Raw genomic sequence first — 554,062 nt, 5'->3', positions numbered from 1 at the left:
GTACATAAAATATACTGGCCAAGCTGTGCTAAAACAGAGTGCTGCAAAGGTCTCTGTCCCATATGGCTGCAGGTCCTTGGTACTAACTGTATCACATGATGATGTTCAACGGACAAAGCAGCTGTTCATGGGCGTCAAAAGAATTTTGCCTCCTTGTCAACCCTGTTGAGTGCAGCTTTGTTTCACTAGTACAGTTAAACCTCGATATAACGAACTAGGTAAAATAGGCAACTTGCTTCATTATATCGAAATTTCGTTGTATTTAAATTTGACCTTTCATGTAAATAAGTACAGTCACGAATCGGTTTTACTTGCATGAAAATGGGGCCGCAGAATTTTTTCTGAATTATCGGGCAATCGAAGAAAGCAAGTTTGAATGAGAAAACAATTAATTTTGATGAATTTGGGAGTATATACAATTGGTACGGCGACAAATGGTTCGGTTTCATGCCACGTCAACGATACGTTCACATCCACGGTACGAATTTAGCGAAGTCAGCGACGCGGTTGATAGCAACGCCCGCACTTGGGTGATGCTATCATGAAAAGCGCCGGCAGCTGGGAGCAAATGCTTCATCTGCCTCTTGCTCCAATGGGTCATAGAAACTCAAGGTTACGCAACCTTCAATACTAAAGGAGCGGGAGGACAGCTTACGTGATGCCACGCTGTCTCGGCATGCCCGCTCTTTGCACACGAGGCAGACTACCTCTAAAGCAGAGTGCGCGGCTGCGTTTGCGCTCAGCCATGTTTACAGCCATGCACAGCCACGGCCGAGACTCGCGCCAACTTACCCCCCCCCCTCCGCCCCCTCTCGCGCGCTTCATCGCGTTACCACGAGCTCGCTCCCCTCCCCATCTTTCCCTTTGCGCCCGCGCGAAGGCGGCACCTGTGATGAAGCCACCATCTTTCTTGTCTCACCCTCGCACACTCACTCGCACCTAAAGCATCAAGTGCAGGGGGCGCAATAGGATCTTATCACTCTTGGACTTATACGGAACGTGATGCGGCTCCACATTGGCGGTCGCTCTTGTCGCACCGCGCGCATTTGAGGGGCTCGTTTGCAAGCAGCCGCTTGTAATTCAATCATTTGACCATCTGCGTCCACGGAAGTTTCCATTTATTGTTTCGGCAATCCTTTGCAGCAGAAGCGACCTTTAGTTATATTGAAATCACATACAAACACTTCATTATATTTCGGTTCTAAATACATGGTGTTTTATGGACGAGAGGTTATAAAAAGTTAAATACTTCGTGATATCGAGAATTTCGTTATATTGAAGTTCGTTATGTTGCTCGAGGCTTAACTGTATACACTTTGCAAGCTCTTGGGCTGTTGAAGTGCACATCCAGCTTTACTACTGCTCTTTATAGCCTCACTGCTTTGAATGAAATGCTGCTTATAACATAGTAACTTTCCTCTTCCATAGATTTCGTTATATTGAGGGTTTACTATACTGAGAAAACCAGCACTGAAACTTTTCCAGTTGTCAGCAGCAACGCATCATAGAAGGGGGTGGGGAAGCAAGACAAGTTTTATTAGAGCGTGTTGTGCTTTCACAACGCCTCACGTTTCAGCACATTGCAGACAATGAGCCTTTTCCATGGACGCAAAGCACACTTGCACAAAGCCTCTCAGGGGGAGGCACGTGTCCGCTTCTTGTAGAGAAAGAACCTGTTAAAAGTTGGAAAGTGAATCAACGTCCACTTGAAGTCGATGAAAGACAGTCTTCCTAAACGACTTAGGTGTGAGATAGGGGTGGAGTCACTGCAATCCGCGCTTTATCGCATCACTACTTGCATGAGGGGAGTAGGAGAAGCATCTGACTCAATATTTTTTTTTACTTCGCTTTCTTCGGTATCGGCTCTCATTTTGACTTGTGATGACGTAATAGGTCATTTTAAATAATTTCCACTATTTAAATGTCAACACTACGATCCGATTATAAGGCATGTTATGGAGGAAAAGGGTCCGTGGCTTAATGGTTACAGTATCAGGCTTCAGTGCTAGATATCCGCTGTTCAAATCGGGCTGTTGAACAGTTTTATTCATTGGTCTACTTTAAAAAATCGCAATTTCACTATAAGGGCAAAACACTGAGTGTGATAGCAACATGTCAGAATAATGCACGAAGTAATGCTTGTAGCTTTAGTGGCAGTATGCATTACAGTGAAAATGTGTGGTGTGACGAGTGCAGACGCACATGAACAGAAAGAACTCAATTACCGCAAGCAGCATCGGCTAGGGCTACGGATTCTTCTCGGCGTTGTTGTCTTGCAACGGCCGCGCGTTCATATTCTGCACACCAAGCATCATTCAGGTAGAATCACAATTCGCTCCACGGCGCATCACAGCAGATTCCTCGAAATACCATTATGTGGTGAGCAGTCTGCCCCCATCAACCGCTAGCGAAATTCGAGACCTGTTCCTTTCCCCACCAGCAGACAACGTTTGCGAGGCGTTGAAGGCAACACTCATTCGCAGGACCACGCCCCCGAAAAGCCAACGACTACAACAGCTTCGCCATGAAGACCACCTCTACGACAGAACGCCAAGCCAGCTGCTGCGTCATATGCAGCAATTATTGGGCCGCAAAGTGGATGGTCTGGACAGCCTGCTGCTCCGAGAAATATTTCTAGAGAAAATCCCCCCAAACGTCAGAATGGTCGTGACTGCCCCAAATGATAATCTATCCAAGCTGACCGAGTTAGCCGACAAGCTCATGGCGGTAGGTCTCACATCTGTCGCGGCCGTCACAAGTGAACCATCTCCACATGAGGAGCTTCAAAAGATGAACGAAATCTCGCGTCTCGTGGATGCCGTGGCCGCCCTCCATACCGCGTCACGGTCAACCAGTCGGAGTGCTCCGCAGTCACCTATGAAACGCCAAATACTATGTTGGTACCATCGCAAGTTCGGCAATGCTGCACGCAAATGCGTGCCACCCTGCGAGCTCTCGGGATACGCCCCGGGCAGGCGCTGAGGGCGACCGGTGTTTCTGCCATGCAAGAACGTCGCTCATCAGTCTTTTTCCTAACCGACCGCAACAGCGGTTTCCGCTTCCTCGTCGACACAGGCGCCGAAGTGAGCGTACCAAACACAGAAGAACCCCCCCCCCCCCCCCTGGCAATGTACGGCGCTGCCCCGACAGGTAGCGCGCCACTCGCCCGCTTCTCCCGTTCGTCTCGTTTGAGCGCATTGGGGCAGTGCGGGGACCGGTGCGAGGATGCCCCAATACCACGGTGTACGAATATACTTATACTCTTACACCGTGCCCAATGCCCTAGCGTTTAATAAGTTTTGTCGCTCTCTCCCCTTCCAACTTCCAGCGTGCGTCACTCGAACCCTCGCGTTTAGGCGACGCGGCTCCTCTTTCCGCTCACAGCGCGATTCCTAGGTGCTGCGTCCGATGCGGGACGCCTCTGACGTGATCGCTGCGCCGTAGCGCGTCCGGTGGGAAAGCGTCCCCTGCTATGTGTGCCGTGCTGCTGGCGAGGAGTCGTGCGTCGGCGTGGTGCTACTGGAACAAATAATTAGAAAAAAGTGTTGCTGTGGACTTAGACGTGTTGCATATGAAAACTATGTCTTTGTGTGGCTCACGAGCATGCCGAGCGAATGAGTGGGCGGTGCGAACGCGACAACGTTCGCTATCGCGTTCCACTCTTAAAGGCGAAGCTTAAGCGTCCTCCAATTTTTTATGCACTTCTTTATCCCCTTTCTCTCGTCGGGGAAAGTCACTGTTCTTCGCGGCCAACCACAATCGTTGAACCGTCCGCGAAATCCCCGCCTCCAATGTTGCCCGGACGCTCCCGCATACGAGGCAAGACGTGGCAGGCTGGGAGCTGTCGAAGTCGTTCCCACGGGAGTCCTCGACGTTGGCCCCTTTTATCAATAAGTGGGCCTTTCGTGACGGTCCGCGTGTCAGGGTCAGGCTCCGACAGAGGGGTATTCACCGTAGTTGTTGCTCTCGCGAAGGGCGGCGGCCGTTGTCGCCACCCTTCAACCAGGAAGGACTTTCAACGAAGTTTTGTCTCTCTCTCTCTTCACGTATCATTTTTCCCTATTGTGCATGGTAACCTGCATACATTTTAAAACTGAGTTCAAGTGCGATTGCGCTCAGTCGGCCTTAAATTTAGTCCACTACAGCCTTATGAATCGCAAGAAGACGACAGCAAATATTCTACTCACCGCATCTGCACACGCTCCCACACCAGCTGTTAAACCGCGAAGGACATCAGCAATGCACCACCAGGGCAACAAGTCATGGCACGCGTCCTTCAGACGGAATAGCGCCGTCCGATATGCAGACTACGGATTTTTCGCTACAGCCATGCAATGCCTGACGCAGTTCTGCGAAAGAAAACGAAGTCATCGACAAAAAACAAAGGGGAGGTGGGAGGTCGTATAATAGTGCAAGCCCTCTGCAACTTTCTGCGCGCGACAAAACGAATTGCATGTTAAAATTGTTCTTTTTACTTCATATGCTCACATAATTTTGCTGTAGTACTTAGATGTTTGATCATTCATACATGTAACAACAGATTTTAATTCACATTTACAAGATACATTTTATTTCGCCTTACTTTTCTTGAAAAAAAATCGTAATTTTTTATGACCGCCCGATTCGCGGCCGATCCGCCAGAGTGGGTTGCGCCATTTCACCAAGAGGCAAGTGCAGCAGCGCAACTGCGCAAGGAATCCAATGACTGAATATTTACTTGTACAATCGGCGTGCACGCTCCGCCGAATCGATAACACAAGTTCGGAAACTAAAATTAAACGCACAATTAGGCTGACATTGAAGGCTAAAACGTCCCGCTGGCGGTTCTGTCGTATGGATATACTCTCCGGTATCGAATAAGCGATGGTCCTTTCCGTTCTGTATCCATCGTCACTTCCCGTAGCCATCATCCTTAATCACAAGGAGATCGCGTGAAACATCTGTATAAAAAGCCTGTTATTAATTCAGATTTTGTCCCTCTTGTCCACAGGGGTTCGTGTTATGAACACAGTTTTTATGACACTGAGAACTTCTTTTTTCATGTACTGATCACGGAATCATGAGCGCAGAATTGCAACACTGTGTGGAGTGAATAAGACAAAAAGAAGTCGCACAGTTTAACGGACACTCGTTTTTTCACAGTGGCAGTTGAGCAGTGCGACGTGGCGAATGAGTGCGCCAGCATAGAGTGCTGTCTCGCACTGCTTTACCGGCTTTTCTGGGCTGACTTTGCACTACGGCACTTCAGCGATGCCTGGAAATCCGCTTTTCGTTCACTCTCGCTATGCGCGTTAGGCGCCATGTGAGGCTCTATGAAAACTTAGGCGAGCCACTGGATCGCCGCGACTTTAGCAGCACCATGAAGGCCGAGAGCGCGTAGGACATATGCGGTTCTCCGAGGGCTATGACAATGAGGCCCAGAGTGCTTCCAATGCCACCGGCGCAATGCGAAAGGCTGATGCCGGTGTTCCGCACGGCCGTTGGAAAGGTCTCGGCCGTGTAGCAGAGCGTGATGCTCATAGCGCCGGAGACGACCACCTTCATGCCGGCGTGCAGAAAACGCGTCACTGTCTGTTGACCGGTGAAGATCGCCGCGGCCTCGAAAACGGCGAAGGCACTTCGGACGATCACGAGACCAGACAGCGTCTCCCGGAGTCCGTATCTCCTCGTGCTGCCGCAGATCGAGGCGGAATAGGCTGTCAGCAAAACTACGTGTGCAACCTCCCATGGAATGCCTGTGGTCACGTCATTCATCATGAGACCTATGTAGGTAGCGTCTAACGTGAACCTGGCCAGGAGCACGGAGACCGCGCGGCGACGCATTTTGATCGTCTCCATGATGCCCCCCATCGGAGCCGTTGCGGCGTACTTGTCTAGCTTTCTTAACTGCTTGTTGATGGCCATAAATGTAGAGCGCGCCCTGGCTCCGTCCACGCCGTTTTCCTTGGCCGCCAGTAGTACCGTGACCTCGGCCCGACGCAAGTTCCGCGTGGCGATGAGCCACGCGGGTTACTCTGTCTGCAGGTAGCACCAGGCCAGCAGCAGGCTCACCGTTGCGATGGTCAGTGCCTCGGCGAGCATCCAGCGTGTTTTGAGTAGGGGCAGCACATGCATCATCGGCGGGACTACGACGCCAGGTAGGGCAGCGTCGAGGAGCGTGAATATCGAGCGACGCGCGTTCCCGGTGACCTCATGTATCAAACTAAATGTAGCGAGGAAGGTGACGTCGGTCGCCACGAAGATGAGGATCCGAGTGAAGACGAAGAACGTGTATGTCTCCGCGAAGCAGTTTCCGATAGTGGAGATGAGTTGGCCGAACGCGCAGAACATCACCGGCCTTCGGCCCACGCGGTCCGATGCCAGGCCGAGTGCTGGAGCCACGAGAGCGGAAACGACCATGGGCACGACCGTAGATAGGTCGTAGAGAAACTCTTGGTTGCAAACCAGGTCAAAACGGCTCACGATGCTGTCTCCCTTGTTCGCTATGTCGTAGTCCCACTCGCGACACGGAACTGTGGTTCTTATTTCCTCCTGGTTTACCTGCATGAAAGGCGGCAAGTATGTACATGGAAGTTTTCGTCAGAAGTCATTTGAGCCATCCTTAAGTAAAAAAAAAATTCTCCTTACGTTCTACGCTCCAAAACCGCGATCTGTATATAAGGCACGTCGTATAGGGGAGAACTCTTGGTTAATTTTTACCACCTGTAGTTCCTTAACATGTGTCCAAAGCACAGTACGCGAGCTTTTTTTGCATTCAGACGCCATCAGCCATCGGATGAGGCAACAACAAATGGAATTCAAGGTACTACAAATTTCCTAAGGCGTCAATTTGAATAAGAGCTGCCTTTTTGAACGCAAGAAAATCGAGCAGGGACAGTATTCCCGCCATGTGAAAGTACCAAACCAACATTCGCACTCTGAAAAACGGTAATAATAAAAGTACGTGCCATTTCAAATAAAAAGCGATTGCGTTTGGCATATTAAATTATCACGCAGAAAAGCGCTTTTTGGGGAAGAAAGTATGGCATCATTATTGTAAAGACCCCTCACACTCAGGCATGGTATATCGAGGGAAATGTAGGTTTGTAGCGCCCTACTACGGTGCCACAATGGTCCGGTCATAGAAGGCGACAAGGACACGCCCAGCACGCTGATGGTGCGCGAGCAATGGAATCGGTGGAATCAGGTTTCCGCCTGATTGAGCGGGCTCGGCTAAAAGGTATAATTTGTGGGCACCATGCACCAGCGGGTCTGGTTTTTCTTCACCCACAGGTTCACACCCCACTCCCAGCGAAGGCTCATTCATTGCGTTGGAAACGATATGGGAAGTCATGTATTTCCCGCACAGCGAGCTCCAGAAGGGCTGGTTGTGTCACGACCGCCATTTCTTTAATACCGCCCATAGCGGCCGACACATAATGAAATCTGAAACCGCTATGCGCAGCACAGAATACAATGCGCTTTGGTAGATTTACCGAGCAGACGCCTGACGAGGCAAGGGAAAGTTGGTTGCGTCTCAAATAAATATAGGCTTGCTGATGGCATAGAGCCTATGCCAGTGATTATAGCTGCATACATTTCCCACAAGACATGTAACATAATTTGCCTGTCTTCGTAGACATTTTTAGAAATAAAAACGAAATCTAAATCTGAAAGATCTAAAATCGCACATGGGCGAGAAAAATCCCGCTCTACTGTGTGCTCCACCAGCGGGAGTGGCTTTTCAGTGTCTGATTGATGGGAAGTGCATAAATTTGTCTCCAAGCTTCGTCCTACTGGCTTTAATTTTGCTCGTTGCCTCTCAAAAGCATTTTGAGGATAACCCGTGATCGCAAGTTCGCTAGACCACAAATATTCGTTTCACACAGCCCTCATAGGTACCGACGTCAATACGGTGTCCAGGCAGCTTACGACCGGACTAGAGGTGGAGACGCGCACACCCCTCCTCTAGCCCGACCTAAGGCAGCCCGGGCTTGATCATATGATGTCCAATATTTGGCATGCGGGGAAGACGATGCGCATCAAGCCACTATCCTTCAGAAACGACCTTTCCTTTCTAAATTGGCCCGGTAAGGTTTCGCGGATTTCGGCTAGCAGTGGACATCGGAGCCTGCAGCCGGCGTATAATGCTGAGCGGGCTGAGTGGTCTTGTGACATCGCAACAAGCGGCGCGCGGTCATAGCTTGGCTGTGAGAATGAAAGTGCCTAGAAGCGCAGCTCCACATTCTGCTTGTAAAACCTATGGCATGCAGCCAAGTCCAGAAAGCCAGAACTTCTCGGCAGGGGTGCAGCTATAATATAGGTGAATATACCACCGCGAACATCGGAAAACTCCATTTCGAATTGGAAGCTCGAATGCTTCTTTCACTCTAGAAGTAGGATCGCTTACCGTCTCTAGTGAGTCGTACATGGTGCAGCGGCTGCAGCTGCCATCAGCCTCGACGGGGATGGAAAGGTTCTTCCGGGCAGCTGCAGAGAGCGACGCCAAGTGGTCGGGGGCCGTGCACCAGTGGTCATCATGCCGGCCAATGAGTCTGTACGCCAAATAGTGGAAAAGTAACACCGTCACGGAAAGAATGCCACAAATCAAGACTCTGCGCTATAGGGTCCGTGGCCCAGTACGACGTATATATTCTCGTGCACCGCGTGCCAGTTGCGTTTTGCGACCAACCCCTGGAGAAGGGCGGTACCAGAGAGGCTTGCCTCACTGGACATTGCTGGCGAGGGTTCATTGCTGAGGACGATGTTGGACTGAGAGAAAACGAAGGATGTGGCCTGGCTTGTTACGTCCACTGGTACCTGCGACGGCGCTGCACTCCCTTGGTTTACGCTTGAAGGGCTGATTGGTAGCTCCCGCTTCGTGACATTCTTCGGCGGTTTAAGTAGTGGTGCTCCTGATACCTGGTTGGCTGCCCCCGTGGACTTGCGCCACTCTGCTTCCTTGTGGGTACTTACGGTGGTAGAGGTCGCCATAGGCAATGTAGACGTCGTCTGAATGTGGGATTTGCCACGGGCTTACTCAGACTTTGGCATCACTGTTCCCTACAACCGTGGTGAAGACAATTTCTAGTGCGCCAGGTTCTGCCGGTGGAAGGATACGCCGAAAGCTTGCTTGCTGCTCACTTACAAAGATGCCTCGTTCTACTTCTTCTTCTTCTTCTTCCTTGTACTTGGGGCGCGTACCCATGAGGGGGGGAGGGGTCGGACTGGCCAAGGTTCGAAGTGGAAACATAATTTGAAACTCTCGCTGCCTTTTAACTTGTTGCTACTTCTTTTTATTTTGTGAGCGGAGGAAGCGGGCGGAAAAGGTGGAAAATGTTTAATTTGGCAGATTTACAAAGCACTGTCACATTGTACAAGGCTGAAAACCCCGGCTCTCCGCTCTTCTTCTGCAAAACGTCCAACGGCTCTCAGGTTTGCTTGACCTGGTTCCCGAATACAGCTATGTTTAGAGCTGAAGCTCACATCCCACCCCACCTGGAAGTCCAAGTCCACTTGGAAAAGAAAAACATTCGAGTCCATTTGAAAGTGCCCTGGTGCGCGATGAATGTGGTTTTCTCTTGGTCTTCCTCTTTCACTCTGATTTGCCAGTATGCACAACACAAATCCAAGACCGCAAACGGAGTTTCCAGCAAGGTCATCAAAAATGTTATCAGCCCGGGGAAGTGGCTGCAAGACATTCACTGTCATTTGGTTCTATATAATTCACACACAGCCTCTTTTTGTCGTTTTGCGTCATTACCACTGCTGGGAAGCCCCATGGGCCATAGGATGGTCGGATGATGTCACTCTCAAGCAGATGCGCTGTCTGACGCTCGAGAAATTGTCTATCACTGGCTGTGTAACGGTACGGCTGTCGACCATAGGGTTTGGCGTCAGGCATGAGCTTGATCTCGTGTTCGATGCCTTCATAGAGACCGATGTCTTCAGGGCTGGTGCTGAAAATACCAGCATGTCGTTGTACAATGTGCTTCACGACTGCTTGTTCTTCAGGATTGAGCTCAGCTACGAGGCAGATGTCAGTCAGGGGATCATCAGGGACGTTATCAGATAGGTCTGAAGGCAACGGGCTGGAGGAGCTTGTCTGGAGTGGGCTTGTGGGGCATGTGGTTTCCAGTTGAACTAGGGCTGCCTTGTTGAGCTGGCTCCACAAGGGTTCATTCTCGTCCGGCTCATGCTCGAATTGAAGGGGCTCTGCCGTGGGCTGCGAGGAATCAAAACGTGACAATGCAGATTTTGTCAAAATTACTGCATTTGACATTCTTGGTAATAGTTCCTCTTTGCACTGTACGACAACGTTGGTAGATGGTTGGCACATCACAGACAGCTTTGGAGGTTTGAAGTGGAGTTCAGCTTGAGCTGCGTAAAACCAATCCTCTCCTAGAATGAGGGGAAGGGCATTCCGTTCAAGGACGGCTGCTTCGACAACTGCAGATAGAGGTTCAATGGTGATCCTCAAGAAGACAGAGCCTTCCGGCATGACGGAGCTTCCACCAACGACAAGCAAAAGTGGCTTGGTCCACGTTTCGATGTTGAGGTTTGATGCTAAGCTTGCTGCAAGAATGGTGACATTTGAGCCGCTGTCTGGGAAAGCACTGATCTCTCCCAGTCCTTTGGCTTGACCGGTAGCGACGGCACGTCGGAACTTGGATCCATACAACGTGTCATTGACACGGCCAACACAGGCTGTTGGTGCTTTGGGGACTGTCGGCTTCTTGCCACCAGAAGGTTGCTTTGGTGAAATACATTTACTTGTAACGTGACCCTTCTCTTGACAGTTGTAGCACACCGCATCTTTCAAGTCTTGTCCTCTTCTGTATGCTGGGGAACCATACTTAGTTGAAATGGCTTCGTACCTCGACTCTTGGTCCGCAGGTGGTAGGCTGTTAATACGAGGAGGCTGCGTCATGCGTGTGGTGTACTGGAACGTAGATGGTCGAGCAGTCTGTGAGGAGTTCACAGTACTGTCAGTTCTGGCAGTAGCACTCTGGAGCTGGGGGCGTCCCGGCTGTCTTGCGAATTGATCTGCTGACTGCGGAGATCGGATCAGGCGGGCGTGGTCCAATGCTCTGTCCACTTCGGACACAATGCTGAGGAAGTCGCCCACGGTACGAGGTCGCTGAACAGCGATAGATGTGGCTACCTGGTCGTCACGAATGCCTTGAACGAGGTATTCGATGCGTTCTTTGTCAGTAATGGGAACTGGACAGCGTGACACGATCTTGAGCTTTGCAAAGGTGTACTGCTGCAGGCTCTCTCCGGCTTTTTGTGTGAGGGCTGTGACCTTCTGTTGCCACTATATGATCGAAAGTTGCTCGCCGAATTGTTCTTGGAGTCCGGCCTTCCAGATGGACCATGTTGTAAGCTGTCGCCCTGTTGAGGCATGCCAGTCTGCTGCGACTCCACGTAGCTTTCCTTGCGCGTTGGCGAGGAGAGTTGGGTCTTCCCATCGTGCAAGTCGTTGGATGCGCTCGAGCTCTTCTATCCAGTGCTTGAAAGTAGGGGTACCACTGCCATTGAAGGTAGGCAGCGAAGCTGAGAGGTCTAGTGGCGTTGTCACGTGCACTGGGTTCGCGTGAGTTGCTATCGTGGTCATCATAACGGCCATGTTTTGTTGAAGAAAAGCTGCCATGCGCTGCATGTTCTCTGCTGGGTCTGACGTGAAGGTTCGCATGGCTGGGAATGGCGTCGTAGGCGCTGGCATGGTCGGGAACGACGCTGGCACGCATGGCGCGGGTTCGTGCTTTAGCGGTGGATCTTGCGCGGTATCAACCAGAAGTCGGTCGATTAGTTCCTCCTTGTTGGCGGTTGTGGGGAGGTTTCGGCGTCGCAGCTCAGTTTTAATCAACTGCACATTCAAGGTGGCGAGGTCTTCTGCAGTGGCAACACGTCAGTTGATGAACGACATCGTTGTTGACACGCCGGGCTGGGTAGACTTAGGCTTAGGGTAGGCTAGGTAGGCTTAGGTTTGGCGTTCAACAGCGCTGAGTCGAGGGCACGACGACTTACTTGGCGGCGAAGTGGCTGTGGCAGGTTGCGGATGTCGACTGCGCCATGTGTGAGCGGAGGAAGCGGGCGGAAAAGGTGGAAAATGTTTAATTTGGCAGATTTACAAAGCACTGTCACATTGTACAAGGCTGAAAACCCCGGCTCTCCGCTCTTCTTCTGCAAAACGTCCAACGGCTCTCAGGGTTGCTTGACCTGGTTCCCGAATACAGCTATGTTTAGAGCTGAAGCTCACAATTTAATAGTGATAAATTATTTCTCTTTTGTCTTCTTTTTTTTTTAAAAAAGTGGTCATGCCAATTGGGACCAAGATGCTAGATTATAAAAATGATGCGATCTAGTGTTAATAATGAGGATGCCTCGTTAGAGAGCAATCCGACGTATGTACGGTCGACGATGTTCTTCCTCCGCTTAATGTTACGAAGATGGTCACTTCCTTGTGAAGTCGATTCACACGCCCTTTCGGGGGACGCGCCAAGTACAGGGTAGGTTCAATTAAAATACTTGGTGAGAAATGTAAAAGTAGTACAACAAAAGTAGAGGATTGGTTGATTAGAATCAAAACAGAATTGCAGAGAGAGAGAGAGAGAGTAAAACTTTATTCAATGTAAATAAAATAAGGCACGATGGTTGGAGCCCCTATTCCAGGGCCCCACTGGCACGAGCGGCTCGCTGGGCTTGGTCCAGAAGAGCCAACTGGCTCTCCCGACCCTCGTCCGCAAGCCATGCCTCCCACTGCCTATTCCTCATTAGTGGATGTTGGTGTAATACGGGAATGTCTATGTGCGGAGGCCTCCTGGGGCACTCCCATGTGATGTGTTTTAGTGTGGGTGTGTCTGTGCACCACGGGCACTCGTCAGAGAACCTCGTGGGGTGTATTCTGTGTAGGTGGTGCAGGTTGGGGTATGTATTCGTCTGAATACGACGCCAGTCCCTCTCCTGTTCGCTGTTTAAATCGGAGTGAGGATGTCCAAAACGTCTCCGCTCCTGCCTTTGCTGTAGGAGGATGTCACGAGAATTCGGTGGAAGGACGTCGCTAGGCCATGCCGTTGCTCGGACGTTCAAACCTCGAGCAATACGGTCTGCCCTAGCGTTTCCTGCCAGTCGCTCGTGTGCCGGACACCAGACGATAGTGTGGTGCCCCTCTAGTTGAGTGCCTAAAATTTTGATTATTGATTTGGGTGCCGTTCCCTGTAAAAACAGGCGGCAAGCCGCTTGTGAGTCGGATAATATGACAGCCGAATTGGTTTGGCGCTCGGCGTCCTGAATGGCCAAGGCAATGGCTGCAGCCTCTGCCACGCATGCCGAGGCGGTTTTGAAGGATGCCGTTGTTACGTTGTTGTTGCATGTAGATACTATGGTGAAAGTGTCTGAGCTGGCTCGACTTGCATCCGTGTAATACACCCCCGGTCCCATGCCGAAACGTTTGTGAAGGGTCTTTGCCCTTGCTCTGCGTCGTCCGGGATGGTACTTGGGGTGCATGTTTTTGGGAATTGGGGCCCAGAATTGCAGAAAGATGGCAGAAAGATGAATAAAATAATGGAATAAATAAAAAGGCCGCAATTTCACCCGAAAGTCGAAGGAGCGATAGCGATAGCAAACTATTGAACAAAACACGTAGGTTTGTGCTTGTATATATATAGTTACGAACTAGTTACTAACTGAACAAGCATGGTGTCGCGTTCGCGTTGTCAAACAAGAACAGAACGCGAGCACTCTCTGTCCTGGAGTTATCAGAGGCGCGGTCACCTCAGAGCGCGAGTCCGTGTCCCAAGTGAGTGGTGCCGCCGCTCACTCCACTATTTCAACTGTGCCGTGTCGCCATGGCTAAAACTCAGCTGATGCGACCTCCAGCACTAAGCGCGCGGGCGGACAGAGCGCATGAAGCCGCAGCCATGTCGGTTTGCCTTGCGTGCTCCCCCTTCGCTCTGGTACCCGCAACAGGTAACCTCCAACATACGGCGTCCAGGCAGCCACGGCCGGACTAGAAGAGGAGACACGCACTCACCTTCTCTAGCCTGGCCGTGGGGGGGCGCGGGCTCGATCACGTGACTTCGTACATCTGGCGCGCGGGAAAAGAATGCGCATAAAGCCACCATCCTTCTCTGTTGGCACTCACATGTTTGCCCTCACATCTGCAGCCGGTACAAATGATGCTCATACTTCTCGCACTTGGACTTCATTTGGGACAACAGAACGACAGAAAAAATGCGGCCTGAAGTTTCCATATGATTTACCGCAATAAAACGGGAAAATTCGGCAGAACCCCTTTCACGATGACTGTCAACGGCATTGCGTTTAGCATTGAATCAATATATTAAAATACACAACGTGTCACCACCGTCGAAACGAGTTCTGTATGAGGTGCATGCTCCAGCGGGACTCCTGTTTCGCGCTTCCCTAAGAAAACTCGGCGCCACCTAGCGTCGCCGCCGCGAAGCCTGCGCGTGGTGCCCGGAATGATTGGCGCGCCGGTGCGTGCAAACGCTTAGAAACGCGTCATGCGACAGCCTGGCTCCTATCTCGTGGTTCTTAGTGGACACGCTGCGTCATGTAGTGGCGATGGCCAGAAGTCCGCGCGAGGCCTCCGAGACGAGAAGCGTGGTGCGCGGGTGCCTATTTGCGAACGCTGAGAATTCCCCCCCCCCCGCGAACATGCTCAGTGACCCAAGTTCGCGAGAGGGTAATTGAAAAGCGGCACGTAGCCAGTGCATTCGTGGCGTTTGCGTGAAAGACGTTCATGAAAATCGGCACATACCCAGTGCAAATGAGGTGCAGCCTGGTAAATAGTCGGGCTGCTGTCCTCGAGGAGCTCCTGTGACGTGGCTTCGATTCCTCTCAGCATCGGATAAATTTAAGAGCTATTTTCGCCGTTGTAGAGCGGCACATTCCCAGTGGCACGTACTGTGGGCGAGTCGTGGTCAGGCAATGAACAACTTCATCGGAAGAATTAACGGGATATATGTGCAGAGTACTGTATATATATACAGAGTGTATATATGTACAGTAATCACGTACGTGGCAGAAACCTGGAGGCTTACAAAAAGGGTTCTACTCAAATTGAGGACGACGCAACGAGCTATGGAAAGAAGAATGACGGGTGTTACGTTAAGGGATAAGAAAAGAGCAGATTGAGTGAGGGAACAAACGCGAGTTAATGACATCTTAGTTGAAATCAAGAAAAAATTGGCATGGGCAGGACATGTAATCATGAGGGAAGATAATCGATGGTCATTAAGGGTTACGGACTGGATTCCAAGGGAAGGGAAGCGTAGCAGGGCGAGGCGGAAAGTTAGGTGGGCGGATGAGATTAAGAAGTTTGCAGGGACAACATGGCCACAATTAGTACATGACCGAGGTAGTTGGAGAAGTATGGGAGAGGCCTTTGCCGTGCAGTGGGCGTTACCGGGCTGATGATGATGATGATATACAGAGTAGTGCCGCAGTGGGTCATGCGCAGTTGATACATAAAAGCGTGACATTGCACTTATTCAGCCTTGCTACATCTTCCCTTTTACAGGGGAACTAAGACAAGGTTACTGTGTCTCTTGTTAAGGGTACCGACAGGGCTGGCGAAGTCTTGTGCTTCTCCGTAGTTCTTGAGGGGGCTCTGTGGAAGATATGTCTTCGGGCACGAGGCTCGCTTCCGGTTGTGGGTCTACCAGGCGGAGGTGCTCTCGTGTGCGCCGAAGTTCCCGGCAGTCTTCAGTCTTGACGATCGTCGAGCGATGTTCATCGGCTGGTCTGAGGAAGACGGCGGGATACCAGGTTCGCTGGTTTCTATCGCACACTGTGACCTGCTCACCTGGCATCACAGGCGGCAAGTTTCTGCTGCCACGATTGTAGTCGGTCCTCTGTCGTTGGCGTATTTCTTGAAGGCGGCCCTGGACCACGTCAGGTGGAATTGTCCGTGGTTCCAAGTGACTGGTAGGTGCTTGTAGAAGAGTCCTAGTCTGGCGTCCCATCAGCCTCTGCACAGGGGACTGGAGCACATCATCACGTGGGGTATTGTGCCATTCAAGTAAAGCTATTTGAAACACAGGCATTTTAAAGGAGCACTTCTTTAAAGGCTTTTTTGCTTCCTGAACCGCTCTATCCGTCATGCCATTAGAACGCGGATGATAAGGGCTTGAGGCGATGTGATCAACACCCAAGGTGTTGAGAAAGTCCTTAAACTCACAGCTGTTAAAAGGCGGACCATTGTCAGTGCACAACTTCCTGGGCAAGCCATGGACCGAGAAAATTTGAGAAGCACCACGTGTTAAGAGAGCTTGCAGTTGTTGTACGAAACTCTCGAATTTCAAAGAAGGAATAGAAGTCGACAATAAGGGCGAACTCGTGGCCTTCAAATGAGAACATGCCAACAACTTCCCATGGTAGTGAGGGTACATCATGACTCAGGAGTGGGATTTTATGGTTTCGCGGCTGATGCTTTTGGCACACTTTACAGGCTTTACAGAACTGCTCGATGTTGCTCGAAATATTGGGCCAGAACATCACGTTGCTTGCTCTCGCCTTCATCTTTTCTACTCCTATGTGCGCCGCGTGAGGAAGACTCTTCATTTCCTATATCTTTGATTACGGTACAATTACCTTGTTGCTTTGAAACACGAGGCCGTCCTGTGCATGTATCTAGTCCCGGTACGCCCAGTACGTCCTAAGTGGCTCCGGGACTTTTTGATTGTGAAGCGGCCACGTTGTATTCGCGTACTCCCATAGCTTTACAAGGGTGTCGTCATCATTGGTTGCTGCTAGTAAATCTTTCAGGGAGCGTTGCGAGGCCGAAATACATTCAAGAACATTAGAGACTTTTAGCGTGTCCGGTATTCGGGCAAGCGCGAGCGGTTTTCCGGTTTAGCGGGGGCCTCAACGTGAGCGGCCAGATTGGTGGCGCCAGCTGGTGGCGCAAAGCTCAACCACACAAACACAGAGCTAATTACTATATTCTGCTTAGCTGCTGGCGTAAATTTTCGACAGTGGCGTAATCGTGTTCACAATTACGCCGTTGCAGAAAATTTGCACGAGTGGCGAAGCAGGATATGGTGAGTTACTGCAGTTTTAGCTACGCGTTTGTCTGGTTGAGCTCTGCAACACCAGGCGGCTTCACCGCTCCGGCCGCTCACGTTTACGCCTCAACCATCCGGTAATCCGCCCAAACCGCTCCCGTTTACCGGAATAGCGTACAAGCTAAAAGTCTCTATTGACTTGAAACTGGTCGTTTTCTTCCATGAATCTTTTACTAGGAAACCTTGATAAGGCCTCAGCGAGGAACAGATATTTGCCAGGTTTGTACATCACATTGATAGGATAACGCTGTAGAGTTAGGCGCATGCGGTGCAGACGTAGCGGGCACTGGTATAGCGGCTTACGGAATATCGCCACTAAGGTGCGGTGGTCAGTGGTCAGAGAGCGCTTAAGGAAGCAAAAAAGGTTTTACACAAGTGTTCCTTTAACATGCCTGTGTTTCAAATAGCTTTACTTGAATGGTGCAATACCCCACGTGATGATGTGCTCCGGTCCCCCGTGCAGAGGCTGATGGGACGCCAGGCTAGGACTCTTCTACCAGTACCTACCAGCCACTTGGAACCACGGAAATTCCACCTGACGTAATCCAGGGCCGCCTTCAATGTCAACTGTTGCACTCCAATGATCTGCCGCTTCGACTGCACTGACAGTCAGGGCTTGTAAGAAGAAATCGTCGTCTTCTGCTTGTACCTCGCGCAGCAAGTTTTTAACGCCTCTGGTTTGTCGTCGCACCGACGATCTACATGCTTGAGCAAAGTGATTACGTCCACCACACTTTTTGCATGTTTTTCTTTCAGCCAGGCATATTTCGCCACGGTGAGTGGTATAGCCACAATGACTACACGTTTTCCTTTCTGTGGTGACTGCTTGAATTACTGTGGCACGTGCTGCTTCTGAGCCTTCACTGATTTCTCGAAATCGCTCTTTTCCCAGTTCCTGGGCCCGGCAAATTGCAATGTTATTACTGTACGACGGGTTTTCGGAAATAAGCCTTTCCTGCAAGCTTTTGCTTCGCAGTCCCAGAATGATTCGGCTACGGAGCAAACGATCTTCTAGGTCCCCGAACTCGCACTTCTTTGCTAAAAGCCTGAACTCTGTTAGCCAGTCATTGAAACATTTCCCTTGCTTTTGGTCTCTTGATCCGAAACGAAATTCATTAAACGTCGAATTTGTCACTGGCTTGTAGAATTCTTCAAATTTCTGAAGCAAAATGTCGACGTTGTTCCTATCCGCTTTATTTTCGAATTTGAAGGCGTTGTAAGCTTTCCTGCCCTCCTCTCCAACTATTACAAGTAACGTTGCTGCTCGGACGTTTTTGGGCTACTTACTTAACGGGGTGGCCGTGGAGAACAATGTGAACTCGCATTTCCAAGTTTTCCATCCAAGCCATACGTCTGCTGACGGGTCCAGTGGTTTCGACGAGGGAAGCAGCGTTGACGGGGCCGACATAGCGATAGTGAACCGCTGCCACCATGTGGGCGAGTCGGGGTCAGGCAATGAACAACATTATTGGAAGAATGAACGGGATATATTTACAGAGTAGTGCCGCAGTGGGTCATGCGCAGTTCATACATATAAGCGTGACGCTGCACTTATTCAGCCTCGCTACACGTACCTATAGTTACCCAAGTTGACGTGAAAGATGTCCATCGAAGAGCGGAATACACCTACTGGCACATAGCCAGTGACTCAAGTTAGCGTCAAAGAGGATAACTGAACAGCGGCAGACAACTAGTGGCACATAACAGTGACTCAAATTGCCGTGAAAGACGTTCATTTAAGAGCAGTACATACCAGGTGCCACATACCCAGTGAGCCAAATTGCTCCGTTGGTTGGTTTCGAACCCGGTTCCCTGAGCACAGCAGCCCGATGTTGTACCCATCAGACTACGGACTACCCAGAAACCCAAGTTTGCGGGAACACGAGTAGAGACACATACAGCCAGATAGCCCCATGAAACTACACGACGTTCCCGAAGAATGCTGATCGCATTAAAATGATGGGGCACACACCCACACCTGTGTTTAAATGCGAAGCATTTCTTTGCCTAGTCGGAGACAAGGTGAGCGAAAGGTAACGCGCAAGGATGCGCCAATTTTGTCTCCAAAAATGTGGGATGATGCCTGGAATAGTGCAGCCCGAAAAACCGCCGGCCATATTGCGAACAAACACCCGATGCAGTACGAATTAAGGCGGCCCACAGCGGCAGGTGATGAACGGGAACGCAGACGTGCGCTCAAACACAAACATGCCGTTGTTTTCATGCTTTGTCGTCATGCCATCGCCGACTCGCCGCCGTCGTCATACAGTCGTCGTCATTCCTCTGTAATCATTTTAACATCGTCGTCGCATCGGCATTTTGTTGTCATGCCGTCGTCGTCACTGCAGCGTCGTCGCCTTGTAATCGTGATACAGTCGACGTCACACCGTCATCGTCATACCGTGGTTGTCACTCCGCCGTCGTTACATCATCGTGGTCCCTCCAGCGTCGTCATCATATGGTCGCCATGTAGTCGTCACACCATTGTCGTCATACCATAATCGCCACTCTTTGCACAGATTTGCATTGTCTACATCTTCCAGAAATGCTTCTCATGTCATATCACCTAGTATGGTTTACTACTTTTTTTCGCTATCTCTCTTGTTAGTTTGCAGAGGCATCGGCACTGTGCTTTTTCCATTATAGGAACGTATGTGATGGCACTGTTAATTTTATCCGAGCAGTAGGTCCAAGATATAGCTCCCTGGGCTTAGCTGCGCAGGTTCACCAGGAGGTGGTTGAATTGGCATCGGTAGGTCTTCCCAAGACATCAAGTCAAATCAGCAGCACAAGTACAGACTCGAATGCATGGCCAAGCTTCCGGACGAGGACACTTACCGCGGAATGTCTGCACGAACAACAATAGTGCACCGACACATCCCCACTGGACTCTGTCATCAAGCCCACGCTGCGGCAAATAATCGACGCCCTGCAGCTGCTGCTATCTCCTTTAAACAGGAAAGTTTCTAAAAAACCGTCTAAAATATGGGCGGCATAAACGGGCTACCGGCTACAACCTGCAGTAGCTTTCACCGCTGTTCGCGAAGGCGGATATGGCGTGAAGCGTGCACGTACACGTTGCACACAAGCCGTACTGGTATGGTATGGTATGATGGTATTCCCTATGGGATGGCGCACACCCACTGTGGGGGATTGGCCAAGATTTGGATGAAATTAGGCTATCTTTATTAAAAAACTGAAAATGGTAAAGCTAACTGGAGGAAATGAACAAAAATAAAATGTTTAAGAATTCAAGACAATCTCTTTGTAGCAATTATAAAATCCTCCATGGTTGAGCAAATATCCCTGTGGCACTGTCCAAGAGAGGAGGCTCCTAGAGAAAGGATATTTATAATTGAAAAGCTCAAACCAAGCTGTGTAAATCTTGATTCTAGATTTTTGCTTAAAGAAGTGAAACGGCGGCAGAATAAGAAAAAATGATCTATTGTTTCATCTTCTCCACAGACTGGGCACAGAGGGGAGGGCACCAGACCAGCCCTGTGACGATAGAAGTTTAATTTTGGTATTCGACAACGTAATTGGGTAAAGATGATTTCAGTTTTTCTGGTGTGAAAGGAATTTTTAGGCCAAGGGAATAGGAGGTGTCGATATTCTGAAAAATTTGCTACAGCTGGGTTCAAGAAGTCTTGAGTAATTGTATATCTCCTGAATCTAGTAGTCGTCAGGTAAGCTATTGTAGGAAGTAATGGTAATACAGGGCCACTGAGGGCCGCTCTCGCGAGACTGTCAGCCATTTCATTCATGACTAATCCTTTATGTCCAGGCACCCAAAGCAATCTAATTAAATTTATGTGGGCAGGCACTAGAAAATGAAATGTACGTAAAAGGTTAGTGACACCATTTGCTGTGAGCGAGGAACATAAGGATAAAGAATCTGTTATAATTACTACCGCCGATGTTGACAGATTTAGTTTGCGTAAGGCTAGGACTACAGCCAGAAATTCAGCCAAAAAGACGGAATAAAAGTCCGGAATCCTGATTGCAAATGACCAGTTTAGAGAGGGAGAGAAAATGCCAATTCCAGATTTTTCTTCACACTGTGAGGCGTCTGTCGCAATGACCGTACTTATAGATAAACTCAATTAATGATCCTGTAATAAGCCGTTTAATATATTATAAGGGAGATGTTTTGCATTATTTGGGTAGATGTCATCAAATATAATTTCTAGGTTCTCTCGCACATCACAAATAGGCGGTACCTCCCAGAGACGTACATTTAAGGGATTTATCAATGTTTGTACGAAGACGACCTGTGGTGTATGAAAACGATGCCAGTGTACTCCGAAGAAAAGTGCAGGCTGGGAAATGAATATGTATTTCAATCTTCTAATAGGGGATTCATACAATTTCAAGACTGTTTGCACCGTCAGTAACCGAAATCTACACAATATTGAAGGCAACCTGACTTCTTGGTGTAATATGTTATTGGCAACATATTTCGGTAATCCGCAACACAGTCGTATGGCTTCCCGCTCAAGTAGAACAAGGGGGCGTAATTTATAAGCTGGGGCACCAGAAAATAAAATACATCCACATTCTAAAATGGGCCGCACATACATCTTGTATATCATTAAAAGTGGATCTCTCCGCATTCCGGACCGACTATTGCACAGCTTACGTAGCATACCAACTGCTCGGTTCAGTTCTCATCTTCACCATGACACCCCTTCTTCCTTTTCATACACTGTATCTATCGTTCGCCCGATCGCCTTCCCCAGCACGCCAGAGGCGCGTTCTTCCATTTAAGTCCCTATCTCTCTTCCTCTAGGACACAATACTGCCTATTCCCTTCATTAATCAATGACAGTATTACTAAGCTGTTTTTCAATTTATTTATTGAAATTTACAAGAGGGCAGGTGGGTAGGTTATGGTATCGTGTTCGTTGGTTCCGCTCATTTATTTAGTATTCTACTCTTAATCTTAATCTTAATTACGTTCTCTTGCGAAATAATATTATGTTTAATTCATAGTAATACTTGATTTTTGGCACTTAGGTATTTTGGATCAGTTGGCCGGCAAGAAGTAAAAGCAAGCAAACACAAAACTACGTAAGTGTGGTCATAAGTATTAATTTTTTTTTCTAGAAAAAAAACCTAGGATGAATGCATTGCAGGCTGTATTGGCCAATTTGTCTAATTTCAAGGAGTACAATAAATCAGCCACCTACATTTTCAGCTTATATTTTTTTTTCAGGTCCAAAGTGAACATGACAGCACCTCCAGAAAAGTTCAGTGGGCTTCTTCGATTTTCCACTTCTGGCTACGCGCAGGCTGCCAGAGCCAGCCAGAGCGTCTTCGTTTTTCTCGGGTTGGTCCGCCCACCGCGCCACGCACTTCCACCGTGCGTTCATTTTGCTCTGGCTGGACGGTTCTGGCTACCCGCGGGCTGCCAGAACCTGCCAGGACGATTTTGGTCTGGCTGCCCTCTGGAAGTTGTCTGGCTAGCAGACGACCAAAAGAGGCAATGGGCGCTCGCCGCCATCTTTGCGGGGACTTCACGGATTGCAACGCGAGCGCTTGAGGACCTAAATTTACCTCGCACAACCATCTACAGTCATCTTCGGATTTCCCTACTTCTAGCGTTATCTTTTTAGGTGCTAACGCACCGTTCCGCATTGCAAAGCGGTGTGATACGAGCAGTGGTGAACCATTTGAAGCTTTTGTGTGTATGTGTGTGTGTGTCCCCAAGGCTTCTTCGCGGTGGTGATCAGCGCGCCGCGCTCTCATGCGTGCATGTTATCTGCATCGTGTTCCGCGCAAGTTGTAGACGCTCATTCACACATACTGCGGTACATTTTCGGCTCGTCTTTCTCTGGTGGTGTTACTTTTCACATATCTCGCGCATGTATGGGGAGATATCTCCTTTTTCTGCAGTTAGCGAAGGCGTTGCAGCTAGCCCATGTTCGCTCCGTCTCTCCGTCGTATGCTTGGGTGACAGCTCGATACCGAAATGTGTCCAAACTGCAGGCCGTTGATGTAAGAATGCACTGGTTGAGTAATAGGCATGCGTACATTAGACACACGTACATTGGCTTATTGCTCTCATGAACGCGACCAATGTTGTTTTTCATGTGAAACTTTTAGCTGGTCACAGGCAGCGTGCATTTTCACCCGCCAGCCGCGTCCCCAGCTCCTTAGGGTCGAAATGAGAAGTACCATCAGCCACAACAAACTTTCTGAAATCGAAGCCCAAGCAGGTCGGCACGAAATTTTATGCGTATAAGACGTACCCGATATCCTGCTTTTTCATGTCTTGTGAAGTGATGACACAACGCCAACTCATCAATGTCGCCAGTGGGCGACGTGATCGCTGCGAGCAGGGATCCTCGAGCTATCGCTTTCGAGGATACAATCACTTATGCGCGATTTCGCGTCTTGTCACCGGACGCGTCGGAGGCCATCTGTTGCGCTGCACAAGGTGAGGTTGGCCCAGTGCGCGTCCTGTGTCGAGAAGAACGAATTCGCGCGAAAGTGATCGTATCCCTGAATGCAACTACATATTTTCAAGCTGGCAACGCATAAATGGGCTGACTACGCCGAGCGCGCGCAGGCCTCGCCAGGCGCTGCCATGCTGGTAGCATGTTTACATTCGGCCAGCTGTCCCGGCATTCAATTTTGCAAACTTCGGGCAGGTTCGGGTTGTCTTGGGATCACAGCCCACGTGACTTCCTATCAGGACCGGAACTAGCTGGCTGCCATCTGGCTGCCAGCGGGTTGCCAGAACTCTAAAAATCGAAGAGGCCCAGTGTTGAAGAGCATAGTACCATAATCAATTTCCTGTTTCCTCAAGGGAAGCATGTGAAGCAGGTCCCTAATAAAATGTCACAAACTTTGCGCGACAATGGTCCAATATATGCTACCATTAAATGTTGGGTTGTCATATGGAAACTGTCCATTCCAGAGTTGAAAGCGAGTCGCACACTAGAATGTGTGTTTCTGTCTCTTGCCTGGAAATGTGAAAACATATGTGTCCATGAGAGACATGAATATGAAGAGTCATCAAATATCAACCATATCAGAGACAATATTAGTATTGCTAGATATCTGGAAATATAACGTCGGATAGTTGGTGGAATTTTTTACGACTTAGAAATTAGAAAGCTTGTAGCAAAGTGAGTTCAAAAGCTTTTGAAAATGAACAAAGAGGGAATGTGCGGAGACATCAGTGGGTGTTTTCGAAGATTTTTCAAAAAAATTGGTCAGCTTTCCTGGAGAAACTGGCAGTTGACCATGACACAGAAGCATTCTAAGAAATATAGGTACAGTGGTTTGACTGTGTTCTCGTTTTAGTTTATTTATCAAAAATATGGATCTTTAAATTTATTCACTTAACACATATGTAAAATCTGCCATATTCTTGGCCAATCCCCGCAAGGGGGTATGTACTAAAGACTTTAGGGTCGTCGTCGTCGTCGTCTTATTCGTCATCATCATCATCATTATTATCATCATCATCTCAGGCCAGAGAAGTTCCGTGTGCAATTGCAGAAGGAAACGGCAACAGCTTTTAGGGATCAGAAGGGATTTCTGCCCGTGGACTACCTCCAACATGGTTCAACAAGTAATTCGCAATATGACAGTGTTTTATTGATGACGTTGAGATAAAACATCAAAAGCAACCGTCAAGAAAAGCTCTCCAAATCGTCCTCCTGTTGTGTGATAATGCCTTGTCACGCTTCCAAGTAGGAGTGGTCGATAAATTTTCTATTCGATTTATGATTCATCATTCATCATTTTCGCCTTCAATCGAATAATCGCTTTCGACGCAGGGAATTTCTTCGATGAAATTATTAATCGAAATTATTGCGCGGCACACTTAAAAAGCTTGAAACACAGTTATATACTTTTGTACGACCTTATTTAATGTTTGAGAGGTGGAACTAAACTTGAAACACAAGTGTGTAAACGGTTGACAAAGGATAACCTTTAACTTGTTAAAGACTAAATATAGTTGGCACTAGTGGCTCTTGAATAGATGAACAATATACGTTAAAAAATGACACCTAGTGCTGAATTAAGATACATGATACTAGTGAATCCATGTAAAGTACAATCAGACAAGAAATAACAACAATATCGAAAGTGAAATGTGAAGTCTAACTGAAATACGCAAGAAATTGCAATATGCACAAGGTAAAAGAAAATTACTGGTGTAGGGTATGCTGTTCTCTACAGAGCGCAGGAATGTCAATTGGCTGGGATGTTTGGGCGAAACCGGCACCTTGTTTGAGTGGCCACACAACCAACATGCGAGAATAGGTGCTCGGACGCTATATGTGTGTAGGAATCGACATGCACTCCATCGCTAGGTCAAATACATGCTTCAAACCGGCACGCATGCTGTGTCATGTTGTTAGTAGACTGGGAGTGGCACGACGATCAAGGACTGGGTGGCCATAGTGCGCCCTGAATTGCGAGGGCATTTCAAGCCTCCGGCTTCGGGCCGCGTTTGCGGGAAGAGGGGGGGGGGGAAGCGCTCAGCTCGGCATCACTCGGAAAAACAGCAAATAATGGTGCAAATCGGTGCATGTTACACCAGCAAGCGGAATAGTTTTATTTACGGGAGCTCAGGAAGACGCGACACAGATGTCGGAATCGTATTGACTTCCTGTAGAATGTAGAATATGTAGAATATGTAGAATAGTATAGCAGTTGCAGCAGCATAGCTAAAGAAATGTTTCAGGGTAAGCCTCAATGCTTATAGAAGCGCCCCCTCGTAAACCAACTTCAAGCACGACATATTTTAGGAAGCGACGATGCATGCGGCAGGCAGTTGGCGTTCAAAAAGGAATTCTGTTTCCTGGCTCCTCCTGTACATGGTCGGTGTATTCAAAGCCACTTCGTGGCTCTCTGATTTCTGTGGCTGATAAAATATCTGGCTAAATAAAATGTTTAAATTTAGGACATCTACAGCGATAAATTGTGTAAACATAATTTTCGCAAGATCATTTCTTAGAACATTGGCTGCAAACAAGAACAGAACTGAAGAAATCTTAATGTTTAAGAATCTGCGTTGTAGGCTTTCTAGCTAGTACAACTCAGTATTAGCGCAGTCAGGGCTATGAAAAGGAATTCACGTAACTTCGTCTAGAATTGCAGTAATCTAGAACAAGTCATAATTCTAGAACAATTCTATAGAAAGAATCACAATCAAATAACAGATTTGGTCACACTACAGAAAATTAGTGAGATATTCTCGCTCACGGGAGACCTATATTTCTCAGAACTGGTGTGCTATTAACGCCAACACTGACCTATCGATGGTGTCAAGCGTAGGGAGTCACTGCAGCTGAAACAGACGCGCCGCCACCACCCATATGTGTCACCGCGACCATGCACCCCAATGCCGTAATTGAGGTCACAGCGCTAAATTGACACGGACAAGAAGGACGTCTTTGACCTTCTTCAACGCTTTGCACTTCGAAGGCTACGGCGGAACGGGGCACAACCACAACGCTGCGCCTACCGAACATCACCGTGGTGCGCATTTCGAATTTGATTTTGGAAGTTCACGTGGACGCCACTATTTCTGATTTTGGTACCTACGACGCAGCAATCGTAGAGCCGCTGGAAAATAACCAAACGTAGCCAAACGTGTCAGGCGCGGTTTTCCTCAGCGAGCGGCAGTGCGCTCAGCCAGTGGACCCGTCGCGGCTACATTACCGCAGGTTACATACAGCAGCGTTTGCTTTGTGTACGACGGGGCCATAGAATGCGCGCTCGCGCTTGCTTGCTTCGGTCCCACTGTGCTACTTGGTGCGAAGAGTCTTTGCCCTGCACCAGCTTGACCGACGGCCACATACAACTTGCGCATTTTGAAGCGCTATCAATAGCTCGATCATTACGAAGCAAAGTCTTCCAAGGCGCCTAACAAGGAGCGGCCTGGAGTGAGGGCGCGCTGCCAAGCGTGCGTATGGTCTGACCTTAAGTTTTGCGTAGTTGAGGCTAGTTGACTTAAAACCATACGGCTACGACACCTATAAGTAGATTCGCTAAAGTGTAATTCCTACGCGGGTGGCCGCGGCCGAGCGTGAGCTGACGATAGTCGTCGTTTTCAAGAAGGACGTAATTGTTATCGAAATTCGAAAGCATATTTTCGCTTAATTCAGTCTGTTTATTAAACTGCGTCGATAGATATACACGTTAACAGTAGGAAGAAGCGCACTGATACAAACGTCCTTCTTGAGTGATGTCAGCTATTGGCCAATAGCATCCGCGTATAGAAATCCGCTATATTACGAAATGAAGCGTCCAGAAAAGAGTGAGTAGCAAGCTTCTGTTGAAAAGGTAGCGTTTGAAAGAGGGCGACTTCGCGCTCCGCTTGCGATATACATGTGCCGTGCATGACTGCAAAATTTGGCTAAGATGTTCACAGCAGCGTATGCTATCTGCGGACCGCGTTTTTTCACCAAGCACGAGGGTTGCTTCAGGGATCCTTTAAGGACAGTGCTCGTGTTACCACGCCCTCCTGAATGCCTCCTGCGGTAGAGAAGGCCGTCCAACTTCCCTTGCTATGGACGACTTCTCCAAAACATCATCGACAGCCGCCTGATGATACCCATTTTACCACTGAATAGATGCACTGTGCTGAGCACTGTTCAGTGAAACTCTTTGACGCGACTTGGGGAACTGAGCCATGTTCCAGTAGTTGTGTTCCACGCTTCAACGAACGACTTTGACGCCAACTTGGGTAACTAAAGGTACACGTTCCACTGGGAATGTGCCGCTCTACAATGACGGAAAAGATCCCTTAAATATATCCGATGCGCAGTCAAATTGAACGGACGTCACAAGAGCTCCTCAAGGACAGCAACCCGATGATTTACCAGGCTGCGCCACAACTGCACTGGGTATGTGCCGATTTTCAATTGGCCTCTCACCAACTTGGGTTGCTGAGTATGTTTCGCTGGATTTGCGGCAAGCGTGGGAATAATTCTCAGCGTTCGTAGGCACCGGCGCGCCACGCTTCTCGTCTTGGAGGCTACGCGCGAACTTCTGGCCATCGCCACTACATGACGCAGCGTGTCCATAAAGTAGCCCGAGATAGGAGCCCTGTTGCCGCACGACGCGTTTCTAAGCGTTCGCACGCACCAGCGCGCCAATCATTTCGGGGCCACGCGCAGGCTTCGCAGCGGCGACGCTAGATGGCGCCGAGTGTTCTTAGAGAAGAGTGAAAGAGGAGTTCTGCTGCAGTGTATACAAGCCTCACACATAATTCGTTTCGATGGTGGCAATACGTTGCGTCGCTGTGTGGATTCAGTGCTAAATGCATTGCCGTCTACAGTCATCGTGAGATGGGGGCTGTCGTTTTCTTTATCATGTAGTAGTTCCCTAGAAAACAATTCCAGCAACCTGGACACCTTTAAGGAAAGTAAAGACAATATGTGCTATCCTGTGTTCGAATTATTCGGCAATCCAGCAACAGCAGCAGTAGCACCCAGCTAGCAGCCATGTTCAGGAAAGTTCGGGAGGCTTCGCAAAAAAAGCTTCACTTCATTAAGTACGCCAGAACTTAGCACAGCTAACTCTCCAAGTATGCGCGCGCGAACCTCGCGAGCGACCTTGCACACACTCATTTATCTACGTGACATTCTTTTAACTCTATTTGCCTATTATGAAGTACAAAGAAATGCATGAGTGACCGATGGCAGGACTGAGCATCTGTCGTCCAGCACAGCTAGCAGCAGCCCTGTTTTCTAACCTTTAGTCCATGATCACACACATGCTTCTCTCTTGCCAAAAATCGCTTTGGAACCATCAGTGCGAGCGTCAAAGGCCAGTTTCTCGTATTTCCTTATGAGAACTATCGCTTTCAGACGTCCTATATTATGCTACACTGCCTTCCGGAATCGCCAACGTATGATTCAATTGTATGCACAATCCATGCGAATTTTCGCCGTCGTCGTCACCGTCGTAGTCGGCTAGCGGGGAGGCTCCGCATGTATTAGGTATATGTATGATATATGCTTATCCATGCCGCATATACAGGTTATATTGCTACACTGTTCAATACACTAAAGTTGCTCTTACGAGGTCTTAGGTTCCTGACTAAATCACTCTTCAGAGTTTTGAGAACGCCCGCTCACAAACAAATGTCGCCAAACATATAATTCACAGCGCATGTCCTTTATTTGAAATATCAGGCCATTAAATATTAAAAGTGCAAAACAATATCAATGCTCAAACTTGAAAGTGATGTCATATTACTGGCGCGGCTCTTTACGGGCAGTGTAGTGTGACTTGTGAGATGCCATTACAGGTCCTACACGGCTTGTTAAAGCTTTTAAGGGTGCGTCCACGTCATGCGGACGCGCGTATAGTTATGACGCCGTCCCAGAAGTTCAAGCTTAACGCTAAACCTTGCTATTGTAGTTAGTGCTTGGCCATTCTGGCGAAACTTCCAGTTTTCTTTTTCTTTTTAAATACTCTACATCTCCAAAGTGGGCGGAGTCCACCTATAATGCTATCGCGTCAACACATTGCATCAACACAAATAGCTAGGTCCATTGCCAAAGGAAGCGGCAGTAGCGGGCCCTTTGAAATGAGCAAGGAACGCTGTCACTGCGCTAGCCGTACAGGCTAGGACCCTCAGCAACTATGCTTTACTTGCGCACTTCTTATTGCGATAAGCAATTCACGGACACTCGAGATGCGTTCGCACCGCCGATGCCGCCGTACTGCCACGGAATCGAGGGTGCATACGTGGCCCGCTCATGGCGCGTTGGAAGGTCTCCATAGGCGCGACCGACCATTCTACGCGGGAGTTGGACAGACACGCAGTGCGTTTGGGTGCAAAAGCGACGAAGCCAAGTGGACGCACCGTCACGCTCTCTTCAATCGACTCTGCAGCGGAGCTAGGGCAGCGTTACATCTTCCGCTGCTGGCATGTGTTAAAAAAATTATGGGGTTTTACAGGTCAGAACTACGATCTGATTATGGAGAACGCTGTAGTGGCGGGACTCCGGGAATTTGGACCGCTTTGGGTTCTTTTACGTGCAATTAAATCTAAGTACACGGGAGTTTTGGCATTTCGACGCAATCAAAATGCGGCCGCCGGGGCCGGGATTAGATCCCGCGGAATTCGATCCTGCGACCACGTGCATAGCAGCCCAACATCATAATCACTAGGCAACCACGGCGGGTCTAGAATGTGCGATTTGCAAGAACACTATGTAGCGTTCCGGCTGTGTAGCTGTGTACATACAGCGGAACGGGTAGTAAACTCCACGCAGCAAGCAGTGCTCAGTAAAGCCCCATAAACTTCGTAAAGTAGTGCCACGCTTTGAAGAATGCCGCCTCCTTCTCGCGCGCTCTGGTGGAGGCCGACGCCGCGTCGCTATTGGCCTAATAGTGTCACGTGGGCCCCCGCGCCGTGCTTCAGCGCCATTTTCGCTCGAGGAACGTCTACGGAGTGGCGAGGAGCACATGTTGGCGCCGTTAACTGCTACACTCGAGCGGTGTAGGCGGCGCCACGGTCGAGAAGGAAGCGTGAAAAAGAGGAGAAACGATGAAGAGCGAAGGCGGAGGAGGAGATTGTCGCTACTTTACGAATTTTAAAGGGTTTTAGTGCTCAGTTGCCTCGCGCGCCACCTAGCGCCGACATGTCGTCTCTGCCGATTGTTATAACGGCTGTTAAAAAATTGGAGGACGCTTAAGCTTCGCCTTCAAGAGTGGAACGCGACAGCGTTCCCGTCGACCCGCCAAGGGGTGTAAGACAATGGGCTACGGCGCAGCGACTACGCGCCCCGCATCGGACGCGGTGAGCGTCGAGCAACGCAGCGTTCGGCGCGACAACGAAATGTGCGCCTGAGCAAGCGACGGACGCCTGAGCCTTAGAAACAGCTAGTTTCTAAGGCAACACCGCGTTCACTAGAGGCGCTTTTGTACCGCTTTGAAGCATCGAACTCATGAAAAGCGAGGCAATAAAGAAAAAAAAAACTCATGGCTCAGTGGTAACGTCTCCGTCTCACACTCCGGAGACCCTGGTTCGATTCCCACCCAGCCCATCTTGGAAGTTGCTTTTTATTTATGAAGTGCCTGCCGTGATTTATTGCTCACGGCCAACGCCGCGGACGCCGACACCGACGCCGACGACACCGGCTTTTCTGCGACACCAGCTCCCTAACGCTGTCGCGTTAAAATTGAGAAGCAATTCCACTATGTGTAATTGAATGACCAGAACAGCTGTAGCACATCACACAGGGTTAGACAAGGGTGCGTGTATTTATTTTCACCATTTGGTAATGGTAGTCACGATAGCTTTGTGATGACTGTGATATACGCTGACTGGTTCGGTTACAGCCTTAAAGAGAATCTTCGCCTAAGTTATATCTATGCACGATCTTTGTTCAGTAGTTGAGTGACTCGGATTGGTGTGGCGCTTCAAACCAGACATTTATAGCACAGACTTAGCGAATAATAATAATAATAATAATAATAATAATAATAATAATACCTTTATTCATGAAAGCAAGTGGTACAACGTGCCAAGGCATTAGGAAAAGAGTTGCTAAAAAAGCAAGTTGACTGGTCCTAATAACCAGAAGGTCAAAACCAAAGGCAGCAGACAGCAAGGAGCGAGAAAAGGAAAAAAAAGAGAAAGAAAAGAAGAGAAAGTAAAGTAAGAGGAAAACGAAGAGAAATCAGTTTTTGTGTGGTGTTGAAATGTCAGCAGTGCAGTCTGCAATGATGATCACAGGGGTAGTGCCATCACGGCTGACGCGTGCAAAATGCGTGGTCATGAACTTCTCGATACCATACTTGGGTTTCCCTGGATATATGTACACAGTGGACAGCATGATTCCGTCTTGCGTTTGTACGGTACAGACATCCCAACAGCCAGTGGAATTGTCCTCTTGCACTGAGTCAAGGGTTTGTGGTGGTATACATGCATTTTATCCTTTGCGTATATGGCAATGCTTCCTGCTCGTGAGTCCATGCGCTGTTCGCAAATGATTGGAGTGTATACCCATCAAGTTCAAACAACGCATCTTGATCGATTTATTTCATTTATTATACTTATTATTATTATTATTATTATTATTATTATTATTATTATTATTATTATTATTATTATTATTATTATTATTATTATTATTATTGCCGGAGTGCTTCAAGCCTGCTTCACCTCCGCTGCGGGTCGGCCCAGTATTGCAGTATTGTACTATATCCGGTATCGGCCCACGCTCACCTCTAATTAAAGTGCGGCTCTTAGGTGCCCGTTCCATGGGTAACTGCATGAACGCGCTCGTGCCACAGCTCGCGCGTTCGTCGTCGTCTTCTTCCACAGCTCGCTCCGATGACACTCCTCATGCCAGCGTTTTCATACAATAATAAAATAATAATACGTTTATTCATGAAAACAAGTGGTACAATGTGCCAGTGCCCTCGCGCTCGTACCACAGCTCGCGCGTTCGTCATCGTCGTCTTCCACGGCTCGCTCCGATGCCACTCATCATGCCAGCGTTCTCATACTGCCCCTCGCGCTCGTACCCCTGCTCTTACGTTCTGCAGCGGCTTCTTGCACAGCTGGCTCCGATGCCACTCATCATGCCAGCGTTCTCATACTGCCCCTCGCGCTCGTACCCCTGCTCTTACGTTCTGCAGCGGCTTCTTGCACAGCTGGCTCCGATGCCACTCATCATGCCAGCGTTCTCATACTGCCCCTCGCGCTCGTACCCCTGCTCTTACGTTCTGCAGCGGCTTCTTGCACAGCTGGCTCCGATGCCACTCATCATGCCAGCGTTCTCATACTGCCCCTCGCGCTCTTACCCTTACTCTTGCGTTATGCAGCGGCTTCTTGCACAGCTGGCTCCGATGCCACTCATCATGCCAGCGTTCTCATACTGCCCCTCGCGCTCGTACCCCTGCTCTTGCGTTCTGCAGCGGCTTCTTGCACAGCTGGCTCCGATGCCACTCATCATGCCAGCGTTCTCATACTGCCCCTCGCGCTCGTACCCCTGCTCTTACGTTCTGCAGCGGCTTCTTGCACAGCTGGCTCCGATGCCACTCATCATGCCATCATCATCATCATCAGCCTGGTTACGCCCACTGCAGGGCAAAGGCCTCTCCCATACTTCTCCAACAACCCCGGTCATGTACTAATTGTGGCCATGCCGTCCCTGCAAACTTCTTAATCTCATCCGCCCACCTAACTTTCTGCCGCCCCCTGCTACGCTTCCCTTCCCTTGGGATCCAGTCCGTAACCCTTAATGACCATCGCTTATCTTCCCTCCTCATTACATGTCCTGCCCATGCCCATTTCTTTTTCTTGATTTCAACTAAGATGTCATTAACTCGTGTTTGTTCCCTCACCCAATCTGCTCTTTTCTTATCCCTTAACGTTACACCTATCATTCTTCTTTCCATAGCTCGTTGTGTCGTCCTCAATTTGAGTAGAACCCTTTTAGTAAGCCTCCAGGTTTCTGCTCCGTAGGTGAGTACTGGTAAGACACAGCTATTATATACTTTTCTCTTGAGGGATAATGGCAACCTGCTGTTCATGATTTGGGAATGCCTGCCAAACGCACCCCAGCCCATTCTTATTCTTCTGATTATTTCCGTCTCATGATCCGGATCCGCCGTCACTACCTGCCCTAAGTAGATGTATTCCCTTACGACTTCCAGTGCCTCGCTGCCTATTGTAAATTGCTGTTCTCTCCCGAGACTGTTAAGCATTACTTTAGTTTTCTGCAGATTAATTTTTAGACCCACTCTTCTGCTTTGCCTCTCCAGGTCAGTGAGCATGCATTGCAATTGGTCCCCTGAGTTACTAAGCAAGGCAATATCATCAGCGAATCGCAAGTTACTAAGGTATTCTCCATTAACTTTTATCCCCAATTCTTCCCAATCCAGGTCTCTGAATACCTCCTGTAAACACGCTGTGAATAGCATTGGAGATATCGTATCTCCCTGCCTGACGCCTTTCTTTATTGGGATTTTGTTGCTTGCTTTATGGAGGACTACGGTGGCTGTGTAGCCGCTATAGATATCTTCCAGTATTTTTACATATGGCTCATCTACACCCTGATTCTGTAATGCCTCCATGACTGCTGAGGTTTCGACTGAATCAAACGCTTTGTCGTAATCAATGAGAGCTATATATAAGGGTTGGTTATATTCTGCACATTTCTCTATCACTTGATTGATAGTGTGAATATGGTCTATTGTTGAGTAGCCTTTACGGAATCCTGCCTGGTCCTTTGGTTGACAGAAGTCTAAGGTGTTCCTGATTCTATTTGCAATTACCTTAGTAAATACTTTGTAGGCAACGGACAGTAAGCTGATCGGTCTATAATTTTTCAAGTCTTTGGCGTCCCCTTTCTTATGGATTAGGATTATGTTAGCGTTCTTCCAAGATTCCGGTACGCTCGAGGTCATGAGGCATTGCGTATACAGGGCGCCCAGTTTCTCTAGAACAATCTGTCCACCATCCTTCAGCAAATCTGCTGTTACCTGATCCTCCCCAGCTGCCTTCCCCCTTTGCATATCTCCTAAGGCTTTCTTTACTTCTTCCGGCGTTACCTTCGGGATTTCGAATTCCTCTAGACTATTTTCTGTTCCATTATCGTCGTGGATGCCACTGGTACTGTATAAATCTCTATAGAACTCCTCAGCCACTTGAACTATCTCATCCATATTAGTAATGATATTGCCGGCTTTGTCTCTTAGCGCATACATCTCATTCTTGCCAATTCCTAGTTTCTTCTTCACTGTTTTTAGGCTTCCTCCGTTCCTGAGAGCGTGTTCAATTCTATCCATATTATACTTCCTTATGTCAGCTGTCTTACGCTTGTTGATTAACTTCGAAAGTTCTGCAAGTTCCATTCTAGCTGTAGGGTTAGATACTTTCATACATTGGCGTTTCTTGATCAGATCTTTCGTCTCCTGCGATAGTTTGCTGGTATCCTGCCTAACGGAGTTACCACCGACTTCCATTGCACACTCCTTAATGATGCCCACAAAATTGTCGTTTATTGCTTCAACACTATATAAGGTCCTCTTCCTGAGTTAAAGCTGAATACCTGTTCTGTAGCTTGATCTGGAATTCCTCTATTTTCCCTCTTACCGCTAACTCATTGATCGGCTTCTTATGTACCAGTTTCTTCCGTTCCCTCCTCAGGTCTAGGCTAATTCGAGTTCTTACCATCCTGTGGTCACTGCAGCGCACCTTGCCGAGCACGTCCACATCTTGTATGATGCCAGGGTTAGCGCAGAGTATGAAGTCTATTTCATTTCTAGTCTCGCCGTTCGGGCTCCTCCACGTCCACTTTCGGCTATCCCGCTTGCGGAAGAAGGTATTAATTATCCTCATATTATTCTGTTCCGTAAACTCTACTAATAACTCTCCCCTGCTATTCCTAGTGCCTACGCCATATTCACCCACTGCCTTGTCTCCAGCCTGCTTCTTGCCTACCTTGGCATTAAAGTCGCCCATTAGTATAGTGTATTTAGTTTTCACTCTGCCCATCGCCGATTCCACGTCTTCATAGAAGCTTTCGACCTCCTGGTCATCATGACTGGATGTAGGGGCGTAGACCTGTACAATCTTCATTTTGTACCTCTTATTAAGTTTCACAACATACCATACCATACCAGGATCATCATGCCAGCGTTCACATACTGCCCCTCGCGCTCGTACCACTGCTCGTACGTTCTTCGTCGTCTTCTACCACAGCTGGCTCCGATGCCGCTCATCATGCCAGCGTTCTCATACTGCTCCTCGCGCTCGTACCCCTGCTCTTACGTTCTTCGTCGGCTTCTTGCACAGCTGGCTCCGATGCCACTCATCATGCCAGCGTTATCATACTGCCCCTCGCGCTCGTGTCACAGCTCGCGCGTTCGTCGTCGTCTTCTTCCGCAGCTCGCTCCGATGCCACTCATCATGCCAGCGTTCATATACTGCCCCTCGCGCTCGTACCACTGCTCGCACGTTCTTCGTCTTCTTCCACAGCTGGCTCCGATGCCGCTCATCATGCCAGCGTTCTCATACTGCCCCTCGCGCTCGTACCCCTGCTCTTACGTTCTGCAGCGGCTTCTTCCACAGCTGGCTCCGATGCCGCTCATCATGCCAGCGTTCACATACTGCCCCTCGCGCTCGTACCACTGCTCGCACGTTCTTCGTCTTCTTCCACAGCTGGCTCCGATGCCGCTCATCATGCCAGCGTTCTCATACTGCCCCTCGCGCTCGTACCCCTGCTCTTACGTTCTGCAGCGGCTTCTTCCACAGCTGGCTCCGATGCCAATCATCATACCAGCGTTCTCATACTGCCCCTCGCGCTCGTACCACTGCTCGCACGTTCTTCGTCGTCTTCCACAGCTGGCTCCGATGCCACTCATCATGCCAGCGTTCATATACTGCCCCTCGCGCTCGTACCACTGCTCGCACGTTCTTCGTCTTCTTCCACAGCTGGCTCCGATGCCGCTCATCATGCCAGCGTTCTCATACTGCCCCTCGCGCTCGTACCCCTGCTCTTACGTTCTGCAGCGGCTTCTTGCACAGCTGGCTCCGATGCCACTCATCATGCCAGCGTTCTCATACTGCCCCTCGCGCTCTTACCCTTACTCTTGCGTTCTGCAGCGGCTTCTTGCACAGCTGGCTCCGATGCCACTCATCATGCCAGCGTTCTCATACTGCCCCTCGCGCTCGTACCCCTGCTCTTGCGTTCTGCAGCGGCTTCTTGCACAGCTGGCTCCGATGCCACTCATCATGCCAGCGTTCTCATACTGCCCCTCGCGCTCGTACCCCTGCTCTTACGTTCTGCAGCGGCTTCTTGCACAGCTGGCTCCGATGCCACTCATCATGCCATCATCATCATCATCAGCCTGGTTACGCCCACTGCAGGGCAAAGGCCTCTCCCATACTTCTCCAACAACCCCGGTCATGTACTAATTGTGGCCATGCCGTCCCTGCAAACTTCTTAATCTCATCCGCCCACCTAACTTTCTGCCGCCCCCTGCTACGCTTCCCTTCCCTTGGGATCCAGTCCGTAACCCTTAATGACCATCGCTTATCTTCCCTCCTCATTACATGTCCTGCCCATGCCCATTTCTTTTTCTTGATTTCAACTAAGATGTCATTAACTCGTGTTTGTTCCCTCACCCAATCTGCTCTTTTCTTATCCCTTAACGTTACACCTATCATTCTTCTTTCCATAGCTCGTTGTGTCGTCCTCAATTTGAGTAGAACCCTTTTAGTAAGCCTCCAGGTTTCTGCTCCGTAGGTGAGTACTGGTAAGACACAGCTATTATATACTTTTCTCTTGAGGGATAATGGCAACCTGCTGTTCATGATTTGGGAATGCCTGCCAAACGCACCCCAGCCCATTCTTATTCTTCTGATTATTTCCGTCTCATGATCCGGATCCGCCGTCACTACCTGCCCTAAGTAGATGTATTCCCTTACGACTTCCAGTGCCTCGCTGCCTATTGTAAATTGCTGTTCTCTCCCGAGACTGTTAAGCATTACTTTAGTTTTCTGCAGATTAATTTTTAGACCCACTCTTCTGCTTTGCCTCTCCAGGTCAGTGAGCATGCATTGCAATTGGTCCCCTGAGTTACTAAGCAAGGCAATATCATCAGCGAATCGCAAGTTACTAAGGTATTCTCCATTAACTTTTATCCCCAATTCTTCCCAATCCAGGTCTCTGAATACCTCCTGTAAACACGCTGTGAATAGCATTGGAGATATCGTATCTCCCTGCCTGACGCCTTTCTTTATTGGGATTTTGTTGCTTGCTTTATGGAGGACTACGGTGGCTGTGTAGCCGCTATAGATATCTTCCAGTATTTTTACATATGGCTCATCTACACCCTGATTCTGTAATGCCTCCATGACTGCTGAGGTTTCGACTGAATCAAACGCTTTGTCGTAATCAATGAGAGCTATATATAAGGGTTGGTTATATTCTGCACATTTCTCTATCACTTGATTGATAGTGTGAATATGGTCTATTGTTGAGTAGCCTTTACGGAATCCTGCCTGGTCCTTTGGTTGACAGAAGTCTAAGGTGTTCCTGATTCTATTTGCAATTACCTTAGTAAATACTTTGTAGGCAACGGACAGTAAGCTGATCGGTCTATAATTTTTCAAGTCTTTGGCGTCCCCTTTCTTATGGATTAGGATTATGTTAGCGTTCTTCCAAGATTCCGGTACGCTCGAGGTCATGAGGCATTGCGTATACAGGGCGCCCAGTTTCTCTAGAACAATCTGTCCACCATCCTTCAGCAAATCTGCTGTTACCTGATCCTCCCCAGCTGCCTTCCCCCTTTGCATATCTCCTAAGGCTTTCTTTACTTCTTCCGGCGTTACCTTCGGGATTTCGAATTCCTCTAGACTATTTTCTGTTCCATTATCGTCGTGGATGCCACTGGTACTGTATAAATCTCTATAGAACTCCTCAGCCACTTGAACTATCTCATCCATATTAGTAATGATATTGCCGGCTTTGTCTCTTAGCGCATACATCTCATTCTTGCCAATTCCTAGTTTCTTCTTCACTGTTTTTAGGCTTCCTCCGTTCCTGAGAGCGTGTTCAATTCTATCCATATTATACTTCCTTATGTCAGCTGTCTTACGCTTGTTGATTAACTTCGAAAGTTCTGCAAGTTCCATTCTAGCTGTAGGGTTAGATACTTTCATACATTGGCGTTTCTTGATCAGATCTTTCGTCTCCTGCGATAGTTTGCTGGTATCCTGCCTAACGGAGTTACCACCGACTTCCATTGCACACTCCTTAATGATGCCCACAAAATTGTCGTTTATTGCTTCAACACTATATAAGGTCCTCTTCCTGAGTTAAAGCTGAATACCTGTTCTGTAGCTTGATCTGGAATTCCTCTATTTTCCCTCTTACCGCTAACTCATTGATCGGCTTCTTATGTACCAGTTTCTTCCGTTCCCTCCTCAGGTCTAGGCTAATTCGAGTTCTTACCATCCTGTGGTCACTGCAGCGCACCTTGCCGAGCACGTCCACATCTTGTATGATGCCAGGGTTAGCGCAGAGTATGAAGTCTATTTCATTTCTAGTCTCGCCGTTCGGGCTCCTCCACGTCCACTTTCGGCTATCCCGCTTGCGGAAGAAGGTATTAATTATCCTCATATTATTCTGTTCCGTAAACTCTACTAATAACTCTCCCCTGCTATTCCTAGTGCCTACGCCATATTCACCCACTGCCTTGTCTCCAGCCTGCTTCTTGCCTACCTTGGCATTAAAGTCGCCCATTAGTATAGTGTATTTAGTTTTCACTCTGCCCATCGCCGATTCCACGTCTTCATAGAAGCTTTCGACCTCCTGGTCATCATGACTGGATGTAGGGGCGTAGACCTGTACAATCTTCATTTTGTACCTCTTATTAAGTTTCACAACATACCATACCATACCAGGATCATCATGCCAGCGTTCACATACTGCCCCTCGCGCTCGTACCACTGCTCGTACGTTCTTCGTCGTCTTCTACCACAGCTGGCTCCGATGCCGCTCATCATGCCAGCGTTCTCATACTGCTCCTCGCGCTCGTACCCCTGCTCTTACGTTCTTCGTCGGCTTCTTGCACAGCTGGCTCCGATGCCACTCATCATGCCAGCGTTATCATACTGCCCCTCGCGCTCGTGTCACAGCTCGCGCGTTCGTCGTCGTCTTCTTCCGCAGCTCGCTCCGATGCCACTCATCATGCCAGCGTTCATATACTGCCCCTCGCGCTCGTACCACTGCTCGCACGTTCTTCGTCTTCTTCCACAGCTGGCTCCGATGCCGCTCATCATGCCAGCGTTCTCATACTGCCCCTCGCGCTCGTACCCCTGCTCTTACGTTCTGCAGCGGCTTCTTCCACAGCTGGCTCCGATGCCGCTCATCATGCCAGCGTTCACATACTGCCCCTCGCGCTCGTACCACTGCTCGCACGTTCTTCGTCTTCTTCCACAGCTGGCTCCGATGCCGCTCATCATGCCAGCGTTCTCATACTGCCCCTCGCGCTCGTACCCCTGCTCTTACGTTCTGCAGCGGCTTCTTCCACAGCTGGCTCCGATGCCAATCATCATACCAGCGTTCTCATACTGCCCCTCGCGCTCGTACCACTGCTCGCACGTTCTTCGTCGTCTTCCACAGCTGGCTCCGATGCCACTCATCATGCCAGCGTTCATATACTGCCCCTCGCGCTCGTACCACTGCTCGCACGTTCTTCGTCTTCTTCCACAGCTGGCTCCGATGCCGCTCATCATGCCAGCGTTCTCATACTGCCCCTCGCGCTCGTACCCCTGCTCTTACGTTCTGCAGCGGCTTCTTCCACAGCTGGCTCCGATGCCGCTCATCATGCCAGCGTTCACATACTGCCCCTCGCGCTCGTACCACTGCTCGCACGTTCTTCGTCTTCTTCCACAGCTGGCTCCGATGCCGCTCATCATGCCAGCGTTCTCATACTGCCCCTCGCGCTCGTACCCCTGCTCTTACGTTCTGCAGCGGCTTCTTCCACAGCTGGCTCCGATGCCAATCATCATACCAGCGTTCTCATACTGCCCCTCGCGCTCGTACCACTGCTCGCACGTTCTTCGTCGTCTTCTACCACAACTGGCTCCGATGCCACTCATCATGCCAGCGTTCTCATACTGCCCCTCGCGCTCGTACCCCTGCTCTTACGTTCTGCAGCGGCTTCTTCCACAGCTGGCTCAGATGCCGCTCATCATGCCAGCGTTCTCATACTGCCCCTCGCGCTCGTACCCCTGCTCTTACGTTCTGCAGCGGCTTCTTGCACAGCTGGCTCCGATGCCACTCATCATGCCAGCGTTATCATACTGCCCCTCGCGCTCGTACCCCTGCTCTTACGTTCTGCAGCGGCTTCTTCCACAGCTGGCTCCGATGCCGCTCATCATGCCAGCGTTCTCATACTGCCCCTCGCGCTCGTACCCCTGCTCTTACGTTCTGCAGCGGCTTCTTGCACAGCTGGCTCCGATGCCACTCATCATGCCAGCGTTATCATACTGCCCCTCGCGCTCGTACCCCTGCTCTTACGTTCTGCAGCGGCTTCTTGCACAGCTGGCTCCGATGCCACTCATCATGCCAGCGTTCTCATACTGCCCCTCGCGCTCGTACCCCTGCTCTTACGTTCTGCAGCGGCTTCTTCCACAGCTGGCTCCGATGCCGCTCATCATGCCAGCGTTCTCATACTGCCCCTCGCGCTCGTACCCCTGCTCTTACGTTCTGCAGCGGCTTCTTGCACAGCTGGCTCCGATGCCACTCATCATGCCAGCGTTCTCATACTGCCCCTCGCGCTCGTACCCCTGCTCTTGCGTTCTGCAGCGGCTTCTTGCACAGCTGGCTCCGATGCCACTCATCATGCCAGCGTTCTCATACTGCCCCTCGCGCTCGTACCCCTGCTCTTACGTTCTGCAGCGGCTTCTTCCACAGCTGGCTCCGATGCCGCTCATCATGCCAGCGTTCTCATACTGCCCCTCGCGCTCGTACCCCTGCTCTTACGTTCTGCAGCGGCTTCTTGCACAGCTGGCTCCGATGCCACTCATCATGCCAGCGTTATCATACTGCCCCTCGCGCTCGTACCCCTGCTCTTACGTTCTGCAGCGGCTTCTTGCACAGCTGGCTCCGATGCCACTCATCATGCCAGCGTTCTCATACTGCCCCTCGCGCTCGTACCCCTGCTCTTACGTTCTGCAGCGGCTTCTTGCACAGCTGGCTCCGATGCCACTCATCATGCCAGCGTTATCATACTGCCCCTCGCGCTCGTACCCCTGCTCTTACGTTCTGCAGCGGCTTCTTGCACAGCTGGCTCCGATGCCACTCATCATGCCAGCGTTCTCATACTGCCCCTCGCGCTCGTACCCCTGCTCTTACGTTCTGCAGCGGCTTCTTCCACAGCTGGCTCCGATGCCGCTCATCATGCCAGCGTTCTCATACTGCCCCTCGCGCTCGTACCCCTGCTCTTACGTTCTGCAGCGGCTTCTTGCACAGCTGGCTCCGATGCCACTCATCATGCCAGCGTTATCATACTGCCCCTCGCGCTCGTACCCCTGCTCTTACGTTCTGCAGCGGCTTCTTGCACAGCTGGCTCCGATGCCACTCATCATGCCAGCGTTATCATACTGCCCCTCGCGCTCGTGTCACAGCTCGCGCGTTCGTCGTCGTCTTCTTCTGCAGCTCGCTCCGATGCCACTCATCATGCGAGCGTTCTCATACTGCCCCTACGCGGGTCGGCGCTGTATTGCATATACCTCCGTGATCGGCGCCGATTTTTGCGCACGGACGCGACAAATGCATTGAGCGTGTAGAGGTACACAGCTTTGCTATTAAAAAAAACTGGAGTAGAAGTCCTCGCAGCAGAGGTGAAGCCACCGCGTGCCCCGTCATCCCCCTTGAAAGCGTGCTGAACTAGATGGAGAACAGCCGCAGTTCGAATGCTCTTGTTCTGTTAATAATAATTTTAGCCTAATCGTAAAATAATTGCTTATTGATTCGGGCTAAAATATTGTCATGTAGTAGTGACGGTAAAGAAAGCAGCAAAACCGTGAATGATAAAACTTGCGTTTTATTGGGCTAACCTGTGGCCTCCAAAAACAGGCTACAATCAAAGCACATCAATAGCGGCGAACACGGTCGGCGATCGGCGAAATCTGATCAGCGGATCAAGCATGGTCAAGCGCGTCGACTTAAATACATTAGCCATCGAAGGTTCCTGAGTAATCGCTGGTGCCCGAGTGTCTTCCAGAAAGTACTGCACAATTCGCGTCGCGCATACATGCAACCGGATTACACGAAGTTTGGTGACAACAGAGGGCGGATGGACCAAGAGGGTTCAAGAAAACTGCTGGAGTGGAAGTCGCCTATACCAGCCTATGCATCACCCGAGCCCAATGGCTCGGGTGAAGCCGGCGGCAGCCATCTTGCGGGGGGGCAAGAAGAGGCCTGTCGATAGCTTTGCAGCGCTCTTCGCCGACTTTTCCGGCGGTTTTTAATTGCTTAACGGATTTTCAAGTTTAATGCAACACTGTAGGCGATGAGGCGAGCCATATTGGATGTCTCTGGATTGCAGATATCCGAGTGCTGGGGCATTTTTCCATTTCATCAGCATGACTATGCAGCTGCCGTAAAGTAGATATATATATATATATATATATATATATATATATATATATATATATATATATATATATATATATATATTTATATATATAGAAATTACCAGTCATAGCACTCGTAGTAAAGCCCCCTGCGCCGTTCTCTTTTCGAAGTAGTCATATTAGGGCTATTATAATTAGACAAAGGTGTTTCGCTCTCGTGCGAAGCAATCCTTGGGATAGTTACTCGGACGAGCTTGCCACGCTAAGCGTGCCGCGCGCCCCTCGCGCTTGCTTAAGCTTTTCCTAGTCTCTAGAGACGCTCGATTCAAGCTATCCGTGCAACCTTGGGTGATCGGAACGCACGTGATCTGCGCCTCGCTGGCTGAAAAAAAGGGGTTTTGTTCCGGCCACAGAGCTCCATGTCTCAGTAAGGTGCCTGGTGTAGTTTCGTGCGGACGCCATCCTTTCCGTAAGCGCGGAGACTATCTTATATTTCCTCATCTTTTAAAATGTTCAGTACTTAGAAGCATTTCTCTCGCAAACCATACTTAGTTCAAAGGAATTCTTCATGTCTCAATAATTTCTCTTGTCGTATTCGAGTGCTGATTGCCATGTTATCTGTGGTTTACGTAACTTTTTCTCAAGTCTCTAAATTTATTAAGGCAGTTTTTCGCGTGCGTACCATGGCCACGCACGTTTATATCTCCTTCCGTTTCTCTACCGCGGGTGCGCTTTAGAACCACGGCGCTGCAATTATGGTTGAGCAATCTTCTTTTTCCTTTTCTTTTCCTCCCATAAACTCGTTCTCTTAACTACTACACGCAGAAACAAATGAACAGCGCTCGCATTCAATCCCATAAAGGAGAATATATATATATATATATATATATATATATATATATATATATATATATATATATATATATATATATATATATTATCAGTCATAGCACTCGTAATACAGCCCCCTGCGCCGTTCTCTTTTCGAAAGTAGACATATTAGGGTTATTATAATTAGACAAAGGTGTTTCGCTCTCGTGAGCAGCAATCCTTGGGATAGTAACTCGGACGAGCTTCCCACGCTAAGCGTGCGAACAAGATCGCGGAGATCATCAGTCTATTTCCACGTAAGTACGAGGCTCTGGACAGGAGCTATGCCGCTTGAATGTAACCTGGGGCCTGACGGATCAACCGACTGAGCCACCTCTCCGGGCAACATGCACGGGTCGCGAGTTCAAATCCCCTGTTCTCTTCCTTTTTTTGTGTTTTCCTTTCTTTTAATCTCTTTTTTTTTCTAGTTTATCATTATATCATGGAATGGCATATCTTCGCCACGACCGTCCGCACTTATTTATGACCGCTCATGTACAGGTAATAAACTGTCAGGTTTCTCCAGTTGAGTGCCATCTGTGCGGTTTAACCGAGCCCAGACTGGCATAAACAGGCCTGGAGTGCGGCCTAATACCGGTGACCAGAACCGGTAACGCAGTCTCTCACCAGAGCAGGATTGGCCACCCTGGTGCAGTACTTGGCCACAACCTCCTGTATGAATACAACAATCAAACCCCGGCCCTCAGTCCCCAGCAGCTGCGAAGCAACTGACCACGGCGGCGGTCAGACCTGTGACGCAGCAGAGGGTGCTAAGAATCTCTGGCTCCGGACAGGCCGCCATTGGAATCTGAACCTGGCAACGTTTAACGTTAGAGCGTTATCTAGTGAGGCGAGTCTAGCAGTGTTACTGGAGGAACTAGAGGGTAGTAAGTGGGATAAAATAGGCCTCAGTGAGGTTAGGAGGACAAAAGAAGCATATACAGTGCTAAAAAGCGGGCACGTCCTGTGCTACCGAGGCTTAGCGGAGAGACGAGAACTACGAGTCGGATTCCTGATTAATTAGGATATAGCTGCTAACACATAGGAATTCTATAGCATTAACGAGAGGGTGGCAGGTCTTGCTGTGAAACTTAATAAGAGGTACAAATTGAAGGTCGTACAGGTCTACGCCCCTACATCCAGTCATCATGACCAGGAAGTCGAAAGCTTCTATGAAGACGTGGAATCGGCGATGGGTAAAGTCAAAACAAAATACACTGTACTGATGGGCGACTTCAATGCCAAGGTAGGCAAGAAGCAAGCTGGAGACAAGTCAGTGGGGGAATATGGCATAGGCTCTAGGAATAGCAGGTGAGAATTATTAGTAGAGTTTGCAAAAAAGAATATTATACGGATAATGAATACCTTTTCCTGCAAGCGGGATGGCCGAAATTGGACTGCAAGCGGGATAGCCGAAAGCCCGAATGGCGAGTCTAGAAATGAAATAAACTTCATACTCTGCGCTAACCCTGGCATCATACAAGATGTGGACATGTTCGACAAGGTGCGCTGCAGTGACCATAGGATGGTAAGAACTCGAATTAGCCTTGACTTGAGGAGGGAACGGAAGAAACTGGTACATAAGAAGCTAATCAATGAGTTAGCGGTAAGAGGTAAAATTGAGGAATTCCGGATCAAGCTACAGAACAGGTATTCGGCTTTAACCCAGGAAGAGGACCTTAGAGTTGAAGCAATGAACGACAATCTTATGGGCATCATTAAGGAGTGTGCAATAGAAGCCGGTGGTAACCCGGTTAGACAGGATACCAGTAAGCTATCGCAGGGGGCAATAGAAGCCGGTGGTAACCCGGTTAGACAGGATACCAGTAAGCTATCGCAGGGGGCGAAAGATCTGATCAAGAAACGCCAATGTATGAAAGCCTCTAGCCCTACAGCTAGAAAAGAACTGGCAGAACTTTCGAAGTTAATCAACAAGCGCAAGACAGCTGACATAAGCAAGTATAGTATGGATAGAATTGAACATGCTCTCAGAAACGGAGCAAGCCTAAAAGCAGTGAAGAAGAAACTAGGAATAGGTAAGGATCAGATGTATGCGTTAAGAGACAAAGCCGGCAGTATCATTACTAATATGGATGAGATAATTCAAGTGGCTGAGGAGTTCTACAGAGATTTATACAGTACCAGTGGCACCCACGAAGATAATGTGAGAGAGAATAGTCTAGAGGAATTTGAAATCCCACAAGTAACGCCGGAAGAAGTAAAGAACGCCTTGGGAGCTATGCAAAGGGGGAAGGCAGCTGGGGAGGATCAGGTTACAGCAGATTTGTTGAAGGATGGTGGGCACATTGTTCTAGAAAACTGGCCAGCCTGTATACACAATGCCTCATCACCTCGAGCGTACCGGACTCTTGGAAGAACGCTATCATAACCCTAATCCATTAGAAAGGGGACGCCAAAGACTTGAAAATTATAGACCGATCAGCTTACTGTCCGTTGCCTACAATGTATTCACTAAGGTAATCGCAAATAGAATCAGGAACACCTTAGACTTCTGTCAACCAAAGGACCAGGCAGGATTCCGTAAAGGTTACTCAACAATAGACCATATTCGCACTGTCAATCAGGTGATAGAGAAATGTGCGGAATATAACCAACCCTTATATATAGCTTTATTTATTTATTTATTTATTTATTTATTTATTTATTTAATAATACCTCAAGGGTCCAAAATAGGACATTACATGAGGGGTGGGCATGTAAAAGGCGGGATTGAGGATGTGGAAATTAGAAAGATGAGTCGGAACATTCAATAGCAGATCTAAAGCGTGCTGTATCGCGGATGAGTGCAGTTTGTCTGGGAAGGCCATTCGAGTCTCGGGAGGTTCGGACGAAGAATGACTGCAGGAATGTTGTCGTGCGGGCTTGTGGTGGGATTATGGAGTTCGGATGGCCTGTACGACGAACACGATGAGCCAGCTGGACCATGTTGATTAGGGTCAAAGAACTTCACTGAAGTTAGGAAGTTAGCAACATGAGAGTAAATGACATGTTCCATGATTTTGGAGCATACGCTGGTGAGTGAAATGGGACGGTAGTTACCAGGGGAAGACCGATCACCTTTCTTGAAGACTGGAATGACCTTCCCTGTTTTCCAGTCTCTTGGAACAATGCCTGTGTCAAGTGATTGCTGAAAGATGATACAGAGGATCGAACTACAGACATACTTTGTATTTTTTAACACTTTGGCATTAATGCCATCGGTTCCACAAGATGATGAGCACTTCAGGCCATCTATTACCTTAATGATGCCTCCCGGCCTAAAATTAATACATTCCATTGGTGCAAAATCGAAAAATGGTAAATCTGGTAGTTCATTGGCAGGTTCTTTCGTAAACATTGAACAAAACGCAAGGTTCAAGGCATCAGGAACATTTCAGTCAGAAATGGGCTTTCATTGATTACGAAAAAGCGTTTGATTCAGTCGAACCCTCAGCAGTCATGGAGGCATTACGGAATCAGGGTGTAGACGAGCCGTATGTAAAAATACTGGAAGATATCTATAGCGGCTCCACAGCCACCGTAGTCCTCCATAAAGCAAGCAACAAAATCCCAATAAAGAAAGGCGTCAGGCAGGGAGATACGATCTCTCCAATGCTATTCACGGCGTGTTTACAGGAGGTATTCAGAGACCTGGAATGGGAGGAATTGGGGATAAGAGTTAATGGAGAATACCTTAGTAACTTGCGATTTGCTGATGATATTGCCTTGCTTAGTAACTCAGGGGACCAATTGCAATGCATGCTCACTGACCTGGAGAGGCAAAGCAGAAGAGTGGGTCTAAAAATTAATCTGCAGAAAACTAAAGTAATGCTTAACAGTCTCGGAAGAGAACAGCAATTTACAATAGGCAGCGAGGCACTGGAAGTCGTAAGGGAATACATCTACTTAGGGCAGGTAGTGACGGCGGATCCGGATCATGAGACGGAAATAATCAGAAGAATAAGAATGGGCTGGGGTGCGTTTGGCAGGCATTCTCAGATCATTAACAGCAGGTTGCCATTGCCCCTCAAGAGAAAAGTGTATAACCAGCTGTGTCTTGCCAGTACTCACGTACGGGGCGGAAACCTGGAGGCTTACGAAAAGGGTTCTACTTAAATTGAGGACGACGCAACGGGCTATGGAAAGAAGAATTGTGGGTGTAACGTTAAGGGATAAGAAAAGAGCAGATTGGGTGAGGGAAAAACGCGGGTTAATGACATCATAGTTGAAATCAAGAAAAAGAAATGGGCATGGGCAGGACATGTAATGAGGAGGGAAGATAACCGATGGTCTTTAAGGGTTACGGACTGGATTCCAAGGGAAGGGAAGCGTACCGGGGGGGTGGCAGGTTAGGTGGGCGGACGAGATTAAGAAGTTTGCAGGGACAACATGGCCACAATTAGTACATGACCGGGGTAGTTGTATAAATATGAGAGAGGCCTTTGCCCTGCAGTGGGCGTAACCAGGCTGCTGCTGCTGCTGCTGCTGATGATGATGATGATGATGAATAATTGATCAATCATAAAGCTCTCAGAACAAAAAGCAATTAAAAACTGAAAACGTAGCATAAGAAATAGCAGTACATGCAACAAGCATAAGTATTCATTATTATCTTCATTATCATCGGATGGTGTCGGTGCTTTAGTATCCACACATTGCATAGAGGGTCTCGGGACTTTGGTGGTGGCCATTTTCTTTCAGCCTTAAATATAAAATTTTCCTTTATTTTGAAGTAAGGCAGTGCTAATCTGCAACCTCATCGAAATGAGAAGGATAACCCTAACATGTCAACAGCCTGTACGTCAACTTTGCCAAAAACACCAGATCGCGCTAGCACATTTTGGTATACGCACAGCCCCGCGCACGGCAAGATACGACGGTCCGAAACACGTAAGGTGCGGCGACTGGGACGCTTTTGCCCCCCGCAAGATAGCGACGCAGCGGTTTCACTTGATGGGCGCTCCCTCCACTTCAGTAGTTTTTCTTTAACCTCGGTATAAAGCCATCGATAACATTCGAGAAACTTCCGGTACTTACAGGCGCCTCCTGCACTGAGCGATAACATTTGTTAGATGGTGAAAAGCGGTCACCCGAAAAAAAGATAAACAAGTACACGTGTCAATATTACCCATTGGCTGAGTATACTCGCGGACAACTTTCTTTGGCAATGATGGGAAAGCTACGGGCGCGTGGCTGCTGCACATGTGTTACCGCACCAAGAAATTCGGCAGCGTTTGACAGTGCTTTTGGTGGCTCGGGACAGACGCTGAATCGACGCAGCTTCCACTTACGACGGTTTCGTGTTTTCCCAGACGGGGAAGGGAAAACCCGCAAAATAAGTAAACTTTTACATTCAGTGGCTTGTTTTGTTTTATTTAACTCTGGCTAATGATGTGTTTATGTTTTGTCTTCCCCAGCCTAAACGAGCCTGATTAAAACGTGCGACTCTTTTAAGTAGCGCTCTAACTTTTGCGCGCTTTGTCTACGTAGCGTTCCCTTCATAGCCACATAAAGTTTCCGCCAATATAGTGACATTCCCATACAAGTTGCCAACACCTTCATACTTCATCCTAAGACATGCTAAGACCAGTGACACAGACAGGCACACAGAAAATATGCCTTGTGAAAGTAATTGGAAGTGAGAAGAAAACGCTTCATGTTCTCCGCCACGTGCTAACGTTAATCGCTCTGTGGCCGGAATTCACCTTTAGGACAGCATCTACGCTCTAGAATTATTTTATTCAGAAACCTACTAGGTTAGAACACCGTCAGAGAAGCTTAAGCGCAGAGCAAGTACTTACCATGGATTACGATGCTTCGTCTCTGGGGCGAAATTGCCGAATTTTCCGCGCTTACTTTCATTGTTTTTGTAGCGCTCACCAGCCTCAATTTGACTCGGAACTCATAGAACAATAATTTTTTACACCAACTTGATCTCAAGGGAAATTTAGTATCTCTTCATCTTAATTTACCCCGCATGCGTTTACTCCAACTGGATACGGATACGGATACGAAGATAGCCGCATTGCAGGCTCTCTGGACAGCCCAAAGCTGACGATGGTATTCCGAGCTCTTGATGGCCGAGTTCCACTTCTGTTCAGTAATGTCCTTATCTTCTAGTAACGAGAGACACTGCCAGAGCATGTGATCTAAATTGCATGTCCCCCTCAACTAGGACATCGTGAGCTAAAAATGGCCGGGTATAAAAAGTGCATAAAGGCTAGAGTAGGATAAGAGCTAGTCTGAAGCATCCTAAGGGTTATAGCTTGAGGTCTTGTGATGAGCTTTTTTATGTGGTGGAGCAAAGATTCTTCTCTCTAGATAGAAATGTTTCGTGAATTCATTAAAAGTGAATAGAGTGTCCCGGACTTCTTGGACATTGCACTGTGACAAGGCCCCACCTCCTACGCGGAGAGTTAGTACGCGTGCCTGGGAGTGGGCTATGTCGTTGAGATTGGTGAGCGAGTCCAGATTTAGGCCCAAGTGTGCCGGAAACCAAGTGATCGTATTGGGAGTGATTCGCCTGTTCCTGAGAATATTATGGGCCTCTCTCGCGATGGAGCCCGAGGTGAACGCCCTGACAGCCGATCTAGAGTCTGGGTATATCTGCGTTCTGCTGTCGTCCAAAAGAGCCAAAGCAGCAGCAACCTGCTGCGCTTTATAAGTGGTCCCAGCCACCGAGGCTGCCGAAATAGCATGGTCTCCGTGATATATTGTCACTATGGCAAAATGGGACGAGCGGCCATATTTAGCCGCATCCACAAAGGAGACCGATTGGGGTTCGTCCTTGATCTTCTTCCTGGCCCTACGTCTTTACACACTGTGCTGCGGGTGTACATTGCGAGGGATTGGCGCAACTTAAATGCTTCACTCTTAAACAAATATACACCCTTTGGGGTGTATATTTGCCACACAACAATAATCGTCACCTGTCTTGTTCGCATTTCCTTTCTGGAAAACGCTGCGCTCGCTACTTTCCTGTCGAGATTGCTCTGTCATGCTGATAACGCGCATGCTGTTCGTGACTTGGAAGTACCGGGCTCGCAGCGTTAAAGAAAGGAAACGCAAACAAGACAGAGGACGATTATTGTTGTGTGGCAAAATACGGCCAGACGGGTATATATTTGTTGAAGAGTGTTTCTCTTTGCTCGTCAGTGATTTGTTGCCTTCTTTCTTCAGCAATTGCTGGGTTAAGACCCGGGATGGCCAGAATTCTCCCTGGCGTTGAGCAGGACGGCCTAGCCAGCTGAACCGATTCCTGCGTCTCGATAATCTCCTCCAATTAATTGTGTGCTCCCAGTTGACAGAAGCGTTCTGTACTGGCGGTCACGAGGATGCCGAGTATCCTTTTGATGCTTTTTTCCGAATGAGGATGTTCAACTTCTTTTTCTTAGAAGTGTGCCAGTTGTGCATAGCTGCTACATAAATGATGTCACTCATAATGAAGGCGTGGATAAGCCTGAGCAGATTGTCTTCCTTCAAGCCTCCCCTTCTGTTAGAAACTCTGTTGATAAGCCTAATCACATTTTCCGTTTTCGTGGTGATTCTAGCCAACGTGAGGTTATTGGACGCATTGGATTCAATTACCATACCTAGTACACGGATAGAGTCGACTCTGGGAATGACGCTTCCATCACGTGTAACTAGATTGATATCAACGTCCGAGAACGGCTTCCAACCCTTAGGCTTGGGGCACTTTCTTATTGGTATATAATATAGTAGCTCGCATTTACTAGGCGAGCATCTCAGTTCCGTGTTTTCCAAATATGACTCGACCTCATCTTGTGCCGTCTGGAGGCCTGTTTCAACTTCCCCTTCGCTTCCTTTGGTGCACCAGATGGTTATATCTGCATAAAGCGTGTGACTGACCCCACCAATGGCAGAGAGCTTTTCCGAGAGACCCCCCTCCCCCCCCCCCCCATTGCTATGTTGAAGAGAAGTGGCGATACTACCGTCCATTGCGGCGTTCCCCTAGATCCGAGCTCGAATGTCTATCTTGAGATCGCCAATCTTGAGTGTCGTCTGCCTCCGCTACTCCGACTGGAAAAAAAGAACGTTTTTCATTTTTTTTGCGCACCGCACCTACACACGCCCATTCACCTGTGGTTGAATAACTCCAAATATGAACAATGCGGCAGTTAGCATACACCATGACGCGTGATTCTTGGACGGAATCGAGAAGAAATTTTTGGTGCCGTGCAAATGCTGCGCCAGTGAATTCCAGCGAAACGGACAAGCACCGTCCCAAGCAGGCTACACAGTCGTTACCACAGTCGTCCAACGCCTGGATCAGTTTACAAAAGAAAACGAAGACGTGCACGAAAACCAAGGAGTCGTATGGCAGCAGCGGAATTGCAAGAACCTAATGAGTATATATCTACGCGCACAACCAGTGTGCATGATCGTCGGTATCGCCAAACAAATTTTAGTAACTAAATTTAGAAGCCCATGTTTACGCAGGGACGAAAAAATACAAAGACCCACTGTGCTGCTGTCACGCAGACATTCTCTTTTCGTGTTCCGTAAGCGATGGTCGTTTCCATTCTAAATTCCCGTAGCCATCCTTCTTAAAACATGGTATGAAGGCCATTGCTGCCCGGCATTTTTTTTTTTGCGCGCCTGTCCACAGGGTTTCATGTTATGAATACAATTTTTATCACACAGAAAACACTACTTCATAGTACTCATCACAAAGTGATCTTCAAATCACAACAATGAACACGTATACGCAGCCGGTAAGTTCAACACACACGTTATTGTGCACTGTGAAACAGGCGCGCCCTTTTCGTAATTGCAGTACATAGTGTAGTGTGACTCGGACAATCAATAAGACAGATTATAGTGCTCTCTCAGACTGCTCTCCCTGCGTCTGCGCGTCGACATCCTGCGGGAGTCCAGCGATGCCAAGAGCACCGCTTTTCGTTCGCGCTCGCTCAGCTCGCTAGGCGATCGCGGCCGCTGCGGTCTCTCGATGGAGACTTCAGGGAGCCATTGGATCGCCGCGACGCTTAGCAGCACCATGAAGGCCGACAGCGCGTAGAACACATGCGGTTCGCCGAGGGCTATGACGGCGATGGCCGCGACGTCGCCGAGGCCGCCGGAGAAGTGCGAAAGGCTGATGCCGGCGTTCCTCACGGCCGTCGGAAAGGTCTCGGCCGTGTAGCAGAGCGTGACGCTCATAGCGCCGCAGACGGCCACCTTCATGCCGGCGTGCAGAAAACGCGCCACCGTCTGTTGACCGGTGAAGATCGCCACGGCCTCGAAAACGGCGAAGGCACTCAGGACGATCATGAGACCAGACAGCGTCTCCCGGATTCCGTATCTCAACATGCTGCTGCAGATCGAGGCGTAGTAGGCCGTCAGAAAAACAACGTGTGCCACCTGCCAGGGAATGCCCGTGTCCACGTCGTTGGTCATGAGGCCGATGAAGGTGGCGTCTAACGTGAACCTGGCCAGGAACACGGAGGCCGCGCGGCGACGCATTTTGACCGTCTCCAAAATGCCCTCCATCGGAGCCTCCGCGGCGTAAACCCTGCTCAGCTTGCGCAACTGCTGTTTAATGAGCGCAAATGAAGATCGGGCCTTCGTCACGTCAATGCCGTTTGTCTTGGCCGCCAGCAGGACCGCGTCCTCGGCTCGAGGCAAGTCCCAGGTGGCGATGAGCCACGCGGGAGACTCTACCTGCAGCCAGCACCAGACCACCAGCAGGCCTCCGGCAACGAAGGTGATCGCCTCGGCCAGCGCCCAGCGTGGCTCGAGGAGAGACAGCGCGTGCATCAGCGGCGGGACCAGGACTATCGGCACGGCGGTGTCGAGGACCGTGAATATCGAGCGACGCTCGTTCCCGGTGACCTCATGGATCAATATGAACGTGGTGAGGAAGGTGACGTCGGTAGCCACGAATGCCAGGACCCGGGTGAAGACGAAGAATGGGTACGTCTCCGCGAAGCCCCTTCCGAAAGTGGCGAGAATTTGGCCGAACGCGCCGGCTAGCATCACCGGTTTCCTGCCCACGTGGTCTGATGCCAAGCCGAGCAGCGGAGCCACGAGGGCGGAAGCGATCATGGGAACGACCGAAGACAAGTCGTAGAGAAACTCGCGGTCGCAAACCAGGTTGAAACGGCTCACGATGCTGTCTCCCTTGTTCGTGATGTCGTAGTTCCACTCGTGGCAAGGAACCGGGGTCCTGTTTTCCCCTTGGCTTATCTGCATGAAAGGTGAGAAAGGCACACGGGGTGATAAATGTTAAGTTTTATGGAATTTTTACAAATCCACTGTGGCAGATCGACTGTGCCCTTGAGCTGAAATATTCGAATAGGTGGATATTACTAGCACAAGAAGTCGAAGCACATATTGATATAGTTAACAACAATTCACTAATTAACTTCTCAATTATTTACTTAACAGCGCTGATTGAAATTAGGAATTGTAGCCGGTTCATGAGCTTTTAAGACGTATCCGCTTGACGTGAACTACCAGGATGACACCAGTTAAAGAGTATTATATATTTCCCAATGTGTGGGACAAAATACATGGGCAGTTAACTTTGTGCTTCAGTGCATAAACAACGTTTTGTTAAAAAGTAAGTGGAACAACAGCTAGCGCATTTTTGCGGCAAGTTTGATGGTGCATATCTCCAAACTGTCGTCATTTTGGAAATTAATCACAAGTGGAGACGCCTTGCAACCTCACCGTGTACAATTCGCAAATTGCAATATGTGCAATGAGGTAATGCATTCAGAAAATAATTATATAATTTTTAATTAGTTAAATATCTGTTTACATTTCGCGTGTAAGTAATGTCCGCCTCTCTGAATAAGGCTCAAGGACTAGAATTGTGGTATCTCGAACAGGCTACTTTTTAAAAGTTCCATCGAACTTAAAAATGATCACCCTCTATATCAAATTTTGCTTTGGAGATTGTTTCAACCAGAACGAAAAGTTCGAATTTTCTGATATGCGAAATGATGGATGAACATTTTGTTGCTTTCACGTAGACGCAATGCGAAATAAACCTGCTTGAAACGAACCACTGATTCGGCTAAGCTTGTCTTCAACAGTTGCTACTGAGACCTGTACGTTCCTCAAGATCGGCGAAAGGCCGGGATCGGCAAACTTCAAGTGGGTGACACCGGTAGCTACGAGAAGCAAGTTTCGTTTCTTTCGGCAAACACAGCTACACGCCACCGTTGACCATGAAGTATACTGCGTTGCACACATCGAGTGGAACACTGTGAAGGCTATAGACAGGCTTCTTGCAGTGGCTGCATTCGCACTGAGAAATAGTTCGATATTTCTTGACCGAAATTGTGCGAAACTGTTCTTTATATAGGCGCACTATCGCACGAAAAATGCTTTAAGTCTTAAAAACAGACAAACTGTGGTTCAGGGCTGCTAATGTGTTTTTTTTAGACCACATTGCGTTTCGCCGTTTTTCTTTTCAAGTTTTTTATATGCAGCCTCTCGCGGCAGCCTCACGTGCATGCTCGCACGAGTATACAAACGCCGTTGGTGCAGAGCGAAGCATTGACGAAACTCGCGGAGTGATAAATTTTCGTGACCGAACTTCTTGTGTAGCTTCCACAACGTTGCACCCGCTGTCTGAAACGGATTGCTGGTGCCACATAAATAATATATGAAGATGTGTCTTTGCAAGTTGGTAATTAGGTGATGAAATGTTGCCCCAAGGAGCCACAGAAAGTACCTTCACACGTGATTCAAGTGATTATGCCCTGAATACTTTAGTGCATTTTCTTTTCAAGGACGCGAGGGCAGCGAAGAATACTTCAGCAAGTTTGTCGGAAATTCAGCTTTTTGTGACAGCGCACAGGTTTTGCACAGCGCCGGCAAATATTATCTCTCAAGCTTAATTAAGAGTGCATAAACCAGTAGTGTGTACGTCATGCAAATCCAATACATATTTTTACCGCTTGCGTTTTGGCTTTAATGCTGTTTCATTTACTATTTTGTTTTACAGTTATTTGGGTGTGCCAGGAATAGCAGATGTTGAGTTAGTTGAATCACTTCTATTCAGACGAACTTTTTTTATAAGACGAACGTATTCTCACGGAGTAGTGGGTTTGGGAGTGTTGGTATCAGCAATCCTCGACGGCGGGAAAAAGCAGCGCCAAAGGATGACTGTGAACCCGCAGTAGCGTTACATTTGCCATGGTTTGAAAAAGATGGGCAAACGCACCGGGGTGAAGGAGGTTTTTCAGAGCCGCTCAAGTTTGCAAGGTATAGCAAGCACGCTCGTGAAGGAGCTATAGGAAGCGCGTAAGAGAGAGAGAAAGAGTTTATTTACAGAAAGGCAGAGAGGTCGGCCTGAGCTATAACATGCTCTGGCCTGCTACTCTGCACTGGGGAAAAGGGACGGGGCAAGAAAACCTTAGATACTATATGCGGCATGCGCGGAGCTTGTGTACGTGATCCTCCTTTCTTGTGGCAAAACGTACGCGGGCCAGAAAGGAATGTGCCTGAATGACAGGCTCCGCGAGCACGATTATAATGTTAGCAGTGCGAGGGCCCTTAGGAATCCCTTTTCGCAGATCGCGGTTCGCACCCTGTCTTGAAAATTGCACGGGCTCTTCTTGTGATTGCCAGATCCGAACTCTCGTTGACCACCCGGTACCAAGGGGAAAGCCGCATAGGCCATCGTAATCATCATCAGATCACCGGTGATCGCCAAACATCAGAACCAGATGACAATTAGGAGACAAATGAGGCTGGAGAAATTAATTGCCATGGAAGCCAATGTTTGAGTGCTGGATTGATAAGGCACACACAATAACAAATCGTTTGTTGCAAGGTACGAGGCTATAATTGTGAATTCTCGTCCCGTGTTCTTGGGCGAACCTTGGTTCTTGTTGTTTTCTTTCGGCTCGTGCGGCACGTGTTAGCGTCACATACAGATGACTTGTTTTTAAAGATGTTTCTTGTCACTAACCGGTTGTATGCCACATCCTGTCAGCATATAAATTTCACCCTGCCCACCAATACTTAGAAATTCTTAGAAATTTCTTAGAAAATTCTAGAAAAATACTTAGAAATTCATGGATATCTCTGACTTCACTTGGTATTGTCTCTTAGGGCCCCTATAATGTCCAGCTATTCCATCTTATCTATTCCAATCTCCTGACGTCAAATTTACGCAACCGCCGACGCAAGCACCGGGTGCTGACCCGCAGCGTTGTTTGAGCAGGCCGATGAAATGCTATCCTAGTTTATAAGAAGTCACTTGTGTTTCCTTTCAATGCGAATGACAATGTCTGCCTTGGCAAGTTTTCCTTATCTAATTGGCTGACAAGAGATGACGAGCACGTGGAGAGGATTTCGGTGGGGCCGGGCTAGTGCAGTGAAAGTAGACAACCGGATGAGGAGGGTAAGGCTGGCGTCGGTGATTGGACCACTTCTCCTTGCTTAGCTTAAAGTGTCTGGTAGAAGTTCGCGGACGTGTGAAACGGAAAGGTTAAAATAGTGCTAAAACGCATCCCTAGATAAGAATAGTTGGCAAAGCGATGTCGTGCACATACCGAAAAGGCTCGGCAACGTTATCCTGCCACGCAAAAATTGTAATTATATGCAAATAAATCCATTTTCCCCGGTAGCTCCGAGCGGACAGTATTTGAGCGATTGGCGGTCAGCCATCTTCGATTCATATTGGAATGAGATAGACTCCGGCTATGCCGAAAAAAATTTCAGTTTTCGGCATAGTAAAGCATCTTTAACTCACACAGTACTCACACGTCACTTGACGTGGTAAGTTCTTGCAGTTTTGTGATGTCGCGTGACCGACATGCGAAGTGGGCACAGCTCGATATCTTTGCACCAGTAGCGCAGGGATGATTGTGAAAAAGGCGTGTAATCGGAAATAGTTTTTTTTTGTTCAGTCTAATCATGAATTTTCAGTGCGTACATGTCATATCAGATGAATTTTTCGCTGTTTTCCCGAAGCCGCGTGACAGAACAGTGAAGCCGGTGGCCTGAAAAATGTTTGAATAGCTTTACGTTATAGCGCCCCTACTTGGGTCGCATATCCTGCCGTCACGGACTTTTGCGGTCTCCTCGAGTTCTTTCTAACGGAAGTACACTGCCGTTGTTTTCCTAACTGCTTGTATGGGTATGCTGTATGTATGTGCACACGGCAGTCGCTCGTTGCTGCCGCATCCATACCGCCAGCACGTAGAACCCACACTAGAACCTACCACGTGTCTTACGCCCTACTCTCACGTGGCATGCATGATCACATAGTAGTTTGTTTCCTTTATGGAATGTGGCCTATAGCGTTAATGTAGTACGCTCATGCATGTGCTACCTACGATAGACCGAGAAAGAGAGCGTATTGAATAATGTTGCTGTCATCCTCGCCAGTTTCTCGCCATCTAGGCGCTTATTGCCTTTCACGAAGCGATCGTTCATGTGATAAACTTGTCGGCAGCAGTTCCACACAAAATGCGTTCATGCTAAAACCCCTTAAACTTCACAAAGTAGCGACACTCTCCTCCTCTACCTTCACTCCTCCTCGCTTCTCCTCTCTTTCATGCTCCCTCCTCAACCGTGGCGCCGCCTACACCGCTCGAGCGTAGCAGACGATTTTTCGCAGAGTGAATGCATGCATGGCAAGGCGGTGCGCTTTAAAGGGCCCCGACCAGGCCCCCTTAGCAAATTTTGGTTATACGCTGGAAGTTGTTACGCGTCCTCTAGAGAGCGTTCTGCCGCAAGAATTTTCAAGTCGGTTCATTAACAGCCGAGATAGAAACATTTCAGTACCGCGAACCCACGATTTCGGCCACGGCGGCCGTGTTTCGATGGGGGCGAAATGCGAAAACACCCGTGTACTTAGATTTAGGCGCACGTTAAAGAACCCCAGGTGGTCTAAATTTCCGGAGTCCTCCACTACGGCGTGCCTCATAATCAGAAAGTGGTTTTAGCACGTCATCATCATCATCATCATCATCAGCCTGGTTACGCCCACTGCAGGGCAAAGGCCTCTCCAATACTTCTCCAACAACCCCGGTCATGTACTAATTGTGGCCATGCCGTCCCTGCAAACTTCTTAATCTCATCCGCCCACCTGACTTTCTGCCGCCCCCTGCTACGCTTCCCTTCCCTTGGGATCCAGTCCGTAACCCTTAATGACCATCGGTTATCTTCCCTCCTCATTACATGTCCTGCCCATGCCCATTTCTTTTTCTTGATTTCAACTAAGATGTCATTAAGTCGCGTTTGTTCCCTCACCCAATCTGCTCTTTTCTTGTCCCTTAACGTTACACCTATCATTCTTCTTTCCATAGCTCGTTGTGTCGTCCTCAATTTCAGTAGAACCCTTTTCGTAAGCCTCCAGGTTTCTGCCCCGTAGGTGAGTACTGGTAAGACACAGCTATTATATACTTTTCTCTTGAGGGATAACGGCAACCTGCTGTTCATGATTTGGGAATGCCTGCCAAACGCACTCCAGCCCATTCTTATTCTTCTGATTATTTCCGTCTCATGATCCGGATCCGCCGTCACTACCTGCCCTAAGTAGATGTATTCCCTTACGACTTCCAGTGCCTTGCTGCCTATTGTAAATTGCTGTTCTCTCCCGAAACTGTTAAGCATAACTTTAGTTTTCTGCATATTAATTTTTAGACCCACTCTTCTGCTTTGCCTCTCCAGGTCAGTGAGCATGCATTGCAATTGGTCCCCTGAATTGCTAAGCAAGGCAATATCATCAGCGAATCGCAAGTTACTAAGGTATTCTCCATTAACTTTTATCCCCAATAAACCGTAAAACCCCATAATTCAATTCAACCCACGATTTCAGCAGGTGGGCTCCACTGGATAGCGAGACTCCCTCTGCACTCGCCCAGTCTAGCCTTCGCAAGCGAAATTGCTTCCCTGCGTTCTCCCATGCCGGGCATCGAGGATCGCGTGACACATACGTCATGGACTCCGCCTTCACTTTCTTTTTCCTCCTCGCGCATTTTTTTTTTTTCGGCGATGCTCACTTCCACTGGCGGCGTTGCGCGCGAACTGTTACCGTTTCACTCAGCGCACGATTTTGCGCGTTGTGCACAAGGACACATGACTAGATGTATAATTCATTCCTACACGAATACTGAGGCAGAACAAGCGGATCGCAGAGCATGATCACGCGCTGGAACACGGTAGAAAATGGCATATTTTCGGTACCTGCGCACGTGACCGCCCGACCGTGGGAACAAGCAGACGAAGCGGAAGTAAATCTCTCTTGCTTCGGTGCGAAGAAAAGCAAAAAAAGAAACACGCAGTCATTCCGTTTGTGTTTTATCATTTCTCTAAACTTCAATTCGTCAATTCAAGCAACAGATGGCACAAATAACAGATGGTGCCTTGAATAATTCTCGAAGTCATATGTCACCACGAGCGACGTTACACTGCGGACTCGAGTACGTAGGCGCAGGGAGGCGAGTATTACGTACTCGCCTCCCTGCGGCCATCCGCGGCCAAGCGGCCGCGGATTTTCCGCTTTGCGGAAAATACGCGGCCTGTTTGGCCGGATCGCGCCCGGACCGACTTTTTCCGCGCGGATAAGTTGGCCGCTTTGGCCGCAGCCAATCAGAACCCGACACTGCGGAAGCGCTGGTGAAGGAATGTAAACGGATGTCTTTCTCTGGGCTTCTCGCTTCTGTTATTCAAAAGCGTCAAAACGTCAATTTGGGCCAGTTGGTTGGAATTCATAGTAAGGTTTGTTACAGCGCAACACAAGACAAGGAAAAAAGAAGGTATAAAACGACGACACGGCGCCGTGTCGTCGCTTTACACCTTCTCTTGTCCTTGTCTTGTGTTGCGCTGTAACAAATCTTGAAAATCGACTAGACAAGTGGCGAGTAAAATGCCAACGATCTTGTCTTCTTCGTCTGAGCTCATCATTTTGCAGAAGTAGATAGCAGACGGGAGCGCGCCGACCCACGAAGAAAAAGATATCGAAAGTGCGCGCACAAACCCAAAGTGCCGCGAGATGGCGCCACGTCCCTGAAATTGCTAAAGAAATTGTGAGATGCCCCGCCTTCCCGGCGGCGCGGTTAGCCAGACAACGCGGCCGGTCTGAACAGGCGCGGGCGCTCGCCGCCTCGCCGCTTTGAAAATCCGCTTGTCCGCTTAGACGCTCCGCTTTCGGTGTGAATCTGCCTTTAGGTACGCAACATTTGTCAACTGGATGTCGCAAGATCTTGTTGCGAATGGTTGTAAATAACAGATGTACGATCGAATGCCAACATCCTGACCTCCAGCAAACCCACAGTAGCCTAAAAAATCCGCGCCGTCCTTTCCATGTAAATTCGCGGCACGTATCAGCTATGACGTACAATGGGCAACAGAGGACACGAACGAACGCTGCTCTGAAGGTTAGAAAGAGTATTACAAGCTACAGTGCCGCCAACGTGCATGCTTGCCAATCTTCTAAGCACTCGCAAAGGCTCAGAGGTGGGCTCTTGTACTATTTTGTTTCTCGTGCCTCAAAGTCGACAGAAATACGCGCGGCCGATCATCGAGTCGGGATTCTACGTATATAGAAAATGAAATCAGTTTTTTTTAGTATTCGTTCGCGAAGCGGTAACAGTGCTTCATTCAGGCTGAAACAAGTGCATTATTTTTTCAGGTTAGTGACTCATCACGAATAACATTTCATTGTGCGTTAGCTCGTCCGGTCACGAAGTGACGTACTTGTCGCGAACCGAGTTGCACTAAGGTGCATACATTGAGGGCGGTTGCGCTCACTCCGAAATAACATTTGCGAAATATGAATTTAGTGAATTGATCACCGCGCAAATAATTGCCGCGCTATGACGCGGCTGAAATTGCGGTAAGTGAAATGATGCAGTCTTTCATATTGAGGCAACATTTGTTGTCTCATTAAGTGTGTCTCAGAGACATAGTGGTCGAACGAGCTAACAGTTGAAGGAACGAGTAAGCAAACGACTAGACGAACCAGCGAACGACGACTAAACCAGCCAGTGGACGAGCGAGCGTCCGCATGTTTTCTCGGCGAGTGCTCCACCGCTGAATCTTAACCTACACACACTTTAAAGCTGACAAGAATTACCACGTGCCTCTCAAAGACTTATGATGCGATCCTTCGGCGAAGAACGCATTTCGGTAGAGCACGCACACTTTCGCTTTGTATCCCAAATCCACCGGGCGACCGCTGTAAAGTTTGGGAGGTCAATCCCACCGCTGGCAACCAGTTGTCAGGTTTGGAATCGCGCATGCTATAGATGGTAGCTGGCCCATGCCGTCGTGCAACTTATCCACGCTGAGGACGTTGTTGAAGGGAAGGACTGCTTCTCATCGAGAAAGAGGAATATGGGTTTATTTACAGTATCTACACAAGGACGCTGCAGTTCATCAGTCTACTATGACTGCGAGAGAAAGCACACTCAGCAGCCACACAACAGCTGCTTATAAACACTATGTCCTCCCTAGATCCCTAGGTGAGGGAAAAGCGACAGTTCACCGCCAATTCGTAGCGTCCAACGTATTCAAGCCTGCTGGCGCACAATCTGATTAAGCACACCAAATGTAACAGCGTACTGCTTAAATGAACAAAGTGCACGTCGCGTAGGAATGGGTTAAAGCGTGCAGACAAATGGCAACCTGCGAAGTGAACTGTACAATAATATCTACTACGTTATAGGCCGCAACAAGTTACGCAAGCCTGACACATGCTATACTATGAGAGACTCGAAACTACCTCGTACAGTCGTGAGGAGAATGTTGGTCTGAAGTTGTCCCTCTAAATTCGATGAATCCGTGTCTTTCTACCTAACCCGTAGCGCTTACCGGACGGTATCGAGAACAGCTTCCTGTTGTTGCTGAAGCTATTTTGGCATATGAATTCGCTGTAGGTTATGGGGATAGAAAATTCGGCGAAGCGACGTCGCACTTTCGTCAAACTTAGTTCAAGGCGTTCGCAAATCAAAACAACACGGAACGCCAATGGCGCCGTCATGCGCTCCTCGCCACTCCGTAGACGCTCCTCAAGCGAAAATGGCGCTGAAGCGCGACTGCCAAATGAAGGCGGCGCGAGAGCACACGTGATGTCATTAGGCCAATTGCGATGCGGCGTCGGCCTCGGCAAGAGCGCGCGAGGAGGAGGCGGCATTATTCAAAGCGTGGCGCTACTCTACGAAGTTTCAGGGGTTTTAGTTCATACTGGTCAGGTCACCGCTGGTCATACTGGTCAGGTCAACTAAGGAGAGCTCCCAGGGGCGCCTTTGCACCGCGCTTCCATGGGCGCCGCCAAGTCTGATCAGGTGGTCACGCTTTCATTGCTTACCTCACCCTATACCTCCGTTGCCTCTGTTTGCGATGGCAGCGTGTGACAGCGGCGCGGCGCAGCAAGCCGCGGTTTCGGTGGCCGTCGTGGGCAAAGAATCGGTAAACCAAACGAAACTTTGGTCAAAACTGTACAAGACATGTAAATGTCGCGCATAAATCCTGCCGTGCTCATTACACCTTGTCCAAATTGTGCGAGCACCGTTGTGCAGTGTGCGTACTACAGAAGAGGGGCATGGCTAGAAAACTGTATGCCCAAGAGAGTGCATACATACTTTCCGCCCCTAAATTAAAGCAGATCACTTTCTCTTTTTCTTTCCTTTTCTTTTTTTCTATTTCACCAATCGCTTTGAACGAAAGCTTTTGATGTTTTTCGTTCAGTAACGTTCCTTTTTTGAGCTATGCAATCTGATTAGTTATTTTCTACCTAACCGTTTGCGAGTGTACCCAATTGTGGTGAACTTGTTTAAGCCATTCTGCGGGCTTACAACCCATAGATGTCTCAAATTTCAAGTTCTGCTTACTTTCATTGTTTAACACTTCTGTCAGTCTAGAAGTAAACGCGCTTACCGGCACAGGCGGGTCGTACACTGCGCAGTGACTGTAGCTGCCGTCAGCCTCGACGGGGATGGAAAGGTTCTTCCAGGCGGCTGGAGAGAGGTACGCCAAGTGGTCGGGCACCATGCACCAGTGATCAACCTTCCTGCCAATGAGTCTGTACGCAAGGTAGTGGAACAGTGTCACCGTTACGGAAAGAATGCCACACATCAGGACCCTGCGCTGGTACGGTCCGTGGCCCAGGACGACATACGTATTCTCTTGGACCGCGTCCCTGTTGTCACCTAGCACGATCCCTGGCAGGAAGTCGGCACCGGATGGGCTTGCTACACCGGACGATTCTCGCGAGGCATCTTTGCTGAGGACGATGTCGTTCTGAGAGGAGAACGAGGTCAGCTGGCTTGCTACGTCAAATGGCACCTGTGGAGACGCTGCGCTCCTCCTCTTTCCTTGCAGCCGGCTCGTCGGGCTCGTCAGTTGCCGTGCCGAGGCTTTCCTCGACGAGCGACGACTTGGCACACCGGATGTCTTCGTGGCTGTCTGCGCAGGGTTTGGGCACGTTGTTTCCCTGCTGTTGCCTGCGGTGTGATGAACAACTTTGGCAGATGTCGGCGAAGGGGCCTCAGATGCCTTTCGATTGTGCGCTCTGGCACGGGTAACACTGGAGCCGCGTGTTCGTTCTTCGGACGTAGACATGAGTGTGTCCCGGGACAGTCGTGACGGTGATCTCCAACGTATTCGGTCCGGCCGGCGGAGTGGTTCTCGGAATGCCGGATATCTGCTTCCAAAGAGACCTCGTCACGGATCAATCCTACCTGCGAGCAAGGCTGTTCTTCTTCCTCTTCTTCATTCTTATTCCCTTAATGTCCAGTGTCGCCAATTCGCGACATACCGAATAATCGTCGACTCGACATTAACGCACAGAAATCACGAGCTAGTTTTGATTTTGTATGCTCTCCGTAGACGGCGCCCTTAATCAAAATTGTGGTTCGCCACTTCCGGCAATAATGTGAACGGGAAGCGAGCGCCCACCGAGACCACTATGCTATAGTACAGCACGTGCACTTTCACACTTTTCCGTTGTCGCCTAATTATGCAGGAGATTAGGCTGGTCAAAAAATAAAAAAATACGGCAAATTATCGTGGTGCGAAGCATTGTGTAGTGGCTCCTTATATGTGCGTTTGTGATCTAAACGTTCTTACTTTCGTTTTTAATTCCGTTAAATTATATGGTATAACGCGGCCTATCACTGTCTGTCCTGGCGCAGTGACGCGTAAGCAATGCTCACCTTCGTTCGTCGAGGCATGTTTGCAGTCATCGAGAGCTCAGGAACAGCTATAGAGAGTTGTAAAGTGATGCGTGGTGTACAGTCGTTGCACCAATCAGCGCGCGCCTCCGCGCGAGGGGCCCGCCATATGATGATGATTTAATGGCATCCCCTTTAAAACGGGGCGGTGAAAAATAGTCACCTAGCCTGCTTGATTTATTCAGGCATGCTTTACATGTTTTTATCCGGCATTTTTGCATACATCTCCTTAATATTCCTTTTTTAAATCTAACTTGTACCGCTAGCTATGACTGTGAGAGATCCGGTCGTGTCAATCTTTTCCCTGCTTGTGGTTGACGCTTCCGTCCTTAAACCCAAGCGCTTCCGGAAGGGGTACGTTACCTACAGTTCTCACTGGGTAGAATCCCTTCGCATTCCATTAGCATGTGCCGAGTGAACTCTGGATTTTTGCTGCATCATACGCATGTCTCATCTAGTTCCGGATATTTGCTCCGGTATGTTTTCGTCCTTGAGCGACCGGCTCGAGCCTCAGATAGCAAGACACTGCCCTTGGTGCTAACGTACAGATTTTCCCTTCTAATTTCTTTAACGTCATTCTTGTAAATCTCCATGGTCATTTATGTTTCCTTTCTTTGCCTCCAATTAACTGTCTCTGTTTCTCTCACTTTGTTTCTGATGACTGCGACAGTCTCTTTAGAGTTTCACTTATCCTGCACTTCGTTGCCAAATTTCTTGACCTCTTCCTCCATTCTCTGTCCACGCTTTTCAAGCACAGATACTTGTGCACTTTAGCTGCCCATTTATCTTCATCCACGTTCTGAGACTTTCTTCGCAAATAATTTTGCTCCGTACTTCTCTGGCTTCAAAAGAAGCCCAACCGATGTCACCCTGCGCTGCCTAATTTGTGGTTTTACCATGAGCTCCCAAATCCAACCGGCCTACCGATCTTAGGTCAGCTTCCAACTCCGACAAGACATCCGATTTTTAAGCATAGACTGGCATTTACCAACGTTATCGCTGGCATCATTACTGGTTTGCAGATTCCACGCACCACCTCATGCTTATTGTGGCCTCACAGTGCTGAGTGTTTCATTATTTCAGCCATTTCGCTTCCGCTTTATTTTCAGGTTCTCTTAGTGGGTGTTTGAATAAGTCTTTTCTTCGTTTTTTTTTTCTTCTTTTCTTTTCTTCGTTTATGCATGCGCCGAGATGTTAATATTGCTTGACTATGGGTATGACTTGCTGTTGAATTGACACCAAGTAATTACTCGTCTCTTAATTAAACGTCGTAACTCTCGATTTCTCTAGATTTTTCTAGGCCTAGATTTTTCACTGCTTTGCCGCAGATATTCGCAGGTGACCGTAGATCTCTTTTATTGTCCACTAGTAGCAATATGTCGTCCGTATACGGACGACATAGTTGGACTGTTGCCCCTGGACTGTTGTACATATACAACAGTCCAGGGACCTTCTGTTGCACCATTTGTCCCTTACGCATGTAGGATAAATCAAACCCTAACTCGATGTATCTAAGCCGTCTTTCTATACCATTAACATAAAGCGGGAACAACAATGGAGACAGAACACATCCTTGCTTCAGTCCCTGGTGAATTCCCACCACTTCATTACCTTTCAGCCAGTTGCATGCTAGTTGCGCCTCTACCGCGTGAAGGGGGCGGAGCTTCGGACTTCGTTGCGGGTGATGTGGTCTTCTTGTCCAGAGGACCCAGAAGCGCTAAATTATTCAATGGCCACGTGAGGCCCTGAACCACTTTTTATCGAAGTGGAGAAAAAGTACTTTAAATGCGTTCAGCAGAAGCGGAGTTACTGGCAATAAAACACGGCCTCCGCTGTGCTACCGTTCCTTCTTCAATGCCTTGCACTGCGAAGGCTACGATGCAGTGGGGCGCGACCACAACGCTCCGACTTCTAATTTTCACTGTGGCGCGCAGTTCAGATTTCATTTCGGATGGACATGTCTTCTGCCTTTGGTGCCAACGACGAGCTCAGCATAGGACAAACGCGGTTGTCCTCAGCGAGCCGCAGTGCGCTTAGCCAGTGGACTCGTGGCGGCACCCCGCGGTGGCCGCGGTATCTACCATGTAGCCGACCGAACTTTAATGTCAGCTAGCGGCCAATGGCAGCCGTCCAAGGGAATGACGAAATAAAGCGTCCGATGACGAAATAAAACATCCAGAAGACAGTGAGGACAGGGCCTTCTATTGAAAAGAGAGCGTTTGAGAGAAAGGTGATTTCGCGATCCGCTCGCGAGCTCCACGCGCCGCGTACGACTGCAAAACTTGGCTGCGGTGTTCACAGCAGCGTATGCTACCCGCGGACTATGTTATTTCACCAAGCCCGAGGGGTGGTCCAGGACCCCTTTAACTGAACCCTTACTACATAGATAATAGAGACTCTCAATTTTAATCTCTACTAAGTTAGCTTATCACTTCGCACTCCTTACAAACCCAAGATATTCATTTTTATTTTAAGTTTCATTATTTACCTACTGCATATATTATCATGATCTGTCAGTATTATAGACGCATAGGCGTTATTAGGTGTAGTTTAAAGAAGTCCTGAACCCTACTTCGGACGAAAGCGAAATCAAGATACATTGACCACTTTCAAGTGCCGATCAGGCGGCTTTGTCGGCGTTGTTATTCCCGCTGATGCTCCTGGAAGCCACTGAAAGAATATGTTGTGTCCCTTATGCTGTCATGATATCTCTGTCGAATTTCTGAAGCCAGTTCATCGGGTCTGTGGTGCATTTGCCTTTGTATGCGCTGAAGGGCTGCCTTGGAATCGCTAAAGATTGTTCATTCTTTTTGTGGTTACTGATTAATGAGATCAAGTGCAGCACTCATATGTGGTCAACCATTAAGTGTTTAACTTCATTTCTTTGTATTTTGCTGGGATGATGACAGCAGAGCTGTTGAGTTTTACTGAACCAGCTACCGACAGGTTGACGAAATTCGTGCACGTTGTTATCGCGTTCCAAATTTGCATGCTTCCAAGCTTGAAATGGTGCTCCAGCTTTCTTTTTGATGCGCGGAACTGTCAGTTGCACTTGCGGCCGGTGCAGACGCCACAATCGGGCTGACAATCGTGTAGTAGGCGTGAATTGAGTTGGCAAGTAGGACTGATGTCTTACAATACCTTTGGTAAATGTTGAATGTGGCCTCTTTGATGGGAGACAAGCAAGTCGGTGTGAGGGAAACTGAGCCAGGCGTCGGATATGTGCTCTGAGAACATCTGTACAATTGTAGAATGGCATAGGATAATCTCTGGCAATGACCACTGTCGCATTCGATTATGTAATTTTTGGGAGACCGAGACAATTTCTGGGTGCTTGGGCTAGCACACTCTGAAGTCTGTGAATATTTGAAGTGCAAGTATTTCCTATTGCAAGTGAGCTGCACCGCAGGAAGCCCAACAATAGTGCTTTGTATAGTTGCAAGATACATGGTAATGTACCGTTCCAGGACTACCCGCCGAGGAAGGCTAGAAGGTCCTCAACGGCAGCCAAGCGCTTTTTCATGTACGATACGTGAGGGCGCCAAGACAAGTCTCCCGCTGTTACTCTGCAAAGCGTGCGGGGTTATCGCTTTGCAAATAAAAGCTATAAGTGCACACTTCTCAGCCGAAAGCTCCAGGCTTTGCCTTCTTATATATGTAGGTATGTTGACACCGCCATTGAAGCCCTCTTAAATCGTGCGCGGACTTCTACATGTGTCACTCCTGAAGTCCATATGTAAGTGTCGTCCGCATATACGGAGAGCTGTGCGCTTTCTGGCAACAAATCGGCGACACCAACGATCTCCAGGTTGAACAGAATACAGCTAAGTACTCCGCTTTGCTGTACACCACGACGGGTATAACTAGATGACGTTGGTCTGCCTTCAGACAAAATAAATAAAGATCTTAAATTTAAACAGCTGCGTATCCAGCGAAAGACGCTTCCAGCAATCCTTGCAGCTTCTAAGGCGTCCAGAGTTGCATGATGATGAGCTACATTGTAGTAGACGCCTTTAACATCAAGTAATGAGGCCGCAGTGATTTGGTAATTGTGTTTCTGGCGGTGTACGTACGTTACAAGGTCAATAACACTATCTATTGACGAGCGTCCGGCCGCGTTAAAAGTCAACTATTACCTCTGGATAGACGATGTAAAATTCCATACGCGAACCCGCATACAGAACTAACAAGGGAACAGGCTACGATCTGGAGACAAAATTCAAAACGATTCTATCCTCAGCCCCATCGGCGATCCAACATCTACCTGGATTAAATCCAACCAAACTGCCAACATTGCAACTGCCTGAAGGCTACCCAAAATCACATTCTTCAGGAATGCGAGGGAAACCCTCCTCCACAGTCAATACTGCCAATTCCCTTCCACGAGACATGCGAGTCACTCCTGTCAGCGACTGACTACCAGGTTCCGGCAGAAGTAACTAACTTGGCCGAAAGGGGCGTGGCAAGCAATTGGCCACCACCCTTCAGACCGCCGGCAAGCTAATTTAATGACCTCGTTATGCCGTAAGTAAAGTTGATTTTCTCTCTCTCTTTCTCGCCTTTGGAAATTACACTGATGCCCAAAAGGGAATGATGTACGTTATAGCCCCCCAAAACAATCCATGGACCAGGAGTCGTATCTAAAATCTCAGTCTATCTGTCGAGACGACTTGATGGAGAAAGGTAAACGCCTACTAGAGTAAATGCCAGTTTGTGTTTTTTCCCAGTCAAACAAACATGCTGATTAGTGTCATGAGGCCGCACTGGATGAGCAACATAAGTCAGTTCACGCCATATACTGATGATCACCTTGCTAATGCCATTACAAGTCAATGACATAAGGTTCATAGCCTGAGAGACGGACGGTTTTCTGCGGGTTCAGTTTACAGACAACAAGAAAGGAAAATCGATCGCAAAAACGTATTGGCGAAAATCAGCAATACGGGATCAGTGTACGGGCATTCCATTGCGTAATGGACGTAATGGACGCTTGCCTGACTTGTCTGAAAAACGTATGAGACGATAGAGCCATTGTGTTTGCTATTCGATGCGCACAAGGACAGGATCCAGACTCTCAATGTGTCTGTAATGAAGTACGGCTAGAATTTATGCAGTATAATACACAATCATCGACCAACAATTTTATAGAAGGACTTTGGTATGAAGATCATTGATGTATATTCCCAAATACATCAACAATATGATGCATATACATTAACCACGTGACACAGTTATTCCTTAAAGTCTTGAGTGTAATCCGGTGCTCTTCAAAAAGTCCATAACAGCACTGTAGCTGTTGTACTGTGCGGTCACATATTGCGGACAAAATAGCACTTTCAGACAATGTCTGTCCGCCAATTCCTAATAACGTAGGAGCCAGCGCCTTCCGCTGTATAGCGTAGAGATGACATCCTCAAAACAGAGGTTGTAGAGTTTCAGACACTTGGCAGCGTTCACAGTTCGGGCTGCCCGCACAGCCAATAAGTGCATAGCGTAATACCTGAGCAACGGCACCATGATCGCCTACATAGATGCAGTGGCCGTCAGCCATATGTTTGCTCTCACGAATTCTTCGTCCCCTGTCTTGGCGACGCAAAGCTTGCTGGCCAAGTTTTGACAGTGGTCCAATTATTCCTAGGCGTAAACCGGAACAGAGACTCCTACTATGATAAATAGACGGGTTTCATCGTCATCAAAGATACAAAACACGTAGAAATTGCTAAGTATGACATATTAATCGAGGAATGCGCTCGAGCCATCCGTCACATCCCGTACTGGGTTTCGACACGACAACGAGAAGCCATAGAGCTACAAATATAGACCGTTTCATCAGGCGTGGAGGAAAGTGGCGCTGCGAGTCTTTCCTCCTCTCTCGCTTGTGAGACCTGGCGCGGCGCTTCTTGAATGTGCTGCCGTCGCGTGCTGCAGAACGATTTGAAGATGCTTTAGCTCGCTCTCCGTGAAATTTTCGTAATGTCAGTTCACACAAGGTTGTCGATGAGTCACTGTTTGGTCTTTCGGCGCAGCAGTAACTACATTATGCGGAAATTTCTCTTGGCTGCGAAAAGCATGCGACAGGCTGCATCTGTAGCGGCGTATGTCTTGTGAATTAATTTGGCTGCTTCGGCTGTCACTCGAAGAAGAGAACGGCGTCTGACAATTGATAGCGTGAATTGTAAAATATTTTCGCTATCTGATCGCTTGGCATGGGTACAAATCTTAAGAGTGCTCGTGCGCGGCGTACCAGACGCTATGACAAAACATCTAAGCACGAATGGTTATAAATCATTTGCGTCAGCTATCGGCAGGATTTTCATGCATTTCAAATCTAATAAACTTAAAAAATCACTATGCTATGTATACGTTAGCATCTTGAATGAGGTCAATGGCGTTTCTAAACACAGTAATCACTGCGGTTACTAAACCAGCATGATACATATAAGCTTTGGGCTTCGGAATTGCCTCTTTTTCCTGTAAAGCGAGAATATACAAAGCGGATAGCAAAAAGAAAAATATCCGACGACTATTCGTCAGGACATAATTTCCGCAATACGGGCGAGTGTGTCGTAGTGGACGGGACGAACGCGGCCGAAGAAAATAAGTTGGTGACGTGGCACTTGGTGAACGCTGGCTACGCGCATGGGTGCTTGTCCCTTTTTTTGTGTGTGTGCATTGCAGGTAGAATGCTTTAAATATGCTTTGATCGTAAGTTAGGCGGTTTTTTCAAGGCTTATTTTTACAGCGAAGTTGTCTATGTCTAGCATTTGTCGGATCGCGTCCGCGAGTAGACCAACAATTTTTCATACTGGGGGCGATCCCCAAGCCAGTGCAATGCCGAGCAGACCCACGGCGGAGCTGAAGCAGGCGTTAAGCACTCCCCATACGTGTGCCGATCCCGAAGACGTCATCTGTAAAAAGCAGCGTTTCAGTATAGAGGCTGAAAGGTTATCTAGCCCCTATAGTTTCAGGGAGGGCTGCCTCGTGTTGCCCGCTCCTGGAACAGGCGCTGCCCTCCCTGAAACGCTGCTTTCTACAGATGACGACAAGTGGCCATACAAGTTTATGCTTCTGCCGTCGCGGTAGCAGCTCGCATCCCCATATGAACAGGCACATTTCCACTTTTTTCTTAGAAACCGGGCAGTTAACTGTGCCAAGCGTTATACCATACGAAGTCGACGCCAAAGTTCGACCGTTCTGGAAAATTTGAGCAAGAACAGTGCAGCGGTGAGCGCAAAATCTTTTTTTTTTCTTGAACATGCGCAGCCAAATATTCAGAACCCTGTTTGTATGAGTCAGCGGCTATATATGCGTGCCGTGAAGCTTTGCAAGTGATGATTCTTTCACTACGCTCTATTTATCATGAACAAAGATACCATTTTCAAGCAGCCTGTTCTTAAATATTTAAAACGAAAATTTTTATGCACAGTTGAATAAGTCACATTGTTTTGTTATCACAAACGGGCACTGAAGAGAACCATTAGGTCATTAATCATTGGCCATTAAATCATTTATATTGATCTCCCTCTACAGGTACCACCGAAGAGCCGATTGGGGAGGCAGCAGCTACGGATCACCATGCACTCACCATAGGAGGGGCCATCCGGGATAATGAAAGGCGCGCACAGCTGTCGCTCTTAATTTCATTGCCACAAATTAAAACTTATCTGAGCAGTGAAATTGCTTGTCCGTTTGCTGTAAATAAAAAAAAGATTATGTGCTTATTAACGTGACTTCACGATTAAAGTAATAGAGGCAGCACTTTCAGTTGCTGCCAGAATGAAGAATGACATCCAAATTAACATACATGCGCATTATATGGCGCGGTAATTAATTTATGTTGATCTCCCTCTACATGTACTACCGAAGAGCCAATGAAGGAGGCCCCAGCAGTAGAGTGCCAGGTTACCTGCAGCGCCAGGGCAGTCCGGCCTACAGAAATGTGCGCAAGGCTTTGTTCATAACTACATTACCAGAAGTATGAACTAATTTGAATAAATAGATTGCTAAATCGCTTCTGTAAAATGGACGAAGGTTTCCTTTGTGAAGGGGGGTTACACACGATTTTGCCCAAGTGAACAAAGCGTATATAGGCAAAATGTTTCTGTGAGACAATGCTTTTACATCTAAATTTTGTAATGATACGACACGGGGAGTAATCCCTATATGCCTGTGACATTCCTGCCACCTATCCATGTACTTTTTCTCCTCAATAGTCTCATGACGTGGCTGTGGTGGGTTCACAATCCTGGGTTCACAATGTTGCCTTGTAGCAGCGATTACGCTGGAGCCTTCGACGAGTCATGTATAAAAGGCGACGCGCTGACTCGCAGGTCAGATTTTCGACAATCGCCGACTGTGTTCACCGCTAACGTTGTGCTTTGAATGTAACTTGCCGTTAGGGGCACAAGGCCACCCTATAATGAGGTATTTTCATCATTCACAGTTTTGCTAAGGTGTCCTTGCCCGTCACTACAACGTGACTTCTGTTGAAGAGTCTTTTACGCTCATTTATGTTTTGACGCCCCCGTAAGTTCCACACACCGAAGACAAAACCCGCATCGCCCCGGACCATCGAACAAGCCGCAGGCTACAAAACCTGCCCCCTGGAGCACAGACTTCTACCTAAGACGACCGCAAAGATCGTGGCCAAATCAAAATGCACAACGGCAGTGCCAGCGTTCGCCATCGTGCTGCGTACCAACTGTTTTTCGAGTACAGTCAGGCTTCGTCAGACTCTACTCTGATGAAGGCTGTTCCACCAGCCGAAAACGTTAACACGTCTTACTTCCAAAACGTACGTCGCCTCTTTCCTGCTTATGTTACGTCGGATCCTGCGTGCTGAATTTTGAAGAAACTCTCACATACATACATACATACATTCATATATATATATATATATATATATATATATATATAACGGTGTTTTTCCAAGCGTGAAAGAAGCCCGCGAACACACGCAAAGTGACTCGAGCGCCCGCTTTGCTAGCACAGGAGAAGGCCACTTCGACAACCCATACCCGTACCGGGAGATGGGACTACGAGGCTTCGCCGTTAATGCGCCGCGTCTACATCTTGGCGAACGCCCTTGTGACATCGCCGGCTACAATCGCTGCGACAGGGTCCGACGTCTTTCCCAATCACCTACGCCGGGACTTTACCTGTCGCCGCAGAGCCGACCGTCACACAGGACCAACGCGTGCCCAGTCCGTAAGCCCATATCCGGAAAACTAAAAGCAGCAACCGATGGAGGTGCGGTTGCTTTCGTCGAAATGCCGAAAATCCTACGCCGACGACGACGTTGCAAGAACCATCTCGACGATGCTGCAACGAAACGACGCCATCCACACGACGCCTCGAAGCCATGCCAATGCCTTCTCAAGAAAGACCGACGACGCGACGTCACAGCACCGGGACAACACGACAAGGCCGTGATCCGACGCCACGATCTAACCGCAACGCAAGGCGAAGAACTGCCGACCTCGACGTGCTTCTCGACGGCCACAAATTCACCGCTCTAGTGGACACAGGAGCCGACTGCTCCGTAATAAGTGGATCATTCGCCGCCCTATCGAAGAAAGTCAAGGCTGCATGGGACCACCACCAAATTCGGAAAGCTGGAGGACACCTGAAAACGCCGACTGGAAACTGCGCAGCAGGCCTTACAATTCATGAGCGGACCTAACATGCGACGTTCTTTGTCCTCCAACAGTGCTCGCGAGACGTAATTCTGGGTTTTAGATAGCGTGGTACAGCGCGAAGCAGGGACAAGTGCTTGTCCTTGTTTTTCTTACGTCCCTTGTCCTTGCTTCGCGCTGTACCATACTGTCGCATAGTCCGTGGAAAGCGTTATTGACTTCGACTTCAGGTCAATGACTGCGCCGTTTTGATTCGAAAAGTCTGCGCCCAGAATTATATTTAGAAGAGTGATGGTTTGGGCAAGTTGGTTTTCTATTTTAGATAGTGTGGTACAGCGCGAAGCAGGGACAAGTGTTTGTCCTCGTTTTTCTTACGTCCCTTGTCCCTGCTTCGCGCTGTACCACACTATCTAAAATAGAAAACCAACTAGCCCAAACTATCACCCTTCTAAATATAATTCTGGGAGCAGACTTTTCGAATAAAAGCGGCGCAGTCATTGACCTGAAGTCGAAGTCAATAGATAAAATAAACTTTATTTTCCAACGGATAAGGTGGTCTACCCACCCCCCGACACCCGGGTCAGGGGGCGAGTGCCGCCGCCTCAGATGCAGACTGGGAGGTCTTGGGTCCCAGCAGCCTCTTCAGCCAGTTGGACGAGCCGGAGCTGGAGCTCAGAGTCCGAGCTGCGCAGCAGGGTCTCCCAGGTGTCTCTACTACCTATTTTGTGCGTTCCCCCGGGAGAGTACGGACATTCCAATATTATGTGGTCGAGGGTCCCTCTCGCCCCACAAAGATTACATCTATCGCTCCTGGCCTCGGGGAACATGTGGTTCGCCATAACCGGGTGCGGATACGTATAAGTTTGTAGTCGTCTCCACGTGACTGCTTGTCTGTTGTTTAATTTTGGGTCTGGCGGGGATACCAGTCTACGAGTCAATCTACAATGCTGCGTGAACTCCCCATATTTTAGCATGCGCTCTCCGCTCCCTCGGTCATCGAGGGGCCCCGTAGCGGCTCGGCGGTAGAGATCTCGAGCCAGCTCGTGGGCCGCCTCGTCGCCGGGGACGGCTTCGTGCGTCGGAGTCCAAATTATTTGAATTTTTCTATCTAACTTTCTCTGGCCTAGGATTCTGGCCGCTAAGGGCGAGATCGTTCCCTTGCTAAAATTTTGTATGGCAGTTTTGCTGTCACTGATCACAAATTTCGCGTCCATTCCAGCGCAAGCTAATGCGATCGCAATTTCCTCGGCAACTTCTATGTTGCGCCCACGCAGAGTGACAGCGGTCACTAACGCTTTCCACGGACCATGGGATACCGCCGGAGAAGATTTCCAGGGACCGTGCCTTGAGTGTACTTGAAGACCAAGTCAGCATGCCGCCTCGCTCCAGTATCATCGTTTTTGTCGGCATAAAAACACCGGAAGACCTAGATGGCGTCGTCGGGGATGACCAAAATCTACTGCTAGACAACAAAATTTGCATTGCAAACGGAATCGCTCGACTGTATGGGGGAAAAGCGAAAGTAATGCTGACAAGCTTCAGCCAGGAGTATAAACACTACAACAAGGGCACAACAGTCGCATATGTCGAGGAAATTGTGGAAACCACCAGTGCGTTTGTGCTCTCGGATACTGCCGCATTTACCCCGACAGCCATAGTTCCCGAATAACTTTCGACATCAATCCGAGTCTCCTCATGAGTAAGCAACAACAAATCAAAAGTCTTATCCGACGGTGCAAAGACTGTTTTTCGATATCGCTGAGAATTCGACAAACATGACTTGCTAAGTATCGCACAATAACCGAAGAATGCGCTCGGTCACTCCATCAAAGCCAGCACCGAGTTTCAGCACGGGAACGAGAAGACGTTAAGCAACAAGTCGTCGAAATGCTATGCGATTAAATAATTCAGCCTTCGAAGACCCCTGGGCGTTTCCTGTAGGCTTGGTAAAAAAAAATGGACGTTTCTGCGTGGATTATCGTCGGCTGAACAAAGTCACAAAGAAGGAAGTGCACACGATCCCACGGATAGACGACTCATTGGACCGGCTCTGCAACGCTAAGTACTTCTCATCGATGAATCTCAGTGTTGGCTACTGGGCAATAGGATTCGACGAGAGAGATCGTGAGAAGATCGCCTTTATCACAACGGGCGGCTTGTGCGAGTTCAACATCACACCATTCGGACTGTGCTAGGCACCTGCAACGTTCCAGCGCGTGATGGACACAGTGTTAGCAGGGCTGAAGTGGCAGACCCGTGTCGTCTACTTGGAGGACGTCGTCGTCTTCGCCGGGAATTTCGACGATCACCATAGGCGGCTTCGGATAGCACCAGAAGCCATCAAATCGACAGGGCTCACTATGAAGCCGGAAAAGTGTCGCTTTCCCTAGGATGAGCTTCTCTTCCTGGGTCATAACATCAGCAAATCTGGAGTACGTCCTATTCCGCAGAAGACCTGAGTTGATGTACGCCTCAATGTCGGTGAGGGAAACTTCAAGTTGTTGTGGATGTCGCGAAGTCACATTACAATAGGTGTGACGCTGTGACGCTGATTGCCAGGGGTTAACTTTTTATTAAGATAGAATAGGCAAGCGATAGAATGGAAACTATTTACACAGACATCAGGCTACGAGTCAAAAGTTACAATCATGTTGCAATTTTGGTCTTCTTTCTCTTAGCCGAATCTCCATCGAATCCTCTTCCAACGGCACTGCACGTACCTAAAAGCATCCCCAACATCCCCTCGCCCCATCGTTCGTCCAATCACACTGCGGTGCACGCACTGTACACACAACAGGGCTCCAGAGTGACACTATCCGGAGTTTCAAGACGTCAAGGTCGTTGCCACAAATGCTTTGCAGTTGCAAATGCTTTGGCACAAATGCTTAATTACAGCCTTAATAGAAAGTCGCTTATTCCAGCCTTCCAGGTCATACTGTCGTTATCCACAATGTTTGCCAGAGTCCTAAAACAACCGTACAAAACACCAATATCAAATTCCGTGAAAATAGTAGGAATGATATACGTAATGTGTGACGAAACATTCGCGTTTCAGTCTCTATTAGAAAGTTTGCAATAATTACTGATTTCTCGTTTTATCCCTATTTCCATGCGTCATACGAGGTTCGTAGTTGGTTTCTCCGGTGCACTCGGTGAACTAAACAAAGCACCTTGTTTAAATTCGCTAACAATAACGGATACCTCATAGGTAATCCAGGGGCATATTGTTACACGGTTGTTTTAATTGTAGCCTTTGCAATAAGTTGCGTACAATTTTGCACGCAGCACTGGAAAAACTAGAAATTCAACCTAAATCAAGTTTAGCGAACATGAGGTAGAACGCTGTGGCAAATTTGTGTGCGAAGTTATATCTATGTGGATTAAATAAATTCTGTAAAAAATTCCTTATCCAAGTGCTCGAAGGCATGACCTGAGATTAAGCTTAGCGAACATGGGGGAAACGCTACGACAAATATTAGTGCAAAGTTAAATTTCTTGTACATCAAACACAGTCTTCATAAAAAAAAGTAATTTGGGTAACTTCTCAAAAGCATATAGTACACGCTATGTTTCCCAGTGTATCAAGAAAACTCTATGTTCGACAAAGTTTATGTTTGGCAAAAATAAAGGCCACGGTATTGATTATATGTGCAAGCGCAATTCAAACTGTTTTGGCTAATTACGTAAATGTGCAATAAATTACGTATCGAAGCGCTCCAGAGGGTGCACACCTTCTGGAGCGAACAGTACACCCACCAGTTGGCCGCCACTGAACTCCTTTTAAATTGATAGCCAGCAGGCATCAGCTGCCGCCTGCCGCTCCAGCGACCTTCCACCGAGAGGCCGTCAGTCGCTTAGTGTTATTTATAGAAAATCTGGAAAAGCGGAGGGAATACGTGAAGTGCGCTAGAACTGTGGCAGAAACTTAAATGTCATCCGTCAATGTCAAACTTCAACTTCGTCCGCCTCAGCTGCTCAAGAAGTGACCGTGTTTATGCAGCTCGTCAAGCGCACCTTTCCGATAGTCGAGCACAACGAGCCCTACTGCCAGTGCAGTAGGGCTCGGCAATGACTGCCAGACTATAACAGTATACTTGCCGAACACAGCGTTACCCTCCACCGCTGGCGTGTAATATCACGGAATATTGAATTTCGATAATCATGCAAGCCTGTGCTACGTCCTCCCCACGCAAGCGTGACTGACGTACTCGAGAAACTGCACTTTCCACAACGGCAAAACTAAAACGCGGAATAATCGGCGGGCGCCGCGAGTTTTTCTTCGGCACCAGCAATCGAACTGAGTGCGAGCGATCAATTGGCCACTTGCAACATTTTTTGTCCCCGTGTACGCGAATGCATCTTAATGTGCGCTGTAAGTAATCAGAGAACCACTCCCAAGTTATCCGATCAGCGATGGCGACAAGAATGACGCCGTCGGAACCAACCTACGCGGGCGGAGCAGTTTGAAAACTGGTATTTCCGGCGCGAGAACACATGCCTATTCCAGAACGAAGTCGTTGCACATACAGTTAACGACGACAGCAGGCGCATGGCCATAACAGCCTTACAAATCTACCGCTGTAAAGGCTAGAAATGAAGTCTAAGCGCAAATATCAGGCTGCTACATCGTGGTCCTCAGACGATAAGCTATCACACTATTAAGACTGCAGTGCATGCAGAATGGATAAATCAAAGGTATGGTTACACTGCCTGTGCACCTTTGGCCAAAATTATGTGACCTTAAAAATTAAATTATGGAGTTCTGCGTACCAAAACCATGTTCTGATTATGAGGTGCGCCGTAGTGGGGGACTCCGGATTAATTTTGGCCACCGGGGGTTCTTTAACGCACACCTGAATGTAAGTAAACGGGCGTTTTTGCGTTCCACCCCCATCGAAATGCGGATTTGATCATGCGACCTCGTGTTTAGCAGCACGACACCAAAGCCCCTAAGAAACCATGGCGGGTCGGTTTTATGTCCTCTACCCCCTCACTGCTCCTCACGGTGGCCGAAATAGCAGTTGTCCCGTGCCTGCTGCCGTCGCGCATGGTCATTGCAAACAGGCGAGCAAATGCTGAACACAAGGCGCTCAATGGCTGTAGCTGTCAGGTGACCGAATATTGTGGTACCCACGAGTATGGTGATGTAAACGTTTATACATAGCCTCCTATATAATTTCTGTGCCTGCCGGATCACCAGCGAACCAATGAGGAGCGGCCGTCGGTTCAACTATGGCGGTGGCGCCACTTACGTAGGGTTATCTCGAGCACACTTTCTACGTTTTAGGTGTTGGCTGTTGACAAAAAAAAAGGAGCATGTTCATCAATAAAAGAGCAGCAGCACACTTTTGCTTGCCGAAGTATTAGCGAAGCAATAAAAAACTCAGTGCTCTTCCACTCTGTGAAGAAGGATGACCAGCGATGTTATGCATCTGGTCCCCTTAATGGCGAACGGCACCTCCGCCACGGGTCGGCCCGGCATTGCACTATCTTAGGGATGGGCCCACGTATGGAGAGTGCTTAAAGCCTGCTTCACCTCCGCTGAGGGTCAGCCCGGCATTTCTGACCTTTCTGACCTTTCGCTTGACGTTCTTTGTTACCATGTTGCTCACCATACAGGAAGCACACTTTTTGGTAAGCTTCCTAGTTCTTTTCCTCCACTGTGAATCAATGTTTTTCCTCCGATGCGGTAGGGGCGAGCGCCATGTGGAGGTGCCGCAAGGAACCGGGCGCGCCGCTTTGTGGCCTGTGAGATTTGTGCGCGCAAGTCAAGGAGGTCATGGCCGCTCTGTGAAAAATAGAAACGCTGAAAAATCGGTTTGTAGTTTTTTTTTTGACGTAGTAGTTCTGCGGAAACCCGCAAGGTGGAGAGAAGTAATTGATAAAGGGAAAATCAGACATCCACCTGTTCGTAGCAATTGCTACAAAGGAAACCCATACGGGTTCCTCGAAAGAAAAGCCTCAGAGTTGAAGAAAAATTCGTCCTGGTCCGGGACTCGAACCCGGGACCACCGCCTTTCCGGGGCAGCCGCTCTACCATCTGAGCTAACCAGGCGGCTAGCAGATGGCAGGGCGAAGTCGAATTTGTCGACAACACACGAAGCAAAGGCAAGCGTTTGACGTAGTAGTTCTGCGGAAACCCGCAAGGTGGAGAGAAGTAATTGATAAAGGGAAAATCAGACATCCACCTGTTCGTAGCAATTGCTACAAAGGACGAATTTTTCTTCAACTCTGAGGCTTTTCTTTCGAGGAACCCGTATGGGTTTCCTTTGTAGCAATTGCTACGAACAGGTGGATGTCTGATTTTCCCTTTATCAATTACTTCTCTCCACCTTGCGGGTTTTCCGCAGAACTACTACGTCAAACACTTGCCTTTGCTTCGTGTGTTGTCGACAAATTCGACTTCGCCCTGCCATCTGCTAGCCGCCTGGTTAGCTCAGGTGGTAGAGCGGCTGCCCCGGAAAGGCGGTGGTCCCGGGTTCGAGTCCCGGACCAGGACGAATTTTTCTTCAACTCTGGGGCTTTTCTTTCGAGGAACCCGTATGGGTTTCCTTTGTAGCAATTGCTACGAACAGGTGGATGTCTGATTTTCCCTTTATCAATTAGTTTTTTTTTAGTTTTCGCGTAGCAGCATTATGTTTTCTCGTATATTCATATTGCCATCCCACGCTATCATGTCCGCAGGTTGTGCGTAAGTGGTACTTTACGATTTTTCTGGGTATTTTACCTTGATAAATTCAATTAGTTCAGCACCTTCCTTGCGCCACAGCGTGGTGGTTCTAAATTATTTGTGCCAAAACGACGTTCGACGCTGGACGCCGGGACGCCGGCGCCGGATTTCCTGCGACGTGGGCCCTTAACAGGAAGCTTTAGCTCGGACCACTGCGTAAGAAGTTACTTCTTACACCGTGGCTCGGACCCAACTGCGATGCGGCCTATTAATACATGTAAAATGCAAAGACGTTTTTCTGAGATAATCCCTGGGCCTATTTTAACGAAATGTGTTGCATTTGAGAGAGAAAGTTAAGTTCTGGTGATAGTTGGAAGCAGAATTTCGATTTAGGGCTTGAACTTTGTTAAAAGAATATTCAAATGTTCGAAAGTTCGAAAAAATAGCACGAAGTTTACAAATTAATAGCTCTGCATCATGAATAGATATAACGGTTCTGTAAACGGCATCCATTAGATCATTCAAAGCGGAGAAATTCGGCATGTCAATTTATATCTTTCGTGAATTTGTTACGTTGTATACAAGGGTTCTGCACAAGTTGTATTTTCATATTACGATATTTTTTTCGGATTCAGGTGTAACATATCAAGCGTGTCGGCTTTACATGTGCTATTAGATTCAATTCCCAGAATTGTGATATCATTTTTGATTGCTGTGTTACAGAGCTCTAAACTTGAAAATTTGCGATATTTGCCAATTTTAATAAAAGATTGACGACCTAAATCAAACATTACAAACAAACAGTCACTAGATGTTTAGTTTTTATTTTAAATGCAACAAACCTCGTCAAATTTCGTGCAGTAGTCGCCGAGAAAAACGAATTCTCCTTTTACATGCATTTATATAGGAGCACCCGAGCTAAAGCTTCCTCTTAACGCTCTCACGTTAAAATGTGGGCAGCGCTATACGTATAGCAACACGACTTATTGAATTGAGCGCCGAAGACGGCGACCTTGGTGCAGTGGAGAACACATTCAATGAATCCATGCGAGAGGGAACACCGTTATATTTCGTGGCAGTACAAAATAGAGAGGCACAACGAAAATTGCGGCACAATGAGATTAGCCAAGAAAGGTATTTTATATAGTTTCCATATCGCTTCCGTGTCGTGCTTCACGACAGCATACTGCGTCATAGTACGAATTAACGAGAAAAAAAGTTCACGTTTCCGAGCTTCTGTGCTCGGTGCGTGAAACGGGCGCGAAAAGCCATTCGAGCGGCGGTCACAAATCGCCCTCTGCGGCGGCCGCCACAGAGGGCGATTCGTGCTCGTCGTCCTCCTTGCTGCGCAAAGAGGCGGCCAGCGGGTTGCGAAAGGTCTTCTCTTGCTTCGAGGTGGTAGACGCGTCGGCGTCGCCGCTGCCGCCGTCTTCTTCGCTGTCGGCTTCGGTGCTCTCGTCTTCTCCTTCCGAGGGGCTTGCACCGCTCTCGGGGGCCAGGGCACCCCAGCGGTCCTCCTGCATCACCTGCGCGCCAGAGCAGAGGAAGCCAAGTGTCGGCGTGTTCTTACATGTCTGTCCGTCGACGCAGGGTTCCCGTTACCATTTCGGTCGTCGCAATTGCGGCCCCGCGACCTAACTGGCCGAATCAGCGAGATGAATGGTAGAAAGCGCAGACGCACTTAGCTTCGCCGTCGGCAGCAGTAAGAAAATAACCTCAGTCATCTCTCCTTAAGTAATCGTTCTGCTGTAACACTGCCAAATAAATACCTGGCAACCGGGTTAAGCGTATTACTGGAAGAAATTTCACGATTGGTTTTCGCTTCAGAGAAGATAAATAAGTTACAAAATGTAAGAAATTGTACAGATCCGACACGCATATTGAAACCTTTGTGAAGCGAAGAGGTTCATTGAACACTACGACTAAGTGCGATGTATACGACGGTGTATTTTCATTGTAACGACGTGTAATTCCATGCAGTATTTATGATTTTGCATCGCACTGGCCACAATTTTAACGTCACGGAGTGCTCATGTTTATGCGCAACAATCGTTGACACGCGACGCCGAAATGCTCACCATGTCATGCGGATTCGCACTGTGAAGCGTCGACGCAGCGATGCCAGGACGACGAAGGCGATGTACGAATAATGCCCGTCGAGGACAGAATGGTGATTGGAGTAATAGAGATGTATGCACAGAGAAGAAGTAGGACGCATGCCCAAATATGTTTAGGCATTTTATATCCCTTAGGAGTGAGCAAATATTCGAAGCTTTCAAATAGCTTATTGGATACTAGATGACGTGTTACGGTCCGCGAATCAAATAGTCACTCTTCACAAATGCGAATATCTTTCGTATAGTTTTGGAATACTTCACATTGCCAGCTGCGCACGATCATACATGGAACGAGCAAAAAAAAAAAAGGATGCATATTTCACTCCTGCCAAAGTGGAAATAAAGAGCGGAAACGTACGTAAAGCACGCTGCGTCACTCGGGGTGCCATACTTGTCCAGCTAAACCGCAATTATTGTTACAAGAACTTAAATTTGGGTGAGTCTGCACGTTTGTACGATTGTCTTAATAGTGTAAGAAAGACATGGAAAGATGGCGAACGATAGTCCTATCTTCTCTCAGTTGTAAGCTGCGGATGGCCGAAGCTTAATAGCTTCAGATTAAAAGCCACTATTACACGTAAAAGTGGCTATTGACACTGGCTCTGGTGTCAACTAGGAGATGTCCAGATTTCGCTAACCACCGACAGCTTCAACGACTACATTGCCCGAACAAGTTAATAAACATAATGCTGACTTCGTATAGATAAGCATAGCGGACGTCGCTTTATTTAACGTGTGAAACAGCGCAAACAGGGGCAGAATAGAAATAAAAGACAACACGGCGCCGTGTTGTCGTCTATTCTACTTCTAGCCATGTTTCTTTGCGCTGTTTCACACGTTAAAATTAATCCTAACCAACTTGCCCACTTCGCTATTCTGCTCCAACGCTTTACCTTTTGCTTGGTGAGGGCCGATCGGAGGCAGCAGCAGAGTACAATGCACCAAGTAAGCAACAAATCCGCCAAGCCAGCTATAATCAGGACCAATGAGCTGAGTGGCATCACTGAAAACAAAAAGGAAATAAAAAAAGGAGAGCTACAGTGCTGCCCTAACGTGAACGTGAAACGTGCATTGTGTGAAGCAATTTATTTGTTTACCTACATTCATGGCTTACTTAGTACTTCGCGGAACATGTGGGCTCGGCTCCCACCTACGGCAGTTGGCAAGTTGTTTTTTATTCAACTCTCCTGTACCTTTTCTTTGTTATATAGTTCTACATTTGAATTAAACAAAGCAATTATTTTTATTACGATTCCTCCGACTTCATTGTCTGTTTCATTCATACCAGGGCAACAATATACCGGGTGTCTCAGCTAACTTGGACCAAGATTAAAAAAAAAAAAACCAAGAGATCTAGAGAAATCATCATACCGGCTGCATAGTACCTGTAGCCGCGTGTAATTACAGCCATTATTTATTTCATCACAAAGTATTAATTAATTGCTTTTAATTAGTGAAGGTTTTAACTATTGCTTGAATCGCGAACATATCCATGACAATTTGTAGGGCACATCAAGTAACCTCATAATCAAGCATTTGTTTCGTTCTCAGCTTTGCCTGGTTGGTTTGTACGAGATAAAAAAAACAAAATCGCGTGAAACATCCAAAATGCGAAATAGATACACGCTCGCGCACCTCTACTCAAGCGCTCTCAAGCGAACAGCCACGGATACAAGGCTTTACTAGCGGCGGCAGCTCGATACCGGGCCTCACGCTATGTGATGCTCGCGGCATCACGAGAACACACCGCTGACACATTGACACATGCGCTCGGACAACCTTTCCTTGCTTCTGCTGCCGTGCCCACGGTGCTTAAAGTGTCCTATGTGACGTCAAACTTCTCTTGCGGAAATTACTGCTCCTGTGTGGCGACATCGAAATGAATCCACGACCTACCCTAGACCAAATAGGAAGCTCGTTAAAGGAAATCGCTGCGGATATTAAACTCATCAAAGAAAAGCGGCTTGCTGATATATATAAAAAACTAGGTGCCTTAACAAGATTCGAAGAGATGGTTGGCTTGTGTCAAGAGGAAATTGTCAACATGAAGCGCGCATATAATAGCTTGGAAAGGAAAGTCAACGACGTAGAAAATCGGAGTAGGCGATCGAATTTAATTCTGTATGGCGTGCCAGAAATTGACTGAGAGACGAGTGAAATCCTTGAACAGACAGTGAACAAAGCTGTTGTTCAGGACACTCTCGGCTTAAATCCTGTCACTGTTGAAGGCGTACATCGTCTAGGAAGAGCAGAACGGAACAAGAATAGGCCAGTAATTTTCAAGCTGCTAGGTTTGAGGCAGAAATCAGCCATACTTAAAGAAAGGTTATAAACTGAAAAGCACCAGCTTCTCAATCGGAAGAGATTTTTCACCGAGAATCAGAGACATTAGAAGGAAGCTGTGGAATAGCGCCAAAGAAAACCGCGTGAAGAGCGATAAAGTATCGCTAGCATTTGATAAGCTGTTCATTAACAATCGAGCCTTCTTTTGGGACGATGAAAATAACGACAAAGACTCTCTCCAAAAAAAGGACAAGGTACCACTAAAGCCGCAAACTAGCCAAACTCGTCAACAAGTAAAATTAAAGCCCTAACCATTTTAAATGTTAACGCGAGAAGCGTTCTGAGCAAAATAGAAGCTCTGGAATGTCTCCTACTGGAACATGATCCGTATGTAGTAGGGGTTACGGAAACATGGCTTCCTCCCGAAATATTTGATTATGAGCTTGTTCCTCCCAATCATGTCATTATTCGCAAAGACCGAGCTTCCCGGTGGTGGCGTCGCTTTACTCATCAAAAAATGCCTTTCATATGTATGCCTTCCCGTTGTGACAGACGCCGAGGCCGTTTTCTGCCGGCTTGTTTGTGATGGCACCCCCATATTTGTGGGATGCATTTACCAAAGCCGGTCATCAGGTTACGAGTGCATCACCACAATTCAAGACTTCATGCAGTATCACGTACGCAGCTCTCGTGTCCTGCTAATGGGAGACTTTAACATTCCAGACATTGATTGGACTACACTTAACCACACGTCGGTTGCCGCGGACGCACTGATGGACACAATGTTGAACTTTAACCTTCATTAAATTGTATCATCTCCAAAGCGCACACATAATACAAGTAAATATATATTTGACTTGATACTTATTAGTCAGCACTCTCCAATAGAACTGATGTAGTTGAGGGCCTATCTGATCATAGCATACCTATCTGCTTGGTGCCGCTCGGTTTAGCTTTGCAGATCAACAGCGTGGATCAACTGTAATCGATTTTAAAAGGACAGACGATGACAGTGTGTTAACCTATCTCGCACACGAGTTTGAATTTTTTTCACAGCTAGCTTCCGACGCAGCCAGTGATACTAATCTACTTTGGTTAAGGTTCAAATCCGCTGTTATCCACTGTATTAATAACTTCATACCAACGAAACTGAGGAAATCAGCAGTGAACAATCCTTGGATAACACGTGAAGTGATTCAGGCAAAGCGAAGAATAAAAATGCTCGCAGGTTGGCGAAAAACACAAACTGTGAGTCTTCCATTCGGCACTAACTACACTGCGCGAAAGCAGAGTTTAGACAGAAAGCAAGAAATTCCAAACAATACTACTTCAGCGTCACCCTTCCTAGTTTTATTAAAAGCAATTCTAACAGGTTTTGGAGGCACCTTCGCACTAATAATTCCACGGCGTCGCACACGGGTCCCGAGGAAAGAGAGCAAAAAGATAACGCATACAACAATTTTTTCCGCTCAGTTTTCCCCACAGATAACGGTATCGTCCCTCACCTTTTAGCCTTTGGTCCATCAAGCATCGATTGCCTTGAAGTCACAGAGGCAGGTATACTCAACCTACTGCTTAACTCCGATCCTAAAAAATCCAGCGGCCCAGACGATATTTCATACGAGTTCCTTAGACAATATGCGCAAAGGTGCAGTAAGTACCTTGGGCTAATTTTCGGCAAATCACTTACTTTGTCTCAACTACTAGACGACTGGAAAATTACAAAAATAATACCGATTCACAAATCTGGAGATAAGTCTTCAGTACTAAATTACCATGCAATATCTCTTACTAGCACTTCGTGTAAGTTATTCGAACACATTATCCTAAAGCACATAACCGTTTTTCTTGAGAAACTAAATTTCTTGTCCCCTAATCAGCAGGGATTTCGTAGCGGTTTGTCCACCATTACCAAGGTAACCGAGGTAGTTCATGACCTCGCACTTAACATCAATAATTGCGGCCAAATGGACATGATTTTACCTAATTTATCAAAAGCATTTTATTGCATATATCACACTAAATTAATCGCAAAACTAAGAAGTGTAACCGGAGAGAGATTCGTTCTTTCATGGAGAAAAGATTTTTTAGCAAGCCGCTCACAGTTCGTGTTTTTCGAAGGCGTTAAATCAGAAACAGTCCCTGTAACTTCAGGAGTTCCTCAAGGTTCCGTCCTGGAACCACTGTTACTTTTAATCTTTATAAATTATATTACAGAAAACATCGACTGTAGTATCAAGCTCTTCGCAGAAGACTGCATTATTTATAAGGAAATTCACAGTATCACAGACCACCTTAAACTCAATGCAGCCCTTGATAAGTTAGTAGACTGGTGCGCTAAATGGCAAATGTCCATTAATGTAAAAAAATCTGTAACCATTGCGGTAACACGTAAACAGAACCCGTCCCAATTCACTTATACTATTAATGGTAAACCACTAGCGAATGTGGAGCAGCATAAGTATTTAGGCGTTACATTGACGTCTGACCTCAGCTGGGACACACACGTTGCCAACATTACGGCAGCCGCACTATGCAAGTTTTTCTATGTATAAAGATGTTTAAAAATGGCACCCGCGTCCGCGAAGCTACTAGCGTACACTACATCCGTAAGACCAGTGTTAGAATATGCTAACAGAGTTTGGTTCTCTCATTTCCTAACTAGTGGGTGAACGAAGAAGACGACGAGCGATAGGCTCGCTTCCGAACGCCCGTCTGTAATTTTAAGTCTTTTTTAGCAAGTGTAGAGCGCCTTTTTACTCTTTGTGCCTCTCTTTCACCGAACGCCGGCCTGGGGGTCACCGTCCTGCGAGAGAAGCACAGCAAGCGGCTCCCGAAGCGCACCGGACCGAAGCAGCGCGGCGAGCCTCCGCCGTCGGCCAACCTTCGTGATGCTCTGATGGCATCCGTCGCAAGCAATCAGCAATCAGGTCAGCACGTTGCTCCTGTAGACCACAGAGAAGATGAGCAAGCAAGGAAAAGGCTACGTGAAGATGACATCGACGCAAGGCAATCTACAGGAGACAACGAAGAGATGGACCAGACAGCCTTCACTGTTGTCTCTTACAAAAAGAAAAGAGCCGCAGGTGTTCCTGTTATATTCAAGCCAACTCAGCCTGACAGCAGCTTATGGAAAGTAAACCCAAATCTTCTGGCTTCTGCGGTCGTGACAACAGCCCAAGAAAAGATACTCAGCCACCGTCTCAACAAGGATGGCAGCCTCATGGTGACAGTGTCTACACTTCCTGCAGCCAATCGTCTCCTCACAGTGACAGATCTATCGGGTATTCCTGTAGAAGCTTGAGTTCCATACTCCTACTCTGCCACGTACGGGAGGATACAGGACGTTCCTGTTGAGTACTCAGATGACGACCTCAAGGAGTATTTGAGCGAACAAGGAGTCATATCTGCTAAAAGGCAAGTTTTCTACGTCCCTAACGAAGATGGCGTAGTAACGGAAACCCGAAGACGCTCGGTCATCCTGGAATTCTCTAAGGACGCCCCTTTACCAAACCGAGTGTCGCTTGGATTCTGCAGTTATCCTGTGACGGAATACATGGGGTCTGCTACTCAATGTTTCAGATGTCAAAGACATGGACATATAGCGAAATATTGTAAAGGGCCCATCCGCTGCAAGATATGCGCTGGTCCACATACGCATAAGGAGTGTACGTCACGTTCCCAGCCTCGGTGTGCAAACTGTGGAGCTGAGCATGCTGCGTCATACGGAGGGTGTCCTAAGAAGAAATCAGCCACTCTTGCACGGACGATGGAGCAAATCCAAGGAAAAGTGCGGAAACGACGAGAACCACCACCGAATCCGGATGTGATGTATACATCTACAAACCAAACGCAACACGACACGGTGCAGCGCAGCGACACGGTTTTGAAAAAGTCCTACGCCTCAGTCGCGAAAGAAAACCAGAAAAGGCCTTCAACTGCAACGAATCCATCAAAGCCCTCAAGTGATATAACCTCAAGCCCACGACAGCAACAAGTGTCCTCAAGGTCGCAGCAGAAGAACAGGAAGAACCAAGAAAAGTTGTTAGATGGTAGCACTGCAAATGAGATACCAAGTATGCTGATTCCCATGATGTTCGCCGCAATCAAGGCTATTCTGCGTGCCAGCCCATCGTTTAAGAGCATCCCTGAAATAGAGGCCGTCCTGGCTTTGGAACCGCTAATGCCGTCATCTTTCACGGCGCAAAGCCGTGATTCTTCGCAGTAGCAACGATGGCTTCGCCAACAATCGTCTCACAAGCGGTGTCCACCAACAAACACTTCCGCACATGTACTATATTCCAGTGGAACGCTCGCGGGTTGCGCTCTAAGTTAGCAGACTTTAAGCATCTTACGCGAGTGTACCGATTCCCTTTTTTAGTCATTTCCGAGTCTCGCGTCGACGAGCACTTTAGGATAAAGGGGTATTATTTTCATCATTCAAGGCGACAAAATGGAATTAGCCGACTTCTCGTTGGATTTCGCAACGACATACCTGCCTCTGCGATTGACGTAGCACCACATGACAAGAACGAATATATTTGCGCAACCACAGTGATTGCATCTAAAGTGTTTACCCTGATCGGCGTCTACTTGGAACCAGGATCACCTTTCGACGTGACAAGATTGGAAACCTTGTTGACAAACACTCAGTCTCCACATATTATTTGTGGCGATTTCAACGCACATAACGAGATCTGGGGCAGTTCACATACATGTGCTCGGGGTGCCAAGCTGGCGAAGCTTTTTGCAAAATACAATATAGAGCCCTTGAACGATGGCAGCATAACATACCTTAAAAATCCGACGACTGTTAGCTGCATTGACGTCACATTCGTATCAAGTCAAGTGGCCCCTATGTTCGGATGGTGTACAGATTTCGAGACTCGAGGTAGTGATCACTACCCGATCCTAATCTCTGCCCTCCATTTTCGGACGTCGCCCAGAAAAGTGAAACTGAAGTCGGTAGACTGGGAAGCTTACACAGCAGCCGTAGACAAAGGAACCACAGCCTCAACTACGAATACAGAAATAATACCGACAATAGCTCATTGCCTCAAACAAAGTACCCGCTCTGCCACTAAGCATTGTAATGTACCAACAAACGACGAGGAATTTGAAAGGTTATGTGCCATTCGAAGGCGTGCCGAAAGGAAGGCTCTACGTACGAAGGATATCGAAGACCTCAGAACTTGTCGACGTACACAAAGACATATACGACGTTACCTCACCAAACTGGACCGAAAGAGGTGGAGGGACTTTTGTGGGCCACTGGACATACGACAACCGCTGAGCAAAATCTGGCGAGTCGTCAGAGGCATTCGCAAAGAGCCGCAACAGCTGTATCCTTTTATCGCCCTCTCATTACATGAGCGCGCATCCCTGAAAGAGGTGGCAGAGCAGTACTGCAGGCTCCTTTCCAACGGGGCACAACCTTTGCGGCAAATTGCAAGTCGTCAGCCTAGTCCACCTCGAGCTACCCTTCCTGACTTAGAATTACCATTCACCATCGAAGAGCTCACGGCAGCAATCGGCGACGTAAACAAGCGATCATCACCTGGCCATGACGGCGTGAGTTATGCAGCGCTCGCAAATCTAGGCCACACATCTCGCCTACGCCTTCTGGAATACTACAACGCCTCATGGATAACTGGGGAGGTTCCTACGGAATGGAAGCTTGCGAAAGTCATTCCTATATTGAAACCAGCGAAGCAGCCAACAAATTACGCCTCCTTCAGACCCATATCTCTGCTTAGCTGCGTAGGGAAGCTATTCGAAAAAATGATCTACAAACGACTAAATTGGTTCTTGGAAACTGCAAAAGTTTACCCGGAGGACATGAATGGCTTCCGGCAAAATAGATCCGCAATTGATAATGTCATTGCCTTGGTCTCATCAATTGAAGAGGAATTGGTCTCTGGAAACACACCTACTGCATTATTTTTAGACATTAAGGCAGCATATGATTCGGTCTATCATAAAGCAATACTTGACGCTTTGGCAACCCTTGGTCTTGGAGGACGGCTCTACGCATGGATTGAAGACTATCTTCAAGGACGCCAACTTTTCATGTGTACCCCGGATGGCCCCACGGCGCTTTATGCCGTCGAGAAGGGAGTGCCACAAGGAGCTGTGTTAAGCCCGGTATTATTTAATTTAGTCCTCATCCATCTGAAAAGAAACCTGCCCCCTGGCGTCAAAATCACACTGTATGCGGACGACATCTGCATTTGGAGTGCGGCGCGTTCCCGCAGTACCACCCAACAACGCCTCCAGAGAGCGCTAGCAAATATATCGGCCTACCTAAATCCAAGGGGTCTGAAATTGTCCCCCGACAAAAGCGTTGCCATGGCTTTCACGCGGAGGTGTATGGACAAATACCCACTAGTGTTGGGTGGTCGTGCCCTTCCATACGTCAAGACGCAAAGGTTTCTTGGAGTGACGATCGATAGGAACCTCACATGGTCGCCCCAAGTGAAAAAACTGAGTGAGAAGATTTCCTCGGCGTCGCACGTATTCCGATTTTTAGCCGGAACACAGTGGGGCAGCAACTGTAGATCAATGGTGCTCCTCCATAAGGCCTACGTCGACGGAACACTACGATATTACCTCCCGATCCTGCACAAAATATCTCCCACAAGCAAGAGAAAACTCGAGGCAGCACGAAACAACTGCCTTCGCGTATGTCTTGGCCTTCCGAAGGGGTCGTCCCGGTCAGGGACTGTAGCAGAAGCTGGATGCCTGCCTCTGGAAGTGCTATGTTCGCAGGAGACACTTCGGATACACCTCCGCCACGTCATTCATACGAAGACTCACTTTTTAAAGGATATTTCCAGAACCCGTGCTACATCTAGCTTTGGGCAGGCCGTCGGAAGCATATCTATTTCGATTCCTGCTCAGGCGTCACAAATTATGCCGCGCAACATTTCACCATGGACACTGTCCCCACTGGAAATCGTGCCATATATACCTGGAATCAGTGCGAAAAAGAAAATGCCTCAGGCAGCGACTTATCAGATAGCTTTAGAATATATGCACAAAGAATACGCAGCCGCAACGCACATTTTCACAGATGGCTCTACAACTCCACATCGTTCATCATGCGGACTTTTTGTACCCTCTACAGGGCAACGATTCTCGTTTCGTCTTGAGCGAGCGACATCATCTACTTCAGCGGAGCTATATGGCATTAAGGAGGCCCTTGTGTATGTACTTCGACAGCAGCCGCCAAGGACATGGGTGATTTTCACAGACTCAAAAGGAGCCCTACAAAGTATCTGGAACAGGCACAAGCGTTGCAATAATCAACCAGCAGCATTTGACATTGCTTATCTTCACCACAGGGCTAAGATTGCTGGGCATTGCATAAAGTTCCAGTGGATACCTGGCCATGCCGGCATTTCGGGAAATGAAAGAGCGGACGAAGCCGCCAGAAATGGACTCCATTACCGCAAGTTCAAAAGAACATATTTTACAAAAGCCGATGCTTCAAACATGGCAAAAAAATATGCCTATCAAGAAAAAGACCGCATCTTGAATCTGCCGCTTCACCAAGATAACTTCCTACGTTACATTGACCCAGAAATGAGACCGAAAATTCCACGACCACTTCCTCGACACTTAGAGACATTGTACCATCGTCTTCGACTGAATGTGGCATACACGAACAATTATCTGTACAGCATAGGACTTACCACTAACCCATACTGTGATAACTGTCGCAACTTAGAGACAATTGAGCACATATTACTAGAATGCCCCGCGTACCGCGACGAGAGACAATTTTTTGAGCACCAAATGGACATGATTTGCCACGAACCGTTAACGTTACCGAGCATCTTAGGTCCAATGCCCGGCCCTTCAAACCAGCGACGGGTTTTGGATTTATTGTTCAATTACCTGACAGAAATTGGTCAAATAGGAAAGCTTTAAAAATTGCATCCTTCCTATACAAAAGCTTAAGTTTACCCGCCATGTCACCTGTAAATATTAGTATAAGGTCCACTCGGACATTTCATATTTACTTTTATCCTTTTTTTCTCGAACTCTTTTCTGGAATCTTTTAATCCCATTCCCCATCCCTATACAGAGTAGCATGCCAGCAGTTATATACGCGCCGGCAAAATTCTCTGTTTTTCCAATAAAGAGCCCTCTCTCTAACTAGTGTAACAAAATTGGAATCAGTACAGCGCAAAGCCATAAGATTTGTGTTTAACAAGTATAAACGCACGGACTCCCCTACTAATCTTCTAGCTTCTTCTGGCATTAGGACTCTATCCACAAGGGCAAAGCAGGCACGTCTCAAGTTTTTGTACCAACTGCTGCACGACATCTATAAGATAGATGTGTCTAAGTATATCGCATTTTCACAGTCGCGCCCGACTCGCCATACGCATAAATACACATCAACTGAATATTCTTTCAACAATGAGTCGTTTGGGCAATCGTTTTTCCCCTTACGATACGCGAATGGAATCAATTGAATCCCGATGTCACTGACGCCGAAACAGTGTCCGCTTTCACCCGCCGTGGTTGCTTAGTGTCTATGGCGTTGGGCTGCTAAGCACGAGGTCGCGGGATGGAATCCCGGCCACGGCGGCCGCATTTCGATGGGAGCGAAAACACCCGTGTACTTAGATTTAGGTGCACGTTAAAGGACCCCAGGTGGTCTAAATTTCCAGAGTACCCCACTGCGGCGTGCCTCATAATCAGAAAGTGGTTTTGGCACGTAAAACCCCATAATTTTTTGTCCGCTTTCACTGCTAAGTTAGAACATACATCTAACCTCTAGTACCATCGCCATTGCCGCGCACCCTCTCTCATTTGAACGCTAGTTCTCTTTCTTTTCATTTCATTTTTATTTCCTTAAAGACCCCCTTTAGGGGGTTTTACATAAGGGGTGGGGTTAACGTGAGAAAGTAAAACATTTTTTTTTTCATGATGACAGGTGGGATGTGACTTTTTCTAGGAAGGTTGACGGACAGGTGATGGCTGCAATTTCATGGGGAAGGTCGTTCCAGTCACTTGCTGTTCGGAGGAAAAATGACTTGCAAAATGTAGTCGTACGGGCACGTTGGCGTGAGACTTTCAGCGGATGACCAATTCGGCGAGACGTGCGTGATGGCGGTGCGCAGATGTATGGCTGCTGTTTGAGCTGGGAATAATAAAATTTGTGAAATAGGCACAGGCTAGAAATACGGCGACGGAGGGAAAGACTGCATAATTGGGACTGTAGCTTGAGAGATGAAACACTAATATAGGATGAGTATGAGCGGTGAATGAAACGGGTGGCTCTGTTTTGCACAGCTTCTAATGAGTCAATGAGGTAAGCTTGCTGTGGATTCCAGATGGCGGATGCATAGTCAAGTTTTGGCCTGATTAATGATTTATAAGCAAGTACCTTTACATTTTGAGGGGCGTCGTGAAGATGACGTTTAAGAAAGCCTAGTTTTTTATTCGCAGATGATATTAGCTTTGTTACGTGCTCGCGCCATGATAAGTCATTGCTGATAGTGATACCGAGGTAAGTATGGTAAGTATGGTAAGTAAGTGATACCGAGTAAGTAAGGTAAGATACCGAGGAGAATCGGAAATCTTATAAGTAAATAAATGCGGGTTGTGACGACGATGAAAAGACATGAGTTTGCACTTATTGGGATTAAGTGTCATCAACCAGTGATTGCACCATGATTGAATGCGGTTAAGATTGTCCAGAAGGGATTCTTGATCAGCACTATTAGTATTTGGGGCATAAATAACGCAATCGTCGGGGAACAGACGGACATGACATGATAAATTTTGTAGTAGATCATTAATATAAATTAAGAATAGGAGGGGGCCAAGGACAGTTCCCTTAGGAACGCCCGATGTTACTGGCAGACGGTTAGAGGAGTAGTTGTTAATAGTAACGGACTGTGAACGATGTGTGAGGAATTCTTTTAACCATGCAATAATTTCTCGATGCAAGTTTAGTATGGAAAGTTTTAAGAGTAGACGTTGATGAGATACCTTTTCGAATGCTTTGGCAAAGTCTAAAACGATGGCTTCAGTTTGTAAGTTGGCATCAAGGTTGGAATGAAGATCGTGAAGAAAGATGGCAAGCTGTGTCTCACATGATAATCCTTTTCTAAATTCATGTTGGGATGGAGTGAAAAAATTTATAGAGTCTAGATGCTGCATTATCTGAGAGTAGATGACGTGTTCCATTAGTTTACAAGGGATGCTAGTTAGGGAAATGGGGCGATAGTTGAGTGGAGAGTCTCTGTTACCTGATTTGAAAACAGGAACGACCTTCCCCATCTTCCTGTCTTCTGGGATGATACCTGTGGCGAGTGACTGAGAAAACAATCAGCATAAAAACTTGTATGAAATGTCCTTAGTGTTTTTGAGAAACTTTGGGTTAATTTCGTCGGTTCCGGCTGACGATGAAATATTCAATTTGTCGATTGCGCACGAAATGCCATTTGGATGAAAAATTATGGCTCGCATTGCTAGTTCAGTAATGGAAGGTAGTGAAAGGAATGTATCTTTAGGTTCTTTCGTGAATACTGATGAAAAGGCAGTATTAAATATATCGGCACACTGTGCATCACTAACAGAGTCGCCGTTATCATTAGTAAGGGTGATGTCGTGCGATTGCTGGGGATTTATCACGTTCCAAAATTTTCTCGGGTTAGTTGTTATCATTTTGGGTAAGTCGTTGTGAAGAAAGAAACGTTTCGCGCTTTTCACTGCTGCCAAGTACGCATCTTCAGCGCTGTAGTATTTTTCCCATGCAGAAGAGCTGGGTCTAAGTTTAGCTGCATGGTACAGCCGCTGCTTTTTATTTTTCAGTCTTTGGAGCGTTTTGTTGAACCAAGGATTTTGGGAATCAGAGTTGATAGTGCACGTTGGAATGTATCTGCTCGTTAGATCACTAATTTTACGTTTGGAGATTGACCAGTTTTCGTCGACTGTATGCTGATGGAAGTGAAGTTCAAAAGTGGATAAGAGGCAGTTTAATTCATTATTTATTGCTACGTAGTCGGCCTTATCGTAAAGCTTTATTGTTTTCTTTTTTTGGACACTTTCCTTTGAACGGGAGTAATGTTAAATGAGGCGTGAATAACTTTATGGTCACTGATTTCCCTCAGGTAAGTAATAGAAGCTAAGGTCTCAGGATGATTAGTTAGAATGAGAGCAAGAGTGTTTTGTGAAGTCTCTGTGATGCGTGTTGGCTCAGTTATTAGCTGTGAAAGATTAAAATTGAGACATATACGTCGACAAATTCTCGAGGCTCTTCAGAAACGGTAACGTGAAGTTGTTGCCAGTTTATAGAAGCGTAGTTAAAGTCACCGAAAAGAATAATTCGTGCACTTGGATACCAAATTAATTGTAGCAAAACACTGTTAAATTTACTCACGGGGAAAGTCAGGGCTATTATGTGGCGGTCGATAGCAGACACCAATTAGTGTTGTTATTGGCGCAGTGCGGCGAATGAGCCACATAATTTCAAGGTGAGATGTGATGTTGACAAGCGAGAATGGTAGTTCTCGATTAACGGCGACTAAAACACCGCCCCCTCGAGAACCCTCGCGGTCGTTGCGAAAGAGGCGAAAATTTGGCAAATCATGCAGAACTTCAGAATCGCTGATGTTTTCGTTGAGCCATGTTTCTGTTAGTACAAGTAAGTTGCTTCCGGACGATGATACAAGGTTAGATACAAGGTCTCGTTTGGGAAGGAAGCTGCGTATATTGGTGAAAATGACGGAAAGGCAAAGGGTGGTTCGGGAGTTGGTTCTAGGATGACAAGCTTATAGAGGACAATGTGGGGACCGGCGCCGAAAAGTTATCTGCTATGCGATTTCCTTCACTGTGTTTGTCGTTTTGTCGAAGAAGTAGCGCTTTGGCCCGATATGAAGCGTCTTATAGCAGAGCGAGAATTTATTAGTTGATGTTCTTAGATTCCTGCACTTTTACCATGTGTTTTCTTTCCTAATATTTGCTGGTTATGACGGTTGAAATGTGTACCGGTTGTCTTGGTGCAAGAGATTGCTTATGCTGTTACACATAATTGTGTTCTTGTACTATCACTTGCTTGCTTTTTTATTCTATTCCCATTTTTGTAACAGCTTGCAGTCCTGTGCCTGGTCGCGCTTCACTTCTTTATTTTCAATATTATTTTGTGGTGTTTGCATATTGCGCATGATCGATACGGCGTTGATACTCTTTACTTGGCAAACTGATTGTAAACAATCCTCGTCGTTGTGCTTCATTTCGTGTGCGCAGCATGCATGTTTTCAAAATGTTAATTTGAATTTGTGAGTCATCTTTGCCTTAAATGCTCTGCATAGAAACTTGCTTTCTTCTCTTTTTTCTCGAATACTATTTTGTATTTTTGTTAAACTTTATTGCGATATTGATGTTCTTGCTTGAAAAACTGCTGAGACCACATTATTACTTTAATGTTATCCTGGCGGATGTGCTTCGGTATTTCCTTGTAGATTCTTTTTTTTTCTGTCTTTTTCTTTTTAAACATGATTGTCCTTGTAATGCCCACCTGCTATGCTCTCAACTGAGAGTGACAGTATTGAAAATGAATAAATATATAAGCGTAGCGGAGCCGTAAGGGGGGGGGGGGGGGGCTTGATTTCGAAGCCGGGAAGCCGGGACGGCGCACTTGGGACTGTAATTTTGCGCACTCATCATGTTCTGTAGATAGGCACGCATCTCGTTCCCCTTTAGCAATAGAAACAAACCTTGCGCAGTCTATGTCCATCGAATCCGTTTTGGCGAATCTGTACCGCCAGCTTAAGCTGTTGTCGATTATGTAAATCATTCTTGCTCGACGTGTCAGTGCGTAGATAATAACGGGAGATCTCTGCGGTACCACGCCAGTGACCTGCTCTTCAAGAAGACAGTCATGCCCTTCACGAATGATCAGAAGGCTAAAATGCATGATCCTGGCTCTGGGGTCGGCGCACGGCCACAAGAGAAAGGTAGCCAAACTATTCCGGATGTGGCACTGTGGAGGACGCCCTAGTCCATCAACAAAACATAGAACGTACGAAGTCCTTTGCGAGACGGGTAGCTTCACGAGAAAGCGACACAGGGCTGCGACGGTAGTTGAAGAAGCGGAAACGGATGTTTTGGCATTCTTTGCTGCTAACCCTCACGGTAGTGTGCGCGACGTCAATGCGGAGGCCGGAAACTCAAGGTCATCAGAGTGGAGGATTTTAATAAAAAGGTCATATACGCACCCGTACCATGGACATCTTCATCAAAGACTTGAAGACCGAGATTTTGAAAACAAACTTGACTTTGCCAATTGGATTTTCACGATATGTGAAGAAGAACCGGACTTTCTCGCTCGCGTGCTTTGGACGAACGAGGCTAATTTCTCCAGAAACGCACAAGTTAATATTCATAACGTGTACTGCAGGAGTGATAGGAATCCCCACTGGCTGGCACAAACGCGACACGAATACCAGTGCAAGGTCGTTTAATGTGCGGTGAGGTATTATTGATGGCAGCATCATCACATCAGACTCATCTTTTTTTTTGACAAAACGCTAACGACGCAACGCTACGTAAACGACATCCTCGAGGGCCCCATGAACGGCATCTGTTGCAACGTTCCACTTGCGCACCTTCGGAGAACCTGCTTTCAACACGATGGTGCCCCTGCGCATAGTACTGCTCAGTCTCGAGCGTGGCTCAACAAGCTTTTTCCTAAACAGCGGATTGACCGGTACGGGCCTGCACCCTGGCCTGAAAAGTCGCCGGACATGACACTGCTGCACTTCTTGTAGGGCTACGAGAAAGATGGCGTGAATAGCAGCGAAACTATCACACCGGACGCCCTAGAGGCAAAAATAAGCCGAGTCTGCCGCAAGATTCCAACGTCGTTGGTCAAAGGCTGCCATCGCACAAGGGTTGGAAAGAAGCAACTACTGTATTGGCTTCAGACGGTGTCTTGTTTGTGCACATGCCATAAGTAATGATGGAAATACCCACTCAAAACTGACCTAACACGTGGCCGTTTAACGCACCTTCATGATGTTATCCTATCCTTACATAAAAAATGCTTGTGACAAAAAAATAGGTAAAGAACTGCTTTGTTTTGCCGCTTTTCCGGAGTTCAAGAGATAGAAGGGGTATATGGCTAAACCCGTTGCACCGTTGGATGTTTGTTCGTGGGCGCCGGAGACGTCTTACATGTTTTTGGTTTATTTTTTAATGAAACAAACTCCTGAGTAACTCTAATATCTTCTTCCGAGTGCTGCCTTTATTCTTTTTTCGTGCTCTCTTGCGCACTGTTTTTTTTTAAACAATTTTCTTTCGTAGCTTTGTTTCACGATACGCGAAGGTTAAATCTATACCGAATGCCTCATGATCGAGCACAAAATTCTTTAATCTGCAGATGCTGACCCTTATCGCACTACGCTAGTTAGGTCGCGAAACTCCTCGAGCCATCCTACATGACGAAGCCTTGTACGATGCGGCGATAAACGAATTAAGCCGTATATGTTTCAAAGGTTGCTTGGAGGCGCTGGAGTAGTGGGGCGCGAGCGCGCATCTATTTCATATTTCGCGGGCTTTTTTCCCCCCTGGAAAAAACAACCAGGCACACTTCAGCATGAAATAAATTATTCATGCAGAGGTTATTTAAGATGCCTTACAACTTTTTAGTTGACAAGTTTAGATATAAGCAATAATCAAAAAGCTCACAACGCAGTTAATTAATATTTCGCGATGAAAAAAATACTGGCTGCCACTACACACGACTGCCGCTACTATGCAGTCGGTACAATTTCTCTAGAGCTCCTGGTTTTTTTTTTCTTTTTATATATCATGGTCCAAGATAACCGGGACACCCAGTCGATATTGCAGCAACAAAAAAAAAAAGGCCTACGTGCTTACACGCTGATATGGCACGCAACATAAAAATATGCTGTGCGTCGCCGAAATCACATGCAACCGTAAATGAGACAACCATATTTTAACGTTCACGGAGGGTTTATTTACAAAAGCTAAAATGTCGAGCCACTGAACCGGACACGCTGCAATACGATCTTCGTCTTTCTTCACCGCCCGATTTTCTTCCTCCACCATACGCCACGGTATATTATCTTATCGTAACAAATAACCAAAGGTGTGGCGTGAAATAGTAGGAAATTCAGCTTGGGTCTTAGCCTCAGTTGCCTGTCCAGATGCTGTGCTACGTGTAATGGCGGCTTTGCTTTAATGACGAGAAGAAAAACTAATTTTTCCGCTTTTAAGGTCACGCAGCATGACGCGCGACATTGGATATGTCCCCTTCAGGCTATCTTTGAGACTAGCTTGATCGAAAAGGCTTTTTAAATGAAGCAGAATTGTCTGCAATCAAAAGGACATTGATATGGAGATCAACAACTGTTATTATTTTGTTTACATTTCTTTTTGTAAAAGAACGCGTTCATCTCCACAGAATGCCTTTGGGAACCCCGCGATGTAATGGTCCTTACGAACCGGTATAGGTTTTCTTAAGAGGAACATCTACTTCGGGGCCAACTCCGATACCGCCTGTTCAAATACATGTAAAATGCAGAAATACTTTTGAGACAACCGCGGGACCGTTTTGAATTCTATATCTTGCATTGCAGAGAATAACTTAATATATAGTGTCTGTAGGAAGCACAATATTTATTTAGGGCTTGTAGAAAAAATATTGCTGGAAATCGATAACTCTAAAAAAGAAGAAAGACAGAGACAGAAGCATGAAGTTTACACGTGTGTAACTCTGCACCAAAGGCAGATATCGCAGCGGTTAAGCTGTACCTGTTAGAGCGTCTATAGTGGACCAATTTATCCATCCATTTACAGTTTATGTGAATTTATTACGATGTCTACAAGAGATTTGTGAGAATCTTACTCAGATATTACTGGTATGCTTCAAAGCGGAGTGTAATACGTCAAACTTGTCCGCTTCAGATTTATTATTAGCTGCAGTTTAGACAATTATGATAGCGTTTTTGATTGTTTAATTACTTGATAGCTTCGTTCTTAAAAAATTTTGCGATTAGCAAGATTCTGTACAAAAACTCAACAATCTAGATAAAAACTGCGCTTCCAACAGTAACTATTTATTTATTCATTTATTCAAAAATGCCCCCAAAGGCCCTCATTACGAGGGTATTACAGGGGGGGGGGGGGGGGCGATCACAGGCACTGGTCATAGTTTGTACATCACGCTAAAAACAATAGAATGTAACAAAAGTAATAATAGAGTGAAACATAGGTAATATACAAGATAATTAAGTCACAATTATTACAGAGAACACATTAGTACCTATTAGGAGGACATAAGGCAACTGCAATGAAAAGCAAACAGCAGCATCGAAAACACTGTAAAAGTCCCCTAAAAATAATAAGATTAGTTGACAGGTCGTTAGCGAATTAAATCTTGAAACTTAGTCAAGTGTGGTTCCGTGGCAATGTCTGATGCTAAGGCGTTCCATTCAGTTATAGTGCGTGGTAAGAACGAATATGCATAATGGAATGACTGGCAGTAAATGCGTTTGACTTTGCATGGATGGTCACGGCATGGAAAGATAACTGGTGGTGACTGAAAGAAATCATCATGAAGTGATGGAGGGTGATAAAGCTTATGGAAAAGTGATAGGCGAGAAACTTTATGGCGAAGTGCTAAGTTGTCCAACTCAGCTTTATTCTTTAACGAGATGACGCTGGTGTAACGTGAATAATCTGAAAAAATAAATCGTGCAGCACGGTTCTGCAAGGCTTGGATGTTTGTTCGGGATCCCAGATGGCAAACGCGTATTCTAGTTTAGGACGGATTAATGTTGTGTAGGCTAGTTTTTTAACATGCATTGTGGCTTCTTTTAAGTTTATATTCATTTATTTCACGATAACCCTAAAGGCCCTCTAGGGAAGATATTACATAGGGTAAAGGTTACATCGGTGAGGTGAACAGTGCGTAAATGTAAATACAATGGAAATGCAAAACTGGGACAAAATTAATTACAGTGCATCAACGTACAAACACAAAAAATAAAATAAAAAATAATGATAGTTATCAGTATAGCAACTCTAAATGATTTGTACAAACTATGACACTGTCGTGGAGGCTTTGGTTATCGGCGTATTAAAAAAGAAATCTGTTTACAAATCAGAGAGTGAAACGTGATATATTAGGTAAGCGTAGGTACTGCGTAAAGCGTCTGTAAATTTTGAGGCATTTGTTTCGGTGACAATGTGCGATGGCAGATTATTCCACTCTTTCGCGGTGCGAGATATAAATGGCTGACCAAATGCGAGGGAACGACACATTATGCATTTGACTTTGCAAGAACGATCGCGACCCGGATAAATGGCTGAGGGTTCACACATGAACTCGTTATGAAGAGATACGTGATATTAGAGCTTATGGAATAGTGTTAAACGAGATATATTACGGCGAAGTGACAAGGCTTCAAGCTCGGCTCGATTTTTTAATGCTGTTACACTGGTTTCTCGTGAATAATCTGAAAAGATGAAGCGTACAGCACGGTTCTGCAGGGCTTCTAAGTCAGTTATTAGGTATGCCTGATGGGGATCCCATGTGGCTGACGCGTACTTCATTTTAGGGCGTATTAGTGTTGTGTATGCCAATTTGCGTAAGTGTATGGGAGCATGTTTGAGGTTATGTTTAAGGAAACCAAGCGAACGGTTTGCAGAAGCGAGGATATGGTTAATGTGATTATTCCACGTCAAGTTAGGCGTTAGGTGTACGCCAATATATTTGTAGCTGGAAACTTGATCGGCGTAGCAGGGGGCGGCAGAAAGTTAGGTGGGCGGATGAGATTAAGAAGTTTGCAGGGACGGCATGGACACAATTAGTACATGACCGGGGTTGTTGGAGAAGTATGGGAGAGGCCTTTGCCCTGCAGTGGGCGTAACCAGGCTGACGATGATGATGATGATGATGATGATGATGATGATGATGATGATGATGATGATGATGGAAACTTGTTCAACAAGGCTGTCGTTTAAGATGTAAGATGTTGATGTTCGGGGCGCCTGATCAGTAAAAGACATGAATTTAGTTTTAGTAAGATTTAGAGGCATTAGCCAAGTTATGTTTATTAAGTCTGAGAGTACGGTTTGAAGAGGCAAGGTTAAGATTAATATGATTATTCCATGATAAGTTTGACTGAAGATTGATGCCAAGGTACTTGTAAGTTGTTGCGAGTTCCACAGCGTTGTTATCAAGGGAGTAGTTGGTTGGCATTCGGGGTCTATTGGTAAAAGTCATGAGTTTAGTTTTGGAAATATTTAATGGCAACAACCAATTTGAACACCATGGACGTATTGCATCCAGGTCAGTTTGTAGTAAGTGGCTATCAGTGTTACTTGTAACACAACGATAAAGTACCCAATCATCTGCAAGTAGTGTGATTTTGGATGACACGCAACTGGGTAAATCATTAATATAGGTAAAAAAGAGTAAAATTCCAAGTACGCTGCCTTGTGGAACTCCAAACGTAACGTCAGCATAACATGAGTTGGAATTGTTAACTGATGTAAACAGAATTCTAGATGAGAGAAAATCGGTGATCCATGCAATTCTAGTAGGGTGAATCTTAAGCTGTGAAAGTTTAAGTAGCAACCTATGGTGTGAAACACGATCAGATGCCTTAGAAAGATCGAAAAATATTGCGTCAACTTGGAACCCAGCGTCTATCAGTGCGTGTATGTCGTTAATAAATCCCGCAAGTTGGGTGTCGCATGAGTAGCCCTTGCGAAAACCGTGATGATGCTTAAAAATAATGTTATGGTCTTCAAGGAATTGGAGGACTTGACTGTGTATGACATGTTCGAGTAAATTACAAATAGTGCTGGTTAAGTAGATGGGACGATAATTAAGCGGAGAAGCACGATCACCTGATTTGAAAATGGGTATTATTTTAGCAATGCGCCAGTCATTAGGAATACCACCAGTTGATAGCGACTGGGAAAATACAGTGGTTAACATAGAACAAAAACTATGCGATGTATTCTTTAAAATTTTATTATTGAAACCTAGATGGTCGTCACAAGATGGCGTTTTAAGATTGGTTAGTAGAGATAAAACACCAGACTCACTGATGACTACCCCATGCATTGTGATTCCCACTAGTGTCTTTAAAGTTGGCAATGAGTTAATGTTTTTATGGGTGAAAATTGTTACAAACGTCTCATTATAAGAAGCTGAGCGCAATCCGAATAGGGGATAGGAACACCATAAGAATCAGTAAGACTGATGACAGCGTGAATTCCAGGGTTCACAACATGCCAAAAGCGACGAGTATCATTTTTTAGCATGGATGGTAAATCATGAAAAAAAGTCATGGCGAGTAGATTTTAGCAGTGTCTTATAAGCCTTTTCACACGCTTTGTGTTTATCATGGGCACTCGCTAGACCAGTCAGCTTTGCCTGCCTGTACAGTCTCTTCTTTCTGTTATTAAGCCGCCGAAACTTGTTAGTAAACCAAGGAGAACTGCTTTTGCAGGAAATGGATAACATAGGGATGAAGGTGTCAATGAGTGAACTGAGGATGGCTTTAAAGAGAACCCAGCTCTGTTCAATGGAACGTGAATGAAAATCATGCAGAAATTGATCTGATAATGTTGTTAATTCATTGTTAATTGCGTCTAAATTGGCTTTACCGTAACATCTTATTTTCTTTTTTGGCAATTATTCTTTTGCTCACGCAAAAGTTAATGCATCCAGTTATAACATCATGGTCAGCGATGTCTGCTTCATGAGTTATGTCGGAGAATATATCAGGATTGTTATTTAAAACTAAGCTTAGTATATTGGCAGAAGTTTCAGTGGATCGAGTTGGTTGACTAATAAGTTGGGTTAATGAAAAGTCAAGAGAAGTGCTGAGAAAGGTATGTGCAGCCGCATTCGTGGCCGATACGGACAGCGTCGACCAATCGATATGTGGAAAACTGAAATCGCCAAATGTGATAATTACCGACATCGGAAAAAGCACGCACACCTCGCTCAGTAGTGGATGATACTCATCGAAAAACGAGCCAGACATATCGGATGGACGGTTAAAAACGCCATTGATCACACCAAATGCAACACCCCTCAAGGAAATCCAAGTACATTCAAGAAAAAAATCGATCATGATGGGTGCGGCAATTAATTCTTCCTTTATCGCGATGGGCACACCGCCCCCTCTACGCTGTTGCCTATCGCATCGAAAAAACTTGAAAGTGGATTCACTCGTAAAGATGCTGTTATCGTGTATGGTGTCGTTAAGCGAGGTCTCGGTAAGTAACACTAAAGAAGCCCGGAATGAATCGATGAGCGATGAGAGTGCAATACCATTAGCGACAACACTCCTAGCGTTGGTGTATAAAAAGGGGAATTTATCATCAGTGCTACAATGCAATTTTGCGGGTGAACTAGTAGATGAACCTGAGCTTAAGGAAACAAAGGGGGAACATCATTCATCCCTGCGCCGGGAAACGAGAACAGCCTGGCCTTCACTGGTGTTCCACTCGTAAACGTCATTGTTCAAATGCAGTTTGTTGAAAACAAGACGTACTCGATTACTTACGAGTCGTTCTGACTCTTCCTAAGTTTCAGACTTCGTGGAATCTGTTAAGCCATAAAAGAGAATGTTAGACCACCTAGAGCGATTTTCCAGCTCATCAATTTTTTCTTGTACACCTACGAGACCGTTGTCATTGCTCGCGATGGACTGAGCACATGGCGCCGCTGCAAACTTATGCTCTAGATCAAGGACACGCTTTGTCAGTTTTTCTAAATCATCCTTTAACTCCACGTGCATTTGAAGCACCTTTTTAACAGATTCCTGAAGTACTGAATTGCTAGCTTCAACACGCAAGATAGAGCCAGCCACAAGGTCTAGCTTTTCCTCTTGAGCCTTGGTCATGGGTCCCGGGTTAAGCTCGACATCACCTCGCAGAACAAGCAGGTACATCAGATACGATACACAAGCGCGAACACTTTTCAAAACATGAGGTGACCACGACACCGCTAAAGGACACTAAAAGTAACTGTATTTTGACTGTTTCTTTTAGATGCAGCTAACCTAATTAAACTCTCTAAAGTGGCTGTCGAGAAAATTATTTCTCCGTTCCCATGTATTTAGATAGGAGCACTGAGCTAAAGCTTTCTCTCACGACGCAATGAATACAATAATAAATGAAGGGAGCCGTACATAATGTCACCTTGTAACTGTACTAATATGTACAAAGCACTTAAAAGCTTTGCTAAATTCAACTTGGGTACTAGACGCGAACACACACAGAAACAAGGCAGGAGACGGGACAGAGCGCCGCTTACAACTGCTTTAATCGGAGGCACACCACAAGCTTATATAGCCGTCTGAGACGCAAGGAACACAATCAGATCAAGATTGATACGGAAGCGAACTGGTTAAATATTTCTTTTCAGCCATATATAAAGATATTGACGGGTCGCTGACGCACATTCTTCCTTTCTTTCCGATAAAGAAAGCCTCAATTACTTCCCGAGCTTTTGTATCTTTACTGTTTGCTGGAATCCGCGCCCCTGCAAAACATGGCTCACAAGAGCGTGACGGGCAGGACTTAATGTGCTTGGGTATGTTTGGCCCTTTTTTATCTTGCTCTACATTTCTTTCATGTTCCCTAATTCGGTCGTTAACGCAGCGCCCCGTTGGCCCTATGTTGGAGCGGGCGCATGAGAGGGAGATTTCGTACACGACACCTTCGGCGCACTTCATAAACGGTCGCCCATGCTTCGTGCCGCATTCATTTTTATCTTCACGTATTCTTTAGAGACGAGAACAAAGGCTTCCGAGCATTTTGGGTGCTGAAAACACAAGCGGCACCGCACGTCTGCTGGCAACCTTCTTTAAATTGTGGGCCATCTTGTGTACATAGGGCACCACCACAGGTCACACCACCTCTTCTCGAGGGAGATCTTCTCCCCAGCTCTCACAGCCGCCCTCTTCATTTTTGTAATAGGCTTTCAGCGACTGCCATCTGCCAGTTTACCGACAATAATATATATATATATATATATATATACTGTAAGAGTTGAGGAGGACGTCGTGATGAAAAACTGGAAGTTTATTTGCATTATTGACAGTGAGACGACCAAGAAATTAACAGTCATAGAGTCATACGGCAGCAACTCGGACGCTGCGGCCCGTGGCAAGAAGCTCGAAAGAGATGAATGAACGAATGCTCTAGGAATGCTCCTTAATTAGCTGTGGCGCGATTCGATGTGGTCTGGCGAACTCGAAGGAGGCTCAGGAAAAGGTGCCGTATCTAACAGCTCGTCCTCGCCCCGGAAGTTCGGAATGGCCGGTGAAATCAATTCGCTGGCCATGAGGAACGCTGAAAGAACCTGCAGGGTACTGGTGTCGAGCCTCGTTTGACGAACTTCGGGATCCTGGGCCCCGGAGAACGTACGTCAAACAAGCAAAACAACACAGCGCTGCACCTCGCAACACTCGACCCCTGACTCGCCAGGCTATTACTAAGTCAAAATGAATCCTGATCTTTTATTTCCCCAATTTTTACAAAGCAGTTCCGACCACCTTTCCAAACCGCTATCCATTTCTCCCCGAATGCCGACAAGGTCAGAGTGACATTGTTGTTGCAAAACAAAAGGTCGTTGTCGTTGCAAACAAAAAAATGAGAACAGCCGAACATACTTAAGTGGCCTAATTTCGCGAACAGCCTGTTCTCACCCTAGCGCAGTGACGTACTAATCTCACGTACTGTTGCCACTGAACAGTCTGGCCATCTTCACAAGTACGTAATCACAAGTGCGCTAGCCTTGTGGTCACTATTCAGAACGCGTACTTGCGTCGTAGGCAAACGTTTGATTATGCTCACTCACGTGGCTTTCTATAGTCCATACAGGACACGTAACTTAAGTGAACTAAACTTGCCTAACTCACGCACACCGCAGAACCCTTAAAAATGCTTCTGCTAATAACTCGTTCCACGCATGCTTACTAAAGAAGACAGAATACGGCTGCCCTCAACACACACCAGCAACCCAGTCATAAACCTTCTGCTTCCTTCCGTCCGAACAGGACACACGCTAATGGAACTACGAACGCTTAGTGCAATTCACGCACTTACTGAAAAACCTACGCGCTTAACCTTAGAAAATAAAGAACACTTATAAAAAAAGAAGGTTAACTAATAACCACGCGCGTTACGATAGGCCTCTCACCGATAACCTTGAAACTCAGGTTACTCACACACACACAAAAAAGCTTATCTACTCATTAATTAACTCGCGAGACTACAGGTTTACATAAAACGCATCTTTGAAACCTCCGAGCTTCTCAAACAAAACAAAAACAAAGCTCACACTTTTACTTATTGAAAGAAATTAGTCTCAATTCGCGAAAATCTTCAAAATGCTCAAAAATAAAACAAAACAACATGCTTTATTTCTACGGAAGCTCTCTTGGCCTTCCGTTCCAAATGTTTACGACTGACTCGTACTTTTGAGCCGTACCCGAGATGGTCGCGGTTCGAAAGCTATACTCTGGCTACCGAGGAACAACAAAAGGGCTGACACACAATCAGCTCCTTCAAGACGTTATAGTCTCCTGCCAATTTGCGTCCTGGCGCCATGCTTTCATTAGGATCTCGACTGACCGTGTCACGACTCTGTACCACCTCCTCTCGTTTGGCCACCCTGCGCTCCTTCGCACTAGATGCTGCACCCCGAAAAGAACGACGGAACGACGAGGAACGTAACTGGCCCGTGCCCTTTGCCCGCGTCCGTGCAGAACATGCTTCTTGGTCTCTTTTTGACCTGTGGCTCGAACGTCTTTGATGCGTCAACATCGTCAACGACGACCGCACCTTTCTTTAACTTGCACCCTGGATTTTTGCGTCTTTCGCCGTCTTTGGCTGCGCTACATTAGCCACCGCATTCCGATCTTTACGGCGCTTCTTTCTGCGGCGCTCTCTCTTTGAACTTGCTTTCACGTCGCCTTCTCGTGCCTCGTGCTGGCCGGTACACATTTCTTCGGCCCGGATCGGTCTCTTACCCGCACAGTCTGAGTGATTCTTAACTAAATCACCCCTCTATTGGCTAACTAGACTGGTGGAGAGCCGCACCGATCCCTGAACAATGCAGTTGTCTTCCCTTGAGCTACGCAGCTCGCAATCCTGAGAACTACCCTCAATTGCATCGTCCAGCTCGCACATCACTTCGGCACGCAGATCTGACTCGACATGGGTGCCCGTGTCTGTCAGGTCAACAGTACCCTGTACCTCGCTAACGACCTCTATACCATGAGATGCGACGCACACGCGCGGTAACTGTGCCAATTTGTTCGCAGCTGGATTAGCTGTCTCTACAGTCCCCTGTTGGCACAGTACCTCATCGCTCTCACCCTGGCCTTTAGCGGCCTCTGTTGCCCCTAAGGCATCGTTAGCGGCTAGTCCTTTCCGTTCACCTATGAATGTGCAGCCAATCTCACAGGCACTACTCTTCTCGTTGGCTTTTGGCGAAAATCCGCTCGATACTTCCTCATTCTTTTGCTCTGTACTACCTACAGAAATCTTAGACAGCCGTTGTCTCTGTGCCTTTAACTGGTCACAATATTGTATCTGTTTTATCAATGCTGCTATCTTTCTCGTGCTTTTGCTTACGTTCGTGACTCTCACGCTTACGTTCACGACGCTCCCGCTCCCGTGGTTCTTGTATCACCTCCCAAGCAATCTTAAAGGGACCCTGAAACGCTTTTGACGATTTTCTACAAACGTACTGAGTCGTTAGAGTAGGTCCTTCTGATCATTAATTGACACATCTAAGTGCTCTGCGTAAAGCGTGTAATTTATTATAAGGTTTTGAAAATGCACATCGCTGCCGATCGCAGCGCAGTGCTCGGCGGAATTTTAAGCCGCCCCTACCCATATGACCGAAATCACCCATATGACGTCAGTGGGGCGAGCTATCCGATTGGCTGACCAGGGCGCGTGATCGATAATTTTTCCAACTTTATGGTAAACAAATGATCTTCGTAATAGTTCGAATGTTAGTTAATTTGTTTTTATAAGAAGAAAGTAGCATAAAGAGAATGCACAAGAACAATTTTTCAGTACACTTAAGCACTTCCGGCGCACAGCAAGTGTCGTCTGCTTGTGTTACAACGTACTCCATTTTGACGAGAGCTCCGCGGTCAGAGTTGGTCTCAGTCTTTTCGCGAGCACTATGATTCGGCTTTGTTGCCTTGTGGACTGCAAACGTAGCGACTGACAATATGTCAAGCTGCGACATCGTGTCCCTCTGCAAGGCAGCGTACGAGCGAACTGGCTGCTGCGCATCGGACTGCCGCTTTACGATCGGGGCCAGGATTTGCGCGTTTGTGGCCGTCATTTTACACCGGAAGATTACTAACGCAATAGCGTTTCGCGAGTCCCGTATTAGGGCAAACTTAAGCGCAAGGGGACAGGGTCTGGCCGCTTGACTGTGCCGTAACGGGATGAGCCGAGATGAGCAGAAGGGCGAATGTGTATGGTCTGCACGGTGCAGCCACCTGGTGGCAGAGAGCTCAACCATACACAGTAGCAGCAACGAAGCGTATTCTTCTTTGCTGCTGGTGCGTATTTTTCGCAGGAGTGTAATCATCAACATGTTGTTTTTATAAATGTTTAAAATGTTTTACACTTGGTTAGAGCAATATTAGCGCTTTGTTTGGCTGGTTAAGCGCTGCGTCAACAAGTGTCTGGACCGTGCAGACCGATCAGGCCGCTCACGTACGTCTACGCCAAAGTTCCTTCATCAGCTTGAGTTTATGCCTCCAGTCATTTGCCGAAATGACCAGCTTGCCTGTGGTTAACGGATTACCACACACGTTCGGCGCTGCGACAGAATGCTCGCAACGCACGCTGCTTCGATAGCTCTCGCTTGAGGTCGACAGCCAAGCGGCTAGCGGAGAAGGTTCGCGCGGGCGGGGGCGGGCTCCAAAACAACCGGAAGTGGACGATGTGACGTCGCATCGTGACGCAGGACCAGTGAAGGCGGAGCTTAGCCCCGCTCGCTCGGCGAACGAGTTGAGGAGGAAAAGCGTGGCTGGGGAGGAGGGTAACTTCTAATCGCTTGTAGCTCCATTAATACGTAATGCTTCACTTAAATTGTGGTGCGAATGTTCTACTTAAGCTGTACCCTACGCGTCTACAAAATTTGTCCGAACCGTTTCAGGGGCCCTTTAATGCTTTCATCAACAATGCCACTATCTTGAATCGCCTTTATGATAGCTGGCGTTTTCATCTGTTCGTCCGCCTCAACTCCCAAATCGTCGTACACCAATAACAAGTCTAACCTCGTCAACCTTCTAAGATCCATGGCAGCTGCCCCGACTGGTGGTTAGAACTGTTTTCCTTAATTAATTTGTGCAAACACACAATGCAACAAATTCCCGATTCCTAGAACTATCAAAATAAACACACAACATTTGAAGTCTGGCGAATCAAAAGGAAAAAAAAAACACGCGCTCACTTACGGTTGTAGCACCCTGCCATCTGGTTCATTGGTCCGCTGTTTCCGGTTCCTCAGGACTCCCTGGGTCGAAGGCTCGCTCTTCTTCGCTACTCCCAGTTCCTCAGGACTACTTTGGACGAAAGCTCTCTCTTCTTCGCTGTTCCAAGTTCCTCTGGACTCCTTTGGACGAAGGCTCTTTTTCGCTGTTCCGGGTTCCTCAGGATTTCTCTCGACGAAAGTTGATCCCTAGCGCTGCCACCAGTTGTTGCATTTGGAGGCGATCCCACCGCTGGCAACCAGTTGGAAGAGTTGAGGAGGACGTCGTGATGAAAAACTGGAGGTTTATTTACATTATTTTCAGTGAGACGACCAAGAAATTAACAGTCATGGAGTCATTACGGGCCGGCAGCAACTCGGACGCTGCGGCCCGTGGCAAGAAGCTCGAAAGAGATGAATGAAGGAACGCTCTAGGAATGCTCCTTAATTAGCTGTGGCGCGATTCTATGTGGTCTGGCGAACTCGAAGGAGGCTCAGGAAAAGGTGCCGTATCTAACAATACCGACTGCCAATATATTTATATATGGCTGAAAAGAAGTATTTAACCAGTTCGCTTCCATATCAATCTTGATGTGATTGTGTTCCTTGCGTCTAAGACGGCTATATAAGTGTGTGGCTGTGCCTCCGAATAAAGCAGTTGTAAGTGGCGCTCTGTCGCGCCTCCTTCCTTGTTTCTGTGTGTGTTCGCGCCTAGTACCCAAAATGAATTGTGACGAACTCGCCCAAGAAGACGTCCTTTTAAGCCGAATTCAAGAATCGTGAGGTCAACCTGAGTCTAGTCATTGAGGAATAGCTTAGTGCTGCAACGATTTCAGGAACGTTGTTACAAGTTTTGTGGATGATTACGGACCTTACACTTATGCGTGTGTCACATGATGCATTTTCGATCCCGATTGGGCTCGATCGCAACTAAATATTCCCCGTGTGACACTGACACCCGTAAACACTGAAACTAGAAAACATATGTGAAAAAAAATTTTTCGGAAATTTTAAATCAGAATACTGTCATCCGAGTAAATGTTCTCTCACAAATATTCTTGCTGTACTAAAACTACAAATGTTAATTTTTTTTCTATTTCACAATGTAGTAGTTCGTTCTTGGTGGCCCATACCAACCAGTGATTCTGGTGCAAAATTTGACAAGACTGTGCAAACGAGGTATTATGCCGTGAGGAATGGTGTTGCTCAGTTGCCGTTTCATCCGAGTTGTTTTTTTTTTTTTACTTGCTTACGTGTTTTTTAAAAGTGTGCCTTGCGCTTCACTTCAAATTCTGCCTGACCTAGCGCACTGCATTCGTTGGCGAAAGGTGTGAGTGCAGGTTTTTTGTTATCGTGCAAGTTCACGCTGCGGCATCCGACGCGCTGTGTCTCATCTATGGTGTGGTCTCATCATCATCATCAGCCTGGTTACGCCCACTGCAGGGCAAAGGCCTCTCCCATACTTCTCCAACAACCCCGGTCATGTACTAATTGTGGCCATGTCGTACCTGCAAACTTCTTAGTCTCATCCGCCCACCTAACTTTCTGCCACCCCCTGCTACGCTTCCCTTCCCTTCTCTCATCCTGCGATAAATGCGGAACGCTCCGCGAAGGAACGTTGCGCTATGTTCGTTCACTCTCCGTAATACAGGCTCTGAGTGTCCGAAGGGTAGCAAAATTGGTAAGTCGAATGTCTTCTTAGAGATAATGCGGGGCATTTTAAAGCGAAAGCTTTACTGGCCGCGAACTTGTGATTTCGCCGTGGCGGTGCTCCGAGGTGGCACATGACGTCACAACGCGCGCCTCGCCGCGGATATTTCTCTCTCTCTCGCTTCCTAGTCACTACTGCGCATGCGCCACTAGTAGCACCGAGCCCCAGCTGTTACGCCGCTGCGCAGAGCCGCGACTCTCCGACGCCGCCGTTTGGTATGACATCACACCGTGTTCCTCGTCGTTGCACTCGCATCCGCTCGCTTCGGCAGCTGCGTCGCATGCCTGAAAACATGTCGGAGGATTGAAAAGGAGAGCTCGCGTGCGCCGCAACCGCCGGTGAGGCGGCAGTATGGACGGCGACAATTCTGATAAGCAGGAGGAGGCCTGGAATCGACATCGGAACGAGATGAAGAGGAAACGAATCGCCCAGGAAACAGACGAACAGCGCGCCGAACGACTGGCTAGACGCCGCAACATAGCTAGACAACCAGACTAACCTGGACTTGCAATCAAAATTAACCAAGGCTAACCATGCTATGCATTAGCTTTCGCTACGTATATCCTGGCATAGCCGAGCTAAGCCACTGCCAATTTTTTGTCTTGTCTGATAACTGTTTGATATGAATACATGTTGTCGCACGGAATTGTGAATGATACTATGAAATGGTTTCGCATATGTTGCTATATGCATTACGACTGTATGATGGCAATAGTACTTTTCATCCATTGAAGCATCTTTTGTTTGGTCAACTATATTGGTTGAATTATTCTAGACGAATAAAAGTGAAGTTGCTTTGGAGACCTATGTGGCACTGACATTTATTTCCATCCTATTCGCTCATCTCCCTAAGGAACTTACTGTAGCAATTGCCGTCGATATCAACCTAATTGTGCTCACATTAAGACATACGCCCCTCCTAGAGTTTAACGACACCCTGGCGCTTCAGTTAAGGCGACGCAAGCTTGCCCCAGCCTCAAAAGAAAAATATTTGCTGGCGTAGTGGCCGAAATGCTTGAAGCTAAAGAAATTCAAACATTCGCACCAAGCATCATAAGATGTTGGACGTCACTGCCTTTTCCGGTTGTGACGTCACTTCTGATTTTTATTTTTTGCTTGCTGTTGTATCCTCGATACGTAGATGGCGAAGGTTGCAACGAACCATTTTCTTGACATGTGGGCTTCTATGGAAGCTTCGCTACCAGTTTACATTTACCTTGGATGGTGTGCGTGTGGTTATCATTATGAGCAAATACACAGCGCAGTAATCATTACTTTAGTAATAAATGTTACCCAAATGAACAGAGCCTGTGTTTAAAGATCGATTTTTGCCTGCTTTGAAAAAAGATATACACAAGCCACGTCACTTATTTAGGCTAGCTATGAGAGGCCTAGCGAATGCATTTGGTCAACCTTGGAGCCATATTTTGTGACGATTCCTTTCAATTTACACACGTCTTGTACCCTCTCTTTTCCTTATTGGCATGTGAGAACGAGGCCACGTTGACGCACAGATATGGCACCGGCTACGTACTCCTTGCCTCATAAACGGGTAATATGGTTACACGTAATCTAGCGCACCTTATCGTGACGGAATCAGGCGCCTTCACGCCGCCGTTATCGGCGGTATACCTTACATGTGGTGCCACAGATGATGGTACTAAAACAATAATATTGTGCGAAATACATCGTTGCATAATTCGGCTCACATAGGCATGTAGAACGTAAAGATTCCTTTGGCTCGATTCTATGCCTTTCTTATCGACCACCGTCCACGGCCGGCCGATCCCGGCGGTAACGTGAGCGGAGCGCCACTCTGACGATGACTGACGATGCGCGTAAAGGAATAGCATTGGAATAGAATCGCTATACGATATTCCGGCCACACTTTCGCACATATGTATTACGACGCGACACCCACGGCACATGGAGTTGCCCAGCTTGGCTTCGTCGCTGTTGTCGCCGCAGTTGTTGACGTTGTCGCACCTGTAGCCCTTGTAGATGCAACGGTCACCGGCCGTGCACTGGAACTCGTCCGGTCCGCAGGCGCCGTCCTGGGCTGCGCGGCGACGGGAATGTGCGCGTCGGTCAGTCGCCATTGCGAGTTCTCGTTAGTGAAATGTGACGTCTGTGCGCGGCAGAAAGCAGTGCAGTCAAAGGCGGACTAATGTTAAGCTTTCCCTCCAACATTTCAAGGCCACAAGGAAATTAAAACGACACTGAAGCGCAATAAGAAGTTAAGGCGTTTCACTCGGCAACCGGTTGACCAATTCCTAGAATTTTTTTTTTATTTAAAGGTAAATGTAATTGTCTACCGACTGTAGGTAGCAGCTTTTCTTTTCTTTCTCATCCATATTTTCTTACAAATATCTCAGAAAACTGCGAGAATAAATACGACAGGTGATCAGTTTACACTTCAGTATCTAAGCAATAAGAATGCCACAATTCTGTAAACTGCGCGTAATGACACATCTAAAGCAGGTAAAATGTATATCCTCTACACCACTTTAAATAAGTACATACTTTTTCAGCAAGACTTGCGCAAAGCACTCGTAATCATTGTAATGATTTGACGTAAACTGTAACCTTACATGTCACGTTTTCCCGCATTACATTATGTAGCAGATTCTGTTTCACGACTGCGATGTCTGTTTCTGGTACGGAGTTACAGATTTGCGAAAATTGTGCCCCAATAATTTTTGACGTTACTTATTTTCGGACATATTATCAAACGTTCGAAGTCATAAATCAGATTCTTGTTTCCTACAGCAGGTAGGATTCAGTTTCCCAGCTTAATGGGACACTAAAGACAAATACTAATACGACGCTGACTGTCTAAATACCATTCCAGAAACCTCGCCACGCTTGTTTCGTGCCAAGAAAATACTTAGTTCACCAGAAAATTGCATCTGAAGGGCCCGAATAAGTTTTTCTAAATTCAGATCTCCCGCCACCCAACCGGGGGAGTGGTGACGTTGCACATGCCATCGCTACCCTTGGCTACTGTTGGTGAGTAAAGCGGTGCCCGACAGATGGCGGCACCAAGCCAAGACAAAGCGGTGGATTCGCCGCGGCAGCTGCTTTTTGGTCAAGTGGCGTAGACCGTTCGGGCATCCCGCGACCTCACATGGAAGCTGAATTCTCTGCTACATGCAGTTTGTGCAAGTTTCGCGAGCCAGCAAAACCAGCGCAGCACTACGCGATAACGAAACTACTGAAATGTGAAAGCGTGGGCGGCGCGGAGTCGAGCGAAAACGAAACCTTTCGACCGCCCGCGTCGTTGTCAACGGTAATTTCAGTGAGTTCTTTTGTTTTTTTCTAAATATAAAATAGAACTGGGCAAGTAGCATTTTATTTCACCTTATAATACAATATAAGGATGTCTTGTGCAACGAGTAGTTGAGTACTAGGGACAGAATTTAACTGAGGAGTGCTTTCGTCATTGGTCAAGTGCTTGAATGTGCCGGGGGAGTCTCTAACCATGTTCTGCATTTACCTCAATTTCTCGATTATAAAGGCTCTGTTCGCGGCTAATATTGACGCCTTAGAGATTCTCGAACACTAATCTATCACTTTAGCTTGATTTAGTATTTGCCTTTAGTGTTCTTTTAAACGCAACAAATTTCATTCAAATCGGTTCAGCGGTTGTCTAACTGGAGCATTTCTAGGTTTTGCATGCATTTGAACGCAAAAATGTGAGTTGTCTCCTTGGTTAAGCCTCCATTTCGGCTATCAAAAGATTACATTTCTGCAATATCAGAAAGGTCACTCCTACCGCTCTACCGCTTCTGGTTTAGTAAGCCAGAAAAATGCATAAATGCGGGAGACTGGTGGGTGACTATAACTGCCTCGAAGTTCATTGCGGCTAAACAGTCCAAAAAATCACGTATTACACAGGGAAGAAAGTGCGCTGTCTTGTCCCTTTTTTACCGTGTAATACGTGATTCTTTGGCCTGCTTAGACGCAGTCAAGTCAAATCAACTATTTATTTATTTATTTATTTATTTATTTATTTATTTATTTATTTATTTATTTATTTATTTATTTACACGTACTGTCAGTCTCAATGCGAGGCCTTAGGTAGGAATGGGCATTTGGAGCTAGCACAAACAATTAACAATATACCAGACACTCACTATGGTTCTGCTGTAAAACTGCACAAGAGAGAACACAGAAAATTATTTCCGTTTTGATGAGTAGAGGCAAGGCAGCAGAGTTACGGTTCATGCGCTAGTGCGTAGAGTGATGCTGAAAACATTTCGCATTTAACATTGTTGATGAACAACGCGCTCGGTTCAGAAACTGTATGCGGGAAGAACGAATTTTTCAATACTTTTGTCCCGCATGAAACGTCCAACCTTTTTGGTGTTGTGCGAGCGTGTGGAGCGTTGGTTAGTCGATGAAATGCATGCACATTTATCTATGCCTTATTGGTGGTTATAATAAAGTAAATAGAAAAAGAAACCTCAATCTATCCTGGTAAAGCATTAATCCTAGATTTTCGAGTTCTACGGCTTCTAGAAGGCATGAGGGGGACGTGCGCCAGCTGTACGAGTTAAAGATGAACCTAGCGGGTCTTCTTTGTTACCTTGTTAAGTTTAACGATGTCATTTTGTGTGTGTGCATCCCAGACAATAACTGCGTGCGCTGGTAAAGGTCAAATAAATGTCTTGTATGCCATAACTTTTATGTCAGGTCAAGCTTTTCCTAATGTCCGCCTTAGAAAGCAAAGTTCCAGCATTGCTTTCTTATAAATGTATGTTACATACTCCTCCGCCTAGGATCCGACGTAATTATTGTTCACGAGTACTTGTAACTGGATTCCACTGAGAAACAGTGGTTGTTAATGCTATAAGTGAAGATTAAAGGATTCTTTTTGCGTGGTATAGTCGTCGCTACCGACTTTTCGAGATTAATGGACATCTGTCATCTCAAGCACCAAGTTTCTATTCTGAATAGCGAGGCATTTAAAACTGCTTGGTCAATTGAATTGCGGATTTCATGGTACGCAATGCAATAATCCGCAAAAAGCTTGATTTTGATGCTAACAAGGGTGGCGATATCATTTACTAAGATGGAAACGAAAAGCGGCTGTGGGATTCCTAAGTATGTATTATAGGAGATCGAAGCGGCATCGATCGTTAATCTGAACACACTGTTTCCGCAAAGACAAGATAAGCGTGAATCCTGTTAATTAAGGTTCTTTCGGTTAAGTTGTTCTTTTTTAATGGATTTTAGCTTCAGCGATAATTTGGAGTGGGACAAATGGTCAAACTCTTTTTTTTTTTTAAATCGAGGAATATTATGTCAACTTGACTTTGCCTGTCTAGAGCCGTGGCTGTGTCATGAATCGTTTCTACCGGTTGAGTTACAGTCGAGAAACCTCGCCGGAAACCAGACTCTCTGGGGTCACTTATGCGGTTATTGTTTAGGAAAAAAGAAAATTATGATACCGTGTTTGAAAATGATGTGTTCAAGCGCGTTCGCGCATGTGCCGAGTAAATATATGGGCCTATATGATGTTACTAGGGGCCGGTTTTCAGATTTTGGTATCGCGATGGCTTTTGCGTACTTACGTTAGGTTGGCACTTATGCGCATGACAGGTATTTCTCGAATATTACTGAAGTAGTATGAGCACCACTCAGCATACCGGAAAAGAAAGGAATTCGGGATTCCTTCAGCGTCAAGCGGCTTCTTGGAATGTAGGTTAAGCAAAAACGCCAATACACCTTCTTGAGAAATACCGTACTGACGTCACCCATTGGCAGAATGTGCTCGTAACTTGAGAAGTGTGGGCTTATACCGTCATCGTGTGTGGACAATGAGCAGAAGCAGTGGTTGAGCCTATCTGCGAATTCTGCGTCGCAAGTTCCAAAGATGTCATTGATACAAAGTCTGGATGCAATTTTCTTAGTGACAAGTGCTGCCAGAACTTTCCGGGGATGAAACAAGAAAGTTCTTCAGTGTTATTGTTATTTGTTATGTTATTTGATAATAAAATACGTAAGCTGAGCAACTCATCATTCGTGGCAGCTCAATCGTTTCAACGCTGCGTCTCAGTTCCCGCACCTCGCATTGCTGATGTCATGAATTTTCACAGTGTCGGTGTGGGTCTGGTTGTACCGATACATAAGGACCACACTTAACTGTAGAGGCAGCAAAGACTCAATCTAGCAAGTTTATAAACTTTGCTAAAGCCGCCCAAATGCGAGAAAATACGTTAGAATGTGTGACGTCACACTGATGTAAGGGTGCTGTGGTTTCTTTTCTAAATTCAAGAAGTTTGGTTATATGTGCTACGCAGTAGTCAACCTTTCCCATCAAAAGAATGAAAGCATGCAGAGTCTGGACATTAAATTTCGAGTGTTCAATCGTTACAGACAAGCTAAGTGTAAACATTTCTGTAGATGGCTTTTTTTTTTTGCTAGTTCTGTTCAGTGATGACAAAGGGCAAAAAACAAACAAGAACGTCAGAAATGAATCTGCGGGTAAATTAGGCCTATGCATATTCAAAGTTGCTGCACTTCACTTTAGCGTGCTCCCTATAGGGCAAAGAGCAACACATGGCCACTTTCGTGAAGGTAGTACCACGTTGACATCATGTTCGACGCGCTGATCGTTCCGTTAGCATGTGACAAAAACGATCATTTTTTTTTCTTCCTTGTAACGTTTTCAAGAATTAACTAACTTTTTCATCATCCTTGAGCAGGTTATTTTTTTAGTGACAGAAGTGCGAAATTGAATTGCTGTTCACTAAATCATTATTTAGCTGCTCTGAAATTGTGAAGACTTAGCATAAAAAACACAAGGCACTATCCTACCACCTTGGCTCACTTTCATTAAAATATGCAGCACTCTGCAATTAATCTGCGTACAGTCGAACTCCTCTGCAAAAAAAAGCCACCACTACGAAATTACCTGCATAACGAAGGCATCGGTAGGTCCCGGCCGAATTTCTATCTTCCGTTTACATTGTGCTTACAACGAAGACAAGTACACTACATTCGTCTACATACCGAAGCAATTTAGACGTCCTCAACGCCTCATACGTCTCTTCACAACGAATACTCGTACAGGAACTGGCGCCCCCACAGCACTCCGAATTATCTACGAGGATATGGCAGCCTCCCATGCCTGAAGTAAAAGGCTCAAAGGGTAGAATACCTTGACGAGTGGTACCACAGTGTGCGTAATGGTGTAATGATAACAGTATATGGTAATCCTGATAGCCGGCACAAAATCAGCAACAATATAGTTACGAAAACCTCAGTGCATCTGCTCGGTGGCGGTACTTAGCATACCAAGCTGTGGGAGCTGGCTATAAAAATGAATACAGGCGAACCTTGCGAACAACAATCGCAAGCACATATGGACTAAACTCGCCCCTGCATAGGAGCCGTGTGAAGCTACCCTTTTGAGAGTTCACGAAGTGACGTAGATTTCACCGAGCACCTGCCAGCACTTCCCTTCTCTGTCGGCTGGAGTCGCGCAATCTCGTCGTCCGAACGGTTCAATGTAGATTACTAGCGAGCGACTCCTTTCACTAAGCATTTTTCGAACTCAATTGAAATAAGGACTTCCTTTTGCTGGACATGCGATCGCCGGCGCTAGTGCAAGCAGTACAGTGAGTGAGCTTTACAGCTTACTTGGTAACATTCATATAATCGTTGATGAAATGCCACCCTGGGAGTCATCCGCAGAATGAAAAGTACGAAAAGAATCGTCAAGTGCACCTGACAACGCAAGCTCAAAGCAATTTGGCTCAAACTCCGCGGCCTGCCTACCTGTAGACGGCGTCAAATGCTATCGCACTCTGCACAGCTGCATACTCCAGGGGCTGCGCAGTGCGCGTGCCCCTTTGAGAGACATGCGCCCACTCACATTCCGTGTAGCTGGTGGCAACCACAGCGAGGATGTAGTCGTCGAAGAAGTTCGTCAGGGGCGTCTTGGAGAAGAGCTTGAGCTGCAGCGAGTGCGTCGTGGCGAAGTGGTAGTTCTGCTCGCTCGTGATCCGGCCGCAGCGCTCGTCCTTGTCCGAGCCAAAGTTGAACTTGGTTATCACCTGCGAAACGAAGGAACTATAGGTTCAACACTGCCGACGGCAGTATACGAAATCAAATTGACCCCGTCAATGTGTACTGGAGGTTAGGACAAGGTTGCAGATTATGTTACTGGACTTGATAGCCTCGCCAGATTGAAAGCGTTCAGGAGGTTGCAACCAGGGGCGCAGCCAGGGGGGGGGGGGCTTATGGGGCTTCAGCCCCCCCCCCTCCCGAAATTTTTTCGTGCTGTCCATGCACCGCTGATCAAAGCAACCCCGGGCGCCGGAAATCATTCTGAATTTTGTCTAGAATGTCTTCTTCACGCTCGAAAAAACATTTCACCGCGAACATTACGAACTCGGACTTGATTTTGCGACAACATCCATGCACCGGAATTCACATAACGCAAGCAGCCCCATCCGAGCACAAAGTTTCGAGGGCGTTTTGATGGCGAACGGGCTCGCCGCGGCATTTCGCAGAGGCTGCGGAATATACGGAGCGCATGGATGTCAGTTCCGAAACTTTATGGGTATAAAGTTCTCATGAACTTTTAATGTGAAAGGTGCATTGTCATTTCCAAAGTTGTGCTTTCGGCCTTCCATTGCGGAACTTTGTTGGTTTAATGCTGTTATAAACATTTGACGCCAAAGTTGTATTGGCTTTTCTAAGCTCGTACATCGGAACATACAACTAGGCAACCAAATCAACACACTATCCGACAAGCTGAAAAAGCACGCAGCGAGGTTCGGTGAGATGAAGCCTTGTGGCGGTTCATTTGTGCCGCCATCTCACGCAGAAAAATATCAATGTTTGTTTTCAGCTACTCCAAAGCATCCATGTTTAGACACTAACGCCAGCAAAGGTAGCTACGTCCTTATTTATTTTTTTCTACTTTGACTTTTATTCACGAGGACACATTGAGCCTCTTCATTTTGTTTGTTCTCGCTACCCTACGCGGGCTGCCAGAGCCAGCGAGAGCGCATGCGTTTTTCTCGTGTTGCCCCTACCACCGTGCGGCGCACTTCGGTGCGCATTCAGTTTTCTCTGGCAGACTGCATTTTCGCCTAGCAGGGTTTTGGACGCTTTCTGGCTAATAGACGAGAAAAAGAAACAATGGTCGCTCGCCGCCATCACTGTGGGGACTCGACGGATTTCACCGCGTTCCCTTGACAGCAACATCTCCGGAAAGTCTTGCCTAGCCGGTGTAGGACACCGAGCAGTATGCACATGGCTCTCGGTGGACCAAACCTCTCACGTTTTCTTCGATATTCCTTCGGTAGCCGCATTAGGGGCCCAAAGTAGGCATTCGATTGTTCCCAAGATACTTTCCTTTGCGGTTTTTTTTCCCATTTCGGTGCCCACGCCCCACAAAAGGAAAAAAAAAAGATATTGTTGTGGCGCAGCGAATTGTCGCATGGTGAAAGTTCGACTTTTTTACTTCTTTTGCGGAAATGAAAGCAATGGGCCACGGGAAGCTTCACTTGCCGGGTACTCTTATCATATTATCAATTATATAGACACTATATACCGGCGCATTCCTGCCGTCGCCCTCACGTTCCGCATAAAGTCCAAGGGCGATAACATCGGTTCCGCGCACCGCATGCTGTATGTGCGAGTGAAAGCGTAGGGGGGGGGGATGGGTGGGCCGACAATAGTGGCTCAGTCTTGTGTGCGCAAAGGAGAAAAGCGGAGAGGAAGCGCGCCGCCTTCCGTTGCGGGCGATACATCGGGGGAGTGGATGGGATGGGGGCGGGATCTAGGATTCCGTGAATCTGTGATTGTGCAACATATTTATTTGCCTTATTTCATGGATTATATACAGTGACTTTTTCTTAGATACGTAGATTTATTAGATACTTATACGTATATTTAAATAACTTGTTGCGAGGTTTTGTGTATACGTGCAGCGAACTTGGTTTCCAGTGACACGTTTTTGCCCGTTATCAACCTGTATCATCGCATTTGTATATTCCATTGTATGATAGAATTTCTAATGTACGAGGGCGAGTCAAATGAAAGTGAGTCTACCCACCCAGCGCAATAATGGTTCAGTTCACTATCTGCGAAGCATGCGCGTAGCACACAGGCATCTCTCATTTACAAAAGTGACACGCAGGTGTGAGTATAAATGTTTTTTAATGCTCTCATTCACTGGGTTGAACAAGGTTGCGTTACGTAATGGACGCTCCAGAAGTTTAGCAGCGTGGGGCCGTGAGGATTTTGACAGCTGAAGGCGTTTCCTAAAAAGAAATTAGTCATCGTATGGCTGCCATGTACCTAGAACATTGCACTTCATTGGCCACTGTGAAGAGTTGGAGTAAACGGTTCAAACAAGGATGTGAAAGTTGCAAAGACGATCAAAGACCGGGCCAAAGCCACGATGCAATGACCCCCAACAAAATTACAAAGGTTGATGAGCTGATCAGACAAGAACGGAGGATAAGCATCGATGAACCGGCTGAGCGTGTGAACATCAGTCACGGTTCCGTTCACGTCATAATTCATGAACATCGCGGTTATCGGCTCTTGTGTGCGCAATGGATGCCCAAGATTTTGAACCACCGCCAGAAGACGGAGGAGTTCGGCGCTGCCTTGACTCGTCTGATCTGGTATCACAATGACGGTGACGACTTCTTGCCTGCAATTGTGATCGGGGACGAACCATTGTGCCACTACTACGAGCCTGAAACACGACGGTAAAGCTTACAGTGGAAACACTCGAATTCACCACGCTCAAGACAGCAAAGGCCTTCATTACCGCCGGAAAGGTGTTGGCTTTTTTGATCTTCAGGGGCCATTACTGATAGAATTTGCTAAATCTTGAGAGACTACAAATTATTTCCGATATTCTGAAACGCGGGAACGGCTACCTGTCGCAATCAAGAACAAGCGACGTGGAAAATTGAGGAATGGAGTCATCTTGTTCCACGACAATGCCCGTCCCCTCGTCACTGATGTGGTTAATATAAAACTGGCGAAGTTCAAGTTGGAAACGCTGCAATATCCGCCATACAGCTCAGACCTGTCGCCTTGCGGCGTCCACATTTTGGGGCAACTGAAAAAAAAACAGCTCTAGGATTCTTGTCATTCGATGACGTGAAAGAATCAGTTTCAGACTTTTGTAGCAGCAACCCAAGGAGTTTTATCAGACGGGAATCACGCGACTGGTTAGTCAATGGGACAAATGCTTAATTGCTCATGGAGACTACTTTTAAATAAAATATTCCGTTTGTCATATATTCGCATTGGATCACTTTCATTTGAATCGCCCTCGTATATTTTGCAGAACTTCTGCTTTTTATACGCGCTCTTTGTTGCGACTGTAATTTCGGTGCAATTGCTCACGATACAGGACCGGTGACAGCTGCTCTTGCGTAATACATCGGAGCAAATGACAGCGTCATTGATATTTTTCACTGGCCGTTGCATGTGTGCAAGAATGTAAACAAGGATCTTGAGTGACAAAGTTTCATAAACATATTTGTCCTCAACTTGTTCATTTCATGGGCTTGACATTTTTCATATCAGCGGCATGGAATGCTTTGCTGGTTTCGAACTGCTGGTTTCGAATTTACATATTCAATAAACAAAAACATGGAAGCATTGATATCAGTTACTTGGGTACAATTTTTGGCACATAAGAGTACATTCTTTTATAAAAAAAAATATTATTTTACTTGATTTGACACTGCGTAGCGTTCAAGAATTCGTTTGCAGCATCCATGGCAATGGCAAGGCAGTTATTATTAATGTATTTGATCCCTCGACAAATTGTTTAAAAGGAAGCTTTAACTCGGGCCCAACTCCAGCACGATCTATTCAGGTACATGTAAAATGCAAAAACGCTTTTCTGAGAACTCCTGGTTCGCTTTTAATGAAATTTGTTGCATTTGAGATAGAAAGTTGAATTATACTGTCTGTTGGAAGCGGAATTTCGATTTAGGGCCTGAATATTGTTTAAAGTATTTTGAACAATTCAAAATTTCGAAAACGTAGAAGCACGATGTTTACAAACTAATAGTTCTGCATCAAGAACAGATATCTAGGTTCTGTAAACGGTATCTGCTATAACAGTCAAAGCGGACAAATTTGATATGTCACTTTGCATGTTACGTGATTTGGTTACGTTGAGTACAATGGTTCTGCAAAAGCCGCATTTCCATAATACTACATTTTTCGAGATTCATGTGTAACATATAAATTTTTTCCGCTGTAGATGCATTATTACGTGCATTTCACAGAATTGTGATATCATTTTTTATTGTTGAGTTACAGAGTTTTAAACTTGATGGTTTCATTTTCTGAATATTTGCGAGTTTTGTCAATTTTTAATAAAGAATTGACAATCTAAATGAAAAATTCGGAAAAACCCTCACTAGAATTTAAGCTGTTCTTTTAAATGCAACAAACCTCGTCAAATTTGGTGCAGTGGTTGCCGAGAAAAACGAATTCTCCTTCTACATGTATTTTGATAGAAGCACCCGAACTAACGCTTCCTCTTGAGGAGGAGGCAGAACTACAATGTGAGCCCCCCCCCCCCCCCCCCCGAACGAAATTTCTGGCTACGCCACTGGTTGCAACTCTTTAAGTTGTTTGCGTGTGCATAGCCGGATGCCCGCCCAAAGTCTCAACGGACCTAATCCGACATCAGGCTGTCTAAAAGAACCAAACCGACACTCACGACTATTCCACGAAATCAGGAACACTTCTGCAAACACCCTGCACCGTTGGTTCCTCGATCACGCGAGGAAGGGGGGCGCACTCACGGAGATGTAGTCGATGCAAGACTCGTTGAGCAGGCCCATGCGCAGGTTCATCTCGATCACGGACACGATGAGACCCGAGCTCCCCGGCGCGGAGAACTCGAAGCTGCACCCGTTCTCGCCTGTGCCTCGCAAGTCTCGCAGCTGCGACGCCGTCAGGATTCCGGCCGATTGGGTCGCCGACGTGTCGTTCAGGCTCTGCTTGTGGTCCTTGCTGTCGCAGTGGTCGTTCAGGGACACTGCAACGACCGGTCAAGGCAATCGGGGACGTTGCCACCGCTTAAGTGGCACGATATAGGCGCGGCGTGAATGTGAATGTGCATCCTCTTTGTTCGCACGGGACGTGACCTGCCCTGGTGGCTCAGTGGCTATGGCATTGCGTCGATGAGCACGAGGTCGAGGGCTCAATTACCTGCCGCGGCAACCGCATGCCGATGCAAACTGAATGTAAAAACCCTCATTTGCTGTGCTTTGTAAGCACGTTAAAGAACCCCAGGTGCGTAATAAGAACCCGGAGCTCTCCACTACGTCGGCCTTCATAACCCACTGTGCCGTTTCGGGATGTTAAACCCCAAATTTTCTTAACACGTGACATCGCGGAAGCACGGGGACAAATTTTACTCTGAAGCACGGATATGAATTTTTCCCACTATCAGAAGCGCGCAAATGCAACCAGGCAATTTTACGTTTTATTACGATAGCAATTATATGGACACTCCAGGAGCATTCGTCGCCGTGAGGTTACGTATAAAGCCCAAGGGCGACAAAATCGTCGCCGCGCGCCATATGGTGTATGTGCAAGTGGTAGCGGGCGAGGGTGAGCGGGAAATCGCGGCTCTATCTCGTGCAAGCAAGGGAGGGAAGCGGGGAGGAAGCGCGCTGTCTTTCGACGCGCGAGGCTCCAGGTGCCCGTTCTACTCCGGGCGGCCCGGGCTGCCTTATCTTGAAAGCCATCTGCGACGGGGACACAGTTCGCCACGCGCTGTGTTTCTACAGCTTAGTTCGCGTTGATGCGAACTAAGCTGGTTAGGATGGTTAGCAGCACGAAGATCAACTCGCTCGCTGCTGCTGCCACTCTTCCTCGCTCCAGCGTATTGACAGCGAGAGTCCGCGGTCATCGAGTGAGATTTGTTCATGTTTGCTTGTGCGAGCGTGACAGGCATGCTTGTTAATTTATTTAGTATGCCTATGCTTACAAGTTTACACGGGCGATAAAACTACTATTCTTGCTTCGTACAGCTGTCCACTAATTTGCTACCGCAATCAGCGCTTCGCCTTTCGGGCGAAACTGCGACTTTATTTGTTCTTCACCTGCCTATCAACCTTTGTAAGATGTATATCGTTCAGGTAGAACGTACGTCACCGGTCCAGACCGGAACCACATACCTAAATAACCTGCTCCCTGGTCAACACCTACGCACCAGTTCGCATCACTGATGAGCTGTCCAGACCTTGACCAGTGAACGAGATCGCTCACTTGTTCAGAACTGGGTTACAGACACACACCACTGCTAACTTATCCAGAGCTGGACCAGGTCTAGACCCTACTTGTCTATATGACTGACGACTTTTCCAAACCTTGACCATAGGGTTGCATCACTGACCCATTCTACAGACCTGGGCCATCGGGCCGCACAATCAGTCACTTTTCTGGTCCAGGACCACTACACCATAATACAGGTGGCACATCCAAATCTCAACCATTGAAACAAACTACTGACCACTACTTTGGATCTGGATCAGTTGACCAGATATCGCTGCGGTGCTCTACGAAGCTGGGGCGTATGGCGAGGGTTCCTCATGTCAGCATGTCACTAGCACCCTACCTCGGGAAGCGCTCGTTATGTATGAACTAGTAGGTCTGGGACCCACGTAGTAGTTGTTGACTGGTCGGTGAAGAAAGAAGACGTGCGACAATGCTCGTGTGATTTCGCCTGTGTGGCGTAGCCTGCCTGTATGGCCATGTAACGTATTATTCTTCGATTAAGCAACCTCTTTCTACTACAACTTGTGCCTGAGCCACCGACGGAAAGACAACACTCGGCACACACGTGCTGCCACAAAGATCTCCAAGAGCGCAGGCCGGGGATGATAAAAGGGACCTCAACTTTGCCAACCTTCCTTTTCCGCTCACCAGCGACGCGGCATTATAGCGCTTTAAACTATGGGCATAGATTAGGCATGCAATGGCGTATAGAGCAGTCGAGCTTGAAAATAACGCGCCGTGAATCTCGAACTGAGGCTTTTCTACAACTATCTTTGCGATCTTCCAAGCTGATAAGAAATAGAGAGCCTGGGACTCGCATTTTAAATTTGTGACAATAAATGGTGCCAAGCGTTTCTGAAAACAAGGCAACTGACAAGACAAGCACGCAAGACCCACCAATTTTGTATGCGCCGGGGTCGTTGGGTTTGATGATTGTTCCTCCAGCGGCCGCGATGATCATGGCAGAAGCAGTGCATAGCCATAAAATCATGTCTGGTGGGAACGCCACATCGGAAGAAGGGAAGAAGAAGAAGATGATGATCTTAGACTATGGAGCGTACCCACTTATGGGGATGGGTCAAGGGAGCGTTTATGGATACTAATAAACGCTGGCAACGCCTATAGATATTTCGAGTCAAGGACCGAGTGGCGCAGGCAAAATACAATAATTTAGCCCACTTTTCAAACACCGTAACAGAAACGATGAAGACAAGTTTAAAAGCGTGAATAAACAGATGCGGATGATGTAAGTTCTGTGTCTTAAGTAAAAAATAAAACAAGAAGTTCTGCGGATCCAATGCGCATATTGCAATCTATGCGAAGCGAAGTTTTGATGAAGCGTTTGATGAAGGTCTATAAATTGGCCCATTTCTTTCCTTCGTCTTCGGTGTAAAGGAAAACGGCGCGCGCGTGTGACCTCGCTCACCCTTGCTACGTAATGTGGGAAATCTTATATTGGCTTATTCTTCTCATTTATTTTATATATACGGCCCGCTTCTTGGCCGATCGCCCGTTGTGGCTATGTCTCATGGCATCGAAATCATCATCATAATCAACACGCGGACACGCTTCTTGGCTTCTTCATTGTGGATATGTGCCATAGCACGGAAATCATAATCATCAACACGCGGTGATCATCTCAAAGAAATAGTTGGCCTTTTCGCAATATGTACTGCCAACTTGTTGGTCAATCTCCCGTTGTGGGCATGTTTCGATGTACCGCCCGCTTCTTAGTAGCGAAGTGCAGACGACGGCAGCCAGGAAAGTGACTTCCGGTCACAGTGCGTTCGAACGAAACCTTGGACAGTCCCCGACATCTGGATTGATATCACGTGGCTGTCACGCGCTCTTCTGTCAGGGCTAGGCAGACCAGAAGCCGCAGACGGTTTGCAAACAGTCTGGGGCTCCATAATCGAAGAGACCCACTGATTTCGCTGTGGATCGGCGGATACAGAAAGTACAAAAACAACGAGCTCCCGGCTACCATTGCGCTGCCTCTCGCACTTTCCGAAAGCACACGCAAAGCTTGGCGAATAGATAGAATCCCTTAGGTGCACTATGTATGCGAAATTCAAAGCGTAATTGCATAGCGTCCAGCGCGTAAACTACGCTATCACGCTATACTAAAACTAGCTTTCTGCAAAGTTCGTTTGCGGAACGGTAACGCTATTTCCCCCAACCCCGCTAAGCCAACTTAAACGAAAACAGTATAATACAAAGAAAAAGTTTGTTATGCAGAACGCGTTGCGCGCGACAGCCACAGGTACATTCTCTTATGTCACCAACTACTAGCACTTTCAGATGGTGTTGATTATGATGATGATTTTCAAACTATATGTGGCACGTTCCCAGAACAGGGTTTTGCCCAAGTGGCACATACGGTCCCAACAGCAACTAGCAACTTAATGACCGTGCATTGACGGTGATTATGATTTCCATACTATGGCACATAACCACGAGGTGGCACCGGCTAAGAAGCGTGCCACTTACTATAGTGAATTTCCATACAATAGCACATGCGGAGATCGGGGGTCTGACCAAGAAGCGAGAAGTACATCACGTGCGAACGCCAGCTTTGAGATTATTGCCGCATGTTGATGATGACATCCATAGAATGGAACATACCTACAGTAGGGGATTGTCCAACAAGCAGGCGGCGCATTCAAAGTAAATGAGAAGAAATGAAAAATTGAAGTTTATATAAGGTTTGCCACGTTGCGCAGCACGGTTACGTGAGAGCGCATGTGCGCGCCAGTTTATACAAAAGATTCAGGAAGAAAAAAGCAAATTTATGCCACTTCATTAACCGCTCCACGAAAGCTTCGCTTCCCTTAAGTGCAACCATTTGCGTTGAATGTGCATAGTTCTTTTTTAAGTGAATGCAAATTTACACGAACGACAAACTGACCGACCGACCAAGGCGAAACCATGGAATAGTCGGCAAAGAAAGCTCCGCTTTAAAAACATTGAGGTGCTTTTACCCTCTGCTAAGAAGAACACTTTGACTTCTTCGAAAATGTCCGTAACAAATTTGTCACTGTGGGTGTGGGCAAGAACTGGACGGAAGAAAAAGAATTCGCGTGGAGAGGTTCGCTCGCCCAGCTTGACATATTAGGAAATTTATGCTCCATATTATTTTGGAATAATCCTCCCATTTCTTGGCCAATGCACCATCGTGGGTAGGAGCCACACGTGCCACAGGCTACAACAACAACAGCTCGACCCTCGCGCACATCGCATTTTTATCGCGGACACCGATACCGGCCCAACTTACGGGCCTTTCGCAAGCTCTCACCGGGGCAACGCCACTGAGTATGTCCAACCCAAAGGCGAAGAAGACATGCGGCGACGCGACCCGGAACAGAAAGCGCCGTCACAAGAAACCCAAGGCGCTGGAACCGATGCTGAAGTCTTCGACCGAAGCCCTGCCTCCCAAAGCGACCACTGCCGCCACGCGAGCAAGGGGCACGGGCTCCAGCAATCCCGCAGGCAAGACCTCGCAAGCCGATGCCGCCCAGATGGGACCAGCCCAGTGTGCAGACGCGGCTGCAGTGGTAGCAGGAGCAGCCGTGCCCTGGGACTGTGCCGAAAACAGACAGGGATCGCACACTGGTGAACCCGATCTTACCATGGCCGCAGCCGCCCATGGAAAGAGATTTACTCCCAATCGGACCGGCGCCTTCTGAGCTTTCACTTCCGACCATCACGCACCCTGCATCCGCGCCGCTCCATGCGACGAACGGGTACCTTCCAGACAACGGACCACATCGGAGAGACTCCCGGTCCCGTGAGCGCTTGTGCTTGCCTGAAACGGCCACGGCTACCGCAGTTCGAGAGGCGGTAAAAATGCGCTGCTTGTTTCCCGAGCGTTTATTTGAAATTTGGATGCGTATCCGTAACCGCGGAGAAAAGTCTATTTTTTTTTTTACGTGAACGGTCTTTAAAACCGGTCACAGTTTGCTAAAACCGCATATAACGAAAACGTCATAGCATCGTCGCTTATACCTTTGCAAGCCACGCAAATTACTTTGGTATCGTTGTGTAGAGGAAAGAAGCCATTACTATGTCATGCATATGATAAGACACGCATGACGCAATCAGTGCTAAGTTTAGCCTCGCGCGCGACTTTTAGAGAGGTGTAGCTCGGCAGTGCGTTTTTCGATCCGAGCAGGAATGCTCGGGTTTACGGGCGCTCACCGGTGCAATAGTAGGTATAATTGAGCAAAATCATATTAGTGCTCATCAGGACTAATAGCGCCTAGGAGTGTGCAATTTGTTGCAGAAAGTGCGCCGTTGCTGGGCTATGTGCCCCCCCCCCTCCCCTTGCGTTCGTGAGGTACGGTACAGAAATGCTGTGAAGATACTCGGGCAGCAAGAGAGGCTATCCAACGCCTTTGACCATGCACGGTGGAACGTGCCCGGATTCAAAGGGAGCGCATGCGCGGGACTTTGAGCAAGCGCAGGAGTACAGCGTCTATAGCAGGAGCCTCGAATGCGGGTGCGGCAGGCCCGATCGGCGCAGGGCAGTCTCGGGCGCCGCCGCGGGGTCACTTTGCGCCAATGCCCAAACGCGCCTGCAAAACAAACTGACCCACTACAAATAGGGAGCGAGCACGATAGCGAAATTAGATCGTAAGGCTCCCCACTGTAGGTGTAGCAATTTGGTCATGTAACTCTTTCCATACGTGAATAAATGCAACTTGAGTAAAAGTTGTGCGATTCCTGTACCCTAGTACTCATACGTTGTCTGCAACAAATGAAAATACGTCTCACGTACTCCCCTGCGGCTGCGTCTCTGATACAGCCTATCCGACTTTTGTTAGTGGGAAGCATTCTTGACCTCATAGCAGACACTTCACGACACGGTATAGGTTCCTGCCACGCGTTAATTCGAGCCTGTTCAAGAATTAAAACAAAAACATTACATGCTTCTTGGCGAGATGGAACCTCTGTCTCGCAACAATACAACCCAAGGTTCTTTTCCCCCTTTTTTCTTCATTGAATACAGCACGGGGCTCTGACCATAAGGCCTGAATCTGCATGTTTTGCTTTTTTATGGCAGAATTCGCTTTTACTGATTGCTACTGACACTGAATAACCGCTGCGGCTAGATAAGGCTGCAATGGGAGCGAACGTATGAGTTGTATTCTCGGCCGCTTGGCTGGGCGGAACGGCGCTAGTTGCGGGGGACAGATGCATTGGGCGACGGCGTTCCAAGCGCGTTCCCGGCGCATTTTCTGTGCCGATCCCAGACGAACAGTGCCGGCTGGAGGCGCCGCAGCGGAGGACACTGTTTTCGATGCACGCGACAGGCCGCACGTTCTTCGTTTTTTTTTTTTATTAATGGGTGGTCGTGGAATAACTTTCGCGCGGACAATCGACTGTATGGTTGTAGCGACGTCGCACTCTCACTGACCTAGTTTGGTATTTCTTGGTCGCTTTCTATAATTAAGGTCGAGCGATGTCTCAGGCTGATGATGATGATGATGATGATGATGATGATGATGATGATGATGATGATGATGATGTCTCAGTAAACATGAATCATATGTGCGACATTAGTGATTTTCGCAGGCGTAAGTAATCGACGTCACGTGAAATCCTCAGTTTTTCCACTATATCCGTTTATTCGCGCATAAAAATAATAATATATTGTGTTATTATATAATGTATAAAGGTAATGCCACAAGTTGACCGTGATAGATTGCTAAGTGAAAATAGAAACAACGACATCCTTGTTTCGCGGCCCGTTTCGCACAGTCGGTATGTAGCACTTGACACTACCGAGTATACATGTATCTTAGATACTACCTGAGATACTCTTTGGGTATCTCTTATCTATATTACGATACGTCTAGTAAGACGAGTATCAGTATCTGTACTTACGATATATGAAAGAATGTATCGTGTATCTTCGGATGCAAGATACTGCTATCACAATGATCCCTGTGCGAAACTATAAACTTTGACTGAACTCCGCTTCCCAAGCTGAACTGCTGCCACTAGGCCACCTAAATAAAACTAAAGGCAGCCACATCCTTTTATGTTTCCGCCAGAGCCCTCCAGCGAGGGGAAGCGATGAGATATTCGCGTCCCTCTTTGTGGAGCAGGGTCACGTGGTGGCACTCGCGCCGTCTCGACAAAAAAAAAAAAAACAAGCGCGCGAACGTACGCGTGCAACCGACCTTTCTTTTTTTTCCTCGATTTTCTTTTTGTTTTGTTTTTAGTTGCGTCGGTGCCATGACACTTGCTTGTAGGCACCGTACTGTGCTGCGTACGCCAATGCGTGAGATGGCGTTTGCGCAAATTCTGACGCCACTATAGTGTCGTTATCGAAGTTTTTCTTGCAGGGTGCTTCGTTACGAAGTCGGAGGAATGCAAGAATCGGGTTGCCTTGCATCTGTGGCTTTTACACGTTGTTTTAGAAGGAAACTATTATACTTCGAAAGATTTGTTAATATCTGAAATGTTCTGTCTTTCTTTCTCAAAGAAAAATATTTTAGATACTAACAGACTTTTCATTCAAATGAAACAAGGTCGAAATTTTCAAGCAAGCATTTTTGTGCATACGCGTTTGTTGCCACATAATATTGATCTATAATAAGAAATTTGCGAATTTATCGAAGCATCTTAAGATACAAAAAGAAAGTATCGTATCGTATACAATAAGTGCAGTAGTACCTTGTATCTGATCTCAAATACGTGTTGCCCGAGTCTCTTGTATCATAATACAAATTAAGAGTATCTTCGCCCAGCACTGGATATAGGCAAAACCATAAATCGACACAAGATACTCAGACATGTGGGACCCGAACGCAATGCCACCCTGGGCTCTTAATGTCGTTCTTAACTCGAATACTTGCCGAACAAATATGTCGCGCATAATTGCACATCCAACTATGACACCAACGGTCGCTTGCTAATCACTTGAAAGGCGGCTTTCGTGGCCGCCCCAAAATGCAATGCTGCCGAAGTTTATATATATATATATATATATATATATATAATGCCCCGCGGCTCTTGAGCGCACCCAAAAGTTACCATAAGCGGTTGTGCAAGAGAGCGACAAGCTAATAAGCAGCAGGGGCTACATGGTGCTAGATGGAATAGCACACAATGTCTGGACAGGAGGACACTCTGCACGCATCCGCCTACTCTTCCTGCTTCCGCAGGTGCGCTACGTTACACAACGCTGACGTCGTGTTTGTTGATGCTCCTGTGAGAATTACGTACCTAGAGAGCTTGTTACGATCCGCCAGCAGGGGTAGTGACTTTCTAGCCTCTCCAGCACTACTGCGACGAATGGCTTCGTGGAGCTAACAATGCGTCTCCCTCGGACAGACCTGCGGCGACAGTCAGGCGAGATACGTTTGGCGGATCGAGTGTTGTATGTTAGTTCACTGTCGCCGCCACGGACCATGAGAGCAAGAAACTCTTGGAAAAGGGTGTTCCACGGCGTTTCCTCACGGACTCCGGGAACCGCCACGGACGTTTGACAAACGCTTCAGCTAGCTGCTGCGTCATCCCATGAACCAAGACGCGACACCTGGAGTCAACCCTGACAATCCCTGTCTACGAAACTCCCCTCCTTTCTGTGTGTTCAGTGAACAAAGGTGCGGGAGTGATCGTGTGAACAATTGGCCTCAACGGGTCCTTCGACGACTTTGGACTCCCCGAATGGACGAAGGTGCTACGGCCCATTTCCCTGGCCCAGGAATTTGGGAAGGACAAAGGGTGTTTAAGCGGACTTTTTTTGTTCCTCAGGGTGCTTTAATTCGGTCATGTTAGACTGATGAGATGTAACGTTCTCCACTCTTCATGTAGATATTGTAAATAAGCCCAGTATATACTCATCGTTCTCGGTGATAACATGTTCCTCCCATCAACAACGTCCTTAGCCTGGATGAGTCGGACGACGACATGGGCTGGCTGCCCATTTTGACATGCCCGACACCAACTCTTACAAACTGTACATGCTGTATATGCTGCACACGTAAGTCGATGTATACAGTACACGTACGGTTTCGTCGAAAAGAAAACAAATGAATATCCGCTATCTGAAAGCTTACCGCTTCTCATTGAAGGGATCACTGTGTAAATTGCACACACTATTGCGAACTGCGACTCTAAATTAGAAGCTATGTAACCAGGCTTCTCGAGAATTCAACTTTATGGCAAATCCCGTGATTCTGATGTAGAGTGTGCACTGCTTACACTGAAGCTATGAGTCAGCGGTGTATTGATTACCATTACCATGTCCCTTCTTGTTTTTGTGTAAGTTTGCAGTCACCTTGCACCGTGGTGTTTCAGTGGCTATGGCGCTCTACTGATGAGCATGCAGCCTCGGGTTTGATACCCGACGCTAGCTCCTACACTTCGAGACGAGCAGAATGCAACAGTACTCAATGTGCCAAGAATATGCATGGTGGACGCTGTTAGCGGCAGATTTTTTTTTGAAAATTAATCCGGAGACCTCCATTATGGCTTCTCTCGTAGCTCTCTGTGTGCTTCGGGGCATTGGAAATCAGTGAACCAGCCATTTAATCGGTTACTAGAAAAGCTAAGAATCGCTCAATCTGCCTAGCAACCAGTCAATCACAACAGTCAATTACTAACACCAAGCTCGGATCGAGACGCATTATCCCTGGCCACTGAGATCAGACAAATTCATGTTTCTTAGATTGCATTGTTCGCTTCAAAAATACGTTCGATTGCCTCTCTCAACATGTCCAGGTATTGCGTCCGGGTCATGGGCGCGACAGGGAGAGTGCCGGCACAGGGGAAGCGGTTCAGTCTCCGCAGACCGTCACGTCCCCTTTGAGCGGCGCCGACACGCGCACCGTGGTCACCACGGAGGGTACGTGCGCATCCCTGGAGACATTCGTCAGCGCGGAAGCACTGAACGTGGTCGCTGCGGTGAACGGAACGCGAGGCACGTCCTGCGCTGCACTGTCAACGCAGTGCACGGGAAAACGGCCAGGGGCGGAAAAGATCAGCCGTGAAGGTGTCACGGGTGCCAAGGTGCCGACGGCTCGTCGGGAGAGTTCCGTGGCCACCGCTGCGACTAGCGGGATGTCGCCGACGGGGCTTGAGGGTGTCACTGCGGCGCATTCGATCAAGCACACCACGACTGCCACCGGCTACGACCGGTCCAGGGCCTCTTTGCGCAAGAGTCTCATGCCGCAACAGTTGGATGAATCCTTCTACGAGAAGATCGGTGTCATCGTAAGCTGCTTTAATATCAATCTTCTGTTTCGCAAACTCACGACGTCGCTCTCGACACAGAATATCACCCATGTAAGCATTGTGTGATGTATGGGAATAGTTTCATCGGCAAACGTAAAAACCATGGCCAATCGGACGCATCAATGAGCCTTCTGCTTTGGAAGTGATGGCCCTGGCAGTTGTTGTGGAAAACATTCACTAGGGGATTTGTGCGATGATTGTACAATGTAAAAGCTGTGCTACTGTGCTTCTAATGAGAATGAACACGTCGAGCGCTTGGCAAATAGCCTCGCTTTCCACCTGTTGCGCGCCGCCCAGGCGAAAAATGAAAGCAAAGGGAGGGATAGCGTGGCCGCTTCTTTTGCTGCCTGCATTTATTCTTTAATGTTTGCTTCTATCTGTGCCGATACTGCATACGAGTGGAGAAGAACGGAGGAATCTAATAGAGTGAAAATGGCTACCTGTCGTGCTCACCGCTTACTGCGGCTGCTTCAGGAGTTGCGACAGAGAATGTGTTCATATCAAATTCGAGTGGAACAGTTCTCGCTTGCGGACAGGCCGCAAAAAATAAATAAATGTGTATAAACTAAAGGGAAGACCCTATACCTCTAAGTCTTAGAAAAAATAGTGACAAGCCTCAGCGCGCCGTAAATAATTATTATTCAAAAGACTAGCGCAAAATAGCATGGACAAAGGCAGAGAAGACGACAGGACTAGCGCTAAACATCAACTGAGGTTTTTACTGCGAGCGAAGGTAGATATATACATTTCGTTGGTGCATGCGCACACAGGGTTAAAACAGTACAGGCACATTCTAATCAAAATGTGGCAGACTGTTCTGTAAGTACATTTTTTTTCTTTTTTGGACAAGGCAAGTGAAGCCGTGCTCACACAGTTATCACCTTCCCTGTCAATTACTTTCCTGCAGCCACTTTCGGTTTTGTTTCTACTGTGTCGTGACGTCACGACACGTCGCAATGTCCTGATCGCACGTGACCAGGTATTGTGTCATGACATCATGACACAGTATCCTCCTGGAAAACGGAACTTAAACTTCCTATAAAAACTATTATATTAAATTGTTTACGGCGCTCTGAAGCCATTGTCACCATCTTTTCTAAGGTGTAGAGCTCCTGGATCTTCATGTGATAAAAAAAAAGTGAATAGCCGAAATTTTCAGGTCAGTACGCCTTTAAGATTGAAACCTTTGTGCAGAACTCATCTGTGCAAGTATGCAAACAACCGTAACGCGTCATACATGAGGCATATACTGAAGCCGGGTTCCTTTCTCGCTCTTCGCTCTGGACACGCTGCGCCGCCGTGAAATCCGCGCATACCCAGTGACACATACACAGTGACCCAACTTGGCGTCAAAGTTTAATCGAAGACCGACACGTACGCGCGTGAATGTTGACACAAGTGGGCGCCAGAGAGGTTTACTGACATACCCAGGTTGTCCCAACGGCATACGCCCTATGGCACATACTCACGGGAACGGCCTACATTTTTACACTCCACTATCCTCAAGACCAACTCACATTTTTGGTAGTATAGCTAGATAGTTGGAACGAGAACTGGTGCACCAAAAATGACATTGGCATTAAGTGAGTGAAAACTTTATCCAATATGTCCGCCGACTTGGGCGGGGTGTGGCCATAAGCACCACAGCCTAGGTGACGCGTCCTCGAGTCCTTGGACACGGGCGGCTTCCTCGGCGTTCCGGACTGCCCACACTTGATCGGCGAGGTCATGGCTGAGCAGGGCCGCCTCCCATCGCGACCCGCGGTTCGACACTGCCATGTCTACCCCGTTCGTCGGGGGCTCCTGCTGCTCGTTACCGGTGCATTCTCACAGCATATGGCGTTGCTCAGGCTCCGCACGCTTTACACTCGTCCGATGAATAAAGGTCGGGGTAGCAGAGGCGAAGGACCGCCGGGTTCGGATACGTGTGTGTCTACCCCCTCCCCCCCCCCCCAATCGCCTCCAGGTGACCACCTGTTTCTTGTTTAGTTTGGCGTGCGGTGGTGGGTATTTGCATCCGTTCAATCTGTAGTGTTGCGTGATGTCTCTGAAAGTGGTCATGCGTTCCGCCCACGGCCACTCCCGCATCGCTCTCGCGGTGGGCCAGACGTCGGGATTGCCGGCGTATCGTCTAGAGCTATCTTCTGATGGTGTGCTCACCACTATCACGTTTTGACGCTCGTTGAGACAAACGCTGTCTTCCTTGGCTGCCTCGCATCCCACCCCTGCTGCGTTGCGTATGCGGACGCGGTCCTTCTAGTAGTTCGACACGTTGATGCGGTCCCGGGGTCGCACGACGATATTGTAGTCGCCCCTGGGTAGGTCGGGCATTCGGCTCACTATAGTGATCTTCCGCACGTAGTGCATCGCTTTCTTTATAGACGCCGCCTTCTTGGAGGACGCTGTCGTGGCTTGCTGGTTCGTCGCCGAGTAGTGATCTCCCGCCGCCTTCTTGGTGTTACGTTTGATCTCGCACCATCACTGCTGTTTTCTGAACTCCGTCGGCAATATCTCCTCCCCTTCGACTTGCACGACTTACACCTGGGGCGTCGGCGCAGCGGATCGAGGACTCCGCTGACACGTTAGGCCTCCCGTGCCTTGTCTACCAGCCCGGCTGTCGTGCCGGCGTGGCGGCACGGAAAATCTTCGAAATGTGGCCAAAAAACGGGCTTACCTGCACAAGTCTGGTATTGGGAGAGTCCGTAGAACTTTCGCAAACACCTGGAAATATCGTGAACTGGATAGCTGCACAGAGAATTCGCCGAAAACTATAGAAAACTTGCGGAGCCGATGCGTCGCGCTTCCGCACCCCGTGGCAACCAGCTTTCCAGTCTCTCCATTCGCAATTAAAAGAAACAGCAGTTGGTTGGGGGGCGCACGCAGAAGGGAGTGGCGTCCTTCTCTCCTGTTATTTTCTCATTTCACCTCCGCGCCGCGCAACGAGCGGCTAATGAATCTATTTGCCCCGCGCTCCCGTGTTCCCTTCCATAAAGCTGACTATAGGACGTCCCAAGTTAGAGACCAATGCAGGTCGTCTAGCTTTTTTCTTTTTTTTAAAGCGAAGCTTTCTTTGCCGCTTCGCTTCCTTCGACTTTCCCACTGCTGCTGCTGCTGTGGGCTGCTGCTGGCCGGCACGCCGCTAACGCCGGCCACGTCAGCACGTAGTTGAGACGCACGCCACTAACGCCGGCCGCGTCGAGACGTGGTCGAGACGTGGCCATGTCACAAAAACATAAAAGGCATGCGCTGACGGTGTTTTGTTTCATGTTTGTTTATGAACTGTCATTTTCCAAATTCCAAGGAATAACTTTGTAAAGTATGTAAGACAAGGTATGCGCCACGTGGAGGGTTATGGGTCATGCTTCAGAAGGATAATTCGCCAAGCGACACGGGGCCCTTAATGCTATCGCGTTAGTGTATCACAAAGGAAAGACGGCTATAGAAGCACGTGTCGACATTTACACCGCATTGCATCCGCACAATGCATTCTGGACGCCTAACTAAGCGCGACCCCTCACAAATGCTGTGCATGAGCTGCCGCGCATGTCTCGTGCTCACCCGCAACAGCAACGATAGTAGGGGGAGGAGGTGGGGAGAATGTTAGCGAGGGAATAGAGAGAGCGAGAGAGGAGGCAGTTTTGTGAGACACAAGGCTACAATGGCGCCGAAGCATGCACTTAGTGCATGCCGACGAGACGAAGGCTCGCTTATAGCGTCGAGCGGAGCAAGAGCAACAAACACATTGCAAGCGGAGCAGGGAAGGTAACATTTCACATCCCGTAACGACTGTCGTGTGCCGTCAACGTATCACCACCAAATAACGTCAATGAACGCAAAAGCAGACAAAGCTTCGCTTACGTCGATTCCCACAGTGTGTGGGATCTGCTTTTTTTTTCTCTTTTTTTTTCTTGAGTCCCGTGCTTTGAACACTATATTGGAGGGCGCGAGGTGAAGGGTTGAGGGGCTTCATGTCTGTACACTTTAGTTAACTTGAAACAAATTTAACGTAGTATATTTACATGCTCGCTTGAAGCTCAACGCGTCAGATGGAGATACCGCTGCACAAGTCACGGAAAGCATTTTCTGACTCTGCTTGACCTTTCTGTCCGCAGAGCAGGAGCCCACAGCCAGCGACGGACAAGTGGAGAGTAATTGATGGCCGTGCCTCATGTTGGCTGTCCTTTTTCTGCGGCACCTTTGTCGTCCTCGTTTTCTACTTCGCCGAGATTCTCCCGCGTCGCCAGAACAAAGTCGGCGCCAAGACTTGTGACACGGAGGACTGCCTCGTGCACGCGATTCTGCTCACAAATGGCATCAACGTGAGCGTCGACCCTTGCCATGACTTCTCGGCTTACGTCTGCTCGTGCTGGACGCAGAAGCAGGAGGCTTTTCGAGAGAAAGTCAATTCGGCCATGGACGGCTTGCGCTACTCCTGGTATCACCACTTTGTCGACACTTTGCGACTGGGTTCGCTCAAGCTCCCTGTGGGCAAAAAGCCACTGGCGATGTACCAGATGTGCATGGGCGATTTCCCGTCGACCGAAAAATATTCGCAGGCTCCTTTGTTGACGGACTTTGTCGAGAATCTGCCTAGCGGATGGCACACATTGGATGAAGCCGTTTCGTCCGTAAGCTTGGCCGTACTTCTTGCCTACAAGTGGCAGGCACCATTCTGGCTCACGGTCACCGTGCTCGATGGCTACCGATCGTCGGGCGGGAGGCGACGCGTTGTGGTCAGACCTGGTGCCTACCTTCCTGTCTTCCTGAATCAACACCACGTCGCGGCGGTAGCTTACGGTCAATACATGAAATCGTACTTCACTGCCTACTTATGGAAAGGTGACGCCCAGGCTGGTACACTCAACGACACCTGCATCTTTGCTGTACGGGACATGGAGGCGGACCTGCTAGGCCAGTTAAACTCACTTCTTTCCCAAAAGAAGCAACCTGCTCTGTTTACGTTCGGCGAATTGGATGCGAAGGTCCCGAGCAACGGATCCGCTGCCAGAGGCGGCTGGTTGCAGAACTTTCAGGAGGCGGTTTCGCTGCAGCCGCGGCTGACGCGAGAAGATTATGTCCTCCTAAGCCACGTCCCTCTTCTCGACACTCTAGCCGGACTCGTGGCCAAGTATGGTGACAAAATGTTGAATTTTCTTCTGATGTGGGAGTTTGTGCAGTTGTACACTCCGCTCTCAGACTTCAGTCTCTTATCAACTCACTTCGGAAGCAAGACGAAGGCGGACGCCTACCATCACGTGTACTGCGCGCACCACGTCGAGGCCTCGTTCAAGGTACTTGTGCTGTCGCTCAGCGTCGCTGCCGGCTTTTCTTCCGCAAACCGCGATCACATCGACGCACGCTTCGATGGTCTGGTCTCCGCGGCCGTGGAGAAGGTGAATGCCTCCACCTGGTTGGATGATCAAAGCAAAGAGCGGGTGGCTGACAAGTTGGCGCTCGTCAAGAAGCGCATGTGGCCACCGGATTCGCTTCTTGCAGAAGGTGCCCTCGAGGCGATATACGCGAATGTCTCTGAAAAAGAAGCATCGGTCGCCGAGTTTTGGATCAAGACACGCAGGATCATGAGAGAGGTGAACGCCACTCAGGATTACAAGGACGCGTCACGCCTGCCCGGTAACAACTTTCCGCCGTACATTGACTACGACTACATCTTCAATAGTGTGGAAGTGGCCACTGGCATTGCTACGCCTCCGGCGTACTACAGGAATGGGACGGCCGCCATGTTCTACGGCGGCCTCGGTTTTCTCATGGCCATGCAGCTGGTCAAGTCCACGACGAAGAAGGGCTCGAATGGGCGGCTACGGGATCCATCGCCGACTCCATCTTGTTCAATTCCAGTCGTCGCGCCTATCACGACAGGGTCCTATGCCTCAACGGATCCGGCACAAAAAGCCTGTTCCCGGAAATACCTGCGCTCGAAATTACCTATTCCGCTCTCGAAAAATCGAATCTCTCCGAGTCAGAGCATCTTGCGCTGACCCCGGATCTGCCCGAAGGGAAGGTTTTCTTCCTGACCATCTGTTACATGATGTGCACCGCACCTGGACGCTCGAACCCCGCGGCCGCTGACTGCATCAAGCTGGCGCAGAATTCTGAGCATTTCGCCCGAGCATACGACTGTCCGAAAGGATCCAGGATGAACCCCGAGAAGAAATGTTCCTTTTTCAGTTGATTTCCGGCGTATTTACACAGTGGTGTTCATTGATGACACGTGCCAGGCATATGTGCGTGCGTGTAATGTAGTGCGTAATGACGAAGTATTTGCGCTGAAATGGTCTACATTGATCTTACAGGAAAGCTTTTCTGGAAACAAACTTTGCTCGGTGGATTTCTTGCACTCTTCTAAATGCGTGATTTAACTTTAATTTTTTTTTTTTTGCGAATAGATCTCCATGTCTTTTCCTAGTTTTACGGCACTATACGCGCTTCCATTAAGAAACTTTTTCGCGGACTTTTGCACCGTTAATACTGGTTTTGTTTTTGTAACGTTTGTTTTATCGTTGTTTGTTCAATAACGCTCATTTGCGGTGCCGCAATATGACTAGCTGCTTTTAAAAGCTGCGTTCACTCACTTTCCGCGGAATTCGTGTATGATCGTTACATCATGTTGCCTGAACACTAAGCATCAATGTGAGCTCGTTAGCTGTCGGTAAAAGAGTGATACTTTTACGGGGCTCATTACAGACGTTCTGCGTCAAGACATCCGACAGTTTCGTTTTATTTAAGTCCTCGATAAAGTGTGCTGGATGAATTCGCCGTCATCAACATGAGGTACTTTAGAATAGTGCCGAAATGTGCTGAGCCGTTGTTGAAAAAAAATAAATTTCGTTGGAAGACGTTGACCCGTGCTTAGTAGTGCGGTGAATAAAGGGGAAGATGAGACATCCACCCGTTCGTAGCAATTGCTACAAAGGAAACCCATGCGGGTTCCTCGAAAGAAAAGCCTCATAGTTGTTTTTTTTTTCAACTATGAGGCTTTTCTTTCAAGGAACCCGCATGGGTTTCCTTTGTAGCAATTCCTACGAACGGGTGGATGTCTCATTTTCCCCTTTATTCATTACTTCTCTCCACCTTGCGGGTTTCCGCAGAACTACTACGTTAGTAGTGCGGTGCACATGTCAATGCAAGAGTGTGTTCGGAATGTACAAAGCTAACGGTTCTTCATTTTTCCGGGCGGGGGGTCTTTACTTTCTCCTTCCGGCCCTTCCATTTGGCGTATTATCTGGTTCATTTTCGGATTACTCTTTCGTGGCAGAAGGATTGTTTGCTGGCTCAAGTTTTTGTAACTCGTGCCACGCGTGCCTCGGTGAGTTCCTTCCACCTGGAAATACTCAAAGGTTGCACAGTACATAACTGTGACTTGGGGGCAGCTTGTAAGTGACGACTGCTGCATTTGCCTTATGATTAGCGAGCGCTATAGTTCTCGTTGAGCAGTGAAAATGTAAGTAGGTCTGTTTCTTATGAAGGTTGCGATATGTTTTCTAGCATGCGCTGACATTGTCGCAACTCTTCGCGCTTAAAAATTAACCTTGCACTGTTTCTCTATTGCGTTTGAAATTGACCAAATCCAGTTGAAATTGGAGACGGTGCAATGCGAGCACTAGTATGAGAGGCGTGTATGCACATGAGGGCAATGGCTTACTTGCCTGTCATAATGAGGTGTCTCGCATCGTTCATAATTCGTTGATGGCTATGAACAAAAAAAGTAAATTGCAGTTTCGCACGCAACACTAAGCAGTGACGCGATTTCTGGCGAAATAGGCATAAAGCGCCGTAAAATTCGGTTTGTTTCGTATTGTGTTTGTTGGAGTGAACATTCGCCGATGAGAGCGAGTAAACCCATTTCGAGAATAAATATACAGATCCAACGCACTTGCTGGAATCCACGCGAAGTGAAGCTTTAGTAAAAATGCTTTACAACTAACGGCGAAGCATGCAATTTTGTTTACTTTAATCCTATGCAACGTGTAATCTCATGGAATGTTTACGTTGATTCATCACAAAGGTCACAACTTTCCTGTAATGCAATATTTTACAGCGAAGCTGTATGTGGCTAAGGTTCCGTGCATTTTTGTTGTCCGGGAACAAAAACTGTCAACGTCAATGGCTCCTACTCTCGTAAGCATTCATGCTCCCGTAAGCGAGCAAAAAATGCAACGGTTCATAGTCGCGTAAGGCAGAGGCTACAAGCACTCAGCAAAGTGAAGCGAACAGTGCTTAAATTCTAATTACGCATACAACATACAGAACAGCATGTCGAAAACTGTCATCACCTATGGCTCATATCCCCGTGAGCAAAATGGCTCATACTCTCGTGAGCAATGGCTCATACCCCCGTAAGCAAGCAAAAAATACAATGACTCATAGTCCCTTAAGGTTCATGGCTACTCGCTTTGCGTAAATTAGCTGCGATGACACTACCCCTGTTGTCGTTGTCAGTTATTTCAGTGAGGATGTATTCGTCCCGAAAAGGGAGTGGCTTAGCGTTCCGTATTGCAGACCTTGCAATATCCCTTGCGAAGTCGCATCGATCCGACCCAACCGACCACCCATCGGCGTAAGTGCATCGATTTGACATTATCAAAGAATGTTATTGCAGCTGCGAGTGAAATAATGACCACCGATCAAGACAGTAAATGAGTGTGCGTACCTTTCGTCGCGATGACCACTCATCAAGACAATGAGTTCGTATACCTTTGTTCAAAATTATGTGTCACCTCCGTGTCGTGCGCTAAACAGCTTCACTGGTCAACCGCCTTCAGAGCGTGGAATGGCTCATGATTTCTATGTTTATTCACTGCAATATCGTTCACAGGCTATGCTGAAATCTGAATTCCAAATCCGGAGGATGCACAGTGTGAAACTCGCACTGTAGGAGTTGTCGGACGATCTCGCCGCTGCCACCATTTGTAAGGGGTTGAAGGTCGTAGAGAGGAACTTGGGAGGAACTAGGCGTACAGGGTTTATTTACAGTATTTACATTTGAACATGGGATGCATTTACACAGCCTAGCGTGACTCCCAAATGGAGCCCGCAAGACGAAGCATACAGCAAACGAGCACATAGCTCACGAGCACGAGCACAGAGCACGACGACGAGGACACTCTAGCAGCCGACAACAGTCGCTTATAAACACTCCATTGGTCCCTAGTTCCCTAGGGGAGAGAGCCGTTCGACGTCATCGTCAACGCAGTCGACCCGCCGGTTGTCCATTATCTTGAGTTGTGAAAGGCGCGTTGGTTCCCCGAGCGCCTTTTAATGGGCACCCCACAGCGCGGCCGCCGGGTGCCCATTGTCTTGCGCCTCTAAATTCCAGAGCTGCCTTTCTCCTGTAGTCGCCACGAGTGTCAGCAGACTGTGACGAATCCTGAGGCCCCCGTACTGCAAAGCACCCTTTTGTTAGGGAAAGCTCTTCTCGCTGCAGAGAGACCATGACGACCTGGCAAATCAACCAAGAATACACGGGGCACCAAACGTGGCCCGCCCTGCTGCCGCCACCGATTCTTCGAACGAGGCGCCAGCACCGCGGGTCGATCGAAGCACGTGCAGCGGGCTGAAATAGCTTTGCATAGCAGTACCCCTGCAGACCGATCCTAACAGCTCCTCTATGGCCCGGAAAATCTCGCCTGGCCAGTGCTGACAACCGCTGGGCAGGAAGAGAATGGCTGGCGAGCAAGAAGATGGCTTTGCTCTCTGCAACACCTGCGCACTTGGAATGCCTTCAACCATCTCACAACAACCGGCACAGAAGAGTCGATCCCGGCAACACAATACCACTCAGCGTGCAAACGCCCGGAATCAGCTGTTAACCCACCAGGCTTCCTATCAAAATTTCCATGTAAGCCACTCAACTGGGAACCCCATATTTTGCCCCAAAATTTCGTGCCGCCAAAGCGACCGTTCACGTTCCCCTTGAGTTCGACCAAACCTGACCGTCGCGCTGCATAAGAGTAAAGGTTTGCGCAGAACTAAACCGAAGGCTTTCAACCACCAATACCCGAACATAACTTCAGCAGCCTAAGTTCACGAACAGCCTGTTCTTACCCTATCGCAGTGGCGTACTTATCGCACGTACTGTTGCCGCTGAACAGTCTGGTCAACTCCACAGGAACGTAATCACAATCGCGCTAGCTTTGCGGTCATTATATAGAACACGTACTTGCGTCGTACGCAAACGTTCCACCACGCTTACTCACGTGTCTTTCTCTAGTCCATACAGGACACGTAACTTAACCGAGCAACTAAACTTGCGTCTTACGTAAGCATTTCATCACGCTTACTCACGTTTGTACCTTTGTTAATGACTGTTGGCAGAATGAACACGAGGAAAGAAAATAAAGCACTTATCAGGCATATAATGCTGGTACTTGTGCTATTGTTCGCTTTAAACTGAAGGCTCGTGCCAAAACAGGCAACACGAACCAGATAATCAAATAGGGTGGATAAACAGAGTAACCGCAAACTTTCGCTTACCCAATTCTGCCTGCATTAGTAACGTGACCATGGCTGGCCAGTGAGGAAGAACTCTGGGCAAAATTTCTTTCATGCAGTTCTGCTGGCTGCTAGCAGACTATTATATAACGCCATACGTGTGACGCTTACTTGTTACTACTCGTCCTACGTGTTCATTTTTACATTTATATTGCTTTTTGTCAGCAAACGTAAAATTTTTACTTAATAAGAAGGTAGTATCCAGTTCTTGCCTATAACATATTCATCTACCCTGCTACTGGTGTCTTCACAGACACTCTGTGCGTAGTCACTAGTCAAAAACAAGCAGCTCAGATTTTTGGCTATGTAAGCCGCTTGCATCACAAAATATGAGGCAATTGACTTCGTGAAATCTAGAAATTCTTGCTCTTCACACTAATGTCCACATTATGAAAATCAAGGCTGCCAGAAATTTGCATTCATGACATTAGTGCTCTCAGGCGCGTCCACATTTCACGACAGCGCTGAACGTCTTGACGTATGTAATTATTATGATGTTCCCTAATTTCCCCCCACCGATAGAAGCATCTTCAACCGTGCAGTAACAACTTTTGAAAGAAACGATAGATGTACGAAGCAGAAAAGGCCGGCGTGATAGGGCTTCTCTATCGGGGTACTACATAAGAAAACGCAATAGGCAACACTTATGCTCAATGCACTTCTGAGCACACGAACATCGCGTAGTACGACCACTTCTACACCCAGTAACGCTGCAACACATCGCACATATATATCACGATTTGTAGCTCGCAAACGCACTTCATAACAGCAAGAGCACAGCTCGAACGTCGCGGTCACCACGGCGCATCGCAGCCGGCAAAACGACTCACACGTTTAATGGCAGTGATAACGAGGCAATAAGAACTTATCGCTACTAATCGTATCATTACTTCTGAAAGCTGCGAGGGCTGGCGTTCGCCACTTCGCGGCAACGATCCGCATACGCAGAACAGAAACCAATCGTGCTCGCTGGGTTCGCTAATCGGACGCTACTTATTTCGCTACGCCTTGAACATGTGTGCTGCTCAGAATGCACGTGTATGTGATGGAGTTCTCGTCTGCGACGCACACGCGAAGCATGGCACAAGAAATAACGAAACCTGCCGCGGTTGCTCAGTGGCCATGGTGTTGGGCTGCTGAGCACGAGGTCGCGGGATCGAATCCCGGCCACGGCGGCCGCATTTCGATGGGGGCGAAATGCGAAAACACCCGTGTGCTTAGATTTAGGTGCACGTTAAAGAACCCCAGGTGGTCAAAATTTCCGGAGTCCTCCACTACGGCGTGCCTCATAATCAGAAAGTGGTTTTGGCACGTAAAACCCCAAATATTATTATTAAGAAATAACGAAGTCGACGGCTTCAAATATTTCTTCCGACGCTCTCGTAAACAGAACACACACTTCTTGCGCTCCGTCTGTTTCTGTTGGCGATCGCACGCACTGATGAGGTCTGGAATGGTACACAGGCTTGCTGCTTTCGAAGACTGTCTCCGTGGGTGCCAGATACCTCTAGTAAAAATCACAAAAAGGAGAAAAAAATAGACTGTTTCTGACGCGGTTGTAGCTTATAGGCCTTGCGTCCCTGCTTCGATTCGAGCATGCGCCATGTTTGCTGTGACGACATCAGACACCGTCCGCCTCTTGAAAGACGAGCAGGCGTGCGGACACACAGACAGAAATGGGAAAGTTGGAACCGCTCCTCGCTCACCACTAGAGAGCCATCAGCACGCGTGCGGACGAGGGCGGAGTGGACTGGCGGATTGACCATGTACGGGCCCTTATTGCTATCGTTGTCAGTGCTTCACCCTTCGAGCGAAACTGCCAAATTCTTGCTTTAAATGGAAGGCCTCGACCTCGAAACCGTAGGAAAACCCGCCTCAGAGCGTGCTGAATAATTTACTGTCAAAACTTTTCTAAAGCTAGCTTCAGTTTCGTTTATCAGGAGGGGGCGTGTGACGTGGCGTAACGACATACGCACCACCGATATGGCGAAAGTTTTTTTTTGCGCGTTTGTGGCCGTCACTTTACACCGGAAGATTACTAACGCAATAGCGTTTCCCGAGTCCGGTATTAGGGAAAACGCAAGCGCAAGGGGACAGAGTCTGGCCGCTTGACTTTGCCGTAACGGGATGAGCCATGAGATGAGCAGAAGGGCAAATGCGAATGGTCTGCACGGTGCAGCCACCTGGTGGCACAGAGCTCAACCATACACAGTAGCAGCAACGAAGTGTACTCTTCTTTGCTGCTGCATGGTGTGTATTTTTCGCAGGAGTGTAATCATGAACACGTTGTTTTTGTAAATGTTTAAAATGTTTTACACTTGGTTAGAGCAATATTAGCGCTTTGTTTGGCTGGTTAAGCTCTGCACCAACAAGTGTATGGACCGTGCAGACCGATCAGGCCGCTCACGTACGTCTACGCTAAAGTTCCTTCATCAGCTTGAGTTTATGCCTACAGTCATTTGCCGAAATGACGAGCTTGCCTGTGGTTACCGGAATACAAGACACGTTCGGCGCTACGACAGAATGCTCGCAACCCACGCTGCTTCGAAAGCTCTCGCTTGGGGTCGACGGCCAAGCGGCTAGCGGAGCGGTCTCGCGCGGGCGGGGGCGGGCTCCAAAACAACCGGAAGTGGACGATGTGACGTCGCATCGTGACGCTGAACCAGTGAAGGCGGAGCTTAGCCCCGCTCGCTCGGCGAACGAGTTGAGGAGGAAAAGCATGGCTAGGGAGGAGGGTAACTTCTCATCGCTTGCAGCTCCATTAATACGTAACGCCTCACTTAAATTGTGGTGCGAATGTTCTACTTAAGCTGTACCCTACGCGTCTACAAAATTTGTCCGAACCGTTTCAGGGGCCCTTTAAAGGGACACTAAAGTGAAAAATGATTTCTTCTGCATCAGTACATTACCGTTCTACAACACCAAAAATACCACTCTTACAACGATAAGACGTTTGGTAAGCCAGAAAAAGCGCAACAACCAAATATGGGTGGCGACGCCTACTTAAGTTCCCGCACCTGGGGGCTGTGACGTCTTGGATTTTGATGGCATCTTCTAGGGCCTAATAATTATATATAGCGGTACAGATTGACAACATTGTGTTTTAAAGGAACCAAATATTAAACAGGGCAAGTTTCGGGAACCTTTATTCAGCCAACGCGGCCCAAATGCGAAAACTTACTTTGGAATCCCTGACGTCACGCTGACGTACCGGCACTGGAGTTTCGGCGCGAAATTCAAATACGGAGACTTGGACCTTCATTTTCTCATCTAATAATCAAACTATTTTCTTGAAATGACTGCCTGCAGGGTTCTCAAACAATGCTTCATTAGTCTAAACTGAGTTATTGTTTCGCTTTAGTGTCCCTTTAAGATGTCCCAACCAGATATATTTTTGTGTCCCGGGTCAAGCACTTGGTTCCGTCCAGAGAGAAAGGCAGAAGAAAATTGTTGAAATAAATAAATAAACTATGGGCTTTTACGTGCCAAGACCATGATCTATTATGAGGCACGCCGTAGTGGGGGCTACGTAAGTTTTGTCCACCTGGGGTTCTTTAACGTGCACCTAAATCAAAGTAAACGGGTGCTTTCGCGTTTCGCCCCCATCGAAATGCGGCCGCGGTGGTAAGGATTCGATCCCGCGACCATGTGCCTATAGCAGCCCAACACCATAGCCACTGTTTGGATCCCACCGATGGCATCTGATGTTTGGATCGCACCGCTGGTGCGATCGGTTGTTGGGAACTCGGCGCTGACGCCCGTGGTTGTACCTGGGTCGCAAGCCCCAAGGGTAGCGTTGGCCTGGCGGCCTGGGGTACAACTGGAAGCATCCGAAGGTCCCGGCAAAGCATGAGTCGACTGGTAACAACAAAACAACTTGTTTATTTTAACATCGCAAAGAGTTGGCGGTCAGGTTGACCGAAGTAGAGAGACGGGAGAGCACTTTACTCAACAGAAGAAATCGGAGCCCTCCTTTTGGCGTCCGGGGGCAGCTGTTTTTATACTCTCGCAGTTGAGGGCAAGAAGGAACCCCTCAATAGACGAGCACGTGAATGTACAATGGGCTAATGGTGACGCACACTGTCGTAGCGCTGCCGGTCGGGCACAATGACTGGAATGAGAGGGTGATCCCTGCTGTCGCATCGCCTGGTTCGGGCAAAATGACTGGAATGAGAGGGTGATCCCTTGCTTTCGCATCGCCTGGTTCAGGCACAATGACTGGAAGGGGAGGATGACCCCTGCTGTCGCATCGCCTGGTTCAGGCACAATGGCACATACACTCACACACGCACATGAAGACACGTGGCATCGGAACATGCCTGGAAACGCCTGGCGGGGAGCGTTGCGGCGACGCCGCACGGGCCAAAATGTCTGCCGCCCCGCCGCAGTCGCGCCGGCAAAACCGCGTGTCGCAGGCGAAACGCAACAGACCGCCCCGCCGGGGGAAGGAGATCCCGATGGACAGGGGACTGCATCCGCTGTCCGGAGGGATGTCGCTCGATGATGCTCATAACCGAGGTCGGGCGTCCCTCGACGTTTCTTGAGCGCAGCGCACAGAGAAGGCCTCGTTCTCTCGTTCAGGTTCGCACGGGACACTGCAAAGTGACTTCGGGAGAGTTCACATTTTTGTTCTCGTTCCCGGCAAGCGTTAGAACTACGCTGAAACTCAACCGCTCAGTCAGCAAGCACGGCACAACCCTCACTAAGCCCTGCCAGGCTCTTTCCCCTTTTTATACCACTGCCTAGTTCCTTACAGTAGTCTAGCATCACTCAGAACGCGTCCACAAATTGAAAAATTGCACTAGAAAGCATATCATCACTTTGAAACACTCAACAAAAGCAATATGTTAAACAAAATCCTGCCTCAGGAAGAAAAACATCAGTAACAAACAATTTTTAGGCTGATTCCTACGTTAGGGGCTTCGACTTAAGCCATCGGCGTTACCGTTGAGACTCCCCTTTTTGTAACGCACCTCAAAGGAATATTGTTGTAAAGCGAGGCTCCAGCGCAGGAGGCGGCCATTTTTGGGAGAGATGGTCTGCAGCCATTGGAGAGGGCAGTGATCCGTCTCAATGATAAACCTCGAGCCGGCTAGATAGCATGACAATTTCTGAACGGCCCACACGAGACATGCACACTCTTTCTCGGTGGCGCTATACGCCTGCTCACGACTGGTCAGCTTACGACTAGCATACAGGACGGGGTGTTCTACTTCTCCATTTTCCCGTTGGCACAGTACAACGCCCATGCCTCGCTCACTAGCATCGCATTGAACAACGAACCCTTTTGTATAGTCTGGCGATCGTAGCACAGGCTGGTTTGTTAGGGCACTCTTTAGGGCGCTAAAAGCTCTTTCCTTTGTCTCGTCCCAGACGACTGTTTGAGGCTCTGTCTTTCTTAGAGCATCCGTCAGGGGAGCCGCGATATCAGAGTACCTAGGGATGTACCTCTGATAGTAGCCGGCGACACCTAAGAACGACCGAATATCGGTCTTCGTGCGCGGTTGCGGAAAGTCTCGCACAGCGGCCACCTTTATTTCAGAGGGGCGGCGACGACCCTGACCAATCACGTGACCGAGGTAGACAACCTCGGCCTGTGCTAACTGGCACTTAGGAGCCTTTACTGTCAAGCCCGCTTCGCGCAGGCGGGTTAGCACTGCCCGCAAGTGTGCCATATGCTCAGACCAGGATGCGGAGAATATCGCTACGTCGTCTAGATACGGTAAAGCGAATTCTTGCTGTCCCCGCAACACTTTATCCATGAGGCTTGAAAAACAGTATGGTGCGTTCTTCAAACCAAAACTCAACACTTTAGGACAAAATGTTCCCATTGGTGAAATGAACGCCGCATACCTACTAGCCTCTTCTGTAAGTGGAACCTGCCAATAACCCCTGACAAGATCTAGGGTGGAAATAAACTGAGCGCTACTAACTTTCTCAAGGCGCTCCTCGATGTTAGGGATCGGATAAATTTGATCCTTAGTGATGGAATTAAGCCTGCGGTAGTCGACGCAAGGACGAGGTTCCTTGCCCGGTACCTCAACTAAAATCAAAGGGGAGGTATAATCACTCTCACCTGCCTCAATAACACCGAGCTGTAGCATTTTCTTTACCTCAGCCTCCATAATATCGCTCTGGCGGGGTGACACCCGATACGCCTTGGATCGTACTGGCTCTGGGGAGGTAAGTTCTATATCATGAGTAAGTACAGAAGTCCTACCAGGCCTCTCAGAGAACAGACCTTGAAACTCTTGTAAGAGCTGGTGTAGTTCGGTTTTCTGCTCGGGCGACAGCGGTGCTTTACTGATAAGGTCACTAATGACTTGACCGGTGTCTTCCCTGTTCGTCACTGAGCCTAGTCCCGGAAGCTCGACCGGAAGCTCTTCAGGAACGTTTACCATCATGCACACCACTGCTTCCCTTTGTCTATAAGGTTTGAGCAGATTACAGTGGCAAACTTGCTGTGCTTTCCGCTTTCCTGGCAGACTTACCACGTAGTTAACGTCCGACAGTTTCTGAACAATTCGTGCTGGGCCCTCCCACTGCACGTCTAGTTTGTTGTTTAGCGATGTGCGCAATATCATGACCTCATCGCCCACCTCAAAACGACGGGCCCTGGCGGTCCGATCATAATAAACCTTGGCCCTCTGCTGGGCCTTTGCCATTGCTTCACCTGACAACTCCTGTGCCCTTCTTAAGCGTTCGAGGAGCTTAAGCACGTATTCCACCACGACTGGGTCGTCGCCCCTGCCTTCCCACGATTCTCGAAGCATGCGAAGCGGAGATCGAAGCGAGCGACCGTACACCAGTTCAGCTGGCGAAAACCCCGTAGCCGCATGCGGCGCGGTCCTTAAAGCAAACATCACCCCAGGCAGACACAGCTCCCAGTCAGTTTGATGTTCAAAACACAAGGCTCTCAACACGCGCTTCATGACGGAGTGGAGCTTCTCAACGGAATTCGACTGTGGGTGGTACACTGAGCTGTGTAACAGCTTTACCCCACACCTTTCGAGAAAAGTTGTCGTCAAAGCGCTAGTAAACACTGTGCCCTGATCTGATTGGATTTCCGCAGGAAAACCAACTCGCGCAAATATGGACAGTAGTGCATTAACTATCTCAACTGAGCTGAGTTCTTTAAGCGGCACTGCTTCAGGGAACTTTGTCGCTGGGCAGATCACAGTCAAAATGTGTCTGTACCCCGTGGCTGTTACCGGCAGAGGTCCCACTGTATCAATAACGAGCCGTCTAAAAGGCTCCGTTATGATAGGTACCAATTTCAACGGCGCCCTTGATTTGTCCCCTGGTTTGCCCACCCGCTGACAGGTGTCACATGACCTCACGAAGTGGTCTGCGTCCCGAAAACACCCTGGCCAATAGTACTCTTGCAAGAGACGGTCCTTAGTTTTCTTAACTCCTAGGTGTCCGGACCACGAACCCCCATGCGACAAGCGCAACAGATCCTGACGATAGCATTGAGGCACGATCAGCTGATCGAACTCCACTCCTCTTCGGTCTAGATACTTCCGGTACAGGACTCCACCTCTTTCCACAAAACGCGCATTTTTCCTGGCGATACCTTCCTTGACATTGCAGCGTATGTTTTCTAGGCTACCATCCTTCTTTTGCTCGGCTATCAAAGCCGACCGGCTGACTTTTAGCAACCTATCCAGTCCGTCTGACGTAGGCGCGATGAGCAAATCAGTAGATAGCTTTTCTAACTTTCCCGTGTCGGGCGTTTCCTCTCCAGTATCTGGCGCCTTTAACGTTACAGACTCAAGTTTATTCAGTTCGGGCGTGCTCTGAATATCAGCTTGCTGCGCCTCTGACCCTTTTTCGTTGTTTGATAACGTCGGCCCCGCAACTACCGCCTTTGCAGCGAGCTCCCGAACCTTCGACCTGGTTAAGGCCTGAACACTAGCTTCACCAAACAAAAGCCCCTTCTCGCGCAGGAGGTGATCGGACCTGTTTGAAAATAGGTACGGGTACTGGGGGGGCAGCATAGATGACACTGCCGCCTCCGTCTCAAGCGCTCCGAAAGGTACTTCAATAAGCACCTTTGCTACTGGCAGACACACGCTATGAGCTTCCACGGCTTGCTTGATCCATGCGCACTCGCCCGTGAACATATGGGGTTCTACATAAGACGGGTGAACTACATCCATTGTAGCTGCGGAATCGCGAAGCACTCGGCACTCTTTCCCGTTCACGAGGAGGTCTCGCATGTAAGGCTCGAGAAGCTTCATGTTCTCGTCAGTGCTGCCTATTGAAAAAAACACAACTTTTGGTGTTGTTTCCGGACACTGCGCCGAAAAGTGACCCGGCTTCTGGCACGTATAACAAACGCGCGCTTGCCTCATCTCGAACCGCTTTCTGCGTTCGGCTTCGGCTGCCGCCGTCTCCTTAGGTTCGGTCGCACTGCTTCCACTCGCATCCGCACTACGCGTGTTCCCCTTTGCTCTCATGGGTGTGAACTTCGGCCTCTCAAACTTCGAGCCAAATTCACCCTTTTGACCGTCCTTAGCTCCGCGAGCCCGACGCGTCACAAGCTCCTCGGCTAGCTCAGCGGCTTTAGCCACCGTACAAACGTCTGGCCTATCCAAGACCCAGTATCGCACGTTCTCCGGTAACCGACTATAAAACTGTTCTAGCCCGAAGCACTGCAGAACTTTATCGTGGTCACCAAACGCTCACTCTTCTTTGAGCCACTCCTGCATGTTTGACATAAGCCTATACGCAAACTCTGTATATGACTCACTTTTGCCTTTCTCATTTTCCCGAAACTTCCGACGGAACGCCTCCGCAGACAGCCGGTACTTTTTTAGAAGACTCGATTTCACTGTGTCGAAATCCTCTGCCTCCTCTCTATCCAAGCGAGCGACTACGTCGGCCGCCTCGCCGGGTAACAAAGTGAGCAAGCGCTGTGGCCACGTTTCCCGAGAGAACCCCTGCTTCTCGCACGTTCGCTCAAAGTTAACCAGGAACAAACCAATGTCCTCTCCAAGCTTAAACGGCCGCATCAGGTCAGTCATTTTGAACAATACTCGTTCTCCTGCACCGTGTGCCTGACTTCCATTACGAGCGCGTTCCATCTCTACCTCGAGACGCTTCATTTCCAAAGCGTGTTCGCGCTCTTCTTTTTCTTTCTGTTCTTTACGTTCACGCTCTTCTTTTTCTTTCTGTTCTTTAAGTTCGCGCTCTTCTTTTTCTTTTTGCTCTTTAAGTTCGCGCTCCTGTCTTTTTGCAGTCTCCCTCTCCTCAATGGTCTCAAGGCATTCCGACAGCTCGTCATCCTCAGCCTCTAACTCAAGAATAGCCTTTAGCAGTTCAGGTTTTCTTAGTTTGTCTGAGACATCCAGACCCAACTCTCTTGCAAGCTCCAACAATTTCGGTTTGCGCAACGACTTCAAATCCATGGCTGCTCTGAATGCTGCTTTCTCTACTGCTTACTATTGTCTTGCCGCAAACTAACCCGGCAGCAACGACAACCACAATTACCAGCTCTGTTTCTGACACTAACAAAAGCCTGGCAAAGCTCAGAAGAAGAAAGTCCCGCACTCACCAAACCTCGCAGCCAAGAGTCCAGCGCAGTCGTTCCGCTGCAGGCAACCAGTCATCACACAGGGCTCGTTGCACTGCTCCCGGATCGTCGTTGAGCTGCTCAGCATACAGTCAACTGCATCTCTTCGCTGCTGGCCTCCGTTGTCGCGATCTCACCGCTGGCAGACAGTTGTTTGGAGTCGGAGGCGATCTCACCGCTGCCAACCAGATGTTTGGATCCCACCGATGGCATCTGATGTTTGGATCGCACCGCTGGTGCGATCGGTTGTTGGGAACTCGGCGCTGACGCCCGTGGTTGTACCTGGGTCGCAAGCCCCAAGGGTAGCGTTGGCCTGGCGGCCTGGGGTACAACTGGAAGCATCCGAAGGTCCCGGCAAAGCATGAGTCGACTGGTAACAACAAAACAACTTGTTTATTTTAACATCGCAAAGAGTTGGCGGTCAGGTTGACCGAAGTAGAGAGACGGGAGAGCACTTTACTCAACAGAAGAAATCGGAGCCCTCCTTTTGGCGTCCGGGGGCAGCTGTTTTTATACTCTCGCAGTTGAGGGCAAGAAGGAACCCCTCAATAGACGAGCACGTGAATGTACAATGGGCTAATGGTGACGCACACTGTCGTAGCGCTGCCGGTCGGGCACAATGACTGGAATGAGAGCGTGATCCCTGCTGTCGCATCGCCTGGTTCGGGCAAAATGACTGGAATGAGAGGGTGATCCCTTGCTTTCGCATCGCCTGGTTCAGGCACAATGACTGGAAGGGGAGGATGACCCCTGCTGTCGCATCGCCTGGTTCAGGCACAATGGCACATACACTCACACACGCACATGAAGACACGTGGCATCGGAACATGCCTGGAAACGCCTGGCGGGGAGCGTTGCGGCGACGCCGCACGGGCCAAAATGTCTGCCGCCCCGCCGCAGTCGCGCCGGCAAAACCGCGTGTCGCAGGCGAAACGCAACACCACTAAGCAACCATGGCGGGTGAAAATTGTTGAAGTACTGCTAGAGAAACAAAATTACGAGTAATTAGACGACGTACACTTGTTACTGTTTTAAAACTAGCTGGAATCAAATAATTGCCCATGAGGCAGTTGGAAGCGATATCGACGCAAAGCATCTGCCATCGCCCATCACCAGCCAAGGCAGTCGAAACCTTGCCACGTTAGGCCTGCGACCATCGCATCGACAAGCGATCTCGAAACAAGCAGTGATTTAGCGTTCCATATTCGTCATTTCCATGAGATGATAGAAAGCGATAGCCTGCGTAAGCATTTTCGCATGAACGTTACGTGATGCGCCGAAATGCAGTAACACTTGGGGCTATAGGCAAGAGCCGTCGCGTCGATAAGTGCCGCCATATTCGTTGACACAAAGCTTAGGAGCACCCGCGCTAAACTTGCGTGCGTGAACCCCGGCCCAAGAACGGATTTGCGTTCAGCGCATACGCAGTGGCGAGACACTGTTTGCTAAGCGTACATTAGGTGTGGGTTCTACAACGACGGTTTCGTCGGTGCTATTTCGTTCATAATTACTGCATCGTACAGCCTAAATTTATAATTACCTCATCTATGTCATGCCTGTAAATTTAAGTTTTACAGTGAGTAGCCCCTATTCTAAAGCCTACCTGATCACGAACAACATGAGATCTGTACATGTCGCCCTCATAGGTATACTTATGAAGCACACGGACACCTTAATGAACTAGCGCATAGTAGTAAACGGCTTCTTTAAATTTCTTAATCCGATGTGGGAATGCACTTCTCCAATCGAGTCTGTGGAGGTCTCCTACGATACAGCCTTCCTGTGCTACAGAGCATTTCCTAAACCAGTATAAAAGCACTCATTGGTGCGCAAGCAAAAGCCCTGAGGGTATACCTCGGCCTACCGAAAAACACATCAAGTTTAGGAACCCTTGCAGAAAGCAGACGCCTATCGCCTCCAGTGCTTCCGCGGCAGGAGTTTCTCCGAGTCCACATGGGCTTTGTTACCAGAGTGCCGGGTCATCCGCTTGCTTCAGACAGCGGTCCGGTGGTGCGGAGCTTGCTCGCGCTGCGTTATCAAAGCCCATATATGCCGACGGAGCCACGTGGAAAATTCCTTCGTGGTCAATTCTTACTTTCGAGCCTGGATTCCAGGGCAAGAGAAATACACTCGGCGCAGCGCTGACATATTTTGCTCTAGAGCATGTCAACACCAGCCTACAGGGCTCACCGTCATATTTACCCTGATGGCTCCGTTACGCCTACATCATCTGTCATTGCTGTGTGGATGATCCGCGTGCGAGTTTTACCATCTCTGCCACTCTCAGTCACCACACTTCAGCAACAGACACTGAACAAGCTGCACTGCGGGCACCTTTTAATTACATCATACACCAGACAGCCGAGACTCAAGAGCGGCCCTGCAGCCCTAGAAGTCGTCACGTATGCAGGAACAACTCGTAATAGACATTAGGCGCCTATGCAGTAAAGTCTGCGAACTTCATCACGGCGTTGTGCAGCAGTTGTTACCAGCCCATTGCGGTATACAAGGCAACGTCCAGGCTGACCGTGCTGCCTCGTCCAGATACCTTTTTCGAGAAAGGGCGCGGTAACACTGGTATCAGTAGACGCTTGGCGTCTCGAGCGATCTCTCTGAACAGATACATGGTACCAGTACGGACCCCTATGCAAAATAGATCCACCGTGTGACTTTTACATGCCGCGAGGCTTCAAAAAAATTAAATTATGGGGTTTAACATGCCAAAACCACTTTCTGATTATGAGGCACGCCGTAGTGGAGGACTCCGGAAATTTCGACCACCTGGGGATCTTTAACGTGCACCTAAATCTAAGTACACGGGTGTTTTCGCATTTCGCCCCCTTCGAAATGCGGCCGCCATGGCCGGGATTTGATCCCGCGACCTCGTGCTCAGCAGCCCAACACCATAGCCACTGAGCAACCACGGCGGGTCGCGAGGCTTCAATACACAAGACCAATCAGGCCTACACCGCATCAGACTGAACGTCGCTTACGCGCAACTGTCGGACTCCCCAATGTGCTTTGAATGCAACGCCCCTGATTGTCTGCAACACGTTCTGTGTGACTGCTGCTGCTATGAGTCAGAGAGAGCCTTTGAAGGCGACACTACTCGTTCAACGGGTCTCGAGCTTGGAACTGCGGCACATTGTCTGCCCATGGCAAAGCACCACCTGTGCGTTACGCGCCGCTAAAGCGCTGCTGACGTTCTTGCAGGCCACGTACGAACCTTAATGAAACTTTGTAACTATCTCTGCAGTGTATATACGTATATATGTGTATGTGTGACTGAATGTGCTGCTAAGTGTTTATCACTGAACCACCTGAAGGGTTGCGTCTCTTCAGGTGGTTCCGCTTCGAGTCGCTGGCGTTTGGCCGCGTTCTCCCGGTTGCGAACCTCGGGATCAGCGCGGCGACGACGTCTGGCTTCCGTCTCGTTGACTCGCCCACTCGGATCGGATTGTCGACGGATACGCGTGGATTCTACATGCCGTCGCCGATACACGGGATCGGCCTTCCGGGCACGATCGCGCTCGCGCTTACGTTCGCCTACGGAAGCCTCTCCTGCCGTGCGCTGCACCCGCGGCCTACCCATGGTGACTGCCGGGAATGCATTGCGTGACGTGCGTAATGCAATGCAGATATATGCAGTTCGTCTGGGTAGCGTGGCGTTTTCCCATTGGTCGAGAGGATGACATTGTTCCCATTGTTCTTATCGGTACAACTGCGGGTATAAACTGTAGTGTTCAACGCAGATGTGTATAGTTGGCTTTCCAGCAGTGCATTTTCGGCACTCACGGACGAACCAGTGAGACATAGAAAGCTTCGCTTTAAAAGCTACACAGACACTTAAGTCTCCTCACATGCATTAAATGCGAAAGAATTCCGGCTCTTCCGTGCGATATTATTCACTTGGTCATGTGCTCGAATTGTGCAAGGTCAATTTTGAGGGTGGGCCACCCAAATTTTAGGAGTGGGCCAAGTCAATCTTGGGAGTGGGCCAGGTCGGTTTTGAACGTGGGTCAACTCAATTTTCGTATTGGGCAGTCAATTTTTCGGGGTGTGAGCCGCTCAAATTTCGGGGGTGGGCCAAGTCACTTTTTTGGGTGTGTGCCACGGCGTCGGACGCCGTGGCTGTTTACCTTGGGATTTGACAGTGCGAGCCGCAGCAGTTCCAGCGCCGCGAACGTGACGTCATCACTTGGTCACGTGGGTTTTCTTGCCATCGGATCTTAACGCCGGACGCTCGCCGGATTTTCCGCTTCATGGGCCATATAACGTCATCGGCACAGCTGGCGCGGTGCCAATTCGCAGTGTTACGTTTGACCGGCGGGGGCTGGCAATCTTCGGGGGAGCGACCGACGGAAAGGCGCCACCAGGTCTGCTGCGACTACTCGCTTTGAAAGGACGGCAATACTTCAGTCCCCAGCCCATCGGCGCCACCATGGCTGCGGCGGCGACTCGTTTTGTAAGGAGGACAATGCACCGCGTCCCCAACGGAAGGGCGCCGAGATGGCTAGACGCAGTCGGCGGAGAAAGTATTGTCTCCGTCAAGATCTGTTTCGAGGAGGGGAGCTCCTGGCAGCTATTTTGCGGTGCCGTCTTACGCAGCTTAGAAGTCGCCAGCCAATGGACAGACGCGGCGGCCACTGACTGCAGGGTCAACTCTGGGTTAAAGAGGCGCCTGCTCGGGTCAAGCACCGTGTCTACGAAAACCCACTCACCTCGGCGTGGCCACTGCAACCTGTGCGGAAACCTTCCCCCTCAAAGGCGGGTCGGCTACGATGACTTTGGACGCTCAAGTCTCTCCCTTCAACAATGTCCTCAGCGTGGATAAGTTGGACAAAGGCATCGGCCAGCTACCATCTATTTCAAGCCGGACCCCAACCATTACAACATATATAGCGCGGTTCGGAGCAGATGGCTTCAGCGCCCGACATCACTCGGCGCTCGGAGAGTCACGTAATAAGTTCTGTATCTGTGCTTGGAAAGAACAATAGATGCACAGTAAGATAATAATTAGATAAATAACGACGGCCGAAATGAGAGAACGCACGCGAAATACGGGTTCACTTAGTAGAACGAGGACCGTTTTTTTTTTTTTTCGGCTTACCAAGCCTCTTCTCGCGGCGAGTCTTTTTTTTTTCTTTAGCGTTTACTAATACAAATCAATAACCTTTCTCTTTATAGTCTTCTAATAGGACCAACAAAGCGCTATGTTAAAGGCCCCTTACCAGGCCCCATTGCATATTTTGGTTATGCACTAGAGAGTGCGAAAGATCGTATGAAGAACGTTTTACCGAAATAATTTTTCAAACCCTTTCATTATTGAAAGTGATCGAAGAAATGAACTTTGCTGTTACCAAGCCGCCAGGAGACAAGCGTCACTTTATATGAAGACATTCTGTGCCTATAGTAGCGTTCCCAAGCGGTGTTCCTTAGGGTGCCTTGATGTCCTCCTCCTCCGCAGTTGCGGAGGAGGAGGACATCAAGGCAGCCTAGTGTTCTTTCCCTGCTTTCTCCCGTACTAGAGCCGGTGCACGTACCATAACGTCGAGCCCAGCTTCCTTTTTACTGCGAAGCTGTATATAGCTAGGGTTGCAAAAACTATCATCATCATCAATGGCTCATATCCCCGTAAGCATTCATGCTCCCGTAAGCAAGCAAAAAATATTCAATGGCTCATAGCCGCGTAAGGCAGAGGACACAAGCACTCAGCAAAGTGAAGCGAACAGTGTATAACTTCTCTCTACTCACGCATACAACATGCAGAACAGCATGTCGAAAACTGTCATCATCAATGGTTCATAACCCGTGAGCAATGGCTCATACCTCCGTGAGCAATGGTAGCTGCGATGAGCCTACCCTGTTGTCGTTGTCGGTGATTTCAATATGTTTGTGTCGGCACTGAAAAGGGAGCAGTTTACGCGTTCCTTGTTGCAGACAGACATATCCCTTGCGATGCCACACCGATCTGGCCCAACCGACCACCCAGCGGCGTACGGGCGTCGATTTTAATTTGCAGTAGCGAGTGAAATAATGACCACCCACCAAGAAAGTAAACGAGTGTGCGTACCTTTCGTCACGATGACCACCCATCAAGAAAATAAATGAGTTCGTTACTCTGTGTCACCTCCCTGTCGTGTGCTAAAGAGCTTCGCTGATCAACCACCTTCACAGAGTGGAATGGCTCATGTTTCCCTTACTTCTTTCTTGCGCCATGGCGTCGCACTTCCCGCATTGGATTAGCCATGGTGACTGACGAAACAAGCACTGCGAAGAGGCATTTGTTCGTGTTACATCGACTCTCTGGCTTGGTGAGCGTCGGACGCTGGAGTAAAAATAAAAGTCTTCTATCTCTCTCTCTCTCTCTGGCTTCATCCGGAGCCAGCTTCCTCGAAAGGGAGGATGCGCGGCGTTTGGTTTGGAATTTCAGTTGTTTTTGCGGCATACAACATCGTGATACATTGCAGACACGATCGTCGGCGATCGTCAGGGTACCGGGTGCTGGCCAGATGGCGTTACGCCCGTTTCAGCATCTTGCAAGATCTGCCGACGCCATCCGCTCGGGCTACGAGGGAAACGATACGATTTTCTGAACAGCAACAGACGTGCGCCGTTTTAGTGCCTCGCTTGAACGCTATGCTTGCTCAATTCTGATGAGCCCGGTCACGTCAGCGTCAGCATGGCCGATCAGGAGGGCGCGCCGGCGCAGGCGCCAGATGCACGCTCTAGACTGGCCATGATACGGCATGTGCAGTAGTACTGCACTGGGTGTTCCTACGAAGGCGAACTAATACTGAAAATTAGCCGTTTCGATATAAAAGGACGTTTCCTTGGGAGACATGCCGTCAGTGGTGGCGACCACGGGGTGACAGGTCGTAATTAGTCGCCAATTAACGAAAAATCGTTAGCTTTTAAACATTTAGTTTTCGCAGGCGCAGCGCTGAGACATTGAAGCGAGCAACATGCATCAACCTTTGGATACACAATAAGCACGATAATCCGCGGTACAGCGGCACGACGCATTTCGGCTATCGGAGCGCGCGAAACCGAAACTGGGAGGCTGCAGCGAGCGCGAAGCCGCGCCTCTCAAGACGACGATTTGCCCACGTCACCCAGCAGCGGGCATGCAGCGCGCTGCGGCTCCGTGCCCTTCGCTGTCGAGCGCTCGCTGCCGCATGCAAGCAGAACTTCGCGCCAGCTTTGCGACCGCTCCTGTCACGACTGTATTTTTCTCCAAGAAAATGCATAGCTTAGATAGGATGTAAAGGAGCTCCCCACTTGCAGATGGCGCGATGAACAATAATTTTAAAACTTTTTTATGATGCTATCTGGTAGCTTTTATTTACTTTTCTTTTTTTGCTTCTTTCATTTGCTATTCTGCCTTTGTCTCCGTCTCACAAAATCGATTATGAACTGCCTTATCAGGCGAACTCGTCCACACACAACCAATGTCCGAGTACCTTCACTCTACAAAGCCGCTGAAATCGAAGTGTAGACGTCGCCCTTAGAATTTGTACTGCGCTCGCGAAGCTGTCACTCACAGGGAAAACCATGAACTCGAATTACGAAGGCAGTATAGCTTTTCAGTGCAGTAATAAATCGACGAACACGAGCGAACATGTGTTACTATATGAAGCTGCCGCGCCGCTAGAGTGTACTAGAATAACCATAGAGAAAGAAATTTTATCTATGAAATAACGTTGAATGGGGCGAGTGGCTGGGGCGGCGCATGCTTTGCAACGAGGCGCGCGATGTTGAGAAGTGGCAGCGCTGCGATCGAAGTGGATTTAAGTGGGCCGCATAAAGGTCGGGCCGTCGGAAGATGCTGGTGATACTTCTCGGAAGGGTCATTCGTACTATTTCGCGCTCAAACAGTGTTTATAATTGTATACGACATCTGTTGATGCCTTCGGACATAGAGAGTTTCTCACTATAATACCTAGAGGGAAATCTGGCGCCACCGTCTATGGGAGTTAAGGAGGCACCGTGCCGTCATGGGAATGTGTCTGCGAGGCTCGTGTTGGCTGGTGTTGTAAGAGGCTTCGTCTAAAACGTTAATATGGCTACATAAATAACGCGCTCTCAAAGTAAAATCTTAATGACAGACTGAACGGTACTTGCCAGGCGCGTCTTCAAGGTGTCCTGTCTCTCCGAGAACGATGTCAATCCGAAGTCACAATATAGCGGCATTCCCATGCATACCACAGCGCAGCAGCGCCAGATTTCCCTCTTGGTAATAGTGAGGAACTCTATGCCTTCGGAATAGATGCTTCTTTCTTTCTCTTTAAATATCTTTATTTATTTATGCCGCTCGGTGATTGCGCTTGCATTGCGGCAACCAGTGTCGGCTTTCATTCTACCATGTTACTCTACGGTTCCCTTTGAAGAACAAATATTTTTCTTGTTCTTCAAACAGTATGTATCTCTCCTGTGTATTTTTGCGCGTATAGTTTTCCATCAGTAAGTGAGTAATAACTTTAATAGGTCTTGCGAAACGCAAACGGAAAAACACATGTAAACTTCCTGCTTGCTGTTTCAAACAAATAAAACATATCTGCCCTATCAGGCGCCGCGTACTTGGATTTCCAGAAAGTATTTTTATATAAAAAGAAAAAGAAAACTGCAGTGCAACATTCCATCTACGTTTCCGTCTTCCTCGCGTAACAGAGCGCGGAGTAATTGGTACGGGTTCTTCTATTGCGGTCGGACCTCGGGCGCAGAACACAGCTTTAGGTAGCCATTATATATGCTATTTTTTTTTTTTTTTTTGTCCAGTAACCGCTTAATTAGTGGCAACGTAGTGGATATGGCGTTGTGCTGCTAACTCCAGCTCACGGGTTCAAACCAGGTCGTGGAATTCGTTAAAGAACGCCAAGCGGTGAAAACTGAACAGGGTGCCTCTTATAATCGTATCGCCAGACGTAAAACGCCAGAATTTGTTTAATTAAAAGAAAAGAACAAGAAAACAAAAGGTAGTTGCGTCCTTCAGCTTTTTTCTAGGGGTGTACATGAAAGAAGTTATTCTTGAGCCCGACTTTTGAGAAAAAACATCCTACGCTTTCATCTTCATCATCATCATCATCTTCATACCCAAATGTAAAGCCGTTCTCAACTCTAACTCCGCTCAACTAAGCAGCGTCTGCATTATAAACGGCTGCCTTCAGTTATCCGTTGCACTATCATATGGGCAGTAATGAAGCAATTGAAGGAACGGCAGCCCTCACATACACGTAGAGGTATTTGTAGACCTGCTATGTTTGTTGAAGAAGCGCAGTACCACATTGGCTACCCAGTTTTAATGGGTTACAGACATGGTGCGACTGTCAAAAATGTTTTCTTCGCCTCAATCAAAAATTCAGTTAGCAGATTTACAGGCTGCCCCAAAACGAGGCATTTATATTGAATGACTATATTGAAAGGAACTTGTTCTGCAGGAACTATTAGCATCCGCGCGTCAATTCTCTCACGAACTGGTGCACCTGTGCAAGTGCCACGGATCTCCAGCAGCACAATCGTTCGTAACAAGAGCCCTCACTAATTCTAATGAATATGGCTACTCGACAATATTTAATAGTGAATTATGTAGTCGAATACAATCTGAATAGCAAATACCATTCGGTTAGACAATATGTTTCTACTTCATTTCACTTGTTGGCACGTTGAAGGAGATCGCCAGACAAGCCAGGGAGATTGCATAGGTAGACTTCCCAGTCTCCCCAATTCAGTCTGAGTACATAGGAAATATCTTGCCCCTAACACTGTTGTCCATATTGACGTCCAACAATTGCCTTGATTCCCTTTCTCAGAAAGTCGATTGGTTCACCTAGGGCTGGTGCAGCTTTAAAAGACATGTTTATTCTGGTCGGGAGTTTTCACTTTTTCAGTCAGTGGATTTAGAATATTTGACCATTTTCCTTTGCATATGTGTTGTGGATACACAGGGTACCCCAGCTAACTTTCGCCAAAGTTTTAAAATATGCAAACGCCACGTAGCTGGAAAAAACCAAGGTAATGTTTTTTGCCGTCTCTTGGAGATGCCCAGATCATGTTTTTCATTCCATCTAGTTAGATAATTAGTATGAATTAATCAACTTCTCAAATATTCAGATGAAAAGTGTCAGTGAGAAAATTGTAGAGCTTCAAGAAAAACACCTAATACAGCTTTCTGTTGCTCAATATGTGCTACATAAAAGTGTTTTTTTCCGAGCGTGAAAACAGCATGGAAATGCACGCAATATCGCCATGCGACTGGCTGCTCGAGGCATTCGGCGATCACTCAAAAAGATGCTCACGCACGAGTAGAAAAGCGTGTACGCACGTTAGCTGCCATGCAACAAGGGAAAATGCTATATTGCTGTTCCACTCGTTAACGTTATGAGAGCACTGCTTTTCAACATGACCTTACTTGAAGTTGACACACATAGTGAAAAAGGCAGCGCCAGCCAGCAAATGTCTTTTTAGATGGACACAAAGGTTGACACTTAAACGGTTAAACTGCATACACATATTTCTAATGATGGGAGAGTGCAATGATAGTACTCGGCATAGTATAGCTTCTAGTATTACAAGATATTCTTTGATGATTTAATATTAGAATTCTCTGTTAAACTGGTAAACTATACTGTCCGACTATGAATGTAAACCATGATCTTATCGCTTTTGCCATAATACTATAACATGTCCGAGTCGGTTGTCAACACGTATGAAGTGAAAGTAAATTCGTGAGATATTTCGAATGCACCTCTGTCGCAAGAAGCACAACAGTATGGGGGTTACTGAAGACACAGGACTACAACATGGCTAAAATCGTTTTTATTTCAGAAGAATACTCTTCTGATTTTCTTAAATAATTTCTTTCGGCCTAGCGCACGTACGTCATACACTTCACCAACCTCATTCCCTCAGGCACTCCTCTCTCTCTCTCTCAACTTTCTCCAGACGCACAAGACGCGCTTTTTCTCTGCAGCTTTCACGCCATGCAGCAAAGGAGATGGAACGACAAGGGTGGGACAGAAACAGGAAATAAAAACAACAGACAAGAGAAAAAAGTAAATCAAAAGGAACAACAAGGCAGAGACAACTTTGGGTCAACGGCAAGTGTAAGAGCAGTGAAGCTACAACAGCTGTAAACATTGTATGGCACATTTCTGTCTCTTCTTTCTTAGAACTAGAAAAGGTGGGCATGGAAACTCAGAGCATGAGTTGAAGTTGCACCAAGCACATGCGTCTGCATTTCTCTCACTAGAGCAAACATGAAAGAAAAAAGGCCAGCAGGGAAGAAAATGAAGACATTGCAAAATGCACGTAGTGACTTTGCTTCTATGGGCAGTGTTTTGTCAACAGCAGCCTTGCAAATCAAACGCAATGCGCAGCTAGCATTCACTCAAAGCTACACAGCAACAGGATGAAGCAATCAAGCAATTGTGCAGCACGTTTCTGTTCTCACACTGTTTTTCAATAGCTGACATGGCATCAATGCATGGCTTACAGCAACATCCCGACGGTAGCTTGCACCAGTTGACGAGGTATGCTCATGAACTGCAAAAAATGTGTGACATGCTTTTCCTGTGCACACTCTAGTGTGCCTCAGCTGAGACATTGTTTTACAAATTTAAAAAATAATGCATAAGCTATTAGGAATCTGAACTCAAATCTCGCGTGAAGATAGAACATTGCAGCGGATGCATGGTGTCCGGTTTGTTGACAACCCAGCCCATCTTGTCAAAACGGTGTAGGTGAAAATATTTAGCACTAACTGGCCCTGATGGGTGAAAGTGGCTCATGCCGAAATTCCGAGGTGAGGTCAAGTGGGACTGGACAGTTCGGAACTGACAGAACTGGTGAAAACCACTGGGGGCTTTTTACCATAAATATTGTGATTGGTTTCTCTCTCCACCATGGCTAGGAATCACAGAATCAATGCTTCTAAAAAAAAATGTGTTCTTGTTGTTAGTACAATACTTATTCAGCAAAAAAAAAAAAAAAAAAACGAAGTGCACCATTATGCTAAGTTGCAATAACATGATATAAGCATTGTACAAAAATGATAGATTTCAATGTGTAAGAACCAGTAGATTAGGTGAAAATTTTGAAATGTCTAACTGCTTAGAGAATGACTATGCAGGTTCTCGGGTGTGTTGAACACAGCATGTAGTAAATAACATGAGTGTAGCAATGCCACAATTGCAGAAATGAGATGACGGGCGTCTCCTGAAGTATACTGTTTATCAGCGCATATCACTGCAATTATTCATCACTGCTCTGCCAGAATCCTGCCCTGCAGAATAGCACAAGACAAATTGACCCTATGAAACTGATCCTCCCCCCCCCCCCAAAAAAATGAACAGGAAATAAAGACCTGCATGTGCAGCTACTCATATCGACAAGTTTCTCGCCAGCAAGCCCCTTTCATGAGTAAAGCAAAAGGGACCCGTGAACAGTTGTGTCAAAGTTGTGTGTAAATATTATGCTCATGCAACCCACCTGTCTAAAGTGAGTAGTCAGGCTCCAGTACAATTGTGAAGCCCTATGCTTTGGTTTCGAAATGTGCAAGTGCCCGAGATGCATAAGAACAGCTTTGTGCAGAATCGTAAGTAAGATGCGTTGCGGTGCCTCATATCTTTGCCTCAGGCACTTTAGTTCATTCGCTAGTCCCAATAATTAGCAACAAAGGATGTAAAACAATGACATCTGCAAAAACAAAACAAACAAAGAAGGACAGTTCGGTATATCCAGACTTCGCAGGAAATTTGGGTGGTCTTCTTGTTTTCGCAGCTTGCATCTATGTAAGCACAGGGCACAACTGGACTTCCCTCGGCACAACCATTGAGCTCAGCCAAATCGGCTTGGCAAGTATGCCTGGTGAAGTGCCTGAGACAAGAAACTACTGAACCCTTTGTTCATCGGCAGTCAAAAGCATTTGTCACATATTATGCACAAGCATCACTCCTGCAAAATGGGAACTGAGCACGCAAATAAGCTGTTGCACTCCAGACTTCAAAAGACGCTCATGAGTAAGGCAAGCACGTCTCTGAATTCAGAGGGGGGATGGCAGCTGTTGTTCTAGAGAGATTTTACTATATGTTTCAGACTTCCCAGGGGAAGGGGAGCGGCCCTCGTCAAAGCTCGTTCACGCAGCATAATTTTGCGGCGTGAAATCGTTAATTCGCATTTGTGGATGTACTCTGGACATCCTTAGATAAGCATGTTCAAGATTGAAACAGGCTGCTGAGAAGGGGGACAGCGACTGTTTGGGAGGAGTTGAACGGAAGGAAAAAGGGAAGCATCAGAAGAGATGTGGCAGGGCACTACTGGCCTTGACTGAATGCCACAAAGTTTCTGTTCACATGGACAGAGAAAAGTGGTCACACATAAGCAACGTCTACTCCAACATGCACAAACAAAAATAACATACACTCATTTCTCTTTCTGTACAGCGGTGGAGGCGGGGGGGCGAACATCACACACATACAAGCGCACATACATACATTCATAGGAGCTAACAAAAATGGGATAAACAAGTCTACATCCAGAGAATTTTACAATGTCCACCACACCTACCAACACAAGTATTTCTGGGAAGTAAGGCTGTGGAACAAGAATGAAACAGAAAAAAAAATTTGGAAAAAGGGGGTTGGAAAACAGGAAAAGGTGAGGCCTGCGTGTCTGCATGCACACACACGCACACACACACCACAATGTAAAAAGGTGGGGGTGGGGAGGGGATCATCACATGGTGTTGTACAGCGGGTTGGCATGCCTTTGCCGCACGGTCAGTTTGCTCAGCGGGTGAGTTTTGCCTTGTTGCTTGCGCACTTTTCTCTGGAGGCCACCAGGCAAGGTAGTGGTAGCGTTGCCAACAGGTGCCGGTGCTGGCATGGTAGCAATAAGCGCCACGGTGGGTGTAGCAGTGACCATCGCTGGCGGCGAGGATTCACCGGATCGTGGCGCCCTCGCCAGCAGTGCCGTTATGCTACGACTAGCCGACAGCTTCCGAAGTCTATCAGCATCGAGACTGGTACACCTGTTTGGCGTGGGTGGGGCTGGAACCGCAGGCACTGGCAGTGGGTCTGGACCAGTGGGCCGGCCCTCCGAGAAGGCACGAAGACCGCGTAGGGGCTGGCTGCAACCATGGCGCTCACACACGGGGGAGTTGGGCGTACTCGAGCTGCCGCCACTTATCGGCTCGTTGCTGTCACCGCTGTTCCTTTCGACAATGACGAGCCTCTCGGCAATTCCAGCAGGTTTAGTCTTGCCATTCCGTGCCTTGGCCTCCAGCTCTTTGGTGAGCCGCTTGACTACGCCGACTGCAGATTCATCGTCATCCGGCTGCTGCTGCTGCTGCTGCTGATCGGTGGTATTGTTACCGCTGCAGAGAGCTGGAGAGTCACCAATACTAACACTAGGAAGCATGGTGCTTCCGAGTTCTTTGATGATTCGCGCTTGCTCTTTTTTCGTGCGTCCCGTGCTGTCCCCCACCGGAGGCTTCCGGTCAGTTCTGGCTGCTGGCGGCACTGCCGCTGTGGTGCCTCGGAGCGGTTGCAGCCCTTCTAGCACAGCTCTCTGCTGTCGCACAATGCCCACTTGGGGAACTTCGCTCGGTTCTGATGCAGGAGTGATGTTTGATTCGATATGTTCCAGACCCTGACCGGAACAGAGCAGAGGCGAGTAGGCTTCCGGTGAACTGTTAGCACAGGGGATAAAGTGCATGGCATTGGAGATGACATGGCGCGTCTCACAGAGGACTTCGTTAACGGCTTCCATTACTGATGGTGTGCTCATGCTGTGCTTAATTTCAGGACTGGCCGAAAATGAGGGTAGAGGCTGAGCTTCGCCTGATCCTAAGGCGAGAATTTTGGGCGGACTTCGCCCGCTCATGCATGTTGATGCAGCAGGCAGGGCAAGAGACCTGGGCCGGTGCTCACAACGCAGGCTCTGAGAACGCAGTATCTGCCTGCTAGGTGAAGGACCATCAGGCAGCTGTTCTGGAGGCGTGGAAGGTGTGGAACGTGTTTGTGACGGAAAAGTGCCACCTTCGAGGCAGAGTGAGCGGGCGAAGCTCTTCTCCTCGAGGCACGGTTTCGCCTTGCGGAGTTTGCAGCGAGTTGGGAGCCCCCCAGTGCGATCTACCGGCGGTCCCGTCCGCTCTTCATGGAGTTCGGTCTTCTTTCCATCCACCTGAAGCTCTGCTACGAGAGGCAATTGTGGCATCACAGCCACTGTGGTGTCTCTGCGTGCCTCCAACATGGCACCCTGGCTCCTGTCCTCACCAAAACCCACCTGTAGCTTGCAAATCTCTGCCAACGGTCTTGCAGAGCACACAACGGCATCGTCAGAGTCGCAATGCAGCAAAGGGTGATGGCGGCCTGCCGGCCGGCAGACCACCTGACTAGAGGATGCCAGCAGGCCTATATCAGTTGCTGACCTTTGTAGTGCAATGCCCCCAGGACCTTGCGAAGTGGACACTCTGTCTTCCACACTTCTCTTTAACACAGAGGAGAAGGTAGCTTCCTTAGCTGTAGGAGGTGGTGCCACTGTTATCATCGCCGGTTCTAGCTCCTTGTCGGAGTCACCAGCTCCACCTCCCAGAGTCCAGGTAGAAGGTGCGGGCGACGACTTCACTATCACAGCCATGTGCTTTGGGGTCAGTGGTTTGGTCTGAGACGCCACAGGCTGCACATCTCTTAGCAGCTCCAGTGACGACTCACCTCCACCACAGCTCGCTAGACAGCTGTACAGGTTTACCGCATTCTCATCAGAGGTGCCGGTTTTTGCAGGTCCACCTAAAAATGCCGATGGTGGCTTGTTTGACCATGTCACTGCCAGTGAATCGGCGGTGCCACTGCGGAGGATTTCAGGCTTCGCTGCCTGTTTCGCTCCAGCTGCCACCGATTTTGGGACACCAACCTGCGATTCCAGCTCGCAGATGCGATCCTTGACCGAAGCAACGCGGCGTAAGCCAGGGTCTTGCTCATTATCAGTAATGGCAACGACAGCGGGTGAGCACATGGAGGGTGTCACAGGAGCCACAGTGGGAAGGCCAGCCTTCGTGCCATTGGCAGCAGCATTCTTTGCATTCTTCTCTTGTTCTGTGGCTTGGACTTGCTGAAGTGTCGACACGGTGCTGGTGTGGGGTATGGTGTAACACAAAGGATCTGTTCCATACCGAGGACGCCCTGTCCGCCTCCGAGAGGATTTCGTCCTTCCATTTGCGAGGGCCACTGGAACATAAAAGCAAATTGGCATTCATACATGGAGTTGAACCCTGTTTTAAAAAAATGAACTGTAGCTGACTAATGCATATGACAAGGCAATCGTAATTACCCTTTCACTTCCCATATAACCAGGCTTTTAAAAAGTTGTTTTATCCTTGACACATAAAAACTTATAATGTAACTCTAATTGTTTTAACGAAGTAAATATTTCCTAGAAATTTATATAATGAATCATATTTAGTTAAGATTGAACATTCACTTATCATTTGGCAACAATTGAACTCTGGCAACACACAACACTCCTAGTAAGTCATCTGATGCGGCTGTTCACAATTTTCAGAAACTTTTTAATACCGGGCCATGTGCAAAACTAGTCACACTGCCAAGTCAGTGACAATGGCTTCTGAGACCAGGCAGCACGTTGCTCACTGATTGTCTGGGAGGCTGTACTATGGCAGCACTATACTTTCTCAACGTTTCGCCACAAGGTCTCTTCAATTTGTTGTCCCGGCCTGTCCAGGACTACCCGAGTCACTGCGTACGCAACACTCATTGGGCTCAAAGCACCACCTAGGGCAGGCTGGCATTGTCAGGGATGGATAATGAGGCCCACTGATTCCCATGTTCAGCGCACACAACACCCTGCACTATGGTCGAGTGTCAAGTTATCATCCGAGCACCTAGCTGATTGGTTAATGCTGTGCGGTGTAGCTGCGGCTGCACTAAACTGCTGCATATGTGCAATTAAGTTAAGGGCTTCACATTCAGCTCTTAGTATTCTCACTTATCAGCATTTCAAGAGCGAGGACACACCAATGGAGCACTGCAAGCACCTGACTTCAGACAATGCGGGTCACTGGACACCAGCACAAAGAAAAAGATATAGTTCGTGGGGAAACTTGACTCTCCCGTGAATGAATGAATATGTGATGTTTAGTGGCGCAAGGGCCAGGTATGGCCAAAGAGCGCCATGCTAGTGTTAATGAGCTTGCAAGTGGACTGATGAGTTCTGTGAAGTTGATGAGGTGTGGCTGTAAAGGGGCCTAAAATAGTTGCTGTAAATTGCGTAAAATATGTTTAATAAGGTTATGGCTACAACTAATGACGTGTACTATCAGCCTTAAAATGCCCTGCGAAAGAATGATGCAAATACAAAATATGTCAGATGCTAAAATTGGCTAGGGCACTACTGCCTCGCCAGAGCCCTTGAAACTCGAGGGCCCAGAGGCATGTGCTATACTAAACAACTATCATAGCAGCACCCTCTGGGAAGAGAATGTGCCATGAATTTAATAGGCTTATGACATGTAGAACAACATCATTCAAGAAAGCGAGGACTGGTTTGGTCTTAAAAAGTGGTTCTTCACCAAGAAACACAGCCGGATGAAAAGGGACACAATAGTGGTGTGCAAGAGGAAAATGTTTCTTCCCGTCTCTTTTGGCTTCCTGACACTCCAGGGAGACGTGGAGGACGGTCAGCCTTTCACCACATCTACCACAGGTTGGAGGCTCGTTACCAGTCAAGAGAAAGTTATGAGTGCCAAGTGTGTGTCCTATTCTGAGTCTAGTGAATAGGACATCTGTTCTTCGTGTTTTCGTAGCTGGGGGCCAGAAACCTAACTTTGGCTTAATCATGTGAAGCTTATTGCTCGTTTTAGCGTCCCACAAGCGCTGCCAGCGGCTTTGCAATTTGCTTCGTAGCAAAGGCTTCATGTCTATGGCAGGGACAGCAGCAGAACGAATACCTTGCGATACTACTGACTTGGCGATTTCGTTGGCAAGCGCATTACCTTCTATTCCTCTATGGCCAGGAACCCAGCATATCACTACATGTCTACAAGATAAATAAATGTTGTACAAGATTGAGTAAAGTTCAATAAAAACAGGGTTTGTATGCTTCTGTAAGGACATTAACGCTTCTAGAAAACTTACCAAATCTGTGAATATTATTGCTCTGTCAAGTTTTAATTTCTTTATATATTTTACTGCAGACAGTACTGCATAGGCTTCTGCAGTGAAGATACTTGTTAGGGGGTTCAATACATCAGATTTAGAAAAAGAGGGACCAAAAGCAGCGTAAGACATGCCAGAATGTGACTGACGCGTCTGTGTAGAATTCAACGCACAAGTAGTTTGACTAACGTTCACAGAAATACACAGCAATTTCGAGCTCAGGAGCATGCTTTGTGACTTCCAGAAAGGATGCATCGCAATCTATCACCTGCCACTCCCAGGGCGGTAATAGCTTAGCTGGAGGCATTAGGCGATGTTCCAGAATTGCGACATTCATTTCTTTGCTAAGTTCTCTCACACGCAGTGAGAAAGGTAGTCTCATAGAGGGTCTATTATGAAAAAGTGTTGCACACATCAAGTCGTTAACGGTTGTGGAACACGGATGCTCCTGATTAGATTGCACTTTGAGAAACCAGGTGAAGCTGATGTATGTTCTCTGAAAGTGGAGTGACCGCTCATCTGACTCTACGTATAGACTTTCGCCAGTGGCCAGATGGATACGCAGATTGTGGATGGGATGTAGGATCTTTAGCGTGCTCGGGTTGGCAGAGTGATATAGCACTGCACCATAGTCCAATCGTCGTGATCGAATAACGCTCCTGTGAAGATTCAATAAACACTTCCTGTCGCTACCCCATGTTGTGTGGGGTAGGATTTTAAGTAAGTTCATTGCTTTTAGACAGTTTGCTGTAAGATATTTTATGTGTGGAATGAAAGTAAGCGTGGAGTCAAGTATAACACCTAGAAATTTGTGCTCTTTGCTCACAGGTATTTCTTGCCCATACATTTCGACAGGGATCTGCAGCAAGCTTGTTCTTTCTGGTGAAAAGAACATAAACTTTTGTTGGGGTTCACTTTGAAACCGTTTCTGTCTGCCCACTTAGAAACATTGTTCAAGCACTGCTGTACTTGTCTCTCACAGACTCTTAGCTTGCAGGATTTGAAACCAATTTGCATTTCGTCTATGTAGACGGAATAAAAAATAGCTGGTGGTAATGATGTAAGAACCGTGTTCATCTTAATGACAAAGAGCGTGCAACTGAGTACGCCTGTGTCCATACAGGACCCCTGTGTCCTGTATGAATGTACGCGACAGTGCATTACCTATTTTTACAAGGAATGTAAAGTTGTGTAGGTAGCTATCTATAAAGTTTAACGTATTGCCGTGGATGCCCAGCGCTAACAGGCGCAGGATTCCATAACGCCAAGTTGTATCGTACACCTCTTCCATATCATGAAACACGGATAAGGATTGTTTACGCGTGAAGGCATCGCGAATGTTTGCTTCGATGCGCACAATATGGTTGGTTGTAGATCGTCCTTCTCTAAAACCACATTGATATCAATCAAGAATTTTGTTTGACTCAAGGAAGTGTAAAAGGTGACAGTTGATCATTTTTTAAAAATGTTTACGAGTAAAACTTGTGAGGGCGAACGGGCGGTAACTTGTTTCTAATGTGGGGTCTTTGCCTTGTTTCATAATCAGAACGACAATGGCTTCTTGCCATGCAGTAGGGAGGTACCCCGCAGCCCATATAGCGTTGAAAGGTGCGAGTAGCGTTATTTAAGTATCACTGGGGAGGCGTTAAATCATGTCGTGCGTGATCCTGTCAGGTCCAGGTGCAGAGCTCTGACACGCAGTCAAGGAGGCTCTCAACTCGGCAATGTTAGAAGACAAATTATAGGGTCCATTCTGTCTGCATTTGCAGTCGATGGCCTTGTGTTCTGGTACTTGTGCTTTAGGAATGCCTCGGAATAATGGCCAGAACTGGAAACGTGCTGAAAGTGTTCACCAAGAGCATCAGTCTGGTCTTTCAATTTGTTCTCTTCAACGTTCACTAGGGGCAACGGATGAATTTCTTGTCCCTTTAGCCTTCTCAGCCTGTCCCATACTTTAGCTTCTTGAGTATATGAATTTATGCCTGAGAGAAACCACTGCCAGCTCGCCCTCTTTGCATGTTGTTGCGTCCTTCTCTGGGATTTACCTGTTTAAATTCTATTAGATTTTTGGCCGTAAGACATTCAAGTAGTTTGCCCCAAGCTTTATTGTCTCCTCTGTGCCTTTCTACAATCATAATTCCACCAGGGGACCCATCTTTTGAATGAAGTACCCCTTGTTTGAGGAATGAACTTTTCAGCAGTGTCAACGATAAAAGTGGTAAAGTATGAAAAAGCCTGATCTATACTAATATTATCTATAAGTCTTGTGATAAATAGGTGAATTCCTTAAAACATTCCCAATCAGTTGACGCCAGTTTCCAGCGAGGGAAGTTGGTTTACTAAGTTCAGCGTTACTGGGAAGTGATCACTTCCAAATGGATGTTTAATCACACCCCATTCTAAATTAGGCAAGATAGAAGCCGAGCTGATCGACAGGTCTATTGATGAGTATGAATAATGATGTGGATTACAATATGTTGGTTCTTTTTTACTGAAGAAGCACACATCAGAAGTTAAAAGGAAGTTTTCAATGAGTCGAGCTCTCACGTCGCATTGCAAGTCTCCCCACATCGTGTTATAAGCGTTAAAATCTCCGAGTATGTAAGGCTCGGGAAGCTGATCGACGAGGTTATAAAAGTGTTTTTTCGAGACTATGGTTCGGGGGTGTATAAATGGAACATACAGCGACCAATTTATTAAAAAGAATGGACCGAACTGACACTGCCTCAAGGGGCGTCCGAAGAGTGACGTGCGACGTCTGAAGGGGGAAGGCAAGTTACAAACTTGTCGGCTACTAGTGCTTCACCGCCGGAGGTGTTAGCCTCATACCGGTCTTTTCAGAAGATTCTGCAATTATGAAGAAAATTTGTGTTCATAAGTTTCAGATGTGTCTCTTAAACAAACAGCAACTTTGGGTTGTGTTTGTGTAGTAGTTCTAAAATGTCGTCGAGGCTATGAAGAAGCCCTCTGACATTCCATTGCAGTATTTGTGTTTCTATTATGATAAATGTGTCTGGTGCTGTGTGTTTAAGAGATGGAGATTAGCTCACGGGTCCTTTCGAGGCACCGTGATGCGAGGTTTGTCTTTTTTTGAAGCGGTAGCAAGAATTCCTTAGGCGGTGGCAGCCCCATCTGGCTGGCCGTTGGTCCAAACACCCGGCATTGGCTCAACCCCCAGGATCCCCTTTTCCCCGGACACGACTAAGCCGCACACAGTTAGACCCAGGAGGGTCCAGCCCTCGTGTGCTCGGTTACCTAAGTGGTGTCACAACACACCGAACGCTTGCCGACGCAGACGCTCCTGCGGGGGACTCTCACTTGTCCCTCGACATTGTTTCCTTCACATGGCTCTCGCGTCTCCTGTAATGCAGCTTCTCTGAGCAGCTAAGTGCCGGCGGCAGTCGGTGTGATCGTAGATTACTTAGTATGAGAGATGGCACGAGTGTTGCGCTACTAACGCCACTTGATGGTGGAGTTACTTGGGCGCAAAAACCTGTTTGGCTTGGGGTCGGCGAGTTGCATGGATGGTTCGCACACAAATGCAGACCCACTTCACAGGACCGTCCCGAGGAATGCTTCAGAGCAGGGCCCTGGGACGGACGAACCCAACCGTTCACGCGTGACCGTACATGCGAATGAGTAGGCGTTCGTGTCCAGTGTGAGGGCAAACATATTTGTTGAATATCCTGTCGCAGTCAGTCAGACTTCCTCAATTTGTTGTGCGCCCATTGGCAAGTTCTATGGGTAATAATAATTCGGCTGGCTAAATTGCTGTATAAGAGGCGCAATAAATGCCCTTGTAATTGTCTGCACTACTCTGTTGCCATTCTTTTGTCCCAAGAGCATGTCTGAGACTCCACAAGTTGATATTTCTGCAGCTACCTTTATTTGTCTGCTCGTGTCCTGCGACGACGATTGTATGAAATCAGACGATTGCAGCGCTTCATAGCATATTCAAGAAATGCTGATAACTTAAGTGAGCAGCTTATGCCAGAATAAATTTACGCATGCACTCTTTATTCCTTTCATGGTCTTCCGCATGCTGTTATGTTGGCGTAGGCTTAACAGGGGATAACAAACATAACCACACTGCCCAGCACTCAAAGTTGGCCTGGAGAGTGGTGAACAATTACAGTGAATTAGTAGCTAAATAAGTACTTCTGGCTCTCACTTCAACTTTGTTAAAACAATACATTTTTCACGAGCATTTTAGACACTAGAGGGCATTTTTCAGTTGGGTAGGGGGCACGCATTGCTATTTACAAAATGAAGATCCTAAAGGCTGCGAGTTCTAGAAGCACCCAGTCAACAACAGTGGGACCTTCAGACAATGACGCTGGCTCAAGTTACCTTCTGGAGAAAAAAATAAAAATAAAAGTGAACTTGTGTTGTGCAACTAATCCTGACCCATAGAAATGCATGGGCGCCAGCCAGGGCCTTCAGTCCAGATCAAATTAACCAAAAAACTTTGTTAACCAGATCCAAATTAACAAGTCTACTACAGTATGCAGATTCTTATGGTTTATCTTCTTCACCACAATATTACTGGCTGGACAAACTCTGTTTTTTATTTGTTAAATACTTCTTCTTTCAACTAATTTGTGTTTAGAAACAGCACTTAATTTTCTACAAGTTATAATGCTGCATAGTATATTAATGCATTGTCTATAACGACGAATGCTTTTCCAAGAATCTCGAAGAAGAATGATATCTTCCTGCGGTAACAAAAGAGTTAAAAGAATTTCAGCAAACATACTGCACATCTAATCAAGCAGGCACACCCCACGCAGAAGTTGAGAAAGGCAGAGAGGCACCAATTACCATGGCAGGGGGTGGGCATGCACTCAGAGTTGTTGTTGCTGTTGTTGGCGGCAAAGAACACCTCGGAGGCGAGATCATCTGGGGACCACGACTTTGGCCGGCTCACACTACCGGGGACCAGCAGGCTGTTGGAGGCACTGCCGCGACTGCCACCAATTCTCGCAACGTTGCTGGCGTCGGCTGGGCTGCCACGACCTCCACCACTGCTTCCCATGGCGAGCGCCTGAGAGGCTGCTGCTCGACACTCGCGCCTGCCTGCCCCACGGTCAGGCTGCTCGTCCTTGAGGTTTGTTTCAGACTTGGAGCGCCAGATACTGTTGTGCCGCTGTTTGCTGCACAAAAATGAAAGAAGGGAAAAGTGGCATTAGCACTGGTGTCATGCAGCATTATCAAGCTGCACTATTGCACCAATGACAAACGAGAAAGAATTCTGGTAGGGGTGCACAAATTTTTTTAAACTTAAAATATGGATAATATCATAATTTCAATGTTCATATTCAATTGGAAAACCATGCATTAGATAACTTTCGAATATTAGGAACTAACCAAGTACTTGGTTAGTTCCTAATATGTACTTGACAGTGCACTGCTGAGCACAAAAAAAATTTTTTTTTTTCATGGTTGTTGTCGGCAGTGTGATGGATTTGGGGCCTTTGACAATTAAGGGATCATGGGGGGCGGGGCAGTACCAACAGTGGACTATGCTCTAGTTGGCTGGATGACTACTTTCTGAAGTCGTCTCATCACATAGGTGAACACTTCTTGACCATGATAAAAGAATGTTTAAATGACCACTGAAAATGTGTTCATTATTTTTCGGTACTACTACAACATTCCTACTCATAAATGGTTCAGTAGATAGCACAGTTCACAAAAGCAGAATGCTGCTCCATATGACTTCATGACATTGTCATCATCATCACACCAATCCTGCTTTTTGTCCCCCTCTCTTGCTTCCTTTTGTGCTAAGTTTGGTGGGGTTGGAGACATTCATCATCATCATCATCAGCCTGGTTACGCCCACTGCAGGGCAAAGGCCTCTCCCATACTTCTCCAACAACCCCGGTCATGTACTAATTGTGGCCATGCCGTCCCTGCAAACTTCTTAATTGGAGACATTCAAAAGACAGCAATTGCTTGGATTTTATTCAGTCATCAACACTTTTTTTTTAGTATCAAGCCTTGCAAGAGTAGCGCTGAAATGTTATTTCTCCTGTTACAGGGATGGCAGTGTCCTGGCTTGCTCCACGAAAGCTTAACTGGACCAAATAAGTGTCCGTCACCGACTTTGTTGTGGAGTTGTGGAGATAATTTTTACGCATTGAGGTTATCTGGTACTGGTGGATAATGAGTAAAACTTTGTTGCGCCGAAAATTTCATTGAGCTGGCTTTCGTTATGCAGGGATTCAACTGTATAATTACCTATCCTTCCTTATAGCCACCGATTACAAAATTGTCAAAGTTTTCAACCAGCGAAAGGTCATGAATTCCAAGTGTCACATGAATGCAGTGAAGTGGCAAAGATGTGAGAGCACACTTAAATTCTGCTATAAACACTACACAAAAAATTTGCGAGCACACATCTCTCCATAGCTCCCATGCCATTATCGATATGCCAGATCCTATGCTCATAAAAAGGCACAAGAGAGGGCCTCCTGCACTGAGAGTGAGTGGCAGGGTAGCATGCGAGAGCAGCTCCCATGCACGCACATAATGTATGCACATATGTGCATGCATTAAGTGTGGGCACTGTTGTTCTAGTGGTGGCATACAAACCGTACTAAGATGTCCGCTTGCAATTGATATCGTGTGACGCCGCCTTTTCTGCAAGCTCCAGTAGACATTCGCTTAATCTGGCATCATGAAAGACAATGCACTCGTGTGACGCATGCATAGGAGGGGACGAAATCAGATTCACATCTCTACATCTTGCTGTCCCAGTGGCCAAGTTAGGAAGCAAGCACTGTGGTGATTTACCTTGCGTGCAGAATGCCTTGGTATGTCTCGAGCTGTTTGAGGAACCCCGAATTTGGCTTGATGCAGCTGCGGCGGGTCTTGACGAAGTCGAGGGCCTGCCGGAGGTCCCAGCCATAGGCCTTCATCACATATGCAATGACCACCGATGCCGAGCGGCTGATGCCCATCTTGCAGTGCACCAACACTTTGGAGCCCTGCTCTCTGCAGGGAATCGGTGGAGACAGCCAACACTGTTGAGGCCCGCAGCTCATCTTTCCTACACTTGAATTGTGCAGTAAGATACAAACACACCTTCTCTAAGAATATCAAGTCATCTCTGTGGTGACAGTAATTATGGCCACAGTTAAGGTGCATGCGAAGTTATCTTGTGCCCTACACACTAATAATATACACCGAAACAGCTGACCAACTCATTGCTGCATCCACAAACACCATTTCTGGAGCAAAGAGACAGTCCCAAGGTAGACAAATCTTGCTAGCAATGTCATTATATGTCTTATCTGCTAAGTTTCAAGTTTCACCTGCAGCACATGACCATCTACCAGTAACACAAACATGGCAGTTCCTGTGAAATGCAGACCATAAATGTTGCAACATAGAACATGTGCCATGCAGTGAGAGAGAGAAAGAGAGAGACCATTGGCAACAAAGTGGTAAATGCAAGAGCGTTAGCATAATGTTGCACCTCTGAGGTCCTGGATCCACGATTGAAACTACATTAACCGTATTACTAAGTGTCATTCAGGAGCTCACAAGCACACACGTACACATGCATGCACGCATGCACTCCTCTAAGCTTTCTCATACCACATACCTACACCCAGTGACCAGCTTCCCCCCCCCCACACACACATTTTTTTATGCTTTGACACTATTAACCCTTTTAGGGTCAATGACGTAAATATATGGCACTGCGAAAAAGTCCAAAATGCTAGATGCCATATATTTACGGCACCATCTGTACGTTTAAAACACGTGCCAATTTCTGAACCTTTTCTTTTCTGGCATGTGCTGCCACTATGTCAGAATACAGGGCATCTTTTCCTCGCGCCTCCGTCTCTCGGTTTTCGTTGCATGGTTTGTTTTTGAGCTAGTTTGCTCTGGCGCGCGGCAGTTTGGGTTTTGTCCCGCAGGCGGTTTCGGCTTCTTGCACTCGCAAAACAGATGGCTATCTTGTTACTAATCGCTCAAAGGGTGACCACCTGTTCCTCGCTCGTTTAGTGCTCACAGAGGTGCGTGAAGGAAGGATGCCACCGTGCATGCGTTTCCTTTTCTTGTCTTTTTTTTTTTTTTTTGAGACTCGCGAAAACTAATTGCCTCTGGTTAGCGATAAGATGAACATTAGCGGAAGTTTGTCATACTTCATGCTTTTTTGATAAGCACACAACCATACAGTTTTCTTGAGTGCGCTCACCTATGTAGTTCAATTATGCTATGGAGGTAAATATTAGTGTAAGAGCAGGAACATTTGAGACTTGCAAAATATTCTCGTGTGCACATTTTCTAAGCCTTATGTGTATAACAATGCATCAAATTTTTAATTCTTATTAGTTTATTTCCTTTTTTAATTGTTGTTACGCATGAATATGAAAGGAAAATATTTTTTTCTCACTTTACGGTCATCCTAGAAAAATTACGGTAAATTTTTCACTTGCAAAATATTCTCGTGTGCACATTTTCTAAGCCTTATGTGTATAACAATGCATCAAATTTTTAATTCTTATTAGTTTATTTCCTTTTTTAATTGTTGTTACGCATGAATATGAAAGGAAAATATTTTTTTCTCACTTTACGGTCATCCTAGAAAAATTACGGTAAATTTTTCCAGTCCCTAAGAAGGACTGGAATCTGTAAAAAAAAATCAACCCTGGGCGGTTGCATATGGCGAAAAAAATCTACCCTGAAAGGGTTAAAAAAGGAAGCGAGGCTGGTGATATAAATGTGACATGAGCTCTTCGATCTGAAATGAGGAGTAATGTCACTTGCAGACCATAGTTGAAGCAATGGGAGGGGGGCCCTGTCACAATGGAGGTGGCTCACAACATCTCATTGTTGCCTTGAAACATTTGTTATGCTTCTATCTCCACTATTCCCTAATTTAAATTAAAATGTGGGGTTTTACGCACCAAAACCACAATCTTATTATGAGGCATGCCATAGTCAATCCAATCCAATAGCATGCCAATCCAAAGCTGTAATCGTCATGGGAGGTTGCACCAATATCGCCAATGACAAGTTGCACTTGTTTAGCTCAATGTTGAGCTGCTCCCAGTGCCAAAGATAAATTACGCTTGGCATTGAAGGAAAGCTGCCCTCAACAGCACATATTATTTTTATTTTTGTGTTAATTCTAACAAGAAACCAATCAAGTTATACATTTTCAGAAGCAGAAGGGCGTCAAAAAAGATTATGACCACATAAAAGAATTTGGGAAATTTACTATGTTTTTTCGGAATTAATTTGAAGGTCAAAGGGTCAATGAATTCTGGGGTTTTATGTGCCAAAACAACGATTTGATTATGAGGCAGACTGTAGTGGGGGACTCCAGATTGATTTTGACCAGCAAGGGATGCATGGCACCATGGGTGTTTTTGCATTTCACCCCCATCGAAATGTGGCCGCCACGGCCGTGATTTGATCCCACGAGCTCATGCTAGCACAAGACCATAGCCGCTAAGGCACCGTGGCAGATCTCCAACATTACTAAATTCTTTTGATGAATTAGTGCAGTACTATGATGTCTGGTAAGCACTGTACAACTTGCAGAAAAAACGAAAATTTATGACAGGCCTCGTCATAAATGACAGCTCTTCATTTACAATTGAAAGTTCCTCTTTGAAAATAAACACTGTGTGACACATGAAGAAAATAGATGCGAGAAAGCAGACGCTTGAAGGAAACTTACTTGGCTTGCGCAATATACTTGTAGGTCTTATCCCAGTGCTTGAGCATTTCTGTTGTCTCATCATCATAGACACGAATGTTGAAGTAGTCGAACAGGCCCGGATAGAAGTTGTCAATTTCTCGCGTAACATTGAGGATGTGGCCAACCCTGCAAAACGCCATTCGCAAATAGAACATAGGTCATCCAAGGCAACCAATAATTTTTTGAACCCTTACAATGTGACACGTTTCAAAGGAACGTAATTATCAGAGCACTCCTCAGTTAGTATGCACGTTGCTGCTTCTGTGTGCCTTCTACTTGGCAAATGGCAAGCAAGCTTCTAGTTTTCACTTATGTAAGACTGTTCTGCTGACCAAATGTTGGTTCACCTTGTTAGGCATTTGCACTTCACCAAGGTCAACGAAAAATCTGAACTCGCCCATCCTTTATTGTCCTAGCTAAGCAGGCAGTAATGTCCTACGGTGTATAAGTTGCAGCTATAGTGCATCAAATAACTGCATCATTTAAACGCAGAACAATACAGTAAAGCAAAAAAAAAATTAAAAATCTGACTCATGTCAGACACATCTATTGACTGCCGCAGTTATGTATCTACAGCTATACAAAGCCATTGTGTAACTCAGCAATTTCACACAACGAGCTTTCAGTGTGTCCACAACAGTGAACTTTGCAGTCTGTTGACTGAAATCACCTAATTCTCACAATGGACAACCTATCAGTGAGTCACATCTCAACAATGTAGAATTGCTATTTTTTCAATGTTCAGAAGCTTCCAGCGCAGACGAAGGCCTGACCTATGCAGCTGAAGTGTGACAGCCACTCTGTCGCAGGTGTGCTGCGATTAAAATATCCAAGCCAGACGGGGGTACGCAGGAAGATGAAGATGAAATACTTAAAGGCACGAAACATTTCACAAGCCAAATCCTGCAACTCATCTTCACCCAGTCCCTCAATACCAGCCAAATTTCGGATGACTGGAAATCAAGCAAGGTTGTGCCAATTTTTAAGAGCGGCGACCGTGCTGACCCCTCTAATTATCGTCCCATTTCACTAACATGCATCTCATGTAAGCTCTTCGAACATATACTCTACTCCCATATTGCTAATCACCTCGATCACAATTCTTTCTTCTTCCCCAAGCAGCATGGTTTCAGGGCAGGCTTCTCGTGCGAAACCCACCTTTTCGAACTTACAACCGATCTTCACCTTAATTTAGATTCTTCATTCCAAACAGACGCCATTTACTTAGATTTTTCAAAAGCATTTGACCGCGTTCCTCACCAACATCTATTGTGTAAACTTGCATGCTTATCACTCGACCCTCTGATCTTATCCTGGATTCGCTGCTTTTTAACTAACCGCTCACAATTCACAGTCATCGCCAGCCATGCGTCTAAAACTACTGACGTTATCTCTGGAGTTCCCCAGGGTTCCGTCCTTGCTCCGCTTCTCTTCCTAATTTTCATCAACGACGTGCCATCTGGGATTTCGTCATGCGTCCGTCTCTTTGCGGACGATTGCGTCATTTATCGCCGCGTCTCCGATAATACCGACCAGGAATCATTACAAGACGACCTAAACAAAATCCAGAAATGGTGTTCTGACTGGCTTATGCAGCTTAATATTTCAAAATGTAAATGCATGCACATTTCACATAAACTTTCCACTACCCTTTTCCCGTACTCGCTGAACTCCACGACACTATCAGTAACAAACTCATACAGGTACCTAGGAGTCGAAATAACTAACAAGCTAACTTGGGTGGACCAGATCACGAAACTCTGTGCTAACAATCCCAGAACACTTGGTTTCATCCGAAGATCTCTGGCTATGTCCCCTCCATCCATCAGGCAACTAACATACGAAACATACGTCCGCTCTAAAATGGAGTATGCCTCAGCCATATGGAACCCTCACCAGGTTTACTTGACTCAGTCGCTCGAAGCCATTCAGAACCGGGCCGCCCGCTTCATAACTTCCCAGTACTCACCTTGGCACAGCGTTACTGACATGAAATTGACTCTCGGACTCGAACCCCTAGCACTCCGCCGGAAACTGGCAATGCTCTGTCTTTTTCATAAATTATACTTTTAACTTTCCTGCACTGCGCGAGAACTTATTACATGCTCCGACACGCTCATCTCACCGTTTGTTTAACTCCCTTAGTATACAGCATTTGCATGGTTCTTCCAACACCTTCAACAAATCCTTCCTCCCCATCGCCATAAAAGAATGGAACAATCTTCCCGAAGCCGTGGTTTTAGAGTCAAATCCCTTCAAATTTAGACAGTTACTATCAGACCATTTCAACCCAAAATAGCCACTCATCCTCACGTTTCCTCTCCCAGCAATCCGTCTTGCTTGTGCCATCGCCTATTTTTCCTTTTCTCCTTTTTTGCCACTTATGTTTAGCATGTTTCACATTTACGTGTACACTTTTCTTTTAATTTATTGCTACTCAGTTTGAGATATTTTCATTGTTCTGTTTATACCTGATGTTTTCTACAGTTTATTATTTATATTTCTGTTGCCTTTGCTTTTTTTTTCTTTTGAGCTGATGTATGGCACTTTCACATCGCTGTTTCCCCCCCCTTATGTAATGTCCCCGAAGGGACCCTTAAGGGAACAATAAATGATGATGATGATTATGATGATGATTTAGAGTGAATAGGAGTGGTTAAGCAGGGAACGTCTGTTCCTTCCTTGTTCCACCACCGTTGATCACTTGAACAAGAAAGGTCGCACGTGGCTACCATCGCTAGTATCAAAATCAGCAAGCGCACACAAAGTCTGCTTTACCATGCCGCCCAGTCACTTAGGCCACAAAAAGTTAAGAGCCACTCGCCCTTTGTCTTTCAGTTCCTCAAGATTCGAGGCATTCCACTCGGAGCCAAGGTAGAGGTATTCGAGGATCTCAGTCGCCGCATCCATCTGACCCAGGATGGTAAGCATCTCCTGGTCGATGAAGGACTTGAACTCCTGCAGGCTCATGCCCAGCTCCTCCTCCAGCCGGGACCGCATCTGCACAGCCCACAACGAAGGTTAGCCCTTACTTCTGCTTTGTTTTCTGCTTTTTCCAATGGCATCTTGCAAAGGTGAATGAGGAGCCTCTATGTAGAAATGCTCCTGAAAGTTATCTAGCACAGTAAAAGAAATACTGACCTCATTCTGCGCCAATATGTTACGAGCACAATCAAACAGATTAAAGCCCATAACCATAATCCTTATTAGAAATTTGCCACAAAGATCTCTGTGAGCACAATGCAATGGTACATATTACTTGTAATGCAGCATTTAATGACAGAGCATGCTGCAATGGCCTTGAATAAAAAGCAAACTGAAGATGGGTGGGGCACTGATACTGTATCAGGTCCCTCAGCAAGCATGGCTATGCCTTACATGAGAAAATAAGAAATGTTTCCAGAAGAATTATGCTATATCTATTGTTGCCAAATTTGCTGAAAAAAGCTGAGACGGCATCTGTAAACTGAAAGAAAAATTGTGTCTGACAAAACAAACCTCATCTTTCCCCAGTAATTACAAAGACAGCTAATGAAATAAGAGTTGAAAAAGAATACTACCAGCCAGATAAGGCCATCACTGCTTTTTTTTTTTTTTAACTGTAGGTTGCAAAGACAATGTGACCCTCACATCACTCTCCAAAGTGCTGATTAGCTCTTGAATGCTAATGTAAGAAAGGAAACAAATGTACTCACAAATTTACTGGTCACTTCATCCAGATCCACAGACATCATAAGCTCCTTCAACTTGCTCCTGATAAGTGCTTCTGTCTCTTCCTTTTGCGATGACCTGGAAAAATATGCAAAAAAACAAAAGAATTCAGAAGAAATCCCAGCAGAACCCAGCCCATCATGAATGTAGACATAATTGGAAATAGCGTTGAAGCAATGTAGCAACATGCCATATTGCCACCACCAAAATGCACAACATACAAAGTATGCCCGAGACGGAAGCCCGCATGTGACATGGGTTTGATAGCACCTAGCACCACATAAATTTTAAAGGATATTTATTTTTCATTTAATAGCTACACATACCCAGTGTCACAATACTTGGTGACCAAAGTTAATCCTACAGTTAGTTTTGAACGTGGTTCTCTTAGCACAGCAGCCCGATGCTTTACCCATTAGACCATGGACTACCCAGTGACCCAAGTTGACGGGAAAGAGGTTGGCCAAGGACCGACGGCTGAACAGACATCACAAAAAATGCTTCCCAAAATATGCTTATTGCGTTATTAAAATTCCTGTAAACGAAAACGCCAGCTGGATGTATCACACAGGATTCGTATGCCATATTCATATGTAATATGATAGTCGCAAGTAAAAAATGCCAGCATATCTCGCACTACAAGGGCAACATGGGCCCAGTAGAAGTGCCAATACCTTACTTATTGGGAAGGAAAAAAACAAAACATCAACCTCAATATGCGGGCACTACGAAGTGATCCGTTTAAGCATTAACAAGCAACAGATGTCGAAAATCATGCCATAAGGTTATTCCATCACACATAATGAGAGAGAGAGAGAGAGGGAAGTTAACCAAGGACGTACCTGATTAGCTACCCTACACTGCAGCTAGTCTCGCTGCACAACTTGTAAGGCATTAGAGAAGGCAGCATCATGCCAGGCCGTCAGGAGGTCGATATGCCATTTCTCTTGCATCACACATAATGGTGCAAGCAAAATGGCATAGCCAACTGGGCACGTCCTTGGTTAAGCTCCCTACCTTTCCCTCTGCGTAGCTCTCTTTGCCAAAAATATATATCAGACACTCAAAAAAGGAAAAGAAAGAAAAGTAATAGCAAGCAAGGAAACAAACAAACAAAGTTGCTTGCAACAAGATAGATGAATGTGGTAGCCTTAGGTAACACAGGCTTTAGCATAAACCAACCATTCAAAAATGAGATTTGTGAGATGTTGCTTCACTGCAGGGACTGGTGGCAAGGCTGGAAAGCTAGCACAAGATAAGTTCGTTTTGAAAGCCAACAAAAAAATGCTGGCATTTGCTTGAACAGTAGTGCTGCTTACTTTGACACAAACGGCACGTCATTTACTAGGCGTCATAATGAGGGTGCAGATTTCTAGCAAATGTGAAACAGTCGTGGCACGTTTTAACAAGCGGGACTTCAATGAACTGCATGCATTTTAGTGAGTACCATTCATATAAAAAATAGTTTAGGCGCTTTAAAAAAGAAGAAATATATATATATGTTGAGTTGCAATTAGAAACCACGGCTATCAACACTGCTCATCTACTGCACACTGACTATGTGGTCGACCTCTTCCTGGTGTGCAACATTTCTTTTCCCCACACCGTTGTAACTGCTGTGGCCGACTACTTCTGGATTTCGGACTCTGCCCTCAAATTCTTCCTCATGGCACAGACCTCGCCAATCTACTGCCACCACAGGAGTGCCGCATATCGTCACTTTCAGCTAATCTTCTTTCCAACATCTTTTTCATTGCTTTAGTAACATGCCAGCCAAAGCGCTAAGGATGCCATTATTTAATTTGAATCCTGGTAAGCTTTCTTCTTGTAAAAAGAAAAGACCAGCTTTACAAGCCTCAGCATGAGATAGCTGACAGTCCATTAAGTCTTTGAGGGCCCAAGGAAACAAAATAGACTATTGGATGGAAACTCACCGTGAGCGATCGAAGTCAGGCGTCGGGGGCCTCTTGGAAACCAAGTCGTCCATTGCATGCCTTTGGAACAAGAGAGAAAAGAAAAAAGGAAAAAGAAAGATGAAGAGCATCACCATTAATAGCTGAATATGAAAGCTGACTGCTCATAACCGCAGGGTGTGTTACGTACCACTCGTTGAGGCAGGACTGGTCCGACTGTATCCTCTCGGCATAGTACTGCACCCACTGATGGGTTCCGCCCCCCTGGAAGTAGTTGAACTCCCGTGCTTTGGCACACGCCTTGTGCAAGGACTGCAGCGCAGACCTGCGAGTCAAAAACAGGGGGGGGGGGGGGAAATCACATTAAATTCCCCACGTCTCCAAAGCACTGTCCAATCTCAACATATCGAAATTTTATAGTCCCACTTTTGGTGCACTATATACCCTATTTACTTGTATAATGATCGCACTTGCGTAGTTGATCGCACCCCGGAATTTTGTCGTTAAAATTCGATTTTTTTTCTTTCCCGTGTAATGATTGCACCCCAAACCTGCTGTAGCAATATGTTGTGTGCCAAATCTAGCTAATGATGATCACACTTACCATCTGTCTAATGCTGCCAAATGCTATGCGGACGACTCTTCAAGATGTACCTAGTGGTCTGCACGCATGAAACATTCTTAAGCAGACGCCCCATTTTATTCCTTTCATCACTTTCCACACTTCCATGAAAAAAAAAGAAAGCTACAATTAAACTTGCCTTGGCTTTATTATTTGTAGGCTTCATAATGATTGTGGTCAACAACAACAAAAAAGGCGCCTTTTGATTCTTCTCACCTGCACTCTTGGGCACGCAACAAATCGCGAGCGGCAACGATAGTAGCCATGTTTACACTGATACGTTAGAAGTGTACCCTATTTGAACGCCGATGCTTGTAACACAGCTAAGATATTCGCTGACCCTTAGTGGAAACGTGCCGTATTATGATAGTAGTGAAGACATATGCCACAGTTTCCACAGCATACCCGCCATGTGTTGCTATGTAACTGGCAGCTAAGCACGCCCACCTCTGTTTCTGTCCCTTCAAAGTAGACATAGCTATGTTATTGCCGCAGACTTGCCGATATCAATGATATTATTCATTACTGATACGGAAGAAACTGTTTCAATGCGCGCAATGTACTCGCGAAAAGAAAAAAAATCGCGTTTGACGCATTCAGCTTGCTCCGCCAGCCGCCATTTTTTGTTTTGGTGTGAACGCACGGTTACAGTGGCAGCCACCTGTTTGTTGACGTGTTGTCATCCCGCAGCAAATGCAGGATGAAAAAACATTTTCTTTTCACGGGAAATTTAACGTACACAATGATTGCACCCCTGAATTTGCCACAATCTTTTTTTACAAGGAAGTGCGATCATTATGCGAGTAGATACAGTATTCAACAAACTTACGAGCTGTACTTTCATGCTACCATCCTTAGAGATAAGTTTCAGTACTTGGGGCTTCTCGAACATGCGATATATCAAGAATCTTCCTTGGAATTGGCTTTCCCTTACGAGAGCACTAAGACAATTGAGGCCAACAACGAAAATTATTGTTAGAGGGTGCCAACCAAAACAATCCCATTGAACATCCTACCACCTCATCGCATCCTCCTAGTCGACCTCATCGCCTCTTCCAAGCCTCTTATAGTAAAGTTTAAGAGTCAGTGACTCCTTTCTCCCACAGCCTTTTGTAGGAGTAGATACGAAAGGCTTTGGAAGAAAGCAGTCAAGAGCTCGCAGACATTACTATAAGAAGCCCTTCCAAACAGCAGCGGCCGCATAAACATTACCGAAGCCTCGCAAAATATGACAAAGTGAGCAGCAACAAACCCTGACCCTGGCACCGCAAGCTGTGTCTCGCTGTAAGTTATAGGAAACATCACTGGACGCCTCCGTGCTTGGCATTCTCAGATGCTGTGCACTAAATAAACACCCCTTCATGAGCAATCAAGAAAGCAGAGCCCTTCTGTGTCACAAAGCACATGCACAACATCAATAAAGACGCAACCCAAGCAGAGCTCACAGGGTACTATGAGCTACCGCCACATACTAGCGCAGATGAATTCAGGGCCCGACTAGACTGCAGAGCCGAGCATGCTTGAACTACGCGGCAGGTTGTGAGGGATGCCATAGAGGGGGCATCCAAGGTTAATTACGACCATGCAGAGTTCTCCAACGTGCACACAAATCGCGAAACAAGCGCTTTTGCATTCCTCCCCCACTAGAACGAGGCTGCCGTAGAAGAGAATCGAACCCTGGACCTTGTGCCACCGCAGTGTATGAAGACCGCATATGTAGAGCTCGGTATGTAGAGCACAAGATTCGCGATCTTAATATTGTGGGTTCTTACACCACCACTTTCGGCAACAAAATGCAGTCGATAAACCAGGCTGCACACCACGCGAGCGTCAGCAGTGACTATTTGGCTAGAAGCCTTTGCAAACCAGCCATATGCCGAAACAGAAAAGATACACTCGACTACTAAAATTTACGGACCTCAGGATCCAATTAAATATATTGTTCATATTCTGGGTATTTTACCGATTCTAACACGCCAACAATGAAAAGCGCGCAGCCTTATGTGTCTAAATGATAAAACTAACGCAGAGATAACATTAAAGCTACTAAAAAAGTACAAATCTAACGCGCACGCGATATTATAGCATGAAAAATGGGCAAGGGTCTATGAAGCGTTGCACCATCGCGGCCGCTTTCGTAAGGTCAGCTTTAGCATGAAAAATGGGCAAGGGTCTATTAAGTGTTGCACCATCGCGGCCGCTTTCGTAAGGTCAGCTTAGCCGCAGTACATCCATGTTGGGTGGTAAAGCATACAAAGGACGTGAAGGCGGTTTTGGTGTCATATCCGACTGCCCCACGCAGACAACTTTCGGTCCATTTTTCGTCAAAAAAAAACGCACATTAGAATTGGGTAAATACCGTAATACGTATATACCGTAACACTTATAACGCTCACTTGGCATCCCTCCAGGTAATCCAGAATCAATCCATAACAGTTCACGCTTTGCAAATGGAAAATCACCGCTAGATGAGAACAACCTCCTAACCATTTCATAACTAACCAAACATAATCTAGGGATTTTTTTCTACAAATATATGATAAGGAACTACCATCGATCTGCTTCTCACCTTGTAACGCGATAGCTCACAGTCACAGTAGATTTGCACTCAATAATAATTTCCGTCTACCTAAAATGTGTACTAACTATGGTAAACAGACTGCAGAATTTTCCTCGATATCGCTTTGGAATACTCTACCACCTATAATCAAAAATGCAAAAAAAAATTATACCAATTTGAAACACAACTAAAAGCATTCATAATAAATACTGATATTGTCTGGTTTTTCTTTTTCTAATTTTGTTCTGTTTTCTTACTGTCATGTTGTTAACAAGTGTTGTTATTAATCATATCCTATAAACATGTTTTCATATTACTCTTAGCCAGTGGCGTAGCAACAGGGGGGGCCGGGGGGCCGTGGGCCCCGGGTGCAAGGGGCCAGTGGGAAGGGGGGGGGGGGGTGTCATACGCCTGAAGACGCCCCTCTTTCCGCCGGCTCGACTGGGCGCAAATGGCAAGAATGCTCCGGTATCCAGTAGCCCGAGATCATGTACCCGATGCGTTGCGCCGAAGAATTGTCGGCTGCAGCTCTATCAACACCCCACGAAATAATTGCGCGAATGTGCGGGCTAAAAAAATTCATTAGCAAAATAGTCGCTAAGCTATTCGCCTTAGCGGAACGTTTCATGTAGGGTGCGCTCATGCCGTGTGTTGGTGCTGGGAGCAGGGGTCGCTAAACATACAGTGAGGAGTTGTAGGGCGTTAAGGCTCTTTGGTCCCTCTTCCGTTCAGAACGCGCAGCGAAGACGAACAAAGACAGCAGCAAGAGGGCGTTCAACGAACGCGCCCGGCGCTCGCGTTTACGGCGAAGCGTTCGTTGAGAGCGACGTTGCATAAGTGCGGCCGTCAAAAGTCGCGAATGGGATTCTCTGGATCCTCTTCAGACTCGGTGCGGCCGAAGAGTTTGGCGGCGTATGACTCGACAGGCTGTATAGTCGCGGGCGCCGCGATGTTCAGCTCGCTTTTACTTCCCCTTTCCCGCTCGCTCCAAGAAGCCGCTGCGAAACCTGTCGCTATGTTTCACGCTTTCCTTCTTACCCTCGAACGTTTAAGAAAGCTGTTGTTGTTGTGTCACTTCATGTCACAAGTACAGTGTCTGTGTCGGCTGTACAGAATTTTACAAAAAAAAAAAGCGTGAATTTTGTAAGAATATTTCCCGATATTCTATGAAGTTATGTGTCTTTGTGATTACTAGGAATTCGGTAGCGTGAAAAATATGGCAGATAAGTAATAACCATGTCCTTAATAATCCCTCAATTAGTACTTATAGAGGAAGCACTTCAATTCCAGAATTGAGGACTCGAAGTCATATTATTAACTCAACAAAAGCTACTTAAACAAATTCGTTTTGGGGGCTACACTCTACAGTACTTTGGCACTGCGGGCGGCGCCCAGTATGGCAGTAGCGAAAGAAATATGAAATACTAAGCCAATGAGGTTGATCCCTCAACCCTCTCCATTGCGAGTGCAGACCAACAGGTTTCGCTGGCACGGGCTTCATCGCGGTCTTTTTTTTTTTTTTTTTTGTGCTGACGCCAAGAATCGACGCGAAGCGTGCTCTATTCTGTTCCCAATCTTTTGGTGGTACCGTAGCTTGGATAATCACGTTTGTCCGTATAGCAGCAAATAAAAACAAGGCTTTATTGATCAGAATGAAGAGAACTCGTAATTGTCATAACATTGGCGCCCGCGCAGCAGGGAGGCAGGTGGCGTTTTCCGTTTTTCTAATATGATGGGGAGATCAGCGTCACTCAGACACAACTTAATTTTCATTTTCGTTCAGGGCTGCCCACAGGCAAAATACTGCGGGCCATAGTACCTACGACGATTTTTGTGAAGTTGTTGTTGGGCAAGATATGAATGTCGGCCTTCAATTTTGCAAATGAAATGTTGCCGCTAAAATTGGTAGTTAAAACATGGTTAAAACTTTATAAATTTTTTTTTACTTGTGACGTGACGCGTATTTTCCACGATGCCGCATTTGTATTGGTTGCCAAGCCTTACAGTCTGACAGAAGATGCGCACACGCGCTTATCACAAGTTATCAGTGCAGCACCCTGTGTTATTTGGCGCAGAAAAGAACAGCGTGTACTGGCCTCGAGATGCACCACTAGAAAAGTTGGCGCCACCGTCGGCGTGACGTGCTATTAGGTATACCTAGCGGCCGCGTCGGCTACTTCGAGAGCGCCGAAGCGAGCGGAAAACGAGAGTTTAAGTTCCCTCGTACGCTGCGGTCCTCATTTAGTAGCGAGATTTTCCCGCTTAGAGTGTCTCCTTTACAACGATTGAAAGCACTACAATAGGTAGTGGCTGCCTTTGAAGGCGCGCAACATGGTAGGCTACTGCTCGGGGCCGGAGTGCCGGGCGTACGCAACGGAGCCCGGTGTCAGCCGTATTCACACGTAGCCGCAGGACAAGGAGCTGCGTGAAGCTTGGCTCGCGAAAAATAAAACCGGCAAACAGTCATCGGCTACAACTCGGGTATGCAGCAAGCACAGACGCGAGGAAGGTTTCTGCTACGGCGCCGGGTCTGCGGTGTTTGAAAAACGCGCACTGAGACCCTCGCCCGAGTCCGCTGCCCGACTAATGTCATGACGGTTTGGTCTATGAACTTGTCGATGCTATAGATACTGGCAAGTTCACTGAAGTGGAAAGGGAGCAGTAAGAAGCACATTAAAAAAAAGCATGGCACATGGTCATGTTTGTGTTATGAATTAATGCACTGGATTACAAAAAAGGAAGCAGCGGGAAATCGCACTCTGAGAACACTGATAAACATATAGTGCGACGCAACTCGAGAAATAATATTGAAACGTCCAAGAATTTAGAAAACAAAGAAAGATTGAATCGTCGCGACGGCACATCACAGTCCCCGTAGGCGTCGAAGTCTCTACAAAGAAATTATTTTTGAACAGCTCTGATAGCGCCCACGCAACAATGGTTGCTTGTATACTGTCAAATGCTCATATTCTGCGGCCTAAAGCTCATGGCAAGGTGCGAAAGCGCGCACGCGGCGAAAGCGAAACTGCGCGGACAAGCATGCAGACGCGCAGTGTGTCGCTGCGAAGCTGTGCGATCACTGCATTGAGGCTTCACTTTATTACGCTCCATTTATTTATACAAACACTACAAGAACATATTTCACATAGTTTGCTCTCAGCGTTTGCCTATCTTTCACGCAAGATGCCGGTTCGGGACTCCATCGCGGCGACCGTGCACAGGGGCGTTCACTGTGCGTATTCGGTAAAAAGATAGCATCTATAAACGATTCTGTGATTTCAGTTTGCCCAAGATTATTATTTAGACAGTAAAAAACTTCTCTCGTTTCGAAAGCACTTACAGAAATGTCCGGGAGAGTTCGCACGTGGTGTTTTCAGTGAGCGCTGACAGCAAAACCTATGAGGAGCGCGCCGCGTGATCCCTCATACAACGCCAGCGAGGCGCTTCCGATAGATGGCGACTACGTAACTCCTCGCCGCCAATACCAGCTGCATTCGCGATCTCTTGGAAAGAAAGCGAAGGAGAGGGGGACCAGGGGGACGTGCGCAGTATCCAAGGCGGCTGTACCGGTGCTGAAACCCGGAAATTGTCGATATCCTCGCCTTCCTCGACTACACAGGGGGGTGACAGAAGACCTATGGGCCCCGGGTGCCAGATGACCTAGCTACGCCACTGCTCTTAGCTCTCGTCTGTACTACTGTTATTTTAAACATTGTATAGCATCATAAGTGTCTTTAAGACGAGGCCCCGATACAGTCTTCCGACTACGGGACCTCCTTATGTATACTATGCATATTCTGTATTTCTACCAATGAATAAATTATGAAAAATTATGAAAAAAGTCATTGGTGAGCTACGCTTATTGCTTGAAAATATTCCTAGGACAGGCCGAAGATAGGAGTTTTTGAAGGGAGAGGATGTGTGCTCAACGTATTTACTGTCCCCTAAGCTCCACCGAGACAGACGCTACCACAAAGGGGTCGCTAGTGGGGGTCACCAAAGTGCTCAGACGAGTGCGCGTTGACTGGTCAAATTCGAACTGTATGGCAAAGGACAATTTTAGGATCGAAATAAGGAAAGTTTGGGGTTATTGAAACGCATGGGTACCGGCCGGGACTTTCGTTAGAGATCAAATTTGAATTCACCGTATCTGAATTAATGGAAGTCCAGTGTACCAGTTTGCGTTCCGAAGCTGCGGAGACATTCAGCTTTTTCTCACATCCCGCGGTTTCTTAACTTCCGAGGTTGACTGTAGATTGTGAAGACTCAAGCCCTTGTGGTGGGCAACAATCGGGCCTGCATTACTAACTCCTGTGATTATATATATATATATATATATATATATATATATATTGTAATGAGGAGAAAGAGATGCACTAAGGCTAGGTTGCTCGCACGGCGGGGCTAGAGAAGAGGAGACAGAAGTCTGCTTCACTCGCTCCCCTTTACAATGGCGCAGTCGATGAAAGCCAGTCATAAGGCGCTCCAGCCTTAAGAGGAAGCTTTAGCTCGGGCCCATCTCCGACGCGGCCTATTCAAATACATGTAAAACGCAAAAACGTTTTTATGAGATAATCCCTGGACCGATTTTGATGAAATTTGTTGCATTTGAAAGAGAAAGTTAAATTCTAGTGACTGTTGGAAGCGGAATTTCGATTTAGGGCTTAAATTTTCTTAACACGATTTTCAAATATTTGACCGTATGAAAAAAATAGAAGCATGAAGTTTACAAATTCATAGCTCTGCATCAAAAACTGATATCGTGGTTCTGTAAACGGCATCCATTAGATAATTGAAAGCGGACAAATTCAGTATGTCATTTTACATCTTACGTGAATTTGTTACGTTGGTTACAACGGTTTTCCAAACGTTGTATGTCCCTATGATTAAATTTTTTTTATATTCATGTGTAACATACCAATTTTGTCCGCTTTAGATGTACTATTAGATGCAATTTACAGAATTGTGATATCATCTTTCATTGCTTAGTTACACAGTTGTAAACTTGATAGTTTCGTTTTTTGAAATTTTTCGATTTTTGCCAATTTTTAATAAAAAATTCACGACCTAACTCAAAAATTCGAAACCAACAGTCACTAGATTTAGAGTTTTTCTTGTAAATGCAACAAACCTCGTCAAATTTGGTGCGGTGGTTGCTGAGAAAAACGAATTCTCCTTTTACATGTATTTAGATAGGAGCCCCCGAGCTAAAGCTTCCTCTTAAGCACCGCACTGCGGAGGCCTTGCGTCCCCCTGTATCTAGCCGTCCTGGTTCCTTCCGGCGAGGGAACGCCGTCAACGCATCCCTTGTCCCAGATGCCGTGCCTGGCAACTACCTCGATTTCCGAGCCGCCAAAGCATGCCGTCCACGCTGCCTTGGACATGGACCATCGCCGTCCTGGGTGCCTCCTATGGCCAGGGAAAGCCGCCCACGCTTCCCATGGCATGGAGCTCTTCCTGTTCACGCTACCCTGGCTATGCTTCCGGCTGCCGTGAGGACCGCGACAGCTATTACCCTGGCTCAACGGATGGTGTTCAAGCTCCTTTGGCCTTCGGTTCAGGTGCCGAGAGTTGTGCAGCCGCCGCCGTATTCTCCTTGGATGCAGCTCGTGGCTCCTCGAGAGGCTCGTCCTACAGCGTCACGGACCTCATGCGATCCATCTCGCTGCTCTCAGAGCAATTGGACTGCGTCGCCAGGGTAACCTCCGGATTCTCACCTACAGCCTTACAATCGCCAGCTGTTTCGTAACTAGCAGAGTTCCGCGGGTTTCCGGATGACGCAGACCTTTAGTTGGAAACGGCCAACATGCTCGGCGTTCGCCATGCTTGGCCAGACTACGTGAAATTGATGGTTGCAGCAAATCGACTTCGCGGTGGGGCCAAGGCATGGCATGAGTACGCAGGCATCAGGTACTGGTCCTGGCTTGAATGGACTGAAGCTTTGCCAGCTGCTTTCTGCCGGCTATCCTGTGCCTGCGGTGACTCTAGCCAGCTCTGCTCCGTGGATGGGGCGCGTGATGTACACCGCCTTGACGCGGCAGTCATGCCCAGCAACGTGTCGGTAGAGAGACCTCCAGGCGGCGCTGCCGCAGGCACCGGCTCAACAGGTGTCGCCGTCAGTCCCACCCCAGAGTGGGTAAGTGGACGACGCGCTCTTACTTTTGCATGGCCGCCTATGCCACCCGAGTCTCTGCAATGGCAACCCCGCGAAGTTCAGAAGCAGCACCATCTCGCCACTGCACGTAGACCCGACAAGGTTTTTGGCAGATGGGCCAGGGGCTTGACCTGATGTAGACCCCGGTCACTGGCTACTTTTTCTGACACGTGTCTCGGACTCTGCTTCAACATCTTATACCACAACGTCAGCCAGAGCCCAAGATCACATCCCATTCACCGCAGTCGGCGACGCAATTGCAAAGTTCGCCTTTGCTTGCACACATGGGTGCGTCGGCTCACCGGACGACGATATCAGAGCCACGCCAGGCGATAGATAGCACTCGGCGGACCACCACCCCATCTGTGGTGCACTGTCGGCAGGCCTCCGGGCGCATACTCGAGGCTCAGCTCAAAAGGACGGCCGTCGAAAACGAGGTTTGAATTGAAGAGCACCGACAAGCTTTACCGCTGGGTACCGCCAGTCCGTCATCATCTTCCGGTACCGTGGGTATGGATAAAGCATCACCTAGTATTTCGTCGAGCTCCGATGACGGAGCGCTACAACTCCAGGACCCCGCCAATCTGTCCACGGATCTCGAACATAAAATACTTGTGACCCTGCCGGAACCACACCTCCTGACTTTGCTGCCGTCACCAGCCGAATGCGGAGACATTCATTCGCGACTGCAAGAAACGCTCAAAAGACCAGGTACGCAAAAGACCATCAGTTTTGGTGCGGACACAGCTGTCCCCTGCTTCGAGCTTTGAAAAGCTCGCAACACCGCCTTTCACAATGCACATCGCAGGCCAATCATTTTCTGCCGATGGTACAGCTTCTGAAGAGGACAGTCTGGCTGCGCGCGACGCTTCGTCAAGACCAGCAGCTCTGAGCACCTACCTCGGAACACCTTCGCCCTGCGACCGACCGCAACCAGTGTGATCGACCCCACTTTGTGAGTCAGACTGCGGTTCAGTGTGCGAGATTGCCTGCCCCGCTTTTTCAAATGCGTCAAGATAATTGTCGGCAAGAGCTGCAATCACAGCGCAACAGTCAGTGCCGACCCCCAGAGAAGTGGTTGCGCACTGGACGTTCATGAGGACTACTACTTCCATTGTCACTTTTTGTATGCAACGGTTTTCCGCCACCAGCGCGCCTTCACAGCCGTGTGAGCTACCTTCAGCAGGGTGGCTGAGTGTAATGAGGAGAAAGATGCACTCAGGCTAGGGTGCTCACATGGCGGGGCTAGAGAAGATGAGGAGGCAGAAGATTAATATATATATATTCCCTGTTGGAATCTGCATGCCCAGCAGCATCTTCATTCGGACCCGAGGATGTACAGATCAACACGATGAAGGGGTGGGGATAACACGCCAGCGCGACAGTGGCGCGCCTTTTATGCTGTAAGAATCTTTTGAGAAGCAGATGACATCACTTTGTGGGTTTAATATACCAGAACCGCAAACTTAATACCCGAACTCGCATGCCCGCAGCTAAGGCAAGACCCAGTTGGAAGGCACGTCACAAGCTATCTTGAAAAATACCCCGTACTTTCAAACGCACAACAATGTTTTCGAACTGGTTACTCTGCTACTACTGCAGTAAGCTCCCTAACAGAAATTATAAACCAAACACTTAATAAGAACTAGTTTGCACTCGGCGCCATTCTCGGATACTAGAAAAGCGTTTGACTTGGTAGATCACAGTATAATACTATTACGAAATTTAGAACAGCACGGTTTTAGAGTACAAGCACTTGGATTTTTTTTAGTAGCTATTTAACAAGTCGTAAGCAATACGTAGCAATTAGAGGCAAGGAATCTTCACTATAGATAGCAACACGGACGTTCCGCAAGGATCGGTACTGGGTCCAATACTCTTCTCTCTTCAGTAACGATTATCCTAGATCAGTCAGATTTTCGCATTCTATCTTAGACGTGGATGAAACAGCTCTAATAATTCCATGACAGTCACTACAGGAAGCAGAATACAAATTGAGCTGCAGAATACTTGAGCACGGTTTCAAACTAACGAACTTGTTTTTAAACTCCAAAAAGGCTTAGTGTGTAGTATTTGCTTCTAAACTAAAAACTACTCCTAGTATGTGCAACTTGTGCCTCGGGAGACGATTAAATCCAATAAATCAAAACAACAAACAACCGAGATCTCTCATCAATATTTTTCACGGCTACAAGGACACTATATAGACAAGCTGAGCATAATAAATTCAACTTGCCGAAAGCTCAAAATGTATACGGTCAACGTTCCCTATCATTTGTCGGTGCAAAACTCTGGAATGAAGTACCAAGCTTCATTAGAAAACTTCCAAATGCTATTCCATCATTAACACATAACTTTAAATCAGGTATATAATCTACTTTTACTTTTTGCTTTGGGTTGCAATTTATGCTGACTTTTATGGTATAGATTCAAAACTAGCCACGTAGGCTAAGTATTCAGTTGATACTGTCAATCATATTGTATTACACTATGCCGGTATAAAGTTTTCTTCACTTTAAGACAAGACCCACTTGTGCAGAAAACGGCATTTATGACATCAGACTACAGGAGGGAGAGAGAGTGATTATGGAGAAGGAAAGGTGATATTTTCTGCAGCCCTTCAGGGAGCATGTTCCAGTGCCTTAGGAAAGGCGAGAGGGAAAAGAGAGAACTGGTCGTCGCGGCCACAGCATATATAGCAGACAGCGCCAGGCAGACGGCGAGCTTGCAGCTTAGACACTAGCCCTGTGTCCACCAAGAACCTAAACTAGCGGTCGCGTGCTTTATAGATAAGTACTATCGCGGGCAACCAGCTCCGCGCGGACAGCAGGAGATATATCGGAAGACGCGTAAGTTGGGTCAACACTCACCAGCGACCGGTGGTGAAGGCGGCAGTCAACTGCGACGTCCACAGGACGCAGGGGACGTCGCCGACGCGAAAGTGGTACGCGCTCATCTCCAGCCGAGCAGCGAACTCGACCACGCCGCACTCGAACGCTTCCGCACAGCGGGCGGAAGAACCGCAGTCGGCGAGCAGGGCGAAACACATGACGGCCCCGCTGCTCGAAAGGTGCCCAACGAACGCGCGCCCGACACAACTGCAAGGATTCTGACCAGCCCGCAGAATCGCACGCTGTCCCTTACGAACGCTGTTGAAGGCTGATGCGAGGGGCGGAGAAGCTGGTGTAGATGCACGGACCGTGCGAGGCTTCGAGAGAACGTGACCGCGTACGTGTCGGCTATTTCATTTGCTCCGCGAGGCGTTCGTGTGGCGCAAGGGAATTTCTAATCGTAGAAATGTCGCATTAGGCTACATTGGTGGTGACGTCTTGTCGTGGTAAGCAGACGACAGTCGGTAAGTATTCCAAGCGCGACGGAGCATAGTGCGGGTACGGATGTAAGGAACAATTAACGCACACCTTAGATATTAAAATAACGATTGCGTTCTATTCGCGTGGCCGTCTTCAAATCTGACGTCCCTGACACCTAGAGTGCCCGCTGCGATTGGCGAACTCTTCCCAACGCTGGGTCTTCGGAACGGGAAGAATCAGAGCATTGTACTTCCGTCTTCGAAGTGACTTAGGTTGTCATCGTCCACAAACCACATGCACGTGTCGGCCAGGCCGCAGCTTCACAAAGATCAATTGACTGTATTCCGGCTCTTCAACAACCGCCGAAGGATCGCGAGATGACTAGCTGTGCTCGATAGTAAAACTACGATGAGACTAAGCAATGCACATGCTCAAGAACCGCGGCTCGACTCCGCGAGCAGCGAGAACAACTCTATCCTTTGAGCGGAGCAGCGGGGCGGGAGACCACGGAACGCGCACATCGCAGCAGCGACCGCACAGCGTCGAGCGGTGACGCAAAAGTGAGCCAGGCCGGGCCATGCGGCGATTACGAGCGCTCCGCGTAGGACACCCGCGTGGGAAGGCGGGCTCCGGCGTGCGCCCACACGTCGCGTCGGCCAGAGTCTTTCTGGGACCCTGGCAGATAAATGGCCGTGTGACGGTTTCCTGGAAGGCGATCAGTAGACGGAACGAGAATAGACTGTGCGATCGCCGACACCTACTGCGAAGTGCACGGTGCGCGCGATCAAACGCACCGCAGAATCGCGTGACATGGTATACGCAAGTGTCTTCTGCGAACATCAATCAATTGATGAAGTTTCGCGTACCAACGCTGCAGCTTTGGTCAATAAACACGCTACAGTAGACGGTTCCAGATTATTGCATTTCTTTTGCCTGGGGCCCTTTAACAGATACGCGAGAAAGATATACGGGCAATCGACCCACTAGTGGTCTCATAGATGAGTCGGACAACAGCACTTTTACGACGCGGACGGCGCGTCTCGGCGCTGCTTGTCTTCTTGCAGCGACGCTGTTAAGGGCTACTTTCCCCGGGATCGTGTCGGTGCGTTAACGCAAAACTATCATGATCACTAGTGGCTGCAGCGTCGTCGCCTTCCACAGCCGCACAGCTGACTCGTCGGCGCCCCTCGGCGCTGCAGCGCGAACGCGCTCGTGCCAGTGCTCCCGCATTCTTCGTCGTCGTTAATTAATTAATTAGGAACAGACGAAAGCAATTTTACAGCGAAGCTATGAAGGGCCAGTTCCCCAGGGTCGTGTACGTGTATAGACAAAACTCCCTAAACGTGGGCCGATAGTGCAATGCCCGGCCGACCCGCGGCGGAGGTGCACACGTTCGCCATTAAGGTGCCCACATACACAGCCTCGCTAGTCATTTTTCACAGAAGGCGAGGACACTGAGTTTTTTTTTTCTTTCGAAACGCAATGATGTGGTAAATATCAATCAGGTACCGCCTTATCGATTACAGCGCATCTAAACAACACGACTAATGTAACCACGCCTTTTCACTTTGCCGTACCAATAGTTCATGCTGAGATTGAAGCTATTGCAGAGCTTCCAACATACCTGATTTAGAAATACGTGTCACATATGTCGTTTACAGAGCGCTAATGAAGAAAAAGCACACATTCTGTTTGTGCTAGTATACGCGCGAGCTTCCAGCTTAACAAGCGGAAGTTGCTGCGCACGCACGCTTCGCAGTTCTCGGCCGAAAGAAATGCGGAACGACAACGCGCAGCTTCGTTTCAGCCGTGAACGTGCGCGCCACCGCCTGTTACGAGCACGGCGTGTCAGAGGCGCACGCCTTATTAGCCGCACGACAGCACCGCGTGGGCCGGCTCATTAGGAATGCAAAGAGCGCGCGTACGCAAGCGTGAGCGAAGCCGAAGGAAGCGTGCAGTGGAAAGCTGCTGCTGCGACCAGATCCAGGCAACGAGGAGGCTGCGCGATTTATATATGGCTTTCTTTTCTATACGCGCTGCCGCGTAAACGCGATGACACGAAATAAAACAAATTTGACGCGAAAATTTCTCAGGCAAACTCGTAAATCACGAGGAAACGCAAGCGTGCTAACGAGATGGGGCCCAACGTTTTCACCAAATGAGAAATGAGCGGTGCACAACACGAACGGAGAAATAATTGAGGAAAACGCCGTTTAGATAGATAGCACTTGTGTAACATCTATAACGTGCAGCAAGTTGCGTGTGACAGACATAAATGACGTGTTTCCCTCGCGTGAGCTGACCGAGCGCGGCCTCTGCGCGCCAGAAGGCGTTCATTAACGTAACTATTAAATAATGAAGTTGGCAGTAAACACCAACAACACGTCCAGACAAATATAAAGATATCCCTTCGTCAATAAACGGGCGTAAATGATGTTTCATTTGTCGTAGATCTTTTCTGCGTTTTATATATATATATATATATATATATATATATATATATATATATATATATATATATATATATATGTGTGTGTGTGTGTGTGTGTGTGTGTGTGTGTGTGTGTGTGTGTGTGTGTGTGTGTGTGTGTGTGTGTGTGTGTGTGTTTCTGCTTAGACGCTTATCGCTTTCGAATAAACTTAGGTATCCCTTAGGTAATAAACATAGGTGTCCCGTCCGTCCGTCACGCAATTCGTATACCAACGACTGGGGGTCAGTTGGTAAGCGAGATAGAAGAAAAAAAAACATAAGCTTGGACGGTCTTCAGCAACCTTATGGGCGCTGGGCGCGCGCCACCAAAGTTCAATACAACCCGTTCGGACACACGGGCGAATGAGACGAGCGAAGCGGAGACGGCGGCGGCGGCAACGCAGTTGGGCAATGAAGCCTGCGCCATTTAAAGCGAGTTTATTCCGTGTCCAAGACAGGGCAAACCCATTCAGAGGCCGCATTGACGGCAAGACACGGAGCTAAACGGCCGCTTTGGACGCTTCAAAGAAGGACAAATGTTGGCGCGTGCAAAAGGAGGCAGCTGCGAACCAACGAAAGGGGAGACCCGCCGAGCACAAAGAGAACAACAATAAAAATTGAGGGGCGTTATGAAATATGCCGCTCTGTCTGGCCCTATCGCAACCCTCTCTTAGCTCTTACCGCGAAACCCCCACGTATATACCGACGGCAGCGGCAGCACGCGATCGTTTCCTTTTTTTTTTCTTCTTTTCATGTATGCGGGTCGTCGTCTTCCCGAGTTCCTAGAGAACATTCACGATTTTATTATTGCTGTTGTCATTTGTCTCCTCGTTTCGTTTCGTTCTTTTTCGCGGAGAGTGCAGGGAACATGCAGACAATGACTTCCTACGCAGTGAGTGTCGTTGGCGGAGACCGCGTTCCGAGAAGTGCGCTGCAACAGCCGGGCGAACGTCATGCGGAGAAGCTGAATATCTTGCAAAGACAGTCATCGAGCGTCATTAGACGGCAGACTTGTCGGCGTTATCAGAAATGGATGCTCTCGCGACGTTACCAGACTGTTCATCACGCTACTGGTAGAAGTTAGCCGGACTACGGTTGGTAAAGATGCATTATTGGAGAGGGCAAGAAGCCACGTGCGTTTCGTCTTGCGCGCTTGGCGTCTTCTTGCGTTGCTTTAGTGAAACGAGCGAACCTCTTAGAACCGTGAAATAAGAGAGCACGCCCGCATAAGTGCTGCAGCGCTGCTGCTAGTAACTGCGGCGCCCGCATGCAGTTGCGAGTCGACAGCTATCGTTATCCAGTCTTTTGTTGGTCGTTATCCGTAATTTCATGCTCTTCGTTAATGTGCTCCCGAAAAGGTTACCGGAATTATTCTATCCTTCCTTTACTGTCGGCTTTCAAAAAGCATCGTGGTTAACGCGTATGAACAGCGCCAAGACAGAGAGCAAAATTAATTTTGGCGTAATATTCAGCCATCAGTTTGCTTAGGTTTCGGCTGCAGGGACACACAGACTCCACGATATGCCTGTGAATCTCTTAGTCTCATCGCTCCATCTAATACACTGCCACGCTCGAGAACGTTTTCCTTCCCCCTGTTGTGGACCAGTTGTCTGCTGTCCTGTTTTTATAGCAGATAACCGGTCTCGCCTGTTTTACGCATTGCACGACTTGCGTTGCTCCTCTTAACCGTCAATGGATTGTTAACTATATACTCGCGCTTGACGTCCCATGCAGATTACGATATTTAGATCGCTTAGACGTTTTCCTAACTGCTGGTTGTGCAGTCGCGACCGTCCTTTCCGGTTTCTTCGTTAGCATACGAACTTCGACGTCATTCGTTTGCACTGACTGAGTGCAGCGGTTATGTTGTATTCTTATATTCAAGCATATAGGTAAGCTGCCATTCATGACTTGAGATTGAATGCGAAATATGCCTCCCCCCTCGCCCCTCCCCGCACCTTTTCTTTTTACCTCTTCCAGATCTTTCTCGAGACAAGGGCCCTCCGCACTACTCGAGCTATATAAGCACACTATAGTTTACTGCTTCTATAGATCGCGACCATTTCCGTGCCAGCAGTACAAGCGAACGGGCACTATGAAAGTATGAACGTACGCAACCGAAAGTATGGAATATCACCTCAACCCCAAAACTGCGTCAATTCGAACGCCGAAAACAAACTAAAGAACAAATAAACTGTGCAGGTCACCGTCAAGCGGACGAGCGAGGCAAGTCGGCACGGGAGAGAAACGTGAGAAGGCTTTTTGAAGAGAACGGCTAGCGACTCAATAAATATCGTACACTTTAAATGCGCGCCGGCCCGTCAAGCATTATGAGCTTTCGTTTTGCAACGGTCCGCCAACAATGCCCAATGCCTTCACATTATACTGACTCGTAATGGCTTAGTACAGCAGAGACTTAGTACATTAGTACAGGATCAATTCAGAAGAACAAGGTACGCATTGCGCTCAAGAAGGTCAAGGAAGCGTCCACAGCGGAAGACATTAAAAGCCAAGAGAAACCGCAAACCCCTTGCCTCGCCGCTGCAGACAAATGACGTTCACCCTTCCTGGCATGAGGCTTCGTCGAAAGGCCCTTTAAAGGAACCTGGACCGGAAACGGCATCGCTTAAACAGTGCACTTTCTGTCCCAACGTAAAACTCATTGTTACTAGTTGGGGAAAAGAAAAAAGCGAGGCAAGCCACGAAGGCTGGCAACAAAGCGTTTCGCAACGCGTGCAGAAGCGCACTGCCGCAACTGAAGGATATACGGGGTCCTCTGCTCTAGCAGCCCATTCGTCACGCACCGTTAGCCTTGTACACTGCCGCGCAGCGCCTCGGGGAGCACAGTTCCGTGCAGTGCGATTCAAGGCGTCGCATGTCTGCTCGAGCAAAAGAAGGACAGGGGGGAACCCCGCCAAACGATGCGTCTTTCCGGCACCAACGTGCTGCCGGAAGTACACTCCGAAGTCTAAGTCGGGGCCACCTTTCACCCAACGTTAAAGAAACTTTCTGCGACTTAGGCTGCACGTATACGCGTACCCAGCAAACTCGCTGCCATGCGAGTCAGCATCATAAAGAGCCCGAATAGGGACCGGTCTAAAGGCACGCGCAATGTTCGCGCTATTACACTCGCGCAAGGAGCTCTCACAGTCACCCATTCCGAAGGCGTCCCAACGCACAACGCAGGGCGAGGAACCCAATTTATAGCAAAATCTGACAGCGACTGTGGGGGCAATCATCTGGCAAGTTTCTAACAAAGTTTCTTCCCCGAGCTGTTTGGCGAACGCTGCGTGGTTAAGCCGCAATGTGCCAGCACTTTCATGAGGGAGGAAACGTATGTTGATCCGTACGGAGATGTTAGCGGCCCGCGTAGCCCTTAATGCGCCATGAAGCGGCCTCTACTTACGGGGCGTTCATTTTTTAAAGTTTTGCAGAATCTTTAAAAACAGCCTACGGCAGATATAATTCCTGCACCTTGAGCTGGATTATTCGATGAGTCGGACATTAGCAGCACGACAAATCGAACTATTTAATTAACAGAAATTCCCTAATTAACATACTACTTACTTTACGGCCCATACTGCAATTTGCGAACTGTAGCCAGTGAGTTTGCAAGACGTAACCACTTGAAATGAATTTTCAGGAGGACACCACTTTAGAGATATTTCCCCAATTGCGGGACAAAATACGTGGACGTTCCAGTTACTTTTGTGCTTCAATGCATAAAAGAGCGCTATTGAAAAAGTTGAACAGAGCATTTTTGCGGCGAGTTTAAGAGCGCATATGTCCAAAGTGGTGTCATTCTGGAAATTCATTCTACGTGGATATGCCTTGCTACAATTCGTAAATTACAATATGTACCACAAAATAACATATTAAGAAGCTAATTAGTGGTTTCTGTTAATTTAATAGCGGGCTTCGATTTCTCGTCCATGTAATGGCCACCTCTCTGAATAATCCAGCTCAAGGGCTAGAATTATGTTATCTGCAACAGACAATCATTTTTTTTTAAGTTGTGTAAAAGTTAAAAATGATCACCCTGTGTTGAATAGTGGCTATTGCCACAGTGCTATACAGGACGTGTTACGTAACTTGAGCAAAGTTTTAAACATATGCAGATGCCACGTAGCTGGACAGAACCAAGGTAATGATGTTTGCCATCGCTTGGAAACACTCGGGTCATTTTTTGCGCATTTCGCCTAATTACATAATCAGTCTTAATTAATGGACTCAAATATCATAATTCCATGAAACGTGTCAGTGAGAAAATTATACAGCAACACGAAACACTCCCGATGCAGCTTTCCGTTGTCCATCCAGTACGTGCTGCACGAAAGCTTTTTTCAAGCGTGAGAGAAGCCAGCGAAAACACGCAATATTGGCGCGCGACTGGCCGCTGGAGGCACTTCGCGTGTATTCGCGGGCTTCTCTCACGCGTGGAAAACACTGTACCTTTCCTGGAGTTGCAAACTTTCTCACTTTACACGTCTCGACGCTTTTTTTTTTTTTACATTTCGTAACGGTAACATCGACCGCAGTTTCGTCGTTCCGAATATTTTTCGTCGGACATCAAGTTGACGTAAATATACGAATAACGTTTGCAGACGCGAACCACATCGGGTGTTCTGCGACGTCAGATGTCACGTTACGCCTGGTGGCTGACATTAAGCGTATACTGTCGTTGTAAATGTCACTGAGAACGATGCTACTACCTTCAGAGTTCAGACGAAACGAAGTATTAGCAAGTCACACAAGCCCACTCAGCTGAACTACCGTTACTAATGGAGCGCCGCATACTTACAACTTGTCACGATGCAGTCACTTATAAACGTTACCGTGCTCAGTGCATATCTATATTGCGGTCCCCTGCTAGCGCAATCCAACGTTGTCACGGTGGGAGCACTAGAATCGAGCGTCACGCGGCGAGCTCTACACGTGCGCGGCTGCACTTTAAGGGGGGGAGCAGCGGACGCGGCGCGGTCCGTCTTTCTCGTTAGCGCGGAGGTAGGCTGGCCGGGCCAGCCACGCAAACGTGTTCTGCCGCTCGGGAAGCGCACCGCTCCGAAAAAAAAAAAAAAAAAAAGCGAGGAGGCACGAAACAAACCGCATGGCAGCGAAAGCGAAGTCGCCGAACGACGCGGTCAGCATACGTACAAGCTCGTGAAAGGGGTTGCGACGTGCGTGCTGGTGCGCGCGAAGTGGCGCTGTCGGCGACGGAGGTGGCACCGCGACGGCGCCGACGCGAGAAGCGTGCATAATTAACACGCGGTATGGGCACACACGGGGCGTGTCCGATCGCCAAATGGAAGGCAGCGAGCACATTTTATTAGTCGATCGCGTATAGAGTATAGTGCCGCTGTGACGTCGCCGGTGTACGGATAGGGGCTTTCCGCAGGCGCATTTTAGCGAGCGAACGAACGAACGAACGAACGAACGAACGAACGAACGAACGAACGAACGAACGAACGAACGAACGAACGAACTAACGAACGAACGAACGAACGAAATAACGAACGAACGAACGAACGAACGAACGAACGAACGAACGAACGAACGAGCGAGCGAACGAGCGAGCGAGCGAGCGAGCGAACGAACGAACGAACGAACGAACGAACGAACGAACGCACGAACGAACGCACGCACGCACGCACACACACACACAAAGAAAAAAAAACGCCCACAAATATACAGGTTCCGGTAAAAAAAACTCAGTGGTCCATTCCATTCCGATACACTGCGTCCCCTTCGTACAGCCCCTATACAGAATTATCTTCACACAGATGAAACGCACAGACACGCGAATGCGAACAAATTACACAGCAGTTAACAGGGATATTAACGAACAATTAACAGGGATATTAACACATGGAAGCGCGCCTGCAGCGCGCAACACAGAGGCTCCACACAGTGAAACTTGCGTTGGTGCCAAACGAAAGACAGACAATGCAAAATAACTGCCAAAGATACAGACGACGGCGCGAGACAGGGAAGGTCTCGATAAAGAAGCACGGACGGTCGCATCCCTTGATATGGAGCTGTCAACAGCGAAAGCAAAAAATTCTCTCTAATGGTTTCCCTGCGTCATCAAAGCAACCTGCGTCGGTCATAAAAATGTACTATAATCACTAACCGAAAACACTGCGAACTCGCCAGCGCGAAACCAGATCCAGGCTTTTGTACGCTCAGGCCTTCCGCGCAGTCTTTCTTTCTTTCTTTCTTTTTTCTTTCTTTCATGGCAAAATAAAAAGAACCGGGTCGTGGGTGAAAACGGCGTATGACGGCCAGCAAGGCTGCTCGCCAAGAGGTGACTGTATCTAGCTTGGCGTAGCATGCAGAAGTACGCAAAAGACGCACTGCAGCGTGCTGCGCCGTGCGTAATGCTTGGCGAGCGCTTACCGTGCTGCCACTGCGATGCCGCGACAGGAGAGTGTCGCTTCGGCAGTGGACCGGTTTCATACGACAAAAGACGACGAACTACCGCATGTCGAGGAGCGTTCCTACGCACGAGCGCAAGCGCGCGTTCAAACAAGGCCGGCTTCTCGAGAGCCAACTCTTCCGCGCAATCGTTTCAGTTTGGTGCGATCGTGGAAAAGCAGACGAACGCGTATCGTTAACGGTCCTGTAATGAGAACGCGAGCGCCGCGGATCTCAAGGTCAGTGGATGCACTGCTGCCGAAGAAGTCAATTCTACGATCCGCGTGCATATAGACTGCTTCGGCCAGTATAGCGCAACGCAGGGACGACAGAAACAAGAACACCGTGCACCGTTCTTTGTTTCACTTCTGTCGTTCGTACACGTTGTGCTGGTCGAACCAGTCGATATGCACCAAATTATGGAAAGCAGATACCGAGTGTATCCGCCGCCAGTACGGTTCGCTGTATTTCGCACCACAATCTCGACTTGAAGCGCCGCAACCGGAGCTGTAAGCACCTCTTTACTCCGTCAGTGCATGCGCTCCCCCTCCCGCTCCCCTTCGGCTGCTCTCGTCGCGTAACTTCACAGAGGAAACGTCAGAGCCTCGCTCTTTCCTCCTCGCCGTCCCCACCACCGGTCCGTCGGGGCCTCGGGGGCTTCTGGCGCCTTCGCAGTGGCTCCGGTCAAGGCTTCCGGGCACTGACTCACAAGCCGGCTATGAGGCGGTCCGGCCAGGCACGCCGGGGATAACCGCCGCGTTCCCCCGCAGAGGCCAAAATATACTTGCAAAAAAGCAAGATGTAGAGAAACGCCACCCAACGACCGTGGATCACGACAGCGCAAAACAGCCAGCCACATGGGTGCCCCTCCGAACACGAGATGCGCGACGGAGTGACGGCACCGTGCTCGTCGCCGCCTCCCACACAACGGCGGAAGAAGCGCTTCCCGCAGTTGGCCGTCCTCGCTTCACCCCCCCCCCCCCTCCCCCACGAGGCCCTGCTACGGCGACAACAACATCCGTGCGCGTCCTGTGCAACGTACGGGAGGCAGGGAGAAACCCCCACGGTTCGCGGAAGGTTGCTGAACTGAAGCGGGGCCATCACAACAACCCAACGCAGAGGGCTTGGCTGAGTCGCCGTGTGTTTGTAGACCTTCATCTGGACAGCCATTAGGTCTCGAGGGGAATCCCTTACGCCAACCATAGTACAGCGAGCACCATCACGCCAACAGATCACTATACGCAGAAGCAATGGGAGAAATGACGCCAGGGCATTCGCATCAACCCTTTATGGCATCGCTCAACTGTGACTAATGTTAACAATGGCAGCACTCGCGTGGAAGATCGTATTGCAGTGCGTAATCACACGTCGTGGGACTCTGGCTTCCATATGGCCCGGTGACCTCTCATGAAAGCGGTGGATATGTTATCCGCATGGACGGCGAGCCAGAAGGCCTTCTCGCTGCCGCCACACGAACACAGGAGCGAATACACCAAATGCGTGCCCGAACAGCGTCACCGCAAGGATGCATGAGGGGAAACAAGAACAAAGAGAAACACCAACAACGACGACGACATAGGTTCTACGCCTGGCTTTCGTTCAACAAGATTTGCATGGAGGCGTTCGCATGTGCACATGGGTTCTTTCCGTCGACACAGACAAGAACGACGCTGATAAGAACGACGAAAAGAAACAGACAAGAACAAAAGAAACGACCGGACAGGCGCTGTACCATTGCTTCATTCGTTTAGAAGTCTCAAGCATGAAGTCAACGAAAATTTAAAAGAGACACGAACGTTCCCGTTGCCACTCTGTCATAAATGCACGAGGCGAATAAGGCGCTACAATGGCCTTATCGAATCTCTAGTTATGATAGCTCGAACTCATTACTACAGCCTGCGTCGCTCGGTGGGCGAGAAATATGATCCCCCTATGGGGCTTGGAATCGGCCACCTTTGTCCTACTGCAAGACTCAAAGGCGGTGCATGCGTTTGCTGCCGGGTTGTTCTCGTTCTTTTTTTACGCAGGCACGCAATGCTGCTTTAAAATCATAGCCCCTCTAGAGAGACGGCTGAACGCGTGCTGCCGCGTACACTGCACGCCCCTTCAATCACCGACCCGGTAGCCTGCCGACGACGACGAGCCTCCGCACAGAAGAGCGCGTAGTCGACATCCGTACAAAGGGTCAGCGAATTGATAATCAGCGCTGGGCCCGAGGCGACCACACCCTCGACGTAACTGCCGCCGGCTAGCGCAGAGTAGGAAGGGGAAAGTCGAGGGTTATGATGATGACGAGAAAAAGAAGGGAAAGAAAATGATCTTCCACGCCGATTGTGCATAATTGATGGTAGCGGAACATCGGCAGCGCGTATTACACGCTGCTTCTGGGCTCACGCCACGCGCACACTGCAGTACACTGCAGTGCCGCGCCTACACACAGTGGCGGCTCACGCAACAGATACGCATCGCATCGTGTTCTCATAACAGCGGCGTTAAGCGCGGACCTACAGTCAACGAGGGTGGAGCTCTTGTCCCGCCGACACACCGACCGTCCATGGCGGTTTACGGCGGAGCAGCTGCCGCCGTACTTGTCAGCGATCTGAGCGCGCAACAATCACGACGAGAGGTTGGTCTGAAGCGTGATCTCAATTCAAAAGTACGCCTCCGCCGAGCGTTCTCAATGTAGTGTTTACACGAACCCTCTCACCCGGGAAGTGCAGAACCTAAAGGCCCTGTTACACGCTAATGATCGAGTGGGCTGTACGCTGACCGCAAAATGTCGTCTAGTGGCACAAAGGGCGAAATATTGCCAACGTGTCCCGAGCCGCGCTCGCGGCCTCAAATCGTAAACGGCGATTAGCCTCGCCGCCCCGACTCACGTGCCGCAGACCGAGACAGGACCGCGTCTCCACGGTGCTGCTGGGCACATCGTGCGTGCCGCGTTTCGTCGATGCTTTCTCGAGGCGAGACAGCGCAGCAATGCCGGTGAAAGCGCAGCTCGAGCAAGAGCCGAACCGGGGTGGCGAAATAGCCTCGGAAATCGTATCCCGTGTTTTTTTGTGACGCGGCCCCAAACGTTGAGGCCGCACCGCACAGCGCGTATACGCGGATTCATCGCGCACCTTGTAAGCAAGCGTAATGTGTGTCTTTCTTTTTTTCTTTTTTTTTCTGCAGCGCGGCACACAACGTGTGTATGCGCAAGCGTCAGGAGGACGCGCATAGACGGGCGCACAAAGGAGTGTTCCGTCTCTTCGGCTCGGTCGCTCGCGTGCCGAACAAAGATCGCTCGTCCTTGGACACTCGCCGGGGCTGAAGCCACGCCACGGGAAGAGACGAGACAGACAGACGCGTGCAACAACGGGTCGTACACCCTCGAAGCCTCGTCGCGCGACGGACGACGGACTGCCGCTTCGCGACGGCTCACACAAAGGCGTCGAATTATGACCGTTATTTTTTTTTTTTTCCTTCTACGGCTGTTAGTTGGGGCGTCGTCGTATTGCGCGACAGCGAGGCCCGTGTGCGCGTGTCCTCCTCCACAAGACGTGGAGAAGAAAGCCGAGGCCGCGGCACTCCGTTGCGACACCACGGTGCAGATGTCACGAGCACCAAGCCGCGTCTCGTCCACGGAACATCGGAGGAGAGAGAGAGAGAGAGAGAAGGAGATTCTTGAGTATGGGAAGGAAAGGTTGGGGTAAAGTGCAGCGCAGTAACTGTCTCTCAGCAGAGGACACCTCAACCGCGCTGCACAGGGGGTAGGGAATGAAAGTAGGGGGAGAGAAGGAGCACCAGAAACAGAGAAAGCACACGAACGGATATTACCGACGGAGAGAAGCACCGCGGCAACGAGGGATCTGGTCTTACGTCATACGCGTGGTCTACGAGGGATGCCGAAGAAGGACGCGTCAAGTCAAATCGTCCGCGTTTCTTTCAAGCGGCGACCGCTAAATCTATTCAGTCGAATTAAGTATTTCCTTAAGACGCAATTTGCATTCATCAGGCCGCGGGTGGTTATCTGCGGAGAAAACGAAGAGCAAAATTTACCAATTGGAACTTCACGCCGGAACCGCAGCGAGTATAAAAACTAAAATACTCTTAAATTATCCGACGCTTACAGTTACACATGCACGGGCACGCAACCAGGTGCTTGCGGTTCTCTCAGGGAGCCATTTTTCGATGGGACATTCAGGGCTGGCGCCTCCTGCTCAGGCGGCCGAGTGGCTTCACGGCCCATTCAATGCCCACGCAGAAGTCCCCGCGAAACCAAACGGCACGACGGATTCGGCGCGGGCTTGGCGCAATGCGCCGGCGTACACAGACCGATATATAATCCACGGCCATAAGCCGCCGCTTCTCTCCTTGAAGGGCATCGTTCATGAAGCCAACATTTATTACTTATTTCTGCAACTTCAGTGCGCATTCGAAACGACCTGCTTCGCGCGGTAAACGGCATCCGCTAAGCGTCGCAATACGCGTCGCGGCCCCAACTGTGAACGGCATGGCGAAGGCCCCGCTGCGCGCCAGGTGCTCATTACGACACACGGCGCGGGAGGGCCAGGCTTGGCGCCGGCTGCGCATTGTCAAACAGGGCGCCCGCTCGTCAGGTGAGCGCAAGGGAGGAGGAGGAGGAAGCCCTCGAACAGAGGTCCTTGTGCGAAATGAGGGGGCTGGAGTCTCCGGTGGGGGGGGGGGGGGGGGGGGACACAGAGCGAGCGGAGACGAGACCAGACAAGGCAGGGAGGTCAGCGGGCGCCGTCTTCGCGCGTTCGAGGAAAAGTGGGCTGACAAAACACCGTTTACCCCAGCCAGCGTGATCGACTATCTGCACACACACGCTCCTTCGTCACTGTACGGCCAGCTCCACAACAAGGCGGCTGCTGTTTGAGCAACGCGTGTCGAGAACAACTGCAGCGTCCCCGAAAAAAAAATCTTCATATGAGGGTTTGGCCGGTCCAACTGGCCAGGGTAATGGCCAATTCTCAACAAAATCGACGACAGTTGAATTTTGAGACCAGCCTTTGAGGAAATGGACGCAAGGTGTCGAAATGCTATAGAACTCAGCGAAACTACAAAGTACTTCAGTATAGGTTGCGAAGCTGAAAAAAAAGGAAAACAACCGATCCTATTTGTAGTAGTTTCCAGCGGTAAATACGATGCGCCACACTCTTGACTACTGCTCTTAACGTGGGTGCTCTTATCGGCATCACTACGTTGAACAGCTCTGTCAACCTCAACTATTACCCAGCTCCGCAAGGAAGCGGTGCTCTTCTCGACTCGAAACCGCAGGGACAAGAATGAAAAATAAAAAAAAAACGCAGCAGCTGATAAACATGAAGACATGCACTTCAGTCGCCTAATAGAAGGCGCTGTTTCTGTTTCTCCGCGTCGCAGGCACGACAAGCGAGGGATCCACTGCGCAGAGCAGACGACAGCAGACTAGTCGCTGCGTGGGGCGCGTGATTCATTCGCCCCTGATGCGTACCAACGTAGACTGCACAAAATAACAAGACCAGAAAGGCAGGGCAGGACATGCCGCGGGAACAAAGGGAGGCCCCTATGCTCGCGCCGCCGGAAGGCCCTTGGCACAGCGCCCCAGGAGTCGACGAACACGGGGCCGCGGACCATCCGAGGTCATTCCGGTTAGCTCGAAACGAGGAAGCGCCGAAGGAATGACGCGTAGACGAGCCACAACAGGAGACGACGGCCGAAGCGCGGAACATATACGTGCATGCGGCGGCTCCGGCATCAGCAGTGCGATTCTTGTCGAAAACAAGCGCTTGTGGTGTCCATCCTTCCTTCTCCGGCCTTGTTGCTTTCGCGATACCTGCACGTTATCAGGAAGGAGAACGGGGGCTCGGGTTTCGGAAAATGGTCGGCGTTCGTAACTATCCACCAGTGTGATTGCGCCAAGTGGCGTAATTAATTGAAAGAATGAAGGTAAAAAGAGGCGGGAGGGATATGGAGAGGGTGTACGAAAGTGAGACGTCCATCTGATCACAAGGAACGGCTGGAAGATAGTCCACAGCGAATGAGCAGCGTACGAAAGTTCAGAGGCGGCCACGTGCTCGGTCGCCAATTAACGTTTCACCTGTAACTAAGGGACTCCGTGCACGGGGCAATGCCAAACTATCCGCCTCTCATTTTCCTGTGCTGCCCTCTGCTGCACGCCGCTGAAAACGTTTTGGAAGAGTCCAAAGGCTTTCGCCGGTTGATTTGTGTACAAGCGCCCACGTTGAGTGCGCGTCGGTTGTGCGTTTCGTGGATCGCGAATCATTATTAATAACTTCTTCGGGACAGCATGTCGTTCCTGAAGTCATGTAACACTCTTTGACCACTGGGTGAGCAGGCCTGAGTGCGCTGTTCTGCAAACAGTGCAGCAGGTAAAGGCACGCTGAGTTCCGTTTGGCGGCACGGCTGCCTTGGAATTTGTCATTGATTTTATCACTTGGACATCGCTTTTTGCAATCTTTTTACACATTATTTAGAGGTCTCGCATATTCAAAACAGTCTTCGAGCGCAGCCTTCTGCGTCGGATTTATTAAAGCGGTGCACTTATTTACATCGACATCTACAGCCGCAGGTCGTTGTTATCGTCAAATATTGTGGAAAAGATCCATTGCTGATATGAAATAGTGTCGAAATGCAGCAAAACATGCATATCTGCGCATATGTGCTGTGTTGTTACACCCTGAGACGAGTCAATATGAGCGGTCGAACCACTTAAACGGCAACTGTGATCCAGATACAGATATTACGGGCTGTTAACTCGTTCTCGCTTTTCTTCAACTCCATCATACTTAAAGTTTTAGCGTGCCATAGAGCATTATTAGAGAAAACTGTACTCGCATAAGTGCTCATTTGTAGGCCATGTTGTTTTCTCACGAAAACGCGCGGATGCCATCGCTCACACGCCGTTGGTATAATGAGCGAGGCGGTTGTTTATGCTGCTGTATACCGAATACACCGTCTCTTGTTTGCCGCTTGACACAGAGGCAAACAGCGCATCTCTGAAATTGAGAAATGTGTCGGCAAAGCAACACGTACAGGCCCACCCATATAAGTAGCGGATGCGGCCGACAGCCTACAGGTACGGTGACATGCAGAAGTTGGCACAGCGCTGTGTTGCCGCTTACCGCTTATTGTGTACGCGCCGTGCAAAGTGAAGTGTAGCTGATTTCAAATCGCTAAGGCCAGAATTGAACAATAAAAGCAGTTTCGTTCGACCTAGCTGTTTACATTTCAGTTCAGGTCCGCCGGTAGCGAATGCACGAAGTCGACGGCGCCAGGTTAACCTTCGCTGAACAGGATCGACATTGGCTCAAACTTCGTGGGCACGGCTTGAGAGGGTTAGAGCTTGTGCATTTCAGCTTGGCAGGCGTGCTCGACTCATTTTGAGCACGATTAATTATATCTACAAGCGAAGACGCAGTCGCTATTGTGTTATCGGTAATCCGGCCGATCGCGCAGGGTTCGGTTGAACGATGGTCGGCACGCTGATTTTGCCGGTGCCTTCGACAAGAAAGCCTGTCGCAGTAGTCGGTCAATAGACGCACAATAGTCGGTCAATCCTTGGGGTGAGCGTCTTGTCGGTCTCGTATCGACCCAGTGTTGCGGGCCTTACAAGTACGTGCAGTCAGGAACGCGCTGCCACCACCAGCAATTGAAGACCAACGCTACAAAAACACTTCGTCAGCAACGTGATGTACTTAAGTGTCGCCCAAGTGTAATGCACGGGTTTTTCGTTAAATTAGCAAGTCATTCGTGAAAGGCGGCAACTACCTGGCTCACGGTGCAGTCCGGACCACTCGGACGATGCCCTGGCAGCTTTCTTTCTTAAAGTGGAGTTGCAGTTTCGGCACCGCGCCGGCGTCGAGCTACCAGTAGAATTTCAACGCGGTACACGGCACGAGTGTTTGCAGCAGCGCGCGTCCGAGCGCTTTTTTTTTTTTTTCGGGGGACATTCCCGGCGCGGGGCTACGCGCGCGTCCCTTCCAAAACGTTTCGCGACAAATCCGCTAGGGCAGGGCGCATGCGCCGTCACGCAATGAAAGAGGCGGATTATCGAATGCCGAACGAGTTACAAACAGCCAGCAAGTTCGAGAGTTTCGCTCACAGCATACGGATATGCATATGCGCTGTGCATATATATATATATTTTGCTCAGTAATACATACAGTCGCGCTCAGGACATACGATTTCTCTCCCATATTTCTCTCCCATCCGCAGGTCCACCTGGCAGGACGACAACGGGGCCCATCGAAACACGCGCACCACATCCGCAGATGCTTCCAACACATTTTCGTCGCTTGAAGTCCACTGGCGACGAGACGCGCACGACAACGAATGTCAAGCGTGTCACGCGCTGCGCGAGCTCTTTTCGTCCCCTGTCACGGATTGCTCAAGGGGCTCACGCACGTGAGAACGGCGGATTGATACGGGCGCATAGATAAACACTGATATGACAATGCGAAGAGTGAGTGGAGAACAAAAAAAGACATGTTCACGTGCGTACCGATGTCGGCGTCGCTGTTATAGCCATTTCGTTGTCTCTAAGGAGAGGTGCAGAAGACGGCCTCGAAGGAATCGCTCAGAGGTGACCGTACGCGGCGCGTGGATCCACTGAAAGCGGAAGGCGTTCGCAAATGACATCGCTTTCGGCTTCGTATACACTGTTCTCCCTGTGCAGTGAAACTGGTCCCGCCGCAGTACGCTGACTGTGCATGCACAAGTATAGACCCGAGGCACCGGGCACGTGGCCGTGACCAAACCCAGCGTGCGCACGTCTGCTTGCGTTGTGCATTCACACTCGTGCATATTTTTTGTGTCCGAGACAGCGACAGAGAAGTGAAATGATGTGCGAAAGCGTGCTACGGCTACGGAGGGGAAAGGCCTCGCCGTTTTGCCAAGCAGCCAGCGTGTCGTTGCCTCAGCAACCGGCGCGCAAAAGGTACGGATGGATGGATGGATAAACGTTTATTGAATACAAGAAATATCATAAGGGGAAAACGTGAAGGGTGGGTAACGTGGGTTCCCCATCCGAGGACTCCAGCGGCCGCCGCTGCTCGCTCAGCTTGATCCAGGATACCCCTTTGGGTGTCCAGGTCAGCACGGGCGAGGACGGACTCCCAAGGCTACCCCAACATTGTATCAGAGGTGATTGTGCCTCCATTGGCATGTTTTGGCATTGCCATGTTACATGCTGCAGCGTCGCTCTCGACTCGCACCACGAACATTGGTTTGTATATTCATCCGGATTTATGAGAAGCAACCTACCCAAATATGGGTGTGCACTTACCAGCAGTTGTCGAAGGCTACGCGCCTCTTCCACTTTCAATAATTTATGCAGTGGGACATACCACTGTCTTGTCTTACGTTGATGATCTCTAGTCTAGCGCGAGCAGTGTGTGGTTGGTACTGCTGATCCCGGTTGTTCTTAGCTCTGTTTCTTAAATCAAGAGCTAAGGAGCGCTGGCTAGAGTCGGCGGTCAAGAGCACGCATCCACGCCCAGGAGGATCGCGTATGGTGCACTCACGTGAAACGTTTTTCAGCCGTATTTCCAGGCTAGGCGCCGACGTCTCCACGTGAGCAACACCGGCCGAAGCAGCAGTCACGGTTCAGTTGCGTCTTGTACGGTCGTCGGCTAAGGCGCGTAATCGAGAGTAAGTGTAAGCATGAAATGGCAACCGGCAAATCAGATTGGTTGGAGATGATACTAGCCATAAACTTAAAATGAGTGTAGTCCATGTCCACAACTGCACAACCCACCGCACCGCACCACACCATACTGTGCACTGGTCCATATGGACGCTGCCCAGTTCGAAGAAGAAAACCGGCTGAAGGCGACACGGCACTCAGCGAAAGACGCCGGGGAGACAGAGCGCACTAAGCAGCTAGAGCTAGAAAAAGTCAATCACCTGATGGAGGCGCCGCGCAGCGTGGCGCCATCTCTCGAAGCGACGCAAAACCCGCGCCGCGGAACTTACGGGCCGCTGGTGTTCAAAAGGGCACACGTAACTCTGTCTTAGCGCCCTGTGCAATGGGCAGGAGAGGCCGGAGACAGCATTTTCTTCGAGTTTTGACTGGTTGCCAGGATGATCTCGTTTTGTTCTCGCAACTCGCCCGGACACCGGCTATGGCTTTTGGCTCAAGGTCACTCAAAGGTCGCCGACAACGGCAGCTAAAAGCATTTCACGCTCAAAAGGTCAAAACCGCGATCATCGTGCTTGCGTTCTGCGAAAAACACAAGAGGGCGAAAGGCGCGCGGCTAGAGGGAAAGCGCGACCTTGTCTACACGGTACTGGCCGCCCAGCGACTCCGCGGCCCGCCGACCCAGTGGCGGCGCACGCGACGGGCAGTCACGCTGCGGGCCGCCATAGCTCGCCGCGTCCCTTTGTCCTGTCGGCTGCGCCAGCAAGAGAAGAAGAAAACAAAGACAACACGTGCGGCGGCACATTCTCCGCCACAATGCGACCGCAAATTAATGGCCCGTTCGCCGCTTTGTCGTCCGTGTCCCGTCACGGCCACGCGATTTCGCGAGGACAGCCCGCAGCGAAAAGGCTACGCACGTGCGCGCTCCCGCTGCTCTCTGTGCATGTCGCTGACCGCACCTCGACCGCCCCAAGCAGAGACCACCCCCGCCTGAAGTTCGGTAAACGCAACATTTGGCCTTCTCAACGCTGCCGCTGACCGTCGCAAAACGTCCGCGCATACTGACGTACACAAAAGTTTTCCGAAATGCGGAAGCTGAGAAATAACTCGGTAGACATCTCGGAGCACGCATGTATACCCCGCGATTAGAAGTTATCTCTGCACTCGAGCACGAATACGAGCACGTGTTCTGCATCTGTTACCCCCACAGTGCCAAACGTATCCATTTTGATTGATTCAAGCGCGGGAAGCTTAAAACCCATAGCTGTGCGTTTAACATGTTCAAGGGTTTCCATTTGTTATAACTCAGCAAACCAACAATTAATCGATTAATATACCAGTTAATAAGGATCAAATAAAATTTTATTGTCTGCTTGCGCGAACTCGCTCTCCACGGCCAGAAATAAATGTGAACACGTTAATTTTTACTTTCTTTGGTGCCGCATGGCGTTTGGTCTTTGCTGGGCTAACTAAAGGCTGTTTCATCGATCAATCAATCATCTGTACGGAATACAGCCTCAACACAATGCAGGTATACGAGCGGTGGACGTCCGAGCCACTTTTACTGCGAAACTTGCAGTTTCACGTCGCTCTGCTGATTCATTATGTCCAAGTGGAGAAGTGCACGAACACCTATCGCATAACGGGCAGCGACCTCCGCGTCCGGAAAACGCAGCCTCCAGTAACAACCGTTCAAAATACAAACGAGAGCGTTAGCAAGCGTTGGCAATTGCCATGACTCGGAAGTACTAACGCTGCAGTGGGTGCATTCTTCTCCGACAATGGTCCCTACGCACGACTCGCAAATGCACCCAAATTTACAGCATATTTAGATTCCTTCTGCAGACTGGGGTAGCCGTTGGTAACAATCTAATTGCTCTATATAAACCCTCAATAGCGGCTGAGGTAAAATAGCTGACAGAGCGAAGATTCTGCGCGGCACACAACTGTGTGCAAAATTAGGGAGTCAAGGAGAAGCTGGCCTATGGGGCCACGACGCGATGATGACACGTGTGACGCAACGACGACGGCGAGCGAGGAATATAGCGGCATCAGTAATTTCCCTAGCGAGCAATACGGGACTGACGTTCCGCAATAACTGTATGTAAATGTACGTGATGCAGAATGGCAGACCAGCTCGCCAAGTAAAGCGCGAGCACGAGCCCCGGCCAGCTAGAAAAAAAAAAAAAAAAATAGAAGCGCACCATCTGTACAATGTAATAACTGCTAATGCATTTTATGCACGGTGATGCCGCACTCGGAAGATCGATCGGCGCACCTATACTCAAGCTGAATCGCGTCGGGTGGGCCTCGTCGACGCGCCGCTAGTTGCGTAAAGGCACGTAATAAAATAGCCGGAGCAGCTGCAGCAACGTCGGCCAAGGAGCTCTCGCGACGGAGACACCATAAGTTCAAGGCAAGCGGCTTATCGTTCCGCAAAGAAAGGAAAAGCGAGACGAGGCCGCCAGCTAGGCCGCGCCATGTATAACGACCACTTAGAGAAGGCGTGCACCGAGGCTGGCTCATTTACATAAGAGACGCGCCTTGCAAGCTGGAAACCGGAGAAGTACATCCCGCGAAGCGCCGCCGCGTCCTTATAGTTAGGGCTGGCTGCGGCGACGGCCACGTCTCCCTTCGCCACAGCTCGGAGATAACAGTCAATAACGACAGCATGCGTGTATACTCCACACCGAAGCGACGCAGACGCTGCAAGGTGCACAGGCAGCACCAAAGCGCGCACGATTTTCCCACCGTCGAGGCACACAAAGTGCAAGTTCGGTGAACCAGCGAGGGGAGACGCTACATACCGGTGGCATCGAAAAAAAACCGGACCGCCTATGCTTTTCGTGCACTGATTTATGTGGGACAGGTTTTTCTTCGGACTCGCAAATGCCCGCACTCTGTCAACCGCGCGTTTTAGCTGCCACGTCTATCCAGAAGCCACGGTTGTTGCTTTCGCGTTAGTTCGCGGCGAATTTAATACTAAAAGCAGCCATCGCAGCATGAGAAACGGGTCCCGCGTTCAAGTGTCAAGTCTCCATGTTGCGAGCGAAATGAACGCTAACCGAATGCGTGACTTTTTTTTTTTTCTTGGGTAAAAATCGGTACGGGAAAGAACTAAGATCAGGTGGCTCTGTGGCAACATTCTTGGAGAGAGAGAGAAATGGAAAGTGAGCACTAACCCGACAACCTCCTTCCCCATCTCGGCTGCAACACTTGGCGCAAATATGTGCAGTCGCCAACAAAAGTTTAAAAGCTAATAACGCTGAAACGAGTTTTTTTTTCTTTTTGTTTTTGCGCAGCCTGTCCACGCCGGCTGAAATCGAGTGGTGCAGGCTAGACGCGCCCATCCGACCAATTCGATGTATTCGAGCAATTCAACGTTGCGCAACTGTCCAACAATAGCCGATAGCACGCCTCGAGCTTTCAACAACTGCCAAGAGGGGTCGCCACGGGGCAAGTGGCCGTGGGCATACAAAGGCAGCATGGGATCAGTCCAAGGCAGGCGAGGATTTGGACGTGCACAGAGTGCGCAACAGTTCCTTCAAAGGCATTCGTGAGACTGAGTCAACCGACCGCCACCCTTGCAAGTATACATACATACAGGCAGTGCTCGAACGCGGCACAGTCGACAGCATAAGTGGCACATGCGGCTTCGGGCGAGGTCTGCGCTCGCTCTGAAGGACGACGGCGCATAACCCTTCCGCCGTTGAGGTTCAACTGAACGCACACGCATGGCTCGTCCCGTTTAAGAACACCCGGCAGGCGACGGCAGATAAAGCAGATTCCACAACTACCGCCTGCGACGAAGCGTGACGGCCGCTAAATGGACTGATTCGTGGCCCTTCTCCCCGCCACGGCCATTACTGCAGAGTGCCCTCCGGCGTTCCTCGCTTAGGTCGCGACCGGGATCCATGCACGCCGTCGCATGCGTGCCACCGACCGCAAAAGCGCAGGGTTCACGAGCGCACGCGAATGGGCGGCGACAACGCAACGGAAGGAGGGGGGGGGGGGGGCAGGTCTCGAAGAAGGAGTGCGCTAATAGAAGAGCGGTCTCTCCTCGGGGATCTAGCTACAGAGTTGCGCGTGAACAGAGATAGACATTGTCTCATAAGGTGGGGGGGGGGGGGAGGTGACGAGGTTTCGAAGCATCGGTTGCGATAGCAAATTATTGGACAGCTATACGAAGTAAGGATAGTAGTTTTATCGGCTGTATAAACCAGTAAATAATCGCTTACTAACTAAATTAGCAAGCATAGTCTCACGCGCGCACAAGCAAATACAAATGCGTCTCACTCGATGACCGCGGACAGTCGCTGTCAAAACGCTGGCGTAAGTAAGCGCGGCAGCTGCAGCGAGCGAATTGACATTCGTGCTACCTCTCGCTTCAGCGCAAACTAAGCGGCGAGAACACAGCGCAAATGACGTTATCAGCACTAAGCACCCTGTTCCATCGCAGATCGCTTTCAAAGGTAGCGCGCGGCCGCGCCATACGCAGCCGCCGCCGGCTTCCCTCCCTCCCTTCAGCCCGGTGCCTTGCGCGCGGCGGAAGACGGCACGCTTCCTATCCGCTTCCCTCCCTTGCGCTCGCAAGATTGAGCAGCCATCGCAAACTCACCTACGCATGCTTTCACTCGCACAGACAGCATACGACGCACGGCGCCGATGTTATCTCCCTTGGACTTTATACGGAGATCACGGCGACGGCAGAAATGCGTCTGCAATGTCCGTATAATCGCTGTCGCAACAAACGCAATGCGTACACATACAAATGCCCGAAACAAAGCGAACCGAGTGCCATGTCCTAGCTGCAACAAGGGTTCGAGGTGGACAGCCATTTTTCGACGTGGCTGGGAAGTCGCAAAACGTGTTCTTTCTCTTGGAAGCGCTGTGTTGTACGTGCCCACGAATACTTAAACTCAGAAAAATACCCGCGGCAAATCTCCACGTGCGTCGCGTGACAGTCAATCGCGTAAAGATGGTCAGAGGACAATAAGGGATGTCTGCAAAGTCTAAAAGAATTCTCGATCCCGTTTCTAGATTGCATTTCGTCTCCCGTTTGCTTTACTGGTGCATATATCCTTCACGCTGCTCGTGAGAAACGATTGACTTAGAACCGATTCACAGCTAGCGCCGTTGAGTACTGGCACGTCAGAGGACGTTTTCACGCTATTTTCGCTCAAAGCATAGTACACACACTGAATTAACAACACAGTTAGTGATTACAGAAGACGCTCCAAATACGAGAAAGCTTTGTAACGCCGCAGAATACAGGCACTCGCCGTCCCCAGCAGGAGGCGCACACAATACATGACTAGTTGCTTCCGGTACACAGGCGCTCGGGCTGACGCGTCGGCCAAGGACACAGACCACGAGCTCCTTTCCGCTCGCAGAGGACAATCGCGTCAGGGACACACAAACAATCCCGTCGGACTGTGCATGAAAGCATCACGGTGCCCTCTACCTGCAAGCACAATAGCGATGAAAAAGAACTTCTGGGCAGGAGCCCTTGTTTTGTTTGGGAGCAGGAGGTGGCTTCACGTCGGACCAAGTGTACGTGTCGGCGCCCATTATCGAACGCGAAAAGAACGTTTCAGCACAGGGCGACATCAATTTTTCTTGTCACGTTGTATTCTTCCCAAAAGAAAAAGAAGGTTAGCAGTTTTCTTACGCAGTGCAGTCCACCAAGATAGAGAATACAAGACAGGAAGGACATACGAGACAGGACATGTACAGCCGACGACCCGTGCGTTGCCTTTGTGGCCATGTTTCCGCTGGCTTCCAGCACGCGCACATCAATGTCAGGCTCAAAGGCACGCGCATGTGGCGCAAGACGGCAGCGGTGAGAACGCAAACCATGAATATTTATTTGTATGTGAACAGGAAATTTTAAAATCTGAGCTTTTACGCGCCAAAATATCGATCTGATTATCAGACACGCTGTACTAGGAGACTGCACTAAGTTTGACCACCTGGGGTTCTTTACGTACGTTTATACATACCGCCCCTATACAAACGCAGCAGCCGCGGCAAGGATTTGATTTCACGCCCTCGTGCTGAGCAGCACAACAACCGTAGCCACTAAGCCGCCACGGTGGGTAACGGGAAAGTTTAACACGGACACGCCGGAAGTTTCAAAGTTTCAGACAAACGGGAACCGTCGCACTCACCACATGGCCTGCACGGAGACCGGCTTGAATATGTAATGCCCGCTGCTAGATGTCACGCTGAAACCTCTGAAAAGGAACAGACAAAAAGCAAAGGCAGTCAAAGAACTGTCACGATACCGTCCCCACCAAACAATCGCTGCGCGACGGGACAAAACAAAAAGAACAATAGCTTTGCTGGGCTTATGTTTCAGCAAATACTGTTCACAGTGCCTTCTATTTTCCTCTTGGCTACATCATCATTCATATGAATTAAAATAATCTCCTTTTCATGACTTGTTTGACGAGATAATGTGCTGTGAAACTAAACCTGTCTGAAGGTGTTGCAGCCGTGTGATGTCAATTCTTCACAGCCCTCCGTAGTGATGATGTGCAATTATTGTTGCTTGGCAACAATGGACAAATGAAAGACAATGTAAACCCAATGTACAAGCGCTCGCAGACCGTCTATTAAACAGAAAAAAGGAATCGTATCGTAGTTTTCTTTCGATAAGAATTCGAAGGAAGTTATCCGTGAAAAGGCCAGAGGCTTGAATTCTGAAACGTAATGCATGTGCACAAGCTTGAGAGAAGTGGACGAAATGAAATTTCGCATCTCGAAAAAAGTATTTTACTATTTTACGTGATTAGAATGACAACCGATTAGTGCTATCACCACGAGGAAATAAAATACGATTAATGTTAAAACTATTAAGCCAATCTCTAAGCGCCATTGCTGCGATGTCCGACAACTTCCGCTTGCATTAAGTCGCCTTTGAAAGCGGATTTAGCGTAAGGCTGTAGGTTGCATTTAACGCTTAGCGAAATTACTTCGGTATGACAATTAAGCATCCAAACATTCGCTTTCGGCATGTAACTTCCACAACGGTTACGGCCAGTTTGCATGCTCAACCTAACATTGCGTGCTGCGATCTAGTGCTCACTGGGCTGAACACTCGCGCAGTCCTCCAGATAGGTCACACCACCGTCCGCGAAAGAAACGCCAAACTGAAGCTGAAACGAGCGGCCGCGGACCCACAACCGCGCAGGAAAACACTTGCACAAGACTGTACGGGTGCAAAAACAAGCGAAGCGCTACAACAAATACCCGCCACGGAGTGGACAGCCATAGGGTCACTTTCGACGACGTCCATCAGCCGTGCCGGTGAACGTAAGTAAAAACGGAACAACGCAAAAGAGGCCGTCGCAAGGCTCGCACCGTGCACGCAGTCGCGCGAGGCGTTCGGAAAACCCCGAGCGAGGCGACACCAGGAGCTGCGTCCCCGCACTTCACGCGAAGATTGCCTCGCTGATGACTCTGTCACTGTCAACGGCACACTGACGACGTGGGGGCGGAGCGCTTCTAGCGACATGATCGCGTGGGAGGCGACAGAGCAAAAGGCGGCTTGAGCGGGCGCGCGCGCGCGTGCGGCCGACCGGACGCGAGCGGAAATCGACAAAAAATGAGGGGGCAACAGCCCGCCACCTGTGGGGCGGCACGTGTCGATGGGACCGATAACTACGGGCCAACAAAACGGCGCGAGGCTGCGTGATCGACTGTAGTCGGAAAGGCTCCGGGATTCTACAACAGGATGCGAGTATTCAATTACTGCACAAATTTTGCGGCCCTTGTTGCGTTTCGCCTGCGACACGCCGTTTTGCCGGCGCGACTGCGGCGGGGCGGCAGACATTTTGGCCCGTGCGGCGTCGCCGCAACGCTCCCCGCCAGGCGTTTCCAGGCATGTTCCGATGCCACGTGTCTTCATGTGCGTGTGTGAGTGTATGTGCCATTGTGCCCGAACCAGGCGATGCGACAGCAGGGGTCACCCTCTCCTTCCAGTCATTGTGCCTGAACCAGGCGATGCGACAGCAGGGGTCATCCTCTCCTTCCAGTCATTGTGCCTGAACCAGGCGATGCGAAAGCAAAGGGTCACCCTCTCCTTCCAGTCATTGTGCCCGAACCAGGCGATGCGAAAGCAAGGGGTCACCCTCTCCTTCCAGTCTTTGTGCCCGACCGGCGGCAGTGTGCGTCACCTTAGCCCATTGTACAATCACGTGCTCGTCTATTGAGGGGTTCCTTCTTGCCCTCAACTGCGAGAGTATAAAAACAGCTGCCCCCGGACGCCAAGGAGGAGGGCTCCGATTTCTTCTGTTGAGTAAAGTGCTCTCCCGTCTCTCTACTTCGGTCAACCTGACCGCCAACTCTTTGCGATGTTAAAATAAACAAGTTGTTTTGTTGTTACCAGTCGACTCATGCTTTGCCGGGACCTTCGGATGCTTCCAGTTGTACCCCAGGCCGCCAGGCCAACGCTACCCTTGGGGCTTGCGACCCATGTACAACCACGGGCGTCAGCGCCGAGTTCCCAACAACCGATGCCATCGGTGGGATCCAAACATCTGGTTGGCAGCGGTGAGATCGCCTCCGACTTCAAACAACTGTCTGCCAGCGGTGAGATCGCGACAACGGAGGCCAGCAGCTAAGAGATGCAGTTGACGGTATGCTGAGCAGCTCAACGACGATCCGGGAGCAGTGCAACGAGCCCTGTGTGACGACTGGTTGCCTGCAGCGGAACGACTGCGCGGAATTCCTGCCTGCGAGGTTTGGTGAGTGCGGGACTTTCTTCTTCTGAGCTTTGCCAGGCTTTTGTTAGTGTCAGAAACAGAGCTGGTAATTGTGGTTGTCGTTGCTGCCGGGTTAGTTTGCGGCAAGACAATAGTAAGCAGTAGAGAAAGCAGCATTCAGAGCAGCCATGGATTTGAAGTCGTTGCGCAAACCGAAATTGTTGGAGCTTGCAAGAGAGTTGGGTCTGGATGTCTCGGACAAACTCAGAAAACCAGAACTGCTAAAGGCTATTCTTGAGTTAGAGGCTGAGGATGACGAGCTGTCGGAATGCCTTGAGACCATTGAAGAGAGGGAGACTGCAAAAAGACAGGAGCGCGAACTTAAAGAGCAAAAAGAAAAAGAAGAGCGCGAACTTAAAGAGCAAAAAGAAAAACAAGAGCGTGACCGTCAACACGCTTTGGAAATGAAGCGTCTTGAGGTAGAGATGGAACGCGCTCGTAATGGAAGTCAGGCACACGGTGCAGGAGAACGCGTATTGTTCAAAATGACTGACCTGATGCGGCCGTTTAAGCTTGGAGAGGACATTGGTTTGTTCCTGGTTAACTTTGAGCGAACGTGCGAGAAGCAGGGGTTCTCTCGGGAAACGTGGCCACAGCGCTTGCTCACTTTGTTACCCGGCGAGGCGGCCGACGTAGTCGCTCGCTTGGATAGAGAGGAGGCAGAGGATTTCGACACAGTGAAATCGAGTCTTCTAAAAAAGTACCGGCTGTCTGCGGAGGCGTTCCGTCGGAAGTTTCGGGAAAATGAGAAAGGCAAGAATGAGTCATATACAGAGTTTGCCTACAAGCTTATGTCAAACATGCAAGAGTGGCTCAAAGAAGAGAAAGCGTTCGGTGACCACGATAAAGTTCTGCAGTGTTTCGGGCTAGAACAGTTTTATAGTCGGTTACCTGAGAACGTGCGGTACTGGGTCTTGGATAGGCCAGACGTTTGTACGGTGGCTAAAGCCGCTGAGCTAGCCGAGGAGTTTGTGACGCGTCGGGCTCGCGGAGCTATGGACGGTCAAAAGGGTGAATTTGGCTGGAAGTTTGAGAGGCCGAAGTTCACGCCCATGAGATTAAAGGGGGACACGCGTAGTGCGGATGCGAGTGAAAGCAGTCCGACAGAACGTAAGGAGACGGCGGCAGCCAAACGCAGAAAGCGGTTCGAGATGAGGCGAGCGCGCGTTTGTTATACGTGCCAGAAGCCGGGTCACTTTTCGGCGCAGTGTCCGGAAACAACACCAAAAGTTGTGTTTTTTTCAATAGGCAGCACTGACGAGAACATGAAGCTTCTCGAGCCTTACATGCGAGACCTCCTCGTGAACGGGAAAGAGTGCCGAGTGCTTCGCGATTCCGCAGCTACGATGGATGTAGTTCACCCGTCTTACGTAGAACCCCATATGTTCACGGGCGAGTGCGCATGGATCAAGCAAGCCGTGGAAGCTCATAGCGTGTGTCTGCCGGTAGCAAAAGTGCTTATTGAAGGACCTTTCGGAGCGCTTGAGACGGAGGCGGCAGTGTCATCTATGCTGCCCCCCCAGTACCCGTACCTATTTTCGAACAGGTCCGATCACCTCCTGCGCGAGAAGGGGCTTTTGTTTGGTGAGGCTAGCGTTCAGGCCTTAACCAGGTCGAAGGTTCGGGAGCTCGCTGCAAAGGCGGTAGTTGCGGGGCCGACGTTATCGAACAATGAAAAAGGGTCAGAGGTGCAGCAAGCTGACGAACTGAATAAAATTGAGCTTGTAGCGTTGAAGGCGCCAGATACTGGAGAGGAAACGCCCGACACGGGAAAGTTAGAAGAGCTATCTACTGATTTGCTCATCGCGCCTACGTCAGACGGACTTAATAGGTTGCTAAAAGTCAGCCGGTCGGCTTTGATAGCCGAGCAAAAAAAGGATGGCAGCCTGGAAAACGTGCGCTGCAATGTCAAAGAAGGTATCGCCAGGAAAACTGCGCGTTTTGTGGAACGAGGTGGAGTCCTGTACCGGAAGTATCTAGACCGCAGAGGAGTGGAGTTCGATCAGCTGATCGTTCCACAATGCTATCGTCAGGATCTGTTGCGCTTGACGCATGGGGGTTCGTGGTCCGGACACCTAGGAGTTAAGAAAACTAAGGACCGTCTCTTGCAAGAGTACTATTGGCCAGGGTGTTTTCGGGACGCAGACCACTTCGTGAGGTCATGTGACACCTGTCAGCGGGTGGGCAAACCAGGGGACAAATCGAGGGCGCCGTTGAAATTGGTACCTATCATTACGGAGCCTTTTAGACGGCTCGTTATTGATACTGTGGGACCTCTGCCGGTAACAGCCACGGGGTACAGACACATTTTGACTGTGATCTGCCCAGCGACAAAGTTCCCTGAAGCAGTGCCGCTTAAAGAACTCAGCTCAGTTGAGATAGTCAATGCACTACTGTCCATATTTGCGCGAGTTGGTTTTCCTGCGGAAATCCAATCAGATCAGGGCACAGTGCTTACTAGCGCTTTGACGACAACTTTTCTCGAAAGGTGTGGGATAAAGCTGCTACACAGCTCAGTGTACCACCCACAGTCGAATTCCGTTGAGAAGCTCCACTCCGTCATGAAGCGCGTGTTGAGAGCGTTGTGTTTTGAACATCGAACTGACTGGGAGCTGTGTCTGCCTGGGGTGATGTTTGCTTTAAGGACCGCGCCGCATGCGGCTACGGGGTTTTCGCCAGCTGAACTGGTGTACGGTCGCTCGCTTCGATCTCCGCTTCGCATGCTTCGAGAATCATGGGAAGGCAGGGGCGACGACCCAGTCGTGGTGGAATACGTGCTTAAGCTCCTCGAACGCTTAAGAAGGGCACAGGAGTTGTCAGGTGAAGCAATGGCAAGAACCAGCAGAGGGCCAAGGTTTATTATGATCGGACCGCCAGGGCCCGTCGTTTTGAGGTGGGCGATGAGGTCATGATATTGCGCACATCGCTAAACAACAAACTAGACGTGCAGTGGGAGGGCCCAGCGCGAATTGTTCAGAAACTGTCGGACGTTAACTACGTGGTAAGTCTGCCAGGAAAGCGGAAAGCACAGCAAGTTTACCACTGTAATCTGCTCAAACCTTATAGACAAAGGGAAGCAGTGGTGTGCATGATGGTAAACGTTCCTGAAGAGCTTCCGGTCGAGCTTCCGGGACTAGGCTCAGTGACGAACAGGGAAGACACCGGTCAAGTCATTAGTGACTTAGTCAGTGGAGCATCGCTGTCGCCGGAACAGAAAACCGAACTACACCGGCTCTTACAAGAGTTTCAAGGTCTGTTCTCTGAGAGGCCTGGTAGGACTTCTGTACTTACTCATGATATAGAACTTACCTCCCCAGAGCCAGTACGATCCAAGGCGTATCGGGTGTCACCCCGCCAGAGCGATATTATGGAGGCTGAGGTAAAGAAAATGCTACAGCTCGGTGTTATTGAGGCAGGTGAGAGTGATTATACCTCCCCTTTGATTTTAGTTGAGGTACCGGGCAAGGAACCTCGTCCTTGCGTCGACTACCGCAGGCTTAATTCCATCACTAAGGATCAAATTTATCCGATCCCTAACATCGAGGAGCGCCTTGAGAAAGTTAGTAGCGCTCAGTTTATTTCCACCCTAGATCTTGTCAGGGGTTATTGGCAGGTTCCACTTACAGAAGAGGCTAGTAGGTATGCGGCGTTCATTTCACCAATGGGAACATTCCGTCCTAAAGTGTTGAGTTTTGGTTTGAAGAACGCGCCATACTGTTTTTCAAGCCTCATGGATAAAGTGTTGCGGGGACAGCAAGAATTCGCTTTACCGTATCTAGACGACGTAGCGATATTCTCCGCATCCTGGTCTGAGCATATGACACACTTGCGGGCAGTGCTAACCCGCCTGCGCGAAGCGGGCTTGACAGTAAAGGCTCCTAAGTGCCAGTTAGCACAGGCCGAGGTTGTCTACCTCGGTCACGTGATTGGTCAGGGTCGTCGCCGCCCCTCTGAAATAAAAGTGGCCGCTGTGCGAGACTTCCCGCAACCGCGCACGAAGACCAATATTCGGTCGTTCTTAGGTGTCGCCGGCTACTATCAGAGGTACATCCCCAGGTACTCTGATATCGCGGCTCCCCTGACGGATGCTCTAAGAAAAACAGAGCCTCAAACAGTCGTCTGGGACGAGACAAAGGAAAGAGCTTTTAGCGCCCTAAAGAGTGCCCTAACAAACCAGCCTGTGCTACGATCGCCAGACTATACAAAAGGGTTCATTGTTCAGTGCGATGCTAGTGAGCGAGGCATGGGCGTTGTACTGTGCCAACGGGAAAAGGGAGAAGTAGAACACCCCGTCCTGTATGCTAGTCGTAAGCTGACCAGTCGTGAGCAGGCGTATAGCGCCACCGAGAAAGAGTGTGCATGTCTCGTGTGGGCCGTTCAGAAATTGTCATGCTATCTAGCCGGCTCGAGGTTTATCATTGAGACGGATCACTGCCCTCTCCAATGGCTGCAGACCATCTCTCCCAAAAATGGCCGCCTCCTGCGCTGGAGCCTCGCTTTACAACAATATTCCTTTGAGGTGCGTTACAAAAAGGGGAGTCTCAACGGTAACGCCGATGGCTTAAGTCGAAGCCCCTAACGTAGGAATCAGCCTAAAAATTGTTTGTTACTGATGTTTTTCTTCCTGAGGCAGGATTTTTTTTAACATATTGCTTTTGTTTAGTGTTTCAAAGTGATGATATGCTTTCTAGTGCAATGTTTCAATTTGTGGACGCGTTCTGAGTGATGCTAGACTGCTGTAAGGAACTAGGCAGTGGTATAAAAAGGGGAAAGAGCCTGGCAGGGCTTAGTGAGGGTTGTGCCGTGCTTGCTGACTGAGCGGTTGAGTTTCAGCGTAGTTCTAACGCTTGCCGGGAACGAGAGCAAAAATGTGAACTCTCCCGAAGTCACTTTGCAGTGTCCCGTGCGAACCTGAACGAGAGAACGAGGCCTTCTCTGTGCGCTGCGCTCAAGAAACGTCGAGGGACGCCCGACTTCGGTTATGAGCATCATCGAGCGACATCCCTCCGGACAGCGGATGCAGTCCTCTGTCCATCGGGAGCTCCTTCCCCCGGCGGGGCGGTCTGTTGCGTTTCGCCTGCGACACGCGGTTTTGCCGGCGCGACTGCGGCGGGGCGGCAGACATTTTGGCCCGTGCGGCGTCGCCGCAACGCTCCCCGCCAGGCGTTTCCAGGCATGTTCCGATGCCACGTGTCTTCATGTGCGTGTGTGAGTGTATGTGCCATTGTGCCCGAACCAGGCGATGCGACAGCAGGGGTCACCCTCTCCTTCCAGTCATTGTGCCTGAACCAGGCGATGCGACAGCAGGGGTCATCCTCTCCTTCCAGTCATTGTGCCTGAACCAGGCGATGCGAAAGCAAAGGGTCACCCTCTCCTTCCAGTCATTGTGCCCGAACCAGGCGATGCGAAAGCAAGGGGTCACCCTCTCCTTCCAGTCTTTGTGCCCGACCGGCGGCAGTGTGCGTCACCTTAGCCCATTGTACAATCACGTGCTCGTCTATTGAGGGGTTCCTTCTTGCCCTCAACTGCGAGAGTATAAAAACAGCTGCCCCCGGACGCCAAGGAGGAGGGCTCCGATTTCTTCTGTTGAGTAAAGTGCTCTCCCGTCTCTCTACTTCGGTCAACCTGACCGCCAACTCTTTGCGATGTTAAAATAAACAAGTTGTTTTGTTGTTACCAGTCGACTCATGCTTTGCCGGGACTTTGGATGCTTCCAGTTGTACCCCAGGCCGCCAGGCCAACGCTACCCTTGGGGCTTGCGACCCAGGTACAACCACGGGCGTCAGCGCCGAGTTCCCAACAACCGATGCCATCGGTGGGATCCAAACACCCTGCAAACATCGACTGCTCGAGGTGCGGATTGCATGTGTGTGGCGTACTGTGCCAGGAAAAACCTTACAGGGAATCTGCTAAATGTCTGAAATTCATCGAGACCGTTCCGCAAGGTTGCGAATGAAGACATATATTAAAGGAAAAGCCAAACTGTTCTGTCAAAAAAATCAACAACTTCCCGGGAGGTTCTGAACGATGCTATATTAAAAGTCAAACTGATCTGCTGAAAATTTCCGTCACAGGATCCCATATCAACTGGTCCCGTCACCGACTTCATTTAATACACGTACGCCTGCGAGTATACGGTGTCGAAAAGCAATACCTAATATGTTGAACACTCACTAGAACGTGGCATTACTTTACTACCGTGAAAGTAGCGTGCGCTAATGTTGAAATTATCTTAGAGGAAGAATGCAATATAAATCCAAGTCAATGAACATTTCGGTAATCGAAATCTCACGTCACGGCAAAAATAACTAACAGAGAACTAAACTATACGAGATTCGTGAAATTTTCTCGTATGAGTACAACTACCACCATCTGTTAAAACTTCTTGAATGGATGCTTTCGCTTCTCCAGTTAACACCTCGGTCACTCTCCCTCTTCTCTGTCTTTTTCTCTGTCAAGGCCCGCAAGCACATTCAAATGCTATTGTTAGCTCATGCTGGCACCGTTACAGATATCACTCAAGACGTGTGCATACGCTTGCATAGACCACTGAAAACTCAGTGGCCCTCCGCCGGTTACCGAGGCCGCCTGCTCTTTACACAACGCTGTTTAAGGAGCTCCGACTCGGGTTGCTGCAATGTTGGCGTTCGTTACGTTTTCGCGTCTGTCTGTGGTGATCGTTCAAAGTCGCCCGCAGGCTCCCTCCCACTAAACGAGCGTACACGAGATCTGAACGGTTCGCGCTGTTAAGCCGCCCACGTGCAAACCGCCACGTTTGATATGCTGCAAAAGTATACCACGTTAGCGACAAAACGAACGTATCCTCTCAACCATTTAACGTCTGCCCGCGGTTGTTAGGCAGAGTCCAAAATCGGCAGTACATGTGCCCACAAAACATCTTACGAGAAACTGTATATACGAGAACACATTTAAAAGAAGAAAAAAAGAAACACGTCTGTCGCGGTAGCGCAACTGTACTCCTTGAGCTGGATTAGACAAAAACGAGTACATCACTTTCAGGAGAAATCGAAATAGATAATCGACTAATTATTCATCTCACTGATAAATTGGAAATTACACACTTCACACGGCACAAGCTTTGTGGGTAGGATGCAGCATGGCGTGCGTCATACACGCATGCGCAATCGCATCGTCGGTAGACCGCATTTCCCCGACGAGTACATTGCCGGTGCACAGGGAGGCACGTTTGCAGTAGGTCGCTCCCCTGCGGCGAGCTTCCGCAGACACCTGTCATGCGATTTTCGGGAATGCCGTACGCGCGCCGCCACACGTGGCGTAATGCTTACGTGTTCGTGCAGTACTAATACTGCCCTGCCACAGGGCGCAACTTCAACGCCGTTGCTGAGGGAGGGAGGGGGGCACACACAAAGAAAAGGCGGGCTCGTATGTTACGCTATCACAAGAACACCGAACCATTCGGGATTATCGCGGAAAACGGGCGCATGCTGCAACCCGATGCTGTGCCAGACAGATGTCGAGGCAAAAGCAGGGACTTCCGAGTGAGTGTAGCAGATTGCCCACATAGGCATAATTACAGTTGAAATAAAGAACGCTGTTATACCGTAATGTCTTCGACACATGAAAGTCGTTTGTGTACCGAAGACTTTTATTCATCCCTGCCAGACCGAGCCCGCCGATCAATATACATCTTCGCCGAGAGGCGGTAATGCGGGTGGCAAATTCAGGCCACCACGCCGTGTTTACATGCACCCTACCACTAATGGGGGGGACCCACCCTTGCTTTCTGTGTTCGTCTCTTGGCTACGTGTATAGACAAGCGATCACCGTACAGCCTCAACCACAAATAGCTCGCGAGCTGCCGAAAGAGAGACTGCGGCAGCCAAAGAGGGGGGGCCTCCTCCGTTCAGCCCTGGTGTTTGGGATATGCGGGAGCTCTCGTTGGACGCCAGACGTAAACCTCCACGTGCACGGTATCGGCGCCAAAAGGGGGAAAAAAAAAAAGAAACAAGCTCGAGCTGGTAGGGGAGCCTGCGAGGAGGACGAGCCTCCGTTTCCAAAAACGAGATGCGGATACGGATGAGCGCGCGTCGGACTCCCGCGTGTTTGTGTACACGCGCGCACATAAGCAAAGCAGGCACGCAGAGCGAGTGGAAGAGGGACCGGAGGGCAACGACCTCGCATGCAATCGCACACCAACAATCCGCGCAAGCCTCACTGCACGTCCCATTGCGCGCTAAGCTGCAACTTGGCTGCGTTACTAACGGCAGATTATAATCCCGCGCGTGTAATCTGTCGCCTACCTGCCAAGTTCGGACAAGCCGAATCCGGAAGATTTTGTGACCGGAGGTGGGGTCGGTGTCGGTGACTGCCGCTGTCACTCTGCAATGCTCTGTGGTATCAACAAAATACCGAGCACTACGGTTGAGCACTACTTTAGAAATAGTTGATACTTTTTTTTTTTTTCGATAGCGTTCCTTGCTGCTTTAAGCCATGACTGACAGTAGGCCTACGCAACGCCGAAGCGGCTGACGCCGAGTAGAACAATGGAGAGTCTAGTGTTGCTGTAGTTGTGGAACGCGACATTCGCTCACTAGCTGAATGAGACTAGGGCCAGGGCGCCCAACAACTCCGTCAGCGTGAAGAGCGGCTCGTGTGGCTGACGAAATAACGCACGTATAGGGTTTCCCTACTACTTTCTTAACAATGCTATGTGCCATGAACGTCCCACTGGATTGGACTGAGTTGGATTTCTTTTGCCAATAAGGCCAGACAACGCAGTGGGTGCGGTAGAAACGGGGCACAACTGCGATTTCCGGGAGATTTTCCTGTCAAGCGTACAACCGGAAGAAATGGCCCCAATCCGGGAATCTCCCCGAGAATCTGGCAGACTTTGCGGGTGTGTCAGTGTCGTCTAAACAAGAACAACATAGACTACATGGTGAATACTACGGACGCGCCAGTATATTGTAGTTATTTCGCGAGTTAGTGTTACGATCGGCCTACAGGGGTACTGCTCTGCAAAGCTATTTCAGCCCACTGCACGTGCTTCGACCGACCCGCGGTGGTGGCGCCCTTCAGAGAACCAGCGAGGACGACAGCACTAACCGACCATGAACTTCCTTCAGAGAACTGCGGACTACGGCGGCGTTAATCCACCATGCGCCTCGTTCGGAGAATCGGTGACGGCAGCAGCGCAGGCCACGTTTGGCGCCCAACGTATTGTTGGTTGATTTGCCGGGTCTTCATGGTCTCTCTCGGCAGAAAGAAGAGCTTCCCTAACAAAAGGGTGCTTTGCGGTACGGGGTCCCCAGGATTCGTCACAGTCTGCTGACACTCGTGCGACTACAGGAGAAAGGCAGCTCTGGAATTTAGAGGCGCAAGATAATGGACAACCGGCGGGTCGACTGCGTTGACGTTGGACGCTGCGAATCGGCGGTGAACTGCCGTTTTCCCTCACCTTGGGATCTAGGGAGCACGGAGTACTTATAAGCGGCTGTTTGTCGCTGCTAGAGTGTGCTCGTGCTCGTCAGTGTGCTCGTGAGTTGTGTGCTCGTTTGCTGTATGCTTCGTCTTGCGTGCTCCATTTGGGAGCCACGCTAGACTGTCGATGTATCTCTTGTTTAAAATGTAAATACTGTAAATAAACCCTGTACGCCTAGTTCCTCCCAAGTTCCTCTCTACGACCTTCAACCCTTACAAATGGTGGCAGCGGCGAGACCGTCCGTTGTTGGATCTGGAGGACAATCGCAATTGCTGTCCCCCAGATTTGGGACCTTGCCGTTGGGTGCGGGAGTTGGCCGAGGTTGAGGAGGACTTGGAGATGAAAACTGGAGGTTTATTTACATTATTTACAGTGAGAGTACAAAGAAATTAACAGTCATAAGGTCATTACGGGCCGGCAGCAACTCGGACGCTGCGGCCCGTGACAAGGAGCTCGAAAGAGATGAATGAAGGAATGCTCTCTTGCTGCTCCCGGTCTCTGGCTTTTAAGCCCTTCGGTGTGTCGAAGTCACGTCACGTTTGGCCAATCGGCGAGCCCGCTCAGGTGTCGTCATTTTCGGCCAATGGTAGGCGCCCGTGCGAGTGTATGTCACATTGGGCTCAGAGGGTCACTCCTTGGGCTCCAATTCTCCGAGGGATTATTTGTCTGCGGTATTTCCTTCCCGGTCTGCAACTGCCTTCACGAAGGCGGATGGCGGTATTGCTGCCAGGGCTTCACGGTGCCTTACAGCAGTCTTGCCTCGGGACTCACGTTACCTGGAACAGTGCCAGGCTCTCGCTACACTTTTGGGAAGAGTCAAGCAGTGGATAGCTCCAGATGTGGCGCACGAGGTGGGGGACGCCAACTTGTTTGGACGTGCCGCGCCTCGGGAACGTGGTAGATCTGCTGCGGCGTTCCTTACTTAGGTGTGGCGCGATTCGATGTGGTCTGGTGAACTCGAAGGAGGCTCCGGAAAAGGTCCCGTATCTAACACCGACAACGCCTACAACTGTGTGCCAGCGGTGGGATCGTCCGACAACTCTAATAACAGCAAAAGAGGCGACTGTAGGTAAAAGAAGCGGTGCTACGACGACCTCAAGGTCAACAGCCTGAAGGAAGGCTCACTGCCATAAGTTGTTCATACACATGCATGTCGTCCAGCTACTGCAGCACAGAACATACGCACGCGCCATAACACCGTGGCTGAAGCCATCGTAGATATGATTATCAAAGTCAGCGATAGCTTCCTTGCGCGACTCCACTGCCCGCCTCCATGCTCTCCCGTGACCCACGACAAACATTGCATGGGCACATCAGCCGACACACTCAGGCGTCACCTCGCTAAGCAAACGCACATTCCACCGTGAAAAAAGTTCTGGTTATTGAAATCTCAAGCTACTGCCGACAACGTAGAAAACATGAGCGCACGTAAAGTTAGACGGCGCTGACACAACGAGACATGCAACATTTTCGTGCGGTCACCATGCAACTATACGCCAAAAATACCCACAGAACATGCATGGCGTACAGCACTGTCACGTATCAACGAGTTCTATCTACAATAATGAGCTGCAAGTTTGAATAGGTGTGAAAGACTGCTACAAGTTAGATATTTTCCATGTCTTGAATAAGTTCTACAGCTAGACCTTCAAGCGAAGCGTGTTTTCAATGCGATTGAAAGCAATTAATACTTGTTGTAAACTAAAGTACGGTTTTAATTTACAGTGCTCATAACATTCTGCATTTTGTAACATTATTACTTTGGAACAAATGTTGCATCATTTCGCAAAGCTATCAAATTTGCAAAAATAATTTGGCAAACTGCAGATTTCCCAGGAATTTAGTTTCCCAGGCTTGCTAGCACTTGGAAGGGTCGAGTTTTAGAATGATTTCGATTCTGTATACCACCTGCAATACCCTCCTGGTTAGATCAGGTGGCTCGTTCCTCCAATCTGGACAAATGTTCCTTCAATTGCGACTTTCTGGGGAAACCGTAGGGGGTTTCCTTTGTAGCTTCGAGCTAACGAGGATATTTCCCCAAGATGATGATGATGATACGCGCATTCCCTTTGAAGTAAGGCGGTAGCACACACAAAAATTTTTGCACCTTTAAGTGTGCTGGTTTGTCCCATGGCTTCCCCTTAAGGGGAAAACTCGTATTGCTGATGGGGGACAAATCAAGTTTTATTTTGTGACGACTTTTTTGTGGAAAGTAAATGTGACGGATGCAAAGAAGGACTACACTAACACTGCAGGAAACAATCTTTCATTGCTCTATCAAACTATCTAGTCAACGTTTCAGTGCGCACCGAACACGTGTCGTCAGAAATGGTAAAGTTTTCAACTACGGCTTTTCTCAGAGCAGTTTTAGTTCGAGCACGCTGTCGCGCATAGGAGAAAAAAGGGGGGGAAAAACCTTAAAGTTAACGGTGCCAACAATAGCCCAAACTAGCAGCTCTAGGAGTTAACCTTACTTAATGTGCATGGCACCAAACTCCTCGTTTTAACCTGCCTTCTCTACATGAACATTTAAACGCTTTTAATGTGTCAATCGTATACATTACACACAGCAGAAAGATTCGCATCCTTTGACGTGCCTCGTACGCCGCAGCAACTAGCTGGCACGCAACGTGCCGCGCGTACGTACCCGTCCCCGTCGAGTGTGATGCGGGCGTCGGCCCAGACGGGAATGACGAGCCCGATGGTGGTGCGCGAGTTGCAGTCGATGCCCAGCAGGCAGGCCTCCTCGGCGCCCAGGGAGCCCGTCCGGGAAACCACGACCAGGTAGCGGGTGCGACCCGCCGGGTGGGCGCTCTCCAGCTTCACCGCCTGCGTCGGACCACGCCCACACTTAGGACAGCTCGGTTCGGTGCGACGAGTGGCAACATTATGGCGAGAACAAACGGGGGGACCAGCGGCAGCATTTTCGAGCATTTACACGCACGATGTAGACAGAAGGAGCAAGATTCGTGCGCCAGTTCCTTTGAATGTGCTTCTCCATGCACCGAGCAGAAGGCAGCGCCATCAAGAGCTTATAATCAGAGTATAGCAATTACCAATAGAAGAACGGGCAATCGTTATTATAAAATTGTTTTTCAAGGGGTGCTGAGGTTAAGTTTTTTCACGGTAAAAAAAATATTTGTTTGTTTTTTTTCTTCCCTAATAGAGTGAAAGTGAAAGCTACTTAGCAACCTGTGTGTTAGTGCTAAGTTTTTGTTTGTTTGTTCTTTCCCAGTAAGTGTAACGCGTGATTTTGATACTTATTGTATAAGTTAAATAATGGAACGAAATGAGCATAGCATGAATCCACTGGTAGCCTATTGTTCCACGCCGAAATAGATTCCTGCTTTATAGGGCTAGCCTTACGTGTTATCGTGTATGCGCTAAATAAACGAGTACCAGGTCGCGTGCTGGTCTCGCGCTGCTCTGCACAACAGGGAGCGGAGATCGTGGCGCTCGCGTCAGCGTCGTCCCACGTAGGCAAGGTATACGCTACAAGTAGGCAAACAGCATTCAGAAATCGTGCTAAGCTTATAGGGTGTACACGATTTGCCGACGTACACGGATTTCCAGGAGAGAAACACGAGAGCACAGCTGAAACGCAACAACCCCAAGAAAACAAGCTATTGCTGGGAGGAAACATTGCGGCTGCAGGCTTTAATCAGCGTTCTACAAAGACAGTGCTTCGACAGAGGAGGCTGCGGTCGGTGCCAGCCAACACGATCGTGCTTGTGCAGTGAAAAAAGCAATGAACGAGCGCACTTGCCGAAGGACGAAAACAAGCATAGCGCAGCAAGAAATCAAGGGCAAAATTAAGGATTCAGAGCACAGTACAGGCGCTAGTTACCGCTGGTCCCGTGCACTGCATCTTTACTGTTGCGCCGTACTTACCAGTTCTTCGGCACGAACCAGCTCACCTAAGAGAAAACGTTTCGGTATGGACTTGCCGGCTCACTGTCTCGGATGCGGGTGGCCAGCAGCTAGCAACCCAGATCTGAGCAATTAAGAATTTAGACCGAAGCGAGTGTGCTGTACCGTGTGGCCATCAAGACGAGGGGGGAGGGGCATCAGACGAAATTCAAGCGCGATCGGCTTCTCGAACCACACATTGTTAATCTATCCTCACAGACGGATATAGCGTCCTTTCCACGTATGCCGAATGTATACGCGTAAATGTACGTTTCTAAAGAATAAATTTCAAGTGGCATACAGAAGCGCTTGTTCTATCTACTCTCTGCCAGTTTTGGTATCTTGTAGTGCTAAGGATGCGTATGTGGGTCTCAAAATCCAAGTAGCTGAAATGGAAGCACTTTTACACAACGCGCGTGTAAGTGCGCCATGTGCCCTTGACCATCGGGACGTCTATTTGTGCCGACTCGGAACTCCAAAGTACGTCGCGTATATCACGTTCGAGGCCGAATTACTGTCCAAAATTATTGTCCCGCACATCGCGTTTCCGGTCACACCTCCGTCCACGCTGTGCGAATTACCCGTTGAATTCTATTTAAACATCTATATAGCCAGCCGTATTTAGATTATTATTTCGCGGGTTGGCTCTTCACCACCATTATGTTATCCTCGTCACGGAACAGCGATCGCCCATCAGAAGAAGCTCGTCTTTCGACGCGCAGCAACCACTTTCAAAGTTAGAGCAACGTTGTGTGCCGTAAGCACAGAGCATCGTAGTTCGCTTAGCGATCGCTTTATCAGTTCTCGGTGATGCGTCGGCACGAATATGGCGAAACAGGCCTCTGTATAGGTGTTTTTTGCAAACTTTCAAACAGTGTTTCAGGTCGATGGGCTGACGAGACACAAAGTCCCAAAGCTACGCAGCGCCGATTATAGGAGTCGCAGAACATTGCGCTCGATCACCAGAATTCCTTTACGCGCGTACAATGTTCGGCACATGAGTTTTTGCAGTCCACCACCCTGTAGGGTGTGGCCATGGCCGGAAGTAAAACCCGCGGCCTGGTCCTCGGCATCAGAAAGCCGCATTCACATATAAGTCGACGTGATCGGCGAGTGGGCCCGCGCACTATCTGCCGCAATCGGTTAAAATTTGGCGACTGTGGCCAGCAGGTACGTACACACGGTACACGATGTCGATTTCGCAATACACGGTTCTTCTGGCCTCGACGAAATCACAAGCAGCCACAAATTAGTCTATCACGGTCAAATATAGAGCCACCATATACAGCAATATGACCGAGATGGTCGGTAACTTCTGGCATGCGAACTTTTGAGACAGACAATACCTTAATACCCCTGTCAAGCGGGCAAGTTAAGTGCACTTACGGGGAGTGCACTTCGGGACCTTGAATGACGCTTTAGGCTACGCGGTGCTAAAAGGGAGAACAGAGCACACTCGCAGTGAAGAAAAATTGGCAACAGACCAAGATCGGATTTTTTGAAGATGTAGATTAAAAAGAAAAAAAAAACTCCTAGAAAGTGATTGTGTTAAGTCGTATTATAAATAAGAACACACTTCAATATTTTTTCAACAAAAATGAAAATATTTTTATTATGAGTCAATGCCGCACAAGACGAATGCCTAGCTAATCCATAACAACATTGTAACGTGCGACGAGGCGGCATGTGATCGTGCGAGAATAGAATATGAGCAAGTTCTGTTCTGATTGTTTGGTTAAAGGCTGTTCAACAACTATAATGAACTTAGGTGCCCTTTTTTATGCATTGCATTTTGTACCATTTAAATCGCTGACGCCGAGGCTAGGCACTCAGCCAGCAAAGTGCGTTCCGTGAACGCCTCGATCCGACCGGAGTGCACTCTTCTGCAAGTGACAGTCCACTTGCGACGTTTAGATTTGGCAAAGTGTAGTTAAACCAAGTGACACTCTCCATAACTACACTTGCCCGGTTGACAAGGGTATTACTTCGTTGGTTTTTTTCCGGGTTTTCTCCAACCCTCAAAGGACGTAGTCTATGCTCGGGCGTAAACAAGCTTTTCTTTATTTTATTTTTAAATAGCTTTTATGCAGTACAAGTACGTTATCAAAGCGTAAGCGTTTGTTACACGGCGTTCTCGTGCATCTACAAGTGCATTTACTACATGCGTTCTCTTGAGTGCCGGCCTCTCACGTGGCGCGCCGACGGGTCGGCTTGTGATGAATTTTCCACGGGCTGTTACTTGAGCACATAAGCATATCGCTTGCACATAAGGCTTTCTCTGCATGCACAAGCTTTCCCCTGCGCCTTCCGGAGGTTCCTGCGACTAGGCAGCGGCGCGAGAGGAAAATCAACACAGTGCTGCAACCGGATAGACAAAACAGCGCCCGTCCACGAGCACGTACCGAACTCGTACGCGATTTGCGATAACGAGGAAAGTGTTCTTTAAACCGCACTCAAATCGCTTTTCACCAAACGGGCCTTCCTTTTTCCTTTGCGACGCTTTGAACCAAACGCGTTTAAACTCAGGGAGGAAACGTTGCGGCGAGTGAAGTCGCAGGCGTAACTAAAATACGGAAGTCACGAAGCGTTCAGCCTAAAATCCTCGGTGACGCGGCAGCAACGCAAATGGTAACTTGCACTGCGCGCGTCCCTTAACAAACGCAAAAAGACGAAGAAATAATATCCCATTACGAACGCATTTGCTCGGACTCCCGGTTTACGTCAGTCGTTTTAAGTCTCCGTGAGTTTCAAAATTGGCCTACCCGCTTTCTTTCTCTCTCTCTCTCTCTCTCTCTCTCTCTCTCTCTCTCTCTCTCTCTCTGTGTCGGAAACGCGCAATTATTCGCCCTTCCGTTCGGCAGTGCCTGTAGCAGCAAGGAAAACGTGCAAAGAAAACGCGCGCGGCAGGAACACTTCGCAGCGCCCGCGCTGAGTCATTCGAAATGTGCAGCTCCGGGGCGAAATCCGCGGTTTCAGGCGGAAACCGCGTGCGTGAGCCTCGAAAGCTTCCTTTATCGCTTTCGCTCAAGAGCTGGGGGCTCGTCGTGCCGGAACAGAGACGCGCTCCACCGCGTCGCCGCCCGCGCTCAAAACGCCGACCAAGCGGCGGCCGACTGTTCTCTGCTCCCGCGGCACGGTGCACGTGCGGGCAACGGAGGAGCGCACACTCGCTACGCAAGACGAGTTCGAACAGCTGAGCTGAAAAAAAAACCAGGGACCAAAACAAAGCCAGACAAGGACGTCGCGGTGGTGACTTCCTCAGTCCTACGTTTTTTAAGCGCAGCTGTTCAAGCTCGTCATATACATATAGTTCGACCAAGTAATACGTCCTCATGCACACTCGTCCTTCCTGAACTACCGCGATTCTACGTGTAGCACTGTTCCCTGTGCAGCGGAAACCGTTTTCCTCCATGGCGATGTTTCTGAGGAAGTCACCATACAGTTACAATTATACGACGACTACGATAATAATAATAATAATAATAATAATAATAATAATAATAATAATAATAATAATAATAATAATAATAATAATAATAATAAATCTAAGGCTTTACGTGCCAAAACCACGATCTGATTAGGAAGCACACCGCAGTGAAAGACTGGATTGACTCTGGTCACCTGCGGTTGTTCAACGTGCACGTGAAAGCACACGAGCGTTTTTCGCACTTCGTCTCCATCGAAATGCTGTCGCTGCGGACGGGATCGAACCCGCGCGCTCGAGCTCAGCAGCGCATGCGTCATAGCTCCCGAAATATCGCGGCGGGCAAAAAGTAGACGACGTCACACCGGCAGACCAATCTCGGCGTCGCACCTATTAACTTCTCCAAAACTTCTCGCTCTACACGGGCGAAGCTATACATGCGACAACGAAGATGCCAAGTACAGCTACTGACGCGACACAGAGAGCACCCGGGAATGGGCAAAGGACGCCTTTGTGCTGAGCAGTTCACGCGAAACTGTCGTACAAATGCTGCCCCCATTAACATCTGTTCAACTTCAGTGTTCACTATACTCACTTGCCGCTCACTCTACCCGCTTCGCGAGCTCAATCTAAAATACGAGTGAAAACAATTTAATAACATATCCCTACAATTAAAACAATATTCCTTCAGTGCTCTACAAGCGCTTCCTTAAACCAATAGCTACAAATAGCCAGCACGCTTTTCTAGCGCACTATCGAGTGCATTCACTATCGAGTGCATTCGGAAGCGCTGGCACAAAAGGGTCACTGCATGATATAGCAAGCGATAGGCGGCATGCGCTAAGGTTGGGGGGTACATCCGCATGAAAAGTGCGACAAAGCGAGAAGCACTGAAGGAACTAGTGCCCGAAAGAAACCACACAAGAGGCGGCCGACCGATAAGCAAAAAGGGGTCGTTATGGTGACGTGGACGATCTGAACGGCCGACAACGCAGCCCCAACCACAGTTTCAAGCAATAATTACTGGAGGGAACTGTGGCGCCCGTGTCTACGGCAGCTGCAAGCAGGGCAAGTTCGGCCAGCGTGGAAATGATGGCTATTAAATGGATTTGCCTGAACTTCATCCTTCTGGCTTTAAATGGCTTGGTAACTTTGCAAAGTTATCATTTTTAAGAAGGCACTGCGTTACGCGTAACTCAGTAAGCATTATTGAAATTGTCCGACGGCAGGATTCAAACACAAGACCACTAGCACAGAGGCCCGATATTGAAACCGTTACGCCATGGACGCATGCATCGAAAGGCGGGACCAGTGAAATCGGCGATTATTCACGTTGCTTGTATTACCTTTCGCATTAAAAAGAAAGTATAAATTGCTTCGAAATTTCGGCCAATTTAGCCCAGATAAAGCGTAATAAACGAAGCCACACAAACGTCTGTAGCCCCAAGCACGAACATGAGACAAATTCGTGCACTACCCATCATTCCCGTGGCGGCTGAACGATCGCGGCGGCATAGTTCCCCCTCTTAATTGCAGGGAAACACTGCGGCGTCAACAGCCCACGCAGCCGAACGCAAGTGTCCATCGAAATGCACTGTGCCAAACTGCTTAAATTAGGGACGAAGTAGCGGAGAGCTTCACATTAATTGCGACTGCACGGTCCTTCGAAGCGCACGAAAGCAACGATATACGGGAGTGTTTTTTGCGCGTCAAAACGCGGCCGCCACTATGCGTTATTGGAAAAAAGTAGAGTGCAGCTACATGAACGACGCGACATGAAGACACGAGCAAGCGCTGTCAATGCAGCTGCGAACGCGCGTTCGAAAACGCGCTCGACTTGCACGAACACTGCGCGCACATGCGCCGGGCTCGCGCGACCTTCCTTCGACCACGTGCCGCAAGCACCAGCGCTGCTCACCAACCGAGGCAGAGCTCCGATCCGCAGTTTGGCCGGCCGCTAAAAGCGCGCGCTTCACCCCCCCCCCCCCTTCCCAGCAGAACCTTTCTTTTGTGTTAAAGCAGGCGGGAACACGTGGCTTCTAGCTCCTCTCCAGTTATTATTATTATTATTATTATTATTATTATTATTATTATTATTATTATTATTATTATTATTATTATTATTATTTTGCAAAGGAAAGGTACACTGACCGTCTCGCTTCGCAAACATGCCTGCTATCGTGTATTCGGTCAACGCGAACAGTCCCGAAAGGTTCTGTAGCCCACTGTTGCGTTTCGCCTGCGACACGCGGTTTTGCCGGCGCGACTGCGGCGGGGCGGCAGACATTTTGGCCCGATCGTCGTCGCCGCAACGCTCCCCGCCAGGTGTTTCCAGGCGCGACTGCGGCGATGCGACCGCAAAGGATCACCCTCTCCTTCCAGTCATTGTGCCTGAACCAGGCGATGCGACAGCAGGGGCACCCTCTCCTTCCAGTCATTGTGCCCGAACCAGGCGATGCGAAAGCAGGGATCACCCTCTCATCCCAGTCTTTGTGCCCGACCGGCGGCGCTACGACAGTGTGCGTCACCATTAGCCCATTGTACAATCACGTGCTCGTCAATTGAGGGGTTCCTTCTTGCCCTCAACTGCGAGAGTATAAAAACAGCTGCCCCCGGACGCCAAAAGGAGGGCTCCGATTTCTTCTGTTGAGTAAAGTGCTCTCCCGTCTCTCTACTTCGGTCAACCTGACCGCCAACTCTTTGCGATGTTAAAACAAACAAGTTGTTTTGTTGTTACCAGTCGACTCTTGCTTTGCCGGGACCTTCGGATGCTTCCAGTTGTACCCCAGGCCGCCAGGCCAACGCTACCCTTGGGGCTTGCGACCCAGGTACAGCCACGGGCGTCAGCGCCGAGTTCCCAACCGATCGCGCCAGCGGTGCGATCAAAACATCTGGTTGGCAGCGGTGAGATCGCCTCCGACTTCAAACAACTGTCTGCCAGCGGTGAGATCGCGACAACGGAGGCCAGCAGCGAAGAGATGCAGTTGACTGTATGCTGAGCAGCTCAACGACGATCCGGGAGCAGTGCAACGAGCCCTGTGTGACGACTGGTTGCCTGCAGCGGAACGACTGCGCGGAATTCCTGCCTGCGAGGTTTGGTGAGTGCGGGACTTTCTTCTTCTGAGCTTTGCCAGGCTTTTGTTAGTGTCAGAAACAGAGCTGGTAATTGTGGTTGTCGTTGCTGCCGGGTTAGTTTGCGGCAAGACAATAGTAAGCAGTAGAGAAAGCAGCATTCAGAGCAGCCATGGATTTGAAGTCGTTGCGCAAACCGAAATTGTTGGAGCTTGCAAGAGAGTTGGGTCTGGATGTCTCAGACAAACTCAGAAAACCAGAACTGCTAAAGGCTATTCTTGAGTTAGAGGCTGAGGATGACGAGCTGTCGGAATGCCTTGAGACTATTGAGGAGAGGTCAAAAAGACAGGAGCGCGAACTTAAAGAGCAAAAAGAGAAACAGGAGCGCGAACTTAAAGAGCAAAAAGAGAAACAGGAGCGCGAACTTAAAGAGCAAAAAGAGAAACAGGAGCGCGAACTTAAAGAGCAGAAAGAAAAAGAAGAGCGTGACCGTCAACACGCTTTGGAAATGAAGCGTCTTGAGGTAGAGATGGAACGCGCTCGTAATGGAAGTCAGGCACACGGTGCAGGAGAACGCGTATTGTTCAAAATGACTGACCTGATGCGGCCGTTTAAGCTTGGAGAGGACATTGGTTTGTTCCTGGTTAACTTTGAGCGAACGTGCGAGAAGCAGGGGTTCTCTCGGGAAACGTGGCCACAGCGCTTGCTCACTTTGTTACCCGGCGAGGCGGCCGACGTAGTCGCTCGCTTGGATAGAGAGGAGGCAGAGGATTTCGACACAGTGAAATCGAGTCTTCTAAAAAAGTACCGGCTGTCTGCGGAGGCGTTCCGTCGGAAGTTTCGGGAAAATGAGAAAGGCAGAAGTGAGTCATATACAGAGTTTGCGTATAGGCTTATGTCAAACATGCAGGAGTGGCTCAAAGAAGAGAAAGCGTTCGGTGACCACGATAAAGTTCTGCAGTGTTTCGGGCTAGAACAGTTTTATAGTCGGTTACCGGAGAACGTGCGATACTGGGTCTTGGATAGGCCAGACGTTTGTACCGTGGCTAAAGCCGCTGAGCTAGCCGAGGAGTTTGTGACGCGTCGGGCTCGCGGAGCTAAGGACGGTCAAAAGGGTGAATTCGGCTCGAAGTTTGAGAGGCCGAAGTTCACACCCATGAGAGCAAAGGGGAACACGCGTAGTGCGGATGCGAGTGGAAGCAGTGCGACCGAACCTAAGGAGACGGCGGCAGCCGAAGCCGAACGCAGAAAGCGGTTCGAGATGAGGCAAGCGCGCGTTTGTTATACGTGCCAGAAGCCGGGTCACTTTTCGGCGCAGTGTCCGGAAACAACACCAAAAGTTGTGTTTTTTTCAATAGGCAGCACTGACGAGAACATGAAGCTTCTCGAGCCTTACATGCGAGACCTCCTCGTGAACGGGAAAGAGTGCCGAGTGCTTCGCGATTCCGCAGCTACGATGGATGTAGTTCACCCGTCTTACGTAGAACCCCATATGTTCACGGGCGAGTGCGCATGGATCAAGCAAGCCGTGGAAGCTCATAGCGTGTGTCTGCCAGTAGCAAAGGTGCTTATTGAAGGACCTTTCGGAGCGCTTGAGACGGAGGCGGCAGTGTCATCTATGTTGCCACCCCAGTACCCGTACCTATTTTCAAACAGGTCCGATCGCCTCCTGCGCGAGAAGGGGCTTTTGTTTGGTGAAGCTAGTGTTCAGGCCTTAACCAGATCGAAGGTTCGGGAGCTCGCTGCAAAGGCGGTAGTTGCGGGGCCGACGTTATCAAACAACGAAAAAGGGTCAGAGGCGCAGCAAGCTGATATTCAGAGCACGCCCGAACTGAATAAACTTGAGTCTGTAACGTTAAAGGCGCCAGATACTGGAGAGGAAACGCCCGACACGGGAAAGCTAGAAGAGCTATCTACTGATTTGCTCATCGCGCCTACGTCCGACGGACTTAATAGGTTGCTAAAAGTCAGCCGGTCGGCTTTGATAGCCGAGCAAAAAAAGGATGGCAGCCTGGAAAACGTGCGCTGCAATGTCAAAGAAGGTATCGCCAGGAAAACTGCGCGTTTTGTGGAAAGAGGTGGAGTCCTGTACCGGAAGTATCTAGACCGCCGAGGAGTGGAGTTCGATCAGCTGATCGTGCCTCAATGCTATCGTCAGGATCTGTTGCGCTTGTCACACGGGGGTTCGTGGTCCGGACACCTAGGAGTTAAGAAAACTAAGGACCGTCTCTTGCAAGAGTACTATTGGCCAGGGTGTTTTCGGGACGCAGACCATTTCGTGAGGACATGTGACACTTGTCAGCGGGTGGGCAAACCAGGGGACAAATCAAGGGCGCCGTTGAAATTGGTACCTATCATTACGGAGCCTTTTAGACGGCTCGTTATTGATACAGTGGGACCTCTGCCGGTAACAGCCACGGGGTACAGACACATATTGACTGTGATCTGCCCAGCGACAAAGTTCCCTGAAGCAGTGCCGCTTAAAGAACTCAGCTCAGTTGAGATAGTCAATGCACTACTGTCCATATTTGCGCGAGTTGGTTTTCCTGCAGAAATTCAATCAGATCAGGGCACAGTGTTTACTAGCGCTTTGACGACAACTTTTCTCGAAAGGTGTGGGGTAAAGCTGCTACACAGCTCAGTGTACCACCCACAGTCGAATTCCGTTGAGAAGCTCCACTCCGTCATGAAGCGCGTGTTGAGAGCCTTGTGTTTTGAACATCAAACTGACTGGGAGCTGTGTCTGCCTGGGGTGATGTTTGCTTTAAGGACCGCGCCGCATGCGGCTACGGGGTTTTCGCCAGCTGAACTGGTGTACGGTCGCTCGCTTCGGTCTCCGCTTCGCATGCTTCGAGAATCGTGGGAAGGTAGGGGCGACGACCCAGTCGTGGTGGAGTACGTACTTAAGCTCCTCGAACGCTTAAGAAGGGCACAGGAGTTGTCAGGTGAAGCAATGACAAAGGCCCAGCAGAGGGCCAAGGTTTATTATGATCGGACAGCCAGGGCCCGTCGTTTTGAGGTGGGCGATGAGGTCATGATATTGCGCACATCGCTAAACAACAAACTAGACGTGCAGTGGGAGGGCCCAGCACGAATTGTTCAGAAACTGTCGGACGTTAACTACGTGGTAAGTCTGCCAGGAAAGCTTAAAGCACAGCAAGTTTACCACTGTAATCTGCTCAAACCTTATAGACAAAGGGAAGCAGTGGTGTGCATGATGGTAAACGTTCCTGAAGAGCTTCCGGTCGAGCTTCCGGGACTAGGCTCCGTGACGAACAGGGAAGACACCGGTCAAGTCATTAGTGACCTTATCAGTAAAGCACCGCTGTCGCCCGAGCAGAAAACCGAACTACACCAGCTATTACAAGAGTTTCAAGGTCTGTTCTCTGAGAGGCCTGGTAGGACTTCTGTACTTACTCATGATATAGAACTTACCTCCCCAGAGCCAGTACGATCCAAGGCGTATCGGGTGTCACCCCGCCAGAGCGATATTATGGAGGCTGAGGTAAAGAAAATGCTACAGCTCGGTGTTATTGAGGCAGGTGAGAGTGATTATACCTCCCCTTTGATTTTAGTTGAGGTACCGGGCAAGGAACCTCGTCCTTGCGTCGACTACCGCAGGCTTAATTCCATCACTAAGGATCAAATTTATCCGATCCCTAACATCGAGGAGCGCCTTGAGAAAGTTAGTAGCGCTCAGTTTATTTCCACCCTAGATCTTGTCAGGGGTTATTGGCAGGTTCCACTTACAGAAGAGGCTAGTAGGTATGCGGCGTTCATTTCACCAATGGGAACATTCCGTCCTAAAGTGTTGAGTTTTGGTTTGAAGAACGCGCCATACTGTTTTTCAAGCCTCATGGATAAAGTGTTGCGGGGACAGCAAGAATTCGCTTTACCGTATCTAGACGACGTAGCGATATTCTCCGCATCCTGGTCTGAGCATATGACACACTTGCGGGCAGTGCTAACCCGCCTGCGCGAAGCGGGCTTGACAGTAAAGGCTCCTAAGTGCCAGTTAGCACAGGCCGAGGTTGTCTACCTCGGTCACGTGATTGGTCAGGGTCGTCGCCGCCCCTCTGAAATAAAAGTGGCCGCTGTGCGAGACTTTCCGCAACCGCGCACGAAGACCGATATTCGGTCGTTCTTAGGTGTCGCCGGCTACTATCAGAGGTACATCCCTAGGTACTCTGATATCGCGGCTCCCCTGACGGATGCTCTAAGAAAGACAGAGCCTCAAACAGTCGTCTGGGACGAGACAAAGGAAAGAGCTTTTAGCGCCCTAAAGAGTGCCCTAACAAATCAGCCTGTGGTACGATCGCCAGACTATACAAAAGGGTTCGTTGTTCAGTGCGATGCTAGTGAGCGAGGCATGGGCGTTGTACTGTGCCAACGGGAAAAGGGAGAAGTAGAACACCCCGTCCTGTATGCTAGTCGTAAGCTGACCAGTCGTGAGCAGGCGTATAGCGCCACCGAGAAAGAGTGTGCATGTCTCGTGTGGGCCGTTCAGAAATTGTCATGCTATCTAGCCGGCTCGAGGTTTATCATTGAGACGGATCACTGCCCTCTCCAATGGCTGCAGACCATCTCTCCCAAAAATGGCCGCCTCCTGCGCTGGAGCCTCGCTTTACAACAATATTCCTTTGAGGTGCGTTACAAAAAGGGGAGTCTCAACGGTAACGCCGATGGCTTAAGTCGAAGCCCCTAACGTAGGAATCAGCCTCAAAATTGTTGGTTACTGATGTTTTTCTTCCTGAGGCAGGATTTTTTTTTTAACATATTGCTTTTGTTTAGTGTTTCAAAGTGATGATATGCTTTCTAGTGCAATTTTCCAATTTGTGGACGCGTTCTGAGTGATGCTAGGCTACTGTAAGGAACTAGGCAGTGGTATAAAAAGGGGAAAGAGCCTGGCAGGGCTTAGTGAGGGTTGTGCAGTGCTTGCTGACTGAGCGGTTGAGTTTCAGCGTAGTTCTAACGCTTGCCGGGAACGAGAACAAAAATGTGAACTCTCCCGAAGTCACTTTGCAGTGTCCCGTGCGAACCTGAACGAGAGAACGAGGCCTTCTCTGTGCGCTGCGCTCAAGAAACGTCGAGGGACGCCCGACTTCGGTTATGAGCATCATCGAGCGACATCCCTCCGGACAGCGGATGCAGTCCCCTGTCCATCGGGATCTCCTTCCCCCGGCGGGGCGGTCTGTTGCGTTTCGCCTGCGACACGCGGTTTTGCCGGCGCGACTGCGGCGGGGCGGCAGACATTTTGGCCCGATCGTCGTCGCCGCAACGCTCCCCGCCAGGTGTTTCCAGGCGCGACTGCGGCGATGCGACCGCAAAGGATCACCCTCTCCTTCCAGTCATTGTGCCTGAACCAGGCGATGCGACAGCAGGGGCACCCTCTCCTTCCAGTCATTGTGCCCGAACCAGGCGATGCGAAAGCAGGGATCACCCTCTCATCCCAGTCTTTGTGCCCGACCGGCGGCGCTACGACAGTGTGCGTCACCATTAGCCCATTGTACAATCACGTGCTCGTCAATTGAGGGGTTCCTTCTTGCCCTCAACTGCGAGAGTATAAAAACAGCTGCCCCCGGACGCCAAAAGGAGGGCTCCGATTTCTTCTGTTGAGTAAAGTGCTCTCCCGTCTCTCTACTTCGGTCAACCTGACCGCCAACTCTTTGCGATGTTAAAATAAACAAGTTGTTTTGTTGTTACCAGTCGACTCTTGCTTTGCCGGGACCTTCGGATGCTTCCAGTTGTACCCCAGGCCGCCAGGCCAACGCTACCCTTGGGGCTTGCGACCCAGGTACAGCCACGGGCGTCAGCGCCGAGTTCCCAACCGATCGCGCCAGCGGTGCGATCAAAACACCACCGATAACGAACGCACCGTGAATGGCACCACGTGACGCATATGCACGCTACTGAAAAAAATTTACGGGTTCTTTACTTAACTGAAGTAAGAGAGCAACCCCAGCCATATTATAAGCGGATCGGTTGAGAAACATTAAAACGACATGGCAATTTAGACCAATGGTGTTGCCACCATAAAGATTGGAACGAAAGTAAATGGAAACAGCAAACGAGTTTTGGTTTTCCATTACTGCTTGCCAAGCCTCCCTCCGCTCGCAAAGTGATTGACCTGTTTGCAATTCCGAAAACGTGACCTACAGCTCGACGGTGTATCTCTTAGTGCGACCGCGCCTTGTTCTTAAGGCTTGAGACCGTAGATCATGCCGTAGCGTTTCCAATTTATAAACAAACGTGCCACCATATTCGGCTCCGATTTATAGACTTTGGGCAGTCGTTTGGAAGCGCCACGACAAGATATGCCTAAGTTGTCAGCCTATATTCCTCGTCATACATTTACCTTGAAGGATACACCAACACAAGCGAACTGCCAACAAGCGTCTCTTGATCAGCGTGGGATCCCGCCGCAAACGAGAACTGCGCGCTGTGCAGCACTGTTGGCCAGCGTGATGGAACAAGGTAAACCGAGTATAGGATCCGGGCTCGGCGCATGTAAAGGAACTGCGGCGAAATATACGGCACGCGATTCGAACAAGCCGCGTCAAGCTCCAAGTATTCGCCCACGTTCTCAGTTTTCATCAGCGAACGAGCCTCCCCGTCTTCGACAGCACAACGATCGTTGAGATATACGACACGTTGAGCGCGCTCACACAGAAGAAGGCCGCACAGGTGTTTTTCCTCATAGCGCGGCCGCTTATTCGCAACGCGAGCCACAGCAAACAGGAAAATCGGGCCGAGATTGCATTCAACGCCCCCGCACGGGCGCTGTTCGCTTAATCCAGGCGTGTTCTCACCCGCCCACGAAATACCGCGCACTGCGTGGCCGCGTGCGGGACATCGGCGGCCAAGCTATACATTTCCCAAGCATTCTATCAACTGCGGTGAAGCACCTCCATCCACGCGCCACCGCCGCTTTCAGGTCGGCGGAAACGTGGATGGAGGGGCTTTAAGCTGCGGGAGAAGGGATACGCGGAACAGAGAGGAGGGAGGGGGAAAGGAGTTCAAGTGACAAACCGTGTTATACACCGCCTCTTCACTGACCGAGCGCACAATGGAGAGAGCATGCACTGCGTCACTCCGGGCCGCTGCAACCGTTGGGGAACAAGCGCGGCTCCGCACCTTTGCGTGGTGCGCCGAAGCGTTGAGAGGAGGAGTAATGAGATTATTACGAGCGCGGCCCTGTAAGGCGTCGCACGAGACTTGTTGCCAGTTCGAGACACCGGCATACGGTTCGATTGCGCTCAATTATACGCGACGCTGCAGGGACGCAGTGTATAGCTTGAACGATTGTTTCAAGCGATGGCTTATGGGAATTATCGCCGCGAGGTGCAACGCCTGCGCAACAAGCTATGCACAATAGTGAGCGCACGCAGGTCTGTAGCCGCTGCTACGCTTGCGCCCCGTAGATTCCCCAGTTTATTTCCCCCACGAATCGGCCAGGCCGTGAAGAAGGAATGCGGCATTTCGTCTTAGTCTCCAACGTCTAACGGATGTGCGAGTCCCGAAAAGGAAAACAACTCGAACATAGAGTCAAATAACTATTGTGGCCTAGATTACCCTGAATCGGTAAAGCATAGGGCACGGTCAAAGAAGTCAAGTTTTCTATGCACAATTTTCTATAGTGAGGCGTGAGCGCAGCTTAACATCCGTTAACACCCACTTCGAGCGAGCGGTTCTGGGCGCGTTAAAGGGCAGCGCCTCGTTCTGCTGCACCACCGCCTGCCTCGTGTGCGTGCCAGAACGCAGGCTGAGGGCCCGCCCGGCGGTCTCTATAAATTGGCGCGGTCACGTGCGCATGTTCCGAAGCGGCCGCCGCGCGCGTTGCGCCACACGAGAGCGGCTTTCGTTTGCGCAAACGGCCCTGCCCCACGCCTCGCAAGACGCACACAGGCGTGGATACGCGGCGCAGTTGTTTCAGCAGCGCGCTTCGACACCGCTACACGGACAGGCTGAACGCACAAGCGAACCAGAGGCGGCAACACGAGTTCCTTGTGAAAGGCCGCAGCACGCGACACGCGAGCTTTTCTGTTGTGTGTGTGCGCGCGAGCGCGCGCGTGTGTGTGTGGGTGGGGGGGGAGGGGGGGAGTGCGCGCGCGCGCATTAGTGTGGACTTGCGCCACATGCCCAGAGCGAGGCGCGTTGCCCTCGAACTTAGCTGCAGCAGGACGAGGCCTCTGCGAACCCTTTCGACGCGAAGCCTGCGCGGCGAGCTCACACGCGGCTGTATAACCGCCAGCTCGTCACAGTCGGGGCAACAAAGAGAGGGAACTACAAGCGAAAGCTCCGGACCGTTCAAACAGCAAATATAGCGCGCGAATTTCTTTTGTACCGCTTTTCTTGTCCTCTTAACGAAGCGAGTCACGCGAACGCGATTGAAGCGATCACAATAGCGGCGCGTACACCGCAAGAGGTGGTCCGCGCCGCCCTGACGTAACGGAAAAAGCCCACTGCTACTGAATAGCTACGCGTTAAGGGCGCAAACTAGCCGTGTAACGTAGCGCCCACCACCGTTACATCCTACAAAGGAGTACACCATTCGGGAGGACGCTCCCCTGTAGGCGCGACGCTTGGCGCGGAACGAGCCGTGCGAGAGCCTCGCGGGGGGACTCGCAATTGCTGTCAACTCCATACACCGCCCACGAAGGCAACTCGCTACACGCACACACCCCGCAAAATAAAGCGGACGCTCACAACGCCGGCAGTCGACGCGCGAGAAGGGGTCGCAGCATAGGCGGTGCACTTGTTGCACCGCGCGCGCGCCGTTCGGCCGGGTCTCCGAGGAGCGGGGGCCGCGGGGTAATCGGAGTAATTAAGCCCCGCGCGCGCCCACCCAGGCGGAGCGCGCTGCCCCCTTCGTACATAGGCCTGTACGTCCAGCGGCTACCTGTGTTCGCGTGCAGCCACGCTACACGGTGCTGCTGCTGCTGCTCCTGCCGGGATCCCCGCCCCGGCCTCGTTTCTACGCCCTTCCGCAAACACCGTCGAGTTTCGACACACCCGATATACGCGGCGAAAGGCAGCGAGCGTGTGTGCAGGTGGGAAGGCGAGACCCGTAAATTGAGCGCATCGAAGCTTGAGCAACCTCGCTTTCGGACAATTTCCGAACGTTGCGCGTGCGCCTATACATGTACGCGCTAACGCCCCTTCGTGGCACAATTCAATAAGCAGCCTTGCCCCGCACCTGCCACGTACGCGGATCAGTCGCGGTCCACGGACGTCGCCAAACGCCGAGCTCCTGCTACAAGCAATGGTGTAGTGAAGACAACGTTAAGCTTAAGCTGCGCTGTAAATATGTCAGCCCTGCCGAGAGCGAAGAATGTGCGCGTTAAGGAAAACAGCACGAGGAGCTATAGGGGAAGGGCCTGCATGCGCGGCTGCCACCTTCAATTTCCCGCATCAGCTCTTTTTGACGCCTTAATACCGAGGCACTGTGAGGCAAGACTACAAAACAGTTTGTTAAATATAAACGAATAAGCACGAAAGCTCAACCCAACGGGTTTCGTAAACATTTCAAGGAAGGGACGGCATAAGTGTTCCGAGCGGACTGGGGAAGAGGCTTAATCCCACACTTAACAAAGGGATCGTACAGGCCCCACCGCACGCTTTTACAGTAGAATGTTCGCTTTTAGTAGAATTGTTCAAGACAACAAAAGCGGCGTAGTCGTCGGCTACGTAGTCGATATCAGCGAACAATAGAACTGAGGGCAGGGTGGCCCAACGTTTATGGCCAGCATTCGTCGGTGTCGCCAATTAATGGATGTCATCAAAGCCACGGCCCCTCCACCAAGTGTACATGGCAGTGCGTTTGACTACGCGAAGGCATATGCATTTCGCGCATATAACGAAGTGCGGCGGCAGTGCCCGCCGTTCTAGCGGCAAACGACAGAAAACACAACGGGCGAAAGTAAACGTTTCTTGTCAGGAGAACCACCCATTGGTGGTCGCTGCGCCCGAAATAACGAACGAACAGTGAGACCGCACGAAGCTCTGGGAGGAAAACGGGGCCAAGGATATACTACGGCGAGCGACCGTGTACCCCCCCCCCCCCCCCCCGCTCCCACGTCCGTCAACGGAGACGGAAGGCGAACAGATTGGCGACGCGAAGAGGAGGGCGGGAAGCGTTTCCTGGCGCGGGGACCGCGAAGCGCGACCAGACGACCCAGAGCGCCCGCCGGCGACAGAGACGTCGGCTTCGAGTGACGGCGGTACTGCGCGGCGAACAAGGAGGGGGAGAGAGGACGCACCGTAAGCGGCGGTGGAGGAGGTGGAGACCAGAAGGTGGGGCAGGCGCTCGGGCAAGGCTCACGTTGGAGTTCAGTTCTGTTCGGTGGGCGAAGACAGGCTACAGACATCACATAGCAAGCATAGCACCAGGCGTAGGGACATGCGGGTCAGGCCTTTGCCGAGGGCGCGAACCACGACAGACACCTGCAGATACTTCGCTGCACGGGCTCTCGGCGCTCGAAACGGAGATTCAACAGGCTCGCTAGGGCGAACAGCCAAACGCATGTCTCGCCGCGGGCAAGCATGTCGATCGAAAACTTTGCGACACGACCGCCGTCATCGCGACTCCTGGTGTGTTCGCAAAACGGTGCGAATGCTACCTCATTCGACGGGGTGCAAAATAACGACGTCGATGATCCGAAAATACGTGAAGCACGCGAAAGAATGACCTCTCTCACCAACGGAAACGATAGAAGGCTGTCTGATGAGCAATGCGAGTGTGGGGCCACATCTGGCGGTGTTCCAGAGTTTTCTTTTTATCCTTTTTATCTCTAAAAGAGGCAAAGCGCAGTAGCAATTACTCACCATTCCAACCGCAATCGGCAACTGTGGAGTATACGATGCAACAGATAGGTGTACCACCTCGTCACGGAAACCGGACGAGACTGAACCTATGCGGAACGATTCGCAGGCGTTGACCTCGCATCTAGGGTGACCGCCCGTTCCGCGACTCGCGGGAATGTCCGTCACTGAGGGCTATTGTCTCGCGACCCGCAAGAGATACGAAAATCTTCAAAAAATGACTTGCATTTCACGCTTTATTATTACTGTTCGGCAGCGCCTTGAGTTCGGCTGCATCTGGCCACCCTGTTTGAGGACGTGTTAGCTGCAAGCACTCCCAAGCTTCCAAAAAAGCCAGCCAGCCGCGCGGTTCACAGCGGCGACGAATGCTTCCGGCGCCAGCTGCGCGCGCCGTCGCCCCCCCCCCCCCCCCGCCCCCTTGATGTGGGCCCCCCGGTTGAACACGAGCGCGCATTCGCGTCTTACCACCCACTGGCAGTGGCAACGAAGCAACTTCAGTGCTTGGGCTCGCAGCGCGAACTAACGTTCAGTGACCTCGCGAAGGTTGTTGCAGGGTTCCAGTTGACATTGGCCATGAACATGGACGAGCTGTATGATGAATTGCGCTGTCGGCAGCCAGCAATCGGCGCCTTGTCGCAGTGAAATAAAAATAAAGGAATGTTTAGGAAACAAGTGGAGCAGCTGGCTCAAAAGTGCTGCTTTTTCCAAAGCTGACTGTAGTGCGCTGTCAGTTGTGCTGAGCGACTTCTTTCTTTCACTCGTGACGGGAGCTTGGAGCAGTGAACGAAGCCGATGCAGCGCAGATCTGATCAAGGCCAAAATATTGGTAAAGACAAACCATGAGCAAACCTGCCAGGTGTTCTACCAGTTCGTGCGATCAGACCAAGCCATGTTAGAGGCGGTTCGGTCTGACGAGATAAATGACTCTGTGATAAATGATAATGAGCCAAGCGGCGTCGAGTGCTTCCCGGGCTCTTAATCAGTAATGTGTGGAAACTAAGCAACAGTTGTTTTGCGAGTGACAATTTTTTTAGCTGCCAAATTTTTACGCTGATATTATTAACTTTGTTTCGCGTCGGAGCACACTACAGTGATGTATATATAAAATAGTTCTGAACTTCAACTTTTACCAGTTACTCTATTTCCCTGTTTGAGAGATTACAAAATATTGCAAGAGAAAATTTCTCCCCTAAAGCTAAAAAATAAATTACTGTAGTTAATTTCTCATCGTGCTGTGTCGACAACCCCCCACCTCCGGTCAGCGTGTCCCGCATTGCGCCAGTAAGAAGGTGGTCACCTTACTCGTCTCTAACCCAATTACACCAAACCTCGTTAGGGCAGCTCTCTGCGCAAAGGAAGAAACAAGAACGCGTTATCAACTGCCGCTGCGACTTTACCGCATCAATGTCACTTTTTGCGAACATCGTCGCGCTACCCTCACAACTGGTTAGCACGAATCTCGCACGGGAGCAGACAGTGCGTTGTCGTCCAACGACGCGTTCCGTAGAACGTCTATAGTGCGCAGATGAGAAGGCCGACTGCGCTCCTTGGCGGAATTTTCCCAGGAAGCAAGACACCGGAATAGCCGAGCTTAGGGCGAAAGCGCGAGGTCTCCATGGGGCGAGATGGAGAGAGTGACAAGAAAAAGAAAGAGAACAGCACACAGAAAAAATAACGGCGCCTGTTTTCGGGAAACCTCGTCGCTTTCCCAACGGACTCGGATGTCACCGGTCCCGCGCCGGAAGCCGCGACACATGCGCGGGACTCGCACGCAGAATACGAGAAAGCAGCTGCGCGCCCGACGCTCTGCCGGCGCGCGCTTCGCAAGGCGGCGGCATCGAATTAACAGCACGCATGGAGCAGCGATCGCGGTGCGCCCCGACGATACAGCGATAACCAGCGCGGTACACTTTCGCGATCGAACGAGAGACGGGAATTTCGAAGCTCGCAGTGCCAAACTTTTCGTACACGCACGCGCGCGTCGAACCTACGTTTTTGTTTGGTTTTGTACGGAATACACGCATAAAAAAATAAAGGGCCGTTCAGCTCATATATTCTAAGTGTCTGCAAACGCGCTGCACCGCATCTCGGCAACTTCAACGACACTGTGTACGTTACGTCAACGCTACTGCGAGGAAGAGGTGTAGATCAGTGTCACCAAATGTCATTGTCCTTTCAATTCGCGCAGATCCCCTCGAAGGCCGCAAATATGCAGGCTTCTCGAAAATCAACACTGTCGATCGTTAGACTAAAAAGTTCATCACGGTCCGGAAATCGGACGCGAGACAACAGCCAGGCAGGGGCCGAGTCGGTCCGCTCGAAGCGTTGGGATTGTCGTTGAAATCGATCACTGTACGCCTCGGGAGTGCCAAGGTGTTCGCCTCTCGCGAGCCATATATACACACACAAGGGCCGCCAACAGAATCCCGACTCGTTCGCTGCGGTATTTTTGCTCCGGTTCGCGCAAAAGAAAAAAAAAATAAGACAGGCGACTCACCATTTTGAGCGTGTCTTCACGCCGTAGCATGTACAGCATAGACTGCAGGTGCGCCCTGATGTCGCCGGCCACTGCAACACACGGGGAAAGGAGGGAGAGAGAAAAGGAAATGACGTCACTTTCGGCAACGGTTTCACGCCAGCCATCACGGGCGAATTATACACGGCAATCGAAATAACACCACCGCGTTACAGCGCTCGCTAAGTCAGGAATTCTCGCCAACTTACCATAACAGAGCAAGCAAACAGTACTCCCAAAGACTGCAAAATTGTGGGTCACGTTTGCTGGGCAAAGCATATACGTCACATCGGAAGGAAGAAAAAAAAAATAACGTCGCGTTGCTAAAGAGGAGCCTGCGAGTAAGTTAGCGACGGCTGCTTTTAATGCCCAATCCCTGCAGCGGCTTTCAAGACAGCCAAACCCTTACGTTACGCACAGCAGCACCATTGTTAAAACAAAAAAAGGAAAAAGAAATAATTAAGGCCACGATAATACCGGTTATGTGAACATGACGGGAGCGCCTGAGCCAATCTTGCGATTTGCTACACTCTACTTTGCGAAGCCAACGTATATTCAGCTATTATTCCCTGTGGTTGTTGGTCAGGGCAAACCCCAGTATTGGCCAAGTTATAGCAAAAGCCGTTCTGCATAGTGAGCCGTTTAAAGGCCAACTGCAACTAAGTTTCATTTTGGCTGAATTTCTTATAACTGAGGAGTATACACTACGGAAGCAACATTTACAAAGCCAGTTGGCTCCGTAGTCTACTTCTTTATTCGCAGCCTTTAAATAGCACCTGAGCAGACGACGCGTGCATCTGGTGGTTGGCCGATATAACGTACAGTCAACCGCAAAAGTTTACGGGACGCAGGATCTGCCAATAACCTGAATTCTCGCGAAGCGCGGTCACACAGCCTCGAATTAAATGTTCCAGCACGCAGTAGCCTTCGCCACCTACACAGTGATTCATTAAATACGAAGTGTCATGCCTTAACAGTGCAGGAATTCACATTTGAAGGGGAAACCGCATCCCGCAAACTTTTGCTGTTGACTGTACATATCACAGCACGTCGCCTCCAATATTTTTCAGCGCGCCACGGGCGCCCCAATCTTGGAGGTCATGCCGAGGAGTCACACGATCTGAATCACACGTCGTTTCCGCCAAGCAATAATAGGGTCGTTTTTTTTTTTCTTCCTTTTCTTTCCAGTTTTGATATCGAACACGCCTACCTTGCGAACATTTTGTGACGCATCTGTGTGTATTTCAATCGTAAAATTTCGCACAGAGATAGCGCATCTACACTGTCCAAATCTAGGCTTTCTACGTGGCCCAAAATTTATTCGCAGTTGGCATTTAAAGGGACACCAAAGGCAAATATTAAGTCAACCTAAAGTGACAGACTAGTGCTCGAAAACCTCTAAAGGGTCAGTCAATATTATCGCAAACAGAGCCTTAATAATCGAGATATTGACGTAAATGCAGGACATGATTAGAGACTCCCCCGGGGCATTCAAGTACTTGCCCGATGACGGAAACACTCCTCAGTTAATTTATGTCACTAGTACTCAATCACGCATTGCAAAAATACATCACTGAATTGTATTATATAAGACGAAATAAACTGCTAGTTGTCCAGTTCCATTTCACTTCTAGTAAAAAGAACTCATTGGCATTACCCTTGGCAACGACTCGGGCGGTCGAAAGGTTTCGTTTTCGCTCGACTCTGCACCGCCGAAACTTTCGCGTTGTTTCAGTAGTTTCGTTATTGCGTAGTGCTGCGCTGGTTTTGCTGGCTCGCGGAACTCGCGCACAAAGTGCAAGTAGCCGAGAATTCAGCTTCCACGTGATGTCGCGAGATGTCCGAACGGTCTACGCCACTTGAGCAAAAATCAGCTGATGCGGCGAATCCGCCGCTGTGCCTTGGCTTGGTACCGCCGTCTGTGGGGCGCCGTTTTACTCACCCGCGGCAGCAAATGGCGGTGATGGCGCATGCAACGTCACCACTCCCCCGTTGGGTGGCGGGAGATTTGAATTTCGAAAAAGGTATTCGGACCCTACAGATGCAATTTTCTCGCAAACCAAGTGTTTTCTTGGCACGAAACAAGCGCTGCGAGGTTTCTGGAATGGTACTTAAACAGTCCACGTCCACTTGGTATTTCCCTTTAGTGTCCCTTTTCGGAAGCCGCGTAAGCAGAAACGGCTTTCAGAATTGATCTGCGCCTTTATGAAACACATGGCCTGGGTAGCTAGATCGTGCACGAACGATTCTAGAAGAAAGCACGTATGCCCAGTAATGAGCAGAAATGCTGACAACAGGAAAACCAGCGCACGCTCCCGACATTATCGTAACATTACCGTAATCGACTGCTTGCGTAGCGGTGGAAATGCATGACGCTAAAGAATTTCAAGAATACGAGCCAAGCAGCATATTTTGACGTCAGTGCCATTTTCGGCTGTGACGTAACATTTTTTTGTTTCTTTGCTTGCTGTTAGTTATCGCCCTCCCCCTCCATTCTTACAGGTAGATGGCAACGGTTGCAACGAGCCGAGATTTTCTTGACACAGGGGCTTAAGCTTCGCCAGCAGTTTACATATACTTTGGTAGAGCTACAGAACAGATTAAAATTCTTCGATTTTTTCCATGAAGTTTGTCCGGTTTACAGATTGTGGACTCCATGCGAGAACGCTCTGCAGGAATGTCAGATATGAAAACAAGGTATTTCATGGCTAGTATACTTCAGACGGTCGAAAAAATATGCCTGATGTAAAATCTAGTGCAAAAGATATGAAAGAAGTGAAAACCCACGACCTGACGACACACTGACACGGAGCCCAGTCGTGTACACCTTATAACACAGTTTTGCTGAATCACGTTACGTATATTATTTTAACTTGCAGCGCAAATCCAACCAGAAGTGTTTCAAGAGGCACGCGACAAGTACAGAATACCACTGCTTCCATCAGTGGCTTTGCTTTTGATGCACTATCTTGGTGCGCACAAAGCGCCTGGAAAGGTATTTGGGGAGAGCGAAGCGCACAAAACCGCAACTATATGCGGAAAAACGTATCGCTATACACTGACAGAGCTGTCGGACGATCCCACCGCTGGCATACAGTTGTAGGAGTTGTCGGACGATCTCGCCGCTGCCACCATTTGTAAGCGTTGAAGGTCGTAGAGAGGAACTTGGGAGGACAGGACTAGGCGTACAGGGTTTATTTACAGTATTTACATTTTAAACAAGAGAGACATTCGACAGTCTAGCGTGGCTCCCAAATGGAGCACGCAAAACGAAGCATACAGCATACGAGCACGAAGCTCCAAACACACTGACGAGCAAGCAGCTCACGAGTACGAGCACAGAGCACGACGACGAGCACACTCTAGCAACCGACAACAGCTGCTTATATACAATCCATTGGTCCCTAGTTCCCTAGGTGAGAGAACCGTTTGACGTCATCGTTAACGCAGTCGACCCGCCGGTTGTCCATTATCTTGAGTCTTGAAAGGCGCGTCGGTTCCCCGAGCTGACCCCCCGCAGCGCGGCCGCCGGGTGCCCATTGTCTTGCGCCTCTAAATTCCAGAGCTGCCTTTCTCGTGTAGTCGCCACGAGTGTCAGCAGACTGTGACGAATACTGGGGCCCACGTACCGCAAAGCACCCTTTTGTTGGGAGCTCTTCTTGCTGCCGAGAGAGACCATATCGGCGGTGGTGGGTTCAGTAACAATAGTTGGTCCGCCGATCGCGTTTAGTCACAACGGCGCCGAGGGGGTGTTGATGCGGCACCTCGAGGTCCCTACGAAATGAGTCACCGCAGCAACTGGGATAGGCTTCCATGGTTCTCTACGGGGAAGCTCGCAACGCTCGCAGCTGCATCAGGCTGAGAAAACTTTCCTAACACCAAGATCGAGCGTTTTTCGTAGACTGTAGGAAATGATTCAACTCACGGACAGCACAGATTTCCTCAACCGTCTGTTCTTCGATAACGGGTGCGCTCACAGAAAAAAAAAGAAGAGAGAGAGAGAACATAACAAAAAAAAAAGGAAACGCTGCAACACGCCGCACTGCCGTGGCGTGTGTATAGAAAAATAATTGAGGCTCTGTTGCGCACAAGGGTACAGACCTGAAGACAGCGTAGCGGTACGGGGTAAAATAAGGAAAAAGCTAACAAAAACAATAAAATTAAAACACAAGCAAGCTCGAGCCACAAATCCTTCCAAAAAGTGACGCTAACACAATCGGGTCCTCAAGCCGCCAAATTTTACTGGCACCTATTCAAGGTCAATCTCAGTGCAGCCGCCACAAGAGTGCAGACGGCACGCACGGGAAGAAGGAATTGTTCCCTTCGTGCTGTTTTACGCTAAGTGCCATAACATGCTAACGTTAATGAAGAACAGTGCGTGAGTGCAGACTTTAACTTGTTCTTTTTCTTTCTATCTTTCCTCGTCTCTTTTTTTTTTTCTCTTTATCTCGCTCTGCTGGTTGAAACGTCACTTCAGCGTTTGTACCACTTGCTCGAAAAAAGAAATGTGACCGACATGACGCTGCAGTCGTATGTGCACTGAGGAAGGACAAGTCGACAGTCATTCACTTCTAGTCTCCCATGCACCCTTGCAGCTGAAGCATTATCCTCCAAACTTTGTGCCCCATACTGTGCACAATCACTTGCGGATTCCCGCAGAACTGGTTTGTCATATTCAACGTCTATGCGCTTCGAGTTGTCGACTGATCTGGGCCTCTCCTTGCGATCTGCCAGCCTCCTGGTTAGCTCAAGACGATAAGGGCGACCACCCCGGCCAGGCGTTGGTGTCAGGTTCCAACCCTGATCAAGGACGAATTTTCCAACTGCGAAGCTTTCTTTTTGAGAAATTAATATGGGTTTCCTTTGTAGCTTCACGGTGTTTTCAGAAGGATGGCATTTGCTTTCTTCCTTATTCATTAAAAAAAAACTTCCTCCCCCCGGAGGAGCCATATATGGCGGTGCCGTGTTCTGGTGGTCAGGGCTGCGGGCGGTGGTTCGTTCGCAACCCGCCGCCAGAGGACCCAGCCGGTAAAAACGGGCACAGACGTGACCCTGACCTGGCACCCAGCTTTCCTTCTGGGGTGTGCGTCTGGGAGAGCTATGGGCCTCGTAAATACCGCTTTGGGCTCGTCATGGATCGACAGTGTCGGACAACTCCAACCTGAAAATGTGGCACTCGAAGCGTAATGCCGCAATCACGTGGGAAAACGATCTGCCACGGATTACCGCTGTCGCTACATATTTTTCTCTGCGTGTTTAGCAGAATAATTTAGCAAGGCCACGTGGTCGAATCGCAATTTCCTGCGTAAAAATAAATACACTGTAATGTATAATGTTTTAGTAACGCGGCACAGCGCCCGCAGCTTCGAACAGGAGCAGCTGCGCCCGCAAAACACGAGCGAACGAGGGCGCCTTGCAACGCAAATGTGTTTTGGACTCAAACCAAGCAAGCGGCCGCCTCCTGGCTCGGCGCGCTATAGTTACGCGCGGGTGACAGGTAAACAGCGTTGCTGACGTCACGTTTCTTCGCGCGATAATTAGAGAGCCGTTGCGAAGGGGTTCTCGGGAAAAACGCTGGCCACCGACTGCGACCACCGCCGAAACACCCGACTTTTCGAGTTCGCGCATGCATGCGCACTGCGAGCTCGGCACAGCGCGAACGAAATGGGACGCTCGACGCAACAATCTATTCCACGTCGTCAAGAAAGAAAGAAAGAAAGAGAGAAAGAAAGAAAGGAAGAGAAAGTCACCGTCGCTTGACTTCTCAGGATCGTGGCGGAGCACAAAAGCAGATTGTTGAGTTATCAACTGCCCGTAATCCTGCGGATTGATATCTCGATCTTGCGACACTATCAAGGCATTCAAGGCGTACAGTCAAGGCATTCCCATCAAGCAAACAAACCTCGTTCACTAACTAGCGTAAATGGCGAAATAATTGTAATACAACACAAGAACGCGACAGATAACATCACGGGCGAGCGTGTAGTTGTACGTCTCGCGTACCCGTTCGCTGTCAAGCGTTTCTCGCCAACGGCTGCGTGGCACTGTACAGCTCACAGCCACAGTAAGCAGGGCATAGTAAGCACGGAACACGGTCCCCATAGTGGCGTATATTCCTGTTCGGTCGCTTTCTGGTGAATACGCTCGCACTCGCGTGACTTCCAGCGCGCCGCTTCGCTGAAGCGAGCGGCATCCTGTCCGCCAAATCGGCCAGTCAAGCGCGGACAAGAATCGGTTAGCCCCGAAAGTGCTCGACCGGAGGAGCACGCAGCAGAGCCCCTGGCTTCGCACGCGGGCGCGGCGGACACGCTGCCCTGGCTGCCGCGGTATTCCCGCGAGGTCCGCCTGCCAGGGTGCGCCGACCAGCGCCTTATAAAGCGGCGACCCCCACCTCGCGCAGCGCGGTCCCCGAGAGGAGGGCGGGCGCACTATTTCGGTACGCGGCGCGGATCGGGGGGGAAGGGAGGCAGCGGGCGCCCTTTTCGGGGCACGGGCCGCGAACACCGGGTTCACCGCGCGGCGAAGGACCATCGGTCCGAAACGCGCGCGACGACCGCGCAAGCGGTCCAAGCTCGCCAACGAGCACTAGGCGCGTTTACGTAATGGTAAGGACTGTGCAAGCGGACGTAAGCGGCGGGCGGGCCCGGGGCGAGCCACGAGGGGGCGCTCTTTCGCAATTCGGGGGGACTGCGTGCGTGCCGAGGACACGGGGAGTCACAACCTGCACGCTGCTATGCGCAGCGTTTCCCCGTTCGACACTCGTTGCGTCAATGAATGGCGATGCCAACGAACCCTGCGGTTACGTAAACGTTACGTTTGCGAAATAACTAGCGCGAAAAAAGAATATAAAAAGGCATTCCCTATGTCATCGAGCCCTGCAGAATTTGAGCATATATACAATCACGATCAGTATGAGCTACAACGCGAATGTGCGAGGCAAAGCGGTCGCTCCTACTGAGCGTGATAGTACCTCAAGCGTCCAATGCGATTTCTACGTTGATTCGCACGTTAAAGACGCCATTACGACCTTGCAGCTTCAGTTTTTTTAGTAGGACTGTATTTGCGCCAGAGTGCTACCAATGACGTGACCTGCCAAGGACTTGACTTGCAGAGTTTCGAGAGCATTTACCGCTACACAATGGGCCAGATGCGAGTAAATACATTTGAAATCCCCGACATCACGCTGACGTCGTGGATTGGAAGTATGGCCTTCATTTTCTTCTCGCTAACAGACATCTTACCGTAAAATTAACGAAAATTAAGCCTTAAAGATTATTTAAGTTTTTTTTTGTTTCTCTAGTTAATGTCCCATTAAGGTAACCGCTGTCTTTCATTCGACGAAGCGGCGTCTGCGAATTTCCAGCGTGCACGAAAATCTTCTCGCTACCTGATCGCTTCGCGCGGGAACTGAAACATCGGAGTGGTCGTGTACGGTCAAGCCAATGCAACCCCGAAGCGTTAAGCGCCAGTCGTTATAGGATATTTGCGCCAGCCACAGTCATAGCTCTCACGCATTTGGAGTCTAGCATGCTATGTCTACGTTAGCCTTCTGTATGAGGCCGATGGTGTGGCTAACACAGCGATCACTGAGGTTTTGCAGACCAGCTTGATGCATATGAGTTTTGTACTTCCGCATTGTCTATTTGCCCTGCAAAACAGTTATATCCATAAGAGACCACCTAAAAAGAACGCGACGGCTATTTGTGTGGACACAATTTCCGTAAAATGAATGAGGGCGTCATCGAGGATAGACCCAACAAGACCAAGCAAAAAAAAAAAATGCTCTTCATCCCCTTGAGGCTTGTCCAGCTTCAATCACACAATGGTAAGAGTGGTAAATCGGTCGACTTAGTAGCCATTTTTCACGGAAAAAAAATTGCAGATCCCACGCACTGTTGCAGTCTATGTTACGCGAAGCATTCTTCAGGTACCTGGCTATCCTGCATTGCTTGGGGTTCCGCAAAACAATACCAAGTGCAACGACGCGACCCTGTAAATGGAGTAGTTGTAAGTCGCGAGCGTAGTAGTTTGCGTCGACACCAGCGCGACGGGAATCACGTTGTAGAGAACCGTAGGACGGCAATATGATGATTTATACGCGAGTCGTTCGACACCAGGTTATGACCTGGTGATTGTTGGGTTCTACATAGTTTGTGTACGAGAGTAAGCGAAAGAAACACGGACCCCGGCATCATCAGCCACTACGTGTCATACAATCGAACGCACGCATGACTATTTCATGTAGTTTGTATGTGAAAACAACGATGACATTTGTACTTCGGCGAATAAATGGTAAAACTTGATCAAATTGGGCGAGTCTGTAAAAACATCGTGCAAATTCTACGTAGCGTAAGCTCCTACGAGGAAGGTACTGTAGCAAAGCTGGCCGGTGCTGGAGATGGTGCAGTCTAACACGGCTCGTCAAAGCGCGAGCTGTTGTTATAAGGAAAGAAGACGACACAGTAGCGTGGAGTGCACGCGCCTAGTGTTTCGTAGACCTAAAGCTAGCTTTGAAACGAGGGAAGCCTGCGTGTAATCGTGGCCTTATGGTTAGAGCACCCGGCCGTTGTGCGCTCGACGGCAGAGGTCCGTTCTTCGCATTGGTCACACAGTTATTTTTTTTTTCTTAAAGCGATGCGAGAATGGGACCAACCTACCTACCGCAAAGTGCCAAGAATGAGGCAAAGAATGCTTCGCATTGAAATAAGACACCGGCTGTTGCCGCCCACAGCAAGACCAGGCGTTGTCATCATGCTGCATGATCAGCCAACGCTGTACAGAAAGAAGGACACTCGCAGAGTCGACAGTCGGCCGATGGGCCCCTCGATAAGTGTGATTCGTACTGTACGGTATGCTGTTATCACTAACCAAAATTACCTTATTCGCTGGCGACTAGCTCCTAGTCCAACAAATGAGGTAGTCGCACAATGTATGTACAGGTAACTTGAACGTCTGTCACAGTAAAAAGCGCAAGCTTTTCCGCATCGGAATGGTACCCACGCTGTTACGATCGACCCGTATGTTTTCTAACTTCGTATTGTTGCTAAACCACAGCTTAAAATTAAAAGCAGAATGTTGCAGTAAGGGCACATACGTGTAAAATAATTTTTGATACACAGCCTATCTCCGAGTCTGATTTTGTGGGTTCAAACACGCGCGCACACATTGCGCTGGGTGCTCCGTCCGCTTCATTGGCAGTAGAAACTGCGACCATTCCATGATAAATCCCTCCAGTGCGTCTCACAGAACCCGAGAACAACCATCAGCAACTTTCACGAGCGTGTATAGCTGGCATACAACATGAGCGTCTGCCCAAGCCAGTAGGGCTACGGCTCACAGATGGCGCCACTGCGTACGCAATATGGCAGCGGCCATGACAAAGTAAAAAAAAGAAAGAAAGAAAGAAAAAGGTCTATAGGACGACCAGTGAAAATCCTTCCTTCCAGGGCACGAAACACGAATGCTGAACTCCCGCAAGAACTGCAGAGTCGCCTCTCAGTAACGCAGTACGCTGTGCGTGGCAGCACGTGGCCAAAGTGCAACGGATAATAATGTACGACACAGACTTCGTTCAGGTCCCCTCAGCTCAAGAAAAAAAAAATCGCGGATGTGCTCTTAACACCGTTTTCCCACTGTTACGTTTAACGTATATATAGCATAACTGAGCGTAATTAAGGCCACATCGTGTTCTTTATCGTAAACAGTTGGCCGGCAAGCTATCGGGCTGCGCTCCTAATAAGCGCGCACCATGCACGGCGGAGTGTGGCGAGCGGCGCTTACGTCGTCGTCCCTGCGCGCCGGCGGTGGCCGCGGGATTGCCGGCCAGCGGGACGGGCGAGCGGGCGGCGCACCACCGCGTGCTGCTGCCCGGGTTCTTGCGGCGCAGCACGCACGACGACCAGGCCAGCTCGTACTGGGAGCACGAGGGGCCCGCCGCCGCCAACGGGCCGCCGCCATCCGACGGCTGCTGCTGCTTCAGCCGGGGCGGGTCGCCGCCCGCCCGGCCCCTCCCGGACTTCATCGCCGCACGGCGTCGCGTCAGCGAGGCGATGACCATACCGATTGGACCAAGGCTCGGCCCCTGCTACAACCATAGGACGCCGGACACATGGCCGCGTCCGCTTGCACTTCTGCAGAAACTTCGTCTTCTTAACTTCCACGACCCGGCACCCATCTTGCGAACAAATGTCCTCCCCTTGCCTCCCAAAAATACAGAGTGCGTCAGGTATTTAAGGACACACATTCGTGACCTCTAGGTACATAATAGCTGCAAACACTTTTTTACTGCAGGTAACCATGGCAGAACTTCAGCTTACTCAGCAAATGAAGAGGCACGCAGTTATCGTGTCCTTGGCTGCAGGAGACCTTGATTCTGAGATCGCAACATTCTTGAAGGTTGCCCGATCATTTGTGTTCAAAGTTCGGAAAGAATTGGAGGCTGCCAGGGGTGATGTGGACGCTGTTTCACAAAGGAAACGACAGTGTCAGCGTTCTGACACTCTTAGGACACCAGGATTCATTAATCGCGTCCACGGTATCATTGATGAAGACCCTGGATGGTTGATAAAGAGCCCTAGCCACGGAGGTGGAGGTTGACGAGGTCACTCTTCGTCCTTCGTCCAGGAAACTTCGTCCAGGACCAGAAGCTGAACCGCAAAAAAAGATCGATCGGTGCTGTGCGAAGACCCCGAGGATGTTCCAACTGTCATGCGCACAAAATTTCCAGCATCAGTGATGCTCCTGGGTGTCGCGAGCAGTGAAGGAGACGTGATGCCTCCACATTTTTTTTTTTTCCTCCAAGGTGCCAGAGTTAACGCAGTTGCTTACACTGAGGTAGTGAACAGGGTTGTGCAGCTCTGGAGTGCTGCTGTAGCACGTGAGAGGCCCTATGTTTTCCAGCAAGACTCTGCACCATCCCACACAGCCCATACCACGCAAGAATCGATGGCCGAAAACCTCCACGCCCACATTACTCCAAACAAGTGGCCTCCGAGCTCTCCAGATCTCAACCCAATGGACTACTACGTATGGGGCGTAGTTGAGACGGTGTCCAATAGGCACCCACACAACACCCTTGAGGCTCTCAGGGGAGCTGTTGTTGACGCAATGGCGCATGTTTCGAAGACGCACCTCATCCCAGCCTGCGGTCGGTTTCGGTAGCGTGTGGAGCCTGTGATGGCTGCTCTCGGTGGTTTCACTGAATGATGACATTCAATAATAATAATATTTGGGGTTTTACGTGCCATAACCACTTTCTGATTATGAGGCACGCCGTAGTGGAGGACTCCGGAAATTTCGACCACCTGGGGTTCTTTAACGTGCACCTAACGTGCACACGGGTGTTTTCGCATTTCGCCCCCATCGAAATGCGGCCGCCGTGGCCGGCGATTCGATCCCGCGACCCCGTGCTCAATAATGACATTCAGTGCATGCAGTGCGACCTGTGCAAAACAGTAGTCATAAATTATCTGTATCCAGTATATGTGGCTATTTGCATGTGGGCGTAAATTTGTTCTCAAATACCTGCCGCACCGGCTATTGCGACCGAACCCATCTCGCGACACACGTAGGCTAATAGTCTGTTGGCTCAAAGTGTGACAGGCGTTCCGAGGTAGCTGTGCACTCGGCTGTGGAGTTGCCTGTGCGGCAACGCAGCTCTGTAAACTGCGAAGATAAACCTAAAGCCTTTTTAATGTGTTCGCATTCTAGGGCTACATCACGCACTTTCCGGGGGTTATCTATGTTTGTTTGTATCCAACCCTTTTGCCACCTACCTCGGTCACTCGGTATAATCCATGGTCGAATGCGTGGCGCATCGGGCTGCTGTCCTGAGGGGACAGGGTTCCAAGCCAACCATCGGGCCAACTTGGGTAACTGAGAATGTGGCATTGTGCACATACGTGCCACTATTCAACGAATTTCTTTCCCGAACCGAGTGTTCTTAGGGAAGCTCGAAAGAGGAGTCTCGCTGCACTACACACGCCTCATAAATGATTCGCTTCGACGGTGGCAATACGTTATGTCGCTAGATTCATTAATACTAAACGCATTACCATCGACAGCCATCGTGAGATGGGCTCTGGCGATTTTTTTTTCCCTAATGCGCCTTGACGTGTACCTTAGAAGGCTACAGTTGGTTCTTCATGAGTGAAACGGCGCAACCCACTTAAAAGAATCGGCCAAAAATTAGGTTGTAGAAAAGGTCAGGGGAACGTCCTTGAGTACTACACGACGAAAGTAAATAGCGTGAAAAATTAAGGTTATCTGATACAGATATGAATCGAAAGTGACAACATTAAGATAACTGTAAACAAAAGTGATTTCCTGGCACTGCATAAGGGACGTGTCGTCTTTTTGACTCTAAGGTCAGAACTAGCAACTGTAAGTGTTGTGCGAGAGAGGATACTCTGTGCCTGGCCTGATCTCGTTCAATAACGTCAAAGAGATGCCCAAGGCCACCGAAAACTTAAAACGAAGCGTGATGATCCTTGAAAAGTACACTTAGGATCACACATGTCGGAAACATACTTTGCTGACAGGTTATTCTTACTTCCCGAAATCTGCGTCAACTGTGACACTGAGCAGGCACTATCTGGTTTCTTGCTTTGTTTCTGAGGTCCCTTAAGTTGGCAGATTCCGTAAAAGCAGTCTCGCACTTCCAGCGCAAGTGGTATATATGTGCAGTTCATCAGTCATCACGGGAACAGGCGCTAAAAAAAAAGGCTTGCATACAGAGGACAGCGCTTCAGACGATGTCCGGACCAACTTCGCGAAACCGCTTGACTGGAAAGGAGCAAGCTTTCAGTGCTTTAGAAGGGTTCTACGAGAGAACGACAAAAGACCCGATGCCGCGATACCTGTCCACGTGTCAGCGTTAATTTACAACGAGCAACAATGATTCTGCATGTCTGCACGGATTCTTGCAACGTACGTACATACACTATATGAACAGCCCATTGTTTTCTTTTCAGTTCAACAACTTAGCCTTTGGTATCCACAAGTACGTACACGTACCTGTCGCCGCTGAACGTCCTGTCCTTACGTTTCGATTCCGCGGGGCTGGCGCTGCTTGTTGGTGAAAATAAAACAGCAAGGAAAAGGCGCAAGCTATGAAACGCGATTTTCCTCAATCCACACGTCCAGTCATTAAATCGCACTAGATCTATCTTCTACCTTAAATTATAATATAATCTCTAAATTTGACAGTAGATCACATCAATCTCGCCAAACCCCGATCACGAAATCCCGTCCACGGATAGCGGTCACGCGTCTCACTTCAAACCATTACGTCAGTGTATATTCTTATACGTGCTGACAGTCAAGCATCAGACCTCTGAAGTGCGCGGCAGTAAAGACGTGTAAGTATCGACACGGAGAACTCCTCGGCGTCCTCGTTGGCGATGACGAAGTCTGCGGCGTTATGCCACAAGGGCAACACAGGCGAAAAGGCGTCAATATTATGACACATGGTGAGAAATTAAGGGACGAAGGAAGGAAGGGAAGGAAGTAAACTAGACTTGGTGCAGTTTGCAACACCCTACGGTGTATGTATATGTGAATGGATGGCTGTATGCTGAGACCTAGAGACCCGTTCGTCGATAGCACATAAATATGACTGGAAACGAGCCTAAATCCCTTTTATTTTGAATTTTTTTCTGGCTTACGTCAAAGTGACTTGGCTGCTTGTATATTATTCATACATATCATCTAACCCAGCGTGCTTTCTCGCTCTGCAACGTAACCGAAACAGTTCTTTCTGAGAGTTTCATTTACTGAAACAGTTGAATCTGCTGCCGATTTTCTTCTCTAAAGCGAGGTATCCCACGAATTCGACTAATGCATTATGGTGTTTGCGTGAATTCGCTTTTCCTTTTCCCTTCTTTCTTTTATTTTTCTCAGTTCATTTTTTTTTTTTTTTGCCGGAACGTTTTCACTGCGATGGGAAATTTCATTCTTCAATTTCGCTGTTTCCTCGCTTAAACTATCGTTTTCATTTTCTGTTGGCCCTAAACTAAGGGCTCCACCCTACGAGGAAGTCTCCCCACCTTATTCTCCCCACCGTTGCCATTACTGGGGGAGGGGGTGCTTTTTTCTTCCCTCCTGATATAAACCAACTTGAATCTTAATTTAACATTTCCGATTTATTTATTTTTTCTCTTCAAAAGTTCGTAGGTTCAATTTGAATGGAATATATCTGACGTTCTTTTCGCTGATAAAGAGAGAGAAAAATTTGTTGTGAGAAATGCCGGAGGAGCTTGTCTCTGGCCTACCACTCTGGGTACAGGAGAGCGATTTGCATGCAACCTAGCTAACGCCGCCGGATTCTTGTCAGTCACCCTCTAGAGGGTGACTGTTAGTTTTTGAGGTCATCATCGTCATAATCGAAACAACTGACAAACTGAAAACAAAGATCGCGGTCCACGTTCGGCTGGCCGCCGCGTGCCACGCGCCTGGCCCAGTACGTGACGGCCACGCGCCTCGAGCAGCCGGCCGAGACAGAAGCAAGGTCATGGGCGAGTCGAACAAGTCCAGCGGTTTTGTGCCCGCTGCGCACAACCGCGGCGACGCCTGGAGCTCCCGAGTCGACCCGCCGCCACCGCCGCCGCCGCTATCGCTGCCGACTTCGCCGATGCTGCAGCCTTGGCGATGGGAATGTCGATCCCCGTCGGAGTACTCCGTGTCGGCCGAGGACCGCGCGTTGACCGACCGGCCGCAGGACGCCAGCGTGACCGAGGAGTACAGCGAAGGTCAGTGGCTAAAATGCGACTCGACCGAGCTCAAGCGGCGCCGGGAGATGGCCACGCAGCAGCAGCAGCAAACGCGACCGCCACCGCAGCAGCCGCTGCCCGCCGACGCGGCCGAACCACTGCCGCCGGCAACGGCAGCTAAGCGGCCCGAGTTGCCCTGGTTCTGCGAGCGTGGCTCCACTCTAGAGTACATCGTCTCGTCCCTCAGCAGCAGCGTCGAAGAGAAGCCGAGCCTGCGGTCGGTCGACGAGCCTTCGCCAATGGCGAAGGCGCCAAAGCGCAACTCCGTTCCGGCCACACCGCCTCCGACGGCGCTGCGGTTGCCGCAGATCACGGGCGGCCACGCCGAGCCGGTAGGGGAGCGGCCGCAGGGGAGCCTGTACGGCGGCACCGAGGACTCGCACTTGCCTTACTGGACGACGAATGCCGAGTGCACCGGTAGGATCGCCGAGTGCCCGCTGAAGCACGATTCGATGCCCGCGCAGCTGCGGGTTTACGACACGGAGAGCGCGCGCGAGAACAGCTCCCGCGGAAGCAGCGCGCCCATCGGCGGCGACGACCTCGACACCGGCGTAGAAGGCAGCACCACTAAAGGCACTGGCGACGACGGCAGCACCGACCACCACGCCAAGCTCGATGCCGGAAAGCACGGCGCCGCCGCCAGACGGCGATCCCAACAGGAGGAGCTCACGGTCGAATCTCTACGGGAAAAGCCTGGCGCTAAAGAAGACGCTGCGATACCGTCGGCAGCAGAGCCACTCGCGGCGAAACCACCGATGGCTGCTGCAACAACGGCAACCTCGGCACAACCTCCCGCAACCGAACTTCCAGCAACAGAACCTTCAGCGACAAAAGCTTCCGACACAAGCCTTGCAGCGCCACGGTCACATGCGACTGTGGACGCTACAGGCACCACAGCAGCCCTCGCACCTGCTCTTACGGCCGCTCAGGCTGTGGACGGCCAAGCCAAGGAGAGCATGGAACACCAAGCTCTGGCGGCTATAACGTCGCAGCACTTAGTCGTTTCGTCGCCTTCCGAGAAACGTACGCAAACTTGTCCTAGGAAACTGCAGAGAGCCCAGCTACCGACGAATGAGCAGTCACGGGGCGGTGGCATCGACCGCGAGAAAGCGGGCGCCGCTCCGAAAACGGGAGACCAGCTGCGTTCGTGTTACGACAACAAGCCGGAGTACCACCACTACGTGACCGCGGTGCTGCAGAGGGTACCGATGAGACTGCTGCTCTTGGACCTGGCTCTCGCCTTTCTGTTCGTCATCTTTTCGCAGATGACAATCATCAGCCTGCGAGAGACTGCGAGGTCGACGAACGCCACGTCAGAGTTGCCGGCTTTCGTTGGCGAGCGGCCCGTTTGCCGAGACCCCGCGTGCGGCTCCGCCGGGCTCAACCTTTTCTACACGCTGAACGAGTCCGCGGACGCGTGCCGCAGCATCTTCGACATGGTCTGTCACCCGTGGGTGCACGAGCCGCCGTCCAAGTACCACAGGGTGCTGGTGGGAGGCGAGCGACTCGTCGTGGCCGACGTGCTCCGCGAAGTGGGCAACTTCTTGGAAAGCCAGCTGAGCCAAGTGTGGCCATCTACCAGCCGTGGCAAACTGGCGCTGCTGTACGCGAGCTGCCGGGACGACGAGAGCCGCGACCGCGCCGGGCTGGAGTACTTCCGAAGTCTGCTTCGACGCTACGAAGTTGACCGGTGGCCGTTTGTCGAAGGGCGCGCAGCCTTAAGGAGGCCACAAAGAGTGCTCGAGCTCTTCACGCGCGACACGGGAGCGGAACCCTACTTTAGCCTTCGGCTGCGCAAGTCGGGAGACACGTTCCTCTTCACCGTGGGCTGTCCGCTACTCGGTCTGCCGCCGCTGAGCTTTATCGAGAAAACGGCAGACGTCGGAGTGTACTCAGACTACATCGGCTTCGTGCTAAAAGCAGTCGCGGGCTTCTATACGAACCGAAGCGACGTGCCGGCCAACGTAGTAGCCTTCGAAACGAGCCTGGCGAGAACGCACGTGCAGTCTTGCAATGACGAAAGCGGCGCCTATAAACGGAAGACGCTGAGCGATCTGGCCGGCAGCAAGTGGAACTGGGAGCGGTTCGTGGACGAGGTGACCCAAGGAACTGCCAGGAAGTACCGCCACCTCCAGTCGGCGTCCTGGGAATACGCCTCCAACGTCACGGCCATCATCGTTGGCGACAGCGTGCCGGCAGCCAACTACTTCGGTTGGAAAGTGGTGAGCCGACTCGCTCCGTACACGACCACGACCATGGCCAACGCGTACAAGCAATTCCTCGAGGCGACCGGCCTGGAGACTCATCAGCCGTCGAGGCACTGCCTCACGCAGGTCAACCAGGTGCTGCCGTTCGCGATGGGCCGCGTGTACGCACTCAAGAGCCCCAGGACGTCGACAAACTACGAGGCGTACCGAGTGGCCTACCACGTCGCCAGGAGCCTGGACATCTACATCGTCAAGGACCACCGGTCGCTGGCTCCAGAGGTCGAAAGCGTGTACCGCAAGATGCGCTCCACGATGGATCTGACCCTCGGCTACCCCGAGTGGGCGGTGGACGAAGCCCGCGTGGACGCGTACTACGAGCCGGTGCGGATCGGCGGCTCGTACCTCGAGTCTCACGTGAGCGCCGCCAGGGTGACCTACCACCGCAGCTTCGACCCGGCGCGCAGCATGTGGGGCCGCGAGCGGTTCATGTTCCCGGAAGACCCCGAACGCTGGACGCTCGATCCGACCTGGCTGTCCATTTACGACATCCAGGACAACCGCTTCTACGTCCTGCCGGCCGTCCTCCAGCCGCCCTACTATGTGGAGGGAACGGCGCCTTCCCTCAACTACGGAGGCTTGGGCTTCCTGCTGGCCACGGCTGTGCTCACCGAACTGTTCTCCCACAACGCGGAGCAGGCAGCCGCGACGTCATCCGACGGCAAGTTCCTGGCACGTTCGCTGCGCACTGTGCGCGCTCGTCTCGTCGAGGCCGCGGCGCGCTGGGGTGCAGGGGGCGCGCACGACGGCTCCAGTAAAGACGCCCTAGCCGCGAGAGTGGCGTACCTGTCGTACCATATGCACGACGACTTTCGCGACGGTCCAACCGTAGAAGGGCTGGAGACGGTGGCGCCGGACCAGCTCTTCTTTATCGGCGTGGCCCGCACCCTGTGCACTCTAGCCCGCAGTCGCCACTACGCTCGCGTTGTGGGCCAGCGAACTTTGGTGGAAGCGCTGACTGCGATCGACGACGCCCTGCTGCCGCTTCCAGAGTACCGGGACGCGTTCAATTGCAACGCTTCTGATATGCATCGATCAATTGCCAAATAGCATTTCATCCTCGATAAAACTATTTAAATACAATTTTGTTGTATTATCGCTAAAGTCTGCCCCATAGCCGGATCTATTCTATATGTATGCATATTCGCACCACCATCGAATGAATAACCCTAACGAGAGTCGTTTTCATTGAACCGAGCATATTGAGTCATGAACACGGGGAAAAGTGTACCACCACTTTTATACGTGTTTGCAATCGGAATATGTCTAGCGTGCCCAGTTAATTTAGAATCGAGTCTTGCTCGTATCGTCTCGTATTGTCGTATGATCGTTACTTGTTAAATAAAACTCCATGCTGCAATCTAGACTTCAGCGACTATGAAAATTCTGAGGTTTTACGTGCCAAAACCATGTTCAGATTTTGAGGCACTACATATTGTGGGGTGCCTCCGGATATTCTGACCACCCAGAGTTCTTTAATTATGTGCACCAAAATCTGTGTGCACGAGCGTATTTACCTTTTCGCCGCAGCCGAAATTCGGCCGCCACGGCCGCAATCAAAACGGCGACCTCGAGTTCGACTGCGCAACGCCATAGCTATTAAGCTATCGCGGCGGATATTTCGGCGACTGACATTTTACCACCACGGCGAAATTCCTAGACCGCACGCATTTTCACAAGCTCGGTTGAAAGCACTACTACACAATCTTTCTCCTGTCATCGCGGTTTCATTGTCCTATCATCATGGAAATGCTCATCTGCGGCCAATATTCTACTATGACAATACAACAATATTTAGCTCACACTAGTATCCGTGTTTTCGCAGAGCCTCGCCAGACAAGACTAGTAAAACCAACGGTGCTCAGTGATGTTATTGACAGGGGTAAAAAGGATCATTTGCTTCACAAAGTACAGATGGCAACAAACAATCTTGATAAAGAGCGGCCAGCCAAGGATTACCATCCAAGTCGACAGTCGCCCCCGTAGGCACACGCTGACTGCGCAGTTGACGTCTCAGAAGGCCACGAAAATAAATACAGGGCGTCCCAGAAGTCTTTTTCTAATTACAAACATGCACCGGCCATAACACCACTGTATTTCTTCCTTTGGGGTTATGTCAGGCTTACCAAACACCAGTGAACGACATAGCAGCATTATGGCGCAGAATTACTGACGTCATAACATCCATCCCTCACGAAATGTTGACCAACACATGGGTAGAATTAGAATATCGCCTGGATATCCTTTGGGCAACGAAAGAAGCACCTGTCGAAATTGTATGTGTGCCCACAAAAACTGTCACCTGCACTTCAAGATAAAATATGTGTCTAAATGTCATATTTTCTACCTTCTGCATGTTTGTAATCAGGAAAAGACTTCTGGGACACCCTGTGTGTATGAAACGCAACTACAACAAAGTCAGTTCCTAATTAGTTTGTTAAATGTCACTAACAAAACTACTAGAGTAAATCATCTGGATTATGGTAATAGTGTGAACGTCTTTATTGAAATTGGGATGGTGAGGTTATCATATGGGGCGTTTGCGAAATATTTTCGAAAGTCGCAGATATTTACCTACGCGCACGCAAACGTCGTTTTTTATCTCTTTGTATTCGTCATTCGCTGAATATACAGTGACGCAACTGGGCACGGGTATAACAGAGCTTATGAAATTAAGCTCTCTCTTCCTACAATTTCTCTAACAGTGCAAGTGTGCCCCTGTAAAGCTGCCTTTTCTGCTCGGCAACTGAGCTATGCGGCATAGCCAATGCTCACAACGAGAGATGCCGACGACAGGCCGCCGCAATGGTGACGTGATCGAGTCATTAGGGCGTCAATATTTAATATCTGTATTTTCACCTTTTCCAGCTTTTGTTCAATCTCGGGCTCAGCAAGAGAAGAAGAACGGCAGATTGGGCGAGCTTGTGGTTTTCCATAAGGTTTAAAAACAGCGCTAAAGGCGTACAGCGCTGGCGATGTGAGTGTGTGTCCCATACTATATTCTGTTGTCCAGTGTACGTCTTTAGCGCTGCCGTTAAACGTTATCAACAAGACAATAGGTAGTTCTAGAAGTGGGTGACCCAAAGTTTAGGGGACGCTACCGGCCAGGCGGACAAAAGAACGCAAAAGGCCTACGAAGACGTTTTGGCGCTCAATGTGTCAGCGCGACAATTTTTGCTGCGCTGCAAAGACCGAGTAATGAATCAGAAGCGGCAGCACGGTATGCTTTGGCCCACGCCCCCAAAGCGCTCCCTCCCCATTTGGACCCTCCAGTGCGGGAACGAGAACTATACGAGCAACGTCCTGAAAAGAGCCGACGTTCCTTCCTATTAGAATTGGCTTGTGAACGGCCAGTTCTACTAGTGTCACGTTGTTTAGTGGCGGTGAAGAACCAGACAGTGACCGAACTGTGAATCACGAATCAATATTTTTAATGGGGCAACTTGTGCCCAGAAAAACAACAGCACAACGGATAGCCGCGATCACAGTCGTCAGTCATCGAAATGCAACCTCGCGGGTCAAGTCCATCCGCTACTTATGCATGCGTCAAAGCACATTTTAGAATAACCGCTCGTCCTCGCTTACAGCCGAGAATGCGCAACAGCATTCGCGTCGAGCCAGCAATTTCATTAAGCAATATTCATTTGGTACAGAATACAGGAGAACCATGCAAGACATTTTAGACGCAGTAGGTGCGCCTTGAGCCGAACGACAGATAGATAACGGTGACGATTCCGCTGAAATATTGTCCCCATCAGAAAGCCAAAGATTGCACAGTGGTGCCACGGTTCACGAACTTTAATTCGCTTCGCGATTCGTGTCCTGAACCGAATCAGTCGCGAAGTGAAGGAGCGCTTCGAACAGGAAACAATGTAAATGTGGTTAATCCGTTCACACTCAGGGGATTTAAAGAAAAATGATTTCAATACAATATCAAAATAAATTCAGTACTGCACAGTGCAGTACAGTAAAAGGATAGTATAACGAGAGGTAATACACACACATTCCTGGTAGGAGGGAGAGGAGGCTGGGTAGCCTATGTGGCAGCCGATTACATAAGGCCAACATGGCGATCTCTTTCAGGGATTTGCTCCTCCTTTGTGAACTGAGCCGTCGGCTAACAAAACAATTTGTGCAGTGCGATTTGTTTTTCTCCTTCTCAACACAACCACCAGAAAACTAGAAACCACGTTATCGTTGATAAGGTTTAGCACTCTGTTCACTGCAGTGATGTTGGAGTCGTGCTCCACAACGAAGACCTGGCATTCAATCAATTTTCCCAAAATAGATTTGATGGCATAGCCTACCAGTAGACCTCTTCGTCAGAGTAGAAAGTTCATCGACAAGGGCCTTCTGTTGCTCAGCGTGAATTTCAGCAAGTTCTTCTGTGGTCAGCTCTCTTTTATGGTCTTCAAGAAGTTCATCCAAGTTTCCATGAACAAAACCCAGACTACGGAGAAAGCCCAGATCCTTACTCCTACAGGTGGACAGAATATCTTCGGCTACCTGGGCCTCAAGTTCTTCAATGTCAAGCTCAATGACGTATTCGGTCCCCCCCAACGTTCTTTCTTCAATACTTTATAGTAATACACTGCTTGAACTGATGCACCATTACACGGCTTATACTTCAAACCTAAAAATCAATCTTAAAGTAATATTTACTATAAATAAAGGTGCTTTTACTTAACGATAAATGACATCATCCGAGCGTCACAAGAGCTATGTCCGTGAACCCGATACGACGTTCGTGAACAGAGAGAGTTCTAGAACCTAGGTAAAATTTTGCGAACGCCGCTGTTCGCGTACGGAAACGCGTTACAACTGTACTATAAACATAACTTCAAACGCGCAACAGTCAAACGTGACTAGATGGCGCAGTCGCGTATCCAGCTCAGCCTGCGTCGGTAACAGTAGCTTTCATTCAGGATCTGCAATGAACATACGGCTACACAGCGTGCTTAAAAACGGAATACAGAACGACTGCGCATAGTACTGCTTTGTGCTTAGAAGGAACGGGAGTTCCGATCAAATTTTTCTCGGGCTCGCGCTTCAATTAAGGCTGACGATATATGCGCGATAACATAAGCCACTGCTGCGATTTCTTACACAAGGTGGGAACAACAGCCTTTCTTTTAGCTACTTCACATGCCGCCTGGCAACCTGCATAACTTTTTGTGTAAATTACAACGTCAAACTAAGATCCGGGGTTTTTCAGGCCACACACACGAAGTCATTGTGAGGCGCCCAGTAGTGAAGTGGCACTCCGCCGTGATTCTGACCACCCGGGGCACTTTTAAACGTGCAACCAGACCGAAGAGTACGAGCGAGTGCATATTTCGCCCCCACCGAAATGAGGCCGCCGTGGTGAGGTTGGAATTCGCGACCTCAAACTCGGTTACACAACGCCATAGCCAGTGGGCTACTGCAAGGGATAAAAAGTTACAACACATATCTTCTACGACGTTAATTTTAGAAAGGAAATTTTATATAAGTAATCCGTCCATCAGCGATCGTCACATTGAACCTGACGTCCCCGGCAAGGACTGATGAGTCTCTCGACAAAACATGTTCAGCCCGAGGGGAACAAGTGTGGCCGAGAGGAAGTTTCGTTTCTAGAGACGTCTATCAACTCAGACTGCAGAATTCTGGTGGACACAGCTGCTGCTACTCCTCCGGTCCAGACTCCGGCGCAGGAAGGAAAAAACGCAACCTGTCACCGCTGGTTTCCAGGTACTCGGTGACGTCAGGCTTCCTGACGAAGTTGCTGCATTGTTCAGGCCGAAGTATAGCACGGAACCAAGAATTCCTGCACATGAGCTACTGGCTTTGAACAGGCGCATCGCAAGGAAAGCAGAACTAGAGGACCAGGAGCGGTGCCTCCTCGATGGGGTGGATTGCCTTCGTAGGACCGTCACCGGGAGCGCGCCACCTTCGACAGCTGTGATCAAAGGGACAGTATCTTTCTTTAGAGACAATGAACTTCGGCTGTTACTGAGTGACAAAGAGGGCGGTTTTGTGATAGCTCCAGCGTCTGCGGTCTTCAACAAAAAAGCCATTCAGGCTGTCAACAAGAACTTCATTTTGGCAAATGAGAAAGCTCAGAAAGTAAAACGCAAAGCCATTTCTTTGTTGGAAAATATAGGCCTCACCAAGATTGTGAAAGATGTAAAACAATGTAAGGTACTTGCTCTAGAGGTTTTTTTCACTGCAAAAACGCACAAACCGGATGTGCCTTTCCGTACAATAGTCAGTGAAAACAACTGTTGGCAGGTTTTGGTTAGCCGCTTTTTGCAGAAACAGTTGAAGCATTTAACTATTGACGATCCATATGGCATAAAGGATTCTTTCGATGTTGTTTCCTTTCTGGAAGACAACCATTCAGTAGCCGACATTTTTTCTGCTGACGTTGAAGATCTCTACTATTCAATACCGCATGATGAGCTACTTCGCAGTGTGATGACGTGCATCGAAGAAAGTGGCGAGGTAGATTTTCGCAATGCCACCGGGTTGTCTTCGGAAAGTTTCATGTCCCTTCTTGAATTTTATTTAAGTGCAACTTTTATCCGGTTCGAAAATAACCTTTTTATCCAGAAAAATTGTGTGTGCATTGGTTCATGTGTGGCGCCTGCTCTTTGTAATATTTTTTTATCGTTTGTCGACCGCGCACTTAACAGTGCCTTAAACAATGACTAGGTTCAAATTTTTAGAAATGTTGACGATTTTCTTGTTGTGATAAAACAGACTAACAACGAATGCTCCGTGACGGTAGCTGACATTATAACTCTGTTCAATGACAATGGCAAAGGTTTAACTTTCACACATGAGCTATCTAGGGACGGTAAACTCCAGTATTTAGATTTGCAGCTATCCTTACAAACAGGCCACGCCTGTTGGATGTACTCGCCACGTGCACGTAAGGAACTTTTACCTTACGCGTCTGCGCACTCAAAGACTGTGAAACGCGCCATTGCTTTGATGTGTTTAGAATCTTCGTTAATGAAATCTTGTCATCACTCTGCGAACCTGAGTTCCATTGCACAGTTAAATAGGCTGCAGGCCGCTGGTTACTGAAGTGTGGTGGTGACGTCAGTCTCGGAGGTATTGCTTCAGAAACTGAAAGGGAAGCGGCACAAAAGTAACTGCATCACACAAACGAAGAGGCCTGAAGTTGTGCCGTATTGCCACAGAGTAGCTCACAATCTAAAGAATGTCGCCACTAGATACCAAATTCCGGTAGTGTTTTCCGCTCCTCAGAAACTGTCAATGTTATGCAGCCGTATTTCTAGAACAAGTAAAAAACCAGATTGTGAAAAGAACCACGCGAAGTTTGTAGATTGCAGCGTCGGTGTGGTTTATAAGATTCCCTTGTCATGTGGCAAAGTGTATGTAGGGCAGTCAGGCCGCTGTGTTAACGAGCGCCTTTATTAGAGAACACGAGCGATCCATACCGAAAGGCACATGTTCCCATTTGGCTCAGCATTGTAAAATAGGCAAGTGCAAACCCATGTTTCGTGATACCACGATTTTGAAAAAGAGCCGTGACACTACCGTCCGAGAGTTATCGGAAGCATTTTTCATTCAGTCATTGGGGTCACAGTGCATTAGCGTGCCTTCCTTAACCTTGTACAGCGCTGAATTTGGGTTTTTTTTTTTTGGATTCTGTCGCATGAGTGCGCTCTTGGGATCGGATGTTGGTGGCGCCACCGCATGGTGCTCACTGCGCATGTTCCTCTAGTTTGAGCTGTCTATAAAGGAGTGACGCAATAAAACGATGTCAGTTGAGAGTAGCGCCTCGTCCTGGGTCGTCTTTCTTGTGTCTGTTGTTTAGCGCTAAACAAGGTATTCATATGTTCAGCCTCGTGTTTTTCCTGAACCACGCGATACCGCGCAACGAGAAACGAATGCCCGAGGAGGGCACGGAGGCGGGCGGGCACTCACCGACGTTGTTGTTGGAGCAGCGGTAGACGTGCATGGACTCGTCATGAGGAAGCACCAGCGCCGTTCCCTTGACTGCAAAGTAGGTCTCGCTGATGCTGCACAGAGAAGGAGAGCGCACGTTGAAAAAAAAAAAAGAAAGAAAAAGAGACTCGAACAATCGCGTTTCAAAGGCTGAGGGCCACTGTTAAGCTATCGTCAACCGTAATCCGCGTCGAAACACGTCAGCCAGCGAAAGAGCTTTGCACGTTTCCGCAGAACTCATTTGGGTAAATGCGGGGCAATTTTGCAAAGTGTAGCGTCAAGCCCGTTTCACGCGCTGCGTACTGTCCGCGATTCCCGCCGCGGCAGAATTCGTATACTTTCGCAGTGACGATGTGTCTGACCAATGGCAGGATGGGAACAGGGCGTGACGCACGAGAACTTGCGCTCGCTCATCTGGGAAGTGATGGTAGCGGCGGCGGGAGGCGCTGGAACTCGCAACATGTGAAGCGAACTATTCGTCATGGCGCTACGGCGCCGCTGGTCCGCATCATTAAGGCGAACCTTTCCTGCGAACCGTCCCGGACTTTCCTCACCGTGGCTGGCTGCTGTAGGACAGCACTACCATGTTTACTACCTTTATCGTGGAAGCTAGCACTGTTTTCTACGGAATCACTCAGTGATAAAAGAAACGGCACATAAATATCCTCCTTGCGAAAATACACGTCATCGAAAGCACAATTCCTTTAATAATGCAAGCCTTTCTTTTTTATTCTACACTTTTTCAAGGTTCGGGGTTTGGTGCATCTTCTTGGTGAGACTTTCGCCGAGTAAGAAACAGCTTACTGCTGCACTATATCCAGGATGATCGGCCCGCTCTATAGCCCGCGTGCCGACCTACAGATGAGGTGTGACAGCAAGCGGGCCCAATCACGGATACAGTATAACGTGCCGTCACGCGGGTCACGCGTGCCCGCGTCTTTTGCGTCTTCACTGGCAAGCAGGTACCAATCTCTATGGTGGAAAACGCTCTGCAAAAGGTTGGATGGCATTTATTTAAGCGCTTCATGAAAGCTTCACGTCTCAGACTCCAACATGCGAGTTGGATCTGCATAATTTTGTTATTATTCTTATTATTAGTATTATCATTATTATTATTAGTAGTAGTAGTAGTAGTAGTAGTAGTAGTATAAAGAAAAAAGAAATTTTGTCCACTGGCGCTACATGGACGGGAACCGCACGAAGGTAGACAGCGCTGCTTTAAAAAAAAAAAAAAAAAAAGCGCGAGGACCTTCATATGCCGACGGCGGGTTTGGAGGACGAATCATCTGCGCCACACCGGTCGCGACATGTGCGGTGCCACACGTAAGCAGGAAGGAAGCCGCTCCTGGCATCGCTGTCCGCAAGGGCACCGCTTTCTTGCGAGACGCCCGCCGTGCCGACCCGCCGCGCCTTCCGCCGCGCGGGTGGTTGCCGCGAAAACACACACAGCCACGCTGCTGCGTAATATATTCACAACCAACGGGCGGCGGAAACGATCGACTCTAACTTGACTCGGCATGCAATAATGCATGCGGGCAAAGAGAAAGCGAGCTTCGCTAACAAACTTGACGGCCTCCACGGCAAGAAGAAAATGGCGTAACACAAAAGAGAAGCACATAAAGTGCTGTAACATCGTACGAGCGAGCGGTGCGGAAGGAAAAGAGGAGAACAAGGCTGCGCGGGAGTTTAGGGCACGATCCGAGCTGAAGGCTGCAGGGACAGCGAGGCGCAGGAGGTGGGGGGAGGCGCTTTCAGATGCCTGCTCCCACACTAGCAGAAAGAAAATATGCGCACGTTGGCGCTTGTATCCAGCGAAATAAAGGCACGGGCGACTCTCACCTTATGGTTATTCAAAGTTGTTCTGGTTAAAAAGAGCACACGATACCGACGCCACCCCTCACTTGCACGTGCTGCCTCCGAGCGGCGCGTTCTCCCATCTTCCCTTGCCCGCTGAAATCGGTAGAGCAAACCAGCAGTAAAGGCATAGCGTGTACTCGTGAGACGGAAATTTCCGGAGAATGCCGGAAGTTTCTGCGTGCAAGGCCGCAGCAAAGACGATACCGTGTTGTCTCAGCCTCATTCTATCATAACTATATATTATTTGTCGCGTGAAAGTATGTTTTCGTGGTTTGTCGTCATCATCGCTACTGCTGCCGTAGGTATTTCGCTGTTACACCGTAGTGCTTTGGCTCGTAGTACCTCCGTCAAGTGGCATCGTTGCTTACGGATCCTTTGGACGCATCTGCGTGCATCCTGCGGCCGACAGCCCGATCCGTTCGCTTACCAAACGTTACGCCACCGTTATCGCGCTCTGCAGTGCTACGAACATTCCTCTAAAGCCCTTTGCCCGTACATAGAACTCACACGTATCGACGCACGCGAAAAGCCGCGCGAGCTTCATCAGAGAAGGAGTCAACGACCTCTCGTGCAGCTCCCGGCGACGTCCCGTCGCCGGTGACGATGCGTGACCGCCGCCATCGCGCGCATATACATACCGCGCTGCACACGTGGCAAACGCGATCTGCCGGAGTCGGCGGCTTCATAAAGGCTGCACCGTAACTTATGCGTGACGGAGGAGAGCGCCGCGCTTTAATTCGCGCCAGGGGTGTTGCCACGGGCACGCCGCGCCTCCGTGGCGACACATCGGCGCCACCACCACATATTCACCAGACGAGTCGCACGCGAGACGCAGGAAACTGGTACCCGCGCACACGCAATGCCTCGGGCGCGCTACGTTGTGTTGTGCACTAGTTCGATTCACAATTGCGCCCAGTTTAGCCGACTAAACCACGTATGAGCGCGGACACAAAGGCAGCCTAAATCAAGCCGAGAGTTTCTCGGCGGGCAGCTAAGCAGAAAAGGAACTGGGCCCTTTTCATCTGTTGCCGCTATTCTTTAGTATGCGCCAACATCGTGACACAATAGACAGGACATGCCTTCCCGTTTATCATGCTCTGAGAGTGAGCGCACTAGTTGCGCGCACAAATGTGTGTGTGTGTGTGTGTGTGTGTGTGTGTGTGTGTGTGTGTGTGTGTGTGTGTGTGTGTGTGTGTGTGTGTGTGTGTGTGTGTGTGTGTGTGTGTGTGTGTGTGTGTGTGCGTGCGTGCGTGCGTGTGTGCGTGCGTGCGTGCGTGCGTGCGTGCGTGTGTGTGTGTGTGTGTGTGTGCGTGTGTGTGTGTGTGTGTGTGTGTGTGTGTGTGTGTGTGTGTGTGTGTGTGTGTGTGTGTGTGTGTGTGTGTGTGTGTGTGTGTGTGTGTGTGTGTGTGTGTGTGTGTGTGTGTGGTCAGTAATTTTGTTGTAAATGAGCTAAAAAAGACGCGTGCGCGCTAGCACATGTCTGTAGCTTTAATCGCCTGAGCTGTGCGTATACAGAGGTGTATGCATGCTTTTCTGCAACATACCAAAGCAGGCCAGCCCAGTCAACAGTGTCACCGCAGTAAGGCCTCGAGCGCACTGCATCTCTAAGACCGCCACGGCGGGCTATGTGTTTTCGCCGCAGACGACGCTACACGTCAACGGTCGCCGGGCCTTTCGTACGCGTTCAGACCTTGAGTGTATCGCAGCCAGCACACGTTTTTCTTTTTTCTTTTTTTTTTAGCATTCGCTTTTGGTAACGAAAGTTGCGCCCACCGCGGGCCAGCAGGCACATCGCCCCGCGGGGCGCGATTACGGAATGTCGCCGCGCGGGCGAGCGACGCCGCCGCGCCCTATGCACGAGGCGAGCCTGGGCACCAGCCGAGCGTGGCCGCGGTGCATTCGAAAACTAGGCGCGACCGCGAGCCGACGCCGCAAACAACGCAGCCAGAGCTGGCGACGGCGCTCACGAAAGCCGCGAAGGTCACGAGACGCAGACGACACACCGGTTTCTTCGACAGCGAGGATTGCTAAAACCGACGCTGGATGCTCTCCTATGACCCAGAGCGGTCAGTCCGGTCAGCACCCAGGAAAATGCCGTGCCTTTAAGGGAAGCTTTCAGGTTACCGGTAATCCTACATTCGAATGGTGGAGAACATACGGAGGAAAACGCAGACCACTATGCAATGCTCTGTTTCTTAAGAGTAGTTTTCTCGTTATCGCGAGCAAACTAGCCAGTGGAGCTAATCTTACTAAAACAACAAGACAAAAATTGTGTCCGTACGTCTGGACGCGCAACGTGAGAGTCAAGGTGTGGCGAGTGCTAACCAAACAAACTAATGCTAACGACAAACGACATCGAGAGTCGTATAGAGGATCACGGGTGACGCCGGCTTGATCACGAAAGCGTGCCGATGACACCCGATTACGGTAGCTGCGGCACACGTTTTCCAGGGAGGCCATGGGTGAAGTAATAAACTCCCAAAACCGAACCGCAAAAATACAGTGCGCATTCCATACGCAAAAGTCTCGCGTATTTGTTGCGGCCACACCCGCTCTGCTACTAGGCGGAGCCTACACGCACACGGAGTATATTACTGCGACCTCATTCAACTCACCCGTGAAAAGGGCGGATGGGAGCAGAAAGAAAGTACTCGTGCGCGTACAAGGGAACGCTATTAGGAGGTCCTCGCTCTATGCAGGAAATGTGTCGCTATCTCCAAGCAGGTATACAACGGGGGGAAAACGAGCCACCCGATGTCGGCGCACACCTACTTCCGCATCTCGTTCGCCGCATGACGGGTGACAAAGGGACAGGGGGCAAAACGGGAAACGCACCGTAAGGCGGACAAAAAAGAACATATCGCGCACATTCGCGAGCCTCTTGCTTGCAAAGAGCTGCGGAGAGTGGAAGAGGGACGTAAAAGAAATAAACGTTCGGCCGCAGGCAACCTCTGACCCACGCGCTACGTCTCTACTCGGTGTGCCCGCACTGCCTTATGGTGCGGCGGCGCGGGCTGGTATTTTTAGCGGCAACCGGGGAAAACGCATGCGCCACGGATGTAAGCGAGAGCGCGCGCTCGGGAGGAGACGCTCGCGTCGCTAACGCGCACCAAGGTGCAAGACAGAGAGAGCGCACACCCAGCGGGTATGCATACGCGCGCGGATATCATAGACGCGTCGCGTCCTCGCGCCGCCTGTAACGAGCGACTCGTCTTCCGTGTATGCGCGACAGAGACAAACAAAAGGAGATGTTCGTGTAGCGGGGCAGCATGCGGAGGTGGGGTTTCTGCGCCACAGCGCATTACGAAGGTGCGCTCTTGCATGTCCGTGCTTGCCTGCCGGTGGAAGGCGCACTTTCTCCCGCAAGAGAGAGAAAGGGAGAGAACATTTCACATTCAATATTACGGCGCATATTCCCATTCTAAACAGTGTTGAACCTCCTGTGTATCGAGAATCAACGGATGTTTGTTCTCGGCTGGCCACCGCGATGCTCAACATGACATGTATTCCGCGCCGCACCATTTATTCTTCGGCATGGTTACGACCGCGAGCAGAACGGTTTCGACGACTAACATGAACGCGGGCATATCGAAGATTACATACTGGTTGAACCGCCTCTCACCGCCCCCCCCCCCCCCTTTCCCAACGCCCGCCGCCGTTATTTTATGCCCTGCGTGGACAGAAGAGCCGGGGAAACGTTCCAGAGCAGACATGCCACGCACTTCAGTTTATGTTTGCGGGCTGTCAGAGTAAAATGCCGAATGCTTTTAGTGTGACATCACAAGATACGTTGATAGTACAGAAGACAATTCATGACGTCACGACAGCTGCAGAGGCAGCCGCTAGTAGAAAGAACTCGTGTAAAGTTACATCGTGAGCGAGTTACTTGATAGGTGAGTGGTAAATGTGAAAAGCACTTAATTAAGCATCTTATCGTAACTGTTTCTACATTCAAAATAATTAAAACTGTTTAGTTGTGGGCTAATGTTCTGCTCTCTCACTCGAACTCTCCCTCTCCTTTCAAAGTGTTTCTAGCATTGCTTTAATTGCTTCGGATTTGAGCAACCATCTCCGATTTAGTCGCAATTAAGGTACCTATATTTGAGCAAATACAATATTTAGCTACCACATCACAAGTCTTCAAAAGCACGGTAATCCCGCGAGAGCTAAAGGTCCAAACTGGCGCCTTAATTTCACTGGGAATAACAAATGCAGCCTCTCAACCTCAGTCGCGAACGCAAACACGGACAGCCGCGGAACCTCGGGTGAAGATTACACCGCTTCACAAACTCCATTGAATATTTCGGTTTTCAGTCTTTTAAAAAGGGCAGATAGGGCGACGGGTGCAAACAAAACGAAAGCGCCCTTACAGTACACTAGACAGTGAGTCGACGGTATGTGCACATGTCACTCGATGCGCCAGACTGCAGAAACAATTGGATCAGTTTACCGTGCCTGCACCAAAGTCCGCGCGCCAGTTCACGCAACCGTGTTGTTCAAACAAACGTCTCTGTGTAACGAGAGACGCACTTTAGCAGCCGGCTTCTACTCATCTGTCAGTGCGAGCGGGCAACGACCGATAACCTTCCACGGAGAGTGTGAAACTCACACGAGATGCTGGCGCAAGTGCCGATTACTCTGAAAACGCAAGCACGTACACACGCGAATAACGCCGATAAGACCTGTCCGCAAAGCACTTTGCGTGCGCGTCCATGCGCGTGCTTGAATACGGTAAACGGTGAATGGAAAGTACGCTTCCGCTAAGAACGCCTGTCTGGCGAGCTCAAGGCGAAAGGGGTCCGGGTTAAAATGGGACACCGATCATTCGGCTTCTCTTGCCGCTAGGAACTTACGGGTTTTCCTCCCTTAGCTTTTTCCTTTCGGCAATAATCGTTATGGTCCCTTAACTGGCTTCAATATTCGGCTCGTCCGTCGCAACATGTGCGTGCGGGGTTTTTAAAAGCATGAAGTGTTTTTTAGCTCCCGTTGTCGGCGACCTTCAAGAGACATTGAGATAAAATCCAGAGCCGTTTTCCGGGCACTCAAGACGATAATGGGACGAGGCTGGGGCGAGAGCGAAACGAGAACATTCGGGCATCGTTGCGAAAGCAAAACGATATCACCCTGGCAACCAGTCAAAACTTGAGAAAATGTGGTCTCTGGCCCCGAACGCCTCGAACAGGACAGCATTACATACGCTAGTTACTGCCCAAACAAGTTTAACAAATACTGATTCCGATTTATTCCTAATGTTTGTTCACATGACCTGTAACTTCTAGTACGTTGAAGTTTAATTTGTCATTTTCTATAGCGAGATGCGAAAGGCAGATCCAGTTCACCATACACTTGATTGTCATCTTCCGGCGTTGAGACAGGGTTGCCTGTGCTCTTTCGAACGCCAGCGGTCCGTGAGTTACGCGGCGCGGGTTTTGCGCGGCCTCCATCGAGAGATGACGCTACGCTGCGTGACCAGGCCGGCAGCGTGCCGCGCGCCGCAGATGGTTGCGAGATGGTTGTGAGTAATCGCCGTAATTACTCCAACCAATCTGCTTTGCCGGTAGCAATTTCATGCTTACGTCTACTCTCGATTATGGGAGAGCCAGCATCTTTTTTTTCTTTTTTAAACCTAAACCGCGTCTGGTACCGAAAGGAATCGGGCCGAAATGCACATGTAGCTTCGCACTCCAGAGTCATTAAGGTTGCGTTATACACACGCACCTTCCTTCCATCTCAATGCCACTTACGATGGATGCGCAAAAGAGCTGTTATACCCTAGTCACACGGAAATGTTTCAAAAGCCATAAGGGTCAAGAGCCTTTGAAACAACGGAAATCGAACTCGAGAATGTTGCGTTGCAGTCACGTGGCAGCTTTTAAAGACCATCGAGAGTTTCACTTGTCGCTGGTTTCCTTCTTGTTTTGTCTGGAGCAAAATCTTAGTTGAAGCAAGCAATTTCCTTCACTATATACTTGGGTTACAATTTTTAAAGCGCTTTAGACTGCCAATGACACCATTCGAGATAAGCTGCGACCCACTTTTACGCAGTCCTAGCAACGTTGTAGGCAGTCGTCGCTCATATACTGCTTCACCGCGCTTGTCTTGCCTTGTTGCCTGCACACAGCGAAGCGAGTGGAGTAACTGTGCGAGGCCGAGTTCAATCGCTTAATCCGACTGCTTATAATGGTACATATACAAATTATTTTTAAGCTGACGCGACGCTGATAATTATCTATAGAATGTTTCGGCCGCAGACATTCCTTCTGCGCGTTGGTTCGAAAACACTGCTACGAAGGCGCACGACCGCACCATTTCTAGGCCTTCGATATTTCGACAGAATTCCATGCAACTCCGGCTACTCGACTGGTTATTGACTCGAAGAACGTCGAATTCGCCCGAGTAGCAGCATTTCGCTGCTGAGTCGAAATACTATCGATCCGAGGGCCTTCGAAGTGCAAGTTTGGTGCCAAAGCGTCGGTAAAGGCAGGAGGCACACCCGCGTGAACTATCACTCCGCCTGCCACAACGTGTGTGTGTGTACGCGTGTTCCTGGGCGAAGTTGCGATTCCCACGGTACCTCTTTCAACGCCTGTTGCACGTGTCCCGGAAGGCGCCCGGTATCGTCGCACGAGTATCAAGGAGCATGCCCGAATTTCGTCCAAATCTCGCCTTGCGAAACAGTCCGCGCCGAGACACTGGAGTTGGAGAAAAATCGAAACGCCGGTAAAACCAACTCAGCTATCAGTACTTCCGGGCCCGGGAAGCGGCGGATGGTGGCCATCAACAATGACGTCAGCATCCAATCGAAGATGTGTCAAAAGAAAGAAAGAAAGAAAGAAAGAAAGAAAGGAAAAGGAAAAGGTGTTCGAAGCGCAGCGCCTTTACTTCGTACGCACGTAATTCGAAGGAAGCTATTTTAAGGAGAACTTTTGGAGGCAGCAAGTAGAGAAGGAAAACACGGGCCGAAACGTTATAGACGCCTCCTACAACGCCGACATGTACCGTAACGAAACTTTGATACCCTTGAAACCTACCCCGAAAACAAATAAAGTTCGGAGGCAGTTTATTTGGCTATCAATGGCGGTCAACTTATCGCCAATTAAAAATTTAAATAAAAAATAATGCTAGCACGACAGCTCGAGGCGGAGAGTCATCGGAGTGCAAACGACCCAGAAATGTTAAGTCCAACGGGACCTACAGACAATGTGAGTGGCAGTGAAGCTGCCAACAGAGTGAATTAAGGAAGTATAGTTCAGTAGTAGTAGTAGTAGTAGTAGTAGTAGTAGTAGTAGTAGTAGTAGTAGCAGCAGCAGCAGCAGCAGCAGCAGTAGTAGTAGTAGTAGTAGTAGTAGTAGTAGTAGTAGTAGTAGTAGTAGTAGTAGTAGTAAGGAGTCAAACGCCAGCGGTCTCTTTTTTTCTCCCTTTCCCTTTCCTTTGAGAGCCGGTCACGCGACACCCAAGTCCCGTGCCGTCGACGGCAGATGAAGACATCCACGCGCGCCCTCTTGACATGTCGCTGACGAACACCGCCGCGCGACAACAAAGGGTCGCCTTGTCGCGGCCACGGCATTTTCAAAAAGAAAGGCCCCCGGGCCATTGTCGCCACTCGCGGAGCGTGCCCGCCTTTTCAGAGCAGTTCAACGGCCGCCCCGCCAGCGCCCCCCGACACGGTGTTTTTCCTAATAGCCCCCGCTGTGTGCCTTCCCTGCCCCTGGGCGCCATCGTCCTCGCAATTGCCCAGATGGCTGAGCAGAGGCAACGCGTGCAAGGAGTGGCGCTTCCAGCTAGAACAGTTCCTCCATCACGCGTCCACTTTCCAAGGTCTGCTTAAGAACATCGCGCAAGCTCGGGCACCTTTCTGAAGGTGGTCCAGTTACTGACGCTCCACCGATAAGTGACCACGTAAAACTCGTTGTTACGCGTTGTTTTCTATGTAAAAAGTGCTTGAAGATGACTAATCACACTGAATAGGTATAAAAAGGTCAATAATAATAATAATAATAATAATAATAATAATAATAATAATAATAATAATAATACGCTATAGCTGGAGCCATTGTGCCGTAATGTCCCTGGTAAGCATTACCAATAATTATCGCTTAATATACAGCGCAATGACGCGGTTCTCTTCTCTTCACATGTATTATGTTACCTTCTTGCGCATTTGCAATGCTACCGACTTACTATGACAATGCAAGCAGCAATTGTATATCGAATTGGTCCTATCGTATTATTCGTAATTACCTTTCTGTTGCTGAGGTACCTCCCGTACCGAGTACTGTTAAGAACGGCCAGCTGCAGTGGAAGTTTTGCCAACTAGTTGCGACCGCGGGCGTCATCTTTTCGTGGAGCGCCGCCGCAAACCTCTAGCCACGGCGTCACTAAATCGCCATTGTAACTGAATGCGTTCGGCGGGCCAACTATTGTTACCGAACCCACCAACGCCGCCCGGTTCTGCTATGAGTGGGGGAGTTGCCGCAGGAACGTCGACAGAGGCCCCTTCCCACGCGCCGACCAAGACGCAGGACAATGGCTACGCGGGTGCGCTGCGAGGGTCCACTCCGAGTTCTACGAAATTCGTGCGATGCCGGTTTCGGACCGAGAACCTGTGTGTGTGTGTGTGTGTGTGTGTGTGTGTGTGTGTGTGTGTGTGTGTGTGTGTGTGTGTGTGTGTGTGTGTGTGTGTGTGTGTGTGTGTGTGTGTGTGTGTGTGTGTGTGTGTGTGTGTAAACCGTCCCGCGGAGAGGCGGCGTGTTTACGATGCCTGGACGAAAGTTTCCGCCACCTTGGAATCGGGGGAGGACCGAGTGTTTATAAACGGCTGTTGTGCGGATGCTCGATACACTTTCTTACGCAGCCATGTTAGACTGAGACACTCTCTCAAGCAGTCGTGGTGTTAGACTGACGTACTTTCTCTCGCAGTCATGCTAGACTGATGAACTGCATGTAAATACTGTAAATAAACCTATATTCCGCAATGCCGCTTCTGCGCAGAGGCCGGGTCCCTCAGGCACATAGTAGGGGGTTGCAGGGCGGCACCATTAAATCCTCCGAACCCTTACCCCACTAACGAGCTTTGGGAGAGAGCCTTGGCCAGCTCCGACATCGAGGATCAGCAACGGCTGATTGCGAGGGCCCAGGACGCGGCCCGAGCTCAAGGTATTCTGGAATGAGGACGCCTCTCCAAAGCTGCATTTACCTAATAAAAATGCTTATTCTTTCTCGTTCTCGAAGAGAAGCAGTCCTTCCCTTCATCAACGTCCTCAGCGTGGATAAGTAGGACGACGGCATGGGCCAGCTACCTCCTAATTCATGCCGGACTCCAATCTTGACAACGGGTTACGAGCGATGGGATTGAGCCCCCAATCCTGACAGCACTTAGTGCTACCGAGGTAGTACTAAGTTATTGCTATTCACTAGCTTCAGCAGCCAGTGAAAGGTACTATCACTTTACTATCTTCCCTTACTAAGGTAGCGCTTTTCGTGACAAGTAAGGTGCTAGTATCTAGTTAGCGAATATGACGACCTTTCTTTTAGGAGTGTAGCTGTATCAAGCGATGATAACCGTCAAAAGAGACAGAATTTCGACAATTGCACGCGCGTCGTTATTCAGTGCGGCTTTCCTCCAACGTACTCTTTATCCCGGGCTGTTTGATTGCGCGACCGGTGTAAATAGGCCTCTTTCAGAAATTATTCGTTTTCGGCGAAATGCCACTTATAACGAAAGTCCGTGCCCTGTCCGATGATGCTGTTTTATCGCGGTTTTACTGTATTTACTGTGCACTTGGCTTTGACTACAGTGCGTATAGAGATCGTATAGATGCCGTGCTCAAAAAGAGATGCCTTATATTTCTGGCATGCACGTGTGATGCAACAGGCACCACGAAGCAACATCAGGGTAACCTATCACTTACCTAATTTCCCCGACGATACATAAGAAACAAAAGCAAACCGAAGAAAGGAACGAAGTTAGGACGCGCCAACAGTTGGGCGAATATTCAATGGCGACTGTTAAGCACAGGCTTCAGAGCCAGACCACACGCGTTCTCGATCGTCGAAGCGATAGAGCGTCTTCTTCGACGGGGCACCCGACGTTTCAAACCGTCCGGCGGCAGATCGATATCGTTATTGTCTCCGGGACAGGCCCAATAGCAGCGGCGAGAAAGAACGGGTGCAGTAAAAGGAACGGCAAGCGCTACACGAACGAAAGATATAGACAGAGAGCGTGAGACAGAAGACGGGGGGGAGGAGGAGGTGCGGGAGACAATGGCCACACCGGCGCGGCGAACCCGCTGCGGCGCGCACGCGGTACCACGCACCGGGCGGATCCGCGCGCACCCACCGCGGAAGCGATCACCGGGCCACGGGGCTGCGCAACGAGCCGGCCGACAGGCCCGGGCCACTTAGGCGTCATTACGCGCGCGCTCCCCGCCTGCGGGCCTTCTCTCTCTCTCCCCCGGCACTTCCCATTCCCTCCGGTTTTCCTTTTTATTAAGCGCGGCCAACGAGCGCTGTTGCGTTTCGCCTGCGACACGTGGTTTTGCCGGCGCGACGGCGGCGGGGCGGCGGACATTTTGGCCCGATCGTCGTCACCGCAACACTCATCGCCAGGTGTTTCCAGGCGCGTCTGCGGCGATGCGACCGCCTAGGGATTTCGTTCCAGTCATTGTGCCCGAAACAGGCGATGCCAAAGCAGGGATCTCCTTCCAGTTATTGGGCCCGAAACAGGCGATGCCAAAGCAGGGACCATCTTCTCGTTACAGTCATTGTGTCCGACCGGCAGCGCCACGACAGTGTGCTGCGCAGCGCCACGACCAGGTGCTACGAGATCGTGCGCAGCGCCACGACATGGTGCTACGGCGTCGCTACGACAGTGTGCGTCACCATTAGCCCATTGTACATTCACGTGCTCGTCTTTTGAGGGGTTCCTTCTTGCCCTCAACTGCGAGAGTATAAAAACAGCTGCCCCCGGACGCCAGAGGAGGGCTCCGATTTCTTCCGTTGAGTGAAGTGCTCTCCCGTCTCTCTACTTCGGTCAAACCTGACCGCCAACTCTTTGCGATGTTAAAATAAACAAGTTGTTTCGTTGTTACCTGTCGACTCATGCTTTGCCGGGACCTTCGGATGCTTGCAGTTGTACCCCAGGCCGCCAGGCCAACGCTACCCTTGGGGCTTGCGACCCAGGTACAACCACGGGCGTCAGCGCCGAGTTCCCATCAGATCGTACCAGCAGTCCGATCCAAACATCTGGTTGCCAGCGGTGAGATCGCCTACGACTTCAAACAACGGTCTGCCAGCGGCGAGATCGCGACAACGGAGGCCAGCAGCAAAGAGATGCAGTTGACTGTATGCTGAGCAGCTCAACGTCGATCCGGGAGCAGTGCAACGAGCCCTGTGTGACGACTGGTTGCCTGCAGCGGAACGACTGCGCGGAATTCCTGCCTGCGAGGTTTGGTGAGTGCGGGACTTTCTTCTTCTGAGCGTTGCCAGGCTTTTTGTTAGTGTCAGAAACAGAGCTGGTAATTGTGGTTGTCGTTGCTGCCGGGTTAGTTTGCGGCAAGACAATAGTAAGCAGTAGAGAAAGCAGCATTCAGAGCAGCCATGGATTTGAAGTCGTTGCGCAAACCGAAATTGTTGGAGCTTGCAAGAGAGTTGGGTCTGGATGTCTCAGACAAACTAAGAAAACCGGAACTGATAACGGCTATTCTTGAGTTAGAGGCTGAGGATGACGAGCTGTCGGAATGCCTTGAGACTATTGAGGAGAGGTCAAAAAGACAGGAGCGCGAACTTAAAGAGCAGAAAGAAAAAGAAGAGCGCGAACACGCTTTGGAAATGAAGCGTCTCGAGGTAGAGATGGAACGCGCTCGTAATGGAAGTCAGGCACACGGTGCAGGAGAACGCGTATTGTTCAAAATGACTGACCTGATGCGGCCGTTTAAGCTTGGAGAGGACATTGGTTTGTTCCTGGTTAACTTTGAGCGAACGTGCGAGAAGCAGGGGTTCTCTCGGGAAACGTGGCCACAGCGCTTGCTCACTTTGTTACCCGGCGAGGCGGCCGACGTAGTCGCTCGCTTGGATAGAGAGGAAGCAGAGGATTTCGACAAAGTAAAATCGAGTCTGCTAAAAAAGTACCGGCTGTCTGCGGAAGCGTTCCGTCGGAAGTTTCGGGAAAATGAGAAAGGCAAAAGTGAGTCATATACAGAGTTTGCGTATAGGCTTATGTCGAACATGCAGGAGTGGCTCAAAGAAGAGAAAGCGTTTGGTGACCACGATAAAGTTCTGCAGTGTTTCGGGCTAGAACAGTTTTATAGTCGGTTACCGGAGAACGTGCGATACTGGGTCTTGGATAGGCCAGACGTGAGTACGGTGGCTAGAGCCGCTGAGCTAGCCGAGGAGTTTGTGACGCGTCGAGCTCGCGGAGCTAAGGACGGTCAAAAGGGTGAATTTGGCTCCAAGTCTGAGAGGCCAAGGTTCACGCCCATGAGATTTAAGGGGGACACGCGTAGTGCGGATGCGAGCGAAAGCAGTCCGACCAAACGTAAAGAGACGGCGGCAGCCAAACGCAGAAAGCGGTTCGAGATGAGGCGAGCGCGCTTGTGTTATACGTGCCAGAAGCCGGGTCACTTTTCGGCGCAGTGTCCGGAAACAACACCAAAAGTTGTGTTTTTTTCAATAGGCAGCACTGACGAGAACATGAAGCTTCTCGAGCCTTACATGCGAGACCTCCTCGTGAACGGGAAAGAGTGCCGGGTGCTTCGCGATTCCGCAGCTACGATGGATGTAGTTCACCCGTCTTACGTAGAACCCCATATGTTCACGGGCGAGTGCGCGTGGATCAAGCAAGCCGTGGAAGCTCATAGCGTGTGTCTGCCGGTAGCAAAAGTGCTTATTGAAGGACCTTTCGGAGCGCTTGAGACGGAGGCGGCAGTGTCATCTATGCTGCCACCCCAGTACCCGTACCTATTTTCAAACAGGTCCGATCACCTCCTGCGCGAGAAGGGGCTTTTGTTTGGTGAAGCTAGTGTTCAGGCCTTAACCAGATCGAAGGTTCGGGAGCTCGCTGCAAAGGCGGTAGTTGCGGGGCCGACGTTATCAAACAACGAAAAAGGGTCAGAGGCGCAGCAAGCTGATATTCAGAGCACGCCCGAACTGAATAAACTTGAGTCTGTAACGTTAAAAGCGCCAGATACTGGAGAGGAAACGCCCGACGCGGGAAAGTTAGAAGAGCTATCTACTGATTTGCTCATCGCGCCTACGTCAGACGGACTTGATAGGTTGCTAAAAGTCAGCCGGTCGGCTTTGATAGCCGAGCAAAAAAAGGATGGCAGCCTGGAAAACGTGCGCTGCAATGTCAAAGAAGGTATCGCCAGGAAAACTGCGCGTTTTGTGGAAAGAGGGGGAGTCCTGTACCGGAAGTATCTAGACCGCAGAGGAGTGGAGTTCGATCAGCTGGTCGTGCCTCAATGCTATCGTCAGGATCTGTTGCGCTTGTCACATGGGGGTTCGTGGTCCGGACACCTAGGAGTTAAGAAAACTAAGGACCGTCTCTTGCAAGAGTACTATTGGCCAGGGTGTTTTCGGGACGCAGACCATTTCGTGAGGACATGTGACACTTGTCAGCGGGTGGGCAAACCAGGGGACAAATCGAGGGCGCCGTTGAAATTGGTACCTATCATTACGGAGCCTTTTAGACGGCTCGTTATTGATACAGTGGGACCTCTGCCGGTAACAGCCACGGGGTACAGACACATTTTGACTGTGATCTGCCCAGCGACAAAGTTCCCTGAAGCAGTGCCGCTTAAAGAACTCAGCTCAGTTGAGATAGTTAATGCACTACTGTCCATATTTGCGCGAGTTGGTTTTCCTGCAGAAATTCAATCAGATCAGGGCACAGTGTTTACTAGCGCTTTGACGACAACTTTTCTCGAAAGGTGTGGGGTAAAGCTGCTACACAGCTCAGTGTACCACCCACAGTCGAATTCCGTTGAGAAGCTCCACTCCGTCATGAAGCGCGTGTTGAGAGCCTTGTGTTTTGAACATCAAACTGACTGGGAGCTGTGTCTGCCTGGGGTGATGTTTGCTTTAAGGACCGCGCCGCATGCGGCTACGGGGTTTTCGCCAGCTGAACTGGTGTACGGTCGCTCGCTTCGATCTCCGCTTCGCATGCTTCGAGAATCATGGGAAGGTAGGGGCGACGACCCAGTCGTGGTGGAGTACGTGCTTAAGCTCCTCGAACGCTTAAGAAGGGCACAGGAGTTGTCAGGTGAAGCAATGACAAAGGCCCAGCAGAGGGCCAAGGTTTATTATGATCGGACAGCCAGGGCCCGTCGTTTTGAGGTGGGCGATGAGGTCATGATATTGCGCACATCGCTAAACAACAAACTAGACGTGCAGTGGGAGGGCCCAGCGCGAATTGTTCAGAAACTGTCGGACGTTAACTACGTGGTAAGTCTGCCAGGAAAGCGGAAAGCACAGCAAGTTTACCACTGTAATCTGCTCAAACCTTATAGACAAAGGGAAGCAGTGGTGTGCATGATGGTAAACGTTCCTGAAGAGCTTCCGGTCGAGCTTCCGGGACTAGGCTCAGTGACGAACAGGGAAGACACCGGTCAAGTCATTAGTGACCTTATCAGTAAAGCACCGCTGTCGCCCGAGCAGAAAACCGAACTACACCAGCTATTACAAAAGTTTCAAGGTCTGTTCTCTGAGAGGCCTGGTAGGACTTCTGTACTTACTCATGATATAGAACTTACCTCCACAGAGCCAGTACGATCCAAGGCGTATCGGGTGTCACCCCGCCAGAGCGATATTATGGAGGCTGAGGTAAAGAAAATGCTACAGCTCGGTGTTATTGAGGCAGGTGAGAGTGATTATACCTCCCCTTTGATTTTAGTTGAGGTACCGGGCAAGGAACCTCGTCCTTGCGTCGACTACCGCAGGCTTAATTCCATCACTAAGGATCAAATTTATCCGATCCCTAACATCGAGGAACGCCTTGAGAAAGTTAGTAGCGCTCAGTTTATTTCCACCCTAGATCTTGTCAGGGGTTATTGGCAGGTTCCACTTACGGAAGAGGCTAGTAGGTATGCGGCGTTCATTTCACCAATGGGAACATTCCGTCCTAAAGTGTTGAGTTTTGGTTTGAGGAACGCGCCATACTGTTTTTCAAGTCTCATGGATAAAGTGTTGCGGGGACAGCAAGAATTCGCTTTACCGTATCTAGACGACGTAGCGATATTCTCCGCATCCTGGTCTGAGCATATGACACACTTGCGGGCAGTGCTAACCCGCCTGCGCGAAGCAGGCTTGACAGTAAAGGCTCCTAAGTGCCAGTTAGCACAGGCCGAGGTTGTCTACCTCGGTCACGTGATTGGTCAGGGTCGTCGCCGCCCCTCTGAAATAAAAGTGGCCGCTGTGCGAGACTTTCCGCAACCGCGCACAAAGACCGATATTCGGTCGTTCTTAGGTGTCGCCGGCTACTATCAGAGGTACATCCCTAGGTACTCTGATATCGCGGCTCCCCTGACGGATGCTCTAAGAAAGACAGAGCCTCAAACAGTCGTCTGGGACGAGACAAAGGAAAGAGCTTTTAGCGCCCTAAAGAGTGCCCTAACAAGCCAGCCTGTGCTCCGATCGCCAGACTATACAAAAGGGTTCATTGTTCAGTGCGATGCTAGTGAGCGAGGCATGGGCGTTGTACTGTGCCAACGGGAAAATGGAGAAGTAGAACACCCCGTCCTGTATGCTAGTCGTAAGCTGACCAGTCGTGAGCAGGCGTATAGCGCCACCGAGAAAGAGTGTGCATGTCTCGTGTGGGCCGTTCAGAAATTGTCATGCTATCTAGCCGGCTCGAGGTTTATCATTGAGACAGATCACTGCCCTCTCCAATGGCTGCAGACCATCTCTCCCAAAAATGGCCGCCTCCTGCGCTGGAGCCTCGCTTTACAACAATATTCCTTTGAGGTGCGTTACAAAAAGGGGAGTCTCAACGGTAACGCCGATGGCTTAAGTCGAAGCCCCTAACGTAGGAATCAGCCTCAAAATTGTTTGTTACTGATGTTTTTCTTCCTGAGGCAGGATTTTTTTTAACATATTGCTTTTGTTTAGTGTTTCAAAGTGATGATATGCTTTCTAGTGCAATTTTTCAATTTGTGGACGCGTTCTGAGTGATGCTAGACTACTGTAAGGAACTAGGCAGTGGTATAAAAAGGGGAAAGAGCCTGGCAGGGCTTAGTGAGGGTTGTGCCGTGCTTGCTGACTGAGCGGTTGAGTTTTCAGCGTAGTTCTAACGCTTGCCGGGAACGAGAACAAAAATGTGAACTCTCCCGAAGTCACTTTGCAGTGTCCCGTGCGAACCTGAACGAGAGAACGAGGCCTTCTCTGTGCGCTGCGCTCAAGAAACGTCAAGGGACGCCCGACTTCGGTTATGAGCATCATCGAGCGACATCCCTCCGGACAGCGGATGCAGTCCCCTGTCCATCGGGATCTCCTTTCCCCGGCGGGGCGGTCTGTTGCGTTTCGCCTGCGACACGTGGTTTTGCCGGCGCGACGGCGGCGGGGCGGCGGACATTTTGGCCCGATCGTCGTCACCGCAACACTCATCGCCAGGTGTTTCCAGGCGCGTCTGCGGCGATGCGACCGCCTAGGGATTTCGTTCCAGTCATTGTGCCCGAAACAGGCGATGCCAAAGCAGGGATCTCCTTCCAGTTATTGGGCCCGAAACAGGCGATGCCAAAGCAGGGACCATCTTCTCGTTACAGTCATTGTGTCCGACCGGCAGCGCCACGACAGTGTGCTGCGCAGCGCCACGACCAGGTGCTACGAGATCGTGCGCAGCGCCACGACATGGTGCTACGGCGTCGCTACGACAGTGTGCGTCACCATTAGCCCATTGTACATTCACGTGCTCGTCTTTTGAGGGGTTCCTTCTTGCCCTCAACTGCGAGAGTATAAAAACAGCTGCCCCCGGACGCCAGAGGAGGGCTCCGATTTCTTCCGTTGAGTGAAGTGCTCTCCCGTCTCTCTACTTCGGTCAAACCTGACCGCCAACTCTTTGCGATGTTAAAATAAACAAGTTGTTTCGTTGTTACCTGTCGACTCATGCTTTGCCGGGACCTTCGGATGCTTGCAGTTGTACCCCAGGCCGCCAGGCCAACGCTACCCTTGGGGCTTGCGACCCAGGTACAACCACGGGCGTCAGCGCCGAGTTCCCATCAGATCGTACCAGCAGTCCGATCCAAACAGCGCGCTTTCCAGTGTGCGCCAGGCAACAAGCGGCTACACAGTACACACGGGCGCGGAACGAGGTTACAGGGCGATCCGCACCTCTTCGCTGGGGGCTATACACACGCCACGGCGACCCCCTCACCCCCGCGCCTTCTGTACCCTCGCGCGCTTCCGTCGCCCTCATTTGCATAGAATCCGCGCACCACGGCTCTCGCCAAGGAGTTGCGTGCAGCTCGCCACCGACGGGACTGACTCTCGGACCGGTTTCCGCGCGATTCGGCGGCGGACCGGTCAGCCCTTTTTGACGGGTCGAGCGATCGCGAAATCGAGACGGATGAACGAACAAGCTTCCCGCACAAAGCGCCGTCGCCTAGCTACGCGTTCTCGTAATGTCGCCAGGCCATCATCGGCGATGCCGAAGACAAGCGGGAGGGGAGAAAACGCCACGCGAAGTGGTATCCGCCCTGATCATACGAGGCCCAAACGACATGCAGTGAAGCCAGGAAGGCGGGCACAGAGGAAACGAACTTCTAAATAAACATTTGACGGAACACTACATTTTCGAGTCCTAATTATGGGAAAAAATTGAAGTGAACAGAAAATGCGGAGCTTACTTCTCATTCCCAATAAAGAAAATGGAAGTGAAGACGAACAACGTGGCAATTACAGTGAACCGCCATCGTACACATCCAATGATGGAGAACCGTCCAGAGGCTGGCGGGTCTGTCTTTGACCAGAGGGCCATATTGTTTTCTTTTTGTCCCAATGTCAGCAGCGCCCTCTTAAGAATATGAAAATGCACAGCAGAAGTAACCATGCCCTAGAGAATAAGTTAGGACACTTCAAGGAATTGGTTCGGGCTAGTTGGTCTCTCGTCATACTGGTAACCTCAACAGCGCTAAAAAAGACAGGGGCAGATACAGACACGGCCACACACGGCGCTAACTTCCAACTGTTTATTTCGGAAGATGCACACGCATTTTTATGTATTTCCTGTGCGCGAACAAACGTGTGACTTCACCTAAAGGTTGGCACGCATATATGGCCCTTTACATAAGCCAGTTTCTCATGAGCACGGCATCACCGTCATTATTTCATATCGGAACGGGCTTATGTAAAAGGTCACGCACGCTCGCCATGCTTTACATGTTACATAAAACGTCACACTTTCGCTGATGTATGTGCAGGAAGTCCGGAAAAGGACGTGCGCCTTTTTGGCATATAAACAGTTGGAAGTCAGCGCCGTGTGTTGCGATTTCTATGTCTGTCCCCGTCTTTTTCGGCACTCTTGAGGTTCCCAGTATTTCGCCCCATACGCTTCGCTCGGAGCTTCACTTGTCAGTTGGCTTTATGTAAGATATGTGAGCCAAATTATCATTATGTTTAAGCTGATGCCGTCAACACGAGCACTAACGTACGCGCACGCCAGCGGTAGCAAATCGCGGCAATCGACGGTCCGCGCGCGGGGACGAGCAACACGTCATGAGCGGAGCAGCCGGCGCGCAAAATACGCGGCCCAGGAGGCGACGCCGAACGCAACGGCACACGGAAGGAGAGGGGGGGCTATCGAGCGGAAGAAGAGCGCGCGGGATAACCGCGAGAGTTCCGCGGCCAAATGCTCGCGGTATAACGGCGGGCTGCTGCGCGCGAGGGGGTCATGAATATAGAAACCGAGATCGAGCGGAGAACGAAACGACGAGAGGCGGAAAACCAGCTGTCGCCTGTGGCTGGACGCGACTACTTTTACGCTCTGCCACTGTCCTGAGTAGTGTCTGGTCATTCCATATGCTGTCTTTTTCTTTCTTTTTCTTTTTATACTACGCAAAACATTTCGCCACTTGAGCCACTCAGCTTCTATCGGGGACTCGAGAAACACCGCGCGGCGGAGCCCGTGCGAGCGCATGCAGCGATCAGCCACGCTGCTGCAAGAGCCTCGCTCATGCACGCGTGCGTTCGGCGCGAATATTAAAAGAAGAATACCAATATGATAAAGTCACATTTATGAGAATTTCTCTTTTTTTCTGGTAATTGAGCTGCAGTCGGCACACTTCACTATCTTCCTTCTTTCTTTGACCCGTGTTTTGTTTCACGCCACTTTTCCATAGACGAATTCATACCCAATCACCCACCTCAATCACCGTGTTCTCAACTCGGTCTTCTTAATGAACTTGCCGAGGACAGGGTGTGAGAGAGTACATCTCACTCTTAATCACACCGACAATGGAAGATTGCATCAATCCAGCGGCTCGCTTGATGCATTTGCTAGAGCGAAATGCATGCGACCTAAGGTAGGTTAGCTTAGGTTAGGTTAGTACGTAAAGGCAAAGGATGTACGTAAAGGTAAAAGTGCGGAAAGGTGAAAGTACGTAAAGCTAAAGGTACGTAAAGGTAACGGATGCTCGAGTCAGCCGCCAGGGAGCGACACAGGTCGACACTTTTATGACTGTTTCCACTACCGGACGCCATTCCTCGAACCGAACAAAGCACCGCGCAGTCTGCTCGTGGCGCCCTGCAGACGTACACGTGTGCACATATACACACGCGCGGTGCGCGCCTCAGCCTGCGAGAGGCACACCGCGCAAGAGTCCCGGGAACAGACGAGCGCCGCGTGAACGGCACAGCTGCGCCCGTCAGCGACAACAAAGGCATCAGCGACAACACGAACCGCGCAAAAAAACCTCGCGCACATAAGCCCTCCACATACGCCTACCTATACCGGCCAAGATCGGACGCGTGGGAGACGTGGGCGGCAACACGACGCGTCGCCGACGTGCCACGAGGAGCGCGATAACGCGGCCTCTGGTGGCAAACAATGCGCGAAACGTAACGTAACGTAACCCGCGCATAACCGCGACGCCTGCGCGCACGGGTGGCCCGCATCGCACGCGGCAGCCGTCGGACGGAGACTGCCAACGCGAGCGCGTCGTCTGAATACAGAGTGCGCCTTGTTTCCCGCTCTCTTGGCGAATGGCCTGCTCCAGCCTGCTGACGTGACCTTGCTGACAAGGTCTGACAAACCCTGCCTAAACCATGGCGAATGTTGGGGAATGTTGTCCTAGATCAGAAACAGTGGAACAAGGAATACCGCTGTAAGCCAACGTTTCGTCAAGGAGACTTGTCACTGTCAGGTGACTTGTCGTCGGCCCCGAGGAGGACGAATCGCCTTGTCGAAGCGTTGGCTTCAAGCGAGATTCCTCGTTCCACTACACTCATCATCATTTCAAGCTCCCATTTTAATTTGAACTGCTTTCTTTTGTTTGGATCACTTTGTCCGTAGCGCCCGTAAACGAAGCGAAATGTTTAGAAGTGCCTTCTATCCCATAATTCATTAATACCCCTGACACAGGGGAAGATTTAATGTCATTCGAATCGAATGGCATTCGATGCATCGACTGCCATTCGGTCTCTTGCGGTGCTACACAGTAAAATATAACGGCATTCGCAAATGATAGCAATGACGATCTGGATCAAAATTTGTGAAATTCAAAGAAATTTTGTGCCTATTAAACGCGTTTAAGAACTTTTGCTAGTACTTTTAAAACGGACGAAAACATTTTGACGCTAATTATTCACAACTAAAAGCACTTCTATCAACACGTCCAATATGGCCGACCGCCGCAACAGACTCCTGATGAAAAGAGTAATAGCGCTTGAGTACAGCCCGTGGTGAAAATATCATCGTGGCAAAAACAATTATTCCTTTTTATAAGTCTAAAGAAATATCTTCTGACTTTGCTGATGAACGCATTATTTTTTTCGCGTTGCGTGTCGCTGTTGTCTATCTGGGGTGAAAAGTATACATTCGGTTCGAAATCGAATGCGAATGAGTTCCCCTAACTCATTCGATGGCAAATGTCGTTCCATTCGAATGACATTAGATTTTCCCGCGTAAATCCCGATTAGTGGGATTATGTGCGAATGCCATTTGATTCGAATGACATTAGATCTTCCCGTGTGACAGGGGTATTATAACTTTGTGCGCGACGTCATACTGGAGCATCCGCCTCAATAGCGAACAGTATCTTTTTCGGGACACTGAAGGAACGAATTCCGTTCTCTCAACCTCGCGGCTCATAAATGCAACTTAAACACTGTCTAGTTACTGCAAACGAGCTCTTAAAGCAATATCATTCCTCTTGGCCCGGAGTTATGGCTCAAATGTAGCTCCCAAGTTAAAAAAGCACAAAGCGGAGGCGAGAAACGGAGCCCGGCACGAGCAAGCCAGAACTATTCGAGCAGATATCCGCGTTAGTGCCACAAAAGAGCGCACGTACGACGTATTACGGCAAAATGCCAATTATAAGAAATTCGCAGAAACCCCGAAAAATATTAGTAATATCCCAAATTCGTATAGCTCAATAACGATAACACATCAACGGATTCACGAAAAGGCCGATATCACAAGGTCCATCGACACGCAGTGAAACGCAAGAAAATGACTCGAGCGCGAGCCTGTTACAAATAGGTCTCGCGCAAAAAAAAGACCCAACCTTTTCCCCGTAACCCCGGCCGCCGGAGCCACGCACGACATCATACTCGAATTACGCGATAACGACGCCCATGTCACTGCGTGTGAAAGCGCGACTGTGTTACGGGGCCCGTATCGCGCGCGCGGGGAAGCAACCTCCCCACGCAGCGCCCTTTCCCGTCTTCCCCGCCCACTCACGCACGCAAATGCACAAGACCACACTCTGAATAAGCAAGACCCATCTCGCCGCCGCGAGTTCCGTTTCGGCGACGTAATGGCTCCGTCCCCGCACGCCAAGGCACTGCGGCGAGCCAGCCTTTCCGAAGGCGGCGGCCGCTAGCTCGCACCGTTGACCCCGTGGCCGCCAGGAGACGCGCGTACACTTCACCAGAGAGCACGCAGAACGCTACACTCCCCCCCCCCCCCTTCCACGTCCTTGAGGGCCGCGGCGCGGACGATGCTGCATGCAGCGGTAATTCCAATTGCCCGAGCGGCGGCGCGAGCACAATTGTGTTCCGACGACGACCACACACGAGCGGGGCGGCGGCGGCGGCCGCTCGCTCGGCGAGAAAAGGAGTTCAGGGCTGTGCGCCAGGAAGGCAAGGCACGCGAGGCTCGCTCGGTGCGTCCTCGGCGCCCAAGCGGATGCTTCTGCACGGCCGAATCGCGCAAAGGCGCAGCAGAGCGGGCCGTTATGTCACGGAGAGAGAGCGCGTGCGGACCTTCTACAGCCGATGCGGGACGCGCGCAGGGAACATCGTGAGCTTGCACGCGCTGCCTCGCTCATGAGCGGGCAGTAAGAAAGTGGTACGACGCCAAAAGTCACTGCGAGGTACGGACTGCGGTCATTTGCGAAATGGCACACAGAAAGAACGAGCGCACATGCATCAGAGACTGCAATGGACAACGCAATTACGAAGCGCCGGTGGAATCCGTCGAGACAATTCGATCGATCTCGGCACGCACCCCTATAGGGGGAGGGGGGGGGGCGAAACTGGGTCACGGAGTCTCTTCGCTTCGACAGAGCGGCCCGAGTCCAAAATATGAAGAACCATACAATCTATTGGAATTTAGATTCGTACTGCCCATTACATAGCCACCCCCTACGGCGTTCCTGAAAAAACAAAATTGCGGAAAATGCCGCACTGGTTGGTGATTTGGAGGCCGCAGTTTCAATCATGAAACGCTTCCCCGCAGTACGGTAAGTGATTTCCGAGGGTAAACTCATAAACCAAAGAGTTATGCAAAGAAAGCTATTACGGATCCAACAGATCGAGAGAGACGTAGGCTCTTTAATGAACCTCGGAGAGGTTTGCCTGGCTTCATTAAAGAGTCAATTCTATCAACGGGCCGAATATCAAGACTAGTGAGCCGTTCACGAAATGATAGCGTAGAATAAAAACTAGGTTATCCGGAGGCGGCGGTGCGTTCGGACGGGCGTCGAATCGAGACCGCAGCGACTGTACGCGTAAATTCGCCATCTTATCGCCTCTGATTTGCTAATATAGAAGCTGCGCCCTCTCTGATTGGCTCAAGATGCAAACATGGCAGAGTTTGACAAGGTCCAGCCACGGCGGTTCGATGAAAAATTGTGAGGCAGTGGTCCTGCATAGCACTCTGAACGTGTATACCTGCATCAGCTCTTTGTACTCCTAACCTATCGCGCAAGTCTTTGCAGCGACACCTTGTGCGTCGTACATACATGGAGCGTACACGCGTTAAAGCCTTGATCGGACAACTTCGTCACGCCAGCGGAATAAGGGAGCCGTCTGGGAGGCCAACAAAATGTTGTGTCTTATGTTCTTCAAAGTTTGTCCGTTCCAACCTACGCCGCGACTCTGCAGAAAGTCTATAAAGCGCAGTGACTATCCTCAGTCGAGGTGTGAAGCCACGCTCGATTTTCTAGAGGCCAGCAGGAGGTTCTGCATGCGCACTTGCTTTTTCTCCGTTTCTTCATTACACACACCATACAGTGCGGTCCACTGTTAAAGGGAACACAGGAATATCAATCCCGTGCGAATTTTGCCCTCTGGCAAGTGTACAATCACTCCACTTCGCATCAGATGACTTCTGGTTGGCGGCACTGGCACCTTTCTACACACTGGTGCAGTGCATTGACGTAGCTTCCGCATGTACAAGCAGCTGCAGCACCAACAGAGTGAGAGCCGCACATTAGAGTGTTCCTTTTAACAGTGGACCACACTGTACATTCTACGGAGAACAGCATGCTGGCCACGGCTCCTGTACCTGCGTAAATTTATACCTTCTCGCTATTAAGCTTATCATTTTCACCGCCCTACTTCCACTTCACATCCCGTATCTGTTATTCCCCCAAATCCCTTCTCCAGCGTGCAATAGCAGACACTTCCTTCAGGCCCACCCCTTCACATTTCTGCCGTTAAAAACTCTCTCTCATTCTATTAAGAATAAGAGTAATTAGCTTTAATGAGCACATGCGCCGTTGCCAAAACTATACGCCGCCGTACAGGTACTAACGGCTATATAACTGATCTGTTCCCCACAATGCGTTCATGTAGTTTTCTTTTTCTTCTTTAGTGATCGGGATTATCATCATCATCATCGACGTTAGTGTGAGCTGCGAACTGTCGGGGCGATGACAACGGTCCGAATACGAGTGTGACCAGCCAGTTACATGTATATACTATATACCTAGCTAATTTGAGCAAAACGCCAAGCAGTGTTCAGTACCAGCCAATCATCTAAATTGGTTGATTAGCTAAACTAGATGCGCTACTGTATGATGCATCGATTTCACAGTTTAATTAGCTAAACAATGAACATCAGCAAATGTACGGCAGTACCTAAATAAGAACAGCGATGGGACACATTTTCCGTGAGCCTGCGAAGTCACAGCGTATCGAGTGAACAGACATCGACGCTGTGAACCGGTCGGTATACCGACGGAACCGATGCCTTTCTGCAGGACGCGCACTGCGTCTTATATCTACCACAACCACTACATCCCGAAATCCGGCTGAGCGAAGTATACGATCACCGTTATGTAACATGAGGCGCGGAATAAAACATGCGCTTTTTATGACGAATAAAACTAAGAAGCGTTTCGCGCGTTCTCCTATAGTACGGAAACAGGCCGGTAACGTTTCGAACAATGACAGAGGGGGGCAGCAGTGTAATACCTTTCAGTGAGTGACGCGCACACTCAATACGGAATTTCAGCATATATGGACGACATATAGGAACAACAACGGACGCGGTCTGCCACAGTCGGAATTAAAATGCGAGACGAATTTTTTGTCTGTTCCATAAAAGGACAGCGATTCCCACAAGAGCAGGAACCTGTCGCCTCCTGTGCGACTGCCCCGACCAAGTGATCCTGGCCAGCGGCGTTTTCATCTGGTTACATGCCGATTTGCACCGCGCGGCGACTTTGGCTGTTGATGAGCCACCTGTACTAGTTGAAAAGGCACTGGGACGAAGCAACTGCCATTACTGCTTGGCTTCTTCGCAGTGCTCGGTCCTGCAGCAGCAGCCAGCAACAGTTCTCCTTCTCCCCCTGCTAGTGCGTGATCCACTTTCATCCAAATGCGCTCGCCCAACAAACACCGAAAATAGATGGCGAGAGCCCAGCACAGCACTTCGCCAAACCAACATGCCGCGCTGGTATAGCAAGTGAGTGGAGTCGGTACTGAATAAAACTCAGCAACACGAAACCTATACATATGGAGCCATAGGGAGAAGTGCATCTACATGTTGGAATGTATGAAATGACCCGAGGAGCTCACAAGGTGTCATTGCTATGGCCTAAAAGCGGGAGAAAATCTGCAAAAGAATCCGACACCGATCAGAAATTCCAAACAAGTCCCATTCAAAATACCGCTCCTCTTCGTTGATAGCTACACAGACAGAACAAAAGACAAAAAAAAAAAGAGCGAAGAGAACGTCAACGCCACCCACGCAGAGAAGGAACAGGGCTAGGAGGAATCCGTGCTTCTAGCTGACTCCGCGACTCGCGTGAAAGCAAGTCAGCGATGCAGCGCGCCAGAACAGGCGCTCTCGCGGATACCGCGCGACACACAAGGAACTACAGCCGGGCTCCTCCGTAGCCGGCACCGCATCCTTTCTCTCCGCTGAAGCGAGCACGCACGAGCTCACACCGCGCGCGCGCGCAGATCGCCCCAGTTCCGAGCGAGGACTTCGCGGCCGGCGTGCCGGCCTTTCCCTCGGCGCGATTCGAGCCTGGCGAGCGAAAGGGGCGCGAGACAAAAGGGTGGGGGGGGGGGGGGACCCGCGCGAAAGCAGCCACCTCAAGCGCCCACCGCAGACCGCCCAGGGAGGTCAACACCGGTGGATGGGGAGAGAGACACGGCCGACTTTTCGAGTGCGCGGAAACGGATGGGACGGACGAGGCGGTTTGTCTTGCGGCGGAGCGCACACCACCGTATATATGCATGCACGTACATGCTATACACGCACGACCGAGTGGCGGCGTGTAACAGAGGGGCGCACCGTAAATCACCGTTGCGGCGCTAAAACAAGCCGCGACCCCTTTTTATGCGGGTGCACGAGATAAGGGACGAGACGGGACCCCCGCAGATCCGAGTGCGCACCATGGCCGGGTTCAAGGTTCCGAAATACGAAGAGCCCCGTCCCGTGGTGGTGGTGCACACAAAGCCACTGCTTCGGGGACTGGTTTCGTTATCCCCTCGCACGCGACCTCCCGCGCGCCCTTAAACGAGATTTAGAACGCAGCATGCGCCTTGCTTCGCAGCTGCCTCCAGGCACACGCAAGCGCCGCGCGCCCCATTCCCCGAGCTATATAACTAACTATAGCGCTGCACAAGCATGCTTGCGCGATTTCAAAGGTTCGGTCGATGTGCACGAATTAGACGCGGCAAACGGAGACAAATAGAAGAGCAAAAAAGAAGAACTAGAAAGACAACGAAGCCGCCCGCCGCGAAAGGGTTACAAGCGCACATTTCACGACAGCCGGCGATAAAGAACGAGTGAGTTATCAGGGAAGACAAACGGCTCACGAACTCGCAGGCCAAGCTTCACGCAGTGCATTCGCGTGTGTGCGCGCGCGCAAGCTCGAAAGGTCAAAGCACGGGAGCGCCGAGACAGGGCTAGAAATCAAGCTCACCGAACGACTCGGCGAAGAAGCGGGTTATTACCCTACACACTCGATACGTCATCGCGGCTCCGGCCGCGCGAAGTCCCTCGCGTGTTTTGATTGTGCGCGAGAATGATGGGCGCTCGCTCATAGCGTTCGCTAGCGCCTAATCGAGGCCAGCGGCTTCGCGCGGATGACTTCATCCGCGGGCGAGAAACGAGGACGAGCCAAGCACGTACGCGCAACTTTTTCAGCGGCCCGTGATGTATGCGCGCCAGATTTATGCAGGGAATTTAACCACTATATGTATAGATACATCCACGGCGGCCGTAAGTTTTCGTTTCAACCTGTGACGCTGCGATCACTTCAGGACCATAAAATCCGCCATTGATCTTTTTTCATTAATTTTCATCGTAGCAAGACAAAAAAAGAGAACAAAGAAAATGCCACCGAGAATTGTTACGTGTTGACCAGAGAGTGCTTGGTTTCGCAGATGGCATTATCGGTGGTTAATTGCGACGGTGTCCAAGCTGAGCCCAGTATAGTGCACCAGGCAATTTTAAACAGACGATTTACGCTTACATAGGTTTAAACTCAACATTGGGCACCGGCTAGACAAAAGCAGTATCACTGAATCGGTTCACTAAACGGTTAAGTCTAATACACACGAACTTGGAATTACGGAAACCTTGAACTTTCACTTCCAAATAACAAGGAAAACACGCCTAAAGTATTACATGTGAACGGTCACCTTCAATACGATCTTTTCGCCATGTTATTTTAATTTCCTTGGTGAGCGATATCAAATGTTCGAATCATACGGAAGTATCACAACCGACTTTAAAAGAAAGAAAGAAATGAAATGAAACGACGTTTTCCAGGTTGCCAATGTACATATTCATGCGCTATCAATAGCACGTAGCAATCGTAGATCACGTTCATCAGAACCGACTTTCGAGAAAGAAATAGTAAATGACGTACAACTGGCATTATAGGTCAGTCGAGCTTTCGAAGCGTTACGAACATTAACTATTCAATTATGAAAAGCAACGTTATCTCAACCATGAGTCTTCATGCTGACATTACTCTACCGCACACATCACGGATGTAAGAGCTCCTGAGAAAAACCTAAGCGCAGTCTCACAGAAACCATTTCTCTCTCACTCTATCGCGCGCGCGCGCACGCACGCACGCACTCACGCACGCGCACACACACACACACACACACACACACACACCTTTATTTGCAGCCGCTTGCCAGCTAAGAAAATAATCAGACTGATATGTTATCAATGCGTCAAGAAATCAATTCCACAGCCCTACTTTTCATGCAGGTGTTCCTTCTCTGGGATATTATTACCTTGCAGGAAACACGATCGACCAGCATGAGCGCTCCGCAAATACGGAGCAACCAACGACCAATAATGTCGCGGTATATAACAGGATGCGGTCAATTTGACGGATAACACACGGCTGACAGGTTTGCGAGGGGAACCAGTACGGCAGCATCACGGCACGTTCCACAAGACGCGGACGAAAACCGGGGAAGACGGAGGCCAACCGCCGGCACCTCTAACGAAGGGTTCTCGTTCAATGAGCGCCGATGCGCGAGCCTCGATGCAGACGGCAGCGCACCTTGCGGTCGCTCAGCCGGAACCAGGTGACACCGATCGGTCGGGCCCGTCACGCCTGCCCCTCCCCGCTGCTGCTGCTCGTCCGCGCAGCTGTGGAGTTCGGTACAGCGGCCAAGGGGCCGGTTCGGTTCGTACTGCTCGGACCTTTTGCTCGCACTGCGGCTCCAGTTCAGACCAACGACAGCACCCAAAGCCGCCGTCTAAGTCACAGCTGGTTCGAAACCGAAACTAACCTTGCCATGGGCGATACAATAACTACGAAAGTCTTCAAGCAGGCTCCTCCACAAAACTGGTGGATCTCACACGCTGGAGGGACGCTATAGCGCACACTTTGGGCACGGGCAGATGCGTTCTAGCGGCGAACTTCCAAGTTCTCCGGAGAAAGCCAGCTACCAGAGTTTCGCCGTCGTGCCAATGAAAACCCACACAGCGCGTTGCGTGAATGAAAATCGCAGCCCAGGTGCACTGCACCCAAAACCGCGCGCTCACTGCCGTAATCGGCCACTGAAGCCTTTCTCTCGTACACCAGTTGTGCGTGCATTCGCGCGAGCTCTCCTATACAGCACAGCCAGCGTGCCTAATTTGTCACATAGCCGGCAACTGGCAGACTGAAGGCTGAAGTCGCCATCAGTGTGTTATGCATCTGGCGCGCTATTAATTACTGCGCTATAAACGCTTGATGAATACAAACTACCTATGTGCAGGTGGATAAAGATTCACAGTGCACTGGGCCTGTGCGCCGGTCTCTCAGTTTGGTTTACAAGTTCAATCACGACTGTACTTAGCTATAACGGTGTCCCGGCAACCCTCTCGGTTATACGCATGCATGTACAAACAAACGCACTGACGAATATTTCCAACGTTTAGACTATCAGATGCAAAACATTAAATACTAAAGCGGGCTTCTCCACAAGAGTATTATTATTGTGGAGAAGCCAACTTTAACGAACACGCTGATATGCCAGTAGCTGTCGCACGCCCTTATACGGTCAGTCCGTGAAGTTTTCAGTATCAAACATGGTACAAATACTATTTTTACATCCCAAGAGACGACGCAGTACGGAAAAGAGCGATGCTCAACCTTTCTGGACACATAAGAAGCGTTCCTCGTTAGCGGACACACACACACACAAAAAAAAAAACGGCAGAACAAGAACAAGAACAAATGGCCTGAACAAACACCAATCACCCGTCATTCTAAAAAAAAATTATTTATGGGGTTTTACGTGCAAAACTACGGCTTGATTATGAGGCACGCCGTAGTAGGGGACTCTGGAATAATTTGGACCACCCGGAGATCTTTAAAGTGCACCTGTATCTAAGTACGCGGGTGTTTTCGCATTTCGCATTTCGCCCCCATCGAAATGCGGCCGCCATGGCCGGGATTTGATCCCGCAACCTCGTGTTCAGCAGCCCAACACCATAGCCACTAAGCAAACGCGGCAGGTACCCGCCGTTCTCGTCAGAACGTGATGCGAGTAATAATAAAGCGAACCAATAGCATACATGTCCAGCCGTGTATAGGCTTAAACTATACGACCCCCATTTTTCGGCTCTAGCATGCGCCGCCATGATCGGGCCCAAGGAAAGCTCCTAGGTGCATCAACTTGACAGCTTCTCCAGCCACAGCTATTCAGATCGCGGCTCCAAACGAAATAAGCCCGCACTCTCACACATTCGCACACACGCACACACGTTCGTTCTTCAAATGCGGGCCAATGCGAAACTCAACCTAAATAACCACGAATAATTCGACAGACACGCTGTCTCTGAAGAAAGCCCGCGAGAAACGTATACACAGACTGGTACACGAAGAAGAAGAAGAAAGCCATCCATTTCGCTTTTCTAGCATTTCCTCTCCTTTCGTCCTTCGGTGCCGTTATTGTATCGAACGGACCATTTCCAGCCGACGTCAAGTTCGCGCTGAATAATGATGGATCGCGGAACGATCTGCGCTCCAGCGCGCACAATGGCAGCCGTGCGTTTAGTCACGTTCCTCTTCCTTGGACAAGACATCACCAGAGCGCACGGACTGCCGAAATTGTGAACAGAACAAACGCACGCCGCCTGGGCGTCTGAAACAGCATCTGAATGCAGACCGATCGAAATGACGGCACGTTATACGCGAGGAAATGACCACGAATCAAGCCAAGGCTATACAGCATACACCTGTGTGTGCGCGTGTGTGTGTGTGTGACACCTGCCGGACGTGCGCGTGGCCTACTTTCGGTGCCGGTGCGATGAAATGGGAGAAGCAAGAAGGCCTGGCGCGTTTCCGCGTCCTATATGCAGAAGCGTACGATTGCGAAAATGCTAGACTTAAATGCTGGAGTTACTTTAAAAGTATCGAGCAGTGTCGCCACGGTAAAGGAAACTGCGTGCAGCGGCCCATGCAATACGCTTGTTGCGGGTGAGAGAAGAAAAGGATGGGATACAACGTACATGATTAAACCTGTCGGGCCAGCAACGCTGCCTCTATGACACTGGCAACAGTTGTGTTAAGCCATATAGTAAACTCGAGTTCACCGCTGACGGGCGCCCGCGGTCTCACGGAACTGCCAGGCCCGCGCATCCCGTGACACGACGTGATCTACAAGGGTCGACAGCGCATACATTCAGAGCTGGCCGCCGCCAACTTCCTTATACTCCCCCCCCCCCCACCCCTTTATTTTTTCAAGCATGTCTTTAAAAATAGTTTAATGCGACACTGCATGCAGTGAAGAGTACATGCAATGTCTTGTTCCGGCGTTCGACCTGAGATTAGGCAAAACGATTCTCCGACGCACAGGGACACGTAGCAAAGGGACGGGTGCGTTCGAGTGATAAATGCGCGTGATTGGCCGATGCCAGCCAGCATCAGTGTTGCACATTATTGCGAAAAGTTGTACAGCGGGCGGTGCGTCAGGGCCAGCAGCACTAACCAGAATGGCTGATAGCAGTGTACGCGATGCCCGAGGCTGGGCGGGGGAAGAAGGCATTCGGCTATTATGCCACTGTCGTCTAGTTGATCGGCAAGGACAATTACCTTCCAGCGCACTGAGACGAGTGGACGACTGTTCACTGACCGTGCAGACCATCCCCAACGATCGTCAGTTCTGAAGGCAGTGAATGCACCGTTGTGCGTCTTGAGAACGACTGACGCGCGTGAGCGCTGTTAACCTGCATAGCGCTGTCAGCGCGCGCGCACGACGCATTCAATGCGTCTTGCATTCATTTTCCTATCATCCATCTATTCCCCTAGCTGTTACGCTCCTCCAGCGTATGGCACCAACGCAGCAGCTTCTCTGGTTGACATCCCCGCCTTCTCCATCTCCATATCTATCTCTCTGAGCAAGCTCACGAGTACAATAATCCCACCTCTAGACTTCTCTCATCGTCGACGAGCGAAAATAGTGCGCCAAGCCAGAAGCTTCCCCGCACACGCGCCCGTAAGAATAAAGACGCCCCCCGGCAATTTAATGACGCAAACTCGCTCATCTCCTCCAACAAAAGCCCAACCCGCCCTAGCTCACAGTGGACCCGTATGTGTGCTACTTTCTACACTCGTTCATCACCATCTCGAGCAGCTTCCTCGGTGCTCAGGCCACATTTGCATCAAACTCGACCGCGCTGCTCTTCGTCCCTCATCGCAACGGCAACATTTTGTGTACAGGAAGAGTGAGCAAAAAGAAGAAAAGGAAGTAAAGAAACAGCCGGCCGCCACAATCAAGCGACGCGGAACGTGGCCGCAGGCAACAGATCCGGCGCTCGCGCGCAACGAAAAGCGCGCACGCACGCCGCGTTTGCCTGTCCGAGCCGTTCCACGCGCGCGCGAGAAAAAAAAAGAAAAAAGAAAGAAAACGTAGCCAAGCCAAGGCGGTGATGCAGCGAGGACGACAAAGGCAGCTGGGTGAAGGGAGGGGCGACGTGAAGTGGAAGGGCGCTGAGGGGTCTAATTCTCCCGCAAGGGAGGCGACGCGTGCGCGCGCGCTCGTGAAGGCGGGGTCCCAGCCGTGAGAACGGGGCCAAGACACGCCGCGCGGTTTGTTCGCCCGCAACACGGCGTCAGCCGCAGGGCACGCACATGTGGCGGGCGGGCGCACGCAAACCCCGAGCGCGCGCCGATTCTGGACCCAAAGCCGCGACCTCTGGGTGGCGATCGACGCCGATTCCTTGCACGCAGGACTTGGCGATCGTACGAACCAGGTCGGGAGAGCGCTGTGCGCGAGGCCAGGGAATGCCTCTCGACGGGAGGGCGAAATAAAATAGAAAGAAAGATGGAAAGGAAATTTCGCAGCTGAAGCGGCGCTGCGCATGACGAGTCTAAGGTTTCGCGCACAGAACGACGCAGCACATCGCCTTCGAGCTGATCGCACAAAGTAAGCAGGGTCTTCCAGGAAGTTAGGAGACTCGTGCTTTCCTTGTGTGTGTGTGTGTGTGTGTGTGTGTGTGTGTGTGTGTGTGTGTGTGTGTGTGTGTGTGTGTGTGTGTGTGTGTGTGTGTGTGTGTGTGTGTGTGTGTGTGTGTGTGTGTGTGTGTGTGTGTGTGTGTGTGTGTGTGTGTGTGTGTGTGTGTGTGTGTGTGTGTGTGTGTGTGTGTGTGTGTGTGTGTGTGTGTGTGTGTGTGTGTGTGTGTGTGTGTGTGTGTGTGTGTGTGTGTGTGTGTGTGTGTGTGTGTGTGTGTGTGTGTGTGTGTGTGTGTGTGTGCGTGCGCGCGCGCGCGCGCGCGTGCACATAATTTTTTTTCATGTCTTGGTAACAGACGTACGTCACTTCAAGCGCAATTAATAGAGAATGGCAGGTAATCAGAACAGCTGCAGTACAGCAGCAATATAGAAGGTCCAGTTAGCTAGGTGCGTCATACACCCGAGTAACACGGGCATATTAAATTGGGCTGGAATCAAAGCACATCAGACCCAGTGTGTACATTGATCGCTGATATTCATTATTTTCGAGTATAATCGCGACCTCGATTATGTTATATTCAACCTCGCCTCCATGGCGCTCAATAATTTCTCCGCAGAATGACATTAACGAGGAAAGTGCCCATTTTAGAGGCGTACGTTTAAAAAATATGGTCGAGTTCATAAACCAGATCACTCGGCAATGGACTTCGGGGCAAACGGGAACACAGAGAAAACAGTCGATGAGTGATTAGAGGCGAGATTATCCCGCAAGAATGGATAGCATCGGAGAAAGGACGCTTTAATTACGAAGACACCCCCCCCCCCCCCTTAACTTCATTTCCGCATACCCGACTTCCGTCCCGCAACCAGGCGCTTCCGTCACCACAGTCACGCCCCGGCGCAATCCATATTATCAGAAACCGAAGCGCCAACCACGGGACCAAACTCGCGCGCGTACCACATCGCAAAAAACCGACGGACGTAGGCGTCAGGCGCAGAGCGCACAACGTTGTCGCCGCACCTACACCGAGCGCGCGGATACGGTGCGAATCTCTTCTCTCGATCATGCAGCGGTGCCCAAACAGGAAGCCGATATATACCCCGACACAAGAAGCGCGCAACAGCCGGTGCGAACGCGGGCTAGGAGAAAACGCACGCTTTCTCCTCTTCGAGCGAGTAGAAGCAAAGGCGAGACGTTCACCCTCCTTCACGGCCAATAAATCAAAACTGAGACGTCGCTGGTGCCAGAAATATCGAACAGTGGGTCCGCGCACGAACGAGTATCTCGCGCACAACTGTCGAGAAAGACGAAGGCAGACCAGGCGATCAAATCGCGCGAAGCAGAACGAAGAGGCATGCAGACACAAGTACGGAGTGCGTGTCGACGACAAGCTTTGTACAGAAAGTGGGCCGGCAATCACCGTTGGGCGAACCACCCGTGACAATGATATAGCCCACAACGCAGGGAGCTCTAACCGGCTAGCGAATGATTACACGAGACATCGAACCTCCACACATGAGCAGTGGTCCTCCTAGCCGCCCCCCTTGCGGTATTGAATCATCAGTCGCGCTTCTGGCTGCGTCGCGAAGAGCTCGGTCTATAGCTCTGTCTGAGCTCGTTTGTGCACGCGAAGCGCTATTGTACCTCTTTAGAGCGGCCAATAGGTCGAGGGGCTGGCTGACGCGCTGGTCTATACAGCTGTGCGTACGTATCTATGTCCTCGTCTTTTCGAGTTGTTTAAACTTCCAATACGGGCATGCAAGGCCGACTGGCCACTCAATCGGCGAAGTCCACCGGCAACGTGTATAACGCTCCACACTGATGATTTCTGCGCAGTGAAGAGAAGATTGTGCACGAACATAAACGCTAATACAATGAGCTTTGGTCAACGGTGCCCACTTATTTCATCCACCAAAGAGCAGCTGGGAACCAATTGGCGATGTAATGGGATGGTCGGTCAGTGTGTCCAACAAAAGAGACTCAATAAGCATAATGTGGGAAACCACTGCATGGAAAGCTAACGTCACTCCGTGGAATGCACGTGGCAGATTATTATGCTACGCGTCTGGAAAAAGGGCACGTACACTGCCCACAATCGTGGGCTAGATAGAAATGGCACAACGGTTAAGGTTAAAGAAAGCGAACCCCTTACATTCTGTAGACACACAAAATTTACGCATGACGTTCTCGTGCGAGTTCAGTAAATCCCGCGCTTATTCTACCGACGACACAGTCACAGAGGCACAAACGCTACAACGACATCATTAGACATCGGCAGCACATGACTTTGTTCGTCTGCGACCGCTTAATTAAACACTTGCGCTCGTAAATAAACCGCCTTGAAAAAACCTTGTGGGCAACCGTTCGGATTCTGCACCTTGTCTTAACTGAAGAGAGAGACTCTCGGGCTGCTCCGAAGACTGGCATTGGTTGCTAAAGCTACCTATAACGATTTGGCAAGTGTACCTCTGCATCCTCCATGCATGTTTAACCGCTTGTCTGCCGCAATATAAAGAGACGTTAAGGCGCGGCATGTGTACGCCTCAATAATGTCCATTTGATCCCAACACAAACACAACCCTTATAATTGACAACAGTACAAAGTACACAACCTCCTCTCGGCATAGTCGAGAGTCAGAAAGCGAGGTTAAGCCCTCCAGGACACCCAAGCATATATAGTGTTGTCCCCATGCGGGTCAAAAGGGGCTACGGCAGCGGTGCACGGAACAAGCAGGCCAAAGCTGCTTCGAACCGCATCCTTATTTGCGCCGACCTCGGCGACACGGGTGAGTGCTACACAGCAGCAGGGGAGGCGAAGAGCAGCGAGGGGCGCTCACCTGGCCGAGAAAGAGGGGGGAGGCCCAATCACCGTAATCCAGTCGCAGATGACGGAGACGTCGACGACGAGCGGCGGGTAGGCGGAACGGGGCCGTCGACGACGGCGCGCTCTCCCTTGACGGACATCGACGTTTCTGGGTTAATTGGGGAGGACTCGCCGTAATGACGAGGCCCGCCCGGCCGGAGGGTTCGCGGTCTCGGGACGACGACGGATGTTCGACCCTCGCGGTCTGCGCAGGATGTGCCGGCCAACGCCTATGCGGCAACTGTCAAACCGTCGCCGCCTGGGATCGGCAGCGTATAAGGACGGGGCGGCGCACGCGCCCTAGCAGCGCTTCCAGAGCGTCGCAGCTGCGTTGAGGGACACAACGTGTCGTGAAGCACTCGGATAAGCACCAGCCTGCAGGTGCGACAACGCCTCCGCCTGAAGTTTAGTTACCGGACGACGACGCCTTGCAGAAAGAGAGAGCCAGATTGCGACTTCACTGTGCTCACTGTGGTGGTTGCCACAAACTACGTGAAGCGCGAGCATATCGCAACCGACGGCCGGAAAACGTGCAGAAGGCGTGGCCAACGATAGCAGGCGGATGCAGGAAGTCCCAGCTTCGCGTGCACGTGTGGCGCGCGCGAGAAATATACGGCGCTCGACAACTGCATCACGGCCACAGTGCAAGGGCGACGCTGTATGCAAAGCAGCAACAACGAACATCGGTCCGATGTGTAAGGAAAAAATGCTTAGAACGCCTGCGAGAACACGGGTTCTACACACTGATGGAAGCAAGATAAAGGGACATGAGCGGTCGCTAGCTTCTTTCGTTCCGAGGAGGCAGTCACTTTCGCTGACGGTATAGATCGCAAAGGAGACAGGTCTCGTCGCACAAGTCCATGCAGATACTGAGTGCCAAATCTTCATTGTGGCGCCAGTGTGTCAGTACAGTTCACTCACAACTTTTCCCACAGTGGAATTGATGGCAGTGCCGCTCAATCTTCATGATGTCACCCTCTGTAAGTTCGCTACAGAGTCAATTTTGACATTTCTGCGTCTTCTGTGAACGGCCACGGCTGCTTTTCTACCTGGCGGAACTAAGCGCAACCTTGAAGACCGATTTCTCCTTTATTCTTGATATGCGTAAATTAACAATATACTGGAATGCAAATTAACTGAAATCTGTGCTGCTTAGGGGCTAGTCCGCTGTGGCACGCTATTGCAAACGAACGTTCTTCGCAGTCACTTGCTATAACTGTCTGAACTAAAGAAGGAATTTGGAAAGAATGAACAGTATAGAATATATGTGTTAGCCACACTCTCTTTTTCTCTCTTGCCTACACATTTCTTATACATTTCCCCCTTCCCAAGTACAGAGTAGCCAACCGAAGAAACCCTGTGGCTAGCCCACCACCTCTTTCATTAACATTTATCTCGCTCTCTCAGCTAAAGCTTTTTCGACACAAGGCGCGCACTTCGAACGGACGCTGGCGAAAAACAACACGAACTTGCTATGGGGGCGAGAGGGAAAAAGAAAAGGTGGGGTTTAGCCAAGCAGTTTCGAATCAAGTTTATGGACAGAGCGCACAACATCATCTTGTCCCTTGCGAAACTTCAGAAGAGCCGCACTAGACGAGAGTCCACTTATAAAAACATTCTGCAGCATTGTTACACTCCTGTTACACGTGAAGGCTAAAGACTTCTGCACAGGCGGTAATGCGGCGTCTCTTATCGTCGTGTTGCTGCTTTCGCAGTGCGGTTTCTTCGGCTCGTTTTCGACGCTTATCTGCGGCTTCGCGCGCTCGTATAGCGGGCTCGATCAGACTCGCGACAACGACGTTTCTCTTGAACTTTGCATCCTCTCAGCGGGGGGATAGAAAAGTATGCTGCTCCGTGTGTTGCACGGGTGACTTCAATGAATGTATGCACAACACTGTTCGCTTCACTTTCCTGAACGCATGTAGCCTCTGCATTACGAGAAGGATGAGCCATTGCATGTTTCGCTTGTTGAGGGGGGCATGAGCTATTGCTGATGGTGATCGTCTTTGTACCATTGAACCGGATGACGCGCTTTTTCAAGGCCATCGGGTGTATGAGCCACCTAAGGTTTTCGCCGAGATGGCTCGACTTTCGACAACGTTAACAACACACTAAAGAGCAACGCTTCAGATTGATAAATTATTCCTTCGAAACTCTACTTTCGTTGATTTCGCAGTAATAGATTCATTATTAGCAAAAAAAAAAAAGAAGATAACGAAGCTCCACACTTTTTTTTCCCCATTTCCAATTCAACCACAGCTCCCGAACACGTCAGTGTAACGTCTTGTATGTCAAAGTACCTTAACCTATTCGGACCATTATGGCGCCAATAAATGTTCCCGCAACTTTGGGTTCAGTCAATGGCTCCTTTAGTATACAATGCAGTTGTGAGCGGCGCGCACTCTCATAACTTAGTCGTCTCGCATTGCGCCGACCTGTCAAGACAGCGTGCTCCGCCGCCGCAGTCCCGTAGATCAGGAGGTGCCACGTACGGTACTTTGCTCCCCGCAAGAGACCCTTGAGTAAACACGAGGAAAGACTCATCGCACCGATGTTCTGCCACGGTTCCTGGGACTGTAAGAAGAGACCCTTGGGTAGACATGGGGGCTCGAGCGAGGCGGGAGAGCGAAGTGCCGGAAGGCGAGAGAGAGAAGAGCCGGAGGCGACCTGAACGAGAGAAACGGCACAGGAGACGAACGAGAGACGCGTCCGAGGAAGGCAGCGACGGCAACACGCTTCACGCCGACGCTCTGCACATAATAAACCGTCTTCATTTAAGCAAGTATCCAGCCTTCATTGCTGTCACAGTCGACATTTACGGTTAAAAGTTCTCTACGGCCAAGTAGACGCGTACCGTCAAAATCCATGGCATGAGTCACGGTAAGCTGGGCGGGAAGTTGCAAGGCTTAAAAATAAATCACGGGGTTTTACTTGCCAAAACCACGATCTCATTATGAAGCACGCAACTTTCAAGGCGTCTTCGCCACCGTTCTCCCGTTTCTGAGTCTTTTATGAGACGCGTGTCTATATAAGCCTCCTCCTCTCACGGTAAGCGTGGCTTTCTTTTTTCGTATATTGTAGAAGCGTGACCCACTAATACAGCTAAACTTGTTTTCGTACGTGGACGTACGTAGCGCTTACGCTACGTACGTCCACGTCCTGTCCTTCACTTAAAATCATCAGCGTAACACTAAGCGCAATATAATCACGAACGTTCACCAAATAGCCCCCTTTATTGCTTTACTAAACGTGAAAGCTGCCGGAGATATGAAACTAGACTACAGACACCCGTATAGGCGCGCCGCAAGGGGACCGTTCGAAACACGACGAGCGCCCCCGCGTGCATTATATCCGAGCATACGAAGCGCGTTCGAGAAATGAAAAACGATGAGGTAGGCTCCTTCCACTCTCGATGAACACAATCGAACGAATGACACTGCAGGAACCACGGGCGACCGGCGCGCGTCCTAGCGATCCACCGAACAATGGATGAAACAAAAGCCCAATTCCATTACACCCGCGTCGAATACGAAGAGATAGAGAAAAAATAAGTAAAAGAGAAGCAAGAATACAGCAAGTACAAGCAAATGCATTTCGCGACGACACCGCTATGCGCGATGGACGCAACCCGAGACAAGCGCAGTCGTCGTAACCGAATATCGTCATCATGTTACGCGCGGACGCAACCGATCGGCGATGATGCCTCCTCGAGGAAAATGAAAGAGGGAGGGAGGGAGACCATTCGACCGAGCGGCGCAGTCGTTCGGGCCGCGAGCAACGCTCGAAACGACCGCAAACGCACAGCGCCAAAATCGTCGCGCACACACAATACCGGGCGGTTCGAAAAGGAACAAAAAACGACGACGACGACTACACAGCGAAGGCCCAATAACAACGCGTGCGATGATCGAATCCGAAGAGACGGTCATCGTCGCCAGAGGCTGATGAGAAGCCTCGTAACTATACCACGTGCTGTATTTTTTTTCTCTTCTCTCTCTGCTTTTCCCTTCAGTGACAACAATGGACAATCGGGCGCAGCCGTTTAGCTGTCAAGCGGCGGCGGCGAAGAAGCAAAGAACCGTCGGCTGATGGAGTCCGCCGGTCGTTCGGTCGGCCGCCGATGTAGGTTGGACTAGGTCGCACGGAGCCCTTCGACCATTCGAGGGCCGAGAAGAACGCCTTCCGAGACAGCTAGACGACTTGTGCGGAGCGAAGACGTCTATTCGAATGCCTCGGCGAACGTGCAACACCACAGGAGGTCAAAATGAAACGGCTGCAACGTGCTATTGGCAGCTTTCCAGTTATATAACCGAAGCATCCCGCACTGAGAACCCTTGGGGTCATGGGTCGCGCGGTGTGTTCCCTTGTTTAGCATCTCTGAATGCTACTGGAAGGATCAAGAAGTCGCCGGCACTCTCAGCTTAACGTCGGTACTGCCTGCCGGGCTGTTTAGGAACAGACATATGGTGCGCCGTCATTTAATGGCCGCGGATTTTTTTTTTTTTTTTTCCATATCCACGTCTAGTTTTCACTTGCCAACCATCAGCCAGCCCTTTGATGGTCGGCAGCTATAAGGATACCAGGTTACGGAAGTGCCAGATTTGGAACGAAATGATAATCGAGCCTCTCACCAACAGCTCTATAGCTACTGTTAATCAAAGGGCTCCATCATCAATGGCCCTTTCAGGGGGCACTATCGAGAAATATTTCTGCTTTGTCTATATAGCCACTAGGAAGCCTAAAAAAAGGGCTTCCAGAGAGACCCTTCCCGTGTTTCACGATACCTCACAGTAAAAGCACAGCCGTTATATGGAAGTAAGAGATGGTGACACAATCGGCCATGTGATACTGAACATTCCGGAACCTCACCAGATGTGCTAAAATCGTAGGCGCGTTACTCCGCACATCTACTTTAAAGGGACATTAAAGGCAAATATTCAGTCAACGTGGACTGTTAAAATGCCATTCCAGAAACCTCGCAGCGCTTGTTTCGCGCGTTAAAGGGAAAATCGCGTCTGAAGGGCGCAGATGCCGTTTAGCGCAATTCGGATCGCCCGCCCCCGAGCGGGGTGTGGTGACGTTGCATACGCTTTCTTCGCCTTTACAGCCGTCTTTGAGTAAAACGGCGACCGATAGACAGCGCTACGGTTTTTTTTTTTTGTGTGTGTGTGTGTGTGTGTGAAAAATGCAAATCCGCGGCCACGGAGAAACCGATCGAGCCAAGACAGAGCGTCAGATTCGCCGCTGCACCTGCTTTTCTTCAAGTGGCGTGGACCGTCCAGGTGGGGACCATAGTCCCGCGACATCAGACAGGCGTGAAAATCGTAAAAAACTTGCATTTTGTGAGAGTTCCGCAAGCCAGAAAAGCCAGCGCAGCACTACGCGATAACGAAAGTAGCTACACGCGAAGGCGCGGGCGTTGCAGAGTCGAGCAAAAACAAAACCTTCCGGCTGCCCGCGTCATTGTCATGGGTAACGTCAATGAGTTATTTTTTCTAAACATCGAATGGAAATAGACAAGAAGCATTTTCTTCTGTCTTATAATTCAATACAATTATCTTTTTATTACGAGAAGTTGAGCACTAGTGACAGAAATAAAATGAGAAGTGCCTTTGTCATCGGGCTATTACCTGAGTGTCTCTAGTGAGTCGCAAATCGTGTTCTCCATTTATCTCAATCTCTCGGTTACCAAAACTTCTTTCGCGAGAATACTGACGCCTTAGGCGTCCTCGAGCATTGATCTATCACTTTAGCTAGACTTAATGTTTGCCTCTAGTGTGCCTTTAACATAGCCTACCGTCAATATAACTGGACATGTATCAGGATATGCACGACATGAACGACATGACATAGATGACATAACATCATAAGAATGACATAATATGACATGCATGACATGAATGGCGTGCGTGAGGTGACGTGATGTTGGTGTCCCGCTCCTGTCGTCACACGGAAGCTTGCGCAACACACGCAATTGCTTGTTTACACAAAACCAGGTTCGCCCAGCTGAGCCGCCATAACGTAAAGCTATTCCAATCTGTTTTTATTCCAAATCGGCCATTAGCCCTCCTTGATAGGTCAAAATGGCTCGGGCTCTGGCCATATGGGTGTGGTGTTCGCCAATATTGGCTGGACCCGAACCATTCTGACCTACCGGCCAGGGCTAACGGACGATTTGGAATAACAACAGATTAGAATAGTTTTAAGTTATAGGGCCCCCTGTCCGGCATCTCATTGAAGTGCCCCGAAGCGATGCTGGATAGTCAGCTACATGCAAAATGCTTCGCATAACGTCGATTCCCACAGTACTTGGGGATCAGCACAATTCTTTCTTTCCTTTTCTTCATTCCCCACCACCGCGCAAGCGAAGCGTGCTTTCTTACTAGCACCACAGTAACGCAGTGAAGCCTAACGACAAGCACTACCAAGGTATCGTGATCAGCGAGCGACGTTGGGATGGTTGGTATTGCAGGCTTATAAAGTGGGAAACAGCGCGTCAGGCCGAGGACTGACAAAAAGTAATAAAAAAAAGAATGAAAAAATACTCAAGAATCAAGAGCGAAACAGGGGTTTCGAAAATCTCTCCATTTGTGTGTGTAGGGGCTTCTTTCTTTATCAGTGTCAAGGACGCATTAACGTAATACGAGTATCATACTTCCTCAGCTGCAGTAACTTCAGGCATACATCAAGGTTCTGCCTTAGGTCCTGTACACATTAACGATCTCACTATCAATATAACATCCTCTATCAAACTTTTCACCGACGACTACGTAATTTACCGCTTTATTACTAATGATTCTGATCGCCTTTGCCTACCAGTCCGGTTCCAGCACTATCTCCTCTTGGTGCTGCCGATAACTTATGACGCTAAACAATGACAAGTGCAAATCCATGCGAGTTTCACGCCTTGCTACCAATGCTGCCTTCTTTTCATATAACATCAACGGTAGGCTGCTGTATATTGTTCCCTCCTAGAGGTATCTCCGCGTTCACATTACTAACAGCCTGTCCCGGTGCAGGCACGTCAACTACGTCACTAACAATGTGAGTCACATGCTTGCTTTTTTTGCGCAGTAACTTCTCTTCTGCGACCGTATCCGTCGAACTACAACTTTACAAATCTCTAGTGAGACCTAAACTTGAATATGCATGTGCGACTTGGGACACAAGCCTGTTAATATTAACAGATACTAACAGATACTAGACAGTGACCAGCGACCAACTGCTCCTGGTCCTCTCAGTAATGCCTTCGGGCCCTGAGAATATGAGACTAAGTAAGCAAGTAACTAGCTAACTAACTGAACAAACAAATTAATTAATTAAATGTTTACAACAACCGGGACCTCCAAATGGACGAGGTGCAAGAGGTCGTGTCAGACAAGTGTCAGCAGCTTACTTCCTTAGCCGGTGACCGCAAAGTGCACTCAACAGAAGAAAGGCGAGGGCTCTGTGCCAATATTCTCCCTTCGAACAGGCATGAGATGGCGCCAACTAAGTTGCGTTGTAGCAGTAGACTCGCATCCTCGGATGGGAGGTCCCCCGACTCGTTTCCGCGAGTTGTTTTTTTTTTTTTTCCTTTTTCCGCGAGTGAAAGGCTCGAAGGTATCCTTCATGGCCACATTGCAACGACAACACTTAGTGACGTCAACGCATGAGAGAGCCCCCTTCACTGGGAGGGAGGCTGAGCCCGGCGACGAAGAAGGATATGTTGAGCCCGATCGAGAACCTAGAATGAGGGATCGGCAAACCGCCAGACACGCGTATGATCGCGCACACTTTGTTCCGCGGACGCGATCAGCGCGTGCAGTTGCGAAGCGGGCTGCCGTCTGTTTGGATCGCACCGCTGGTACGATCTGTTGGGAACTCGGCGCTGACGCCCGTGGTTGTACCTGGGTCGCAAGCCCCAAGGGTAGCGTTGGCCTGGCGGCCTGGGGTACAACTGGAAGCATCCGAAGGTCCCGGCAAAGCATGAGTCGACTGGTAACAACAAAACAACTTGTTTATTTTAACATCGCAAAGAGTTGGCGGTCAGGTTGACCGAAGTAGAGAGACGGGAGAGCACTTTACTCAACAGAAGAAATCGGAGCCCTCCTTCTTGGCGTCCGGGGGCAGCTGTTTTTATACTCTCGCAGTTGAGGGCAAGAAGGAAAACCTCAAAAGACGAGCACGTGAATGTACAATGGGCTAATGGTGACGCACACTGTCGTAGCGCTGCCGTAGCACCATGTTGAGCACGATCTCGTAGCACCCTGTCGAGCACGATCTCGTAGCACCCTGTTGTAGCGCTGCCGTAGCACCATGACTGTAATGAGAGGATGATCCCTGCTTTGGCATCGCCTGTTTCGGGCACAATGACTGGAATGAGAGGATGATCCCTGCTTTGGCATCGCCTGTTTCGGGCACAATGACTGGAATGAGAGGATGATCCCTGCTTTGGCATCGCCTGTTTCGGGCACAATGACTGGAATGAGAGGATGATCCCTGCTTTGGCATCGCCTGTTTCGGGCACAATGACTGGAATGAGAGGGTGATCCTTTGCGGTCGCATCGCCGCAGTCGCGCCTGGAAACACCTGCCGATGAGTGTTGCGGCGACGACGATCGGGCCAAAATGTCTGCCGCCCCGCCGCAGTCGCGCCGGCAAAACCACGTGTCGCAGGCGAAACGCAACAGACCGCCCCGCCGGGGGAAGGAGATCCCGATGGACAGGGGACTGCATCCGCTGGCCGGAGGGATGTCGCTCGATGATGCTCATAACCGAAGTCGGGCGTCCCTCGACGTTTCTTGAGCGCAGCGCACAGAGAAGGCCTCGTTCTCTCGTTCAGGTTCGCACGGGACACTGCAAAGTGACTTCGGGAGAGTTCACATTTTTGTTCTCGTTCCCGGCAAGCATTAGAACTACGCTGAAACTCAACCGCTCAGTCAGCAAGCACGGCACAACCCTCACTAAGCCCTGCCAGGCTTTTTCCCCTTTTTATACCACTGCCTAGTTCCTTACAGTAGTCTAGCATCACTCAGAACGCGTCCACAAATTGAAAAATTGCACTAGAAAGCATATCATCACTTTGAAACACTAAACAAAAGCAATATGTTAAAAAAAATCCTGCCTCAGGAAGAAAAACATCAGTAACAAACAATTTTGAGGCTGATTCCTACGTTAGGGGCTTCGACTTAAGCCATCGGCGTTACCGTTGAGACTCCCCTTTTTGTAACGCACCTCAAAGGAATATTGTTGTAAAGCGAGGCTCCAGCGCAGGAGGCGGCCATTTTTGGGAGAGATGGTCTGCAGCCATTGGAGAGGGCAGTAATCCGTCTCAATGATAAACCTCGAGCCGGCTAGATAGCATGACAATTTCTGAACGGCCCACACGAGACACGCACACTCTTTCTCGGTGGCGCTATACGCCTGCTCACGACTGGACAGCTTACGACTAGCATACAGGACGGGGTGTTCTACTTCTCCATTTTCCCGTTGGCACAGTACAACGCCCATGCCTCGCTCACTAGCATCGCACTGAACAATGAACCCTTTTGTATAGTCTGGCGATCGTAGCACAGGCTGGCTTGTTAGGGCACTCTTTAGGGCGCTAAAAGCTCTTTCCTTTGTCTCGTCCCAGACGACTGTTTGAGGCTCTGTTTTTCTTAGAGCATCCGTCAGGGGAGCCGCGATATCAGAGTACCTAGGGATGTACCTCTGATAGTAGCCGGCGACACCCAAGAACGACCGAATATCGGTCTTGGTGCGCGGTTGCGGAAAGTCTCGCACAGCGGCCACTTTTATTTCAGAGGGGCGGCGACGACCCTGACCAATCACGTGACCGAGGTAGACAACCTCGGCCTGTGCTAACTGGCACTTAGGAGCCTTGACTGTCAAGCCCGCTTCGCGCAGGCGGGTTAGCACTGCCCGCAAGTGTGTCATATGCTCAGACCAGGATGCGGAGAATATCGCTACGTCGTCTAGATACGGTAAAGCGAATTCTTGCTGTCCCCGCAACACTTTATCCATGAGGCTTGAAAAACAGTATGGCGCGTTCTTCAAACCAAAACTCAACACTTTAGGACGGAATGTTCCCATTGGTGAAATAAACGCCGCATACCTACTAGCCTCTTCTGTAAGTGGAACCTGCCAATAACCCCTGACAAGATCTAGGGTGGAAATAAACTGAGCGCTACTAACTTTCTCAAGGCGCTCCTCGATGTTAGGGATCGGATAAATTTGATCCTTAGTGATGGAATTAAGCCTGCGGTAGTCGACGCAAGGACGAGGTTCCTTGCCCGGTACCTCAACTAAAATCAAAGGGGAGGTATAATCACTCTCACCTGCCTCAATAACACCGAGCTGTAGCATTTTCTTTACCTCAGCCTCCATAATATCGCTCTGGCGGGGTGACACCCGATACGCCTTGGATCGTACTGGCTCTGTGGAGGTAAGTTCTATATCATGAGTAAGTACAGAAGTCCTACCAGGCCTCTCAGAGAACAGACCTTGAAACTCTTGTAATAGCTGGTGTAGTTCGGTTTTCTGCTCAGGCGACAGCGGTGCTTTACTGATAAGGTCACTAATGACTTGACCGGTGTCTTCCCTGTTCGTCACTGAGCCTAGTCCTGGAAGCTCGACCGGAAGCTCTTCAGGAACGTTTACCATCATGCACACCACTGCTTCCCTTTGTCTATAAGGTTTGAGCAGATTACAGTGGTAAACTTGCTGTGCTTTCCGCTTTCCTGGCAGACTTACCACGTAGTTAACGTCCGACAGTTTCTGAACAATTCGTGCGGGGCCCTCCCACTGCACGTCTAGTTTGTTGTTTAGCGATGTGCGCAATATCATGACCTCATCGCCAACCTCAAAACGACGGGCCCTGGCTGTCCGATCATAATAAACCTTGGCCCTCTGCTGGGCCTTTGTCATTGCTTCACCTGACAACTCCTGTGCCCTTCTTAAGCGTTCGAGGAGCTTAAGCACGTACTCCACCACGACTGGGTCGTCGCCCCTACCTTCCCATGATTCTCGAAGCATGCGAAGCGGAGATCGAAGCGAGCGACCGTACACCAGTTCAGCTGGCGAAAACCCCGTAGCCGCATGCGGCGCGGTCCTTAAAGCAAACATCACCCCAGGCAGACACAGCTCCCAGTCAGTTCGATGTTCAAAACACAACGCTCTCAACACGCGCTTCATGACGGAGTGGAGCTTCTCAACGGAATTCGACTGTGGGTGGTACACAGAGCTGTGTAGCAGCTTTACCCCACACCTTTCGAGAAAAGTTGTCGTCAAAGCGCTAGTAAACACTGTGCCCTGATCTGATTGAATTTCTGCAGGAAAACCAACTCGCGCAAATATGGACAGTAGTGCATTAACTATCTCAACTGAGCTGAGTTCTTTAAGCGGCACTGCTTCAGGGAACTTTGTCGCTGGGCAGATCACAGTCAAAATGTGTCTGTACCCCGTGGCTGTTACCGGCAGAGGTCCCACTGTATCAATAACGAGCCGTCTAAAAGGCTCCGTAATGATAGGTACCAATTTCAACGGCGCCCTTGATTTGTCCCCTGGTTTGCCCACCCGCTGACAAGTGTCACATGTCCTCACGAAATGGTCTGCGTCCCGAAAACACCCTGGCCAATAGTACTCTTGCAAGAGACGGTCCTTAGTTTTCTTAACTCCTAGGTGTCCGGACCACGAACCCCCGTGTGACAAGCGCAACAGATCCTGACGATAGCATTGAGGCACGATCAGCTGATCGAACTCCACTCCTCGGCGGTCTAGATACTTCCGGTACAGGACTCCACCTCTTTCCACAAAACGCGCAGTTTTCCTGGCGATACCTTCTTTGACATTGCAGCGCACGTTTTCCAGGCTGCCATCCTTTTTTTGCTCGGCTATCAAAGCCGTCCGGCTGACTTTTAGCAACCTATCAAGTCCGTCTGACGTAGGCGCGATGAGCAAATCAGTAGATAGCTCTTCTAACTTTCCCGCGTCGGGCGTTTCCTCTCCAGTATCTGGCGCCTTTAACGTTACAGACTCAAGTTTATTCAGTTCGGGCGTGCTCGGAATATCAGCTTGCTGCGCCTCTGACCCTTTTTCGTTGTTTGATAACGTCGGCCCCGCAACTACCGCCTTTGCAGCGAGCTCCCGAACCTTCGATCTGGTTAAGGCCTGAACACTAGCTTCACCAAACAAAAGCCCCTTCTCGCGCAGGAGGTGATCGGACCTGTTTGAAAATAGGTACGGGTACTGGGGTGGCAGCATAGATGACACTGCCGCCTCTGTCTCAAGCGCTCCGAAAGGTCCTTCAATAAGCACTTTTGCTACCGGCAGACACACGCTATGAGCTTCCACGGCTTGCTTGATCCATGCGCACTCGCCCGTGAACATATGGGGTTCTACATAAGACGGGTGAACTACATCCATTGTAGCTGCGGAATCGCGAAGCACTCGGCACTCTTTCCCGTTCACGAGGAGGTCTCGCATGTAAGGCTCGAGAAGCTTCATGTTCTCGTCAGTGCTGCCTATTGAAAAAAACACAACTTTTGGTGTTGTTTCCGGACACTGCGCCGAAAAGTGACCCGGCTTCTGGCACGTATAACAAACGCCCGCTCGCTTCATCTCGAACCGCTTTCTGCGTTCGGCTTCGGCTGCCGCCGTCTCCTTAGGTTCGGTCGCACTGCTTCCACTCGCATCCGCACTACGCGTGTTCCCCTTTGCTCTCATGGGTGTGAACTTCGGCCTCTCGAACTTCGAGCCAAATTCACCCTTTTGACCGTCCTTAGCTCCGCGAGCCCGACGCGTCACAAACTCCTCGGCTAGCTCAGCGGCTCTAGCCACCGTACAAACGTCTGGCCTATCCAAGACCCAGTATCGCACGTTCTCCGGTAACCGACTATAAAACTGTTCTAGCCCGAAACACTGCAGAACTTTATCGTGGTCACCAAACGCTTTCTCTTCTTTGAGCCACTCCTGCATGTTTGACATAAGCCTATACGCAAACTCTGTATATGACTCACTTCTGCCTTTCTCATTTTCCCGAAACTTCCGACGGAACGCCTCCGCAGACAGCCGGTACTTTTTTAGCAGACTCGATTTTACTTTGTCGAAATCCTCTGCTTCCTCTCTATCCAAGCGAGCGACTACGTCGGCCGCCTCGCCGGGTAACAAAGTGAGCAAGCGCTGTGGCCACGTTTCCCGAGAGAACCCCTGCTTCTCGCACGTTCGCTCAAAGTTAACCAGGAACAAACCAATGTCCTCTCCAAGCTTAAACGGCCGCATCAGGTCAGTCATTTTGAACAATACTCGTTCTCCTGCACCGTGTGCCTGACTTCCATTACGAGCGCGTTCCATCTCTACCTCGAGACGCTTCATTTCCAAAGCGTGTTGACGGTCACGCTCTTCTTTTTCTTTCTGTTCTTTACGTTCACGTTCTTCTTTTTCTTTCTGTTCTTTAAGTTCACGCTCTTCTTTTTCTTTTTGCTCTTTAAGTTCGCGCTCCTGTCTTTTTGCAGTCTCCCTCTCTTCAATGGTCTCAAGGCATTCCGACAGCTCGTCATCCTCAGCCTCTAACTCAAGAATAGCCTTTATCAGTTCTGGTTTTCTGAGTTTGTCCGAGACATCCAGACCCAACTCTCTTGCAAGCTCCAACAATTTCGGTTTGCGCAACGACTTCAAATCCATGGCTGCTCTGAATGCTGCTTTCTCTACTGCTTACTATTGTCTTGCCGCAAACTAACCCGGCAGCAACGACAACCACAAATACCAGCTCTGTTTCTAACACTAACAAAAGCCTGGCAAAGCTCAGAAGAAGAAAGTCCCGCACTCACCAAACCTCGCAGGCAGGAATTCCGCGCAGTCGTTCCGCTGCAGGCAACCAGTCGTCACACAGGGCTCGTTGCACTGCTCCCGGATCGTCGTTGAGCTGTTCAGCATACAGTCAACTGCATCTCTTTGCTGCTGGCCTCCGTTGTCGCGATCTCACCGCTGGCAGACAGTTGTTTGAAGTCGGAGGCGATCTCACCGCTGCCAACCAGATGTTTTGGATCGCACCGCTGGTACGATCTGTTGGGAACTCGGCGCTGACGCCCGTGGTTGTACCTGGGTCGCAAGCCCCAAGGGTAGCGTTGGCCTGGCGGCCTGGGGTACAACTGGAAGCATCCGAAGGTCCCGGCAAAGCATGAGTCGACTGGTAACAACAAAACAACTTGTTTATTTTAACATCGCAAAGAGTTGGCGGTCAGGTTGACCGAAGTAGAGAGACGGGAGAGCACTTTACTCAACAGAAGAAATCGGAGCCCTCCTTCTTGGCGTCCGGGGGCAGCTGTTTTTATACTCTCGCAGTTGAGGGCAAGAAGGAACCCCTCAAAAGACGAGCACGTGAATGTACAATGGGCTAATGGTGACGCACACTGTCGTAGCGCTGCCGTAGCACCATGTTGAGCACGATCTCGTAGCACCCTGTCGAGCACGATCTCGTAGCACCCTGTTGTAGCGCTGCCGTAGCACCATGACTGTAATGAGAGGATGATCCCTGCTTTGGCATCGCCTGTTTCGGGCACAATGACTGGAATGAGAGGATGATCCCTGCTTTGGCATCGCCTGTTTCGGGCACAATGACTGGAATGAGAGGATGATCCCTGCTTTGGCATCGCCTGTTTCGGGCACAATGACTGGAATGAGAGGATGATCCCTGCTTTGGCATCGCCTGTTTCGGGCACAATGACTGGAATGAGAGGGTGATCCTTTGCGGTCGCATCGCCGCAGTCGCGCCTGGAAACACCTGCCGATGAGTGTTGCGGCGACGACGATCGGGCCAAAATGTCTGCCGCCCCGCCGCAGTCGCGCCGGCAAAACCACGTGTCGCAGGCGAAACGCAACACGTCGTACTATTCAGCTGGGAGTCTCAGCCGTTATTTGACCGTCAGATTCTGGTGCGCCCACCGCACAAACAAAGAAGACGGCCAAAGCAAGCGAACGATATCGGAGATGCCAGATCGAGTCACACGACGCTTTCGTGCGCAAGCTCAGCGCGTACGGAACGCGGGTCAACCAGTCAAGCGAGACGCCGTCACGAGGCGCCACGGCAGCGACCATCGGGGTCGCCTCGGATTACGACGCCGCACTGCGCTCCCCGCGAGTCCCTTCTCGGCGACCGAGAGAGTGGAGCGCGTTCAGGCGAAGGGATCGGCTTGCGCAACGAAAGCGGGGCACGGCGACAGGCGTCGGCACAGGCCCCGCAGGCAACGGCGGCGCAGATTCACCTGAGCGCCGAGTTTCCAATGACCGCGGCAATGTGCAGGCGGTGAGCACAGAGAAGGAAAAGGTGCGCGTGCGTGCGTGCGTGCGTGCGTGTGTGTGTGTGTGTGTGTGTGTGTGTGTGTGTGTGTGTGTGTGTGTGTGTGTGTGTGTGTGTGTGTGTGTGTGTGTGTGTGTGTGTGTGTGTGTGTGTGTGTGTGTGTGTGTGTGTGTGTCTGTGTGTTTAAATTCTTTCAAATAGGCTAGAGATTGTAACGACCACGCGCCTGCGCCCGAAGTTCCTTTCTCAACTCGGTTGCCGGGAGCCCGAGCTTTGTGTCGTACAGGAGAGGATGGACACCGATGTTCCGAGATCAATTATTAAAGAAGTCTGCGCGTCTGTGGGAATCGATGTAAGCGAAGTTTTGTATGCGGTTTGCTTTGTTCAACAATAATAGCGGTGATGTTGGCGGTGAATGTGTAATTTCTTCAGCGTTTAGTCCAAGACGAGAGTGGTAATATAACTTGTATAGATGCATTCGCTGTTAAAAAAACATTACATTATGAGGTTTTACGTGCCAAAACCACTTTCTGATTATGAGGCACGCCGTAGGGGTGACTCCGCAAATTTCGACCACCTGGGGTTCTTTTACGTGCACCTAAATCTAAGTACACGGGTGTTTTCGCATTTCGCCCGCATCGAAATGCGGCCGCCGTGGCGGGGATTCGATCCCGCGACCATTATTAGAGTTGTCGGACGATCTCGCCGCTGCCACCATTTGTAAGGGTTGAAGGTATAGTAGAGAGGAACCTGGGAGGGGCTAGGCGTACAGGGCTTATTTACAGTTTTTACATTTGAACAAGAGATACATCGACAGTCTAGCGTGGCTCCCAAATGGAGCACGCAAGACGAGCATACAGCACTCAGCTTACGAGCACACAGCTCACGAGCACGATCACAGAGCACACTGACGAGCACGAGTACACTCTAGCAGCGACAAACAGCTCCTTATAAACACTCCGTTCTCCCTAGATCCCTAGGTGAGGGAAAAACGGCAGTTCACTGCCGATTCGTAGCGTTCAATGTCAACGTAGTCGACCCGCCTTTTTGGAGGAGGAGGGCTCACACACGCACGTACACACTGGTTTCCTAGAACCCAAGTTGAGCACGTCCTCGTAGCCAGCTGGTCACGCCTGAGCCAAGCCGGCGCCTCTAAATTCCAGAGATGCCTTTCTCCTGTAGTCGCCACGAGTGTCAGCAGACTGCGACGAATCCTGGGGCCCGAAAAAAACGTACCGCAAAGCACCTTTTTGGTAGGGAAGGTTTTCTTGCTGCAGAGAGACCATGAAGACCCTGCGAATCAACCAACAATACACGGGGCGCCGAACGTGGCCAGCCCTGTTGCCGTCGCCGATTCTCCGAACGAGGCGCATGGTGGATTAAAGCTGCCGTAGTCTCCAGTTCTCCGAAGGAAGTTCATGGTCAGTTAGCGCTGTCGTCCTCGCTGGTTCTCTGAAGGGCGCCACCACTCGCGGGTCGATGGAAGCACGTGCAGCGGGCTGAAATAGCTTTGCAGAGCAGTACCCCTGCAGGCCGATCCTAACACCATGCATTCGCTGTCTGCACCCCGTTTCGCTGCGTAGCGAAGACGTCCCTCTTCCGCGCGACGCGTCTTTCGGGCATGGGTGCACGCTTTGGAGCCATTTTGCTGGCGCATGTTTACGTGCTCCTTCTGCATACGTGACCAGCACGCTGTTGAGACGCCAGCTCCAAGCGCTCAATTCAGGCTATGGACGATTGTAATGTTTACACTATCAAAGCCCAGCACCTGCATTTTTTCCGTATAGGAAAGGAGGCACAGCAGCTGCCGCACGCATACATTGTGCAACGCTGCTGCGGCGGAACCGGCCCGGATGCGCAGAAGCAAGCGCCATCTGGTAGTGTTGCAAGAAAACCAGCGGCACGCGGGGCAAGACCATCACAGCAGCAGCGCCCGGAAAGTCGGGAGAAGAATGAAAAAGCGCACAACTATAATCCCAAACCCACGGAGCAAGAGACGCGCGCTGTCGCTAGTTTACTCGCTTCATCGTCCACTCACACCATCATCCCAAACATCAGAGTAAGGATGACAGAGTGAGAGAGGAAAAAAAAAGTCACGCAGAGAATCCTAAGTATGCGTAAGCATTGTGTCCCTTGCTCATTTCCACGCAGCCCGGTATCATTATGGATATTATGAAACTTGATTCGCGACCAGTACAAACGGCAGCGCTGCGTCGACACCAACAGTTGCGGACGGCGGCGCAAGGTGAATCGACGACGCAAGCAAACTACCGCAGGTGGCGGCGCCGGGTGCGCTGATGACGTTCCGATCGTTATAAGCGATTATCTCTCTTTAGCGCCTCATCCATCCGCGTCGTACCGTTATGAACCGCGATCAACCGTATCCCGGCGACCGCTGCGTATGGAGCGGCCGCACTGGCCCTATCTTGAAAGCGACCTGTGATGAACACGGAGAGCTGCGAGTGCTGATAGCTTCGTGAGCGCTGTGCTCTCGCCGCTTAGTTCGCGTTGAGGCGAGAGACAGCACGAAGGTGAATTCGCTCGCTGCTGCGAGCCATATCTTAAAAGGGATCGTATTACGCGACGAAGGGACGGTTTTCCTCGTTAGGTAAGCACAGAAATGCTTGCGCATTTAAAAGCAGACATCGGCAATTACTGTACTCCTGAACTCATTAACTGCTACACCAGCTGACTTACCTGATTTCTTGCTGACCAAAAAAATAAACACGGAATGGTGCTCACGTACCAAGCAGGATCGCCCAACAAATCCGGATGTCAGCGGAGGGAAGGGGAGGTAAAAGCTTGAAGGAGAAATCAAGACATAATGAAAAGTTTTAACTTTAACAAGACTTTCCAACCTGATCTCATCAAAAATTTCATCTTTTTTTTTTTCTAACGTCGCGTTCTCGTTGACTACAGTATTACCTGATGTGGCCTACGAAATATATTTCCGGACGCGCCCACCCACGAAGTCTGCGTGGCGCGGAACACTGCGCACAAACTGACAAGAGCAAATGTCCCGCGCCAGCTTAGCAGCTGCGCGTTCGACAGGCTCCCGACTTCACCTCGTCTCAGGGCAGCGAGTTCGATGACCAGAGCGCAGGCAAAGTTTTTATTTTTCGACGCCGGGTGAGGGAGAAGCTCAGGCTGAGCGGGTGAGCTCAAGTCGATGACAGCATAACGTAACGTAAGGTAGCGGACACATAAAATCCAGTTTCGAGATGGTAGCATGTCATCCTAGTAAATGCAGAGAAGATATGTGCGCTTGACTATCACGCCCTGTATACGTCATATATGTACCTGGCACTCGAGGGCCTGCAGTCGGAAGAGAACGTACGATGACCCGGGTGAAACGCTCACTTTCATGTCCAGTCGTCATTAGTGACGCGCGAACGAGCCACCTTCTCGCCCGGCGGGGAGGCAATCCAGCCCGGCGTGCGTGAGCGCCATTATAGCGACGGCATGCCTGGTCACTCCATCTGCGCCGGCCTTCCGCCCCGCCCAAACGACACGTCCGACCAGCGCACTCGAAAGTGCGCCCGTGAGTCATTCAATCTCAATTGGCTCCGCCAGGCTGCCCCCGCGTGACGACGGCACCAGGGATCCTGGTCACGATCCCCACAGCTTCGGTCGCAAGCGCACGCGACTGGAACAGCTCCGACAATTCGTTGCAGGCAACATCTGCACGGTATCACGACGCCTGTTAGAACTGCAGCACGCCTGCTAGAAAAACCTCCCTAGCTCTGGTACCTGCGGTTATCGCCTTTTGCGGCGCAACAAAATAACACGAAAAGCGAAAGCACATACATCTTACCGGCAGAAGGTTTTGGATTTGCAGAACAACCCGGGAGCGTCTCGTTCGGCCTTTTTTTCAAACACGTGCACAAATTTTTCAATGCATTAGTATTAGGAGTGTTAAAGTGGAAGAAAAGTACGTGTGTGAAGTGTGGGAAGCCGGTCACGTGATAGAGGTAGAGAGGGGATGACGGAAGAGCTTAGGAGAGCGCGTGTGTATATAAAGTGCAACTGACGGTGGTCAGCTCCGGACCACCGTTAGCTCCACTTCGCTCCTCGAAAAGGCAGGACGTGTGACGAGTGAACGTCTGAACACTTAGTAATTTGGCGACCGAGATTTTAATTATGGGTCCGGGACTTCAAGGAAGTGCGGCATAATGCTAACGCACTTCTCTCGCATTTACCGCTATATCACCACTGATTGTTTATGCGATCAGCATTATTTGCCTACTTTAGCCAGTTTGAGCCCGTCCGTTCGTTCGTCCTTACAGCTTCGCGTTATGACACTCTCGTCGTGCCATCGTCGTCACACCATCGTCGTCATACAGTCGTCATGCACTCACTGTCCCACTGTCGTCGTGGTCGTTCCATCGCCGTCAAACCAGGTTCATCGTCCTAATCCCGCATGCCGTTGTCATCACGTCACTGTAGGCATACAGGCTTCGTGATACGGTCGCCGTCAATTCATTGCCGTCAACACTGGTTTATCATCCCATTGTCCTGATACTACTGTCATATCACAGTCATCATTCCGTTTTCGTCATACAGTCGTCGTCATACATTCGTTATCACACTGTCGTCGTCGTGCCATCGTGGTCGTTCCGTCGTCGGAATTCTAACGATAGCCGAATCTCATCACGCCGCCCTCATCACGCCATCGTCGTCAGACATTTGTCATACCTACGCCGCCATGCCGTGGCCGTCGAACGAAGTAAAAAGAGAGTGCATACTACGCCAGAGGTAGCCCACGAAGTGCTAGACATCGAATGTGTGTTAGCGCGGAGATGTGGCAGCCGCGCGACCTTAAGGTTAGCGACGTGCCACATCGCGGGCGCCGTAAACCCTACCTTTCTAAAATTACAGCGTTGGGAGTGAACGGACTGTAACCCAGCAATCACCAGCGCGCATCCGCGGTGCCGTGCTGGCAGGCGGTTGCCGCGTGCGTCTACCGCGTGAGCCGAACAGCTGCTCTTCTTTAGCGTGCGTGTGTGTGTGCGTGCGTGTGTGTATGTGGGGGGGGGGGGAGGGGGGAGTACAGAACATTGAAGCGAGTAAAATCAAAAGTAAAGCGAACCGAAAGGAACACAAATCGGACGCGCTTCTCGGCCACGAACCCGGCTTTCTCCCCCTCCCAACCTGCGCCGTGCGCCTGTCGACCTCGCAGCAGGCAAAGGTCCGCAGGTCAGCGCACACGCCCCGCTAAAGAGGCGCAAAGCCCCGCCGCAACTGGCACATATGGGACTCGGGCGCGATCGCAGCGTCCCTAGAAGCACGCGCTCGAAGCCACCGATGCGGCGTCGGCGTGGGTGTGCGTCTGCCTGCGTGCGAGCTGCACGGCGATACCGTGTGTACGCGGACGGGACTGCAGGTCGCAGCAGCACACTCGCGGGGCGCGACGCTGTGCCCTCCGCACAATGGTCGAAATAAAAAAGGGGGCTGGCAGAGGCAATGGGCGGGCGAAAAGAAAGAAATAAGAAGGGGGGGGGGGTAAGAAAAAAAAGAGAAGTTTCGAAATGGCAGTCATGCCGTTTCGAAAATAAGAAGGGCTGGGCGTGCGCGCGGTCCCGAAATAGCTCGCTCGTTCGCGGATGCTGAATAGCACGTGCACACTACACGCGTATATACACAGAGAGAGAGAGAGAGAGAGAGAGAGAGAGAGAGAGAGAGAGAGAGCGTAGCTGCGCGTTTGACGCGAAAGACAGACAGGCCGGCCCGACAGCCCGTGCGCGCATAGATATACGTATAATGCGGCAGGCCGCTTCAGAAAAGCGTGCGCTCATGCACGTATTCGTATGCAAGCATGCACGAAGCGAGTACCGGCGTGAGCGCTTTTCGAGCGTTCGCTCTCCGTGAGGTTGAATGGCGCAGCCCGGGCGCTTCCCCAGCCGCGGCCCCGCCCGTTGAATGGGAGCGGGAAGCGCGCACTATGGCGTACATACGCACAAGGCCAGGGCGCCGCGCTGCGTCAGCGCCGACCGCGGCGGACTGACAGCCGTCGTAGCGGCGTCGACGCGCTTTGCAGCCGCTATACGTAGTGCGTGTGCCACTAAGAGCGGGGACAACCTGTCGGGAGAGCCATGGCTGGCTGCGCTCTCCGCGTCATGACAATGCGGGGAAACAAACGAGCGTCACCGTACGCACAACATTAAATAACGTATATAAAGAAAATAGCGCGAGAGAGTCGGCAACGCCGAATAGTGCGTCCAGGGGACGTACGGAGCACATTACTGGTCTCCAGAGAGGCTGGAGAAACAATGCTTGCAGCAATAATTATACCAGCACCCGTTTTAGGCTCGACAGTAGCTAAACAAATTTGAATTTGGAATTCGCCATGCACATCGTGATTACAGCACACGCCAAGGGCAACAGTATACAATGTCTGTTTGCATGCAGGAGGGCATGCACGCGAAAATAACGGGTCCTCAGGATGTCCACGAACAGGGAGTCTCGTCAGGAGTTTTGAAGATGCAAGACGTGCCGCCCACACTTGTGTCTACGGGTTGCCAAAATGTGTTCCAGAGAGAGAGAGAGAGAGAGAGGGAGGAGAAATTATCACAATATGCGGAGTCGTCAACGCTCTGCAGACAGACATGGATGGGACAACGCGACGTCGGGAGGAAAATCTGTGGGTGGCACTGCTTCCGGAATCGGGAGGCGAAATGCAGCGAGGCCGGCCCGTCGCGTGGAAATATGGCGAGCTGGCAAAGAAAACCGCCGTGTGGCGGCGGAAACGGCGCTTGGTGGCTGATAGAAACAGAGGCTCGCGAGAGCTCGTGGCACCCACCGCTCACGCGCGGAGCCAACCAGCAAAAGCAATTTCAGCACACTAGACGTATATATAGTTTCACTCCACTTGACTCTTCACCAACTGCTGCCCTGTCACTCATACATTTCGCGGCCGTGTATATGCTCCCACACCGACAGCATGCACGTCCTCGCCTGCCAAATCAATTTTCAGCGCTCGCCCGAATCTGGACTGGAATCGGACAGTTATTGGTATACACACGAATATTAACTGCCGTGTTCAAGGCCAGACATAAACCCACGGATTTCAACGAGAATCTCATCACACAAACGATCCGTTCTCGGGTGGCCGAGATTTTAATGGCGGACTATGGCTAATGCGGATCTACTCGTCACCGTAGTGCACGCACCGTTCTGCTTCTTGTCCGTTGTACTGCCTAACGCGCGATTTTTTCACCCCAAAGCAACATCAACCGTAAGAGTAGCCACACGGCTGGAAGCGCTTCCTCGTTGTCCAGTGATAAATTCCGATGCTCGACGTCTGTTTCGCGAGTGCTAATTCGCGACGTTAGATCACCCCAACATAAACGCTCGATCGCAATTTTACGGTATATATCTATAAACGCCGAAGAGAGAGAGAGAGAGAGAGAGAGAGAGAGAAACTAATCTCATGAAACGTGCAACAGCGCACGTGAAAATAACGCCGGCAGAAAACTGCTAAATAAATGCGCGATACGGCAAGGCCACCGCGTAGGCGAGCACCAGAGCTGTGGCGCCTTGTTCCTGGGAGAAACCATGCGCCCGCATTCGTCAGCATGGTGAAATCGCCACTCAGATGGCCGCGCGCGAACACACTAGCAGGGGTTGCCCAGCCGCCCATCCCTCCACCCATCCGTCAACGTCGCCCTGGGAGGCCCCGGGCCACTCATTAGCGCCGCGCAAACGAAGCGGGCCGATGCGCTCAAGTGCGCACGCGCACTGCTCGCGGGGGTCGCGCACGTCACATGCGGCCCCGAACCGCTGCGCAGCGGCTAAGCAACGGGCTGCGGCTGCGTAGAAGTGCTTGCCTCTTTTACCAAAACCAATAGGCATTACTAAAGAGAACGACGACCGTCAAGTGAACACATCACCAAATATGGAATCGCGCGCAGAGGGCAAGGAATAACGGCAGGCAATGTAAATGTATAGAGCCACTTGTTTAACTGAGTAGCTGTACATATTGCACGCACCATACCTCTTCGCGCAATCCTGATTCTCCTCGTCCTGGCTGAGGGTCTCTCTTCTCTCTCAGGTTCGTTCCGGCGGCATCGCCAGACTACTCGTGCGCGCATGCTCGTCCGTGCCCCCACAACCCAGAGGCAGGCCATAGCCACTCACGAGGCGTGTTCGGGAAGTGTTGAAGTCGCTACCGGACAAAACGCTTGTACGTCTGCTCCAAGAGAAACGACAGAAAAGCCACTGTTCTTGCGGAGAAGAGCCAATGGAACAAAAATGTTGAACGCTAACAGCCCCCTTAATTGTGACACCACCGCTTGCATGTCACTGCCACCGAACCGCTATGTAAAGCTATTCACGCAGACACCTAATGTTATGCGAATGACGTGCTTAGGAGAAAGAAAGAAAGAAAGAAAGAAAGAAAGAAAGAAAGAAAGAAAGAAAGTGAAAGGCAGGGAGGTTGACAACATTGCAGCTGGTTTGCTATCCCACATATTGATGGAAAGAAACAGGCTCCGAGTAATGAATAGCTTCTTCAGGAAGCACAGTGGTACACGTTAAAGAACCCCAGGTGGTCCAAATTTCCGGGGTCCACCACTACAACGTGCCTTATAATCAGATTGTGGGCTTGGCACGTAAAACCCCGTATTTTTCTTTCTTTAGGAAGCGCAGTAACAGGAAGTGGACCTGGAAAATCCCAAAGCGAGAAACAAGAAATCAAATATATTTCGTAGATACCAGCATAGTGCAGGAAATATAAGTGTTAGGTAGGGTAAATGGCAGCGACCAAAGATTAGTGAGGTCTAGGATTTCTCTCAATTTGAAGGGAGAAAAAGTAAAATTACTCAAGAAACAGGCCAACCTAGACGCAGTAAGGGTAAAAGCAGACGAATTTAGGCTGCTTCTCGCAAAGAATTACGCAGCTTTAGAACAGAGATCAAGATGACATAGAGGTAAGGAACGAAACCCACAACACTGGCTTCAGAAGCAACAATTGAAGTGGGAGGTAACGCACCAAGGCAGCCAGCAGGCAAGCTCTTCCAAATAACAAAGAACATAATAAAGACCTTCGGTTTGCAGATGACATTGTCCTGCTCAGCAACACTAGGGACAAGAAAGAGGGAGAGAGAGAAAACATTTATTTCAACCATCGGGGTCACTGCTCTTGAGGTTGAGGGGGTGGTGTCCTCATTCCAGGACTCCACTGGCCATAGCTGCTCGACGAAGTTGCCGGACGAGCGCTTCTTGGACCGCCAGGGTATCGCCGGTCCGCCGTACCTCCCACCGCTCAAATGACGTGCTAGGCTTCTAAAGGGGTTCTGGTGCGCACCTGCACCCCCATGATATGTGGAAGAATGTGGGGCGTGTGGGGCCGCACCAAGGGCAGATGCAGCAATATGTTAGTGGGTACATTTTGCTGTATCTGTGTAGGTATGGGAATGTGTTTGGAAAAGTCTGAGAGCTACTGCCTCTTCAGAGCTCAGCTTTTTGTGAGGGGGGGGGGGGGGATAAATCATGCGGTTGAGCCGCTGGATCTCAAGGCGTTCACTTTAATTGGACGGCAGGGGCACGAATGTGAAGAGTGGGGATTGGTGGGACGATTGATTTTGCCCCGCTCGCCTGGTTAGCGCGAGTGCTAACAAATGATTGAGGATCTTAACCGAAACAGAGTGGGGTTGAAGACTGATATGCAAAAGACAAATATAATGTTGAATAGCCTGGCAAGGGAACAAGAGTTCAAGATCACCAATCAGTCTCGATAATCTGCGCAGAAGTACGTTTATCTAGGTCAATTACTCAGAAGAAGTAATCGCTCAGAAGAAGAAGCAATTACTCATCATGAGAAGTAAATTTACAGAATCATAAAAATGGCTTCGAGGGCATCTGGCAGGCATTGATAAATGCTGATTGGGAGCTTAACACTATCGTTAAAACAAAAGTCTACAAGCACTGCATTACGCCGGTGCTAACATGTGCGGCAGAAGGTTGGAAGTTAACAAAAAGCTCGAGAACAAGTTAAGGACCACGCAAAGAGCGATAAAACAAAAAATGTCACGCGTAACGTCAAGAGACAGGAAGAGAGCGGTGTGGATCAGAAAGCAAACGGGGATAGTCGATATTCTAGTAGTCATTAACCGAGGAAAAAATGGAACTGGGCATGCCATATAATGCGTAGGGTAGATAACCGGTGGGCCATTAGAGTTACAGAATGGGTGGCAAAGGAAGGGAGGCGCAGTCGAGGACGACAGAAAACTAGGTGGGGCGATTAAATTAGGAAATCTGCACTGGCAAGTTTCTGAACGAGCTAGCGCAAGACATGGGTAATTGAAGGCCGCAGGGAGAAGCCTTGGTCCTGCAGTGGACATAAATATAGGCCGATGACGGTGACACTGGGGGAGGGGGAAGCGGGCAGAAAAGGAATTTGGGGAATGGGCAGCAGCAGCAATGACATGCACCACACGATCACCCAGCAGCGGTTCGCGCACGTAACGCGAGCCACAAGAGATGCCCGGTCGACATCGCACACGACTTCAGTCAAGAAAAAGAAAAAAATGCCCACCGACGCAATTTAACGCCTTTTTCCCTCATCAACCAGGCCGCGTAACGAAGAGCAATGCGTGCACTAAGGGAGAAAACGGGGAAACGTGTGCAATACCAAAAGGTGGCGTTCATTCGTGGCCCGCGCTTCACGTTCCCTGCCGGATAAACCTAACTTTCATAGCAGAAACGTTGACGCCCGCCACGATTCCGCGCATACCGCCACGGGTACAACCCTGCGCAGTCGTTCGCCTCCCACGTACGCACGGGTCCGCGAGCCACGACGGCACGCGTCACGAGCCGACAGCGCAGTTATTGCGCGCCCGGCTCGGCGGCTCCTCCGCAATATAAGCGAGCGCCTCCCGACAATTGCGGCGCTTATATGGCATTCCTCGCGGGGTACGGCTGCGTGTCAGCGCTTTCCTAAAGACGAATATTTTCTCACAATGCTCGCAGCCGACGAGGCTCTTCGGCAATGAAATGCCGAGCGTTGAGGGCATTGCACGTACCTCACTTCCACAGGACACTAATTCCACTCGATACACAGCACGAAAGGAACGGCGTTCTTTCGGTCAGCAGGCGTTAGAGCCGGATGAAAGCATCGTAGAAAGTTATAACGGTCTGCCTTCCCATGGCAATTTTCTTTGCTCTTAAGCCCGCTACCCGGAAGCAGCGTTCTTGTTTCGACACTGGCGTCAGAGAAGATTAGATAAAACCCCGGTTCGCCGTAGGGATTGGAAGATGTAAGTTTTGTACCTGCGGTGACGTCGCGTGAGATTTCAACGCTAGAAGGCGTGTCAGGCGCTTCTTGTGACTAATGAATAAGCGCGCAATTACTTCGCTGTGGTAAAGCGAGCTTTTAGCATGACAGAAATTATGGCTCAAAGAAAACCCAAAAACGCAACGTGCGAAAACGATGTCTGCCTCCAAGTTACAGGCGCCTTTCGAGGGGGTCGCCATGCTGGGCGGAGTGCCTTCACGCGGTCGCAACTCCTGGCGACATCATCGCCACCAGAAACTGGCGCTGCGCGTATATACTTAATGCTGTCGCATGCGCTCTGCTGCTACGACTCGTGAAGATGCCGGAAGCATACAGGGTTTTTGTTCCTGCAGGCTACATCTCTCCCGACATTGTGCTTCTATCCATATTCCAGCCTTTCAGGAGCCAGAAAAAAAAAAAAAAAACACATACGCGCTCGGCACAATTCCCGGAACTGTACGAACACGAAGGAACCATACAAAAACTGGCTCCCGCCCGGGCTAAACGACAAGCCGCAGCATGCAAGCCGCAAGGAAGGAGGAAAAGAAAGAGAGAGAGAGAGAAAAAAAGAAAGAAATGGTGTCGAAGAACAAGAGGCCGCAGCATGGGCTAGCGGTTTCGCCAAAAAGGGACATCGCCGCGGCGCGCAACGGCGCGCGCCTTGTCTGTCCGAACCGCAGGTCGACGGCCCCGCGCAGAGTCGCGCACGAGAGCACGCGCCGACGGCCGCGCTCAAAGCAAACACTGTCGCACGCAGCGGCGACAGTGTTTGCTCCGCTGCGTTCCTGCGGCCACGCACTGCGACACGCGCAGACCACGGTTCCATCGAGGAAACAACGAAACAGCAACGGCTAAAAGAAAAAGAAAAGGTGAAAAAAAAAGGGGGGGGGGGGGCGTCTCTTTCTAGCGGCCTTTGCTTCGCCGCAGCGTCGCGCAACGACACGGTCACCACAGAACTGGACGACGAGCTCGCTGGAGCGCGCCGCCGAGGAAAAAGAAGGACCGCCACCACGCGGTGCGCCGGTTTTTCTCGGTTTCCGCGCGGACTTTTTCGAAGTAAGGAGCGGCGACTCCCACTCGTAGACAGCGCGAACCAGTCTAGCCGCACGGGAAGCCAAGCTGAGCGAGCCAACGCGAGTTCCGGTTCCAGAGCCGCAGTCGCGCCTTTGTATCACACAAGCGGCTCTCCTACGTGCCGCCTTTGCGCGGTTGGGGCACACGCGTACGGCGCGTCCGCCATGCCGTACACGCCGATCGGCGCCAACTGTGGCGAAGGGCTCGTGACGTGTCAATTGTGTCCGCGCAGCGTGGCGCGGGCGCGCGACGAGGAAAAAGGAAACGGCGAGAGAGGAAGACGAGAGCCCCCAGAGAAAGCGAGCGAGCGGCCCGGCCTGTAAGCGCGGAGACAAGATTGCGGAGCACCAGGAAGGCACGGTTGAAAGCGATCGCTAAACACGGGGACGAAACTGGGATTCCAGGTGAGGTGACACGCCCCGCCACCACGAGCATTGTGCCACCCGCATTTCCCTCCCCCACATGGGGGGGGGGGCGCTTCGAGTAAAGACATTCGTGCACGCGAGAGACGCCTCGGGGCCAATGCACAAAACGCCCGAGATAGAAGCGAGAAAAAAATATAAGGTAGACAGATTAAGTCATGGGGTTTTACGTGCCAAAAACCACAATCTGATTATGAGGCACGCCGTAGCGGAGGACTTCGGATTAATTCTGACCACCCGGAGTATCTTCAGCGCGCACCTAAATCTTATCTTTAGCGCGCAACTAAATCTAAGTACACTGGTGTTTCTTGCATTTCGCCCCCCATCGAAACGCGACCGCCGAGGCCGGGATTTGAACCCGCGACCTCGTGCTGTCTATGAAGAAGTTGTAGGAAATAGAAAAAAAAACCTGGTTTGTTTTGAGCCAGCTATCTCTTGTCCGTTTACGTGTTCCAACTGATAAAGATAGCCCGCAATATATATATATATATATATATATATATATATATATATATATCCCCGTGACAAACCATCCGCCCGCATCACAAAGCAGTACCCTCAAACAAGCTCTATAGCAATTTGTTCCAGAGCTGGCGTTGTAACTAGCTCACCCCCCATAAAGTTTCCAGCAATAATTACTAGAGGGAACTGTGGCACTGCCATCGTTCAGCCGCCATGGGAATGATGGGTAGTACATGGATTTTAATGATCATCGTTCTTGGGGCTACAGACGTATTTCTGGTAGGCTCTGTATATAACGCTTTATCTGGGCCTAAACTAGCCTGAATTTTAAAGCAATTTATTATTAATATTATTTTTAATACCGAAGGAAATGACTCTGCAAGCACGCATAACCACTGCTAACTGCAGTGGTTTCGCTTGTCATGGCATCCGTAGCGTAATGGTTTTAATATCGGGCTCATTTGCCCAAAGGTCCTGTGTTCGAATCCTGCCGTCGGATGATTTTAATAATGCTTACTACAGTTATTCATAACGCAGTGCTTTCTTAAAAATGGTCACTCTGCAAAGTCACGAAGCCACCTAAAGCCAGGAGGACGAACTTTAAGCAAATCCGTGCACTACCCATAATTCCCACGCTGGCTGAACTTGCCCTCCTCGCAGCTGCCGTAGACACTGGCGCCACAGTTCGCTCCAGTAATTAGTGTATGCGAGTCTAAGGCGCCCCCGGCCTGCACGCAATAGCGCGGCGCCTTGGTGTTGATAAGCAAAGAGTGCCGATAACTGATGGTCGATGCGTCGTGCAAAGAGTGCGCTGCTTTTTTGATTCGGGTGGACGGATAGTCGCGTGATTTTTTTTTTTCATGCTTACTTTATGCTGGAAGAAATAAACGGGCAAAAGGTACACGCATCAAGAAATACCACTCCTAAGATTCTTTCAATTTTCTACTAATTATTGAATGACAGTGCGCCATACAAAGCAGTAAATGAAAAAAAAAATAGCTCATTGCGATTATTGAATGAATTTAATCAAATCAACAAAAATATTACTGGCGGCTGCTCTACTTGGCTGTGAACAATGTGTACTCGGTTATCTTCGCGTAAAAAAAAAAATCCCCCATTTGTTTTAAAACACGATGCACGATAGCTCAGACGCTCCGTTTATACTGCTGCACAATGCAAACCTGCTTGCGTAAGCGAAGATAAGGCAAGGCACATGGCGATGCAGCAAGAAACGATTCAAAGGAACAATCGCAGTAACAAAAGAAAGGTACACCTATGTACACCGGAAACAAGGAAGCCCCCACCGAGACAGCACCTTCCGCGTCCGCTCCTCCCAGCGTGGCCATTAGTTCACACTGCCGCGGCTGCGCAAATCGGGCGCACATCAGCTCTCGAGGAAGGGAGGGGGCCGCATCGCGAGCGGCCGCTCGTTAAGGGATGGGCCGCAATCGCGAATCGATTGTCTCAGCAGAGGCAGCACCCTCGCCGATGACCCAGATGTCTGCCCTGCACGGGCAGTGGGATGCGCGCCGCCGATTGGGCGGCGCTATAAGAAATTACCTTCGTTTTAGTCGTCAAAGCACGACGAGATAAACGGACGCACCGAGCGAAAGCAACAGCGCATGCACTAGCCTCGCGCCTCCCCATCGCTTAGTCAGTTATGTATGCAATCTTAACTGCATCGAAGAGACCCCGATTCCAGTTGCTTTGCAATCGCCTCTGAACTGTTCGCTCGCCTTGCACATACCATACAACGGCATGTTCACGACGGTAATTCGGACGATCCGCCCGACGCTCGGGCCACGAAACTCATAGCGTACATAAAGAGCTCCCCGTAAGACAAAGTCATCTGTGACTGCGCAAGCCATCGCAAGCCTAAGGTGCTTGACAATATACGAGAACAGCGCGCTGCCAAAGCCACCTTGAAAAAAGAAATGCTACGTCAATTGTACGGTATCCCAACAAGCTTGCAGATCACTTAATTATTTTAGAGGGGGCGGGATGGGGGGGGGGGAGTGTAGGATAGCAGAAAAGCCGGATCTACTAATATCCGAAGGAGAGTGAAGAAATATTGAACAGACAACCCATTACTTTTATTTCATTCGCGGTGGCACAGTCGCAAGGAGCGAAAGAAATCCGATTAACACGAAAATCTGGTCAAGCACCGAAACGACAGATAGTCCCTGCAACATGCGCACGCTCTCACGTTGTTACGAAGGAAACAACAGCACGAACCAAACACCGATTTTAAGTGCGCGCGAAGCGCGTCATTCGGTCGAGGAAAGGGAATCGCAGGAAAGACGACGGAAGCTCTGCTGCGTTTGCCCAGCACAGGGGAGCCGCGTAGGCAAGCGGCGTTCAACGAATAAGCCTGCGACATTTTGCCACCGTCTTCCCGGGCTGACGCGCGCGCCCTGTTCCTTCCAGCGCACACACCGGATGATGCGAACAAACCAGTCGCGAGAAGCGCCGCCGGCGCACCGCTGCTGCCGCGATGGCGCGTGCCTCGGCTGCCGGCCCGATGCGAGGCTCGGCGGGCCACTGGGCGAGCTATACGCAAGCCCCGGAGGAGCAGCAGCCCGCGCACTCGTTACACGCAGCACACACACTCCGGGCAGCGCGGTTACGGAGCCAGCGCGCGCACGCAATCGGACCGTGCGAATCTGGCCGCGCCACAGAGATAGCAGCACGCCGCCGTGGCCGCGAACGCAGGAAGAGACCAGCGTCGCGGGGCGAGGCAAATTAGCCGGGCGCACTGCATCGGGCCGCGCCGCCACCCCGAGCAGGCGCTGCGGCCACTTCCGCGTCGGAAGCGAGCGGCCCCGGCGATTGAGCGATGGCGAGGCGTGCACTTACATGGGAGCGGGGCTGCGGGCGTCTCTTACTTACCCGCAGGAGTACATATATAACCACGTCTTCCCGACGCGGAGATGACAGCGCCAGGCCCGAAAGCTCGGGCCCAACCGCGATGTAACGGGCCTAGCGCGCCGTTAAACCGCCGTTGTGGCTTGGCGGACATGTCGTTGCGCTGCCATAAGCACGAGGACGCGGGCTCGATTGCCGACCGCGGCGGCCGCATTTAGATGGGGGCGAAATGGAAAAAAAAAAAAAAAAAATCTCCTATGCGTTGCACTACAGATGCACGGTAAAGAACCCCGGGTGGTCAAAACTGTTCCGGATCCCTGCCCCCTACAAGGAGTGACTCAACTAATCGGAACCTCGTTTTGACAACTACAGGTAAATGAGCAGGGACTCTTACCGCGTTCAGTGCAGCGGAAACGTCGGCCCACTGGCTCTCGCTGCTCGCGATGCTTTCAGAGCTGGCCGACTTGCGAGAACCAAACGAGAAGCGGGTCTTCGCGGGAATAAAGGCACACCGTGTAGCGGCGGTTACAGGCACGAAGTCGGCCGTGATCCCGGGGTTTGTCGGCAGAGAAAGACAATGCGCCCCGTAACGAAGCTTTAGCCAAGAGCACAACTGCGCATATTGTAAAACATCGCAAAGTTTGCACGGTGCATGGTTTTATAGATCGCCATCGAACCGCAAATTAGACGATTACGCCGATGCCCTTAAGTATGTCGATGCTCACGCTCACTTAACTGCTATAATGAATATCAACGGCAAGACAAATTCATTTTTTTTTTCGATGCGCACGCTGTCGGGCTTTAGCCAGTTCGAGAGAGAGAAGAAAGAAAGGCAGAGAGCTTAACCAGAAGTACACTTCAGGTTTGCTATTCTGCACGTAGTTTGGTGACAAGGCGGGTTAGAAAGAAGAGAGGGGGAAAAGGAGAAAAAAATGGCATGAAAAAATTAAAAAAAACGCTACACTGCTTTAACAGCTTTCTCATAAGATATATAGTCGCGTCTACGTTGGCGGATTGTCTCTTCTGACAAAGGTAGGTTGTCCAACTTGTTGAGCACAGCAGTTAGCGTCTCTGAGCACAATACTGCGGACAGTGGCACAAAGGATGGCTGACGGTTTCCGCTTCACCACTGCGGTTACAAGCTGAGGTTGCAGGGAGTAGGCAGAGAACTTTACAAAATAATAAAAAACGCGTTTGCTTTTAGTTAAGCTGACTGACTAAATCATGATGCACAAAAAAGTGAACGGGTTCGTTATAAAAAATGGCTGTGGCTAAGCTAAGGTTAAGCCCAGGATGCGAAGCATACTAGCCTTTATTTTAGTTGTTGAACCACTGTTTAGCCTGGTGAACTGCTGTTGCTTGGCTATATTTGGTTCGGCTAGACGAAGAAACAACTCATGCGTTACTCTGCTTCGCCATCAAGAGTGGAACGCGACAGCGTTCCCGTCGACCCGCCAAGGGGTGTAAGACAATGGGCTACGGCGCAGCGACTACGCGCCCCGCATTGGACGCGGTGAGCGTCGAGCAACGCAGCGTTCGGCGCGGCAACGAAATGTGCGCCTGAGCAAGCGACGCACGCCTGAGCCTTAGAAACAGCTCGTTTCTAAGGCAACACCGCATTCACTAGAGGCGCTTTTGTACCGCTTCGAAGCATCGTACTCGTGGCTCAGTGGTAGCGTCTCCGTCTCACACTCCGGAGACCCTGGTTCGATTCCCACCCAGCCCATCTTGCAAGAGTTGAGCCAAAGCCACCTAGAAACAAGCGCAGCTGCTTATATACCGCCGCGACGCCGCGAGCGAAGGCGCGAGTTGGAGCCCCGTTTCTCCTCTGTCGTGACGTCACGGTGTCACGTGGTCAGCCTTGAAGGCGACACCGCCGCGCCTGAGGAGCTGGGTTGAGCCCTAGTAATATGATTCGCATAAAAAAAAAACTATTTTACGATGACCGCTGACACGATACGATCTCACGGGCAGTTTGCGAACGAACGCCTGTGACCGATGGCACGCATTATCCGGCCTGCAGATGCACCCGTGTTGTTGCAAGTAAATGAATTAAACCTTAATTTCAGTTCAGTTTATCGCCACGGGTCCCTTCGAAACTCCGTGGCACGGTGCCTACAGAGTTGAAATCCAGTCTTACAAAATCCAGTGCACGTACACGCAATGAGCAAGCACTCGCCAAATTCGCAGTGTCACGTAAGTAAATAAATCATATTAAACCGGCTTTAAGATTTTTCGGATATCTCTGTTGATTACAGAATAGAGACTTGTGGCATACCGCCCCACCTCTATTATGACCTCCCTCACCATAAGTTCCAATTGGTCGCATCAGATGTTCAGCCATTTCCGCGCACGTACAGATAGATGCACGGACGACCACAGGCCTCGCGGAGCATAGGTTGTGCACGCTGAACTTGACCGCGCGCAAAGAACGCGCCGTAACGGTGAATAGAAATTGGAGCAAAAAAATGTAGATGACAAGGAGTAAATGGTTACTGAAGTGAGACACGAGGTATATACGCCCTCACAGACCGTGGCCGTCTCCGACAGGTCAAGAGCAGAAATTTGCGAATTATTGGCATGGGACATCTCCAACAGTTACGTGGGCTTTCTCGTCTCGGGATCCATCATGCGTCACGTATAGGCGCGTTTCTCGATTAGAAGAAATAGTGATATCACAGATTAACTGTGACAAACTCGTACCTCTACACTGTGGACGTCAACTGACTCACGACTAATTTTTATTATTGGCAACTGCGCGAGAAAATGGAACGGAGATAGACAGAAGAACGGCAATAACAAGGCGATAAATGATGGATCGGCTAAATATCTGACCGAGTATTCGATCGATCGATTGATTGATTGAAGGAGTGATTGAGTTAATTGTTGCCACCTTTTTGTTGGCGGCTTACAAGAACACTTGACCGTTAAATGAGCAGACGGCAGCGACATAAGATACCTAAAATTCATTAAAAAAAAAAGAGAAAAGAATGACCTGGCCCTGGCGACTGTTACTCTCTAACGCCGCGATTTTATTCCACAGGATATCGTGGTTCCCCCTTCAGTAACCCATTTGGTCTCGACCCATCTGCAACATGGGCGAAGAGAACTATGCGAACCTACAACGGCACGCGAGCCAGCAGGCATCAGGCGAAGTCCTCGACCCAATCGACGGAACTCGAGAAGACGCAGCTGCTAGACCTTATACGCGTCCCGAATCAACGTCAATGCAGCTCGTTTGGATGAAATGGCTCCGACTGCTTTCGCCAACTCAACCGCACGAGTCGTCGGCCGAGCCAAGCCGCCACTCTGCCTTGAAACGGCGGTAAATGGGTCACCGCCAGTCGCGACGTCGCCTTACAGATTTGTAGGGGGCGCGGCGAATGGAGCCGGAAGCTGTCACTGTTCCTCGGAGCGGGCCTGCGGCTCACAGCGGACGTCGGTCGGGCAACTGGTGGCCATAGATATCGCACGCAAGGACGATGTGATTGGTTCATAGCCAGTGTTGCGCAAGCGCCTTCACTCGGTGATAACTTCAGACTTCTGCACAAGCACCGGCTACGAAACCGCACGGCACCTGCATTCTCTGTCTCCGCGCTCCAAGATCTATATCTCATGAGATGCTCGTGTTGGAAGATGTTCAGCTCTGCCGTGGCGGCATGGAAATAAGCGAGTGTGACTTGTCTGGCGCATCCGTACAAGTTCTCTGGGTTGGAAACCGGTGTATTTGCCACCGCATTCCCAAAGGTTGCCGCCATCGAATACAGGTGCTGTCCAAGGCGTTGACAAATATACGCTCACACTTCCGGGGCATCAGTGTCCTGCGTCGGCCTGTACTTCCGACCCCTCCATAAGGTCATTCCCTTCAATAGGAGGCACTGTAATTCCTTATCAATCTAACACATACGCTCTGTTAGTGGTCGTACGTTCAAGCATATACATCGTTATATCTCAACACCCCAAAGGCGTTAATTAGACGTTTGCCGCGAGGCAAACCCTCACCCATCCATCAGCGACGTCAACACAGTGTGGACACCCACTGTTTACGGGTCGACAAAAGGCCAATGGACAGTTTTAGTTACACGTACGTAGGGACTTCACGTACGCAAACGTGAGAAGCCTACGTACCATACGTGCACGCCATCTGAAACGATTTTAGCTACACGTATGCGACGAGCGCCAAGAGGGACCACGTAGCTCCATCTATCGGGAAATGTGAACACGGCGGTAGCCAATTCAATCCTGTCGCCGTGTTTCGATGCAAGCCGTCTGCGCGCGCACCGCCCGCTATCGCTTGTTCGTGAGCTCGCGAAACTCCCGCGCGAAGCTGTCTACGTGCGCAAGAAACGCGCGCAAACAATTGAATCTCACGAACGTACGTGAGACCAGCGCGCGGCCGCTACGATCTACGCATGCGCACTGGTTACTCGTAGAAGCTCTACGTACGCAAAGCCTCTACATACGTGTAACTAAAACTGTCTAATAACCCCACCACTACCCAACAGCCTGAACTAATGATGAGGGGGGCCCCAACATCAAATGCTACCGAAGAACGACGGGGAACTTGGATTCGCAGCTTGCTATCCTGCCACATATTGCATACCATCGGGCTTCGAGGCGGGGTAACTGCGGAGCGTTGCGTTAGCATGGGCGTGGTATCGCAACGGATTCGACGATCGTGATTTGCTGCTAGACAGCCTTCAGATTCCCTAGTCGACTCGCCTAGGGGAGAGGAATGTGTTAAGAGCGGAGACTTTTCGTGCAGTTGGGCAGAGGGTCCTGATGTGAACTTGGAGGTCTAACTTGCTCCTGCATGGAGTGGGCTTCCGTCACTGGAGCCGTGTAACTATGCGAATAAACATTTTTTCCTTCGTTCCCACTACCGGAGGTATTCGTCGATTAGGTTAGTGTATTCCCTGTCCTAACGCCACCCTAAACCCCAACACTACACGCAAAAGAAGCCTAGGATGAGTAAGAAATTTCCTCAGAGTACACCTGGTCTAACGCCAAAAACACATTTCTTTTTCTACGCACCGCAGATCGTACAAGAGATGTGCATTCGTGCAATTTTTTGACGATAATGTCCCAACAGCAAACACGGTTTGCAATATTGCACCGTTCCGGCAGATGCCGGCGTTCGTATGCAGGTTTATGAGCACGAGACCTGCGAAGCCGTTTGTTCTGCGCCTCATGCAGTATCCACCCGAACACACACGGGATCTGCCGGCGTAACACACGCCTGTCGATCGGCCTCCGCCAGCGGGGAACAAATAGGCGCGCATATCGGCGCCGCTCCTCTCCAGCAGCCGCGGCACAAGGCTCTGCGCGCGCGGTTGTAGCCAACGCGCAACGTAAAGAACAACGCTGCCGCTGGTGGCAGATCGACTCGGACAGACCGCCCTCGCTTTCCGGGCCTTTATCGGTTGGCCCTCCCACCGGCTTCGCAAAGAAAAAGTCTCCGAAAGACGATCCCGGCGGGCGGCAATCCCTCCGCGGGCGATAAGCCCGGGCGCCTTTGTATACCGACGACTGTGCGTGTGTGTGTTTATACCCGAAGAAAGCGGCATCGCAACCGCCATCTGGGCCGCGGTCGTTAAGCGCGTACGAGTGCAGCCAGGCAGCGTCCGTGAAAGGAGCCTTAAGAACCTCGCATTGTTGCCGTTACTGCGGTTGTTGCGGCTTCTGTGCTCTTGTCTCGGTCGGTATCTGGTTTCTATTCAGAAAAGCCAAAGGTTACTTCGTCGTAGACCCGCCCGCATGTCCTCGCGAATATCTCGCCCAACAGCTGGATGCGTTAGGCTGTAACGGAAGAGAAAAGGGCCGATATGTAGGCCCCGCGAGGCAGCGCAGTCGCTTGGTCTATTCGTGACGGATCAGTTATATAGATGCGTGGCCTGCATAGGAATAAACGCGTTATATACCGTTGGGCTGTGTCGACGAGCATTCCACGTGCTTCCGTTCCCTACGACAAGATATAGTTGGGCACAAACGAGGCAGTCCCTGCAAACGCGACCTTCATGACACGCGTAGGCGTTAGATTTCAGAGCAGACAACAAAGCTGAACTCGTTTTACTGTAGGCGCTTATGGTGGTCCAACAACGGAAAGGAAGAAACGAAGAAAAATGCCTCACGGCGGCCGCAACAGCGAGCGAATGACAGGGAAAATTAATTAAAATTAAACTATGGGGCTTTACGTGCCAAAACCACTATCTGATTATGAAGCACCCTGTAGCAATTTGGACCACCTTGGGTTCTCTATAACGTGCACCTAAATCTAAGTACACGAGTGTTTTCGCATTTCGCCTCCATCGAAATCAGGCCGCCGTGGCCGGCATTCGATCCCGCGACCTCGTGCTTAGCTGCCCAACAACATGCGTAGCCACTAAGCGCGCCTTCCCTGCAAAGGACAGTTAATCATGGCGCGTCGACACAGCGTCGATCACATTACAGGTCAGGAGAGACCATACAGAGCGCAGCGATAGCATTCAGTGCTCCGGAGAATGGCTAAAAAATCCATTAAGCTTTCGCTCGCAGGAACATGAGGAGACAGGGAGTGGGAGGTTAGCCAGATTAAGTGTCCGGTTGGCTACTTTGCACGGGGGGACAGAAAAGATAAGAAGATGACACCTTGTAAAGCCCACTTAACTGCCGTGACCCAACTATATCGGCGCACGTTAATCGATTCTTACACGGCAAAGGCACGTCCGCATACGAATGCGTAAAAATGGCCGCAACAAACATCTGTTATCCAGGGAACGAAAAAAAAAAAAACCGTACCCAGTTTTCATGTGTTTGCGACGATTTAAAGAACAAGAAAAAAGAAAGCCAAGTTTCGTACGCAATAAGCAGAGAAAGCTCGCTTGAAACCTGTTTGCTGCAATGTAGCCCGTATCCAACACTGTCGCAGCAAGTATGCAAATGACACTATCCGGATCTCGCAGGGCACGATTCCCCTCGATCGCCAGCATGATAATACGGAAACTTTCTCGCCTTAAACTGGAACGCGCGAGATATGTGCGATCAACTCCAAAGCAGCCATGCAGTTTTGCACATTACAGACCTTTGTGACGATGATGATGATGATGATTGAAGTTCATTGGCGCAAGGGCCAGGGGAGGCGGAAAATTATACAAAAGCGCTGCTAAAAACGGGCCCTCGTAAACGTTAGGATGTTAGTTACTGCAGTTATCAATGTACTTTGACCTTCAGCTACTGGCGCACAGTAATTAAGCGACAGGGTTGCCAGCCTCATTTACGTTCCAGCATTTGCACACCCATTTGCACCATGGTGACCTCGAGCTGGACGCTCATGCATTTGCATACGCAAAGGTCGTGGCTAGCAAGCCGGTAAGTGGAAGACAGTGATGTCTGCGGAAAATTAAGCGAAATCCGAGGCAAACCGAGAGAGAAAATAAAATAAATAATTTTAGACAGATACCTCCAGAAGCAACGCTCACGGCCTCTCTAATAACAGCGACATCACGTTTCGTCAGGAAGTGCGAAACAGGAAAACAGTTTATCATAAACGAGCGAGCTCTTGAATACGAAATACGCCTCAAAAGAAGAGAGAGAGAGAGGAAATCTCGAGCGCCGCCTCCGTCCAAGGTCGTACCCACCGCTGTTTTGTGCCAGAGGAAGACGTCTTCACGTGACAACCAACAGGCCGCAACAACAACAAAAACACTCGCCCCCTCGAGGGACACAAACGCCGGGGAACGGCGGCAAAAGGAGGCGAGAGAGAACGCGCGGCCTCGGGCAAGGTCGCGAGTCGAGAGCGGCGGCGACCGTTATATGCACGCACCGCCGCTTGTCGCTGCGGGACGCCGCTACTCGAGCCCTCGCCGCCCTCCGCGTCGTCTCGGACGAGGGTCTGGCGAGAAGCGGTTTCGCCGGGACAGCGGCCAAGCTTTGGACGGGTGCCAGTAGGAGCCCAACCAAAACTCGCACCTCCTCGCGCCCGCTGGAAAGACAAGCGGGGTCCCGCTGCGGAAGCAAGGGTGCCGCTGCCGCATAGCTGATGCGCCGCCACAGAGCGGCCGACGGCAACAGAGAGAGAGAAGAGGAACGACGGGCCACGCACTCGCGCGGCCATTAATTTCGCGCGGGCGGCAGAGGCGCACACTCTGCTGCGCGCATCCGCAAACGACGAGTCGCGCGCTGTTACCAACGGAGCCGCCACCTCCACAGCTGTCTTAGATATATGTGCACACGCTCGTTGCGCAGCTGACAAGGCAGGCGGGCAAAGAAGAGAGGGCGTTGCGAAATTTTGAAGAGAGAGGGGGAGAGAGAGAGAGTCGCGCGCGCCACATGATTGATGCAGCTGGCTCTTCTCTTGACAAGTGGGCCACTTCCGCGTCGTCGTCGGACGAAACGCTTCGTTGGAGACGAAGCGGGACGGCCGACCAGACAAGCCGTTTGTTAATCGCCGCGCGGAGGAAAAAGTGGAGCGGCGCAGTGGTACGCTATAAGTCATGCGCGCCGCCAAGAATGCATCTGCGCACTTGCGTAGGCAAGGTGAGAAGAGAAGGGTTCGCGCATAGTGTTTTCGTTCTGCGCTCGCGCGTCTCGCCGACGTGCCGTGTTTTTTTCTACGCCGCGAGAGACAAAGGAATCGCGCGCGGCAGCGCACCGCGATCTTTAGCCGATGTGCAGACGCGTCCGAACTCGTAGTTCGATGCATATCTGTAAGCACGAGGGGGCAGCTCTGTCGCCGTACTTAGCAACGATCACTCTCATTTCCCACGAATTTCGCCAGACGTCACCGGCTGGGACACCGCCGCGACACCGCGGACACTAGGCACGATCGCCGATAGTACAAAAAATGGCGCATTCTGCGCGATGTGCACGACTGTCCGCGACAGCATCCCGTATACACTCGCGCGTACTCACTTTATAGCAGTTACAGAGAGGCGCGGCGCTATAGCGCTGGCGTGCCATATACCAGAGAAACAACAGGAGAACGACCCGGCCCGCTTTGTGCATATACCGAATAACAACGTGGGCGATTATAGGCGGCATATCCTTTACGGGGCGTGGGCGGGAAACGATGCCATCATTCTTCACATCGTCTCGTGCACAGCGACGAGCAACCTTCGTGTGTCGGAAAGTGGCAAATGACATACGGTCTCAAGTTCATTCTGACGAAGCACGAACACATACCACACCGTAATAATCCTCTACTTAGAACGAGGCGCAGCCATGAGCAGTGTAGCATAATCTCTCCCTCCCTCTCTCTCTCTCTTTCTTTGTTCTACGCCCTTGGCGCGAAGCCAGCACGCGCACGAGGGTGTCGCGGCCGAGGCAGCGCACTATCGACTGACCGAACTTGTCCGCTGGGGACGTCGGATTATCGACGAGAAAATACCGTATACAGTGGCACATAGGTCGACCCCTGACCTTGACTTGGCCAGACACAATGTGCTTCGCCTTGGTCACAATGTGCTAGAAAAACGCTATATTACGGTTTATATGGCATACGAAAAGAAAAGGCTGGGCCGCCGGCCCCAACAGTTCCCACATTACCGCAGGAGTCGAGACTCTCACACCTGCTATCGGGCGCAGAGCTTCTTGCAAGGATCACTGGAAGAAACTTTAGCGCTAGTGTCGACGGGAGCTGCCAAGCAGGGCGGTTCGGTCAACGTGAGAATGATGGCTAGCGTATAAATTAATTGCCAAAAACGTCGTCCTCCATGCTTCAGTCGGTTTTACGTATTTGCGAACTGATAACTACGGGCAAAATGTTGCGTCATACATGCGAGAATTCGCAATGACTATACAAGTCCGCAGAGATTCGTTGTCTTGCACGTGTTTGGAAAACTTGTTTAAACATCTAGAAAGATAAAGCGCAATACAAACAATGCCACGCGAACGCCTAAGCCAAAAGAACGAAGATTTGACAAATCAACGTATTAAACCATTATTCCGGTAGAGCTGAACGACAGGATCGCCACAGTTCCGTCTAGTAATTTTCGTAAAAAAACTCTATGGTACAGTCACAGCCTCCCAAATCGGGCTGCGCGCGCACAGATCTCAGAGGCCATTATGCGGGGCAACCCAGCTAGTTGGGAGTGTATGTATGTACATAAGAAGGCGGAAGCAGCGCGCGCTGCGCTCTTCCTCTGACCGCTCAATCCCGACCAATTTGAGAGACCTCGCCGCACCCGTTTATTGGCGTTGTGCTCCATACGCGCTCTTCTGAACGTGGTACTCGGGAAGGCCCAGACAGCGGCTGGGCGAAACGTTGCCGAGACGGCGCAGCTCGCGAGTAATCCCCAAGACGATCCGGCGCCGCGCATTACGAAGGTTGGGCCGCGCCGGATTCCTTGCCCGCGACAGGCGGTACTTACGCTTAATCTCGTAGAGCCCGCCACGCGTAATTTCAACAGGGCGAGCGACGCTTTCTTTTTTTTTTTTTTCGGTAGTGGTCGACGAAGCAAAATCAAAGGCTCTAAACAAGTCTTAGACGATTCGGCTTCAATGCGGAAGCGTTGTTCGCAAACTGCTCGAAACGCCCAGCAGGTTTTAGTACCCGACCTGGGCATCTCGCGTACGGAGGCGGAATAGTCCCATCGTTGTGATTCAGCGTTTTTTCTGGTCTGCGTAGCCGGGGATTCCAGATGCTGCCGTGAAATCCTGTTTCTTTTGTCTGCAATTATGGAAGAGAAACTCGAAATGCCGAATGCTTATTAACGTCAGTTTTTTTTTATCATACATATTGTGTGTGTGTGTTATTTACTGTGTTACGTTTCGCCTACGACGCGCGGTTTAGCCGGCGCGACTGCAACAAAGCGGCAGACATTTTGGCCCGTTCGGCGTCGCCGCTACGCTCCCCGCCAAGCGCGTCCAGGCATGTTCCGATGCCACGTGTCTTCATGTGCGTGTGTGAGTGTATGTGCCATTGTGCCCGACCGGAGGCGCTACGAGAGTAGAAGTCACCTTCTCCTCCCAGCCATTGTGCCCGACCGGAGGCGCTACGACAGTAGGAGTTACCTTCTCCTCCCAGTCTTTGTGCCCGACCGGCGGCGCTACGACAGTATGCGTCACCTTATCTCATTGTACAATCACGTGCTCGTCTATTGAGGGGTTCCTTCTTGCCCTCAACTGCGAGAGTATAAAAGCAGCTGCCCCCGGACGCCAAAGGAGGGCTCCGATTTCTTCTGTTGAGTAAAGTGCACTCCCGTCTCTCTACTTCGGTCAACCTGACCGCCAACTCTTTGCGATGTTAGAATAAACAAGTTGTTTTGTTGTTACCAGTCGACTCATGCTTTGCCGGGACCTTCGGATGCTTCCAGTTGTACCCCAGGCCGCCAGGCCAACGCTACCCTTGGGGCTTGCGACCCAGGTGCAACAACGGGCGTCAGCGCCGAGTTCCCAACAGGTCGTACCATCGGTGCGACCACAACAACCGTTGCCATCGGTGGGATTCAAACAACTGTCTGCCAGCGGTGAGATCGCGACAACGGAGGCCAGCAGCGAAGAGATGCAGTTGACTGTATGCTGAGCAGCTCAACAACGATCCGGGAGCAGTGCAACGAGCCCTGTGTGATGACTGGTTGCCTGCAGCGGAACGACTGCGCTGAACTCTTGGCTGCGAGGTTTGGTGAGTGCGGGACTTTCTTCTTCTGAGCTTTGCCAGGCTTTTGTTAGTGTCAGAAACAGAGCTGGTAATTGTGGTTGTCGTTGCTGCCGGGTTAGTTTGCGGCAAGACAATAGTAAGCAGTAGAGAAAGCAGCATTCAGAGCAGCCATGGATTTGAAGTCGTTGCGCAAACCGAAATTGTTGGAGCTTGCAAGAGAGTTGGGTCTGGATGTCTCGGACAAACTCAGAAAACCAGAACTGCTAAAGGCTATTCTTGAGTTAGAGGCTGAGGATGACGAGCTGTCGGAATGCCTTGAGACTATTGAGGAGAGGTCAAAAAGACAGGAGCGCGAACTTAAAGAGCAAAAAGAGAAATAGGAGCGCGAACTTAAAGAGCAGAAAGAAAAAGAAGAGCGCGACCACGCTTTGGAAATGAAGCGTCTCGAGGTAGAGATGGAACGCGCTCGTAATGGAAGTCAGGCACACGGTGCAGGAGAACGAGTATTGTTCAAAATGACTGACCTGATGCGGCCGTTTAAGCTTGGAGAGGACATTGGTTTGTTCCTGGTTAACTTTGAGCGAACGTGCGAGAAGCAGGGGTTCTCTCGGGAAACGTGGCCACAGCGCTTGCTCACTTTGTTACCCGGCGAGGCGGCCGACGTAGTCGCTCGCTTGGATAGAGAGGAGGCAGAGGATTTCGACACAGTGAAATCGAGTCTTCTAAAAAAGTACCGGCTGTCAGCGGAGGCGTTCCGTCGGAAGTTTCGGGAAAATGAGAAAGGCAAAAGTGAGTCATATACAGAGTTTGCGTATAGGCTTATGTCAAACATGCAGGAGTGGCTCAAAGAAGAGAAAGCGTTTGGTGACCACGATAAAGTTCTGCAGTGTTTCGGGCTAGAACAGTTTTATAGTCGGTTACCGGAGAACGTGCGGTACTGGGTCTTGGATAGGCCAGACGTTTGTACGGTGGCTAAAGCCGCTGAGCTAGCCGAGGAGTTTGTGACGCGTCGGGCTCGCGGAGCTAAGGACGGTCAAAAGGGTGAATTTGGCTCGAAGTTTGAGAGGCCGAAGTTCACACCCATGAGAGCAAAGGGGAACACACGTAGTGCGGATGCGAGTGAAAGCAGTCCGACAGAACGTAAGGAGACGGCGGCAGCCAAACGCAGAAAGCGGTTCGAGATGAGGAGAGCGCGCGTTTGTTATACGTGCCAGAAGCCGGGTCACTTTTCGGCGCAGTGTCCGGAAACAACACCAAAAGTTGTGTTTTTTTCATTATGCAGCACTGACGAGAACATGAAGCTTCTCGAGCCTTACATGCGAGACCTCCTCGTGAACGGGAAAGAGTGCCGAGTGCTTCGCGATTCCGCAGCTACGATGGATGTAGTTCACCCATCTTACGTAGAACCCCATATGTTCACGGGCGAGTGCGCGTGGATCAAGCAAGCCGTGGAAGCTCATAGCGTGTGTCTGCCAGTAGCAAAAGTGCTTATTGAAGGACCTTTCGGAGCGCTTGAGACGGAGGCGGCAGTGTCATCTATGCTGCCCCCCCAGTACCCGTACCTATTTTCAAACAGGTCCGATCACCTCCTGCGCGAGAAGGGGCTTTTGTTTGGTGAGGCTAGCGTTCAGGCCTTAACCAGATCGAAGGTTCGGGAGCTCGCTGCAAAGGCGGTAGTTGCGGGGCCGACGTTATCAAACAATGAAAAAGGGTCAGAGGCGCAGCAAGCCGATATTCAGAGCACGCCTGAACTGAATAAAATTGAGTCTGTAACGTTAAAGGCACCAGATACTGGAGAGGAAATTCCCGATGCGGGAAAGTTAGAAGAGCTATCTGCAGATTTGCTCATCGCGCCTACGTCAGACGGACTTGATAGGTTGCTAAAAGTCAGCCGGTCGGCTTTGATAGCCGAGCAAAAGAAGGATGGTAGCCTAGAAAACATACGCTGCAATGTCAAGGAAGGTATCGCCAGGAAAAATGCGCGTTTTGTGGAAAGAGGTGGAGTTCTGTACCGGAAGTATCTAGACCGCAGAGGAGTGGAGTTCGATCAGCTGATCGTTCCTCAATGCTATCGTCAGGATCTGTTGCGCTTGACGCATGGGGGTTCGTGGTCCGGACACCTAGGAGTTAAGAAAACTAAGGACCGTCTCTTGCAAGAGTACTATTGGCCAGGGTGTTTTCGGGACGCAGACCATTTCGTGAGGACATGTGACACCTGTCAGCGGGTGGGCAAACCAGGGGACAAATCGAGGGCGCCGTTGAAATTGGTACCTATCATTACGGAGCCTTTTAGACGGCTCGTTATTGATACAGTGGGACCTCTGCCGGTAACAGCCACGGGGTACAGACACATTTTGACTGTGATCTGCCCAGCGACAAAGTTCCCTGAAGCAGTGCCGCTTAAAGAACTCAGCTCAGTTGAGATAGTCAATGCACTACTGTCCATATTTGCGCGAGTGGGTTTCCCTGCGGAAATCCAATCAGATCAGGGCCCAGTGTTTACTAGCGCTATGACGACAACCTTTCTCGAAAGGTGTGGGGTAAAGCTGCTACACAGCTCAGTGTACCACCCACAGTCGAATTCCGTTGAGAAGCTCCACTCCGTCATGAAGCGCGTGTTGAGAGCATTGTGTTTTGAACATCAAACTGACTGGGAGCTGTGTCTGCCTGGGGTGATGTTTGCATTAAGGACCGCGCCGCATGCAGCTACGGGGTTTTCGCCAGCTGAGCTGGTGTACGGTCGCTCGCTTCGGTCTCCGCTTCGCATGCTTCGAGAATCGTGGGAAGGCAGGGGCGACGACCCAGTCGTGGTGGAGTACGTGCTTAAGCTCCTCGAACGCTTAAGAAGGGCACAGGAGTTGTCAGGTGAAGCAATGGCAAAGGCCCAGCAGAGGGCCAAGGTTTATTATGATCGGACAGCCAGGGCCCGTCGTTTTGAGGTGGGCGATGAGGCCATGATATTGCGCACATCGCTAAACAACAAACTAGACGTGCAGTGGGAGGGCCCAGCACGAATTGTTCAGAAACTGTCGGACGTTAACTACGTGGTAAGTCTGCCAGGAAAGCGGAAAGCACAGCAAGTTTACCACTGTAATCTGCTCAAACCTTATAGACAAAGGGAAGCAGTAGTGTGCATGATGGTAAACGTTCCTGAAGAGCTTCCGGTCGAGCTTCCGGGACTAGGCTCAGTGACGAACAGGGAAGACACCGGTCAAGTCATTAGTGACCTTATCAGTAAAGTACCGCTGTCGCCTGAGCAGAAAACCGAACTACACCAGCTATTACAAGAGTTTCAAGGTCTGTTCTCTGAGAGGCCTGGTAGGACTTCTGTCCTTACTCATGACATAGAACTTACCTCCCCAGAGCCAGTACGATCCAAGGCGTATCGGGTGTCACCCCGCCAGAACGATATTATGGAGGCTGAGGTAAAGAAAATGCTACAGCTCGGTGTTATTGAGGCAGGTGAGAGTGATTATACCTCCCCTTTGATTTTAGTTGAGGTACCGGGCAAGGAACCTCGTCCTTGCGTCGACTACCGCAGGCTTAATTCCATCACTAAGGATCAAATTTATCCGATCCCTAACATCGAGGAGCGCCTTGAGAAAGTTAGTAGCGCTCAGTTTATTTCCACCCTAGATCTTGTCAGAGGTTATTGGCAGGTTCCACTTACAGAAGAGGCTAGTAGGTATGCGGCGTTCATTTCACCAATGGGAACATTACGTCCTAAAGTGTTGAGTTTTGGTTTGAAGAACGCGCCATACTGTTTTTCAAGCCTCATGGATAAAGTGTTGCGGGGACAGCAAGAATTCGCTTTACCGTATCTAGACGACGTAGCGATATTCTCCGCATCCTGGTCTGAGCATATGGCACACTTGCGGGCAGTGCTAACCCGCCTGCGCGAAGCGGGCTTGACAGTCAAGGCTCCTAAGTGCCAGTTAGCACAGGCCGAGGTTGTCTACCTCGGTCACGTGATTGGTCAGGGTCGTCGCCGCCCCTCTGAAATAAAGGTGGCCGCTGTGCGAGACTTCCCGCAACCGCGCACGAAGACCAATATTCGGTCGTTCTTAGGTGTCGCCGGCTACTATCAGAGGTACATCCCTAGGTACTCTGATATCGCGGCTCCCCTGACGGATGCTCTAAGAAAAACAGAGCCTCAAACAGTCGTCTGGGACGAGACAAAGGAAAGAGCTTTTAGCGCCCTAAAGAGTGCCCTAACAAGCCAGCCTGTGCTACGATCGCCAGACTATACAAAAGGGTTCGTTGTTCAGTGCGATGCTAGTGAGCGAGGCATGGGCGTTGTGCTGTGCCAACGGGAAAATGGAGAAGTAGAACACCCCGTCCTGTATGCTAGTCGTAAGCTGACCAGTCGTGAGCAGGCGTATAGCGCCACCGAGAAAGAGTGTGCGTGTCTCGTGTGGGCCGTTCAGAAATTGTCATGCTATCTAGCCGGCTCGAGGTTTATCATTGAGACGGATCACTGCCCTCTCCAATGGCTGCAGACCATCTCTCCCAAAAATGGCCGCCTCCTGCGCTGGAGCCTGGCTTTGCAACAATATTCCTTTGAGGTGCGTTACAAAAAGGGGAGTCTCAACGGTAACGCCGATGGCTTAAGTCGAAGCCCCTAACGTAGGAATCAGCCTCAAAATTGTTTGTTACTGATGTTTTTCTTCCTGAGGCAGGATTTTTTTAACATATTGCTTTTGTTTAGTGTTTCAAAGTGATGATATGCTTTCTAGTGCAATTTTCCAATTTGTGGACGCGTTTTGAGTGATGCTAGACTACTGTAAGGAACTAGGCAGTGGTATAAAAGGGGAAAGAGCCTGGCAGGGCTTAGTGAGGGTTGTGCCGTGCTTGCTGACTGAGCGGTTGAGTTTCAGCGTAGTTCTAACGCTTGCCGGGAACGAGAACAAAAATGTGAACTCTCCCGAAGTCACTTTGCAGTGTCCCGTGCGAACCTGAACGAGAGAACGAGGCCTTCTCTGTGCGCTGCGCTCAAGAAACGTCGAGGGACGCCCGACTTCGGTTATGAGCATCATCGAGCGACATCCCTCCGGACAGCGGATGCAGTCCCCTGTCCATCGGGATCTCCTTTCCCCGGCGGGGCGGTCTGTTACGTTTCGCCTACGACGCGCGGTTTAGCCGGCGCGACTGCAACAAAGCGGCAGACATTTTGGCCCGTTCGGCGTCGCCGCTACGCTCCCCGCCAAGCGCGTCCAGGCATGTTCCGATGCCACGTGTCTTCATGTGCGTGTGTGAGTGTATGTGCCATTGTGCCCGACCGGAGGCGCTACGAGAGTAGAAGTCACCTTCTCCTCCCAGCCATTGTGCCCGACCGGAGGCGCTACGACAGTAGGAGTTACCTTCTCCTCCCAGTCTTTGTGCCCGACCGGCGGCGCTACGACAGTATGCGTCACCTTATCTCATTGTACAATCACGTGCTCGTCTATTGAGGGGTTCCTTCTTGCCCTCAACTGCGAGAGTATAAAAGCAGCTGCCCCCGGACGCCAAAGGAGGGCTCCGATTTCTTCTGTTGAGTAAAGTGCACTCCCGTCTCTCTACTTCGGTCAACCTGACCGCCAACTCTTTGCGATGTTAGAATAAACAAGTTGTTTTGTTGTTACCAGTCGACTCATGCTTTGCCGGGACCTTCGGATGCTTCCAGTTGTACCCCAGGCCGCCAGGCCAACGCTACCCTTGGGGCTTGCGACCCAGGTGCAACAACGGGCGTCAGCGCCGAGTTCCCAACAGGTCGTACCATCGGTGCGACCACAACAACCGTTGCCATCGGTGGGATTCAAACAACTGCTATATTTCTTTTGAGGGGGTGGGAGGGTGGGACATCCTTTTCTTTCTTGTGGCGTGAATTTACTAGTTGAGCAGACGCGATGTCGCCAAGCAATCGATTTTAATCTATCTAGTAAAAGGCTCCACGGCGCGCGCGCGCGTGTATGTGTGTGTGACCTCCATCGTAGAGCGGCAGCTAAACGACCCCGTGACCTCGCGCGCAGCCGTACAGAATACCATAACCACTCAACCACCACGCCGGGCACGCCGTCATTTCGTTGCGACACCCTTTCCTATTACTCTGAACTCCGCACAACACACGCATAAAAGAATACAGAACAAGAAAACGACATAACGGCGGCGACGACGACCATTTCCAGAGGCGCTCGACGTGCGGGGATTCTGGGAACGAGCCATCCGTCCGTCAACTCGGCGACCGCGGCACAGCTCACGTCGCCGCCGGCCACGGCCGATAGGTGCGGGGCCACGCCGCGAGGGAAGCGAAACGCGATCAGAATCGCGACGAAGCCAGCAGCACCGTCGGGTACAACATGGCATTGCTAACGGTTTCACGTACATGCGACGGGCATCGTGTTCCTCCGGCATGAAATATGGATGCCCCCCCCCCCCCCGCTTTTTTTTTTTCATTGTTCGTGGTTCCACAATCACGCGTCGCGTATCGCCCGAGACTCGTTATCGAAATTACGCGAATATGATAGCGGTCGTATCAGCGTTAATGAAATAAAGCGCGGCGCAGTGATTTGACAACGACACTGCACCGCAGCGCCGACAAAGAAGCAAGAAGGCGTGCGTTGCACCGACCACAGTGGCTCCTCACGTTGCACGGTGATAATGCACGGGGATGATAATGAATGGCGCCGCTGCATCGTCGTTTCGAGGCGACACGCGTGGCGGCAAGTAGGGAATGCTGGAGTGTTTTCGATGTTTTCTCCGTCGCTTTCTACCGTTTCCTCCTGTACGCATGCATACTGCGATTTTTGCAGGCGCGACTAACGAAGCAGCGCCCGGCTCAGTGTTGACGCTCGTCTCGTTCCCTCTCGTTTATCACTGTTCGTATTGAGACTGCCGTCACTTGCTGCAGCTAACTTTATTTTTTTTTTTTTTTGCCCACAAGCGCACACTTTGGCAGACCTCCGAGGCAAACCCGTCCGCACGCGTGACGACTCAAAGTTGGCAGCGCAAGCACGCCGAAGGGCCGAGACGGTTTGGATTACGCTTGCGGCAGCTTGGCAAATGCTCCTCGGCACCTTCGATCGCGCACATAATCTACACGAGGGCGCGACCGCGAATGCCGTCCGGTCCAAGGGTGCCAGTCGACCCGTGGGGTCTGAAATTATCGACAGCTCAGCCAGCGGCGAACGCTTGCAGCCGCAGACCCGATCGGATCGAGGTCGTTCGGACGGTTCCGCGGCCGCGCTTCGCCTTCCTCAAAGCCTCGCGTGCCCGCTCCGAAGCTGCCCGCGAACGGCTACGTGCCGACGACGCGGGTCAAACAAACAAAATGCCTGTGCGTTAGCAACAGCTGTAGGATACTCGAGGAAGTCGAAAAACGAGATTACATACTGCTCGCCTCAAATGAACGAAACAAAACGTGATTGACCTGGCGATTGCAGCACAACGGCGAGAAAGAACAAAACAGATCACGAAGCGAGCCCATCTTTTTTTAAATCCAGCTATAGTAACACGATTGTCACGCCTACGCCGCCACCTTGTTCGCTCGAAAATAAATGACGATATCAATAAAAGCGGCGATACGCTGCTAAGCGGACAGCCTCGACACGTCCCGTATTTTATAAAATATCATAAGAATCCCGCCGTAACTCGGACTGTGGCTTCCACTACGAGAATATTCCGTGTAACGTGCGAAGCGTTCTGATCTCGGCGTCCACAGGGAATGCGGATCGCCTGCTTCTGACGTACGCAAAGACGGCTCTTCGGCCTTATCGGTTTGGCACGCTAACCGACCGACTGATCGCGATCGCCGACCACGCGTGCGTGCGTGCATCGATCGAAACGAGCTAGTTTGCGGGACGTCTCGCGCGGGCGACCGCTTCGCACGTCGTTATCCGCATGCTGTTTGCTGTCCCGCTTTACCCGCAAACTTCCAAGCAGCTTAACGCTCAATTGGCTCCGCGTGCACGGCGAGTGGCTGTAAGCGCACGACAAGGGTAGAGGCATCGGGAGGAAACAGTTCGGACGCGGGCACTCATTCCCAGGGCGCTCGCTAATAACACGCCCGGCTCTCGCAGCACGCGCCGCGGACGCCAAGAAACCGCGCGCCGAGCGAAACGCGAAAGCGCGCTAATTAGCCGCAAGCGCACGTGTACGTCGCGGGCTTCCGCCGGCGCTGTGACGAAACTGCGTGCGCCTGCGCACGGCACAGGAGACAATCGAATCGCCGGAAAGGAAAGCACTTGGCGCCCGCCGGCAGAGAGGCGCGCGATTGCGGTGGAAAAGGACAAGGCCGCGCCAGCGCGGTGTAAACAGCGCCGCAAGACCCGCGAGGACGCCGGAGACGGCGCACACACAATGCACGACGAGCACGGACGACTTGCGCACAGCGCGGGTTTCCCGGCGTCCGCGTTTGTTCTCCGCGGCGCGTTGCTGCGGCGGAAACAATGGTGTTTGCATGGAGCGTGCGCTCTCGTTGCGATATACAACGGCCGTGCTCTATCAGCAAAGCGCGCGAGCACGAAACGGGCGTCGACAAGCTTAATTACTAGTGAAAGCGAGTTGGTCGCTATATTGCCGTGATCCGAACAGACCGCGAAAACCCTGCACAACAGCGCAGCGTATGGCTGGCACGAAACCGACCGAATCCGCGACCGCTGACAGTCGCTTTGTCAGCTCGACCGAGCGGGAGGTATGCTCCCGATGATAGGGCAAATTTATCGTCGAAATTCCCGATATCAAGGTTTGAAACTTGTTTAGCTTCAAGTCTGCGGCAACGATTATATATTAAGCTTCGAACGCGGTCGCTAATAGTTTCTGTATCGCGCAGCATTCCAAATTTTCGATCGCCTTAATTCACACAGCCGCAGGCTCGGCCGTAAGATTACATCGCCAAAATGGGACGAATTTTCCTGCTCCTACTACGAGCGTTTCTCTTATTCTAAGAGCATCGCTGGCTTTCCCTCAAGTATTCTCGTATAATCAGCTGCACGGCAACTTTCGGTTCTTCACAAACGCAAGCCACTTTTTGCATGTATAGGTGCAGTATTTTATAGCGCTAAGTTTCGGTTCTCTTGTTTTTAATTCTACGCGTCTAACGGTCGTCTACGCGTCTAAACCCACCTAAGTCATTGAACTCTCGCTGTTGGTTCGAGTCCACTTCGGGCTCCTCGTACACTCATCCCGCTGCGCCTGCAGCCCGCAACATCAAAGGCACCGTCTTCGACAGCTGTCGCACGGGGATTCAGCTCAACTGTGGCGCACCTTATACCACGCAAGTGCGCGCCTGTGCCGCATATAATCCGCTCAACACTGTCACAAGTGCACTCCCCGCGTATACTTTCGGTGCACGCTTCGACCGCGAGGATGGGGCGAAACAGGTGCCGCACGCAGACGAAGGGACATTGTAGTTTCACGGTTATCGTAGCCCGTACCACTTGGTCCTGCATCTCTCTCGTCTTTGGACAACGCCGCCTGCACTCCGGGGACTCCACCCAGAGACGGCGTCGCACGGCAGATGCACGAGGTTGCGAACAAATCGAATGCGCACGATACGACGCCAACCATGGCACCGCGCAGCAACTCACCTTCGCTGGGTCTTGCGGTGGATTTCTTCCTCTTCGCCCTGCTCCCCGGAGCCATCTGTCTCGTCCTGCACGCACAGAAAAAAAGGGAACAGGCTCGAGTCAGCAATCGGCGTAATAGGAATACGCACGCAAGACGCGCGCTATGAACGTCTAAGGTCAAAACAATCGATTCGCATCGTTGCGTTATACCTGAATAGCGGGGCAAATCGTGATTCGAACCATAATTGACCCGCTGATGAGGCACGTTCGACAAGAGGAGCGCATGCAAATAACACGCACAGGCGGAAAGAGATGCCGGTTTGGATGAAACCTGGAAACATTGCCCTGATCTATATACGTGAAACACTGATTTCCCACTCGATTATATTCATCGTAGCCCTTTTTAAGGGCACAAAAGTCACCCAAAACGGTTAATCAACAGCACTCGACTATGCGTGAAGGACGAGGCAACATACGCGCACTGTGCTATTTAGAAAAACTACATACAATACAGTATTGCTCGTACGAAAATTAAAAGCAGCTATAGTACACGCTATGATCATTGTGACGCTCACACGCCGTGGTTGCTTAGTGGCTATGGTCTTGGGCTGCTTTGAACGAGGTCGCGGGATCGAATCCCGGCCACGGCGGCCGCATTTAGATGGGGGAGAAATGCGAAAACAACAACCTACTTAGATTTAGGTGCACGTTAAAGAACCCTAGGTAGTACAAATTATTAAGGAGTCCCCCACTACGGCGCGCCTCATAATCAGAGAGTAGTTGTGGCATGTAAAACGCCATTATTTTTTTTTTAAGCTAGTGACGCTGTGTACCGAACCATGGCTATACCGTGCCTCGAACGGGCGCTGACTAACGTGTGACTCCGCGATGGTGCGAAACTTCAGCGACAGACGTACACTTCCATTGCGAACTCGCTCAGAACGAATTCACATTATGATGGGTGACTCTTCCGTTGACCGCGCTACGAAGACGTCACTTTCCCACGGACGTGCAATCACACTTTCTGCGAGACAGTTCACGCCCCGCGGGTCATCACGTCTCGAAGTTTCAAGCCAAGCACTGTCCGTCCAACAAGGCCGGACGCGAGGCGCACAAACGGCTGTTGCCGAGGCCCAACCTCGACAATTCAGCAGTCGGCGAAGCCAGGACAGCAACACAGGTGACGCGCAGGGCTAAGCGTCCGAACGTTTTAGGAGGATTAGACGTCGCAGTAAGTCAAATTGACGGTATTAAATGTCGTAATAGCCAGCCGCCTGCCAGACAGAGAGCTGCAACAAAGTGCCGCGATTTTGATTACGGCGCAGAATTACAGGAAGCGCTAAACGGCGTCATTACGGCATCAACGAGGCGAATCGGAATGCAGCCACGAGGGAGTCACAAAACAATTCGCAATAGACGGCGGCCGACAAAGTGACGACGCAAGTGAAAAAGAAATATATGTTACGATAACAATAAGGCAAGGCGGCGAGAAGTCGCAATGAAAAGAGGGCAGCGACCGCTGCCTGCCTGCCGGGTCTCCTCAAGAGCCAGTTGCTTCGTCTTGCGATCCAGCCTGCAGAACGGCGCCGCGGCAGCAAGTGGATCGCGTTACTCTGCATCCGCGACTCGAAAACAGGCAGCGGGTCCTTTGATTCCGAAGGCGCACCCGCCCCGCTGAGAGCGCGCTGCAGCGGCCGCAAACAAGAGGCCTGAGCGGAGTGGACGCCAAACTGTAGCTGCACATTTCGCGGGAAACGCGTCCCAAGCTCTGTAGCAGCGTGCTACTCCTGGGTGTACGACTTTTCTTTTTTTCTCGCCCTTTTCATGAAACTTCCTTTACCTCACGGGCATCACGAGCTATATACAGTGTTCCAAACCATCTGCTACCGGTGCATGCTTCAAATCGCTTGCGGTAAGTGCTGTTTGCCATGACGCTACCTTGTACTCCCCTTCCCTTGCAGTGGGAACTGCCAGTCGCCGCCGCGGTTCATCGGCTGCCATGGTGACTACAGCTGTTAAGCACGAAGGCAAGGGATCGACTCCAGGCAGCGGCGACCGTATTTCAATGTGAGCAGTATTCAAAAACGATCGTACAGTTGCATTATTGGGCACGCTAGAGAAGCCCATGTGGTCAAAACCTAACTGAGAGCCGTCCATTTCGTACGAAGTGCTGCCGTAAAGACTTTAAAGCTTAACGCAAGAAAAACTGGCAAATGTAGAGTGCTTACTTCGCTTCATTATTGTTATAATTAGTAGTAGTAGTATTGCGAGCGCGACATCTTGAGTTCTTATGGTAACGTGCGTAACACCCTTCACATCCATCAATTAATTAGCTTGTTGCGTTACGTAGCCGAAACAAAATCGCGATTTTCTATCACGGTGTGCATCACAGCCCAAGTGCCGCTTTGAGACTTGCCCATATTTCATTTTTTTTTTTTTTCATTTCACTTCAATAAATGGGCGGCCAGTCACAGCGCGCGACTATACCGCCGCTATGAGCAACCATCCACTCCAGTAAACTCGGACAGACACCTCCTCACACTCCCCGCCAACGGTAGACTCGCACCGCGCCGGCTTGAGCGCGCGCGCACGCGCGCAAATGGCCGCTGAAGCGTTTATAAAGCGAGCGAGCGTCCAAGAACAATGACCGGAAACCCCGAGCGTCCGGCGTGCGGCCACACGAGGAGGCGTGCCCCCACCACGGCCGGCGCAGCACAGAAGCACCGCGATATACAGCCGACGTATCTCTCTCTCTCTCTCTCTCTCTCTCTCTCTCTCTCTCTGGGGCGAACCGGTCCGCGGGACGACAGCAGCCAGCCCGCATCGCGCAAACACTCGGAAGCCGCCTTCGCCGAGCAGTGTCCGTTCGGGTCGTCGTTCTGTCACCCAGCGATGGTTGCTGCTGTTGTGTGTCTCGAGGCGGCGTCTCGTTTTTCTTTTGAAGCACAAGTGTCGTCGGCGTTGTGTTGGCTTCCGTTTCGACCGGGGACCGGATTCCTCGGTGACGCAAGATCACCGAGGCTGACAGCTGGTCGAACGTCCCGCGGAAGCGGGCAGCACAAAGGGCGCGCGAGCGGCCTTCTGCGTGCTGTACGAATCCGTGCATATACATAAAACGCTAGCGACGAATCAGCGTGAGACAGAAGAGGAAGTAAATGCATAGGTTAGAGAGAGAGGCACAGAGGGAGCTCCAGTATTCGCACGGACCGTATAAACAGGCGCTGCTTCATGTATGAATTGTTTTGAATTTAAGTTCTTTTTGGCCCTTCGGTATTGGGTGACGTGATTCCACGGTGTTCGCTATACTGATTATCGGCAACCAGCTGGGACGTATGATGAGATATGCATAGAATCGGGAAAAAAAAAGAAGACCTTATAAGCCGACCCTCATTAGTTATACTTTTCGGCTCATTCGAACGCAATGGGAAGTTCTGGCGAGAAACCATACACTGTTATAAAAGATAACTCGTTTAGCTCGAACACGAAAGTATGCAGTTTCGGTTAATGCGACCCCCACCGGAGTCCCATCCTGAGCGTAGAAGTCACCAAAAGCTTGAAAACACAAGTCAATTCAGCAGATGGCGCTACTGCTTCCCTGAACGGTGACGGCCGCAACCTGTCCTGCAGTGATAATCCATAATGATGACTTACGGTGTGCCACGGGCAATGTCTCTTTTGAGGATTTTTTTTTTTAACGCCGATGGCAGTGTTGAGATATGTGGGCCACTGACCGACGATAAGATGGCAGTTATTGTAATAGAGTAATGAAGTTGTCTATCAATGACGACCGACTACTTCATGCAATAAAAAAGATTTGACTTCGCTCTCTTTGCCGCCATTTCTTGATGCGACCTTCACCGATAATTGGACCAAATTTTGCGGTCACGGAAGCATCAGATTAGCAGGAATCGACTGCATTATACAGCCCCTGAATAATGCACATACAAAGAAAGACATCGTTCTCAAGACTCCTTAGGTGCCATTCTGGAGACTCAAATTCCGCGCCCTTGCCGTTTTTCAGACAATCAGAGAGGCCGTAGCAGCTCTGTGGGCCAATCAGAGCTGGCGAGTTAGACAGTATGCCGTAATCTTAAAATGTCCAGAACAGCCCTCCTCGCTGGTACCGGACGTCCTTCGCCTAACAATATGCCCGGCGCGGGTTCTTACGGAGAACGCCGTCCCTCGGCCAGCGCACACTCAGTGGTTAAGCATCTAGACCACAGCGCTATAGTTTGCGTTAACATTAATAATGTTCACTATCAAAGACGCGTCGCACGCAACAGGTACCTTCATGCTGTTGCATAACCACGCAAAGCATCCCAACCAAGTCGCGTCACTAACGCGTCCCACAACGGCCAAGGCGCACATATGCGCGCAGATAAACCTGCGCGTCTCCGTGTACCGCGGCCATTGCGTACAAAGCGGCGGGCTAACACACGCAAACACAGGAAGCGTGGGCACGCCACACACGGCGCGCGTCCCGCGTTTGTCGCCCACTGGCACGCCGCGAGCGGCCACGGCGGTCCGCGACGCAAGCAATTCGCAGGGTCACCTCGGCACTGGTTGGGGCTGCTCGCCAACGAACACTAATAGACCCGCTGAGATGCTCGCCCAAGACCGCGCGGCATGGCCGAGACGCCACCGCACGCACGCACGCACACACGCACACACACACACACACCTGTATATACGAGGTCGGCTAAGCCTCGAGGTTACAAGAAAGGGAAACTGAGCGCGGCATTCGAGCGTGCTTCGCTCGCGTTTCGCTGGCACTTCAAAGAGACTGGCATCACATGCGAAGAAAAGTCAAGAAGCTGTCGAGGAGCGCACCGATCGGCGATCCGCCGGGGCATATAAGCAGAAAATGCGTGACGCAGCAACGCTAACGCGGCACCACTAAAGTGGCATAGTTATATGCTTTATCGATGTGAAACAGTTATATGCTTTATTGATACACTGCGCTTCTGCAATGTCAAAACGTCCTCCCAAGCGAAGCCTCAGAAATCTCATAAAAGCACAGAAACGAAATAAACGGTGAATCAACATCCCGTGAGGCCATTGATATGGAGCGTCTGCCTCTGGGTTGCTGAAGAGTTTATCGCTTAAACCAGGATTACACTAAAGGAACGGAAGACTCAATCGAGAGTTTTAATAACTTGAAACAAACAAACAAAATTCAACGACGCCGGAATAGCTCGATGTTCTTGGCAACACACTGACGTACTGAAGTGCGACTTATATGTGCGCGAAATTAGAGTAAGGAAAATTTGCCCCTATACTTCAATTTCTACACTGTACTCGCAGATCTTTCCGCTAAATAAGTGCGTAGGAAGTCGGGAAACAATATATCTTGAGCATAAACAAATTTACTATTGCTCTTTATTGCCAACTGACAATAATTTTTCAATGCTGATTTGCAGGTTCCGTTTACTATACTACAGCTGCGCCGCTATTTAACACAAAATATTACAAAAATGACAAATACAGTATACCAACAAGACCTAGTTTGAAGCCTTTTTTTCTGTTCACAGCTGATCCCACAAAGTGGGTTGCGCCATTTCACAGAGGAACAACGTATCAACCAACCTCACTGATTAGAGGGCTTCGCCACATGGCGGCAGGCGGCATAGTACGTAGCTCAACAGTTGCAATGTGACCCAGAATCGGGCGGCGCCACCACTGAAATGCGATTTTTTTATATATAGGGTGTTACAGTTGTTACGCTGTCAATCAAGCTATACCGGTGAAACGCTCACTATGCCAGGCCGGAAGCACTGACCATTCTTTATCCAGTTTAGGGTAGAAAGTAATCCGCACGTTCCGAGAAAGAAGGTAGTTTAGTCGATGGGGAAGGAGAGCGGACAAGCCCCGAATTCTTCCATGTTGCACAGTCAAAGAACGAAATGCGGTTATACCACCAGGAGAAGCCCCCTAAAATGTATGTCAAAAGCGATGGCGTGACGTTTACAAGCACTGATATGTCTATGACTACAGTTATCATTCGGCACATTTAATTTATAAAAGCAAAATCATACTGAGTGCTTAAACCGCTCATCAGAAGCTATGCTAATTGAACAACAACAGCAACGTACCGAAATCGGGCCATGCGACCCGCATTTTGACATAGCTCATCGGATAACGAACGTGATGAGAGGGCTAAAGGGCGCTCAGCACGCAATAATGCTTTAGAAAGTAAAATTGGGCGCATCACTCCATGGGAAGGGTCCCAAGAACTGATCGAGAGAGGTATGTTAATTTTAATGAAACACGCGAAGATGTTTGCCTGGATGATTGCCCGCCTGGCGTACTCTAAGCGGTGGTTGAGATTTGTGAGATATACACACAGATCGCACAGACCACACAAATACGATAACGGACACTAAAACAATCAGGAAAAAAAAAAAACACACACACACAGGGACACTAAAACGCACAATTCGCAATGACTCGTTAAGACAAGCGCATAACGGCAAATTGCGGGCGCCGACAAGGTATACCCTCGAGTCAGGTGATCGTTTCGAGGCGTGGGAGCGCTACAACGGAAGGTTGCACAAGTGGGTCGTTAAGAACTTCGCTAACAAAGAGATGGAGGAACAAAAGCTGTTTCCCAAGGACGGGGACTTTCAAGGAGACGGGGTAAAAAGAAAAAGAAAACTTTTGCGTATATCAACTTTTTTTACAGTGCGGGTCATTTCCGCACGCGAATCGAGAACGCCGGACCAGAACTCGCAGTTATTCGCTGAAAGGAAAGGCTTGCGCAACAGGGGGGGGGAGGGGGTCTGCTATCCGCGCATATATAAGAGTGCGGCGGTCGCGCACCGCGAAAACCGGAAAGGGGTCCAGGAAAGGCGCGCACGCACAGCGCTTCCGAGTGAACGCGCAAGAAGCAGCGTGAGTGAATAATCACGCCCGGCAGTAATTACGCGAATCAGGAGAGCATATATCGGCACGCACGAGCACTGCTCCGCGGACATCAAGGACGGAGAGCCTCGCGTTATACACGAATAGTCAAGACGAGAGGAGGCGCGGGTCGACTCTCTCGGCGAATTAGGCCCCAACCGAGCCAGCGTTAGAGCAACCTCCATCCGAGCCGAGCCGAGCGGCGCGAGCGAGCGAGTCGCGGAATACGCTTCCGCGTATTACCGCACGCGACAGACCGGAAACACTGGGCACGTGAGCGATGTTGTTATTATACGAGCGACTCCCTCGGCCTGCGTCTTTGGGTACGTGGCGGCGCGCCATGCGCACAAGCGCGGTGGGTCGACGCAAACCACACGTGTGTGCGCGGCTGATTGAGCGCACGTCGGTGAAATGTGCCGATTTAAACGACGCCCTATTGACGCTCCGTACCGTGAGGTCGTGCGACAAAAGCTGATCTCGAGACCAAAAAAAAAAAAAAAAAAGTCAGAAGCCTTATGTAGGCTTGAAGAACAAGCTGTAGTACCATCGAGGACAATTTCCACCAAACCATCACCAGCGTGTGTGTATTTCTTTTTTTTTTAACTTGGGCTCCTCAAGTGGCTACACCGCGACTGCAAAAACGCAACGCCGAAATTTCGTTATCGGTGGCACAACTGACAGCACTTGAGCTAACATGACGATGGTTTCCAAATTGTGCGTAACACACGCACAGAGAGAGAGAGAGAGAGAGAGAGCCACTGCTGCTCGCGGAACTACAGGAAACGTGGCATTTCGGAATAAATTTCAAGAGCCCAGCAGGCATTCAAACTCGCAATAAATGAAATTATAATGTTCGGAAAGCTCGCATAGTTGTATAAATTTGTATGGTAACTGAAATAATAGCAAGTTGGTTTGCATTCAGATGCGGAGTACAGGCAGACACTTCATCTCTTGCGCGCTTTGTTATCGAGATACTCGTAGACCTCAAGTTCCGGCGTGTGGATCCGCCTATCAATGACCGTAAAATACAACACAGCGGCACAAAACTCGCGAAACAAAGAAAGTCTTCCAAGCTGAAGCCAACAGAATTGACGCGACACTTGTGTCGAGCCTTTCGGGACTGCAAGAGTAGAGAATGAAATGAGCGCAGCCAATTGGGTTCGTCTTACGGGATGCAAGCATGAAAGACCAGCAGACATGCCGACTGCGGCGGCATGCACACGGGGCTTTCCCTACGGACAAGAAGGCGTCCCGTCCAGCGACCGGCTTCACCTTACCGCACAACCACCGTAACACGCAGGGGCGGGCTCGTTCAGCAACCACGTTATAAGCTGGTTAAGTGCCCTCGCCCCATCAACACGAGCGGAACGGACTCGTTACTCCGCTGATTCACGCGAACGCACACATCGCCGGCAGTGGCTGCATCACGTGAGAGAACGTTCCGGTTCCAAAGGCGACCGACCATCGCGCTCGCCCGTAGGGCGTGTCTCCCGAATTCTCGAAGGAAAAAAAAAACGTTGAAGAAAGAAAGAAAGAAAGAAAGAAAGAAAGAAAGAAAGAAAGAAAGAAAGAAAGAAAGAAAGAAAGAAAGGAATGGTCGCCCTTAACAACTTGAGTAGCATCCACCTCGCACGCGCAAGAGCGACCGAGCAAAAACTAAACGCGGACGCTGCAGCTGGTTTTTCGAAGCGCAATCCAACCACAACAGCGAACGCCTACGAAACCAAGCGTGGATGCTTCCTCGTTCCTTGAAGATGGAGAGGGGGGGAAGGAGATCGAGAGAAAGACTTGTGACAAGCGTGCGAGACGAAGCGAACGAGATGAGACATCGGCATCAACTGCAATACACGGCACGTGACTGCGCAATCACGAGACAAAGGGGAAAAGACGAGTGGTCCCTTCTGCCGTGCACAGGCCGCGCGCGGTCAGCTCACGCGAGGGGAACACGTCATTCATCGCTGTTGCGCGCAGTTTTGCTGCACGTTATCCACGTTGTATAAGTGCAATCTATTTAAACGGCGTTTTCGTTCGCAATGCGTGCTTACGACTGCCGTAAACGTCATGTTGTATGATGTACAGTCAACTACAAAGTTTCACCGAACGCGTAGCTTCACAACGCAGCGTAGTATTCGCGTTTACAGCCTCTACAAGTATATGTGAACAACACTGTGATCTTCGGTTTTACTGGCTGCTATTACAGGCTGCTCCAAAATTGAACGTTTTTCTCAGGTCCCGTGGTGCGTAAACTTTTGCGGTTCACTGTACATCGACGCACACACGCCTGAAAGGCAGAGTGCTCTTCCAGGCTCCGTGCGTTTAAATTACATTCTCGGGGTTTACGTGCAAAAACCAACGCGCCGTAGTGGAGTACTCGGGATTATTATGACCACCTGTTTTTTCTTTCTTTTTTTTTTTTAACGTGCACGAAGTGCATGGTACACGTGTGTTTTCGAATTTCATCATTATCGAAACGGAGTGCACAAGGAAACAAATAAGTCCTCAGCTGCGGAGACCGCGCAGTCTCCGCTTCGCGACACAGAATTGCGAAGTCCGCGTTATAGCGCAGCACGAAGAACGCAATACATGTAGGCGGGTGCCGTCATCCCCCCCCCCCCTCCCGCCCCTTCACGCAGCATCTCCTTCGTGCTCGTCGTCCTGCTTCTGCACGGAACTCGAGCGCGCGCGACGACCTCCGCGTTTGCATTGGGGATTAAGCGAGTCTGGAGCAGAATGCTCGTTGTGCGCAAATATTGGGCCGGCCTCAGCACAAAGGCGTTGTAAGGCTGGCAAGCGTGAATGGCGCGCGTACACGAGTGTGGGCGGAATACCAGACGCTCACCGTGTGCCCTAAAGCACCCGCCACGCCCCCCCCCCCCCCACCCCTTTTTTTTTTTTGTACTTCTTGGCGGACGAGCGGAACTGGCGTGCTTGTCCGTACTTGATGTACTCCGTAATACCGGAGTTGACCCGCGCGATGGGCAACGAAAAGCCGACACATTGCCAGAGAGGAGGCTGCGCAAACGGGAAGTCGCACGAATCAAGGGGGCCCGAGCGTAAACATTGACCGTCGCGGGAGGTGAATGCAGGAACGAAGTGCTTCTGCGGTTAAGAAAGAAAGCTTGCGCTGCTGCAACGGAAGCTTTTCTGAAACGCACACAAAGGCGCAACTCGATTGCGGAAGTGAACACGCAACGCAACGCTGTCGAGCGTAACTGCTGAGAAAAAAATAAATAATAAAGTGGAAGTCCTGTCTATAGAACGAACGAACTCGCCATAACACGAAAGTGGTCTTTGTGATAGTATGTCGTTTGCTGCTCGTTCACAAAGTAGCTCGTACAAACACAGCGCACATTTTCATCGGCGGGCCTCGTAAACCCGGATAGGAAATATGAGTCTGGCGCATACGATGGCACCGAGCGTACTTGAAATCCGTGCAGTGCCACGCGTCACGCAACTTCGATGCATGGAACTGGAGCGAACAAAAACAAATAACTAGACAGCGGCAAAAAATAAAAAATAAAAATAAAAGCGTGGAAGCACGCAAGCCTATGCTTCAAGCCATTCGAGTCCCGAGATCGACGCGCGCGCTAACTCCAGACAGCTAGGGAAATGCGAGGAGCGAAAGTACTGTCCGGGAGGTGCACCCGCAACCAGTGGCGTAGCTAGGTCGTCTGGCACCTGGGGCCCATAGGTCTTCTGTCACCCCCCTCCCCGGGTGTAGCTGGCGGAAAGAGGGGTGTCTTCAGACGCATATGACACCCTCCCCCCCCCCCCTCCTCTCTGGCCGCTTGCACCCGGGGCCCACGGCCCCCCCCCCCCCCCTGTTGCTACGCCACTGCCCGCAACCCCTTCGTGGGCAACCCTTTCAGGTGGACAAAGAGACGCGAAGGAAGTTGCGACGTCGGATACCTATGGTAGCCGGAAGAAAGAGCAAAAGACGGGGGCGTGGCGTGAGCCGTCCCAACGACCCCGACGGGTCGAAGGGCTTGAGGCGCTCGCGCCAGGAGTCCGTGACGCCGCTGTTGCAAGAGTAAAAGCGCCCGTCCATGGAAGCCCCAGCACCCACCCAACGGGCCGACGACGTGCGGGCAGCACTGCCGAACAAGACGGGGGACTCGAAAAGGTCACCTCCGCGTCCGGCCGACAACAAAGGCGCCCTTGCTGCAGGCAGCCGTGTTCCATTCATCTCGACCAACTCACGGTCGTTACAAGGGCGAGCGGCGGTCCACGGTGATCGTTCCTAGAGTCACTGGAATCGTTCCGAGACACACGAAATAGCCGCTGTTCTCCCCTTTCGCGTCTCGCTTTTTTCCGTAGTTTACCGCTGCGCTGACTAGCTACAACCCGGCAGAGTCGTCGTACCACGGCTACGAGAAACGATCCGAGGAGAGCAGGTCACGACACAGAGGGAAAGCCTTCGGCCCTGCAGCATGCGTATCTCTTTCTTACGCGATACACCTGCGTTTTCTTTTTTTTTTTCCTGCGAGGACCAGCGGGCACGAAAACAACGGGCAAGCCCGGAACGTGGGCGGACGGTGGCCACGCGGATAACTCGAACGCACTGCGGACCAGCCGGCGGGACGGTGCATCCCATACCGGTCGGCGAACTACGACAGGGTTGAGTGCGCTTCGCCAAAGCCACCGCTAGACCGAAAACGAAGGGGAGGGAGGTCTTTGCTTCCGCAATTGTTCTACGCTATACAATCCATGCCGGGCATGACCAGTCTCGCTACAAAGGACTCGCTACTGTCAAGACGCGAGCGCGAACCCCTCCGCCGCCAGTGCGCCGTGTTGTGTCCTAAATTTTTAGGGTATGTGCGCCCATACCGCTCTTTGAAATGTAGCCTAAAGAAAACAGAACGCTGATCTCGATAACGACAGACCGTCATGTACGCAATACCACGCATGTCGATTAAGATACTTCACGGCGACGTATAATCACAATAAGTGAGATAACACTTACACGATACGCAAGTGTAAACTAGAGCGCCAGAGAGCAATAACGAAAAAAAAGTACAAGGAAGTTAACCAGGCTGCACCTGCTTTGTTACACTACACTCTGATGGAAGAAGGGAAAGGAAAACGGGAAGATAATTCTAAAGGGATAAGCAGTGAGGCGCAGTCACGCGCAGACGACGACGTTTACCGAGAAGTTACTATGCGCTCGCCGAGGATAGTCGTCATAAATAAGTACGACCCCGAAGTTCTTGATGCCGTTCAATAGTTGCGAAGGCGAGACACCCGACTAGCGAGGCGCATCACCCTATATTCCAAACAGATAAATCACACACACACACACACACACACACACACACACACACACACACACACACACACACACACACACACACACACACACACACACACACACACACACACACACACACACACACACGCACACACACACACACGCACACACGCACACACACACCTATGATTTCGTGGGTGCGTCTCTGCTTAGTGTGATGAGACAGGCGGCCGACAAATCTGTTTTCCCCTCCACCTTTCTTTCTTGCCTATAAGGAATTACGCTTAAGACGTCGCGACTGTCCAGTAGTGTGCAAGGCGCCGGTTCCCCGTGACGCGACTGACGGCAGAAGGTTACGACAAAGACGCATCACGAATCGCGACACGTCTATGCGACACGATACGTCGCGTCATTCGTGATCACACCTGCGGCCTCGGAGAAACTTGCCGCGACAGCGTGCACACCGCACTGGCCCCGCCGCATCGCGCATCACCGGTGCCCGGCACAACGACGCCCCTTGAACCTCAAGGGCATCGAGGACGTCGCCAAGCTAACGACGACGTCACCGTCGCGTGACGCGCGCAGCGCGGCACGCGATTTGGAGCGCGGCGCCCAGAAACGCTAGCAACGCCACAAGGCGAAAGCTGGAAGGCTTGGAGAAGCTCGACGACGACACAGAGAGAAATATATTTCTAGCTAGCAACTTTGCAAGCAGAAAACCTCCAGGGTAGGGGGGGACGGGGGAGAGAAAAAAGCGGTTCTCTTGTAACGACTGAGCTCCTAGACGAATTCAAATGTTTGCGACAGCAAAACTAAGTTGAATAGGAGCAGCATTTGTTCATACAGCGGCCAAATTATATTGCTCCAATCGTGTTCGCACATAGAGGCGCGCGATGAATCGTGTATTCTCAAACTTCTACTAAACCTGTCTTCTTGCCCTGTGGTTGTGAGGGTTTGCAACCGAAAAAAAAAAAAAAAGAGCCGGAGCATCCTCAAGAACAACCGACCCCACGCAAGCCTCTCCTCGACCTCCGAAAGCAACACAGTCGTTCCACGATGAACTATCTGCAGTGTTCAAGCTAGCTGCCGTGCGGCAGCAAATCCCCGCTGCGTTCTTCGCGAGCCGCTTCCTGACTGCAAGTAGGCAATTTTGATGCTGCATCTTCTGCTTCCCTATCAACCTTATACAATTGGCGTACGTCTCCGTAATCGAAGCGCGCCCACGAACGAGAAGACACGCGACATACACAGCCATGTGTCCATGAGCTTCTTTCTATAGCTCGACACCAGCGCACCGCTGCACTGACGTGACCCGAGCCAGGCGATCGACCGAACATCCGGTGCGCGCAGCAGCAAAGTCGCCGGATGACGTGAGCGCGCTGCGGGTCAGTCGCCAACAAAGCGCGCACGGCGACTGCACCAGTCTGGACGACCGGAGTCGCGGTCGTTCCTGAAATGGGAACAGTCACGCTTCCCCGCCCACACAGAGTGCGTGATGAGCGGCCGGCGCGCGACCAAGGGGAGCCGGCCATGATATACAACAGTGCACTGGTGCGCAAAGCACGGCTTCCTGCCCAGTGCTATGCGCTGCAGTAGCGTTGTGCGTATCAGGCTAGACGGAAATTATCCTGCGATAACGCACGAAAACAACGGAATGGAGACACACATAAGTTATGGCTCTCCTTCGCGTTCAAGAACACGCAGGTGCGTGTGTGCACTACAATACACGAGACGCATCAGGCGTACAGTCGTTAAAGCTGCACGTCTGCTGCACATCAACTGGCTATCTCTCGACGGAATCTCTTGCCACAGGAGCAACAGGACTGCGGAAGGCACTTAAGGCACGGACAATGTACAGGAAGTTTGTTTAGACGTACGTCACTGCGAATTCTGCAACACGCCCTCTATAAGTGCATACGAGACTTGTGGCTGCAGCAATGCATAGGTACGGCGGCGTCGACGCAGCCACAACCACAGCGCGAAGGACATTGAAGCGCATATATTACGGCCGACGCACGAACACACATACACACATAATGTGGGAATGCACCTCGCTCCCGTTTTCTCATCCCCCCGTCAGCAGCGAGACTGACTGGACCGCCTGGCTCAGTTCCGGGGACGTCGACCGACAGCTTGAACTGGTGGACTGGCCGGAGAAGGCCAAGCAGGCCCAGGTCCTTACTTGAGCCCGATCCCTCAGCCACATCCCCCTTTACCCTCCCCCTTTCAATAAAGTTTACCACCACCACCACCACCACCACGAAGCAAACGACTCGCACGGCGAATAGACTTTCCCAAGCGAATAGACTTGGCGCCACTTGCGTGCGGAGAACTCCACGGCACACGACGGCAATTTCTATCAATTCAAGCTAAAGTGGCTCGTCCCAGCCATGCGGCCGAGCTGTCGTCAAAGGTCAAGTGCCCAACCACACCAGGCTCCAACAAATCTCAGCTGCATGTGCCCAGCCTACCCTACAGAACTCCTCCGCTGACTGATAATGGCGAAAAGGGTCGCAAGCACGCATCGGATGCCAGGCAGTTCCCCACCGGAGGCGCCCATCGAATATACATGCGGCACAAGCCACCGAAACCACGCGGTCGCGTGCTCACCAAGCGGCGGCCAACGGCTGCCGGCGAGTGGAAGCATCCCGGAGCCACTTCCGGGTTTTTCTCCTCCCCCCCCCCCCCGACAACCACGGGAACTACTAACAGTATCACACTAGCCCACTGTGTATACTCACTTCTTGTTTCCTGTCCGCCTGCAGAGAAGCAATACGATACCACCCGCTTGCACGGAAACGGTTTGCAAGCGCTAGCGAGTCGCACAGTGACAGGTTTCGTCGACTGAAATTCTTCTCTCCTCCTCGATCCCCCCGCTCCCCATAATACTAATATTAATTTTTGGGGTTATTTAAACCTACGGTTAGTTGTAGTTCACGGGGCAACTTATCCGTGCGAACGGAACACAGCGGTTAACGCAAGAGTACGCTGAAGTATCGTCGTCCTTCGTATAGCTTCTTGCATTATTGCTGGAATCAAAATTACCAGCAATCTGACAGAAATGCATGTGACAACCCGCTGCATTATTAACATCCATCCCATTTGCACAAGGGCTCCTGTTTTCTCTTGCCTGAACAAGCGGCACTCTCTGAGTGATACAAAACGAAACAATATATATATATATATATATATATATATATATATATATATATATATATATATATATATATATATATATATATATATATATATATAAAGGAAACCGGCGCTTTGCCCAGCGGAGCCTGATCGAGGAAGTTCCACGGCGTTTCATTTCCTCGCAACTCGCGCAATGGCTGCAAGCGTGGCTTAGGTGAAACCAGAATCATTCCACGCTGAAAGAATCTGGTCACACGGAGCGCACTTTCCGTCAATCGCGGAGCACAACATTGTGCGAGGCGAGGCCGCGTGCCAAGACCAGCGCAACGTGAGTGCGCTATCCGCTTGACGCGAAAAATGGCGCACGTACACAACGAGCGAGAGAAAAACACATTTCGCGCACGCACGCAACTGCGCGTGACCTCTCTGTCGCGTAAACAAAATCGACCCTAACGTCGAGTCGCGCGCCCAGGAACAAGCGCGGGGCTCTCTCGACGATCGGTCGCGCAGATTAGAGACCGCGAAAAAAACTCGGCTACGCTTGTATCGCCATCAGCAGCAGCAGCATTTTCCTCGACGTTCGTTCTTTCCGTGGCCCTGTGGCCTTCTCACCTCGTAGCGAACACGTAACCGCCTCTGCACTCGTCTGTCTTCCCGCTACTAACATCTCGTGTCACACACACGCAGCCGCGAATGGTGATCTCGCAGGTCACTGTGTTAGTGGTGGTCGCCGGTCGCGCCTCGCGAGGTGCCCGCACGCCACCCGCCTCCCACCGTATAGGCGGCAAACCCACACCTTCGCGGTCGCGCTGCCGAACACGGCCAACGACGACGGCGAAACCGCGCGACCCGGTTCCGCGCGCTTTCTTTTCCTCTCGCCTCGCGCGAAACACCGGAGCAGGAAAAGCGCCGGTGGCCGCCTGCAGCCGCTCCCTTTCGATGCCGCAGTGGAGGAGGAGGAGGAAGCGCACCCCGGCGGCGAGAGCAAACGGGACGCGACAGACGCTCGAAGAGCACGACCCTGCGCCCGCGGCACGTACGCACCAAACGCGCATGCAGACTGCGCGCAGTCTTGACTTCTTTTGTCGCCGGCTATGAAACCAGTTCACATGCCTAACACGACGAACCCGGCCGAAACGACGAGGCAGCCCGGGACTACTCGCACCAGCGTCACAGGACCGTTTGTGCTTTAGAAATAGCACGTCAAAACGATAGTTCACTTGCTCACTCATTTATTTATCCACTGTACACCTTTTCAAGGCCCGTTAGCGCTACAGGAGTTGTAATATGGAGATGAAAAGATATATTACATACAAGAACAAGATGGAAGGTTAAGATAAGTTTTAAGTGGAGGTCTCGAAGTTCGGAGACTCTGTTCGGTGCTCCTTAATAGAACGCTAACAGGGGAGCTGACTGCGTTATCCAGAACCCGGGGTCACACGGTCATTGTTATCTTAATTTAAATCTCCCAGGAGACCAGGCTTTGCGATGGAACAATTTGCCCTACCAAGCGCAACGTTGAAATTGGTGGTTGCATTTCAAAGCCAGCGGCACCATGAAGACAAGACCGGTCACTGACCGTAACAAAACAGGCCGACAAACACAGCTTCTGTCGGTGCTTTTCTTCCCCCTCCCCCCGACGTTCGAAGCATCAGCTGCAATGGCAAGTAAATGTCTCGGGCGTCAGCCCTCTTCAAGAACCGATCACGAGGACGTGCACACAATCGAGATATTGGAGCGGCCAGATGAATGGGTGGACAGAGAGAGACTTCCGTGCTTCCCTCGTGCGCGCCGCAGCACCCGAACGAGGGCGCAATTAAGACGGCCGAAAGAAGCGCCGAAACACACAACAGGCGAAGAGAGGCTATAGGCTTTCCCACGGATGCCTGCTTCAAACCTGCAAACTTCTCCAGGCACACGCGACGGCCGGCAACCGATGCGCGGCCGCGAATGATGCCTGCCAAATAACACCAAACGCCCGTGCGGGCACGTTGTCCCACAAACGGGCGAACAACGGGTGTGGTCGAAACAATAACTGCGCCGCGCAAGACGGAACGTTTAACGTGCTCTCTCTCTCTCTCTCACGCACGCACGAACGACCGCGCTACTGCTGTTCGCCGGGCGAGCAACTTGTGTAGCGCGCCAGCGCGGAATTAACGGCGCGAATGGATGGCGCAGACGCGGGCGCGTGACAGCGCGTCTCCGTTTCCTCGTTTTGCACGCCCGGCTTCGATCGCTCGCTGTTGTTTCGCCTCTGTTCGCGCGCATTAGCCGCCGCCATCGATGCGAGATCAAGTCCCGAGGCGCCAACGAGCCGCGCTATTCCGAGAGCCCGACGCGCGGACCGCCGCCACAGAGCGTCGACACCCCGAAGACAATGGGGAAAGCTCTTCATTTTTCCCGTACTTCCTTGTGCGCGTATCGGTTCCCAGGAGCCAATGGGTTTCAATTTGCGCGTTTCGAGGGACCGAACATGATTCTGGGTCACACGCTAGTGGAGGACAATGGCCGGACAAAAAAACGCGCGCACAGAGCGTTGGCTCAACAGATGAACACGAAGAAGAAGAAAAAGAGGGAGAGAGACATATCAAAATGATTATTTCTGTATCTTCACCGACAGCTCGGGAGTTGTGCGAGAGGAACGATCGGCACAATGCGTGCTGTCAAACGAAGGCGAAATGAGTGCGCGGAAGGGAAACTTCGCAGGGCTGCTGACGAGCGAGCACACCTCGACGCGCGCAGGCTCACGTCTCAAATAGAGACGGCTGGCCATCGAAAGAACGGACAGAAGAGTTACGTGCCGTGGTCTAACATAAACTGCTACGCGCCAAAAAAGAAAAGGGCCCTTCCTACGAAGAGAGACATTTTGTAGGAAGGGTCGATAGCAATCCGTTAACATAGCGCCCACTACTTATGTGTCTCCAAACATACACACAGTCGCACAATCGTTACAGAAGGAAGCGGAGAAAATAGGGACTCATAGAAAAAAGAATGCAGTTGCACGCGCTTTCAATACGCCGAGCTCAAAATAACTGCCGAACTATACGTTGAAGCGTTACAGCTCCACAATACACCTAATTTACACTGCGCCGGGGACAATTCACACCGTGCTTTTTATAACGCGAAAGCGTTAAGGGCCCCGTGTCACATAAAATCGGTTGTCGGCGTCTTGCGTCGGACGTCGTTAAACGAAACATTAGAGAGTTTTAGAATTGGGGGCCCAAGGCTCTGGGCCCCCAAGCCGCGTTGCGCCGGCTGCTCTTGGGTTTAGAAGAGCAGCAGAGTTTGAGGATTGGGTCGAATGCAGACAGCGTTGGGTTGAGCGCTCGGGACGCCGCAGTGTGGAAAATAGAAAGGTGCTTGAAAGCAAAAAAAAAAAAAAAAAAGAAGAAAAGAAAAGAAGAAGAACAGCGAAAAAAAAGAACCTGTTTTCTTACAAGTGAAAACGAACAGAATGCATTTTTTGAGCAGAAAGAGCGAACAATAAAATGTAAGAAACGTGATCACTGTGTTAGTACCGGTTAGTGTTACGAATTAAGTGTGCGATTCTAAGCCAAGCAATGCCCATCGAAACCAAGAGCTCTTAGTTGGTGTTTTCTCGTGACGCACTGCGAAACTGCGAGTTCATCCGCGTGAAATGGCAAAAATCAGTCGAAGTAAAGCAAGTTTGCTCTGCGACCATCTGCTGTACGCCCTCGCTGTCCCCCGCGAGTGCGGCCCAAGACGGCTTGGGGGCCCACGCTAGTTTTCGATTTTTGGTTCTTGGGTTAACGCGAACGCAATAACCCAAGACTGGCTTGGGTTCTGCGCATGCGCACTCGTGGCCCGCAATTTTCTTGGGTCCCCAAGCCGCTTGGGCCCCCCCCCCCCCCCCCAATTCTAAAGCTCGATATTATCCCGAACCAGAACCATGCAGGCCCTCCCGTGCAGCGCAGAGGCCTTACTAGACTAACCGAATTCCTCAAATGCGTCGGAAAAATCGTAAAGTACAGCCTAAGCACAGGCTGCAGACGTGACAGCGCCGGATTGTAATTTGAAAATCCCAGAAAGCATAATTCTGTAACGCGAGAACTCAAAATATAAAACCCTTCACCAGCGTTTCTATAATTTCTAGAGCGGCGAGCGGCACTCGGTTCCTTGCAACAACACCATCCAGATGGCGCTCGCCTGCTCGCGTTCGTGCATAGCGTTCGCCGCCAGTGTTTCCCGGTAAACATTACGGTTACATAAGCTGCAGTTGCCGGGAAGCGTGAGCAGTCAGGGATGATTCAATGCAATCACGTTCCACTCTCAATTTAGCATCCTCCGTTTTTTTTTTTACTTCGGTGCATTTCTAAAGATAACCTTCTGTATCAATTTCATTCTAGGGATCTCAAATTTGTTGCTGCGTTGATCAGACGGATTCAGTAAGACAACTGATTCTACGGCGCCTCCATGAAACAATAACGTAGGGCTATGTGGGTCCTGAAGTCGCGCATTTAATGAAGCCGTTCAACACCGCTTCATGGCCGCTGGAGCTAATGAATGGAATTCTCGATGTGTGAAGCGCACAAAGGCATTGCGTAGGCTCTTTTCATACGTGACTGCCTTCCAAGGCGTCGTCATCATTACGCCCACACGTGGCGGCGATGAATAAAACGTGCGCCCTTATGCAAAATACATGACGCGTAGCGCAGTACGCTAGCGTCCCCCTTGGCACACGCAAAGTGAGTTTGCGAAAATCAGGGCAAGGTAGAGAGAGAACGTATACATCGACTTTAAAGCCACGCCGACATCGCCAGAGGTGTTGAAAGCGCTCGTACGACTTTCGTCGACACGGTAGAACGCGTCAGGGCTTGTCCTACGCACAGAAAGACTACCGACAGAACTCTGCACTCTCTCCAACTGTGTGTGCACAGTATAAGCACACACAGCCCGCGTAGCATGGACGCGAAACGGGTGAGGTGCTGCGAGCGAAGCAATTAGAGCGGTGAAGCGGTGGGACCCCCCCCCCCCCTTAGCCTTTTCGTTAATCATTGGTTCTCGCTCGCACTCGTTTGACTCGTTCTGCACCCTTGGAGGCAGCGACGTCGTTTTCCTGCGAGCACACACCGCACCTTCCCTACTCTCGAAGAGGCGACGGAGTTGGCACAAGCACGCCTGTCTTACGGCATCTCATTCTCGGTTTCTTTTTTTCACGCGGCGTTGCATCTGTACGGGCGGAAAATGGAAAACGAGCGAGCGAGAAGTGAGCTGACTAGCAGTAGCAGTGGTTTAATGTGTGAAATGACGCTTATTTCTGCAGCCCAATATTGAGCACGGCGTGCGTCAGGGGAAGGGAAAGTGGGAAATGAAGGTGAGAGGAAGGGAAGAGAGGGATAAGCAGCAGGAGTCACGTCCTTTCACCGAGGAGGTCGAGGATGAAGGCAGTGGGCGGCGGGAGGCGGGCGCTTTCGGTAGGCTGCGATCCCGTTCGCCTCTACAAACTCCAAGTGGCTGCGGAGAGCTCGGAGGTTGGTTGGGGGGGGGGGGAGGGGGGGGGACCAGGAGGTCGCTTGCTGTTCCAACAGGTAGGCCCTGCTGGCTGTAGACAGAGATGACCCTTGAGCGTTCCTGTGCCAGCGCTGGGCGGGCACAGAGAAGGTGCTCAAGGGTCTCGGGGTCGCCGCAACGTCCGCAGGCCGGTGAGGTGGAACGTCCCTTGTCGTGCAGCCGCGCCGCCAGCCAGACGCAGCCTGAGCGGAGTCGAAGCAGCGCTGATGACTACTAGAGGACACCTGGCAGCGTTTGCATTCAGTGCTTATCTTGCCAAGAAACGACGGACAGGGAAGAAGGAAAAAAATGGCAACTCGCGAGAAATATTAGCCGTCTCGACAGACCGACGGCTTAATACGGAGAAGGAATTTAGTCCTTATATCCTTTAACTGGCACGTTTTTCAGGCCAGCTCTGCAAGTGTAACGAAAAAGCAAGACTTCGGGTCATACTAGCTTCCTCATCCGACTCTCCCCATGCCGTCTTCACCACGACATCGTCGTCACACCGCCGTAGCCACGCCGTGGTTTTATCATCGTCTTCACTTCAGCAATGTCATTCCTTTGTCATTATGTCCTCGTCGTCATACCGCCTTCGTCGTTCCATCGGCGTCAACTGTTCTTCATTAATTATACTGTAATGATACTGCCGTCATTCAATCGTGATTATTTATGCCGTCCTTGTCATGACGCCAACGTCAGTCGCTATAATGCATCCACTGTCAGACTGTCGTCGTCATGCCATCGTCGTCGTGCCATCGTCCACCCAGCTACGCCATCCGACTCCCGTCATGTCATCGTCGTTACAGGCTTCGTGATACAGTCATCGTCACGCCACTGCCATAATACACTCGTCGTCATCCCACTGGCCTCATGCCGTTGTCTTGCCATCGTCGTCATACCGCTGCCATGCCACCGTCGTCACGCTGTCGTTTCACCATAGTCATCACGTCAGTATCTCCATTCCAATCTCGTCATGTCGTCGTCCACGCACCCCCCCCTCCCCCATCATCGATCCATCGACGTCATTCCTCGTTCCGTCATTCTATCGTAATCATGCTGTCGTCATTCAATCGTGATTATGGCGTCATTGTGATGCCATCGTCGTCATTCTCACTTCTTCATCCGGATGTCATCACACAGTCGTCGTCCCACTATCAATCGTTATCCCCTTGTCCTTCTGCTGTAGTAATTACGTTGTCTTCGTTATACCATTGTGATAATATAAAAATCGGCCTCTCATTGTCGTTATACGCCTTCGTCGTTCCATTTATATAATTCCTCCATCATATCATTGTCACCGCGTTGGCGTCATACAGTCTTCGTGATGCCTCCGTGCTCGTGGGCGGCCTTGGCAAGCGAGTGCCATAGCGAAGTGGGACGACATCCGAATATGTAGCATACAGCCCAATCAACGAAAGTCTCATAATTGCCACTGCACGTCTTAAATAAGCGAGACTTCGGGAACGTGGTCCGTCGCCACGTTGCTCGATTGCTATCTGCATCCCCGTCGACAGACATTGCGAGATGAGTTCTGCTGCGTTTTTATTTATTGGTTATTTTCTTTTTCTTCACACGAGCAATGTCAAGTGGCGACACAGTCGAAGGAACCTGCAAAGCGCATGCAAAACGTGCTCTCTACCACGAAAATAAATCGCCCCTAGCGCTACGTCCCAAAGCCGGCCCAGAGGCATTGTCAAGGGGCCACGCTGGATCCTACGTGCTAAAGGAAAGTTGAGGCAGGCACAGTGTCTTGTTAGGCTGTTCCGTAGAAACACGCGTGCCGTGTTCGCTAGGGAGTTTTAGAAATAGGGGACTCGGGGGCGAAAAGTTCAAATCTTTCAAATCTTCAAATCCTTCAATCTTTCAACCTTCAAATCTTTCATGATCTAGGCTAACGATCATCCGCCTCATTCCACGCAAAATTAACGATCTTCGGGTGCCAAAAATACGTCGTGCCCACAGGACAAGACGCTGGCCGAAAGTTATCGTATTAGGCGAATTCATCGTTCCCCATAACAACAAGCTGGAAAATAACGAGAAGCTGGTGTACGTGTATGTAAGTGTGTGCGACGTGGAATGGGCAGTCTCTCGGAGCTAGAGGCACATTCCACAGCAAAATGCGTCTACACCAGCCGAGAGACTATACTTAGCGTTTCCCTTCATCTCGTTCGTGGGACCGAGAGATACGCGTAACACTCCTACACACGCAAAGAAAAATGTTTTCGAAAGGATATCGACACCATCGTTAGGGTCTTCCTAATTACCCTATGACGCGAGGTGCGGCCTACTAGGCCCGATATATGTCGTTCCGGAAAAGAAAATTGCCAGCACGAGCACACCAGATGCAGCACCAACGCTCCTCGGGGCAGGCCGCATACAAGGGCATTATTTTAAATTAAGGACGGCGCCCCGATCGAAACGCGGCCGCTCGAGCGGCAAACGTGTCATCCCCGGCTTTTCGAAATGGGCAAACATAATGACACAGCGCCACCGCAAAAGAAAAAAGAAAAATAAATGGGGGGTCGCCGACTTCGATCGCGAAAATTGGGGCCCGCTCGCGTTCACCGCGCGGGTCGCGCATCTGCCGCGCGTGTCACTCTAATTGCCGACCGACGGAATGACCCGCCACGCTGATCGCCCCTGCGGTATGCGCAGGCTGCTCTACGGCGAGACCCGAAGTTTTTTCCCTCTAATTAATACGGCGCTGCGCGCATTCGCGTCTCCAGACGGTGCCGACCTCCAATAAGCTTGAACAGATCCGCGCCTGTATCTCTCGTCTTATCTCGGACCGTTCGCCCGGTCCGAGATTCGCGCGCCACGGACACGGACACACGCACACACCACACCCGAGGCGGTTATGCATAGAGAGGCACGCCAGTGGCCCATCCAGCAGCAGGGAGGCGTAACCGAAGCTCGAGGGAGCGAGAAGTGGAATGGCATCGGACAGCGACGCAACCTTTACTTGTAGCTGCTCAGGTTGCCCAGAGCGAGATGGAAGGAAAGAAACGAGACAAATTAGGCTTCCAAACTACCCTGTAGACGCTCCAACCACCGAATGGGCAGAGCCCGCGGAGGAAAAGCGTGAGAAAAAGAAAGGACACATTCCCTCAGCGTGCCACTGTTTGCTATGTTCCTACTCAGGTCATCGTACGCACATCTTTACTCGCTCTCGTTGTTAAACAGCAGCACGCTCACACGTATGCACATGCACAACGTTACGTGAAAGTGTTTACACACTCGATACGCGACGCTCGCGAAGCCGAGCATCATGGGCCAAGCCGGACGGCTGCTTCACGAAGAGATGTAGAAAGCGGCTTTGAAAAATGGGCTGCGAAGCCGAAGCAGACGGCGAGGCGTCTCAAGTTCAGGAAGAAACTGGTCAAATGCCATTGACGTCGTCGACGCAGTTAACGCGATGAAATGAAGCATGCGAAGCAAACACGCCATTTGGCCTTCTCCCTGTACGTGCACCACTGCACCTACACGTGTAAATATGGGCGTCAAAAGGCGACGACGTTGGGAATGTTCTCAGCCACGTGCAGGTGCTTACACGTATATACACGAGCACGCAGCGCTCAGCAAGTGTAGCGAATCGGGGCGATAGCCTAACCCAGCGTTCTCGTGCGATCATCCATGTAAGCGCGTGTCTATCGTCATACACGCGCGCGCGAAAAGAACAAATAAAAACGAAAGCGGGCTGCGCCTCGGCAGCTATTCACGACGGGACACAGTGCGCGCGGCTCTTCAGCCTACGCGGGTGCCGCTTCGCACTTATTTCTTAAAATTTTTTTAAATTTTTTTCCCCTTGCAGACCAAGCTATATAGTTCGAACGCGGCGCTGATCGTCATTCGGGAAAAGGCGAGGCGGTGCGTCACACATGCACGCCCTGCGCGCTGAAAACGCGACCGCGCAACCCTGGTAACGTCGCAAACGGTGCGGTCACGCCAGCGTAACGGACACACGAGCGATATAGAAAGGGGAAAAAAAGAAAAGAACGACAAAAGCAGCAGGTTCGCTTCACCGTTCGCGGTGGCCACGACGACGGCGAGTGAGCCCGTCTCTCTCCATCTCTCCACGGCCCGTCTCATACAAACATACAAACAAACGGTCGTGCACACACACACACACACACACACACACACACACACACACACACACACACACACACACACACACACACACACACACACACACACACACACGCTATATGTATATATATATATGCAGAAAAGGCAAGCAGCGTGCGCGGCCAAAGCCGGGGACGCGCAGGAAAAGCGGGCCGCCCAGATGGCGAGCCGAGCGCATCTCCGCCTTGTCGTCGCCGCCGCGTCTTTTTCACTATGGCGCGGCGAAAGACGCCCGGCCACCGCCTCCGTGTTTTTGGCTTTCTTCTAGATTCTGCTTATATCTGCAAGGAGAGCGAGTTCGGCGCCAAAAGGGAACGGCGCACGCGTGTGCATGCCGAAAGAGTACGCGTACAATAAAGAAGTAGACGCCGACGTGGCGCGCCCAGTGACCGCGACCGGGGCGACGCGGAGGCCCGCCGTAAAGGCACGTTCACACCGAAGGCGGAGCGGACAAGCGGACAAGCGGATCCGGCAAAGCGGCCGCGGATTTTCCGCTTTGCGGAAAATACGCGGCCGCTTGGCCGGATCGCGCCCGGCCCGATTTTTTCCGCGCGGACAAGTTGGCCGCTTCGGCCGCAGCCAATCAGAGCCCGACACTGAGGAAGCGCTGGTGAACGAATGTAAACAAATGTGTTTCTCTGGGCTTTTCGCTTACGTTCTTGAAAGGCCTAAAAACGGCAAGTTGGGCCAGTTGGTTGGGATTCATAGTAAGGTTTGTTACAGCGCAACACAAGACAAGGACAAAAGAAGGTATAAAACGACGACACGGCGCCGTGTCGTCGCTTTATACTTTTTTTGTCCTTGTCTTGTGTTGTCGCTTTTCAATATGTGTAACAGCGCTACACAAGGGGTGAGTGAAATGACAACGATCTCGTCTTCTTCGTCTGAGCTCATCATTTTGCAGAAGTAGATAGCGGACGGGAGCGCGCCAACCCACGACGAAAAAAATATCGAAAGTGCGCGTACAAACCCAAAGTGCCGCGAGATGGCGGCACGTCCCTGACATTGCTAAAGAAATTGCGAGATGCCCCGCCTTCCGTGCGACGCGGGACGCCAGGCAAGCTTGTCCGGTCTGAACAGGCGTACGCGCTCACCGCCTCGCCGCGTTGAAAATCCGCTTGGCCGCTTAGACGCTCCGCTTTCGGTGTGAATGTGCCTTAAGCTCGATAAGCCGTTTGTGCCGCACAGAAGAAAGGACGCGGCGCGGAAAAAAAAAAAAAAGAAAGATCGACAGAGGAGAGGAGCAGGCACATCGCTACCCAGTTTTGTAATAGGCTCGTATTCACATATATACCAACAATATCAAGAGTATCTGTTATATGTCCCGGAATATGCCCAAGATATGCGCCGTATCTTGCGCATACGGCTCATACCTTTCTGCGTGCTGTTTTCTCCCCGCTGTTTGCATTGAAGCCATAGAGAGCCCGGTCACTTCGCTCGCCGCTGCTGCCGCACTTGCTCACGCCGACGTTTCGACAGCGAGTGTCCGCGGTCATTGAGTGTTGTATGTTCGCGTTTGCATGTGCGCGCTCAGACCATGTTTGTTCATTGAGTTAGTAAGCGAATGTTTCCAAGTCTATACGACAGATGAAACTACTACCCTTGCCTCGTACAGCTATCTACTAATTTGCTATTGCAATCGATGGTTCGCCTTTCGGGCGAAACTGCTACTCTTTTAAAAGGTTACCGCAAGCGCGGCTCCATCGGAACACCTGATTGCGGCAGCGTTGACAAACCCGGCCTGGAACTTCACTGTACGCCACAAAACCCATCGTCAATACCGAGCGATCGGTCCCACGATTCCAGCATGGCGCCCATCACAAGCGGGTCTACAGCTATACTACAGAGTGCCACACGGTCTCGGCCACACTGCTCTCCCGTCGCGCCACAACGCATGTTGCACTATACGACGCGGCGCTACAAAACGCCCGCTGGAAACGGAGAAGACATCGGCGGCTGCGGCGCGGCCTAACCGTGCGTGCGTGCCCGCAGGCGACGAAATGGACCGTGACCGCATGCTCGGCCGATTGGCTCTTCTCCGCGCGCCCCTTTTCGCCGTGCCGCTCTCCATTCTCGCTCTCATTTTTTTTTTCCTTACCCTCCCTCGCCCTTCCCTGCAGAAGACGGAGTCGATCCGGTGTAAACACCCGCCGGACGAGAAAGCGCAGCCCCGACCGTGCTCGCTTTTTCGTACGAGCGTGGCTACCGAGACGTATACGCATATCTGTCCGTTTTCTCCATGCTCCGTCTCTACAGACTGGCTATTTTTACGCGTCATAATGGTCGGCATGCGGGACTTCACCGAGAGTACTCCTCTGCCACCCATGCCGATTAACGGCGCTGCCGCAATCGCTTATCTTCCCCTATATTTTTCTTTCTTTTGCTTACTTCAATCTTGCGCGGTTCCCCGCGTGCTGTTTATTCTATCAGTCCGTACACGCAGGGCTTATAGTACAGCGTTAATCGCGAGTGAGCGCGGATATGTTGAATACAGGGTTGCCCCCAACTATCGTGCACCAAGATTTAGGAATCTGCGAGCGCCACGTAGCTGGACAAAACCAAGGTAATGTCGTTTGCCGTTGCTCGGAGATACTCGGGTTATTTATTACATACCGCTTAACTACATAATTAGTCTTAATTAACCAACTTCTCATTATAATTAGATGAAAAGTGCCAATGACAAAATCGTAGAGACACGAAAACCTCCCGACATAGCTTTCTGCTGCCCATGGAATAGGTGCTACATTAAAGTGTTTTTCCGAGCGTGAAAGCAGCCCGCGAGTACACGGAATATATCCGCGCGTCTGGCCGCTCGAGGCATTTCGGATGTCAACTGACACGTAAAATCCGGCACCTAATCGAGCGCAACACATGCATACGAAACATTGCATGCGCCGCCTGTCACACGTCTTCGCTCCCCTGTACTGCTTAATATAGGCAGGGGCAGGCGAACTAGAACGGAACGGTGTGTTTAGTTTCGTAGGAGAGGAGCACTGCACTGCGACCACCGGCGGGCCGTGTGCTCTGGACACGTGTAGTGCGCAGCCAGTCCAGGGTAACCTTAATTGCGCTGAACCGTCAGATGCGCTTTCTCACGCAACAGCGCCACCGCGCGACAACCAGAAGCAAAACCATCCGAAGCCTTCGCAGCTGCTGCTGTAATTGCCTGACGGCGGACGCAAGCATCCGCGATTGCTGCTCTGTCAACGGGGCCAGTAATCGCGCGTGTTTTTGGATACTTCCTGTTATTACAAAAGAAAGAAAGCAGAGAACGGTCTTTCAGACTGCATCCGTCTCTCCTTCCTTGATGTAAATATCGACACGGTTCGAGCGATGGCCGAGTGACACGTGCCCTCCCTTCCATGCCTAAAGATCGCGGAGTATCGGGCGATTCTGCGTCCGACACTGGTCTTGAAAACCACTGGAGCAACAATCCTCACACGGCGCCCACACGGCTGTACACTATTGGGCACACAGAAGGGTTGCGACGAATAGAAACGTATTGCGCAGGCGCACGCCTACTTTTTTTTTTTCTCACTTCTCCACTATTACGCTGCTTCTACCCAGAATCCATGTGTTGCACGATAAAAAGAGAAGCTGCGGTCGGAGACAAACGAGCTTGGACGCGCGCAGAGGTGGCTCCAGCCGCCAGGCGCGGCACGCCAGCGCATCAGGCCAGTTTCACGTGCTTACACCTGTCATCGAAACTCGGCTGAGGATTTTGACGACGAGAACCCTCAGGCGTTATCACGTAGAGCTACCATTGTAACATGTATCCTTTTGTTTCTTTTTTTCTGGGGGGGGGGGGGGGAAGGGGAGGATATTTACTGTTTAACCACCAGCCTTGACTACTGATGTACGTGACGGAAGGAGTTGGGGAGTTGGACTAAACTGAAGAAATGACCGCCAAAGATAAATGATCGCCTCCCTCGAAAAAGCCCATGTGGAGAGAATAGAGTTTTAGATTACGGGACGCAAGCGACTTGCGTCTTCTAATCTAAAGCTCTATTGACACGATTCTTTTGCGTGTCGTGCCTCCATCCGGCGACGGCTTTTTTTTTTCTTTTTTTAACGCTTGAGTGTAGAACGGAAAGAAGAACGCACGCGTTGAAGCGGTGCGCCTATCCATGTGACCGCGTTTTATACACATGAATAACGAACGATCCGCAGGGAGCCGCGATTACAGCGTGACGAATCGGTATAGACCGGCGAGAAGGTCGCCACGCCTCTAATCGATTGCGGCAGCGCCCATATAGCGACGCCAAAAGATTAAATATCGTTCTGGGCCTATGGGGACACACTGCAACTTAGGCGAGCGAGTGTCAGTGAAGTCGTATATTTCGCCAGTCTCGAACCGCGGGAAATATCGCCGCGCCACACAGCCACGCGTACAATCGTTAGTCAAGACGCGACAGCGATGAAAATGAAACAAGAGGATCTCGCGAAAGCTCATTGGGGTCACAGTCGTGCCGCGCTTAGCGTGAGCCCAACGACCGCGTTTTATAAGGCCGCGGTTGCGTCGGAGACTCGCAAAATAAAACGCGGGGAAATCGCGAGGGCTCTTCGTCGCGCGATATTTGCGAAAGCAAGGTGGCTAATGCGCGTCGTCAGCGAAACGCAGTGCGAGACACGGCCGGGACGGACCATGCGGCCATTAATGCAAGCGCTGCAGTGAGGGCAATGCGCCCTTTCCGAGCAGCGAATCAACGTGCAGTAGCCGCGCTACGTGCGCTCGCTAGACGCGCGTTAAATCATAAAGCTGAGAAGGTTGTTTTCCCGGTATTGCATATTACACACAGCGTCGCCGATTAGGAACGAGGCAAACCGAGCGCCGCGAAGGTCTGCCAGCGATATCCGCCAGTGACGCGCCTTTCGGAAGCTGCGGTAAGTTACGGATGCTACGTGAAAGTCTCTGGTCCAGCGAGAAACGGGAATGACTTTAGAATTGCGCACGCCGTCACCAGTGAAATCGCAACCTCGATCAAGGTCGCGGACTCTGTTCCCGGCTAAGGCGGCCGCATTTTGGAGGCGAAATGTCAGAACGCTCGTATACCGTCCATTGCACCGGGTGCACGCTAAAGCACCCCGGGCGGCCCAAATTAATCCCGAGTACCCCAGCCCGGCGTGCCTCGTGATCACATCGTTGCTCTCCCACGTAAAACTCCAGAATATTTAACTACCATAACTGCGAGATCATAGGAGCTGCTATAAGAGCGGCGCATCGCCGTCCGTAGTCATCGACCATCAAACCAGGAAAAAAAAAAAAAGAAAAACGGCGATAGTTCCTGCAGGGACACAGCTCTTTCTCTCGCCCCTCCGCCCTCACCCACGCTTCGTGTTACGGCCACGCCCCTGCCGCTTCAAACAAGCAGCTCTTCGCGAGCAGCATCGCACCACGGTCAAGTGCCGCCCGCAAAGCGTTACGTAAGCGGGCGGCTGCAAGTGACACACGCATGCGCCCTATTGTAGAGCGTGCCCGCGGCAACCCCGTCGCTCGCACAATCAAAAGCAACGCGCGTGCGGCTGCTGCGCGCGCACACAAGGGAGTTCCCAATCCGGAACCGAGACGCGAACAATGCCTCGCGTGGGGGGAACACGCAGCAGGGGCCATCGCCCCGATTGTCTCCAGAGGTGGACCGCCAGCATTATATCGCGCGGAGAGGACCCCGCGGACAGGAGGCGGCGAGGCCTCGAAAAAGAAAAGCGAGGAGGATGGGGAAGACGCCTCGCCGCACGACGAGCTCGGCCGCTCGCGACCAGAGCGAGCCGACGAGTCTTGGAAGAAAGCGCGGCCAAGTGCCCTGACCGTGACAGCGGCCGGCGCGCAGGAGGCGACGACGCGCCATTGCAGCCGCATAAAGGAACGGCGCGCCCATTGTCCTTGCAGCGGGTCAGTGTTGGACGAGTGAAGGAGAACACAAGCAAGAGGAAAGCGCGATGCCTTCGGGGGGGGGGGGGGGGATGTGAAGAGGGGGCGTGCGCCGGGACAATATTACGAAGTCCGTCCCTCTTGTCTGGCCGCAGCAGTGACGGAGTCAAAGGGGGCTCGTAAAATATGGCCGGTCGGTTGCGCGGGTACAATGTTGCGCGCGCGTGCTCCTGTTACGCACTGCGGTCGCAGTTGCGGTCCGTCTCGAGGGAACGACGAAGTGCCCTATGACGGCACAACTATATATATATATTTGCACACAAACATATTTGTATGCAAATGCTGCGCACTGTTTTCACGAACGCTCCTGTAGGTTTCTTGGAAAAAGCACCATTACGCTTTCTCGGAGATATCAAGGCTCCCATTGTGTTTCTCGAGGAAGATGGACGATCGCGCATGCTCGGTCGAGTAGTACCGACTTGCATTGTTCTTGAAAGAAGAGTAGGAAAATGGCAGGGGAAAACAGGTATAATTACCATTCGGCAATCTGCCACTGCGAAATCCAATCAAATTACCGCACGCGTGGTAAAGAAACAACGCAAGCAAAGTGCATAATATATAACACTTACTATTGCTTACTGTTTCTGCATGCAACACAAGTCCTCTTTCGACGTCCAACACCAACAAATCGACTAACGTTTCCAATAGTCGACTATCCGCCGTATACAGAGACAAGCCTTTTATAACTGAAAAGCCACAGGAACGGCCGATGACAGAGAACTAACCAACTCGGCAAGGTTGCGGAATTACATCGTCGTTTACGAGCCGTACATTGTTCAAGATTCGTGTATCCCCCGCACGCGCTGGGAGCAGACATGTACCGCCCCGAACGAGGAGCGAGAGAGAGAGAGAGAGAGAGAGAGAGGAGAATTCAGGAAAGGCAGGGATGTTAACCAATTGTATACACAGCCTGACAGGAGATGGCAGGAAGCTTACACTTAAGAGGACGACTTGTACGCAACCATACGGTATCGTCGAACTGAGCTAACTATATATGCAGGCACGTCGGCTGGGGTAAAATGCAGGAACGCGCCAAAATGCGCGACCGATGTTTGGAACCACGGTCGAAACGCCCGTGCGGTTCGGCGCGCTCGTAGCACCTTTGCGCGATAATGACTTCAGCTCCGGGCTGTTACGCCGCTTTCCGTGGCCCGAACCTGTCTGCGACGAGCGAGAGCGCGCGGAACACAGCGGGCGTTCTCTTGTGCACACCCTCGAGTCCTTACTCTTCATGTCCTCTTGTCAGTAGCATAGCACGCCGGGCCCCCACGCGCACCGCCGACCTCACTCCCGCGTTTCATTGACGATAGCTCCTACTTTCGCGCTCATTCATTCGAAGCTAGCTGATAAAGTAACAAAAAAAAAGAACAAGAAAGCACGAGAGCTAAAAAGTAACATGCTATCGCAAACGAAATGAAATAACAGCTGCACAAGTAGCGAAGGGTGGCGGCAATGAACAATGGAAGCACTCAAAGTCAGAATACATCACGGAACGGCTATCTCTTCCGTGGCACACTACGTACAGGAAAAGTTTACACAACTACAACGCTATACATCTGCACCCGCTGCGTACTTGTGACGACGAATGGAGGTTTGGTATAAGGCCTGCACAGCGGGACGTGAATACACGTAATGTGAGATTCGCAATTTGCGCGAAATTGTGCTCTATCTCCTCTCTCTCATTTCATCGCTATGCCCCCTCCCCGAGTGCATGGTAGCAAACCGGACGTGCGTGTGGTTAACCTCCCTGCTTTTCCTCTCTTCTTATTCTCTCTATCTCTCTCGCGAGTGCGACTGCGGTTTAGAAGGCGAAGGAAGGAGTGCTCTCGATCCCCGGAACTCCCGAGTACGCGGCATTCAATGCTAGTACAACAATGCGAAGCATCCGGGAATTCGCGCGGTTTCCACCAACAGTCACATAACGCGCAAGCACGCACCACATGCAGCGAACACTGGCAGCTGGGACTTGGCTACGGTATAGGTTGAACACATATAACAGTGGCCGCTGCTTTTTTGTATTTCTTTCCCTACTTCGCGCTCTTTATTTTCGGGCCTACTCGCACAGTGGACTTCTAACGCACGTCATTCTAAAAGAAACGCCTGCGATATTGTAGGCCTCACATTTATTCCCTTCATTACGGGCACGTGGCAATGCGTGCTATGCGGAAAATAATCGGATCATTTAGAGGAACGTGCTAGGCGTTCTTTTCCCCATCTGGTTTACTTTATACTGTCCACGTTACTTTATTTTTATTCATCTGCTTTTTCCGTTTAATCGCAGTTCTATTTCTCGCGTAGCACTGCGCAGTGCAGGCATGCCGCCACCCACTCCCTCCGTCCGCGTAACCGTCGCCGCGTGCCGTAAGCCAGATAACGCCAAGCGAGATCGAGACGAGCACACACGCGCAGCGCAACGGGGCGTCGTTCCCGCGAACGGACGAACGAACCCTGCGGGCTCGTCGCCTCGACCGGACCCGCCGCAGCGCGACCGCAGCGTCGTGCACGCTCGGCCGGCCGGGTGCAGCGACGGCGCCGCGATAAGGCACGCGCACGCGATCTCCGTTCCTTCTACAACAACGATCCAGCTTTGAATGAACGGCGTCTGCGCTTTGGCTACCCCCAACCCTCCCCGCCCACCAACGCCGCCCAAAGCGTGGAGGCAGCATGCACTCGAGTCCTCACGTTTCGCGCACCGCACCCGTCCGTCCCGCGACTCACTCGCGAACGCACGAGTTCTTCCATCTGTTAACGCACTCTCTGCTGCGCCGACGTTTCTCGTAGCCCTCGATTCGCGGCGTATGTGCGCGGCCTGCTTGCTCTAAGCCGTATGCGGCTCGCGCCCGCCGGTGGTTCATCCTTCGCTTGTTTCGTGGCTCGCGTGTCGCGTCTGTGTGGGCGCGTTTCTACCACCACCGCCGCTTTGCGGCGCGTTCGCGCTACGTAAGACTGCCGCCTGCGCAGATGCGTCCAGATAGCGAACGAAGCGAAATAAAACGAGGGGAGCCGTGAAATGTGGAAACTAGGTGACCTCCTATGGTGCCGAGTGGGTGGCGGCGTTCGGAAACTCGTCGCCTGTCGTCCTCGCCGCTGTGTGGCGGACGGCACTCGCTATATATAATCGAAGGAGACGCGAAATCGGAAATAGAAAAAAAAAAATTGCCCCAGATTAGGCTGCCACGCAGGCTTTAGTACCCTCGCGCAGGTGGATGGCGCTCGTGGCCGGTGCGTTCATAGGTTGCACCACGAAACGAACCGCCCCAACGATGTCTACAGCAAGCAGCGAAATTAGCGCACCTTTCAAAGAGAAAGAGGGAGAGAGAAGTGACAAGGGAAAGGCATGGAGGTTAACCAGGTTGAACAAGTTTGGCTATAGCCGGCACCGGGGGAAGGGGGAAAAGGGGAATGAAAGATGAGTAGAATGAGATAAGTTGCGCGGACACACACACACATGTAACGAAGCGTTCTTCGTTCAATTCTTCCAAAGCGGTCATATAGGCTTGTGCATCTCAAAAGAAACGGCGCGCGGTTTTTCGTGGCTTTGCGCATGCGTCGCCGACGTGCGAGGCCACGTTCACTGCAGGGCCCACGAAACTTCGATTTCCTTCCTTCACTGTCTCGAGCGTACGAAGCGGCTGCACATCCTGAAACATTCTACCGGCTGTTGTGCTTACACGCTGCGTGTGTGTGCGTGCGTGCTTTCGCTGAGCGCTTTCATAGTGTTACAAAAAAAAAAAAAAGAAGTCTTAGAAAAACGGCAACACTCGGGTGTTTAATGGACGGCTCCTATCGTGCGATCTGAAATCACTGGATCGGGAACCACCACTGTTCAGAGGGGATCCCACTTACTCCTGCGCCACTGGCCCTTTAACGTACTTCCTCTCTGCACAAACCTACAAGCGTGCGCGAGGAAAAAAAAAACCGGGTTTTCCTCGATCAACACCGTCCGGTCGATATTTAGGAAGAGATAACGGGAATGAAAAAGTGCCCGGTTAGATGTTAATTCTGCACGAGGACACCAAATTGGGGACGCGCTTTTATCAGCCGCGACCTATCAGACACGCTTGCCCCAATGTGTGTGGTCGCCAAACTGACCCGCCTATGAACGCTCGCTTTTTTGTGGCAACGTGAAAAACAAAACACACACAAAAAAAAACATTGCTCTCCGTCCAAGGATCCGCTCGATGCGAAGCCGGTCTTTAAGCGGAGAAAAACCGTGAGTTCTGCAAAGGTAAGAACCGCCTCTACGCGGTACCGAGCGGCGCAGCTGTGGAACAGAGTCCGAAAAGTACTGTCGCGCGCGGCATCGATTCTATCGTTTGCTTCGCGGCCAATGGGAGAGTTACGCAAGCGTGACATCATATAAATTTAGACTTATATCAATAGAAGCTTCTAAAAGGCTGGCAAAGCGGGCGCCCAACAATGCGACATGCAATGCGAGCAAGCCGTCGCGTTCCATTTCTTTTTAATTAATGCAATCGCGAGACTTAAAACGTCTCATGTACAACACGGTTATAGAGAGAGAGGCCGAATTAGACGGCTCGAGAATTAATTTGGACCGCCATGCGCTCGGGGTTCTTTAACGCGAACTCAGTGTGTGTGTGTGTGTGTATATATATATATATATATATATATATATATATATATATATATATATATATATATATATATATATATATATATATGCGCGCCTCGGCGTAAATATGGCGCGCGCAGCGGCCGCGAATCTAACCCTGGACCTTGCGCACCGCAGCAGAACGCTCTAGCCATTTAGCCGCCGCGGCGACGAAAGCGGTCCTATAGAATTGAGCAACTCACGTAGTACATCGCGCAAATTCATCACGAGGACAAAGATGTGGAAGCGCGATGCGGCCGGCGCATTCTTCCGTGCGTCCGAGGGCAGCTAAGTAGTATCTATAGTATACCGAGTAGTAAGCTATAGTATCACGGTTAACATTACCTCCCTCGCTGTGGATGCACGCCCTTTCACTTATCGAAGAGATGAGAAACAGACGTCGGTTGCAATGCTAATCAGCCGTGTGCCGCGCTTATTCCAAATCTGCCGCTGTCTCGATTAAATGCGTTGTTAGATATGGAGCTGTTTCCTACGCCTACTTCGAGTTCCCCCAGACCACATCGAATCGCAGCACAACTAATTGAGAAGCGCAGAAACACGGAAAGCACATTCCAGAGGAGCGCTCGAGCCAACAAGCTGAAGGCCACAAGTGCACGTGCAAACAAGTTCGTACGCCGCCGGTAGCTATTCACTGCTTGACCCTTCTCCGCCTTTGAAGAAGGCATTTGCCACCACAGCGGGGCCGTACCGCCGGGAGTAGGTGGGCCCTCGGACAATGGAGCCCAAACACCCCCCTTTTCCGCCTTTGAAGAGCGCATTGCAAGTCTGCAAGGCAAGACCGCAGAGAGTCGCCGGGTGTGACACCGCGACAGGGGCGCCAACCATTGGCCGAAAATGGCGTCATCTGAGCGGACTCTCCCATTGGCCGAACATGACGCGACTTCCAGTCCTCGAAGGGTTTAAAAGGAGCATTCCAGAGAGACCAGAGCATTCCCTGATTCACCTCTCTCGGACTTGCCGCGGGCCGCAGCGTCCGAGTTGCTGCCGGCCTGTAATGACTGTACGACTGTTACTTGACTCTCACCTCTCTGTACATAATGTAAAATAAATCCTCCAAGTTTGTTTTCATCCCGAAGTCCGTCCTCAACTCCTACAGCGTGCGGCTGCAGTGCACGCAGTCATCGGCAAACGCAGAAACACGCGCGTACGCCGTTCGCTCAGAAGCGGAGAAATACAACGAAAGAGAGAGAGAGAAAGGCAAGAGCGACGACACCCGAGTCGCATCTGCGAACCGGGTCACGGCGCTGGAGGCGGGCGTCGGCGCGAAGGTGGCGCTACTCCGCAAACCACGCCGTCGCGGCAACGGCTGCAGGGTCACTCTCGCTCATTTCGGCTGCACCCCTCGGGAACGTATCTTCTCCGTGCTTGTTGCTGGGGCCGGGTCAGCGCGAGCGACAGGTAAACAGCGCGCGACAAAAATAACGAGGGTGATCGCACAGCGTCGAACGACGTCGCGGAAAACGAGTGAAAGAGAGGGAGAAAAAAAAAAAAAAGGCCATCTACCACCGTACGCGGCAAGAAGAGATACGAGATTGCCACATAAATATAGTCCCGCGTGACTATATTTATCTCGCACATGCAGCGTCAGATTGCCCGCACATCTTTTATTAACGGTACAGCGTAATCGCAAGCACGCGCAGCGCCCGTATTCGTGCAGCGCCCTCTATCGTAGCAATCCACGCGGAATACACGGCCCCGACGAGTAACCGCCCCCGCTTCTTTTAACCGCCCGGCCGTGCGGTGTCCACCTGGTATACATGCCTGGGGAGCGCGCGTTCCAATTAATCGACGACCGCAAGATAGCGCGCGCGACTATACGAGCGAGCGAACAGAAACGACACACGGATGGAGAGAAGACTAGAAGAAAAAAAAATAAGGAGGCGCCCTTAGAACGCGGAGCTTCGTATTTCATCGTTTCGCGTGAGTGGCCCGGGGGTCGCGCTAGAAAGGCAATAGAGAGTTTTAACGCGATAGCGTTAAGGAGCTCGTGTCGCAGAAAAGCCGGTGTCGTCGGCGTCGGTGTCGGTGTCGGCGTCGGCGGCATTTTAGTTTAAGGGGACGCAAGCGGCTTGCGTACGCAAGAGCTAGGGGCGACGGTACTGCGCATGCGCAGACCTGCTTGCGTCCCCTAAAGTACAACTCTCTAATGTGTGACTTCGTGCGCGACTACGCACGTCGTTGCGCTAAACAGGGAGGCTCGAGTGTTGAACGCCTGTTCCCAACTATAAAAAAAAAACACATTTCCTTTTTTTTTTATTTTTCTGAGTCTTTCTTTCTCTTGCGCTTCCGCGAAAGATCGACCCGATCACTTTTCAATTATTCGTGTCGTGCTTTTGTTTAATATTGGTAATGTTTTGAGCTCACATTAAAAGTTATCGGGAAGATATGGTCATTTGAAATTGTTTGCGTAAGTGAACATTGGCTACAATTAGCGCTCGTAGATGCGTGCCATATTTAAGAGGCAGCAACAACAAGCGATATGAGCTCGCAGAGGGGGGTAACGGAGGAGCATCTGAGTCGTCTATGTGGGACGTGTGGAGCGAGGGGGGGGGGGGGGGGGGGAGGTCAGGTGTAAGGGTCGCTTTGCGCGTGCGGTCAGCATACAGGAAGCACAACGAACGCGATCTCCGCGATGCATTGAAAAAAGAGTGAACGTCAAAAATTTTCAAAAGAAATGACGCGTGAGGCGGAAATTTACTACGAGGCACGCGGCCGCCATTCACGATATCGGGACCACTTCCGCAGGAAATCGGGTTTGTAGAGTGATGAAACGGAAAAATGTCGTGCGCTCACGCAGAAAGGAACGACGAGGGAATGCAACGACGGTGACATCGCATAGTTGAATGAGAAGAGAGAAAAAGAAAGAGGGGGGGGGGGATACATTAGCGGCGCTTCATAGAGACGTCGCTTCGTACACTTGCGCCAGGTCAGATATTTAGCACGCCGATTGAATCCATAACCTCGAGAAGCGCAGCGAGAGTGCACAATGACTTTTTTTTCTTTCAGAGGAGGCGCGCAAATTGACACGTACGAAGCACGCGAGAGACGCTTCCTCGTGCTTTGTCTGTGCATGATAATTCTGCGTTCCCTCTTCTAATACATATAGCTAAGTTTCGCAAACAGCATGGCCCGCCAAGAAGCTACAGTATATATCCTGCGCACAATACCCTCCGCTGGCCGGAAGAGGGAGGGACAGCGGGGCCACCAACCGCGTCTCTGTTCCCGCGTTATGCGGAAGCTTCCACCGGGAAATGTGCAGGTAAGTTTCAACGAGTATCGCTAGGACTTGCACCGCACCGGGCCTCTTCCGCGAACGCATGCACGCATTCGGCGCAGAGCACACGCGGAAAAAAAAAGAAAAAAAAAACGTCGCTCGTGCGGTCCGAGTGCTTGGCCGGCCATTGCGTATGCAAGAAAGCGGCACGCGTTCACGGATCGGCGCCGGGTGTGCAGCGAGCCGGCGCAGAGCAGGATTTTGGCCGAGGTTGGCCGAGGAAGCGACTAACGAACTCGGAAGGGGGGGGGGGAGGAAAAGGCCAGCGCACAGGTGAGCGGCCGTTGTTCCCCAACCCCGGGGGTCACCTGACGCCTCCTCCTGCTTGCCGACATGGGGCACCACTTTTGGGTTCGAAGCTAATCTTTCGCAAACTCCGCACCGATGCGCGCTTCCCTGCGTATTGTGTTGCGTTGGCATCTTTCTCGAACAAACATCACTTACGAAGTCAGCGGCGCTGACCCGACCAGGCCGCGCCGTTCGGCTGCCTGCTTGGCGTGAACGCTTGCGGCCTGTTATCAGATATACATATACAGGACGTGTACCTTCCTTTCTTTTTCTTTAGCTGCGCCAGATTCTTCAACATGGCCTGTTGCAGACAGCACCAATTCTAAATATTGACCTAAATTTTAACTCGATGGGACTGCCATTATTTCTAGGAGAAATTAAAATGCTTAAATAAATAATTAATATTATTATGGTAATTATTTTTAATAAGTTACATTACGGCACATATCTTAATCTACAAATTAAAGCTAGTGAGTATGCAAGGCACATCGACTTGGAATGAATCCTCAGGACAACGCCAGTTTCCACATATTAATTTGAACATGTCCGACCAAATGCATTGGCATTCTAGTTACTTTTGCGCTTCAATGCATAGAAAAATGTTTTCCTAAAAAGGCAAGTGGAAAAGTGCGTTTTTACCGCAAGTTTGACGGCGAATGTCTCGAAACCAGTGCCATCCTCAAAATTCGTTTTAAGTGAATATGCCTTGCATGCTCACTACAGCTACAATTCGTAGCTTGATATACCTGCCATAAAGTAATTAATTAAAGGTTAATTACCGTAAGCATGTTAATTATTCAATGAAGCACTTTGATTCCTCGAAAAAGTAATGGCCCCCTCATCGAGTAATTTAGGTAACCGGTTAGAATTGTTCTGTCTAGCCACAGGTAATTTTTTTTTAATTAGTGGGGCTAATTAAAACGAAACCACGCGTGTATGTTAGCCGCCGTCGAGTCTGTGCAGAACGTCGACGAGAGTTGCGAGTCCTGCCCCAGAGGCCTGTATAAATGTGCCGATGCAATGCGAGACACCCCGCAGTCAGATGTGGCTGTGCAATTCGTACGGATATGCTTCATTTCACAAAGTTTTTACAAGAATTCGCGACTTAGGTTCGGTGTTTCCACAATGCCTTCCAAACACCATACATATGCGCGACATCAAACGAGGTGTCACGAACGATGGTGGGGCTACACCGACCCTTAGTTTAAGGCACGCTGTTTGTAGGAGTTCGCGTGGCTCCTCGCCGATGGGTAACTGTTATTGCTTTGAATCATCCAGAACGTGGTGTAGCTAAACACCGGGAACGACGTGGTCACAGAGGACCTGCTTCAATGGCTTCGCAGTACAGAAAACGGGTCGTGGCAGCCTAAAACGCGTTAATACGAACGATTTCGGTTAAAGAAACATAAGCGAACGGTAGTGGTGCCGAGTTTTATGGGACACAAAAAAGAAATTCAGTACACCAGGCAGCTGACGTCTGCAACACGGGAACCCGACTCATAATATTTCCTGAATTGTTGTTCTCTCTTTTTTTTTTTCCTTATTTGCGCGAGCTGGGCGTTGCCAAAAAAAAAAAAAAGACGAAAAAAAAAACATGTCGCCATTTGCTTCTAATGTCCCGTCATAATTCACGTTCCCTTCATATGCGCCCGACAAACTGAAATAGGACACGCTGCAAGGACAACGAAAAAAAAAAAAGCGGGGGAACACAAATTATTCTACAAGTTGCCTCCGCGCAAACGAAATGCGCTTGGCATAGAGGTACACCGCAGCTACAGTCGAGAACAGAAGTGCATATATATATATATATATTTCAAAGGCGCAAGTACACGAATGGACCTACCACCTCCCCCTTCTATGTGCCCTCGAGTGGCGCGACACTATGGATGGAGAGAGACTAAGCAGCAGCGTTGTTTACGCATTGGCGCGTACACGCTGACTTCATTTTCTATGCGCCCCCTTCAGATTGCACTCGAGACCCGTCGCCGTCCATCTGCGCTATGCACACAAGAGACACCACGTGCGCGGTGCTTGCTCTCAACCCATATAACGCAGATCGCGCGGGCGTGTCGGGAGGGGGGGATGTAGCGGGGGGGGGGGGGAGGTGACGCAGCCGTGCTTTCGTGGGTTCACGCCATGCTCGCGCGCACACCCGGAAGCGCGAACGCGGAGGGAGAAGAAGGCCGGACGCGGGGTCAAAAACCTGGCGCCCGAGGTCGCTGGCTGTACGCATCGAGCTCCGTAGACGCCACACGCAGCGATATCAGCTGCGCGCCTGAGCAAAGGCCTGAGGGCCGCAGTGGGGGGCGACGACAAAGGACGGACTCTCCCCCAAGTCTTCCAACCACTTGCGCCATAGAACCCTGAGCCGTCCGTACCGTGTGATATAAGCGTGAAGAGAGAGAAAAAAGAGGGAGAGAGGTGGACACGAATGGAACGTGAGTGCGCGCGTACGCCCGAAGACCCCAGAAACACGCTAGGTTACTCTCAACAGAATAAAGGCGCATAACCCTAATTGTCCTCGGAACGCTTTCACGAGGTTAGTGTCACAATTGGCACACGAGAACGACGACACACTGGCATTGATCACCTGTATATTTTCTCAGCCAGAACTCCATCGTGCATCCATCATGTATTAATTACATTGAGCGAGAACAAGTGGGAATGGAAAAAGTCGGCACAACGTAAGATAATACGCTGCGGCTGCTTTTGGCGAGATCTTCTATTTTAATCGTGTTTGCAACTCAAATAGCCGCACTTCAGAGAAAGTTGCAGCAACGTCTATACTGCAAGACGCGTTCAGAGGCTCGATATCGCCGCAGCTAGTCTCACTCAATGGACAGGCGAGAACACGATCGAACGGCTGTCGTAAAACCAGTGCGCGGCCCGAAAGCACTATTTGCACGCACAGCGCGACCCGCGAAGCTGCAATCAAGCACCCATGCGAGAAACCCCCATATTCCAACTACAGGATGACGAGACGCCGCTGTATACGCGCTAGCGGGCCAACCTGCAGCGACGACGGCCGTTGACCCAGGCACAACACGTACATGCGCGCGCCAAGCTGCTGACGTCTCTCGCCCAGGCGCTGTCGTTTCTTGCACGCTGTCGGGTGTTGCACGGGCGGAGTAAAATCGGGACCGAGGTGTTGGGAAAAAAAAAAAAATAGCGCCGAAGAAGGTACGGCCAACGCAAGAAGGTACTGAAAACAGCGGGGTGCAACTGGGCGGTTTGATAGGACGACGAAATAGGTGTAGGAAGAGGAGCAGCCGGTTCACCCAGTTTCCTGAACGCACGTGCTGCGAGAAGCCCCAGTTGCGCTTTTGTCTTTCTTGGATAGCGAGGATAAAGCAGGCCGGGAAAGCCCCCCCGCCGGGATGACGTGATTGACCCGCATGCCCTGAATCGATCCGGCACCGTTGAGGGACGGCCGGGGCCAGTTGGACGGCCGCCGAAGTCGTGGACGCCGCTACTTGTTCGGACAGGTGTGCGAGCGAGCTGCCAATGTAGCGGAGTTGGTTTTAAAAAAGCGGGGAGGAGGGATGGACGCAAGTGTCATGCTCTCGCGGACGCGACCTCGGAGCGGCCAGCGTGGCAGCGCTGGCCGGCAGCTGAAAAGTTGCTTGCGCTGCTGACAGCGTCTCGGAGTTGCCTCCTCTCTCGCCTACTTTCGAAAGAGGAGCCAGATTTTCAAAACCAATGATTACGGTCAAAACTGAAGAAAACTTGCATTCTGATCACTGTTTCCCTTCTGCGAGTTGTATCGTACAGTGATACATCGCGAATGCACCACTCTCACAAAGGCGCTTACCAGCGTGCTTCAGTGCTGAGCATATGGGGATCCAGTGCATTGCAGAACCAATACAATGCAGATCGAGAGCTGGTAAGCGACATCGATCTTCGATCTCACACGATCGATATCGCTAAACTCCCACTGCGCTTCGAGTGCCGATCGCTGCCTGAAAAGTTCGATGCAAACCGGCCTCCAGAGGCATAGTAAAACTGCCACGTTCCCAGAGGCATCACACACACTCGTAATGATTTCAGCTTCTAGACGTCCTTTTCAAGAAAAAGTTCCTAGCCCCCTTTAGACGTAGCGGTCCACGTCACCGTCCACGCAGCGGGTACAGCGGTTGACATGCAGAGACAGCGCAGCAGACGGGCGTCAGCTCCCAGTGGCCAGAACCAGAGCTGCCCGATGGCCTATCGGGGTGCAAATCGGTGCGCTCCGCGCGAGCTCTGACGTATGTACGCACACATTAGAGCCACACGGAGCGCAGCTCGTGCTGCGGGCGTAATAAGAGGACGTCGCAGCAGGAAGCGGCGGCCAGACGAGGAACCAGCCGTCGCGCAGTTGTGTACGCCGAAAGTCGTTGCGCACCCGAACACCCCGTGAGCCCGGAACGAATCCACGCGGACCACGCCGGTGCAAGCACAATCCTATGCAACTCCCACGGACGTAAAGATAAAAGCCGAGGCGCCACTTTTAGCACGACCTGCAAGGCCCGCAGGCCCTCCGCATATCGGCGCGACGAAGCGGCCGCTCAAAGACAGCGGACCGCACTTGTTTGCCTTCTTCGACGCGGACAAGCAATGTGTGGCAGAGGAAGCGGGGTTTCTCGGTGAGAGGAAATAAAAAAGAAAAAAAGAGAATTATCGCCCAGGCGGACAGCGGGCCCGGTTTTCCCCCCTTGGGTTCCTCTTCTTATTCGGCGCTTCATGCGTATACCGAGTATATAGGCGGCAATTCAGCTATCGGCGTGCAGAAGGATCGGGTTTAGGATAGCAACTACCCCTCTTCTCAATGGGGTCAGTGCGCATGAATACGGTTGTGCATTAACCACTGTCCGTACGCAAACAACAGAGAGCTACCATCGGCGACAGCCCGAATACGTCGCCCGTTTCCTTCCTTTTTTTTTTTTTTCTCCCGTCTCCACGCTGTTACTAACCTTGCTCATATTAAAGTACGGTAGCTTTTCGTTTTTTTTTTGTTCTCTTTTTTTCCATTGTTTCCTTCCCCCAACATTTTGCGGCAAGGTATTTACACGCTCCCACACTACAGTAGACATAATAAATATTTCGCGTGGACCCGCGGAAATGGAATGTTCAGTGCACGGAATTAGAAGCCACCGACAGACCACGACGATGGAAGAGTGCATAAAATACGGGCATCCCGCATACAGCCGGTTCGGAGCTTATGTGTGGGAACCTTAGTGATCTCATCTACCATTCCACGGCATGCAGTGGGGCCGCCACAAAAAAAAAAAAAAAAAAAAAAAAAAAAAAAAACTCTAATCGACGCATAGAAAGCGTTACAGGGCGATACAACGCTTACTGATCCCTGCGCACAACGAGATACACACGACCAGTAGTTTAGCTATAGGTCCGACTAGAGTATCGTATAGAGGTTGTCCCAGCTAACGTTAGCTGAGACCCAAGGGTATGCGGGCGCTGAAACAACAGCCCACGAATACACAGGCTTACTCGAATACTGCTGCTACATGGAAAAGCCGCAACGCACGTCGTTTCGCTGTATCGTTAGCTTAAGGCAACAAAAAACGATTTCACGGCGTTAGCAAGGTACCACCGCGTTTCGATCGACATGACGAACAGCAAGCAGACTGCCCGCAATTGCCTCGTAAACCACGCGATTCCGATATCGCGAGTCGCCCTGGGATAATAACAGTGCGGTAACCAAATTTCTGCGAGCAGAAGCGAAGAACGCCCTGAGGGAAACGAGGGGAAAATGGGGAAGACGCTCGGATGAATGAAACAAAAGACAGGAAACTACTGGGGAAAAAAGAACAACTCCGGCCGCGAGCTGCAGTAAAAGGGGGCTCCCGAGCGTCGTCGCCGGGGGCCGAGACGGCGGGCGCCTCCGCCCATCCGCGGCGTCGCGACAACCCGACGCCGGCGGGGCAATCAATGAGCGCCAGCACCGCTGTACTTTCCCCCGATGCCGCCCGAGATCCCTCGGGAGGGTTGTGCCTTGGAGGACTGCATTGTATCAGAATGCATAGAAACGTCTCGTTGGGGAGCGCTTGGTTCACATTGCGGAGGTATTCTTTTTGCTTCTACGCATATCGAAAGCTCTGTCTGTCTGTCTCTGTGTGTGTGTGTGTGTGTCATTAAAAAAGACGACCGTTATGGCATATATTATTACTCTGATATATATATATATATATATATATATATATATATATATATATATATATATATAGTATGTAGTATGTACACACACACACACACACACACACACACACACACACACACACACACACACACACACACACACACACACACACCGGGTGTTTCAGCGAACATTTTCAAATTTTTTTAGAGGTTGCCTGTGGCAGATAGCACGGTTATAGTTCGTAAGGTTGTCGCTGAAACCTGAAAGCTGAGGTGAAACAGTGCGAAAAAGACGAGCTGTTTTTCGCGCTGTTTCACCTCAGCTTTCAGGTTTCAGCGATCGATTAATTGAAACCACAGTTCGTCAACCTCTACATTATTTGCTCTCTGTTCGTTCTGCAAGCAAGACAAACAGCACATCTTTCGGGTTATTTTCTCCTTGACGTATGTGATGAGTAATAACAGAAAAAGAAAATACAATGAGACGAAAAAACAACATCAGTGAGCCTATATTACTTGCAGAAAAAAAAAAGAAAGAAGGCCCTCGTAAGTTAGGACGCGATTCATAACATGCTCTATTATGTGTCCTGCGTTGGATGCACAATCTGCCCCTTAGCGGACGACAATGTGGGTTCATTTATAAGGCAAACCGGCTACGCTATTTGCATATAAAGTCGAACGAATATAAAGTGACGCTGCCAGCGTCAGAGAGAGAGAGAGAGAGATGCAAAGGAAAGACAGGGAGGTAAACCAAAGATTATCTCCGGTTATCTACCCTGTACCGAGGGAGGGGCAAATGGATGCGATAGATTACAGAGAGATACAGAATTACAAAAAAGAACACACACACACACACACACACACACACACACACACACACACACACACACACACACAAAGTCATAAATTTGCTTGCGTGCCACCAACTGGTTCCGCACATTGATTTTGTTTTTTCGGTGGATGTTGCAGCGCCGGTACCGTGCTGGCATTGGAAGTGGACTGAAGCAGGTCTACACATAAAGTCGCGCATCGAGAATGCAAATCTTAGTGACAATGACAAACGGCACAAAGCACAGTTATAAAAATTATTCACCACTACGCACTGTTTCGTATTTAATAAATTGATGCATTCCTTGACTCCTTTTCTCCAATGGAGATAACAAACCCGTATGCAACGAACGCATCACAAAAGTTCGTTTGAGTTCGTTATAGGCAAGTTTTGTTATGTCGTGTGACCTCATTATATATTCTTAGCGCGTACACGACAAACTTCCCTCGGGCTTCACCGCTGCATCTAAACCATCGATACCACCTTGGTGTCTTATCAGCCCCACAGTCCATCTCAGTGTACCAGGAATCAGGAAAAAGTCTAAGCTGTCGTCGCCTGTGCTGAAACAACTGTCTCTGCTTCTCCTGCACGAGAGGCACGCGGACAGTGTACACATTTATACTGATGGTTCCACAAACATCCAGTGTTCATCCGGTGCTGTGGTTGTCCCAGCAAGAGCTATTACCATCAGCTTTAGGACTAACCGTCCAACGACATCGACATTTGCGGAACCAGCTGCTCTTCGCGCTGCCCTTTGTTTCGTCAATCGGGAACTACCTCGACAATGGTCAATCTTCTGCGACTCAAAGGCAGCCCTACAATCTCTGCTATCAGCTATGCGTCGCGGGCCATTCGAACAGCTCGTATTCGATATTAGATGCCTACTCCATACATCACAGGAGAAAGGACACCACGTGACGTTTCAGTGGCTGCCATGTCACTGCGGCGTCACAGGAAACGAAGACGCCGATAATGCCGCTCGGGCAGCTCTTGAAGACACACAGGAAGAGGCCAGACCACTTTCACAGTCTGACACAGCTAGCAGACTTCGAGTGCTTGCACAGGAGATTACGCTCTCTCTATGGTGCACACCAAACAGCCAGACCAACCGGAGCAACCGTCATTACCACCTGCGCTCTTTGATGCATCTCTGTATGCCAACTGGACTCCGCCGAAGAGAGGCCAATCTGCTTTATCGCTTATGGCTAGGGGTCGCTTTCCCGAAATCTTACTCATTTCGCATTGGAATGGCCGTCAACGCTCTCTGCAATGCCTGTCTTTGCGAGGAGACGCTAGAACACATTCAGTGCGACTGTCCTGAATATAATGTTCAGCGACAGTCCCTGGCATCCGTTCTAGCGCACCTTGACACTAGACCGTTGTCATTCGAAACGATTTTCACATGTCGCCGACAGAAGACATCGCAGGTGAAGGCGACGACAGGACTACTTCGGTTTTCGAAAGAGACGGGATTGGACAAGCGGCGTTGACAGTGACATCACGTACCACGCAAGAGTGGTGGACTTTAACTGACGATGTGTGTGCTGGTGTACTGTGCTCTGTGCTCTCCTCTCCCTTCCCCATCTTTCATTTCCCACCCACCCATCCCGCTCTCATGTGTAGGGCAGCAAACCGGTTGAGTTAACTGGTTAAACCTCCCTGCCTTTCGTTCTCCACTTTTTTCCTTCCTTAGAGCATAAGCCTATTCTTTATAAGCGGGTTTGACTGCACTTCTTATTGAATTCTAAAATGAAGCTAGATGGAAAAGCTGGGGGACAATATTTTTGGATCATTTACATCCAATCCGTGAGTACACGAGCTCTATTCGTTGCACGGTTTTCCTCTTCGCAGATGCTCGTACCACCGAAGAACTGTCAAAGAAAGCTGTATAGCAGCGCAGTCTAACAATGAGCCAGCCGAGAAATGTACTTTTCAGAACGCCTCGCGAACTGCTGACTATTAAATAGTAGTGCCTTAACAGCGACAACAGAATTTTCGCAAACGCGTTACAGCCGTCATCGCAGCCCGCGTCAACCAACCTGTTATCAGGGAGTAGAAAGCCCGACAGCTCGAAGCGAGCAAGGTCGTCGTATCTCGTGCGAAGGACTCGGGAGAAGAAATGGTTCTTCAATGAAAACTTTCCAAACAGGCCTTGGCGCATCCACGGTCCCGATGCAGAACAAACACACATACACACACACACACACACACACACACACACACACACACAGCTAAGAATAGCACCGAGAAGCGTAGGTAGTACAGAGAAGACAGCGCCATCGGTGGCGAGCGGGCACGTCACGTTGCCACATTTTTCCCCGCACTACATCCGGAGCTTCCGCGAAGCCGCTTTCAAGACCAAACCTCTCCTCTAAATACTGCGCGGCCGACGGAAATAGCTCGCTATAAAGGCGCGGCCTTGGCCCAAATTATATCGCCTTTTTCTCTCCCGCTTTCTCTTCGGGTGCTCAGCCTCTTCTTGGCTCGCACACACACGCACACCGCCGCCGCCGCCACCACCGCGTTCGTGCCCGTGAAAGCGCACCTCGTGTAGCACTTGCTATACCAGCGGCGCACGCTCGGTAAAAAAGCCAGTCGTTCGGACTAGGCAAACACGACAGTGAAATGCGCAGTACATACAACAAGAAGGGCGCCTGCTTTGCGAAGGGAGGCCCCCGCCTGGACGAGCAAGAAGATCCATCACGCGCGCCGGAGGCGGCTGCAGATGAAGGGAGCCGCGCCTGACCAAGCGTTTCGCTTCACTGCAGATGCCACGCACACACTCTCTCCGCTTGTGCCGTACCGATTCGCACTCGCCGCATCATCTCGGCTCGCACGACTCGGCGGCTACGCGGACGACGAACATCAACGAGAGTCGCGAGGGACAAAGGGCGGCGCTTGTGCAAGCGAGCCTGGACCCGTCGCTCGAGAACTGCCCTCCACCCCGGCTCTCCGCCGCCTCGGGCACATTAGCCCGGTTTAGAAGGCGCGCCGCCGCGGCTAAAAAAGCTGACGGATATACTCGACGGGTTCAGTCCGCTGACGCGCCGCATGATCCGACACGGTCACGGCACACGATCACGGCGCCTAAGTTGCGCTAGAGGCGGAGCCGAAGCGAATGAACACCTGCTGCTGACGAGGTTTAGCACGTGTGTACTATATATACCGCGACAGGTGCGTCGACGGAAGTTGCGGTAAGGCTTCTCATTAAGGAGGCAGCAAATGCGAGAAGTAGCGCATTCGTTGTCGTCTAAAAGAATGGCTATCGTGGAGCCGGCTGCCCCCTCATCACAAGCCTCATCAATGCGGGGAAAAAAGAATAATTGAAAAAAAGAAAAGAACCGGAAACTCGAAAGAGAAGTGTCGCAGAAGGCTTGCCACTATGCCAGAGCCGGCGCCCTGCGACTACGGCCCACTGACACGAGGCTGCTACGTCGGCTGCTCATGGTATTCACCCTTGATAATATATCTCATAGCCCTTTGTGGAAAAATAAAGAGCGTTAATAACAACATATAGCGGCACGCGGAATGTGCCACCTCCCCAGACTCGGCGAGGAGATGAAGGCGCTCGTTAACGACCCACTTACCTCCAAAGCCGGGTAGTTGCTGCCTCAGAACAAAGGTACCTTTTCTTTAGCATAGAAAGCAGCTATTCTAGCTTATTATTATTATTATTATTATTATTATTATTATTATTATTATTAGTGCCGAAGTACGCTATAGAAACGCCGCAGGAACCGCACGAACACCATCAATGCATGCAGAAAGTCCAGGAGAAAGGTTGAGATTGGCCCACATGCACGTATAAATCTGTGTTGTGAGAAGGGCAGCTGTAATAAGCGATCACTGCTTGCACCAGGGTGACAACCGAAGGGTCTGATCGAGCCCATGACGAATCCGACGCAGTGACTTAACCAAGCGCGTAGCAGGCGATGCTTCACTTTCGTCAGCTAAACCGTTATTCGGTATTAAGAAAATTTCTTTCTAAGCTTAGCGAAAGCTTAAATGATTGCTAAAGTTATTCACTTTTACAACTTTTCGAGCGACTAGCACGTACATTGTCAAATCCGAGCAGATCGCTTCTCAGAGCCACGCACGGCGCGACAGCACAAGCGACAAAAGCGATGTGCCGCCGCTTTCGTGTGACGCCAAACGCGGGGGGAAGGAGGGGGTGGAGGAGGGCGCACGCGCCAGAGTTAATTTGTTGGGAGCGTTGCAGCCTCGCAGATAGGGACGGCGGCGGTGACGCAACGACGACGCCAACTATTAACCACCGGGCGAAGGTCGACCAGCGAAACGGACCGGCCAGACAAACGGACACGCCTGCAGGGGGTCCACAAGCAGTACGATCGCGTGCACAGAAAGCGACATACCACCACGTGGCGGCGAATGGCGGACAGGCCGCACCCAGCTGCTTACGCGCGCGGGCTTTCGACGGCGCACAACACCTGCCCGTCCCCGAGTGACTGTAAGTCTCTACTCTGATTGCCTGCCCTAAACCTACAGACGACTGGTGTACGTGATACATAAAGATGCGCGGTCGCTGCCAACGGGCCCTGCCAAGGGTTGTAATCACGACCGATTAATCACGGCTCTCTGCCGGCGCCCCAGTCGCTGTACCTGTATGACTGTGCGCGCAATACGCGAAGCGCAGAAATTACGCAGGTAACAGTGCCGCTGACAACCCAGTTACAGGCTCGCGGCGAACAATTCGTTAACCCCAACCGCACCGGCCACTCACAGCGGAAGACTTATGCAGCGACACGAGCCCGTCGCGTGGATACGATACAGACAGCGGAAAGAAGAAGCGCTGATGACCCGAATCGCGGATTGATTTATTACTGCCGCGAAACCTCCCTTCACCCGAGCAGACGGCGAAAGGAACGCGCTTCGCTCCAGCTGCCGCGCACCGGCATCATGCGCAGACGCAGGGACACCACCTTTCCAAGAAACGAAAGGCGGTTGCCGACCGCCTCGGGCGCGGACGGGGGGTTATTGGACCGCAAGCTCGTAAATGCGTTCGCCAAACACCGCCGACCTCGAGGAAAGTGCACGCGAGGCGGGCAGTTATTGCTGGCGAGAAGTAATCTTCCGCGGCTGTTGCGTGCGGCTGCCGATATAGCGACCATCCCATACGCGTATACAGAAAATATATGCGCGCGGCCAAAGAGCGAGGACACGGGCAGCCATTCCGAGCCGAGGACATCGGGCGGAAAATGGAAGGTTCCTTTTTTTTTTTTTTTTTCTTCAAGAGGAGAGAGGCGGCTTGATCGACCACTGTACCATCTTTCCGCGAAACACGCGGTGATGAGTCTCGGCAGCGCACGAGATTTCCAGCCAAGATTTGCGCGACGAGCACGCGGAGCAAGCAAGCAACACCGCCACGGAGAACGACCGGCCGAGCATTGGATAGGGCGTTCCGTTACAGCTTTCCTTGGCTCTGAAGCGGCGAGGTTTGCTGCCAAGCCGGACGAAGCTTATCGAATCTTGGAGAGACGCCGGCGGCGTCGCTGGAATCGGCAAAGGTGACGAGGATCCCACGGTGCGTTTTCCCTCCCCGCGCGCGCGCGGCTGCCCCTCTCCCGGAACCCCATGTGCGCGTGTGGTTACTTCCTGCAAGCTGTTTGTCGTCGAATTACAGGAGCTGCGTTCATTTCGCACGACAGGAAAATCATCCGTTGCGTTTCGTCATCGCTTTAATGCCGTTCTGCGTGGATAATTCCTTTCCTCGTCGACTCGCAAGGACTTACGTTGTAGATGTGCAAAAAAGAACGCAGAAAAAAAAAAAACACAGATTGCGGATATTTCAGGGCACAAGCGAATATAACGTACTTGGCATGAAACGTGCTACCGTAATCCATCTGCCGTCGGATGCAAGTAAAAACAATGCAAATGTAAATTAATAGACACAGGCATGCACGCCGCTATCGCATGTTGCTTGTCGGCATGTCTGCATATAGTTCCGCATCGAAGTACGAGGCGAAGTTGTACTGAAATGGCCTACAATGACGGCGCGCGAGCATCTTCTTACCTCGTCACATCATGGCATACAAGCCCAGAATAAAGATAACGTTTAAGGAATGCAAACGAGAAATTAGACGGCGCGTACGGTTGTTGAGAACTGTTCATCTGTGTTTCGGTATTAAGCTAATCAAAACGTTCGCCGAGCAAGTCTGACCTTCCGTCGTGAAGTACCGCTGGATCGTTAATTCACTCTCGCCCCAGCGTGAGTCTCTTCTCTCCTCGGTGAAGTTATCCGCGATGAAGAAGCGCCGCGCCAGCCGGTCCCACTGCACGACCTCCACTCGGAAGTCCGGGAGATCGAATTGAAGCTCGCAAAGCGCTAGAGAAGTCTTCGTGCCCAGTGCGATCGCATACATAAAGGGAGCGCCGTTCCGCAAGGGAGCGACAGCGAGGGTGACTGCCACCGGCTTAGTCACGCGCAAGAACTCGCCCGCAAAGAGGCGGCGAGAGAACTCACGCATATATATATATATATATATATATATATATATATATATATATATATATATATATATATATATATATATAGTGTATACAGCGCTCAAAGGCAAGACCACGCCCGCAAGGTCGCACGTCCGAACCGAATCCCAGATGCCGGACGCCCGAGCATTTAATTCGAGGGGAGAGAGCCATCGTTGCGGTGGACTAGGAGGGCCGTTGGGGGTCCGCGCAGAGCCGATGTGCCGTTATTGGTACACTTGGCCGACGATGTATGAGCAGCAAACAGCGCCGCACACGCATCGGTGTCCTCGGCGCCGCAATCGCCTCGATAAAAAAAGCACGCACCGCCTCCTCTCCCGCTCCGTTTTAACAGCCCCCGCGCGCGCCGTTGAGCCGTTGTAGCGCGAGAAACTGTCCCATGCATACATGCAGGAAGGGCGCTAAGCCCGACCCTCGTCCGGTCCATGGGCGACGAGCCGCCATCGAAAGCGTCAAGCTCGGTCCAAGCGCGCGCGTGCGCCGAGATATATGGCGAGTCGGCGAGAAGCGGTCGCGTATCGGAGCGAAAAGTAAGTGATCCCATGCATATACATAACACGGGGCGGCGAGAAAGCTATCACACGCGGCCCGCAAAGGCGCACAGACCCACCAAGCGCCCGCCGCAGGCCGTTTCTCGCGAGGACGAGTGCGCCGCCTAAATCCGGAAGCACTTTGTAACGGACGATCCAGTAGCCAAGACGCCCCGCCGCGGTGGCGACGACGTGAACGGCATGTTGAGGTCGGCCAGCTTCGAGTAAGCCGAGGAGGCGCCAAGTGACTTCGCCGAGGACGAACCGCGCGCGTAGGCAAGGGGAGTTCGGCGTGCGCGGATTTCGAGCACGCGTCGAGCTGCATCGTACGCGGACCGCTAACCACTGTCTCGGGAAACCCCGACACTTTGCTGTCCTTCGAATAGAACCGGGAGTCCGACGAAATCTCCATGTGCTCTCAGGCGTCCATTCGAGGAGAGCTCGTACAGCAGCTACAGATGAGCCTCGTACAGGTATACAGGCATTGGAACTTCCTAGAAATGAGGCGGAAATTGTTGAATTTTAGTGTTTTACGTGCTTACCACGATTTTAGTGTTTTACCACGATTTGACTATGTGGCGCGCCGCAGTGCGGGAGTCCGGAATAATTTCGACCGCCAGGGGATCTTTAACGCGCACCCGAGGCACGGTGCATGTGCGTTTTGGCTCTTCATCCTCATCGAAATGCGGCCGCCGCGGCTGGGATTCGATACCACGGCTTCGTGCTTAGGAGCGCAACACTACAGACGCTAAGCCACCGCGGCGGGTGCGCAAATGACGCTCTATTACTACCGCACTTACTTTCACAGCCTTTGCCTAAAATCGCGCGGCGAAAGCGAGAAATATACGTAAATAAAAGTGTGAGGAGTCCTGCGCCTTGTAGCGAAATTCTCCAATCAACCGGTCGCTTCCAAAAATATACCGTGTGTGCGAGAAAAATACCGTATACCAAAATAAGTCCTGTTTAGCAGGCTTTCTTTAAGGCTCGGGAAAAAAAAAAAAACTTTATGTAGCACGTATGAAAAGTTCCATCGTGAATTTTTCAGGATGGTCTACAATTTCCTCATTTACACTTTTGCTCTGAATATAATATTTCCTGAAATTGATGAACTCATAACTAATGCAGTGAGGTGAAGCACACAAAAATAGTTTAACTTGCTTCAAGCGACGGCAAACAAGATTAACTTGGTTCTGTCCAGCTGCGTGGTAGACGCACGTTTTAAAATTTTGGCACGTTACGTGGGAGACATATAGTATGCACACTATCACATACGCCCTGCGGCAGGCGAGAAGCATGCGTTACAGGCACGACCACTGGGAGCTGCAGGAACACAGGAGCCCGTGGCAGCGTAAAAGCAAAAAAAAAAAAAAGGAGGGGGGGGGGGGAACGGCTTTAGCGTAAAGTAGCGTAAAGCTCCTCGGAGCGTAACCTCCCGCGCCTCATGAAGTCTTGCTGCGCAGGCGCAATCAAAGCGATAGCCGGAGCATCATCCAGCACGTCGACTGATCCGGTTCCTCCCAAATTTGGTGTGCTTGCATGCAGCGCTGATAGCACGGAGCCGCGAGAGCGCGCGATCAAGTCACCGACGCGCACGGAGGAGAGGAGTCGTGTCAGACGACGCGCCGGGCAATCCCCACATTGTGGTGAAGCGATGCATCTATCTTTCTTGTCGCTTTCCTTTTTCTTTTTCCCATCACGCAAAAAAAATTCAACGTTCAACGTACTACATGCAAATGGGCTGCGAAAGCGATGTTTTATTAGGCACATTTTGTTCGGAATAACTGCTTTTAATAGATTGAGAACCACGTAGACCTTCTTTGATTTCCAAACACCATCGACGTTATAGCAGTGGTGGTGAAATACGGACGTAAGCACCAATAAAAAGTCGTATCTGAAGTTCTCGTCCGTAAACTCGTCCTCTAACCACATGCTATCCAGTCGGAACAAATCCATCGGGCGGTTCGCGGGCCTACAAAGACTAAAACGAAGGGCGAGTGGGGAAGGAGGCTAAAAGAAATACGCAATGGTGAGCAAGAAGACCGAAACAAGCGCCGTGTCCACACCATCCTGGCTGAACGCATTTACAGCTGCGAAAGCCGTTCGCATTCAGCAGCGGAGCACGCAAACGAGACCCGCGTACACCATGGTAGCGGCCGAGCGAGCACGCGACCCGCTCATAAACGCCCTGCAGGGCGGCGACCCTCGTAAAAGCAAGCGTGAGCTCGGCCCGGGTTTCGAGAGTCGGTTGACGCGCCGTTCGCACGCTGTAAAAGGCACCTATAGGTTGTCTTCCCCTTGCTCCTTTGCACCTATGAGCTTTTAACATTCCGTCCGTGCCCCCTACGCGCGCCATTGTCGCTAAACCTGGCCGCGGACTCCCCCCTCCCCCCTCCCCCCCCAAGGAAAAAAAAAAAAATACACACGAGCGCACCGGTTCCAGGATACGTGTGGCTAGGATTGCGCGTCGTAAATCGGGCAGCCGAGACTCGCAGGGGGTACACGAAGTGGCGGGGACCGTAGCGCTTCCACGCGCTTCTCCTAATCCGGGGCAGCGGCACATCACGCGGAGTGGGATTGGTCGGGCGATCCCACCCGTCGATATTTCTCGCTCGCGCGATCGAGGGCGCGACAGAAACAATTAACGCCAGGTGGCCACAATTAATCCAGAGACCTCCACGACGGCGTTAGGCGCGCATCGAGCTCATCGATCCGCCTTTCCTCGTGGCGTTAAACAACGAACCGCCGAGTGGCAGCAACCTCGGGGCCATCGAGGCCACGCTGCAGTGCATCAGCAGGCACGCCTCTGCCAGCTGCCGCGCATAAATTGGCGCCGCTTTCTCTGTACAGCTCTCCTTACTCGCCAGACTCGGGAAGAATTTTGCGCAAGGAAGGCGGGATGCGAAAAAAACAACAACAAAAGAAGGAGAGTACCGACCTGCGAAAACGACCTTGGCATGTTGTGCTGCGTATGCAATGCGGGCAGCGCGTGCCAGGCGAGAAAAAAGCGCGCCAACGCGGGCCAAATTGGGGGGCTGCCTCGAAAGGTGCGCGCTGCGTGGCCGCGCCTACCGGACAGCCTGCAGAGAGACGAGGTGCGACGACGCGATGCGTTGGTGGCGACGTAGGCCCGCGTTTCGCGGTTGCGTGCTTCAGTCAACGCGATGGGGAGGGGGGGGCGAGGGTGCGCAACGTTCGATCTTGAACCTCGACAGGTGCTCACACGCAGCGGAGTCGAAACAATTCCGGCCCCCCGTGTACGTGCGGCGCCTCCTGAACTGCGTCCTGGCGACAAAACAACCGAAGCGCGCCGCTCACCCGTGCGAGCACGGCACCACGCACTTCTCCTCAAGTGGTACGTACACTGGACGGTTCGACCAACAACGTCGCAGGTACGCTGAATACAGAACAAAGTGGCTTAGCTACGTTAGCTACCTGCCTCTCTCCCGCCGAGTGCGAGCTAGACATCCAAGTTAACGGTTGCCTTCGGAGACGCCTTTCTCCAGACTCTCCCGCTTCGTCGGTTGTGGTAAACGTATACATATGGACATTTTCTGAGGCAACCACTCTACGCGGCTTAGTTGGTGTCTTGGTATACATTGTGATAATAAGCGTGTCTCAAGAAGTTGAGCAAATAGAAGGCGTGTTCCGCTTCCGACCGCGGTATGCAGCACCAATCGGAGTGCAATGTAAGCTCACCCCCGAAATGATACCTCTGTGCGCGTTAATGAGTTCCGTGCGTAGATAATATCCGCAGCAGTTTGCACATATACGGCGTCCCTTAAAGAGCAGGAGCGGCTTGTGAAAGTTTACAGCGTTCGCGAAACCGGTGAGTAGTCATATGAAAGCGTTCGTCGGGACCAATACAGGAGAAGGGGAAATGTGATCTCTCGGTCCGAGGACCTGGACAGGGGCCAGTTGGACGCCGTTGGAAAGAAATTACACGAGGATGTCATACTGCAAGACGTTACCGCCAAGGTCGGTACTTCCCTCTGCACTCGGCCAGCGAACGCCTTCTGGGGAGCACAAACGATCTCTCCACTCCGGAGGCGGGAGCGTGCTTGTCAATCTCGACACGCGCGGCTGCTTTGGCTTGCATCGCGAAAGTGTTTGTGCACTCTTCAGACCGCGAGGCACCGAGCACAGGCGCCTGTCCTTGCATTGCCACGGGATCGACGAACGACTTCCGCGGCCCTTCGCGCGGGAAGGTGCCAAGCATTCCGGCAACTGCTGATGCAGGTCGAAGACGCTCCGGAGGCACTACAACTGAGTTAGCATTTCGCTCGTAGATACAGCCTGTATAAGCCGCCCGCCCAACAGTGGGGAAAAAAACGTGGGTGTGCGTTTCCCTGTAATGACTTCCAGTGCAGGCGACACAAAATGATTGTCATTTTGTCCATCATCTGCTAAAACAAAAGTATCTGAAGGGCGTGCGATTAAATAAGGCTCCTCCATCTATTTCCGCTCAGTTTTCACGCTAACAGGTAAGCAAGCTGCAGAGAGAGAGAGAGAGAGAGAGAGAGAGTACAATAACACCAGCGAGAAAACCGACAACCTTTGTAACCTGCATTTCGTTAAAAGACCACTCACAGCAACGACCGAAGCTAGATCTATAGGGGCGCGGATTGCAGCGCTTAATACCGTGTACGTGCCAACAGCTACCGCCTATTTTCCTCCCACTTCCTTCTCCTCCTCCTCCGCCACAGGAGTTTCCGCGCAAAGAGTTTTTTTTTTTCTTTTTTACCGTACTTCAATCGGCGTAATTCCAGCTGCGCATCGATGCACGGACTCTCCAGACTTGCTGAAAACTTCGCCATAAAATGATATGGTTATCACAAGATAATAAGTCTTACACTAGTGGAAGACAGAGCTCCCGGCACTATAGAGGAAAATCATCGATGGGGAAGGTGCCGCTGCAGCAGACGGCAAATAGCAGAAGGCGTGACCGACGCAGAAGGCAATATGCCGCGAAAGTGGCACAACGACCGTGGCACTCGGTGCCAGATGGGCGAATCCAATCCGCAAGCCACCAAATGTCGACCGACCGAACGGGCTCGCGGGGCGCACGTGTCACCCCCGCCCCAGAAAGCTTCAGCTGACGCACACGTGTTCGGAAAGAAACTTCTATTACCACGTCGCATATGCACGCACGCGCTCTCGCCACACGGCGTGTGTATATAGACCCGCAAATTGCCGTCGCCGTCGTTACAGATTACCACACCGGTGACAGCGCGATGAATAATAGCGGCGGCAAGACGGGTGCACCATACGCTTCAGCGGGAAGGGGGGGGGGGGGGGAAGGCGAGTACCATCTTCGCTCTTTCTATATTTTTAATCAGTTCAGCAATCGGTTGCAAGGGCGCAACAGGTCTGGGGATGGAGGTCACCCGGTGACACACACGCAGACGCAAGCGCGGTCTCGGGCACGAAACCAGAAAAAGTAAGAAAAAGAAAAGAAACAGGAGTGAAGAAGGGAAAGGAAAAGGGGGGAGCAGGCGAAGTCACACCGTCAATGACAACCTCAAAAGTCATCCTTCCCCAAAAAGCCGCAAGCAGAACTTGCCACATCACGTACACGGGTTGTCGTTTGAAAGTGGAGCGTGACTGTGTGTATACAGGTTACGCGAGAGAGAAAGAAAAGACGTATATATACACATATATATATATATATATTATACCTTAGAAGAGGGCGCGGATCAGAGAGCGGTGAAAAAAACGCGCGACGGTCGCTCGCTTTATGTATGCGATAACCATTCAGGGACAACCATTCGTCTCCCGCGACCAGCGCATTTATAAACGCGGTTGCAGCCGTCGTCCGGCCGAGGCCGCCCATATGCGACGGCGCCAGCCGGAAAGACCACTTTCTTGCTTTTGCGACTGCGACGAAAAAAGCTCAAAAAGGACATGCGGAGAAAGAAAAACGCCCTCTGCTCGAAGCTGCACGCTTTCGGATTCACGGGCGTGGCCGCGGCTTCGTTTTTTTTTTTACCAGGCGAGCGGCTCGCTACTTGCGCGAGCCGGCGATGTCTGTACGTGCCGCACGCGCGAGCGAGTGGGTGAAGCGCAGAGGATCCGCCGGTGACTCTGCCCTCCCTGCAGGGGTCGCGCCGGGAAAAAAGAAAAAAAAAATCTATCGGAGTTGAAGTGGGTCGGCGACTTTGTAACCCAATTCTTGCCAGCTCCTGCTCTCGGTGCGCGCACTGTTAACGGCGATGAGAGATGACGCCGGCCCCCGCGGCGGGACAGCGCGGCAGGGGTCGCGGCTACAGGGCGACCCCTTCGTCTCCGGCCACGTTATGTGGCGGCTGATCGTGATGACGCAGCGTGGGTTGCGCGTTGGCACCGCGTGCGCTCGAGCCCCACTTCGGGCGCCGATTTCCATTTTCAAATCGGCTGTCCCGTGATTTGTTTACGGCGTTTATTTATTTATTACGCATGAACAACGCAGAACGGTAGCGCCGCCTGGTGTCGCACACGTGCTGAAGCTTGCCGAAAGGGGCGGTACTCTCTTCTATAGCGACGAGTGCGCTAGAAAGAGCCCCGCGACTATTGCCAGTGAAGTCCATGTCGTTTTCGCATTATTCTGGCTCGTATCGTGTGCTACAAATGTAATTTAGTTATTCTGACTCGTAGCACGGTCCGACGGACGAATTTAATTAGTTTAATTATGGGGTTTTACGTGCCAAAACCACTCTTTGATTATGAGGCACGCCGCAGTGGAGGACTCCGGAAATTTTGACCACCTGGGGATCCTTAACGTGCACCTAAATCTAAGCACAGGGGTGCTTTCGCATTTCGCCTACATCGAAATGCGGCCTACGTGGGCGGGATTCGATCCCGCCACCTCCTGCTCAGCAGCCCAGCACTATAGCCACTGAGCAACCACGGCGAGTGGTCCGACGGACGAAGTACTTGTACACTTGTGAAATCACGTAACTAAGAACAAAGTTCTCGTTATGCAAACGGCATAGGGGCGCGAATAACTGGCAACAGTTCAAGAACAGTAGCCAGTTACGCGGCTCGTAAATGTGCGTCGGCGTGGTCTGGAAGAGATACCCGATCGAGGCTGCGACTCGCTGCTGCAAACATAACCCACTTGGCTACGCGAGTGTCAGGTGCCAGAAAGAGCCTACGACAGCTCCTGGTGGTATAGAGTATAATGAGACCAACTTGTCCCAGCTATCCACGGCCCTCTCTGTAACTTAAACGTGAACGAGTCTAGATAAGACACGAACGTATTTAAACGGAGGCACGGCCGGTGCGGTGCAGAAAGGAGGAAGTCAAGCCCCGGGCGTCGCTAACACCACGTATCTGGTACACACTGCGAACGTCGTCGCCCTGGAAAAAGCCTATACAAGAGCCGTCCGTATACGCGCCCTCCATTTCGGGCAGGGCCAAAAATCGCGCGCGTTGTTGCTCCTCGGGGTCGCGCATTTCCACACGGGTATTTACGTGCCACGCCGGGACCGAAGTCGGCCCCCCAGGCGTGTCCCATTGTCTATTGTGCTGGAAGCGACGGTGACGGGCCGGCGGTGCGACGGCGCAACATCGCGGACGGAACAGGCAGACCACGGCGTGCGCGACGATGCGTCGTGGCGCGCGGACAATCGGTTTCGGAGCTGCGTGCTCGTCGCGCTTCCCAAACTGGGACGGATCGGCGGGCTGGCACGGGAGCGGGGTCGTACGAAAAAAAAAGAAAAGCAAAAACAAAAACGCGCAAATCGTATGGACCCGGACAGCGCCCACCTACCATATGGCGTGCCAAGTGACAATGGAGAACTTCGGCCCACCCGCGTAGCCGCGTGCCGGTAAATTTTGACCGTGCGAAGTTTCCGCGTCAGCGTCTGTGTTGCACGTGCTTCGTTCTGTGGCAAAGATTTACCGCGCGGTGGGGTGTTCTTCCTTACGCAAGGACGGCCCGCCCAAAAGTCTATAATACGGTAAGCCGCTGTCAAGCGTCTGCTTAAGGATCTACCGCATACGGATAGACGCATTTCGGCGCTGTAATGAGCCACGGCTGAGAGTATGACATGCACAGGTGAAAAAACATAAAATGAAACTACGCAGCGCATAACTAAACACAAATTGGCGGAGCAAACTCACGGTCGCGGTTCGGAATGCGCGACAAAAAGGGGCCGCCACCTCGGAGGGATTTCTCGACAACGGGCTCGAAACATCGCCGGAATTATCTTAGGGACCCTGGACTGAGGGTTCCTCCCACACTGCTCTCGCCATTCAAATATTATTAATAAAGATGTTTTACTCTCTCTCGCCAGAAGGAGCATATGCCCCGGAGCCCCGCTGAGAAAATAGTAGCTGAGCGTTCTCGACGCGGTCATATCCCGACACCAACCGCCCGCGAGTGACCAAAAGTTGCTGTTCGAGGCGTACGAATAGCGGAGAACCATTCTTCGGAATTTGCGTATGAGCGACGCACGGCTGCCGCCGAACTTCTCGCGAAGTTCTCCGCTCTCGCCTTATACAACAGCGAGCGCGACTTAAGCAATGCGCGCAGGCTGCGCCGCCGCTGAAGGACAGGGCGTCCGCGCGCGCGGCGCTTTTCCGCCGAGCGCGAGACCGCCAGGGAGGACAACAGCGTGCATTCTGTGCATAAAAACGCGCAGAGCCGGCGGTCCTCGCTGCACGCGGCTTTCGCGCTCCCACGCCACTCACTGCTCGCGCCTCTCAATAACGCTGCTTCTCTCTTCCTCTCTCCACTTCTTTCTTTTTTTTCCTCGAGGTATGCAGGCTACGCAGAAAGGGGTGGGCGTACAGGTATGCGCGCGACAGGTAAGCAAGCCCCCTGCGGCAGGAGCGCGCGGGCGATACACGCGGCCAACCTTAGCGGGGGAATCCGATGGACGGACCCCACCCAGGGGCGTCGATATTTTCGGGGACCGACAGGCTCGCACGCACCACGCATGACACGGTCGAGTTATACAGCGACATTTTCGGGACAAAAGTTCAGCGCCCGCGAGGGTCGCAGAAAAAAAAAGAAACGTGCGAGCGTTCTCGCAACCCGAGAATGAAGTTTGGAGCTGCAAAGCGCAGCCCGTATACTCCAGTGCGCGCCCACGGCGACGCGGTATACCACTCGACGCGAGATGATAAACGCGCGAGCGTTAAAAAACCGCCTCATTCGTCGGACAATGCGTCAAAGAAGCACGGTGCGATTCTGCGTGCAACGCACGACCGGTCTTGCAAACAAACAATTGCGTCCAACAGGTTTCCAACAACTGAACCCATCTTTCAGACCAATCGCGCGACGTATCGGATGCCGCGCAGTGGCATCCGACTCAGTCTGAAGATGGCACTGCTCCCACAGTTGCTTTATTTACGGCGACTTATGTTTCTTTCCGTTATTTTATTTTTTTCGTCCATTTCCGGTACTTTTATCACCCGGCCGTCATAGTAACGGCCAGCCGCTTCAAATGGAAAGGCACCATTTATTGATCGTCATCATCATCAATCCGTCTGAATGATCCAAGAAACTTGCCGAAAACCTGGTGGATGCGTTACGCGAATTGCGTTAGTGTTAGGACGGACCGGGTGGTTTGCACGGGTGTTCGCGCTCGATCAAGACGCGACCACCACATGGAACTTGGGGTTGTAACCACGCATTGCAATCACGGGCGCAGTGTGTTCCACGTAAACAGTTGCACGGCAGCACTCGATTCTCTCTCTCTCTCTCCCTCCTCCGTAGGTAAGAGAGTCGAGTCCGGCCGTGACAGCTGCAGTTCATGCGGCACGCCATTATTATACAACTCGGCGTCCTTCACAGCGTATTATAAATGCCATGGACGCAGCGAACCCACGCCTAGATGTATGCAGCGGCTGTATACGAGCTCCGCGTTCTTCCCAGAGCCTCTGCGAACATTTTGATGTTGTTGAAGCCTGCACTCCGTAAATATTTTGTATCCCAAACACGCCCCACTACACGTCGTACGCGCTGCAAGGCCACGGTATTCCACTCGGCCATTGTCATTCCTTCACGGCGAACTACACCGCTTCACGTACGCAATTGAAGCACGCCGCGTGTACTGCACCGCGGTTTATCGTTGCAGTCGGCGGGGGGCGCTATACTGACGAAACTGGACGACGACTTGCGGCAGGGCTGCCCCCCTAAGCAGTTGCGACGTTGCGATTGCAATGAGAGCGAACGAGTGAACGACAATGTGGCCGTGGAGACACGCTGAATCCGCAATCGTTGATGAAGACGATAACGATAACATGATTATTAAAGACAAAATAAAGAAAGGCTCACCGCCCCTCCCACCCCACCCCCACCCCGCGAGAAGAGTCGAGAAATACCTCAAGGAATCGAGGACGCCCGCTCATAGAAGAGGCTTGACACAAGCAACACAAACAAAGGATGCGTGCACGTGACATTCGAGAAACTAAAAAAAAAGGGGGGGGGGGGATAGTTTCAACATAATCATAAAGAAATATTTTTTTTTAAATGGGAGCAGTGTGACATGCGTCAAAAACGGCGTTGTTCCCGTTCCGGCGACGATGCGTCTCTCGCTGAAGGTCACTCGGCAGGTTGTCACGCAGCACCCAGAGGCGCGGATACAAACATGCCGGCCGTGCGCCTTGCTTCTTCCATTCTTCGCCTCTCTGACATACGGGTCGTCCGCTGGACGGAGACGCCGCTGGCCGCTTTGTGCGCGCAAGGCGGCGCACAACGGCGGAGCCGCGTGTATAGGCGCCAACGGGCATTGGACGATTGCGCGGCGGACAGCGCGGGTCTGGGCACAAGTGCAGGGCGGAACGGCGTCCCACATTCCGCCGGTCCAGAAACCGACCGCAGGCTATACGTGCGCACTCCTTCTCGAGAGGGACTGGACCGGGAACGGCGACTTGACTGCAGCTTTCGGACACAAAAGGACGCACAGCTCTGAAGGAGACAGAACGAGGGACTACGGAAGGAGGACACGCCGTCAGAAGTGCACGCAGCAGGTGTCCCTGACCAGCTGGCGAGACGTGGTAATCGCAGGAAATCACAGCTCTGCGACAGACGGGGTGGGAACGCCGGACAAAGGGGACTCCGGAAAGTCGGGCAAGATCGACTTGTTCTGCGGTCGCAGCGTTTTCTTGGTTGTGTACGGAAGCAGACGGTCACAACGTCGAGGTATATATGAAAAGCGAACACATAACAACCAAACCACGGCATAGCTCCTTGGTAAACCAGTTGTATTACACTGACGCTGACGTTTGTTTTTTCCTTTATTTCTTTCGCCCTACAAAAGGCGACCACTGAAATAAGAAACAAGACAAGCGCGTTCCCTGTCTTTTCTATTTAAGCATCGTTGTGTGACGCTAGGCACACGAACGTCAACGAAATCATTGCCAGAACGGTAAACTGAAACCGACACGTCGCAACAGCGACGGGCGGCCAGTGAAGAATGCTTCTTGGCACGAAGAACAAAGAACCGGACTATACTACAAAGCCAGCAGGCTGAAACGTGTAAAACGAAGTCATCTGCTCGCGCCATAGGCGCGGCGCGCAGTGTTCTTCCCAGATGCTTGCTGCCGAAAACAATGAATGCTCTACTTGAAGTCTGAGCATAACAGCGGAAGCAGAGGCGTTGAGCAGTGCGCTCGATATAAGACCATCCCGACTCAGACCGTCACGGCATCACCTCCTTCGTCACCCGTGGCAGCTTGTTGACGGCAGCGACACAGCTGCATAAATGCGATCGATAAACCAGCCACCTCGCACTTGGCGTCACGGTTTCACGTGAACGCGGGCGCGCACCCGCCAACGCCCAGTTGCCGTGCCGCCCGTCATCCAGCGTACAGATGCGGCAGCGGCTGGGAAATGAACGAACGGCGCACTTAGCACACTGACCGGCACATATAGGAAGGGACAGGCGAAGGTAGGCAGCCCCCCCCATCCAACACAGGCAGGGGGCGAATACCCCGCACGCAGAGCACGAAGGAGGAAACAAGAGCAGAGTCCCTCTCCGTCTCGCGTACAGCGGCCATTTAACGGTGCTTGCGGCCAGCTGCGGCCAAACATCAAGTTCACGCAAGCCGTGATGCGGCCGGCCGAGGTAAATGAAAAAAAAAAAAAGTACACAGCGCGGCAGGATTCCGTGTCCGAGTGCCCGACGCGGATATACACTAAGCGTACGATATCGCGTCCATCTCCGCCGGTCCGCGAGGTGCAGGGGAGGCCGCGGGGCTCCTCTCGGCGATGCTGGGCCGAAACAAACGACGGACCCGGAGGAGCGGGGAAGGCGTCCGAGATGCTGGTGCGAAAGATTTAAAGAAAGAGAACAGAAGAAAAGTCCAATGATACGCTTGATAAACGAACGCGAAAAGAGAGCAAGATTTCCGATCTGGAGCACGGTCAGGTTGCGCGTCGGTAGCAAAGGGCTACCGATTACACACGAGAGAGAGAGAGAGAGAGAGAGAGAGAGAGAGAGAGAGAGAGAGAGAGAGAGAGAGAGAGAGGCAGGGATGTTAGCCAGTCAAGGGTCTGGTTGGCTACTCTACGCTGGGAGAAGGGAGAACAGGAAGAGAAAAAATGTGTAGAGGCGTGTACGGACAGTACTTGCCACTACCAGTCACTCGAGTACAGGAGCTGCAGGAAAACGAAGTAAGGCATGCGCTAATTAACTATCAGAGGGACAAGTGCAGTTGTAAATGTATTCGATAACAACGATGCATAAAGTGACATGGAATGGGGAAAGAAGAAAGAAAGACGTTTATCACTAGATATTAAACGTGGGGAAGAAGCTATAACTAGCGAAGAATCCAAACGGCACTCCCTCTGTTATATCATGATTCACGGTTGGAAGGGCGCAAGTTTAACATTCGAGAGCAGTACACGGGTTATGAGAAACGCCTTAGTACCAAGGATGCACTTCGATCACATGTGGCTCTTTAACCTGCACCCAAGGCGAATCAGGCGCAGCAGCGCATTTGCGTTTTGCCCTCACAACACGGGCGGTATGATTTTACGCTCCCGTACGGGTATACCTTCGGTAAGCGCGACTTGGGTAGGGGGACGTCTTGTTCTTTATTAAGAGCGAAGAAGCTCTTAGTAGATAGAGCCCTGATTCGAACTCGAGACGTTAGGATCGAGACGCACTAAATTCGCACGGCAACTGCAGCCCTCCTCGGGATGTTAATGCATAATACCGCCAGCCAAAACCGCGTTTCGAAGCTAACCAGCAGGAGAACAAAAACACCGTCCTGTCATTCTCCTTTGTCCCATCGCGGCGCCGTTTCTCTTCTACGACAGTGCGCCGTTAGCCCATGCCAACTTCCACGTCATCAATCCAGACGGGCAGCGTTTCTCAAAATGTTGTTTTCGCCACCGAAAGACGCGAAAGTTGGCCGCGCTCGGTGACTCAGCGCGCTGTCAGCCGGTGCGCAGGCCAGTCTGGCGACACAATGGCCTTTCACAGCGCGTTTCGTCAGACGAGGGAAAAGGAATGTAAACAGCGCGTGGAGAAACTTGACAGCGCGTTAAACGAAGGCGGATTGAGACGTCCATCTGTGCTTCCTTCCTATTGTGCCGTCTTCCAAGGCACTCGTATTCGGCGACAAACGGAGGCCCTTGGCCCAGACCTCTGCTGCAGTCCACGCGGTCGCTGTGTACTTATAACGTAAGCTGTCAGGTTAAGTAAGGTCAGCGAGCGACACTCGCACATTCCAAGAGTGAACTCGCAAAAGGGCGCTGTTAGCTCAAGCCTGCGTATATTTGATACCAGTGCGTGCAAGTACGTTGTAAAGGCAGGGATGAGATACGGTTTGCAGTCCCGCTATTATCGCGCTTGAAAATCAAAATCCGAGGACACCCACGCACTTCGTGAATGCGAAAGCAATGATGTCCAGTTGGACGCCGCTGAGCGGGCCTTCGAATGTTGCGCTGCGAGTAATGTTTTCGAGCTTTGCTGCGGCGTACGTTATCGAGTTGTGCGATTAAATTGATGCGGGTCATTATTATTATTATTATTATTATTATTATTATTATTATTATTATTACAGTTTCTAAGTTAGCATGTTGGCTGTAGACCGGGACCATTTGGACGATGTGGCTGAGAAATCAAGCGCATTTATTCATCATTTGCCGCGCACGCGGCGGTGCCCTGTACCCTCACGCAACACGTGGCGCGCTAGTGCAGCGGCAGGCGCTTCCCCCCCCCCCCCCCCCCCCTTCCGCCCGCTCTGCTGCTCCTTCGAGGCGCACTCGCGACGTGCGTCGCAGCCAATGGGAAATACGTGCCGTTTCGCTGCTACAGATGAGAGAAGCCGGCCTTTTCGCTCAACGGACCCCCATTTGACGCTTTCGCATTAAAAAAAAAAAAAAAACTACTACTCTGTAAACTGCCCGAATACTTGCGTTCTCTCTTTTTCTTTCCTCCCTTTTTCTTTTCTACGTCATAAAAGGTCTTACGCATCAGAGATATCCCTCACATTGCGAGAAACTCTGCAGTGGAAGGTTCTCTCGCCGATTCTGACACTTACATTTACTGAAACATTCAATGAAATACGAGTGACGGGCGCCTCAGCCCTCGGCCCCCACCAAAATGCGGTTGTCGCGGAGTAGAATGTGGAGCGCACGTGGCCACCTCTGGCTCGTCTGAGCTGCTAGTGCTGCTCTGGAGACTCGTCTATATACGCGCTATGCGTAACTGTCGGGTAGGTAAGAATGGCGATGGCGACGCTGATCATACAACAGCGAAGACCCGAGATGATGAAATCTCGGTCTACTAGGTCAGCCTATATACTGTGCGATCACGCCGTGAACACGATTCTTTTTTTAAAGCTTGCCCTAAGCGCATGCCTTTCGAAGGGATGCAAATTACTTTTATATGATTTAACTTTACACGAAGCACACAAGCAGCAACTAACTTCGCACGGCAAATAATGGGAAGCAACAAATCACTAGATTACAAGGACTTTTCTCCAGCACTACTTCAGGCATCAGGAATCTGTTCGCATAATCCAACTCAAAGTATGTATCCTTACGGAATTCTTTAACCAAGGGAAGATTTCGAAAAGAAGGTTCGGAATCAACGAACGAAACATTTCCGCGAACAGAAATTATTTTTCGTAAAACTTTGCGCAATATTCGTAAAATCGTAAAACGGGCCCAAGTTCCCGAACTTTACGAAGACTTCAGGAGAGTGGACAGGTATGTATATATACTTTAATTGATGCCTTACTGTATAGCGAAAGGACGCGGTTCTGCCTTTTTTTTCTCATATATATTTATGATTTCAGTTTCCCTTGCGCCTTTACAATATCATCCACTTCATATGACAATCCAAGCGGCACTTATAAATCGAATAGGCTCCATTGTATTGTTGGCAATTATAATTCAGTTGCATTGGTAACTACATAATCGATGTAATACTTAGTTAGTACTAAGTTCGTGCTTTGTTTTTTTATTCTAGCTTCAGCAAGTAGTGAGAAGTACTAACCATCTTCTTACCACCTGCACTTACTAAGAAGGTAGCGCTTTCTTTTTTTTTCGGACAATTAACGCGTGAATATTTAGTTAGTGAATATGACGACATTTCCTTTGTTTTTTTAAATAGTGTACGCATTGCACGGCCAGGCTAACTTTCTCTCTCAACGTCAACTAGAAGATCGGCCGTCGGAAACCACTCCCATCAAACGACTGGCGCGTGTCCGGCGTACCCGCGAATGCGTAACTCGATTCCACGCGAAACCAGAGGCGCCCGCGTAGTGCCCGCGTACCGCGATGGGGGCGTCACACAACCCGCTCGCTCCACGCTCGTCCTGGCGCACCGCGTCGTCTACATGCAACGCGCCGCGGCGAAAGGTGGGGCCAGGCACGACGCTCCTCCGCGCGACCCCGTGGGGTTCGGGCCGATTCGGCGGCGACCCCTCTCCGTTGTTTACGCGCGCAGGGAGACCGCTCGAACTTCGCAGCGGCAGCCGTGTTATTATGTTACCGCGCGTGCCCCCCCCCCCCCCCTCTTCCCTATGTATAGCCTGTGCGAGACCTGACAACGCAGCTTGCGCAAGGCGGCCTCAGGTGGTCGCGAATCACGCCGTGTCTACGATGACCGAGAAGGGGAGGAGGCTCCCCTTTGATCTTCAAACGCCGCTTGCGAAATTTTCTCCTCCGCAAAGGAGGTCGATAGGAGGAAGTGGCGCTTGTCTGCGTGATGGACACTTGAAGCGGCGTGCCCACGTCTCGCGAACGCAGCCGGCTCCGAGCGATTGTTGTGCACGCTTTAGGTAACGCTCAGCCGGCGGAGGCCCCCCCCCCCGACGGCGCTGCTTGTGTCGAATCGAACCTCGGGAGGACAGACGACGCCGAAGTGTGGCCACGTGCCGGCTGGAGACGTCGCCGTCCCGCGTGCTGCGCCGACGTGGTACCTTCGGCCTGCCGCGTTTGGGTACTCCTCGAATGGCTAACGAGCACGTCTATTAATAAGAAATGCACAAGGAAGTGGTGCCGCGCGAGCGAGCCGATGCAAGTGACGCTAGATTGTTAACAGTTCTCACATTCGCAAATCGAAGAATAAGCGGTCGCCGCGGTGTCGTATCTATGCTCGTCCAGCCCTGCAAGGCCAGCGGTTGGATTATAACAAATTTGTCCTAAGGATCGGAAATATGCGCTAAAACCGAGGATAACAATTAATCGCGGAGGTAAGCACAAACAGGCCAGTTCGATCGCCACGCGAGCTCACACGAGGAGGACGTGCAACCGGAACTCCCGCAGCACCACGCACGTGCAGCCGACCACAAAAGTTTTCGAAGCACGGAATAAGTCGCCATAACATGGCGTATACTCACGGATTCGGCCCTCACCCTGTAGATTTCACGCGCGCAGCATGTGATGTTTCCACGGGGAAGCGTGTGCACACTGTTTGCATAAACCTGTGAAATTTAACAGGGATAGGCGGGCTAGTTGGTGGTCGGTATTGGAATGCATCACGTAACCGCACAAACAACAAAGGACAAAGAAGGAAGCACACAGGACAGACGCGCCTGTCCTGTGTGCTTTTTTCTTTGTCCTTTGTTGTTTGCGCGGTTACATGATGCTGTGAAATTTAACATTCGTAATATACCGCAAACAGGATACCGAGAGGAGGGGGAATCGCACGCATTTCTTCAACTTTTTTTTATATTCTTTAAGCTGGAGCTGAGCACACGTCTTTTTAAGGATACATGGGTACTTTATTAACGATGATAGAACGTTTGCCTAAGCCCACGAGCAGCAGCAAGCTTCGAACCGCAAATACAGTAACTGTTCCAGCGACTTTGCCTTTACTAATTTCGCCTGCGCAAGTAACTTGCCAGTAGAAACTTGCCCCAAGCAATGACCCCTCTTGCACCCTTTCATGGCCAAAAGTTTTGCAATGGAAGGTTCGCAGACCAACGACCGAAACAAATATTTTTCATAAATACTGACGCAACATTCGTAGAATCGCAATGAGCCCGAATTTACGAAAGAATTCGAAAGAGTTGGCAGGTATATGACACTTGACCTTTTCACTCTGATGCGGAAGCTTTGACTCTAACTTTCCTTTTTTCTTTCTTTCTTTTCCTCTTCTTTTTGTTCTCTTTTCGCGGGATCTGTATTAAGAAATCCTTCGTGCGCATGGGTACGTTCCGCATGCCTGGCGTAATTCCCGAGCCCGCTGTTTCGTAGCACCCGTGACGGAGAACGGAAAAATCGATATAACTGAGAAACTTGGAAACAGCATATTGTCACAACGTGAAAAACAGGGGTCGTGGAGGAGGCACAGCAGCGGGTCGCCTTTTTAATACGGAGCGCAACTGCGACCTTTTCTTCTTCACTGCGCCTTGACAAAAACGCTAATGCATACTCGCGTTGTCTTCGTCGGAATACTGGCGCCGCAATATTCAAGACAACGAGCAAAAAATAAGATTCGCGTAAATCTGATAGCTCGAAGCGTACCATCCGCCCATCACTTAACACAGTGAATGTCTACACAAACTAGAAATGTGAGTTATAATACTCGTACCACACAGCACGGAAGGCCGAAACACCGAAGGTTTCAAAGATCATGGTGTACCTAATACCGTCCGATGCGAACCGTTGTGAGCACTGCGTTCAGGCCATATGCGGCTCATTTGTTGGGTAAGTAAGTGGAAGTTTACGCACTAACACTGGTACGGGATGTGAGCGCCTCATACTTCGGCCTGTGGGAATTTCGGCCGACACTGGTGGATGTGAATGCACGCGCCGAATCAACAACGGAGCAAGCGTGGATAAACAGTGCCGCACCAAGTGGCGAGCAAACGACACGTCGACAATTAGGGAACCCATCAGCCAAAGGTTGCCTCCAACGAACTCGCTTGCGACGTTCGCGCAAAACACGCCAGCGATATAACCAGCACGATCAGCGTCGCAAGAACAGAGCGCCTCGCGCACGGACGACGGGCCATGGGCGACAAACGGTGCACGAAAAGTAAAGACGTCGCGCGTGCCCGCAGTTCGCTCACCATTCCTCGACGGCGGTGTCTCCCGAGGGGTCAACGCAGTCTGAACGTCGGCAGCCGATGGGCGTCTCAAGAAAGGGTCGCAGTTCATTCGTCACGCCGACGTAGCGAACGAGGGGGAAAAAAAAATGCAGATCTCTCCGCAACACTCGCATACACAGCCGCTCGGAACGCCCGCGTTTGGCGAAGTGAAGAAAGCCGCGGTGGACGAGAGCGGAGGCGGCGCGCGAAAGCTGGCGACGCACGCCGCGGCTCGCGCGATCGCAGCGAACCCGGTCGTCGGACACGACGCACGAGCAGCTTGCGCGAGCTCACGTCCGCGACACGGTATTCGCGACGCGCGAACAGAAACGAGCCCCGCAGTGGCCGCGACATCGGTGCACACGCGTACGCGTATACCTCCGATCTTTGAGCGAAATAGAATGCGGCAAAGCGAAGACGAGGCAGCGCTAAAAAAAATGTGGCTGTAGCTGCACATACGCCGACAAACGCAAGGTGAAGCGAGCGGCTTTGAAATACCACGCGCCGACCGCGACAGAGGACGCACAACGGCGCTGAAAAGAAGCAGCCGGGGGAACCGAACGTTCGCGCTGACCGACAGACGGAGCTCCGAGAGATGGGGCAGGCACGCGGTGCGCCACGCCACACGCCCCTCCACATGGCGACGCCAGGCTGCAGTGCAGGAGAAGCAGCAAGCGCGCCGGAGCCCGCACCGGTCAAGGACGCCGGCTCGACCGCCAGGGACGGACGACGAGACCGGCTGGACGGGACGACGCGCGTAATACCTGTCCCCGCCGAAACGCGAGCCTGCCCCTCACCTCGTTCGCCACCCTTCTTTGCATCACGATCCATCCGTCTTTCTCTTTTACTGATGCAAAAGAACGAGAAAGAGAGAAACTAAGGCACGGAGCGGACGCGGCGGAAAGAGAGAGAGAGAGAGAGACCGCATGGTCAAGTGGCGAAGGGAGATCTGAGCCGAGATATCCGGCGATGATACGTCGTTGACCCTGGAGGCAGGTGGTGGTGGTGCGCCGGCGGCGGCTGGTAGCCTCGAAGCGGGCCAGAAGATGCAGCAAGCGAGAGTTAAGGCCGCATTGCCAAAGGCGCGCATTGACTGGGAGCTCTGGCTCGACTCGATAGTGTTCGTCGGCAATTCCTTCCACGAAGGAGCTGACAAGAAAACCACGGAGGGTATTATGTATTTGAGCACGCCGAATGCTTGGTTGCAAAATTTCATTACCTTCAGATATTTCTTGCCGCTTTACGTAAGTTGGCTGCCGTTTCCCAAGGTGCGCAATCTTTATTATATTAGCATTATTCCGTTTTGCAACATTCACTGATTTGGTCAAGCAGCCAGGCAGCACTACCGTTGTCTGTCGTCCAGTACACGGTTGGTGAGAGTTAATTAAACGGAAGAGGGCAGTTTCACGAAAGCTATACTCCAGTAAAGAAGGCCGGAAAGCAGGGCGTCGAAATGTTCTGAAATATTTTTAATGTCTACAATGATGTAAAAAAAAAACGGAAAGAACGAATGGTCATAATATTGTAACGGATACGAAAGCCGGGACACAAGCACTTCAACAGCGCTTGTGTCCGTCCCGTCTTTGATACTTCTGGTGTCATGTGTTTGCGCTCTAACAATTTTTATGTCAAGTATGCACCAACTCGCCCAGAAAGAAGTTTTAATGAAGAAGAGAGAAGAGAAGACGAAGAGAACGAGGAGTTTGAGAGGCCGGGCTGCGCTACGATCACGCTACGATCATCGTCCAATTCTCCTGTAAATAAAACCATTTCTTCGCAACTCTTCGTAACAGTTGTGGTGGAGGTGCTGGGTCATCGATACCCGAAGACGGAGGCTGAGCCACAAGTTCTTCGACAGAGCCGTCGCCTTGCTGGACTCCCACCGGAGCTGAATATGTCCCACGACGCAGACGAACAACGGCCCATTCCAACAGCTGCCCCGACAAGTTCTGTTCTGCAACTGAGAGATGCGCGTCCCTTCGCCGGAAGAGCGGACGAAGACGTCGAGGAATGGCTCATCCATTATCACCGGGTGAGTGCCGCCAACAAGTGGAACACCGCTTCTCAGCTTTCGAACGTCGTGTTCTTTCTAACGGATACTGCGTTGTTGTGGATCGACAACCACGAGGAAACGTTCACAACATGGGGAAGATTTGTTTCGGAAATCAAAGAGGGATTCGGAGACTCTGCGACGAAAAAGAAAAGGGCAGAACAGACGCTAATGCAACGTGCGCAAGTGCCAGGCGAAGCCTGCACGACCTACATTGAGGCAGTAATAAAACTGTGTAGGATGGTAGACTCTGGAATGTCCGAAGAAGACAAAGTCGGGCACATCCTAAAATGAATTGCAGATGATGTTTACAATTTCCTCGTCGCAAAAGATAGCCCGGCCTCTCAAACTCCTCGTTCTCTTCGTCTTCTCTTCTCTCTTCTTGTCCGCGCCTTTCGTATCCATTACAATACTGATGTTCAGAAAAGACGAAAGAAAAGAACACCCGCAATACTAGCGCGACTATAGAACGAATGGAGCGGAGCAGGTGACTAATCTGACGAAATGCCTTCTTTAATCGTTTCAGTGCAACACGGAAACTGCACCCAACGTGCAACACCTGCTCTGGACCTGCCCCGGAATTGAAGAGCCATTGAATTGAAGAGCCATGCTTTTGAGCAGCTACTTCGGGAGTCGACAACAGTGTGCTGAAATAAACCGTCACCGATCTAATGTTAAAGCTCTCTTTTCCGGCGTGCCGCAAAGCAGCATTTTGGGCCCATTGCTTTTCAATATATCCGTGAACGACATAACACACATAGACAGAGAAATAAAAATGGTTATGTATGCTGATGACACCAGCTTATTGTTTTCAGCCTCATCCGACTCGGACATGGTGATGAAAGCAAAAAGAGCACTTAGGCAGCTTGAAAAGCGGATAAAATATAAGTCTAAAAATTAACACTTCCGAAACAAAGGCCACTATTTACCGTCCAAAAAACAAGGATGTTCATATTAACGATGCTATCACTCTTAATCACTTTAAAATAGAGATAGTGAATTCCTTTAAAGTACTAGGTGCACTTTTAAACGAGAAAATGACATGGAATGATCACACAAATTAAGTAGCGTCTAAACTGTCACGTGTCATTGGATCGGTTTACATTCATAAGCACATTTTTCCTATAAAAGTGAAAATGCTACTTCACAATTCATTGCTCTGTTCCCATCTAAATTATTGTCATTTCGCCTGGGAGGAAACATCGCTCACGAACCTACGAAAGTTACACGTTCGGCAGAAAAGAATGCTCAGAATAATATACAATGTAGCATATGACCTTCCATCTAAACCGCTCTTTATGAAAGACAACATAATGCCAATTCATGATCTGTACGCATACGAATCAATTCCTAAATACATTACCGAGCTCAAAAACAATGTTTCGTCCATTGCACAGCTGACTTCACTGCAGAAAAGAAATATCACGTACGCAACCGGAAACACCGACATTTGGCACAGACATTCATTCAGAACAGGTTACGGACAACATATGCTAAGAAACAGTCTTCCATATTTCCTAAACCTGTGTCAAATTACAATGCATATCTCCAACGCATTCGGCCAAGAGATTTGCGTCATTTTGCTTCAGCTATAGGCGAAAGGACGACACTTTTTGTTTGAAATGTACGACATGGTATTATGCACATCGCTTTGTCGTCATGGGTTTGTACATTTGTGTAAAAATTGGCGTTTGTTTGTACATTCTGATATTCCTTTTTGTCTGTGCTCATATGCTTGTACTGTGTGCCTTTTTCTAAAAGTCATGTATTTGTATCGGGGAGGCGAGAGCTCGTCAAGCTGGAAAGCTAGCTTTTTCTCTCCGCCGTCCACATCTTCGGGATGGAAAATGAAGGCATTGTTATTACTATTAATCCAAAGCCCCATCGGTGTCGTAGACGCTCTTTGGAAGAGTGGATACAGTTCGAGCCTCACTCACCCGTTGCTCGCTGTGGTCCTTCGCCCTGGAAAACCGCACCCAGCAGAGTAGGCACAGTACTTTCGCCTCTGCTACCCCTTGCCATACAGGCCTAAACGCCAGCGCCTCTAAGTTCAAGTGTGTATTTCAGGTGCATCACGCTCATTTCCTAGCAGAACAACTATTAGGCAGGTTGCTTCAAAGTTTGAAACTTGAACCGCTCCTCATGGTTGAGGCAACCCTCCGGCTTTCTTCGAGAACACTCGGCACACCGTGCACGCAGTCCTAGAGGTTCAGCTTTAGTTGCGCTTCAGCGCGGAGCCAGTCGAATGCGCAGCGCACGCCGTGCAGCCGGTGTATCTACACGCACGCGCTGGCAGGCGCCGCGCAGCGTCTTGCCGATCGCGGAACACAAGGACGCCGGCGTATAACGCACGTCGTGACTGCACATGCCGCACGCACGAAGTGCATTACGCCCGCAAACAGTACACGCGTGAACAACGGCGCTTCGGCTTCGCTGCAACGCCCCCCTCCTCCCCCCCAGCTCCGTGCGAGCAGGAGTGCAGTGCACTGCTCGCTCTCCGCGACGAGGGCCGGGCGTGAAATGCGCGCACATCCGGACGTGCGCGCGCACGCACGCACGCACGCACGCACACGCACACACACAGCTTCCGTTCCGATGTAACGACGGCCGCGCGAAAGATCGGGAATCAATGTTACCCCCACACCCTCCTCCAGAAGAAGAGCCACAGGCCTCGCCTCGCCATTTGCGCAAAAAAAGAAAAAAAAAAGAAAGAAAAATAGAAGACGGAGGGCAAGGAACCCGCAACTTGGTTGCCTGGCATAACCTCGCATTTCTGCCAGCATTGTTGGCGTAGGTGTCTTCAGTATACGTTTAAATCAGACAAAAAAAAAGGGGGGGGGGGGGTTCGAGGGAATATGACGGCGGGAAGTTATCAACGGTGGGCACACGGGAGAAGCTGTCTTCGCTATGACGAACACGAGTCCCGTCGTCGAAGCCTTCGTTGGCTCCGGACTGAGGCTCCTCTTGTTCGTTCACGCACTGTTCGTCACTCTTGTAAAGCGCGGCGTTAAAATCGCGTGAGTTAAAATCGTATAAGCACGCCTCTTGTTTATCATTTACTTGCTTCTTTCGCGTTAGATTACTCTGTCGTACTGTACCCACTGCCTTCCGTTAACGCCTTCCGGGCTTCGAGGGTACAACGCGAACAAACGCCTCAACTGTTCAGAAAAACGGCCAGCGATCGCAAAACCCGCAAGAAACCCGCAGCAAGCTGAATAAACCCTTTGACACCAAAAGAAGGTGCACCTGTGGAAGGAAAGTAAGACGCTAAAGAAGAAGCAGGATAACAACAAAGAAAGTGAACCCGACAAAAAGACTCATATTTGTCAGGAAATGAAAACGAATCGGTCTTTGCAGCAGTTCGATTTCTCAGGTGACGCCGGCCAGAAATGGATTTTGATACCGCGGTTGCGCTATACAACACCCCCCTCTACCTCCCCCCCCCCACTCCTTCCATTACCTCTCTTCGTTCGTTCTTTTATTCTTTCCCCCCCCCCGCCCCCGTTTTTTTTTTTTTTATAAAGGAAACGCTACACCAGCATAAAGGAGAGAGAAGACAGACTATCGCCTTCCCGGGCAACATTTGGAAGAAGAAAGTGGGCGGGGAGTGGACGCAGCAAGGACTTCTTTGCATGAATCACTCGTCAACTGAAGAAGCACCTGACTGTATGACTCAGCCAATGCTATTTTGATCCAGTATCAGACAATGACAGACGAGGCACGCGACGCACAACAATGGAAAAGGAAACCGGCACGTACGGAAAGATCCATCGCGCATCACAAGGCTTCAGGATAACCGCGAGCTGCACAGCACGTTCCAGTGCGAAGAAATGTTTATCATAAACGGCGACGTTCACTCTGTACAAGTCCGCCTGCTGTTTCCAAAACAATTAGCGTTTCCATGGCCAGGATACACATCTCTGAAAAAAAAAAAAAACTGGGGGGGGGGGGGGGCGGGGATAGGGACGGTAAGACAGGAAATGAAATGCAAATGAGGTAAGAGCCAATGCAGAAGTGAAACCACACGCGCGACATAGTATGCAATGTCCAACATCCATGTGCGCAGCGCCGATGCAAATTAAGCAAGTGGACGACATGCATTACATTTCAAGGGTTGGCGCCAATGAAGGCTTTCGACAGTTGACTCGCAAAGAACAATACCAGGCATTTACGCGAAAGATAGGTGGCCCCGGTGAACTACGACGACCTCAAACTTTCCACGCTAACGCCGATATGCGAAGCTGTGGTAGCTTGTAAGCAGGCACCCTCCCTCCCCCTTCCCCCTCCCCCTCTCTCTCCCGGTGCTTGTCGCTGCAGCTGATCAAATAAACGAGTGAGAGCAGTCTTTAGTGTCTGAGCGCGTTTTGCTACGCTTCTCAATGAGCAAGAGTGTTATCGGCGCGTGTTTCCTAATTAAGTCTCGTGATACTGCGCTGGAGAAGAACAACGGCGATAATAAATAATGATTGGTTAAAAGAAAGAAAAAAATGAAAGAAAGAAAGGAAGGAAGAAAACGGAGCGTCATTACTGTGGCTCAGTCGCTGTTGGTTCTCCAGAAGCATTATATGTGTGTAAATATATCTTACAGCGAGCGTTTATGCCCTACCGCACCTGTTAGTACACAGTGCGAAATTGAGGACGGCCGGTCCCCTTTATAACCGGCGGATAAACAAGAGGCGCCAAAATATGCCGATGGTCTGGATCGATATGTACAGGCCGCTGCTTTCCTTTGGAGCGTAATTTGTTGCCACCCAATATGATGAGCTATTTTCGGAACGGAAGCTCGACTATCCTCCACAACGCACGTAGCGAGAAGCCGGTGCGATGACATTCGGGGACGGCTTTATTGAGCCCACACACACACACTTGACGAAAACGATAGTGTGCTTCTTTTCTTTTTTAATAACTTTCGTCACTGATTCCAAGAAATAGTGTCAAGTGCGTTACTGCGGCTTTCTGATGTCGCCAGCACGAGGGTAACCGCCTTGAACGTTTAAAACACTACAATAAAAGCTGGACGAGCGATCGCGAAATCATGCGAAAGAGCCAAAGAAAGTTATCGTTTGCAAAAGGAAAAAGAAGGAGAAATAAAGAACGCCAGGTAACGCGAATTCACGAAGCTCAATATGTGCGACTTAACAACGCTTAATTTCCGTCGAGCTGCGCACGGAATCACCATTCCTGCACGCAGCGTCCAGTCCCGGCATCCACCGCGGCAAGGGCGGGCACGCGCAACCGTCCGGGCGACGCAAGGTCGCCACCGATTCCAACACTCGCTTTTTGTTCTCACCGCTCCAAGACCAAGGGCGCAGATTGCGAACGGGGTCCCGTCGGCACACGCAAAGCGCAGTCGGGCGCACGAGGCGAGAAACGTCTAGCGGGAAGAAAACGAGATGCCGGTCAAAGGAGAGACAAAAGAATTCGCGGCAGGACTCGCCGACGCTCGGCGGGCGCGCTTTCGAGGCGGCGGCAGCGGAGGAAGCCCCCGCCGCCGGCAGGGGCTTCCTCGGTCGCTCGCCGGTCGCCCGCCCGTGGGCGACACGACCGCGTCGCGCGGGCCTCGCGACACATTGCAGACGGCGGAGGAAAGAAAAGGGGGCCGCGCAGGAAGCACGCGAGGGAGAGATGCGGGCGCACGAGGAGAGTCCGGGTGCTTTTTCCTTCACGGGCGCACGAAGCAGGGGAACCGTGCGAGAAGCAACAACCGGCGAAACTCGAGTGAACCGCGCCGCCAGGCTTACCGGCCGCGCGGATAAGAACGCCCGCAGGACTCCGCGCCATCATGGGGCTGATCACATAGTGCTCGTTTCCAGTGAAGCATTCTGCTTCGACATCGCTCCGCAGCTCGTGGCTCCGCACACGATCGTATACGCGCGTCGCCTGCGACGGTGCCTGACCGTGCTGTCCTGGATGGAAGTTTTAGCGCCGCGCTAAATATGTATACGAAGAAACAAACATTGAAAACGCTTTCCTTTTGTGCGAAACACGCCGACCACTCTGGGCGCAGCAGATAGTCGCCTTTGTCACATAATCTGAACTGATGTCAGCGTCCATGTTCGTGTCCATTGGGAACGTCCTGCACACTTCGTGCGTTCGCGTACAGTTCCCTCGTACAGTTAATATTTGTGTGCGAGTGAGCGTGCATGAGTGGGTGTGTCAGGAGGGGGAGGGGCGAGTGAGCGTGCACGAGCGTATGCGGGTGAGGGGGTGGATGGGGGGAGGGAGTGCGTACCAGCGCCTCTGGGGGATAGCTACATCCAAACGCAATACCCTTTCGCGTATTAGCGTATATGCCCCTAGTTTGAAGATTTGCGATGTGGGTGCACGAAGCTCGGCGACAAAACTTGGCACGGCACCAAGAATGAGGCCAGCGGTGCAGCTGTCACGGCAGATGATGGATGACCCAGATAAGAATTGGCGAGCGGCGCTGCCTACGTCAATCGTCGTCCTCCCCCGACTTCCTGTCGTCACCTTTGATTTGCTGTATTGGTTGACTTCAGTACCCCAATAAGACATATAATTAGATAAAGAATAAGAGAGTAACTATATAAACAAATGACGGCAGAAACGAGAGAAAGTACGCTCACGCGGAATACGGGTTCATTTCGTGGAACGAGGTTTTCTTAATATTTTTTTAATGACGCCATGTCGCCCTAGAGACGATATTATTTTCGTTATATGGACGCCACCACCTTCGACTGTTTATCCGAATAATTTATAAACTTTGTTCGCGGTGACGGCAAGTTAACACCGTCTTGAAACAACATTACGCTTGCACGAAACCAATACGAATCGACCATCCACTGGTTCTTAAACAACAACCATACTAACATCCAGTTATGACGGCGCTCTAACACTGTCGTAAAATAGTCCACAGCACTCGCCGTATTTTTCTTTTCTTTGTCTCTTTATTCTGCCTGAGTATTTTTCTCCCTGCGCTGGCAAGGCTGAGACAACCGGTCCTCACAGTAGGTCGGCGGAGAAAAAGAAAGAAAAACAGCTTTTTTCTTTCCCTTTTTTTTTTCAGACAAGCAAATCGAGATGACAAAAACGACGCGGTCTTCTCCTGCGCACAAACTGCCGGAGCCGCTCGCGGCGCCCTACAGCTGCAGAAGGCACACTGCAGCAGTCCCACAAAGGCCACCTGCACGCACGTGATGCTGACGCGATCTCTTTCGCACTTACAAGGCGCAGAACCAAGAGAGTAGATGCGCAGCATCGAACACGAGAAGAGTATTTCGCCGCAGCGTCGACCCCGAAAGGCACTGGCGGCCGAAAGATTACATATATATATATGCCGAAGACGTCTCGGGGATGAGCACAATGCCGGCATCTTTATTAGGATATGTAACAGTGCAAGCAAAAAAGAAGCTACAAACAACGATGACGGTCTGAGGACCTGGAAGCGGTCAAGATAGCCGTACAGTGCACGTTTGCTTCCGATCGCTCGACGTCGCGTAATTGAGCCGGCCCCTGGCGGGCTAACGCAACGCGCAGACGACGCGACACACAGCGACCCGCACTGAGCAGTCCGGGTCGGCGGCCGCCACGACTACTTGCAGCCCGGTTCCGCAAAACGCTACCTTTTGGTGTTCGTGCGCACAACGGACAGCGAGTTGCTGGAAAAAGTGCGCACGCGCCACGAAAAGATACGGAATCAGCTCTTTGTGATTACTGCTCCATTCTAGATTTTTCTTTGTCCTTCTTCCGCTACGTCGCGGACACGGTGACCGCACACATAAAGAGTGGATCGAAAAGTTGCAGCAGGCCCGCGAATACGGCAAAAAAAAAAAAAAAAAAAAAGAAAGCACGACCAGCGCAACGACCGGCCAGACACGAGAGTGCATTCTTTCCGCCGTTTCCCCCCGTCAAACACACACACAGACAAGCGCGTGCGTCTACGCCCACATCGGGCGGCGGAAACTCCCTCGAAACGCGGAAGTGTCTCCCCGCTGCGCACAGGGCGACACATGCACGCACGCACAGACACCGCCGAGTCGGCGACCGCGTGCTCCCACAGCGTTTCGAAGAGACCGGCAGCAAACGGCGCAGAAATGCGACTGGCGCCACGCTGATTGATCCGGCGCGCCCCAGCGGCTCTTGTGGGCCACAACAGTCGGCTGCTCGGCAACGGGGACACGCGGACGGCCACGCACGCGAGCCCCGCGATACACTGCACCTGCCACGCACGTGCTATGCCTTCGCCGACGCGGGCGCATTACGAGTGGTGGGCTTACACTTTGTAACTTTGATAGAGCGTTGTTTGTGAAAGAAACGCTATGTGGACCGGAGAGTATGTTATTTGCTCGCTGCGTGTGCCGCTAAAGGCGGTCATTACGGCACAAAAACGTTCTAAAATTCTAAAAAGCATATAATGAGGCGCATGCGTCGCTGCGTAACATTATTGTTCTCCCTTCCCTGAAGCTATGCACTTCTCCAGTGAGAACGACAGAATGAACGACGTGACAATGGCAGGCCAATAAAACAAAAGGGGGGGGGGACAAGACTTTGCCAATACCCGAGAAACGAGCAGCAGCCTTTCCGACTTGGCGAGATACACGAAAGAATGCAGGCTCGAGTAAAAAGAAGGCGTATTGTGGCCCACTTGCGAGCGCCTGTTTGGAACGTTCTCATTTTGTTGCTCTTGAGCATGCACCTTGTCGTCCGCTGTGTTTCATCAAAAGTAGTAGTAGTAGTAGTATTTGTTTTATTTTAAATTAATGAGAAAAATGAAAGTAAGGAAACTATTGTTCATTGCACTGCAACTGTCTAGCTACATCTGCATAGACGGACAGCGGTCAACAGTTGGCGAGGGGCTGAGGTGGACTGAAGAGACCGAGGTGACGGGATATTTCTTATTTGTGCAGTTTTCCCTGCAGTACAAGCCCATGTGAAACAAACACCAGTTGGGAAGAAGGCGAGAAGGATGTCCTACTATGGCGAAATGACTAATTCGGTAGTTATGTTCCATCGAATGATATATCATTGTTTCCTGCATCCTCACCGACTTAAAGTTTACCCGTGAAAGAACCAACGCCCTGTAGACGTACTAGGCACAGACACGTACGGTTGCAGCTACTCAGCGATGTATTTTATAAAACAAGCCGGTAACGTAACGCTGCACAAGTGGATCGAGGGAGGCAGCTACTGAAACATTAAAGGGGGGGCGCGAGAACGGAGAGAGAGAGAGAGATGGTGGGGAAGTCGCTCGCGTGTGGAGGAGGCGCTGACACACGAGCTGCGTATAACGCACAAGCAGTAACACAATGTGGCCGGAGGGTACGCACGATGTTGGGGGGGCAGAGCGTATAGCAGCAATGACAAAACAAGATGGGCGGTCCTGACCGCCTGCGTCCAGCGGTGCGTCCCCGACGTACCCCGTAACCACCACGGGCGCAACTACCGCGGGACTAGAGGAGACAAAAGAGAACCACCAATGCGGCAAAATCGGAACACCTGGACGAGAAGGAAGAAAAGCGGCGAGACAAGAAGCGGGCCATCGAGAGGCCTCGCGTCGCCGAACAACAGCGCCGGCCGGGCATTTGCCGACCGAGCGTTTGATACAGATAGCCGCGAGCAACCGCCCACGCACGCGTACACACCGCGCCGTCTAAGCTGCAAAAAGGGGGACGAGTCGTGCACGCAATAAGCCCGGTCAGCCGGACGGAGCTGGTGGAAGGATGGCGGCGGGCAGCGTTGGAACGGAACGAAGACGCAGAGAGGAGAGATGAGACGGTCGCGGACACTGGTGCACGCCCGAGCGGACCGACAGGCAACGGGTGGTGGGCGGAACAGGGGATGCGTGCAGCGCCCAGCAACGCACGCGCTGCAGAAGCGGCATCGACGGCCCGATTCTGTCGCCGGCCAACTTCCGCGCGGGCGCAGGCAACGCGGGTTCGGTTCCCGCCGCTGCGGTGAGCGCGCACCGCTGCGTTGTTCTTGAGCACCTCGAGCCGCGCTTCCAGAAGCAAGAATGAAAAGAAAAAAGAATGGCTGACTGACAGACGGACAAGAAAGAAGGGTGGAAGTCGATAGGGCGAGACGGTAGGAACACGAAAAAAAGGCGAGAGACGGGCGGGTCGGTGCGCCTGCGGCAACGTCACGCAGCCCGTCGTCCCACTAGGGTCGTCCCGAGGCGGCCACGCGAAGGAACGCGCCGCTTCGCTTCCCGTACACGAGTGACGGCGGAATTGCGTCACCGCGCAGCGCAGCGCCGTCGACTGGGAGAAAATTAAACCGCGCAGGAATTAATAACGCGCGGCTTTCCCACACGATCGCGGGCGCCCGGAACACGGAGGCTGACGAGTGGACGGCGCGTCGCCGACGAACCCCGCCGGTGCGCGTGCTCTGCGCCGCCAGCCCGCATAATTTCGCCGGGAGGCGGGCGTGTCGACTCACTCTTCTGCATTGACGTAATCGACGAAAGCTCGCGCAGAGTTAATATTTGCATTCGCGTGTTAACGAGCTGGGTAAAAAAAAAACTATACGTCTGGGAAACGTCCTGTGCTATTCTTCTTCGTGATATCTTACGCCGTTTCTCGTATCAACGTTTCTAAACGGGAGCAATACTGGAATATTACGTAAAGGCGACGACTTTTCTTTCTTACAAAAGCATATATATATATATATATATATATATATATATATATATATATATATATATATATATATATATATATATATATATCACTGCAATTTTACTAAGGCGCTGCTAACGAACACGAGGCAGGATCCGATCAGGATATTTTCCGCGACTCTCTACAAGTGGTGATGATGTTAATAATAATAATATTTGGGGTTTTACGTGCCAAAACCACTTTCTGATTATGAGGCACGCCGTAGTGGAGGACTCCGGAAATTTTGACCACCTGGGGTTCTTTAACGTGCACCTAAATCTAAGCACACGGGTGTTTTCGCATTTCGCCCCCATCGAAATGCGGCCGCCGTAGCCGGGATTCGATCCCGCGACCTCGTGCTCAGCAGCCGAACACCATAGTGATGATGTTCGACTAACGCGGCGGAGAGCTGGATACTCCGTAATCTTTTCGTTATAATGAATTCTCTCTCTCGTTTCAACAACGAATATGATCATATGCACCGCGTTAATAATTACCGCTGACTGAAGGCAACAACCTGTAAGTCAATACATACATTACAGGTGCCGCCGTAAACAAAGGGTCCCGTCTGCGCGTTAAAATATGAGACGCCAACATAAATCGAACGATAGGCACACCACACCGCGGATACTTCTCTAAGGCTCCGTTGTTCGCGAATTCAAGCAGGTTTGCCAAGTTCGCGCCGAGGAAGCGCGCGAGCTGCGACCAAGTGGCGGAAGCGCTTGTTGCAGCGAGCCGGTTTCCTCCCTGCGTGTACTCGGGACCTCGGTTCGCGCCACAGAAATGACGCGGGCGACGGGGCTAAGCAGGCGGTCGCCGATTACTCAACTAGGCGCGCGAGACGGGCTGCGGCAACTCAATCAGCCCGCCTGCCAGGCGAGCCAAGCGCGCGCGGCAGCAACGGTGATCATCCACGCGGGCTTCCGCCGCGCCACAACACGCAGGTCGCAGCAGCGGTGATGGAGCGGCCTGCACTGGCGCAACCGCCGGACAGTTCCACGCGGCTCGCTCGGCCCGTGTATGAGGGCGTGCAACTATGCAGGCGCGTAACTAACAACCGCGCGCAGGCGCGTTCTTCCGCACGTGGAAGTAAACAGCTGCCGCACACGCTATATAGACGACCGCACGCCAAGTTTCATCCTAGACGCCAGCGCTCGTTTCTCCCCTGGCGGAACGATTTCATCTCCAACGGGTGTAGGCTTCCGCCGCCGCTTCCCTTCACGGTCGCGCGCGCGTTCAGTTCGCGCTGCGCGCGAAACGTCTCGTGTTCGCGACGGCGCCTCTTCGGATGACCGGAAATTATTATTGTGTTGTTAACTGTCACGACAGCAATGTAAATACGAAAGGGTTCATTCCACCAGTGAAATTCTGCCGATTCACAAGAAAATGGTACGAAAAATGCAGACGACAGACATGGATTACTGCGGTGCGCCGAGCGAAGTAAACAAGTGGCAAACGAAGCGACCTCGTTCATTGATCACTCCTGAGTGTATGACGGTTTTTATATGTAACCCACATGAATTTAATAATTACTCGGTACATAATCCTTTTATTCATATAAAAACTAAGTTGTTCGACGAGCGCTTGTCCTGTCTTCTTTCTCGTGTTTCGTTTGTGTGTGCGCTGCCCAAGAATGAAAACCACTTCTGTTGTATGCGCTAGCAGTGGCCGAAGCTCACGCGTCCCGAGAAATTGAATATGTGCACGATGCATTGAACATGACCAGAGTTCGTTCCCGCTTCACCACTGCACCGATCGATCGAGTTACTGGACGATACGCGCCCGCGTCTTGGTCGCGTCGGCATTGGTGAAGCAGGAATGATTACTAATACTTTCAACTTCCGTCTCTTGAGCACTGTTAAAAAATGGCCAAGCTGTCTACATTGCTGTCTATATTCCATATTGTAGGGGACGTACTAGTTAAAGTTGTGTGCGCATGTCGTACTTGTGCTATGCAGCGATATATTCTGTTTATTTCCGCACAGTGTCGATGGAAGTCCGTTGTCGCCATCAGAGGCAACACAGATTTGTAGCAAACATATTGTGAGAAACTGCAAAAATGACTTTTTCCGGCGGCACATACTGACGATTTTTCCGGCGGCACATACGATGTCGTTTCCAATTACCTGCTCAGCGTCACTTACATGGTTAAGCAGACGCTGCCCTTTCGCCGCATTGCAGCCATAAAAATATACGTCAAGCGTACCCATCTTCTTAAAGGCAAATAGAAGCGTGTACAGTCTGTTTCACACTTAAGGGAAAACTCGGAACGTATTGCATCGCGATGCGGCAAGGAATTGAGTCGTGCGGCGGCAGCAGCTCGAGCAGCCGCAGACGCTCGAGAGGCGGAGTCGTGATCTGCGTCGTCTGCTACGGCGGCGCGCGCTGGCCGCATTGTCGGGAAGCGTGCTACTGCCAGGGGCAGTGCACCGATTTCATCGGTACTGCGGGAACTGAGCTGATATTCTTTACTAAACGTTGTGCCTCGCCAAACTCTGAACCTTCATCGGCGATAAAGGAGTTCCACAAACTTCTTTTGACAGCATGCTTCGTTTGTTCTTTCGAATGGCCGGGGTACTGAGCGCGTGCACGTATTTCTTCACTGTGTGTGCTACCGTAATAAGCAGCGACAAGACGCACTAAGATGTGCGCGCAACGTGCTCAGTCTTTTGTTTGACTCGAAAGGAAAACAAAGCACTCAACAATGATAACTGTGGGGGTCGAACACGATAAAACAAACGGATACGATTAAAGGAAAGGTTTAGGTTAAGACAATGAGCTGGAAGTGACTTTTCTCGACAATCATTCGCGGCACCAGACAGACCCTGCTCGCCGGCGGGGAATTGGACACGTCACGCTCGGAACTTCAGTTAGTATCTCGTCATGTCCCCAGCGGCAACGATGACAGCGCTCATCCTGGAAGGCAGTGAAGTGTAAAATGACTTGATCAGGGATGTGTTCATTCGCAGCACGTCTCAGTCGCTGACGATGGTGGATCGAACCCTATCCGCGGGCGACTGATAGAGGGGATGGTGCGGCAGCGATACTTTCAACGAGCCCCAGACATTTTAAATGATGTTGGCGCCCGGGGATCGAGGCGGCCACTCCAAGAGAGTGACTGCGCGCTGCTCTTCCAGCAGATCTTGCACAACACGAGCAGTGCGGATCGGCCACCTATCGCGTTAGAATATATAGCCGTCTTCCAGAAACGGGCCGTCAAGAATGTATGGAATCAGTACGTCATCTATGACTGCCCTGCAGCGATGAACTTACCTTCGAGGCGTATCAGTGGGCGTCGCACAACGCTTAGTAAAACATACTGGCTCATTTCACGCAGTAACGACGAGATCGGCGCCCTGCAACTGACAGTAGAACGCTTCCCGACAAATGCGGCCAGCGCGCGTCGCCGTAGCAGACGACGCCGTTCAAGATCCCGCCCCTCGAGCACCTGCGCGAGCTGCTGCCGCCGCCTGACTCAAGCGCTCGCCGCATCGCGATGCAATGCGCTCCGAGTTTTCCCCTAAATGTGAAACAGACTGTACTACACCCTTCGAATGAAATGTCCACGCGCGCACACGTAGGCACACACCGCGCGCCGCACGAAACGTGCCCAAACACGCGCAGTGCAGGAGGCAATCAAGGCGGTGCGAACGAGAGGTGGGAGAGGGGTACCACCCGCTAATAGAATTTTGCTTCGCATGCGGCGCTCTCAACGCCGGCGCAGCAGCGCCGCTCTCGGTGCCGTTCTTGTCCATAGACTCGGTCACGTCATGGCGTCAGCCGCGGGCGACGCGCTCGAAGTGACGGCGCGGCGCCGCCTCGCCGGTGGAACGAGACCGAGTCCTATAGAGCCTCGAGGGAGTTCCGCTCGTCGTGCTTTTGTGCGCGTAACGCTGAAACTGTCAGCTATCGGGGCCGTCTGGACGCCTCGGTCGTCGCCGTGCACGACGCATGTAACAGTGATATCTGTTTCTCTCCTCGAAGACAAAGCGGAAAATATAATGATAATAAAGCCGCTGTAACACCAGCGTAACTGTCGTAACTTCCACCTGAATTCATTGCGCCTATTTGACGCCGCGTCATACTAGCGCTGTAAACAAGGCAGAACAGCACTCGATGTGCTTGATAGAATTAGGGCAGAACGAAGTAGGAGTGAAACTTGCGCTAACGCCTTTCTTGGTCTCCCGTTAGTGTCTTCCATACGTCCCTGTCTACAGCAGAGAGAAAAACCACAATATTGGCCGTAACTGCAATGACTCCAAGGCCCAGCCTTAGATGTGCTTTTCTTTATTTTTTTGGGGGGGGAGGGGGGGGAGCAGTCAGGTTGCCTGCGAGCAACTTTTAAGCCAGAAACCCGCCATAGAATTCCTTCAAAATTTGCGGTAAATAAAGTCACTCAATCATTAGCAAAGTTCCGACTTATAGGAGCGGAAGTAACAATTACACAAACAGGCGAATGAGTCGCGCCATATTTCAGGGACCAAGTGTGCGCGCGCTGTAGCAGGCGCTTCAGCGTGCACCGGCTGTATAACTGACCGTAACCACAGAGGAGGTAATGCTGCGTTAGAACGTTCTAGTAATCCGCACGCACGTACCAGGCTCAGTCATGTGCTCCAGAACGCCACGGCAAAACTCATTATCGTTTTATACTCTCGCGTGGAACACGGGATTGAGAAAAGAAAAAAAGTAATTGTATACGAGTCGGGCGCTAAGAGTATTGCCCCCCACCCCCTCTCTTCACCTGCAGTGCGCTTCCCTCGCTCACTACGTTGACGCGCGACCTGCGCGAGCGACGCGGCGACGCCCGATTGCAGTAACCCGATTTCTCTTGTATCCTCGGGCTTAGCTGGCAAATCGGACCGACCGATACCGGAACATGCCGTCGGCGGCTGCAGTTGGCGGCATCTTTTTTCTCTGCTTCGTGTCGCACTCCCGTGAGCTAAGGACAAGAAAGGAATAGAACACGGACGACTGGCGTCACTTCATCACTTACGGGCACGGTGTCCCTCGCAGAAGCGACAATCGACGGTCCATTGTCCTTCTTCCAATACAGTCGAGGAGGCAGTGGCACGCAATTTTACTCGAAGGTCTTCTCGAATTTCGCCGTTCGCGCTTCGTCGAACAAGAACAGAGCTGGCACGTGGAAATTGCTGCCTACGCACTGTCTGTGCCCGGCGGCTGTGCCGCTTGCCCCGAAGCATGCTTCGACCGGCGGTCCGGGAGAGCAGTCTCGCGGTCACCGAAAATAGGCGCGCGAACCGTGCGCCGCCAGTTTCAACGGGTCTGCGTAGGACGACAGGGTTTAATCGCCTCGCCGCTAAACGTCGGGTCAAAGAGGCGCTAAATCAGTTAACCCACGGTTAATTACTCTTCGAGTGTCCTATTTGCACTTACTTGACCTAAAGAGGTTGATCACTATGTAGCGAAGAAATAAAAGTTATAAACGTTTCCATTTGGAGAAATCTATGTTAACAGCACACTAGCAAAACTGTAAGAACGATGCACTGCAAATGCTACGATTGCATGCACTACAGCCACTGCGAATGCCTGCTAATCGAGTTAAGACGAATTATCTTGCCTTTTCTACGCTTCTCCAATGCTGCGGAGGCTTAAAATGCTCGGAAACTGGGACGACGAAAGACGGATATATAAACTGGCCTTTACGATTGAGATTTTTAACTGCGCCGTATTACTGCACACGGAAACGCGCTTGAATCTACATTAGACATTGCCAGGCTTATTTATTACCGTACGGTAACGCACCTGGCCGGGCACACGTAAATCATTCTACACGGTAAAAGCCACGAGGCTCAGGGCAGCTATAACGCAGTAGCGTATATTGCGTAGGACCTGGCGCGTTCTCGCGTATAGGTTAAATGGGACAGGTTTAAGAGCCCACAACAGCGAGTTTTATCATCCATGCCGCATTACCACATGGAAACGCGCCTAACCATCGGGAAAATCATTCTGTCCGCCTATACTGTGTCAAAGAACGGAGCAGACACAATTCGCACGCCGATTGCCGCATTACCGTACAGCAAATGTGCTCGACCACAGGGCCAGGCATGTTCTTCCGCATACGGTACAGTATAGGTACGGCAGTGCTAAAGCCAAAGCGCAGCGTCCGGAGCATAACCGAGCTGACAGCTCAGACAGGTTCGAGGAAACAACCTCCCAGAGGAGTCGAATTCATCGCCGACCACGCGTCGCCCATGCAGGCGGCAAGGCGCTCGCATTGCTGCGCTAACCAAGCCGCGCCGGTTACGAGAGCTGAGGTAATTATAACAGCAGCAGCCCAGGCGGACACGCATATGACGCGGCCCCGACGGCGCAAGACCGCGCCGGGAGAGCGCGAAAAATTGCGCTGCGACGACGACTAGAGACGGCGCGGGCCGCGACGCTTATCGCAATCTGGGCGCGCATAATTACCGACGCAGTGACCCCCCCCCTTCTCACCCCCCAGCGTCTCACTCTCCCCCCACCCCCAGTGGCACCCTTTCACGCTGTCCTCGTAGGCAGTGTGTATTAAGTGAGGAAATTAGGCTTCCTGGGACGGCTGCATACGGAACAGCAGGCTTTGGTAACACGGCGAGTTTTATATGAGCATACGCAGTGGGACTAGACGAGCGCAACATTGTAGTTGCGTGTAACAAATGGTTACGCGTGGATACAACACCTGAATGGATGCTCGAGGAAAATGTAACGCCAAATTATTTTGATGTAAGATTACACCCCGACCCGTACAATTGAGAATGCAGACGAGGCTTGTCGAGTGTGGAGGCTTTTTAACGCTATATAGAGAGGACGTAAAAAAAAAAAAAAAAAAAAAAAACATGAGCGCCGATGTACTGCGAAAGAAATTCCCGCTCGTGGCACACGTGACGCTGCGTCACTATGGCAACGTGTGCTTGCGGCAATTTTTTACCATTAAAAGATATCGTTCAGTGAACTACAGGATAAGAATGCTTGGGAGCGTCGTTGTGGCCTTTCACGGAAAAGACACAGGTACTCAAAGACGCCGCGTAGTAATCGACATTAACCGCGCGATCGCTAAGTTTAGAAAGTTTCGTTAAATGTTCTCGTCTGATAGGCGTTGTGTTCCAATTTAATAAATAGGAGCAAAATTTCAACAGGACACCGTACCTGTGTAAACGTCTAAACTGACTCAAATGTTTATTTTCAGTCTCTCTTCGCTTTCGTGCGATATCAATAAAGCGTAGTGTTCAGACTACGTCTCGATGATGTTTAGTCACCTATTAGTCATAGCGAGACGCTGGGCAACCCGGCCAGCTTATTTAAGGACTCAAAGCCCGAGGACGTTCTTCTAAGTTCACTAGGGTTGAGGATTGGGCGAGTTGGTATTGGATTCTAGAACTGGTACAGCACAACTTACAAAGGAAGAAACAGGCCGAGCCGGCCAGATAAAGGAACAGAGAGCGCTGTTTATCTGGCCGGCTCGGCCTGTTTCTTCCTTTGTATGTTTCGCTGTACCAGTTCTAGAAGCCCTTCTTGACACGTCAAGGAACATTAATGAGAATGCGACGTGCGCAGACAGGAGAGCGGTTCGGGAGTAATCGGCTTTCAAACGGTGACTACTCGCCGACGAATCGCTACCGGCTCGTTCATCGTTTTGCACTTGTCGGACAACTCCTCACCAGCTCCAATGTACGTTCAAGGCGCAGCGATGCGATCAACAGAGCTTGCCACCTCATTAATTACCACCGCGCATTGAGTCGGCAACGCGGCCCGTTCTGATTCTGCAATTCACCGTGCTATTCCCCAACAAACAATTCCCCTTTTCCTCGTAGCCGGTCGTTTATTTGCGCCAGGCGAGATCGGCGGGGCCAGGCCGAAGATTAAACGAGCGCCGACAGCTCGGACACAGACTACCGCATAGCCTTCCTTCTCTACCGCTTCCTTTCCTGCTGGAGAGAGACGGGACGTCTTCACCGCACGCACTTCCGCCGCCGCGCAATCGCCACCGCACTGCGGTCCACACGTCGCTCCGGCTCGCTCGCTCGCGAGCACGGCAAGTGTATGGCGGGGCGCGGCCGGGCCGGCTTCCTCCTGCGGTCTTCCTTGGGGCACCGAAGGGGTGGCGCAGAAGCAGGAAGCGGAGGGAGGGGAAATAGGGTGACGTGAGTGGCGCGCATCGTTTTCTTCGAGCTCGCCGAGTTGGCGAAAGAGAAACGGGCGAGCAGTTGAAACGTACACGGAGCTTCCAAAGCGGGCGTAATACAGGGGCAATTGCTCAACGAGAGAGAAAGAGGGGGGGGGGGGTGAACAAACAACAGCTGTCGCGTTATCGCAGTCGAAGGTAGAGACCGGCTTACGGAAGAGAGACATCGAAACAAAGAGCGGCTGTCCGTTCGTCTCGAGGCGCGCGGAACGGATGAAGCGGCGACGGAGAAAAAACACCTCGACGCTGCCGCCAGATATCCGAGCCTGCAATGACCACGCGCAGACGGTATCCCAATCCGTTCGGTCTGCAGATAAGCGCGCATATGGACAAACAATGGACCTGCACGAGAAGATCGGGAACGCATAGACGGAGGAGGGCTGCTGGCCAACACATCCGCGTGCTCGCCGGCCTGTGCTCTTCCGCAACCGGTTTCGAAAGAACGCATCAGTATGCTCCAACTCACGCCGCAGTATGCGCTTGCACGCAGGGATACGCATTTCGAACGTCCATAACTTCACCGCACGTTGGTCGCGCCGTGATCGGTGCTTCGTGCGGAGCCTCCTCGTTCTAGCGCGCGAGACTACAACAATGCCGAAACAACGAACGAGCTTCACTCGATGGGCGGGTCTCGTGTGCGGTGCGGTACTGCAGGCCAACGGTGCGAGGCACGTTTCCCTGCATCTAGGTCGCGTCACGTTAGGTTTCGAGTCTGCGAAACGAACGGGCGACGAGAGGGGAAACAGGAAATGAGTGACGGCATCAAATCACTGAGGCAACGTTGCTTTTGCACGCGAGCCCGCATACGTCCGCAGTTAATGGCAGCTGCGTGGCACCGGCACAGGCGAAGCGGAGTGAGTGTGTACACGCGTCGGAGAAGGTCGGCAAACAAATACGGCTATACCAAGTACAAGTTGACGGCCGGACTGGAGGCTATAGGACATGTACCGGCGCCGTTGCTATGGTTTCAATCTGGCAAATTGAGCAACTATACTGCTAAGTAGTAGCGTAGCCATACACTGCGGTGCTGAAATGGTTCCATCGGTTTTAGCATCTACACTGGCAACTGTTACACCTTGCAGCGTCCCTGCAGGATCACTATGCCGACATACTATACGCTGCCCAGGACGAGCCCAGCCCGGGGCGAGCATGCATACCTGCTTAGAAAGCTTTAACTAGCACAGTGCAATGCCTCGAGGAACCGCGTGCTGTTTGGGATCCGACCGCTGGTACGATCTGTGGGGAACTCGGCGCTGACGCCCGTGGTTGTACCTGGGTCGCAAGCCCCAAGGGTAGCGTTGGCCTGGCGGCCTGGGGTACAACTCGAAGCATCCGAAGGTCCCGGCAAAGCATGAGTCGACTGGTAACAACGAAACAACTTGTTTATTTTAACATCGCAAAGAGTTGGCGGTCAGGTTTGACCGAAGTAGAGAGACGGGAGAGCACTTCACTCAACTGAAGAAATCGGAGCCCTCCCTTTTGGCGTCCGGGGGCAGCTGTTTTTATACTCTCGCAGTTGAGGGCAAGAAGGAACCCCTCAAAAGACGAGCACGTGAATGTACAATGGGCTAATGGTGACGCACACTGTCGTAGCGATGCCGTAGCACCATGTCGAGCACGATCTCGTAGCACCCTGTCGTGGCGCTGCGCACGATCTCGTAGCACCCTGTCGTGGCGCTGCGCACGATCTCGTAGCACCCTGTCGTGGCGCTGCCGGTCGGACACAATGACTGTAACGAGAAGATGGTCCCTGCTTTGGCATCGCCTGTTTCGGGCATAATGACTGGAACGAGATCCCTGCTTTGGCATCGCCTGTTTCGGGCCCAATAACTGGAATGAGATCCCTGCTTTGGCATCGCCTGTTTCGGGCACAATGACTGGAATGCGAGGAAGATCCCTAGGCGGTCGCATCGCCGCAGACGCGCCTGGAAACACCTGGCGATGAGTGTTGCGGCGACGACGATCGGGCCAAAATGTCTGCCGCCCCGCCGCAGTCGCGCCGGCAAAACCACGTGTCGCAGGCGAAACGCAACAGACCGCCCCGCCGGGGGAAGGAGATCCCGATGGACAGGGGACTGCATCCGCTGTCCGGAGGGATGTCGCTCGATGATGCTCATAACCGAAGTCGGGCGTCCCTTGACGTTTCTTGAGCGCAGCGCACAGAGAAGGCCTCGTTCTCTCGTTCAGGTTCGCACGGGACACTGCAAAGTGACTTCGGGAGAGTTCACATTTTTGTTCTCGTTCCCGGCAAGCGTTAGAACTACGCTGAAAACTCAACCGCTCAGTCAGCAAGCACGGCACAACCCTCACTAAGCCCTGCCAGGCTCTTTCCCCTTTTTATACCACTGCCTAGTTCCTTACAGTAGTCTAGCATCACTCAGAACGCGTCCACAAATTGAAAAATTGCACTAGAAAGCATATCATCACTTTGAAACACTAAACAAAAGCAATATGTTAAAAAAAATCCTGCCTCAGGAAGAAAAACATCAGTAACAAACAATTTTGAGGCTGATTCCTACGTTAGGGGCTTCGACTTAAGCCATCGGCGTTACCGTTGAGACTCCCCTTTTTGTAACGCACCTCAAAGGAATATTGTTGTAAAGCGAGGCTCCAGCGCAGGAGGCGGCCATTTTTGGGAGAGATGGTCTGCAGCCATTGGAGAGGGCAGTGATCCGTCTCAATGATAAACCTCGAGCCGGCTAGATAGCATGACAATTTCTGAACGGCCCACACGAGACACGCACACTCTTTCTCGGTGGCGCTATACGCCTGCTCACGACTGGTCAGCTTACGACTAGCATACAGGACGGGGTGTTCTACTTCTCCATTTTCCCGTTGGCACAGTACAACGCCCATGCCTCGCTCACTAGCATCGCACTGAACAATGAACCCTTTTGTATAGTCTGGCGATCGTAGCACAGGCTGGCTTGTTAGGGCACTCTTTAGGGCGCTAAAAGCTCTTTCCTTTGTCTCGTCCCAGACGACTGTTTGAGGCTCTGTTTTTCTTAGAGCATCCGTCAGGGGAGCCGCGATATCAGAGTACCTAGGGATGTACCTCTGATAGTAGCCGGCGACACCTAAGAACGACCGAATATCGGTCTTTGTGCGCGGTTGCGGAAAGTCTCGCACAGCGGCCACTTTTATTTCAGAGGGGCGGCGACGACCCTGACCAATCACGTGACCGAGGTAGACAACCTCGGCCTGTGCTAACTGGCACTTAGGAGCCTTTACTGTCAAGCCTGCTTCGCGCAGGCGGGTTAGCACTGCCCGCAAGTGTGTCATATGCTCAGACCAGGATGCGGAGAATATCGCTACGTCGTCTAGATACGGTAAAGCGAATTCTTGCTGTCCCCGCAACACTTTATCCATGAGACTTGAAAAACAGTATGGCGCGTTCTTCAAACCAAAACTCAACACTTTCGGACGGAATGTTCCCATTGGTGAAATGAACGCCGCATACCTACTAGCCTCTTCTGTAAGTGGAACCTGCCAATAACCCCTGACAAGATCTAGGGTGGAAATAAACTGAGCGCTACTAACTTTCTCAAGGCGCTCCTCGATGTTAGGGATCGGATAAATTTGATCCTTAGTGATGGAATTAAGCCTGCGGTAGTCGACGCAAGGACGAGGTTCCTTGCCCGGTACCTCAACTAAAATCAAAGGGGAGGTATAATCACTCTCACCTGCCTCAATAACACCGAGCTGTAGCATTTTCTTTACCTCAGCCTCCATAATATCGCTCTGGCGGGGTGACACCCGATACGCCTTGGATCGTACTGGCTCTGGGGAGGTAAGTTCTATATCATGAGTAAGTACAGAAGTCCTACCAGGCCTCTCAGAGAACAGACCTTGAAACTCTTGTAATAGCTGGTGTAGTTCGGTTTTCTGCTCGGGCGACAGCGGTGCTTTACTGATAAGGTCACTAATGACTTGACCGGTGTCTTCCCTGTTCGTCACTGAGCCTAGTCCCGGAAGCTCGACCGGAAGCTCTTCAGGAACGTTTACCATCATGCACACCACTGCTTCCCTTTGTCTATAAGGTTTGAGCAGATTACAGTGGTAAACTTGCTGTGCTTTCCGCTTTCCTGGCAGATTTACCACGTAGTTAACGTCCGACAGTTTCTGAACAATTCGTGCTGGGCCCTCCCACTGCACGTCTAGTTTGTTGTTTAGCGATGTGCGCAATATCATGACCTCATCGCCAACCTCAAAACGACGGGCCCTGGCTGTCCGATCATAATAAACCTTGGCCCTCTGCTGGGCCTTTGTCATTGCTTCACCTGACAACTCCTGTGCCCTTCTTAAGCGTTCGAGGAGCTTAAGCACGTACTCCACCACGACTGGGTCGTCGCCCCTATCTTCCCATGATTCTCGAAGCATGCGAAGCGGAGATCGAAGCGAGCGACCGTACACCAGTTCAGCTGGCGAAAACCCCGTAGCCGCATGCGGCGCGGTCCTTAAAGCAAACATCACCCCAGGCAGACACAGCTCCCAGTCAGTTCGATGTTCAAAACACAACGCTCTCAACACGCGCTTCATGACGGAGTGGAGCTTCTCAACGGAATTCGACTGTGGGTGGTACACTGAGCTGTGTAGCAGCTTTACCCCACACCTTTCGAGAAAAGTTGTCGTCAAAGCGCTAGTAAACACTGTGCCCTGATCTGATTGGATTTCCGCAGGGAAACCAACTCGCGCAAATATGGACAGTAGTGCATTAACTATCTCAACTGAGCTGAGTTCTTTAAGCGGCACTGCTTCAGGGAACTTTGTCGCTGGGCAGATCACAGTCAAAATGTGTCTGTACCCCGTGGCTGTTACCGGCAGAGGTCCCACTGTATCAATAACGAGCCGTCTAAAAGGCTCCGTTATGATAGGTACCAATTTCAACGGCGCCCTTGATTTGTCCCCTGGTTTGCCCACCCGCTGACAGGTGTCACATGACCTCACGAAGTGGTCTGCGTCCCGAAAACACCCTGGCCAATAGTACTCTTGCAAGAGACGGTCCTTAGTTTTCTTAACTCCTAGGTGTCCGGACCACGAACCCCCGTGTGACAAGCGCAACAGATCCTGACGATAGCATTGAGGCACGACCAGCTGATCGAACTCCACTCCTCTGCGGTCTAGATACTTCCGGTACAGGACTCCACCCCTTTCCACAAAACGCGCAGTTTTCCTGGCGATACCTTCTTTGACATTGCAGCGCACGTTTTCCAGGCTGCCATCCTTTTTTTGCTCGGCTATCAAAGCCGACCGGCTGACTTTTAGCAACCTATCAAGTCCGTCTGACGTAGGCGCGATGAGCAAATCAGTAGATAGCTCTTCTAACTTTCCCGCGTCGGGCGTTTCCTCTCCAGTATCTGGCGCCTTTAACGTTACAGACTCAAGTCTATTCAGTTCGGGCGTGCTCTGAATATCAGCTTGCTGCGCCTCTGACCCTTTTTCGTTGTTTGATAACGTCGGCCCCGCAACTACCGCCTTTGCAGCGAGCTCCCGAACCTTCGATCTGGTTAAGGCCTGAACACTAGCTTCACCAAACAAAAGCCCCTTCTCGCGCAGGAGGTGATCGGACCTGTTTGAAAATAGGTACGGGTACTGGGGTGGCAGCATAGATGACACTGCCGCCTCTGTCTCAAGCGCTCCGAAAGGTCCTTCAATAAGCACCTTTGCTACTGGCAGACACACGCTATGAGCTTCCACGGCTTGCTTGATCCATGCGCACTCGCCCGTGAACATATGGGGTTCTACGTAAGATGGGTGAACTACATCCATCGTAGCTGCGGAATCGCGAAGCACTCGGCACTCTTTCCCGTTCACGAGGAGGTCTCGCATGTAAGGCTCGAGAAGCTTCATGTTCTCGTCCGTGCTGCCTATTGAAAAAAACACAACTTTTGGTGTTGTTTCCGGACACTGCGCCGAAAAGTGACCCGGCTTCTGGCACGTATAACAAACGCCCGCTCGCCTCATCTCGAACCGCTTTCTGCGTTCGGCTTCGGCTGCCGTCTCTTTACGTTTGGTCGGATTGCTTTCACTCGCATCCTCACTACGCGTGTCCCCCTTAAATCTCATGGGCGTGAACCTTGGCCTCTCAGACTTGGAGCCAAATTCACCCTTTTGACCGTCCTTAGCTCCGCGAGCTCGACGCGTCACAAACTCCTCGGCTAGCTCAGCGGCTCTAGCCACCGTACTCACGTCTGGCCTATCCAAGACCCAGTATCGCACGTTCTCCGGTAACCGACTATAAAACTGTTCTAGCCCGAAGCACTGCAGAACTTTATCGTGGTCACCAAACGCTTTCTTATCTTTGAGCCACTCCTGCATGTTCGACATAAGCCTATACGCAAACTCTGTATATGACTCACTTTTGCCTTTCTCATTTTCCCGAAACTTCCGACGGAACGCCTCCGCAGACAGCCGGTACTTTTTTAGCAGACTCGATTTTACTTTGTCGAAATCCTCTGCCTCCTCTCTATCCAAGCGAGCGACTACGTCGGCCGCCTCGCCGGGTAACAAAGTGAGCAAGCGCTGTGGCCACGTTTCCCGAGAGAACCCCTGCTTCTCGCACGTTCGCTCAAAGTTAACCAGGAACAAACCAATGTCCTCTCCAAGCTTAAACGGCCGCATCAGGTCAGTCATTTTGAACAATACGCGTTCTCCTGCACCGTGTGCCTGACTTCCATTACGAGCGCGTTCCATTTCTACCTCAAGACGCTTCATTTCCAAAGCGTGTTGACGGTCACGCTCTTGTTGCTCTCGCTCTTTCTGTTCTTTACGTTCACGCTCTTCTTTTTCTTTTGCAGTCTCCCTCTCTTCAATAGTCTCAAGGCATTCCGACAGCTCGTCATCCTCAGCCTCTAACTCAAGAATAGCCTTTAGCAGTTCTGGTTTTCTGAGTTTGTCCGAGACATCCAGACCCAACTCTCTTGCAAGCTCCAACAATTTCGGTTTGCGCAACGACTTCAAATCCATGGCTGCTCTGAATGCTGCTTTCTCTACTGCTTACTATTGTCTTGCCGCAAACTAACCCGGCAGCAACGACAACCACAATTACCAGCTCTGTTTCTGACACTAACAAAAGCCTGGCAAAGCTCAGAAGAAGAAAGTCCCGCACTCACCAAACCTCGCAGGCAGGAATTCCGCGCAGTCGTTCCGCTGCAGGCAACCAGTCGTCACACAGGGCTCGTTGCACTGCTCCCGGATCGTCGTTGAGCTGCTCAGCATACTGTCAACTGCATCTCTTTGCTGCTGGCCTCCGTTGTCGCGATCTCACCGCTGGCAGACCGTTGTTTGAAGTCGTAGGCGATCCCACCGCTTCCACCAGATGTTTGGGATCCGACCGCTGGTACGATCTGTGGGGAACTCGGCGCTGACGCCCGTGGTTGTACCTGGGTCGCAAGCCCCAAGGGTAGCGTTGGCCTGGCGGCCTGGGGTACAACTCGAAGCATCCGAAGGTCCCGGCAAAGCATGAGTCGACTGGTAACAACGAAACAACTTGTTTATTTTAACATCGCAAAGAGTTGGCGGTCAGGTTTGACCGAAGTAGAGAGACGGGAGAGCACTTCACTCAACTGAAGAAATCGGAGCCCTCCCTTTTGGCGTCCGGGGGCAGCTGTTTTTATACTCTCGCAGTTGAGGGCAAGAAGGAACCCCTCAAAAGACGAGCACGTGAATGTACAATGGGCTAATGGTGACGCACACTGTCGTAGCGATGCCGTAGCACCATGTCGAGCACGATCTCGTAGCACCCTGTCGTGGCGCTGCGCACGATCTCGTAGCACCCTGTCGTGGCGCTGCGCACGATCTCGTAGCACCCTGTCGTGGCGCTGCCGGTCGGACACAATGACTGTAACGAGAAGATGGTCCCTGCTTTGGCATCGCCTGTTTCGGGCATAATGACTGGAACGAGATCCCTGCTTTGGCATCGCCTGTTTCGGGCCCAATAACTGGAATGAGATCCCTGCTTTGGCATCGCCTGTTTCGGGCACAATGACTGGAATGCGAGGAAGATCCCTAGGCGGTCGCATCGCCGCAGACGCGCCTGGAAACACCTGGCGATGAGTGTTGCGGCGACGACGATCGGGCCAAAATGTCTGCCGCCCCGCCGCAGTCGCGCCGGCAAAACCACGTGTCGCAGGCGAAACGCAACAGTGCGCAGATGCATTCTGTGAGGCCGCTGGTTGGTTGTCTTAACTGATCTTTTTTTTTTCTTCCATAACAAATGTGAACAGATGAGCTTCACGTTAGTGAACAGCCTTAGTGCAGTTAAATATAGCAAACGACTACGTTAACGCTTGTCTTTTTTTTCTTCCATGTCAATCATTCTGAACACTAAAGAACCTTAGCTGCCAGCTTAGTAAGTTTTGCCTTTAAAGAAAATTCTCACCAGCGGAATTTCTCGATTTTTTTTACATGCGCGTAATCGGACATGGCGTCACGCGTTGAAGCTTGCCCCTACGGCAAAGCGGCGCTCCACCACACGCACTGGGCCAGCCGCGCGCGAGGACCCGGTCCAATGAACCGCACGCACCGACGGTCTCACCGATGCCAGTGGGCGGGGGGTGCGCAGACACCCCCCTCAGCTCGCGCGCCTAATGAACCGAATCACTGGCCGAGCACCTCGTCGAAGTTACTTCTCGCTGCAACGGAAGGGCGCGCTCGACGACCCACCGGGCCGCACCCATCCATCACAAGCGGGCGTCGAACGCCACTGACCGGGCAGAGAGCCCACGAAGCCTGCGCTTTCAGAGGAACGCGCCGCTCCCCCGCCTCCCTTTACGTGCGCTGCGAGAGCGGCACAGCGGTCCCGAAAAACCGACACCACACGGACAATTGCCGTAGTCGTGCTACGTTTGGTCTCTCACCGCACGCTGCTTACAAATGACAGCTCCGGGAAAGACGACATCGTGCTCTAGAGCTAAAACGGAGGTACATAGACAGAGTGGGGCCAGCATAATGGGAGACGACTAGGGGAGACCGCATTTTCCGGTACTTCCACCCAAGCAAATCCCCGTCACAGTGCTACAGAAATAATTCTTTTCTACGAAGAAGCAAAAAGAAAAGAAAAAACATGCACACACGAGAAATAGTAAATACACGAGATTTAAAAATACTAGGAGGGTTCTTTGTATTTTCACGCACAATAAACACACACCCCCGATAACACTGACACCCTGACAAAACAGGTACCTTTCCCCGCGAACTTGAGGCAGCCAATCGCGTGCTTTCAAAAAAGAAAAAAAGAATGTCTGGGCCCTCAGCCAGCTAAGGCTCGACTGGTTCTGCAAGCAGGTGCTCGCGGGAGTTTGACTCTCAACTACACGCATAAGCACGCATCTCGCTGGAGAGCGAGATGCGTATGCCTGCGTTCCCCCTCGGAGGATTCCAGCCGATGTCGGAAATTTGAGATTACGCGGAGATAACGTCGTTCACTCCGTTACGCTCTGTACGCTGCAGATCACATCGCGCGCCGTGGCGCACGAGAACCCGGCAGGTGAAACGCAACTCGCAGCGCAGGTTCTGTTGTCTGGTTACAATGGCCTGCCTCAGAAGTTACGTTCACGGTTGACAGCAATGAAAAAGGCTGGATTCTTGCTTAAGTGAAAACTGGTTATTATCTGCAGAGCGTCGGCGTGAAGCGTGTCGCTGCCGCCTTCGGTCGCGTCTCTCGTTCGGCTCGGCTCCGGCTCTTTCCTCGTCCCCCCGTGCTTACCCCAGGGTCTCTTCTTACAGTCCCAGGAACCGTGGCAGGGCATCGGTGCGACGAGTCTTTCCTCGTGTTTACTCAAGCGTCTCTTGCGGGCAGCAAAGTACCGTACGTTGCGCCTCCTGATCTACGGGACTGCGGCGGCGGAGCACGCTGTCTGACAGGTCGGCGCAATGCGTGACGGCTAAGTTATGAGAGTGCGCGCCGCTCACACGGTGATGGCAGGCTCCCCGACAGACTAGAGCGGAACGCTTAGGGGCCATTACATGTTGATGGGACGAGCGGTAGTCAGCAATGCAAACTGCTTCGGAGACCCCGAGATCGCGCGCCAACGGCGATTAGCGCGCGTACGACCATGACACAGTGCCGGTGCAACGCGTCACACGGCGTAGAAAGGAGAGGCTCGTCCAGCCGCCGGGCTCATTGGACGAGAACGCGAGGCTGGCTATGCGCGTCCGACGTATACTCCTCGGAGCAACAATTAGGCGGGAGTCTCGCACCTCGACACGGTCACCCCGGAGAGACAAAGGAGCCGCGACGCGAGAACAAAACGCGACAAGACGGGGACGGACGCGCCGAACGCGCGATTCACTGCGGCCGCCGTTTTCGCCGCGAGGAAGCGGCGAGCGGAAAGCGCCAAGTGTCCGCGCGGCTCGAAGAGCGTGTCCGGCGTGCGCTTGCAACCTGCGCGCGCAAGGCCGCGCACGGTGCCCGGCGCCAAAAGAACGCGGTCGAGGTCGCGGCAGCGCTTCGGACAGGCACAGAACACGCGCGGCAGAGCACGGATGCACTCCCCCTCCTCCCTTCCCGCCAGCTGACGACATACGAGCACACGCTGCGTGTTTCCACACGAACTTGTGCGGCCGGCGAGCCGCAGCTACACTGCGGTTGGCAGGCGTTAGCAGGGCGTCAAGTGTTATCTATCATAGCACGCCGAATTCGCCAAAAGTATCCGTGGAGACGGACCACTCCGCACTACAGGCTGAGGACTGAACGAACGGGGAGGGTATTCACGAAAACATTAAAATTCGCGCTAGAAATGTCCCTATAAAAGCGGCGGCCAGAAAACCGTGATATCAGACGTATAAGCGAAGGCTGCCGGCAAACGGCTCTTACGAAGGCGAAGAAGCTACGTGGATTCGGTGTGGTCACTTTTACTTCCCGCGGCTCTTTCACTCGTATATCGCCAGCCTTGTGCTCCGCGACTCCCGGTAAGGGAGGTTTGTATCGCAGCACCCAAAACGTGTCCTACGTGCAGCGCAAGGAGCAGGCAGAGTAAGGGACGGGTGGGTTCGCGTGGACTACAACGCGTCTCCGAACGGAAGAGAACGGACAGGGTCGCCACGAAATGTAGAAGGGCAGTAAGGAGAGGACTGGATTCACGACAGGTGGACGGCTTCCACACGCATCTGACAGGAAGAGAGACCCCGACGGGGACTACAGTCGCTTCAGCTGGCGATTTCATTATTCGGTGCCCCAAAGCAAGCAGGTCTCGTTGGTGGGTTGACGAGAAATTCTTTTCTGGAGAACTGTCCCGCGATAAACACGAGTGCTAGTCATATCGGTCTTCTGTGACCGCTTTTATTTCCCATTCTTTCTTTCGTTCTATACAATGAAATGAAAAGTCCCCGACTGCTCCAACTTCGTGTCCTTTTAACAATAAGTACATAAATCCCTTTTTCGTTTCTAGCGCGAACACGCTCACTGTGGACGGCGGAGGCAGTTCTGCCGCATTCGGAGGTGCAAAGGAACCAGACGTGCCGCATTTTTCTCTTCCTGTTCTTTTCTTTCCCCGAACCTCACATACGGCGAGTCAAGAGAGAGAAAAAGAAAAAAAGAACCCGAGACAGGCAAGCGCACCGCCGGCCTTCGAATAATCCCGCCTCTCTTTTGTTTTTTTTTATTCTCGGCCCAGCAATCGCTCGCTGCGCACAAGACATTCCCGACGGCGCCGGAGACGTCGGAGCGCCGCGCGCACGGCGCCCGCATCCCCGGTGCACTGCCTCTGCTCGAAAGCGCGACGCATAACAAGGAGCGGCCGGGGCTCCCTTTCGATGCGACCTTGGAGAGAAAAGTGGACTGCAAAAGCGCGCACGGTTCGCGCTGGTTCGACTAGTCTCACCGGGACTGCACGGCGGAGCGGACAATGGGCGCCCCCATCCTCCTCTGCGCGCGTATTACCAGAGCGGCGCGCCCCATTGTTACCCGCGGCGAGATAACTATTACCCGATGGTCTAGCCCCCCGCTGCCTCTCGCGCTGTTATAACGCTGTCCCGCCGGCGAACAAACGCGGACAGATAGGGCGTGTGCTTCCGCACCACCGCGTGCAAGGGGCCACTCGGCGCGACAAAAGAGCGATAATGGAGGGTCCGACGCTATGGCTATCGCGAGCGTTGCGCGAAGGAACATCGCAATGCGTGACCGGTCGCCCACGGCTGCCGCTGCGCCGGGGCAGGCGAGTGCGGGACGAGTAACTCGCAGGGCGGCTGCAAAAACGTCCCACCTCCAGCTTGCTCTCCGAACCTAATATTCCTTCTAATGAACCCTCATTTTAAAAACATAATCAGTATTACGGGACACCTTGCTTTGATAAGCGACGGCGGCAGACCGAACGGCTGCAGGACACGGGAAACCTCTTCGCGATGAAATCCAGCCGAACATGCGAGGAAACTCAATCCGTTCTCGACGCGGCAGACAGCTCTGCCTTTAGTGAAAGCTCGCCGAACTAACCTGCAACGAAGACAGAACCGGGCTGTCGCCTACAACGGGACCGTGCACGACGAAACGAACAACGTCCTCGCGCAGAATGACTTCCGTACGTGCCTCTAATGCTCGAGGCCGTTCAGGCACTTTCTCGTGCAGGTTGCAAACCAGATGCTAAGTTAAATGAATTTTACGACGCGCGCTGTACCTCGCACACGATCGATACATCAGCCTACCATAGGCCCGTTACCGTTAAAAAAATATAGAGAGGTGATATCAAAACAACAAAGACGATCCCACGATCATAAGTAAAATAAAAGTACACAGACACAAAAAAAGTAACTCCATCAAAGAGCAACGACCTGCAATCCCGAAAAGCCGATCCACCTGAGCGCTTCCGCGCTCTGCGACAATGGCAAAGCCGTGTCTTTTCCTCTCCCAAAGTGACGGAATATGCGAAGGCGGGGTCACACACATGCAATGGTAAAAGCAGTTCGCTGCAAGGCGTACATGCTGCGAGCGCTGACACGGCCATTCTCACCCCGGTGGCCTCATCTGGAGCGACGGTATACTCTTTTAGTACTCGCGTGTCGTCCATTGCGCCATCGTCTCTCTCCTCCTTAAGTGAAAGCGCAAAAGGAAGGAGAGAGAGGGTAATGGTCGAGATAGAGGGCAGGGCGCACGCAGAGAAGCTGTCCCCAGGAGGGGACAGAGACGGTGTCTCCCCGACTCCGGAATACGCACCGTTCTCTCGACGGAACAGGCCTAGGCGGAGTGCTTATTTTACAGAGACGAGGTGCGTGTATGCGCCTGAGCGGGAAAGCGCTTTGATGGGATGCTACTGCTGCCCCTGGCTCCGAAGAAAGCGCTCCACTTTCCAAACGACAATTTGATGTTCTCCTCCTCCGAGGGAAAGGGCGACGAGAGCAGGTGGGGGTGTCGAGAAAGCGACGCGGCACGGAGGCAGAAAGCGCAAATGCGTAGAGTGACGCGGTGCCGTCCCCAGAGTGGGCCTCAACGACCGTCCTTGCCATCTATTCCCGACGCGTCATGCTATGCTAGCGTCGCGCGAGAGAGAGTGGGAGACGATAACGATCTCGTGCGGTAACGCAGAGCAGCAGGAGGCGAAAGAGCTGTGAAGACCTGGCAGTCGCCACAGAGACACGCGGTGCGAGTCGGTAGCCGCCAGAAGGAAGCGCCATACGCGAGCCTCCCCAAGGTCGGCGCAGGCTCCCGTCTCCGGCCGCTTCCATCAGATGATTCTTCTTCCTCTCGGGTTCTTTCTTTTTTCCTTGGCTTTCGTTCCGGTCTCTCTATTCGCGTTTTCCCTTTTGTGGCAGGCCGGCGGCAGCTGCGTCTTCATCGCCCGATCTCAACGAACTTCTCCACTCTCGCATCCCGGCATTCGCCCAGAAAAGAACTTTCGCTTTTGTGCGGGCTGCCGAGGGGCACGCGAGTGGTTGCAGAATCGAGCGCGGAAGGCGCTTCTTGCTATTCCTTCTGCGTCCGCTTCCTTCACTGGAGGCGCCTCAGTACAACAACGTTTCGCTGCACCGCGAAGGAAGAAGCAAAAGTCTCACGTGGTTCGTACGGGACGCTGAAAGAAGAAACTCGCGGCAAGGTAGTACACTGCCAGCGCGCAGCTTTCCTGCTTTTCACATTCAACGCCAGGGGAGGAGGAAAAGAGAGAGAGAGAGAGAGAGAGAGAGAGAGAGAAGAAAACCTGTAGATTTCAGCTATTCCACTGGCTCTTAGCTCACTGTGACTGCAGCTACTCCGCCCGCTCCTTTGTTTGAAATTCCTGCAATCAATCATCTGCACTCTCTCGCGTGTACGCAACGACGGCGGCGACACAATGACAGTGGCGGCATACCGACGACGACGGATAACTCTTAGTGATAGGTGGAACGGAAGAGTGTCCTTAAAAATATAGACTGATCCATTATCACCGTTCTATTTCTATAAGGACAACTGTTCCGTATTAACGATCACTACCAGTAAAGGAAATATAATTGTCTTTTTTATATATATACAGAGTGACGGCAACAGATACTACACTATACCTGTTATCATCAGTCTACAGTTATAAGGACAATTGTTCCGTGCAACCGATAATCTTGGCTACATGGCGGATGGTTAGGGAGGATGGCTACATATTAATTTCATCTTCGCCACGGCAGCCGCACAAATGCGAAAACATCCGTGTATATACACAGACTTCGGTACATGTTAAAGAACCCGAGGTAGTCCAAACTTTTCCGGAGTCCCCACTACGGCGTGTGCCTCATGATCAGATCGTGGTTTTCGCACGTAAAACCTCATACTTATTTAACCTACTATTTTCGACCCCGCGGAGTTCTTTGAAGTGCACCTAAAACTCAGGAGACGGGCGTTTTCGCATTCAGCCTCCGTCAAAATGAGGCCGGGGATCCAAAGCTACACGGCCGTTGAGCCACCGTCGACGGTGGTATACTAACTATACTGATGATGATGTTCAGCGGCAAATAGGTGGCAAAAGGGGCGTCGCCTCACGTTTTTCTCTCGTAAATTATGTCTATGCATAACCTTCCCGGGCGCTGCACGCAACTGCAGTGATCGCGGCGGCAAACTACAAACACCCGACGTGTGTCACGTGCGGGCGGACTCCTTCAAAACGGACTTGGAGGCACTGCATCGCCAGCCACTCTCTCCGTGTGGACGATGCATCCTTTCTCCAGCTTATCAAGTGCTGAATGCCCGCCTGCAAGGCGCCGTCGTACACGGAAGAAAAGAACCGGAGAACCTTTGAGGCGGACCGCGGCGCATTCCGATCAGTGCGCCGGCTGGACCAAGCGGGCACCCTATTCGAGTTGGCGAGAACTTTTCCTCTTATTCGCTCGCGGAATAGGAAAAAGCCTTTTGAAGCCGCTTCGAGTGTTAAAGAGATGGACTGCCAGCGTTTGCTGCGTCCGTTCTCCGGTCGCCGCCGGTGATCGTCTCGGAGCTGAAAGAGCTCGAACCAGTAAATGTTGTAGACGCCAACCGCGCTCTGCAGAGTTGAAAACAGCCGTGTCTCCATTTATTTTTAAGGGACGGCTTCCGTGTGTCAGTAAACATAACTAACCGTTTACGCGAGCGTCTCAGAGCACGGCGCCTCTTCAGCAAATGTGGCTCCAATGACCGACCGATGGGATCGAGTGTTACGTAAACACGAAACCTACGACCGCGATACGAAAAACGCCGGGGTGGATGGTTGCAAATTATTTTGCCGCGAGCTCCCGCACCGCAGCGACTGCTGTGCAGCGCTGCGGCTAAGATTGCATGTTATAACAGTCAAGCGCCGAGCATGACCGCTCAGTGCAAGCAAGCAAAGGTCACCCGTCTAGAACGCGTTCAAACTCCTTCGGTGAGGCCTGTCACGCAGTATTTACCATTGCGATATGATCGGCTGGTCCACTGGCAAGATACGTGCCAATCAGGAAAGATAAAATATCGGCAGCAGATGGAAATGCCATGGAGAGCTCGAAGTCGGCCAATACACCGCTATCAAGCAGCGCCTCCTTTTTTCATGTTTGCTTGGTTCGACGAGGCTTGCAGAGTTCTCATCCAAGGGACATTATATACGAATTAAGCAATAATAATGAATTACGTTTCTGCAAGACGTTCTGTTTAAAACGTGGCGGTCATGACTTGTCTCCGGCTCCGAAATAACTTCTGGCGCGTGCAGTCAGCAACAGCAGAACCTTCGAGATCCGTTTCTGTTTCTCCGATGGCAACCGTCACTAAGGCGTAGATTTGGACACTACCTATAGCACCGGAATGTTTACGTTTTACCGTGTTACCTTGCAAGAAAAAAAAAGGAAGAAACGAAAACAAATAACAAATCCTGAAAGACGGATGGCGACGGCGCTTTGAACATCCGGCACCATCTCACCAGGACATCACAGGTTTTGACAGCGCCTAGTAGGGTCTAGTTGATTGCTTATCGGTAAAGGAACGTTATATTGCATTTTAAGCCAGGACTCGGCAAATCTCGTGAGGTTCTTACAGCGAAGCTGTTAAGGGCTAGTTCCCCCAGGATCGTGTCCACGTGTAGATGCAAAACTATCTTCAGGTTTGGCTCCAGCGTCGTCGTCTTCCTCCACAGCTGGCTCGTTGGCGCCCCTCGGCGCTACCGCGCGAACGCGATCGTACCAGTGCTCTCGCATTCGCCGTAGTCATTAACAAATTCGTTAATTAATTTAAGGAACAGGAAGACCTAACCAGTATTACAACGAAGCAGTTAAGGGCAAGTTCCCCCAAGATCGTGTCCTTGCGTAGACGCAGAACTCGCCGTACGCGGGCCGATGCCGAAGATAGTGCAATGCCGGGCCGACCAGCGGGGGAGGTGCATTCGCTATTAAAGAGGCCCAGATACACAGCTTCGCTGGTCATCCTTCTTCACAGAGTGGAAGGCAACAGAGTTTTTTTAACAAAAACGGCTCAAGCAGGAGGTAACACTTAAACGTGACATCACACTGGCGTACTCCCTGAGCTCCTCGGCGCGAAATTAAAAAGAAAGAAAGAGCTTAGCCTTCATTTTCGTCGAGAAATTTGTGAAGATAAAGATTACATAAAATAAAGGAACAAGTGAGAGAAGCTCCCGTGGTATATTGCAGCGTCCCACGTACATTCAGCGCAACCGGAGCTGTGGCTGGAACTAGGGAAGAGAAAGACACGCAGCAGAGAGGAACTCGCTCGCGGGACACACACACAAGGTGAAGGCGATCGGAAACCACCCCGACAGCGGCGCCGATCCGTAGCGGACGCGCTTCGCCGCGCGCTGCCGCGGGAAAGGCGATATCGATGCCATCCGATATCTCGGCCGGCAGTGCGTCTCTCTCGGTCAGCCGCCGCCTCGGCTGCGAGGACGCGACGGGGAAGAGGAGGAGGGGTAGCGACTTGTGCGGGGCCCAGCGGCCCACTGCCGGCCCCGCCGTGTGTTCGCTTTCCACCGGCGTTCTATCGCCCCGCCGTGCAGCGAGACTACTGCAGGATGATTCCGACCCGCACTCGTCTTTTGCTTCGATATGTTCCAGTAACTTCTATTTTTTTTTCTTTTTCGAGGGGGGGGGGGTGCATCGCTTTCTGCAGCGAAAATTTCCAGCGAGGACGGGACGATAATGCCATGCCGTGCGTTCGAGGAGCACTGTAAGAGTTGGCTTTGACACGCCAGGGAAAACTGCAGCACGGGGACTGCCCTGTACTGTCGTTAGACTGCACTTGTGCGAGGGTAAGGATGTAATGGAAAGAGCGAGTCTGCGGTGACGGCTGGAAGCCAGAAACAGGTGTTGCAGAGTTGCCTCAAGGGTGTAGAGTGCGGTTGTTTTCGTCACAGGTGCGCGACATACGCAAGGAATCCGCAAGATGGCGTTCCAAGGGTGTTTCTCCTCCCTCCCTCCCCCTCCTCCTCTTTCTCTCGTTTTATGTTTAGATATATGCGGTCTCGGAGTTCTTGAGTGGCTACTCATGAAGACGGATTGTGGCGGAGGAAGTATCCGCAAACTAATTACGTTGTCTTCGCGTCTTTACGTAGGCAAAGACTGTATCGAATAGCGTCGTTCCAAGATGAAGAAACAAAATCGGCGCAATTCGGCGATTCATATGGCTCTGGAACATGTACAGTCACTGTGAGAGCAGCAGACTTTCAGAGAAATCAACAGAAACTACTACATATTTTTTTTTTTAAACAAAGTTCCATATCGTATTAACGTGCCATACAGTGTTATCCTTTGTGGCTTCCAAAATAGGTGCGCACAAAACTAATAAGAAATATTTAGGCGCGAATTTCGTTATAGCGCCTCCGTCTCTCACCTTGGTGCATTGATCGATAACCACTGACAGCGGTGGTGGGCAAAGTTATGTTTCTTCTTCGACATGTGTTGGAGGGTGAAGCTGAGGAGGCGACGCGATTGAAATGAAAGGTCTGACACAGACGGATACAGCAAATTCCATTCGCAGCTTCTTACCTGCTGTTGCAGTAAAACAATACCGAATCCTTTAACACCTCAAACACACTGAAGTACCATTGTCTAAAGCGCCCAAAGCTCCCTGCCCGAATACACAATAAATCAAAACAAAGCCCTTCGAAGACAGGCGAAAGAGGCAAGCGGAAAACATGAATGAGGACGAGGATAGGCCAACAGGAGACCGGACGGAGCTACATTGGCGAAAGGTCAGAACGCCCTCCCAACTGCGAATACGGTCCTTTCGGGAACACGGCGCCGGGAATTGATAGTAGCTAACATTGACGAGTTTCGATGCGGCATTGTCCGTCGATCTCCCGATTCAAAGGGATGTGGCCGCAGACATCATCACCATCATCGCCCACAAACTATACCTCGAAGTGGGATTGTTATAGCTCCGTTGCGTCACTGGCGAGGAGTACGCATTCGTCTTACGATCACAGCGAAACAGTCGGTCCGTACTTTAAACACGATTGCTAGTCGACTAAAATCTGTCTAGGGCCGATAAGGATTCATTTTACTCGCTTCAATGCGTCCTTCGTCATCCATTATTCACGACGAGCGGATTCCGGTGATAATGAGGGCGGAGCGCCGCTCGGAACGCTGACGAAATGCGAAAAGGAATGGCACTGGAATATTATCGTTGCAGCTGCATACTGACCGAGCTAGACCTCCGGCTGTACAGATCGTTTGAAAAAGGTGAGATTACGACAGGTTGGGCTTGCTACCTGCGAGTATTATGAACTTCGAATCGAATCTCTTCGCTTGTGTTTCGGCACATGGAACATTCTTCTGTAGCAGAACCATAACGTTCTCGACGCATCCCCCCAACCTTACATTTTCCTTCTTTTTTCTTTTAGGTATGGCAACAGGCTTAATTCTTGAGCGAGCTTAAAATTTAAACGTGGTGTTCTCTACAGCCGCTCGCGGCATCCAGCGCATCGTGACATGCGCCCGCCGGCGCTGCACACACGTGGTGGGGACACGCACGCAACCGGGCAAAGTTGCGACACGTGACACGCTCTTCCGGCAGCGAGACAAAGCCGCTGTTGTGCCAGCTGGGAAACCACCCACTGGCGGCCTGCTGCGGAAGCACGCCTCGCGAGATACTCTCCCGCATAAGTGAATCGGGACCGCGCTGTCGTACTTCTCATCCATAACAAAGCGAGCTAGTCTTTCATCCACGTGCGTCAGCGACGAAGTTACGCGAATTTCAAAAAAAAAAAAAAAAGAAGGAGGGAGAAAATAAATTGCCATAAACGCTCTCGCTTTTCAAAACGGCAATTTTCCTCTTTCGACTGAGCCGCATCGGAACGCAGCTTCGATGTGAAAGCCATATCGACGGCTGGCAGGCTATGTGGACGTCGCAGTTGTGCGTGTGCCAAGCGCAAACGCTGCTGACGCACACGATGATCTGATCCGAAAACTTTTTTTTTTATCGCTAACAGCCTATTTCTCCACATCTTTTAACTCCAGATTAAGAGCGTGACATCGCAGTACAAATGGCACGGCGATGCGAATGCAACAGATTTGATCCTGTCGCTTCGAATGCCACGCTGCGCAACGTGTCCTTTCGCCCGATTACGGCTACAAACGCGTAAATGACAGTACGACAGCGGCGACTATAGTACGCATTCTTCTTCGAGGCTAGTTCTGGGAAAAGGTGCGCAGGTTGCTGAGCGCACAACATCTACGTGAACGCAGTTGTGTCACTTTGAGGAGTATTAAAAACGTGACGATTTCCTCCGAGCATTTTTCTGCGCGATTCTCTGTAGGACCACCTGCGCCGGTGATTCGGCGAAGGTTAACCACCAGTGCAGACACCGCTCGAAAAACCGAAACTCACCGTCGCGTTGTGGGGGTTCCAGGCGAAGTAGCGGCCGGCCGACGAGGCGGTGAGCACTCCCCGGAGCAGCAGCGACGAGCCCGACGACGAAGTCGGCACGGCTGCCGCCGGGGCGGCCGAAGACGCCGGCGGCGAGCCACCGCGGCGGTGGAGTTGCCTGCCGGCGTGGTCGCCTGCCGGCAGGCCGCTCAGCGGCGGCATGGGCGCCATCGAGCCTCCACCTCCGCGCGTCTCACGCGCCCGGCCCGGGGCGCTGCACGCACCGCGACCCAGGGCACGCCAGCCGCGAGGGCCTGCCGGCGAGGACGACCACGACTCCGCGACGCGCACCGCCACTATACCGACGGACACCAGCGGGGGCGACACGGCACAGCGGAGACGACGACGGGACGGTGGGCGCGGGTCCAGCGAAAGAGGTGCGGGTATCTCCGGCGATGATCTCCGATGAAAGGCGGTCGCAAGGCGAACGCCTTCGGCGGCATCCACACCACAACACTCGTTCGAAATCAGCGGGAACACTGTCCTGTGTTATTCCAAGCGTGAGGGACGGACGAATCCACTGCTTTCAGTGTCTCCCCAAAGGCAGCGACCACAGCAGAAGAGGGGGAAGAAGGTATCCCCGCAGTTGCTGCGTCACACTTCGAGGCAAGCGAGAAATAAGCCCAGAGGAAGCCAGCCACCACTTTCACCAAACAGCGTACACACGCGTCGCTCGAGTGCAACGGAAAACCCACTGCGACGTTCAGATCCGCTCCGACCGGTCCACGTTTCTTGGGACGCAGAGTCCCGTCGCACCGGTCACTCGCTCCTCTGTGGCCACACAACGTCGGCGTGCAGCAACAAAACGGTAGATATCCGAGACCTCTCGACAGAGTTCAGGCGTTCGTAGCGAGGAAGGGACGAGCCGAGCGGCGTCGGCAGTTCCCGCGGTGAGCTCCGACGTTCGGGGCAAGCACGCTCGTGTGACGCGAGGCGCGCGACAACAACGCGGCCCTTGTTTACATCGCGAGGCGGCGAGAGCCCAGAGAAGGCCTGGCCGTGCCGCTCGCTTCCGCACTTGCGCCGCCTAGGCCAACGCGCGGTTCAACGCACCACGCGGACGCAGGCGCTCGACTGAGCGCGCCCCAAGTCGAGAGTCGGCGGACAACGGGCGACAGGTTTTCCTCCTCCGCCTCCTCTTGCCTCGCCGCAACGCCAGAGGGAGCGAGCCGACGGGAGGGCGTGTGCTGCTGCAGTGGCGGCAACCTTTCGGGAGAGGACGACGACGTCAAACGGGACCTCGAGCTTCGCGGGCATCCTGAGCGAGGGCGCCACGGGACTGGCATCAAAGGACTTCGGGCTTGCTGAGGCGACGGCGAAGGGCATAACAAAAGCGCGCGCGCGCGCGCGCTACCCTTGTTCGAAAGTGCCTCCGTTGCCTCGCGACCGGCTGCTCGAGGCACTTAGCGTATATTCGAGGGCTTCTTTCACGCTCAAAAGGTCACTTTTATGTAGCACGTACTGAGCAAAGGAAAGCTGTATCTGGAGTTTTAAATGTAGCTGCGCAATTTTCTCATTGACACTTCTAATCAAATTATAATATATCAGAAGTTGATTAATTAAGACTAATTATGTAGTTAGGCGGAATGCAAGAAATAAAGTATCTCAAAGCGACGGCAAACGATATTACCTTGATTCTGTCCAGCTACGTGGCATTTGCATATATTTAAATCTTTGGCATGATTGTTGGGACACCCTGTACGTATCCACAAATACATCAGCCGACCGAGTTAGCGACCGGCCCTACGGCACCCAGGAGTCGGGCAGCCACGCCAAACCAGGCAAAGTAGGCAAAGAAAGCTTCGCTTTAATGAGGTTTGACAGAAACGCCCTCGCTAAAACTCATAGCTCGAAACATCGGGCCTATGTAGCGGACGTCTGACAAAACCACCACGAAAAAGACGCAATGTTGCTGCGCTCTATGTGAGAACAAGACGTCACACACACACACACACACACACACACACACACACACACACACACACACACACACAGAGAGAGAGAGAGAGAGAGAGAGAGAGAGAGAGAGAGAGAGAGAGAGAGAGAGAGAGAGAGAGAGACGCTCAGGACGATCACAAGTCTCATGCTGCTCATTGATTGATTGATTAACGAGTCATGAGTTAGCACGGTGACACAATGACGCACAGAGCAAGTTTTTCTCCAATATTCTTTACTGCGTCCGCCGTAGTCCTTGCGCAATATTTCCGCCGCAACAAACTCAAGCACACACACAACAGGTACTTTTTTTTTTTTCTGAGAAATAAGGCGACGCTATGAACCGCCGGCGCACCTTTTAACGTCGGTTAGCCTCAGACAAAGGAGAGGAAAGCGAGCGAGAGGGGGACACAATTCTTTAGAAGAGGCAGCGAGCAGCGCCTCTTGGCGTTTCCTGCGAAGTTCGCTCGTGCCCCATGATGCGTAAGCTGTGCCGTGAAGCCGTTCCGTGAAGCATCCACCCAGCGAGGCTCGTTAGTGCGGGCCGAACGAGAGCAGATACGCTGATCGCGATATAATTATCGGAACTGAACCTACGGGCTTTAGCGACGCTGCAAGATAAAACGAAGAGCGCGCTGCGGCTCTTGGACGCCGTAAAATAATTACCTCGAGATATGCAGACAGCGTTCAACATGCGCACATAGTAATCTTTTCGTGTAGTGACACAGGGAGCCATTCAATATAAGCGACGCTTTTCCGACGAGCTGTGAAACATGAACGTCCAGCATTGTTATGCGCGGTACACTATGTGCTGCGTATCACAAAGAGACTATAACTTCAGTTTTCATCCCATTACGTCACTTCCGTCGCCTGCGTCCAGCAAACGAAACGGAAGATATAAACTAAACTTGTCTCCAGTGCTCCTCCCAAATCGAGAAGCTCGAGGCGTGCGCTTCTGATGATTCCGCTGCATCATTAAGCTGTAAAAACAGGCACACTGTCTGGTTGCGTGATTTGCTTCTCGAATTTCCCGCGCTGTATCACAGAGGCTTCAAACTTTAGCACATGCGCTGCGGAGGCGGTTAAGATCCACTCACATCGAATGCAAGCAGAGCAAGTGTACAAGCGCTCTATCTGGGCAGCTTTGATTCATCGGGTGTTGAACAACGCAATTTCAGACAACGCAAAGCGCAAAATTCTAATCATCTTGTGAAGCCTCTGCAGTGGAGCTCGCCCAGCGGTTTTATCATTTACTTGTTAAACAAAGCTTGAGCAAATAGTCTTGTTATTTATTACGCAAGCAACGCGTATTTACTTAGACGCTCCGACATCACATTAATGTGCCTGGCTAAATTAGCCTACCTTTAGAGAGAGCCTGACGAGATGCTCAATAATTGTACGGAAAGTTATGGATATTCAACGCAGCGACTGTCGCTGCTTCGAAAGCACGAAATAAATAAATCGCAGGAACAATCAGCTCTGCTACAGGGGGTCACATAAACTGTGTATCTGCTTGGTCGACGTTATCTTGCTACCCGTCGCTTTCACAAAGCCACTGCTTCCACGCTTGGCTTGGCCTACGCGTCAACTGCCGTCAATTATATAAAAATGCACGTTGATTTTCAAGTGCGGTCTAAGCGAGAAGTTGTGATCTTTATAGGCGACGCAAATACTTTGTAATATCTCGGTTTTCGTCCATAGTTCCTGCGCACTTTAACTGTGTGTGTGTGTGTGTGTGTGTGTGTGTGTGTGTGTGTGTGTGTGTGTGTGTGTATATATATATATATATATATATATATATATATATATATATATGTGATTATATATATATGTGATATGTGATGCCCCCGTATGTGATTTTGAAAAGGAAGAGGATTCCGAATGAGGCTTTCCCCAAGGGAATTGTAGTTCGAGCCCAAGAAAAGGGCTGGATGGATGATGAGCTCGTCCTCGATTGGATCAAGAGCGTTTGGCAGAATCGCCCAGGCGCGATGTTGGCCAAACGATCGCTGCTCGTCTTGGATAGCTTCCGCGGTCATTTGACGGATAGAGTCAAAAAACAACTGGGCAGTATCCGCACAGACATGGCCGTTATTCCGGGCGGCCTCACCGGCGTGCTGCAACCACTGGACGTGAGCATTAACCGGCCTTTTAAGGTTGAGTTCCGGAGGCAATACTCGGAATGGATTGCAAACGGCGATCACGATGAGACTCCGACCGGGCGGCTCAAGAGGGCACCGCTCGCGACTGTGCTGGGCTGGATTTTGACCGCGTGGAATTCGGTGTCTACGGACATTGTATCCCGCAGCTTCAAAGTGACCGGGATTTCCAACGATTTGGACGGAACTGAAGACGACGACTTGTGGGGTGATGAGCCAGAAGAATGCAGCACCAGCTCGGAGTCTGAGGACTCCGCGAGTGATGATGACTGATTGTAAATAGTGATGATTGATGAGGATTATTGTAAATAAACGCGCATTCACTTATTGGTCTGTTTTTACTTGAAAAAAAATTTTTTTTTTCGTATGTCGCGTGTATGGGCCGCACCCCGAAAATAGGCCCTCGAATTTGTAAAAAAAAGTGCGGCCCTTACACGCGTTTATACGGTATGTATATATATGTGTGTGTGTGTGTGTGTGTGTGTGTGTGTGTGTGTGTGTGTGTGTGTGTGTGTGTGTGTGTGTGTGTGTGTGTGTGTGTGTGTGTGTGTGTGTGTGTGTGTGTGTGTGTGTGTGTGTGTGTGTTTTGCTGTCAGGGATGTTCACGCTCTTCATGAGTACTGTCGTACATATTACCGTACGGCAATGGGCCGCGGATAATTTATCTCCCGCAAAACAGATTCGTGAGATGAACCTAATCGTGTGACGAAAGGCTACGCACATTCACTGCCACACCTGACCAGGCAGTGCCTGTGCGTGGGCAGGCACATCGGTGAAGTGCAGGCCTATCAGCAGAAATTTTATCCATCCCAGGCTTAAAGAACGACAAATTGTTAACCGTACTTGAAACAATAAATATTAATATGTCTTTGACATCACTGGTATGCATAACGCGTTGTTTACAATATCTAGCCCATCATATAATTTTCTAGGTATAGAAAAAATTGCACACACGCGGATACGTACATACAAATAATAAAAAGAACAAAATCTAGCTTGCATGATGAGTCGCAAACTGTGAACTAAGATTCTGAACAGGTTCAGCCGCCTCAAGTTCACGATAACAGAGATTGTGAAGAGAAAAGTGGTATAAAGGGTAATGTTAACATTCAAGACACACTAGCTTTCTTACCCCCCCCCCCCCTCCCTTAGTCTATTTTGTTTGCGCAAGGATTCCTGCGAGAGGTTTTTCAAGTGATAACAGTGACTGTCTTTCGGGTTCGTCTCGGTGAACGCAGCCGAACGCAACGCCAACGCACTCGCGTTCCGTACGGTGGTGCCTCGGGTGAGACCTACATGACGAGAGCCATTTCAAAACAGCGTTCGAGTGAACTTTTTCACGTGATACGAAAAAAAAAAAAAAAGAAAGGGAGCGGCAGCAGTTTATCTAACCCTTTCGCGCTTTTATCCCGCACCATCCCTTTCAAGCGAAGGAAAGTCGTATCGTTGTGCCAGAAAGCGAGAGCTATTTATCGGTATACGCTCAGCGACAAGCGACCGATACGTATACGTCAACAAGCGACGAGAAGACACGCGATCGCAGAAAGCGTACGAGACGCAGCCGAAAGGGCATCGTAGATAAGCGCCTGAAGATAACGGCTTTGCTCGATTCTTTCGCTCGTTATCGCGGTGGTCGGAGGTTGGCGGCGCGTGGTTGGACATTCACCGCCGATACAAAGGTGACGATGCAAAGTGCACGTGCTCTCGCACAACCAAGTCGCCGAACAAGAGACCGACACCTGGGGCGACTGGCCCTGCAGTGGAGTGAGTGCGTAGGAAGGCGAGAACTATTTTGCCGCCGCCCTACTCCCTCTCCTCTGTGGTGGCTGCGAGAGGAGGAGGAGGATGGCGGTCGTCTTCCACGCCGGCTCTCGCACCGCTAACCTACGACGAATCGCCTTATGTGTATAGGGATTGGAGCTTTCGGCCGAAAAAATGTCGATAAGTGGCATTTAAGAATGCGGCTTCTACCGAAAAGTGCCGAATCTGAGAATTCGTCATGACTTGTCAACTGGATCCGCAAGTTGCGAGCGGCGGGCCGTCCTAACAAGTGGGCTGGGTGCTTGTGCTCTAGGTGGTTTATGAGCTCCTGTGCGTTTTGGCATAGAATCTCTGGCAAGGGAAGCTTTTTTTCTTTCCCCTTTCCTTCTCTTTCTTGTCAGGTATGCCAGCGTCGCCCGTTCCTCGCTCGCCCCTATTTTTTCGGGAAATACAGGAGGACTCGCAAACCGCGCCACGACCAAAGGAAAACAAGACAGCCTTTTGCACGTTCGACCCCATTTACCTCCGCTCTTCCTGCGTCTCCCCATCAACTTACGTGTATGGCTGAAAAAAGAAACAAAGGAAAACCCAGATTCTACACGCTGTGAACATGGGTCAGCAGGGGAATGGGCTAATAGGGTAAAAATGTGAGCACAATAGGAGACCGAATAGCAGGGAGAACTAAAGTGGGGATACTCGCAATCTCCGCAGTATATAAACGGCGACTATTAGCAAGTATGTGCCAGGTAGTGGATGCAAATGGGCGACCGCACAACCAGAGAGCCTAGCTATTTCAAGAGGCAAAAGCCAACTGGTCATTGTGGATAGAGTTCTAGGAAATCGGACACTATAGCGAATCGCGAGGGCTCCGCCATTGTTCGCGGTCCAGTGTCAAGGCGTTCTTTTTTTTTTCAAATACAGGCGCACAGCTCGTCCACACGAACCGCCGCGCGTGCGCCGACACACGGCACGCACGGACTTGCGCGAAATCCGCGCCATCCCGCCACGCGAGACGCGCGCGACAGGCCCGTATGGCGATTACGAGAGAGCAGAGAAACGCTATAGTGGATGAAGTGGTTCATTTCTAAAAGGGCTCTCAGAGGTCGAAGGCCTCGAAGTCACACTGGCCGAGGCGCTCGCTGTGGAGGCAAGCGAGGAAGCACACTGGAGGACAACGTCGAGCCCGTCCTCTTCCGGATGGCGACGCCGTATTAGCGGCAATGCGTCTCCTTCTTCGTGTCGAGCGGAAACGTACAGCGCAGCTTTTCCCATGATCAACCGAAAAGAGCGCTGCCAGCTTCCTGACCAGAACACCTGCATGTAAATATATGCACGCGTGGCATGTCTTTTGACAAATTTTAACTGCGATTATTTTACCTCACTGCCTTAGTGACAACAAAACTTTGTCGTCATTCTAGCGTTTGCATCGCAAAATAAATATGTGTGAGCAGTTTCTGAGAGCCAGGTGCCGAAAACGCCGAAAGGGCAGAGCTGTAAAATAAAACAAACTGCCCCGCCTGCATCACCAAGGTAATCATATAAGTGGAGGTCCAGTGGGTGATCTAGGAGGCACCGAATGCGCCTGCTCTACGACAGAGACGTGACCCTGTCGCCTCCAAGCGAATTGTGCGCGATAACGGCGACAACAGCGCCCTGGACGGACTTTCGCACACGATTGTATAGTGCTCAAGGTACTTGACGCAATTCCTATTACTATATTAGAAACGTTAGAAAGCAGATGTAGATTGAATTATTCGCGTACCACTCTCGCTTCGAGTTGTCATCGACTCTGACCAAACAGTTCGAAAACCCACGATGATATACCACAGCTGTCAGGGTTCTATTTACGCTTAAAAAGATTACAGCTTGTTCTTTACCCTGCCCCAGTTCAGGGCAGCCAACCGGGCAAAGCCTGGTTAGCCTCCCTGCCGTACGCTGATAATGTATCTCTCACCCTTTTTCCTTCTTTCGACAACGCTACAAAGGAGGAAAGGACACCTGGCATCGTAAATTTACAGAAGTGTGAGATTTCACACTTTTGCTTATCATTGGAAAGAGAAGGCAGCAGCGTGAAATGTTGAATCTGCTGCAACTTTGAAAGTGTTCTGCATGATCATACCTGCATCCCGAAACCCGTGCTGTAGCAGGCAGCATTAACTATATTTCTCCACAACCGGGACCGTCGGGAAAGAAAACCCGCAGTGCGCTACACAGCAGTGCCGCACTGCAACTCGCAAGTGACGGCGATTTGAAATGAAATTCAGACCGCGCTCCGCATCAGCGTCAGAGCGCGCACGCAGGCTCGGTCAAGACGGGTGAGTCAGAAACCCGTTCGCATCGCGCGAGTCGACTTGGCGTTGCAGTGAGTCAATGGATTGCCATCTCCTCTTTCGGGCAGCTTGTGACAAGGTGTCAGGTTATCGAGATTATGCCGCTCGTTCTCGCCGGTCCGTGAGTCACCTGTAAGTCTTTTACAGTCACGCGAGGGTTTCGCATTTCTGTTACGTGAGCGAAATCTGACAGAGGAAACTGTTAGCTGCACACACTTCATTCCGACTGGACGAAATTACCCAAACAGCGGAACCAGCAATCGGCGATATCAGGTCCGTTCGACTAGCATAACACGTGGCTATTTGTGACACGAGAGAGCGAATAAAGAAGCGGGTTATCTGTTATACAATGCCATCTTGTAACCAGAAGTGTTGTAAGCATCCGTACTTAGGCATCCGTAAGCATCCGCACGTACCCTCGCCAGCAATGTTTTTAAACTTGACTACGCTAAAATACTTTAGGATACTTTTCTAATTTTCTAGAATTATTGTAAAAATCTATTTTTGCGCATTGTTCTCAGATAAAGAATTTGAGGGAAGTTTTACGCCTATGGTTCAAAGTATAGCTCGCTGAGAGAAACAGTGAAGGTGATACAGGGCCGCGCATTCGCATTTTTCAGACATGAAAGTAAGCACACGTTTTAATCAACAATCAAGAGAATGATTCAAGCAATAAATCAAAATTCTTTAATTTCTCTGCAAGGGATTGACGTTTTCACCTTGGCGCTATTGGCTACTTTTAATTTTTTTTTAGGCGTCACCGCGTTTATTGATTTTTCACTGTCCAATTTCGGCTGGACGGTGTTCAGCCGAACGGTCAATATTTACGCATCGACGGCAAACCGGAGCAAATTTCCCAACAGCAGAGTCTCCATCCGGCATCACATCCTCCGTAAAGCTATCTCCGCTGTCCACCGAATCCTGAAATCTCCCGCTCGAAGCTTTGGCCGCTGAAGATAAACAAAAACACGCAGCAAGCGAATCCCACATCTGACACTAAGCCCGAGGACCTGCAAGTGGAAAAAGCTGGCCTTTTTTCTAAATCCGATTACCTCGCAACGCAGACGCACGGCTGCTATAGAGGGTTAATCCCGGCCCGTCGCTGGAGATCCGTTATGGAGGCTGTGTGCCTAACGCTGTAAAATATTCACTCTACGTTTTCTTTTTTATGTCTCTCTCTCTCTCTCTCTCTCTCTCTCTCTCTCTCCTTTCGGCGAGGGCAAGTAGCGGGGAAACAGTCTTGCCCCCACCCCATACACTTCCGTTTCCTCTTCTGCGCGACGCGCACAACATGCGGGGGCCTGTTAAGTTTCTCCGACCGTCTCGAGGGTTATTAGTCCGAGCTGCACACGCTCGTCTCGTTCTTATACTTCCTCGTCGAATTCGTGGCAAGTTTCTTTCAGAGTCAACGAGACTCGCGGGCCAGCACTTCCGGCAAGGCGATCTCGACAACTAACAAGCTCGCGGAAGTGACGTGTATATATGTACGCGCAAAAACGCCGCCTCGGATAAAAACTAAGCTGCAGCAACAACAACGCCGATAGGAGATTCGCGAAATTCCGAAAGTTCGGTGCTCCGCGCGCTCGCGTCGACTCGCGCAAGATGACGGACGCAGCGCTGCATAGAAGTGGGAATAAAGCGTAATTGCCCACCCGTGGAGCCCGAAACCTTGCATAAATTTATCATCTTTACTCCGTCGTTGCTGCTTGCAAGCGACGCTCAGCTTGAAACAGTGCTGCGAGCCCCGGGGCGTGAGCACGAGGTCGCGGGGACATCGGGTGTATAGGATCACCGAGACCTGTAAGAAAGCCTGCTCCCGGCATTTCTAAAAAGAGATGTAAAGATAAAAGATAAAAACAACAATGCGCCGAGTCAACAGGCCATCGGCGCCACCATGTCTACTGCGGCGACACGCTTTGAAAGGACGACAATACAACAGTCCCCAGCCCATCGGCGCCGGGATGCATACACGCAGTCGGCGGACGAGGTATTGTTAATGGATTCGCCGTCACCGTCACTGTTTGTTTGAAGCGGTGGAAATCCTGGAAGAAGGCGCTTTGCGGCGCCGTCTCACGGGTCTTAGAAGTCGTCAGTCAATGGACAGACGTGGCGGCTACTGTCTGCGGGATCAACTCTGGGGCCAACCGGCGCCTGATCAGGGCGGACCCGTGTCTGCGAAAACTCTCTCACCTCGGTGTGGTTAGTGAAACCTGTGCGGAAGTGAGTGTGTAAACCCTCCCCCTCAAAGGCGGGTCGGCTACGATGACTTTGGACGCTCCGAATTGGTCGACGGTTGAACGGCCGTTTTCCCTCACCTAGGAATCTAGGCAGGACAGAGTGTTTATAAGCAGCCGTGGCGCGGCTGCTGGGTGTGCATTCTCTTTCAGTCATGCTAGACTGATGAACTGTAACGTTCTCATGTAGATACTGTAAATAAATCCCATATTCCTCATTCTCGATAAGAACAAATCCCTTCTTTCAACAACGTCCTCAGCGTGGATGAGTTGGACGACGGCATGTGCCAGCTACTATCTATTTCATGCCCGACCCCAATCACGAAACGACAGGAGGCTTGGCAATCCAGAAAATACGCAAAGAAAAAAAGAAAAAAAGAAAAACGAAAGACGTGCCGAAGCCAACTTGACCGCTTTACTTCGCCGTGACGTCATTGATTCTGACGGCGTCTGCTCAGGCCTAGTTAATTTTTTCCCCAGTAAAAATGAACCACTTTGCATTCCAAGGGCGCCAGACTGAACATGGTTTTGAGGACCTTTACTGAACCGCAAGGGCCGAAATTCCAAAAGACTAACTTGAAATATATGACGTCTGATGAGTGGTGCTGGCGTTACATCGCAAATTACTTGTTTCTCTTTTTTTTTTTTTTGCAGAACTAGGCTCACTTTCTATTCCAAGAAGCAACATCTTGCCGTGTAACTAACGAAAGTAGAGTTTTTGAAAGAGCGTTTTATCGGTTTAAACTCATTTGGATCACACATGGCTGACCTACCGACGAAAGCCTAGGGCTTCCGGCAGCAGATGGCTTGCGCTTTCCGCAGATATCTGAAGGCGTAAAAGCGGTCAGAAACATTGCAGAGGCGACAAGGCCTATACTCTACAATTTCTTAACAAGAGAGCGCGTGGTTTTCCGGTAGCCCAGTTTTCCAGTCCCAAGAGCACGGGTGGTTCCTGGCAGGAACTTAAGGATTGCAGAGCAGCGTTAAGAGGAAGCTTTAGCTCGGGCCCAACTCCGACGCGGCCTATTCAAACACATGTAAAACGCAAAAACGTTTTTATGAGGTAACCCCTGGACCAATTTTAATGAAATTTGTTGCCTTTGAAAGAGAAAGTTAAATTCTAGTGACTGTTGGAAGAGGAATTTCGATTTAGGGCTTCAATTTTCTTAAAACGGTTTTCAAATATTTGACCGTTTGAAAAAAATAGAAGCACGAAGTTTACAAATTCATAGCTCTGCATCAAGAACTGATATCGCGGTTCTGTAAACGGCATCCATTAGATCATTCAAAGCGGACAAATTCAGTATGTCATTTTACATCTTACGTGAATGTGTTACGTTGGTTACAATGGTATTGCAAAAATTGTATTTCCCTATGATTAAATTTTTTTATATTTATGTGTAACATATCAATTTTGTCCGCTTTAGATGTACTATTAGATGCAATTCACAGCATTGTATTATCATTTTTTGTGGTTGAGTTACGGAGTTGTAAACTTGATAGTTTCGTTTTTTGAAAATTTTCGATTTTTGCCAATTTTTAACAAAAAATTGACGACCTAACTCAAAAATTCGAAACCAACAGTCACCAGATTTTAAGTTTGTCTTTTAAATGCAACAAACCTCGTCAAATTTGGTGCAGTGGTTGCCGAGAAAAACGAATTCTCCTTTTACATGTATTTAGATAGGAGCACTCGAGCTAAAGCTTCTTCTTAAGAAGGAGCTCCGGTCGCAGCCACAGAGCGGCTTGTCAGCGAAGAAGCGCACGACGGCCGCTGACAAAGGGCGGTCTTCTTTCTCTCTCTTTCAACCGTCGTCATAGAAACACTCAAAACGAGAATGGGGGGAGGGGGCTCAGATATTGAAGCAGGCAAAACGAAAATGCTGCTACACGCGCAAAATGATGAAAGGAAGAAGGATATTGCCTTGCTTTTCTAGGTCGCTTCAGAAACGAGAGCCCCCGAGGGAAGAAAACAACAAATAAACAAATACAGCGAAAACAAAACACGCGCTGGACGCGTGCGCGCGCAGCGACGTTGAGACGACGATGCACGCTCCAGAAAACCGACCGGGGGGGGGGGGGGGCGATAGTATAAATTCAAAAGTGGGCGACCCGCTTTTTCACTCTTAATTATGCTTTTCCTTTCTTTTCACCACGGTCCCTTCTGCGTGTCTTTTTTGCTCGCTAAACGAGCCGTCCCGACAGGGCAGGAGTGGAGAAAAGAAAGCGAGCCACGCATGCACTCCACAGGGCCCCTACAGCTCATCCGCGCGCGCTGAAAGACACAAATCGGCGGTCCCGAACCAGGAAATGCGCGCCAGGGGGGCCGCCACACGACGCGGTCAGCAAGCGCGCTCCTTTGTCCACACACACACACCCACCCACAATTATGCGCGCACACAAAACTACCTGCGCTCCAAGAAATTCACTTCCCCGCATTCGTGCGCTCGATGCACGCGGAAGCGAGACGGAGCGGTACGCGTCGCGCGGCTCGCGCATCGTCACGGGCACCAGCGGAACTCGGAGCCCCCCGAAGCACGCGCCACCGCGGCTTCAGAATGAAGAGACAGCTCTGCATCAGCGATGCCGGACGCCATCGCAGGGTATATATACGCTCACGAGAACGCCAGAAAGTCGGGTCGAGTCGACTTGTCAGGCCGAAATTTAAGCCGTTAGGTTCGCACAAACGCTAGCGCGAGCATCGGGGAGGGGCGAGTCGCGCACACTTTATCAGGGGTCCCGCGCGACTCCGGTGACACCGGATGCCTCCGCTACGCTGATTGTAGCCTTTGTGCATAGCGCCGACCGCACGCACTACGCCAATCGGCCTTGTGGCTGCAGCAACATATGCAGGCTCTCCCCAGCCCTGCACGCTGCGCGCAGCGGAGGACGGCGCACTGACATGCGGCGCTCCCGCGGACACGCACCCAAGGCTGCACGTGGCACTACATACGCCACCGACGCCCAGGAATCGAGCAAAGTGCGCGTGATTGCAACTGTCGGTCCGCTGGTGGTTACATCGCTGCTGTCGAGGAACCGGCGCCTCGCGAGAGGAGTGTGTTTTATAACATAATACGGCATGTTTCTAGCTATGCGTCTTCGTCATTAAGGGTAACGACGAGACGCGGCACAGCAGCGAGAGACAGAAAAAAGGCCGTAGCGATCGAGCTATAAAACAATGAGCTTTCCTATAGTGACCCTTTACGAGGGGCGGCAATGCTACGCGTAATTGCAGCATGAGCGATCGATCGAGTAGACGGCGCATGAAACCCAAGGCTTTGGCCCATTACGCTACTACGCATGCTGTTCTCCCATTCTGTAGCGTGGTACGTAATCGTTCCACCATCCCCGCGTCATAGTATAATGCAGATTAAACAGCGCCTGAGGCTGCAAGTACGACGACCTCCCCTCCACTACAGGCGTTTTTCTCAAGCTCTGTCTACGAAACGAGCTGCCGTTTTATGATGGCAGCAGAGGTCGGCTAACTAACGCATGCAGGAGGTCTGCATGTACAATAGAAAGGCTATACAGAGCGGGCCAAGTGCTACGTGGGCTCGTGCACGCAGCACAGGTCTGCCTACTGATGCCACTTTCTCATTCTCATTGTCGTATCAGCCTGCATGCACAGCGAAGGCTGCGCCGTAAGCTAACTCGCAGGACTGTAAGAACCCAACAGATAACAGCGAAACTAAAAGCAGCGCCATCTCATTGCCGTCACCTGTTTCGCTCGACAGTTTCACTATGTGCGTAGATCGGACTACCCTTATACAGCCGACATTAAATGTTTTATGGTCAACTAAAGGTACGGCATGCCGAGTTAAACATTTTATCGTGGAACGTCCCAAAGCCACACAGTGGACTACGAGGGACGCCGTAAGCGAAGGAGGGGGGCTTCTGTAGTGAATTTTGACTATACCTGGAATTCTTTCACGTGTATACTTACAGCAACGTTCACGAGCGTTCTCGCATTATCCCGGGAAGCGAATCCGACACCTCGTGCTCAGCAGCAGAACGTCACAGTCACTGAGCTGCCGCGGCGAGTGTAATGCATATGATGACTGCGCGGCAAACGAAACATGTTCAGTGAGACTCCAGCTATACCTAGAAACTAAGCAACGCGTACCGTGCACGAGTCACATGCGCCTGTGCGTATACAGCAGTGTGAGTACGGATACCACGGCGCTAAACAAACAGTATAGAGCGGATGGTTATCTAAGACAATATTATGCAACGTGATGCTGCTATATGATCGACCTCTCAGGTGCGAGAAGCCTTCAAACACCAACATCATTACCCTCTTCTCTGAATCGACGCCACCTCGTTCTCCACGAGCTGACACAAAAGGACAGAAGAAGAAACCGAACGTCAAGACGACGTTACCCTTTTCACCGAGCTGACACCAAGGATGGGCAAAAGGGAAAGGCAGGCTCCGGAAGAAGACAGCGATGACGGCAGGACCGCCAGAGCTACCGCTCGAGACTCAGATGGGAGTCACATCCATGTACCAATGAAGTGAATACAATCTTTTCTGCTTTTTTTTTTTTCATCCTCGCTATGCCCGGTGTCGTTGTCGTTTCCTGATTCTTGCGGTGAAGACCCACCTCACCCGGTCGAGATTATATGAATGCGTACGTCGTGCCTATCACTATACCCACTCGCAGGGTCCATCGCGGGGCCTCGGTCCTTCCCGCTGGAAAGAGTTCCTTACAACAACATCAGAAAGTCTTACATCGATGTCCGCATCGAATCGACGAAGATGACAACGCGCGGCAGCAAAAGCACCGTGATACAAATGCGCGGGCTCAATATATGCAGGTTTGCAAGTGACGAAAATGTTGAGCATGAGCTCTGTAGAGAAGCGAAGGCCTCTTCAAGAAGCGGCGTTGAAAGTCCCCCCGCCCACCCCGTCTACGGCAAGCCCGTACACGTACACAGTGGCTTCCACTCCAGTGTGCGCTTATCTCCGTGGGCCAGCGGCGGCAGACGAAGAAACGAGTGCATCCGGCCGCCTTCGCCGACGAGCACGAGACCGGCGCAGCTTGCTCGGGCTGTACGTTCCGGCGCTCGCGGTGGGTCCGGCGCGTCACGTGGGAAAGCGTTCGCGGACCGGCGGGCCGGGACGCGGAAGACCATCCGACACCGCATTCCTTATACTTGGTCGCCATCAAAGAGGGCTGCCAGAAATAAATAAGGACGCGGCAGAGAAAAGGCAAAAGCGCGCGACGAGGCGGTCCCGCGCGAGCAGTCGCCGAGCAGAATCGATGAGGCAAGCGTGTGCAGGTGCACGCGCAGTCCCCCTGCCCGCCCACTCAGCTTCCTGCCATCGGTGATCGGCGTGCCGCCGGGACACGGCAGCGCAGGAAAGAATCGGGCCGCGGCGTGTCGTCATCGTCGTCTTCCTCATCAGCTTCCGTACCGACTCCGCATGCCGGAAGCCAGCGCGCAACGGCGTATTATTCGTCTTCGCGTAATAACAGGCTTCGACGGCATACACGCGGACTCACCGGCGGCATCTCCGTGCATACGATGCCCTTATGGCAGCAAAAAAAGGAACTTCACCGCGAGTCGCTGCAAGTGGAACACGCGTGCGGCGAGCGGACCGGCACGCTCGTATAAACGTGTAGACGCGACGCTCATGCAAAAAATACGAAACCCGCGTCGGACGATCGAAGCAGGCCCCCTCGGTGCTTGATTTTTTACGCTCGTGACGTCCTCCGCCCGATAGCGGTCGTGCGGGCTTCACCTTCACCATACGGACGCGCGCTGCCGCATTGCATGTAGAATGCACGCGCATTACGGTGATGTCAGCGCGCTTTAACGCAGAGTACAACCGGTTAATGGACCGTCGATGGGTCGTGTGCGGAGGTCTGCGGATATCGGTTTGGTCAGGCAACGACTGTTAGGAAAATGTAGAAAGCGAATCGAGCCCCGGCATCCAGCCGACGGGAAATCGGCCTGTCGGTTACGCAAGGCCCATCAAAGGCCGGCTGAATGCAGGGGTGAGAGCGCAGTGTATTCAGGAAGGGCCGATCTAAATCGCCTTCGGACGCAACGGTGCGAGACAGCCCTGCGGAGGAAAACGCGCGCGCGCCATTCAACGCTGAACGCAGCAAGCGGGGGGGGGGGGGGGGGCGAGGTGAAAGTGCCCCAGACGGCGGAACATCTCGGAGGCGGCGCGGCAGCAGGCGGAAACGTCTGGTTCATCGCTGAAGAGGCGTTCGAAAAGCGACGGAACACGCGCTGTTTGTCCCGAGGGCGCGGGATCGAATCCCGGTCGTAGCGGCGGCGGCATTTCGATGGGGGGCGAAATGCAAAAAGAGCCCCCGTATGCCGCGCGCTGGGTGCACGTTAAAGAACCTCAGGAGGTTGACAGTTATCCGGAGTCCCGCACTACGGCGTGTCTGATCGTGGTTTTGGCACGCCAAGCACCCCAATTTAATTTTGTTCGTCCCGAAAATGAGGAAGCGACATGGTCATCACGATGTCGCTCAGACAATCGAACGACGGCTGTCAGCCGACACGTTGGCTGTGCTTCAAGAAGCTTGCCTCGTTCGTGACACCCACACTCGCCTCGCGGAGGAAGTGTCGGGTGAAGTCCGAGCGTGGTACACGCTGTGGCTTCACCGCCGTCGGCCGTCGCGCATCCGAGTCGGCGCGGTTCTCAGGTCGGCCATCCGTGAACCGCGTGAGATCGTGTCCCGCGGAGAAGCGCCACACCGGAGTTTAGCACTGCTTGGTGAGAACGAAGGCGACACGGACACGCGTGCAGTCCTTAAATCAAGGTATCCGGCACCAAGTGACACCGAAGGAATCGGTCTATGTAGAATGATAAAAACCTATACTTTTGTTAATATCGTGGCAATCATTGTCGATTATGCGAACAGAAAATGAAGGTCCGTGGTTTTATGGCAAATTCGGCAAATCTTACCGGTGCGCACCAATTGGCCGTTTCATCCAAACGTCGTCGCCCCAGTGCGCGCCAGTACGATTTGCCGCACTCACCCTTAATAGACAGTTTGGGCACTGCGCCATAACGATACGTACGCAGCACGTAAGCGCTTTGCGGAACGTAGGAGCGTGTGCTACGTCAGGGCTTTTAGTAGTGCGAAATTCCTACGTACGTAAGTGGGCGAGCGTTGTTAGACGCTGGACGCGTCGGAACACGTTGGCCGCGTCCGCCCGTACGTCGAACCGTCGGTCAAACTATAGACGCTGTTGATCTCGCCAACGTGATGTTACGTGTGGGCGCGTTCACGCAACGTCGAACTATATTTAGGCCTTTAAGAAACTCAACTTTCAATACGGATCCAATACACGAATCATATCGAGAAAAATAAAAAAAACTGAGTGCTCGCTTTCTGAGCCTGGCACGGTCATTTGCGACGAACTGCGCCAACAGGAGGTCGAGCCTTTCGCGCGAACAGCGTACACTGAACACTTTCTCAAAAAACAACGTTCATACTCTTTTACTATGGATTCCTACCATGCAGGATCCGGGAATGGCTTCGGCGCGTTCACTTCATGCAGCAAAGTCAAATCGTAGGCCATTCAAAAGTACAGCCTTCCGTTGATCGCTTTCGACGCCGCCATTTTGCGAAACTCTTTTGTCTCGTGCACTCCCGAACAAACGAGAACCACGAGAGCAGCACGCAAGGCTCCCCACGTCCGCACGCAAGAATCGGATGCGTATGTATACGCAGCGGGCGCGTACGCATCACGCGCCGTTCGCGTTGCGTTCTGCAATGCGCACTTAGCAGGACGTAGCGATCTTGCGTACGCAGCGCCGTTACGTACACAACGTCCGCAGTACTAAAACTGCCTCATTTCGCGCCGGAAACCCAGCGCCGAAGCGTCAGTGTGACGTCACGATTTCAAAGTACATTTCCGTATTTGGGCCTCTGTGGTTCAGTGAAAGTTCCGTGTTTTGACTCGTTCAGTGTGCAACGTAGTTCTTCTTTAGCGATGAGCTTGACCTGCGCAAACGTCGTCAAATCCATGACGTCCCGGCCAGTTAGTGCGGGAACTTCAAGACGCCGTCGCCACCCGTTGTTGCGTTTCGCCTGCGACACGTGGTTTTGCCGGTGCGACGGCGGCGGGGCGGCGGACATTTTGGCCCGATCGTCGTCACCGCAACACTCATCGCCAGGTGTTTCCAGGCGCGTCTGCGGCGATGCGACCGCCTAGGGATTTCGTTCCAGTCATTGTGCCCGAAACAGGCGAGGCCAAAGCAGGGATCTCCTTCCAGTTATTGGGCCCGAAACAGGCGATGCCAAAGCAGGGATCTCGTTCCAGTCATTGTGCCCGAAACAGGCGATGCCAAAGCAGGGACCATCTTCTCGTTACAGTCATTGGATGGATGGATGTTATGAGTGTCCCCTTTGGAACGGGGCGGTGGCTTGCGCCACCAAACTCTTGCTACTATGCTGCCTAATATCCTACCTTGGTTAATCAATGAGAAACAAAAAAAAAGACACTATGAATTACCACGTCCAAATTTTCTGATACCCTATTGCGAACTGTGCTTTTGTACGTCTCCGTCTTTTGTCGTTTCCCTACTTTTCTTCCACCAATCCTCCAATCGCCTCTTACTGATGTCTATTGCGGACCTGTTTGCTTTACCACTGCTCCCGCTGAACCCAAGGGCTTCAAGGAGGCCAGTGGTGCCTAAATCGACCGCTGGATAGACGTCTTCACATTCTAATAAAATATGCTCCGTCGTTTCCCTAGCTTTACCGCAGCAAGCACATGCTTCTTCTTCCTTCTTATATCTCGCTTTATAGGTGCGTGTTCTAAGGCATCCCGATCTCGCTTCGAAAAGTAATGAGCTTCCCTTTGAGTTATCATAAATGGTTTCTTTCCTAATTTCGTTTTTTCCCCTTAAGTAGTTACTCATGGCAGGTTTCTTTTCCATTGCCGCCACCCATGAGATTAATTCAGCCTCTCTGACTTTCCGCTTGACCTTCTTTGTTGCTGTGTTGCCCACCCCACAGGCCGCATACTTGCTGGTAAGCTTCCTAGTTCTTTTCCTCCACTGTGAATCAATGTTTTGCCTGTACAGATACCTGAACACTCTCCCAGCCCATTTACTTTCCTCCATATTCCTCAGCCGTTCTTCATACTCAATTTTACTGCGAGCTTCCCTCACTTCAAAACTAGTCCAGCCCATATCCCCTTGCACAGCTTCATTTGTAGTCTTCCCGTGAGCGCCCAATGCGAGGCGACCCACTGACCTTTGGTTCCCGTCGAGTCCTGATTGTACCCCTGATTTAAAGCAAACAACCGCATTTCCAAAAGTAAGTCCTGGAACCATTACCCCTTTCCACATACCTCGGAGGACCTCGTACCTATTGTATCCCCATAGCGCTCTGTGCTTCATTATGGCTGCATTTCTCTTCCCCTTGACTGTTATGGTTTTTTCCTGTGTTTCCATATATCCGTTGCCTTCGTTTATCCATATACCAAGGTATTTATATTCTGTTACCCGAGGTATTTCTTGGCCCTGTATCTCCACTGTCTGTTCACTGTTATCATTGAATACAATAACACCTGATTTTCTAACACTAAATTTCAAACCTAAATTGTTGGCTTCCTGTCCACAGATATTAGCCAGACGTTGCAAATCACTTTGCTTGTTTGCGAGCAACACAATGTCGTCCGCATAAAATAAACCTGGGAGTTGCTGCTCTATTACTGTACCTGCCTGTTTGTATGATAGATTGAACCCGATATTACTTCCTTCTAGCGCCCTCTCCATCCTCACCATGTACATCATAAACAGCAGCGGAGATAAAGGGCACCCCTGCCTCAGTCCCTTGTTGATATGAACTTTCTCCGCGCTCCTCCTCCCTTCCCATTCAACGCAAACAGTATTTTCTAGGTAAATCTCTCTGAAAAGCTGTATACAATCGTTACCTAAGCCTTCCCCTTCCAGAATATCCCACAAAATGCTGCGGTCTACGTTGTCGTATGCTCCTGTAATGTCCAAAAAGGCCACATACAACGGTCTGCTTTCTGCTTTTGATATTTCAATACACTGAGTAAGAACAAACAAGTTATCATCCAAACGCCTACCTATTCTAAAGCCATTCTGAAGCTCTCCCAAAATGCCATTATTTTCTGCCCATGCTTGAAGCTTTAATTTGATTGCCTGCATTGCTAGCCTGTATATTACCGATGTAATGGTCAACGGTCTATACGAGTGAATTCTGTCTTTCTCCCCCTTACCTTTATAAATTAAATTCATTCTACTTTGTCGCCAACTGTCTGGTATTCGTCTATCTTTTAAAGTTTTTTCAACTGCTTTCACGAGAGCTTCCTTACTTTTTGGTCCCAGTTCATTTATCAGCCTAACGGGAACCTCGTCTAGCCCTGTGGCTGTGCGCTTAGGAATTTTCTCTTCCGCTTTCTTCCAGTTTAAATTTGTAAGCACTAGCTCCTTTCCCCCTTGGGTCTCTTTCATGCTCTTTTTTTCTTCAAATACAACCTCGTCCTTGCCTTTGAAAGATTCGGCTGTTACTTTTTGGATGTAATTTATTGCTGCTTCTCCTTCCAGTCTGTTTTCATCTTCATCTAGGATATGTTGTTGTATTGTTGTTGACTACCTGCCTAATGATTTTATGTGATTCCAAAATATTCTAGGTGCGGCCTTCTTTTTCTCACGTATTTCTGACAACCAACTTTCGCTTTCACCTTTTAATTTTGCTTGTACCAGTATTTGAACCATAGACTTTTTCTCCCGGTATATTTCCCATTTACTGGTTACTTCATCCTGTGGCAACTGCGCCTTCTTTGCCTGCCTGTGCTCTCGAGATGCTTTCTGTCGTTCGGCGATCGCTTCTCGTATCTCCTTGTTCCACCAGCTTTTCGGTTTCTTTTTTCCTTTCCAATGAACATGTTGTTTCTCTTTCCGTAATTCTGTCGTTACTACACTTAGAAGCTCACCATATTCCCACCCCTTACTTGGCGACTTGCCAATTTCTTCCTCCACTCTAGTGACTATATTCGCTATTTGTTCAGCGTTCAAATTTGGACTGGCCATTTTGCTTTCGTTGCTCTCTTTCCCAACTACATATCCCATTTTCAAAATGATGCGTTTATGGTCACTCCCTATGCTGCTAAACCCTTCCTCATCGATGACCATTTCTCTCAACTTATCATGAATTCCTTCTGTCATCAGACAGTAATCAATGGTCGATTGCCGGTTTCCCACTTCCCACGTGATCTGTCCTTCACACTTAAGCCCTGTATTCACGATCACGAGGTTATGTTGCTCGCAAAGGTCTAGCATTGACTTCCCGTTATTGTCGGTATAGCCATCTAAATCCTGTATGTGGGCATTCATGTCACCTAATAGGATTATCTCAGCACCATTCCCGAAACCCCTAATATCAGCGCTTATGCATTCCACTAACTCTTTATTCTTCTCTGTGCAATTTATTCCGGTCCACAAATACGTAACTCCAAGCCAAGTTTCTTTCCCACTCATTGTACCTGCTAACCAAAGATGCTCTTGACATTGTGAATTTACTCTCTTCCATTTGGCTCCCTGATGGATGAGCATTCCGACTCCCCCTCCCTTTCTTTCCGACTTAGTTCTGTTGCACCCTTCCCATACATAATTCTCAATAACTGGCGGCTCTTCTGAGTCTCTAAGGTGCGTTTCTGTAACCGCATACACCCCTATTTGTTCTCTATGTAACTGCTCCTCAATCTCTGCCCACTTTTCCTTTCTTCTGCCGCCCTGCATGTTTATGTAGCCTATTGCATGGCGAGCTCTTGTTCTTGCTTTCCTCCTTTTTCTGTTATCGACGGCAATGCTCTTCTGATGTTCCCCTAGGGGACCTTCTTTATTACTACCTACTCTGACCTCCTGAGCGCCCGCGGGCCCCCTAAAAAAGCAACAGCGCGACCCCCAAGTCGCCAGCCCACTTCTCGTGCTAGCCTGTAATTGAAGTGGATCCCATCTCGTTTAAAACCACCACAACTTCTCACTTCCCTGTTTACTTCGACAACCTCGAAGCCTTTCTCTCGGCTCATTTTCCATATTGCCTCATTGGCAGCCATTACGGCTCTTTGTACGTGACTGTCACGCACAGGCACCTCCGGCACCGTGCACACCACGATCTGCGCCTGAGGGGATAGCTCGCGCAAGTCGTCCACCCCCTTCGCCAAGCGCTGGGCTAGTCCTGGCCCTTTCCCTTTCAGGACGTCATTTAGCCCACCTGCTACTACGACAAGGTTGCGCACGTGGGCATTTTCCGTGAGCTTTTCTTTTGCTCGCTCCATGACAGAACCCAGTGTCTGTCCTGGAAATGTCCCTACCGCCACTCTTTTGTCGCCTTTCACCCTCTCTACAATTGCTTTTGAGCACCCAGCCATGTTTGAGTCGCCAGCGATAATCACCCTTTGACTCTCTCCTACCTCTCCCTGCTTCCCGGCTTCCTGTGGCTGCAGCGTCGCCTCACTCGGGGCGTGTTGCGCTGCTTCGCTATAGCTACGCCGATTCACCGGCGGCGAGCTGGCGACCGCTTGCTTTGGCTCCCTGCCTCCCACTTCGCCCTCGCTTTGGTGTCCTGACCCGACATTATCCGCTGCCCGAGTCTCAAGAGCGTCGAGCCGCCTTTGCAGTTCGGCGCTCCTTTCTTTCGCCTCCCCAAGCTCGGCCACAGTCCTCACCAACTGCGCGGCCTGGGCCGCCTCCACCTTGACGAAATTTTCAACCTTCGCCTGCAGTTCTATCCGCTTCTCCTGCTCCTCCCTCAGGTTTGCCTTAAGCTCTTCAAACTTAGCCGCCCAATTCTCTTCCAGTTTTTGGACGGCTTCCCTGACGCGCTCGCACGACCTGCACGTGAAGCTAGACCCCACCGCGTCTGCTAAATTCTGAAATTTAGTCTCGTCGAGGAAGCACCAGCGCAGGCACTCGTCGCACTGCACTTGCTCCCCGTCCCCCGCGGCCTTCATGTTTTTCGAGTTCATCGCTAGGCCTACGTCCCTAGGCCCAACGAGCAAGTTCGCCAAATCACTCACGCAAACCCGACCTCGACCGCTATCCCAAACAAAAACAAAGAATTATCACTCCCTACTCCATGTGAGAATCCGAAGAGCTAGCTGAAAGAACTACCCCCTAGGCCTAACGGGGGAGCCGCCAGACCTAGACAAAGCCGGTACGTTTCCTACTCCTACCAAAAATTCAAAATTTGCGCCCCTACTCCATGCAAAAGAAAACACTTCAAAACACTAGCTAATAAAGATAAAAGAGTACTTAGCTACGAACGAAGTCGCTGAAGCCTCGTCCGACCGGCAGCGCCACGACAGTGTGCTGCGCAGCGCCACGACAGTATGCTGCGCAGCGCCACGACAGTGTGCTGCGCAGCGCCACGACCAGGTGCTACGAGATCGTGCGCAGCGCCACGACATGGTGCTACGGCATCGCTACGACAGTGTGCGTCACCATTAGCCCATTGTACATTCACGTGCTCGTCTTTTGAGGGGTTCCTTCTTGCCCTCAACTGCGAGAGTATAAAAACAGCTGCCCCCGGACGCCAGAGGGGGGCTCCGATTTCTTCCGTTGAGTGAAGTGCTCTCCCGTCTCTCTACTTCGGTCAAACCTGACCGCCAACTCTTTGCGATGTTAAAATAAACAAGTTGTTTCGTTGTTACCTGTCGACTCATGCTTTGCCGGGACCTTCGGATGCTTGCAGTTGTACCCCAGGCCGCCAGGCCAACGCTACCCTTGGGGCTTGCGACCCAGGTACAACCACGGGCGTCAGCGCCGAGTTCCCAACAGATCGTACCAGCAGTCCGGATTCAAACATCTGGTTGCCAGCGGTGAGATCGCCTACGACTTCAAACAACGGTCTGCCAGCGGCGAGATCGCGACAACGGAGGCCAGCAGCAAAGAGATGCAGTTGACTGTATGCTGAGCAGCTCAACGTCGATCCGGGAGCAGTGCAACGAGCCCTGTGTGACGACTGGTTGCCTGCAGCGGAACGACTGCGCGGAATTCCTGCCTGCGAGGTTTGGTGAGTGCGGGACTTTCTTCTACTGAGCTTTGCCAGGCTTTTTGTTAGTGTCAGAAACAGAGCTGGTAATTGTGGTTGTCGTTGCTGCCGGGTTAGTTTGCGGCAAGACAATAGTAAGCAGTAGAGAAAGCAGCATTCAGAGCAGCCATGGATTTGAAGTCGTTGCGCAAACCGAAATTGTTGGAGCTTGCAAGAGAGTTGGGTCTGGATGTCTCAGACAAACTAAGAAAACCGGAACTGATAACGGCTATTCTTGAGTTAGAGGCTGAGGATGACGAGCTGTCGGAATGCCTTGAGACTATTGAGGAGAGGTCAAAAAGACAGGAGCGCGAACTTAAAGAGCAGAAAGAAAAAGAAGAGCGCGAACACGCTTTGGAAATGAAGCGTCTCGAGGTAGAGATGGAACGCGCTCGTAATGGAAGTCAGGCACACGGTGCAGGAGAACGCGTATTGTTCAAAATGACTGACCTGATGCGGCCGTTTAAGCTTGGAGAGGACATTGGTTTGTTCCTGGTTAACTTTGAGCGAACGTGCGAGAAGCAGGGGTTCTCTCGGGAAACGTGGCCACAGCGCTTGCTCACTTTGTTACCCGGCGAGGCGGCCGACGTAGTCGCTCGCTTGGATAGAGAGGAAGCAGAGGATTTCGACAAAGTAAAATCGAGTCTGCTAAAAAAGTACCGGCTGTCTGCGGAAGCGTTCCGTCGGAAGTTTCGGGAAAATGAGAAAGGCAAAAGTGAGTCATATACAGAGTTTGCGTATAGGCTTATGTCGAACATGCAGGAGTGGCTCAAAGAAGAGAAAGCGTTTGGTGACCACGATAAAGTTCTGCAGTGTTTCGGGCTAGAACAGTTTTATAGTCGGTTACCGGAGAACGTGCGATACTGGGTCTTGGATAGGCCAGACGTGAGTACGGTGGCTAGAGCCGCTGAGCTAGCCGAGGAGTTTGTGACGCGTCGAGCTCGCGGAGCTAAGGACGGTCAAAAGGGTGAATTTGGCTCCAAGTCTGAGAGGCCAAGGTTCACGCCCATGAGATTTAAGGGGGACACGCGTAGTGAGGATGCGAGTGAAAGCAATCCGACCAAACGTAAAGAGACGGCAGCCGAAGCCGAACGCAGAAAGCGGTTCGAGATGAGGCGAGCGGGCGTTTGTTATACGTGCCAGAAGCCGGGTCACTTTTCGGCGCAGTGTCCGGAAACAACACCAAAAGTTGTGTTTTTTTCAATAGGCAGCACTGACGAGAACATGAAGCTTCTCGAGCCTTACATGCGAGACCTCCTCGTAAACGGGAAAGAGTGCCGAGTGCTTCGCGATTCCGCAGCTACGATGGATGTAGTTCACCCGTCTTACGTAGAACCCCATATGTTCACGGGCGAGTGCGCATGGATCAAGCAAGCCGTGGAAGCTCATAGCGTGTGTCTGCCGGTAGCAAAAGTGCTTATTGAAGGACCTTTCGGAGCGCTTGAGACGGAGGCCGCAGTGTCATCTATGCTGCCACCCCAGTACCCGTACCTATTTTCAAACAGGTCCGATCACCTCCTGCGCGAGAAGGGGCTTTTGTTTGGTGAAGCTAGTGTTCAGGCCTTAACCAGATCGAAGGTTCGGGAGCTCGCTGCAAAGGCGGTAGTTGCGGGGCCGACGTTATCAAACAACGAAAAAGGGTCAGAGGCGCAGCAAGCTGATATTCCGAGCACGCCCGAACTGAATAAACTTGAGTCTGTAACGTTAAAGGCGCCAGATACTGGAGAGGAAAATCCCGACGCGGGAAAGTTAGAAGAGCTATCTACTGATTTGCTCATCGCGCCTACGTCAGACGGACTTGATAGGTTGCTAAAAGTCAGCCGGACGGCTTTGATAGCCGAGCAAAAAAAGGATGGCAGCCTGGAAAACGTGCGCTGCAATGTCAAAGAAGGTATCGCCAGGAAAACTGCGCGTTTTGTGGAAAGAGGTGGAGTCCTGTACCGGAAGTATCTAGACCGCCGAGGAGTGGAGTTCGATCAGCTGGTCGTGCCTCAATGCTATCGTCAGGATCTGTTGCGCTTGTCACATGGGGGTTCGTGGTCCGGACACCTAGGAGTTAAGAAAACTAAGGACCGTCTCTTGCAAGAGTACTATTGGCCAGGGTGTTTTCGGGACGCAGACCATTTCGTGAGGACATGTGACACTTGTCAGCGGGTGGGCAAACCAGGGGACAAATCGAGGGCGCCGTTGAAATTGGTACCTATCATTACGGAGCCTTTTAGACGGCTCGTTATTGATACAGTGGGACCTCTGCCGGTAACAGCCACGGGGTACAGACACATTTTGACTGTGATCTGCCCAGCGACAAAGTTCCCTGAAGCAGTGCCGCTTAAAGAACTCAGCTCAGTTGAGATAGTTAATGCACTACTGTCCATATTTGCGCGAGTTGGTTTTCCTGCAGAAATTCAATCAGATCAGGGCACAGTGTTTACTAGCGCTTTGACGACAACTTTTCTCGAAAGGTGTGGGGTAAAGCTGCTACACAGCTCAGTGTACCACCCACAGTCGAATTCCGTTGAGAAGCTCCACTCCGTCATGAAGCGCGTGTTGAGAGCCTTGTGTTTTGAACATCAAACTGACTGGGAGCTGTGTCTGCCTGGGGTGATGTTTGCTTTAAGGACCGCGCCGCATGCGGCTACGGGGTTTTCGCCAGCTGAACTGGTGTACGGTCGCTCGCTTCGATCTCCGCTTCGCATGCTTCGAGAATCATGGGAAGGTAGGGGCGACGACCCAGTCGTGGTGGAGTACGTGCTTAAGCTCCTCGAACGCTTAAGAAGGGCACAGGAGTTGTCAGGTGAAGCAATGACAAAGGCCCAGCAGAGGGCCAAGGTTTATTATGATCGGACAGCCAGGGCCCGTCGTTTTGAGGTTGGCGATGAGGTCATGATATTGCGCACATCGCTAAACAACAAACTAGACGTGCAGTGGGAGGGCCCAGCGCGAATTGTTCAGAAACTGTCGGACGTATCTACGTGGTAAGTCTGCCAGGAAAGCGGAAAGCACAGCAAGTTTACCACTGTAATCTGCTCAAACCTTATAGACAAAGGGAAGCAGTGGTGTGCATGATGGTAAACGTTCCTGAAGAGCTTCCGGTCGAGCTTCCGGGACTAGGCTCAGTGACGAACAGGGAAGACACCGGTCAAGTCATTAGTGACCTTATCAGTAAAGCACCGCTGTCGCCTGAGCAGAAAACCGAACTACACCAGCTATTACAAGAGTTTCAAGGTCTGTTCTCTGAGAGGCCTGGTAGGACTTCTGTACTTACTCATGATATAGAACTTACCTCCACAGAGCCAGTACGATCCAAGGCGTATCGGGTGTCACCCCGCCAGAGCGATATTATGGAGGCTGAGGTAAAGAAAATGCTACAGCTCGGTGTTATTGAGGCAGGTGAGAGTGATTATACCTCCCCTTTGATTTTAGTTGAGGTACCGGGCAAGGAACCTCGTCCTTGCGTCGACTGCCGCAGGCTTAATTCCATCACTAAGGATCAAATTTATCCGATCCCTAACATCGAGGAGCGCCTTGAGAAAGTTAGTAGCGCTCAGTTTATTTCCACCCTAGATCTTGTCAGGGGTTATTGGCAGGTTCCACTTACAGAAGAGGCTAGTAGGTATGCGGCGTTCATTTCACCAATGGGAACATTCCGTCCTAAAGTGTTGAGTTTTGGTTTGAAGAACGCGCCATACTGTTTTTCAAGTCTCATGGATAAAGTGTTGCGGGGACAGCAAGAATTCGCTTTACCGTATCTAGACGACGTAGCGATATTCTCCGCATCCTGGTCTGAGCATATGACACACTTGCGGGCAGTGCTAACCCGCCTGCGCGAAGCGGGCTTGACAGTCAAGGCTCCTAAGTGCCAGTTAGCACAGGCCGAGGTTGTCTACCTCGGTCACGTGATTGGTCAGGGTCGTCGCCGCCCCTCTGAAATAAAAGTGGCCGCTGTGCGAGACTTTCCGCAACCGCGCACAAAGACCGATATTCGGTCGTTCTTAGGTGTCGCCGGCTACTATCAGAGGTACATCCCTAGGTACTCTGATATCGCGGCTCCCCTGACGGATGCTCTAAGAAAGACAGAGCCTCAAACAGTCGTCTGGGACGAGACAAAGGAAAGAGCTTTTAGCGCCCTAAAGAGTGCCCTAACAAGCCAGCCTGTGCTACGATCGCCAGACTATACAAAAGGGTTCATTGTTCAGTGCGATGCTAGTGAGCGAGGCATGGGCGTTGTACTGTGCCAACGGGAAAATGGAGAAGTAGAACACCCCGTCCTGTATGCTAGTCGTAAGCTGACCAGTCGTGAGCAGGCGTATAGCGCCACCGAGAAAGAGTGTGCATGTCTCGTGTGGGCCGTTCAGAAATTGTCATGCTATCTAGCCGGCTCGAGGTTTATCATTGAGACAGATCACTGCCCTCTCCAATGGCTGCAGACCATCTCTCCCAAAAATGGCCGCCTCCTGCGCTGGAGCCTCGCTTTACAACAATATTCCTTTGAGGTGCGTTACAAAAAGGGGAGTCTCAACGGTAACGCCGATGGCTTAAGTCGAAGCCCCTAACGTAGGAATCAGCCTCAAAATTGTTTGTTACTGATGTTTTTCTTCCTGAGGCAGGATTTTTTTTAACATATTGCTTTTGTTTAGTGTTTCAAAGTGATGATATGCTTTCTAGTGCAATTTTTCAATTTGTGGACGCGTTCTGAGTGATGCTAGACTACTGTAAGGAACTAGGCAGTGGTATAAAAAGGGGAAAGAGCCTGGCGGGGCTTAGTGAGGGTTGTGCCGTGCTTGCTGACTGAGCGGTTGAGTTTTCAGCGTAGTTCTAACGCTTGCCGGGAACGAGAACAAAAATGTGAACTCTCCCGAAGTCACTTTGCAGTGTCCCGTGCGAACCTGAACGAGAGAACGAGGCCTTCTCTGTGCGCTGCGCTCAAGAAACGTCAAGGGACGCCCGACTTCGGTTATGAGCATCATCGAGCGACATCCCTCCGGACAGCGGATGCAGTCCCCTGTCCATCGGGATCTCCTTTCCCCGGCGGGGCGGTCTGTTGCGTTTCGCCTGCGACACGTGGTTTTGCCGGTGCGACGGCGGCGGGGCGGCGGACATTTTGGCCCGATCGTCGTCACCGCAACACTCATCGCCAGGTGTTTCCAGGCGCGTCTGCGGCGATGCGACCGCCTAGGGATTTCGTTCCAGTCATTGTGCCCGAAACAGGCGAGGCCAAAGCAGGGATCTCCTTCCAGTTATTGGGCCCGAAACAGGCGATGCCAAAGCAGGGATCTCGTTCCAGTCATTGTGCCCGAAACAGGCGATGCCAAAGCAGGGACCATCTTCTCGTTACAGTCATTGTGTCCGACCGGCAGCGCCACGACAGTGTGCTGCGCAGCGCCACGACAGTATGCTGCGCAGCGCCACGACAGTGTGCTGCGCAGCGCCACGACCAGGTGCTACGAGATCGTGCGCAGCGCCACGACATGGTGCTACGGCATCGCTACGACAGTGTGCGTCACCATTAGCCCATTGTACATTCACGTGCTCGTCTTTTGAGGGGTTCCTTCTTGCCCTCAACTGCGAGAGTATAAAAACAGCTGCCCCCGGACGCCAGAGGGGGGCTCCGATTTCTTCCGTTGAGTGAAGTGCTCTCCCGTCTCTCTACTTCGGTCAAACCTGACCGCCAACTCTTTGCGATGTTAAAATAAACAAGTTGTTTCGTTGTTACCTGTCGACTCATGCTTTGCCGGGACCTTCGGATGCTTGCAGTTGTACCCCAGGCCGCCAGGCCAACGCTACCCTTGGGGCTTGCGACCCAGGTACAACCACGGGCGTCAGCGCCGAGTTCCCAACAGATCGTACCAGCAGTCGGATCCAAATACCGTCTTTCGTTCTTGCGCCTTTTCTGACTTATTAACCCTCTTTTCACTGTAAGAGTGGTCTGCTAATACAGCTTAAAGTGTGTTTCCTTCTAGTGTCCCTTTAATAACGCACTATCCGACGTCTCATTACAGTAAAGCATGCCGAACAGTAGCACTGTTGCCGCTGTTGTGGAAATAAAAAGAAAATCAGCAAAACAAAATGCGTCGCAAAATTTATATCTACTCCTGGTTCACCAGCCCCTTGAACAGCGATTCTGTTATGCTCGCGACGTGGTCCGGACGGCTCTGGCGTCTGGTATTTTCGAAAGTGCTTTAGCCACTGCAAGAGTTTGTTGGCGAAGCTAACATAAAATTCGACGCGGTTCGAGGAGAACCAGGTTAAATATTATTGTAGCGTTAAATTAAACACACTTATTTGTAATGAATTGAGAAAGGTAATGGATAGCCGCTATTTAAGTAGAAATAGGCTACGTTTTCTGTGAAATGTCGTTCCTAGTGGTAGAACGGTCACGCACGAATTAGGTCACAAATTATAGCACTCAAAGAACTTTTCATCAGATTGTGACATCGTGCATTGACTATCCAAGTTCGATGATTAGAACCAAACAGCCTAAATCAATTTACGCCACCACGCGTGTTATGCACACTATTTCTCACAACACACCTGGAATGATGATAAGTTACATGCAAATAACCTCTCATCACATAGACGGTATTATACTATTTATTAACGCGATAGCGTTAAGGAGCTCGTGTCGCAGAAAAGCCGGTGTCGTCGGCGTCGGTGTCGGCGTCCGCGGCGTTGGCCGTGAGCGATAAATCACGGCAGGCACTTCATAAATAAAAAGCAACTTCCAAGATGGGCTGGGTGGGAATCGAACCAGGGTCTCCGGAGTGTGAGACGGAGACGTTACCGCTGAGCCACGAGTTCGACGCTTCGAAGCGGTACAAAAGCGCCTCTAGTGAACGCGGTGTTGCCTTAGAAACGAGCTGTTTCTAAGGCTCAGGCGTGCGTCGCTTGCTCAGGCGCACATTTCGTTGTCGCGCCGAACGCTGCGTTGCTCGACGCTCACCGCGTCCGATGCGGGGCGCGTAGTCGCTGCGCCGTAGCCCAATACCCCTTGGCGGGTCGACGGGAACGCTGTCGCGTTCCACTCTTGAAGGCGAAGCTTAAGCGTCCTCCAATTTTTTTTTCTCCCACTCCGTGCTTTTCTTTTAGGATACCTTATCACTGATGTTTTATTATCTATGCGGATTTCAATTTGCTATGCCATTTCATAGACGTATTTTTTTTCTTAAATTATTTTCAGTGTCGTGAAACTTTTTTACGTGTGACTTTTCGCAAGATGTCCGTCTACGTGCATGCGAATGAATCAGCATTGCATAATCTATTGTGACTCACTGCTTCTGTCCCGCCCTACGAAACCAAGAGCCACTCAGGAGACTAGTTTTTCCTTTAGTCATGGCTCGTGGGCAACACGACAGTAATGCCCGAAACAATAAACGTCGAACTCTAAGCGAAACGAAGTGGCAGGATGCCTTCTGAGATTTTCTCCTGGGCGGCGGCCGCTAGCCCTACCTACACGTCCACGCCCTCTACTTCCCAAGTAAGCGCGATCGAAGACGTGACATCACGACCACGCTTCGGTTGGCAGTCCCCACCTCTGCAGCGGCTTCTGCCACTACATATATGCTATGCCACGGGCACGCCGCACCCGTCCTTTCGCTTTTCACGCCTCGAAGACCTCGCACGACCACCTCAATAGCCCTGCCGTCACAGGCGTCAAGCGGAGGGTTTGCTTCCACACGTCCTCGACCTTGGCGGGCCGCAAACATGGCGAGCACGCGTGCCCGAGCGGCGGCCGACAATGGCGACAGGCAGGGGCCGCAATTTCCTGAGCGCCTAACGCGCCGACGCCCCGCGCGCATTGGAAGAGAGGCACAAGCGCTTGGCACGCGCTCACGGCAAGAAGCCATCCTGTCCGCGTAAGGGGGGGGGGGGGGCGCTTTCTGCTGCATGCGTGCACGCCACAGGGATGCTGCTCGCACTCTCGCAACGCTGGCTGTAGCGCGCTTTCTCCCTTCGTCGCCCCTGGAGGACCCTTGACGTATCGGAGGCTCAATTACCGCTCGGTGGCGAAACCGACCGGCTGTTTGCAAAGCCCGGCCTCACGGTCGTTTCAATTGTGGCCCGACGGGTAGCTCCAGAGGGAGCGCGACCCCGTGCTTCCACCGTACGGCAACGTCGAGCCACACACGGGTGTCGCCCGTATGCCCCCCATTGGGGTGACCCATTGCCAGCTGCTGTGTTCACTTTTTCCTACATTCGTCTCACAATTATTCCCTCAGCAACAGCTCAGAGTAACCATCAGGGACACGGCGATTCTTCTTCCACACTTTATTTATTTTTCATTAGAAAACAAACGGAGCTGTCCCCGCGAGCATTCCACGAGATGCTTGCTTCAAAGAAACTAGCACGTAATGCTGGATCCCATAGAGTTTCATACAATGATTACAAGAGGGAACTCTGGCGCTAGTGCCTATGGGAGCTGCACTCGGGACTGTTCAGACAGCATGGAAATTACGGCAAGTGCATGGATTTGCATAAACTTCGTCCTTCTGGCTTCAAACGGCTTCGTGACTTCGTAAACTTGCAATTCTCAACAAAGTACGGCGTAACGAATAATTAAATAAACATTATTAAAACTGCCTGACGGCAGGATACGAACAAAGGACCTCTAGCACAGAAGCCCGATATTCAAACCAATACGCCACGGACGCATGCATCGACAGGCGACGTAAAACGCCCTTACGAATTTATCGCGGGCAAGCCAGTGCCTTGAGACGCTTGGCGCGTTTCGATTCGGCCGCCTCTACAAGCTCAAGCGTTGCAATCAGCAGCGATTGTGCGTGTTCGAAGCGTCTTCTGCACATAGAAAAGCACAGATTGTTCGCTCTGAAATTTACGATAATGAAGGCATACGAAGCGTTACAAACAAAGCCACAAGAACGTCTGAATCCACAAGGACGAAGATCAGACAAATCCATGCATGTACGTCTTATCATTCCCACGGTGGCTGAACGATTGCAGCGTCGCAGTTCCTTCGAGTAATTATCGTAGGAAACTCTATGGCTGGATCCACACGATCGGACGGATCGCTGAATGAAACCGCAGATGAGCGTGACGTGGTTGAGCTGCAACGTATCGCGCAGCAAGCAGCTAGTGAGCAGCTTGCAGCTGCAGTCACCGTCCAGCAGCTTGTCTGTCCCATAGCTTCGCGCTCCAGATAGGGTGGATGACAGCATTGCCTTTCACGAACATCCTCCACCTCGCGAGCTATCGCAGAATTAATTTGCCACGTTCGAAGTCCATGTTCTTCGAGTTGTCGATTAATTCGCGCGATCTCCTAGGCTCCTGGCTAGCTCAGGAGTCGATCGACCACTCCTGAAAGGGGTTGGCCCTGGGTTCGATCCCCCGGAATAGGCCGAATTTTCCTTCAACTGCCACGCTTTCTTTCTGAGAAAGCCCTATAGTTTTCCTTCGTAGCTTCGCACTACAGTTCTATGGATGGCAATTTTTCCCTTTCACAAATGTGGGGCGTGATTCGGCGGCACTCGGCCACGTCACGCCCGCCCGGCCGCCCGCAAACTGAAACGGCGATTCGTCCCTCGGCGCGAATCCAGCTTAGCAGGCAAAACATCCGTTACGCAGTCGAGCGCAACGCACATCAGAAAATATAGTCATACCGGCGGTCCGTATCGACCGAAACTCGTGGTTCGTGTGCCGAACATTAAACTCAATATTCAAAGACTATTCCAAGGATTTTAAGGATGGCGAAGACCAAAGTTCCAAGGTGGGCAAAAACAAACCTTATTCCGACACACAGATTCACAGTGAAATCTCCTTTTTCTTAGCCCTAACATCTTACAGCTAAGCAACTGCTTAAGGCACCAGCGTCGGTTTCCTATTGTAATGACGTCATTCACCGTCTGCCATGATTATTTGTAGTGTCCGACATTTATTTTTTCTTTTCATTTCAGTTTGTTTGGGCAATTACAAAGTTTGTCCGCGAGGCAAGACAAAAGGAGGACGTAATCATGCTGACCTTTGCCTTTGAAGGTGTCTTTGCCTCACTGGAGTAGCAGAAGAAGCAGTCAAAGATACTTGTGTTAATGCAGAATGATTTAAACTTACTTTTCGCCAGGCATTTCTAGAGCCCGAAAATTAAGCCACGATAACTGTAATGTGAACCAACTAGCAAAACAAAAAAAAAATGGCGGCACGGCTTGGTCGCTTGGTGTGGCTTCTCTAGCTTTGTCTAGCTCCGCGATGGCAACGGCGATTTAAACAGGCCTGTCGTTGGTGGCTGTGGTCACGTCGCATTGCAATCGTTTCGCGACACTCTCAAAAGAAAATATCTAGTATTGTTTCCCAAGAGACAGTGTCTTCGGTATAGCCCCGATGCGGAGTTTCTTACTTTTAATGTTCAAAATTGGCCCCCAACTCCCGTTTTCAAGGAATTCAAGCGGTGCATTTACATTCACAGAGATTTAAGGACACTTAAATCTGTTTTTTTTCTTCAAGTTCAAAGGTTTTTCAAGTGCCTCAAGGACTTTTACGAAACTTGGAAACTAGAGAAGCGCGTTAGTTAGATCTGGGGGATCAATGCGCGTGCTGACACCGTGGCACGCCAGGCGCAGTAGGCACGGAAAGCAAACCTAAACACAGGCACACAGCCACATGCACCTTGCATTCCACGTATTCCTTGCTCTGTTGTATATCACCTGCCACGCCTTTTAACTACAACGTAACCAACTATCAGTCTCGGTTCTATAATGCAAATACCACTGGGTAAAGCGGCTTGAAGTGCATGCACCAGCTGACAAGACTTTGAGGAGGCTGCAGAGTCACATTGACGGCTTTTTCAATGGACAAGGATTGTTCCCGCATCAGTCACTTCCCGCAAACGTGATCCCGACGTCATTTACTAGCGCGTCGCCTCGAACTGCTCGCCAACAAGAGGCTATACGACGACAGAAAACGCCGACACAAGAGCGCGGTGCTAATAAAGTCGCCAAGGACTTGACGGCTTTGACGGCCCAGATGCGCTGTCTGAGCCGTACACCTAAGAGCCCGATGCTATTAGGTGTAATATGTACAGTGCAAAATGCGCACAGTCTTTACACATCTCTGACACGCCACTTTCTGACGGAGACAAGCTGGGTCGCGTACGTGCGACAAAGACTGGGGAGTGCTTCTCAGAGCAGAGCCCAAGGCCTACAGGGGAAGAAACAACAGCTAACCTCTGGCATGTCGGCGTATTGTTTTGAACACATGAAGTGCCTTTGGCGGTGCAGCGACCGTAGTTAAAAAAAAAAAAGGAGGCGTCTTCCTGACTACAGCAGACGGAATACTGCGATTACTTTGCTCGGTGAGCATAGTTGGCGGCAGATGTGGTTGTGTAGCCTCGAGTGATTGCTATCGGAGGAGGCTTCTGTTCGTAGAGTGATCTGCGCATAGCCCCGCGCAGGCCAGCTGCAAGTAAGCAGTTCCCGTATCGGGTGGCCCTATTGCGAACGCACTGCGTAGCGAAATATAACGCGCTACATGGCGAACACTGGCACAGCCGCGAATTGTACATGTACTTGTTGCACTCTCCTTTCAGGGGCTTACTGTCCGCGATCTCTTCCACAATGGTAGGTAGCATGTAGGCGCCTACATACACGCCGGCACAATTATCTGTATTTCAACAGCTCTCACTCTCTCTCTCTCTCTAGCAAAACGTTCTTTTTATCGTAGTTTCTGAAAGCTCATCTTCCCCATTCTTGCACTGAAACCTACTGGCACTTTTCTCCCGTTGTCTTTCACTGGCCGCCGTTCAGGTGTCAGCACCTGTGTCATAGTTGCAGAGACAATCACAGCGCCATAGACAGCTCGGCCTTCCTGCACCTGCAGCCTGCACGGCCTTCCTTACTTCTACAAAGAAGTACTTATACAAGCGAAGCGACTTAATGCTTACTTACTACTACTTACCACAACTTACAACTTACTACGAGTGGCAGACTAGAGCGCACCGCATATGGTCGACCTCTCTGTCTTTCCTATCAATAAAATATACACATCTCTCTCTCTCTCTTTAGTGCTGTTCTCGGATGAAGGCATCACTGCGGTTGAAATAAATGCATTTACCTGAATTACTGTATACAGAACAGCCAATTGCCGAGTGTTCTCGTCTGCACGGGCCGCTTTGTTTCGACGCGGAGTACCGCAGTGCCGCCAACGTGCGTCGCGCTCCCCGTGCCCGTCGCCGAGGCGCGACAGGCGCCGGCCGGCCAGCCGTGAAAACGTATGCGCGCCTTCGGGTCACGCCGGCCTGCCTTCCCACCGTATACCCCGAGGTCGGCGTCCAACGGCCCCGCTCGCTCGCTCGCCAACGTTGTGTATAGTGTGTACAGTATGGCAACGCCGGTGCACAGACATACAGACAGAGTCCCGCAGCGGCCCCCTTCTCCCTCGGGAGTGCGACACGCGTGAAGGGCGCTCCATTCACGACGTTGCGTCACTGCGGTGATAAGGAGAGCGAACACGGCGAGTCTCGCAATGAGCCCCGAGCTGTAGCGTCTGAGAATAGCCGCACGGCAGGTGCGTTATGGCAAGAAAGGGAGGACGCGCCCCCGCGTGCTGCGGCGCAGCCTCTGCCGTACGCACACGGACAGAAGAAGTACGGACGGCGCACCTCGAAGGACGGCTACGCAATCGGCGATCAAGAAGTGACACGATACGGAGCGCTGCGCCTCCGCGGGTTCCTCTCGGGCGGCTTCCTCCCGCGCGTAGCCGTACCAACCGCGCTGACGTCAAAAGTAAGAGTCGGCTGCAGGCGTCCGCGTTGCCGCATCGCACAATACGGCAACGGGGTGCTGCCAGCGGACCTCCGAATCGCTGTCATTCCTACGTGAGACACGCGAGCACAGTTTACGGAAACGCGACGCCGGAAGAGCTCGCTTCGACCGCGTAGCCGGCGCTTACAGACGAGCGCGACACGCGCGCGGCTCGCGCCCCGCACAGCGCGAGACGCACTGCACGACGCAAGACGAAAAGTGCACGGATTGCGCTCTCTCTTTTTAAAAAAATTCGGTGCCCACTGCGTGCAGCGCAATCGCTGGCTCCACGAGCAGGTATAGGCAGGAGAAGAGAGCACCTCTCGGCAACGTACTACACCGACCCACTCCTCGCGCGTGCTGCCCATGCACGATACCGGAGTACAACGAGAGTGAACGGCCCTCGCGACATGCGCCTGTGTTAGTGCTGCGCAAGGAGCAACGCACGCGCTCCCGCCACGCGTGACGCTCGCGTCAGTGGCGCGCCGATATCGCCGCGACCAGCCAAGGAAGCGGAGCACAACGGGCTCGTCGAAATGTCTCCCGGCACAACGACAGGCAGCGCACGGAGCCGAGGCAAGCGCAAGAAAAAGGCGTCACGAGCGCGGCGGCGCCCGGACGGACGTGCAGCACGTTCCTGTCGCCGTGAACGTGTGCGGGGGAGGGGCTGCCGGAAAGGCGGCGGGTGTCGCACGACCGAACCCCTTCCGTGAATCAATCACTGTCGGCCCAGTTCTTTCTCGCGAGGCGAACCCCGCGCACGCCACCGATTCGTTAGGGCGCGTACGTTGCAGGACGACAGCGGATGCAATTACCCCGGCAGTGAACGCTGACTGAGTTGGGATCCCAATTACTCGGCAGAAATGTTTAACTCGGCAGGAGGAACACCACTTTCTCGTTGGAGCGCTGTCTGTACGCGCTTACGAACGGCCAGTCTTGGAGAGCTTGAAATGAGCACGGCCCTCGGAGCAGCGCGAGAAAAAGAAGCAGCACTTCTTCCGCGCGCGCGAAGCATAACCGAAAACGGTTACGGGTCTCGTGCCCGTAAAACAGCAACCACGCAACAGACAGCTCTCAAGTACTATTTTTGGCGCCTCCTCGCCACGGCAACAGTGCCGTCATTATGGCCGAAGTAAGAACCGTGAGTGTAACCGCTCGTGCAGACGGACCGCATTTTCGCTGAAGTTACGGCGCGATTCGCCCGCAGACCCTCCATTTAGAGAGTTCTTAGCATACCGTTGTCATCATCCTTCTCAGCCAGCAGTGCGAATGCTAGCCAAACCGAACCAGTTGCATGCGTGGTGTGGCTTAGGCTGCGCGTGCAAAGTTGCAGTGGCGGGGACGGCATGTATATAAGTATAATAGCGGTATGCTAAAGATCTCTACTGACGCCCTTGGCTATACATATACGCTGCGCCGATAACCGGCATTAAATGCATTCTTGTGCTCTTATCGTCCATGTTTGCACTGCGTAGCACCTTGCCGAGCGTTCCAAGTAATTGACTGCCTAGCCAGAACGTTGTATTTGCATGCGGATGTGAAGTGAGCGCGCAATTGATCCGTGCGCACAATTCTTTGTGAGCCTAAGCACCATGCGGAAGCGAGAGCTCAATATCACCTTGCGCCTGATCGAAGACAAAACACACACGCACACGTATATTTGAGGGCACTCAAGTTTCACTTTTCGGAGAAACAGCTTGTCTATAAAAGCAAAATTACACTTAAGATGAAAATAAACTTTATTAAAAAGAATGGTCCGGCAGATTCTGTTGTGGTGGCCTTCGGTGGCGGCTCGAAGTCCTTGGACTCGAGCCGCCACGAATAAAAAAGGAAAAAAAAAAATTCACCCTCGTTCTTACGCGCGTATATAACAGTTCTACCTCGACTTCACGTGCTCAAAGTCTATAGAAAATAATGAACTCTATGGCGTATAAAAGTGATCACGGTATTTCAGTGATCTCTTGACGTACACGGTGCCAGTTCACGTTTGTCAGCAGTAACATATAACGGCCAACGGCTGGAACGTTCGTGCACGTAAAAGCCAAACGACGCTCCGATCGAAAAGAATCTTCTAATTCGTCGGCTTTGCCACGCGCCTGAGCTTTGCGTCACTATACATACACTATAGCATGGCGGCCGCCATGCATGGAAAACCATCGCAGCCCGTTTCGGTGGCTCCACGCACGCAATTCCGTCCGCATAGAAGCGTTTCGCTGTAAGGCACGCAAACCACTCTAATGTAGAACTTACTCATACGCGCACTGCGGCACGCGATAATGCAATTAGGTAACCTTGAGTGGTTACAGCTGGTTTACCGTCCCGGACAAGCTACAAGGGCAGTCGCGTGGCAACATGCAACGCTAACGACTCGAGTAACAAGAACCTTCGGACTAGCCGCAGGCGCCTCGTGCATCTCCCAACGCGATCTCTGGTGCTGCATGTTGCGACCGGCACCGGCGTTGTCCCACGCGGAGGAGCCGCGTAATTAGCGGCGCGTTAGAGATAAGATAGGACTGCGTCCACACTAACAAGCGCACGACAGCGAGGCAATGATTAACGCAACTTGCATGACATGCCGTGACATGTTCGACGTGACCTGACGAGACACGTTCGTCACATGGCCTGCCTGTTAGCATTTGTTCGCTAATCTTGGTGTCTGTAAACATTAGACCTGTTATTCTGTGTTCCATCGCCAATTGCGCAGCTTTAATAAAGTGCACAGGCGAGTTTCTCGCTGTCTCCGTCTCTTTGAAAGCGATAGCGAGTCAGAATCTCGCGGCCGAGAACCTCACCCGCGAACTCGTGCTCGGCAGCACAACGAAGGACACGGCCACTGAAGCCCATCCGCGGCGGGGTATGTACGGGAACATCGCCCTCGACGTCGGTTACACAGGCATCGCTCGGTGTTGTCACCTGCTGAGCAACGGCGGCTGGCTTTGTTTCATTCTCCACGTGGGAACTGCCCTATACAGCAACGACTACACACTAAATGTAAGGGGCTTTTCGCGAGGCGTCACGAGCGTAGCGCAGATGGTCGCGTGAGCTATATTGAAAAGACACACTAAAAAAGGCGTTCTGGCGACCACAGAAATCGAACTCCAGTGTTGGGAGTATGGGAGAGTCAAATGTTCCAACAATCGATCCCGCCACAGCTGTAACTCGCCAAACAATGCACGACGCCCTTGCACGCCTGACTGCAATGACTCGCCAGTTCTAACGCTTTTAAACGCTCGTTAGAATCCATAAATTAAATGCAAGAATATGTGAGCAACAAAGAAAAGAAAGGAAATTGGAAAGACCAACGGCGTTTTTGCGGAGTTGCACGGAAATTATTTCCAGTCACTTAGAGCGAAGATTAAGAAGACCGCCGAAGCGCTTTCCGCAGGCCTCCTAAATAAGAGAGAGAGAGAGAGATCGCAGCTATTTAGAAAGCGCACAACACTAAGAAAAAAAGGGATATATATATATATATAAACCAGGCCCGAATTACTCATCGCTAACTACTCTATATTGTGATTATTGTGGCGAATCGACAACTGCATGCATCACGGGCGACCTCGCAGACCAAGTTATCAAAGTGACGTTTCCATATAAACTTCGCATCTCTTTTGCTATTTTGTGGACGCTGTGACGCGCTCGCGTACGCTCAGCACACCTCAAGTTTTCTGTGACATAACCGCCACAGTGGGTGAAGTCCGCCTGTCACGCTGTCGCGTTAAAGAAGAAGAAAAAAAAAAGAGGCACAGACTGCGCACCGCTGCGCGTGCGTTAGCGCAAACAGGCATAGCTGCACGGACCTCAGCAACGTGTTCCTATCGACCGCGATCGTCTCTCCTCCTTCTTTGCAGCTCCTGTGGAGGAGACTCTGGAGCTATCCGGGTTTTTTTTTCTTTATTTCTTTTTGTTCTTCGGCTAATGAGTTTTAAATGTACTTATAGGTCGAAATTGAAGCACCGAGTTTGAATCTTTAACGAGATTGGCCGCGCTGCGCCTAGTGCCAATGCTGTCAATCAATACGTCATTGACACAAACGCACAGGCTCTGCTGCGAAAAAAAAAAAATAAAGAAAGAAAAAGTCACTTCGATCTCGGCAACGACGAGAATTCCACTTGGCCACACGGCCGCGCGCGTGCCCGCACTGAATACGCGGTCCCAAAGGCCTCAGGCCGAAGAAGCAGCTATCGATTTACCATTCCTTCCCCGAGCAACCGGACAGGTGCTGCCCCGTCACCGAACACGGCGTGCTACGACACGTAAGACGAGCCGCCCGCCACCTCCTGCAGCGCCCTCCAACAGAGTCTGCGCTGTACACGCTGGAGTCAATATTGACTTCGACGTCCAATGCATTCCGCGGCGGGAGCGCGGAAATTCATTACACGAGAGGTCAATACCTAACCCCACGTTCTCGACTTGAAAATGAGCTCCGGTAACAAAGTGGCACTAATCCCATTTCCCGCTCACCTGCCGGTTCCGTTTCAACGGGCTGTACACAGCGACTTGATTCGGAGCACTCTCATACGGCGCTGAATTTCGAGCCGGCCATTCAGCGGGGCTTCATCACTAAGTGCATCCCGCTCGGATCACAGATAGAATGACACGGAGAAGGAGGAGGAAGATGACACAGAGGAAAAAAATAAATAAATAAAACGGCGGCCGGTATCTACGAACAGACAGTCTTGTTGTTGGCGCAGACTTATACTCCCCTGCATAACCTCTGAATGAAGCTAAAAGACGGAAAGCCTTTAGCGAAATCCCACCCGCTATTTCGGAGTGTAAACGCTGCCCCTCACGTCTCACTTCCTTCCCGAGGCGAAAATTTCCACGGGTCGGTCGAAGTGAAAACGACGGACGCCTACATGCGTACCGACCCGGCGATCGGAAGAGAGCAAATTACGCCGCACGGCACGGCGCCTACGGCCAGTGCGCATCAAAATTTCTTGCGCCAGGTACTCGAGTATATGGGTCATTCGCTCAATTCCAAACAAGAGAATGAATAAACGAATGTGAGCACGTGTGTCACGGGGGTCTAGCTAGCTGTCGCCGCACGGCGCCAAAATTATCAGCGCCGGGAGTATCGGGGAGGTCAATGCCCCGCTCGGACAACTGACTCCGCATGCCGTATATATACTTTTTTTCCGATTTTCAATTTGCCTTTGTTTGCGCTCCTTTGCCGGTCGCTCTAGACACACCGCTGTCGCATTAATAACGTGCAGTGTCGTCGAAGCCGGAGTGGCCAAAAGAAGAGCAGGAGGAGGAAAGCTCGTAATGGAAAACGCGTGCACAGACACCTGTGCGGCCGCTCGCTCAACATGGCGACGAGAATAATACGCCGTGCAGAGCGATAACACGGTGCTGCAAAGAATTCTTCTGACAAACCGTAAAACGGCGACTACGTGCGGCGCCGTACGCACTTATCGCCGCGTTCCCTCGTAGTAGTAAACTTTCATAACACTTCCAATGCTTTCGTGAGGCTGTCCTCGGCCGCGATCACTCGGGTTTCCTACAGCAAGTTGTTCTTTGGTGCAAGCATATGTATATAGGTGTTTGTGAGCGTCATTGGTTTAAAGCTAAGTGACTCGCTGGCGCTCGAAGGAGTCCAGTTTTGAATGTCCCCCGTCGTAGTGTTGTGCAATACATTGCAACTCGCCGATAAGTAATCGCAGCGCACGAATCCACCAAACGGCGACTGCCGGCGAATTCCGACAAGCTGCGGTGTTTCTTCAAGGCGCGCTCCTCGAATACTACTATACTGCAGGAGGGTAATCAACTGGGCGAGCTGCACGTGTTTCCGTACCATGGTTACGTTCGCGCTCGCCACAGTACGTGCTCTTGCACCAAATGCACACGAGCAATTTTTGCACTCCGACTGCACAGTACGAGGTGTGTTCAAAAAGAAACCCAGCTTTTGCTATAACGTCTTCATCGCTTATTGCGCAACATTTTAAACCGCTGTCCCCCCTGAAATTAGTTCCCTCTAAACCGGCAAAACGCCGTTCCCATCGTTTTTTTTCCATTGTTGGAAAGCCTCCGGGAACGCACCTTCTGGGATGGCGCGCACGTCTCTTGTAGCCTGAATCTCTTCTATGGTTTGGAAACGACGCCCTTTCGGCGTTGTTTTAAGTTTGGGCAACGGGAAAATGTCTGCTGGTCCGGGGATCGCGGTGGATGGGGCACAACGGGATTGCGATGTTTTGCTCTATACAGCTGCGGATAAGGGGTGACGCGTGAGCCGGCGCAATGTCACGATGCAACATCAAAGCCTGCTGTTCCCATAATTTAGGCCTCTTACTGCAAACGGCATTTCTCTTAACGCGCTAGCATTCCCTAGTAGACTCCCTTGTTTACCATAGGACCACGCGGTACAAATTCTTTATGGATAATACATTTGCAGTCGAAATACGCAAGCAACGTCACCTTGATCTTTGACCGACTGCGCACTTTTTTTTTTGAAGGGGGAGACCCGTTGCCCACTACTGAGACGACTGCACTTTCGTTTCAATATCATAGCCATAAGCACACGAGTTATGATGTCCTTAGGGAAGACGTTTTCAGCGTTATTGGCAGTGGCAAGCAGCTACTGGGTAATTTTAACACGGGTCTGTTTCTGATCGTTAGTCAACAAACGCGGCACAAATTTTGTAGCACTGACACGACGCATCTCAAATTTGTTGCTTAAAACTTGAGGGCACGATCCTTCGCTGATGCCTACTTCGTCAGACACTTCGTGAACAGTTAAACGACGATTTGGACGAATCACAGCACGAAATCTCTCGACATGGCCATCACCTGTTGATGTGGAAAGTCATCCAGGCTTGGGATCGTCACCGACCGACATCCTGTCGTGTTCAAAACGCTTAAAGGGACAGGCAACAGCAGAGAACATGAATCGAGACAATCCCGCTGATGGGAAGATTGTCTATCGTATTGGTTAAAACGAGATATGTATTTCTCAACAAAGCTGGATTTGTATATTTAATTTTTCCCTAAAAGTACGACAAATTACGTTTGGCGCCCCACGCGGCCAAAACATGAAGATGTTTTTGAAAACATGAAGAGGTCTATCATGCGACCTTCTATTAGTCGACGCGGTTCCTGGTCTTGTTATTAGTATTTAAACGTAGTAAGTTTTTTACGGTTATGACTATAACTTGCAATACGCAGATAGGTTTTCGTTTGCAGTGAGCAGAAAAGTGGCGCTGCCTTCGCCTTCTTTTTCTATGAGTTGGCTTGGCTCGTCTATCGAGAGAACAACGACGATGGGGGCCAGTCAGCCATGACGTAGGCGCGTACTTGGGGGAAAACGCGATACAAATAAAGATTGGTACATATAACAACACAAACGTACCTCTCGTACCAGCTTTTTATTTTCAAGTGTGGTTGAAAGGGTCAAAATGCAGGCGGTTAACCACAGTTGCACTCACTCCTTCGAAAGCAGAACGATGGGCGGCTTTCACAATTTACGAGGCGGGCTATCGGTATCGCTCTCAATTCTCAGCGTTGTTGGAAGAGGGTGTTAGGTACGGGACCTTTTCCTGAGCCTCCTTCGAGTTCACCAGACCACATCGAATCGCGCCGCACCTAAGTAAGGAACGCAGAAGCAGATCTACCCCGTTCCCGAGGCCCGGCACGTGCAAACGAGTTGGCGTCCCCCACCTCGTGCGCCGCAGGTGGAGCTATTCACTGCTTGACTCTTCCGGAATGTGTAGTGAGAGCCTGGCACTGTTTCAGGTAACGTGGGTCCCGAGGCAAGACGCCTGTAATGCACCGTTAAGCCCCGGCAGCAATCCCCCCATCCGCCTTTGTGAAGGCAGTTGCAGACCGGGAAGGCAATACCGCAGAGAGAAGTAAGCCCTCAGACAATTGGAGCACAAGGAGCGACCCTCTGCGCCGGGTGTGACACAATCGCACGGGCGCCTACCATTGGCCGAAAATGACGACACATGAGCGGGCTCGCCGATTGGCCGAGCGTGACGTGACTTCGCGACACCGAAGGGCTTAACAGCCAGAGACCGGGAGCAGCAAGACGGCATTCCTTCATTCATCTCTTTCTAGCTTCTTGCCACGGGCCGCAGCGTCCGAGTTGCTGCCGGCCCGTAATGACTTTATGACTGTTAATTTCTTTGTACTCTCACTGTAAATAATGTAAATAAACCTCCAGTTTTTCATCCTGACGTCCTCCTCAACCTCGGCCAACTCCCGCATCCAACGGCAAGGCCCAAAAATCTGGGGGACGTCAATTGGGATTGTCCTCCAGATCCAACAAGGGACTCTTAACTTCTTTGTAGCCTGCTCAGATCGAAAAGTTGTGCTTAAAAATATCCACGAGCTTTTGGAAGTAACCGCTGCAGGTGTAAACACTACCGAGGGTGAGCTTTGCGTTGCGCCATAAAAAACTAGGCCCGTGAAAAACGGTTGTCAGTCCCTTTAAACCACTCGTAGTACCGCGTGAGACTCGTGCAGTCCTCCCCGCATGCTCGGCTAAGCAATCGAAATGCCTCTGCGAAAGTTTTGCAACGCTTGTAGCAAAATTTCGCGCACACGCACGTTGTTCTTCAAGGTGTTTCGTTGTCACTTTGGCACAAATTCGACGAGCAGCTTCCGCACGTGTTCACCTCAGCGGCTGTACAGCTCGCCAACGGTCAGAGCGAAACGCTGCAATTGCCAGCTTCTCTAAACCTGCCGCTACGTGCGGTCAGTAGCCGCAGCGCGGTTTGTCGGTGGCCCCGCTATTTCAAAAGTTGGACTTGTTTATTTTTATTCTTTTTCTGAACACACCTGGCATACACAGAGCCTCCGGTACTCGGGGAGCCGAAGCCAACACCTCCTATACTGCACATGGCAACAGAATATCACGCGATCAGTCGCGACCAGCGCTTCGCTTTTGACCGAGTCGATAGCGCTGTCGCGCCATTCGCCAGACAAACTACGGAGCGTTACGCGCCCGACTGTTCGATGCTTTCTCGGCGCACGCCGCCGACGGAAGGCACGCGCGTCGCGTGGAACGGAACGGGAAACAGACGGCGCCCATATTAGCGGAAATGAAAAGGGGGAGGGGGGGGAGGAGCGGAGGGCGCACACGACTGCGAGCCTGCCGCGCAAGGATGCGCTTGCATGAGGCCACGCAGTCAGTCAGGTGGGCCGCACGTGTCTGCGCGTTTGCGCGCCCGATCAAAAAATATATATCGAAAAAAAAACCACGGTCAATTTTTGCGAACGCGTGTGGTACCAGGACGGCGCAAAGACATCGAGCTGGCGTGTTCCGAGCGAAACTCGGAACACGTCGTCTGAGAGCCCGCTCGGACGAAGCGCGCTCAGACGCGTTCCGAGGGAGCAGCACCTCAGCGGTTCAATCAAGCTCCGACTCTGAGTAAACTGTAAATGGACTTCGCCGCGCCCCAAACGTCTCAGAACAACAACAACATTATTATTATTATTATTATTATTATTATTATTATTATTATTATTATTATTATTATTATTATTATTATTATCGAAAGCGTCTTTACGCTTATTACTTTCCTTTCAACTTAAATTTTCTTGAACACCTTCGTACCGCCCGATTCATGCAGATTCCGGAAGACTGCTCGGGCCGCATGGGTCGTAGACTCTAAGGGCTCCCTCCTCCCCATTCCTGCTAACGCAAGCAGGAAGAACGGAGCCCGATTGTGTTTTTCTCTTCTTTTACCGAATAAAGTTCGTTCCTCCTCCATCCCCCAGAGTAGATACTGCACCATTTGAACAAAAAGGTGCAACAAACCAACGCTTTCTGTCTGGCGGACGCTCTACGTGGACTTCTCGTCGTGAACGTGCCAGGGATGTCACGAGCGACCTGCGAAAGCCTCCTCGACGCGCAACAGACCGCGTGTCCTCCTCGAGCTTTCGCTCGCCCTGCCCGAAGATACACGGCTGCGGATCAAATTACGGCTAAAGATTAACGGCCGCACGCATGCGCAATCAAGCAAGCTCGGCTGAAAGCAGTCGGGAGGCGAGATTAATTAATTTTGGAATACTAGTCGCACTTGTGCACGCTGAGCGACGTCCTCTGTCAAAGGTGTAACAAGTTGTCATACTACAATAGATCATTGTTCGGGTAAGCCACAGGCTAGCCATCCTCTACCCCCTGCCATTCTACTCTCCTACCCTGTTTTATAGTAATGTAGAGGGGCACTTTAATAATACAGCTCAGGTACATTTTCTTTCTTGTTTTCTTTTCAAATATTAATAACATATTGGGCAATAATGACCGGTCGCCAGTGGCCCGGCCAACGAACATCACAAGAGCTGTCAGTATAAGTCATTCTCAAGTGGCGACAAATTTTGATACTGACGTATCAAAATTTGTAGCCGCTTGAGAATGTGGTTTCATTCGTTTCCTTTTCCTTTTTTTTTTTTTTTTTAGTAACGACAGAAACACAGACGATGACCGTCCGGAGCCGTAGGAGGCCATGCTCGCGGCCCCGGACTTGGAGGACCCGGCCAGTGAAACAGCAAAGGCCAATGGTTACCCTAGGCGGAGGAGGCCACCCACCTTCGGTGAAGATAGAAGCACTCTTTCTCACTAGCTCACATCTTTTATTCTCTGTCCGTTTTTCCGAGGCCAGTATTCCTGTACCTCGTTTGCAGCGTGCAGATTTCACTGAAGTTATACACGTTGTTTCCATATGCGTGCTCCCCACTGTTACTTGATCGAATTGTTACAAGTGGTTGCAGTTTACGGCTACAAAATAAGGAGAAGGAAATAAACAAAGATTTGTAAGCGCCTGCGGAAGTTTAGAAACAAAAGAATCCCAATAGGACCACTGGAAAATAATATTGTCGCAGCACTGCGCGACTGAGGCAGAGAAAGATGAAGTAGAGTGTGCGCGCGTGATCTCGAGATACTCTGCGCTGGCTCGGCCTGGCCTGTAGCTTCCCTCTCGGACCTCGTTTCACCTTGTAAATAAACATCATTCGTAACATCTTTGGTGGACGTGCGGGGTAAATCTTGGACGATCCTGGACGGCCCAGCTCTACCAACTGTCCGACGGAGCAGACGCTTGGCCGGTTTACGACCACAAGCAGCGGACATGGCCGATTCCGGAGAAGGCAATGTTGACCCCACCTGCGGCGGACCAGACAGCAGTCACGCAGGTCAGGCTGGCTACTGGACACCGCTGCGAGAGCCACCCACCTTTTCGGGGAACCACTGGAGCACTACGAAGCAGCTCGATAACGTGTTTTTTTTTTTTTTCTCGCTGGAACCGCGCTCCTCTGGTTTGAAAACCACGATAACGTTCTGACAAGCTGGGATAATCTTGTAGAAGAATTCACCAAGTGCTTCGGGGACCCGATCTCAAAGAAAAAGAAGGCTGAGCAGACGCTTTCCCGACGAGTTCAATTACCTGGCGAAACGTGTACAACGTACATAGAGGCTGTTCTGAAATTATGCGGAATCGTCAGCGCTAACATGACAGACGAAGACAAAGTAGGGCATCTGCTTAAAGGAATCGCTGAAGATGTCTGTAATTTTCTTATAACGAAGGAAGATCTTAGTACTCCGTCTGACCTGAAGAAACACTGCCGGGCGTTTGAAGCGCTGAAAATGAGAAGGATTGGGCCAAAGTTTGGACGCTTGGACAATGTTACTACTATTGCAAGTGTGTCCGTCCCAACCCACCACGACATTTCCTCGGTGATTCGGCAAGTGGTTAAAGAAGAGCTTGAACGCCCTAAAGTTGTTGACGACGCTCATGTGTGCCATCAGTGTGCCGGCCACCTGGGCACCTCAGAGTTACCGAGAACCTCGCAGGACCTATGCTGATCGTACGGAGAGCAGCAACTTGCCACCGCAACCGACAAGTCTGGGACGCCGACAAGATGCACCACAACGATTTGTTCCGCGGGCTCTTTCCTCCTACAACCAGCCTGAGAGCACGTTTCCACCCATGTCACCGGTGTCACCCGCGACAAGCCGCGAATCCCGCATTTGCTACAGCGGCGGTGTGCCTGGGCACATTTCTAGGTATTGCCACCGTCACCAGAAGCGTGCTCCACGGTTAAATTCCTACACACCCCGCGTGCCTGCTGACGGGCCCTGGCCGTATCCCAGTTCCTTCCAGCGGCTGCAGCAGGGACGCGCGAACCGCAGTGACTCCCCCGTTTCCGATCGCAGCCTCACACCACCACCGACACGACAACGACGCTCTCCATCACCTCGTCGTCGCTCGTTGTAACCGCCGCCGCTGGGAAACTAGCTGGTGCGACCGACGGGGGTGAGGCCGCAATATGTTCATCTACATCCAGACCCCCTTGTGTAAAATTGTTTAAAAACAAAGTGTGCGTTTTAGTTGACAATGTGAGTGCTTTTGCTTTAGTTGACACCGGGGAGGCAGTTTCTGTTATGAGCCTGTCCTTCAAAAATCGTCTTGGACAAAAAGTTATGCTTTCTTGGGATCGGAACGCTACCTTTCGTGGAGTTGGCGGGGAAATGTTACGCCCACTTGGGGTCTGTTCTGTTTCAGTTACGATAGGGGACCAGACATTTCGAAGTGAATTTACTGTGCTTGCACGTACAACGCATGACATTATTTTAGGAATTGATTTCTTGCGTGAGTGGGGGGCAACTTTGGATTGTGGAAGTGGCACGATTTCTCTTCGCCGCGACGCGCGAACTTCAATGACAGATAGCACCAGTGATGCCGCCGACGTTCTCTCCGTGTCACAAGATGTGTGTTTGCCCCCTCAGACTGCAATGCTTGTACCTGTCAATACTTTTCGCCCTCGTACAGGTTCTTGTTGTGGTTTAGCCGAACCCGATTATAACAATGCGCTCAAGAAAAATGTGATAGTCCCTCGCTCCCTCATTGTCACCATTGATGGTTGCACTCATTTGTGGACAGTGAACGTTTCAACTCAATCCATAACATTGCCGCTAGGACTTAAACTGGCAAGTTTTGATGAACAAGCCATTGTCAGCGTCGGAACGGTCGAAATGTCAACTGTCGAAAAAAGATCCAACCCCGATTCCAACCATGATAATTCTGCTGACTTTAAGCGCATAATTAACAAGTCGCCGTCTTCTAGTGAGCAGCGTCTGCTGGAAGCTGTGCTCGCTCGCTACGCCACAGTGTTTGATTTTGCTCAAGGCCAACGAGCGTCCCATACACCACCGGCGTCTCGTATGCAACACCGCATCCATACAGGGCAAGCAACGCCAATTCGTCAGAAGCCCTACCGCGTTTCACCTTCAGAGAGAAAAGTCATCGCCGAGCAGGTCGAAGAAATGTTACAGAAAGGAGTGATCCAGGAATCTAGCCCTTGGGCTGCTCCTGTGATCCTAGTCAAGAAAAAAGACAACTCATGGAGATTCTGTGTGGACTATCGCCGCCTAAACACCGTCACAAAGGAAGACGTGTACCCCCTTCCACGAATAGATGACGCCGTCGACTGCCTCCGCTCCGCGTCGTATTTCTCTTCTGTTGATTTACGGTCAGGATATTGGCAAATTCCCACGCACCCCTCAGACAAGGAGAAGACAGCCTTCGTGACACCTGACGGTCTCTGAGTTCAACGTTATGCCCTTTGGCTTATGCAACGCTCCAGCGACATTCGAGCGATTTATGGATACCGTGCTCCGCGGACTCAAATGGGAAATTTGCATGTGCTATTTAGACGACGTCATTATCTACGGGCGGACATTTCACGAGCACAATCAGCGCCTGTTGATCGTTCTTGACTGCATCCAGCAAGCTGGCCTTATTTTAAACTCGAAGAAATGTCATTTTGGTGAGCGTCAAGCCCTCGTGCTAGGCTTTCTTGTTGACAAAGACAGCATACGACCAGACCCTGAAAAGATAGCAGCGGTTCGCGACTTCCAACAGCCACAAACGGTGAAAGATCTCCGAAGCTTTTTGGGGCTTTGCTCATATTTCCGGCGCTTCATCAAAAAATTTCGCACAGCTTGCCTCTCCCCTCACGTCTCTCCTTCACAAAAGACACCCCATACTTGTGGACTGCTGACTGCGAGTCGGCGTTTCAGCAGCTGAAATTTTTTTTTACTTCTGGACCGGTACTGCGGCATTTTGATCCGGAGGCGTCAACTGAGCTGCACACTGACGCCAGCGGTGCGGGTGTTGGTGCTGTGCCTGTTCAACTCTGCGATGGCCGTGAGCATCTCATTGCCTACGCTAGTCGGACACTTACAAAAGCGGAGACAAACTACACCGTTACTGAACTCGAGTGCCTAGCAGTCGTATTCGCCATTCAGAAGTTCCGTCAGTATCTACATGGCCGCGCATTCACAATAGTGACTGACCATCACTCACTCTGTTGGCTGGTTGGGCTGCGTGACCCGTCTGGCCGGTTGGCCCGCTGGGCTTTGCGCCTTCAAGAGTACACCTTTTCCGTTAACTACAAGAGCGGACGCTGTCACACGGATGCTGATTGCCTATCCCGTCTCCCTTCGCCGCACACTAAAGCTGAAGATGATGACTTGGATGACTACCTAGTTTCCATCTCTTCCGACTTTCCACACCTGCGTACCTTCGAGAGCGAGCAACGTTGCGACCCTACCTTGAAATCCCTACGGGCGGCTGCACTTGAGCCAGCAGGAGCAACACCGTTTACTTTTCGTAATTGTTTGCTCTACAAGAAAAATTACTCCGCTGATGGTCCACCATTGCTTCTAGTTGTGCCCGAAAACGTGCGCCCTGCTGTCCTTCGTTCCATGAATGACGATATCACGTCCGGGCACCTTGGCTTTGCACGCACACTACACTCACTTAGATTTTTCTGGCCCAAGCTCTGGAAAACAACGAAACAGTATGGCGCCAGCTGTACTGTTTGCCAGCGTCACAAGCAAACCACGACGGCCCCAGCAGGCTATTTACAACCAGTTAGGCCACCGACGTTACCCTTTCAAAAAGTCGGCGTCGACTTCCTTGGCCCGCTCCCGTCAGCTGGCTACCGCTGGATTATAGTATGCGTAGGTTATCTTACTCGCTACACGGAAACGACGGCACTTCCATCTGCCGCTGCAGCAGATGCATCTTCATTTTTGTTGCATCACGCCATACTCCGTCACGGCGCTCCCCGTGTTGCCATCAGTGACCGTGGACGGCAATTCACGGCCGACGTCGTTGAAGAACTTTTACGGCTTTGTGGTTCTGCATATCGTCATTCCACTCCTTACCACCCGCAAACCAATGGCCTCACGGAGCGAACGAATCGAACCCTTACCAACATGTTATTAATGTATGTCGCCGCTGACCACAAGAATTGGGACGCCGTCTTACCTTTTGTAACGTACGCGTACAATAGTGCCAAGCACGAAGTTACTGGATATGCGGATATGCGCCGTTCTTTTTGCTGTACGCACGCCCTCCCCAGAGCTTTCTGGACACTATTCTACCTTTATCGTGCCAAGAAGATCCTTCCACCGCCCAAACTCTGTGTCGTGCTGAGGAAGCACGTCGACTGGCGCATCTTAGGACGTTGTCCTCACAAGGCAACAGCAAGATTCGCTATGGTGCGCGGCATATCCCCGTCACCTTTACTCCCGGTGATTATGTTTGGTTGTGGACACCTGTTCGGAAAAAGGGATTGCACCGCAAGTTTCTCGCCACTTACACCGGACCATTCGTTATACTCAGCCGCTTGAGTGATGTGAACTATGTCGTCGCCAAAGTGACGGCAAGTAATCGGCGTTCACGTGCGACGCAAGTTGTTCACGTGGCTAGACTCGAGCACTACAATCACAGGTCCCTCTAACTCGCTCAGCGAGCTTCGTCTGCGCCCGGGGTAAATGTCGCAGCACTGCGCGACTGAGGCAGAGAAAGAAGAAGTAGAGTGGGCGCACGTGATCTCGATGTACTCTGCGCTGGCTCGACCTGGCCTGTAGCTTACCTCTCGGACCTCGTTTCACCTTGTAAATAAACATCATTCGTTACAATATATATAAACTAAATCGGGAGCTTTGTTACAACTGGAGTCACCCCGAAGGCTTATTTACTCAAAATAATAATAATAATAATAATAATAATAATAATAATAATAATAATAATAATAATAATAATAATAACGGCAGCACACGGGCGGAGACATCGATGAATCAACAAGCTCTATGTAACCAAGTTACTTCATGCCGGTTATAATCTAGGCCGTTCATCGATACCGCCGCCGCCCCTAGGGGCCTACGAGGCGCGCAAACAAGGATAATTACGTCCATCGAAGGGAAGATAAGCTGACAATGATGTAATGGTAGCGTGTGTAAATCACTGCCCCCTAGCGATAGAAAGTACGTCATTGATCTCACAGCTGCGAATTTGTGCTCCAAGGTGCAACGGCACCTGACTGCAGAGTTGCGGCAACGTTTGGCAAGTATTAGGACACGAAGGGCCAACGGATGCGCTTGCGACTGATGAGCACGAGAGGTGCTTGTTTCTTTGTCTTTGTATTCAAATATCGATGCATGCACGTGTGTTATATTAAATTATCTGTGCACGTGTGTTATGTCAAATTATCTATGTATACGCCTCATATTCGAAGAGAATGACAGGTCGCGGTTTACTAAATCGGAAGTTTTCTGGTCGCACAAAGCACGGGTGCGCAACCGGGACCGACATTTACGTTCAGCCGTGTTTCACCACATAAGCAGTAAAACCTGGGTTTTTCCCACTGCACCCTGATGCAGCCGTATCGCGAGTGCGCTGTTCTCTCTTTCTGACCTACCGAGAAGCCACGTGCTCGACAACGACTCTGGTGTGCGCCGAAACAGGTGCACGGGCTCCGTGCGATGAGGCGCATCCGCAGCCAAGCGTCGAATGTGAATACACTGCACTGGTCTCCGTTGAGATCTGGCCAGGCGCCAGGGTTTGACAACGAGTGAATGGTTAGGGTTAACTCCTCAAAGCGACACGAGCGCTAAGAGAGGCACTGCAGCTGAGCGGGGGGCTTCAGAGTAATTTATTTACACTATCTGGAGTTCTTTAACTACACACTAGAGGAAAATGGAATTAAATAACTTTAGACTAATAGCATTATTTTCAGTTCCAGTTGGCCCAACTTCACTTTCTGAAAAATATGGAGACCAAGTATTTACGGACGCATCGGCAAACAGCTACGCTCAAGGCGCTGCAGCAGATTTCTTCTGCCCTTCGACTGACATAAGAAGGGTGTCTCGAATACCTCATCCATCCTCATCAACAACTGCGGAGCTGGCAGCGATTGATGTTGCTCTGAAGTACGTACAGCAGGAAATAAGCCCATCGAAGGTCGTCATCCTTACAGACTCCCGTGCTGCCCAATGCAGGCTGTTGAGAAAGGATATGCCAATAGCCCAATTCTACGCAGTGTAGAGTCCGCCGACAAAATTACTTCTCGTGGAGTGTTCCTCATCGCCCAGTGGATACCTTCGCACATGGGTATTGCTGGAAATGAGGAAAGTGATCGCCTCGCTTAAACCAGCAGACACCTCATGCTGGGCCGCAGAATGCCGCAGCCACTGAGCCGTCGCGGCAGGAACTCCTGCTTGAACGATACATGGCCCCGGAGCGAGGAATTTTCTTTAGGATTTGTAACAGTAGAAATGAAAGTTTCGTTTAGCACCTTAGAGAATTTGGATATGATCCACTCAGCGAAACAAAAACAACAGACTCACTTCCTTACGGACTAGTCTCGGAGATAAAATGTCTAAAACAGTTAAGGTGTTTTATCGCTACTATGAAGCGGGAGCTCGCACGCAGCGATTACGCCTGGCGCGAATGCGTTGGCACTATCAAAATATATTCACATTCTAATCTACTCGTCTATTTGTTTTTGCTTCTTTCGCTTCATTTTATCACTGCTGCTGATACTGATCCCGGCGAAGTCCGTCTTTAACACGTTCACTGTTGTGCCGACCCACGCTGACACATTGTCAGATTGTACGGACATGGCAGCCCGCCATAGATAAGCCCCGCGACGCGTCGTCGGGAATTGCTGAAGTGCCCGCAAAATGCAGATTGATAACGGCCGGGCTGAATGGGACACCTCCGAGTGTTAATCCGGGCGACCTACCAAGCGTGAGAGGAACCAGCGGCCTCGTTTAAAGCGAAAGCAAAACAGACACATCGCAGTCTTAACAGCGTCGTAGGTGTTCATCTGTACCGTGGGCGCGTGTGCACGGTGGCGCGGATGAGGGGGTTCGTAGCAGCGAAGAAACTGGAGCGAGTCGGCTGCGTATCCCTTTCTATTCGGTGGGCCGCTCGTGAATGGAAGCAGCTGTGCGCTTCCGACTACAGTACGTCCACCCACGGACTCGCGCCAGCGCCGTTGTCGATTGCTTTGTCTTGCCTCTCAGCTGCGTTTGCTTGCTTTGCGAGTCATGTGTTTTCACTTCGGTATCCGATTTTTATTAAGGCCGCGCAATGTTAGCTTCGTGCTTGCGCTCGCTGTTACACAAAATGCCGGTAATGCAAGACTCAACTCGGAGTATACATTCTCGGCGCGCTTCGCGCTAACTTGTATCTGATCGTTATCATCACAACGTGACCTGTACCGTCACAAACGGTAGCAATCGAACTTGTCATTTGGGATTAATCAGGTTGCGGTACCCAGCTTACGACACGCTAGGCATTAGCGCCGTGGAACGGCGCTAATAGTAATGCGGATTCGTTTTCTCGTAATTGTGCCCTTAGGGACAGACACAAGCGTGAAAAAAGAAAGAAAAGTGACCAATTAATGACGTAAACAGAGACGCATATCGCTACGCGACGGCAAAGTTCGAGGGCGAGGTTGTTTTGTTGGTAATGTACTCAATAAAGGTAACGGAGCTTCGCAAGCACAGCTGAGCCTATATGAACCGAAAAAAAAAATAAAAAAAATAAAAGAAATTCTGCACTCAAGGCCTGCGGCAAGCGGCGCGGTGTTTATACGTGCTGAGACTCCAGTCAACAGTCGTTGCGGCAAACAAAACACGGAACAGCAAGCTGAAATCGCGCTTTTAGAGACGACAGAAGAGTTCTGCAGTGTGCACGATGGCTCGTTTCACAGCGTCGTAAGGCCGACGGTCACGACCAGCTACGCTGGGGCCATGTGTCGTTGGGCAACCACCGCGAACGCTTTAGGACGAATGTATGGCAGACGAGGCGAAACGGCGAACAGCGCTCGTCCAACGAAGCTCGCTACGACAGAGATGCTCCCAAAACAGAACTCACGGCGTTTGGGCTCTGCGTGGAGGACTCTGGGCTAATTATAACTCCCGGTGTCGACTGCACGCGAACATTTATAGTACGCTTCAGGCGCTCGCGGTTGCACCTCCGGTTCGGGCGAGCTGCCGCAGAACTGCGCATCCTGAACCATGCGCGCTGAAGAAATCCTACCGTGAAAAAGCTGCTGCCCTTATAGAGCGATAAAGCTTTCCTTCATGTGCGAAGAAAAGCACGCAGCGATTACGCAGAACCGAAAGCAAAACAAAATAAAGCACCGCCAGCGGTCGCAGCAAAACAATCACTCGTCGCCTGTCAAACGGCAGTTCGACTTGCAGTTGAAAGCGCCAAATCAAACAGAGCGCGCTCGACGTAACTACGAAGAGCCGGCCGTTAGCCATACATAGTGTAACGGCCACCTCAAACGACGAGAAACAAAGCGAAGGACGTTTGCCTGACTTACAGCTGGATGAGGCTCCTCGTCCGTCGGAGAGTTATCCGTGGTGCGACACGGAGAACGTAGCACTGTCACGAGAGACATGGCGGCGAAACTTTGCACACTTTATCCGAGGGCACTCGCACGATCTTTTCAAAGCCGGTGACGCTTTCTCGAGCAGTGGAAAACCATGCTCGGCGAAATGTTTGGGGTGTCAGCGCACAACTCAGATACTACAGGTCCGCCATCTTCCCAAGCACCTTTCTTTGAGAGTTTTTTTTCTTTTCTTACGAGAGCACCGCAGCCATAGCGCATGCGCTGGCGCTGGAGGAAGTGCTAGAGAGGGAGAAAAGAGAGAAGGAGTCAACATGTTCGCCGTCACTTCCGGAAGCTTCATGTGGCCTTCATGGTCGCGTTTTCTTCGGCGTCGGCGCTGTCGGTCAGCGGAGTCGCAACAGATTACGCAGTAAATTATGAGCAAGCTGCTCTCGCGTCCTTCCCGCGCGACGTCAGATTGTGACGTTATATTGCGCGGCGTCTATGGTTCTGTTTTTACCGCTGTGCTCCGCGCGCTTCTCAAACTGGTAAACTGTCTCGCGCGTGCGGTCTAATACCGGTGCCACGCGGCCACTTTCGATCGCGATCGAGCCCGATCCGAATCGACATGCTTTACTGCGATTGGCTCCCTCCCGCAGCTTGCGCAAGTTAGCCAATAGCGACCCCAGAATTTTTATCCCGATCGCGTTTGATCGCCATGAAAAGCGCGCCGTGTGACACCCGTATTATTTTGTGTACCAAAATAAATCGTGTGCTGGAACGGTAATGCACAGTTTACATGTGACTACGTACGCTGAGAGCACATGCGTTTTACATCCGGCTACTAAGCATCCCTGCAGCTCTTCCCTGTTTCTCAATCAACGCTAATAGGAGTAAAATTGTACACCGTCCTCGACCTTTTGTTAGCGTAGCAGTTAGATGCAGGGGCTCACGATGAAGCATTTACAGCTGGCAAGTACCGCGTTTATAAGCAATAACTTTGACACAATCCTCGCGGCGTGACGTGATACGAAATCCAGGAATGCGCGGCGATGCAGCCTAACCCTTTCAGTACTGAGGAAAAAAAATTGAAAAAGGGATGTGGCCTGAGGGAATAAGTGATTGCGAAGGGTGTAAATCTGTGATATGTCGGTGCTCCTCAGGTGCTCACGCGATGCACGACTGCGGCTTGCCATCAAGTCCGTTGGAACCTTACCCAACGTAATGACTGTAAATTTACACTGCCTCCACTCAGTGCAGTGAAACACCTCAAACAAGTACTACAAGAACACTGCAACTTCGCCAGTAAAATATAGACTGCACAAGTCCTATCACATCGGCATCAAGGTACTGTGGGTGCAGAGACAGTCGGAATCAGTTCAGCCACGTGGCAGAACAACTGGCTTGATCAGCTCCCTCATCTGAGATACTTATACACCTAACATTTGATTCTTGCTCTCTCCACCAAGCTCTTGAAGCTAACCTCCCTATGTTTCTGCTTCCTTGCACACAATTTTACCCGGGCACAGTAAGTGTTTCTGCAGAGAGAAAGAACAAATAAACATTATTATGTGAATGTAGCTTTGGAGAGGTGTCCTCATTCCAGAATGCCTTAAGCTCGGGCTGCGTCCTGGGGCCTCGTGATCAGCCGTTCTGATCCTCAAGGCCGGAGCTGGCCGAAGCTCTCTCCCAAAGCTTGTCTGTGTGATAGAGGTCTAGAGGCTTTAATGGTGTCTGTCTGCAACCTTTACTATATGCCTAGGGGACCCGGGTCCGCAAGCAGCATTGCAGAGAGAATTGTGTAGCAGCTATGAGGCAATTTCTGGTTGGGCGAGGGAATGTATATTGACCTGTAGAGCTCGGAGGAATCTCTCCTGCTCCCTAGGTAGTGACGTGTACGGGGGACGGTATGTTCTGCGGGTTAGCTTGTTGTAAAATTGTGTGATGTCCTGGTATGAGACTAGAGGTTGCATGCCCTTGGACTCGGATTCCTCGGCGTTGGCTCAGTGGGTCAAATCTCGAGTCACGCGGTCGGTGATCTCATTGGCAGGAATGCTGTGGCGAGTCCAGATGATCATGACCAGGGCGTGGGGCCAACGACAGTCTGCAAAAGAATGTGTCACAAGAGCTCAGCTCCTGTGGCAATGGCTAAATACTGAGGCCTCCATCTTGAAGGGCTCAGCAGTACTTATTAAAATCAGGAAATCTTCCAAAATTTCTTAATTTCTGGTTCATGTTCATTCTTTGTGCAACACTAACAATTTCATTTTTATGAAGAGCTGCAGGCTAGAATGACTAGCTTAGCCAAAATCATTAGACTCATGTAGAGGCATGTATTGCGAGTTCATAAAATAAAATTGATAAAAGGGGTGGACTTCAACACAGGACACCGGTAGCCTGCACGTTTTTGGCCACAGCTCCTTCATTACAAAGAAATATGCATTTCTGAGATTCTCATCCAAAACTTGACCTGGGGTGCAAAAAATTATGGCTTACAGATGTTCAGAGTTCATGCCATTACTATGGGTCTCCTGTCAAAATATGCCTAGCCAATTAATGAAAACTGGAGTTTGTATTCAGTGCCCAACAAACTCTTGTAACCAATATGTTGCTTCCATATTTCCTTGCAGACAAACTAAAACACTGTCCACAGAATACACAACATTCTTGAATATTAGCAGTGGCAACAGCAGCGAAGTGGAAACCTGTTACTTCAAATATCATTTTGAAAGCCTCCGAGCACCTTTTAATGCATACTTCAACAAGGCTGCAGGTGGCGGCAAAGGTTAAGCTAAGAGTGCACAAATAATTTAAATTTCAAATATGAACCAAAGGCTTTTGTTTCAAATCAGAGCATTTGATTCAATAGTTATGTTCAGTTTTAAGAAAGCATCTCATTATGGCCAGATGTGCAGGCTAAACTACGATTATTAAAGCATGCCCATCATAGAACCTATACTGGCCGCTTGGGTGGTCGTGCCGATTCAACAAGGAACCGTGGGGAGCTTTAACTTACTCTTCATTCAGAAACTGGTCTACTGAATGAATTCTCTTTAATTTCAAGCACAGTCAAACCTTGTCTTAATGTAGTCACATCCGACATAAAATAACTTCGTTTTAGAAACAGTTTAAATTTACCTTGTTTACATGCATGTTTGTTATAGGTTCAGCTGTAGTACTGAATGAAATAAATCTTGATATTATTTACTCCCTTTTCTCTTAAAGGGGCTGACAACCGATTTTTAAGGGCCCAGTTCTTTACAGTGTAAAGAAAAGCTCACCCTCGGTAGTTTTTGCATCTGCAGCAGTTACTTACAAAAGCACATCAACATTCTGTAAGCAGAATTTTTCTATCTGAGCACCGTGTAAAAACAAAAAAAAGAGTCCCTCCTCCATCAATGCTGAGAAGTGAGAGTGATGCCGATAACCCGCCTCCCAAATTGTGAAGGACTTTTTCAAAGCTGTGTCGCTGCGCTGTACTGTGTCGTGTTGCTTTTGGTTTGTCGATGTATATATCACATCCGGATTCGGTGGTGGTTCTCGTCGTTTCCGCACTTTTCCTTGGATTTGCTCCATCGTCCGTGCAAGAGTGGCTCATTTCTTTTTAGGACACCCTCCGTATGACGCAGCATGCTCAGCTCCACAGTTTGCACACCGAGGCTGGGAATGTGACGTACACTCCTTATGCGTATGTGGACCAGCGCATATCTTGCAGCGGATGGGGCCTTTACAATATTTCGCTATATGTCCATGTCTTTGACATCTGAAACATTGAGTAGCCGACCTCATGTATTCCGTCACGGGATAACTGCAGAATCCAAGCGACACTCGGTTTGGTAAAGGGGCGTCCTTAGAGAATTCCAGGATGACCCTGGAAGTACCCGCTCTGCCACTAAGCATTGTAATGTACCAACTAACGACGAGGAATTTGAAAGGTTATGTGCCATTCGAAGACGTGCCGAAAGAAAGGCTCTACGTACTAAGAATATCGAAGACCTCAGAACTTGTCGACGGGCACAAAGACATATACGACGTTACCTCACCAAACTGGACCGAAAAAGGTGGAGGGACTTTTGTGGGACACTGGACATACGACAACCGCTGAGCAAAATATGGCGAGTCGTCAGAAGCATTCGCAAAGAGCCGCAACAGCTTTATCCTTTTATCGCCCTCTCATTACATGAGCGCGCATCCCTGAAAGAGGTGGCAGAGCAGTACTGCAGGCTCCTTTCCAGCAGGGCACAACCTTTCCGGCAAATTGCAAGTCATCAGCCTAGTCCACCTCGAGCTACCCTTCCTGACTTAGAACTACCATTCACCATCGAAGAGCTAACGGCAGCAATCAGCGACGTAAACAAATGATCATCACCTGGCCATGATGGTGTAAGTTATGAAGCGCTCGCAAATCTATGCCACACATCTCGCCTACGCCTTCTGGTGTACTACAACGCCTCATGGATAACTGGGGAGGTTCCTACGGAATGGAAGCTTGCGAAAGTTATTCCTATATTGAAGCCAGGAAAGCAGCCAACAAATTACGCCTCCTTCAGACCCATATCTCTGCTTAGCTGCGTAGGGAAGCTATTCGAAAAAATGATCTACAAACGACTAAATTGGTTCCTGGAAACTACAAAAGTTTACCTCGAGGAAATGAATGGCTTCCGGCAAAATAGGTCCGCAATTGATAACGTCATTGCCTTGGTCTCATCAATTGAAGAGGAATTGGTCTCTGGAAACATACCTACTGCATTATTTTTAGACATTAAGGCAGCATATGATTCGGTCTTTCATAAAGCAATACTTGACGCTTTGGAAACCCTTGGTCTTGGAGGATGGCTTTATGCATGGATTGAGGACTATCTTCAAGGACGGCAACTTTTCATGTGTACTCCAGATGGCCCCACGGCGCTTTATGCCGTCGAGAAGGGAGTGCCACAAGGAGCTGTGTTAAGCCCGGTATTATTTAATTTAGTCCTCATCCATCTGAGAAGAAACCTGCCCCGCAGCGTCAAAATCACCCTGTATGCGGACGACATCTGTATTTGGAGTGCAGCGCATTCCCGCAGTACCACCCAACGACGTCTCCAGAGAGCGCTAGCAAATATATCGGCCTACCTAAATCCAAGGGGTCTGAAATTGTCCCCCGACAAAAGCGTTG

At 50.5% G+C, this 554,062-nt stretch overlaps 2 protein-coding genes and 1 non-coding gene across 5 annotated transcripts; 1 reads left to right on the top strand and 2 right to left on the bottom strand.

Annotated features, from left to right (window-relative positions):
- Nucleotides 1-81,249: 81,249 nt before the first annotated feature.
- TRNAS-GGA (transfer RNA serine (anticodon GGA)) lies at nt 81,250-81,324 on the top strand. Its single transcript has one exon. It is a non-coding gene; the product is annotated as a tRNA-Ser (tRNA).
- Nucleotides 81,325-82,569: 1,245 nt separating this feature from the next.
- LOC142574226 (uncharacterized) lies at nt 82,570-127,278 on the bottom strand. The gene is made up of 5 exons (XM_075683371.1): nt 126,939-127,278; nt 122,012-122,192; nt 116,051-116,188; nt 84,505-84,614; nt 82,570-83,020 (listed from the first exon to the last, which is right to left on the bottom strand). The coding sequence occupies exons 1-5, from the start codon at nt 126,987-126,989 to the stop codon at nt 82,778-82,780; spliced, it is 723 nt and encodes a 240-aa protein (XP_075539486.1). The 5' UTR covers nt 126,990-127,278; the 3' UTR covers nt 82,570-82,777.
- A 41,275-nt stretch (nt 127,279-168,553) lies between these two features.
- Nucleotides 168,554-549,143, bottom strand: ssh (Protein phosphatase Slingshot). 3 transcript variants are annotated; one of them, XM_075686428.1, is made up of 14 exons: nt 548,896-549,143; nt 379,443-379,507; nt 289,391-289,485; nt 264,403-264,473; nt 243,327-243,508; nt 228,619-228,684; nt 191,462-191,596; nt 191,293-191,352; nt 189,343-189,436; nt 188,472-188,647; nt 185,627-185,773; nt 182,722-182,922; nt 180,745-181,076; nt 168,554-173,976 (listed from the first exon to the last, which is right to left on the bottom strand). In XM_075686428.1, exons 1-14 carry the CDS (start codon nt 548,971-548,973, stop codon nt 171,485-171,487), a joined length of 4,194 nt encoding a protein of 1,397 aa, XP_075542543.1. In that variant the 5' UTR covers nt 548,974-549,143; the 3' UTR covers nt 168,554-171,484. The 3 variants fall into 3 exon arrangements, with proteins under 3 accessions (XP_075542543.1, XP_075542542.1, XP_075542544.1); XM_075686427.1 differs by lacking the exon at nt 548,896-549,143 and adding an exon at nt 492,027-493,148; XM_075686429.1 differs by lacking the exon at nt 548,896-549,143 and adding an exon at nt 450,931-451,067.
- Nucleotides 549,144-554,062: the final 4,919 nt, after the last annotated feature.

This window comes from Dermacentor variabilis, chromosome 3, assembly GCF_050947875.1.
Source record: "Dermacentor variabilis isolate Ectoservices chromosome 3, ASM5094787v1, whole genome shotgun sequence".
In the NCBI taxonomy this organism is placed as follows: Eukaryota; Metazoa; Arthropoda; class Arachnida; order Ixodida; family Ixodidae; genus Dermacentor; species Dermacentor variabilis.
This window is presented reverse-complemented; position numbering and strand designations above follow the sequence as displayed.

What these genes read in the sequence shown, in the direction of transcription:
- LOC142574226 (XM_075683371.1), bottom strand. Translation starts at nt 126,989, where the DNA reads ATGAACCTGCGCATGGGCCTGCTCAACGAGTCTTGCATCGACTACATC. An exon ending in TGCCACCAGCTACACGGAAT is followed by an intron (nt 116,189 to 122,011) that starts GTGAGTGGGCGC and finishes GTCGCCGCGCAG; the next exon opens with CCCAGGACGGCGCCTGCGGA. An exon ending in CGGCCCTCACCAAGCAAAAG is followed by an intron (nt 83,021 to 84,504) that starts GTAAAGCGTTGG and finishes TCTGGCGCGCAG; the next exon opens with GTGATGCAGGAGGACCGCTG.
- ssh (XM_075686427.1), bottom strand. Translation starts at nt 492,236, where the DNA reads ATGGCGCCCATGCCGCCGCTGAGCGGCCTGCCGGCAGGCGACCACGCC. An exon ending in GGAACCCCCACAACGCGACG is followed by an intron (nt 379,508 to 492,026) that starts GTGAGTTTCGGT and finishes CTGTGCGTGCAG; the next exon opens with GACGAGACAGATGGCTCCGG. An exon ending in CATGCCCACCCCCTGCCATG is followed by an intron (nt 173,977 to 180,744) that starts GTAATTGGTGCC and finishes TTTATGTTCCAG; the next exon opens with TGGCCCTCGCAAATGGAAGG.